Source organism: Schistocerca gregaria, chromosome X, assembly GCF_023897955.1.
Source record: "Schistocerca gregaria isolate iqSchGreg1 chromosome X, iqSchGreg1.2, whole genome shotgun sequence".
Classification (NCBI taxonomy): Eukaryota; Metazoa; Arthropoda; class Insecta; order Orthoptera; family Acrididae; genus Schistocerca; species Schistocerca gregaria.
Genome location: NC_064931.1, coordinates 334,548,861 through 335,125,576, shown reverse-complemented (window position 1 = coordinate 335,125,576; position 576,716 = coordinate 334,548,861). Strand labels below are relative to the sequence as shown.

The 576,716-nt window shown below is 41.9% G+C and overlaps 3 protein-coding genes across 6 annotated transcripts; 1 reads left to right on the top strand and 2 right to left on the bottom strand.

Moving 5' to 3' along the window:
* Positions 1-101,167: 101,167 nt before the first annotated feature.
* On the bottom strand, positions 101,168-105,517 carry LOC126298056 (uncharacterized PE-PGRS family protein PE_PGRS54-like). The gene has a single exon (XM_049989375.1). It carries the CDS (start codon positions 105,515-105,517, stop codon positions 101,168-101,170), a length of 4,350 nt encoding a protein of 1,449 aa, XP_049845332.1.
* Positions 105,518-105,519: 2 nt separating this feature from the next.
* On the bottom strand, positions 105,520-106,476 carry LOC126298055 (uncharacterized PE-PGRS family protein PE_PGRS10-like). Its single transcript, XM_049989374.1, has one exon. The coding sequence runs from the start codon at positions 106,474-106,476 to the stop codon at positions 105,520-105,522; it is 957 nt and encodes a 318-aa protein (XP_049845331.1).
* A 46,610-nt stretch (positions 106,477-153,086) lies between these two features.
* LOC126297547 (membrane-associated guanylate kinase, WW and PDZ domain-containing protein 1) lies at positions 153,087-529,193 on the top strand. Of its 4 annotated transcripts, XM_049988470.1 has the most exons (18): positions 153,761-153,845; positions 193,317-193,397; positions 404,322-404,555; positions 404,775-404,999; positions 407,200-407,350; positions 412,880-413,091; positions 432,041-432,157; positions 436,758-436,949; positions 437,235-437,423; positions 450,067-451,567; positions 453,588-453,744; positions 459,090-459,282; positions 466,477-466,599; positions 477,306-477,473; positions 492,290-492,324; positions 505,095-505,265; positions 516,902-517,049; positions 526,536-529,193. In XM_049988470.1, exons 3-18 carry the CDS (start codon positions 404,507-404,509, stop codon positions 526,778-526,780), a joined length of 3,876 nt encoding a protein of 1,291 aa, XP_049844427.1. In that variant the 5' UTR covers positions 153,761-153,845; positions 193,317-193,397; positions 404,322-404,506; the 3' UTR covers positions 526,781-529,193. The 4 variants fall into 4 exon arrangements, with proteins under 4 accessions (XP_049844425.1, XP_049844427.1, XP_049844426.1 ...); XM_049988468.1 differs by lacking the exon at positions 193,317-193,397 and having other exon boundaries at positions 153,087-153,845; XM_049988469.1 differs by lacking the exons at positions 153,761-153,845; positions 193,317-193,397 and adding an exon at positions 294,301-294,487.
* The last annotated feature ends 47,523 nt before the right edge of the window (positions 529,194-576,716 follow it).

Sequence of the window (576,716 nt, the reverse complement as noted above, 5' to 3'; positions counted from 1 at the left end):
AAGGAACTCCTCGACAGAATAGGACGGACCCATGAGAAAACTCCAGTTTCGATTTGAAAGCGCGTGGATTACTGTTAAATTTTTGAATTCGAGTGGTAGCTTATTGAAAATGGATGGAGCAGCAATATGATGAACGCCTTTCTGCACAAGAGTTAAGGAAGTCCGATCCGTATGCAGGTTTGATTTCTGCCACGTATTAACAGAGTGAAAGCTGCTTATTCTTGGTTCAAAAATGGTTCAAATGGCTCTGAGCACTATGGGACTCAACTGCTGTCGTCATCAGTTCCCTAGAACTTAGAACTACTTAAACTTAACTAACCTAAGGACATCACACACATCCATGTCCGAGGCAGGATTCGAACCTGCGACCGTAGCAATCTCACGGTTCCCGACTGCGCGCCTACAACTGCGAGACCACCGCGAGGAATAAGCTAATACTTTTAACAAGAAATGGCAGTAAGAGAGAGAGAGAGAGAGAGAGAGAGAGAGAGAGAGAGAGAGAGAGAGAAGCCAATGTCAAAATACCCAAGTTCGTAAACAGTGACCGACAAGAGGTTCGTGAAATCACACCACTTATTGTCATAACCGCCCGTTTTTGAGCCAAAATAGCATTTAGAATGGGAAGGGTTACCCCAAAAGATAATACAGTACGACATAAGCGAATGAAAATAATTTTCGTGTCGAACGATCACTCACTTCTGATACCGTTCGAGTAGTAAAAATGGCAGTATTAAGTCTTTGAACAAGATCCTGAACGTGGGCTTTTCACGACAGCTTACTATCTATCTGAACACCTAGAAATTTGAACTGTTAAGTTTCACTAATCATATACCCATTCTGTGAAATTAAAACGTCAGGTTTTATTGAACTGTGTGTTAGAAACTGTAAAAACTGAGTCTTACTATGATTTAGCGTTAGTTTACTTTCTACAAGCCATGAACTTAGGTCATGAACTGCTGCACCATTTGAAACCGAGCCAATGTTACACGCAACATCCCTTACTACCAAGCTAGTGTCATCAGCAAACAGAAATATTTTAGAGTTACCCGTAATACTAGAGGGCATATCATTTATATAAATAAGGAACAGGAGTGGCCCGAACACTGATCGGCCAGCCGGAGTGGGCGAGCGGTTCTTGGCGCTATAGTCTGGAACTGCGCGGCCGCTACGGTCGCAGGGAGTTCTGCCTCGGGCATGGCTGTGTGTCATGTCCTTACGTTAGTTAGGTTCAATTAGTTCGAAGTTCTAGGGGACTGATGACCTCAGAAGTTAAGTCCCATAGTGCTCAGAGCCATTTGAACCAGTTTTGAACCCAACACTGATCCCTGGAGCACCCCCTACTTGACCGTACCCCACTCAGACCACACATCACAGCCATTCTCAACATCGTGAAAAGTGACTTTTTGCTGTGTGTTGCTAAAGTAAGATGTGAACCAGTAGTGAGTTACTCCCCGTATTGCGCAATGGTCCAACTTCTAGAGGAATATTTTGTGATCAACACAAATGCCTCAGTTAAATCAAAAAATATGCCTAGCGTCTGAAACATTATGTTTAATCCATCCAGTACCTCACAGAGAAAAGAGAATATAGCATTTTCAGTTGTTAAACGACTTCTACAACCGAACTGTACATTTGATAGCTAATCATGTGGCATAAAATGATCACTTACCCTTACATTTAGAAACCTTTCAATAATTTTAGCAAACACTGATGGCATAAAACAGGTCTAAACGTATCTACATTATCCCTTTCTCCCTTTTTATAAAGCAACTTTACAACTGAGTAATTTTTCAGGAAACTGACCATTCCTAAAGGAAAAATCACAAATATGGCTAAATACAGGGCTAACATGAGCAGCACAGCACTTTAATATTCTTCTAGGCACTCCATCATTACCGTGAGAGTCCTTAGTCCTCAGTGATTTAATTATTGACCCCATCTCTCCCTTGCAGTATCACAGAGGAGTATTTCAGACATCAATTTCGGAAAGGCATTTTGCAAGAGATTTATATGATTCCCTGTAGAAACTAAATGTTTAATTCACCAGCGATGCTCATAAAATGATTGTTAAATACTGTACATATATCTGATTTATCAGTAACAGAAATATTTTTACTATGAACTGACTTTATACCGTCGACCTTGTGCTGCTGACCAGACACTTCATTGACAACTTACCACATGGTTTTAATTTTATCCTGCGAATTAGCTATTCTACTTGCATACCACATACTCTTTGCCTTCCTAAAAACATTTTTAAGCACCTTACAGAACTGTTTGCATTGGGCTACTGTAGCTTGATTGTGATTACTTCTAACATTTTGATATAATTCCCTCTTTGTTCTATATGATATCCTTATCCAACTTGTCAGCCACCCGGGCAGCCTATTACCGCTGGTGCCCCGTTTAGAACGTTCTAATGGAAAGCAACTCTCAAAGAGCATGAGAAATGTGTTAGGGAAAGCATTATATTTGTCATATATGTTATCGGTACTTTTATTGTCCTGCCACTCTTGTTCCTTTACAAGGTTTAAAAAGACTATTGCTGTTGAATTAACTTTCCTTCATAGTTTGTATTTATTTGTGACATTTGTTTGAGTACAAAAGCCTTTTAGCGTTAAAATCTGTGAATTATGGTCTGAAAGGCCGCTCACCCTTTTACTAACAGAATGCCTATCTAATATGGCTGTGCTACTGTTCCCCTGCACCCTAATTTGAAAAAACACCGTCTGCCTCAGATCATATGAATTTAGGAGATCTGCCAACATCCTTTTTCTTGCACCATCATATACAAAATTTATATTTTAGTCATTACATAACTAATTTCTGGTACTTCCTAAAAAATGAATCGAGAACCCTCTTTAGCTTGACCAGAAATGCTCTGAAGTCAGAGTTAGGGGACCTATAAACAGCAACAATTACAAGTTTAGTTTCACTATATTCAACTGACCCTGCACAATATTCAAATATCTGTTCAGTGCAGTACCGTGATACGTCTATGGACTCAAATGGAATACCGTTTTTTACATACATAGCCACCCCCCCCCCCCCCCCACCCCGCAAGGACCTCCTTGAGAAACAGCCTGCTAATCTGTATCCTGGTAAAGGAAGCCTGTGAATTGTCAAATTATTTAAGTGGTGCTCCAACATACCAATAATATCAGAGTCAATATCTATAAAAATTTCACTAACTTTATCTCTAATACCTCTTATATTTTGATGAAATATGCTAATTCTTTCTTTACTTGGAAACATGACGTCCTCTGAAGGTGAGCCCTTAGATGGACTACCTTTAAGCAGGTATACCTACCAGCTGACTTCAATCTAAAAAAGTGCAGCTCAAACACCAACCACACATGATTTTGTCCATGGGTGATCCTACCACCACCCACTACACTGTCACCTATAAGCTTTGCCAGCCTCTCCTTCCCATACCTATTGAGGTGCCGGCCATGCCTAGTAAAACCCAATCTACTGATAGACTCAGCTGACACCACTGAAATGTGCCGTCAGCGCCCTCCCCAGCCCCATGTTAACGTGCATTAAGATGAGGCCGATCATGACGCTGAAACAGTTGCACAAAATGCACTTTAGTGCCAGAAGTTTGAGTAACTATCCTTACCAGGTTGCCACCTACACCATATTCCCCTTCCCTATCAAGACTATTCCATGCTACACGCACTACCACTACCTGATCCTCCGTAAAATTCCTACCTAGCTGTCCTGTGCTGTCAGTCACCTGAGCCAGCCCTCCACTAGGCTTCACAATGCTGGTGACCTGGTACCCACTCCCCAACACTCCCCAACCCTTTCTGCAACTGCTGGCCCACACTTCTGCCGTGCGCACTACCTAGCAGCAGAACCTCCTTTCTTTAAGACTGCAATTGCCCTTGGCCTCCTAACTGCTGAGGGCTGCTGTATGTTCCTTGCATCTACAAGAGTCTCCTCTCCACTCAACACTGACAGTTGGTCAAATCTATTCCATATACGAGGAGTATAACTGAATTCCTCCTCCTTCCTGCCTTCTTGCCAACTGCCAGTTCCCATTCCCCACAACCCTTCACCCTCCTCAACGTATGTAGTTCCTCTTATGCGTATTGTAACTGCACCTGAGGGGCACAGATCTTACTCTCCTGCTCCTCTATCAACTTATTTCTACTACAGATTCTGCATTCCCAGGAGAGGATCTCACTAGAATGCCCACTGGCTTCCCTACTGCATTCCCTCCAATGAAAATAGTTTGAACAAATCCAACACCGTAACCCACTACTCACAAACCTACGACAGAGCCAACACTTCTCCTTCATGTTGAAATTTTACAGTTACTTCTCCCATGAACCATGAACCTTGCCGTTGGTGGGGAGGCTTGCGTGCCTCAGCGATACAGATGGCCGTACCGTAGGTGCAACCACAACGGAGGGGTATGTATTGAGAGGCCAGACAAACGTGTGGTTCCTGAAGAGGGGCAGCAGCCTTTTCAGTAGTTGCAGGGGCAACAGTCTGAATGATTGATCTGGCCTTGTAACACTAACCAAAACGGCCTTGCTGTGCTGGTACTGCGAACGGCTGAAAGCAAGGGGAAACTACAGCCGTAATTTTTCCCGAGGACATGCAGCTTTACTGTATGGTTAAATGATGATGGTGTCCTCTTGGGTAAAATATTCCGGAGGTAAAATAGTCCCCCATTCGGATCTCCGGGCGGGGACTACTCAAGAGGACGTCGTTATCAGGAGAAAGAAAACTGGCGTTCTACGGATCGGAGCGTGGAATGTCAGATCCCTTAATCGGGCAGGTAGGTTAGAAAATTTAAAAATGGATAGGTTAAAGTTAGATATAGTGGGAATTAGTGAAGTTTCTGTGGCAGGAGGAACAAGACTTCTGGTCAGGTGACTATAGGTTTATAAACACAAAATCAAATAGGGGTAATGCAGGAGTAGGTTTAATAATGAATTAAAAAAATAGGAGTGCGGGTCAGCTACTACAAACAGCATACTGAACGCATTATTGTGGTCAAGATAGACACGAAGCCCACGCCTACTACAGTAGTACAAGTCTATATGCAGCTAGCTCTGCAGATGAGAAATTGATTAAATGTATGATGAGATAAAAGAAATTATTCAGGTAGTGAAGGGACACGAAAATTTAATAGTCATGGGTGACTGGAATTCGGTAGTAGGAAAAGGGAGAGAAGGAAAAATAGGTGAATATGGATTGGGGGGTTAGGAATGAAAGAGGAACACGTCTGGTAGGGCATAAATTAATCATAGCTAACTCTTTGTTCAAGAATAATGAAAGAAGGTTGTATACATGGAAGAACCCTGGAGATACTAAAAGGTATCAGATAGATTATATAATGGTAAGACAGAGATTTAGGAACCAGGTTTTAAATTGTAAGACATTTCCAGGGGCAGATGTGGACTCTGACCACAATCTATTTGATATGAGCTGTAGATTAAAACTAAAGAAACTGCAATAAGGTGGGAATTTAAGGAGATGGGACCTTGATAAACTGAATAAACCAGAGGTTGTAGAGAGTTTCAGGGAGAGGATAAGGGAACAATTGACAGGAATGGGGGAAAGAAATACAGTAGAAGAAGAATGCGTAGCTCTGAGGGATGAAATAGTGAAGGCAGCACAGGATAAAGTAGGTAAAAAGACGAGGGCTAGTAGAAATCTTTGGGTAACAGAAGAAATATTGGATTTAAGTGATCAAAGGAGAAAATATAAAAATGCAGTAAATGAAGCAGGCCAAAAGGAATACAAACTTCTCAAAAATGAGAACGACAGGAAGTGCAAAACTGCTAAGCAGGCAGAGCTAGAGGACAAATCTATAGTTGTAGAGGCTTGTCTTACCAGGGGTAAGATGGATACTGCCTACAGGAAAATTAAAGAGACCTTTGGAGAAAAGAGAACCACCTGTATGAATATCAAGAGCTCAGATGGAAACCCAGTTCTAAGCAAAGAAGGGAAAGCAGAAAGGTGGAAAGAGTATACAGAGGGTCTATACAACGGCGATGTACTTGAGGACAATATTATGGAAATGGAAGAGGATGTAGATGAAGATGAAATGGGAGATACGATACTGGTGTGAAGAGTTTGACAGAGCACTGAAAGACCTGAGTCGAAACAAGGCCCCGAGAGTAGACAACATTCCATTAGAACTACTGACAGATTTGGGAGAGCCCGTCCTGAGAAAACTCTACCACCTGGTGAGCAAGATGTATGAGACAGGTTAATTGTTGTTGTTGTTGGGATGTTTAAGGGGGACTAAACAGCTAAGGTCATCAGTCCCCCATTCCAAAAAACCGGCGAAACAAAATTTACGGAACAGGTAAAACCCCTAGGGGGGAGGAGACGCCCCTCCCCCCAGTCACTGAAAGAACACCAATGTGTCAGCGAACACTAGAGACAAGAAGAGTACAGACGAACACTGGACAGAAAGAAACGGAAGAAAATAAGAGGGTCGGAGACTGGTTGACTGACCATGGGAACAAAAATTGGGAAAGAGTCAACCATCCGAATACACACATTAAAATCTGCAACCAATGAGACACTCGAGGACAAGATACACAGAAAGGGAAAGGGACAGGTCCCCCCTAAATGGAACCATAAAAAGAACTACCACGGAGAAAATTTAAAACGTCGTCAGCCATGGAGGCATCGTCGCATAAAACCAAAGGCAACGTGCCCGGGAGATTAAAAGTCTGCCGGAGGATGCGCAGGCGGGGACACTCCAACAAAATGTGGGCGACCGTCAACCGGGACCCACACTGACACAGGGGGGGATCCTCCTGATGCAAAAGATGTCCGTGCGTCAGGTAGGTATGGCCGATGCGGAGCCGACACAGGATGACAGAGTCCCTGCGAGAAGCCCGCAGGGAGGACTGCCACACATCGGTCGTCTCCTTAACAGCCCGCAGTTTATTCGGAGAAGTCAAGCTACGCCACTCGTCACGCCACATCTGAAGCACCTTACGGCGCAACGCCAGCTGCAAATCACGAGCCGGGAGGCCGATCGCCAAAGTGGGGGCGTCGACCGCCCCTTTGGCCAGCCTGTCGACACGTTCATTCCCCGGGATGCCAACGTGACCTGGCGTCCAAACAAAGACCACCGAACGACCAGAGCGGGTAATGGCAAAAACAGACTCCTGAATAAAGGATACCAGAGGAGAAGAGGTATAGCAGCGGTCGATAGCCTGGAGGCTGCTCAGGGAGTCACTGCACATGACGATGGACGTACCTGAGCAGGAACGCATATGCTCAAGAGCGCGCAATATGGCCACCAGCTCTGCAGTAAAAATACTGCAGCCAGCCGGCAAGGAGCGCTGTTCAACATGGGCAGCGTGAGCAAAAGCGTAGGCAGGACGACCATCCACCAGGGAACCATCAGTGTAGACAGGCTCACAGCCTGAAAATGAGGCGACGAGCGCAAGAAAACGGTGACGGAGGGCCACATGCGGAACCGAGTCCTTGGGTTCCCGTGCCAAGTCCAGGCGGACGGACGGACGGGTCATACACCAGCGAGGCGTGGGTGCACAGGCCCGGAAGGGCGGCAGAAGAGGGAACAACCCCAGTTCCGACAGCAGGGACTGGACACGGACAGCAATGGAAAGCCCAGACCTAGGTCGCCGGTCGGGCAGAGGGAGGACCCTGGCAGGGAAAAGCAGGCGATGATTGGGATGGCCCGGTGAGCAATGCACGTGGACAGCATAGTCGGCGAGCAGTCGGTGGCGGCGAATCCGCAGCGGGGGAACCCCGGTCTCCACCAGCAGACTATCCACGGGGCTCGTACGGAAAGCACCAGTTGCAAGCCGAACCCCACAGTGGTGTATGGGGTCCAACAACGTCAACACTGAGGGCGATGCAGACCCATAGGCCAGGCTCCCATAATCAAGCCTGGACTGCACAAGGGCTCTGTACAATCGCAACAGCGTGCTGCGATCTGCACCCCAAGACGCATGGCTCAGGCAGCGGCGGGCGTTGAGGTGCTGCCAGCACTTTTGCTTGAGCTGAGCAATATGAGGAACCCATGTGAGCCGGGCATCAAAGACGAGTCATAAGAAGCGGCTAGTGTCCACCACTTCAAGTAGGTGACCGTCGAGGTAAAGTTCCGGATGAGGGTGGACCGTCCGACGCCTGCAGAAGTGCATAACTCGAGTCTTGGCCGCAGAGAACTGAAATCTGTGAGTCAGAGCCCATGATGCCGCCTTGCGAACGGCTGCTTGCAGCCTGCATTCGGCGACTCCCGTAGTCGTTGAGCTAAATGAGATGCAGAAGTCGTCGGCATACAAAGAAGGAGACACCGACGACCCCACGGCTGCAGCCAGACCATTAATGGCCACTAGAAATAAGGAAACGCTCAACACCGAGCCCTGCGGGACCCAATTTTCCTGTATATAAGATGAACTAGAGGCGGCAACGACTTGCACCCGGAAAGAGCGGCGCAATAAAAAGTTTTGAAGAAAAGCTGGGAGCTGACCACGAAGACCCCACTCGCGCAACGTAGCAAGGATGTGATGCCTCCATGTTGTGTCATATGCCTTCCGCAGATCAAAAAATACAGCAACGAGATGCTGACGGCGGGAAAAGGCCGTACGGATAGCAGATTCCAGCCGCACCAAATTGTCCGCAGCAGACCGGCCCTGACGGAAGCCACCTTGGGATGGAGCGAGGAGACCGCGCGACTCAAGGACCCAACACAAACGCCGCCCCACCATACGTTCGAGCAATTTGCACAAAACGTTGGTTAGTGTAATGGGACGATAGCCGTCCACCGCCAGAGGGTCCGCACCGGGCTTCAAGATGGGAACGATAACACCCTCTCGCCATTGCGACGGGAACACGCCCTCGCTCCAAATGCGGTTAAAGATGGTGAGGATGTGTCTCTGGAAGTCCCTGGAGAGATGCTTCAGCATCTGCGCGTGGATGCAGTCCGGTCCTGGCGCTGTATCAGGGCAATTGGCTAGGGCAGCGAGGAATTCCCTCTCGCTGAAAGGAGCATTGTATTTTTCAGAATGACGTGTGTGGAACGATAACGGCGTCCGCTCGGCGCGCTCCTTTAGAGAGCGAAAGGCAGGAGGGTAAGTTGCAGTCGCAGAGCTCGTAGCAAAGTGCGTGGCAAGGTGGTCAGCAATGGTGGCGGCGTCCGTGCAGACAGCGCCATCCAGGGAGATTCCAGGGACACCCATAGGGGTCTGGTATCCATAAATCCTCCGGATGCGGGACCACACGAGCGACGGGGAGACACGGGAGCACAAGGATGAAATGTACCTCTCCCAGCATTCCTGCTTACGCCGTGCAATAAGACGACGGGCCAAGGCACGGAGCTTCTTAAAGGCGATGAGGGTCTCCAGAGACGGGTGCCGCTTATGACGCTGGAGAGCCCGCCTACGGTCGCGAATAACCTCAGCAATATCTGGCGACCACCAGGGGACAGACTTCCTCCGAGGGAGTCCAGAAGAGCGAGGGATGGCAGTCTCGGCCGCAGAAATAATTGACGAGGTCAAGACACGGACCACCTCGTCAATGTCACCCTGTGGGAGAGAAGCAATGGTGGCAGCGGAAGTAAAAGCCTGCCAGTCAGCCCTGTTGAGAGCCCAGCGGGGCAGGCGCCCAGAAGAATGACACTGGGGCAGTGACAAATAGATGGGAAAATGGTCACTACCACACAGATCAGGATGCACTCTCCAGTGAAGGGATGGGACAAGTCCGGGGCTGCAAAGAGAGAGATCGATGGCCGAGAAAGAGCCATGGGCCACACTGAAATGCGTGGGAGCACCGGTGTTCAAGAGGCTAAGGTCGAGCTGAGCCAACACATGCTCCACAGCGCGACCGCGGTCATCGGAGACAGTCCCACCCCATAGAGGGTTGTGAGCATTGAAATCGCCCAGAAGCAGCAATGGCGGCGGGAGTTGAGCCAGCAGCGCAGCCAAGACATGTCGGGGGAGTTGCCCATACGGAGGAACGTAAACAGAGCAAACAGTAATAGCCGGCGAGAGCTCAATCCTGACAGCGACTGCCTCTAAAGGCGCCAGAAGGGGTACTGGTGAGCTACAGACAGAGTGGTGAACAAAGAGGCAAACTCCACCTGAAGCTCGTTGACAGTCAGCGCGGTTCTTATAGTATCCCCGATAACCGCGAAGGGCAGGGGTCCGCATTGCTGGAAACCAAGTTTCCTGAAGAGCAATGCACAGAACAGGGGAAACACTCAGAAGCATCCGGAGCTCAGGCAGGTGGCGGAAATAACCGCCGCAATTCCACTGGAGAATGGAAGCAGGAAGGGACTGGGAGGGCGTTAAGTCGACTAAGAGGCAGACGGCGCCGCAGAGTCAACGGCCGCCACCGAGCGAGAGTCAGCTGTGTCCATAGGAGAGGTCCCCGAGGGTTCCGTGAGGGAGAGATCCGCGGCAGAGGCGAGGATCTCCACCGCATCCCCAGAGCCAGAGCTATTGACAGCAGGCGGTACTGAAACTGCCGGAGCGTCCTTCTTCTTGGACACGTTCCGGTCCTTCTTCTCGCGTCTGTCCTTTGGCTTAGAGGGCTGGGAGAGTTTCTCTGAAGGAGCGTCGGAGGCTGACGACGACGCAGAAGCCCTACGACCAGCAGGTGGATGAACCTTCAGCCACTGGCTGACATCCGGCGGGGTAGCAGAAGAAACGGAAGAAGGGAGGGCCCCGAGGGACCCCTTCCGCGAGAGAGGAGCCCGCAGAGACGACGCCGGCGGAGACGACGCCGGCAGAGAAGGGGGAGGGGGAGGGACCGAGCCCCCTGGTTTTGGAGCAGATGTCACTCCTGAAGCATGTGCGGGGGGAGTGACAGAAGGGGGTTTGCCCCCAACTGCTAAGGGGGCAACAGAGGAAGGCTTGCCCCCAGACACGAGGGGGGCAGACAGAGATGGACGGCCCCGAGAGCCAACTGAAGGCGGCACAGAGGAGGCGACAACTGCCGCCCGCGAGGGCGACGATAACGTAGCTGCAGCATAAGAAGTTTGAAGAGGGACAGGATGCAACCTTTCAAATTTCAGTTTTGCCTCGCGATAAGTAAGCCGGTCCAGGGTCTTAAATTCCATAATCTTCCGCTCCTTATGAAGAACGGGGCAGTCCGGCGAGCATGGAGAGTGGTGTTCCCCACAGTTGACACAGACAGGCGGAGGCGCACATGGAGAATCGGGATGAGAGGGGCGTCCGCAATCTCGACATGTGGCGCTGGATGGGCAACGGGAGGACATATGCCCAAACTTCCAGCACTGGAAGCACCGCATCGGGGGAGGGACGTATGGCTTGACGTCACATCGGTAAACCATTACCTTGACCTTCTCAGGCAACACAGCACCCTCGAAGGCCAAGACAAAGGCACCGGTGGCCACCCTGTTGGTCTTGGGTCCTCTGTGCACACGACGGACAAAATGCACACCACGTCGTTCCAAGTCAGCTCTCAGCTCGTCATCGGACTGTAACAAGAGGTCGCGATGGTAAATAATCCCCTGGACCATATTTAAGCTACTGTGGGGATTGACGGTAACAGGGACGTCTCCCAGCTTATCACACAAGAGCAACGCCCGTGATTGGGCTGGGGAGGACGTCTTGAGGAGGATGGACCCATTCCTCATTTTAGACAAACCCGCCACTTCCCCAAACTTATCCTCCAGGTGTTCCACAAAAAACATAGGCTTTGTCGAAAGAAAGGAGTCACCATCAGTCCTGCTGCAGACAAGGTATTGTGGTACATAAGGCTCCTGCTTGGCACTAGATCTGCGTCCCTCCCATGGCGCAGCCAACGAGGGGAACGACTGAGGATCATATTGTGCAGCATCGAATTCAATTTTGCCTCGCTTAGAGACGCTGGTGGCAGTGCGACCACCAGCTTGGTGAGATTTATTGCGCTTCATTGCGCCACATCCGCCCAGATGCCACCTACTCCGAACGAGGGCTCTCCCCAAGGGCGCCACCCAGCCAAAGCAACGGGTACCTGGCCGATATCCCATTGCCCGGAGTCCCCGTGCCCCAGACAAGATGGGCACATACTCCTTGGCATGCATGGGGAGGAAACAGCTCTGGCATCTGTAGTGCGATCCCTGCGTGGTCAGGGGGCTACCACCAAGAGGGTACATGACGACCCCACCACAACGGACTGGCTACCGTGCTGGATTTTAGGTGTTGAAAGGGTCCACAGTTGCCGTGGGCGCTAAGAAGGGGATTGCGCACAAGACGAGGAGGCAACCCAGAAGACATGGGGTGTAAATCCCTCCACACGACAATAGATAGCATGCAAGATGGAGGTGCACGATGGACCAATAGAAAAACACCACGTAAGGCGTCCTTCCCCAAATGGCACGCACTAACAACGGAAATTTTGAAAATGGCAGGTCAAACCCAAGTGGGGACCATCACATAAGGCCGAAACTTTGAAGACTCCTCTTAGTCGCCTCTTACGACAGGCAGGAATACCGCGGGCCTATTCGTACCCCCGAACCCGCAGGGGGGACAGGTTAATTCCCTCAGACTTCAAGAAGAATATAATAATTCCAATCCCAAAAAAAGCAGGTGTTGACAGATGTGAAAATTACCGAACTATCAGTTTAATAAGTCACAGCTGCAAAATACTAACACGAAATCTTTCCAGACGAATGAAAAAACTGGTAGAAGCCGACCTCGTGGAAGATCAGTTTGGATTTCGTAGAAATGTTGGCAATACGTGAGGCAATACTGACCCTACGACTTATCTTAGAAGACGGATTAAGGAAAAGCAAACCTACGTTTCTAGCACTTGTGGGCATACAGAAAGCCTTTGATAATGTTGACTAGAATACTCTCTTTCAAATTCTGATGGTGGAAGGGGGTCAAATACAGGGAGCGAAAGGCTATTTACAATTTGTACAGAAACCAGATGGCAGTTATAAAAGTCGAGGGACATGAAAGGGAAGCAGTGGCTGGGAAGGGAGTAAGACAGGGTTGCAGTCTATCCCGATGTTATCCAATCCGTAAATTGAGCAAGCACTAAAGAAAACAAAAGAAAACTTCGGAGTAAGAATTAAAATCCACGGAGAAGAAATAGAAACTTGTAATTCTCTCTCAGAGACAGCAAAGGAGTTGGAAGAGCAGTTCAACGGAATGGACAGTGGCTTGGAAGCAGAATATAAGATGAACAACAAAAGCAAAACTAGGATAATGGAATGTAGTCGAATTTAATTGGGTGATGCTGAGTGAATTAGATTAGGAAATGAGACGTTTAAATTACTAAATAAGTTTTGCTATTTGGGGAGCAAAATAACTGATGATGGTCGAAGTACAGATGATATAAAATGTAGACTGGCAGTGGCAAGGAAAGCGTTTCTGAAGAAGAGAAATTTGTTAACATCGAGTATAGATTTAAGTGTCAGTAAGTCGTTTCTGAAAGTATTTGTATGGAGCGTAGCCATGTATGGAAGTGAAACATGGACGATAACTAGTTTAGACAAGAAGAGAATAAAAGCTTTCGAAGATTAGATGGGTAGATCACGTAACTAATGAGGAGGTATTGAATAGAATAGGGGTAAGAGGAGTTTGTGGTACAACTTGACAAGAAGGAGGGACCGGTTGGTAGGACATATTCTGAGGCATCAACGTATCAAATGTAGCATTGGGGGGGGGGGGGGGGGGCTCAGCGTGGAGGGTAAAAATCGTAGAGGGAGGCCAAGAGATGAATACACTAAGCAGATTCAGAAGGACGTAGGTTGCAGTAAGTACTGGGAGATGAAGAAGCTTGCACAGGATAGAGTATCATGGAGAGCTGCATCAAACCAGTCTCAGGACTGAAGACAACAACAACTACTACTACTACTACTGAAAAGGAAACTATTCGTCTACGTTACCTTCTACTTACACCAGCAGAACTACTTACAGCACTAACAATAGCTTTTTCGAAATTCTCTGTCTACCAAGAAAGCTACTACTAGTATTAATACTACTTCACCACAGCTAATACCAACATCAACCAAACTTCATAAAATTATTAGCTAAAACCAAAAATTCAAGCCGCCACTGTATCAATCAATGAAGGTATATCACTGAATGGAAATTTTACTGAAATATTTCACTAGAAACAATAAGAAACTTCAACTGAAAACTAAAGCACGAAGTCTACTAAACGAGTTCAACGCACAGAAAATTATAAATACACAGCGAGCGAACGTTTCCAAAAGTTTATTAAATCGAAACGCCGCTGAAAACTATTAAATTTAATAACTGTATAACAGTACACAAATAACTTTGTCAGTACTTAGCTTAATAACCGCTTCACCTGCAACTGCACGCCGCAAAATGTAAACACACTACTGAGGCGCGAAGCCTGGACGAACGACCTAAGCACACTAACGAATAACAGACCACTAGAGTCAATAACACAGGAAGATACACTCAGATTAATGAAAATCCATTAATAAGTTACTTTTACAGCAAATATTAACACCAATAAACTTTAAAATAAGTAACTGAGGACTAAAACTTTATAAAAAAAATTGACGAGCAATTTCAACAGCAGGAGAAATTTATTCGTTGTCAGGGTGAATATGTTGAGAATAAAGAAGTGGGATGTCAATAACGTTTATTTTGAAACTTCCTGACAGATTAAAACCGTGAGCCGCACCGACACTCTAACTTACGCCTTTCACAGACAAGTGCTCTGCCGACTGAGGTACCCACGCATGACTCACCACACCTACTCATAGATTCACTTCCGCCAGCATATCGTCTCCTACCTTCCAAACAGGAAGTTTCTCTGTAGTTTGGAAGGTAGGAGACGAGGTACTGGCGAAAGTAAGATTGTGAGTACTGGTAGAAGTAAAGCTGTGAGGAGGGAGCGTGGGTCTTCCTTGGGTAGCTCAGTCGGTGGAGCACTTACCCGCGAAAGGCAACGGTCCCCAGTTTGAGTCTCGGTCCAGCACACAGTTTTAAGCTGCCAGGAAGTTTCATATCCACGCACACTCCGCTGCAGAGTGAAAATTTCATTGTGGAAACGTTTATTTCATTTGAAATGCTTTAAGAGTTTTCACACAAAAACTTCGAATGCTTTCTTTTCAGAGGACCCTAGTAACCAGCATATAACAGCAAATAGCATGTATAAAATAAGTCCTCTTACACAAAATTTTAAACATTGCAGTGCTGCAGCAGCGGTGCGAGTACAAACTTGATATGATTGGAAAATGACAGCCAACCAGTTGCAGAATTAGAGGTTTACTAACCTTTTACCACGGTTTCGATAAATATAAATTTATCTTCTTCAGAAACTATTGAACAAACTATTGCAAAACAGTAACAAAAGTAAACCAGAGAAGGAACCAAATTCGATAAAGGACAATTTCAAACATTATTAGGAATAGAATACTCACTCGCAAAGTCACATAAACAGATGTTGAACTCATAAGGTTCTTGTCTAGTGCAATGTACATGTCACCCACAGATATCAAAAATTAAAATGCGTAATTGAAGATAGTATGGTAGCCAATACTGTAGGACTTTGTTGTAAGACTTTAAAGTAAAACGCACATGACATTAGCTCCAGCAACATTTAGTATGACACGTACAAGTCAAATGACATGAGCAGACAGACTCCGACTCAGTGCAGGCACTGGCGGTAGATAAAACATGATAGGTGGGGGCTTAAAACGCAAACGAATATGCGCATAGCCGCATTGAGCAACCAATGCCTTATTCAGCAATCAAAATGCTCAATAACTAAAATTAAAACCAAATAAAACTAATGAAATTATGGAAAAGGGGGAAGGGAAGGGGAGTGGAGAGGGGTGTGGTAAGAGGGGGGAGGGAGAAAGGGCGGGAGGGGAGAGAGAAAGAGAGATGTTAAAATCATAGGACATGTAAAGAGAATCAGGCTCGGGTAAACAGCGCCAATTATTTGCATATGCATGCATACAGCAGCACGAGAAGAATTTGTAAATACAGACAGGAACGTGCGAAGTAACAATATATGAAGACAATACGCTTCGTAAGACATGTAACTCCGTCCGAATAGGCCTCGGAAGGCCCAGTGGTACCGAGCGACTCACAGGGGCTGGACGCACCCCGCTTGCCGACCGTGCTCGACAGACTAGACGGTCACCCATCCAAGAGCTAGCCCAGCCCGACAGCACTTGACTTCGGTGCTCTGATGGGAACTGGTGTTACCACTGCGGCAAGGCCGTTGGCATCGTAATGTAAAAAATACATAGAGCCGTATTAATCAGCACGTAACTAACATGAAAGAAAAGATACTTACAAGGAATGAAACAGATTAAAATAAAAGCAAAAAGGCAAAGTGGGGGTGGGCGGGGGTAATTATAACACATGAAGTAACAACCAGAGAAAGTAGCTGTGAATCATAAATGCGTACTATGTACTGCTCAGTGGGATTTTGCGAATTTTTGTTTTTATTCGCAGTTCTAACAGTTCACGATGTATTTTCTTTGCTTTCCTCAGAATGCCCCTTCCATCCGATTTTAATGTGTGTATATAGTACGCTCTATCATTCACGGCTACATTCTCCAATTGTTACTTCTTAGGTTATAATTACCCTCGTCTCGCCCCCACCGCCTCCCCTGCCTTTTTGCTTGTATTTTTAATTTGTTACATTCCTTTTGATGAGTATCTTTTCGTTCACGTCAGTTATTTGCTGATTAATACAGCTCTACGTATTTAAACCTGTCTCCCAATTTGTTAACGTGTTTTGCAGAGTGTATTGTCTTCATATGCTGTTATGTGGTACGTTCACACACTTATTTACAAGTTGTTCTCGCTCTGCTTTAGGCATGCATATGCAAATTATTTACAATGTTCACCTGAGCCTACTTGCTCTTTACATGCCATATGACATTAACGCCTCTCTTCCGCTCCCCCCTTCCCTCTCACCCTTCTCCCTAGTTTCCTATTTAATTTTTCATTGGTTTTATACGGTTTTAATTTTAGTTGTTAAGCAATTTATTTGCTGAATCAAGCACTGGGTGCTCAATGCTGCTATGAGCACACTCGTTCGCGAGGTAAGCGCCACCTGCCATAGATTAAGTATGGCCTGTGCCTGCACACCTTAGTCAGTTATCTCATGTACATACCATACTAAATGTCGGCTGGAGCCAATGTCACGTGTGTTTTATTTTAAAGTTTTACGACTAAGTCCTACCTTCAATTACACATGTTAACTGCTGGTATATGTGGGTGATATGCACATTGTACTAGGCAAGAGCTTTATGGTTTTAACATCTGTTTATACCAATATGCGATTTTAAATGTGAGTATTCTGTTCTAAGAAAAATCATAATTATTGTTTATCGAATTTGGTTCCTTCTCTGACTGACATCTGTAAATATTTTGTACTAATTTGTTTAATAGATCCGTTTTACTTCTGAAGGAGACAAATTTATATTTGTGGAAACCTCGGTAAAGGGTTAGTAAACCTCTACTTCTGCAACTGGTTGGCTGTTATTTCCCAATCCTATCTCGTTCCTCTGACATACCTGGTATTTTAAAGCTTATGCAGTCCAGTGACAAACATTCTAAAGAAACGAGCCTGTATAGTTAGTCTATCAGCATCTTATCCAACATATCTCATATAGTGAAAGTGCCGGTAACTTTTTGTCATCACGAGAGACGCGACTCGTTTGACCGAAAAGGTATCGAATTTTTAATATGTAACGGACAAACCTATAATGGAACTAACAGCAGAAGTCGGAGTCCAGAAGTGCAACGAGGACAGAGCCAGACAGCAGGAACTGGTCACTGGACTGCGCAATCAGCTCCCGTGTCGTCGGACCACGAGCGCCGTGACCAGGCCATAACCTGACGTCACGTAATCGATGCAGCTTTGCGGACCTGCTGCCGGTTGCGCCACACCTTGCGGACGACGCTTCGACGCGGCTCAGAAACACCGCTGTTATCATGGTATGAGCAGGGGGAAGTAGTATATGAAAATACGCTAACCGGCCCGTCATCGCTCGACCAGATGGGCGGTAAGAAACACCCAGACTGTGTCGGAGCCGTGGCCGTTAACTCTGCCGCCAACGGGTCGCGTACAGCGACCGCAATCTGTCTGCCCAGCCCAGGCAGCCAACATCGCGGCGGCCTGCGCTTCAGTCATCAGTCCAGAGATCGACCCCGGGAAACGCTGCCGGGAGCGTCGCAGCCTGATGTAAACACAGAAGACGCTGCTGGCTGGCTACCGCAGCCGTATGAAGAAGGGTAAGTCTTGTTGCACGCAGGTAAAGCCACGCGTAACGTCGTTATGACACGTGTACGCTGTATGGAAGACGATAGAAGCCTTGTATTGACTTTTACTATCATTTGAGACGCTTAACTGCGGCAGCCACTTTTTTAAACGAATTTAGGGAGCGGCTCACTATATCCTCAACTGGTATATTCACTGCAGTTTTGGAAGCTACTGACCTCTTTACTTTCTTTGGAAAAGTTGCCCCGCGCCCCGCCGTCGACGTCAGCGGTAGCGGCCACCAGCTGTGCTCCCTGCTGCTGGTAAACAACCGCCTGCCTACCTTCGGCCCTGATTCCAGCCGACGAAGCAGCGACACCACCAGCCCAGAGGCCGACGGAAGAAGAAGGAAAGCATGGGGTAAGACGCTAGCTCGAGCCATCAACGTCACACCCGGTATGGAACACACGGAGGAAGAACTTGTGCCCATGTCCCCCAGTCAAAAGATAGCAGCCATAGACAAAATATTGAGTGAAATAGGAGCAGAGTTAAAAGCTAAGCATGTTTCATCTGCCCTGTTAACCGTCATTAGAGACAAAGTGTTTACCTTGGCTTTCGAAATAACTAGCCTTGAAGCTAAACTGCCCTGCCTAAACGATGAAAAGAGGCGACTAAGACTAGAACTGCAGAGAGCCTCGAATCCAGTCAAAGACTTACAAATGCAAACTTTGCAAGAGAAGGCTGAGAAATTAGAGAACGGAAATAGGGAACTGAGTGTAGCGAACTAAGACTTGCAGCAACAAATCAGAGAACTAACAAATGAAGTCACACAACAAGCACAGACACAAGCACAGACACTGACATATGCTGCCGCCTTAACTATAGAGCCCAAAACCAAAGAGGCTCGAAGAATAGAATAGGCTATAACAAAACAGGCCACAACCCTCTATATCGAATCGACAGAAAATCTAGACGCCAAAGCTGTCCGACAGACCACCACCAAGAATATAAATCCCAGAAAGAGAATATACATATAAAATCAATCAGAACCACACAGACTGCAGTTATAGTAGAAACGGAAACACAGGAGGACTGTCGAAAAATAATAGAAAAGACTAAAGACCTGTACACAATTGTCTGTGAAGGACCGCGAAAACGCAAGCCACTCGTGGCAGTATATCACGTGCCAGATACACTTACCGACGAAGAGTTTCTAGAAAGCCTTTACGAGCAGAATCTGAGCGATGACACCACGAAAGAACTTCGACAGAGAGGTCAAAATAAGATTCAAAACAGGGCCCAGGGGAAGGGGTTTCAGTCACCAGATACTGGAGGTCAGCCCACACCTGTACAGCGTCCTTACAAGAAGACAGAGAGCCTACATAGACTTCGAATCACTTTCTGTGAAAGACTATACAGTAGTAAACAAGTGTTTTAAGTGTTGCGACCTAGGACATACGACTAAAACCTGCAGAAAAGCCGACGTCACTTGTGCCAAGTTCGGCAACCGAGGAACAAGCACAGTGAGTGCAGGTCCGCGGTTTGCGTTTGAATCCCCTGCAAATACAGAGGCCGCGTCTGCAATAAAACAAAAGGAGGTGACTGTCAGACCTATAAACAGCTGCATGACCGACTCCTGGACAGTATAGACTATGGCAGCTAAAATCAGCACACACGCAAGAAACGCGAACGCCCAAAGCCAATCACCCAAAACACATAAATACAAATCACCGTCAACGTTACAGAGAAGCTACCAAAGAGCAATTTCCTGGAGAAGACAAATGAATCTTCTGCCGGAGAATTACGTCGATAATGAACCCATCCCGCCCCTAACACACTCAACGACGTTACAGGATAGCTGCATTAATACGATAGAATATATAGATGACATGACAATCTGTGGCTCCATCCACTACGAGGTGGCAAAGCAAATTAAAAGACAATTACGCCACTGGATAAACTTCCAAATAACATTAATGCAAAGGATAGATGAGTTGGAAGATGAGCTTACATATATTGTGCACAAGAAAATTTACAAACAAAACCGACATACTCCCTCACAAATTCTCCCAGCCGAAGTACATCACACCACACATACACAGGATGAACACAAACCAAAATCATCATCACATGGAAAACCCTACGACACACGTAATTGTGAACAGTACATCAAACCAGTCAAATTTGTCTCGGGAGGCACTCTTCACCCCGGGAAAAAGGAACGAGGAACAGACAGGCACGCAGTCCCTGAATCAAAACACATCGAAACACTCAGGCTACAGACCAATACAAAACTTAAAACTACCAGACCCAGACTTATAAAAGTAGACCAATTAGTGGAGGACAAATCTGAGGAAGAGACATGTGACATTTGCAACGATGTCAACGTGCTTCTAGCAACAACCTCAACTCCAAACACAAACAAAGACAACATAACACATACAGTCAGTCCCATACAAATCACCACCATCGCCGACACCACGCCAGCAAGCACCACCAACTTCATTGAAAAACGTGTGATGGCAAATAGCATTGAAGAGGCGTGTGACATCCCAAAGAGGTCTTAAAATGTCCCCCAATCAGTGGCCAACACCAAGCCACAATCCGCCCAGTACCACCTCAGAGACCGCAACAGAAACCAGCACCAACAGCAAGCCAGCTGCACCTAATTATGATAATTTAGAACTTAACTTACTTTTAAGTAGGCTAGAGAAAAAAGAGATACTGCAGACAGCGCAGCGGATGCTACTTAGATTGTTCCATCCAAAGGGAGATTCGCTTTGTTTTCCAGTAACTGAGCAAACAGACGGAATCATCCTAAAGACAGAAAATGTTCCTACATCAGCAGAGCCGCTGCTCGATCTCATGCTCCAGGTCTGCCTGCGCAGGTCAGAATCCTTCGACTTGGACAAAATATATATAGATCACGTAAGAGCACACGGACGATTTTGATTACTCACAGACTGGCAGTAAATGTTTTGTACACGTAAAACACCCAGAACACATAGACAAAAAATGAATATCTTACAACATAATACAAAAAAAACAGTACGACAGTCAGCGCGGAAATTCCTAAAATAGCACAAGACCTGCAGGCAGACATCTTGTGCTTACAAGAACCTTATAACAGAAACGGGCAACTGATATGTCTACCAAAACATGCTACCACAATAATACGCAGCAATGACTGTAAGGCTGCAATAGTAATTCTAAATAGAACTTATAACATAGTTAAGGTAACACAGTTATGCAATCAACACATGGTTACCATAGAGATAACTAATGGGAACGTCACATGGGTTATTGCATCTATGTACGCCCAATACAGCCATCAAATACAGCCGTATGCAGACTACATCAGAGACCTAGTAATGTATGCAAGAGGCAAAAAATTAGTGATAAGTGCTGACATTAATTCCAGATCTACCCTCTGGAACTCAGACAGAACAGATGACAGAGGACGCATAATCACCGATCTAATGCAAGAAACACAATTACATGTAATGAATACGGAAGAACCTATACCAACATATGCAGGGTTCGATGGTACGCGCAGTAATATCGACTTCACGCTAGCAAATAATGCAGCAATGGCATACGTAACAAACTGGACTGTACACGACAACATAACCAGTAGTGATCATAATGTCATAACATACACACTAACTCACACTCAGAACACAATGACCAAATCACACACCAGACACTTCCTGTAGCACAAAGCAGACTGGACAAATTAACGGAAATTATCCAACGACACGATCTAGAAAACATCAATGGAAGTATCGATTTTAGAGCACACAAGTTAACACAGGTGATACAACATGCACAAAACACATCAATACCAACAGCAAAGAACACAAATTGCTCACCAGTAACGTGGACCAACGAACTTACTAGACTCAAACAAGACGCAAGACGAAAACGAAAATTATATCAAAGGGCGCTAGCAGATAGGAACCGACGAATAAGACTTGAAGCATATAGGCATGCACAAGACTTATACAGACAGACCCTATACAACACGCGTAGACAACAATGGGAGCTATTTGTAACAACACAAACAGAGCAAAATATATGGGGGGAACCATACAAAATACTGACAGAGAAGATAAAAACCCCACTAGTTCTGGGAACGCTAAGGCAGGATGACGGCACGATGACGAGGGGATGGAGGAATACAGCGGAGTTTCTGCTGTATAAACTGCTCTCTGACGACGTTATCGATGCAGACATACAATATCATGCAACACTAAGAGAAAACCTACACACACCATACAACACTGCATCTGTCACCTGTCCTTTCGCGCAAGAAGAGGTTGCGCTAGCAATCTCAGAGCTCAAAAATAGCACCGCAAATTTTCCTAACAACGTTACTGAACGATGCCTTACGACTGGGCAGGGTACCTACAGTATGGAAAACCTCCAAAGCAGTCATTATTAAGAAATCAGCGGACAGGGATCCTTCAGATCCAAAGACTTACAGGCCAATATGCCTAATAAACACCCTAGCAAAGATTCAGGAGAAGCTACTGTGTAAGCGCCTGCAAACACACAGAGCTCTCAGGGGTATGAGCCAACACCAGTTCGGCTTCAGATCTGGCAGATCAATAGATGATGCCATCAACCAGGCCCTGCAAATAGTTAACACCACAAAACAGAAATACGCCACGGCAATAATGATTGACATTGCCGGAGCATTTGATAATCTTTGGTGGCCAGCACTGTTTCAGAGGCTAAGACATCTGGAGATACCGCAATCACTGTACAACAGTTTTCTGGACTACTGTAAAGACCGAGTAGTCGAATGGCATATGAACAGCCGGAAAGTAATTAAAAGAATTACCAAAGGCTGTCCTCAAGGATCGATCTGCGGCCCCATCTTCTGGGACATAACAATCGAACCCCTCCTACAACTTCTGGATAGGGATGACAGGTCAGACGGAATTGTCGCCTACGCAGATGACCTATTAGTTGTAGTCACTGCAAACAACAGAGCCCAGTTATAAGAGAAAGCCAGTGGATTACTACAAACAATTACTCAGTGGTGTCACAACAACAAACTCAGGATAGCCGAAAACAAAACAACATACACTTTACTGAAAGGATCACTCCAAAGGAATCCTTCGGTTAAAATTGGGGACACAAACATCAAGCGAGCACGCATTATGCGCTATCTTGGGGTACACATAGATGAAAAATTGAATTTCCACGAACACATAAGGCGAACAACAGACAAAGCAGAAAAAATACTCCACAAACTGGTGAGGCTAAATTCAAAACAGTACAGACTACCTCTACCAGTCATACGTACTTACCACTGTGCGCTCTTCGAATCAGTACTCAGCTTTGCAGCTAGCACGTGGGCACATAGACTGAACGTGGTCACCAAAAAAGCATCCGTCAGACGAGGGCAGAGAAGTGTCCTACTTAGGCTATCTGGAGCCTTCGGTACCACCTCAGCGGATGCACTATATGTGGTGCTCGGAATATGCCTCATAGATATCACGATCAAATACAGAGGTGCAAGGTACTGGTTAAAGGTGGGGAGACTAGATAAGGTACACACAATAACCGGTGTGCCGGGAGGGACGATACGTCACCTTAAAAGTTGGCGTTTGGAGTGGGGTGTAAGTGATAAGGGACGTAGACTGCACGACTTCCTCCCTGACATAAGGGAGCGGTTGAGAATGAGACATATCGATCCCAGCCGCGGTATGGTACATTTCTTAACCGGACACGGACCTTATCCCACGCACTTAAACAGCGTGAGTCTGAGGCAGACACCTACATGCGCATGCGGGGAAGAAGGCTCTCCAGAACACACTGTCTTTTTCTGCGAGCAATACGAGAACAATAGACACACACTACACTTAGATTACACAGATACAGACATAGATATATACACAGCAAGAAGAGACGAAGAACAATGGGCACAATTAAACGCACTGACAAACAGTATTTCAAAAACAACACACGAAGAGTATATGCGGACAGGACATCACAGACATGCCTATGTGCAGCGTAACAGAAATCTCCAGAGGATGGACAGCGATACCCACAGTGACAGCGAAGATAGTGACAATGAGGAGGAACAGGAGGAGGAAGCTGAGATGTGACAGTAAATAAGCAAAAGTGCTGGCAATCTAGCCAAGAAAACACCAAATGGTGTACATGGATGCGCACCTAATGTAGTTAATACATAGGATTAGTAACAAATAGGATAAGAAACATTATTTCTCTACTAATAACCATTTGTGTGTGTGTGTGTGTGTGTGTGTGTGAGTGCCTGGTGGTCAACGGCTCGATGAAACCATTCCGAGGTATTCACCGTCAGTCACACTCGGTGATGGTACTAACAAATCTCTCACCTATCCTATCTTCTTTTTATATTCTTCTTAAAAACAACAAAATTTTATTTATATTGCAACCACAAATTATTGTTATTTTGAATCATTCTTTGTAAATGTTGTAGATAAAATGAAAGGAAAGAAAACTGTAAAAAGATGAAAAACGAAAATTGTAAGATGTACGACCTGTTTTAAACATCAGGTAACAGGTCTATAATTTGGCAATAAATAAATAAATAAAATAAATAAATTTTCTTTGGAAGTGTGAACTTGCCAACTTCTGGAAAAAATGACCCTACAATAGATTATCTAAATGGTAAAATTGGTCGTACACTACTGGCCATTAAAATTACTACACGAAGAAGAAATGCAGATGATAAAGGGTGTTCATTGGACAAAAAATGGCTCTGAGCACTATGGGACTCAACTTCTATAGGTCATCACTCCCCTAGAACTTAGAACTACTTAAACCTAACTAACCTAAGGACTTCACACACATCCATGCCCGAGGCAGGATTCGAACCTGCGACCGTAGCGGTCTCGCGGTTCCAGACTGTAGCGCCTAGAACCGCACAGCCACTCCGGCAGGCTTCATTGGCCAAATATATTATACTAGAACTGACATGTGATTACATTTTCACGCAATTTGGGTGCGTAGAACAACCACCACTGGCCGTAATAACGGCCTTTATACGCCTCGACATTAAGTCAAACAGAGCTTGGATGGCGTGTACAGGTACAGCTGCCCATGCAGCTTCAGCAGGATACCACAGTTCATCAAGAGTAGTGACTGACGTATTGTGACGAGCCAGTTGCTCGGCCACCATTAACCAGACGTCCAGACGTTTTCAGTTGGTGAGAGATCTGCAGAATGTGCTGGCCAGCGCTGCAATCGAACATTTTCTGTATCCAGGAAGGCCCGTACAGGACCTGCAATATGCGGTCGTGCATTATCCTGCTGAAATGTAGAGTTTCGCAGGGATCGAATAAAGGGTAGAGCCACGGGTCGTAACACATCTGAAATGCAACGTCCACTGTTCAAAGTGCTGTCAATGCGAACAAGAGGTGACCGAGACGTGTAACCAATGGCACTCCATACCATCACGCCGAGTGATACACCAGTATGGCGATGACGAATACACGCTTCAAGTGGTTCAAGTGGCTATGAGCACTATGGGACTTAACTTGTGAGGTCACCAGTCCCCTAGTACTTAGAATTACTTAAACCTAACTAACTTAAGGACATCACTCACATCCATGCCCGAAGCAGGATTCTAACCTGCGACCGTAGCGGTCGCGCAGTTCTAGACTGTAGCGCCTAGAACCGCTAGGCCACTCCGGCCGGCAATACACGCTCGGCGATGTCGCCAAACACGGATGCGACCATCACCATGCTGTAAACAGAACCTGGATTCATCCGAAAAAATGAAGTCTTGCCATTCGTGCACCCAGGTTCGTCGTTGAGTACACCTTCGCAAGAGCTCCTGTCTGTGATGCAGCGTCAAGGGTAACCGCAGCCGTGGTCTCCGAGCTGATAGTCCATGCTGCTGCAAGCGTCGTCGAACTGTTCGTGCAGATGGTTGTTGTCTTGCAAACGACCCCATCTGTTGACTCAGGGATCGAGACGTGACTGCACGATCCGTTATAGCCATGCAGATAAGATGCCTGTCATCTCGACTGCTAGCGATATCAGGCCGTTGGGATCCAGCACGGCGTTCCGCATTGCCCTCATGAACCCACTGATTCCATACTCTGCTAACAGTCATTGGATCTCGACCAACGCGAGCAGCAATGTCGCGATACGATAAACCGCAATCGCGATAGGCTACAATCCGACCTTTATCAAAGTCCTAAACGTTATCGTACGCATTTCTCCTCCTTACACGAGGCACGTTGTAGGTGTCGCCACCGGCGCCAACCTTGTGTGAATGCTCTGAAAAGCTAATCATTTTCATATCATAGCATCTTCTTTCTGTCAGTTAAATTTCGCGTCTGTAGCACGTCATCTTCGTGGTGTAGCACTTTTAATGTCCAGTAGTGTATTTGAAGACAGTCAGTAGATAGCAGAAACTCGGTGACAGAGGTTCCGTATTCGAAACTACCCAGACTACAGCTTTCTTACGCGAAAACTGCCGCCAAGTGGCAGCCTGGAACGGAGTCCACATAAAACTCGATGCAAGTAGGGAAATGCCTTCAAAAATGTTTTAGTTTCTAAAATTGAGGAATGAAATGTCTAACGCCGAGGCAGAATTTGACAGATAACCTCCATATTCTCCATCAATTACACATACCGGTGTCATTGAAGAACTGCATCAGTGTGTCTGAAGTTGTCATAGTAGTTTATTACTACCGGTAAGCACTAGTGAATCTGATCTTCAACATACTTTCCCTTCGACATACTTTACCTTTAAATATACTTTACCTTCAAACATACTTTTGAGCTTTTCAATCTCACCAAGGAGAAAGACAGGTGCCAGTCTGACGTACTTGCCGTAAGACATAAGGAAAATTGTTAGTCACATCTAATGTTAAATTTGACTTCTCATTTCGTTTCTGTATACATGATAGGTGCAGCATTTTTGCTGAAAATAGGTGACGAAAGAGCTTTTTTCTCAGATACAAGATACTCATCACAATCCTAAGAACTTAGGGCATGACTAATGGTTCAAATGGCTCTGAGCACTATGGGACTTAACTTCTGAGGTCATCAGTCCCCTAGAACTTACAACTACTTAAACCTAACTAACGTAAGGACATCACACACATCCATGCCCGAGGTAGGATTCTAACCTGCGACCGTAGCGGTCACGCGGTTCCAGACTGTAGCGCTTAGAACCGCTCGGCCACTGCGGCCGGCGGCATGACTAATACCAATATATGTAAGCAAAGTAGTGTGCCCTGACACACGAAAAATATCTTGCTCCTTTTAGAGGCAGAGAGGCATAATGTCATGCCATAGTTTATTTTTTCAGGTAGTTTAATATCCTTATCCCATTTTACTCCAAAGTCAACCTGTACAGAATTTCTCAATTCAGTATTCATTAACGTTTTGAAACTGCAATCAAAGTACTGCTGCAAATTTTGAAGTGTGTTGAAAGTAAGTCTCAGATGGGCAATATTGACATAATTTTGCATTTCACTGTTATTAATAACCATTTGTAAATATTCTCGGCTCAGTACAATCAACCGATCGAGGTAGCGTAGTGGTTAGCACGCTGGCCTCACATTCGGAAGTACGACGGTTGAAACCCGCGTCGGGCCACCCTGATTCAGGTTTTCCGTGATTTCCGTAAATCGCCTAAGGTAAATGCCGGGATGGTTCCTTTGAAAGGGCACGGCCGACTTCCTTTCCCATCTTTCCCTAGCCCGATGGGACCGATGACCTCGCTGTTTGGTTCGCTCCCCCGAATCAACCAACCAGTATAGTCACGTGGAAATCGTATCTCAGAAAAAACCTCTTTGGTCATCTATTTTCAGCAAAAATGCTGTTCCTATCATTTACACAGAAACTAAATGAGAAGTCAAATTTAGCATTGGATGTACTTAATTAGTGGACTGTGCGGCTGGTCCCGGAGGAAGTTCGAGTGCTCCCTCGAGCATGGGTGTGTGTGTTTGTCCTTAGGGTAATTTAGGTTAAGTAGTTTGTAAGCTTAGGGACTGATGAACTTAGAAGTTAAGTCCCATAAGATTTCACACACATTTGAACATTTTTTTGTAATTAATGACTTTCCTGATGGCGAATAAGTCAGACTGGCACTTTTGAAATTTTTGTCTCACCAGGGAGAAGCTGGTGAGACTGAAAAATTTCAAAAGTGTGCTTGGAGGTCAGATTCAGCAATCCTTTCCTTTAGTTATAAACTATTACGGCAATTTCAGACACACTGGTGTGGTTCTTGAGTGATACCGGTGTGTGTAATTTGTTGACAATATGGAGTTTATTTGTCAAATTCTGGTTTGGTGTTAGACATTTCAGTCTTCGGTTTTAACAACCTAATCGTTTCTGAAGGCAAATCCCTACTTGCGTCGAATTTAATGTGGACACTTGGCGGCAATTTTCGCATAAGAAAGACGTAGTCTGGATAGTTTCGAACACGGGACCTGTATCACCGAATGTCTGCAATCTACTGACAGAGCCACTGTCAGTTCGCTCTCAATCCACCCAATTTCACCATTTAGGCAGACTGTTGTGGGGTCATTTTTTCCCAAAGTTGGCAAGTTTATACTTCCAAAGAACATAAAGAGATCAATAGCTTCCAAAACTGCAGTGAATATACCAACTGAGGCTATAATGAGTCACTCCTTTAATTCATCTGCAAAAATGGCTACAGCAGTTTAGCGACTCGAACGATCACAAAAGTCGATACACGGCCTCTGCCTCCGTCGCCCTCACGGCGCGTACACGTGATATCGACGTAATGAGCGTCTTTACCAGCGTGCAACAAGACACTTTATGAAGACTCGTGCGGCGGTTGCGTCGCCGTCGCCAAATCAGCGCGCCGTGTAGAAGCTTCACTGCCGAGGAGAACACGAAAAGTGCCATAACCTGGTTTCCCAGAATTTCGCTCAGTGGAAGAGGGGTGAAAAAAAACCGAACCCGTGTCGCGGTTTATCCGTAAATACTCGACCGTTTCTGAGAAAACGACGGCCAAAGTTTTCGAGGTTTTCTATGTGCCTCTTAGTGCATGACATGTTCGACCGAAGAGGTAGCACAGTAGCTACCGACTCGGTTTTACACTTTTCACACTGTCCTCGAAATCCGATTATTGTTTTCATTTTTGTTTTTGTTTGTATCTACCCATATCCTTAGAGGATTACTCAATTGCAAGCGCCAGTTTTCGGGAAAAAAATGAGCAGTTATGTGTGGTTTGCAGCGAAATTATTTTCAAGTCGCGAAATCTTCAGCAATGTTGACGTTTCTTTCCCAAGTGAGATTCATACGAAGAAATATCACTGTGGTGAACTCGCCTTCACATGATGCTCAAGGTGTTCGGAATTTCAGTATTTTCGAATGTTCCTACGAACGGAATCATCCAAGGGAATACACCAAATATTCCTAAAGAATAAACATAAAAATAAAATGCAAGAATTAATATAATAATTCAAAAAATGGCTCTGAGCACTATGGGACTCAACTGCTGTGGTCATCAGTCCCCTAGAACTTAGAACTACTTAAACCTAACTAACCTAAGGACAACACACACATCCATGCCCGAGGCAGGATTCGAACCTGCGACCGTAGCAGTCACACGGTTCCGGACTGAGCGCCTAGAACCGCGAGACCACCGCGGCCGGCAATATAATAATTGATACAAGAATTAAATATGAGAGCATGAGAATTTAAAAAGATTGCAACTCCTGAAAATACCATACGCACAAACTTTATACAACAAATATAAGACACTTATTGTGAAACCCAGTTAATATAACGCCTTTGTATGCCCCAATTTAATATGAAACATTTGTGTAGTAACCTTCTACGAACATGGGTAGATAAATGAAATAAAATAAAATAAAATAAAAAAGAATCGGGTTTCGAACAAGAAGCACAAAAGTGAAAAATCTGCGACGCTATCAACTGTGCCACTGCTTCAGCTCAAGTTTGAGCGTGGTAAATGGCATATCATTTACGGAGAAAAATTTGAACGCCATTTCTCAGAAAGCGTCGAGTATCTATGGATAACCCTAGAGATGTGTTCTCTTCTTTTGACCCCTCTTCCACTGAGCGAAGTTACTGGAAAGTCGAGTACTTACACATGCGGCGTTCACTTCGTGAGTAAGCAGCTCGACTATTTATGCCACTGGCCGTGACTACGCCTGCAGTTCAGCGCGGAATATTATGTGAAGAAGGAAATACACTTGAAAGACTGTGCTAGGCGGATAGAATAATTAAAGACTCGGTAATGTTCATGGAGGAATCAAATGTTCAAATGTGTGTGAAATCTTATGGGACTTAACTGCTAAGATCATCAGTCCCTAAGCTTACACACTACTTAACGTAAATTATCCTAAGGACAAACACACACACACCCATGCCCGAGGGAGGACTCGAAAATCCGCCGGGACCAGCCACGCAGTCCACGACAGCAGCGCCTTGGACCGCTCGGCTAATACCGCGCGGCGGAGGAATCAAGTTGAATGACTGAATAAATGACTGTGTCTATGTCCACCGCTGGGTGGTCCGTCTACCGCTTCCCCACACATCTCCTCTGTCTCCCAAACCATTTATGGGCCCTACTACGCCCACAGGAAGACTCGAACCCATCCAGACAAGAAAGAACTACTCATGTTTCACTCTGGTTTTCGCCAGGTTTACTGCACCGTTACATTTTGGCGCCCAATTTTTGGGGGGGGTGGGGTATTCTACATTGCACCTTCAAAAATGGTTAAAATGGCTCTGAGCGCTATGGGACTTAATATCTGAGGTCATCAGTTCCCTAGAACTTAGAACTACTTAAACCTAACTAACCTAAAGACATCACACACATCCATGCCCGAGGCAGGATTCGAACCTGCGACCGTAGCGGTCGCGCGGTTCCAGACTGAAGAGCCTAGAACCGCTCGGCCACAGGGCCGGCCATTGCACCTTCTATAAATATAAAATATCAATATATATGATATTTTAATATTAGGGTCTAGGTTTCTATTTCCATGTTTAGCCCATTTGCGTGATTGAGATGTCAGTGTGTCTTGTTCTCGCAAGGAATGTCTGGGTTCGGCTCCAGTAACACCAGAAATATGTTACTCATAGGAGGAACAGAAAGGGCTCTACTCCGCCTCCTGAGGATAACTCAGGAAGTTCTGAAGGCCAAATGCTGGCACCAACTCCATATCCGCCGAGAGAGCAGTATGTTGACCACTAGATCCTACAACAATGCAGTTCAGCGACTCTTAGTTCCGCGTTCTGGCCCTAGATGGGCCAATCGGTTCCTTCCGACCGCCGTGCCAATGGCCTTATTGGATGCTATATGGAGGGGCAGATGTTCAGCGCACCACTTTCCGGGTCGTTGTCGGGTTTCTTGACCTTGGAACCGCTACTACTCGGTCAAGCAGCACCTCAGTTGGCCTCATAAGGCTGAGTGCACCCCGTTCCTGTCCTCCCAGCAAGGCAAAATCCCTAACAATATCGGAAATCGAGCCCGGATCCTCCGTATGGCAGTCAGTTGCGCTTGCCGCTCAGAAACGGAAGCGGACTTCAGTGAGGTCTTAGGCAGAGGAGAAATCACCGGTCGGTCAGTTGGCTAATTTTCTGTAGCACAATAGTGCCCTCAGTTATCATTTATTTCCTTGTTTGTTCGGACTAATGATACGAGTCTCTGTTGCAGATATATGTCGACCTAGCGCAGTATGTGCCTGAAAACATACGGTTCATTTTGACTACGTCAGATTCCACATGTGATCCTTCCGTATTTCTCCTCCTGAAGGGGGTCGACACCGGCCGCGTAAGATTATACTTAGACCTTTATTTTTCAACTGTCTCTTGTAGATGAATACTTCTGTTTCATTCCCGCGCACAGTGATAATCCCATAGTTAAGCGCGAACATTGTTTGGTCGAACTGTAAGATAATATGTCTGTTACTGAGGCCAGTTTACGGTCCCAGTGCGAGAACCTGGAAAAGTTACACAATGATACTTGAATATATTCTGAGGTACCATGAAGGTGTTCAAATTTTGATAAAATTCAGAAACATTCACCTGTGAGTAACTCGAAACCACCTTGAATCGACGAGAATTCCATTTCAATGGTGTGAAGATGAAGCAGTTGCTAATAATTCGACATACTTCAAGACTTATGGAAGCAGAGATGGTGTCAATAGCATTACACCCATAGAAAACGCAATATCTGCAGTATATCACAAAATATCGATCAACGTGCATTCGTGTAACGTGCATTTCTCTTGTTAATGGTAACAGTCGCAATAAAATCTCAAGAGTGATAGTTACGTAACCAGACTTGATATTTTAATCAATTTATGACAGTCGGCTATTAACGTCAAATACTTAGAAAACAAAACTTATTCAGAAATAGGTGAAAGAGGCAATTATTTAGCAAAGGTACTTATCAAATAGCAAAAATTGTTTATCAGGCACGAACAAAGCAATCTCAAGGAATATAGCAAATATTAAAGAGGTGGAAAGAGTTTCAAGCAAGACATAAGAGAAACATGATAGAACATGCTGAATTAAGCAAATATGTTTGGAAATATCTTCGAGAAATGTGAGGCATCACAACCAAAATTTGGTAACACAAACAACTGAAATCAATAAGAGACTGAAGTAAGTAAAACTAAAACTTGCATCTGCTAGACTTTACGTCTGATTACGTAAAATGGTAGATGACACAGTAACTAACAGCAAAAAGACAATTGTGTAAAAATTAGGACATTATTTACTATTTGTGTAGTGAAAGAGTAGATTCAAAAAACAAATAGCTAATAATGAAATCCCGGCAGTTATATCAGACACCGTAAATAAATCCGTTCAAGGTATGAAGAAAGGAAAAGCAGTAGAAGGTGATTAGCTTTCTGTTGTACCAGACGAAAACACAATCGTCGGTAAAATGATGCTTATTTTACTTTGCTGTAGGAGGAGACCAAGTGGATAGTACAACACATAAAATATTAGTTCACTTTGTTACAAAATAGATAAGAAGAATTACTTATTTTTGCAAAATCCATTTCCACAGGAATTTCATGAGTATTTGCAACTGTCTCTGAACAGTGTCGTATCACTTGATACAGAAAAAAGACAAGCCTTTCACCAAGAAGACATTTAACAATAACTTTCCTCTTCGGTGGCTGACAATAAATTTGCTGTTGTGGGATCTCGTTGGCCGACTGCTCTTTTAGGTCTGACTTTCCTACTGTTCTTATTAAGTCTCACGAAAGCTGTTCCTTTGACGCATGAATTCTACAGGTTTGAAACACAGCATGAATCAAGGCCTTGTTCCTTAAAGACGGTCTGTCCACATTATGTTGATACACCGTGAAACGTTTTCTCAAGATATATGAATCTCGGACAAAGTGATCATTCATACTCCTTGTTCCTTTCTTCAATTACGTTCAACAATTGCAAGTAACCCATTGTTCTGTATGCACTTCTATTTCTAATTTGTTCCTTTGGCTGATCAAAGTCCAACATTTATGTGGTTGGCGATCTTGTACATCTTTTCTTGTTTCTTTTCCCTGTCGTTTAGCCCTTGTTGTAGAGTCCGGTTATTCAGAATTTGTCAGTTTTTATTTTGTTATTTAACTCTGTGGCTAGATAACTTTCTTAACGTAAACGTAGGCTTCCGCGGCCGTTGTCACAGTCAATAAAATTCTTCTGGGTTTCAGGCCGCATTGTCAACTAAGACGCTTTGCTGCATTCGCCGCTCAGTTTCCTATTTGCCGATTTTCACCAATGGCAAGCAATAAAGGAAACTCCAATGGAAAACACTTGTTTGCGCCAATGATAATACGCAATGCAAAGACCAATAAAATGAACTCCTAATACCCTTCCTCCTCACCCTCATATCCAATGACAGCACTCCCCCATAGCATATAAGTAACGAAACTGGTGCTCATTCAGCAGTGAACAATACACACTGAGGAAGGCGCCTTGCAACAGTCGCCGAAACGTCGGAATTTTACAGTTGACAATGCGGCCTGAAACCCAGAAGAATTTTATTAACTTTCTTAACGCCACAACCGTCAAGGTATTCAAAGTGAGGGAATCGCGTGCGCCATACGTCTGTAACTCGCGTAAATTTTGTTCTGGGTCTTATACCATTTTAACTGTTTGTGTATAGTATTTTCTGAGGCAGAATTTGGGGACCAGCCCAGCGTTTGGCCAAAAGAACAAGGGAAACATCATAAAACCACACCCAGGCTGGCCGGTGCACCACTCATATTCGGTTCGGGTCTGGCTCTTGATGATCTTTCACATCACGGAGCGGAAGTCATAGGTCTATAATTTTTCATGTGTTCTCTGACTCCTTTATTCTGATGTAAAACAATTACAGCATTATTTCACTTTTGGGAAATCGTCTTCCTCTGTAGACATTTTGTAAATATTTTAGCAAGTTTCCTATTTACAGGTTGGTTATAATTAAACTTTTGCCACTTGAGAGTGCGCCCGAGAAAAATGAGTGTTCGTAGGACAATGAAACGATGTGGATTCATTTGTAAGCACATGCAGAAAAGAAATAACGAATAAACTATTGGAAGAAGCACATTTTAATTTCCACATGAGAGGATAACCGTTATTAAAAGCGTACCGTTTCCAGGTTATAAGTGTTGCTCAATGTGACGACAGTCTGCATCTACGACACCCTGGAACCGCGATAGAGATTCCATTTGACAGTTGCTCGTAGCACTTTTCGAATGGTGGAGTATGGAATATTCAGCTGTCGTGATACAGCTCATGCAGTGCTTGTAGATCGCACATTGCGTCCAACACTCTCTGCTACGGCAACAGTAACTTCTTCAACCATTTGAGGCACAGTTGTCTGTCGGTCTCTCAGAGGAGCAATTCGCAAATTGCCAGTTAATTCGAATTTCTGAATCATTTTTTTCAACTCCGATGTAGAAAGAGAACCTCTCCGTATTCCTTTAACGCATTGGTAATCGCGAAGAACAGCAGCACTATTACTGTTGTTTTGATAAAACAGCTTTAAGTGTGAAGCCCTGTGCAGCTTGACCAGACCCCTGTTGACTGTCTGCAACTGTAATGCAGACTGAAGCTTGTGTTTCAGCGCTACGTCCCCATACCAGCACCGGCGCCTAACGGAGAGTCATGGCACTAACACTACTAAAAACACGTAGACTGCAGCACACAATCTGAACATCATTCTTATAAATGTCGGTACCCATACGGTACTTTTTTTTCTCGTACACTGGCTCAAGTAGCGAAAGTTTGAATGTAAGCACCCTGTATCACTTTTTTTACAGCGTCAATAATTTTTACTGGAATAGTAGTGTCGACTGAAGAGCATGGTGCGAGAGTAAGGTTGGTACCTCCCAACGTAACAGCAAGAGAATATAGTCGCTGCAAACAGCATCGACGAATGAAAGACACAGATGTAGCCACGCCCAGAACCGTTTCGCTACGCTGCCGTAACCGCTTTTCGACTTCCGGCCGACCGCAATTAGGACAGCATTGTCTTCTAGTAGGCCAGCAGTGTAATCTATGCATTATGTAGAACTCTTCATGAAAGTTATTGTCAAATGTACTCTGGATGAGAGACTTGTATTTTATCTGCATCATGTGATACGTCACTGTACAGAGACAGTTGTAAATACTCGTTACACTCCTGTGGAAAGGATTGTACAAAGTTAAGTAATTCTTCTTACCTATATTATAATAAAGTGAACTAAGATTTTTTGTATTATAGTAGCCTCTCCACCTCCTCCACGGAGAAAGGTAAAGAACGCACCATTTTAGACACAAGGGTATTTTCCGGCAGGTACAACAAATAGCACCAAGCTGATGGTTCCTATAGTCTAGAGTCGCCTGCTTGCAAAGTGCTATATTGTGCACGTTCCCGAGCATTATCAAGGGTTTGTCTGTCATTCTTTCTGTGTATCACATCAAGTGATTGGCCACGTCTGGGCCGCGACAGCAAATGTCTCTAAACAAAGTGGTTCTGTTTCAGGTGCAGCAGATTGAATGACAACCCTTCTCTCTCAGTTCCGCCACCGGTTGCTGCACCTAAGTTTCGTCCATTCAGAAATACGGAAGAGGAATGGTCAGAATATGGGGCACAGTTGGTGTCCCACTTCGCCGCATGGGGGACATTACAGATAAGGCGAACAAAGCGTTTTTTATTTCGATGGTCGTAGCCGACGTGTGCCGCCTGTGTTTAAAACTGTTCCCGAGACTACTAATTACGACGAACTGGTTCGGCTGGGAACCGAACATTCTGGGAGTCAGGTGCGTGTCGCAGCAGCAACGTTTAAATGTTTTCGACTCAAGAAGCAGCCGGCACAAACTCTGAAACAGTCGTTTGCCGAACTCATATGGCTAACAAGACCTTGCAGGTTTAAATGTTCTCATCGACTCAGTTATAGTCATGCCACGTTATGTGATGCAATTACACGAAATGTGTCAGACCAACACCGACTCAAAGGAAGGCCTCGTCGCTTGTTCGTGACGTCGCGTCAGCTAGGCACGGCGAACGCCAGGTCTGTTGCATGCAGAAACGCCTGGGCGTGCTTATCACTATAAATCTCTTATTTTTGGACAAAATGTTTGGTATTGTTTTGGATTCTGCAGTTTTATTTAGATGAAAGATTTTCTTACTATCGTAAAGCTACAAATGAAGATCATAGTTCTGTATTACTAGATCCTGTCGAAACAAACGTAGATCAATATGAGAAGATGCTTTGCCCCATTGCAAGCTTCGGAAATTTTACATTCAAGTAGCTATATTTACTTGATCTATTTTGTTATCGAAATTTACCCCAACCCCCTTACAATGAACTAGTTTCTTTTATTTATTTATTTATTTATTTTCGTTTGACATCGTCACTGGAAATGTGAACTAATTTACATGTGTAAATGTCTAACTGTTGCCAGTCGATTACAGTCGTTTTCAACGAAAGGAATTATAAACAGGAAACAAAATAGCTTCATACATCGAAAATACTGCTGAGCTTAAATTTTTTTATTCATGCACATTAGAAAAGATAAATATTCCCCTCTTACAACTGAAAGGAAAAACTTTATAAGATAAAAAAAATTTATTTGATAAAACAAGTATCTCTCTTTTGCCTCTTCTTCGGTCCCCCACCCCCTCCCCCAACGTGTACAATCGCAAGATATTTCATTAACATTCAGTGCTCCTCACCCCATAGTCAACCAAGATACCTAAAGAAGAGCACCAATATGTTCACAGTTTCTTGTAAAAGCAACCCAATACAAACGTAACTTCCTCAGATTTAAAAATAAGGTAAATAAGCACGAATTCTGTTGCTGCTGAACCATGAAGTTGTTTTTGTATGTCAATCCTTAAAAAAGGTGGAAATTTAAGTTCAGGAGCATACTATTTGTTAAGAAGTGTAATGAATTGCACAATTAATTGATTGCAGAAATGTCTCAGAACAATGTGTGTTGGTCAAATACCGTCAATAGTTTCACTTTTTCCTGTGTCAGAGAGGGAGACACCACCATTATGAGTATTCCTGCAACAGATCTGGCGTTCGCTGTGCCTAGCTGATGTGATGTTACGATCAAGCGCCGAGGCCTTCCTTTGAGTCGGTGTTGGTCAGACGCATCTATTCACAGTGCTGTTTTCAAATTTCCGGATTCTGATCTGGAAACAGTTCTGTCTAATGTGGAATTTCGAACTATTTTGCATACAACTGAAGTTGATATTAAGGCTCCATATATTTCTGCTGTGCAAAGTGCACAAGCCAGTAGTCTAAAGTTCATGTTAATCATAGAGTGAATAAAAATTGGCTCCGACAAACAGTAAACACAGCGGTAAAAACTTTCAGTCTCGTGATCCATGACAGAATGCTATGAGGAAGTCTTGTTCTCAGTGCTTTCCGAATCATGACCGAAAACCTTGTCTTTGCCATATTGCAAAATATTTCTGGTGAGGAAAGCAAACTCATATTCGAACAGTGTGTTTACAAGGCGACCCAGGCTCGAGCACCAGCCGACGCTGTGCAGACGGACGGCCACAGCACAGTTATCATCAAGTGTATTCTGTGGCGGCAAGGACATTAAAGCCAATGCAAGTAACAGCTTATACTTCAGCATCGCGGGTCTCCTCTGCCGCAGTATGCATAAAGGAGGACAAACTTCTTGTTCAATTATGAGTGACTCAAAGGACAATCATATTTCAGTGAGACTCTGGTGCATTTGTTTCCCTTATTAATAAAAATACATATGAAAGGATCGTTAGCCGACACCTACACTAGTCTACTTCTGTTTTGTATGCATACAACGGAAACGACATTCCAGTAAATGGAGTGTGCAGTTTGTCAGAAACGTTTCATGGAGTCACGAAATGTGCGTCGTTCCCTGTACTCAATTCTAGAACTGGTGCAAACATTTTTGATTTAGACTAGTTTGGTTTGTTCAGACTTTGCACACAGGTACAAGACAATGTCTTACAAGTCAGTGTTTCAGTGCCTCATAGTACTGCTTATGATTTGTGTAATAAGTACAAGGAACTGTTTGAACCATGTTTAAGAAGGGCTAATAATTTTGAAGTGCACATTACTGTTAAAGATAATGCGCAACAGCGATTTTTTCTAGCACTGCCCGTGTCCCATGCAATATGTATGTTGCTCAGGAACTACAAAGATGGAAAGGCAATGGAGTTACCCAAACTATTTTTGCAAGTCAATGAGTATCACCTATGGTAATCCTGAAAAAGCCATCAGAAGGTTTACATCTGGGTGCTGATTTTAAAGCAACAGTACACCCACAAAAAATGGTTCAAATGGCTCTGAGCACTATGGGACTTAACATCTATGGTCATCAGTCCCCTAGAACTTAGAACTACTTAAACCTAACTAACCTAAGGACATCACACAACACCCAGTCATCACGAGGCAGAGAAACACCCACAAAATGTCCTCTCAGGTGGATGAGAATAAATTTGATAATATGGTTTTATGTGTATAGACTAAAGGAGCGAGTGAAAATATGTACCAAAGCAGGGAATGGAACCCTACACAGGTGCGTTAGCCGCTAAACCATCTTTGCTCAGCGGTTCACCCAACTGCACGGATGACCATGGCACACCTTCTTCATCGATCAAAATCTTCACTGCCGCCCTAGTCTACTTTAAACTTCCCCTTACATACGATCAGAATTGCCGTGGCTCTACATATTCTGGAATAGCACCTCCGCATCGAACGTAAATGGGGGTCCAGCCTGAAGCACAAGTGCAGGAGACCTGTGATCGATTCCCGGGCTTCGTACAAATTTTCACTCGCCACTTCAATCTATACATATAAAATAATCTCTCCATAAGACCATTTCATCTGTATAAGCACCTGCACCTGCATTTGCCCTTCTATGAAATTTTTCGATACCCTCCATCAGTGCAATCCGATGCAGATCCCACGTCACACAATATACTAGAAGAGGGCGGACAAGCGTGCTGTAAGCAGTCTCTTTAATAGGTCTGTTGCACTTTCTCAGTGTTCCGCCAATAAATCGCAGTCTCTGGCTTGTTTCCCCTACAGCATCATTTATGTGATCGTTCCAATTTAAGTTATTCGTAATAGTAATCCCTAAGTATTTAATTGAATTTACAGCCTTTAGATTTGTGTGATTTATCGTGTAATCGAAATTTAGCGAATTTCCCTTTAGTACTCATGTTGACGACTTCACACTTCTTATTATTTGTAGTCAAATGGTCCAAATGGCTCTGAGCACTATGGGACTTAACATCTGAGGTCATCAGTCCCCTAGAGCTTAGAACTACTTAAACCTAACCAACCTAAGGATATCACACACATCCATGCCCGAGGCAGGATTCGAACCTGCGACCGTAACGGTCGTGCGGTTCCAGACTGAAGCGCCTAGAGCCGCTCGGTCACTCCGGCCGGCATTTGGAGTCAGTTGCCACTTTTCGTACTATGCAGATATCTTGTCTAAATCATTTTCCAGTTGGTTTTCATCTACCGATGACTTTACAAGACGGTAAATGACAGAATTATCCGCAAACAATGTTAGAGGACTGCTCAGATTGTCTCCTAAATCGTTTATACCCTGCTTTAGTGGCACTGTCATTAGTGACTTCACCGTTGTTTTCTCGTAGCGAAGGTATTGATTGCGTTTGCCGTTGGTGTACTTTGCATATAACCAGAATATCTTTGGGTTTTCTGCCATATCTCGAGACAGAGTTTCGTAGTGGAAACTATTAAAAGTATCTCACAGTGAAGTTCGTGCTGAATTTCGAGCTTCCGTAAAACTTCACCAGTTTGCGTTCTTTTAAATCTGGCATGCTTTTTCGTTGCTTTTGCAACAATGTTCTGACCTGTTTTGTGTACAATGGGGGATCAGTAAAATCTCTTATTAATTTATTTGGTATATATCTCTCAACTGCCGTTGATGCTATTTCTTTGAATTCAAAACCACATCTGGTCTACGCGTAGATAGTCAAATGAGGAGTGGAGAATGTCTCTTTGGAAGGCGTCAAGCGATTTTTTATCTGAGTTTTTATAAGAGATGTACCTTGTGTTTACTTTTGGTGAGTTTGAATGTTACGGTATTCAATCTCGCTATAACAATCTTGTGGTCGCTAATCCCTGCATCCGACATGATGCTCCCTATTTGCTCAGATGTATTTGTTGCTAAGAAGTCAAGTATGTTTCACAATCATTTACACATCGAGTGGGCTCCTGCACTAACTGTTCAAAATAATTGTCTGAGAAAGCATTCAGTACAATTTCTGATGACGTTTTATGCGTACCGCAGGCTTTAAACGTGTATTTTTGCCAACATACATAGGGCTGATTCAAATCACAACGAACTATAGTTGTATGTGTGGTCTACCTATTTGAAATAAGACTCAAGTTTTCTTTGAAATGTTCAGCAACCATATCATCTGAGCTACGGTGTTGGTAAAATGAACCAGTTATTAATTTATTCCAGTTGTCAAGTATGATCTCTACGCATGATAACTCACAGGAACTATTTACTTCAATATCACTACAAGGTAAATTACTTTTGACAGCAATAAGCACTCCATCATCAACCATATTAAATTTATCCTTTCTGAACACGGTTAAGTTCTTTGTAAAAATTTAGGATGCACTTACCTCCGGCTTTAGCCAGTTTTCTGTGCCTATAACGATTGGAGCTTTATTGCTTTCTGTTAGCGGGTTCCTACCCAACACAGCTAAGTCAATTTAAAACTACTACATCGATTGTTGTAATGTCTATGTTCCTGTGTTTACCCTGCAGCCTTTTAAACTGACGTCCTTTCTGTAGCTTCCCAAAACTCGCTAACGTGAAAAAACCGCTCAATCCCTTCCATACAGCCCCCGCTACCCGCGTAGCCGCTTCCTGTATGTAGTGTACCCCTGACCTAGTAACCCTTGTATATCTTCTTCTGCAGAGATGTGATCTGCACTCAGCGCGCCGAGTGCGGTCGGCAAAGATAGCAAAAAGACCAAATAAAAGGTGGATCCCTGTAATTAAAAACATGTGTGGAAGGTATAGATGAGTGTCACTCAAGATCAGATAGTCTAGAGGAGGGCTCTATCCAACAGCGCACGTCGAATACTTGATGAAGATGATGATGAAGAGGTGGACTATTTATTTATTCATATACCGAATAACAGACATTCGTATGTACACTGAACAGCAAAAAAAAAAAAAAAAAAAATGGACCACTGTAGACAAAATGGTAGAAAAACCAAACTGTTTGGCAACAGCAGCATAAAAACTGGGGCGGACGTGACGTCAGACAGAGGAAGAGGGTCATTGACCGAGGAATTGTGAGATATCCGACGCTCACTCTGTATTCATCTATGCCGTATGTGCTAAGGATTGCTTACACTACGACAAAGATGGTGGACCTGACTGAATATTTGAATCACTGAGGTAGCACCTGGATACCAATGAATATGAGCCACAGAGACTATACCATAAAAGCTGTGCTTAGAGGAACTCACTATCTACCATTAAGGGTAAACCTTATGTTAACAGTTATTCGGCTTGGTATTGATTGACAGAGTTGTCGATGTCTTCCTGGGGGATACCGTGCCAAATTATGTCCAACTGGAGCTTAAGATTTTAGCTGGGAGTTAAGCGGACTGAGTTAAGTGAAGGTTGATACTGATGTATGTTTCCGGTTCAGTGGGAGGAATTTGGAACTTACTCTAATGTAATGTGGTTGCTACAGAGCTGATAGTGGTATATGTGTGGTACTGTTTTTATCGTCGTATCGCTGGTGACCATCGACTAAACTTTTTGATAAAACCGAAGTGCTGGGAGCTGATCTGGTCTGCCGGCCAATTTTTTTTTTCCATAATGGCATAATTACCTCGTGTAGTGAGTCTGCATATCTAGTCTCACCGGTACTGTGTTGATGCTCGTAGCCACGATCACGCGTTGGGAAAGTAAGAAGCTGTCTATGACGCGTGTTAGGGGTTCTTCCGTCATTTATGCACAAATAAGCATAGAAAAATTAACAGAGCCAATGAATTTCCTTTGTTGCCTAAATGTTTATTCTATGACGTTCTCATATCGTCTGAGAACCTTTCGCTTTCTTAACGACTTTATCAAGTACCTACTTGGCGATTACAACTGTAGGGTTGCTAGTTCCGAGGTCTATTTGTCTTTCCCTTATATTTATGTGACCCACAATTTTTTAGTTAAGCAATAGCCAAAGAGCAACAGTGTGAGGAGACAGATATCAAGGGCAATATTCTACTTTTACAATTGCCTCCAAGCGTTTTAACTGGTTTAAGACATGAGTGCAAACGAAACGATTTTGTTTACCTACCATTAAGCATATCAGCTATATCTCTCCGTCTCAGGGTTTAGCTGAAATAGAGGACGTTATTCACATAACACGACATTAGATTACATACAGGAACATAATTTACGTTCCATCCACGTGCTGGGGGTTGTTTATCGCTAACACACAAGGTCTCTGTCTGCTACAAACGAAACTAAGTTGCCTACCTACTTAACAAATTCTTCAATGCCACTCAGCATTTAAACAAATTACTTATTCACAAAAGAATTTAAATTTAAAAATCAGATAAATGCTGGTATTGACAGTCGTGTGATTCAGGAATTTGGTAAGTTTTGCACTTTCAAATCTAAAACATACTGACTAAAGGGTATGAGAAGACCTACGGTGCAGAGGTTTTCTTAAAATATCCTTGCCGATTTTCGGTCTGGCAATTTAAAGAAGAGGAAAAACATAGATGCCAAATAACAGCACTCCAGCGAGCTTCGGACCCATACTTAATAATGCATCCATTGTTTTAAAGAGCTATCAAATCACCACTATGATACCGAGCCAATCCTTTGCCCTGTCGTCTGACGTTGCTTTCGTTGTAGCTAACATAGTTAAGTTGCGACTTAAAAGACAAAAAGCAGTGGCCGGCGGGGTAGCCGAGCAGTTCTAGGCGGTACAGTCTGGAACCGCGCTGCCACTACGGTCGCAGGTTCGAATCCTGCCTCTGGCATGGATGTGTGTGATGTCCTTAATTAGTTAGGTTTAAGTAGTTCTAAGTTCTAGGGGACTGATGACCTCAGAAGTTAAGTCCCATAGTGCTCAGAGCCATTTAAACCATTTTTCGTATGCTACCGAAATAAATCTGCGTCCATATGGCCGCTAGGACCTCTCTTCTTTCACCTACGACGGACAACAAGTGACTCATCGATTCCACGAGTTCCCAGCGGTCCCTGAAATTTTTTAGATCCATGTAGTTTCGTTAACCCCGCTGTACGTACAGTTTTTTTTGGCATCCGCCGCACCCACATGCCTTTACGCTGGTCTAGCCCCCATCAGAAAAGACCTCACGACGTCACGGGAAACCGTCACATCAAGTCCAGAACAGCAGAAAAAAGTGGATTCCCATCATTAATAGCTGTACACAAACGGAGGCATTCAGCCTGTCAGCCCGCAGTTCCTTAGAGTAATAGAAAGAGATGGGAGGGGAAATTAGAAGTTAATAAATATTAGAAGAAATATTTTACATATTTTTGGGTGTACGCAAGAGGTAGTAATATGAGGGTGAGTCAAATGAAAACCTTAAATTTGTAATAACTAATCGAAATGTCGTGCGTGCACAATGGCCTGTAGGTGTCAGCATAGTGCAGACGCTCACATACCGTCGCAGTATCAGTATAAAGATGGCCGCCCCACTTGCGACTTGCACTAGAGAAGAAGAGCATTCTGTTATTCGGTTTTTGCGTAGTGAAGGCGGTGAAACGTATTGAAATTCATCGATGAATGAAAGCTCAGTACGGTGATGCATGTTTGTCACAGCAGCAAGTCTACGAATGGAGTAGGAAGTTCGCAAATGGTGTGACTTCAGTGGAAGATGCTCCTCGTCCAGGTCAGCCACAACGAGTTGTGACTCCACAGAACATTGCAGCTATTGAAGCCATAGTGAAGGAAACCCACCGAGTGACACTGAATGACATTGCACCACGTTTACAGATTAGTCATGGGTCAGCACATCACATTGTGTATGATGTGCTCCAGTTTCAGAAAGTGTCTGCAAGATGAGTGCCACGGCAGCTGACCCCTGAAATGAGAGAACGACGTGTTGATGCTTGTGAAGAACTTCTTCGGCGCTTTGAAAGAGAAGGTGCAAGAATCGTTACTGGGGAAGAAACCTGGGTTCACTTCCACCAACCGGAAACGAAGAGAGCGAGCAAGGAATGGCGCCATTCCTCATCACCAAAATCAAAGAAATTTCGAACAGAACCATCAGCAGGGAAGGTTATGCTGACTCTCTTTTGGGACGAAAAAGGCGTCATTTTGGAGCATTACATACCTAGAGAGACTACTATCACCAGTGCATCTTACACAGATCTCTTAAAAAAATCATCTGCGGTCTGCAATCAAATCAAAGCGACGTGGATTACTGTCAGCAGGTGTCCTTTAGCAACATGACAATGCAAGGCCCCACACTGCCCGTACAACAGTTGCAACAATCACAGACCTGCATTTTGATTGTCTTCCTCATCCACCATACTCACCAGACCTTGCCCCAAGTGATTTACATATGTTTGGATCACTCAAAGACGCAATGGGAGGAAAGAAGTTCCGTTCTGATGAAGATGTACGCCACGCGGTGCAGGAGTGGTTGCGCAGACTACCAAAATTTTTTTCTGAAGGAATTTACGTACTTTGTAAGCGCTGGTGGACTTGCATTGAGCGTGGGGGAGATTATGTTGAAAAGTGATACAGCTTTGTACCACTTCTGCACAATAAATACTATTTAAAAAATATTTAAGGTCTTCATTTGACTCACCCTCATACAAGCCATCAGAGAGTTGAATTTGAAATAACGAAAAATAGCCTTAAAACGTCCCTCATAATTTATTTCTTTTTAAGTGTATAGCCACAGAGGAAATGAAAGAGGAATTTAATTTAAAAAAACATATTTAAAATAAATTTATTTCAATTAAAATGTAACTTAAAGGAAAAGAATCTCATATTTTATTATATGGAGTGATCAAAGAGTTTCCATTAGAGGGCGTTACTGCAGCATATACACTACGTAGCGCGACTGTGATACGGGTATATAAGCTAGGGATTAGTGTCGCATTCTTGTCTTTCCGACATGTGTACGGTAAATGCAGAAGCGTTAACTTTACTACCAAATGCGTCCAAACAGTTCTAACGGCCGGCCGCGATGGTCTCGCGGTTCTAGGCGCTCAGTCCGGAACCGCGCGACTGCTACGGTCGCAGGTTCGAATCCTGCCTCGGGCATAGATGTGTGTGATGTCCTTAGGTTAGTTAGGTTTAAGTAGTTCTAAGTTCTAGGCGACTGATGACCACAGATGTTAAGTCACATAGTGCTCAGAGCCATTGAACCAGTTCTAACGTGTTGTTAGTCTTTCATTGGCTGTCGAAGGACAAACACCGGCAGACATCCTTCGGTGGATGAAGAATTTGTATGGGGTAGCATGTATGTTGGAAACCGACTGCCACAAGGGGCGCTACTTACGTCCGCATCTCGTAACGCAGAAGTTACAACTCAAGCGGGAGGAACTAGGTACCATCCCTATAGTCCTGCTCTCTCCCCCCGTGATTATCACACCGTAGGTCCCATAAAAAATGCCTCAAAGTTGGGCGGTTCCTGTCGGACGAGGATGTGCAGCAGGACACTGTGTTTTACCAGAAGGGTATCTTCAGCCTAATGCGTCGGTGGGATGATTTTGCCTGATTGGCATACCGATTCTGGCCCGTACGGCCTTCTCATGGAAATTTTTTCATTGCCCCTTGTATTTCGAGTTCGATACTTGTCCGTCGCAGAGTGATTTTCCATAGGCCCTCTTTTCTACATCTACATCTACATGGATACTCTGCAATTCTTTTAGATAAGCTAAATCATTATGGTTTGAGGGGAGCAGTGCACAAATGGTTTAATTCATACTTAACTGGAAGAATGCAGAAAGCTGAAATAAGTGGTTCATGTAATGTTAAAACAACAGCTGATTCCTCAAACTGGGGGGCTATCAAGTACGGGGTCCCACAGGGTTCGGCCTTAGGTCCTTTACTGTTCTTGATATACATTAATGACTTACCATTCCATATTGATGAAGATGCAAAGTTAGTTCTTTTTGCTGATGATACAAGTATAGTAATAACATCCAAAAACCAAGAACTAAGTGATGTAATTGTAAATTGTTTTTCACAAAATTATTAAGTGGTTCTCAGCAAACGGACTCTCTTTAAATTTTGATAAAACACAGTATATACAGTTCCGTACAGTAAATGGCACAACTCCAGTAATAAATATAGACTTTGAACAGAAGTCTGTAGCTAAGGTAGAATCTTCAAAATTTTTAGGTGTGTCCCTTGATGAGAGATTAAACTGGAAGCAACACATTGATGGTCTGCTGAAATGTCTGAGTTCAGCTACGTATGCTATTAGGGTTATTGAAAAATTTGGTGATAAGAATCTCAGTAAATTAGCTTACTATGTCTACTTTCATTCACTGCTTTCGTATGGCATCATATTCTGGGGTAATTCATCGTTGAGTAGAAAAGTATTCATTGCTCAAAAACGTGTAGTCCGAATAATTGCTGGAGCCCACCCACGGTCATCCTGCAGACATCTATTTAAGGATCTAGGGATCCCCACAGTAACCTCACAGTATATATATTCACTTATGAAATTTGTTGTTAATAATCCAACCCAGTTCAAAAGTAATAGCAGTGTGCATAGCTATAACACCAGGAGAAAGGATGATCTTCACTTTGCAGGGTTAAATCTGACTTTGCCACAAAAGTCTTTGGTTACCTACCAAACAGCATCAAAAGCCTGACAGATAGTCAACCAACATTTAAAAATAAATTAAAAGAATTTCTAGATGACAACTCCTTCTACTCATTGGCTGAATTTTTAGATATAAATTAAGGGAGGGGAAAAAAAACTAACTTAAACATTAGTGTCATGCAATATTTTGTGCAATGTAATATCGTGTACAGACATCTTTCATTAACCTGACACGTTCCACATCATTACGAAGTGTCGTATTCATGATCTATGGAACAAGTATTAATCTAATCTAATCTAACACTTAAGTGCCTTGCAGAACGACCTTCACAATAATTCTCTATTATTCCGGTCTCGAACAGCGCGCGGAAAAGCGTACAACTATAGCTTTCCGTGAGAATTCTGATTTCCCTTATTTTATTAGTATGATCGTTTCTCCCTATGTAGGTCGGCGTCAACAAAATATTTTCCCATTCGGAGGAGAAAGCTGATGGTTGAAATTTCGTGAGAAGATTCCGTCGCAACAAAAATGCCTTTGTTTAAATGATGTCCACCCCAAATCCTATACCTTGTCAGTGTCACTCTCTCCCCTATTTCGCGATAATACAAAATGTGCTGCTCTTCTTTGAACTTTCTCGATTAACTCCGTTAATCCTGTCTGGTAAGGATCCCAGATAGCGCAGCAGTACTCCAAAAGACGACGGACAAGCTTAGCGTAGACAGTCACTTTAGTAGATCTGTTAGGTTTTCTAAGTATTCTGCCAGTAAAACGCAGTCTTTGGTTTGCCTTCCCCACAACATTTTCTATGTGTTCCTTCCAATTTAAGTTGTTCGTAATTGTACTTCCTAGGTATTTAGTTGAATTTACGGACTTTAGATTTGACTTACTTGTCGCGTAACCGAAGTTTAACGGATTCCTTTTAGCACTCATGCGGATGACCTCACACTTTTCATTATTTAGGGTCATTTGCCAATTTTTCGCACCATGTAGATATCTTCTGTTGACTTTACACGACGATAAAGGACAGAGTCATCTGCTAACAACCTAAGACGGCTCTTCACATTGTCTTCTAAATCGTTTATATAGATAAGGAACAGCAGAGGGCCTGCAACACTACCTTGGCGAACGCCAGAAATTACTTCTTTTTCACTCGATGACTTTCCGTCAATTTCTACGAACTGTGACCTTTCTGACAGGAAATCACGAATCCAGTCACATAACTGAGACGGTATTCCACAAGCACGCAATTTCACTACAAGCCGGTTGTGTGGTACAGCGTCAAAAGCTTTCTTGAAATCTAAAAATACAGAATCAATTTGAAATCCCTTGTCAGTAGCACTCCACACTTCGTGTGTGTAAAAAGCTAGTTGGGTTTCATAAGAACGATGTTTTCTAAATCCGTGTTGACTGTGTAATTCAAAACGTTCGAACACAATGAATGTTCCAAAATCCTGCTGTATATCGACGTTAATGTTATGGGCCTGTAATTTAGTGGATTACTTCTACTACCTTTGTCGAATATTGGTGTCAACTGTGCAACTTTCCAGTCTTTGAGTACACATTTTTCGTCTAGCGAGTGGCTCTATGTGATTGTTAAGTATGGAGCTATTGCATCAGCATATTCTGAAAGGAACCATTTGATTCATATCAGGTATCTCTGTCAATCAGTCTCTGACATTGACGCCCACGTTAGCTGCTGCGCAATTGTGCACAGGAGAATTATCTTCGTGTAAAGTGAGATCTCCTTAAGCGTGTGAACAGTTCGCGGTCTAATAGTTAGCATTTCTGACTCTTGATCATCGGAACTCGAATTCGATTCACGCCCACGTCGAGGATTCTTTCCGCTCGGGACTGTGTGTGTGTGTGTGTGTGTGTGTGTGTGTATGTGTGTGTGTGTGTGTGTGTGTGTAGGTTTATTCTTTGCTCTCATCATCGACGCACAAGTCGACGAAATGATGTCGAATCAATCAAAAGACTTGCACCAGGAGGCCGAAGTAGGTGTCTCTTGGAAAATAACGCCATACACATATTTCATTTTTACTTCTTGAGTGTATAGCATTCGTACTGAAGAAAGCATCACATTCTTCACTATATGAGCATATTGCTTTCTATCAAGAGTACCGTCAATTCTGCGAAGTACTTCTGCTTCTCTCGCAGAAATCCAGCCCCAGCAGGAAATCGATAGCCGTCCACTTCTCTCTGTAGCCGCTGCATGTTCTTCGCGGTGTCTTGTCCCTCGCGGCCTCTAAATCTCACTTGGACCATCGTTGCACGTGGAAAATGCCATATCGTCAGTGAAAATGACGTTTCCCATATCGCGTTCAGATGGAGCTCCATGATTGTCAGCTGGTATGAAACATTTTCCTCTCTGAGTTCTTGTTTCACAGAAGCTCTTTGTATGTGTGTGTAGTCCAGTTTGCCCTCAGCCTCCACCGAACTGTGACAATGCAGCCGAGGATGTTGGTCTCTCGCCGCAACTGCTTCGTGTTTAGGAAAGGAAACTGTCGGCTCTAACGCACAAGCTCTCTGTCCTGGTGAGTTCGCAATGTCTGCCAGCCTGAGGTAGGAACTCTGATGTTGGTGATTTTTTGCAACAATATTCTTCAAATGTCTGTCCGCAGTAGCAGTTGGAACACCATAACTCCTGCCAGCGTCTCTAGCTGTAAACCTGCTTTTTTCAGTCGGGGCGACGATTCTGTCCCGAACGGAATTCTCTCATTGAGCAATTGCGACTGACTGTCCGCGATGTGATTTCTGCTTGCAGTTCTTATGCCGATGCCTGAGGAGGAAGTAAACGTATTTCTGTCAAAAGGGGCAGTAGTTGTCAGACTAAGGAAGATCTATTCAAAAATTATTGGTGATTTAGGTCTGCCCTTGAACCACTGCCACTCCTCCTTGTGGAGGTCGAGTGGGCCAAGACACGAAGATGCTTTTTCGGAGATCATGGAGTCGGAGAATTGACGATTTTCTCTTGACTTTGTGCTCGCAAATGTGTTTCTGTGTGTGTGCCTGAATAAGCATTTGCGAACTGGTTCTTAAGAAACTTGCTTGACTTTTAACAAATAATTGTTAGCCGCACTGTGAAGTAGCTAAATGCCAGTAGTTTGCGCTACAACAGACATATATCGCAAAAAAAAAAAGGCTCTGAACACTATGGAACTTAACATCTGTGGTCATCAGTCCCCTAGAACTTAGAAATACTTAAACCTAACTAACCTAAGGACATCACACACATCCATGCCCGAGGCAGGATTCAAACCTGCGACCGTATCAGTCGCGCGGTTCCTGACTGAGCACCTAAAACCGCTAGACCACCGCGGCCGGCGACATATATCGCAGGCCAGTTTCTTTAAGACGTATGTGTCTAAAGAAAGAGGAAAAATCTGTTTGAGAGACCTTCTACTGCAGATGGAACTAAGATGGTAAGGAGGAGATATCTGGTTCAAATTTATTCCAAGAGCCGGCCGCGGTGGTCGTGCGGTTCTAGGCGCTCCAGTCCGGAGCCGCGCTGCTGCTACGGTCGGTTCGAATCCTGCCTCGGGCATGGATGTGTGTGATGTCCTTAGGTTAGTTAGGTTTAATTAGTTCTAAGTTCTAGGGGACTGATAACCGCAGCAGTTGAGTCCCATAGTGCTCAGAGCCATTTGAACCATTTTTTTTTAATTCCAAGACACTATGATTTTCGTACAGTTTTGTATTGTCTTTTTGCGTGCTCAGTGAATAATAACAATTATGATAAAACAGAGTGAATGATTGTTTGGTCTAATTGTTTAATGCTACTTTCGAAGATATGAACCGTTATAACACGTGTGTGTCCAAAGTCGAATTCCTACACAAAAGGAAAGCGAAACGTGTTGTTGGTTGGTCCTGGAGACCATAAATTTATTTGGTGCACAGCTCGAATGTAGGTATGCACTCTTGACATTCGCTGTTTCCAACTATCGCACAGGTGGGTATTTAATCCATAGTTCCCAATACATAGGCAACTTCTATTCCCATACTCATCTTTGAGATGTACTTGTTTCGCCTTCGACAAATGTTACTGCTACTTAATCGCTTTCATATGGATCCAGGATACTTGAAACCTCACAGATGTGCCAGACATGGGACACCCTTGGACAGCAACCCAATTTATCTTCATATTTCAGGTGCTCTGTGCGACTGCAACTAGGCTCACATTGGAGGACAGGTCGTGTGGTCGAAAAAAACTGCTTTAAATACCTTCGACATCATCAGCATGACAAGAGAGATAAATATCAAATCAATATGCTGCGTCTGACGTAAGTCGTAAACCACTTTGACAACACCCCAGTTACAGCACCATAATCAGCACCACGAGCGTAATTAACAGGAGGTAACCGGTTCGAGTTTAACCCAAGATGTGAGTGACAACATCCGCTGGTGTGTTCTTTTGTTTGTCTATGTTTACTTGTTATGTTTGTTACTCGCAATTAGCGATTGTTCAAAGACCTCCCCCAATTTTTTACACAGCTTTTTGTCCCGTGGTATTGTTATGATGGTGCATCACACGATTGGCTCATCTCGCCATCTGCTTGCTCATCTTCCCCTTCTCGTTTTTTTCGTTTAGTGCCGGTTAGTCTGTTGTTAATTTTTTGTAAATAATCGCAGGGCCATCCACACAAATTACAGTGTTCCAGAATTTGCGTCCTAAACATCAACCGTATATGATGCAAGCCTAAATGGTACTATAAATCGTATGAATAAATTGGGAACTTTTTTGACATAGAAGGATTTGTGGAACTGCATTTCAAAACATCGACGTTGCACTGGATCATATTCAGGCATTTTACTTATGGGAATGGAAAGTGGAGCAATAGTTCGGCGCACGTTGCGGACGAAATTTGTAAGTATATAATGGTGCATCGTGAAGCAACGTTTTGCTTTACTCGACCAGCGACATGGAGACTCAACGATACATGATTTTTACTATTTTCATTCTATTACCATGATGCTTGTTTTGTGTTTAAAGAACTATACCGAACTAAAAGTCCATTAATTGGACTTATGTCATTAATCGAGGTGCGAATACCTGACTTCAACTCCTCTGTAAGGCTTTGAATTGTGGACATAATTTATTTCTAGAAATGCGTAACAATATTCGTATATTTCGGTTAATATTTTCGGACAAATGGGAGAGCCAGTAACGTTATATTAGTAATTTGATAAAATTGCTGCTTCATTAGAGCCTTAATGACTGTTTATAGGCGTACGCGTACTCGTAACATCTTTCCTCGTTCGCTGTTGATCGAAGAACTTTATCGTTAACTTATTGGGGGAATATAATCACTGCTTCTAAACAGTTAGGGGTAGTGACTATTAGGTGTAGCTGTACAAATTTGTAATATTTATTACGCTGAATAGTATTGGCTACATTTTCGTATCTATCTTTTGAGAACAGCTTTCCAAAAGTTGCTTTTGTGGTTGAATATTTTCTCTGACATAAGGCACCATATCGTTCGCATCATTACTTTAACTCCCAAATCCCTCCCGCTGTGTCTGAAACATATATCACTATTGACTTCACTTAACACCAAACTAAAATTTGGCAATGTCATCAGAAATCTGAACAAAGAAAAGTTCTCAATACCATGTTCAAAGCAAGGAAGATCCAACAGTCATGATTTGGGTAAACATTGTCAGAAATTTCTCCATCTTTTTCATTTTAGTAAATTCCTACAAACCATAAAAAACGGTAACATGTAGCATTTAATTCTGTACCTTCAGATTGATACTTCACTTATCTAATCATTACACCACGAGACACAGACGTCAGAGCAGCCTCATTGAACACTTGAGTCCATATGCTCGTCAAAGATAATTTTGTCGCTTTTATCTTCATTCCAAGACGTATGAAGTTATCATTTGAATTTGCAACAGACGAATATGAGAGATTACGGAAAAAAAAATTAATTGGTAAAAATTGTCTTTCACTTTTAGCTAAGCCTCAACGGAAGATAGTGAGCCATTATAACCTTATTCTTTAAACTTGTATCGCCTCTCTGCCTCATATTTGTTGGTATCCAGATCCTGTCGCTTCGATTCGAACATTCAGTAAGGTCCACAATCTGTGTCGTAAAGCCCGTCGGATATCTCGCATTTCCTCAATCAATGACCCGCTTCCTCTCTCTGACGTCACGCCCTAGCCTGGTTTTTATGCTCCTATTGCTAAACGGTCCGATTTTTCTACTGTTTCGTCTACAGTGGCCCAGTTTTTTTCTGTTGAGTGGACCTTAAAACTGCATATAAAGATATCAGATCATAAATAAGTTTTCCTTATTTTGATCGTTACCGTCTCTCTCCTTGGTAAGGGCTTATGTGACCTATATGGTTCACAACTTGAAAACGCTAAGCGCAGCGATGCTAATGATATTAGGAATAGCATTTATAATGTACGATATTATATCTCAAAAATCAAAACGTATATATGTGTACAGTGATTTCTACGAAAAAAATTGCACTGATACCCGACTTTTTCGATTGAAATTGCTTCACAGATTAAAAAGTTCGCCCTTCTTTGTCGAAATTGCCGATATATCGTAGAGTGACGATTGTGGTTAAGACGCTGGAATCACATTTAGAAGGAAGAGCGATTTAATTACCGTCCGGTCTTCCTGATTCAATTTTCTGCGGTTTCCCTGTATCACTTGAGACAAATACTTTAAATTAAGATGCAAACCATTCCCACCTCCATCCTTAACCAGCTGAACTAGTAGACCATCTGTATTGTTGAAGGAACGTTAAAAACCAACATCGACTAGAAATCATATTGTGAGTTACACTCATGTTTTCTTTACGAGATATAGAAGAATTCACAACCACACGTTACAGATTAAACATTTACTCATGTACGCAATCTTTGCCATTTATATTGTGTGTAAAACAAATACACATTGCGGAAGCGGATAGTTAGTGTAGCTTGCATACGTGTGAGAATAAAAATCTGTTAAAAGTTGCTCGGGTCGATTAGCAGGACTGGGTGGGGTCGTATTACGACAAGGAGGCAATCCAATTAGTCGCGCACCTCGCCAGACAGATAGCTCTCGCGTTACCGAGGAAATGGTGTGGGTCCAATCAATACAGAACGCCCGCTGTGGACGAAGGCGCCAGGTGGCAAACAGTCGGATCCTAACACCATTTGAGAATGGAGCCTGGCTGGTATCGTCACCTGTTTTTAAAAAAACGGATGATGATATGTCGAGGACACCCGTACATTATGATCTAGCATCAACAGTAGCCAATACAGACAACATCTCATGGGAATTATTAGACATTTGATCACAAATTGTAGTATTTTGTTACCACGGTAGTACTGAATTAAGACACCGTACACAAACCAGATAAGATGTAATCCACAAGGGTCATGTGAATGTATCAGACAACAGCGTTTTTGTGAATACGGCTGTTGGTGTTACGATGATGGGTGAAGACGACTGTCATAGGAAACTTGGTGAAACAGCGTCGAGCTATTGTTCACGGGGCAAGCTGCAAGTGAGGACTACTGGAAAATTAAAGGTATCTTAAACTCAGACAGGGACGGCGAGGTACCAGTCGCAAACTGGGATAGAGATATCAGAGCCGTTTGTGCCAGCCCGAAATTTATTTTTCTTTGCAACATACTCTCCTTGTAAACTTAGACATTTTACGAACTGTAAGTGCAGGTGAACAGGTAGACTCCGCCTTCCTAGATTTGCGAAAGGCTCGCTACTATCAAACGAACAAAGCGTTAAAATCCTGCAGTACAGCATTCTTGTAGCAGCGTTGGCATCTGTGTAGTGACCACTTGGGGTATAGCAAGGATATTTGGTTCCTTAATTGCTGCAACTACCAAGACCGATGGGTCCCGAGGGTAGCGAAATACCCCTAGACGGTGAGACACTTTGCCATCACTGTATAACCAGGACGGCCAGGATGCTCTCTCTCTCTCTCTCTCTCTCTCTCTCTATCTTTTTCTGAATTCCTGCACCTGCATCCAATTGACAAAAATGGTTTCCTTGAAATACAGTTCTAATCGTACACGGGACCAATTTCGTGCAGCCAGTCGCTCAGCTTAGAAAAATCGCGTTGTTGTAGTCGGCCACACACTCATAGCACACCTCCGGTCCTAGTGTGACTGCAGATTATTAGTCGTTGGCTGCGGAATTCTCTGTATCGGCTACCTTCCATGTGACATGTGCTGCCACCTTCTACATACGAATTAGCGCGAAATTTAATACGATATGCCGTATTCTGGCGTTTTCGATTTATTTATTGACTCATCCTCGTAGTTAAAGGTTCATCCTTCTACTGGCAGTAGGCTGTGGCTAGAACTGATATTCACAATTTTCATATCAATAGAATTTAGCTAATGAGAGGCGACTGCGACGACATAAACCGATGCCAAAATTACCTGTAATGCAACTGAAGCGATAGAACCCAGACTCAACCGATCTTTTGTTCCCATTTCTTAGAGCTACCAGTAAGCTCCTATCATCGACTACTGCGCGTAAGAGATTTCACGAAGGTGATACGTACACGAGATGAGAGCCGTCCAAAGATCGTTACAAGAAAACGCACGTGAGGCACAGTTCGCTTTATGCATACACGGCATTTCGCAAACAATAGATCCAGGTGAACATGTAGACCACGCCTTCCTAGATTTGCGAAAGACACATCGTCGCCTACTACCCACGACAGTATCAAACGTAGTATCTTTGCAAAAATGTGACTAGCTCGCGGGATATCTGACTAACAGAAACCAGTGCCTCATATTGATGTTCCAAACAAACAAAAGTAACTTCGGATGTGCCCGAAGGAAGAGTAATGGGACCTCTAATCTTTCCATTGTAAACGGTTTCTCAGGCATTATTAGCAACACACAATTTGTACAGAAAGCAGATGGCAGTTATAAGAGTCGAGGGGTATGAATTGGAAGCAGTGGTTGGGAAGGGAGTGAGACAGGATTGTAGCCTATCCCCTATGTTATTCAATCTGTATATTGAGCAAACAGTAAAGGAAACAAAAGAAAAGTTCGGAGTAGGTATTAAAATCCATGGAGAAGAAATAAAAACTTTGAGGTTCGCCGATGACATTGTAATTCTGCCAGAGACAGCAAAGGACTTAGAAGAGCAGTTCAACGGAATGGACAGTGTCTTGAAAGGAGGGTATAAGATGAACATCAACAAAAGCAAAACGAGGATAATGGAATGTAGTCGAATTAAGTCGAGTGATGCTGAGGGAATTATATTAGGAAATGAGACACTGAAAGTAGTAAAGGAGTTTTCCTATTTGGGGAGCAAAATAACTGAAGATGGTCGAAGTAGAGAGTATAAAAAATGTAGACTGGCAATGGCAAGGAAAGCGTTTCTGAAGAAGAGAAATTTGTTAACATCGAGTATTGATTTAAGTGTCAGGAAGTCGTTTCTGAAAGTATTTGTATGGAGTGTAGCCATGTATGGAAGTGAAATATGGACGATAAATAGTTTAATCAAGAAGAGAATAGAAGCTTTCGAAATGTGATGCTACAGAATTCTGAAGTTTAGATGGGTAGATCACATAACTAATGAGGAGGTATTGAATAGAATTGGGGAGAAGAGGAGTTTGTGGCACAACTTGACTAGAAGCAGGGATCGGTTGGTAGGACATATTCTGAGACATCGAGGGATCACCAATTTTGTATTGGGGAGCAGCGTGGAGGGTAAAAATCGAAGAGGGTGACCAAGCGTTGAATACACTAAGCAGATTCGGACGGATGTAGGTTGCAGTGCATGGTCAGTGCACATCAGCAGTGGATTTTTCAAGCTGATGGAGGCTCTATAATGGTGTGTGGAGTGTGCAGTTGGAGTGATATGGGACCCCTGATACGTCTAGCTATTACTCTGACTGGTGACACGTATGTAAGCATCCCGTATGATCACTTGCATCCATTCATGTCCATTGTGCATTCCGACGGACTTGGGCAATTCCAATAGGACAATGAGACAACCCACACGTCCAGAATTGCTACAGAGTGGCTCCAGGGACACTCTTCTGAGTGTAAACACTTCCACTGGCTACCAAACTCCCCAGACATGAACACTGTTGAGAATATCTGGGATGCCTTGCAACGTACTGTTCAGAAGAGATCTCCACCCCCTCTTACGAATTTATGGACAACCTTGCAGGATTCATGGTGTCAATTACCTCCATTACTAGTTCAGACAGCCGAATCCATGCCACGTCGTGTTGCGGCACTTCTGTGTGCTCGCACGGGCCCTACATGATAATAGACAGGTGTAACAGTTTCTTTGGCTCTTAAGTGTAAGACCCTAGTGTGAACAGTTAAAAGTACTGTTCCAATGTTTCGTGTCCTTAACAACAGGCATCCAACGAATTCAGAGACGCGCTGCTAGGATCGTAACAGGTAGGTGGAGCCCATACGACAGTCTAATAGAAATGCTCGGAGAACTGAAATGGAAATATTTGAAGAAATAAGCCGTAGTTCTGGCGGAACCATGGTGGGAGAATATGAAGCACCAGTATTCGAGAAAGACAATGTAAGCATTATGTTGCCAGCATCGTAGGGATCCCGAGTTTAAGATAATAGATACGAGAGCGATTGCAGATGCACACTAATAGCCATTTTTCCCTCGTTCATTACGTGAATGGAATAGTAACGAACTAGTACGATGTTTATTCCTTCACCCACTGCTACTGAAATAGGCGTAAAAAATACAATAGACGATGAATGCGTGACTTTGAGAGATGAATCAGAAAAGGCGGCAGAGGAGTAACTACGCGAAAGACAATGCCCAAAATAAGTACCGCCACTGAGCTTCCCAACATGCGTACTGGATTAATTCTTTGGCTTTCCTAGGAAATGCTTTTAACAACGGAGCCACCCAAAAACTCCTCATGTCTCCGTTACTAAAAGCTTATCCAGTGAAAGGCGGCCTCTGTCCATAAAAAGTTTTTCTGCCAGAACGCTTTATAACGATGTAGCAACGTGACCTGCAGAAGTGAATGGTTTTATACTGGTTTACAAACATTACAGAACATCCTAAAAATAACAATAACCCACATAAAATTCTCTCGCATGTGGTTCCACTTAGCAAGAGCTTAAACTACATCGTATTGTGCTCGCTCTGCCCGCGCTCTGGTCGTAGTTCTAATCTTAAGAGTCGTAAAAGTAAATGTCTGTCACACATTCTCGTCACAGCTTTAATCCGTTCTTGAATGAAAGCGTAGATAACAGGCATTATTAGTGCCGACGAATTTTTTATCTGCTGTTTTTAAAGGCGCTCCCACAGAAATTTGTTTCTAGGTTTTTAGAAGTAGTTCAATCGCACTGAAAAGGACGGTTAGATGGCGGTTGAAACGTCGGTTTTGCAGCTGTTTTAGCATTTCATTATAACGTGGCTTAACACTCAAAAGGGCTTTATTCAAAATTAAAGAAGGTTGTATAAAGGAAGAAACATCGAGACACTAGAAGGTTTCAAATAGATTAAAAAGTGGCTAGATAGCTATCTATAAAGTGACTTTCAAATTGTAAAACATTTCCAGAAGCAGGTGATGACTCTGGCCATAACTGATTAGTTATAAAATGCTGATTAAAACTTTATAAAGTGCAGGAAGGTAGGGAATTATCACTATGGATTGGAACAATCAAGTCTGTTGAGTCAATAAAACTGTAAAAATACCGTCAGAGTTCCATAGAACTTTGCCTTTATTAACTGATGACTAGTTTCGAATCTTTACAGTCCCTTTTCAAACCATACGCATAAGTCATACGACAACATCTATTACATGTAAACACTGACCACATAGCGCGTGTGTGTGGCTGAGTGCAACATTTAATCTACCAATCGACCATACTGTGCTGCAGTCAACATCTAGCACGCTGGAAGTAAGTAAAGGTTGTAGAGTTTTTAAAAGGCGCATTATGCTAATGAAATGGGCGTAAAAAATACAATAGACGATGAATGCGTGACTTGGAGAGGTGAAACAGAGAAGGCGGCAGAGAAGTAACCAAGCGAAAGACAAAGCCCAGAATAAACGTTTGGTAGACACAAGATATTTTTTAGTAAATGTAAGAGGAGAGAAAATAAAAAATGCAGCAAATGAATTGGGCAAAAGGGAATATAGCCATCACAGAAATGTTACTGAAAGGAAGAGCAAAATGGCAAAGCAGGAGAGGCAAGAGCAGAAAGCAAAGCCGTAGAAGCACATTTGACTGTGGGAAGATAGGTTCCACATATAACAAAGATTTTTTTAAATATGTGGAAAAAAGAGAAACAGTTGTATGAAAATCTAGAGCTGAGTTGACAAGCCAGAATTAACCGAAGAAGGGAAAGCTAATAGATGAAAGATGGTTCAGATGGATCTGAGCACTATGGGACTTAACATCTGGGTCATCAGTCCCCTAGAACTTAGAACTACTTAAACCTAACTAACCTAAGGACATCACACACAACCATGCCCGAGGCAGGATTCGAACCTGCGACAGTAGCGGTCGCGCGGTTCCAGACTGTAGCGCCTAGAACCGCTCGGCCACCACGCCTGCTAGGTGAAAGACTTACAGAGTTTAAAGAAAAGACACTTGGAGACAATATTATAGAAAGGGAAGAAGAAGGGATGAAGATGAGACGGATGATGTGATACTGCGAGAAGAATTTGACAGACCACTGAAAAATCCAAGTAGAAACAAGGAGCCTGGAGATTAAGGAAAAAAGATTCAACTTTTGTTGACCATCTTTTACAAAGAAACCATTCATATGTAATGTTATGCGTAGTTTTACATTCTGTTAAGAAAGAAGAAGAAGAAGAAGAAATAAAGATACCTTACTGGAAATACTAGAAATCAAAAGACATGTTACACAGAAGGCCAGCCTAGTATTACATTGAAACGCCAAACAAACTGATATATACATGCGTATTCAAATACAGAGATATGTAAAAAAGATTAATACGGCGCTGCGGTCGGCAACGCCTGTGTAAGAAAAGTGTCTGACGCAGTTGTTAGATCGGTTACTGCTGCTACAATGACAGGTTATCAAGATTTAAGTGAGTTTTAACGTAGTGTTACAGTCTGCGCACGAGCGATGGGGCACAGCATCTCCAAGGTAAAAATGACGTGAGTATTTTCCCGTACGATCATTTCAAGAGTGTTTCACGAGTGTACCGTGAATTTCAGGAATCCGGTAAAACATCAAAACTCAGACATCGCTGCGGCCGGAAAAAGATCCTACAAGAATGTGGACAACGACGACTGAAGAGAATCGTTCACCGTGACAGAGTGCAGCCTTTCCGCTAATTGCTGCAGATTTCAATACTGGGCCATCAGCAAGTGTCAGAGTGCGAATCATTCAACGAAACATAATCGATATGGGCTTTTGGAGCCGAAGGCCCACTCGAGTATCCTTGATGACTGCACAACACAATGCTTTACGCCTCGCCTGGGTCTGTCAACACCGACATCGGACTATTGGTGACTGGAAACAAGTTGCCTGGTCGGACGAGTCTCGTTTTAAATTGTACTGAGCGCATGGACGTTTACGGTTATGGAGACAACCTGATGAATCCATCGACCCTGTATGTCAGCAGTGGATTTTTCAAGCTGATGGAGGCTCTATAATGGTGTGTGGCGTGTGCAGTTGGAGTGATATGGGACCCCTGGTACATCTAGATATGACTCTGACAGGTGACACGGATGTAAGCACCTCGTCCGATCACTTGCATCCATTCATGTCCATTGTGCATTCCGACGGATTTGTTCAATTCCAGTAGGACAACGCGACAACCCACACGTCCAGAATTGCTACAGAGAGACTCCAGAAACACTCTTCTGAGTGTAAACACTTCCACTGGCTACCAAACTCCCCAAGCATGAACATTATTGAGGATATCTGGGATGCCCCCCTCGTACTCCTACGGATTTATGGACAGCCCTGCAGAATTCATGATATCAATTCCCTCCAGCACTACTTCAGACATTAGTCCAGTCCGTGCCACGTCGTGTTGAAGTACTTCTGCGTGCTTACTGAGGCCCTACACGATATTAGCCAGGCATACCATTTTTTCAGCTCTTCAGTGTATATAGAATAATTCAGTCCTCCAGATAATGCAACACTTTGCCATAATTCTGTCAGGCTCTGGTCCTTTCTTCTCCTTTAGCTTCAGTATTGCCATCCTCTTTTCATCCTGAGCAAATGGAATCACAACACTGTTATTCATATGCACCTCTCGTAATTCAGAAGGGAGTTACTGATACTACTGTGTGTCTTCCATCGTCGTATCGTCCGGCATCAGAGTCCTGAGTTGGCACTGCACAGATGTCTTCCAGTGTGTTTTCATCATGCCATTGGATTGTTTCAGGGTTGATAATACAGTGGGATCACCCACGGTTTGTTGTAAGTTTGTATTTAAATCGCCAAATATTGTTATTATTTGGTCCTTAAAGTAAGTCTGCCATTTTTCTTCTCTAGTTTGGTGTAGTAGTCCTTTACATTGTGGTTTGACTGTTCAAATGAAGGTCAGGTGAATACATGGTTATCAATACAAAATGAAATAGGGGTAATGCAGGACTAGGTTTAAAAATGAATAAAAAAATAGGAGTGCGGGTAAGCTACTACGAATAGCATAGTGAACGCATTATTGTAGCCAAGATAGAAACGAAGCCCACACCTATCACAGAAATACAAGTTTATATGCCAACTAGCTCCGCAGATGAGAAGAGATTGATGAAATGCATTATGAGATAAAAGAAATTATTCAGATAGTGAAAGGAGACGAAAAATTCATAATCATGGGTGACTGGAATTCGGTAGCAGGAAAAAGAAGAGAAGGAAAAGTAGTAGGTGAATATGGAATGGGGTAAGGAATGAAAGAGGAAACCGCCTCGTAGAATTTTGCACAGAGCATAACTTAATCATAGGTAACACTTGGCTCAAGAATCATAGAAGAAGGCTGTATACATGGAAGAGGCCTGGAGATACCGGAAGGTTTCAGATATATTATATAATGGTAAGACAGAGATTTAGGAACCAGGTTTTAAATTGTAAGATATTTCCATGCGCAGATGTGGACTCTGACCACAATCTATTGGTATTGAACTGTAGGTTAAAACAGAAGAAACAGCAATAAGGTGGGACTTTAAGGAGATGGTACCTGGATAAACTGAAAGAACCAGAGGTTGTAGAGAGTTTCAGGGAGAGCATTAGGGAACGATTGACAAGGATGGGGAAAGAAATACAGTAGAAGGAGAACGGGTAGTTTTGAGAGATGAAATAGTGAAGCCAGCAGAGGATCAAGTATACAAAAAGACGAGGGCTAGTAGAAATTCTTTGGTAACAGAATAAATATTGAATTTATTCATGACAGGAGAAAATATAAAAAATCAGTAAATAAAGCAAACGAGAAGGTATACGAACGTCTCAAAAATGAGATCGACAGGAAGTGCAGAATGGCTAAGCGGGAATGGCTAGAGGACAAATGTAAGGATGTTGAGGCATATATCACTAGGGGTAAGACAGATGCCGCCTACAGGAAAATTAAAGAAACCTTTGGAGAAAAGAGAACCACCTGCATGAATATCAAGAGCTCAGATGGAAACCCAGTTCTAAGCAAAGAAGGGAAAGCAGAAAGGTGGAAGGAGTATATAGAGGGTCTATACAAGGGTGATGTACTTGAGGACAATATTATGGAAATGGAAGAGGACGTAGATGAAGATGAAATGGGAGATACGATACTGGTGTGAAGAGTTTGACAGAGCAGTGAAAGGCCTAAGTCGAAACAAGGCCCGGGAGTAGACAACATTCCATTAGAACTACTGATAGCCTTGGGAGAGCCAGCCGTGACAAAACTCTTACTATCTAGTGAGCATGATGTATGAGACAGGCGAAATACCCTCAGACTTCTAGAAGAATAGAATAATTCCAAACCCAAAGAAAGCAGGTGTTGACAGGTGTGAAAGTTACCGAACTACCAGTTTAACAAGCCACGGCTGCAAAATACTAACACGAATTCTTTCCAGACGAATGAAAAAACTGGTAGAAGCCGACCTCGTGGAAGATCAGTTTGGATTTCGTAGAAATGTTGGCAATACGTGAGGCAATACTGACCCTACGACTTATCTTAGAAGATAGATTAAGGAAAGGCAAACCTACGTATCTAGCACTTGCGGGCTTACAGAAAGCCTTTGACAATGATGACTCGAATACTCTCTTTCAAATTCTGAAGGTGGAAGGGGTCAAATAAAGGGAGCGAAAGGCTATTTACAATTTGTACAGAAACCAGATGGCAGTTATAAAAGTCGAAGGGCATGAAAGGGAAGCAGTGGCTGGGAAGGGAGTGAGACAGGGTTGCAGCCTATCCCCGATGTTATCCAATCTGTAAATTGAGTAAGCAGTAAAGGAAACAAAAGAAAACTTCGGAGTAGGAATTAAAGTCCATGGAGAAGAAATAAAAACTTTGGGGTTTGCCGATGACATTGTAATACTCTCAGAGACAGCAAAGGATTTGGAAGAGCAGTTCAACGGAATGGACAGTGGCTTGGAAGGAGAATATAAGATGAACATCAACAAAAGCAAAACGAGGATAATGGAATGTAGTCGAATTAAATCGGGTGATGCTGAGGGAATTAGATTAGGAAATGAGACACTTAAAGTACTAAAGGAGTTTTGCTATTTGGGGAGCAAACTAACTGATGATGGTCGAAGTAGAGACGATATAAAATGTAGACAGGCAATGGCAAGGAAAGCGTTTCTGAAGAAGAGGAATTTGTTAACATCGAGTATAGATTTAAGTGTCAGGAAGTCGTTTCTGAAAGTGTTTGTATGGAGTGTAGCCATGTATGGAAGTGAAACGTGGACGATAAATAGTTTAGACAAGGAGAGAATAGAAGCTTTCAAAATGTGGTGCTACAGAAGAATACTGAAGATTATATGGGTAGATCACATAACTAATGAGGAAGTACTGAATAGAATTGGGGAAAAGAGAAATTAATGGCACAACTTGACTAGAAGCAGGGATCGGTTGGCAGGACGTGTTCTGAGGCATCAAGGGATCACCAATTTAGTATTGGAGGGCAGCGTGGAGGATAAAAATCGTAGTGGGAGACCAAGCGTTGAATACACTAAGCAGATTCGGACGGATGTAGGTTGCAGTAGGTACTGGGAGATGAAGAAGCTTGCACAGGATACAGCAGTATGGAGAGCTGCATCAAACCAGTCTCTGGACTGAAGAAGACAACAACAACAGCTTCCAATTTGCTGTGTGGTCTCTGACTTTCGAATTTGCAAGCGTGATCTCTATATATGTTGCCGCACATGTGATATTTTAGAAGAAGTAGGAGGGTTGAGAGGCCTGTTCATGACATGAAGGCTAATTTCTTGTACAGCGTCCTGAAGGTAAAGTCGTCTTTCGTCACCTGGAGAAATGCATGATACACACTACGCTCTCTTATAACACATGGAGCACCTTCACAGGGAAAAAATATCTATTGTAACAACTTCACATGAACCTCAAATGATGAGACTCAGTTTTCATTGCCCCTTTGTTAAATTAAGTTTTCGATACAAATATTACATTCATATTGTAAATTGATATTATTTCTCATCTGTTGTTAAATGGGCCGTAGCTCGTGGTCGTGCGGTAGCGTTCTCGCTTCCCGCGCCCGGGTTCCCGTGTTCGATTCCCGGCGGGGTCAGGGATTTTCTCTGCCTCGTGATGACTGGGTGTTGTGTGATGTCCTTAGGTTAGTTAGGTTTAAGTAGTTCTAAGTTCTAGGGGACTGATGACCATAGATGTTAAGTCCCATAGTGCTCAGAGCCATTTGAACCATTTGTTGTTAAATGTACCTCCATAGAAGAACTTTGTTAACCCCCTTTTTCTGTTAATTTAATTATTCCTGTGTGACACAGATATGTAATGTTTTCCTATTTAAACGCTCTATCAGTCTTGTATCAACAGTACAAATAAGATCTGCATGAGTCGCACACCCCGGCCAGAGTGGTCGTGCGGTTCTTGGCGGTGCAGTCTGGAACCGAGCGAACGTTACGGTCGCAGGTTCGAATCCTGCCTCGGGCATGGATGTGTGTGATGTCCTTAGGTTAGTTAGGTTTAATTAGTTCTAAGTTCTAGGCGACTGATGGCCTCAGAACTTAAGTCGCATTGTGCTCAGAGCCATTTGTGAGTCGCACATCATCTTTTCCTTTTGTTTGCGACATCAGTTGTCAAATGTAGTTGGCCTGAGAAGCCAAAAGCTGGTACGTGGCCAAATAAATATAATTTTGCAAAACATTAAAAAGTGTTTCCCTTTTTAGTATTATTCTCGTGTTCCGCCAAGCACAGGCAGTTAATCTAATCATTAATGTTTTGTGTTTGTGATAAGATCGTATTTTGTCTCGTGTTAAGGTGCGATTCCAATGCGGCGGCTGTGGCGACATCGCTTTGGTGTTTGCTGTGGCGCGACTGCAGATGCCCCAGAAGATAGGCTCGCATTCAGTAACGTTAAAGGGGCGCCTTTGGACAGCGCACCGTCACAGCCGCCGCATTGGAATCACACCTTAAGGAGAAACGTCTACCATCAAGCGTCGGAGACTGCGGTTTAACGTTCGTGATATTACTGCTAGCGGTGATCGGTATCCTACGACTTCCATGCGAATATGGAATCGATGGATTTTGAAGCACCATATTCCCCCCGAGGCAGGATCTCACTGGCTCCGTACGACTAGCGCGTGAGACAACATACGTATTGTTCGCTAGACCGTGGAGGATTGCACACTCACGTCACTTATTACACGGCAGGCGAAATCATAATCTCGCCACGGTGGCAGCACCGTCGTGGTTACACACGAGAAACATGAAGAGAGATGTAATTCTGACGTACACTCCAGTATTCGTACAAGTTGGGCGCTGTCACACCCCACTTGCCTATCACCAAATATCGGTTTTCAAGTATCGCTTGTCTAATACGAATGGAATATGTAAATCTGCTGTTACAATTTAGTTAACTCTGTGAAGTGAGACTATCACACCTTTGTAGTTTTTTATTTAATAGTGAGAAGAGGTTGTTCAAGAATAGGTGTTTAAAAGACTTATCCACGCGAGACTGTTTTATTATTCCCGCCAGAACACGCGTATTTTTGAAAATAGTTGCGAAGTGATCAGAGGGTGAACATTATTGTAATCAAACACTTAAAATGTCTAGAAGTGTTTCTAATGTGTGAAGACATTGCGAGTAATTGACAGAAATTTCGCGTGGTGTTCTAGAGCATTAAAATGAGTGGTGTTGTCTCAATCAGTGGTGTAGTATAGCGGCTTAAGATATATTTGTGAGAAGGCTGAGGTTGCCGGGTATGAATTCTTACAAGTACCCTGAAATTTTAACTTTTAATTCTTTGTGAAAATGGCTTCATTCAATATTTTTATTCAATCAGTTCAATTTATTTATTTCTAATATCTTCATGCGTAATATTAATCATAGTATTAAAATTTTCATTTGCTCACCATCTTATAGATGGTTTCAAAAAGTCGATCCCACCACTCCCAAAGTGAGATCGCCGAGCGATTTGTTACCAGCAAATGATTGCAGACGATGAAGTTTGCCAGTAAGAGAAACTGGATATGACAGTTTACAAATTAGCCTGCTACAAAGGTTAATACGGTTGTTGACAATTAGTTTTGTTTTTTTAATTTAGAAAATATTTTGTATTTTTCTATCTTGTTTCGTCAAAGAAAGATAAAATATGATTCTCCTCAAACAAACAAAGAAAATATTTTAAGGTCCATTACTGAGTGATAGTACGACCTCTTGGGAAGTGAGTCTTTAAAGAAATCCATATCACCGCCTGTATGCACAACAACTAAACGCCGACCCGTCATTTCATTAGACAACACTCCCCGTACACTGTAACTTTGCCAACTTTTATTTAGGGTGTAATGTGTGTGAATAAGTGTTTCGTGCAAGTAAACCACTGGATCATGCTTCATTCTTCCATAAAAACTTAATAAAGTACGCCCTTTTTGCAACTATGACCTCTCGTTCGCACATAACAACACTTATATTTTTCTCCTTTTAAAACTAAATCCCACAGACAGAACAATTTTTCTAAGAGTTCCTTTGTTAGCATTGAAGTTCAGTTCTGTGCTACAAAAGCTGTGTAGTTTTCGCAAAGTTTGTATTTCGTTATATTGTTCGTAATAGCGTAGAAATTTCTGCCCGATAATACATTCACCCGTATAGTCAATGGCATACTTTTTATGAAGCACTTTTCTTCTTGTTCTTTGGCATAGAATTCTGAATTTCGCTCCCCTCGGCTTCTTGCACGTCCTTCCGTAATTGGTTTACAAATTCTTGTTCAACTTTAATCTTTTGGCCCCACGTTTCATCGCCTTTTCCGCTAGTACGATAAATTCCTTCTCTCCTTCTCTTCCTCATCGACAACAAATTAAATCACGTTAACCGGAAGTCGTCGCGTCTGCCCTCGAAGACGTTCTCCGCGCTCGGCTTCCATGGTTGTACTACTTGAGTCGGAGTGAGTCTGCACCTACTCATGTGACCAAGATAGTACCTGCTACAGTCGCTTTACCACTTCGCTTAAATGGTAATACCTTACATCAAGAAATGGGCCAGTTTACACCAAGCATCCAGTCAGACAGTGGGAAGACGTGTGGTTCACAACGGACTGTCAGCACGGCTACCAGTGTTTCGGCTTCCACTGACGCGACAGCAGAGAGAGGTTCGCCGACAGTGGTGCACCAAACAACGTCGGTCACAAGAGAGGCAGCACGTCACTTTCCAGACGGTTCTGCATATAACGTCAGATTATCCGTGTGTCGAGGTCCGAGGAGGATGAATGTTCCCACTTTGCATTCCTCCTCGTCATACCGGACCCAGTACCTGGCGTGATAGTACGGTGTGCCATTGATTATACAACACGATCACCTCTGGCTGAGACAGCCGGTAGTTTGGACTGCAGCTGTTGTATTTCTGGCGTGTTAAAGCCGGCGGCTGTACTTTATTTTTAAGATATACGTGGCGTTATCTTTCAACAAGATAATGCAAGACTGCATGTTACCTAGACTGTAGTGGTGTACCTTTACACAGAAAGTGTTTGACTGTTGCCCTGACTGGAGTGTTCTCTAGATCTCTCACAGAAGGAAAACATCTGTCGTGGGTTCCTTACAGACTGACACGCCACCACTCGCGAGCCACAACGCTTGCTGAACTCTAGCATAGAGTTGAAGCAGCATGGAATGGCGGTTCTGTCTATCGTCCAAGCTCCGTTCGACTCGATGTCCAGCTGGGTTTGAACCGTTGTTTTTACCAGAGGTGCATCTCTGCGTACTGGAATTCGCAACCAGTGATCCTCTAGACCGCCTACTAATTTAATCATGTACGAGGGGCGTTCTGTAAGTAATGCAACATGTATTTTTTCTTGGCCGATTTCGGTTGAAAAAAGATACTGAATTTGTTGTGGGACATCGTGGAATATTCCCGCTTTAGCCCCTATAGTTTCATGAAGTTCCGATGGGTGGTGGCGCTATATGTAGCCTTCAGAATGGCTCTGAGCACTATAGGACTTAACATCTGAGGTCATCAGTCCGCTAGAACTGAGAACTACTTAAACCTAACTAACCTAAGGACATCACACATATCCATGCCCGAGGCAGGATTCGAACCTGCTACCGTAGCGGTCGCGCGGTTCCAGACTGAAGTGCCTAGAACCGCTCGACCACTCCGGCCGGCTAGCCTTCAAAATGGATCCTCTAACGGAGGTGCAATCTACATCTACATCCATACTCCGCAAGCCACCTGACGGTGTGTGGCGGAGGGTACTTTGAGTACCTCTATCGGTTCTCCCTTCTATTCCAGTCTCGTATTGTTCGTGGAAAGAAAGATTGTCGCTATGCCTCTGTGTGGGCTCTAATCTCTCTGATTTTTTCCTCATGGTCTCTTCGCGAGATATACGTAGGAGGGAGCAATATACTGCTTGACTCCTCGGTGAATGTATGTTCTCGAAACTTCAACAAAAGCCCGTACCGAGCTGCTGAGCGTCTCTCTTGCAGAGTCTTCCACTGGAGTTTATCTATCATCTCCGTAACGCTTTCGCGATTACTAAATGATCATGTAACGAAGCGCGCTGCTCTCCGTTGGATCTTCTCTATCTCTTCTATCAACCCTATCTGGTACGGATCCCACACTGGTGAGCAGTATTCAAGCAGTGGGCGAACAAGTGTACTGTAACCTACTTCCTTTGTTTCCGGATTGCATTTCCTTAGGATTCTTCCAGTCTGGCATCTGCTTTACCAACGGTTAATTTTAAATGGTCATTCCATTTTAAATCACTCATACTGCCTACTCCCAGATAATTTGTGGAATTAACTACTTCCAGTTGCTGAGCTGCTATATTGTAGCTAAATGATAAAGGATCTTTCTTTCTACGCATTCGCAGCACATTACACTTGCCTACACTGAGATTCAATTGCCATTCCCTGCATCATGCATCAATTCGTTGCAGATCCCCCTCCATTTCAGTACAATTTTCCATTGTTACAATCTCTTGATGTACTACAGCATCATCCGCAAAATGCCTCAGTGAACTTCCAATGTTATCCACAAGGTCATTTATGTATATTGTGAATAGCAACGGTTCTACGACTCTCCTCTGCGGCATACCTGATATCACTCTTACTTCGGAAGACTTCTCTCCATTGAGAATGACATACTGCGTTCTGTTATCTAGGAACTCTTCAATCCAATCTCACAATTGGTCTGATAGTCCACATGCTCTTACTTTGTTCATTAAACGACTGTGGGGAACTGTATCAAACGTCTTGCGTAAGTCAAGAAACACGGCATCTATCTGGGAACCCGTGTCTATGTCCCTCTGAGTCTCGTGGACGAATAGCGCGAGCTGGGTTTCACACGATCGTCTTTTTCGTAACACATGCTGGTTCCTACAGAATAGATTTCTAGTCTCCAGAAAAGTATTTATACTCGAACATAATACCAAGCAGAGAGCTGACATTGAGTTTCTTTTGGTGGAAAACTAGAGCATCGCATATCTTCATAGGCGCTTGCAGAATGTCTACGACGGCCGCGGTGGTCTCGCGGTTCTAGGCGCGCAGTCCTGAACCGTGCGACTGCTACGGTCGCAGGTTCGAATCCTGCCTCGGGCATGGATGTGTGTGACGTCCTTAGGTTAGTTAGGTTTAAGTAGTTCTAAGTTCTAGGGGACTAATGACCACATCAGTTGAGTCCCATAGTGCTCGGAGCCATTTGAACCATTTTTGAATGTCTACGGATACCTGACAGTGAACAAAACCACGGTGAACCGTTAGCGAGGCGTCTGTCATCATCGCAACAAGGTCGCTCAAACTTGTCCAACGTCCCGCGTACCGGCCAGCCGTACACACCTGTGACTCCTGCAATCTTGGAACTTGCTACCCTCAGGAAATTGAAGAAACGACTTCAGCGTGTTCGTCGACACAAATGCAAACCAACTCCTTCTTCATGACTACGCAAGGCCTCACAAAAGTCTGCATACCCAATAGGAACACACATAGCTTCGTTGAAGTGTTCTGCTTCATCCACCCTACTGCCTGGACCTCGCGCCTATCTCCTTTCATCTGTTTGGCCCAATGAAAGTTGAACTCTGCAGGAAGGAGTACATGGATGATGGGGAGGTTATTGATGCACCAAGGCGTTGGCTCCGACGTCGATCACTAGAGCGGTACCATACGGTGAGACAGGTCCTGTTAGAAAGGAGGCATAAGGCCATAGAATTGAACAAAGATTGCGTTGAAAAATAGGGTTTTACAGCCAAAAGAGTAGGGAGTAACATGGTATAGTGGATCCTGAATAAAGCCAACCTGCTTTCAGAAAAAAATGTGTTTCATTACTTATTGACTGCCCCTCGTATTCTTCCTGCTACGCTTTGTTCGCACAGTTAGTAAAATTTCATTATCTGCTATCTTTCCTGGTGTCCCGATTGTAATGGCAATGTAGATTTAAAAAAATCTTGACAGTGATAACTGGAATACACTCTTTGAAGTTCTGAAGGTAGCAGGTATAATATACATGGAGCGAAAGGTTATTCACAGCTTGTGCAGAAACCAGGCGGCAGTTGTAAAAGTCGATACGCCCCTGGCTGCCATGATAGGAGCGCAGTAATTGAAGAGGGAGTGAAACAGATATTGAGCATATCCCCAGGGTCTTGAAATCTGCACATTGAGCAAGCAGCAAAGGAAACGAACGAGATAATGAGAATGAGAATTAAAGTCCAGCAAGAAGAAATAAAAATTTACGGTTTGCTGATGACACTGTAATTGTGTCAGATGCGATAAAGTACTTCGGGGATCAGTTGAATGGAGTGGATAGTGTTATGAAGAGAGACTGCAAGATTGACACCGATAAAAGTGAAACGAGGGCAATCGAGTTAGTCCAAATACGCTTGTTGACTCTAATAGAATTAGATTATAAAATGAGACTCTGAAGGTAATATATATGAGTTTTGCTATTTGGGTAGGAAAATAACTGATGAGAACAGAATTGAAGCGCATTTAAATGCAAAATGGCAGTATAATAAGTTTTTCTAAAAAGAAACTTATTTTACCATTGAAAATAAAAAGGTTCTTGAAAAGCTATTTGGCTGAAATATGGTCTTAAATGGATGTGAAATGTGTACAATACAGATGAGAAAGCAGAAGCCTTTGAAATATGGTGTTACGCAAGAATGTTGAAGTTTAGACAGGTAGATCGAATAACTGATGAGGTGGTACTAAATCTAATTGGAGAAAAAGATAATTTTAGGCACATGTTGACTAAAACAACGTTTCGATTGACAGGACATATCCCAAGGCACCAACGAATCATCGATTTGGTAATGCAGGGAATTGTAGAAGTAAAAATTGTAGGTGGAGACAAGGCTTGAAATGGATGTAGGTTGTGGTAATTCTGCAGAGATGGAAAGGCTTGCACAGGATACAGTAGCGTGGAGAGCTGCATCAGACCAGTCTTTGTACAAAAGAATACAATGAGTCGACAGAAGTGGGATAGCGATATGCACAAATACAGATGCCGGTAGTATCGCGTACACAAGGTATAAAAGGGCAGTGTATTCGCGGAGCTGTCATTTGTACTCAGGTGATTCATGTGAATAGGTTTTCGACGTGATTATGGCTACAAAAAAAAAAAAAAAAAAAAAAAAAAAAATGGTTCGAATGGCTCTGAGCACTATGGGACTTAACATCTGAGGTCATCAGTCCCCTAGAACTTACAACTACTTAAACCTAACTAACCTAAGGACGACACACACATCCATGCCCGAGGCAGGATTCGAACCTGTGACCGTAGTGGTCGTGCGGTTCCAGACTGAAGCGTCTAGAACCGCTCGGCCTCTTCGGCCGGCCATTATGGCCACATGATGAGAATTAACAGACTCTGAAAGCAGATTGGTAGTTGGAGCTAGACACAGGGGACATTTCATTTCGGAAAGAATGCCACATTTCAGCCATTACATCTCATCACGGACAGCCGCGCGGGGTAGCCGCGCGCTCTGAGGCGTCTTGTCACGGTTCGGGCGGTTCCCCCCGTCGGAGGTTCGAGTCCTCCCTCGGACATAGGTGCGTGTTGTCCTTAGCGTAAGTTAGTTTAAGTTAGATTAAGTAGTGCGTAAGCTTAGGGACCGATGACCTCAGCAGTTTGGTCCCAGAAGACCTTACCACAAATTTCCAAATTTTTCATCACGGACAACACAGTGGCCGACGGCTTTCACTTAATAACCGAGAGCAGCGGCGTTTGCACGGAGATGTCAGTGATAACAGACAAGCAACATTGCGTGAAATAATGGCATGAATCAATGTGGGATGTACGACGAACGTTATCTATGCGGACAGAGGCGAAATTTGGCATTAACGGGCTATGGCAGTAGACGAGCGACGCGTTCCAAACCATGTCCAGGCTGCCAGACTTAGGTTTTCTATTGTTTCCTTAAGTAGATTGAGGAGAAAACCGGTAATGACAAGTTGAAACGGATACTGACCATTTCCTTCCCTCTTCTGGACCTAATGGTGCCTAATTGTCTAATAGTCAAAGGGATGTTAAACAACATATCTCTACCTTTTAAATTCTGCTTCTGAGTGACTCGTCAGACGCCCCTCTTCATTTGCCTCTAATTTCCGAAGTACAAAAGCAACATTAATGACATCTTCCTTCCTCTTGTGAGATGCATGTTCTCGATATGGAATCCGCAATAGACTCATCAGAAGAAATGTGTTCCTCGTCATCACTACCGTCAGATATCCTACGCAATTTCTCTTCAGTTCACTTTTCAGTTGCGCTCTGCGCTATATATCTACAAACAAACAAAAATGGGAGGAGGAAAGATAAGAGTTTAACGTCTCGCCGACAGCGAGGGCATTAGAGACTGAGCACAGCTCGGATTACGAAAGGGGAGGAAAGGAAATCGGCCGAGCCCATTCAAAGCAATCAGCCCGGCATCTGCCTGGAGTGCTTTAGGGAAATCACAGAAGCTAAATCTAGATGGCCGGACGCGGATTTGAACCATCATCCTCCCGAAGGCGAGTCCGGTGTGCTAACAATAGCGTCACCTCGCGACTGCGACATATACATCTACATCTATATTCAGCAAGCCACGTTATGGTGTGTGGTGAAGGGTAGTTTGTACATCACTGTCACTTTCCTGCAGCCGTGTTCCAGCCGTGAATGGTGCGCAGGGAGAGCCGCTGTCTCTGCTCAGCAGAATTACCCACGCCTACACAGATGGTCGTACTCCAGCGGTTCCTACGGTCATGAACGAATCGGAGATCTGAAGATAATCTCTTAGAAGATCGAAACATTTCATCTGAAACCAAACAACTTACGTGTGATCACGTCTGTGTATACTGAAATAAGTTTAGTGGAAGTGACTGCTTCCAGTTACCGTTCAGCAATCGTTTAATCATACAATAACGGATCCCCCCGCCTGTAATGCTCAACACAATAGATTTGATTACCTAGATTGTAGAGGATGAACTGCCAATCCCTGCATCAAACGTCTCATCTCTGCAGTTCTTCCTGTATTTCGCTACAAGTTTCCTGCGTTGCGATTTCTCTGTATACGACAGCAGCATCCGCAATTAGCCTCATGGAGTTTCTGACGCTATTCATTGGGTATTATTGGTATTATATATATATATATATATATATATATATATATATATATATATATATATATATATATATATACTGCTTATCACGTCTTTCAAGCAACAACGCACTAGACGGAAAGAAGCAGTTTGTTTCTTGTTACAAATAAAATTATTTTTGAGGCGGAATTGTACACTATGTGATCAAAAGTTTCCGGACACCCACAAAAACATATGATTTTCATATTAGATGCATTGTGCTGCCACCTACTGCCAGGTACTCCATATCAGCGTCCTCAGTAGTCATTAGACATCGTGAGAGAGCAGAATGGGGCCCTCCGCGGAACTCACGGACTTCGAACGTTGTCAGGTGGTTGGGTGTCACTTGTATCATACGTCTGTACGCGAGATTTCCACACTCCTAAACATCCCTAGGTCCACTGTTTCCGATGTGATAATGAAGTGGAAACCTGAAGGGACACGTACAGCACAAAAGCGTACAGGCCGACCTCGTCTGTTGACTGACAGAGACCGCCGACAGATGACGAGGGTCGTAATGTGTAATAGGCAGGCATCTATCCAGACCATCACACAGGAATTCCTAACTGCATCAGGATCCACGGCAAGTACTATGACAGTTAGGTGGGAGGTGAGAAAACTCGAATTTCATGGTCGAGCGGCTGCTCATAAACCACACATCACGCCGGTAAATGCCAAACGACGCCTCGCTTGGTGTAAGGAATGTAAACATTGGACGATTGAACAGTAGAAAAACATTATGTTGAGTGAAGAATCACGGTATACAATGTGGCGATCCGATGGCAAGGTGTGGGTATGGCGAATGCCCGGTGAACGTCATCTGCCAGCGTGTGTAGTGCCAACAGTAAAATTCGGAGGCAGTGGGTTTATGGTGTGGTCGTGTTTTTCACGGAGGGAGCTTGCACCCCTTGTTTGTTTTCGTGGCACTATATGGCGACTGTATCTTTCAACACGATCGAGCACCTGTTCATAATGCACGGCCTGTGGCGGAGTAGTTACACGACAATAACATCCCTGTAATGGACTGGCCTGCACGGAGTCCTGACCGGAATCCTACAGAATACCTTTGGGATGTTTTGGAACGCCGACTTCGTGCCAGGCCTCACCGACCGACATTGATATCTCTCCTCAGTGCAGCACTCCGCGAAGAATGGGCTGCCATTCCCCAAGAAACCTTCCAGCACGTATCTGAAAGTATGCCTGCGAGAGTGGAAGCTGTCATCAAGGCTAAGGGTGGGCCAATACCATATTGAATTCCAGCATTACTGTTTTTTTAAATGCTTTATCAAGAACCTATTTTAGATTTGATGGCATCTTCTTTATCGCATGTGTTTGTCTGTGCAGGGATACAATGGCTGGAACTATAGTTTGGCGCATTACCTTTTATTAGTGACACCGTTCTTGTTGTTTTACCAGTCGTTGCTTTGGCCCCATCTGTACAAATATCGATACAATCGTTCCAATGGAGATAATTTATTTAATAAAATTGTTAATAGCGTTAAAAATTTCATTTGTGGTACTGTTAGTTGGAAGTAACGCGTATATGACCAAGTCTTCTTGGAGTGAATGTTTATATGAATATCGTACGATTACCAGCAAGATACCTAGTCCAGCGTCATGAGTCGACTTATCCATTTGCTAGACGAATTTGTTGTGTTGAAGGTGATCTACAAGCTGTTGTTTGCCACAGCCTTCGAGATCGTTAATTCGACGCGAAACAGTGCCGTTCGAAGGTGGCATTGTAGAAAGACGCTTTGTAGATTTTTCACCGAGCATACATGGCGTTGTGTCCGCCACACATGATTCTATTACATCCTCAGCGATAATTTGCACTTCTCCCGCTTGTGGAGTGCGACAGCTGATCAAATACGATGCCCCCGTGGCTTTTTCATTAAAAATTTGGGCCGCATACTTCATAGTGTTTTGACTTCTTAAGAGTTTTTCTTTATTCCGTATAAGAAATTCTTCATTCTTGTCTTTGCAGCCGAAGTGTATAGTACATAAATGTCGGCGCATATTAGCAGGTACTATGGAACTATTCGAAAATAGCTTCCTACATAACATGCAAAGAAATGAACCGTTAGAATCATCAAATCCACAACTGATGTAATATTTGTCATACTTTATTTTGTTTACTTTTAGTGAGTCGTTAGATATCTTACTGCTTGAAACCATGAAGCTGAAATCTTACACCACCTTCTTGAATTTCATAGTCTTGATTGGAATTATCTGAAGTTGATGCATTTTCCGGGCGAACCAACCTTGTACGTTCGATGTAAGACGTTGTTGCAAGGGCCTTTAAGTCAACGCACGTTTCTATTTTTTTTTAATCAACCGTTTTATTCTACAACATGACAAACATAGGATAATGTCACGACAAGCTATTGAATTTTACAAATGTAATCAATAATAAACATGAATCGAATATACTGCGGTCCGAGAGTGGTGTGCGGATTCGCCGTGCCGAACTGGACCGACCGTTGCAATCGCGAACTCGAGTGGGAACTGTACTCTTCGGGTTTATGTAGCACTGGACGGTAAAACATAGACAGTGAAGTAGCAAACTCCTTCGAGACGATTCGCGGTGTTTGTGAATGAGAGAGAGAGATGGGGAGAGAGAGAGAGAGAGAGAGAGAGAGAGAGAAGAAGGCAGGGTGGGAAGGGGAAGGTGGGGGGGAGGGAGAAAGCGCCAGTACGTCCGCTACATGCGTGTGTACTGAAGAGTATGGAATCTACACATACGTACTAGTACAAGCTAAATATATATACAGCGTCTGTTTTTCCGAAAGAACAGACATCATTCTGATCCAGTCATACATCATTTGCTTCGGGCCTTTGTCCCACTTCAACGCGGGGTCGGCCTTTTTACTATGGAGTTGGCGTTGTTAGTGTCAGAGGGTGGCCGGATGCCCTTCCTGTCGCCACCCCATACCCCGCGGGACGGAATTAGTGTACCCCAGCTGTCTGCTTCTAGTGTAAGCCATGAAAGAGTGCGAACATTTTCAAGTGTAACTGAGGCAGAACTTGGGGATTAGCACGGCATTCACCTAGGGGGATGTGGAAAACCACCTAAAAACCACATACAGGCTGCCCGGCACACTGGCCCACGTCGTTAATCCGCCGGGTGGATTCGATCCGGGGCCGGCGCGCCTACCCGAGTCCAGGGAGCAGCGCATTAGCGCCCACGGCTACCCTGGCGGGTATTTTGATCCAGTAGCAACTATGAATTAAGGTACAAAGAAACTACAGACACTGGTTGCGAGTGGGCGTTAATTTAAATCAATGGCGAAAGTTGAACCCGAGTCTTCTGCTTACTAGATAGATGTTCCGACCACTAACCCGACCGGACACAGTGGTCATCGCGACTGTACGGACTACCCTAGTTCGTCTCACGTCAGACCCAAATTCAAAGCTTATACACACGCTACCACTGTAGTGTCCCTACCCATTATCCTCACTACTCGCAGCATTTCGCCGATTCCCGTAAGAGTTCAAGTCTGATGTGCATCCGCACTGAAGAGATTCGAGTTCGACCTTGGTTCGAATCCCGGTCTGGCATACAATTTCAACTTTCCCTATTTACTTTAATCAATGTCTACTCACGACCAACGTCTGTAATTCCTCTGCGTCTAAATACTTTTATATGTAGATTTTTATCATAGCATTATTGTAGATTTGTTATGCTGCTTGTCGCCTCATTTTCGGCTATTACGAACTGAGAGAAAATATAAGTGCTATAAAACCAACATTGATATAACATTTATAAGAGTTGCTTTACTCAATGTGTGACAAGACTTGATGCCCTTTGTTCATTAGGTTGATAGTATTTTCGCGGAGACCTCACTGAGGCCTTACAGAGCTCCAAGTCTCTGGGGAGCAGAGTATTGTTGTCCGGTGTACATACGAAGTCGCACTGAAAAGTAATGTCTCCGAAATTTTTGTGTGAAAACTTAAGCTTTTAAAATAAGGCGATCTTTATTAACATTCTACAGCTTTATTCTTCATTTTTACATATTTATCGCTCAACGTAGTCACAATGGCAGTGAACGTATTTCTCCCAACGAGAGACCAGTTTGTTGATACCGTCACTGTAGAATGTCTGAATTTGTTGACGGAGCCACAACCTCACCTCAGCTTGAGCCGCTTCATCACTATCAAAGTGAGGTCCTCAAGGGACCAAAAGTTTTGGAAACAGATGAAAATCAAATGGGACCATGTCGGAATAGTATCGAGGGTGATCCATAACAGTGAATCCAAGCTGTCGGATTATAGTAGATGTCGCGGCTATTGGCGCTCTTGTGTGGTCTGGCATTGTCATGCATGAAGGAGGGGGTGCTGCATGCGTGGACGAACTCTTCCAATAAGCTCGGTTACAGCACGCTGTTTCTCAAGCACCGATATATCTACGTTACACATCGCCACATTACACGATTAAACTCGGAGCCCTTCAGCCGCAGAGGGTTGCAATTTGCGTTAGCGAAGCGGGAAAATCGACTGAGTAATATGCGTATCACGTAATACTTCAACCGATACTGAGAACAGAATAAGAAATTCGGAGGCATTGCTTTTCAGCACGCCCTCGTATCTAGGTCCAAAGTTACTATAAAGTCCGTTAATAGCGACATGATGTTTTCTTTTTACAAGGAATTCTTCAATCCACTGACAAATCTGATCTGATATTCCGTACAATAGTATGACATTAGTTAGTTGACAGTGTGGAACTGGAGCGGAAGCCTTCCGAAAGCCAAGGAACAGGACACCATCCTTGGCACCGGTATCAACTGTTTGTGGGTCTCATGGACGAACAGAAAGAGCTGGGTTTCACCCGATCGTTACTTGCAGAATCCATGTTGATTACTACAGAGATTTTCAGTTTCCAATAAGAGCATAATACACGGGCACTAAAGACGTTCTAAAATTCTACAGCAGGCTTATGTCAGCAGAATAGGCCTATTGCTGTGTGCGTCTGTTGGACCACCCTTCTTGAAAACCAGAATGTCTTACGCGTTTTTGCACAACAGTGTTCGAACGACCTACGACGGACTGCTGCTACAAGAAGAGCAAATTATTTCAATCATCTACGTAGAATCGTGCACGTATCCTATTAGATGCAGCCGCCGTTCCCCTGTTGAGTAATTTTATTGCATTTCTATCCTAGGTTTAGTTAATTCGATATTTGTCATTTGTGCGTTAGTGCGACGGTTGAAAAGTACGATATTTCTCAATGAAAAACTGATGGAAAAAGGAAGTTAGTAATTTGGTCTTCTCTTTGTCATCCCATCATGGTCTCTGGGCATCTGGGCAAATACTTTGACCAGTTTACTAAATAAGACAAAATCTTCACATGCTTTATTGTCAGAGTGACAGATAGAATTTTCAGAATGAAATTTTCACTCTGCAGCGGAGTGTGCGCTGATGTGAAACTTCCTGGCGGATTAAAACTGTGTACCGGACCGACACTCGAACTCGGGACCTTTGCCTTTCGCGGGCAAGTGCTCTACCATTTGAGCTCCGAAAGCACGACTCACGGCTGCTCCTTACAGCTTCAATTCTGCCAGTAACTTGTCTTCTACCTTCCAAACTTCTCCAGAACAGCTTCTGTGAAGTTTGGAAGGTAGGACACGAGGTACTGGCAGAATTATAGCTGTAAGAAGCGGTCAGGAGTCGTGCTTTGGTAGCTCAGATGATGTGCTTGGGTAGCTCAGATGGTGGAGCACTTGCCCGCGAAAGACAAAGGTCCCGAGTTCGAGTCTCGGTCCGGCACACAGTTTTAATCTGCCAGGAAGCTTTAGCCGGCACGGTAGCGTTTTCGGTCAGAGGGTTAGTTACTCTCTGTAATAAAAAACTGAGTAAACGGTGCAATGAAGAACCTAAACAGGTGTCATCGGACGTCTTCCCCGAACAAATTCAACGAACAATATAGAACAGAATGAGATTAAAAAAATAAAAAAATAAAAGATGGTAGAGCACTCGCCCGCGAAGGCAAAGGTCTCGAGTTCAAGTGTTGGTCCAGCATGGCCGGCCGTTGTGACCGAGCGGTTCTAGGCGCTTCAGTCTGGAACCGCGCGGCCGCTAAGGTCGCAGGTTCGAATCCTGTCTCGGGCATGGATGTGTGTGATGTCCTTAGGCTAGTTAGGTTTAAGTAGTTCTAAGTTCTAGGGGATTGATGACCTCAGATGTTAAGTCCAGCCATTTGAACCATTTTTTTCGGTCCGGCATACAGATTTAATCTCCCAGGAAGTTTCAGATAGAATTTTACTTTCGAATTCGTTGAACACTTCACGTACAGCTTTCTTTACGTTCTTTTAGTTTTGGTTCAGTTTCTGTGCGTCTACGTGGCTTTGGCATAGCTTAAATCTGCAATGAAACTCTCTTTTCTTGTGAACCACGCTCCTAATTCGGCTATCGAACACGACCGGTCTTTCCCACCCCTCTCAACTTTGCTTGGCAATCGCTTTGTTGGTGCGAGTGCACCTACATTATAACATATAGCCAAGGACGAAGTAGGTTTAAAATTTCAAAAGAAAATATAAGTCACATGTTCTCTACCTTGACGTATCCATTACACTACGCAATCACACAAAGAGGCCACGGGAGTCCTATGATAATCTTTAACAAGCGAGGCAGATCTTCATCAATAATTCATCATTCGGCTGAATATAACCCTCAGAAGCGAAGGTTGTGCCTTGAATAACATTGTTCATTTCAGATCTGTTTAGTTACACCATGCCCAGGGCGATTCTTTTAGTTTCTTTTGCATTCCGTTTCAACAGATGACAATGTGAAATGTAATACTTTTTGCTATTTTTCATTCACTCTGAGCACACGAACGGTTTTCAATTTGTTTCTTACCGGATCAAAGACTGCACAATGCTGTCGTGATCTCAGACTCATATTTCGTTTTGTGAACCTTGAGTGTCTAGCCTACTGTTCCTTGTAAAGGTCGTGGAATAATGGCATGTAGTTAATACACCGTGAAAGTTTAACCTGTTTGTAAGGTAATTAATTTTATACCTGCGTTACTATTTAAGGCTGCTTCAAAATGTTGGTGCTTATTACGTCTGAATACTGAGAGGTCGTTAGCCAGTCATGAAACAACACGCAGCAAACATTTAACCCTAGTTAATTAGCAGACTTAGAAGCAAACAAGACGACCAGTGCAATGCTCGTTACCTTCACTGAACAATAAAGGAACAGTCGTTGAGTTTGGCCACTGTGCACTGCGGTAACACTTTCACTGTGGGGACAACCACCTTAGGTGTGCAACAGGTTATATTTATTATTAGTGGGCCGCATAACTATGGAAAACTTTTAGAACAGAATGAGATTTTCACTCTGCAGCGGAGTGTGCGCTGATATGAAACTCCCTGGCAGATTAAAACTGTGTGCCCGACCGAGACTCGAACTCGGGACCTTTGCCTTTCGCGGGCAAGTGCTCTACAATTTTTTTTTAAATCTCATTTTGATCGCTTGTGTTCGTTGCCTGTGCTCGGTGCGGACGTCGTAAGACATCCGTTGAAGTTCCTTGTTGATCTATTAACTCAGTTTTTTATTACAGAGGGCAGATAACCCTCTGACCGAACACGCTGAGCTACCGTGCCGGCTGAATTTTCATTCGAGGGAACACTTGAACTCGCGTTCCGAATTTGCTCATGCTAACCACGCGACCACAGCGCCTCTATCATCTGAGCTACCGAAGCACGACTCACACGCGCTACTCACAGCTTTACTTCTGTCAGTACCTCGTCTCCTACCTTAGCTTTTAGAACAGTTTAAAGGATCTTGTAATTTAAAGCAAGTGTGAGTATATTTTATTTGCTCTGATTATTGGACACCATTCACAAGTACGATACGATATGACATATACGATACTGCAGTGCATATGTTATTCTGATCACGATGCAAAGTTCGTTTGGACATGCATGCTTGCCCAAAAGAACAGGTAGTGAGGTGACTACAGCCGCTATGAAATACATCAGCTGTAGAATGGAATGACGACACTGAAAATTTGTACCGGACCGGGACTCGAACCCGGATTTCCCGCTAATCGCGAGTGGTCGCCTTTCAGTGTGACTATCCGTGCATGACTGACGACCACAACCAAACTTGCAGATGCCGTCAACCAGGCGTCTATAACCTGTACTCGTGCATCCTTTATGTATATTCCAGTACAGGTCACACATTGCCCTGGCATGCATGTTCAAAGGAATTTTGCATCGTAATCAGAATAACACAGGCACTGCAATATCTTCTTTATCTGGCGATACCGGACAAGCGGTTTTCCAGTAAAACGTCTGACCTGTACGGGAATATACATAATGGGTGTACGAATACACGTCGTAGACACATGGTTGCCGACAAATGGAAGCTTGGGGCGGGCTCTTAGTCGTGCACGGATGGCCAAATGGTAGGGCAACCGCTCGCGATAGGTGGGAAATCTGGGTTATAGCCTCGCTGCGGCACAAATTTTCGTTGTCGTCATTCCATTCTACAGCTGATGATTGTCCTTAGGCGCAGTTACGAATTCATTTCATGCCGTTCACAAGTAGTCAACAAAGAACAAAATTTTCTAAAAACGTGGATTTAATTCACACAAAATGTGGCTAACACTGTGGGGAGGTACCAAATTATAAGTATGGAAGACAGAGTGGACAAAAGGAAGCAAGTTATCCTTATCTGGCCAGCTCGCGAATCCAATATTAATGAGACGGAATCACAAATTAAAATCTTATTGGCAGCTCAAGCTGCGGTGCCGGATCAAGTAAGTAACGAGCTGCACAGAGTATAGATCGTACTGTTTCAAATTTCATAACTTACCTTTCCCTAAAATCAGGAAAGCATGCGTCCATCAGCGTCAAACAGCGACCGCGAGACTAACCACAGGTGGCAGCAACACGAATGCACAAACGTAGTTCTTCGTCTTCAGCTCTCTGCTTCCAAAAAACTGTACATGGACGAGATGACTCAATGTTGTCGTCAGTGTGATGTACGAGAATGTCGCGTTTTTCATGAAGGAACTGGGGGGGGGGGGGGGGGCGAAGCAGAAATTTCACACTCAGGGTCCAAAATGCAGATTAACAAACTTGAGGTTGGTATTGGCCGACAGCAATGTCTCCTCGATTGGCAGGACTCTTCCCGCCAAGCTCAGTGGCAGGCTGACTCAATTCAATTGTATGACCAAAATTTTTTAGCGAAAGCTACCATGTCTCTCACACTTGGTTGGCGGTGCCACGATATCTCTGCCTTCGATGTTCGTGCAGAAAAAGCACAAATGTCATACTCAATTATTCTCTGGGGACGGCAGTGGCGGCACACCACCCCCTACCGTCACCTAGGCCAGGCGCTGGCTCTAACCACAAACGCACGAAGCAGGCTATAGCCTCAGCTCCGTGAAAACTGCCCGTCTCCCTGGGAAAGCTCGCCTCTCTTTATGAGACTCACTGACTGCCTTCTGCCGACAATAGACCACATCGAAAGTGCACCTTCCCAGCCCGAAAAACGCAAAGCCTTCCTCCCAACCCCACGTATTCAGTACTCTAAACAAAATAACAATGACACTGTGGCAGAAAATGAAATAATATTGTTTAGTGATATGTGGCAGTACTGTCACAGTTGTATCTTACTATGTATAACTATTAAAGTTCCACCTTTAATGCCTACACCTAGTCCTAAAATGTGCTTAATAATTACAATTACACATAAAGAAACGCTAGGTGTGACTGGATGAGGAAGTGGGGGAAATGGGCTGTGGCCATGTTTAAGAAACTGCTTTGCAATTCATCTTGAGTGATATAGTGAAACAACAGCGAACCTAAATTTGGCTTATTGATGTTCAAGGAGTGCGGTTGGTCGTTATTTACGACCACAGACGATATTTCATCTGGTCACCTGCTAGATATATTTTGGTGATCCCGTTTAAGACTGACAGACAGCCAGTGGGCTTTTTTTTCTTTTCTTTTTTTTTGTACTAACTAGAGTAGGCTGGCAGGCTGGGCAAATACATTTGAGTGACGATTTCATCCATTTTCAAGGTACGCAACTATTCAGACTTGGCATGTAATGAATTCTTGGAGCCGTCTTGGTCACAAACCCTGAGACCACATCGAAAGTGCGCCTTCCCAGCGTGAAAAATGCGAGGTCTTCCTCCCAAGTTCACATATTCATTGCTTTCAATAAAATAATCACGAAACACTGGCAGAAAATGAAAAAATATTGCTTAGCGAAATGTGACATTAATGTCACAATGAAGAAACTTGTCTGTGACCAATCCGTCTCCAAGAATTTATTACACGCCATTGGCCTAACAACCAATGAAAACCTCCCAAAACTTTGGTCAGAAACAGGGAGGGTCAGACTCGTTTCGGCAACTTTTAATGACCACAAGAAGGAAACTATGAAAGGCTCAATTACTCCCACATTCGAACTCGGCAACTCTGTAGGCAGGTGTCACGCGGGGCCGATCCTAGGTATGAGTCAACAGGCGGTGCTGTTCCTCGTCATAACCGAACTCATTAGTCCTGCGAACGACAGCAACTCGCTAACATCTGAGCAGAATGACATAGAATCTCGTTGTGTAGTTCAAGTTAGCCATCGAAGCAAAATATATAGCAGAAAGTCGCGCTTTATAACCTACTTTCAGTGATCATAGTAATATATATTTAACCTGCGATGGTTACAAATTCAAACCTTATAGAACTTCTCGGAACTCATGAATATAGATGGCACTATTCTGATAGAAATTTGTGGCATTCTGTTAACATTATTTACAGTAGGCAGCGAAAACTTCTTTTCGCGTTTCGAATGCAATCATGACCACGTACCGGTTTCAGAACACTACTTAAACAGGAGAATGTTATCGAGTTCTGTTAAAACAAAAGGTGAAGCTTTGGATAAAAGATAATGAAAGATATAGGCAAAGAAGTAGATCACAATCCGGTCACCGTGAATTCAATAATAAGGAAGGATGCCAGATATATTCGCAATTATATTACGCATAAGACGAAACTGCTAAAATACTCGTAGGAAATTCAGATTGCCTTATCGCAGACGGAAGTGAAAACCAATAAAGGCGAAGCCTTTGTTGTACTTAATAATGATATGGAAAATGGTCATGCTTTTCTCTCAACCGACTCCAATTTACAATACCTACACCAGTAGGAAGTTATATTCATAGATGGTACTTTTCAGTATGCAGCGAATGGCTTTCCCCAGTTATTCACTGTTCTCAGTTACTCCAGAGTTTCTTACATACCATTAGTGTTCAGCCATATAATAGATAATAAGAAGGGAACATATCTGAAAACTGTACAGTGTATTCAAGATGTATATATGAAAAGACGTGTTTTAATTCAAAAACTACTGACTGATGACAGTATCAAGGTTGCCTTCCCATCAGTCAAAATTACTTGTTGTCGCTTTCATCTAGCTCAGCCTTGGTAAGTATAGTTGTAATCGTTATTTTGAGAAAACTGTATTACTGTAGAACGATAAAAGGACATAATTGGCACAGAATATTAATTACCCTCTTTAAAACACAGTAGAATACAGTTATTCCGGAAATGACGTTGTTGCTAAAATTAGCCATACATCATTCATGCTACCAGGGACTGCGTACATCAATTAAGTCGCAGACCCTAAGAAAATTTTACCTTTTTAATTTCCGCAAACACTATTTTTTCTACATGTTTCAGGTGACGAAAAATACGGACACTTTGTTTGGCTTCGATATGCAAAGACCAGAACAGTGTAAAACGCCACTGGCTGTATTACATCTTTGGACTCAGTTACTTAAATCCTCTAAATGTTCCTGATGTTTTCGCTGACCTTGTCAGCACACAGCAACAAGACCAAAATCTCAGCAGATATGCAGATTATGTAATTGAAAACTACACTGATGACGATGAAGATGCGATATTTGTTTCGCACGGATGGACAGCAGGTTACACTTACTTGTGGAGAACGACTAACTCTTGTAAAGCTTTCAGTGTTTCGTGTAATCTTCTCGCCCAAACAACTTCAAGTTTGTTAAAACTGTGAAGCATGAACAAACTGTTATCTACATAAGAATTAACTTAAAGAAAAATGGCCACATCACCAAAAAGGACTCAAAAACAAGGAACAGGCAATTTTTCCTACAACAGAGATTAGATTTACTCACAGATGGTGAAAAAGGCACATTAGATTTTGTAAAGTGCGTTTCATGCAAAGCGACTGTGAGCACAACATAAGATAAAAGAAATGCAGTTGTTTTCAGGAAATATTTTTGTATATGAAGTTTTTAATACAATATTCGCGTTTATGTCAAATTTGTTTCCTTTTATACGTTAGTCATTGGTCCAGTATTTACAATATTCTGTGAGAGCGTTGTAGATGGTGGCTGATATGGTGCACTTGCTTCGTTCAGAAAAAAATGGTGCAAATGGCTCTGAGCATTATGGGACTTAACATCTGAAGTCATCAGTCGCCTAACTAACCTAAGGGCATTACACACATCCAGGCCCGAGGCAGGACTCGAACCTGCGACCGTAGCGGCCGCGCGGTACCAGACTGAAGCGCCTAGAACCGCTCGGTCACATCGGCCGGCGCTTCGTCCAGAGCTGGAAAAGTTTGCCGAGTTTGTGCAGTTGGTCCGCCACGAGCAGATAGAAGCTGCCGAGTTCGGGCGAGCCGCCAGGGAGTGGAAACTAGTTTTAATTTAATTCTGTGAGAGTATGACAGGCAAAAACTGAAATCCTAGTATACGTGAAATCGTATTTGTTCGTGAGCACACAGAGTAAAGTTGAAGACCTTCTCGACATGTGAAGTGTACCTACGTCGTGATCAGGATATCGGCTAGTAACGTCGCGCAATTTATTAACGCGCTTGTATGCGTTTCGCACTTGTTTTCATGCTCGTAACTGCACGATCGACCACACTGTCAGCATACAGCGCCGTAGTTTGCGGAAATGTGTAACTCTGCTGTCTGGCGCGCTTTCGCTTGTTGTGGCCCTCGGCATGCTCTTACGTCTTCGCAAAGAGCTAATCGTGGAAATAATGACATTCTATGCATTGCCAAATAATAAGCGCCATTCTGGAATATTTGATAATGGAATCCCAATATGAATTGGCAGTAACCAGAATTGTCGTTTTGTCGTATTCCACTATATGCCTGGTGGTTAAGCAATGTTCAGCAATGGCAAATTTAGTTGGTTTGCAAAAGGCGAGTACAGCTTTGATAACCTACGGAAAGTTCTTCCACGATGCGTGTAGTCTGACCTACATGGTGACTCCATGACACAAACTTTCAGGGTTGATGGAGAAAGGTATAAATGTATTAGTTTGAGGTGAGGGACTCTGGTCCGGAAACGGCCGGGTCGAAAGTTATAAAAGAAAACTGTTCTGATACCTCTGACAGTGGAATACATACACCGGTAATGAAGCTTCCTGGCAGATTAAAACTGTGTGCCGGACCGAGACTGGAACTCGGGATCTTTGCCTTTCGCGGGCAAGTGCTCTACCAGTGCTCTAGTCAGTCGGTAGAGCACTTGCCCGCAAAAGGCAAAGGTCCCGAGTTCGAGTCTCGGTCCGGCACACAGTTTTAATCTGCCAGGAAGTTTTATATCAGCGCACTCTCCGCTGCAGAATGAAAATCTCATTCTGGATATACCGGTAATGTTGCTAAGATTGTAGGGTAGGCAACTTTCAGAGGTGGTAGTATGGACCAAAACAAGTAAAAGATGTGTAGTAAATATGGGTTCTAAAATGCATATCTTAAGAGATATGAGCACTTGTTCATCTTCAGTACTGTAAAACATATCTTCCCACTGCAAGCTCTTTGGCTTCCATATTTTTAGAGGATGCTGTATGGACCAAAACAAGAGAAAAAGTCTCCAATAAATTGGGCTCTAAAATGTATACTTTAAGAATTATGCACACTTGTTCAGTGTATATAATACATATACATATATATGTATATGAGCCATACCACGTTGGCAACTAATATTATATACTCTAGCGTTCCGCAGTAATAAACCATCCCTTATCTATCCAGGAAGGTTTGCCATCTCAGCAGTAAACCACTGTAATTTTACGAAGGATTCTTTCTGTCTTGAATGAGACTGTTGCAATAAAGTAAAGAATAGCTATTGGTTTTGCTGGCGTACTTACCTTCTTGCCGGCTGATGGCTTTTTTTCTCCCCTTTAACTGATAATACCTTGTTGAATGCTCGGTTGGAATATCGATTTTCCCTGAAGACTGCTCTTAGATAAGCGATCTCCTTAGGCAAACTCTCAGAATCGGAAACTATTAGTGCCGTATGTGCAAGTATCTTAAGCACACGCATGATTTGTGAGGGGCAACTCGCAGATGGTAAATATAAAGCCGTATGAGGGGGCTTAATTATTTCAAATATACGACAACAGATGACATATTCCGTTGAGACCATTTCCTGGCAGTCACAACTTTCTAACAGTCTTTCTAAAGGTATACTGCAGTGAGCACGGACAGCAGCTGAGAAATAAGGTTCATTATCTAACGACTGTAACTGATATGCTTCAATCATTCTCTTAAACTGGTGAGTACATCATAAACTCTTCGACACATATCCGTACCGTTGTAACCAGGCCAATTGTGTAGTTGTTTTCTTTCTAACATGCTGACGGTAAAATACAGGGAGCGAAAGGCTATTTTCAATTTGTACTGAAACCAGATGGCAGTTATAAGAGTCGAGGGACACGAAAGGGAAGCAGTGGTTGGGAAGGGAGTGAGACAGGGCTGTAGCCTCTCCCCGATGTTATTCAATCTGTATATTGAGCAAGCAGTAACAGAAACAAAAGAAAAATTCGGAGTAGGTATTAAAATCCACGGAGAAGAAATAAAAACTTTGAGGTTCGCTGATGACATTGTAATTCTCTCAGAGACAGCAAAGGACTTGGAAGAGCAGTTGAATGGAATCGACAGTGTCTTGAAAGGAGGATATAAGATGAACATCAACAAAAGCAAAACGAGGATAATGGAATGTAGTCGAATTAAGTCGGGTGATGCTGAGGGAATTAGATTAGGAAATGAGACACTTCAAGTAGTAAAGGAGTTTTGCTATTTGGGGAGCAAAATAACTGATGATGGTCGAAGTAGATAGGATATAAAATGTAGACTGGCAATGGCAAGGAAAGCGTTTCTGAAGAAGAGAAATTTGTTAACATCGAGTATAGATTTAAGTGTCAGGAAGTCATTTCTGAAAGTATTTGTATGGAGTGTAGCCATGTATGGAAGTGAAACATGGACGACAAATAGTTTGGACAAGAAGAGAATAGAAGCTTTCGAAATGTGGTGCTACAGAAGAATGCTGAAGATTAGATGGGTACATCACATAACTAATGAAGAAGTATTGAATAGGATTGAGGACAAGAGAAGTTTGTGGCACAACTTGACCAGAAGAAGGGATCGGTTGGTAGGACATGTTCTGAGGCATCAAGGGATCACCAATTTAGTATTGGAGGGCAACGTGGAGGGTAAAAATCGTATAGGGAGACCAAGATATGAATACACGAAGCAGATTCAGAAGGATGTAGGTTGCAGTAGGTAATGGGAGATGAAGAAGCTTGCACAGGATTGAGTAGCATGGAGAGCTGCATCAAACCAGTCTCAGGACTGAAGAGCACAACAACAACAACATGCTGACGGTGACTGCTATGACCTGAAAAAGATCCTTCTCATATAAGCATTAGGATGAGGCTTGATGCTTTAGTAATAGCCCAGAGTAACTTTATTGAAGTGATTACGAACTTCCCATCTTGTTGCTAGAGCACACCGCTTCGCACATGCGCCCAAGCATCTTGGGCCGATAGTAACAATGTTACAACACTCGTGTTGACCGATAAGTCGATTGCGAAGAGGAAACTTGCACTGTAGTAAATTTCTACGACCAGTAGTGGTACTCCGCAATCCCCACAAGCGCCACCACTTGGGATGCCACACTCTTCAGAAGTGACGAACTACTATCGCCACATCACAATTAGGGAAATTAGAGATTTAAGAAGCCCTTAAGACTTTCAGTTATTAAAATAATTGAAAAGCCACGATCGCTTCAATCGTTTATTAGATGACTCTGAAGGTTCAATCATCAGATCTGTGAAGGTATGACATAACAGGTTTGAGGGAGGGCTTACATGAGTTAACTATATACATTATAATACAGTAGTAATGAGTGGCTATACCGTGGGACTGTGTATGTGCTGCTTGGACAGCGTTATCTGGTGGCCGGTTGTGAGCCGCTAGAATCACAGCAGGTAAGCCTGCGAGGAATAGGGCAGTGATGATGCCGACCGGTGTTAGGCGAGCAGTGGTAGTTTCATCTGGTGACTTCAGTTTTATATTTTATGAAACGAAAGACCATGAGAGCATTTTTTTATTATTTTTTATTGGTTGTGACAATGATTTTATCAGATGGTCTGCCTCATATGCCATGATGTCTATATGGTTTTATAAATGTTAATCCACGTTTCAGGTACGTGGTTCTGTAATAATTGTAATGTATATAGTTAACTCACGTAAGCCCTCCCTCAAACCTGTTATGTTATACCTTCACAGATCTGATGATGGCACCTTCAGAGTGCTGAAACCGGTCATCTAATAAACGATTGAAGCGATAGTGGCTTTTCAATTATTTTAAAAACAGAGTGATCGCTCCACGACACACCATGTGTTCACTGCAAAACTTGCAATTATATTAAATAATTTTGACTATCAGTTGATTTGTGATTTTATGTGAGTTCTGAGGGTGAACGACAGATACCAAATACGTAGTAATGATTCCCTGTATATAGGAGTTGTCCATAATTTTTGATGGTCGCAATATGAATTCATAAGTTAGCCTTTTTTTGCCGATATGGTGTTTTCCGTTGTAATGGGCACTTTGTGCTAAGTTTGAATGGTCCTTCAAGCTAGAAAACACCATAGCGGCAACAGAGAAGCGAATTATGACCGTTAGAAGAACTAAGCAACCTGCCCAAAACTGAGTTTTGAGAACTAGGTCCCTCTAAGTAGGCGGCCGTTTTCTTTCAAACTCAAGGTATTAAATAGCACCCACAGCAAGAACTTTGCCTCAATGGAACTGCAGTTCCTCTACCGTCAAGACGCGTTTTCCGTGACTGGTACAGTCAATCTCCATTCCATATAGTCCTACCGTTTAGGCGTTATGTTGAAAGGATTTAACTGAGCTCTTCAGGCACCAGAAGTGTCGAGAAGAGATTACCAGTTAGTGAGAAGAACAGTTAAGGACGTTGTTGCTCGCTGGTTGAGACAATCAGATCATCCTTAATTCACGATGGTAACTCATAATTACGATCGTTTCCAGACTCATTTATGCCGCCGATGAGTTAAACTGCCATATTCTATTGACACGTGCCATTATTAGACTGTATCTCGACTGCTCGCCCTCAGTTACGTGTTTTATTTCTTCATTTTGTGACCTCTGATTACATTTGTGGTTTTTTTAATGCCTACCGGCACAGTAACAACGCTCTTCTAGCCAGGCATTCTTGTTACATATTTCAGTGCTTTTTTAACCTGTTCAATCCGTGAGCTCCATTGTTGATACGTTTGTGGATCTTTACGAACTTATATATATTTAATTGAGTCTGGGATCGTCTTTCATGTACGTAGAATTGTGCTATCTCCCTCCGTCCTTAACTGAGAAGATAAGTTCGAAACGCGTCTGTTGTAGCAGGTGAATTCGATGCTTTAGGCACGGTCTGGACAGAAAGTAGTGTAGTCGCTGCTCGTTTCGAGGCCACGCATGTGAGAACGCTGTATCGCCTTTCAAAAAATGGTTCAAATGGCTCCGAGCACTATGGGACTCAACTGCTGTGGTCATTAGTCCCCTAGAACTTAGAACTACTTAAACCTAACTAACCTAAGGACATCACACACATCCATTTCCGAGGCAGGATTCGAACCTGCGACCGTAGCAGTCGCACGGTTCCGGACTGCGCGCCTAGAACCGCGAGACCACCGCGGCCGGCTATCGCCTTTTCACATACTTACATTATGTTTCTCACCCTCCTCACAGATAACAACATCGCTGATCAATCTAAACTACTGCACGGAAAGAAAGCGGTATACGTGCTCTCAGCTACGGCTAAAGATAACTGCAGCTCAATTTGCTCGATGCTGTGATGCGCTGAGAAAGAAGACGAATTCTTTCCACTCTCGGAATGAATTATGTGAAGTATCTGATGGCAGGGACCACAAGGAGCACGCGAGACTCGGGAGTCTGGCTTGGTAAGTGACTGACACACATAGCGCCTCCGCCGGGGAAAGCAGCTTTCTTCGCCGCATCTACTCCATTTCCTGAATCCACCTGCCGCTGAAAGTAGCTCGCTGCCCACAAAACAGCAGCCAGCACCACATAAGCAGTCAGGCTAACACAAGCCATTCCCAGGGTTCGAGTGGAACAGCGTGACTTTAGCGTCCGTTTATCACTGCCCCTGCCTCCTCGTCTCTAGGCATAAAAAGAGCGAAAATGTACGCATGCCAAAATTTTTGGGAAACATTTTAAAGGTGCTGACGAAGGTAGAATGAGGCAGCTGGTACCCTACTTTTCAGTTAGAGTCTTTTAAATAAAAGCATATTCGCCTGTTTTGTGTTCCGATAGGAGCATTTTTTCCGCTGGTTCCCTTCTTTTCCCTGTTAGATCAGGTCGTCTCACTCATAAGAAAAGAACTTCGTGAGAAAGTAATATTTTGATAGTTTATTTCTGTGAAATTGAAATAACGCGAAATTAATTTTACACCTCATATCAGACTTTGGTCGCACAAAAACAACCACAACATGGGGTTCCCACAGCCCTTATGATGATAACGGAGACACTTTACAGCATGTTTATAAACTACGTAATCCGCTTCACACCAGAGCTGCACAAGTTGTGCAACTTTGAACACCTGTATTGTGGAAACGGATAACGACATCAAGAAAGTTTTCGAGGATGTTCAATATCGGGATCTTAGGTATATATTGCAAACATTGCAGCCATTTGCCGTGCATAGCCGTCTTGAAGTCCGCGGATAGATTTTAGTTCTCCAAAAGGAAGTTTTTGGGGTGTTTCTTGATAACGGATAGAGATTTTTGAAAACGCGAACATGATACTTCTACATAAGTGCCTAGAGAATACACTGTTAAAATTTAATCAATTTGCTGCTCGGTTAGTTGTTTAGCTATCCGTTGCTGACGGCGAAAAAAGTGGTGAAAAACGCTACTTTCGGGTTTTCTCAGGAACCACCCATGAACTAAGTGGTGCCTACATAAGCTCCTTAAGAAGTATGGTAGATCATATCTAATGCAAAAGGAACAAAGAGATTTGCTCCATTTCCCTAAGTTGGAAGAAGTATGTAATATTAAAAAAAAAAAAAAAGGCTCTGAGCACTATGGGACTTAACATCTGAGGTCATCAGTCCCCTAGAACTTAGAACTACTTCAACCTAACTAACCTAAGGACATCACACACATCCATGCCCGAGGCAGGATTCGAAGCTGCGACCGTAGCGGTCCCGCGGTTCCAGACTGAAGCGCCTAGAACCGCTCGGCCGCGCCAGCCGACTTAATATTCAAATTTTGACCCTGTACTCTAGGGTAGCTACCGCATGACGATCCTTCTGTTGGATATGAAGATGGTTTCTAGCCCAAGGGCTATTCAAAACACTTAAACCTACCTTTCTATCGCCAACAGAACACGAGGTATAGCCCTAGAAAAAAACCCTGTATATGGATGGCGTTTTGGATTGTATGGTGGCGCTTACCGTCGCGTGCGTACCGATTCCGACCAGAGCAAATATTGCTACGGTACATCATATTCAGCTCACTTCTCTTTTCGTACACATTTACGATATCCCTCCCCTCTCCCCCCCCCTCCCCGCAGCTAATATTTCTCTCTCTTTGATGCTAATCATATGGATTATCATTTAAGCCTCACTGAATCAATAGAAACTAATCTATTTTGAAGTGTCTTTCTTTTTGCATCGCACTAAGTTAAAAATCTGTCATTGCCAATGTAGGTAACGGACTCAAGTACGCTGGTGATCGATCTAGAGTTACTCGGTTCGAATCCTGCTAGAGCAAGATGTTTTCATTAACGCAAGCTGTACAAGAAAGGAAGGAGAGGCAGGGACCTAGAGTTCATGATCAACAGACTTCATCGAGATGTGGTTACGCAAACATGTTGAACTAAATTGTAAACCTTTCCACATTGCCTTAGATTGCTTTTATCGCGAATCTCTCGCCTATCGCAAAGTCCCAAGCTACTGGAAAAAAGCGCAGGAGACTCCTGTATATAAGAAGGGTAAAATAACGGATCCGCAAAATTACAAACCAATATTCTCCACATCGGTTTGCCGTAGAATTCGTGAACATATTCTCAGTTCAAGTGAAATAAATTTACTTGAGACGCAAAAGCTTCTGCCCACGAATCAGCACAGTTATAGGAAGCATAGCTCGTGCGAAACTCAGCTTGCTTCAACTTGCCCTTTTGTCACGTGATATCCTGCGAACCATGGATGAAGGGCAACAGGTATATTCTATATTTCTAGATTTCTGAAAAGCATTTGACTCGGTGTTCCACTGCAGACAGTTATAAGCATACGGAATAGGTTCAAAGATATATGAGTGGCTCGAAGACTTCATAAGTAACAAAAACCAGTGCGTTGCCCTCGACGGCGAGAGTCCATCAGAGACACAGGTATCGTCAGGAGTGCCCCAGGGAAGTGTAATAGGACCTCTGATATTTTCTGTATGCATAAATTATCTGGCGGGCAGGGTGAATAGCAATGCCCTAAAGTTTTCTGATGAAGCTATAGCTACCGAAAAGGTGCCGTCATTGAGTGGCTGTAGGAGGATACAAGATGACTTGGACAAAATTTCTAGTTGACAATTTAAATGTAGAAAAATATAAGTTAATCAGGGTGAGTAGGGAAAACAATCCCGTAACGTTCTAATACAGCATTAGTAGTATCCTGTTTGACACAGTCACGTCGATTAAATATCAGGGTATAACTTAGCAAAGCGATATGAAATGGAAGGAGCATGTTCGAGGAACACTTCTGAGAAAATTTAGAGAATCTGCATTTGAAGTTGACTAGAGAATGAGTCTGCTGCCGCCAACGCACATTTCGCGTAAGGAATTTTAGGGTCGTACGGAGGCATACATACAGTGGTTTTTCACTCGTTCTACACTGACGGAAAAAAATCGCGACGTAAACGATAGTTGGTAGGCGTGTTTTTGCAACTGGAAGAGTTGCGCCACTATCAAGAGGGAAATCAAGCAGTTTTTAAATAGTCGCTATAGCCGTCGTGAGTGTTAGTTACCTTTCAAATCGGACGTGAAGAGCTGATGTTAGTCAAGAATTCCTCTAAGGCGACAAGGACACCATTATCAACACGTCACTAAGTTTGAACGACGTCGTGTAATGGGGCTACGAGAAGCTATATGTTCGCTCTGCGATACAGCAGAAAGACTTTGCAGGAATGTAGCCACTGTATATGACTGCTGGTAGCGATGTTCACGAGAATGTACGGTCGCAAGAACATCGGGCTCTGGACAGCCACGTGGCACTACGGAGAGCGAAGACCATCGTGTTCGGCGTATGGCTTAGCCGCATCGAACTTGAGAAGCAGTTGGCGCCACAGTGACACAAAGAACTGGAACAAATCGGTTACTTCAAGGAGAGCTCCAAGCCAGACGCTCTGTGATGGACATTCCACTGACAACAAATCACCACTATTTGCGACCTGAATAGTGTCAAGCGAGAGATCGAGGGAGCGGATGAGATTATTGCTTAACATTTCGTTGGTAACAAGGTCATTAGCGACGGAGCAGAAGCTCGGATTAGGAAAGGATGGAGAAGGAAACTGGCAAATGCCCTTTCAAAGGAACCATCCTGGTCTTTACCTGAAGCGATCTAGGGAAATCACGGAAAACCTAAATCAGGAAGGCCCGACGCGGGTTTGAACCCTCGTCCTCCCGTATGCGAGTCCAGCAATCGAGAGGTATGTTGTGATTTCTGATGAAAGCTCGTTCTGCCTAAGTGCCAAAGATGGCCGTGTGTTGGTTAGAAGGAGGCCAGTTGAGGACCTGCAGCCAAACTGTCTGCGTGCTAGACACACTGGACCTACAACTGGAGCTATGGTCTGGGATGCGATTTCGCACGACAGCAGAAGCACTCTTGTGGTAATCCCACGCACTCTGACTGCAAATCAGTACGTCAATATGGTGATTCAACGTACTGGGCTGCCAGTCATGGATAGCATTCCTGGCGGTGTTTTCCAACAGAAAAAGGTTCGCCCACATACTGCAGTTGCAACTCAACATGCTCTACAGAATGCTGACATTTTGCCTTGGTCAGATCGATCACCATATCTATCTTCATTCGAGCACATATGGAACATCATCAGACGACGACTCCAGCGTCATCCACATCCAGCATGAACTATCCCTGTATTGACCGAACAAGAGCAACAGGCATCGAACTCCATCCCACAAACTGACATCCTGCACCTGTACAACACAATGCTTTCTTGCATTCAACATTCTGCCGGTTACACCGGTTATTAATATACCGGAATTTCACATTTGCAATGGCTTAAATTAACCTATGATCTTACATTGTTAATCACTGAAATATGTTAGCTAGACAAATCTATTCCCGAAATTTCATTGCTATACATTAATTATTTTTTGGTGTTGCGATCTTTTTTCGGACAGTGTATTTGCGAGTGGAACAGGAGAGGAAATGACTAGTAGTGGTACAGGGTACCCTCCGCCACGCATCGTACGGTGGCTTACGGAGTACGTATGTAGGTGTAGATGTGAGACCGTGTGACTATGTTGTGGTAGTCGTCCTCCGGCTGGAGAGTTTCACTTCCGCTGTTATTCCAGCGAGTGGTCTGTATGCCGCACTCCCTTTCCTTTCATTCTATACTCATCTGTAACGACAGAAACACACGAGTAAATACCACAAGTATCTCTACATCTACATCTACATGATTACTCTGCAATTCACATTTAAGTGCTTGGCAGAGGGTTCATCGAACCACAATCATACTATCTCTCTACTATTCCACTCCCGAACAGCGCGCGGGAAAAACGAACACCTAAACCTTTCTGTTCGAGCTCTGATTTCTCTTATTTTATTTTGATGATCATTCCTACCTATGTAGGTTGGGCTCAACAAAATATTTTCGCATTCGGAAGAGAAAGTTGGTGACTGAAATTTCGTAAATAGATCACGCCACGACGAAAAACGTCTTTGCTTTAATGACTTCCAACCTATTACGTAATAATACAAAACGAGCTGCCCTTTTTTGCACCCTTTCGATGTCCTCCGTCAATCCCACCTGGTAAGGATCCCACACCGTGCAGCAATATTCTAGCAGAGGACGAACGAGTGTAGTGTAAGCTCTCTCTTTAGTGGACTTGTTGCATCTTCTAAGTGTCCTGCCAATGAAACGCAACCTTTGGCTCGCCTTCCCCACAATATTATCTATGTGGTCTTTCCAACTGAAGTTGTTCGTAATTTTAACACCCAGGTACTTAGTTGAATTGACAGCCTTGAGAATTGTACTATTTATCGAGTAATCAAATTCCAACGGATTTCTTTTGGATCTCATGTGGATCACCTCACACTTTTCGTTATTTATCGTCAACCCGCCACACCATACAGCAATCTTTTCTAAATCGCTTTGCAACTGATACTGGTCTTCGGATGACCTTACTAGATGGTAAATTACAGCATCATCTGCGAAGAACCTAAGAGAACTGCTCAGATTGTCACCCAGGTCATTTATATAGATCAGGAACAGCAGGACACTTCCCTGGGGAACACCTGATATCACTTCAGTTTTACTCGATGATTTGCCGTCTATTACTACGAACTGCGACCTTCTTGACAGGAAATCACGAATCCAGTCGCACAACTGAGACGATAGCCCGTAGGCCCGCAGCTTGATTAGAAGTCGCTTGTGAGGAACGGTGTCAAAAGCTTTCCGGAAATCTAAAAATACGGAATCAACTTGAGATCCCCTGTCGATAGCGGCCATTACTTCGTGCGAATAAAGAGCTAGCTGCGTTGCACAAGAACGATGTTTTCTGAAGCAATGCTGATTACGTATCAATAGATCGTTCCCTTCGAGGTGATTCATAATGTTTGAATACAGTATATGCTCCAAAACCCTACTGCAAACCGACGTTAATGATATAGGCCTGTAGTTCGATGGATTACTTTTACTACCCTTCTTAAACACTGGTGCGACCTGCGCAATTTTCCAATCTGTAGGTACAGATCTATCGGTGAGCGAGCGGTTGTATATGAGTGCTAAGTAGGGAGCTATAGTATCAGTGTAATCTGAAAGGAACCTAATCGGTATACAATCTGGACCTGAAGACTTGCCCGTGTCAAGCGATTTGAGTTGCTTCGCAACCCCTAAGGTATCTACTTCTAAGAAACTCATGCTAGCAGATGTTCGTGTTTCAAATTCTGGAATATTCCATTCGTCTTCCCTGGTGAAGGAATTTCGGAAAACTTCGTTCAATAACTCCGCTTTAGCAGCACAGTCGTCGTTAAAAGTATCATCGGCACTGCGCAGTGAAGGTATAGACTGCGACCAGAATTTATTCGGATTTTCTACTAAATTTCGAGACAATGATTCGTTGTGGAACCTATAAAAGGCATCTCGCATTGAAGTCCGTGCCAAATTTCGCGCTTCTGTAAATTTTAGCACACTGCAATATAGAGATGGTAACTACACATTTCAGAGACAGATTACCGGAGACAGCGGTAAACTGCCTCCGACCTTACTCGGGGCAACTTTGCTAGATTCTCGCTTTGCTAACAGCTGTCATTGCCCGTATATGGAGCTAACTTCGAGTTTTGACGAAGCTAAAACTTTTGCCTTAACTCAGCAAAATATGGATGAAGTCGCGTCCTGCGTGAACGACAAAGCGACTGACAGCGTGCGATCTCTGGATGCGCGAATTTTCAGTTACAAGCAACAGCATCGCCGACATACAAGGGTATTTTGCATGTAGACTGCGCTGGTCTGCATAATTTAAGGTCGAGATAGATAAAGTAACATAACATATTAATAACTCGGTGGGAATGAATGAAAGTGCAAGAGTATGTTGCTAGAGGTCTCCCAGTCGTGCACATGGAGTGAAGTCAACGTCACTATAGTGTCAAAAGACAGTGTGTGTCAATCATCGAACTGTTATGCTGCGTTGTGGTGGTGTTCTTCATTACAACATGGCCTGGAGGCAACAATTCGATGTCTTCACACGGGGAAGAATCATCGGGAAGCTTGATGAAGGATGACGTGTGACGAGTGTAATCCAGATCTAAGTGTCTATGTATCTTTCTATATCATATTCCGAAAGAATGGACACGAACAGTCAAAACTGCAAAAAAATTCTTTTTTATGAGGTTACCGTTTCGGTCTGTTTTAGACCATCTTTAGACCTATCATCATGATGATAGACGGTGGTGGTGAGAGGAGCAGGCGCTATGTCTTCACGTTAGTGTCCGTGGAGACATCATGGTGGTAGGTCTGAAGATGGTCTAAAACAGACCGAAACCGGTAACCTCATAAAAAAGAGAAGCTTCTTGCGTTTGTGACTGTTCACGTTCATACCTAAGTAGTAAAAAAAACTGCTGTTCTCCAAGAGACATATTCTCAAAAATTACCTATCCCGAAAGCTACCTAATGGTGTTCGGTGGAGAGCAATTCTGGTACCACTAACTGATACCCGCTACACCCTTTTTCACTAGCGAATGGCACCTGCTTAGAATGATTGTCAGTAAGCCTCTGTACATGCTGTAATTTCTCGAATTTTCTCGTCGTGGTTATTACGCGAGATGTATGTGACAGAAAGTAATGTGTTTTCCGACTCTTCCTGGAAAGCGCTCTCTCGAAATTCCAATAGTAAACCTCTCCGTGATGCACAACGCCTCTCTTGTAGCATCTGCTAATCGAGTTTGTTCAACGTCTCGGTAACGATCTCGCGCCGACTAAATGATCCCGTGACGAAACGCGCTGCTCTTCGTTGTATCTTCGCTATCTTTTCTATCAGTCCTACCCAGTAAGAATCCCATATTAATGAACACAACTCAAGAATGGGTCGAAAAAGCGACTAATGAACCACTTCCTTCGGGGATGGGTTCCATTTCCTTTACATATGTCGAGTTTTTTCCATTAAGAGCAACAAGTTGAGTTATATTTACAAGGAAGTCTTGAATCCAGTCGGAAATCTGGTGCGATACTCGGTAAGCTCGTATTTTTTTTCGCTAAAACGTCAGTGCGGGACAATGTCAAATACCTTCCTGAATTCAAGGAACATGGCCCCAGCCTGAGAGCCATTGACTACAGTGTTGAACCCGATTTCATTTTGACAATGCGCGACGTCATAGAACTATACAGAAGGACGAGCTCTTGAAACGAAATGAACTGGGGTGCCTGTTCGGCTGGCTTTAAGGCCCTCGAGCTCGTGTGGGATGAGCCGGGAAGAAGTGTTGCGGAACGTCTACATGCAGCAACAGTAGAGGATCACTGCTGGTTGTGGCTCAAATCACTGACATGTATCAGCGTTCCAGGAATTCTGACATCGTATTCTGACAATTGAGCCAAGGACATGACATCATCGCTCCTGGAATTTTGATACCATCCTGTGATTACCCTGTGAAGGCCATCCCCAAACTGCGCCCACTGCTTTCCACATCCCCTGCCCACTGCGAACGTGCCTCTGCGACCTCCTGCCCCACCACACCCCCTGCCCACCGCGAACGTGTCTCTGCGACCTCCTGCCCCACCACACCCCCTGCCCACAGCGAACGTGTCTCTGCGACCTCCTGCCCCACCACACCCCCTGCCCACCGCGAACGTGTCTCTGCGACCTCCTGCCCAACCACACCCCCTGCCCACAGCGAATGTGTCTCTGCGACCTCCTGCCATACCACACCCCCTGCCCACCGCGAACGTGTCTCTGCGACCTCCTGCCCCACCACACCCCCTGCCCACCGCGAACGTGTCTCTGTGAGCTCCTGCCCCACCACACCCCCTGCCCACCGCAAACGTGTCTCTGCTACCTCCTGCCCCACCACACCCCCTGCCCACCGCGAACGTGTCTCTGCGACCTCCTGCCCCACCACACCCCATGCCCACCGCGAACGTGTCTCTGCGACCTCCTGCCCCACCACACCCCCTGCCCACAGCGAACGTGTATCTGCGACCTCCTGCCCCACCACAACCCCTGCCCACCGCGAACGTGTCTCTGCGACCTCCTGCCCCACCACACACCCTGCCCACCGCGAAAGTGTCTCTGCGACCTCCTGCCATACCACACCCCCTGCCCACCGCGAACGTGTCTCTGCAACCTCCTGCCCCACCACACCCCCTGCCCACCGCGAACGTGTCTCTGTGACCTCCTGCCCCACCACACCCCCTGCCCACCGCGAACGTGTCTCTGCGACCTCCTGCCCCACCACACCCCCTGCCCACCGCGAACGTGTCTCTGCGACCTACTGCCCCACCACACCCCCTGCCCACCGCGAACGTGTCTCTGCGACCTCCTGCCACACCACACCCCCTGCCCACCGCGAACGTGTCTCTGCGACCTCCTGCCCCACCACACCCCCTGCCCACCGCGAACGTGTCTCTGCGACCTCCTGCCCCACCACACCCCCTGCCCTCCGCGAACGTGTCTCTGCGACCTCCTGCCCCACCACACCCCCTGCCCACAGCGAACGTGTCTCTGCGACCTCCTGCCCCACCACACCCCCTGCCCACCGCGAACGTGTCTCTGCGACCTCCTGCCCCACCACATCCCCTGCCCACCGCGAACGTGTCTCTGCGACCTCCTGCCATACCACACCCCCTGCCCACCGCGAACGTGTCTCTGCAACCTCGTGCCCCACCACACCCCCTGCCCACCGCGAACGTGTATCTGTGACGTCCTGCCCCACCACACCCCCTGCCCACCGCGAACGTGTCTCTGCGACCTCCTGCCCCACCACACCCCCTGCCCACCGCGAACGTGTCTCTGCGACCTCCTGCCCAACCACACCCCATGCCCACCGCGAACGTGTCTCTGCGACCTCCTGCCCCACCACACCCCCTGCCCACAGCGAACGTGTCTCTGCGACCTCCTGCCCCACCACACCCCCTGCCCACCGCGAACGTGTCTCTGCGACCTCCTGACCCGCCACACCCCCTGCCCACTGCGAACGTGTCTCTGCAACCTCCTGCCCCACCACACCCCATGCCCACCGCGAACGTTTCTCTGCGACCTCCTGCCCCACCACACCCCCTGCCCACAGCGAACGTGTCTCTGCGACCTCCTGCCCCACCACACCCCCTGCCCACAGCGAACGTGTCTCTGCGACCACCTGCCCCACCACACCCCCTGCCCACCGCGAACGTGTCTCTGCGACCTCCTGCCATACCACACCCCCTGCCCACCGCGAACGTGTCTCTGCAACCTCCTGCCCCACCACACCCCCTGCCCACCGCGAACGTGTCTCTGTGACCTCCTGCCCCACCACACCCCCTGCCCACCGCGAACGTGTCTCTGCGACCTCCTGCCCCACCACACCCCCAGCCCACCGCGAACGTTTCTCTGCGACCTCCAGCCCCACCACCCCATGCCCACCGCGAACGTGTCTCTGCGACCTCCTGCCCCACCACACCCCCTGCCCACAGCGAACGTGTCTCTGCGACCTCCTGCCCCACCACACCCCCTGCCCACCGCGAACGTGTCTCTGCGACCTCCTGCCCCACCACACCCCCTGCCCACCGCGAACGTGTCTCTGCGACCTCCTGCCCCACCACACCCCCTGCCCACCGCGAACGTGTCTCTGCGACCTCCTGCCCCACCACACCCCCTGCCCACCGCGAACGTGTCTCTGCGACCTCCTGCCCCACCACACCCCCTGCCCACCGCGAACGTGTCTCTGCGACCTCCTGCCCCACCACACCCCCTGCCCACAGCGAACGTGTCTCTGCGACCTCCTGCCCCACCACACCCCCTGCCCACCGCGAACGTGTCTCTGCGACTTCCTGCCCCACCACACCCCCTGCCCACCGCGAACGTGTCTCTGCGACCTCCTGCCATACCACACCCCCTGCCCACCGCGAACGTGTCTCTGCAACCTCCTGCCCCACCACACCCCCTGCCCACCGCGAACGCGTCTCTGTGACCTCCTGCCCCACCACACCCCCTACCCACCGCGAACGTGTCTCTGCGACCTCCTGCCCCACCACACCCCCTGCCCACCGCGAACGTGTCTCTGCGACCTCCTGCCCCACCACACCCCCTGCCCACCGCGAACGTGTCTCTGCGACCTCCTGCCCCACCACACCCCCTGCCCACTGCGAACGTATCTCTGCAACCTCCTGCCCCACCACACGCCATGCCCACCGCGAACGTGTCTCTGCGACCTCCTGCCCCACCACACCCCCTGCCCACAGCGAACGTGTCTCTGCGACCTCCTGCCCCACCACACCCCCTGCCCACCACGAACGTGTCTCTGCGACCTCCTGCCCCACCACACCCCCTGCCCACCGCGAACGTGTCTTTGCGACCTCCTGCCCCACCACACCCCATGCCCACCGCGAACGTGTCTCTGCGACCTCCTGCCCCACCTCACCCCCTGCCCACAGCGAACGTGTCTCTGCGACCTCCTGCCCCACCACACCCCCTGCCCACAGCGAACGTGTCTCTGCGACCTCCTGCCCCACCACACCCCCTGCCCACCGCGAAAATGTCTCTGCGACCTCCTGCCCCACCACACGCCATGCCCACCGCGAACGTGTCTCTGCGACCTCCTGCCCCACCACACCCCCTGCCCACAGCGAACGTGTCTCTGCGACCTCCTGCCCCACCACACCCCCTGCCCACCGCGAACGTGTCTCTGCGACCTCCTGCCCCACCACACCCCCTGCCCACCGCGAACGTGTCTTTGCGACCTCCTGCCCCACCACACCCCCTGCCTTCCGCGAACGTGTCTCTGCGACCTCCTGCCCCACCACACCCCCTGCCCACAGCGAACGTGTCTCTGCGACCTCCTGCCCCACCACACCCCCTGCCCACCGCGAACTTGTCTCTGCGACCTCCTGCCCCACCACACCCCCTGCCCACTGCGAACGTGTCTCTGCGACCTCCTGCCCCACCACACCCCATGCCCACCGCGAACGTGTCTCTGCGACCTCCTGCCCCACCACATCCCCTGCCCACAGCGAACGTGTGTCTGCGACCTCCTGCCATACCACACCCCTGCCCACCGCGAATGTGTCTATGCAACCTCCTGCCCCACCACACCCCCTGCCCACCGCGAACGTGTCTCTGCAACCTCCTGCCCCACCACACCCCATGCCCACCGCGAACGTGTCTCTGCGACCTCCTGCCCCACCACACCCCCTGCCCACAGCGAACGTGTCTCTGCGACCTCCTGCCCCACCACACCCCCTGCCCACCGCGAACGTGTCTGTGCGACCTCCTGCCCCACCACACCCCCTGCCCACATGGAACGTGTCTCTGCGACCTCCTGCCCCACCACACCCCCTGCCCACCGCGAACGTGTCTCTGCGACCTCCTGCCCCACCACACCCCCTGCCCACTGCGAACGTGTCTCTGCGACCTCCTGCCCCACCACACCCCCTGCCCACAGCGAACGTGTCTCTGCGACCTCCTGCCCCACCACACCCCCTGCCCACTGCGAACGTGTCTCTGCGACCTCCTGCCCCACCACACCCCCTGCCCACAGCGAACGTGTCTCTGCGACCTCCTGCCCCACCACACCCCCTGCCCACAGCGAACGTGTCTCTGCGACCTCCTGCCCCACCACACCCCCTGCCCACCGCGAACGTGTCTCTGCAACCTCCTGCCCCACCACACCCCATGCCTACCGCGAACGTGTCTCTGCGACCTCCTGCCCCACCACACCCCCTGCCCACAGCGAACGTGTCTCTGCGACCTCCTGCCCCACCACACCCCCTGCCCACCGCGAACTTGTCTCTGCGACCTCCTGCCCCACTACACCCCCTGCCCACTGCGAACGTGTCTCTGCGACCTCCTGCCCCACCACACCCCATGCCCACCGCGAACGTGTCTCTGCGACCTCCTGCCCCACCACATCCCCTGCCCACAGCGAACGTGTGTCTGCGACCTCCTGCCATACCACACCCCTGCCCACCGCGAATGTGTCTATGCAACCTCCTGCCCCACCACACCCCCTGCCCACCGCGAACGTGTCTCTGCAACCTCCTGCCCCACCACACCCCATGCCCACCGCGAACGTGTCTCTGCGACCTCCTGCCCCACCACACCCCCTGCCCACAGCGAACGTGTCTCTGCGACCTCCTGCCCCACCACACCCCCTGCCCACCGCGAACGTGTCTGTGCGACCTCCTGCCCCACCACACCCCCTGCCCACAGCGAACGTGTCTCTGCGACCTCCTGCCCCACCACACCCCCTGCCCACCGCGAACGTGTCTCTGCGACCTCCTGCCCCACCACACCCCCTGCCCACCGCGAACGTGTCTCTGCGACCTCCTGCCCCACCACACCCCCTGCCCACTGCGAACGTGTCTCTGCGACCTCCTGCCCCACCACACCCCCTGCCCACCGCGAACGTGTCTCTGCGACCTCCTGCCCCACCACACCCCCTGCCCACCGCGAACGTGTCTCTGCGACCTCCTGCCCCACCACACCCCCTGCCCACAGCGAACGTGTCTCTGCGACCTCCTGCCCCACCACACCCCCTGCCCACCGCGAACGTGTCTCTGCGACCTCCTGCCCCACCACACCCCCTGCCCACCGCGAACGTGTCTCTGCGACCTCCTGCCCCACCACACCCCATGCCCACCGCGAACGTGTCTCTGCGACCTCCTGCCCCACCACACCCCCTGCCCACAGCGAACGTGTCTCTGCGACCTCCTGCCCCACCACACCCCCTGCCCACCGCGAATGTGTGTCTGCAACCTCCTGCCCCAGCTCGCTGACGTCATCGTGCTGTCTGTCAATTGTCTGCAAGCTTGGACCTCTATCCTTCAAGCGATTTCAATTTTTGTAATTCGATTGCGTGAGTATTGTCATTTGCTGTCTGTACTTTGTCCAGTATGAAAAGCCACGAGCAGCAGTTATCATCTGGGAACGATGTGAGGTAACGGGTGAATTGTGGCGCCCTGAAAATATTGTAAGTTCGGAGATGGTATGGCCGCACAGGCCGCTCGGCGGGCGCGGGCCGCTCAGCAGGCCGACCCCGTGGTGCCGGACGTAGGCCTAAGCAAGAGGGGCCCAGCCTGAGCGCGTGGCTGGGAAGTCCATGGTGACACTGTGTCGATGAAAGACACTTGTATGCCGGGAGTGCCAAAGATGGCGGACTTTGTCAAACTTTAATGGCAGACATTTCACTTTTCATATAGAAATTAATAGTAGCCAATTGAATCATGATACCTCAAAAAGAAACACGTACATTACCATTATTTGCACGGCGGTTCTGATGGTGTAATCAGATTTTCAGTATCTTTCTTAGTTTAAGGTTTAGTATCTGACGATAGATTATACAAGTAACACCCAGCAACGTATTTCCAAAATTTAAACGGTTCATGCGATTTTGTCGATCGACGTGTCTTTAGATAGCTCTTAGTGTAAACCTAAATTGGCATAAATTACAGGCACGTAACTTTAATTGTACATGAGTTATTGGAGGTCAAAGTGGCCAATTACTATCGATCGCGTCAGGCCATAAGTACTCCACAGTTACACGAAGAAACGGTATCATCATGCTTATAAATATATTTATTCATCTATATCTTTGTTTATATCCTATATATACTATTCATGAAGAAATTGGTTAAATATTTACTGTTTTTTAGGAAGCACAGAGACATTTGGCTTTTGGCCTACCTTCTGTGCTATCCCTTTGATAGCCGGTCGGAGTGGCCGGGCCGTTCTAGGCGCTACAGTCTGGAACCGTGCGACGCCTACGGTCGCAGGTTCGAATCCTGCCTCGGGCATGGATGTGTGTGATGTCCTTGGGTTAGTTAGGTTTAAGTAGTTCTAAGTTCTAGGGGACTGATGACCTCAGAAGTTAAGTCCCATAGTGCTCAGAGCCATTTGAACCTATTATCCCTTTGATATATGTTTATTTACTTTGTTTATGTATTTAATAATTTGTGTCAGAGCGTGTTTATGGCCCAGCCGTAGGAATATTTTTTTAGTTTCAAATTATTTAAATGTAAATGCAGTATTCTGTATGTGTTTCAAAATGTTTGTGAGTGTGTGTTGGCTTGGAGACATGACGGAAGCGCTATCGCCAATCACAGCGCTCGTTACTAGGGGAGGCGACTACCGAAGTGAATGGAGGGGGAGTTCGGAACATTGCAGGGCGAGGGCAGTCACACAGGACACGGGGAGAGTCCTGGCAAGGCGCGAAGGACGCTCAGTCGTGGGAGAGACTTGAAGAGTATGGAGCGGTTTGCGCGTGGTCGGGGGACATTGAAAGACTTCGGAGGTAGGTTACAGTACGCTTGTTCGCCCATTGCTTGAATACTGCTCAGCAGTGTGGGATCCGCACCAGATAGGGTTGATAGAAGAGATAGAGAAGATCCTACGGAGAGCAGCGCGCTTCGTTACAGGATCGTTTAGTAATCGCGAAAGCGTTACGGTGATGATAGATAAACTCCAGTGGAAGACTCTGCAAGAGAGACGCTCAGTAGCTCGGTACGGGCTTTTGTTAAAGTTTCGAGAACATACCTTCACCGAAGAGTCAAGCAGTATATTGCTCCCTCCTACGTATATCTCGCGACGAGACCATAAGGATAAAATCAGAGAGATTAGAGCCCACACAGAAGCATACCGACAATTCTTCTTTCCACGTACAATACGAGACTGGAATAGAAGGGAGAACCGATAGAGGTACTCAGGGTACCCTCCGCCACGCACCGTCAGGTGGCTTGCGGAGTATGGATGTAGATGTAGATGTAGATGTAGGAGTACCGACTTATGAACTTGTGAGATTTCCGTGGTATCTACAGTGAAGACGTAGTATGCGTTTAGAAGTCAATATTTCGCGAGATATGTTGTCGTTTATAACTAATTACGTGCCGTAGGAATCTATTGTTTCCCTGTTTTTCAACTTATATTTCATGTAATTGCTTAGACCATCGACACCAATAAGTGTTTTACTGTAATAAAGGGCATTCTTAAAGGTACTTCTCCTATCGTACTCATCATTTAAAGTCGTTTAACTATTACCTGCAGATTTTATTTAATTGCAATCTTTTATTTATAAATCTCTACATTACATCCAAAATTCGCAATTGCCGAGTGATAGAAACCTTTGACCATTCGATTCATGTGTATATTCATATTGTATACTGTAGACTCAGCAGTATCTGGCTTGTAATGTGGCAACTACCTATCCCAGCCCCGAGGCAATGAAACCAGCCAAAACTTTTAATATTTCAACTCTGAGTCAGAGGGTGCGTAGTTGAGGGCCACGCCACCATCACATCATTTATTTTTTTGAAAGCCCACAACGAGAAGACTATCAGTAAGTGTTTTGTCCATCCACCTCTAATTATGATTATTATTATTATGTGTTTTGTTATACTAAGGGATTCGTTATTATTGTTGCAGATGAGGACACACAGACATTCCTGCCTGAACACAGCAGCAGCAGCAACAACAGTCACTGCCAACCTGGTGTCATTTGACTGTTGGCGTAGCACAGCCGCAGCAGCTACCGGAACCTGAGTGCGCTAGCAGAATACTGATATTCACCAATACATACAATTAGTGGATCTAAACATGTGAATGTAGGCGTAGCACCCCACAGTGAATTTGGTGTGGTGATTGAGATTGAGGTTGAGAACATTCAGCGTCATGGTACCTGAGTGAAGTACACGTGGTGGAAATGGGACTACATGTGTAGTACGATAGAGTTCATAGAGAGAAAGATTATGACTGAATACAACCCATTACATATTCCTACTAACACTAGCATGTTAAATGGTGAGGTGTCAAGTGTCGATAGGTACGGAGAAGCAGTGGCTGAATTAATACCTGAATGTACAGTCATATACATTAAAATTTGAACAAACTGTATAACGTTTTAGTGATTGCGGCAGACGGACCAAGCTGCTGGTGTCCTTATATTAGGCTGAATACTGTGACTTTATTGACTATTTGTGTGGGCATAGTGTGAGTGTAAATCAATTAGAACAGTGCATAAATGTGTTCATCCAACTCCAAAATATGTATCCGAAAGCTCTATAAGCATAAAATCTGTGTAGGCTGCTGCGTTTGTTAATGGGAGGTCTATGTACATAACTGCACCTTCAGTCTGAATACTATTCAGACCGATTTCAAGACACATAAATTTAGACCGTACTGAAAAACTGAATGACTGTGTGTGTGTGTGTGTGTGTGTGTGTGTGTGTGTGTGTGTGTGTGTGTGTGTGTGTACAAATACAATATTTTCTACAAAAACAATTGTTTTTATTTGTTTCTACTTGAGGGCTGTTTTGCATACCGCTATGATTTCGGGTGACCTACAATGGAGGAATCATACTATTTTACCATGCAAATTAACTAAAGGAAATAATAATGTACAAATCAGATTTGGCAACATGGACACTGCACCATGCACAGAGATATATTAATGACAGAAGTATCATCTAACCTATAACAGGAGCAAGAACCACATTTATTATCGTAAAGTAAAACACATTAGTTACCCATGGATATAAACAACTGAACACTGAATAATTGGACAAGGGGTTTCTAATGGATAATTGCAATTTTGGCACAGCTGTGTGCACACGATAAATGCGAAGTGATGGTGATGATATACTAATACGACCAGTGACTGTAAGCGTGATTACTAAATTATTGGAAGAACACAAGGGTCAAACAACGGTGAGATCACCAAACTGCATATTAAAAGCAAACTAGCTAGCTGCGAGGTATTAAAGTGAAATAACTAGTTCTGAAAGGAGTGAATTAATATCGTGTCCCTATGGAATTGACGATTGCAAAAATGGTGCATCTTTCCATACTCTAATGCGGAACACAGTGACAGTTGCAGCTTACTGATCACAGTTCAGGTCTCTTTCTGCCCTCAGTGCTCAGTAAGGCCCGCGAGGAAAACAGCCCGTGGCGCGTGTCTCATCACGTACACTGCAGATACACTCCTGGAAATGGAAAAAAGAACACATTGACACCGGTGTGTCAGACCCACCATACTTGCTCCGGACACTGCGAGAGGGCTGTACAAGCAATGATCACACGCACGGCACAGCGGACACACCAGGAACCGCGGTGTTGGCCGTCGAATGGCGCTAGCTGCGCAGAGCATTTGTGCACCGCCGCCGTCAGTGTCAGCCAGTTTGCCGTGGCATACGGAGCTCCATCGCAGTCTTTAACACTGGTAGCATGCCGCGACAGCGTCGACGTGAACCGTTTGTGCAGTTGACGGACTTTGAGCGAGGGCGTATAGTGGGCATGCGGGAGGTCGGGTGGACGTACCGCCGAATTGCTCAACACGTGGGGCGTGAGGTCTCCACAGTACATCGATGTTGTCGCCAGTGGTCGGCGGAAGGTGCACGTGCCCGTCGACCCGGGACCGGACCGCAGCGACGCACGGATGCACGCCAAGACCGTAGGATCCTACGCAGTGCCGTAGGGGACCGCACCGCCACTTCCCAGCAAATTACGGACACTGTTGCTCCTGGGGTATCGGCGAGGACCATTCGCAACCGTCTCCATGAAGCTGGGCTACGGTCCCGCACACCGTTAGGCCGTCTTCCGCTCACGCCCCAACATCGTGCAGCCCGCCTCCAGTGGTGTCGCGACAGGCGTGAATGGAGGGACGAATGGAGACGTGTCGTCTTCAGCGATGAGAGTCGCTTCTGCCTTGGTGCCAATGATGGTCGTATGCGTGTTTGGCGCCGTGCAGGTGAGCGCCACAATCAGGACTGCATACGACCGAGGCACACAGGGCCAACACCCGGCAGCATGGTGTGGGGAGCGATCTCCTACACTGGCCGTACACCTCTGGTGATCGTCGAGGGGACACTGAATAGTGCACGGTACATCCAAACCGTCATCGAACCCATCGTTCTACCATTCCTAGACCGGCAAGGGAACTTGCTGTTCCAACAGGACAATGCACGTCCGCATGTATCCCGTGCCACCCAACGTGCTGTAGAAGGTGTAAGTCAACTACCCTGGCCAGCAAGATCTCCGGATCTGTCCCCCATTGAGCATGTTTGGGACTGGATGAAGTGTCGTCTCACGCGGTCTGCACGTCCAGCACGAACGCTGGTCCAACTGAGGCGCCAGGTGGAAATGGCATGGCAAGCCGTTCCACAGGACTACATCCAGCATCTCTACGATCGTCTCCATGGGAGAATAGCAGCCTGCATTGCTGCGAAAGGTGGATATACACTGTACTAGTGCCGACATTGTGCATGCTCTGTTGCCTGTGTCTATGTGCCTGTGGTTCTGTCAGTGTGATCATGTGATGTATCTGACCCCAGGAATGTGTCAATAAAGTTTCCCCTTCCTGGGATAATGAATTCACGGTGTTCTTATTTCAATTTCCAGGAGTGTAGTAATAAATGAAAATACATATAAGCATAGAATAATAATAATAATAATAATAATAATAATAATGGAAATGAGTGAAGAAAAAGTTAATAATACTTACCTTCAACTGTGCAAGTCACTTCTTGTGTGTGGAGGTGACTGGTGTCTGCTGACACTTTCTGATGATGGATCTTTCACTATGGTGTACAGAGCATGAGTGACGAGTCCATCTCTAATGTTATTTATGTCGACAGGAGTTTTTATGCAAAACTGTTTCTACGTAAGCGACGGTGCATGATAGTCTCTCCGTTAGTGGTTACAGAGTTCGACGATGAAAGTACCGTCCATTAGGCCACTCAGAGGAACAATTGTTTCAATATTTATGCAGATAACCTTTGGTACAAAAATTATTCGATCATTATTTTGTCCCTTGGATATGTTTTCATACTATTCAAGTTCTCCTATAGATGATTAGTGTTCTAACTGAAACGGCTTTCCAGTGATTAACAAATAATTTCAAGCAACTGGTGCTGTTCCGTTAGTACGATAAAATTCGACAGTTGTTGATACGACCTGTAAACTGTAAGCTTTATATAAAAATTTATCTATCAATAAAAATAGTGAATATTCTTTTTTCAAAAATTTTCTCCTTATATCTATCGTATTCAACTGCTGAGCAATACTGTCTGTTGCTTCGCCCTGTGTTGCGCATGTGAACAGTGTCGTGAAATAAAACTTTAAACTTAGTGAAACACATAATCTGAAATAATGAAAACTAATCTAATTGATGCCAAGGTAACTAACTGAGTGCTCAGTGAAAACTATTTAACTGAAACACAATACTGAAATACACTACGAAAGGTGCGTGACATGAAGTGCAACTTCTGACTTGAAATACCCACAAAAATAAAATACTGTTCTACTCAGGAGAAAAATAACTGTTTGAGATTACCTATATTGTTCACGGTAAATCAATCTGCTTCCTTAGCGCAACACCTCATAATTCTGACTACGAACTGTTATCTGAGGGACATAGATTTCCTTCAATTAATAGTTCTGACAAACAAACAAACATTACTTACTCATGCACTAGTTACCTTGAAAAATTCCTTTAAAAAATCTTCTCCGTCAGTAAGATCAGTAACATATGCTTACAAAGAAGTTTTCATCTCCTTAATCAAGTAATCCAGATAATTTCTCCCAGACTCGCAAATATCACATCTCCTTATCTAAAATCTCAACTGCTCGTTACTATGCCTCAAATAAGAATGCCCAAACGCTGCACAACTGACTGGCGACCAAGCTCGCCACAGATTACATTCAACACAAAGTCTTTATTCACTACTACGGCAGCGCGCTCATTCATCTTTGTCCCAGTACAGTGGAGGTGAATTATTTACAAAGGGAGAAAACGTATGAAAACCGTACAGAACCATGGGCAAAACAACTGTTGAGTACGTTTACATCTGAATGTAGCCAAAAATTAACTCTTCTCACTTAGCGAAAATTAGTTTAAAATTATGAAGTAAGCCAAAAGTTATCGAATAATGTACGGTACTTTCTGCATAATTACGATCGTTAATGTCGAGTAATTAAAAAATCATAATTTTGTGTTTACTAAGATGTCTGATGTGAATATCGGGTTAACACAGGTAAAGCCTGGAGACTTCTATCTACGAGCCATGTTCAATTAGTTTCATCTAGGAGCAATCTCAAGTAAGAAATAGATTTATTCTCTTCCTGTCACTGCTTAATAATGATCAAGGTGCAGTCACGCGGAATTGGAGAACTATTTTAATGCATTTGAAGTGCATAGAAAAGTGTGCCGTACTACTATAATAAGGAGTGTCAGAGCACGCTCCCTAGTTCCACGTCAGCGGGGCTTCCTAAGCGCAGAAACTTCCGAAATGCGAAGAGGCTGGTAATCCGCTCAGGGCTTCTTAGGCTTGATGGCAACGTCCCCGCTAGGAGCCTTAACTGAGGGAGCGAAATTTCGGCCAACAGTCTTGCTAAAGTACAAACTGCTTAGTACTAGTCTTTCTCACTGAGAACGTGTTGAGGCATCATACTTTTCACAAGAACAACCGAAAATTAACAATCCAGTACTTACTAGTAAAGAATCAGAATCATTTAGTACACTTCACACATCTTCTTTCGCGATTACTACGCTCCACCTTTACTTTCAAACCATCTGCTGCAATAGATAACATGCAATGTTTTATAAAACTGTAGATACTTCCAAACAATTTCTTCCTCCAACTGTTTGTGCAAGACGCAATAACTACATTTCCAATTTTTTGATGTAAATTTTCAAAATTCCGTACAACGTTTCCAGTCTGTTCTTTGGGAACAAAACAAAAATATACGATATGAGCTGAGTTGGAATTAGGCTAAATTCGTTCGCGACATGGCGATTGAATCATAAATTGTTCTTTAAATACCAATCGTGCCCCATGTAGGCACGAATGATGCCTGCCGCTCGAATCATGAGGCCATTCTCGGTTCCTACAAGTGGACTGCTGATTTAGTGAAGACAGGGGGTGGAGGCTAAGCTCGCTGTTTGTAGCACCGTATCCAGGTTTGGAGCATAGTGGGAGGTCTAGACCAGAGGCTCATTGATTCTGCGACGGTGTCAAATTCAAATTCCTCTATGAGGTGGACAGTTTAGGGTTCTCCTTAATAGATGAGGGGTGCACTACAAACATGAAGCGGCTAGTGGGATACCGGAGCAATTGAGGCGGGCGCATGGGGTTTTTATGTGTCAGAAGAGCCTCCCTTGGGATCAGAGATGATATGCCTGCTGAAATCGAAGATACATCAGACACATTATTCTCAGAGAATGGCCGTCGTTATAATGGCTATATAGTATTAGTAACAGAACGTTGACTGAAACCAGAAGTGAACAGCAACGAAATCCTAATGGTGGCGACGTATTCATTGCAGTAAAGAATTCAGTAATGTATAGCGAGGTTATCACAGATTCCTAATTTAAATTAATCTGGGTGAAGTTAAGCATCAAAGGTGGGTCAAACTGGTAATCAGATGCTTTAATGAATAAGTTACCTGATTATGCTTTTGTAATAGGGATGACTTCAACTGACTAGGTATAGATTTGTAGAGTCCCGTTATCAAAACTGATGTTACACACAGGGATTCGTGTGACAATATTTTGAACGTCTTGTCCACAATTTACTTCAAGCAATTAGTTAGAGAACCAAGTCGTGGAGATAACAAAATGGTTCAAACGGCTATGGGCACTATGGGACTCAACATCTGAGGTCATCAGTCCCCTAGAACTTAGAACTGCTTAAACCTAACCAACCTAAGGACATCACATACATCCATGCCCAAGGCAGGATTCGAACCTGCGACCGCAGCGGTCACGTTCCAAACTGAAGCGCTTAGAACCGCACGGCCACAACAGCCGGCGTGGAGATAACATCTTAGGCCCCTTACCAACAGCAGGCTGAACTTAACGTATCAGTTAACGTAGAGGAAAGAATCAAAGATCACAAGGCTATTATACCAACTGTGGTTACGTGAATTACAAGGAACGTCAAGAAAGGTAGGGAAGTATTCCGGCTTTGCAAGAGTGACACGATACAAGTTGAAGAGTATCTGAGTAGTCAAAATCGAATATTCAGTTCTGAGGACGAAGATATGGAGCACAAATGGAACAAAATCAAAAGATCGTTCAGTATACTTTAGACAAATATGTTCCGAGTAACGTCTTTCTGGATGCGAAAGACCCACCGTGATTTAACAGCCGTGTTACAAGACTATTATGTTAACAAAGCGCTTCATCACAGATCCAAGGGAAGTTAAAACCTAGCTCTCAAACAAAAGCAGCACCAAATGAAAATGAGTGTAAGGAGAGCAATGACAGAAGCGCTCAGCTACACTACTGGCCATTAAAATTTCTACACCAAGAAGAAATGCAGACGATAAACCAGTATTCATTCGACAAATATATTATACTAGAACTAACATGTGTTAACATTTTCACGCAGTTTGGGTGCATGGATTCTGAGAAATCAGTACCCAGAACAAAAACCTCTGGCCGTAATAACGGCCTTGATGCGCCTCGGCATTGAATCAAACAGAGCTTGGATGGCGTGTACAGGTACACATGCCCATGCAGCTTCACAACGATACTATAGTTCATCATGAGTAGTGACTGGCGTATTGTGACGAGCCAGTTGCTCGGCCACCATTAACCAGACGTTTTCAACTGGTGAGATATCTGGAGAATGTGCTGGCCAGGGCAGCAGTCGAACATTTTCTGTATCCAGAAAGGCCCGTACAGGACCTGCAACATGCGGTCGTGCATTATCCTGCTGAAATGTAGGGTTTCGCAGGGATCGAATGAAGGGTAGAGCCACGGGTCGTAACACATCTTAAATGTAACGTCCACTGTTCAAAGTGCCGTCAGTGCGAACAAGAGGTGACCGAGACGTGTTACCAATGGCACCCCATACCATCACGCCGGGTGATACGCCAGTTTGGCGATGACGAATACACGCTTCCAGTGTGCGTTCACCGCGATGTCGCCAAACACGGGTGCGACCATCATGATGCTGTAAACAGAATCTGGATTCATCCCAAAAAATGACGTTTTGCCATTCGTGCACCTACGTTCGTCGTTGAGTACACCATCGCAGGCGCTCCTGTCTGTGATGCAGCGTCAAGGGTAACCGCAGCAATGGTCTCCGAGCTAATACTACATGATGCTGCAAACGTCGTCGAACTGTTCCTGCAGATGGTTGTTGTCTTGAAAACATCCCCATCTGTTGACTCAGGGATCGAGACGTGGCTGCACGATCCGTTACAGCCATGCGGATAACATGCCTGTCATCTCGACTGCTAGTGACACGAGGCCGTTGGGATCCAATACGGCGTTCCGTATTACCCTTCTGAACTCACCGATTCCATATCTGCTAACAGTCATTGGATCTCGACCAACGCAAGCAGCAATGTCGCGATACGATAAACCGCAATCGCGATAGGCTACAATCCGACCTTTATCAAAGCCGGATACGTGATGGTACGCATTTCTCCTCCTTACACGAGGCACGTTGTAGGTGTCGCCACCGGCGCCAACCTTGTGTGAATGCTGTGATAACTTAATCTGCGATCTTTTGCATATCACATCATCTTCTTCCTGTCGGTTAAATTTCGCGTCTGTAGCACGTCATCTTCGTGGTGTAGGAATTTTAATGGCCAGTAGTGTGTATAAAAATTAAAATTTTGTCAATCCATCTTTCTTCGAGGGCGTGTTGAAATGTAAGGCCTTCGAACTTTTATGTGAAAACTCTTAAAGCTTTTTGAATACAACAAACATTATAAACATTTTACATCTTTATTCCTGATGTCTACATATTTTCAGTCCTCTGCCGCTAGAGGACTCCGAACTATAGCCCGTAACATAAAAGCGTGTAGCATAACTATGTCAGCGTAGAAGAAACAACATGCTGCAGTTGAGTTTCGTATTCGAAGAGTTCATCCACACATGGAGCCCGCCGGCCGCGGTGGTCTCGCGGTTCTAGGCGCGCAGTCCGGAACAGTGCGACTGCTACGGACGCAGGTTCGAATCCTGCCTCGGGCATGGATGTGTGTTATGTCCTTAGGTTAGTTAGGCTTAAGTAGTTCTAAGTTCTAGGGGACTGATGACCACAGCAGTTGAGTCCCATAGTGCTCAGAGCCATTTGAACCTTTTTTTTTTTTTTTTTTTTTAACATGGAGCACCCTCTCCTTCAGCATGACAATGCTAGACCACATACGAATGGTGCGACATCTGCAACAGTCCGACGCCTTGGGTTTACTCTCATCGAGCATCCTCCGTACAGTCCCGACTTGGCCCCATACGATTTTCATCTGTTTTCAAAACCTTACACCTTCGAGGGCTTCTCTTTGATAGTGATGAAGTGGTGCAAGCAGAGGTGACGTTGTGGCTCCGTCAATAAAGTCAGACGTTCGCCAGTGACAGTGTCAACAAACTGTTCTCTCCTTGAGAGGAATGTTTTCGTCGCCAGGGTGTTGAGAAATAACTATGTAAACATGAAGAATAAAGATGCAGAATGTTAATAACGTTTATTTTATTTAAAAAGCCTTGAGAGTTTTCACATAAAAAATTCGAAGGCATTACTTTTCAGCACGCCTTCGTAAAAACCATAAGAGGTTTTAGTCTTATATGAAATCAGTAAGCGGTTCTTAAGCATCTATTCAGTCACTCAGTAATCATAATGCCGCCGACGCGGAAAATAACAGACCGAAGGCCCAAATACTGAATTCGGTTTTCCGAAACTGTTTCACTGCGGAAGATCGTTATACTGTCCCTCTTTTCAAACGTCGTACGAACATCGAAATGGTAAGTATCGAAATAGCTAATAGCGGAATAGAAAAACAACTACACTCGCTTTGTAGTGGAAAAGCATCAGAACCATATGAGATGCCTGTAAGGGGTTAAACGTTCTCCTTCTAGCATTGTGGGTCGCTGAGCAACGGATGGCACGCAGCAACTAGAAAGAAGGGCAGCTCTCACTCCCATTTTCAAGAAAAGTATCACGGCAGATGCATATAATTATAGGCCTATATTGTTGACGTATGTGTTGTAGAATTATGGAACATGTTTTATGCTAGTGTATTATCACGTTCTTGGAGAATGAAAACCTCCTCTATGGAAATCAACATGGCTTCCACAAACAGAGTTATTATGAAACTCAGATCTCTTTGTTCATCCATGAGATTCACAGCGCTGCGGACATCGGCACTCAGTGATGCCGTATTCTTCGACTTCAGGATGAAATTTGACACTGTACCGCACTGCTGTTTAGTGAAAAAAAAAACTATGAGCTTACCAAGTAGCGGACCAGATCTGCGGCCGGCAGGAGTGGCCGAGCGGTTCTAGGCGCTTCAGTCTCTAACTGCGCGACCGCTACGATCGCAGGTTCGAATCCTGCCTCGGGCATGGATGTTTGTGATGTCCTTAGGTTAGTTAGGTTTAAGTAATTCTGGATTCAAGACTTCCTTGCAGATGGAACTCAACACGTCGCTGTCAACGGAACAAAATCGTCAGATTAACGGTAATTTCGGGGTAGCCCAAGGAAGTGTGACAATACGATTACTGTTTACAATATATGTAAATGATCTAGTAGAATGCGTCGAAAGCTCTTTAAAGTTGTTCGCAGATGATGCGGTTGTCTATAAGAAGGTAGCAACGCCAGAAGACAGCAACGACTTGCAGAAGAGCCTACAGAGGATTGTAACATATTGCGCATACATAGGAAAGAAATCCACTACTATAGCAAAACACTATTGATGATAAATTGCTGGAAACAGTAACGACGGTAAAATATTTGGGAGTATCTATCAGGAGCTACCTTAACTGGAAAGGTCACATAAAACAAATAGTAGGAAAAGCAAATGCGAGAATCAGATTCATAAGAAGCATCATAAGGAAACGTAATTCATCCACTAAATAAGTGGCTTACAGGGCGATTTTTTGACCGCTTCTTGACTACTGTTCATCAGTGTGGGATCCAACGAAGGGCGGCGCGTTTCGTCACTGGATCGTTTAATCGGTGCGACCGCGATCCAGAGGTGCCCAACAAACTCCAGTGGCAGATGCTACAAGATAGGCGTTGTGCAACATGGAGAAGTTTACTACAGAAATTTCGAAAGAGTACTTTCCGGGTAGCGTCGGACAGCATATAATTTCCTCCACATACGTCTCGCGAAATTACCACAACGAGAAAATTCGTGCTAATACAGAGCGTTAATCATTCTTGCCACGCGCTATTCGCGAATGTAAGAGCGGAGGGGCTATCAGTTAGTGATACCAGAAATACCCTTCGCCACACACCGTCAACTGTCTTTCAGGTAATGATGTAGCGGTAGATGAAGACAAATATTTCCTAGATCTATTTCTGATTGTGTTATCTTCTGTCATTTCAGCACGTTCCTTACTGATCTAGTGACCTGCGATTGCGTCAAGGCAGAAACAACTCAGATGAACCGTGGTCCTCCCTGAGATGAAGTCTTGCACAGGACAGAGTAGCATGGAGTGTTGCATCAAACCAGTCTATGGATTGAAGACCACAACAACAAACAACAGATTACTTTTACGAGTAAGTTGGACATGTCTTGAAAACACAATTTAAGAACAACAAAAATAACGCAAATCATAGTAAAAGTCACCCACTGTTCATTGATTATGTAAAAATCGGCAGTTAATTATTTGATGAATCGAACTTTCGCCCTGTAACAGGAACTTTTCTTAGTTGCCAGCTTGCTGTTGAACTAGTAAAGCAGTTAACATTGTCTACATGCTCCTGAGTGCCATGTCGCCTGAAGTTCCGCAAATATTAAGCGAGTTCTAGTCCTTGTTTTCTGCCCAACGAAAAAAAGACGAGCAAGGGAAATGTGACCACTGAAGATTTTCGACTTTTTGTAATCCTGTCTTCCTCAGTTGCGTGTAATATTACGGTATACAGATTCAGATTCTTTATTGGTCATTCAGCATTACTACATGCAGTAGACTTCGTCAGTTCACTTAACCTATTAATTTTACAAAATAAATTTTGACTTATTTAAGTTGATATTGGGCATTTCTAAAAATTCTTCTAATGAATAGAATGGATTAGTTAACAAGAAGTTATGTACATTTTCTTTAAATAATTTGTCAGGCTTGACAATTTGTTATCTATTGCCATATACTTATGACTAATGTTAGTTTTAGCTAATCTATTTTGTGGCAACAGCAGAGAAGTACGGGTTCTTGTATAGTAGTCATGCCTTTGATTTGTTACACTTAAATTAGGTAGTTCAGCAAGTATGTAGTTATACTGATAATTTTTACTTTTGGTTCGTCTGACTGCAACTGTATGAAAAACTATTTTCGTGCCATTCGCGTTTCGGCTTTATTCTCCGCAAGGCATCTTCAGTAGCCTGTAATATGTACATATTTTACTATTACATTTTGGTACAATGTACCTATAGGTCCCAAATACTTCTCGTGGTTGGTTTTTACTAAGTTGTAGTAATGTTTTAAATTCTACTTCCAGGTTGCGTGGACGATTTTCTATATATTACGTTTCTGTTCCATTTTTGGTGCCGTTCCTCAGTTGCCACTTGGGTTTTTTTCCACATTTCGCAGCACTAGGTACTGCACACTTGTTTTGATGCAATGTTTTGGTTTGTGTTTGCCGACTGTCGGATGTTACTGCCAAAGATCTAATGTTATTGCCAACTTTCGAGTGCAATTTTTGAAGTATCATTGATCAGATTGTGTATGCATGTGTGTGTATGTGTGTGTTTTGGTGTGAAGTAATATTTATATTGGTGAGCTTTTGTGTGTGTGTGTGTGTGTGTGTGTGTGTGTGTGTGTGTGTGTGTGTCCAGAAGGCGAAGGGAGGGGAATCTTTTTTTTTTTTTTTTTTTGGCTGCTTGTGTGACAGGGACGATTTTTATCTTATCATTCTTTTATTAAGTGTAGTAGGGAGCCTGTACTGATGTACTGATGTATGTTTGGTCATTTATCACATGTTTGTTTTCAGCGATGCTTTTTGACTGTGGAACTTTTCTTGCATTTTTATAAGATATTTGTCATGGTTGCTTATTCTCATTATTTTCACTTCATGTTCCATGTTGTAGTATGGTGGCTACGGTCCTTTAAATGTTCCACAAATGTGAAATGGTTTGTTTCGTACTTCTAACACCTGATATGTTCTTTCACCGTGTTTTAAATTTCCTGCATGTCATGTCTATGTATACTGCATCACAAATTTGACATTCAAGTTTACACATCCCTGATCGCTGGAATTTATCCCTCTTGGTAGTGAGACCTAGGCTGATTTCGTTCTGTGCAAAGATCAGGTTAATGTCCTATCTGACAGCACAGAGAAATATATTTCGTTTTCAAATAGAATCCCGAAGAATATTATGCTACGCTCCTGGACTCGGTAAGAATCATGCAGGCACCTTTTCAGAAAACTACTGGAACCATGAGTCAGGAGGATTTGCTTCTCACTCAAGCTCCGTGTCACGATGATTTGAAGTTTCAGTTTTCAATGAAGAAGGGGATCTTCTCATATGGCTACCTGAGTTCGATGAATAAATCCAACAAAACCACGTTGCCCGACATAACTGCGTTCTTTAGTAAACTTGAGACACCGCCACAATGGGTATAGAATATAAGCGTGCAGTGAGTGTCTGGCAGGTGTTGTCATATCTAATTTAGGGGAGTATGCAAGTCTTACGGACTTACCTCCAGACAGTTTCGAACAGTTCTGGAGTGTATACATGGACAAACGCTGCAGTCTACTACTTCATGCCAGGACTTTCGTGGGACACCATCCTCAACCTCTTAATCAACGTTGACACGCAGATTTTTTTTTTTCGAGCGACAGTTTCACGAGGGACTTTACCAGTGTGTCCATCAAGGCAAATAACCTGGCAAAGGGGTGAACAGTTCGATAAAACATCCGACGATTTCAGTTACATCATGTGCTTGGTTGTACTTGATATGCCATGCAACAGTCCCTACCTATCGGAGAATTTCAATGGCTGCCTAATGAAGATATCGTTGGATTGGATAATTGATCACCTGTGGCGGCAGATTCTGAAAAGGGATAAGTTTTGGAGACAGGTTTAACGTATGGTGATAGTTTTCATGATGTGCACAACAATTTTCTGTTATGTCCAGAGCTCCGAGTTCCATGAAACTGTTCCTACACCTAGCTATTGACAAAGCTGGAGGCAAAAGCAAGGTACATTATGCATTATCAGAATCTCCATCAATGTCTCAAGTTTGTTTTGAAACTAACAGAGTCACCTGCGCTATTTACTTCAAGCAGCGTCTCTGGCTGGAGGACAACATGAATGCAGATACCAAAAAGAGACCTTCCATGATAAGTATTTGAGAAAGACTTTTATAAACTTATTAATAATGCAGTTTTCGACAAAACTATGGACAATGTTGGAGACCATAGCGAAGTTCATTTAGTCACTAGTTGGGATGAGTGTTATAGTGCAAGAGATTATATTCCCAAGTTAGATTTTAAACATGCCACAATTTTCAACCTTTTTCTTATTCTTTTCCGCTTCATAACACTGTTAGTGGCTGACTACGAAGACCAAATAGACGCATTTATAGCTTGTTGGAAATTCGTAACAAAATTTTATCAGCAGCAAACGTTGTAATACATGTCCTATATCTTCGTCTCTTCTTCTGTGTATATTTTTTGCTTGGTCAGCTAGTGTTCCGTTAGCGGTGTGAAGCTCTGCAAGCACTTGGTGTCTACTTAACATGTTGCTCTTTTCAGGTATTGTCCAACGTATTAATTCCTGTGACTTCTGAAATTTTCCCGGCTTATTTGTTCTTCTAATAATTTCCGGGTATGCAGCCGGATCCCGTCGACTTTCTGCCACGATATTTCGGACCAGAGACGTCCGGCCATCATCAGGTTAGTACACAACTACTGAAGAGCCCAGGTGCAGTCGCGGTGTTTATGCCGAATCTCGCGCATGCGAAATGTAATGGCATCCTACAGCGCATGCGTCACGTGTTGACATGCGCGGCATAGCCGAGTTGTACGTGCTGCCCTCGGTGGTGAACGTAAAAGATCATCTAGTCAAGTCTAGTCAAGATCACTACCGTTCTAAGTTCACGTATGTTGGATGATGTTCTAATACTCATTACTGTTTGAACTTTCATCATTCCGTTCCTATATGCCCCTATTGATGCTCTATCGCCGTGTTCAATATTTTCCCACAGACTTTAAATATTTCGTTACGCACCGTACTGCTGTGAGTTGTAAAAAAAGTTGTAAATTGTCTTACTTTCTTTTTCATGTTCTACTTTTACAGTTGTACTGGTGTTCTGTGATAACACAGGAGAACTAGGGCTAGTTTTAAGTTTCGAGTTGATGCGCTGAAGGTTTTTAAATAGTTGCTTAATACAGTTTTCAACTTATAACATTTGAGGGTCAATAAATCATTTCTGATATGAGGGAACAATAATCAATTTTTTCTTTGTGGTTAAATTTTTCTTATCCACATGAAGACGATGGTTTCCTTCAACTAAGGCAACCCTACATGTGGTGGAGGATTCATCACACGACCGAATTTGATCATAATGCAGTAATTCATGATGCCATCAGCCCTCTGATGCCACTCACGTGGAAATTCCCTCCCCCCCCCCCCCCCCCCCACACACACACACAACCAACACCCCTCAAACTTCCGTCTAGTACTGAATTGGCGATGCCTTGATGTCTCAGAATGTGTCCTGTCAACGGATCCTTTTTTCTAGTCAGGTTGTGCAACAAATTTCTTTCTGCCCAATCTATTCAGTGCCCCCTCATTAGTTACGTTATCTATCCACCTAATCTTCAACATTCTTCTGTAGCACCACATTTCAAAACCTTCTATTCACTCCTTTCTAAACTGCTTATTGTCCATGTTTCACTTTCATACATGGCTACACTCCATACAAATATTTTCAGAGAAGACTACCTGACACATAAACCTGCACTCGATGTTAACAAATTTCTGTTCTTCAGGAACTCCTTTCTTGCCACTGCCAGTCTACATTTTATTTCGTCTCTACTTCGACCATCATTAGTTAATTTGCTGCGCAAATAGTAAAATTCACCTACTACTTTAAGTGTATCGTTTCCTAATCTAAATCCCTCAGCATCACTTAATTAAATTTGACTACATTCCATTATGCTTCTTTTGTCCGCCCGTTTAGCTTTGCGGTCTAACGCACTGCTTTCCGGGCGGGAAGGCTTGCCGGTCCCCGGCGTGAATCCTCTCGGCGGATTAGTATCGAGGTACGGTGTGCCGACCAATCTGTGGATGGTTTTTAAGGCGATCTTCCATCTGCTTCGGTGAATGCGTGCTGGTTCCCCTTATTCCGCCTCAGTTACACTATGGCAGCGATTGCTGCGCAAACACTGTCTCCACGTACGCGTACACCATAATTACTCTACCACTCAAACATTTGGGGCTACACTCGTATGGTGTGAGGCGTTCCGAGGGGTTTCCACAGGGAGCCGAACTGCAAAATAACCCTAGGTTCCGTATGGGGCGGCGGTGGGGTGAGTGGAATGCTGTAGCTTGTTGTGGGGTTGTGAACCACTGAGGGCTACTGCGGGGACGACGCCTCTCCGTCGATTCTAAGTCCCCAGTTCAATACAATGCAATGCTTCTTTTGCTTTTGTTGAAGTTCATCTTACGTCCTTCTTCCACGCCACTGTCCATTCCATTCAACTGCTCTTCCAAGTCCTTTGCTATCTCAGAGGGGATTACAATGTCATCGGCAAATCCCAACGTTTTTATTTCTTCTCTCTGGACTTTAATTCCTACTCCAATTTTTTTCTTTTGTTTTCTATGCTGCTTGCTCAATGTACAGACTGAATAACATAGGGGATAGGCTACAACCCTGTCTCACTCGCTTCTCAACCACTGCTACCCTTTCATGCCCCTAACTGCTGTATGGTTCCTGTACAAATAGTTAATAGCCTTTCGCTCCCTGTATTTTATCCCTGCCACCACTAGAATTCGAAAGAGAGTATTCCAGTCAATATTGTCGAAAGCTTTCTATAGGCCAACAAAAGGTATAAAGTTAGTTTTGCCTTTCCTCAACCTATCTTGTAAGATAAGTCATAGGGTCAGTATTGCCTCGCGTGTTCCATCATTTCTCCGGAATCCAAAGTGATCTTCCCTGAGGTTGGCTTCTACCAGTTTTCCCATTTCTCTACGAAGAATTCGTCTTAGTATTTTGCAGCTATGACTTATTAAACTGATAGTTCGGTAATTTTCATACCTATCAGAAACTGCTTTCTTTGGAAAAGGAATTATTACGTTCTTCTTGGAGTCTGGGGGTATTTCGCCTATCTCAAACAACTTGCATATCAAATTAAAGAGTTTTGTCACGGCTGGCTCTCCCAAGGCTATCAATAGTTCTGACAGAATATCATCTACTCCTGGGATCTTGTTTCGAATTAGATATTTCAGAGCTCTGTCAAATTCTTCTCACAGTATCATATCTCTCATCTCTTCTTCATCTTCGTCCACTTCCCTTTCTAAAATATTGCCTTCAAGTTCATCTCTCTTGTATGAATCCTCTCTATACTCCTTCCACCTATCAGCTCTCCCTTCTTTGTTTAGAACTGGTTTTTTTACCTAAGCTCTTGATTGATATTCATAGAGCTGCTTCTGTTTTCCCCAAAGGCCTCTAATTTTCCTGTAGGCAGTATCTAACTTTCCCCTAATGAAACATGCTTCTAAATCATTACATTTGTTATCTAGCCGTCCCTACTGAGCCATTTTGCACTTCCTATCAATCTCATTTTGTAAACGTCTGTATTCCCTTTCGCCTGCTTCATTTGCTGCATTTTTAGATTTCCCACTTTCATCAATTAAATTCATTTATCTTGTGTCATCCAAGAATTTCTACTAGGCCTTGTCTTTTTACCTATTTGCTTCTCTGCTGCCTTCATTATTTCACCTTTCAAAGCTACCCATGCTTCTTCTACTGCATTCTTTCCCTCCTTTCTTGTCAATCGTTCCTTAATGCTCCCTCTGAAACTCCCTACAACCATTCGTTCTTTCAGCTTATCCAAGGTCCATCTCCTCAATATTCTACCTTTTTGCAAATTTTTTCAGTTTCAGTCTACAGTTCATAACCAAAAAATTGTGGTCAGAGTCCACATTTGCCCCTGGAAATGTCTTACAATTTAAAATCCGGTTCCGAAATCTCTATCTCACCATTAGAGTGTATATCGTTACCAGCTAGAGAGTCAGGACTATAATTTTCATTATCGGAATTACTGTCAGTAGTGTTTTCTATATTCTTAAAACACTAGCAAAAAAAAAAAACTCTGGAGAAGGTGGTGCTTTTGACAGCCAAAGTAACCGCAAATAACTAACATGTTTCCCAGTCTTGATCCTATGGGGTGTATCCGACACCGATAACGTGACTGACAAATGATTAGTCTCTTTCTACACATCCTTCCACCATTAGCAAAACCTCCATTAAAACAGCAGTCTTGTAATTAATTTGCAAACCATACCCATACCCATTTGGTTACGACGAACAGACAGTCATCTACCAAGAGCCAATCCACGGTAGAACTGTCAGCCTCACTGGCTGGTAGTTCATGTAATCAATTTCCAGGTTAAATAATTAAAACTATACATATACAGAGCACAGATTTATAGCCAATTATCGGTCCTGATTTCCTAAAATGTGTGTATATTCACACGAGTCAATAGTATTTTATTTCATTTTTGCTGGTTTGGATCTCACGTCAGTCTGCCTTAGCAACTGTAAATCCGTTGCACAAAAACTGGATTGCGTCTTAGCATAGCAATATGATCAGGATGGCCACCAGCAGCAAATGCTTTCTTCACTGATGATAGTTATTCATATTAATAGTAAAAACCTTCGGGCAAAGGTCATGATGACAACACTTCCAATAACGTGATCTTTTTGTCATACCTTCTAAATGTGTCTGGACTTGCAATCCAGCTACACTATTTTGTGTATGCTGCGATGAGGATTCCTCACGGCTATGGAGTGGGGCATGGGTCCAATACGACAATCAGCATGCATGTGTTTCATTTTTATGCATAGTGCTACTCTGCACACCAAAAACGCATACTTTGTGTTGTATATTTATTGTTAAGTTACCGTCCCTGATATCTGTAAAAAATGTGGGATGCTAATCCCAAGAAAAGCACAGACCGAACCCGACAACTGCATGGAAGAATATGATAATGCCACCCTAGCATGGACGACTTTGATATCATTTCCAGTCGAACTAAGATGTGTATTTTGATAAAATAATAAATAGTAAAATTAAAATAGCAATAATAAAAATAATGAATATAAAATTTGAATTTAAAAATATAAAATAAAAATGTAATATATAAAAATACGAATATAAAATAATAATAAGATAATAAAAAATTTGATAAAATATCTACGCTCTATTATCAGGTTTTTAGTTCAGTGCTTATGCACCCTCTGTAGTTGCAGTAAAGGTCTCAGAATCATCATTCTACTCGCGCACAACAACAGCATGAGTCTACATAATCAAACACTGTTTAGTTGATGATTCGTATCGGTAGCAAAGAAAAAAAAAGAAGTTGCCTCAGCTGAGGGTGGGCAGTTGTGGACAGTTCTGGATAGTGGTCAGCTAGTTCTGTTCGTTAGACCTGTTACTTTAATGATTCAATTCTATTAAACAGTATGGAGACGACACTTACAACGCCGGGGGTAATGGAATATTGTGTTTTCGTTTTGTATTCAGCAATAATAAACAAATGTTATGCAAAGTTTTTGTTTTTTATTTATAAATATAAAATCACCTAATACCTAGAAAGAACCAGTAGTCTAACCAACGACCATAAGATTATTGTACTCACTGGAGTTACGGGTTTAAGACTCTGCTGATGGGAGCTCCTTTTTTTTATAAACATTATTAAGGAGTAATCGTTCGTCTCATGGTAATTTGGAATTCATTGTCACACAAAACAATTCTAAATTCATAGACAAGCTCCCCCCCTCCCCCCTTCACTCCGCCAAAGGAACGCGCTTGAAGCAAAAGACCACCTAAAGCTAGTTAAAATAAAAATAAGTGAATTCTGACTCTTTTTAAATCAGTATGTTCACTTAAGTTTGCACTTCACATCGTAGCAAGTCTAAGAGTAAGTGCAACAAATATTTTGCCTGTTTTCATTCTGTGACACCATATGGCATAACGTCTGGGGAATTTCATCTCTTGGAATGAAAATTATTGCTGCAATAAAGTGTTCAAAAAATGGCTCTGAGCACTATGGGACTTAACATCTATGGTCATCAGTCCCCTAGAACTTAGAACTACGTAAACCTAACTAACCTAAGGACAGCACACAACACCCATCCATCACGAGGCAGAGAAAATCCCTGACCCCCCCGGGAATCGAGAACGCTACCGCACGACCACGAGATGCGGGCTGCAATAAAGTGTGCCATATAAATATCGTCCAATGCTTCTCCACGGTAGTCACGTAGACGTCTCTTTAAAAACTTACACTTTTTTATTTTGTGGCCACAATATACGTACTCTTTATTGAAACTAGTTCAAATAGTCTACGGCCTTTCAAAATGAATTATGATGTCCTTAATTATAAGAGTAAAGCGTGTTCCATAATTGTGGAACCATCCTTCTAAAACAACAAGGGGCAGATAAAGAGACATTTACAGTAATGTAGTACGCCAGAACAACGGTTGATGTTGTTTGATGTGTAGCCGGTTTCTATAGTCCAATTTTATGTTTTTCTGGGAGTAGTTTTACTACTGCAGTGTGGTCTGTCTAGGTGCATTGGCTGAAATCATCTGCGATAGCACGGGCGTTTCTCTGTCCTGTTATCAGGCCGATCTCAATCCATTCGTCTTGTGTTAGCGTCATCAGCTTTCGCGTCTACTTTAAGGAGGAAACATCAGTCATAGCTCGAGAACGAAAAAAGCTCTGCTCATATGAAATCATAACTGTTTGATGTATCACATGTACCCATTACGTTCGAAAATTACGAGCTGCGTATAAGATGGTATAGTGTCAAAGATTTCTCCCTCTCCCATCTCATACTAGATGACTTTAAATTTCTGTTTTTGCATCTCTTTTTGTTTTAGAATGGTGGATCCACACTTACGGTGCATCCTATAAATGATAATATGACCTCAAATAATCACAAAAATTAGTAATTATAACACAAAAAAATATTATGACACAGGCCAATTGTTCTAACATGTATGCCAGAAACAGCAAATTTTTTCATGTCGGGTGTCAAGGACAGCTATAAATTTATTAAAATACAATTCCAGTTACCACTTTGGCTGTTATAGAACCACTGTCAGCGGATTTTAAATCGTTGACATATATGGAAGATTGTTCTCGGTCGATTCTACTACAACAGCAACAGCAGCTATACAGGGCTATTCAGAAGTCGTGTCCTATAGGACAAATTTGGTGCATCAGAAATCCACCGACAAATTTTCAGACTGCGTAGTATGCCACAACAAGGAAAAACAAATGTCTAGTGGACACGAGCTCTAAATGTATGCCTTAAAAACATGTCCGCACACGCAAGTAAAGTGACGCCACGGCTAGTGGCAGACTGCAGTGGTACTACAATCGTGTATGCGAAGATATAGTTTTCGGTGGCATCACTCAAGAGAGGAAGCTTCTGTCATTCCACAAAATTTCAACTCTATTGTGCCTCGTGACACAACTAGCAGTCTCCCACCATTGCATAGCACAATTCGACAGTTCCCTGGTAGCTGTATTTCGAAACATCAGCATTCCCTCGTAATCATCGTGGAATAATTGCTGCTGTATTCCATCCTATTTCAATATATTTTCATTTTATTACTGGATAAAAGTCGAAACAGTAGCCCGTAGGTACACTTTTGCAGCTTCAGGAACAACAACAACAACGTGATATTACTGTTAAATTATCTGTAGCAGCAACTATGTATGTTTATGCGTGTGCGCACATGTGCGCGGGTGTGTTTGAGTGTGTATGTATTCATACAGTATTTACAAATGAATGACAAATCCCACAGTCTTGACAGATTTTTGGATGAACAAATAAGTAAACTTAATATGTACTGTCACCAAAAGAACGAATTGTACAAACCTCCTCGTTTGTAACGTAACATTCATCTCTAGTCATGTTTCTTAGATGTGGGAAATGCAAGTCTTTATCTTGCTTGCTTTGATTTGCCGAATAAACTGTAGGTCTGCCTGTAGCTGTCTGGGTGAGTTAAGTTCTCCACGCCGAAGAAGAGAGATACGACCTCGAACAAACAGAACCGCGACTCGTAGAGCGTTGAGGAGTTCCGTCCATTGTCTTATTGTCATATTAATGTTCATTCTTCACGGAATTTCTTCGCGAATTGCAATTCCGAAATCACAGGAGTCACTGCCGTCAAACTGTAAAAAATGTGCTCTATTCCTTGACGTTACGTTTTTAACTGAATCGCAAGTCTTAGAGTGAGCCTGATGGAATTTATCATGCGTTCGTTATGACCTGCACCTACTGGTCACAAATTATGTGTTTTGTCTGCGCCTATCTGCTAGAATATAACAAATTACCTTCCATCCGATTAGCTTCTTTTAACATAAACCTATTTCAACGTAAGTACTGGTAGTGGCACTAAGAGGAACGGTGTAGAATGAATACTCCCAAACGGATTCCAAAATTCGTATATGCACGACCCTACAAATACAGGCATACTTACTCATCATGGAAACTTCAACTGTATTCATTCCTTAGTACGAAATTGAACAACAGTACCTACCACTAGGGTTTGAAAATTAATTATCGTATAGTATATGAGGTTACAATGTAACCATCACTGAGTCTGGGCGTTTCATCAGTTGTGACTGTTATCATGCTCACAATTTAGTTATTTTACACGACAGGACAGGCATAGTTTTTTTTAACTAAAGAGTAAGGTCATTTTTCATCAGTGAGTGGTATCGTCGGAAGAAAACTATGAACAAATATAAGAATTCGGCGCAGTTATGGTATAGATTTCACACTCACAGTTATTCGTTATAAAGAGGACATCTCATAGAGAAGCTGGTAAAAAGTATGGTATGGACGAATTTAACCGGCAGCGTTGAGTTTCACTTGAGAATAAGTTGCAAACTGCCGTTCTATCAAGAACATCCTGCACAGAGCAAAAATCTGGAAAATATCTTCAAATTGAAGCTAGTGTTCTTTCCTTTGTAAAACACAAAATACAATATGGGATACCTATTTCCCAATAAATAAATCATTTAAAGCCGTTGAAACTGTGAAGATCATTCATACTCCAGCCGCGCGGGATTAGCCGAGCGGTCTCAGGCGCTGCAGTCATGGACTGCGTGGCTGGTCCCGGCGGAGGTTCGAGTCCTCTATCGGGCATGAGTGTGTGTGTTTGTCCTTAGGATAATTTAGGATAAGTAGTGTGTAAGCTTAGGGACCGATGCCCTTAGCAGTTAAGTCCCTTAAGATTTCACACACGTTTGAACGTTTGAACATTCACACTCCACAGATAGAATTCCGTTGTAGTATCAACTGGCGCCGCAGGCAGAAGTGACGTCTTTATCCGATGAAGTACTTCACTAGCACAGAGACTGCCGGAATATTTTAGTGAGAAACACTTCAACTTCCATAGGAACGTGTTCAACAAGCGGCAGTAGCACTCTTAAACCCTACAACAAATCGAGACACCAGTCTTTTGGGACATGCTGAGTAGTACCGCAGTCAGCTCTAAAGGTACAAAACGTATCCCATTAAGAACAAATGAAAAAAAAAGATTACCGTGATGTTAGCAGCTACTGCGGAAGGAGGAATACTGCTATCGTTTCGGCCTGCTATGGACCACGAAGATTTTTATCTCTTCCCTGATTGTGTTTCCCTCTTTTGCCAGTGGATTTTCGTTTTGGCTGACTGTGCTTCTTTTCTCAGTTTTGACCATTTGCAGGCAGGACGTGGAACTGGCGTAGTAAGCGAAATAACGTTTTTAGTAATAGAGATGAGAACCGTAACGCCCAGCTTTGTAACCACGCGGCTTTCTTAAGGGTGGCCGAAACGTAAAAATGAAATGATCGAACGGCATTGATGGCCGGCAGTCCCCACCTGGGGAAGTTCGACCTCCGAGTTGCAAGTCTTTTCAGGTGACGCCACGTCGGGCGACTTGCGTGTCGATGATGACGAAATGATGATGAGGACAACACAACACCCACTCCCCGAGCGGAGAAAATCTCCAAACCGGCGCGCTGCATGGCAATCAAGGTACACTGAGAACTCAGCTAAGGGGGCAATGGCCGGGGAAAGATGTAAGACACACTGCCAAGCAGGATCGACACGAAAAGTCCTCAGATGGAGAATAAAGGGCGTCAATGGAACCATCCCTTCCTTGGGGCGTTGATTCTCACACACTGCGCAGTCGAAAACGACAGTTCGAAATGCGTTGAGCAACAGGACGCCATTCTTGAGAACCTTTACAACTACTGACACCTCCCGAACGATTCAACCCTTCTCTAAGGACATCGTGGGCCTGCAACACCACTGAAAGTGATCGTACCCCTTTGGAGAGTGCGACGACCACAAGTTTTGCGCTGGTGTACAGGGTGGAACCACCAAGGACTGTTAAAAACTGTTGTTGTTGTTGTTGTGGTCTTCGGTCCTGAGACTGGTTTGATGCAGCTCTCCATGCTACTCTATCCCGTGCAAGCTTCTTCATCTCCCAGCACCTACTGCAACCTACATCCTTCTGAATCTGCTTAGTGTATTCATCTCTTGGTCTCCCTCTACCATTTTTACCCTCCACGTTGCCCTCCAATACTAAATTGGTGATCCCTTGATGCCTCAGAACATGTCCTACCAACCGACCCTTCTTCTAGTCAAGTTGTGCCACAAACTCCTCTTCTCCCCAATTCTATTCAATACCTCCTCATTAGTTAGATGATCTACCCATCTAATCTTCAGCATTCTTCTGTAGCACCACATTACGAAAGCTTCTATTCCCTTCTTGTCTAAACTATTTATCGTCCTCATTTCACTTCCATACATGGCTATACTCCATACAAATACTTTCAGAAACGACTTCCTGACACTTAAATGTATACTCGATGTTAAACAAATTTCTCTTCTTCAGAAACGCTTTCCTCGCCATAGCCAGTCTACATTTTATATCCTGAAGACCACAACAACAACAAGAAGTTCTAGGGGACTGATGACCTCAGAAGTTAAGTCCCATAGTGCTCAGAGCCATTTTTTAAGGTTCATCACTTTGGTAATGGAGGGAAGTGTGTGTGGGTGTTGAGTGTGGGTGGAGGGGTGTTTCTGTAGAAGGTGACCAAAGTCCGACTACAGTAATTTTATTGAAACAGTTGTAAGTCGCAGTGGCTATGCATAGATGAAGAATCTGGCGTTAAGAGCTACATAAAATCTGTTTTCAGACTGAAGACCACAACAACAACTATTATCAAGAGGTTCAAGAAGTGCTACATGTCCATTTCCTAGGACAACGTACTTTTGGAGCAGAAAGTAATGACAGTTACGAAACAAATACCGTTAGTGAGGTTATCAGTGACGCAAGTGAAAAGAAGTCTGTGATTAGAAGGCTATCTACTACTCCTGTGCAACTTATTTACATTATAACACAAAAAACCAGGAGCAGGTATAGACTCAGATCATAGTTTAGTAATGGTGCAGAATAGGCTGAACGTTAAGAGTGCAAAGTGGTAAGCCATTCGGCTAGTCTCTTTTCATTTATATTTGATAAGTAATTCGATCGTACATGAAATGAGCTAGACAAGGTTTGGTAATATAAATTTTGATACTGATTAATGCGATTACAGTGGTTGTGTGTGTCGATTTCATCTCCTCTTTTTCATATTCTGTAATTAAAATAGTACTGGCTATTTCATTTGATTTTCTCGGTGAGCTTTAGAACTTAGGTGTGCTGAGGATAGGGGACAGGAGAGTCACAAGAGTGGCATGCTGAAACTGACCTCCAGTAGGCTGAGGGAACACGTCCTTTGCAGAACTGCTAGCAGGGGGATCGATAGGTGGAGCTGCCCTCGCGTTTTCTCGAAGGGAAGTCACCTCAGCTAGCATCATACAGGCACCCAGCCTTGATTTCACGTATCCACTTTGGACAACCGAACTGAAAATATACTTTCCGGACTACGGGACTTTGCTGGTAGGAGGTAGGCATGCAGTCCATGTTAAGAAAAATACATTCAGCTAATAAAAATTTCCCTGTGGTCCAAAAAAACATTACAAAACAACTCTGACACGTTACATGTTCAGAAGATACTGTGCCTCGAACACAGTTTTTCAGCTTTTCCCATGGTCTGTGATATGAGGGTAGCTACTGTGTGAGAGGGCACCATTCAGTGGTATCGATGTGATGTGAAGAGTACGTAACACGTAGTGCAAAGATTTTAGTGAAAGTGGGGAGAAAACTGAGATTACTGGTTTTCAACCTTTCGCCTCTGCTGGTAGGAGATTTTGTTACAAGAAAACAATGACACCATTGGCAGACTGATATAACTTTAAGAGGATTTATTGCCAAGATTCTTGGTGGGAATAAGTGTGCAGCCAGTTCTTTACCGGCTAGAAATTAGGAACTTCGTTTCTGAACATGGCGCTGAACATATTGGTAGGCTTTCTCTCAACGGGATAAACAGACTCCATTATCCGAGTAGGATCCAATGTTCGATTCTTCGGAAGAGTAGTTCTACTGATACACTTGAGGGAGCAGACACAGTGTCACAGATGTCCTCGTACTGCACTGACAACAATGGTGACCATAATTTGCAGCTTCGGCATGTTAGGACCATCGTAAACTAGAAATTCGGAACAATGTTCGAATTCACTTTCCCGCGTTCTTCAGTGTATTCTCATTTGCAAGGAGTTCTTCGCTTCTCCGGTCAGACAAATAATCACTGTAACTGATGTATAGACAGGTCAAGTTAACACTTCACAAACCCAAGTGTATACTCATGAGCTAATTCCGATAGTTCACTTACCTACTTCTCATAGTTAATATTCTACGGTTGCAATTTTCATGATTTCATGACTTATTTAGACGATCGCTCATTCTCACTCGTTTTTGCAGTTGATTTCCATGATCATATTTAACATTTTTCAATAATAAAATGTGTATTCCCCATCTAAGTTTCACTCCTAGGGCCATGATCTTTCATAATGTTAACCATTCCGTTGCGTACTTTGATTCCAGCATTGGGTCTTAAGGCTGTGTCTGCATCACGATTAGTTCTAATACAGTTAGCTTCACTCACACATACATCGGGTTTCGCAAGAGAATCGCCTGGATGAATCAATATGTAAGGAAGTGGAATGGTGAAATACTGAGGAATGATGAGATGTATTTGAAGTTCGTTAAGGATGTGGACACTGGGATAAGGAATACCAGAGTAGGCACTTCAGCCGAAGAGGAGTTGACATCTCTAAAAAATGGAGTCACAGATGTTGTACAGACAAATATAGGTACAAAAAACGTAATTGCAAACCTTCAATAACAGGTGGTGAAGTACTTCAGTTGATCGACGAAAGAAGTACAAAAATGTTCAGGTAAAGACAGGAATACAGCAGTATAAGTCGCCTAGGATTGAAACAAATAGCAAGTGGAGGTCAGCCAAGTCAAAATGGCTGCAGGAAAGACATGAAGAATTTGAAAAAGAAATTACCGTCAGGAGCATTGGCTCAGCCTATAGAAAAGTCAAAACAACCTTCGATTAAATTAAAAGCCAGTGTGGTAACTTTAAGAGTGCAATGGGAATTCCACTGTTAATCGCAGAGGAGAGAGCAGAAGGGTGGAAAGCGTACTCTGGAGGCCAACCTACTGACGAGAACATAAACAGAAAAATGGAAAAGACAACTGAGGATTCTTTAGCTAACGATCAGTTTGGTTTCAGGGAAGGTAAAGGGAGAGATAGTTCTGACGTTGTGCTTGATACCGGAAACAAGACTGAAGAAAAATCGACACACGCTCATAGGAATTGTCGGCCTAGAAAAAGCGCTCAACTATGGAAAATGATGTAAGATGTTCGAAATTCTGAAGACAATAGGAGTAATCTATAGAGAGGCACGAGTAATATACCAGTACAATACCTTCAAGAACCAAGAGGCAAGAAAAAAGATTGGAAGACCAAAAACGAAGTGCTGAGATAAAAGGGATGTATGGAAGTCTTTCGACCCTACTCTTCAATCTATACTTCGAAGAAGCAATGACTAAAATTAAAGAAAGTTTCAAGAGTGGGGTTAAAATTCAGGGTGATAAGATATCAATGCTAACATTCGCTGATGACATTGCTATCCTCAGTGAAAGTGAAGAAGAATTACAGGATCCTTTGAATAGAATGAACGGTCTAATGAATGCCGAATAAATGGAGTGAGAGTAAACTGGGAAAAGACAAAAGTAACAAGAAGTAACAGAAATGAGAACAGAGAGGAACTTAACGTCAGAATTGGTGATCACGAAGTAGACGAAGTTAAGGTATTCTGCAAATTGAAATTGATTTATTTGCCTGTGGGCAACTGTGATGTTGTATGAAGCAACATCATTATATACATAATTATAAAAAGGTTAACATATATAAATAACACTACATGATATTGATTATCACGTAATTAAATTCCGATTATCACATGTTATGTTACATATAAGGTTGTATTAACAATCACTTTAATAAAAGTTCATCTTTTTTCAGTACATATAAATTCATTTGTGTTATTAAATGATTTTTATTTCACTTATGTTTCTGCCACCATTGTAAATTTATGTTCACGTATTCATTTGTGCTGTAAGATATACTGTGGTAATATGTTTTGCCAGAAAAAAATATTATTTTTAACGTTACTTAATTGAGTCCGAGGAATGTCTTGTAAATTCCTATTTCTGGTACCATATAAGTGCACATCTGACCTACTTTCATACTCATGGACGTTCTGTTTAAAACATTAAGTACCTCGACTATGTAGAGGCTGGGGACTAAGTATCTTACTTTCAACAAAGTATTGTTTACAAGGCAGAACAATACGACCACCGACCTACTACCGATATAAACCAGCCCAGGCGATACCAGCGTCACCTGGAGAGGAATGACTGCTAGTCAGTCACACGCACGGTGCATGTAGTATCATTTAGTGTGCTGTCCGTTTGTAGAATGGGAAGATGTGCGATCTATCTGAATTTGACACAGTGTAGATTGTGATAGCCCATAGACTCGGCACGAGCACTTAGGAAACTGCACGACTTGTTGGATGTTCGGGGAGTGCTGTTGTGAGTGTCTTCAGCACGTGGCGAAGAAACCACGTCCAGATGTGGTGGGGTTGGGCAGCCAGCCCTGAACCCCAGATGCACTCAGTGTGTATGCCTGAGGCCCTCATTCAGCATGCTGAAGAGGCTTTTCCGGCAGCCATTGAGAGAACAGGGTGCAAACGACTGCAGTTTGCAGCGCATGTTGGAACAAATGCTGCGTGTCGTCTGGGCTCTGAGGTCATTCTTGGGTCATTCCAGCGACTGGCAGAAAAGATTGAAAGAACTAGTCTTGCGCGTAGAGTTTCAACAAAGCTCATAATTTGCAACATTGTGCCCAGAACTGATCGAGTTGAGTGGAAGAACTGAATCAGAAACTTCGAAGGTTCTGCGACAAGCTAGGTTGCTACTTCCTGGACTTGTACCATAGGGCTGAGAACTTTAGAGTCCCCCTAAATAGGCCAGGTTTGCACTACACATAAGAAGCTGCTACTCAGGTAGCTGTCTGTGTGTGGGGTGCACACAAGGGATATTTTAGATTAGGCGAATCTCCATCCAATCCAGATAACGATAGCTGTAGGAAAACGAAAAGTAACAGTATGAGATCGAAAGAAATGCCTCCACAGATGAAAAATTAAAATCCTATTGGTAAATTGCCAAAGCATTCGCAACAAAGTGTCAGAGTTTGAAGTGCTCGTGAGAAGTAGTGAAACTCGCGTAATACTGGGTACAGAACGTTGGTTGAAACCTGAAATTGATAGCAGTGAGATTTTTGGGGAAAGTTTAAGTGTGTATCGAAAGGCTAGGCAAATGGGAAATGGAGGATGTGCATTTGTTGCAGTGGACAAGAAACTCAAATCCACAGAGTTAGAAATTGAATTTGCATGTGAGATTGTTTGGGTAAGAGTTAGCATTAGGGGTGGGCATAAAATGATAATTGCATCCTTCTATCACTCACCAGATTCATCTCCTGATGTAACTGAAAACTTTAAAGAAAACTTCAGTTCAGTTGTACGTAAGTGCCCAATCATACAGTAATCATCAATGCAGACTTTAATCATTCAACAACAAGTTAAAAGGGAAAATTACAGTTTCGTTAGTGGCGGGCATGATAAGACATTATGTGAAACTTTACTAAATGCCTTCTCTGAAAACTATCTAGAACAGATAGGAACCCCACCCATGATGGAAATATATTGGATATAATGGCAAGAAATAACCCTGACCTCTTTAAGGATGTCCACATCGAAACTGGTATCAGTGACTATGACGCGGTAGCGGCAACAACGATTACCAAAGTACAAAGGACAACTAAAGCAAGAAGAAAGATATATGTGCTCAGTAAACTCAATAAAAAGTCAGTCCTGTCATATTTCAATAAGTATATTTAAACTTCCAGCACAGGGCAGGAGCATGTAGAGGAACTCTGGCTCAAGTTTAAAAGAACAGTTGACCATGCACTTGATAGATAAGTACCCAGTAGAATAGTTCATAATAGGAGGGAACCTCCATGATATACAGTCAGTCACTGTAAATAAACTTCTAAAAAAATAGAGATTACTGCATGATATGTGTAAAACAAAGCATAGGGCTAGAGATAGAGAGAAAGCTGAATGAAACACGTTTGACTTCAAGAGGGCAATTTATGATGCCTTCAGTGACTACCGTAGCAGAATATTGTCAAGTGATCTTTCACAGAATCCAAAGAAATCCTGGTCATATGTAAAGGTTGCTAGTGGAACCAAAGTTAGTGTCCAGTCCCTAACGAATGAGACACGAAATGAAATTAAAAGTAACAAAGCAAATGCTGAAACACTTAATACCGTTCACAATATTTTTTTAAAAAGGAAAAGCCAGGGGAATTGCCGCAATTTAGTACTCGTACCACTGAAAACCTCGCCCCCATGAACCATGGACCTTCCCGTTGGTGGGGAGGCTTATGTGCCTCAGCAATACAGATAGCCGTACCGTAGGTGCAACCACAATGGAGGGGTATCTGTTGAGAGGCCAGACAAACGTGTGGTTCCTGAAGAGGGGCAGCAGCCTTTTCAGTAGTTGCAAGGGCAACAGTCTGGATGATTGACAAGAAGGGAATAGAAGCTTTCCAAATGTGGTGCTACAGAAGAATGCTGAAGATTAGATGGGTAGATCATATAACTAATGAGGAGGTATTGAATGGAATTGGGGAGAAGAGGAGTTTGTGGCACAACTTGACTAGAAGAAGTGATCGGTTGGTAGGACATGTTCTGAGGCATCAAGGGATCACCAATTTAGTATTGGAGGACAACTTGGAGGGTAAAAATCGTAGAGGGAGACCAAGAGATGAATACACTAAGCAGATTCAGAAGGATGTAGGTTGCAGTAGGTAGAGATGAAGAAGCTTGCACAGGATAGAGTAGCATGGAGAACTGCATCAAACCAGTCTCAGGAGTGAAGACCACAACAACAACAACCACTGAAAAATCAATAAAATAAGTATTAGTGTAAGCGGTATTGAGAAACAGCTGAAATCGTTAAAAATGAACAAAGTCAAGACCTCGATGGAATCTCTATGTTCTATACTGAAATTGCGGCTGAGTTAGCCCCTCTTCTAACTATAACATAGTGGAGATCCTTCAAACAAAAAACTGTAAGTATTGGGACAAGGGGCTTCTGGCTCACTTTGCATTGTTTACAGATGCATCCAAGATGGCTGCGATGACGTCATCCAAGATGGTGTCATCTAACCTTGACAACAGTACATGACATCATCCAAGATGGGGGCGATACTGTCATTCAAGATGGCGGATTTTGGCGGGAATTTTGAATTTTGGAGGGACAGTGCCACGCTCAATCCCTCGGAAAAAATGGCGGGAAGTTCAAATTCCAGCAGGATAATGCATCATATCCTGGTTATCTCTACTAAGCAAAGAAAATCGTGTGACGATAGGTTACTTGGCCTACCTCCACTAAACTAAGTCACTTGACCGCCACCTCTTCTAATGAACTGGCACCAAGTTTGATTTTTGGCAGTAAGCAAAGGCCAATTTACATATCTCTACTAATCTGAGAAAATGGCGCGAAAGAAAGGACACTTGTAGCAATCTCAGTCACTCGACTGCCACCTACTCCTAAGGATTTGTGGGAAAAAAGGACTTGGACATAAGTCCTTATTTAAGCAATTCATGTGTGTTCACCACAAGGTCCAGAGCCCAACTGCCTTAGTACACATTGCCACCACCAGAAGGGGCTCTCATCTGTGACGTAATCCAAGATGGCGTCAACCAGTGTGTTCACCCCAAGGTCTGCAGCTAGTACTCAATACCACCAACAGATGGTACTGATGTCCGTTTCGTGACGTAATTCAAGATGTGGGTGGGGGGAGGGGGGGAAAGATGCGAAAACGACTCTTGACACAAGTCTTTATTTTGCAGGCAGCCTCTCCACCACTAAATCTAGAGTCCAACTGACCTAGTGCACAGCACTGCCACTGCCACCTGCTGCCTTCTCTCATGTGACCTAAACCAAGATGGTGGTCTCGAGGAGGAAAGTGGTGCGAAAATGACTCAGCCTTCTCTGGGCTGCTGTATAGATTAAGGAAGGAGTGCACTCTATTTATTTTCAAACAATTTATTGAGGGATGGAGTATATTTATCACACTGACACAAAACACATGCTCTGACAAGCTTGGGGCCATCTCATACAGCATCTGAACTACTACTAAATAATGATCTCCAGACATGCAAACAGCTCCTAATTTACCGAAATAATTTCAGTACACACTTGCACACTCGTCCTAAATAATGCAGCACAGTGATGTGTAGACACGCTCAGTACTTGTAAACTGTCCAAATAACGCATAGCACAGCCTGCAGACCTGCTCACAAAATAATGCAATCAACGTATGCAAGCACCCTTCACCACACCCTGTCCAGTAGAGTGCACAGACAATCCCAACGAAGTGACGTGGCTTTCAGCTGTCAAACCACGCACAGGCTCCCGCTCCAATCCTGCAAGCATGAGACGGCGACATCTCATTCATACCTGGTACCTGAAAAATTCATATCTAAATACGTGTTCACATAGACACCGGGGCCAACATGAACACGCGGGAGCACAGACGCTCCAGGAGGCATGCACAGCCGCTATCCGCCGCCAAACACATGTGAAAGTTGCCAGCCTCTATTTTCAGGTATACAGCATGGTTATACTGATGTCGCAGAATTCCAAGGCGCTTAAACATACTTAACTACCCAGCGTAGATCTACCCTGGGCGCACAATGTCTGCATGGCGACTAGCCATCTAAAACATTCTCAATGTTACTCTTACGTCAGATGGCTTTGTAAAAAAAACAACACCTCTTGGGAATTGTATAGCCCAGAAATAGTTAACGCTAGCTTTCTAGATATCTCTGCTTGTATGCACGGAAATTCATGCCCTAACAGAACTTGTTTATCAAAATAACATGGAATGCACTCATCCCAGCGCCCCTAAAGTGATACCCTTCCTGCTCTCAACATACGCAAATGTTCCCTCCACTATGTAGAGGCTCCTATACCCCAGCACAAACGATGTGACTGAATCGAGCATTCTGATTGTTTCTTATCGAATTTACCCACCGAATTACTGATGCCGCCGGTATCGAAGCACCATCTTTCTGTGGCTTTCGGAGGTAAAATTATTTTGCACAGATCACTTAATTGCATTGACAGTTAAACCTGCAAAGTTGTCTACATATTATCAAATACATATGAGATTCACAAGAATTTTGGAAGCCAGAAAGATATTTACCAGTGTAACTACAAATAAATATTACGATTGTTGCTACAGTCTGACACAGATAAATGTACAGGTAATGTATCGTCTTGACGACTCTGCTTCTGGAACCAACCTCAATAACTATAGTCCATATAATTTCCCACGTAAAAAATCTCTCTCATACCCTCACGGTTATCGATGTACTGAATCTATATGTCCCTCACGATAGGACACACAGTCATCCTCCCTAGTCATGCCATAACATAAACAATACTAACTTCACAATGCCATATATACACATTTTACACAATGGAAGCCACAGTAACTTTACAATACAATATATACACATTTTACACAAACAGTGCAGTTATCTTTTATATCTGTACAGCAACCGAAAAAATTATGGTTGCCTACACTCACACCGGCTATACGTCACGATGCTCCCCAGTCCTAGGGAAGCACAGTCAGCCTTTTCTTTCTTTCTACAGACGCTACATTGAGTGGTAATAAACTATTTTACACTGATCACCATACTGCACCGACAACTAAACTTCCCAAAGTGCCATACATATCGTCAAATACGGGAAAACTCTTACCCATTTACACTGTTATCATACTGAGGACAAAAGCTTGAATATTAGTCTGCAAAACCGATCTTCAATCAGGGAATATATCACCGCCTGCCGTGTCGATGAAGTAAACATACAATTCATATCCTCTGCCATACAAAATCATCCATTTTTCATCATTCGCACACATACCGCAAAAACGGACAGTACCATATATATGCTCCTCTCAGCACTAGCGCATCTACGCCAAACAGGTGCTCACAGCACCTCAGAACTGTTCTAAAAATTCGGGATCGTTTCCTCTAGGCACAAACGCGTTACTGTTTCTGCTTTCTTGCTTGCTCACTTTTCTATTCACATCTCCAGACTCAGGGATTGCAAGAACGCATGTATTTACGCCATAATATTATGCTATTTTCACGGTACTTCTCGACATCAAGCACTATGCAGCATCCTACCAATCGCTAGCGCAACATAATTCCCAAGATATGGAATGGAAATTATTTCTCTACAAACTCCAAACTTTAGCGCGGTGCAGCATGCTGTAAACCACTGAGCAACTAGAAACAAATAGGGGATACTGGTATTTCCACTCTCCAATACCGATGACACTGATGTAACAGATGCCAAATCATCCCTATAATTTACAAGTCAACTAAGGTCTTTCCCATGTCTAGAGAACAGGCAAACGTGTCTTCCACATGCTAGATGCACACACCACAATCGATCTTCTCTCAACTAAATAATGGCTCGAAATGTGCAGAAGCAGTCAACCGAACAATTTACATGGGGGGAACAATAGTCCAGCACAAACGCACCTCTATACATAATCTCAAATTTCCGCCCAGCACATACTAAGTATTAGTTCGCTATTCGGTCGTCTAGAGGATAGTAAAGTTAACTCAGATACATTCCTAAACTCCAACAGGCCTATTCATTCGGATGGCTGCTGTCGTTAACAAGAAACGAGAATCATTCCCATCACAGGCAATGCTTACACAGAATCATTCCAGAAAACCGGTCACATACATGTTTTATCGTTATACTTACCATTAAATGTTACGACTGCGGTCTCAACTGAATGGCATTCGACAATGAGCGAAGTATCGGAAATACACCCTGTTGTCGGCAGTGGCTCTGGAAATAGAAATATCACTACCTTTCTTATCATTTGACATACTCATCCCTTTGCTATCACAGTACTCCAAGTCAAATCCATACCCTCCGTACGACAGGACATAGTCATTTCCTTTCCACAACCACATACTTTATAAAACTTGATGCTCAAATGCGAACATATGACATATCCCTTACTGCTAACCATAATACTCCGTCAATAACTGATTGCCTACTATACGAATTAATTCTGACCGAAAATCAACTATGTGTGTGCATGCCTCTTAGGTTTTACTTGCCAGTCCTACCATCGTGTCCTAGAAAGAAAGACGTAATCAGCGAGATGTTAAAGAAGAAACCGATCGCAGCAGCTACTGCATGTTACTGTCACAAGCGGTCATGGTTCTATAGGCGCACACAAGTATCCATATTAAAAGCTATACCCTCTTTACAAATCGAGGTACAACATGACCTCTGAATGAGGTAGGGTTTTTTTCTGGACAAATACCGTGACAGTGATCATACGAATTCGGATTATCCGCCCACCATGCAACCTCATGATAAAATCAGTGAACTTTGAAAGTGATTCGGCTAAGGAAGGTGGTATGTAAGCAGTATTTGCGACTCCCTCACACTGCCCAAACTAGATAATTCTATAATATTTGTAGCGCATTCTCTTTCGATACCATTTCAGAGGTTCTGTGATATATCGAGTGAGTTATAGGCAATGACTGATTGAGAAAGAACACAAACAGTAGTAGTAGATGATGTGTTGATTGAGGTCAGAAGAAGAAAAATGTACACTTGCTTCTCAGATCTCTAGTGTTACGCTATTTGCGATCAAGTCTCTCCATTCAAGAACATACCTACATCCGATCACACCCACAAGTGAATTATATTTCTCGCACTCACATTTCTCGAAACGAGTCACCTTTCCCGAGCCTAGCTGCTACAGTAAAATTCCAATGTGGTTTTACTCACCCCCTAAGCGTCTTGCAACTGATCCCATTTCTACAGCTTTCCACATGTGATCGTTCCAATTTAAGTCAGAACTGAGTAGAAGTCGGTGAAAGACACATCCAACACCTGCAACCCGAGTAGAAACAGAACGACCTAAGTTACTGTAATAGGACCATGTTTTGACCATTCGGCGGAATTGCGCGCAATGTGGTACATCCCCAAACTAGATACATTCACATCAGTCAGCCCAACAAGCCATCATCTTTATCCTCTACCCCCCAACAGAGAATAATTACGAACTATAAAAGCTTATACGAATTAGAAATCACCTAGGCACCAATGCGGGCGCAATGATGCAAAGCTGCGGTTGGGCCTCCAGTGTGGAGAAAGAGATTTCCCAGTACTTCCCAGAATAGTGTAGCGTGCAGCCATCCAAGCATTCCTAATCGTATACAACGTCCCTCACCGAATTTACACATCAAACTGCTGCTGCTACTGCTGTTGCCTGTATGACATGATCATATTAAATATACAAACACCGCAGAGGCCACTTTAAAGTTTGATCACCTATACACTAAGTGAATGATTGCATCCCACAGAGTATACTAAATTGCATGAGACACTCCCTGTGCTCCTGTTTAGTTACTTTAAACACCTTTTTCTAACATGCCTTTGTACAATGCCAAACATTTCCTTTATCTGCCACCACTTCGAGGCCTGTGTCAGTGTATAAACAGACATAAGAAGTTCTGATCCATGGTCTTTCGCAGAAAACTAGACATTGCATGGTGTATATCATATTCTTATGGCGGATAGCATAACACGCCACACATCGGTTCATTTTAAATAAAAGGCACAACATTAGCAAACTCGAAGTGTTTTACAGCATTGGCATATGTTCCCAAACTACAGGCTGAAGTAGATTCACGAGCTCTACATTTAGACTCATCTCTCACACTGACAGAATAGCTGATGGCTTTGCGTTCCCTTTCGACTGATTCCTCATATTGTATTCATGTATGCGATCACAGTTTCGCTGCTAGCAGCCCCCAGAAGTTGTCACCCATAAACAAAACTCATTCCCCAACTCAAACAAGCGTTGTCAGTCAATCATTATATGGTAACCAATAGTGCACCAGTGCACGGATGGGATGGAAAAGACACTGCCGATGTAGTGTAATAATAAGCACCACAGTTGATAGTGTGAAGAATTTTAGCAATTTCACAGTAACGCCAACACCAGCCAATGATGTGGCAGCATGTCTCCCCCAATTTCAGTATCATAGCTAAACCACTCCTTTTCTATTTTGCGTGTATCATTGCGAAAATGGATAGATAACTGCTCAGTATGTCCATTCAGTGTTAAATCTCGAACACATAAATCATCAAAGTATACCAGACAGCACTCTACATATTTCTAACACCTCGAGCATAGTGCTTAGTTTACGATCCATCTCTCTGTGTATGAGAGTCACAGAACATTCAGGCTGTCATTGACCAACCCGCCCTGCAGCACTATTACCGAATTAATCTGCAACCAATCACAAGTAGACCGATACACTCCACATCTCAAGAATGAATAGAGCTTTCCAAATCATCACCCATTCAAGTACACGAGATTTATAGAGATGCGCCCATGTCGAGGAGCTTAGCACTCCTTATCGATGTATAGTAACAGATTTCAAAGTGTCTTGATGTTCCGTAATAGCAGACGGTTAAGAAGAACAAGAAACGAATGATTTTTATGTGTGATGGAGCTACAGATGGATGGAGTTCGGCGCATTTTTACGTAAATCAACCAAATTATCAACTCTAAAGTATTGTTCAAAAGTCTAGTATCGGTACCTGGAAGGTATTAGTAAGAGATAACATAAACACATGCTCTCCTAAGGCTACGACGTTCTGCACTTAAAACGGGCTATAATGTTAGATTGCTTGCATTTCCAACCTATCAGCCATATGGAATGTAGTACTGTTAATATCCGAATGTAAGAAACATATTTCAAGTGCAGGACATACATCCTTCTTCCCGGTTTCTCTATGATAAACTATGTCACTGAACCGTAAAACGGGAAAACTACTTCCTTAAAACATTGACTCTGTGTGAAATGAGTACAATACAGCTTTCCAGAGATGTATATCGCAAACTCTCAATGCAATTTAGTGATCTGTGGAAAATAATTTTACCTCTGCAAGCCCCAGAAAGAAAAGGTGGATGGTACTTCGATAACGGTGGCATCAGCAATACGGCAGGCAAATTCGATAAGAGCCAATCAGAATGCTCGATTCATTCACATCGTTTGTGCTGGGATATAGGAGCCTCTACATAGTGGATGAAACGTTTGCATATGCTGAGAGAAGGAAGGGTATCACGTTAGGGGCGCTGGGATGAGTGCATTCGATGTTATTTTGATAACCAAGTTCTGTTAGGGCATGAATTTCCGCGCATACAAGCTGAGATATCTAGAAAGCGAGCATTAACTATTTCTAGGATGCTTAACAATTCCCAAGAGTTCAACTTTTTTTTTTTACTTTTTTTTTTTTTTTTTTTTTTACAAACCCATGTGACGTAAGAATAACATTGAGAACGTTTTGGATTGCAAGTCGCCTCGCAGACTTATGGCGGCGAGGCTAGAGTCACGCTGGGTAGTTAAGTATGGTTAAACGCCTGTGTCATGTCATGCTAGAAGCAATGCGCCCTTTGCTATTCTATCAACAGTGGTAAAGACATGTGCTGTTCGGAGGAGTCTCGTGTGAGTGCACCTTGGAATTCTGTGACGTCAGTATAACCGTGACTGTATACCCAAAAATAGAGGCAGGCAACTTTCACATGTGTTCAGCAGCACCTCGCTGCTGTGCATGCCCCCTGGAGAGTCTGCACTCCCGCACATTCACTTCGGCCGTAATGTCTGGGTGAACACATATTTAAATAGGAATTTCTCAGGTACCAAGTATGAATGAGATGTCGCTGCCTCATGCTTGCGGGACCCAAGTGGCGGGCTGTGCGTGGTTTGACAGTCACTTTGTTGGGGTTTCCTGTGCGCTCTACTGAACAGGGGGTGGCGGAGGGTGTTTGCATATGTTGATTGCATCATTTTGTGAGCAGGTCTGTAGGCTGTGCTATGTGTTATTTGGACAGCTTACGACTACTGAATGTGTCTACACATCAATGCGCTGCATTATTTAGGACGAGTGTGCAAGTGTGTACTGAAATTATTTCGGTAAATTAGGAATTGTGTGTGTGTCTGGAGATTGTTAATTAGAAATAGTTTACATGTCTGTGGGCTGTGTAAGATGGCTCCAAGCATGTCAGAGCATGTGTTTTGTGTCAGTGTGATTAATATACTCCATCCCTAAATAAATTGTTTCAAAATAAATTGAGTGCACTCCTTCCTTACTCTATACAGCAGCCCAGAGAAGGCTGAGTCATTTTCGCGCCATTTTCCCCTCCAGACCACCATCTTGGTTTAGGTCACCTAAGGGAAGGCAGCAGCATCTGGTGGCAGTGCTGTGCACTAGGTCAGTTGGACTCTAAATCTAGTGGTGGAGAGGCTGCCTGTAAGATAAAGACTTGTGTCCAGAGTCGTTTTCCTGCCATTTGCCCCCCACTCACCATCTTGGATTATGATCTCATGGTGGAGACACTGCCTGCAAAATAAAAACTCGTGTCAAGAGTCTTTTTCCCACCATTTCCCCTCCCCACCATCTTGAATTACATCACGAAACGGACAACAGTGCCCTCTGCTGGTGGTATTGAATACTAGATGCAGATCTTGTGGTGAACACACTGTTTGATGTCATCTTGGATAACTGTACTTACGTCATCACCTGATGTCATGGTAGTACCCTCTGGCTTTGATGATATGTACTAAGTCAGTTGCAGTCCAGACCTTATGTTGCACACACTGGATGACGCCATCTTGGATTACGCCACAGATGAGAGCGCATTCTGGTGGTGGCGATGTGTACTGAGGCAGTTGGGCTCTGGATCTTGTGGTGAACACAACTGCATGAAATTGTTTAAATAAATACTTACATCCAAATCCTTATTTCCCACAAATTCTAAGGAGCAGGTGGCAATCGGGTGACTGAAGTTAGTAGAAGTGTTCTTCCTTTCCCACCATTTTCTTAGATTAGTAGAGATATGCGAAATGACCTTTGCCAAAATTCAAACTTGGTGCTAGTTCGTAGGAAGGGGTGGTGGTCAGGTGACTAAGGTTAGTGGAGGTAGGCCAAGTGAGCTATCTTCCAGCGATTTTCTTTGCTAGGTAGAGATAGCTCGGGTGTGATGCATTATCCTGCTGGGATTTGAACTTCCCGCCATTTTTCTGTGGGAGGAGCTATGGCAATGTCCCACCAAAATTCAAACTTCCCGCCAATATCCGCCATCTTGAATGACGTTATCGCCGCCATCTCGGATGCTATTATGACTGTTGCAAAGTCTAGACGACACCATCATGGTTGACGTCATCGCCGATATCTTGGATACATCTGGCAACAATGTAGAGTGTGACTGAACCCCCCTTGTCCCACTACTACCATACACAGTTCTTGCAAAAAGATACAGGTCACACCAGTCTACAAAAAGGGTAATAGAAGTGATCCACAAAACTACCGTCCAATATCCTTGACATATATTTGTTGTAGAATCTTATAACATATTGTGAGCTCAGACATAATGAGATATCTTGAACAGAATGACCTTCTTAATGCCACCCAGCTTCGATTTCGAAAACATCGTTCATGTCAAACCCAACTCACACTTGTCTCACATGACGTACTGAAAGCTTTGGATCAATGTAACCAGGTAGATGCAGTATTTCCTGACCGCTGAAAAGCATTTGACTCAGTACCACACTTACACTTATTGTCAAAAGTATGATCATATGCGGTATCAAGCGAACTTTGTGACTCGATTGAGGACTTTTTGATAGGGAGGACACAGCATTTTGTCTTGGATATAGTCATAGTCAGATGTAGACGTAACTTTTTGTGTGCCCCAGGGAATTGTGATGGGATCCTCACTGTTCATATTGTATATTAATGACCTTTCAGACAATATTAATAGTAAAAGCAGGATTTTTGCAAATGATGCACTTTTCTATAATGAAGTACTATCTGAAAGAAGCTGAATAAATATTCAGTGATATCTTGATAAGATTTGAACGTGGTGCTGAGATTGCCAGCTTGCTCTAAATGTCAAAACTGTAACTTTTGCATTTCACAAAACCAACAAACGTAGTATCATATGACAATAATATCGATGAGTCACTGTTGGAATTAGCCAACTCATATAAGTGCCTGGATGTGACACTTTGTAGGGATGTGAAATGAAATGGTCACATAGGTTTAGTTGTAGGTATAGTAGGCAGTAGACTTCCGTTTATTGCTAGAATACTGGAGAAATGCAATCAGTCTACAAAGAAGATTTCTTACAAATCACTCGTGCTGTTGGCTCTAGACTATTGTTCACGTGTGTGGGACCCACACCAGATAGGACTAACAGGGGATATTGAATGTATACATAGAAGGGCAGCACGAAATGGTCACATGTTTGTTTAATCCGTGGGAGAATGTCACAGAGAGACTGAGGGAACTGAACTAGAAGACTCTTGAAGATAGATGTAAACTATCCAAAGAAAGTCTATCAATAAAGCTTCAAGAACCAGCTTTAAGTGATGACTCTATGAATATACTACAACCCCCTAAATATTGCTCACACAGGTACCATGTAGAGAAGATAAGAATAACTGCTGCATGCACAGAGCCATTCGGTTATTCTTCCCAGGATCCATACGTGAATGAAACAGGAAGAAGCCCTAATAACTGATACAATGGGACATACTCTCTGCCATGCACCTCACCCTGGTTTTCAGAGTATAGATGTATATATAGATGCTCTGGGAAACATTCACTTGGGCATCCATGGGTCCAGTGGATCTTGTGCAAGGCTCCATGACGGCCAAGAGGTATCATACACTGGTTGCAGACCAGATACAGCCCTTCATGACCATCATGTTTCCCGACAGCAGTGGCATTTTTCAACAAGATCATGCTTCATGTCACAAGGCCAGGAGTGTGATGGATTGGTTCAAGGAACTAAGTGGGAAGACCCAGTTGTGCTGGCCCCTAACTTGACAGATCTGAAACCGATTGAACACTTCTGGGATTTATGGGAATTAGGTGACTTTTGTGTGCAGATGTCGTGAACTCCTTCCAGTGACTTGCCAAGGCCCTATTGCTTCCATGCTACGACACTTTGCCACTGTTACCCGTGCAAAAGGTGGACATACCGGCTGTTGGTAGGTGGTCATAACGTTCTGGCTGATCAGTGTACATCTGATGTTTTTTTTTTCTGCCAGACAACTCTTTTGCCCCAGCAGAGTTTCCCCAAAGAGGTATCCCATAATGCAGGTGTGTATGGAAAAAGGCATAGTATGCCATAAGCATGAGCTCTTTATTCACACAATCCTTCAGTTTCCTTAAGAGATATAAAATTCTTGCCAATTTACTGTGAAGCTTTTCTGTATGGGTGTTCCATCATAATTTTCTATCAGTGTAGTACCCAGGAAGCAAAATAACCCATAACAGATAAAGCTGGACAGAAAAAGCAGACTAGCAGTAGTATCAAACATGGCCTTAATTTGAGGGAAAATTTTTTGGGAATATACGTTTGGAGCACAGAATTGTGTGGTAGTGAATCATGGACAATGGAACAACTCGGTTTTAGCTCAGATAATGCCAAATCTTTTAATCAGTTTGTCCTGAAAAGGTGAATTTTAAGGCTTTTTGGTTTTGATTGGTCTGCATGTTTGTAACCAGGAAATCCAATATCTGGTCTGTTACATACATTTATTAATGTTATATACCTGTATTTTAAAACTGAATTTGAGTCATACGAATAAATAATAAACAAAATAGAAAAACTGGAACAGAAGAGAATCGAAAAGTTTGAGATGTGCTGGTGCTGTGGGAGAACACTGAAAATTATGTGGAGCAGGAATGACAAGGTTATCTGCATATTCACTGAAGAAAGGAACATACGGAAAAAGACTGACAAAAAGAAGAGATAGGATGACAGAAGATGTGTTAAGACGTCAGAGAATAACCTCCATGGTACAGAGGGATCTGTAGAGAGTAAAAACTGTTGGGGAAGACAGAGTCTGAAATACATGCGGCAAATAAATGAGGACCTAGGGTACAAATGCTACTCTCAGAGGAAGAGGTTAGTGCAGGAGAGGAATTCGTAGCGGCCACATCAAACCAGTTAGAGGTTGATGACTCAAAAGAAAAAGAAGAGTAAAAAGAAAAACGAGAAAACACACACAAAGAAGTTATTAGGTGCGGTTATATTGTGAGCAGTTTTTGTAAATCGGTAACGTCACATAAATTGTCCTCCTCTGAGTTTCTTTCTTTTCTCTCTGTTCAAAGTAAGAGGTGCGGCCTACTTTCGGGGCTATATCGCTCTTTATCAACGTAATGTGTAAATGCGTTTGAAGAATACAAATTTGAAAATAATATCTATGACGATTATATCGAAGTTAAATGTTCATGAAACCACTGATCACTAAATTCGTAATGGTTTTCGTCAACTTTGGTAAAACAAATTTTTTCATAAATGTTTACAATATTATCAATAAAGTAGACATTCATGAGGTGAACGCTTACGTTATGTCGACCTTTAGTGCATCTGGTATCTGCGCATGCGTGTTTGAAACAGTAACTAGGTCACAATTCAAAAGGAAATGTTTGACAGATGTATATCGTTGGAGTTGGTAGCAGGTGTGATATGTGTCAAATACATGTTTGTTTACAGTAACGGATAATGTGCACGTGTGCATATGTGAACGAATACAAATAATAATGAAGGAATTTGGTGTTGATATGGAAGCAACTTGAGTGAATAACAGCCAGAAGAGAAAAACAATCAACATGGCTTCTTGTCTTGTAAAGTTGTGACTAATGCATGAGAACGTATCGATGTTATTGCAATGTAGGCAGTGACCTGTGTTATAAAGTTTACTGGACAAATTGACCTGATGTTGCAAAGTATGTCATAATGCTGAAATCTGGCCAGAAGAGGCCTACAACTCCGAACAAGACGAGATCAGCTATTGGTTCTCCCGAATCTGCAGATCACTGGAGACAAGGTGTTCGTGAAACTGTTCTTACTGCCAGGCCCGATGGTAGTTTAAATTTTTCCATACATGGCGGTTCAGATAATGGTGAATTTGCTTATGTGAGTGATATTGTGCAAAATAAAGTGAATTATGTTAGTGGAAATTTGAATGAAGGCGATGTTGTGTTAGAGATCCAGGGACAGAAAGTTGCCGGTTACACTCAAAGGGATGTTGTGGCGTGGCTGAATCACTGCTGTAGAAACGGAAATCCTGTGACACTGAAGACAATAGATGCTGGTAAGTGTGACAAATTGCAGCCTTTCCCTCGTATAGGTGTTCCCTTGGTGGAAGTCTATAGGTTAAGTTACGTGGTATCACGCATGGCAAGTGCATATAAGGCAGGAACCATCTAAAAAATAAACATATATGTCTCGTAGCTTCAGCAGTAAGACGTTAAACGTAGATTTTAAAATGTGAGGTTGCTACAAAGCTTCTTTCTCAGCAGGCTTTTGTCCATCATTTTCACTTGTACATGTTTACTTCATTAATGTTCCGAAGCTACATTGCTACGTTGTATTCGTTATATCATTAACCTACGTTGGATGTACCTTTCACGTCTTGTTGCAATAGGAAATTCAGCTGTAAGTACACTGTACGTTGTTTACAGAATGTATCGAATGATTGATCCTAGCAGTGTACAAGGAATGATACAAACGTTTCATAAAAGCAGAGTATTGTATATTTTGAAGTTTTCTACTTGTGGTTCGCGGGATATATAAAATGAAGTACTGATAATTATATTCGTAGTTTCAGTTGTTTACACACACAAGTCTGTTGAGGGAAAAGATAGAAGATTTTTCCCCTGTATTACTAATGTTATTCTTACACTCGTGAAATTAATGAACGAACAAGGTTCAGAGCACAGAGGGACAGTAGAAGTTGGTCTCCTTAGTCTTAAAACGTTGGTATTACTGTTACTGTACTTAGTGTAATACCAAGATAATTAGTCTGTTATTATTTGTTTTCATCCAAAAAACCACAATTAATTTGAGATGCATGATTCATGTAGTCAAGCATAAAAACAGTTTCATTTCATTCAGGCAAAGTTCTATGTTTGTTATTTGTCTTCTGTTGCCTTCAGAAGGAAATGATTGTATGTTGTGTAGTGCTGCAGATTTCAGTAATTGTTTTTGTTTTATATTGCATGTTGTTGTTTTTCCCCACATTAAAATGTTTTGGGCATGTAATGTTATTTGAGATAAACAACTGCGGCAATCCTGCTTTGTGGTGGAGCACCCAGTGTGAACAACTCAAAAATGTTGTCACATTTCTTTGATCGCAAAAATGTTAATGCTATGTCATACTTCAGTGTTTTAAATTAGAAGGTAGAGTTAATCTTTTTGTGCATAAGTAGGTGTGTGGCCCTTTACTTTTCATACTGGTAAACATATAAATCCTTCCTGTTATACTTTCCCACCTACACTCTTCATGCAATAAAAACAAATTCTTATGTGTTCACTCACTTTACAGACATAAATTGCTACCAGTTTGACTAAGTGGTACCTGCAGGCCTGTGGAGGACCAAAGCAGTTTCACTGAAAATTGTTCAAAACCACAACTGTAGGTATGGTTGTGGATGTTTTCAGGCTTTCAGTCATTTGATCTGTGCTCTTTTGATTTCAGATAGCAGCTAGTCTTAGTAACTTATTAAGAACATTTATAATGTTGTAGACCGTGTCAGCTTAATGCATGGAAAACATAAGCTATACAGACAGACATAGAATGTTGTTAATTTTGTCTCTTGATCTTCTCGTCATACACACCATAGACACTTGTAGATGACTATAATACATAGTCTCTCATACATCTTCATATCTTCCTTTGTGCCTGTCTAATACTGTATCCGCTCTCATGATTGACATGTTGAACTCAGAAAACTTGTGAGAAAAGGACACACTATCAATCTTGGGAGTAAAATTTTCTTGCAGAAAGCATTACTTAAAGAAGTATTCTTTAACTGCCTTTAAATACATTTATTCTAATTGTCTCTTTTGTTTTTTCCTTGGGCAGATTATTGCACTATTTTAATTCCTGGCAGAAAATCCTCATTTAATTCTTTTATTTGTTATTCCTTGGTAGATGTAAGTTCAAACTGGCTTTTGTTCCATGAGTGTGTCTGGAGCTATTTGTGTCATCCTTACTAATATTTTTCCTGATGTCTGCAGTGGATAGGTAGATGAACTCATTTGGCACATTAAGAAAACACAACTTTTTGAATATATCTTTGCAACTAGACCAACTACTACTTTTAGTCAGTATTGCGTGTTAATGTTCTGGGTTTGATGATTGAGCCACTTTTACACCATATTTTCCAAGTATGACTGGAACCACTGATAACTATTCCTCTTATACATAGACCATAGACATATTAATTCATTTAGCAGTATTTTCAGCACTGTGAAAAGCTGTGGACATACCTAAAAAAAAGTATGCATGTAACATAGTCATCTCTGTTGGGAGCTCGAAGCACCACTATCATAAACTCTGTTCTTTCTTGCTTTCATATCCAGTCGCTTGTGCATTTTGCAGTGAATCCAAAGTAATATTATGGCTCAGTCCTTTCATACTGCTACTGGTATTTGAAGTAAAATAGTGTAATATGCAAGTAATTTCCAGTGTACTTGATTCTATTCAAAAGTCTCTTTCAGAAGCAGATTTTTCTTCAAAAATGTTCAGTATGTTTTTGACCGTGTATTTCTGCCATTAGGTTACTGTCATTTCCCAGTAGTCCTATGAGTGTTTCAGTTTGATGTCTTCCAACAATATTTGTCATTTATTATAGCACCTACATCTGTGTGATAGAAAATATTTAATTGGGTTATAAACATTAAACAAGTCATGTATATACACCTGTAAGTTGCTTACATTCGTGTTGTTTTATTATGTGCAAGTTGTTAAGAGGTAACATCCTGCCAACTTTGTAGTGAAATAAGGTTAGTCTCATCTTTCGGCACTTAATATGAATGTCACATTTATCGCGTTTTTTTGTATGCCACATTACACCGTTGTGCTTACACATGAAAATGTAGGTCAGCCCGATGAGACAAGGAAGCACTTCTAATTGCGCCATCTCAAGTAAACTGTTTAGTTTTTTACAAACCAGTCTATGAATTGATATTTTCAGATTGATAATTGGTATCACAAATGTCTTCTGTTGTGTATGATTTTTTATGATTTTTTACTTCTGTTTTTGTGTTCATTCCTCTGTTTATATTTCAAATGATAGCTGTTGTGATGCTTTTTGCATTTGTTATGTTTTTCTTTTGTTACTTAATCCAGATGTGTTAAGTTTTGCTTAAATTTAATCTTTGTTTTTACAAATGTGATACTGAAACATGCTAATATGAATGTGTACTTTTTTTTTTTTAGTTTATCACATCTTTGTAATATAAAATTCACGTATAGTGGATCGATGGTGGAACACAGTAGGCCAAACACATAACTGAAAACAATATTCACACTATCTTTCAAGCATTAGCTTTTCTTTCCAGCAATAGGACCCCCCCCCCCCCCCCCCTTACACACACACAAATTACCACACAAACACCCAACGAACCACACAGATACACAACGTGAACTGCCATGGTTTTGTTTTCCTGTAGCATCACCTATCCTTCACTGCTGTGCAAAGATATTTTTAACTCATTCTGACTTCTTTCATCCAGTTGCTTCCTTTTTACATTACAACCGATACACAGGTAATGTAAATTGGAATAGCTTACAAAGACAACCACAGATGGCATAATAATCTGCTTCTTTCATCCTTCACATTGTAAACACATGATGACATAGCCCACGGATGAGGAGTGAAATCACGTGCCAGAGTTGAGTGAACAGTTTTACACTCTCCTTCAAATTCTATCTTGGTGTGTGTCTCCAAAACCAGATGTCTTTCAAGATCTCTTGTTCCTCCTCCTGCAGCTGGAAATAGCCTATCTTGTCTGAAGTAGCAATCTCTGTTGCAGATAACATGGTATTTTTTATTGTCAACATATGTCATCTCAAATTGGTATTCCTTGATAGGTTCTTCTCTCCATATTTTGTTTTGTTGTTGTTCTCTCTAAAATTAGTGTATATGGAAGCTTATCTGTACTTCATAATGCAACTTATAAGGAATGTAGGTATCATTTGTGTTCCTTGAATTACAATTAATGAACATGTGTAGTGAAAGTAATGTAGTAGCCCATCCTCTTGAATTTTTCATAGTTGTTGTACAGTATACATAGACCATACCTAGTATGCAGTAAAATACTGCAGATTTATCTAGTATGTGCTATAGCTTTTATGAATGTATCTTTCACTTTTAGTTAATATTTATTATGAGAAGTACATTAAATGTGAAATCAATGTAGACCTCTGGCTGCACTACAGATCTGTTTGTTGGCGCAACCTTTATTTTGTATTTACATCTGTTTGCTTCATCTGCACTCAACCAAATTGTCTCCTTCCAATCCACTTTAGACCTCAGGTTACAAACTTGAGCAGTTTGTTCATCACACCTAAGGTTATCAGCAGGGGACACTATCAGAATCTAACCCACGTGGGAACCCTTTGTGTCATATTTCGTGTTTACTAAGTTATTGGTAATATGTGTTAGGTATAGTGTATATCAACTCAGGCAGGCTAAGAACGAATCTTACCTTCATTGTTTCAGATGTTGTTGAATTTAACACATGTTATAATTCAGGTCCCAGTAAGAAACCCAATTTCTTAATTTTCTCCAAAAAATTTCCTGACCCGAGATATGAGCAGTAAAAGATGACACCTTGGTTGCCATTTCACACATGCAGATTTTGGGAAAAGTTTTGAAAATCTTTATCTTTTCAGAACAGTTCTAGATACTTTTTATTATTATTTAAAAGATAATAACTTCATAATTACAATGGCACCCTTAGTTTGGAAATATTTTTCTAAGTTCTCTTGCTGTAGCCTACAGAATTTTTGAAAATTATATCATTATTTATATTTATTATATGCCCTTTTTCCCCCTGTTCTGTTGGTGGGATTGGTAGCTCGTGGTCTAGTGACTAGCGTTGATGCCTCTGAATCACAGTGTCTTGGGTTCGATTCCTGGCCGGGTTGGGGATTTTCTCTGCCTGGGGACTTCGTGTTTTCTTTTTTTTCCCTCATCATTTCATCATCATTTGTGACAGTAGCTAAATTGGATTGTATCAAAACAGGACTAAAAATTGGTACTTTGCATGGGCACTGATGACTGCGCAGTTGAGCACCCTACAAGCCAATAATCATCATCATCTGTTGGTGGGTATCAATCAGCAGGACTACATTCCATAAAAAGTAGAACCTCTGTTCATTGGTTTAACAGCTTTTATTAACAACTGAAAATTTTGCTTTACATTAAACCAGTTTCCATTACCACATTAGCCTATGGCATATTGGCCTCATGAAATCAGAAGCTAGTCTTATTTGACATGGAGTTTTATTTCTCCCAAAAGATTATGAATAGACATTGCTTTCTGCCACATTAAATCATTCCAAAATATATGTGTACAGGTTCTAAATTATACAACCTCTTGTGCTCTTTGCTTAGAACTTAAAATTGCAAGTCAATATTTAAAAAAATGTGTTCAGCTGCATCTGTGTCCCCCTTTGATATTGAGTGATCCCTTCCTATTGAATCAGTAGAACTGTAGCACCTACAATCTTTAAAACATTGGAACCAGAATTGAGCACAAATGGTTGTGTTGCTGCCTTGCAGCTGGAAAATTATATCCAGTTAATGATCCATGTGGTAGCATAATGTTCATAATGGTAGTAGTTAATACATAACTGATGTCTGCGACCTCTGCAATTCTCCAGTTACAGTTGTATATACAGGCCACAAACATCCCTGGTTGTGAATCTGTTTGTTCTGCTATTTCTGAGATTTGTGGTGAACAAATGAAATTTCTTCTTTCTCTCTTTTCGTCTGGTGGAATTCTTAACTTCACCTTCAGACAACTTAGTCACTCTTGTACAATCCGTTGCATTCTGAATTGCGGTTTTCCTTAGGGTGGAAATATTGTTATGTAGCGTGGTTCTTCAGCAGGCTGTCTACACCTTCAGGAGGCCCCTTCCTGTGACCAGTAACAGTGTAAATGTACTCCACAGGCATAAATGATTCAGTCGATTCAAACAGTTGGTAACGATTCTTGAAGTGCCTAGGATGATATTTTCTGCCTGTGATTGCATGTGTTGACAAATTTTGCACATTGCCAACAATGGATTGGCTGAATCATGTCCTCTGTCATCACTTATAACTGAAATGCTTCTGATCTTGTTTTGAAAATATATTGCTCCTGTAAAACTTAGTCATTACCTCCAATAATACCCTTGTACTTCTTGTGCAGAATCATATGCCCACTCTCCGCAAAATCACAGTCAAACACTAAACATAGTTATTCAACTTGTACATGTCATTTCACTTCTGCAGTGCATTGTAGTTGTTGGTGTTGTTGCAATTTCATCAGATGTTTGTGTGTTATTGCTTTCGCTGTCCATTTCCCACCTTCATCAATGAAGTTGTCAGTCACAGCAGTTTTTTTAATGAGTTTGTTTTCCTCCCTTGTTGCTATATAACTACTGAAGAGCTATTCTCTATGTTTCCCAGACCAAGTGTCAGTAAAGTGAGTCAGTCTTTTCCAGAGCAGTCACCACATTCCTGTAACAAATAGATCTCTCGCTTGATATAACAGATGATGTGTGACTTGACACATCCAGCCAAGGTGTCATATGTCATGTGTTCAAGTAAGTTCTTCAAAGTTACCACACATACAAGCAGATGTCTTGTGTGTTTGGATCCACCCACTTACGATGTGGTACATCAAATTTTTGTTGTCCAGTGTGAATATTGTATATTCCTTTTTGTATATGGTGAAAGTTTCTTTAATACTGAGGGACATGTATCTTTTCACTTTCACCACTTTTTGTCCACAAGTATTTTAATGTGGATGGAATATGGTGCATAGCACTTGCACCTCTTCAGTGTGGTATGCACCCAATTCAACAGTTGAATTGATGTTTTGATGTTTTACATGAAATGGCAGGTTGGGAAAGTTTCCTTTGGTTCATTTGCTTCTGAAGATGGAATTTCTTGTTTGAAGAGTATGGTCAGTGCTGCGTTGGTGTACTCACCACAGCTTCAGTAATTTCTCTGAGCTTTCTTGATGCATACAGGTTACGGCTCGACTTCACTCATCATGGTTTCTTAGTGTGACTAAACCTACATATTTATATGTCTGATTCAGGAAATGTAATTCTACTCTCATTGTTGACATTCTGTCAAAGCATTTAGAACATGGAAAGTCATCACTGGAAACATCTTAACTTCGAAATAGTCTTTTGAAATAAGCGCTCTTATTATGAACATGAAGAAAGTCTATTTCTTTGCTAGTCCTATCCGTCACCCTTTTATTGATATACAGGGTGATACAAAAAGGTATGGCCAAACTTTCAGAAAACATTCCTCACACACAAAGAAAGAAAATACGTTATGTTGACATGTGTCCGGAAATGCTTACTTTCCATGTTAGAGCTCATTTTATTACTACTCTTCAAATCACATTAATCATGGAATGGAAACACACAGCAACAGAACGTACCAGCGTGACTTCATACACTTTGTTACAGGAAATGTTCAAAATGTCCTCCGTTAGCGAGGATACATGCATCCACACTCCGTCACATGGAATCCCTGATGTGCTGATGCAGCCCTGGAGAATGGTGTATTGTATCACAGCCATCCACAATACGAGCAAGAAGAGTCTCTACATTTGGTACTGGGGTTGCGTAGACAAGAGCTTTCAAATGCCACCATAAATGAAAGTCAAGAGGGTTGAGGTCAGGAGAGTGTGGAGGCCATGGAATTGGTCCGCCTCTACCAACCCGTCGGTCACCGAATCTGTTGTTGAGAAGCGTATGAAAACTTCGACTGAAATGTGCAGGAGCTCTGTCGTGCATGAACCACATGTTGTGTCGTACTTGTAAAGGCACATGTTCTAGCAGCACAGGTAGAGTATCCCGTATGAAATCATGATAACGTGCTCCATTGAGCGTAGGTGGAAGAACATGGGGCCCAATCAAGACATCACCAACAATGACTGCCCAAACGTTCACAGAAAATCTGTGTTGATGACGTGATTGCTTAATTGTGTGCAGATTCTCGTCAGCCCACACATGTTGATTGTGAAAATTTACAATTTGATCACATTGGAATGAAGCCTCATCCGTAAAGAGAACATTTGCACTGAAATGAGGATTGGCACATTGTTGGATGAACCATTTGCAGAAGTGTACCCGTGGAGGCCAATCAGCTGCTGACTGTGCCTGCACACGCTGTACACGGTACAGAAACAACTGGTTCTCCCGTAGCACTCTCCATGCAATGACGTGGTCAACGTTACCTTGTACAGCAGCAACATTAGAGTTATCGTCAACTGAATGAAGAATTGCCTCGTCCGTTGCAGGTGTCCTCATCGTTCTAGGTCTTCCCCAGTCGCGAGTCATAGGCTGCTATGTTCCATGCTCCCTAAGATGTCGATCGATTGCTTCGAATGTCTTCCTGTCGGGAAACCTTCATTCTGGAAATCTGTCTCGATACAAACGTACCGCGCCACGGCTATTGCCACATGCTAATCCATACATCAAATGGGCATCTACCAACTCCGCATTTGTAAACATTGCACTGCCTGCAAAACCACGTTCGTGATGAACACTAACCTGTTGATGCTACATACTAATGTGCTTGATGCTAGTACTGTAGAGCAGTGAGTCGCATGTCAACACAAGCACCGAAGTTAACATTACCTTCCTTCAATTGGGCCAACTGGCAGTAAATCGAGGAAGTGCAGTACATACTGACGAAACTAAAATGAGCTCTAACATGGAAATTAAGCGTTTTCGGACACATGTCCACATAAAATCTTTTCTTTATTTGTGTGTGAGGAATGTTTCCTGAAAGTTTGGCTGTACCTTTTTGTAACACCCTGTATATTGATATTTTAGCCAGCATACTTCTCCATCACAAAAGCATACAGTTATTGTTGGACCACAAATTTGGTCAACAGCTCTCTTCATTTGCTTGTTGATGACTGAACTGTCAAATTAATTGTCTTTCTTTTTATATGACTAATTAATGGAAAATCTCATGTAAAGATGTGAAACAATTACTAACAAAGAGATAGAGGGGCTGGCCAGTACTTACCTCAGCTCAGTACAGCCGATAGAAACACAAAAAACAACCGAAAATTTAAGTTTCTAGCTTTCGGAATAAATGTTCCTTCATCAGGGAGGAGAGAGGGGAAAGAAAGGGAAGAAGGGAAAGTGGATTTAGTCACTCACAACCCAGGTTATGAAGTAACAGGGAAAGGAAAACAGGGAAGGTAGCAAGGATGGAGGCATGGTTGTCAGAGGGAAGCCAAAGATATTCTACTGCAGGTACTGTGCCAGCTTCAAACCAAAGAGGATGCATACAGAAGTAAAGAGTTGTGTAGTATAAAGATGTAGGATGGAAAGATGCATGAATGGCTAAAGAGGAAAGGGAAAGAGGAGAAGACTGAAAAGTAAATGGGAGTGAGGTTGTTTAACGTAGGTTCAGTCCAGGGGGATGGCGGGATGAAAGGATGTGCTGGAGTGCAAGTTCCCATCTCCGCAGTTCAGAGGGACTGGTGTTGGGTGGGAGAAGCCAAATGGCACATACAGTGTAGCAGGTCCCTAGAATTATGCTGGAGGGCATGCTCCGCTACTGGGTATTGGACATCTCCTAGGCGGACAGTTCGTCTGTGTCCGTTCATGCGCTCAGCCAGTTTAGTTGTTGTCATACCAATGTAAAAGGCTGTGCAGTGCAGGCATGTCAGCTGATAAATGACATGTGTAGTCTCACACGTGGCCCTGCCTTGAATTGTGTATGTTTTCCTAGTAGCGGGGCTGGAGTAGGTGGTTGTGGGGGGATGCATGGGGCAGGTTTTGCAGCGGGGGTCGGTTACAGGGGTAGGAACCGCTGGGTAGAGAAGGTAGTCTGGGAATATTGCAGGGCCAGCCCTACAAACAAATCAGGGGAACTGCCATGGGAACCAGGATAGCTCCATCCTATGCCAACCTCTTCATGGGCCGCATGGAGGAGGCTTTCCTGAAGACCCAACAGCTACTTCCCCTGGCCTGGTATAGGTTTATAGATGACATCTTTGTGGTCTGGACTCATGGTGAAGAAACACTCCTTAATTTCCTCCATAACCTCAACTCCTTTTCGAATCTGAATTTCACCTGGTCCTTCTCCAAAACCAAAGCCACCTTCCTGGATGTTGACCTTCATCTTGTTGAAGCTCACATCCACACCTCTGTCCATATCAAACCCACCAATAAACAACAGTACCTTCACTTTGATAGCTGCCATCCCTTCCACATCAAACGCTCCCTTCCCTACAGCCTAGGTATTCGTGGCAAACGTATCTGCTCCAGTGACGAATCCCTCAACAATTACACCAATAACCTGACCAGTGCTTTCCTCTCCCGCAACTATCCTGCAGACCTTGTCCACAAACAGATCTCCCGAGCAATACATTCCTCCCCGTCCAACAACAATATTCCTACCCGCAGACCACACAGAAGCATCCCCCTTGTCACCCAATATTATCCTGGCCTCGAATACATCAGTAAATTACTCCGCCATGGATATGACTTTCTCAAGTCAACCCCTGAAATGAGATCATCCCTTGACAAAATTCTCCCCACACCACCCAGAGTTGCCTTTCGTCATCCCCCAACCTCTGTAACATCCTTGTTAAACCCTGCAATATTCCCAGACTACCTTCTCTACCCAGCGGTTCCTACCCCTGTAACGGACCCCCCTGCAAAACCTGCCCCATGCATCCCCCCACAACCACCTACTCCAGCCCCGCTACTAGGAAAACATACACAATTCAAGGCAGGGCCACGTGTGAGACTACACATGTCATTTATCAGCTGACATGCCTGCACTGCACAGCCTTTTACATTGGTATGACAACAACTAAACTGGCTGAGCGCATGAACGGACACAGACGAACTGTCCGCCTAGGAGATGTCCAATACCCAGTAGCGGAGCATGCCCTCCAGCATAATTCTAGGGACCTGCTACACTGTATGTGCCATTTGGCTTCTCCCACCCAACACCAGTCCCTCTGAACTGCGGAGATGGGAACTTGCACTCCAGCACATCCTTTCATCCCGCCATCCCCCTGGACTGAACCTACGTTAAACACACTCACTCCCATGTACTTTTCAGTCTTCTCCTCTTTCCCTTTCCTCTGTAGCCATTCATGCATCTTTCCATCCTACATCTTTATACTATACACCTCTTTACTTCTGTATGCATCCTCTTTGGTTTGAAGCTGGCACAGTACCTGCAGTAGAATATCTTTGGCTTCCCTCTGACAACCATGCCTCCATCCTTGCTACCTTCCCTGTTTTCCTTTCCCTGTTACTTCATAACCTGGGTTGTGAGTAACTAAATCCACTTTCCCTTCTTCCCTTTCTTTCCCCTCTCTCCTCCCTGATGAAGGAACATTTATTCCGAAAGCTAGAAACTTAAATGTTCGGTTGTTTTTTGTGTTTCTATCGGCTGTACTGAGCTGAGGTAAGTACTGGCCAGCCCCTCTATTTCTTTTTATATGCTAGGCCAAACACAGAATTGTCTAGATTCTCATATTTTCTTCAAAGCACTGTAATAAAGAAATTAGCAATGAACAGCTGCAAGAAAGAAATTAGCATTAAATGCTGAAACAAGGAAATTATCAATAAACATCTGCAGTAAAGAAATTAGTCATGAAAATATAAACAAGAATTATTTATGAATTCTATTAAACTGTAGAGTGGAAGCTCTCCTTTTATGGATCAACAGTAAAACATAAAATTTTCTAAGATTGGCATTTTTGAAAAAAAAAAAATAAATCAGAAGGCTACAGCAAGAGACATATTTCCAAACTAAGCATATTATTTTAATCATAAAGTTATTGTACTTCAAATGAAAAACAACAAAATATCTGGAACCATTTAAAAATTTTCCCTAAAATCATGAGTGAAACGGTAATCCCCCTTCCAGCCTGAACTGAAATGAATAATGCCATTAATCATGGAAGACAAGACTGGCTAAGTACTGCAGCTCATGTCCCGTGTATTTGATCTTACTTTGTCAAGAAGTAGTATGAATATTATACTTGCAAACAAAGTAGACACTTTGTGCAGTGGCTGGTGGGAGTGACCGTAAAGGCATTTCCCATTTACAGTTGCTCTCATCAGCCACTGCAACGAATGTCATCTTAGTTTGCACTTACAGTAAAAACTTCATCGCACTGTAACCAAAAGACTTGTCTGCAATGTGGAAAAGTGGACCTGTTGTATTGAACTTTTCAGTTCTGTGCCGGTTTAACAGCTCATGTACACTGTTATTAGTTGTCAAAGTGGGCTTCGTGAAATACCAATTGTTCTGACTAATCCCAGGATTTTTCATTATAATATTCGTGTAATTCCATCTTTCTTTGGTATGGATTTCTGTTTGTATGCAAGCCCTACTTGTGTAATTGGTATATCTTCCAACATTCCACAGCTATTTATGTTTGCAGAAAGTATCATCCAAATATAAGTGTTACATCAAATATCTTCTCCAATGCTCTTCATTCTTTTTATTCTCATGTTGTCAACATCATTTTGACAAAGAAAATATATTTCCACCCCTTAGTGATGGTGAAGGAATTAGACTAGACTACAGTAACAAGGAAAGAATTTCTTAAAAAGAGAAATTCTCTTCTAAGCTACTTTTTTTCCACGTTCCCACTTCTGTGCAAGTCTACACTTAGACAAATACGTTCAGCCATGTGAAGGTATTTGTATGGAGTGGAGCCCTTGTCTGGGAGTGAAACATGGCCAATAAGCTGTTGAGACAGGAAGAGAAAAGACTGAGTAATTAATGAGAAGATACTGTACTGAAGTGGAAAATAAAAAAAAAACAATTCTGCCACAACTTGCTAAAAGAAGGGCTCGGCTGACGAGAGACATCCCAAGGCATCAAGGTATTATTAACGTGGTAATGAAAGGAAGTAGCTACTGCTGAAAAATTGTAGATGGAGACCAAGGATTGAATACAGTAAGCAGTTTCTAATGGATGTAGGCTGCAGTACGTATGCAGAGATGAAGAGGCTTGCTCTGGATAGACTAGTACGACAAACTGCATGAAACCAGCCTTCACATTAAAGATGATGACAAAAAAAATTACCTTGAACATTTGTTTATAGTTAAAGCTCATAATAGGAGCCTTGCATTTCTGTGGGTAGTTTTCGTCCAGTTCAGTCATTGTGTACATCTCACAGGTAGATTCATATCCTCACCATATGACTAATTGTTCCTCATTCTTTTAAATTCCGCAAATGCTTTCACTCCATAGTGTGGGATTAGACTCCAAGGAACTGTGGTACTAAAAGATAACTTTGACATGACTACTGCCTCCACATTGTTACTGAGCTGTAATGGTTTTACTTTTTTTGAAATGTGCACGGCATTGGACATTTTGTGTGGAAATGAGTATGAGATACTCTTCAGGTTATGTACACATGGCGTAATTGGGTGTTTAGTGTGTTGAAATAATTTGTTGGCTATAGTACTACTGAAGTCAGTTAACAGAGAGCTTTTAACAATTGCTACATCACATCATCAATTATTTCACCACAGATTCTGTGTGACATTGGACACACTTGCCTGACAGCATATATCATTCGTATTTAACTGATGCTCTCACTGGCTAACAACCACTCAAACAACTCACAGTTTTCTGATTATAAGTGACAGAGCTGCCTTAAATCTGCTATTTAAATCTCTATTGTAAATACCACTGTGAATACCACTGTCACTTTTCACTTCATGATGTATTAGCACACAATGTAATGGCAAATGAACTTTTTTGCACTTTATAGTGTTTACAGTGTTAATATCATAAGCTAATACAATGTCTTTAATTTTGAACACTTTTAGTTACCGGATTAAATGGGGTATGGCTTTGTACACTTCGGTTTTACACAGCAAAAATTAGGTATTTGGTCATATGTATCGCAGGTAGCAGGTATGCCGTGTATCCTAATGATGGATGATAGTCTTCTGATTTGGCTTTGAGTAGACTTTGTTCTAGTTCCTCTTCTCTGCACTACCATCGTTTATTATCGGATAAATTCTGAGATATTTTAGTGATACCTATCCTTAATACTTACAGGTCTTTGTACTGTTTTGTTGTTGTTTTCATTTGTTTTGCTGTATCTGCTGTTCCAGTAATAATAAACACATTTTAACAATCTAGTGTACTTCAGTACAAATGAAGAAAAAAATTGCATTAAGTTGTTGCTGCCCGTGCGAATAGATTAAATTTTCGTCTTTCAGAATTTAAAAAACCCTTTGTATAATAGTTAATGATTTTCTCTCGATGTGTTTTGAAACTGTAATGGGGAGCTTTAATTGTTATAGTACGTGTACGATCTTCTAATTATACGTTTACTATACGATACAGTTTTCACGGGAAAACACGAAATGACGCGGCGTTACTGTCTCAGCCAGGCTTCATCGTCGTTACTGGTGTTGTTATTAATTTAAGCTCTACCGTTCTTCTCGTATCAGTGGAGGCGTAGTGTTGCTTCACGTGTTCTACGACCTTTGCGTGTGGCACGCTAGCAACTTCTGGATAAATTCATTCATAGTAAATACTTCGCAGGCCCGTTACCGAATCATCAGATCCTAACATCGTGTGAAATATCATAAATCGTTCGTCAGAAGTACACGGTTTTTGTTGTTCTGCACAAATGCATTGAATTGTGGTTTTGTACGAAACGGGACCGGTACTTTCGCGCTACAGCAAAATAAACAGAATTTGGTCGTAATTTGGCTAGTCATGTGTTGATCATCATCGTCTTCAATATGTGTGTCATTCATTGATTAGGACCTTCTACCTCCTTCAGCATTGCGAAAAACTCTTGTGACATACCTGTGAAGCGATGAAAGCGTTATGGTCAAAATGTTTCTGGGGAGTATGTATCCAGTCACAGTATGTGTTAGAAATTTAAGGACTTTATTGTGTGCAGTAATTACGCATCCTTTTGCTGTTCCCTCGTCTTAAGTGGGTGCGTATTGAGGCTACTCATTAGCCACAAGTAAGCGGAAAACAAGTAAACCGGTTTCTGCTCATATCGACACATGAAACGAAGATGGGGTCGTATAACAAAAAAAGAGATGAGTGAGAAAGGAGGAGCGGATGTGGTGGGTGTGTAGGTCGTCGATAAAAGTTAATATGATGGATAGAACACTGAGCATGTGCTGTTCAGGCAATCTTAGGGTTTGATGAAATTACCGGTGGTGACTTTGGGAATAGTTACTGTATTCACGTAGACAATCCACCTGAAATCAAAGCTGTTTTGGCGTGTTCAAGAGTCGAAAAGAAACTTGTACTATCATTTATGTGTAATAATGTTTAGTTAAATGGCTTTTATTTCAGTGATCACACATTAGTACGGATGCAACTGTATGTTGCAGCGAAGTTTGAATTTGGCCGGAGAACAACAAATTATTGGCTACTGTTCCTCAGTAGAAGCCAACGTTGCTGTCGCAACTTTTTTTTCTGAAATATTTTGGAAGTGTGATATCTGTGAAGCCATTTGAAGATTTCGTCCGTTGAAACCTACACAAGCAAGATCAATTGTGCACAGCTAATATCACGCACTCGGCTTTCTTGAAATCGCTGCTATAGTCGAGGGCCAGCATCTGGTAGCCGACGAATTTTTTAATCGTAGCCAGTAATTAAACATGTTTTTTTCAAGTAACTTATTAGCATATTCCCACCGAATACATAAATCATCTCGATGTCTCTGAAATGTGAGACACAGGGCTCTTGGTGGGAAGGAGCAGAGCTAAAACCCCGCCTAGCCATAACGTTTTGGATTTTACGTTTGTCTGTTTCAATCGCATCGAGTGAACTCCGAGGTGAATCGCCATATAATCCACAGCCAGGTAGTTCATCGGCCTCCATCTAATTTAGCTCCTTCCGCCGTCCTTTCTTTTGGAGATTTTAGCAAGAAACACAACGCTGAAGACTCAGGCAAACAAATGAACAGACGCTTCCACATAACAAAATTACCTATTGTATTTCAAATATGTCTGTATACTGTCTTTAGTCACATTTGTGTATTGAAATGCTCGTCGGAGCTACAATTCCATTTACAGGGGCAATCCTTTTAGTTAAATTTGGTCCAGTTCATAACTTTCCCTTAGCGAAAAAAATATATAGGCCTAGTTCAAATCAGTGAAAATAATTTCGCTCAGTTTCCAAAACAATGAAACTTGGAACAAATCTCTGAAACTTGAATTTTTTCTTTAATTCCTGTTGTGTCAAACATGTTCTGCAGAGTGGTTATAATTAAACTTTGCCTACCTGAGAAGGCCCCCATGAAAGCGAGTGATCGTAGAACGATGGAAACATTTGTAGGGACATGCAGAAGACAAATTACGAATAACCCATTGCCAGATTCGACCACATTATCATTATCAAGTATTTGTCTATTAACGCTAAACTGACAAACATCACTCAAACACTTAACTTGAAATGTAAAGAAAAATCGTCGGGTAATACATTGATAACATTAAAACCGCGTTACTGTTTGCAGACCGTACGTGAAGTCAAAATAATAATAATAATGATAGTTATATTATTATTATTATTATTATTATTATTATTATTATTATTGTTATGCTGGAAATAATATCGAGGCGTGTTCCATCCATCGTTTCGGACCTGTTTATACTCGGTAATGCAATCATGATCAATGTTACGTCAAATATGAACTGTAGCACTGTATCTTGTGATAATATACATAAAAAACACACACACCACGAAGGAATTACCCAAATGGGACGGAAATCAATAGATGTGACATAAAAGATTACAATTTCAGAAACATTGAATTGTTTACTAGAGAGAAAAGCCTTCACAAATTGAGCAAGTTAATAACTCATTCGCTCATCTCTGATTCTTATGCAAGCAGTTATTCGGTTTGGCAGCGGTTGATAGAATTTTTGGAGGCCATCTTGAGGGATGTCGTGCCAAATTTTGTTCAATTGGCGCATTAGATCGTCAAAATCCCGAGAGGTTTGGAGGGCCCTGCCCATAATGCCCCAAACGTTCTTAATTGGGGAGAGATCCGGTGAGCTTGCTGCCCAAGGTAGGATTTTGGAAGCACAAAGACAAGCAATAGAAATTAACCGTGTGCGGGCGAGCATTATCTTGCTGAAATCTAAGCCCAGAATGGGTTGCCATGAAGGGCAGCAAAACGGCGTGTCGACGTACTGCTTTGCTGCAAAGGTGCTGCGGATGACAACCAAAGGGGTCCTACTATGAAAAGAGGGCGTGCCCAGAAACATCATCTGCCTGGAGTCACATTGGCTGGAGAAGACTTGTCTTCAGTGATGAGTTCCGCTTCGAATTGAACCCCGATGGCCAGGAAAGATGTGTCTGTAAAAACACCGGACAACGGTGGGATACCAACTGAACTGTCGCCAGTCATACGGCCCGACAACCAGGAGTTTGAATGCCCTGGATTGCCATTTCTTTCATGCCAGGACCCCTTTGGTTGTATCCGCGGCACCCTTACAGCATAGCGGTACATCGGCAATATTCTACGCCCCGTTTTGTTGCCCTTCATGGCAAGCCATCCGGGGCTTAAATTTTAGCAAAATAATGCCCACCCACATACGGCGAGAGTTTCTACTGTTTGTCTTCATAGTCGCTAAACCCTACGTTGGCCAGCAAGTTCACCGGATCTCTCGCTAATTGAGAACGTTTGGAGCACTACGGCCAGGGCCCTCCAACTAGCTCGGAATTTTGACGATCTGTCGCGCCAAATGGACAGAATGTGGCGTGATATCCTTCAGGAGGACATCGAACAACTCTATCAATCAATAATAAGCCGAATAACTGCTTGCGTAAGGGCCAGAGGAGGACAAAGGCGTTATTCACTCTCTCAATTTGTGGTAATTCCGCCGTGGTGCCTGAAATATTATTATTTTTTATTTATTTATATAAATCGCATACTATGACGCGAAGTAGAAAGGATATAAAATGCAGACTGGATGTAGCAAGGAAAACATTTCTGGAAAAGAGAAAGTTGTTGACACCGGATATAAATGTAAGTGTTAAGAGAGTATTTGTCTGGAGTTTAGCCTTGTGCGGAAGTGGAACGTGGACGATAAGCAATTCAGACAATAAGAGAATAGAAAGGTTTAAAATGTGGTGCTATTGAATACTGCTGAAGATTAGGTGGTTGTTGTTGTCTTCAGTCCTGAGACTGGTTTGATGCAGCTCTCCATGCTACTCTATCCTGTGCAAGCTGCTTCATCTCCCAGTACCTACTGCAACCTACATCCTTCTGAATCTGCTTAGTGTACTCATCTCTCGGTCTCCCTCTACGATTTTTACCCTCCACGCTGCCCTCCAATGCTAAATTTGTGATCCCTTGATGCCTCAAAACATGTCCTACCAACCGATCCCTTCTTCTAGTCAAGTTGTGCCACAAACTTCTCTTCTCCCCAATCCTATTCAATACCTCCTCATTAGTTACGTGATCTATCCACCTTATCTTCAGTATTCTTCTGTAGCACCACATTTCGAAAGCTTCTATTCTCTTCTTGTCCAAACTAGTTATCGTCCATGTTTCACTTCCATACATGGCTACACTCCAAACAAATACTTTCAGAAACGACTTCCTGATACATAAATCTATATTCGATGTTAACAAATTTCTCTTCTTCAGAAACGCTTTCCTTGCCATTACCAGTCTACATTTTATATCCTCTCTACTTCGACCATCATCAGTTATTTTACTTCCTAAATAGCAAAACTCCTTTACTACTTTAAGTGTCTCATTTCCTAATCTAATTCCCTCAGCATCAGCCGATTTAATTTGACTACATTCCATTATCCTCGTTTTGCTTTTGTTAATGTTCATCTTATATCCTCCTTTCAAGACACTGTCCATTCCATTCAACTGCTCTTCCAAGTCCTTTGCCGTCTCTGACAGAATTACAATGTCATTGGCGAACCTCAAAGTTTTTACTTCGTCTCCATGAATTTTAATACCTACTCCAAATTTTTCTTTTGTTTCCTTTACTGCTTGCTCAATATACAGATTGAATAACATCGGGGAGAGGCTACAACCCTGTCTCACTCCTTTCCCAACCACTGCTTCCCTTTCATGCCCCTCGACTCTTATTACTGCCATCTGGTTTCTGTACAAATTATAAATAGCCTTTCGCTCCCTGTATTTTACCCCTGCCACCTTTAGAATTTGAAAAAGAGTATTCCAGTCAACATTGTCAAAAGCTTTCTCTAAGTCTACAAATGCTAGAAACGTAGGTTTGCCTTTTCTTAATCTTTCTTCTAAGATAAGTCGTAAGGTCAGTATTGCCTCACGTGTTCCAACATTTCGACGGAATCCAAACTGATCCTCCCCGAGGTCTGCATCTACCAGTTTTTCCATTCGTCTGTAAAGAATTCGCGTTAGTATTTTGCAGCCGTGGCTTATTAAACTGATAGTTCGGTAATTTTCACATCTGTCAGCACCTGCTTTCTTTGGGATTGGAATTATTATATTCTTCTTGAAGTCTGAGGGTATTTCGCCTGTCTCATACATCTTGCTCACCAGCTGGTAGAGTTTTGTCATGACTGGCTCTCCCAAGGCCGTCAGTAGTTCTAATGGAATGTTGTCTACTCCGGGGGCCTTGTTTCGACTCAGGTCTTTCAGTGCTCTGTCAAACTCTTCACGCAGTATCGTATCTCCCATTTCATCTTCATCTACATCCTCTTCTATTTCCATAATATTGTCCTCAAGTACATCGCCCTTGTATAAACCTTCTATATACTCCTTCCACCTTTCTGCCTTCCCTTCTTTGCTTAGAACTGGGCTGCCATCTGAGCTCTTGATATTCATACACGTGGTTCTCTTCTCTCCAAAGGTCTCTTTAATTTTCCTGTAGGCAGTATCTATCTTACGCCTAGTGAGATAAGCTTCTACATCCTTACATTTGTCCTCTAGCCATCCCTGTTTAGCCATTTTGCACTTCCTGTCGATCTCATTTTTGAGACGTTTGTATTCCTTTTTGCCTGCTTCATTTACTGCATTTTTATATTTTCTCCTTTCATCAATTAAATTCAATATTTCTTCTGTTACCCAAGGATTTCTAGCAGCCCTCGTCTTTGTACCTACTTTATCCTCTGCTGCCTTCACTACTACATCCCTCAGAGCTACCCATTCTTCTTCTACTGTATTTCTTTCCCCTATTCCTGTCAATTGTTCCCTTATGCTCTCTCTGAAACTCTGTACAACCTCTGGTTTCTTCAGTTTATCCAGGTTCCATCTCCTTAATTTCCCACATTTTTGCAGTTTCTTCAGTTTTAATCTACAGGTCATAACCAATAGATTGTGGTCAGAGTTCACATCTGCCCCTGGAAATGTCTTACAACTTAAAACCTTTGTCCTAAATCTCTGTCTTACCATTATATAATCTATCTGATACCTTTTAGTATCTCCAGGGTTCTTCCACGTATACAACCTTCTTTCATGATTCTTAAACCAAGTGTTAGCTATGATTAAGTTGTGCTCTGTGCAAAATTCTACTAGGCGGCTTCCTCTTTCATTTCTTAGCCCCAATCCATATTCACCTACTATGTTTCCTTCTCTCCCTTTTCCTACACTCGAATTCCAGTCACCCATTACTATTAAATTTTCGTCTCCCTTCACTATCTGAATAATTTCTTTTATTTCATCGTACATTTCTTCAATTTCTTCATCATCTGCAGAGCTAGTTGGCATAAAAACTTGTACTACTGCAGTAGGTGTGGGCTTTGTATCTATCTTGGCCACAATAATGCGTTCACTATGCTGTTTGTAGTAGCTTACCCGCATTCCTATTTTCCTATTCATTATTAAACCTACTCCTGCATTATCCCTATTTGATTTTGTGTTTATAACCCTGTAGTCACCTGACCAGAAGTCTTGTTCCTCCTGCCACCGAACTTCACTAATTCCCACTATATCTAACTTTAATCTATCCATTTCCCTTTTTAAATTTTCTAACCTACCTGCCCGATTAAGGGATCTGACATTCCACGCTCCGATCCGTAGAACGCCAGTTTTCTTTCTCCTGATAACGACATCCTCCTGAGTAGTCCCCGCTCGGAGATCCGAATGGGGGACTATTTTACCTCCGGAATATTTTACCCAAGAGGATGCCATCATCCTTTAATCATACAGTAAAGCTGCATGTCCTCGGGAAAAATTACGGCTGTAGTTTCCCCTTGCTTTCAGCCGTTCGCAGTACCAGCACAGCAAGGCCGTTTTGGTTAATGTTGCAAGGCCAGATCAGTCAATCATCCAGACTGTTGCCCCTGCAACTACTGAAAAGGCTGCTGCCCCTCTTCAGGAACCACACGTTTGTCTGGCCTCTCAACAGATACCCCTCCGTTGTGGTTGCACCTACGGTACGGCCATCTGTATCGCTGAGGCACGCAAGCCTCCCCACCAACGGCAAGGTCCATGGTTCCTGGGGGGAGGTTCATGGGACACATGCTGAATCATCAAGGAATCGTCAGTTTGGTGCTGGAGGGGAATGCAGAGGATAAGAAATTGTTGAGACTCGGCAAGGGATGAAAACAGCAAGCAGTTCAAACGAATGTATGTTACAGTACTTACGCAGAGATGAAAAGGCTTGGGCAGGAGACACCAGCGTGGAGAGCTGTATCAAACGAAAACAATAATACCCACCAAGGCACATTTATAGCTACTATTGGATGTATTGTGTAGCCGATCTGATATGACGTTTCACTGTTCCTGAAACAGCCTAGCTAGATGTGTCAGTAGCGCGATGTTGTGGCAGATGGGGAGCAGTCATGCGCTCTTGCGTAATTTTGTCACGTTCTAAAGCAGAAGAATTCTGTTTGCCCACTATGCTGTTCAGTCATATCATGTTCTCGATATGTTAAAAGAATTCTACCTTTCGTCGATGTAGAGGTCCTCAGAATTAGGATCCGGCTCCGACACACAGGAAAAGTTGGCACTTTGAAGCGAGCATACCTGTCTTTTGAAATGATTTAGGAAAGCCACGGAACATCTAAATCAGTGTGAGCGGAAGGGGAGTTGAGCCTTGTTTATCGTAGAGACGAGACCACTGGTTTAATATGTGGTGTGGTGTCCCTTAAATACTGCACTGAATGTCATGATGGTGCATTCAATAAGTCAGCTGTCGATCTCTGGGACCTCGACTCACGTAATCTTGTCATCAGTGAATGGACGTGAACAACACCCACAATAAATTCGACACATTGCGCTCCTTCGACGTGGTATTTCGACAATAACACACGCAAACTGGGAGAGCGGTGGTGCCGATGACAGCCACCGCAGCTAAAGACTCGGGGATGGCAAAGGGTGTTACCTAAATATTATGCCTGTAGTTGTTAATAAGAATCTGAGACATATCACTTTCTTTGTGTGCTGTTGGTGGGTCTAGTTACTCATACATCCAGAGAACAAGCTAACTCCTTTCTCTGTTTACCGAATCCTGTGGGGCAGCAGAAGATATCCGAAAATATCACCTAAAGCCTAACAGCATCTGCATCTAGGCAGTCGTAGTTATGAAAGCACAGTAGCCATTCTCCGGGATAGTATGTCGCAATGTTTTCCACAAGAGAAATGACGGATAAGTCGAGCATGTAATCGGTGGCTCGTGTGTCTAGTATGTAATGTTACCTGTTGTCTGTGGGAACTATGACCTACCGGAGCCCTCACGGTATCATGTGGCCATTAAGGCACAATTGTCTCTGACCTTATTGACTTGTGCCGATACCTAACCTACGTATACAGCTTATCGTGTTTCAGCAGTTTAATGAAGTTGCTAAGGACACATATGCAAAATGAAGTTAACTGAGATGCTGTTCGTAAATTTCCGCATGGAGGATTTCCCTTGCGTTCTTTTTAATTTTCTTCGAATATTCTGTGAATGAAATAAGAAACCACATTACTGGGACTACTTTACGTATCTAAACTACAGTCAGTTAATTGCACGGGATCATCAAGGAAAATGTTGTTCTCACGAGTCCCAGGCACACTCTTGGAATGATCACTTTTACTATTGTTATTTAGTCTTGAATACTTGGTCTATGACAGTTTTCCTGTACGTGTTTTGTAGGGGTGTTTCTGCACTCCAGGGCAACTAAATTAAATTTGGATGCTGTTGTAGCAATACTGAGCGGAAATGGGACGGCTGAAAAGTGGAAGGAATGTGTAGAATGGCAAGGAAACGGACTTAAACAGTATTATGGTAAAGAAAGAGGAAGTAGGTGAAAATGAGCTAGGAGGTGTGATACTCCGAGAAGAATTTAACTGAGTGGTGAAAGACCTAAGTATAAAAACAAAGTCGGTAGAGCAGACGCTATTTCCTCAGAATGAGAGATTCTTGGGAGAACCAGCCATGACAAAGCTGTTTCACCTGGTGTACAAAATAGGTGAGACGGGCGAAGTACTGACAGGCTTAAAGAAAAATGTAATAATTCCAGTACCAAATGAGGCAGGTGCGAATACAACCGAACCAAATTATTTTAATTAGTCGTGGTTGAAAAATACTCACACCAATTATTTACGAAAGAATGGAATGACCGATAGAAGTTAGGGAAGATCAGAAACACGTGAGGCAATACCGACGGAACGATGTATCTTAGAAGACAGACTGGATAAAGACGTGCCTACGTTTACGAAGTTTGTAGATTTACAGAAAGATTTAAACAGTGTTGATTAGAATATACTATTTGACATTCTGAAGGTAGCAGAGGTAAAACAGAAGTTGCGAAAGATTATCTATGACTTACACAGGAGCCAAACTGCAGTTAAAATTGTTCGAAGGACATATAAGGGGAGCAGTAGTACAAAAGGAAGTCAGAAAGGGTTGTAGCCTTTCCTGCTTTCCTGGATGTTGTTCAATAATTATTTGAGTAGATCGAGCAACTAATGAGGTGGTACTGAATCAAACTGGGGAGAAAAGACGAGTCGTCCGTATTGTAATGCAGTTTGCGTGTGCTTGCTGGGGGGGGGAGGGTTAAAAGTTGTAGAGGGAGGCCAAGGCTGGACTCCCCTCCCCCCCCCCCCCCCCCCATAAACAAGTTCAGAAGTATGTATGTTGCAATGGCTGTGCAAAGATGAAGGATCTTACAAAGGATAGATATAGATCAGCGTGGAGAGCTGCATTAAAGTAGTGTCTAGACTGAAACCATCATCAATTGGAGAGATCGTGTCAGTTTCTCGCAGGGAGCGAAGATGAGTGATATCAGCACATTTGATTGCGTGTGCTCGACACACGAGACACTCCATCTCTGGGTTCATGCAGTATCGTGATTACTTCGTTTGTTTGGAAACTGCTCCCGCCAGGCCGGCCGGAGTGGCCGAGCGGTTCTAGGCGCTGCAGTCTGGATCCGTGCGACCGCTATGGTCGCAGATTCGAATCCTGCCTCGGGCATGGATGTGTGTGATGTCCTTAGGTTAGTTTGCTTTAAGTTGTTCTAAGTTCTAGGGGACTGCTGACCTCAGAAGCTAAATCCCATAGTGCTCATAGGCATGTGGGCCATTTTGCTGCTGCTAGGGTCGACAGACATGGACACCAACGCATTGAAGATAGAGATCGGCTGTTGCCTATCATCAATTATAAGAGCATATGGGCCAGTGCCGCAAACGAAGGAAGTAAGATTAGGCTGTAACGACCCGCCGATGACAACAGTATTAGAGAGGGAGCACAAGATCGATTAGTTGTAGAACGGGATAGGATATCTACCGTGCCTTGCGCGAATAAATCATCCTGGCATTTGTTGTAAGCTATTTAGGGAAACCTCAGAAAAAATAAATCTGGATGGCCAGATGATGATTTGATCTGCCTTCCTCTCAACAGTAGAAGACCTACCAGGTGTCTCGAGGAATACTGGGCATTACTCGTCGCCGTCATTATCGGGGCGTACGGCGGCGCTACACGCTGCTATACATGGTGAATCAGAACTCCGCCTGTTGTTCGGGGGGTGTTTTCTGAGTATTTTAGTATCTGGTGGCTCGTTACAGAGTGATACTGTAATTATAATTAAATTCCATTTGTTACTCCAGTTACGTGTGTTTCTTTTAAAATTCCTTCACAGCAGTGAAAAGCCTGTAACATGGTGTTACCAAAACTTACAACACAAAACAGAGTAATCTAGCATTGGTGGGACGAAACACGTACGTTTTCAGTCTGTTGCGTCAGTGTTCAGCACAATACGTAAGAAGTGCATAACTGGTCGCTTACAGATATTTATCAGTAAAGCTATGCATACTGCTGTGTATTACTGTTAACCTACAAGTAACACTGTGGGAAAAACAATCTAGAGACAGAAATGAGCTGTAGTAAATGTGCAGACTTTTGGGCGCAGAGAAAAGTCGGCATTACTGTTGCGATCATCAAGTACTATGAGTGAATGGAACACACAGCGCACACCGTCCACCTCTGCACTTTAGTGCAGAATTTTCCAATGCAATGAAGATACAAAGATAAATTGGGAGGAAGAAATTAATCGAAATGCAATTACTTTGTAACGAGCCACCGCAAACCACGGCCTTGTAGCAAAATACTCAGAACATACCACAGAACAATCTCCGAAATTTGATTGGTAGAGTTCTGGTTTAGGCAGTAATGTAGCTGGTCGTGGATGTAATTGTAGGGTACGTTGTCGACGGCAACGGGCACTGTAGTTCCGCGATTCGAAGTACGGAGGGCAGTTAGGTAAGGGTTATCAGTAGTTAGCCGTCGACGGCATTCAGAATGAAGCGTGGAATTCGTGCCATGACGCGCCGCCGCCGCCGCCGCCGCCGTCGTCAGACCGCAATGAACGAGTGCCGTGTCTAACTTGCTCGTGAATGGAAATACAGTACAAACGTTAGGAAATACCACCACTTGCACCAAAACGTCGGATCGACGTGTACAACTCGAGAGAAGGGACGCAAAGCTGTAATATAACTGTGCTATGCATAATTAGGCAGACCTTGGGCTGGAAAATTGTGAACAATATTTTTCTGTGAATATTAACAATTATGTCGACTTATATGAAATAGAGAGTGAGAAAATAAAGGGAAAGGATGGATGAGAAATCGTGACTTCCAGCCGCACGGGGTTTTGTGGTAATCAGTAGTGAAAGTTGAAAATTTGTATTAGACCGGGACTCGAACCCGGATTTACCGCTTCTCGTGAACGGTTACCTTAACCGCTTCGCCCATTCGAACATGGTCCTTGGCCGACTCAAATTTCCAACTTATCGCACGCTGCAATGCAGCGTCCTTAGGCCATTAACCCCTACTCGCAAGTTATTGATTCCCGTAGGAGTTCGGACGATATTAGTGCACCCGCACTGAAACAAAAGTTCGCCATCTTACAGAAATGTGTATGTTTGAGTAGTGTCTGTTCTGTCAGACATTATATGCAGTTATAATAACTGGATCAATGGTAGAGAATCAAATTTGGTGTTGAGTTTTTAGATATCCTAGTTATTTTGAACAGCAGCTGCTCGCGATCCATCTCACCTGTTTTGTTATGAGCAGTGGTATTGTGGACACAAGAAAATCCATTGTTGGAATGTGCAGTACGCTATCGATTTTCAGTAAATAACAAAAAAAAGTTCATCGTTTGCTATGATCTTTTTATTAAATAATCTAGAAGGTTAACAGCGCGCTGAGTGTGCAGCCTTAACTATTAAGTCATTTTGCTCGTATTTGGTAGAAACAGTGCTCAAATGCCCGTATAGTTATACTATTTTACGTTTACTGTAAAAAATGTTACTCGAATACCGGGATACTTCCAGAGATACGCCACGCCTGATATCTTCCATCAATCTGTGCAAAATGAGCCACGTCCCGATCTCCAGTAGCCCTCGCGTTAACGTAGTGATACCAGAAGCTACACGCATAGGTATGACAATTTCAGATGATAACAATGGTTTTGATTTCTCTTTATTTTCTTCCCTTATGTAACTTTCTTTCTTCTTTTCATTTTTGTCTACATCATCTATGGCTTCCATTCATTGGTGTCCCAGGATGAGTGGTCAGTATTCAGGGAGATAATGCGAATGATGATTCGATGCAAAACATTCTAGCAAACATGTGCTCTAAAACCCACACCATAAATCTACGAGGACTTAGTCGGTAGAAGATGAACAGTCGTCCATAGCTGTTACTGTATGCATTTTCGAGCTCATGTCTACTAGGCTTTTATGCGTCGAATGATTGCTTCTGCCATATCCCTGAATATTTAACATTTCTTCTGGGTCTCCATGTTTATGTATTTTCAATGTTTTTCTCTCAACCGATACTCATTTGTATTAATCACGACATCAATTGCACATGTCATTTTCCTTGAATCGCTTACGCAGTGATTTAGTAGACACAAATTTTAATCTGATCTTCCACTTAAAATATCCTTTTCCTCTCCGCCTCCACCTGTCTTCGTTTTTTGTTCGCTGGTTGTCATTTCTTCAGGAAAGAAACAAACCTTATATTGGGCGAGGAACTATGACCTCATATGCCTCGAATAATATCATTTCTAATAACTTAAATTGGGCCATCTGTCTTCCAAATGAAGCTTAAGTGTGTACCACAGTCCTTTATTTGATGTCACTCAAATGGTCAAATGGCTCTGAGCACTATGGTACTTGACGTCTGAAGTCATCAGTCCCCTAGAACTTAGAACTACTTAAACCTAACTAACCTAGGAACATCACACACATCCATGCCCGAGGCAGGATTCGAACCTGCGACCGTAGCAACAGCGCGGTTCCGGACTGAAACGGGTTGAACCGTTTGTCCACTGCGGCCGGCTTGATGTCACTCTCGATAGACTTTTTGATTAGCATATACTTATCACATGAGTAAAATATCGATTTATTACGCGTGCGCTTGTCCTGTGAGAGATAAGAATGTGTGACAAGATTATTAATAGTGTGTTGTTGGCGAAGAAAACTAAAAGTAAAATAGACCGGCAGAATATGAAATGAAGTGGTGTTAAGTGGACCAGGTGAAGCAAGGTGTTTTGTTGAAAAAGTTTACTACATGAATGACTAATGTGAGATGATACCTGAGGCGCCCAGGGTAGGTCAATTTATTCTTCAAGGTGACTTGCTACAGACGAAACGCTTATGGCAGGATAGAAAGAAATACGCCAGTTGCTGTTTTTCATGTTTCACATTTGCGTCGAAGAAACGAACACTTTTGGGATATTGTTTGTTTGGCGAACGCGATCGGAGCGAGAAGCGAGGAGCGGAGGAATGCGGCTTGGCCCCTGCCCTGGTTGCTGGTCACCGGTGCCAGCACAGCCTCGCCTTGCTCCGGGTGTCTCATGTCCACTCTCTATCCTGGTGTCCCTCTTCCCGTCACAAACACAAATACGTCTTGTAATTTTGTTCTCCAAAAGTATGCTATAAATCGGTGTGACTTTCTTTATTTTTATGTTTCACTGTGATTGATCAAGGTTGTAGTAGAGACCTATTACGCAGTGATATCGCTTCGCGCTTGTAACCGCTGTTCAGTCTGTGTAGGCCGACCTTGAAGGTTCCTCGCTTCCCATATAAAAGACTCATTCGCTTGCACGTTTGGGCATTATATAGATACCCTCAGCACGCTGTCAACGGTTAACACTCGTTGTTGTTTCTAACACTGATGAAACTGTAGACAGAAATTTCCAATTATACGAAATTTATTGCTGGACCATCTTTCACCAGTGCAGCCACTAGGCGAATCAATAGTTATTTGGGTATCAGTTTGTCGACATTTTAGTGCAGTACAGGGTGATTCAGGTGTCGCTACCGCTATCTTTTATGCAACCCACAATGTTGTATCTGGCCTTGAGAACCACTCGCTCGCTATGCGCAGACTATTAGTTCTACAGAAAAAAGTAACAGGGCCTTTTCTGTAGGACATTTAATATAGGTAAATTCTTTACCGAGATAAGTTTTCGCTGGAGGCCTCAGTTTTCGAGTTATTCAAGAAAAACTGACAAAAGTGGCCTTCAAATGCTCCTCCACCGCCACACTCATCCGTCACCATTGAGGATTTCTAGTGTGTTGTCCGTGGTACTCCCTCCTATCACTGTACAAAACTTTCCGACTGCATGAACTATTTCCGATATTTGAACGCCGGCCGCGGTGGTCTCGCGATTCTATGCGCTCAGTCCGGAACCGCGCGACTGCTACGGTCGCAGGTTCGAATCCTGCCTCGGGCATGGGTGTGTGTGATGTACTTAGGTTAGTTAGGTTTAAGTAGTTCTAAGTTCTAGGGGACTGATGACCACAGCTGTTAAGTCCCCTAGTGCTCAGAGCCATTTGAACCATATTTGAACTTTTTTGTGCTCTGGTGATTGGACTACTATGCCACCACATAGTCGACTATTTCGTTAACTTTATTAATTTAAACGTGTCCATGAGAGTAATGAGAGAGAAACTACTTTTGTAAACTTACGCTAAAAGTAATTATGACGACAATTCGATCCAAAATTAACACTTACAAGCACGATTTCGTCGTTGTAAGGCCAAACGAATACAACGATGTAATAGTTTACTTTATGCTGTTAAAATTCACAAAATTTTTGGGTAAAATTTACAATGTTAATTTTACAATTTGTAAGTGCTCGACTAAAACCGGTGACTTAATAAGGCAGCACAGTGAAGACCAAAAAAGGTCGAATGTGGGAAATCATTCGTGCAGTCACAAATTTTTATTCAGTGGTAGAAGGGAGTGTGATGAAAGACATACTAGAAATCGTGACCGGTGTGGGTTGAGTGTGGGAGTGGGGGTGCGTTTGAACATCACTTTTGTGCGTTTTTCTTGAATAACTCGAAAACTACGGCTGGACTAACAGTTCGCGCATAGCGAGCGAGAGCGTATGAAAACTGGCGCGTGGTTTTTTAACGCCTGATACAACATTCCGGTTTGCATAAAATGACAGCGATAGGGCTAGCTGAATCGCCCTGTATAACCCATGCATTATTCATATTTTCTCCGCGACATGAACCGAAATTTTGAATAGTTCATGACTTGATTCATACATGGGATAAAACATAAATTTGCTATTTGTGACACTATTTCACTTACTAAGCAATCGTGACGTGTGTTTGTCATGCGATGCTTTTTCTTCCCGTTCATGAAAAGGCACATATACGGAAATAACTGACACCTTTTGGTGGCATTACATTGCTAATATCGTCATATTACTGTAGGTGTAAAGTATAGTAACTGAGATGGCAGCCTGTGGTAAATTCTCATTACTTTGCAATCACGGAGCGCTGTGGTTCTTCATAGTACCATATATTTTCTCCAGTAAGAAATAGTTTTTGTTTCCTGTGGTGACACAGTCTTCTGTACTTTTTATTTTGATTTTGAACAAACATCTATGTGTGCACGTTCGTGAACGTTTACCACATAAATTTCCCGAAATGGTTTTCTGTTAATTGGCTGTTTGTGGAAAGCACAAGCAGAACGAGGGCATTACTAACTACTAACGTTTGCTTATAAATTGACTATAATCGTTTAGTCTCGTCGTAACCGACAAATTGTAGTGTTATTTTTATTTTAAATGTTTTTAATGATTAAAGAAGGTGACATTTTCCATTATTACAGCTAATTTGAAAAATGTTATCTTCTTTTAATAAATTCATTGCTGTGTAACCTGCTATGAAGAAAATATTTTAGTGCGCTTAGCTTTGTAATTCGTACTTCTGCGGCGTGCGTACGCCTGACAAACAAGCATATCGTTCTTAGCAAGTTTTCAGGTTTGCGCCCATAAATTTCTCTTCCATGGTGACACCAATAAGAGAGGAGCTGATACCTGCAGTTCTTGACGAATATTCAGTTTCTGGTATAGACATGCGTAAGGATCATGACAATGATTTTAACGTTGAGATAAATCTAATAGCGGTAACATACTAGATAGCAACACTTTGTTACAGGCACCGCGAAACTCTGTTAGCTTGTTATAACAAACCCTCATAATGGACGAGGGGTTTCTCTGTATACGCCACAGGTGGATACATGACTGTTGTTGCGCCGACCGGCTTCTATTTTTTTTCTTTTTTAAATTGTGAACATTTACTCTTGCCTTGTTTCTAATTTTCTTCTCAGATACAGAATAAATGCTGATTGCGAGGTAATTAGCGCTGGAGAACTAGCTCCGTTTTGACAAAGAACAGAAAAGAAATTGGACACGGCTTTGTTGGGGGAACAATCGCAAAATATACCTGGAATGATTTACGGAGGCTCGGAAAGCATAAATCAGGCCAGTTGTACGGGGTTTAATCAAGTTTTATCAATGGCCCTTCCTTACAATATCCAGGGAAACACACAGACAAAAATTAAACGCCACGCAGAGAACTGGTCTTTAGTAATTCTTAATCGTAAATTTACTGTGAATTTAGTTTTCTGTGGATAGGAATTGTACCGAGAAAGGGTGGAAGCTTGTATAATATGTATAATCTCCGTTCAGGCATTTCTTGTCAAATATTTGCTGTAACTGGCATAGCTCACGTCTCACAAAACTAAACAGGCACCATTGAAAACGACTACTGTTTGGATCACTGGTTTCCAGCCTTTTAGCTTACCTGGGCAACATTGGAGGAAGACTAGTATTTCTGAGCCGTACGATACACTGAACACTTAACAATAAAAGCTGAGGGGGAAAAAAAAGAATGGACCGATGAGAGGACAGCATCGTGTGGTGTCAGTTTCAAATTGAAAATATTCAGTTTATCATAACTTTACATAAACGGAATTTTATGGACCTTTTCCGATCGTGCGATAGATGCTCACTTCTTGGACCACTTGGACACTTGATTTGGGCCGCATACGAGCCGCGGATTGGACACCCCTGATTTACATATATGCCTGATAGAGAAGAACCTGGATGCTACGTCCAGAGAGATACAAGGTTGGTGGCGGCGGTAAGGCCCATGTCTCCTTAATGTTACACATAATTAATCAGTAACCCTTCTATCTTACCCTTGTCGAAATGGCAAACTCTGGAGGTAACTTGAGACGCACCTGATATTTCTTGTTTGCGGGTTTGCGGAAGTATTTGAATGCAGTGTGTGTTTTGAATGTAGAGACATTAATAGAGTCAAATGTAAGTAACTTCTTCAAATTGAGGGACTTGGCAAATGATATTAGCTGTTCACGAAACGTTTCAGCTGTACACTGTATCGTATTGTGCCACTCGAAATGTCGCTACTTTCTCAAATAGGTAATAAGGACCATGAGGCTGGATTTGTGCTCTTCTACCTAGAAGGGGCCCTGCGAGTGCTAGTATAATTATTGACGGATTGTACCCTAGGTTGAATTAAGGTAGCCTTCCAAACAAAGAACACTAGAAACCCACGCAGCTCATTCTCCGTATTAGAACAGCTAGGTCATGAGATCAGTTCAGCACTGGTACACTCAAGTGCCGAAACGAACGCATGCTCAGCTTCGTCGTGACTGGCAAGGCTTCTTCCTATCTCTTTATCTTGGTAAGCAAGGTGTGTAAAAATACGTCCAAAAAGTGCAACTTGCAGGAATTTTAATGCTCTACAAGAAAGATCTAAGTGTTTTTTTGCGTAGAGCTCTAGGGAAAAAATTGTAGAGGAAAAACTGAAAAAAATTACCAAAACTTCGCGGTTCTTCGCCTGTTTCCAAATTGGGTTAGGATTCTCCAGGCTGAAAAGTTGTATTCTACGCTACGTACTACCTATATACAAAATACCAAAATTTCATTAAATTCGGACCTTTTCTAAGGTTAAATGTACCTGCCAGTTGAACTAATACAAGGCAAAAAACATTAAGTAAGCAGTGTCATCGAATGTTCGGTTTTGCATTTACATTGTGCGCTATTTGTCGCTACATCAACATCTGCATGGACACACTACATATCACACATAACTGCCTGGCAGAGTCTCTCTGAGAACTACGTTTAACGGCTTGCGGTAAGCATTCTGTTCTTGAGTCTTTTGTCCATCTTTCATTGATTTTTGCAGACTGGAGACAGTATATCACTGCCAGCAGATGGATCTCTTTGTGGACCGTCAGCGACAGGATAGAACAGGCCTGAATCCCTTCTTACGGTAAGGAGACGGAGGGATGAGGGATGGTAGGAAGGGAGGTCACACTGGCTCTAAGCAGTTTAGTCCGTGACCGCACATCGAGGAGAACAAACATGCACCTGCCGCCCCTCTCTCCTGATGCGATCTTTTGGTGTTGGTTTTGTGGTGGTTGTGTAATTACAATGATTTTTTCAATTCCCAGTACACGTGTTGCACTATGAACTGTTGCTTACGAGTGCTGGTTTTTTCACAACAATTTAGGTGTGTAATTAAAACATTGGAGCATTTTCCATTAGTTATAGTAGCGTGTATTGGCCTTCCTACACTTCAGTGATGGTTTTGCTGCCCTATCCCTTCTAACTATGAAGCAGTGTGTAAATTACTCAGCAGCTGTACCCAGGTGACCTCTTGGGGATAATGGAATAGGACGAAGTTGTCGAGAAATAAAGATAGCGCCGTTTGTTTGAATTTCGAGGACCAGGGCTGCAGGGTGATTGTCGAGCAATGTAGCAGCAGGAGGCATCTGTAGGAACTCCAACGTCAAACAGGAAGACACACACGCGATCAGTAAAAGAGGATGGACAGTGGGCACACGAAGTCGTCTCCTGCACTGTAGATTGACCGGCCATTTTAGAAACACGAACAGCTCCAGCGCAGTCAAGAGTCTCTGAGTTGAGAAATGCATTTTCAGTCCTTCCCGCCGCATCACCATTATTTGCGGAAAAGTATTACCCCTACAACTGACCATTAATACCTCCTTACATTCCTCGTGTAGGAAGCTATAGACACAGTCCTAAGGTGTAAGCTTTCATGTAATACACTTATTAAACTCCTCTCTCTTCAACAGCCACATCCCGTCAGTTGAACACATTTCCCGCCAAAACTAAAGATAGTACGTTCCACTCCAGCTTCTTCCCCGTCAGTTCACAAGTGGAGCAGAGATTTATTTCAACTTGTAGGTAAAGGGATCATCCTGTGTAGAGTTACTATTTATCTTAAGTTTTGCCACTATTTTCGAGTGGTATTGTGAATTTTTTTTCCAGCAGGATAACACCAGTTCTATGACATTGTCAATTTTTGGGCTGTTTTGCGATTTTAGGCGCTCCTTGTGCAGCGCTATGCATATAAATGTCTAATTAGGCCCAATCTTTATGGTTAATTACGTAATTAGGACCGATCTTTGCTTCAGTTTCTCGCCCGAAATAAATAAACTGCACTAACCTGATGTGCCTCTCTTGCAGCTGGACAGAGACTGTTTCCCTGTTTAGGACTTTCTGCCTAGAAGGACCAGGCTTCCATTTTGAATTTTCTGCCAATACAGTCCCTCCCCCCCCCCCCCCCCCGGGGGGGAGGGGGGGGGAGTCAGCAAAGCCTTGGTATAAAGAAATTCCCGCAATTTTTTAAACTGCCACCATTTTTTAATTTCCCGCCCAAATTCTTAATTCCTGCCACTAGAACTGGCGGGGGAGTGTTAATTTGCGTAATAAAATTGGTTATTTTGTATTATTAAATTCTGACATTGCCACATCTGCTTTTACAGCCCTGTACCAAATTGGGGGAGGGGGGGGGGGGAAACTTGCCAAAAATGCAAACTGTGCTCTTATCAGCATTGCCCTCCTCCTATCATTATTAAATAATGATGATGTATATTTTGTTTTGAACAGTTTACTGCCCAGGGGAATCACCATTCTTTCATAAGTCCCTGTTTGACATGTACTGAGCACTAAGGAGTTTGCATCACCTTGTTTTTTCTCGTGCTGCAATCTACAATCTCTGACTATCCTTACTTCTTTTATTTTTACTGCCTAACCTATGGTGGCAGTCTTTAATGTTGACCCAGCTGTGTCTCTAGGTTCTACTTTATTTTGTGTGAATCTGTTTCCATTTACTTTGCATCAAGTTTTTCAGCTGAAGTAACTTGTCCCTTTTTGGGTATGACCTCCATTTTTCCCAAATTTTTTGTTGTACTGTGTACTGATCGGGAAATGACACTTTACGCAGTGTCATCTGCCTACCGCGTAAAAGACTCGGCATACAGTAACTACGTAGATTTACATATACACTTAAAAGACAACGCACTAACAAGAACATTGTGGGATAGTTACGTACACTTTCAGTGGACCCCCCTGATGCCTGAACTGCCTACTCCCCATGAATACCGAGGAATAAATGCCCGTCATCTAGGACTCCAGACAGCAGCCAATGTGCCAGATGACCTTTACTGTGGCTGGGTGGCGCCTGTGCTAGAGCCCTTCATCGGGCTAGAGGGTATCAGTGCGAGTATTTTGCACATGAAACGAATAAAACTAAACTAACATAATAGCTGTACTGATCCAAATGCAACGGACAGGTATAGCTATTTCAATGCAGACAGCTCCAATCCAACTGCTTTCCCTACCCTGGCTACCCCACAGGAAGAGGGAAAAGCCAGTAGACTGGGAACGAAAAAACTTATTCAAGTGTGCATACTGGAAGAGATGAAAATCCTGAAACAGCAACAAAACCATTATTTTACGTGGAACACGTAGACGATCTGGAGAAAGTGCGAATTGGTATTTAGTGAGTAAAGCCCTGTCTTGTGCACAATCTCTAGCACTTTAGACATGTGAAAGACTGGGTGACATACCAGTGGCTATTACTCCACAGAAAACTTTGAATATGGTAGTAGGAGTTATCATTCACAGCGACCTTACACGCCAGACGAGGAACTAGGACCTAACGTGATATAGGTATGACATGAAAGCTTATGTTCCACTGTCCATGAGATGCTTTTGATTCTTGCATTTTGGATGCATGTCATCCCACTATCTGCCGTCAGAAAATGCGGAAACTCTGGAAGGTCACTTCACGGAGGTCGTCCTTGTGAAAAGACATATTTAGAGTAAATTGTGCCAAACGCCATCTTCGTGTTCAACGGTTTGTCCATTATTTCCGAAAGAAAGGAAAAGAAAATACAGGAATATAAAACGGTGGACCGCCTCTCATATATCGAGAAAAAGGAAAAAATAAGAACGCATGAATTCAGTCGGCATGGTGGCAAATTACGCAAAAGTCGCAGCTATCACTCCACCTACCCCAGCTTCTTGAAAACCAAATCTGTCAATTGCTATAACCCAAGAACATGTATTCGGATAGAGAAATTATGTGCAAGAGAGCTCTCCACCCATCTTAATTTCAAATCTTACAGAGCCAGTAGGGGTCTCCCAGCGAATACAACAGGAGACACCTCATATCACTCCGACAGTATAACTATGTATCGTCAAATACTAGTCAGTGGTTAGAAGAGACTAAGATGTTGGGCCGAAGTGATACCTGTTTTTCTTCTTACCCGAACCTGCAATCTGAAAAATTACGCGAAGGAAAACAACAAAAAGAGAAAAAAAGACGAGTAGAGAAGAATTATTCTTCAGTCAAATCCAACGAATTAGTGCTTTGCTTTGTTCTTTCCTCGTCTTTTTTTGCTCTTTTTGCTGTTTTCCTTCGCGTAATTTTTCAGGTTGTAGGTTCGGGTAAGAAGAAAACCAGGTATCACTTCGGGCCAACATCTTTCTCTCTTCTAACCACAATGGCCGAGGAGAACTCGACAGAAAGCTCGTGGATTTTAAACCAATGGACGCGTCTGGAAGCCCGAGAAAATTTTATCAAGAACCCTCCTTGGCAGCAGAATAGTTTGTGGACAGTACGCCAACAACACATGAGGCATTGGAAAACTCTACAGATCAACACATACTCTAAGACGAAAAATACAAAAAAAAAGACTCGAAGAAATTATCTGAATGGGACGGAAATCAGTAGATGTGATGTACATGTATAGAAAAACGAGTGTTAACAATTTAGGAAATATTGGGTGGTTTATTCAAGATAAAGACATTCACAAATTGAGCAAGTCACCAACACGTTGGTCCACCTCTGGACCTTACGCAAGCAGTTATTCTAGTTGGCATTGGTTGATGTAGATAGGGTTGCTGGATGTCCTTCTTAGGGACATCGTGCCAAGTTCTGTCCTTTGGCGAGTTAGATCGTCAAAATCTCGAGCTGGTTAGGGTGCCCTGTCCATAACGCTACAAACGTTCTCAGTTGGGGAGATCCGTCGAGCTTGCTTGCCAAGTTTGGGTTTGTAAAGCACGAGGACAAGCAGTGAAAACTCTCGCCGTGTGCTGACGGGCGTAATCTTGCTGAAATGTAAGCCCAGGATGTCTTGTCCAGGGCAGCAAAACGCAAAACGAGACGTAGAGCTTCCTCGACGTACTGCTATGCTGTAAGAGTGCCGCGGATGGCAACCAAATCAAATGAGTGTTGGTATCAAAAGAAATGGCACCTCAGATCATCTGCTTGTCGGGCCGTATGGTGAGCTGTCTGGGACGTCACAAGACACGTCTTCCGAATCGTCATGTCAAGCAGAATGCCAACTACAAACATCCGTATAGAAGATACAAAAAGCCATGGATACTGTTTCTCACCAACTAAATCACGCGTCATGCACTTTCATAGAATACGGTCTGCACATCCTCATACACATCTGTACATCCAAACCCAACTTCTGGAAGGATTGAAGCTATCCCGTTTTCTAGGACTTCTTTTTTTACAATAAACATACATTTTTACCACATATACAAGTCAATACGTCGTGCATGAAGAAACTCAATAGCCACAGTTTCCTCGGTAACAGTTCTTGGGGTATTAATCGACCAGTTTTATTAATGTTTTATAAGTCGGCCGTTGCATTCAATTTGGACTATAGAAGCGTTATTTATGGATCAGTAGCACCGTCAAATCTCGATTAATCGTATGCCAAACCACCCGTGCCATCCCTTTTATTCCACAATCCGACGATCCAGTTACACATGAACAGTCTTTTAACAGGACGACTAGCAGCAGTATGAAACACTCTCAGTCGCGAATGCATCCATGGTATGTTCCTCAACCAGTAGTGAGTATGGACCTATGGAACGACACCAAAGACAAATTAACTCCCAATTTCTATTACTGTGCATTATATTCCGTCATCCAAGAGTATCCACATTTTAATCTCCTTTACACAGACGGCATCAAAGATAATTAACAACCGGAATAGAGAACAATGTAGTATTTATACTGCAGCGGTATTAGCCGTACATTGGTCACTACAGAACATAATAATTTCCCTCGACAGAGTTTGATTATATTCAGCGACTCCTTGAGTGTACTGCAAACAATAGATAAGTTCCATCTAAAACACTGTTTGATCTTTGCCGTTTATGACCAACTGTATGCCCTTTGCAGTACGAGTATGTCCACCGTTTTGCTGTGGCCGCCGAGTCTCGTCGGCATTCTAGTTAATGAGATGGCTAACTAACCACCCAAAGAAGCCACGGTGATGGAGACACTGGAGCTAGATATTCAAAGTGCAGACGTAATGGCACACATTCTAAAGAAATGGAAAGACTGTGATAATCTAGTACACCATCCAGTAAACTAAGGACAATCAGACACATCTCCAAGTTCTAGCAGACCTCGCTACGAACCCCTAGAAGGGAACGTATTCCCTTATACTATCTCGTAATTGGACGTACCAAAATAACTCATGAATTTCTATTACGAAGAGAAGAACCCCCGCAGTGCGTCTGTAGAGAAACAGCTACAGTTCGCACATTCTCGAAGATTGTGCAGCTGCCCGAGACCTGCGACGCTGAATGGGCCTAGGACACTGCTATCAGAGACTCTAGCGGATGCTGAAACAGCTAAAAGCTTTTGCTATACTTCATACCAAGGAGTGGGCATTACAACAAGATTTAAAGAAAATCCCGCTATATGTGGGCTTATGGGACGGAGATGCGAGGGTGGAGCGTCCCGCCACCGGTTTAGCCCTGAGGCGCCACCCAATCCGTTCTTCGCACCTGAGCCCACCACGGACGACGAAACATCTAGTTTTTTGTCTCTGAATATAGGGTATTAACTGCATGTACTAGATTGACATTTTAACATTCACGGCATGACCTTAGTTTTACTTTCGACAATTGAATTTTAGTGGACTAATTACTCATTCAAGTATCTCGTATGAAACAATGATAGGTTTATTACCAGTAAAGCAAGAGAGGGAAAGAAAGGTTCGTACCTACAGCTTCCAAGAGAGGATCAACGGACTAGTAACCACATAGTTGAGCCACTTTATATTTACTGTCATCATCATCATCTTGAACTATTTATTTTTATATTCTATGAAGCTACCTGTTATTTATGAATTATTCGTGGCTAAATTTATTATTTATTTCCCATGTTAATGAGGCATTATTAATTTCTCAACGTCGCAGGTTGTCAACCAATACTAATATATAAAACGTGTAACTACCATGTACATACTCTGCTTTTATTAGATTTCGGAATTGTTCATTTTGCAACACTATGAAATGTTTTTTTATCCCTATCATAACATATTAGTCAGTTTTGTTTCAAAACGTCCTGTACATAGAGAATAAACTGCTTAAACTCTTTGACTTATGCCCATAGACTTAATGACTGTACCCCTGAGAAAATGTTAAAGCTACTTTTTTTTCTTTTAGGATCTAACATCCCTTCACCGGAGAGGGCCTTAGAGGCAATAAAGTAATCTTGTTTACCGATTGTGACGGATACAGATAAAAGTATGAAAATTTTTAATAACATTTCTGTAGATAAATATTTTTCAACATTATTAATTTCTAGTCATATTACTTTGTATTATTTTCATTTCCAGTATTTTACGTTTGATGTATCTTAGTTAACAACCAACTGTTGCCAGATACAAGGGTTCTGGGCTTAATATAAACAATAGGTGATAGTCACTAGCCACTTTCTTCCGGAGTTATTCTTACATGTGATTCCGTAGAGAAGCACATTAAGTACGTAGCGTCCGGCTACAAGCTCAGGGATATTAATTTACACTAACAACCGTGATCACGCTGTCGACGGGACGTTAAAGGGCAATCTTCTATATTTTTCACCAGTCGACTTGAGCATCTTTAGACGGGCTGAGACGGCACTGACGGACTTGTTACTTAGGTGACATCCAATCAGTAGTCACATTCGAAGTCACTCAGCTCTTCTGGCCTGCCGGCCGCAGTGACCGTGCGGTTCTAGGCGCTGCAGTCCGGAACCGCGGGACTGCTACGGTCGCAGGTTCGAATCCTTACTCGGGCATGGATGTGTGTGACGTCCTTAGGTTAGTTAGGTTTAAGTAGTTCTAAGTTCTAGGGGACTGATTACCTAAGATGTTAAGTCCCATAGTGCTCAGAGCCATTTGAGCGATTTCTTCTGGTCTACCCGTTGTGCTGTTACTGCTTCTCTACTGACAGTATTCTCCGCCTCCTTTTATACTGGCAGGTCCGCTTCACGCGACATCGAGCGCTAAGTTCGGCGTTACATAGGGGTTTTCCGGATACCTCTGATCAGATAATGTTGTATATATGACCTGACACATTTTGTCTGTAGCTTTCTCACGCAGTTGTGTGCAGTGAGTCGAATTCTTTAGGATATTGTTACGATATGCAGAGGGTCTAGCTGTTAAGGGGAACATAATTAAATATAGTGTGATGAGTGTCAAGACAAAAGTCCCGATACCGTTTTAGAATGAGGTTACAAAAGTCAGTGACCTCATCGGGGGTGTCAGACTTTCTAAACAAAAACTATACTTTAGGCTACAAGTTTAAAACAATGGAAGTATTTACAAGACTACGTGCAAGTGTCCTGCAGTAGAACTAAAGATTTGGAACAGTTTTAAACAACTTAAGGTGATCGCAGACACTAAAAAGACACAAATTGCCTGATATATGCACTAAATATGATCTACAACCCTGATAAATAGCCATTGTACAGTCACGCTTCGAGGAAAAGACTTAAATCAGTACTTTTATGCAATGGTAACAAGTGTCCTATTCCTGTAGCGTGTGCCACAAATACTAAAGAAATACATCCAGATAACAGTGGAACATTGTTTATCTGACCTTTATTAATCCTGATCCCTTGTTCGCCCTGGTCGGTTTCTTTATGTAGGGTGTCCCAGGAAGAATGATCAGTATTCGGGGATATGACAGGGAATGATCATTTGAAGCAAAAAGCTTCATATGGACTTTTGCCGTGTTCCGAATGTTTTTCTAGATAGAACACGTTTAACGTTCGTTGTTATTTATTTTCTGTATTTTCAATAGATTGCCATGTTTACACATATGCAACAGTTACTAAGCATTACAACATGCATTTTACATATATCAATTGAAAAATATGTATTTTTAACACATACATCACTAAGCACTGTCGTACATGTCACATTACAGATGTTGAACAGTTCACAATAAATATAAGACTACCACAGCGTCAACTTCAGTGTATTTGTGCACTCTTGGGAGAACATGCGTTGCTCGCCTGAGTGCCTCTGCACGTTCCTTAACGAGGGCGGCAGCGTCCATGATGCGACCAAGCAGTTCATATCGCGTATTCCCCTTTTACACCTCACACTTCAACCAACCCCACAAACAAAAATCTCGTGGTGTAAGGCGTGGCGCTGTTGTTGACCAGTGAATTGTACTTCGACGACCAATCCAACGCTTAGGGTGAGCGCGATTGAGATGTTCCCGCAGACTTCTCATACAATGTGGAGGGGCTCAATCGTGCTTGGAAGTACATTGCAGTCCACGTGACCAAAGGAGCGTGCTCGAAGTGTCGTACAAATTAATTTTCCAAAACTGACTTGCAAATTGGTTCCCACTCTAGGATCTAGATTTGCCGGCCGCGGTGGTCTCGCGGTTCTAGGCGCGCAGTCCGGAACCGTGCGACTGCTACGGTCGCAGGTTCGAATCCTGCCTCGGGCATGGATGTGTGTGGTGTCCTTAGGTTAGTTAGGTTTAATTAGTTCTAAGTTCTAGGGGACTAATGACCACAGCAGTTGAGTCACATAGTGCTCAGAGCCATTTGAACCAAGGATCTAGATTTGCCTGCGACCAGCGATGATTATCACGTGTGGTGGTGTGTCCATTCCGTGTAAACGTGGCTTCATCAGTGAATAGTATTAATGGAAGCAAATGACAGTGGTCATGGAACCAGTGACAAAATTCAAGTCGTGTGGCATTGTCGCTAATTTGAAGACTATGGACACATTCTATGTAGAATTGGTACAAGTTTTCCGCATATAATGTTTGCCATACACATGTTCGCAGGATATTGATAAGTGCAAAAAGTATCCGTGGGCTGGTAATAGGACTACGCTGCACCATTTCGACACTTTGTTGCTATTCTTGAGCAGGTTGCTGCACTGCACGTTCAGAAAAAAATGGGAACTTGGAAGAATACCTGTTTCACACAGTGTGCTTAAAACGATGGTAAACACTCTACGATCAGGAATTCGACATGTGAAACCGCCGACGGTACTGTGCGACAGCAGCAGAATCACAACCATTGCAGAAGCCGTACACATACACCATATCTGCATATTCTTCGTTAGTGTAGATGTTTGACATTTTAGCCAACGCGTGTACAAAAACAGCTAACAGATGCTTCTCTCCGATACATTCAGTCCTACGCACTACATCAGTCACAAAAAAAAAAAAAAAACAACTCTGAGCACTATGGGACTCAACTGCTGTGGTCATCAGTCCCCTAGAACTTAGAACTACTTAAACCTAACTAACCTAAGGACATCACACACATCCATGCCCGAGGCAGGATTCGAACCTGCGACCGTAGCAGTCGCACGATTCCGGACTGCGCGCCTAGAACCGCGAGACAACCGCGGCCGGCTCAGTCACAACACACCAAGGACAAATGAGCCCTCAACGGGCTAGTTTAATGGCAGAAAGACAGCCCGAGCAAGGAGGCCGAAAGCAACGAGGTAGGTTCGGCTGGATTGTCTGGGTAAGATAGATATTACAAGTGCGCTTCACCAACCCAAAAACAAATAAATGTATGAGGGTGTGCTGAAAAGTAATGCCTCTGATTTTTTATTTGAAAACTCTTAAAGCTTTTTAAGTAAAACAAAGTTATTAAAATTCCACATCTCTCTTCTTCGTATCTACGTATTTGCAGCCCTGTGTCGCTAGAGGGCTCTGAATTGTAACGTGTAGCACGACGGTGTGTAAACCTGCTACGTCGGTGCGTGACAGCCAGCGTACTATAATCGAGTTTCGAATTCGAAGAGTTCGCCCTCACGTGGAGCACCCTCTCCATCGTCACGTAAGGACGTTGCAGCATCAGTAACAATCCGACGCCTTGCAGTGCTGTGTTGTCAAGAAGTACGACGCAATGATCCTTCGGACATGCATGAGGGCAGTGCGGCGACTACAGCTGCGCTTCACACGGCCACTGCAATTTCGTATTGATCGCCCTATACTGGGCCAGCGACTTACAAATAAAATGTGCCCGCTGTACGAAAATAGCATTAATGAGATGTACGATTACGGGTCTGACACATGAACGACGACAAATGGAAGTTTGGGTCTATCGGTGAGTCATGCTTGGATATCTGAAGCGGTTAAGGCTACAGTTCGCGTGAAGTGGGAAGTCCGGGTTCAAGTCCCGGTCGGGCACAAATCTTCGTTGTCGTCATTCGAGTATATAGTTGGAGCTGGTTCAAATTCGCAACTGCAAATGCATTTCACGTCCTTGTGTTCGCAGTCTTTGATCATCCTCGCTGTAGTCCAGATTTGGCTTCGTCTGATTTTTATCTTTTTACGAAATTTGAACAACACCTTCGATAATTTTGATAGTGATGAAGCGGTGCATGCAGAGGTGAGGTTGTGGCTCCGTCAACAGTAACACATTCTGCAGTTACGGTATCAACAAACAGGTCTGTCGTTGGGAGAAAGGTGTTCGTCGCCAGGGTGATTACGTTGAAAAGTAAATATGTAGACATGAAGAATAAAGATGTAGAATGTTAATAACGTTTGTTTTATTTAAAAAGCTTGAAGAGTTTTCACATAAAAAAATCGAAGGCATTACCTTTCAGCACGCCCTTGCACATGAAATGTGTTCTATCTCGGAAACCGATCGGAATAGGGCATATGTCCATATCAAGTTTTTTGCTTCAAATGGGCCTTCCTGTCATATACCTGAATATTGGCCATTTCTTCTAGGACATCATATATGTATGAGGAAGTGCCTTATTTTGCACATTTTTTCCCGAAAAATTAAACTCACTTCTTAAGTGATTTCTATTTAGTTAGATTTCCTCGGAAAAAAATTAACCCGTGCCGACTAGAGCGACAAATTTTAATATTTGGAGTGGTAGGTTTTGTAGCTTTTCGTCAGTGTAAAAGTTATTGATGACTGTATAAAATCAAAATTAAATACCTTCTTGGTTATTAGGACGAGTTTAGTATTCTTGAGATACTTTCTTTTCAGTGTTCCTTTCTTGAAGTCCGGGTACAATCTACGATGTTCTACACAATGCCATACAAATTGTCTCCCCCCCCCCCCATCTACGGTCATTAACCCTTCAAAATCTTGTATTAATGTAACACACCTTCCATTAGAGTCATTAATAGCTTTGAATTCCTCAGCGTTTCAATATGAAGTGGCGTTCGTTCATGTCGAAGAGTATTCGTGAATAGAAACACTGCCCATAACCTTCAGGAAAGAGATCTGTACTCTTGCTTCACATGGAGTCGGCTAACGGTTTCATATACATGATTACTCTGCAATTCACAATTAAGTTCGTGGATATATTTCTCTGGAGTGATGGGGAGAGTGATTTAAGAGATGTGAATAAACGAATTGAAACCAATAGTAAACGGTAATTAGAATAATACTAAACTTATAAAGATCCATCCAATTCTCCACAAAAAGGAATACATCACTTTTCCATTTCTAGATTCTCTGTGTGCAAATTTGTTACAGTTTTGATTGTGGTTTGTGTGTCTACTTCTTCATCAAAGAACGGTAAGAGAGGCAACTAGCTCAGGTCTTTTCTGAAGCAGAGATCCAGATAAGGAGCTTTTACAGTACTTCTGCACTGAAGCCACGGCTTGACATATACACTTACTTGCGTTACTCTCGCGCGCTGGGTATAGTAGGACAACAACTAATTTTTTAGATTGTGATACAAAAAGACAGCCAGGGTTGCCATTAAAATGGATGTTCATTTAATTAGTTGGGACCACACGCATATGCACGCACTATGTTTACGCTATTTTGATGTACATTGTACTTCGCAAACATTAGTATTTACTGGTTATTATATACTATCGATTTATGCTTTGCTCTCGTATTTACTGTAAACGTGTTTTTAGATATATTGTAATTTTGACTTTAGGTTGGTTTGAAATGGGCGTAGCCTGAAACTGGTCAGGGACTAAATAAACATCCATCTTAGTTGCAACTTTAGCTATCTCCTTTGCATCACAGTGTACACCCACAATGAAAGGAGAGACATATCTCAACGTATTTTTATTTTCAATCGATAGTTCAAAGTTATGTTTGCAGAAACATTTTTAAGCCCCAAATTGTTCTTGCCATCCGTCTTCCTTGATTCATTGCTCCAGGAGGCTATATTTTTAGTTTTTACCAACGTCTTCTCCTAGAAATATTATACAGAGCTCTAAGCGTTCACGTAATCACCTTTCACTGTTGGTTTATATAATTCAATTCCATAAAATTCTAATATCTTCTTAATTTCTGACTCAGTAAAAACAAAGCCAGTATCTAGAATGAAATTTCCACTATGCAGTGGAGTGTGCGCTGATACGAAACTTCCTGGCAGATAAAACAGTGTTCTGGACCGAGATTCGAACTCAGGACCTTTGCCTTTCGTGGGAAACTTGCAAGGTAGAGTTTTAATCTGCCAGGAAGTTTCATATCGGCGCACGCTCCGCCTTACAGTGAAAATTTCAATTTGGAAACACCCCCAGGCTGTGGCTAAGCCATATCTCCGTAAATATCCTATCTTACAAGAGTGCCAGTCTTTCAAGTTTTCGCAGGAGAGCTTCTGTGAAGTTTAAAAGGTGGGAGATGAGGTATTGGCGGAATATAGCTATGAGGACGGGTCGTGAGTTGTGCTTGGATGGCTCTGTTGGTAGAGCACTTGCCCGCGAAAGACAAAGGTCCCAAATTCCAGTCTCGGTCCGTAACACAATTTTAATCTGCCAGGAAGCTTCAAAGCCACAATCTTTTTGCTGAGTGTGAAAATTACTGACATTGATACTTTCCCAGTTTTCTCCCAAATGTTCAAAAACTGGTGTGTCAGGACTGCTTGTTACACCATGTACTTTACATTCAAATAAACTTTTTTAAAATACGTTCATATACGTGACGACGGCATGGGAAATACAATTACCTGTCCATGATGCGTTCAAATAAGATGCATTCCCATTTAAGACGCTCATTGTTTGAGGCAGCTGTGTCGCTGCAGAGAATTTGTACAGGGTGTTTCAAAAATGACCGGTATATTTGAAACGGCAATACAAACTAAACGAGCAGCAATAGAAATACACCGTTTGTTGCAATATGCTTGGGACAACAGTACATTTTCAGGCAGACAAACTTTCGAAATTACAGTAGTTACAATTGTCAACAACAGATGGCGCTGCGGTCTGGGAAACTCAATAGTACGATATTTTCCACATATCCACCATGCGTAGCAATAATATGGCGTAGTCTCTGAATGAAATTACCCGAAACCTTTGACAACGTGTCTGGCGGAATGGCTTCACATGCAGATGAGATGTACTGCTTCAGCTGGATTCTGGCGGTACACCTGGTCTTTCAAGTGTCCCGACAGAAAGAAGTCACAGGTGTTCATGTCTGGCGAATAGGGAGGCCAATCCACGCCGCCTCCTGTATGTTTCGGATAGCCCAAAGCAATCACACGATCATCGAAATACTCATTCAGGAAATTAAAGACGTCGACCGTGCGATGTGGCCGGGCACCATTTTGCATAAACCACGAGGTGTTCGCAGTGTCGTCTAAGGCAGTTTGTACCGCCACAAATTCACGAAGAATGTCCAGATAGCGTGATGCAGTAATCGTTTCGGATCTGAAAAATGGGCCAATGATTCCTTTGGAAGAAATGGCGGCCCAGACCAGTACTTTTTGAGGATGCAGGGACGATGGGACTGCAACATGGGGCTTTTCGGTTCCCCATATGCGCCACTTCTGTTTATTGACGAAGCCGTCCAGGTAAAAATAAGCTTCGTCAGTAAACCAAATGCTGCCCACATGCATATCGCCGTCATCAATCCTGTGCACTATATCGTTAGCGAATCTCTCTCGTGCAGCAATGGTAGCGGCGCTGAGGGGTTGCCGCGTTTGAATTTTGTATGGATAGAGGTGTAAACTCTGGCGCATGAGACGATACGTGGACGTTGCCGTCATTTGGACCGCAGCTGCAACACGGCGAACGGAAACCCGAGGCCGCTGTTGGATCACCTGCTGCACTAGCTGCGCGTTGCCCTCTGTGGTTGCCGTACGCGGTCGCCCTACCTTTCCAGCACGTTCAACCGTCACGTTCCCAGTCCGTTGAAATTTTTCAAACAGATCCTTTATTGTATCGCTTTTCGGTCCTTTGGTTACATTAAACCTCCGTTGAAAACTTCGTCTTGTTGCAACAACACTGTGTTCTAGGCGGTGGAATTCCAACACCAGAAAAATCCTCTGTTCTAAGGAATAAACCATGTTGTCCACAGCACACTTGCACGTTGTGAACAGCACACGCTTACAGCAGAAAGACGACGTACAGAATGGAGCACCCACAGACTCCGTTGTCTTCTATATCTTTCACATCACTTGCAGTGTCATCTGTTGTTGAAAATTGTAACTACTGTAATTTCGAAAGTTTGTCTGCCTGAAAATGTTCTGTTGTCCCAAGCATATTGCAACAAACGGTGTATTTCTATCGCTGCTCGTTTAGTTTTTATTGCCGTTTCAAATACACCGGTCATTTTTGAAACACCCTGTACATTGTCTTCAGTACCACAATAAGATAATGCATTACAAACTTTCTTTACCGGAACCATACTGTAATTTTGGAACGCCAATGAGCTGGTACTGTCCTCAAATGTAACAATGATGGGAACTACTCCTTCTTTTGGGTCCCTGACATTTAATGCTGGCAGCAGTTTACCATCCCAATGAACAGTATGAACTGCGGGGATATCATTCTTCAAAGCGGATTTTATTGTTTGAAACCGTTCTCTTCTCCTGTCAGATTCTATAAAGAGAAGATGATTTATTACTACGAAGCTCTTCAGGATTATGACCCAGTGGCTCTGGTGGCGTCTGAGGAATATATACAGAATCTCGTATACTCGGCTGGCATCTATCCAAGGCAACCGCTAATTTTTCAGTAATTAAATCTTTGGCAGCTCGCCTTGTAGCATTCGCCAATGAACTACCCTCAAAGTACACTCTAAACGTTAATTTCATCTCAACTTGAAAATTCCTTATCTGATTCTGCAGATAATGATGAAGGAAGTACAAAAGAAGATACAGAAGTAGATGCTCTGCGGTTTTTTTTTCTGTTTTTTTCTTCTTCCATTTTACTCTGACGCGCCCTTCCTTCTGTATCCGCAAGTAGACGGTGAAATCCTTCAAGGTAACCATTACGCCTAACTCTTTCTGCCGAAGGAAGAACTTCCTGTCTTATTCCCAGCTGATTGTTTCTAGAGCATTGGAATGTGCGATGAAAATTTATAAACTTCTCTTTACGGCGTGTAAACACTGCTTTACACGTATTTGCACGGTTTGGAATTTCTTTTTTATTTTCTGTACTCCGAATGCAAGTTATTAATTTCGCATGAACAATACTGACTAGATCTTGTCGAAATTCTTGCTTCCTCCCAAAATATAATGCATTCCGAATCGCAAGTTTAGCACTTTCGCTAACGGCTAATATTACTTCCCGTGTGTTATAAAATAAAACTTGCAGTACTTGTCTGTTTAATGGTAATTTATGCCCAATTATGTGGTGTTTCATAATCTCCTATTAAAAACACACTTTCGTTGGCACTGCGTAATTGATGTGACATCTTAGTGTCTGGAAAATAGTCCGGCACGATCGGTAACATAGAAATAATGACTGTATAGCACGTGCACCCACTGATAAGCTGAGGTGACGTCAGCGCGACATCTGTGAGCCGAGTGAAAGATCATGCTCCTCAGGGGAGTTCGCGCTCAAATCGGCACGGGTTACAGTGCCTCGATAGCAACAAAAAGTTGTACACATATGTTTTAGAGTCATTCCGACAATACTGGATGGTGAGTGCTCAAAAATAATTGAAGTCGGAAAATAAGGGACATATTGTTTGTACCATACCCTGTACAGTATTTAATACTCACCAATAGAAGGGCAGTGGTAGTGTCCATGGACACACACAATACTCAGACACAAATGTTATTTATATAAATGACCGGCTGCACAATGATGCTGGTTACAGTATTGTTTCTAACAAAGAAATTGTGGTCGTTCGTTCGTCTGCAGACTATGATGATAGTGATGACGGATTAGCCAACGAAGACGGTTCAAATGGTCAGTACAGTTCCGCGTGCCTGTCCGTTAGTTTCTTAAGTATACTGGGTCGGAGACTGACTAGTGTTTTTCTGGCATTTCTACTTTACAGTAACATCGATAATAATGAACGCCAGCACACAAAAACATCTTTAAAATGTATCTGCTGGACTACCAAAACCTGGAATTGAATGGTCCCTTCCGACTTACACTGACATAAGACGTACGTATGAAGAAGTAGACATTTATGAAAGCAGCACAATGACGCTGTACCCCCAAGACAGTATTACGCGGTCGTTACTGTATAATTTATCTGCTGAATAACATCGTGGAGCTCCGTGAGATAGAAAAGTTGCAATGACAGAAAATGGAACAGAAATGTGTAGATCCTACAAAGGCTCTATGCTTGATTCAGGAATGGCTGTTGAGGTACAACTTAAACAAATGTGACATGTTGCGCATAAATGGGAGCGATTTAAAGAGGAACTGTCACATTAAAAAAATCTAATTGTAGAGAAACAGATGCCAGACTAAGATTCATTGGAAGAATCTAAGCATACGTAATTCACCTGATGAGCATGTAGCACAAACAACTCACGTTCTACCGATTCTTGAGTGTTGCTCGTCAGTTACGTGACCCTTACAAATTAGTATCAGTCGAGAAGGTTGAGAAGATCCGGAGAAGGGGGCATAATTCGTCACGGGTTTGTTTGATAAGCAAGAGCGCGTTACTGAGATGTCCATCGAACTCCAGTAGCGGACACTATAAAATAAAGGGAGAGGGAAGATTATAGTGGAAAGTCCCGTCAACGAAGTAGTCACCGGAGACGGAGTTCCAAGTCCGGACGGATATTAAGTCCGGATTAGGGAGGAAACCGGGTGGGTTTCTTTTTTAAAGGAGCCAACCAACGTTTGCCTTCAGCGATTTAAGGATAAGGAGACCATGGCAAATCTCTCTGTGTGGTCGGACGTGGATATGAAAGAGTCGTCGTTCCGTATGCCTATCTGGTGCCTTCCCATTTCGCCATCTCGCTCGATTGCTGCGACAGAGACGTTGTGCATAGGGCGAGAGGTTTTTTGTTAAAATTCTGCGAAGAGTCGGGGCAATACATTTCCCCCTCGAATATGGTAGAGTTAGGTTAACTGAACAGGACAGGGCAGATGAACTTGCCCTTGCTTTTAATTTCTGGCGGGAGTTCTTTCACGTGTCCTCTACCAGATGGTTCAAGAAACTCATCAGGTCTAACAACTTAAGCTGTTAGAAATAGTTGAAAAGCAACAAGCCACAGTTTCGATTGTGTCCCTTTTTTTCCTGAAGTGAGAAGTTTTTTCTGGTTATTTTGCTTGTTACTTTGAGAAGAGTTTTGGAGAAGCAAGTGCGCCATAATAAATCTGAGCACCTGTTCTTTACAGTAGTTTGCTTTCTTTCGATTAATCCTAGTTTAGATGTGGTTTTAGTATCCTAGAAAGAAAAAAAAGTGTGGTTAAGTTAACTGGACACGAAGCCAGTTAGGTTATCTAGATCGGTCCAGTTAAACACACAATTATTTACCTGTGTTAATTACAGGTCTTTTTAATTTAAAAAAAATCTTACTATGGGTAATAACGGTCAAACATTTGGCGAAGCAGATTTTCTGTGTTCATATTTGACAGACTGGCCATTTGAGTCATCTCAGAATGAAAGAGTTGTTTTAGGAAATAATATTCCTACTACACTTCGGGTCCACTTTGTCGGCTTTCTTCCGCATCTTCTACTGATGCAGTTCCATCAGCATCTAGTACCACCATTAGTAATCTCATTCCTTCATGTCTTCGTGAACAAGAGATCCAGGTTGAATTATTTGCGTCTTCTGAAGCCTTGCTGTTAGGAGGTCCTCGTAAAAGAAATAGTCATGACCGAAAAAAAGGAGAATCTCGTATCTTAAAAGTTCACCTATGAAGGCCTGCTTTGAAGAAGCAGCCTCTGTCAGAGAATCAAAGAAAAATAGAACAACTTGCTGTACAAGACACGCATTCATTGTCAGATGAAAGCATTAAATTGGTATTAGAAAACTCTGATTGTTCTTGAGATAAAGAATTTGAAAACCTGACATTTTTTTCAGAAATTGACGCCAGTGAGTTCATAATAGTTAAAGTGCGTGGAGGTAAAAAAATCGTAGATTTGCATTTTATAGCTGTTGTGGAAGAGTTGCTTTGTTCTGGCATTATAGAGACTTTCTGGAAGCGGCACATTCTCTCCTATAGATTTTTCATGACGGTGGGAATGATTTTGTTGCCAGTGCTGATATTATTGCAAGACCTCATTCTCCCCATGAATATTTAAGTCAGGTATTTGAGGACGTGATTCATATCATTGTAGATCTGTATGAATACAGTCTTAGCTAAGTTTATTTAAAACTTTAATCAATTACATTTGGTATATCGTGGACTAACAAATATTGTCACAGTCCACTTTTACTGTATTTTGAAGCTAGAATTCGATTTATTTAACGTATTTACACTGGTTTCGCTAGCGGGATCAGTTAATCTTATCGGTTAGGTTAAATGGTCACTTTGCGAATGAGTTACCGTAATTGGTGCAGGTTTAATTATACTTAAATGTAATACAGAGCCCTTGTACACGGCAGTGTAAAGAAAACATGTAACCTAGACTTCCCATGAAATTTAATGCAGGTTAGTTATATAGATAATGCTTTACACCAGTTTTAAAAACTATGGCGCAGTTGACCTAACTCCCCCTGTGCATTTCGTGAAATTACGATGACGGTGAAATCAGAGAAGTTAGAGCCCAGACGGAGGCTTGGCTTCTTCCTGCACACATCATCGTGATGGAACGAAGAAAAGGGGGTGGGGGATACACGGAGAGCAGTACCTTCTGAGACACTCCGTAACATCTGTAGATTGAAGGGTTCAAATCTTTTGGTTTCGCGATTATTCACTCTCGCGAATAGGTAATGTTAGCGATTACTGGATGGTGACAGCCCTCCTGCAGTGTGGTCACGTTGTGTCTGTATGATGATTGTGGGGGCCGCACTGAAGACACACGCAGCTGTAAGAGAATATCTTGGCGAGACCTGTCGAATGCAAGGTACCAGAATTACCACCGCCCGCTGCTATGGACGCGAGCAAATCCCGCGGGGGAGGGAGGGAGAGGCCTTTGTACGGGTTCCCCTCGGCTTTCTTACCTCACGTCTCCAGCTCTGCGGCTCCACAGGTAGATAACTTTGCAAGAACACTGCAAGTATCTGTGTACCCATCTTCGCAACAGTACAGAAGAAAAAGATCTTTACACTCGGGTATTAGAAAGCTAGGGTTGTTTTCCTCGTTCGATCATTCTAATCTGCTTGCGTTTCGTGATTGAAATCAACTTATGGTGTGTTCTTATTACGAATCTCGTAGTCTCTTACTTGTTCCATTGCATTTTCAGAAGTCGTCATGCTTCTAAATTATCCGAATGTCGGTAGTATGTTACTACCTCCTCCTCCTCCTCCTCCTCCTCCTCCTCCTCCTCCTCTTCCTCCTCCCCGCCCCTCCACTGGTCGTCGTCCTCCTCCCCCCCCCCCCCCCCACTTCCGCTCCTACTCGCGCAACAAATGAAGGCTTGGTTCCATTCACTAAATTTGTGTTATAAAGTTACGCATATCCGCTGACTACAAGACACTGGAAGAGGTTACGGAACTAGGTAATGCTTAATCACAAGACATTTGCAAAGTCTTAAAAACGTAACTGAGAAAAAGTGATAAAACACATATTTCAGTAAAACTTACAACATTTGTACCACGCATAACAACAGTTTATATGAGATTTGTTTGCCCCCACTGGCACAAATGCTTAGCAGCGACATGGCCGTCTCTCTGTAAGGTAGTTCAAGAATTTTATTAACAGTCGGTACTATCCCTAACAGGGAACTTGCAGAAATGTGAAAGTATATTTTGATAGCGGCAGTCTCCTGAGTGCTTCGTAGCAACACTCTGTGGCGATGGATTTCTTCAGGTGTAAGATATCCAAATGCTCGATCAACTTGAAGCGGATGGCCATTATCGTTCATTAAGAGGAAATCTGGAGTAATTGCGAGTCCAAAAAGTGGCGCACGTGGTTGCAGAAATTCACGTAGGTTCCTCTGGGCTCTCATGCCGGAGAAGTCCATTCAACATTATACCTACCTGCACTAGACCCAAGACACCACATGTGTCTTTGCACGAAGTTTACGCGATCTTACCAGCTACCACTGTCCGCTTCGATCGCTGAGTGGTCAGCACGACGGAATGCCATGCAAACGGGCCCGGGTTCGATTCCCAGCTGGTTGGAGATTTTCTCCGCTCAGGGACTGGGTATTGTGTTGTCTTTATCATAATCATCATATCATCCCCATCGACACGCAAGTCGCCGAAGTGGCATCAACTTAAAAGTCTTGCACGATGCGAACGGTCTACCCGGTGAGAGGCCCTAGTCACACGACATTTCATTTCAGCAGCTACCAGTTGCCCTCCAAACTTATGTGCGCCGCGTTTCATTCTGCAGATTGAAACGGGACTCATCTGTGAAAATCACACTCTTTTCACCATTCATCCATCCACTTACGTCTTGCCAAGGGTCGCCTATGGTGTCACCTCGTTGGCCATTTATGATCTCGGCTGACGTGACATTTGCTGCAAATAATTGCCCTTTAACAACGTTCTAGTATTTAAAATCACTTCTGCCTCACTGTGTACAAGCCACATCAATATGCATAACAGATAACAGAACAGAGACCAGTGTTCATATGCACGATTGTACTTTCCTGTATTCTTACATGGAGAAACTGCGTAGTTTAGATTGCGATATATTGAACAGGTGGCTCTACACGTTCGGGAAATTAGCACCAAGGAGGACGAAGAGTTATCAATGATGACGGCCGTTGTAGAGAGACGTAATAATTAATCCGAGGTAAGTACTGAAGGGGAGAAGGTTAAAATCTAAGACATGGAGGGTAAATCATCTATAGCGATGAGCTAGTACTCAGAGGGCGTCGTCTTTCTTAGAAATTCCGGCATTCGGCTAAATCGATTTAGGGAACCTTAATTATGGTGGTTACATGGGCATTTTATATCCGCACTTCCCGAATTAGTGTGCATCGTTGTAACTACTGTGCGACGGCATTCAGTTAAAACAAGCATCGCGCTCGACACAACATTGCTGCTTATAAACTCAGTGTAGCTAAATGTTACGGGATGCTCTGAACGGTCAAGTTCCGCTGTTCGTGTTGGAAATACTGCAGTCTCCGGTGACAATGTCATATTTTCTCGTGCTAAAATTGCGATAAGTTACTAAAACTCGATTAGTAATGTAAGGCGTATGTTTGCCACAGGTTCGTGAAAATGATTGTATGATTTTAGTAATTTTATTGTATTTTCCAAATAAGTCTGGATTATAACATTTCCAAGCATTTCTCGCTTTGGTATTTAACTCTGATAGTTATAACTGATAGTTATAACTGATTTATAAATTTTGTCGCACCTGCTGACATGTGTTAGGTCTCATAGTCAGTGTTTTTGTGCAGTTCTTACGGAAGGCCAGTGCCATTGACATTCAAGTCGAGCAATTTCAATATTCGTGTAGTGTAGTAAGGAAATAGTTACGACAGGATTCAGTACTCATTAGTAAGCTCTGGGACATTGCAGAAACGTCACCTTACAGTTTTAGGCGAGTTGATGAAAATTCCAGACCCTTGTCTTCGTTTTGCATGTGCTTAATGCCGTATGTGTAACTATACAATCCATAGTGTTTTCTTCTGTTGTGGTGTTTTGCGTAAATAGGGGAATTAAAAGAAGAGGCTGTGTAAATACCAGAGCCGTTCTTCTTTCAATTCCTCTCCACCCCACCCCCCTCTTTGTCAGTGAACAAATTACACCGCAAACAATATGAATAAAATTATTGGGGCTTTAGTGGTCACTTATTGACGTATTGCTTGTTGACTTTTGTCTTGGTATCTTCAGCCGGCATTTGTTTAACGATTTCTCTGACATTTCGCCAGTACGAGTTCCTGGCATTTTCTTACGTTCACTCTCCGTTGCTGGTGGCGAACTGGAGTCGAGGCCCTCACCGGAGATTTGTGTACATCTCACGGCACGTACATTAGACAGCACAGAAAGTGGGCCGCCGCTGAATTACAATGTGTAGGTTCCACATGACTGTATGCAACCAACATAGCAGAGCTGTGTCGCAGGTCCTCTAAGCCCCCTGCAGTAGAGTCGTTTGACTGTACACAGTGGTTACGACTAGGGACTGATAGAGAACAATGCTCATTATGGCAGTCACTCCAGGCGTGAACTAATACCGTCATACGACAAACATGAGAAAACACGTTATTAGAGATGAGACAGTCTTTAATGCTTGTAAATTAAACTTCATTGCAATAAGTGACACTGCAGTAGTCTTATCACACTCACTAAATGACATGACAAATCGTTGTTCGTGATCCGAATTTGAACCCACTGTTAACCAAACAAAGCTTGCGTGTATGATCGTGACTCGACTAGGCATTAAGTGACGTGAAATATCGAAGTGTTCGCCTGTATCAGTTTACAAGGCCGATTGTTCGAACCTGGAAATAAATGACGATATCAAGATAACTAAGTGGATTTTACAAGTAAACAGTTTTGATGGAAACCTGATTAAATAACTGTTTACACATAGTACATCACATTTTGAGCACTTATAAAGTGTACTCAATGTCTCTGAAACAATACGTGGTGCACGTCGGAGATTACATTCTGCTGAGGCACCTCATTTAAAACGCAAAAAGACAGGATTACTCTGTATGTCACAGTTAAGGACTGACAGAATCGCTTCAATTTCTCGACCGTTCCACTCACGTACGAAACTCTAGAAAATCTTTACGTGCGAGTTCTAGCTTCTCTTACGTTATTACAGTACAGTCATCCTTTGTACGATGGTGTCAACAAAAACTTTTTGCATTCGGAGGAGAAAGATGTAGCGTAAGACAGAATGCAGGTCAGTTTCAGAGATTCCCATCTCCAGAAACGGTTTCTGCTTAGCCTGTTTGGCCAGCCTGTCGGCAAGTTCGTTGCCTGGGATTCTGACGTGTCCTGGGGTCCACACAAATACCACTGAACGATGGGAACATTCCATGGCATAGATGGACTCCTGAATGGACCCGGGCAAAACGATTTCCGACCTAATATTAGGAGGTTGATGGGGTTCCCGGTGCAGTGCTAAACCCATCGTCATTTTTTTTCCAGGTTTGGACATTCCGCCTTGTAAACTGTACTGGTGAACACTTCGATATTTTACGTCTCTGTATGCCCAGACGAGTCTCGATCATAAACGCAAGCTTTCTTTGGTTAACAGTGGGCTCAAATTCCGATCACAAACAACTTGTCATGTCATTTAAATAGTGTGATAAGACTTCTGAAGTGTCCCTGAATGTAATGAAGTTTAATGTACAAGTGTTCAGGACTGCCCCATTATCTAATAACGTGTTTCCTAATATTGTATGGCAGTGTCTACCCACGCCACCGCCGCCCCGCACCGAACCCTGGGTTATTGTGCGGTTCGGCCCCCAGTGGACCCCCCTCCCCGCGGGAACACTCATACCAGACGAGAGTAACCTCAAATGTTTGCATGGTAGAGTAATTATGGTGTACGCGTACGTGGAGACAGTTTTTGCTCAGCAATCGCCGACATAGTGTATCTGAGGCGGAATAAGGGGAACCAGCCCGCATTCGCCGAGGAAGATGGAAAACTGTCTTAAAAACCATCCACAGGCTGGTCGGCACACTGGACCTCGACACTAATCCACTGGACGGATTCGTGCCAGGGATCGGCTCGGCTTCCCGCTCGGGAAGCTGCGCGTTAGACCGCGCGGCTAGCCGGCCGGGCTGTCTAATATTTGTTGTAACGCGGTATTAGTTTACATGTGGACTGACTGCCATAACATATAGCGTTTTATAGTGGTCTCTCGTGGTAACAATTGTGTATAGTCGAACGACTGTACCCCACAGGGTTTCGTCATTTAGAGGACCTGCGAGACAGCTGCATTATGTTTGCTGCACTCAGCAGTGACCCACTTTTTTGCTGTCAAATGTACATGTACATGTACACTGCGGTTACCTCCTAATATCATGTCGGACCTCCTTTTGCCTGGAAACTCGATGTGACATGGACTCAGATCGTTGGAAGTCCCTGCAAAAATATTGAGCCATGCTGCCTCTATAGCCTTCCATAATTGCGGGGGTGTTGACGGTGCAGAATTTTGTGCACGAACTGACCCCTCAGTTATGTCCCATATACGTTAAATGTCGAACGATTTGAGTGGCCAAACCACTCGTATGAATTGTCCAGAGTGTTTTTCAAACCAATCACGAACAGTTGTGGCCTGGTGACATGGTGCTTTGTCAGCCATTAAAATTCCATTGCTATTTGGGAACATGAAGTTGATGAATGGCTGTACATGGTTTCCAAGTAGCCGAACATAACCATTTCCAGTCAATGATCGGTTCTGTTGGAACAGAGGACCTAGCCGATTCCATGTAAACACAACCCACACCATTATGGAGCTATCACCAGCTTGCACAGTGGCTTGTTGACAGCTTGGGTCCATGGCTTCGTGGAGTCTGCGCCACACACGAACTGTATCATTAGCTCTTACCGAATGAAATACGGACTCATCTGACCAGGCCGCGGTTTTCCAGTAATCTAGGGTCCAGCCGATATGGTCACTAGCCCAGGAGAGGCGCTGCAGGCGATGTCGCGCTGTTAGCAAAGGCACTCGCTTCGGTCATCTGCTGCCGTAACCCATAACGCCAAATTTCGTCGTACTGTGCTAACAGATACGTTCGTCGTACTCCCCACATTGATTTCTGCGGTTTTTTCGTGCAGCGTTGCTTGTCTGTTATCACTGACAAGTATAGGCAAACGACGCTGATCTCGTCGTTAAGTAGAGGCTGTCGGCCACTGTTCGTATCGCTATCCCGTGACTTGTCAACTGAGTGTATAATGGGACTGGTAGGGGGAGGGGAGGGGTTGATAGTACCTGACTCTCGTCCTGGCGAAACGTCAGAAAAATAGTTAATAAACGTCTACTGGATATCCTGAGACAAACGTCAACATGCAATACGTCAGTATTTATAAACTAAATGTGAGCCGCAGTATCTTCTAGAACATAAAACACACCCAATTTTGCAGTGAGGTCATAACAAACGGATAAAAATGACGCAGTAAGAGCTTAATGTGCGTAGTAAGACTGTGTGTGTGTGTGTGTGTGTGTGTGTGTGTGTGTGTGGAAAAAATGTTTGTTTAGGAATTGGCTGCCTAGGAACCACGTAACGGGCGTCGCTCGAGGGACATAAATCTCTCCGCCAGTTTTTATAGAAATAATTCTGAGCCCACTGCACTTCCTGCAAACAAAAACAGTCTAATTTCTTCGGGAGGATCGTCGTCGCAGTCGCCTATGAGTAATCGAATAAATGAATTCTGAGCAAATGGATTTGGTGAATTTCACACAATGGATGTCGCTTCCGGTGCCTTTAATTGACACGAGCCATGTCTTAGGTGAGGTTGTATGATGATTGTTAGCGTACTCCATTCGCATGAAAGATAATGTAAGATTCCGTTCTTCTTGTCAGTTAGTAAAGTCTTATTGTTTGGTAAGCCGATTAAATTCTACGAGGAGCCTCATAAGGGTAATTCACCGGTGCATTCGTACTTCTTCATACCGGATTGTGCTTTATTCAAATGAATACCATGTTTGACATTACTTAATACATTCTCAGTAGGTTTCACATACTTTGTATTTATTTGTGTCGTTGCAGCATTTGGCGGGTGTGACAAGTTCTAGGCCGTTTCTAAATTAAGGTGATATTGGAGGATTTTTGACAGAATCCAGTGGTCCTCAGAAGTCGTCGCACCTCTCCGCGGAGACATATCCGTACTTGTATTACGGGACAACAAACACTACTTTGTACGGAAGCATAACCGAGTTCTCACACTGTCGAGAATATAGTTTGTCTTTTTGCGTAATAAGTCCTGCATGTAACTTTATCTGACGGTGATCACGAGTGCGAAATTAATACTGCGCTATGGAACTATTTATCACTGAGTGACTGGTTGCTAGTAAATTATTATAAATCTTAATACTGCAACTCGTTCAGAATCCACGACTCCGACGCACTGACCTGCTTGGTTGTGATGAAGTCTAGTGCATCTTGTAATGATACGATGACACAGATACATTTAAAAAATGCGGGAAATGTAACAGCCATGTTACGTGCAGACACGTTGCACGGGGAAGATACAATGCACGATAGTGAATTCTAAAAGCACCATAATCACCAATAGAACGTGGCACTACTACTTACTAGCGGCTGCGTCTCCACACAATGTTATCTTTTCGCCCTCGCAGGCGAGGTAGCTGTTTTTCTAAGAATTATCAGGAATTCAACACTGATCCAAATTAGTATGTCCCTCAGTGATGACCCGTAATTATATAATATTATTGATGTATCTTTCAATACCCATTGGATCTGATACTAGGATGTGTGCCTTGTAGAATGTTGGGAGATAGTATTGGTTTAATGGCTTAATGTAATCCAGCAAAATTTAACCCGAAGATGCGATTCATCATCGCGAAACCGGTTGCACATTGATTCCACAGTAAACGAGGATTAGCAGCTTTCAGCGAGTGCCGCTGCTCGTGCTACACAGAACTGGGCGTTGGATGTATGCAGCAGTACTTCCCTCTACGCGAAAGACGTCCCAGAATTCAATGCGGATGAAATTATTAATCGTGTTGGATGATCGTTCGAAGCTTATGGCGTGTTTTACGTAAAGACCTGACTATAAGGAAATTTCGTGCAAAAGGAGTGCCTCATTTATTGAACGCTGTCTAAAAGCAAATGCCGAACAAGATCTTCATCAGGTTTTTGACTGCTTTAAAACAACCCGTCGGATTTTTTCTTTTTTTCTGTGGGTGAGACGTGGGTACGAAGCGAAACAGCAACAAAGTTGTGTGTGGAAGCTGATGCAGTGATTTCATCTGCCGGTAAGATTACAGAGTGGTGGTTGGTGCCGCTGTCTTGAAAAGAGTAAAACTGGATGCAAATGTTGAAAGATGAGAGAAAAGCAGCTTTCATTTGGACAATGGTTGGTGTTTGACACTTGGAAAACTGAAGCATTTCAAGTACAAAGCGTTAGAATATCTATCGTATTTAGCAGATTTGATGCCTTTAATATTCATGTATTCTAAAGAAATGGGTGATTGGAAGACCTTTTGTATTCAGTAAAAATGTTATGGCAGCCATTATATTGGCCTTGTGCAGAACTTGCAGTATCGCACAAAGGCATGGAGTTCACTCACTGAAGTGTATTAACCTAAAAGGAGCCGCTGTTGAAGATATTACGCGTTGTTTGTGCAAACAACACAACATTTCAGTGCCAGAGTTTTCCCTTTGATTCGTATACCGGAACCGGTTCAGGAGATATGGTAGTTACGGCGCTGGATTCGTATTTGGGAGGAGCAGCCCTACTTATCTACGTTTTATTGTACTTACTGTAGTGGATCAACGCAAACCTTCTTTGGACTCGGACCACAGCCGATTTCATTCCCTGCCTCTGTCCTATCCGAACTTGTGCTTTGTCCTAAGACACAGCGCTTTCAATTGTTCAGTAAATCCCTATTCCTCACACCGTCCCTTGCACAACTGCCGGCGAATACCCGTCATCGTGGATGTTGACGTCGCGCATTTTCAGCTGGAAATGTAAACTTCCAGTGTTTCGGTACATGTCAGAATCACACAGAGAACAGAGTTTGAACAAACGAAAGAAGAGACTCCCATATAGAAGGATCCAAATTCGAGGCCAGTAACGATCATCCTAGTCTGAGAGCTGCAATGATTTCCGTGAATTATTTCTCGCTTTTGCCTGAACAGTGTTTCGTGAAGCGTCACAAAACTGTGTGAATAGTGTAAAAATGGTGGGGGAGGGGGTTGGCAGCAGGAGTGGCGTCGTGGCGCGGTGCAGATATAGAAGTAGAGTTCGACTGCACGGAGCCACAGGGCGCGGCTATGTGAACTGGCAATGAGCTACCTGCTAGCGGTCGGGCAGCGTCTTAAATATACAGTAGGCAGAAGGATATCAGCACAGCCATCGTTAAGCACGTGACTCGCGGATGCAATATGGCGCCCGCGATTGCTGTGCCATTGTCGTCGATGCACGCGCAGCTGTTGGCTCCTGCTAGAGATTGGCTTGTCAAGAGGCGTGCTTATGTTGTCATCTGTATTGCCGTACACACGGTGTGCCCCTGCACGCCCGCTCGTAGTTGGATTGCTGGCATGTGTGCTGAATGGTGGAAGATGCTTGCGGTACTGAGACGCGGCCACCCGCTGGTTGCGGCTGTTAACGTCGGCACCTGTAGGGCAGGCGAAAGGCTGGATTTACACTGTCCAGGCTCATTAATGTCAGAAGCCTGAATAACCGTCTTTTGCAGCGCGGACCGCTGCGTGACATGCAGGAAGAGTCAGTGAGGTGCTGGAAGTTACCGACAGGGATTTCGAGCTATGCCGACTCCAGTGCCGTCCAAGGACTCGGTGTTTGTGTTGTCCTCCTCCTCCTCCTCCTCCTCCTCCTCCTCCTCCTCCTCTTTCTCCTCCTCATCATCATCATTCGTAGCTGTGGCTAGATTGAACTGTGGAAAAAAATTGGACTGTGGAAAAATTGGACTTTGTCCAGGCGCTGATGACCGCGCAGTTGAGCGCCCTACAAACCAATCATCATCATCATCATCATCCAGTGCTGTGGCCAGCTACGCTAGGTTTCTTGGTTGAAAATCCCACGGCGCGAACAGTCCGATCGAGGTGGTCCCACAGATTCTCGATTGACTTTATATCCGGGGAGTACGGTAAACTCACCCTGGAGCTCTTCAAACTACGCACGTACACTGTGAGCTGTGTGAGCTGCGTTGTCCAACTATTAGATGCCATTGTGCCAAGGAAGAACAAACTGTACTTAGGGGTGGACATGGTCCCAGAGGATAGACGCATACTTGTTGATCCAGTGTGCCTTGGAGAACGGCGAGATCACCCAGGCAATGTCACGAGAACATTCTCCAGATCATAACGCTCCCTCGTCTGCCCTGGACCCTTCCAACGATTGTTGCAGGGTGTTTACTTTCAGTCCGATATAGCATACAACGTGATTCGTCTGAAGAGACCACGTTTTGCAACTCAATGGCCGCCCATTGCAGTATGGCGTAAATTCCAGCCTCTGTCCAGACATGTAGCAGTCAGCGTGGGTGCATGAACCAGGCGCCTGCGGCGGAGGCCCACAAGCAGTAACGTTCGCGGAACAGCCGTTGAGGAGATACTGTGGTAGCCGCTTGGTTCATCTGGGCGGTCATCTGCTCAACAGGTGTACTTCAGTATGCCCGTACATAACTCTGCAGCCATCTTTCACCCCTGTTATATGTGGCCCGTGGTGCACCACAGTCGCCTGCAGCCGGTTTTTGATATCTGCTTTTTGTCATACACGATAAACAGGGTGTACAAACAGTCTCTCCGCAGTGCCGTATGACTGTTAGCGGCGCGTGCCGTATGATTGTTCGCCTGCGTGGGCTACTTCCCTTCAAGTGGACTCTCCCAACATTCCACTGTTTCGTTTATCTCAGTAAAAATGGATATTCAATAAATTAACAGCTTGTATTTCACTGAGTTTCATTTCGGTATATTCACTGCGGCATACGGCACGCGCGGCTAACAATCATAGGCACTGCGGAGAGACTTCTTGAACACCCCGTACTTTAACCATGGCGGTACTTGATCAGTTTTATACGCTTCATATGCCGTTCACTGCTGCTGTTGCCATCTGCTGCCTGTGGCTGGTTATTGCGGGTTGACTTTGGACACAGGAGGTGTGACTGGACTAGCTAAAGGTAGGTTTAAAATTTATCGGTACTCTATTAAAACGCGAGGTGGAATAAATGAAGAAATTGTACTTCGCAGATGAATGTTGACGCCAGAATTGTATGACCATCGAGAAAGTCCTTTTCGTCGCAGGTTTGTGGTCAGTGTGTACAGGACGATACTTTTCCAACAGATTGCCGATATGCATCTTCATGTTGTCCCGGCACGTTTCCTTTGACTGGTGCGTTATATTTTGGGTCGTCCATTTATAGAAACTCCATTTCTTCCGCAGGTATTTCGACGGTGTACGTACTTTCTCGCCATCTCCCAAGCGAACCGGTTGTGTCGAAAGATCGCAGGAAGGTATACGGCTGAAACACGCTGAGGTGACAAAAGCCATGGGATACCTCCTAATATCGTGTCGGACCTCGACGTGCATGGACTCAGCAAGTAGTTGGAAGTCCCCTGCAGAAATATTAAACCATGCAACCTCTGCAGCCGTCAGTAATTGCGAAAGTATTGCCAGTTCAGGATTTCGTGCACAGACAGAGATATCGGTTATGTTGTGTAAATCTTCTATGGGATTCATGTCAAATCACTCGCTCTAATTGCCCAGAATATTCTTAAACCAATTGCGAACAATTGGCGTCACCCCCCACCCCGGTGACATGGTGCATTGCCATCCATAAAAATTCCATAGTTGTTTGGGAACAGGAAGTCCGTGAATGGGTGTATATGCTCTCAAAGTAGCCACACATCGGTTCAGCTGGACCAGAGGACCCTTTCCAATCCGTGTGAACACAGCCCACACCATTATGGAGCCACCACCACCTTGCACAGTACCTAAATCTACATGATTACTGTTCCATTCACATTTAAGTGCCTGGCGGAGGGTTTATCGACCCACTCTCGAACGGTGCGCGGTAAAAACGAGCACTTAAATTTTTCTGTGCGATCTTTGATTTGTCGTATTTTATCCTGATGATCATTTCCTCCTATCGAAATTGGATGAAAAAGTTGGTGATCGAAATTTCACGAGAAGATCCTTCCGCACCGAAAAACGCCTTTGTTTTAGTGATTGCCATCATAATTCACGTATCATGCCCGTGGCTCTTCTCACCTATTTCGCGATAGTACAAAACGAGCTTCCCTTCTTTGAACTTCCTCGATGTCCTCCGTCAATCCCAACTGATGTGGATCCCACACCGCGCAGCGATACTCCAGCAGAGGGTGGAAAAGCGTTGTGTAAGCAGCCTCTTTAGTAAACCTGTTGCACTTTCTAAGTGACCTGCCAATAAATCACAGTCTTTGGTTTGTTTTACCCACAACATTATCTGTGTGATCGTTCCACTTTAAGTTATTCACAATTCTAATCCCTCAGTATTTAGTTGAATTTACAGCCTTTACATTTGTGTGGTTTATCGTGTAACCGAAATTAAGCGGATTTGTCTTACAGCTCATGTGGATGACTTCACACTTTTCGTTATTTAAAGTCCATTTCCACTTTTCGCACGATACAAATATGTTGTCTAAATAATTGTGCAATTGATTTTGATGGTTTGATGACTTGACAATATGGTAAATGACTGCATCATCTGCAAACAGTGTAAGAGGCTGCTCAGGTTGTCTCCTGTGTCGTTTATATAAATGACTCTCCGTCACTTACTACGAACTGTGATCATTCTGACAGAAAATCACGAATCCAGTCGCACAACTGAGGCAATACTCCTTAGGCACGCAATTCGATTAGAAGGCGCTTGTGAGGAACTGTTTCGATAGTCTTATGGAAAGGAAAACTATGGAATCAGTTTGACATTCGTGAGAATAAAGAGCTAGTTGTGTTTCACAAGAACGATATTCTGTGTATCCGTGCTGACTGTTTGCCACTAAATCGTTTTCTTCGAGGTCATTCATATGTTTCTAACAAAAGTATCTGTTCCAAACTCCTCCTGCAAATCGTCGTTAGTGAATGGGTCTCTCATTCACCGGAGCCGGCCGCGGTGGTCTCGCGGTTCTAGGCGCGCAGTCCGGAACCGTGCGACTGCTACGGTCGCAGGTTCGAATCCTGCCTCGGGCATGGATGTATGTGATGTCCTTAGGTTAGTTAGGTTTAATTAATTCTAAGTTCTAGGGGACTGATGACCACAGCTGTTAAGTCCCATAGTGCTCAGAGCCATTCATCGGATAACTCAATTTCTTTTCTTGGGTATTGGTGTGACTTGCGCAAATTTCCTGTCTACGTACAGATCTTTCGAAGAGTAAGCCGTTTTATGTTATTGCTATGGAGCTAATGTATTATCAGACTCTGAAAGAAACCTAATTGGTGTACAGTATGGACCGGAGGCCTTGCCGTTATTAAGTAATTTAAGCTGCTTCGTTACACCGAGGATATCTACTTCTAAGTTACTTATGTTGGCAGTTGTTCTAGGTTCGGATTCTGGAATATTTACTTTCGAAAAACCGCGTTTAGTAACCTGCTGTAGTGGTACTGTCATCGTTACACCACCGTTATCGCGCAGTGAAGGCATTGATTGCGTCTTGTCATTAGTGTACTTCACATATAACTAGAATCTGTTTGGGTTTTCTGCCAGATTTGATACAGAGTTTCGTTGTGGAAATTATAAAAATCATCTCGCATTGAAGTTCGTGCTAAATTTCGGGCTTCTGTAAAAATTTACCTGTCCTAGGGATTTTGCGTTCTTTTAAATTTGTCATGCTTTCTCCGTTGCACCTGCAACAATTTTGCGACCTGTTTTGTGTACCATGTGGGATCAGTATCATCTCTCATTAATTTATGTGATATGCGTATCTCAATTGGCGTGGATACTAGTTCTTTGGATTCAAACCATAGATTGTCTACGATTGCATAGTCAGATCGGAAGTAGTGGAAACTGGCTCTTAGAAATGCGTCAAGCGAATTTTTAACTGCTTCTTGAAACAGATGTACTTTGCCTTGTTGACAACCTGGGTCCACGGTTTCGTGGGGTCTGCGCCACACCCAAACCCTACCATCAGCTCTTACCAACTGGTATCGCGGCTCATCTGACCAGGCCACGGTTTTCCAGTCACCAAAATTCAACCGATTTGGTTACAAGCGCGGGAGAGGCGCTGCAGGCTATGTCGTGCTGTTAGCAAAGACACTCGCGTTGGTCGTCTGCTGCCATAGCCCATTAACGCCAAATTTAGCCGCTCTGTCCTAACGGATACGCTCTTTGTACGTCCCACATTGACTTCTGCGGTTGTTTCGCGCTGTGTTGCTTGTCTGCTAACACTGACAGCTCTACGCAAACGTGAAGGCCGTCGGCCACTGTGTTGCCCCTGGTGGGAGGTAATGCCTGATATTTGGTGTACTCGGCATACTCTTGACACTGTGGATCTCGGAGTATTCCATTTCCTAACGATGGAATGTCACATGCATCTAGCTCCGACTATCATTCTGCGTTCTGAGTCTGTTAATCCCAGTCTTGTGATCGTAATCACGTCGGATACGTTCTCACATGAACCACCTGAGTACAAATGGCAGCACGACCAATGCACTGCCCTTTCGTACCTTGTCTGCGCGATACTACCCTCATCTGTATGTATTCGTGTCGCTATCCCACGACTTGTCACCTAAGTGTGTCAGCGAGTAAAATAGTGTCTGCAGCTGCACGCAAGAAATTTAATCGATCAAATAACCGATATTTTTCGCACTGGTAGATGGCAGACTCAGCTTATAGCCGTTCGCCATTGCTCATTGTAGAATAATTTTGCATCAAATATGTGTGTACATTCAACTTTATCGCATAAATGTGTATTTGCTTACTTTGTAGTTTCTATGTAACATACTATGTTAGACAAATATATCAAATGTGTGATTTGTTCGTTCTGTTTCCGATTACTTTCATATTACAATATTCAGAAACAAAGTTTGGTAGTTTTAGTGTTCATATGTTGCCCTTCGCCGGCCGGTCTGGCCGAACGTTTCTAGGCGCTTCAGTCTGGACCCGCGCGACCGCTACGGTGGCAGGTTCGAATCCTGTCTCGGGCATGGATGTGTGTGATGTCCTAAGGTTAGTTAGTTTTAAGTAGTTCTAAGTTCTAGGGGACTGATGACCTCAGAAGTTAAGTCCCATAGTGCTCAGAGCCATTTGAACCATTTGTTGCCCTTCCGTGTCCATCGGAAAACTGCGGTTTTACAAAAAATTATGTGCTCGCTTATGTGCAAACTAATTTGCAGTGGCATATTTGTATCCGACCATTTTCCGACTTTGAACTGTGTCCTTAGGCTGGCAAGTCCGCGAATATTGATCCGTTCAGTGGCAGTGGACGAGCGAATTACTGCTTACCCGTTTATCCTCTTCCAGCGGATGGAATGCACGAGACGCAACAAAAAACAAACGTGACCAAAGGTCAATACAAACTGAACGTCAGCGCAGCGAAAGAGGACGTCATCGTCAAATGGCAGTGTGTTTACGTTAGGCGGAACATCAAAACAGCGTCACTTCGCTTAGCCCAATAATGAATAGTAAAAGTTTGATTCTGAAATACAGTATAACAAAAAGTTGTCGTGTACGTAATTACACAGATATTGCGGTAAATGATACGCCACGGACATAACTAAAGCCGCTATCGATAATAGTAAGTTCTATTAATGGCCAAAGTAAAATTCGTAACGGATTTTCTTAGCGAAGGTCATATGGTGATTTTTCCACACGCCTGACAACTGGAGACACACACAATGTGATGTCCAAACATTTCAGCACATCATCATTTGGTTAATTGAGAATATACATACACTGACGTACGAAAACATTATAACCATTGCCCACTGCGTGATTAAATTCCGCCTTGGGGCATTACGGGCACATGACGCGGCAAGGAACGTACAGGGTGATCAAAAAAGTCAGTACAAATTTGAAAACTAATAAAAAAAATGGCTCTGAGCACTATGGGACAACTTCTGAGGACATCAGTCCCCTAGAGCTTAGAGTTACTTAAACCTAACCAACCTAAGAACATCACACACATCCATGCCCGAGGCAGGATTCGAACCTGCGGTCGTAGCGGTCGCGCGGTTCCAGACTGTAGCGCCTAGAGCCGCTCGGCCACCACGGCCGGCAAAACTTAATAAACCACGGAATAATGTAGATAGGTAAAAATTGACGCATATGCTTGGGATGACATGGGGTTTTATTAGAACAAAAAAAAACAATTTTCACAAAATGTCCGACAGATGACGCTGAACAGCAAAACTGCTACCGTGACGGGTGAGAGGTACGCCGATATGTTACAGAATCGCATCATCCCCAGCCTTGCTGATAAACACCTGCTGGAACGTACGATGTGTATGCAGGATGGTGCTCCACTCCATATTGCTAGACGAGTGAAAGATCTCTTAGGCGCGTCGTTTGGTGATGATCGTGTGCTCAGCCGCCACTTTCGTCATGCTTGGCCTCTCAGGTCCCCAGACCTCAGTCCGTGCGATTATTGGCTTTGGGGTTACCTGAAGTCGCAAGTGTATCGTGATCGACCGACATCTCTAGGGATACTGAAAGACAACATCCGACGCCAATGCCTCACCATAACTCCGGACATGCTTTACAGTGCTGTTCACAACATTATTCCTCGACTACAGCTATTGTTGACGAATGACGGTGGACATATTGAGCATTTCCCGTAAAGAACGTCATCTTTGCCTTGTCTTACTTTGTTATGCTAATCGTTGCTATTCTGATCAGATGAAGCGCCATCTGTCGGACATTTTTTTAACGTTTGTATTTTTTTGGTTCTAATAAAACCCCATGTCATTCCAAGCATGTGTGTCAATTTTTACCTCTCTATATACATTATTCCGTGATTTATTCAGTTTTCAAGTTTATACTGACTTTTTCATCACCCGGTATATAAGTGGCCACCAGTGGGGAAGTCCAGTGACGTAAGCGACTTTGACAAAGGGCAAATTGATATAGCCCTGCCTTAAGCATCTCGGAAATGGCGAAGCTGGTCGATTGTTCGCGCGCTACTGTCGTGAACATCTATGAAAAGTGGTTGAAGGACGGTGAAACCACAAGTAGACGAGAAGATTTCGGACGTCTACGCTTCATGACAGACTGTGGAGTAGGAGGCTTCTACGATCTGTAAAGCGGAATAGGTGGTGATATGTGACAGATATGGCAACACAATGCAGTGCTGTTGCAGTCACAAGTGTTTCGCAGCACACTGTTCAGTGCAAATTGTACACGGGACTCCACAGCAGAAGAGCCCTATGTATTCCCTTGTTGACCCAATATCGTTAATTACGATTTCAGTGGATATGGGATCAGCTATATTGGATCGTGAATCAGTGAAAACGTGCCTCCTGGTATGATGAATCACATTTCTCATTTCATCAGGTCGACGGTCGTGTCCAGCTATGCCTTCATCCAGACGAACGGATGTTTGTAACATGCACCGTGCCATGGAAATTGGCTAGTGGGGGCAGTATTATATCATGAAGTACAGCAGCTGGGCTTTCATAAAACCTATGGTTGTAGTCAAAGGCACCATGATAGGTGTGGACTGTGTAAATATTATTGCGAACATGGGTTCCAGCAGAACACAAAAACGTGGTATTGGTTTTGATGAATGTTCTGTCAAATAATAGCGTACTGACGAAACTAACTGCCTACGCATGGAGAGTGATGCCTATAAAAGAAACCTGGCTAGTTCTGATATGGCGACACCCCTCGAAGATGCAAAGTAAAGGGTCGTTTTGGATAGAGCGCATGAAGTTCGGAGCTATAGAAGGAAAGCTGCTATCAACCAAAAACCTTTTTTCAACGTTGTTGTAAAACATACTTGAACAATTTTTCTGTGTGCCTGACGAGGAAGAAGAAAACTCCAGTATTTGTCATGCTGTCGAGTATAAACTAAGAACATTGTTTAATAAAAGGTCAGGGAGAACGCTCAAAAAAGGGGATCCGAAGTAGTCTCGTCTTACACCTCTTGAGTGAGCTGGTGCAAATGTAGAAATGCTTGACAAGTATTCAGAGAGAACAGCGTCAAAACCCAACCTGGCTTTTCGAAATAAGGTTCTCTTTGGTTTCCGTTGGCTGGTTGGATGGTCTGTTACATTACTCTTCCTTGTCCAGTCGCTTCCATACTTGACGTTGGCGGGAAGAATGCTATATGATGGAACTTGACTGGTTAAGGAGGGACGAAACATTATCCAATGAGACTAGCAGTCCTTCCATCATTTTCTTTGCGAGACTATGTCCCAAGACACATTATTTCCCAACTCTCACAGATTGTGTATCAGTATGCTTTGCTTCTGTGTACTAGAAAATAGTAGTTGTTGCATGTAATATCATTATATACTCAATCTGGTTTTCCTATGGTATGTTAGTACTGGGTGAAAATTATTGAACTATGTTAAATGAAATCATCATAACTTCTGAACGGTTTGCGTTAGGAGGTTCAAATTGCACGGTTGCCCACGGGGTATGATGGGAATTAGTATGTACTTTGTTTGGCTTAGCGATGAAGCCCACTTTCATTTGGATGGGTTCGTCAATAAGCAGAATTGGTGCATTTGGGGAACTGAGAATCCGCATTTCGCGATCGAGACGTCTCTTCACCCTCAACATGTGACTGTGTGGTGTGCAATGTCCAGTCAAGCAATAATCGGTGCGATATTCCTTGATGGCACGGTGACTACCGAGTGGTACTTAAAGGTTTTGGTAGATGATTTCATCCCCATTATCCAAAGTGACCCCTGCTTTCGACAAGCTGTGGTTCATGCAATGCAGAGCTCGACCACATCGAAGCAGGAAAGTGTTTGATGTTCTGGAGGAGCACTTTGGGGACCGCATTCTGGCTCTGGGGTTGACGGAGGACATCGAAAGGGTGCAAAAAAGGGCAGCTCGTTTTGTATTATCGCGTTATAGGGGAGAGAGTGTGGCAGATATGATACACGAGTTGGGATGGAAGTCATTACAGCATAGACGTTTTTCGTCGCGGCGAGACCTTTTTACGAAATTTCAGTCACCAACTTTCTCTTCCGAATGCGAAAATATTTTGTTGAGCCCAACCTACATAGGTAGGAATGATCATCAAAATAAAATAAGAGAAATCAGAGCTCGAACAGAAAGGTTTAGGTGTTCGTTTTTCCCGCTCGCTGTTCGGGAGTGGAATAGTAGAGAGATAGTATGATTGTGGTTCGATGAACCCTCTGCCAAGCACTTGAATGTGAATTGCAGAGTAGTGATGTAGATGTAGATGTAGATGTACCAAGAGCCTACTGGCATGGGCCTCGATTTGCCGCCATATTTTCCGGATCTGAGCACATGCGACTCCTTTTTGTGGGGCTATATGAAAGATAAGGTGTACAGCAAAAATCCTAAAACCATTGCTGAGCTGATAACAGCCATTCAGCAATTCATTGACACCATCGATGTTCCGACGCTTCAGGGGATCATACAAAATTTGGCTATTCGTCTGCGCCACATCATCGCCAGTGATGGTAGGCATATCAAATATGTCATAAGCTAAATCCGAATATCTATAGTGACACATGTTGAATAAAGTTTGTGCACGTCATAGTTTGTTACTAATTTACGTTTTTTTTACATATAGTTTAACAATTGTCACCTTGTATTTTCAACGAAGTTAAGCTCTGCCCAGATCTTTATGCATACAAAAATAGCATGTAGTACTATCCATACTCTGAGGAAACACCTTGTCTTTACTGCTTCATTTCGCTTCGCGTAGTAGATGGTGCACCCTATTTTACTCAAGGCGGCACCCCTCAGGGAGCTCACGACACTACGGTGAGTACGTGCATGGTGAACATGGTGTCCCAAGCTATTGGAGCACCTGGTTTCTTTCTCGTGCTGCAAATCTTTCATTCCCAGCTCTCCTTCCTACGCTTGTTTACTTTCTCAGCCGGCCGGTGTGGCCGAGCGGTTCTAGGCGCTTCAGTCTGGAACCGCGCTACCGCTACTGTCGCAAGTTCGAATCCTGCCTTGGGTATGGATGTGTGTGATGTCCTTAGGTTAGTTAGGTTTAAGTAGTTCTAAGTTTTAGGCGACTGATGACCTAAGATGTTAAGTCCCATAGTGCCCAGAGCCATTTTGACCCATTTTACTTTCTCATGATGCCAGTCTTTGATGTTGACCCAGCTATTTCCTAGGTTCTTCGTTCCTTTCTAGACATATTCGTTCATTTACTTTACATAATCTTCTGACAGAGGTAATTTTTAATCCCCTTTTGGGTATGACTATCATTATCAATACTTTTTTTCTGTGCTGTGGACCAATTGGAGGAGAACGAGCTATTTAGTGCCACAACTGCGTAGTATCATATGCGTGCTTAATAGCCAATTTGGTCTACAATCCGACATAGAGGGGTTGTTATGTATCCTTTCGGTAGAGCTCCTGACAACACAGGGCTCACGCTGCTGATATCCAAGCCGCTAGACCCCCATGCACGCCAAGGAGTAGATGGCCATCTTCCTTGGGCATCAGGACTCCCAGCAGTGACCACACCAGATGATCTTTGCTGAGGCTGGCTGGCGCCTGTGGGGGGAGCCATTGATCGGAGTGAATTGCATTAAGAGAGACGTTCTGCACATGAAACGTACCAAATTATACCAAAACTATAGCCATTTTGACCTAGCCATCTCGTCAGGTATTTCAGTATGGAGAGTTGCTAGTAACTGCTTTCCCTATCCTGGCCACCCTGTGGTAAGAGGAACAATCCAGGCGATTGGGAATGAAACAATTTAATACCAGGTATGTACTGGAACAGAAGGGAATACTTATACTGCAACGAAACCATTGTTCTTTGTGGAACGCATTGAGAATAATATTTGGAGACGTTGAGTCATAGGGTAAAATGCGCCAAGGATCAATATTGATTAAAACTTCATCTTCTGCACAATCTACAAATATTCACACAGGAATGGCTGACCTATCAGTGACCACTGCCCTATATAATACATTGAATATGGTCCAAGACCGTGTGCTCCCGACAAATGAGTAGCTATGGACTGACCTGGAATGGTGAGGTGTATATTCTGTTTGGCATGTATAGTAAGATCCTAAGGACGGTGGAACAGGTATAGACGCTTTCATTTTAGCCATTGAAGGGAATGTTCTCCTAGAAAAAGGTAGTCATGGTGTGTAGTTGTGATGTAAAATCTTACATCCCACCATCCAGTAGGTGTTTCCTATGCGTATGCTTTGGTCGTATGCCATCCCACTTCACGGTGGACCCAGTGTGTGGAATGAAGTTAGTACAGGGTGTACATAAAGTCGAGGAACACTTCCAATTATTTATTGCACAAGAACCAAACTTTGTACAGATATCATACATGTCTCATTTTCAAGAGAAACCCCTGAAAGTTTTTTTTTTTTCCTTCATGTATACCACCACAGCGTAGTTTGGTAATTTGCCGGTAGTTTGCGCTAGTCGCAGGTGCGGAGCGAGCTTTTTGTGTGTTTGAGTTCATGAAATGGCCTCCTCGACCACCAGATCTCACTCCGTGTGACTTTTTTATGTGGGGACACATTAATGATCTGTTGTATGTACCGCCTCTACCACATGACATAGCAGAGCTCCGGGAGAGAACACCTCTAACGAAGTGTGGTGAGTCCACATCTATGAGGAAGTTTCAGAAATCTACGGTAGCCAGTTGAAATTAGTGATCACTATGATAGCACAGACTGTATAGGGACCTGAAGATGGTGCCAATGAGACTCTGAAACTGGTAGTCAAATAAAATAATTCATTAAATTATGGCTCTCAGTATTTATTTTCTTAGAGTGTGGTTATGGTTGTCAGGTTAATGGTTCACTGGTGCCTTCAGCTTTGCAATCGGTAGACCCAGGCCATCAGTGTAGAGTTTGACTGGCCACTGGTGCCTTCCAGACTTCTTCATGGAGATAGTCTCCTTGCCAGAGTGAGGATCTTTCCCTCTTCAGTTCCGCTGTTCAGTTGGTACCAACTCTTGGTCATTCAACTATTTCCTCATCACACAACATATTCTATTTTTTTTATTTTTTGCCTGTGAGGGGCATTTATCCCCCTGTCACCCACACTCAGTTGGAATTACCTGTTTTTCCGTGCCTTCACGCCCACCAAAACCCCCACCCTCCCTTGGTTTGCACACAGGCCACAAATTATAACCGACCAATTTCAAGGTCCTACAGCGTCAGTCACCCCTATGAACCGTCAGCGACTGTTCGTTTCAGTTCTTGAGGAGTTTCTGGTGCCATCATTTTTTACACTGACTGCCCAAAATCCATGGATATGCCCCCAAATCAACCACCGAGCCAACTAGATGTTGTATTCGTAACATTATACACAGCTAGTATATCGAGGGAGATTGTGTCATGTCGCTGCTTTGTGGTTTTAGAGAGAAGGAACATAAAAAACAGCCTCGTCTAAAATGCAATCTGACATGCGCCTCGGTATGTAGAACCCAGTCTGGCGTGCTTATGGAGGCTGTGACATTACTGATGAGTTACCAGATTTCCCCATCCCACCCCCTCGACCCCTTGACAAAGGCCAGTTTCCCTATGTATAAAATGGCGGGAAATTCGAACGTAGTGGGGTATTCAATATAGACAGGGTTGTCCCCCACTGCTGTGTTGTCAGTGAGGAAGTAAGGATGGGATACTGGAACAGGCTCTGTGATGTCAGAATCTAAGATACTAGGAGAAAGGGAAGTAACCAATCTGCTGACCTTTTCCACAAGCTCTGTTTCACTCTGACGTGTTTGGCTATAAATAGCAGTCAGGTCACTTGTAGAATTCAGAACGGTTACTGACGTCACACAGATACTGCTCCTCCTAAAGTCCAGTTACCCTAAGTTTGCATCTGATCACTTGTTTTATACTGAGAGCTCACGTTCTAAGTGCAGAATTCCTGATGTCACATAAACTCCTTGTCAGTGAAACAAATTGTCCCTCCAACGTCATAGTTTAAACAATTATCACCCTACATTGTTTTGGAGCTGATTTGTCCTAACTTTAGAACTGTATTGGAGTCACCATCATGTGTAGTAGGAATAGGACAGGAACAATTCGTCTTTATTTATTTAAAGAAATATCTCGCTGGAGGAAGAGCCTCACGCCACCTCTACCACCACCATCACGAGCCTCCGCAGTTAATGTGGCGCCCCGCCGGCCACGAATCGCCGTAAAGAGCAGACTGAGCCAGGCATATTGCTGCCGCCGGTAGTTTCACTTTACGCCCTTCGCCGCCGATAGACTGAGTCCTATGCCGTGAGCCTCAGACAGTTACACTGCCCATGCTGTACTTGCAGTTGACTGCTAGATGCTCCAGTGGGCCACTTCGTCCTGTGTAGCAAGCCACTTTTAGCTAAACGGTAGAAGTCTGAACTGGCCAGTTAGCCAGTTCAGAAAGCGGGCAGATTTTGTCAGTCTCCTGTTGTCGATAAGGGCCGAATACCGCGCCACAGCGGGTTACACGATTCAGAACTCACTCTACTGTTATTTTAGAACCGCACAGCAGCTTACTATGTTGATGGGCGTCTAGGCCGGGCACTAAGACAAGAGCAAACGTTGAGGCTCTTTCTCCACTAAAGAAGGGAATTAACTTGTGGCATTGATGGGCGGGAGGCCTCATCCGGGGAAGTTCGGCCGCCGAGCTGCAAGTCGTATTTCAGTCAAAGCCACATTGGGCGACTTGCGTGTCGCGATGATGAGGACAACCCGACCCCCAGTCCACGAACGGAGAAAATCTCCAAACCCGACGGGAATCCAACCCGCAGCTGCAGCATGGTAGGCAAACACGTTACCACTCAGCTAAGCAGCCGAACTCTTTCTCCAGTGTGCTGTTTCCTTAAATAAATAAAGAGACAATTGTTCCTGTCGTATTCCTACTACACATGTTAGTGACACCTATACAGTTCTCAAGTTAGGAAAAGTCAGTTCCAAAACAACGTAGGATGATAATTGTTTAAACTGTAATGTCAGAGGGGCATTTTTTTTCACTTAAGACGAGCAGCATGTGTGACATCATGTGTTCTGTATTTAGAACACGTGACCTGCTGGTATAGCGCAAGTGGTCAGATCCAAATTTAGGACAATTGAACTTTAAACTTGGGAGAAGCTGTATCTGTATGACGCCAATGGACATCGTGAATTTTAGAACTGACCTGAATTTTATAAATAGCCATACACATCAGAGCGAATTACAGCTAGGGGAAAACATGTTGAGTAGGTGAGCAGACTGGATACTTCCCTTCGTACTATCACCTTGGATTCCAGTGTCATAGAACAATAGCACTACTTCCAGAGTAACAGCGCAGAAAAACCCAGGGCTATTTGGAATTCTATATTTAGCAAAAGTGACCTACTTCCATCAGCATAACAATGCACCATCTTGGAATTTTTGAATTTCCTGGCAATTTATCATTAGGACAACTACCCTACTTCCACAGTGACGTCATAGGAGTAGGAGAAATCCTACCTATTTTTGAATTTCCTACCAAGTTTTGAATTTTGCTGCCATTTTGTAAATAGGACTTTCGTCAGAGGGGTGGAAGGTGGGGATATCAGATGTCTCCTCGATGACATCATGGATGACCTAATAACGTCAGAACTGGAACTACCTACCTACTTCCCTCCATACATTGATATGGAGAACACAAAAGGGGGGGTTGTGAGTGTAGTTGTTAAATCGTTACCGTAGACCAGTTTTTCTCTCTGTGTTGTTGCGATGTGTGTGTGGTTCTGAAACTGAAGCTGAAGGAGCGGCAGCAACACGAGAGAAAATCATTGGGCGTTCGAGTAAAGGGACTTCCGCATGCTATTCATTCATTATTCTGATAGCACTGACAAGACAGTTACAGAAATCCAGTGTGATTCAGCCATCAATTACATGTGAAGCATAAGAATTATGACTGCCACATGTGATTGTGCTAATCCATTGCTTGTTACGCTAGGAAGTCGTTAACCTGCCAAACACTGCCTGCTTATTGTTTGTTGGTGGTCACTTTTCAGACATATTTCCAGGTTGTGGAAAAGCAAAATCGTTAGCACTTGGTTGCTTCAATGAGTACAGCATCCATGTCAATCTTGTAGATCTACAAAAGCTTTCCTATTCCTGAGTCATCTTACTCCATATTCAAGGAAGGTGCATAACAGGATGACCTCTAAGTATTTAATTATACTACAACTCCGAGATAACAGTCCAGTCACAATTTATTCTGTACACCAACATTTACGACGCATATCCAGGTAAGACTTCTGTGCACAACAGGATATCAACTTAAATAATGCTTTCCTTGGATGTCATACGGTTCACATAACGCCTGTATATATACTCCGCAAGCCAGCTTATGGTGTGTGGCAGAGGGTACGGTGTGTAGCTGCCGTTCTCACTGCCCCACCTTTCCTGTTCCGGTCTTGAATGGTGCACAGGAAGAACAATTACTGGTAAGCCTCCATGCGAGTTCGAATCTCTTAATTTTACCTTCATCGTCTTTTCGCAGTGTAAATTACGTAGGATAAAGCTGTTGCCCTCAAATACACTGATGGCACAAAAATATCGCAACACGAAGAAGGAGTTGTGCGACATAAATGAAAGTTGGTAGTTGTGTTTCTACATCTGAAAGATGATGTCTTTTCAGATTTCGTGCCAGTCGGCCAAGAGCGAAGCTAGTAGCGTCACTACCAAGATGCAGATCACGTTTGCTTTAAATATACGCTACAGTGGTCCTGAGCGTTAGTCGCCTTTGAGATTGAACGTATGGTGAGTTGATGTTAGTCAAGAATGCTTTTAAATAGACAAAGACGCCATTATGAACATCTCGCTGACTTTGAAGGAGGTCGTGTAATAGGGCGATGAAAGCTGGACGCTCCTTCTGCGATACTGCAGAAAGACTTAGCAAGGATGTAGCGACTGTGCTGGCAGCGGTGGTCAAGAGAATGTACGGTCGCAAGAAGACCTGGCTGCAGGCGGCCTCGTGGCACTACAGAGCAGGAAGACCATCGTGTTTGATGTATGGCCTTCTCGTATTGTACTGCATCTGCAGCAGCAGTTGGCACCACAGTGACACAACGAACTGGTATAAAATGATTGCTCCGAGCCAAACGCCCTGTATCGTGCGTTGCACTTACTTCAAACCACCGCCATTTGTGGCTTCGGTGGTGCCAAGCGAAAGCTCATTCTTTTTTCCTCTCTCCCTGATGAAAGTTGGTTCCACCCTGGCGTCACGGATGCCCGTATATTGCAGCCAACCTGCCTGTGTGCTAGACCCCTGGCGTTATGGTCTATCGGGCGATTTCGTACGACAGCAGGAGCACTGTCGTGGTTATCCCACTCACCCAGACTACAAAATTATACGTCTATCCGGTAACTGTATCCCACAAACTGACATCCAGCACATTTGCATGTTTGCATTGTGGCGCTTACGCTGGTTATGAATGTACCAGCATTTCATATTTGCAATGGATTGTCTTGCGCTTATATTAACCCGTGATTTTTCAATGTTAATCGCTTAAATATGATACCTGGACAAATGTCTTCCCAAAATTTTATTACCCCACATCGTTTTTTGGTGTTGCGATTTCGTTCCGTCAGTGTATTTCCGGAACCGTTTAATATGTCGTAAATCTGCTTTCATCGATATGAATTGTGAGGAAGTCCTTACTGAAGTACGTTTCGCCTCTCATCATACTTTATTACACACACACACACACACACACACACAGAGAGAGAGAGAGAGAGAGAGAGAGAGAGAGAGAGAGAGAGAGAGAGAGAGAGAGAGAGAGAGAGAGAGAGAGGGGGGGGGGGGGCGTATAAACTTTGCTTTTTCATGTGGAGTTGTTATAATTTGTGCTGCTGGTATCGTGGCTCATAAAGAGAGGAGAGCAACGACGTTTCACTGTTTAAAGCCGGCCGCGGTGGTCTCGCGGTTCTAGGCGCTCAGTCCGGAACCGTGCGACTGCTACGGTCGCAGGTTCGAATCCTGCCTCGGGCATGGATGTGTGTGTTGTCCTTAGGTTAGTTAGGTTTAATTAGTTCTAAGTTCTAGTCGACTGATGACCACAGATGTTAAGTCGCATAGTGCTCCGAGCCATTTGAACCATTTTCACTGTTTAAAATATGATTGATAGTTTCGGAGTAATTAGAATATTTATAACTTCGAATTTACTTGTTTTGAATTTGAAACCAATTGCTGCCTTACTTATAAATTCGTGATTTCATGCTCAAATAAGAAAATACTTCATATCGGATAAGAAGAAAACAGTGTATTGCACTGCCGAGATGGGATAAAAAGGGCACAGAGGGAATGTAGCTTCAATTCTGTGTCGTTCACGTGTATTAAATGCTGATTAGTTAGAAAAAGGAAGTGCCTTTCACAAACCAAGATAAACTAGATATGGTACTCCTGTATATTGAAGCATAAGGAACGTGAACAATTGAACTGTACGGACAAAGGTATCCCCACAGACATTGTCCAACAAGAATGACAATTCAGTGAGTGTGCAAAAATTTTTTACTGGGAGAGCCCTGGAATACTAAGCAGAGGTTAAGGAGCTAGCGAGCAACAAGCAGAAGGAACGAAACAGTGTTCAGGCAGTTACTCATAATTCTTGTCAGCTCCAGAGAAATTTCGAGTGCCTTTGTAATAAGTCAGCCCAGCGTTGTTCGAATTTTGCGCGCAAATACCGTCCATCCGCACCATGTGTCACATCTCTAGCAGGTTAACGAATGGGACTGCAGAAGACGCGTGGAATTTTGTCACTCGGTTCTGATACAATGCCAGATCAATAGCGTCTTTCTTTAAAGAATTCTCTTTACCGATGGAGCTACCTTTGCAGATCATGGAAAGCTGAATGTAAGAAATATGCATTAGTGCCATGTTGCACATCTGGTATCCTCATTCCCTCTTTGGGGAACCACCAGGCAGTGATCAAGGTCCCCCAGGGGAACCATCCAGGCGATTGTACGACTTATACTCGAGGTCATGACATAACTCGATAGTGATCACGTGGTCCTACTCACACACCGTATGGTATGCAATTGAACTTTATGCTGATCACACGTCATAAAACATGGTGGGGTCGCCAATGGAACTACTCACGATCAAGCACCCTTCCCCTTATCATCTTTTATAACTAGCTCAACTGTGTGTGAGCCACTTCACCTGAGGTATGAGCATCCTGGGGGAGAGTTGCAGGTTTGTTACAAACAATAGCAAATTATCAGGAACAATTTTGTCCATACAGTTCAACTGCATGAGCCTAGTCAGTTGGACTCTGTAGTGAATGGGTTTATAAATAATAACACTGATGTAAAGTAACTTATGGTTTATTATCAGCAATTTCTTTTTGGAATATATTATTCACAATCCTCTGTTTATTAAGAATGCTATTTGTTATACACCATTTTCTTTATTGACACTAATCTGTTATTTATTAAGAATATTTTATTTACAATCTTTTGTTCTAATTTCTTACAAAGCTATTTATACATACACTGGGTTTCTTTACAAAAATTTTGTTTCTTATGTAGAATAATTTTCCTTTTTTGTTTTAGTTACATACATACATACATACATGCACATATTGGCTTTATTTACAAAATACTTTTTCTGAAGACCCGTAACTATCAGTTACACTAACATGTAAGAACTTAAATATTATGTTTCCCATTTTGTTACTATACACACTTTTATATAATATTTACATTTGTTTTCAGATTGATTTCATCATTATTTAATATTTACATTTTTCTTTCTGATCATTCTATTACAGTATTTGCATTTCTTAATCCCCAGTCGATGATTTCTTTCTACACCCATGGAAACAAAGGCAGCACTAAAAAATAATTAATGTAGACTAAAGAAATTTCCGAAATACATTCGTCAAGGTAAGGTATTTCAGTGATTAATATTACAAAATCTCAGGTTAACCTAAGCACAAAATAAGCCATTGCAGATGTGAAATACTGGTACATTACTAGCCAGCGTAAGAGCCAGAATGTTGATTGCAAGCATGCAAATGTGTATGCAATGTGTTTTACAGTTGCCGGATGTCGAGTTTGTGGGATGCAGTTTCATGCCTGTTGCACCTGGGGTCCGCAGCTCGTGGTCTAGTGGCTAGCATTGCTGCCTCTGGATCATGGGGTCTCGGTTTCGATTTCCGGCCGGGTTGGGTATTTTCTCTACCCGGGAACTGGGTGTTCGTGTTGTTCTCATCATTTCATCATTCAACAACTTGGCGAGCTCGGACTGTGTAACTATTGGAACTGTGTACGGGCACTGATAACTGCGCAGTTGAGCGCCCAACAAACCCATCATCATCATCATCATCATCATCATCATCATCATCATCATCACCACCACCACCACCACCACCACCACCACCACCACCACCACCACCACCATCATCATCATCATCATCATCATGTTGTACCGGGTCAGTCAGTACAGGGACTGTTAAACCTGTTTGTGGATGACGCTAGAGTTGTCATACAATGATGTCCGATAGCTGTCCAACTGGAGGCAGATCTGGAGATCAACCCAGCCAAGACAACACTTTGACACTGAAGTGAATCTAGTAAGCAGAGCGTTATTCTTGGTGTGATTCTCATTGGAAATGATAGTTCTCAATGGTGTCAGGAATGACCCTGACCTTAACCCGAAATCACCAAGTGCTGAACTAGAAAGTAAGTGTCATACACACTCAAATTGTGGAAAAAGGTAGATACGTGCAATGGCAGTTGGTACTTTGAGTTGCATGCATTGTTAGCTATGCTGCGGAACTTCCCTGTTACATGACATTGGTTTCAATGGGGAGTTTCCACTACTATGTCCAGTGTCCAAGTATTATGACAGTCAGCTACCTGCTTGTACAGTGCGTCATTCTCCAACAAGTTAGCCACTATAAACACTATCAACCTCCCATGCAAGTTTTTCGAGTGAGCTCAGCAAGGAACCATCTCTCAGGATTATCCCTGACTTAAGATTCGAATTTGTTTCAACTAGAAGTGTACATGCACACAACTTGATACATAGCTGCGTACAGTACATGCCATTCTGTGGAGGTAGTATGGTAGGCAGAGGAGTCGTCTCCTATGGTAGGCAGAGAAGTCGTCTCCACAATGCGCCACAGGAGCCAGAAGGCACTCAAAATCGGCATCAACGACGAAGAGGCATTGCTCCTGGTTGTGGCGTTCTTAAAATTTAAGAACTTTCTGCCCTGGTAGGCATTTCCACACGTACCAGTTCCTGGTTTGAGAAGTCAATGAGGTGTCTTTCAAGATGCTCATTTGTGGTAAACGATCGGAGATACTTATGGCAAAAATTCTGAGCAGTGTGATGTTTGGAAATTTGAGTGGAAAGATGGTAACACATGTTTTTCAGCCACATGTAGTGTTGTTCATTGCCCTCAGGGATCAGCAAGTGGTCATCACGGTTGGTCATTTTTCGTCTAACTTGGAAAAATAATGGGGTCCAACTAATTTCTGCTTGACTTACTTTTTCTGCACACTGTGCACATTGTCATTGGACTATCAACATCCAGCTTCTACACATGAATTGAGTTATTGGGGTTCTGCCTCTCGAATTCTGGAATATCCTGGAGTTTTATGGGCAATTCGATACTTTGGAAATTACAATGCCAGAGACATCAGCTGTTTGGCATGTGCTCAGATCGCATGAATTTTTAGGATAATTCTTTCACTAGCCAGAAGCCATATTCATATTCTGGACGCTGATGGTTGCTTGCTTTCGCAGTATATCTCCCAGAAGTGGAATGAAACTGAAGCGTGATCCCCCCCCCTCCCCCCAATAAGTGGATCAGAATTGTGCAGGTAAACATCAAGGTGTACACACATTACTGAACCACTTTTTGTGCATCTCGGAAAAATGGTCCAGTATGACACCCTTGGTAAAAGTTCTGAACTGCTGTGCAATCGCCAGACAGTGTGGCCGTGCGGTTCTAGGCGCTTCAGTCTGGAACCGCATGATCGCTACGGTCGCAAGTTCGAATCCTGCCTTGGGCACGGATGTGTGTGATGTCCTTAGGTCAGTTAGGTTTAAGTAGTTCTAGGAGACTGATGACCACAGATGTTAAGTCCCGTAGTGCTCAGAGCCATTTGAACCATTTGCTGTGCAATCGACTCCCCTTTGTTATTATACAAGTTCTCCTCCAAATTTTGATGATGCTCGTCTCCTAAACACCACTGCCCTCTTTTTGGTCATTGTGTCAGTTAAAAGTACAGTTCCACATTGTACTTAATGGGGGGATACTGCTGGCGCCACCGGTCGTTGATGAATCAGGGAACTCCCTTTCTGAAAAACAGCTTCACAAGCATTGAGGAAGGTGGCAGGATCATGGTAACTTGCATTCGAATTGTCAATTCAAGCAAGGGAGATCCTGTCCCCAAATGCGCCAGATATATCTGAGTAGTCCAGTGTAGCCACAGGACATACCTGGTGATCCTTAACAGAACAGATGGGGGTGCTGCTTCTGCTAGATCCAATGCAGTGTCTTGGTGATCAGTGGTGGTGACACTCAAGAGATGGGCCAGGGCATGGAGAGTCCTTCCCAGCCCATGGAAAACAGATCAGTGTCGTGCTGCCATGTCACAGTCTTGCCTTGGGTGTCAATAGATAGGGATGCACCACAATTGCTGATGGAGCAGTTCACTGCTGCTGCTATTGTTTTGTTGTCAGTCGATGGTACATCGTCATAGACATAGGAGGAGCTGATGCTTTGCAGTCAGTGGTGGATAGAACACAGGAGGCTGTGTCACCACCATGGGAGGACCTGCTGCTGCTGCTTCTGCTTCTGTTTGGAAGCATAAGTTCACTACCCAGCATCTTCACCTTGTCATGTACACAGATGGAAGGAGGAATATATACACTCCTGGAAATGGAAAAAAGAACACATTGACACCGGTGTGTCAGACCCACCATACTTGCTCCGGACACTGCGAGAGGGCTGTACAAGCAATGATCACACGCACGGCACAGCGGACACACCAGGAACCGCGGTGTTGGCCGTCGAATGGCGCTAGCTGCGCAACATTTGTGAACCGCCGCCGTCAGTGTCAGCCAGTTTGCCGTGGCATACGGAGCTCCATCGCAGTCTTTAACACTGGTAGCATGCCACGACAGCGTGGACGTGAACCGTATGTGCAGTTGACGGACTTTGAGCGAGGGCGTATAGTGGGCATGCGGGAGGCCGGGTGGACGTACCGCCGAATTGCTCAACACGTGGGGCCTGAGGTCTCCACAGTACATCGATGTTGTCGCCAGTGGTCGGCGGAAGGTGCACGTGCCCGTCGACCTGGGACCGGACCGCAGCGACGCACGGATGCACGCTAAGACCGTAGGATCCTACGCAGTGCCGTAGGGGACCGCACCGCCACTTCCCAGCAAATTAGGGACACTGTTGGTCCTGGGATATCGGCGAGGACCATTCGCAACCGTCTCCATGAAGCTGGGCTACGGTCCCGCACACCGTTAGGCCGTCTTCCGCTCACGCCCCAACATCGTGCAGCCCGCCTCCAGTGGTGTCGCGACAGGCGTGAATGGAGGGACCAATGGAGACGTGTCGTCTTCAGCGATGAGAGTCGCTTCTGCCTTGGTGCCAATGATGGTCGTATGCGTGTTTGGCGCCGTGCAGGTGAGCGCCACAATCAGGACTGCATGCGACCGAGGCACACAGGGCCAACACCCGACATCATGGTGTGGGGAGCGATCTCCTACACTGGCCGTACATCTCTGGTGATCGTCGAGGGGACACTGAATAGTGCACGGTACATCCAAACCGTCATCGAACCCATCGTTCTACCATTCCTAGACCGGCAAGGGAACTTGCTGTTTCAACAGGACAATGCACGTCCGCATGTATCCCGTGCCACCCAACGTGCTCTAGAAGGTGTAAGTCAACTACCCTGGCGAGCAAGATCTCCGGATCTGTCCCCCATTGAGCATGTTTGGGACTGGATGAAGCGTCGTCTCACGCGGTCTGCACGTCCAGCACTAACGCTGGTCCAACTGAGGCGCCAGGTGGAAATGGCATGGCAAGCCGTTCCACAGGACTACATCCAGCATCTCTACGATCGTCTCCTTGGGAGAATAGCAGCCTGCATTGCTGCGAAAGGTGGACATACACTGTACTAGTGCCGACATTGTGCATGCTCTGTTGCCTGTGTCTATGTGCCTGTGGTTCTGTCAGTGTGATCATGTGATGTATCTGACCCCAGGAATGTGTCAATAAAGTTTCCCCTTCCTGGGACAATGAATTCACGGTGTTCTTATTTCAATTTCCAGGAGTGTATATTATAATGTGTGTGTGTGTGTGTGTGTGTGTGTGTGTGTGTGTGTGTGTGTGTGTGTGTGTAGGGCTCTATAGTCACCCTAGTTACATTCAAAATACGTCAACGAGCTGAGCTGTGTGATGGACAGTGGTGGGTACATCATGGGCAGTTGCTGATGCATGGTTGGTTGCTGCTGGTATGTCATGGATGGTGGTGGGTACAGCCATGAGCCAAAGTGCTGCTGCTGCTGCTGCTGCATAACTGACTGTGGATGCATCCATTTACCTGGCTGCTGTTGCATGACCAAATGTGGATACATCTATTTGTCAGGCTGCTAATGTACTGCTAGCTTAGGATTAATTTACAGAGCTGGCTGCATCATCATCTATGGAGCAGGCTGCATTGTCATAGGTATCCACTTGCTGCTAGAGGCACATGTCTGCCGCCCAGCATCTCCCCCATATCACTTGCAGAGACAGGGGGAGTAACAGTATAATTTTAGAAAAATAAAGATGTATGTGGGAGTCTGTGTTGTTTTTACTTACATTCAAAATCAGTCAATGGGCCAGGCCACATCATCATGGACAGTGTAGTGGGCTACAGAAACATACATGGCACACAGGGATGCTGCTTGTCGACCACAGCTGTATCATTGTCGACAGGGCTGCTACAATTGCAAGTTTACCACCTACACAGACAGAAGAGGGAGTTATAAGTATCATGCGTTTTTTTTTTAAATAAAGCTAGTTTTTATGATGTTCAAAATTAACTGCCTGTGAATGAGTCAAGAGGTCCTTATTGCCCACTATGCATAGCAAAAGCTGGTTGAGCTCGACCCGTGCAACGAGCGCATCTAGAAACAAACAAGAGAGCACATCACAGTAGTACTCCATGCATGCAATTGTGTTGTTGTTTGTTAGAAGGAGGAGGGGAAGGAGAACTATTATTCATGTATTAACTCCTCAGTGACCATGAACTAGTGTGTGTGTGCGTGTGCGTGCGTGCGTGCGTGCGTGCGTGCGCATCCTAGATATTAAAAGAAGTAACTACTACTGCTTGATGTGTGGTGTAATCCCCCATTAACTGGCTGCAGAGAGTGGCTTTGGTTCATCTGGGATCACTTGTAAGTGTTCATTCACATCACTAATGATGATGGTAGTGAGAGTTGGAATCGATCTTCTTGTTATTGGACTTGGATCCATCCCCATATCCTCGAGCCCATTGAACAGTTCTAGAAGAGTCAGAAACAAAAGCATAACGTTAGATAAATGAACACACACACACACACACACACACACACACACACACACACACACACACACACACACACACACACACACACATATGGAGAGGGAGACACAGGGAGAGGAACTGCTTTCTTTCACAAGAGACAGGATTTATTCAGAAGCTATCTACTGGAGTGCCAAGCGCCTCACCAGATCGTCAAGTGCACTGGCGATCAACAGAGGTGATGCTATGCTTACGTCTGCAACAGAGAGAGAGAGAGAGAGAGAGAGAGAGAGAGAGAGAGAGAGAGAGAGAGAGAGAGAGAGCGGGCGGGCGGTGGGTTGGGGGGGGGGAGTGCACGCGAACGTCAGACGTCAATCTGGGCGTTCATTAGCGACACCATCGTCGTCAGCAGGTACTTGATAGTGCCGACAGAGGTGTAGGGAAAAAAAGAATTGGGGTAACAGCAGTGGGAATGAATGAAAGGATATTGAGAACCAGGCTACTAAGTAGTGAGTGATGGATAGGCATGTAGAGATAGCCAGTGAGAAGCACCAAAGAGTAGCTTTGGCAAGTCTAACACACTAGCTCAAACCTGACACCTGTCACTAATCAGACTTGAATAAGTGGCTGCACTGAACCGCCCTTATATATAGACGTGCGCCGCCTAATCCAGGAACTCTTATAGCAGCATAGCCAAGTTTATTCCTGTGCGCGAAGATGCTGGCGAGTCAGGACCTGGCCACAGGTTCCTGTGCTCTAAAGAATAGTTTGTTCATCCGCCATATTGCGGCAGCACTGTCAAACAGGTGCCGCGTTCATAGCCTGCTGTTATATTTCAATGTGGGTGCGCGGCATATTATATTAGTGGTCATATGTGGGCTGCTACACATCCTGTGGCGACTGTAATGCTTTCAGTGATCGCAGGACTTCCCCATTAACGGTAGAAGAAGAAGAAACGGGCAGCGGTCATGAGCCAACAACGGTTAGCATCTGAGCCGCCACCGCTATCTGGAGAGTCCTACCCATGTGAACAGATAACATCGACTGGTACCGACCTTCTGTGGACCTTGGCCGAGAGCAGGCTACTGTGTGAACAGTAGTGCCCGCGGCCACTGTGATTCCGTCTACTGCTCTCTGCTGCTGCTGACCGCTACTGCTTGGCGACTGGCCGCAGCGCAAAGCGACGCACTCAGCGTAGCAGTGATGCTTTGGAAGAAGGTACACTTTCCACAAGAGGAGTGCATCTCAGTTCATGTATTGGATGATAGGCCACTTGGCGTATACAGAGAGCCTTGTATGACTTCTTGGATGCATGCAGCTGTTGACAGGTGCCACTTCCAGAGATGTATTGAGGATGTTTCAAGAATACCCAGTGAGCCACAAAGACATCGTATAGTGAATACTTGTCTGAACCTTGTAAGAGGAGGAGGATGTGAATAAATAAAACTAAGTTTTATAAAAAAGATAGTATCATTTATTGATCTCCAACTTAAAAGTATTTATACATTTTCTGAAGCACAAATATAGTCACTTATGTCTCCAGTGTGTCCATGCCTTTTTCTCAGTCCCCGAAGAGCTGGGCATTTACAACCTTCAGCGTCCCTTATTGACTCACTTCTGAAAATGTCATGAAACCACACAACTTTTCCATGGCCTGTGATGTAAACAGTGTTCTCTTCATGCTTGTAAAGGTGAAGCGTGATCACTATTTCTAAATACTGTAAATCATTGCCAACCCACCGCCTCCCATGGTGACTGAACAATAACCAGGTGGCTGCCCAGCGAACCTTGGCACTCTCCACTGTTCTAAATGGCTTGGGTGAAGCACTGATTGTTGAGAACATTTTCAATACTCTTCCAGAATTTTCAAATATAAGGAATGCAACATCTTTGAACACACACTGCCCACACTCGTCATGAAAGCCCTGTACATCCACAAAGATACTCGCACTTGAAGGACCATCGCGGAGTGCCTCTGATGTGAAGCAGTACTGCCCATTTTGTACTATTCACTGCACAATTCCTGTGAGAGGTGAGTAATTAATAATACGATCATGCGACAATGATGAGTATGCCAGTGTGTTTGATGGGAAATTGGCTGATGATACATATTCAGTGCGGATGTCTATGATACTCTCATTTGCTTCAAGCAATCAGTCACAACAATTAGTGATAATTCTTTAAACTGCTGTGGATGCTTACATCCGAATTCAGCTCATAGTAAGAAGACGGAAACTAGAATACATATCATACAGTAAACTGATATTGTCATTGCTCCAGTTAAGTTGTCGATTATCGTATGGGTAATATACCGAATCCAGGAACACTTTTGCATTGGTTAGGCTACAGTTGTCGAATACGCTGGAATCATTAGTCATATTCTCTCTCTTGTCTCTCTGCAGCCTCAGAATAATGAATCAAAGCTTTTCTATTTGAACAGCCATCTTAATTGACCCGATATGTTTTGAAGCTGGCGGTAGAGCTGTATACTCGTAGATTTCCCACGAACAGGAACTTAATGGTAGTTGATCTCCGGAGTTCAGCATACGTAAAAGTTTCACGTGGGTTTCATCTGATACTGAAATGTGCGGTACTTTCCATACTAATATATCCAAAACAATTTTATTTTCCACTGCTTGCACTTCTTGAATATACGCATTATTACCTAGTACACTTGGAATGAGAGTCAGTTCCTGTTCAGCACTCGGAGGCACTCTTACTATTCTGAAAGAACCCCATAAGCATTTTGAGGGGGATACACGTACTAAAGTGATTATTTATCCATCCTTCAATGAACCATTCTGCTCTTTGTAGCACATTCAGGTCCGAATTTGATGTGGATATGTACATTTTGAGTGTTAATGTAATTCCAGTGTTTCTTGTTCTGTCGACCAGTAAGTTCAAATTGTATTTCTTGAAACAGGAAGACAAAAGCATTACTGGTGAGTCTCGAAATTTCTGCTGGAGAGCTTCCGTCATTCTTCATACATGAGCTTTCTAAGTACAGCACACTGCTGCTCGGAATTGTTAACTTATCTCGATACTGATTCAGTATTCGTATCTCTCCATTATTACTGAATGTCGTCGGAGCAAATGGTTTGTTTGATACAAATTCCTGACAAGCGATTCATTTGTCATATTGAACTGGTGGTGTTAATTTGAAAAACACCATTGCGAGGTTTCAGTCCAGTCGACTTGAGGAACTCGTAATTCTGATGTGTTGTCCTCCTGCTGCAGAGTGAAGTACTGGCTGGCATGTCGGTTGTTTTTATACCTTAATCCCATGTTGCTGCTTCAAATAAATACGTGCCATGATTACCTCTGCTCTCCGTTTGTGATTCTGCCAAGTCAAGCCATTTCGCTTGTTCCTGCGACGTGACATGCTCCAGGAGAAACACGTTCGGTTCATAACTTTTCTGTAATTCCTCTGTGTAAAACTTCCTGCAGTTTCTTCACCGTCGCTGTCCTTTAAGATGTATGTTCTCAGGTTTGTCCTCTGTATTGTCTGCTGATCAGGGAGGAAGGTAAGACGTCTCAAAGGCAGTTTTGTATTTTGAAATACACAACAAATGACCTACATTCTGTTTGTATGGATCGACCATCTTAATATGACAGTCTCCTGTATTCAGAAGTCCATTGCCACGTACAACAATAGGTATTTTCCTAATCATGCAATGTTCAGCTTATTTTAATCATGCAATGTTCAGTTCAGTGATACTCCACAATAAGTTGTGGAAGAATATCTAGTCATGTGTGTGACCCACAAAGATTAAACTGCATCCACATATGGTTCTTAATTCTGTTCAGATGCTCCACAGTACTCGCTTTTATGTGGGAGAATGTTGAATACTGGTTTATTCTGTATCGCCCCGTTACTGACTTGAAATCAGTGTAAAATTCGGCTCTGAGTTCAGCCTGTAGGTTGTCAGGATACTGATTCATACCAGTCTTAAGCAGTTGTTCAAATGACTGTGTCTCATCCCTTCCAGTCTTTGCCTTCACAGGAAGGGCCCAGATGACTTTGGAACATATATCTATGCTCATTTAGATATATTTGAACCCTTTATTCCGTCATGAATATTCTTTCGTATCCTTGAGATCGGTATGTCATAAATTATTCAAACCACGTATTACGATTTGTCTGCACTGGAACAACCTGCGAGTGGGTCTGTGAAGTTCACAGACCACCGTCTCTACTACTACTACTACTACTTCTTCTATTCACTAATGCGACTATTCACTAATGCGACTTTCTCGAAGCTCTGATATGATTAATATTGTTTCATTCATGTGTGCTGTATTCCCTGCTGCTGCTGCTGCTGCTGCTGCTGCTGCTGATGATGATGATGATCAGTAGCCTTAGCCGATCTATGTTTTCATTAGGATCATTGTATATACACAAGGTGTCCCAGCTGTCTTGTCCACCCAAAATATCTCTGGAACAATAACAGCTATTGGAAAACGCCTTTCACCGGCATCAATGTAGGGCTGGGGCCCATGAATGTACATATTTGGAAACATTCTAAAACGAAAGCATATGTGTTTTTTAACACAAACATATGGTTTTTTAAATGGACCTCCTATATTTTTTTTCTTCAGCAATGCATAGTATGACAAAGCACATACACAATGGCGTTGATTGCATCGCAATATTCCTATTACATCCCGAGATATTAAAACGCGAAGTTGACGCTTGAAACACCCGACATGCGCTGCTAGCGCACGTTCTGAGGCTCAGGCGTGAACCCCCATGCTGCCCGTAATCGCAGCAAGATGGCAGCAGACCGTATTATTCGTTTTGGACCTCTTGATAAGTATGGAAGTGTGATTACGCATGTCAATCACATCGCGATTACGGGCAGCATGGGGTTCACGCCTGAGCCTCAGGACGTGAGCTATCAGCGCATGTCGTGTGTTTCAAGCGTCAACTTCGCGTCTTAATATCTCGGGATGTAATGGGAATATTGCGCTGCAATCAACGCCATTGTGTATGTGCTTTGTCATGCTATGGATTACTGAAGAAAAAATATAGGAGATCCATTTAAAAAACATAAGTTTGTGTTAAAAAACACATATGCTTTCGTTTTAGAATGTTTCCAAATATGTACATTCATGGGCCCCAGCCCAACATTGATACCGGTGAAAGTCGTTTTCCAATAGCTGTTATTGTTCCAGAGATATTTTGGGTGGGCAAGATAACTGGGACACCCTATATATATTCCAGAGGTAGTCTGTTGAGCTTTTTATGTTGAATGCCAATTCTGTGTCCTTCGTTAAGTTCACCACTTAACACCAATCTGATACTGTTAATGTATTTCCTACAGTTTATTAATCGTCCTTCTGGACGATGTACATTAGTCGTATGTAGTATTCCAACATATTACCTGTTCTCTTTTGGCAAATATTTTTGAGGGTTCTATGTTTTTAGGAATATTAGCTCCAAACTCCTTGTCTCCATCGAGTATTAAGCTTATAAGTAGCTTTCCCAACACATGCCACTGATCTCGACTGGCCACATATGTAGCACTGTGACATTTGATGAAATCGGAGGTAGAGTATCCTCCTCCTACTGCCACCCAGTACCGCCAGTGGGAGCTGTTTAATACTTTCTGTTACAGGTGTGAACGTTTCATAGAGAGACTGTCATAATCCCTCTGTCTCGGTTTTAAGAGTAGCAATTTGCGGCATAGCTTTCTGTGCCTCTATGACCTTGCGTTTTGTCAACATTCTGTTGCATACTGATCACACTTCGAGATAGTACACATCTTATATACTCTGGGAGTGAGGGGTCTTTGCCTTCTTAACTGTTCAAGCTCAGATTCATGCCAATGGCTTCTTTCATTCGTGTCTTCTAAATTAGTTTGCTTATCAATTTCCTTGGTCAGTCCATCCATTTCCGCTAATCGCACGTTGACACTTTCATTGGTTGTTTCAGTTTTTCTCTCTATGCATGTATGCCTCATGTCACTGGATACTGTCATTAAATTCTTTGACTTTTCGTAGCTTCTGCATTACTAGTGCGTTCCAGTTTCGCTAACCTTGTGTTGACAGCTTGCTCACTTTAGTGGATTCTACCATTCAGCTTAGATTCACCTTTCGCAGCCGCTGCCTTGACGCCCCTGTCCAATTACGTTAATCTTACACTGATGGTCTCGATTTTTCTGTCGACGTATAAACGTATGCTTGGCTTACGCTCAATCCAATCGGAATGAACACACTGCTTCATTTCCAATTTGTCCTTAGCCTACAACATAATCACATGGTTATGTTTTGGTACACTTCCTTTTATGCAGAATCTCATCAAAATTTCGTCTGTATCGCTCCTCATTCAGTTTCTTCATTTTATCGATAAGTGGAAAACCATATGAGAGTTACTCCAACAATACCAGCATATGGCGACGAATTCGATGAATGACATGTCGTTGTTCGGCTGCTTCGGTATTCTTGAGTATGTCTGGCTCAAATTAAATATGATTTGCATATAACGACAAAAGCAGAAATATTTTTTTAAATTTTATTCTGGTTTTCCACCGCGCTGTTTGGCTTAACTTTTTCAGGTGATGGAATATCGCTGCTTTCGCTGAACATCTGGTACGTCACCTCCTTAAAGCTTATAATATCTTCTGCAGTTGCTGATGTTTTGGCTGAAACAGGTTTTTTGAAAAAAATACGCATGCTCGAAGTTGACCTCTTCAGGATGTGTTACACTGTCAGAACTAAATTAGTTTTTCCACACGCTGAAGAACCCGCGATTAAAGCGCGAATGTTATCGGGAAGTAATGATCCAGTACTCTTCCCCCTCAAGTTTCCAGCATCATCGTTGCAGGACCAGGTGGTTGCCACAAGACTCGTGTGAAGGAAATGTTACATCCGCTCCGCCGCGACAACAGCTAAATGACGACATTGGCATAGAGGGCATTTTGTGGGGACCATACATTAAACTTTTTTGTAAACATGTGCGTGTTGCAGGGTATATGTACAGACTTACATACAAGCGCATTTCCATGCCTATATCTGGCATTCTTGGCTCGTACATCTCCACCTCCATTCTGGCACAACATGAATCGTGCAATTGAGAGACGGTTTCTGCCGATGGACGCAGAGTTCGGCGAGCATACTCCAAAAGTTTACTGCACAATGTCTCATAGAATCGATACATATATAACTGACACCTTTTTCGGCAGACTGTAGCATACTTCATATATGACTTGTGTACATTAGATCCTTAAATGTCTGTTCCAGCTGATGATGCACTCCTTGTTGAATATTTTAATTGATACAGGGAAGTCCCCTACTGTGACAGGGTGATCACCCAGTATTAGTGACAGTGAATGAATGTTGCCATGGAAAAGTTTGAAAATATACATTGATGTGTACCCTATAGTGAGTACAATTCATCTGCAGATAATGTCCAAATACAACAACTGTATAGAACTCTCGGTCAGATATCATACTAACACTGACAAGATTACAGCCTGTATTGCTTAAACTGTAGCTAACATTAGACAACATGATTACGACGTCATGGGGCCTCTTCTCCTCACCTGCTGCTGCTATGCATCTTGACATGAGGTGTTCATCGATTGCTGTTTATATACTTGTTTTTACAACAGTGTGAGCAACTTTTAAAAAAATTACTGTGTAAATGACTGGTATACTGGTTTCTACAGCCAGTTGACAGACATAATGAAGAGGGTAATGATCATTTGTGAAGCGATTGTGGTCGCTGTTAAGTTAGGGCAGTGTGTGTATAACTGCAAGTCAGATCTGCTGTAGTGTCGACCATGACATCTCTAGTGTATTCAAAAACACTACTTAACCTAGACGTTCTGGATATTCCTAAATATGCTATGACGATTCAGCTGGAGGATTGTGGGTATCAAGAGGAAGAGAACGAGCTACTGTGACCACCTGTTCCATGTTGGAGTGGCTGAAGTCAAAAAATATTTGAAAAGTGCTTTCTCGGCATTTACAGGAAACTCACCGAAAGATGTAACAGACTAAATACAGCAGACTATTACCTGATTCCTACACAGCTTATACCTCAGATATGTGACATTTCACACAGATTTTACTACCTCAAGTGTTTAAAAATGATGAACTTTTTTCTCTGTGGGAGCCCTGCTATAAACATTGTGATGTAAATGCTTGACTCCAGACTGATGGGCCTCCAGTCATCAAACTTCCCTGTGTTGGTTGTAAAATCCGAAACAGCAAATGAATCTCTTTTTTCTTCCTCATTGTGTACTTATTTTGTAAACGTTTACCAAGCCACAACTCGTCGCTCGCTCGCTCAGGGCAATCATATCAGCTATTCACACAGCGGGCGCTTATTATCACAGGCCCAATAAATAGCTTGCTGTACCTGCTCTTCATATCTGACACTCATTCAAGCGTTTATCGATTTGATGGCAGTGTCTTGCCGGTTGGTGGTGGTGGCGGCGTCCCAGGTGGCTGTACTAACACCTCTGGGGGGAGGTACTAACAACTCCATGGGTGGCCGTGGGCCGGGGGCGGCAGCGCAATGGTGGCTGCAGGAGCCTGGGAGTGGCGTCCCGACTGCCAGTATGAAGAAACTGTATATTCTTTTAATAGGTTGTCACATAGGACATGAATGGACCTTGGGGGGGGGGGGGGGGTTAAAAAAAACTCTTTACATACATCGTTCTTTATTTACTTTTAGGTACGTTACATAGTGACAGCACAAAGCTTTGCAAGTAACTGCCGTCCACAGGCCTTAAATTCTTCCTGTATGGCGTTCTGGCCAGTAGACAGCATTACCCACAGAGGAATTTTATCTATGAACTCTCCCTCTGCAGTCTTTACATATTCTACAGTTATACACTTTGGCACAGGGGGTGTACAGGAATTTATCCGTTGCTCCACTTGGTCCATCGTTATACTATTTTTGCTCAAATAGTCTACGAACTCATGGTAAGCAGCTCTTAATAGGCTGCCGACACAGTCGTTCCTCAGCTGCCAACAACACAGTCGTTCCATAGCGATCGTTATTGCACAGTACATGTCATCTAATTTCACAACACTTGATTATTTTATGTGCTTATCCGGGCACCAGGAAATTAATTCTAACAGGGCCTCACTGTGCATATCCACTGTGGTGACTTTACAGCCTACCATTTGAATGCCAATCGGAGTGTGAGAAGGATCATGCTTTCTGTCACCTTATTCGTTATATAACCCATCATGCCGCTCATATTCCGGGTTGTACTATGAATATTGAACTTCAGAATCAACACATTGTATGCTTTCAATTTCAGTGACCATGGCAAAGCCATTATCCGGATCCAGACCCACATTTACTCGTTTAGATCTGCACGCAGTTACATTAAATTTGCTTGCGGAGAATCGTACTCTTCATGGGAGACTTGCCTGTGGTTCTGCGACCTGTGGGAGCTCCAACAGTGGTGATAGCTCCCGCTGCTGTGGCACAGCATGGTTGAACGAAGGCGGCTGCGGCGGTGGTGGTACAGTATACTTGAAAGACGCCAGGTTCGATACACTGGAAAGCCCATCTGTGGGCCATTGATGTTGCGGCACTGTGACTAGTAATATGTGGTTGCTTCATCCAACAGTTCTGCTAACGCGGGTTCAGGGGTGCAAAGCGCTGCTGGAACAATAACAAAACATAGATATATATTAGAATATGCATTTGTTAATAACAATAGTATAATTGTATTGTTGTTACATACTTACTTCCAGAACTGTTGCTCTCGCTCATGGGGGAGATGGCTGGTCAGTGCTGCTGCTGGCACTTCATCATCCTCTCTCACTTGAAATTCAGACACCAAATGATGAGGGGCTCAAGCTGCTGGACTCCTAGTACAATAAAGGGAGGGGGAGGGAAGAACCCAATTCGTATTAGTCCACAGGGTTTACCGCCATTTTATTGTGCTCCCATTAGCTGAAACGGGGTTACCGCCATTTTTATGTTATGTGACACAATTTCCTATGTGGGGGATTCCCCTGGTTGACCTTGATCAAGTCCCAGTGTTACCCCAGGGGAGAGGGGGTGGGGCACCAAGGAGACGAAGTGGGTAATCTGACACTGGATGTCTTTATCACTGTAACTCGATACTCAAAGTCAAGATCAGCGGGGATTGCCACCATTATCCTACCACCTTTTTGTCGCGGTTGCTGACGTAATTTTACTATGTATCTTTACATTAAACTCATGACACGAAGTCATTATTTAACATTCTCTATACCTAATTGCCTGTTTTACAAATCCATTCAGTTTTTGATATGCACGTTTCTTTCAAGGCTCTGTAAGCTGCATCAAGATGGAGCACCCCATCAGCCTCGTGTGACTGTTCCGTGCAACGACAAGAACTTTCACAGAAGACAGCAATCGGTCTTGTGTACAAAACATATAAATCCTCAGTTCTGAAGAGAGCACCATCGTCGAATTCGTGTCTTTTAGAGCTACGATATTAGTAGCATAAATTACTGTACTCGCATTTGAAAGCTTTTAGTTGTTTCTGATATCTCTGTAATTAACATAAGTCTGAAAGGAGATAGTACAACATTTATTCAGAAGTTTTACGCAGTTCATTTCGGTGAAAACAGAGTTACAGAACCGTAAACAGTTCAAACAATACCTGGTGAACAGCGTAACTGAACCTCCCTGCATATTCAAATGGTTCAAATGGCTCTAAGCACTATGGGACTTAACATCTGAGGTCATCAGTCCCCTAGACTTTGAACTACTGAAACCTAACGAATCTAAGGACATCACACACATCCATGCCCAAAGCAGGATTCGAACCTGCGACCGTAGCAGCAGCGCGGTTCCGGACTGAAGCGCCTATAACCGCTCGGCCACATCGTCCGGCTTCCCTGTGTATTGGATGGTTATTCTAGAAACGGACGCTCTTGGAAATTTAATTGTAAATCATATCGTGATGCATAAGGCTTCTCTTTGCCACTGAAGTTGGATGAGCATCTCCGTAACGCTTTCGCGTCGTTGGAGCACTTTAGAAGCTACTGTGGTATGCAGACATCAGCCGTCATTCAGACGTGTGCAGCAGCAAATGCTCGTGACTTAATCGCTAAAATTTGACATAAATATTGACATACTAAACGGGTTGTGACTGTGCACCAAAGTCGGTTGTTTATAAATAACCCACTGGTGTTGAGAGTTTTGTTGGTATATGCCGCCACAAACGACGCAATTCGGGAAGAATGGGTTTCAAACACTCACCAGGACATCGTGAAGTAGAATTTTTGAAGTTCCCCAATATCACGTTAGCATATGGAGTGAATTTTTCGACGCTTAATATGATGTGGACGTTCAACTACAAAATGTCGTCATCGACATTGTTCTCTGGTCATATGCGACTTGGAGCTTAATTTGTTCCATGTAGCGGGTAGCCCTGTCTCTTGGTGACGTGCTGGAGAGTGGTGTGACCATTCCAGAAACAGGTATTTTGAAAGAGCGGCATATCGTTGCATGAAACAGTTAAGTTAATTTTAAAGGAATACGATTCCGCATTAGATACTCTGCGTCGATTACAAAATGCTTTAGTGTATGGAAGTGGACTGTATATTCTGGGATCTCTGTTCAGCGCGCTCTCTAAGTGAGATGTGGTGGATAATCTCGCAGTATCCGTGATACATGGTATGAATTACAGCATGTTCGCCGTAGATTAATACAGTATTTTGACTTATTTTCCAAACCTTTTCCTTTACAAAATTTCGCGAGATTGTGAAAAGCAATTGTACGAAGTTACTATTAGTGAGATTGCTCACTGGTGATGCTGCTATGTACAGGAAATTTGTAACGAAAAAAAAAAAATTACAACGATATATTCGTAGACTTGTAGAGGATCGAAACTTGGTTCAGAAATTGACAGTTGGCTCTAAATACAAATGGAACTTAAAGCTCATAAATAGGCGGAATACGATTGACGACCAACCATTGTAAACAGCATCACTCGCAGAATATATAGAAATGTACGTCCGGCAGACGCTGCAAGAGAGGCGTATTCCGTCACGGAGAGATTCATTGCTGAAATGCCAGTAGGGTTCGTGTTTAGAAGTTAGACAACATACTATTTCCTCTAAAGAACATGTTAAGAAGTGATCATGACGGTGAAACAGAGAAATTTGACATCTTACGGAGGCTTGCAGACAGTCGTTCTTCACGAGCAACTTTCGCGAGTTGAACAGGAATAGTAGTAGTTCCCGCGGCACTCCTCCACCCGCCGGTCGATGTAATGCGGAGTACAGATGTAGAGACGTACCTATTACATAAACGTAATTTTTATGTAATTTTCGTAACTATAAAATACTTTTTGATAACCGCTCATGGACGCTGAATAGCCAGAACCAAGTGCAAGAACAGTTTGGAACACATGTAAAATAGGCGAGCGCGCTGAACGTAACGAACAATTGGATGGATACTGAACTAACTAGGAGCAGTCGACAGTGGAACTGAGACAGGTGGTCATGCGAAGAACGACGAGTGCGGCCGAGGGAGACTGAGACGGGCACAGGACCGAGGCTGGAACGAGAACTGCCGAAGTGACCGCCGCGACCGAGGTGAACTAGTGAACTATGAACCGATCGTTCCTCGTTCCTCGGAACTATAAGTAGACCGCCGCGACCGAAGTGAACTATGAACCGATCGTTCCTTGGAATTCGTTCCTCCATTCTTTCGTTCATCTTGGTGAACCGTTCCCTTGCACTTGTTCGTTCGCGAACTACCCATCTCTAATACCAACCGCAAACATAAATTTTACGAAGGTTTAGTAATGTAGGGTTAACAAAAAACCCAAGCTCTTGCAAAATAGTAGTGTGTGTCGATGACATTCGCGTTAGACACATTACAGCCGCGCGGCATTAGCCGAGCTGTCTCAGGCGCTGCAGTCATGGACTGTGCGGCTGGTCCCGGCGGAGGTTCGAGTCCTCCCTCGGACATAGTTGTGTGGAACAAAGCTGAGATTTTTGTACTGGAAATTAGTCCAGTAAGGGGGAAATGACTTTGAGAGCCATCGCTGTTACTTTATATTACACACTCTCTGCCAGACTGATAATCAGCTATTTGTTCGGAGCCTACCTTGCGAAAAGTGAACTTTCTGAAATCCGAAGTAGCCAGTTGCCAGAGGGTCATAAATATTTTCAACAATATTATGAAACAAGGTAGAAGCAACACTTAATAGCCATTTAGGAGAATATCAGAGTGGATTTAGAAAGGGCAGATTTTACAGAGAACAGATTTTCAACCTAAAGTCTATAATCCGTCACAGACTTACAAACACTATAAAGATATAGTTGTAACATTTCTAGATAAAAGTGATCGGAGAATTTGGCATTAAGTATGAACTAGCAAATGCTCACAGACGCCGAATCTAAAGTAAAGTTTCGGGGTGAAATATCTAAGGTAGTCAAAATAAGAACGGGTGTAAGTCAAGGTTATGGCCTGCCTCCACTTCTCTTCAGTTGCGACCTAAAGAAAAAAGTAAGAGAATTCAAACAAAAACTAATAGAACATAAGATGTCATCAACAAGACATGTCTAGCATTTGCGGATGATTTTGCCACTCTTTCTGAAAAGGTAACAAATTCAGAAATACAAATCAGTCTTTCAGAAGAAATAGCCAACAAAGCAGGTTAAAGACTTTCTGAAGAAAAAATTGACAAAAGTAAAAAATTCTCCAGAAAATCTAGCAACAGATATTGGCCAGATAAGGAGGGTAATAAATTTAAATATTTGGGAGACATAATTCAAGAAAATGGCTTAAAAAATTCGCTGCGGAAGAAAGAGTGCGCTAAATGGAGAGAGCATGTGGGATGACCAGTATCATTTACAACAAATGGTTCTCTGTCTAAAAATTTGAAAATACAGCACTACAACACAGTAGTAAAACCAGAATGTCTTTATGTGAGTGAATATTTAGTATTGAATTACGAATTACACAAACCTGAAGTCCTAGAAAGAAGAATCATTCGAAAAATACTCCGCTACTAAATACAGAGGTATGGAAGCTAAGAAGTAATTAAATAGTACATTGTAACATAGGAAATAGGACTGAAATGCTATAGAAGAGGAGTACTATTTTTTGAACATTTATACAGAGTCAACGGCAACAGGTTAACCAAACATATATTTAAATATCTTTGGGATAAGAAATCAACAATAGCCTGGATTCAAGAAGTTAGGAAAGTTTTAGAGAGAAACAACATAAGTGAAAAAATGCAACAGAAAGAGAGATTTTTAAGAAGAAAGTGTTGAGAATGGAAGGATTCCGAAGCAGGAAGGAGAAGAAGAGCGGGTCGGAATGGTCTGTGGAGAGAAAAAGGATACTGGAGGAAGAAGAAAGAACAACCAAGGAGGAAGTATTGAAATTGGCGCGTGGTCCTTAGATGACGCAAACGGGAAAGAAGTTGTAGTAAGAATCTGTCGACACAAACCTTGTGCAGGTGCGGTAGTTTACAACTGTTTCGTGTTTAAAACAGGGAATACATGCTACGTGAACCAGGAAGAGCTGCGATGTCGGCTCACGGTGCTTATCTTGAGAGATCCCCTTTGTCCTTAGGACTTGGATCCGGGGGTTGAGGGGGGGGGGGGGGGGGGACAGCTGCGGAAAACTCCATAGCTACCTGCGCCCGTCCCTCCTACAGCCACACCGATCGTCCACATCGCAGCGAGGTAGGCCTCTGCAGTACTGCATAGCTCCGTATCCTTCAAACCAGCTGCGTATTCTGGTCAGTAAAAGGTGCCAGAGGATGTTTTCAGTGTGCCTTAAAGTAGAACTGGGAAATGAGATCGAACGTCTCGAGAGACACTCAACAACTTCTCGATGCAATTCTCGTAAACCATGCCTCATGAGACTCGGTAATGTAAGCACGGTTCTGACGTCACCATTGCCGGCACTCTTTGAATATGAGGACAATAGGCTTGGGCACTTGCGGAATGAACTGAAAGACTGAGTAGTCAACGGAGGTGTGGCCCTCTGTTCACAGCGAATAGCGTTCGTGCAATCTGGTAGACCTGTAACACCAAACAACACACGAGAAATCGGTCATTTCACTTCACATATACCATTCGTTTGCTGCAACAGCTGTACTAGACGCAATGCTTGAAGTGCATATTGGTGGTACCGAAGAGGAAATAATGTACTTGAGGCTCTATCACGTGAGTTCCAGAAAAAAAAGTGCAACGCCGTATTTGTTCCCAGTATATTGAGAAGGCCCAAATACGAGTTACACGATTTGCCATTTCAAGAACCATACAATAATTCATTGCGATCAAGCATCAAGCTCCTCTTCTTTTTAGGTCACTAGTGCAGGAATAATGTTTTTGCATATCTAGATACTTCGGCGTTGGAGATTGTTTAAGGGGAGGAATCGCAGTGTCAGTAAGAGCAAGCGCCGTAGATTGAAGATGCTGTAGTATATATTTTACATATGTAGTACGCTTTTAATGATACACTGCGTAAAATTGAATAAACCTGTAACCGGTCTCCCATATTGGAAGCAGAACAAGTATTCGAAAACGTACGTGTTTCTTTTAATAATTCGCGTGGTCAAATTGTTGTATTAACATCTGTTGGATGCGTCTGGAAACTTATAAAATGTGTTCTGACACGAAGACATTGGGGGTGAATTACTGCGACGGTATGAGCATACAGACGAGGCAGAAATTTTCAAATTGTCTATTATTTACAAAAATACGAGAGGAAACTTGAAAAAAACACGCACAGCGTAAATTGTACCACACTAAGCACTAAGTCTTAGTACTGTTTCTTCTCCATAAGTACTCTGCGGAGGGATTTATTAATTTGTTCCGCCAGTTTCTTGTCTTCGCTGCCGATATTTTGGTCCAGGCTTCTTTGAGTGGCTTCATCATGTCGCTTTTATTTTCGGTGTCATTACTTGCAGTGCGTGGTTGCAAGATGCTCGACAAATTTTCAACATACGTAAATCCAGGGACTGGAGTGTCTTCATATGCGAGCCCGAAAAGGAGCGATGTACAGGAACCACATTATTCTGTCTGTGGCGGTATAAGTGACACCACTGTGTCACGCTGAAAGGTAAAATTGTTTTCAGATACATCTGTACTCCAGAACCCACCATATGGTGTGTGGCTTGAGATACTCAGTCGGCACTGTTGCAAATACAAACCTAGTTTCTTCGCGCTCATGGATAATTAGCTTCAGTATAACATGTCATGTTGCCCATCGTTACGTCAGCGGAATGCAGGTCTTCGAATCCAGCCCACTCCTGTTACGCAGTGACTCGTGTACTTTATGGCTGCAACTACTGTATACATTCGTGATGCAGTTCTGTATGTGCCAAGTGTAAAGTTAGAAATAAAATGGATATCAACGAATTAAGTAACATCTCTGACAGAAAAAAATTTGTGTTATTTTACAAAAATCTGAGTAAACCACGTTCTTTTACTTTCTTCGGTCTTACTGGCCATAGAGCAAAAAATTCTGTTCATCTTTGCGTTGTAAATCTCCCACTAAGCATTAATGAGATTTTGAGTAAAGGTTAAAACAAGTACACATAATAGACTAATTCAATATAATAGTAAATACATTTTATTCGAAGAAAAACAATAAAATGTTTTTGTTTCTGAATACGATTCAAAGTCGGTTTAGTTCATTGTGATTTCTTTTTGTAAATGAATTATTTGCGTGTTAATCTAGAGCAGATGTTCTGGATTATGAATAGATAATGCAGCCTTTTGATGCCACGAGTCGATACGCGCAACTGCTACGCGTGACTGTTCTGCACGCGGAACGCGGCTTGCTAAACTCGGTAACTGAATCCTAGAGAGTAGTTCTGGATTTGCATACATGGTAAAGAGAGGCAGCAAAACACTTATATCGCTGTGTTACTAACGCGCACTACACGTGAACTCCGCACTGGGGAACTGTGTACCCCAACATCAAAATAATTATTGAATCGGTGAGTTGGGAAAGGGGTCACGTCCACTATTTTTTCCCAAATTACGTTTAGCGGCGATAACTGATCTTAGCACCTGTACGCATCGTTTGGTGTAACAAGGGCTCATATTCCATCAACAGAAGTGCTCGTTAAATTAATATTGAGGTAGAGAAGGAGCCATGTCCAGATAAATAATGAAAAAGAAGAAACTAGATTATGTGAAGAAAATTCTATAAAACATACAAGTGACGAACAGAAACCATTTGTTACAGTATCTGCCAGTGGCCAGCGAAGGATGGATGGTATAATTTAATTGTGGTTGTATTTTGAGTACATGAGGAACAAACCTGCATGCTCATAAGTCTTTTGTCACTATAATGAATCTGATTAATGTAAACTCGCATATCACAATGCTTCTGCTGAAAAAGAACGCTAACTGCCTAATCAACGTCTTCAGGTTAGAAACAGGGTCATCTCTAGGACATTGAAACTGGATTACTGATCACCCCGCATCTTTGCAACCCCACGACACCATGCTTAAACCCATTGTGTGGTAACGCAGTTTCATGTCTCTCATGAAAAATTTACTTTCTGGGGAATGACGACCCCTTTTCCAACTCACAGATTTAATTAAATTCACTATTCCAATGCTGGAAATCCATGTTTTATTGCTATGAAGTTATTTATAACAATCCAGTGAAGAGTGAAATCAATTTATAGTTGATAATGTACAATCAGAACATAAAGGCGCTTTATACACTCCTGGAAATTGAAATAAGAACACCGTGAATTCATTGTCCCAGGAAGGGGAAACTTTATTGACACATTCCTGGGGTCAGATACATCACATGATCACACTGACAGAACCACAGGCACATAGACACAGGCAACAGAGCATGCACAATGTCGGCACTAGTACAGTGTATATCCACCTTTCGCAGCAATGCAGGCTGCTATTCTCCCATGGAGACGATCGTAGAGATGCTGGATGTAGTCCTGTGGAACGGCTTGCCATGCCATTTCCACCTGGCGCCTCAGTTGGACCAGCGTTCGTGCTGGACGTGCAGACCGCGTGAGACGACGCTTCATCCAGTCCCAAACATGCTCAATGGGGGACAGATCCGGAGATCTTGCTGGCCAGGGTAGTTGACTTACACCTTCTAGAGCACGTTGGGTGGCACGGGATACATGCGGACGTGCATTGTCGTGTTGGAACAGCAAGTTCCCTTGCCGGTCTAGGAATGGTAGAACGATGGGTTCGATGACGGTTTGGATGTACCGTGCACTATTCAGTGTCCCCTCGACGATCACCAGAGGTGTACGGCCAGTGTAGGAGATCACTCCCCACACCATGATGCCGGGTGTTGGCCCTGTGTGCCTCGGTCGTATGCAGTCCTGATTGTGGCGCTCACCTGCACGGCGCCAAACACGCATACGACCATCATTGGCACCAAGGCAGAAGCGATTCTCATCGCTGAAGACGACACGTCTTCATTTGTCCCTCCATTCACGCCTGTCGCGACACCACTGGAGGCGGGCTGCACGATGTTGGGGCGTGAGCGGAAGACGGCCTAACGGTGTGCGGGACCGTAGCCCAGCTTCATGGAGACGGTTGCGAATGGTCCTTGCCGATACCCCAGGAGCAACAGTGTCCCTAATTTGCTGGGAAGTGGCGGTGCGGTCCCCTACGCCACTGCGTAGGATCCTACGGTCTTGGCGTGCATCCGCGCGTCGCTGTGGTCCGGTCCCAGGTCGACGGGCACGTGCACCTTCCGCCGACCACTGGCGACAACATCGATGTACTGTGGAGACCTCACGCCCTACGTGTTGAGCAATTCGGCGGTACGTCCACCCGGCCTCCCGCATGCCCACTATACGCCCTCGCTCAAAGTCCGTCAACTGCACGTACGGTTCACGTCCACGCTGTCGCGCCAACAGCGCCGTTCCTGGTGTGTCCGCTGTGCCATGCGTGTGATCATTGCTTGTACAGCCCTCTCGCAGTGTCCGGAGCAAGTATGGTGGGTCTGACACACCGGTGTCAATGTGTTCTTTTTTCCATTTCCAAGAGTGTGTGTGTGTTTTAGGTAAATCTGTTGTAACTTTATCGTTGTCTATCTGTCGTACTCACCGGGACAAACACAAAAGCGTCCTGCTCTAGTATTATTCTCTTTTGGGATGGTTTATAGGGGTGTAGAATGAGGTTCTTTTCCCAAAAATCACACCCTCTTCAATATAATCTCATCCTCTTCAACATAATCGTCACTGCACTCATCTTCATCTATTTAACTGCTTCCATATTTCTCACCTCTCTTAGAATCATTTTCATCTTATTAGTAAAATATCTTGAGATTATCTTCGTCCCATGGTTTTTTTCTTCGCCATTTGCAGCAAATCTCATTGATAAATAAAAAAAATCTGATGCCTATTGGACTTGTATTATTTATAATTATTGGGCCAACTATTGCTGGAACACTTTACACAGTTCAGTTTTATATCCCTATATAAACCTCATAGAGATAGATATGTGGAAAGAAATACTTGCAATGATACAATACTGGAGTACGGGGCGATGCAACAATGCTTCTAGTGAAAAACGCAACCACTTCATCCAAGTTTCGATCTGCTATTGGGCAGGTCTCTACGTACCCAAACATTAACTCGAATCTCAAATAATAAAGAGTTGCCATCTCGTAGAAATACTTGGTGGTTGTAACTAAACTTTCGCTGTCTGAGCCAGTGTACACGAAACACTGTTTGCCACTACCTGTTACCCACGGCTGCGCTCGCGTGCAGTACTGTTATGATGAGATTTTGAACATAGTTCATGTTCACTGACGTGAAAAACGATGTTCCATGCCCTACTTCACACCATGAAGGGTTGGTTTTATTTATTTACTTACTTTCTAAAGTAGCCTTCTTCCTCAAGGTAGAGTTATCCCTGTAACGAATTTCATCGAAATCGTTTCTGCAGCTAGTCGTGAGAACGTGACAGACATTTACTGTCGTATTTAATGATATTAATGTGGAAATATCGATTAAACACGTTGAGGATTGTATAAGCATTACATTCATTATGCAGAATGCTATTCGGCCTACGTAGAACAATCAATAAAAGAAATTCACAAGTATGGTACAGCTCAAATATCAAAGAGTAAACAGCTTTTTCGAAGACTAAATATGATTCCCCATCCCGCATTAATACTTTAAATTACGGTGTTTTGCCAGTGATCCGATTTTGATGAAATAAAGCCTATACTTTGCCTCAAGCTACGCTCAAGTTACCTGTGGAAACTCCATGAAAATTGGTGTATTATTTTGGCGATTAGCGTATTCATGCAGAGAGACACCACGGTTTGACTACTTAATATTAGTATAGCTTAGCTATACGCCCGTCCTTCGCAACAGTAGTTGAGGAATGGCCTTCGAATACCGTCGCTTTTTGGGGCTCCTTACTTCAGTGGGTGAGAACGGAACCCATATAGGATCACTTTGCCATTAAATTCGTTATTTCTAACCAAGAAGTCAAATATAAATGAAACCTAAGGAAAGAAGCAAAGCAATTGCGTTAAGTTTTTAATACTCAAAGCAAAATTAATAAAATACGTATATCCTTGCGAAGTAAATTCTGCGTTAGTTAAATATAAGAATTGCGGCCGTTAAAAAACCTAACAGCACTACTAGTTGATTCGTTGTTGTACTATACCGTCACTAAGATAAACGTCCGAGCAACTAAACTGAGCAGACTCCTAAAACTTCATCTTATGATGTCTTTTTTTATCCAATTTTGATGAAATATAGCCTATACGTTACCCCAAACTACGCTGACGTTACTTGCGAAAGCCCATGAAAATTCTTGTAGCAGTTTCGGGGATTAATGTAGTCAAATAGACAGACAAGCTAGTTTTGTTATTGGTATAGATATGGGTATCCAACTTCATAGAAATGATGTTCAGACTGTGCGCTACAGGATTTGCGTTGTTGGTATCATTAGTGTCATGACTTGCCATTAGGATCCGTTAACTGGTATGGCAACTGAGGGATGAAACACAAGCATCAGTCTGCATTACAGTTGCAGACAGTCAACATGGATCTGGGCAAGATGAGCAGGGCTTTATTCGTAAAGCTGTTTTATCAAAACAACAGCAATAGGCATCTGCTCTTCGCGAGTATCGACTCATTAAAGGAATAAGGAGAGGTAATCTTTCAGTACCGTGGTTGAATAACATTATTCGTAAGCCCGACGGCCAAGTGAGCCTCAAATAATAGTTGAAGAAGCCACTGTTGCCATGGCAGAGAATGCTGGACGCAATGTGCGATGTTCAAGCAGTGCACGTGCTGTGTCACTACAGCTGGGTATTCCATGTTCCACCGTTCGAAAAGTACTGCGAACAATTGTGAAATGGTATCCGGACACACTTTTAGATTGTCGTGAATGCAGATGGACGTCACACTGAGCAACTTTTTTAACCTGGAACGTAAACATGGTATACAGTTAACAAATGTTACCTCCTCATGTGGAAATTAAAAATCTTCAATGATCTATTTGTTATTTCTCTCCTGCGTGTCCTTACAAATTTTTCGATAGTTTCATTGTTCTACGATCACTCGTAGCGAAAGCTTTATAATAATTACTCTGTATTTAATACAAAAATAAGTGAGGATTACAGTACCCCACGATAGTATTCCAGGGCTAGAGATGCATTACGAGTTTATCGAGAATTTGGCTATTTTTCTCTAGCGAGACAATTTCTCATCGCTACGATATACATCAGGAAGGGAGGAGTGGGGGAACGAGGTCGGCGGAGGATTTCATCATTGTATTTACCGTTTTCTTCCCCATTCTGGGGTCCGCAGCTCGTGGTATACTACCTAGCGTCGCTGCTTCTGGATCACAGGGTCCCGGGTTCGATTCCTGGCTTCGTTCGGGATTTTCTCTGATTGGGGACTGGATGTTTGTGTTGTCATCATCATCATTCGTGATAGCGGCTAGATTAGACTGTGTAAAAAACAATGGACTATGTAAAAATTGTGACTTCGTACGGGCGCTGAATACAGCACAGTTGAGCGCCCCACAAACCAAACATCATTATACCCCACTCTGGTAAAATATTTATAGTTTCCATCGATCTTGCGGCCACATGATGTTACACAAGGTGCGTCATTGCCAACGCAGAAGAGAGCTATCGTTACGACTGTTGAGTAACGTGGCTTCAAATTATTGCCGATGGACAAAGTCAGAATCGTCTTAAACAGCAAAAGAGTGTCACGGAGTTTGAAGTCGATGTACAGATCCAGAAAGCGAGGTAACGGTATTTAAGAAATGGCGTACAGGGGCTTCAATTACGAGATACGAAGTGATGTCACAAGTGGCGGCGCTAATTGCCCTCTGCTAACAGCAGCCTAAAACTCAGTAAGTATCCCACCTACCCCCACAACGTCCTGTCCTCGTTTGCCATCCATCCTCCCTCCTCTCCCACCCTAAGCAAGACCGGACTATTATGTTCGGTGATTTTTTACGGAACTCAGGGGAATCGCATGCATGCTCCGATTCTAGCGCGCAGCATACGGCATAGAACAATCGGCGCACTGCTCCAGCGTCGAGCTAGCACTGTGGAGCAGGGCTGTCGCACATGGTACGTATTCATTACTGACTACCGACTATCCCACGGGACTCGGATGAACCGTTTCGTTACTACCCAAAATGTTTCGCTACTCAGTCGTCTTTCCCGCACGTTAGTACCAATATGGTTCTCCCAGTTTCTTATTGTCAGTGGAGCGTAATCCTCCCAGTTTCTTCTCGCACCCTAAGGTGTCCGGCGCACGACAAACGGTCCACTTTTCGGTTGCCCACAGCGTTAAAAGTTTTTTACAGTGCTACGCCAAGTGGCGGGGACTCAGTTGCCGCCGTCTGGCGACATTGCTAGTAATATATATTACTCGTCGCTACTACATACATCAGGAAGGGAGAAGTGGGGGAATATATATATATATATAATTATAATGTATGTGTATGTGTGTTTTTAACAGCAGTGGTCACAGTCAGACGATTGTGTACGTGCGTTCCTACATGGCATAGAACGTCGATATTGAGCTCAACCTGTAAGCTTTATCTATAAGTGTACTTTGGCGGCGCTAGCTGTATGTTCGATTCCAACATTAAAGGGAGCGAATCTGAGTTTCACTGCTTAGCAAGGGCGCACCTTAATTCGTTGAGAGCCGTGTAGTCACGCTCCACTTCCTGCTAGTTCGCTCGGAAGTTCTCGCTGTTCCGCAGAATTTCGTCTTAGAGGTCGCAACGTAGTTAGCAGCGCTGGCCGCTTCTCCTTGTGGTACCGGTTCGAGGTGACGACGGGTTGGGTCCACAACTTACTAATCCAATTTGATGCGTAAAGGACTTAAGTGTCCTCCGTTGTAGCGGAGTCGCTCCGTGTTGTTTGCCTCTCTTAGCCCACTCGTAGATTAACAAGTCTAAGTTCATCATTGACTTTTAACAACCATCATTTTAGTTTAGTTAGAGTTACGCAGATATTGTGTTTCATGAACTTCGTACCCAGAGCAAGAAAGCGTGAGAAGAATGATGTGCAGATGCCTTCTTACAAAGTGCAGTAATTGTAGCTGTTTTTCTCCTCGTTAGAATGCTGCTACGAATGCTGTTTTCACTGCAGCGCTCTTCCCATTCTGTGGCGCAGAGGAAACCGTTTTAAAAGTTGTTACCGAACTGGAGACGTAGCGGGGTTGTGTTAAGTCACTGGACTCCTGTTGCAGGACAGTAATGTTCCAGTCCACACTCTGCCGTCATTGGCTTAGGATTTCACAACCTTCTCAGACCAGTGCCCTTTTGAGCAGAAGCTAGGCCTACGATGACCGCTTTAGGAGTATTCCAGGGAAGTGTGATAGGATCGCCCTGGTTCTCCATATACGTAAATGATCTGGTGGGCTGGATGAACAGCAATCTGAAACCGTTTGTTGATGAAGCTGTAGTGTACTGGAAAGTGTGATCGTTGATTGACTGTAGGAGGATACGGAACGACGCGGACAGAATTTCTTTTTGGTGTAATTAATGGTAGCTAACTCCAAATTTGGAAAAATACAAGTAAATGCAAATGCGTATGACAAACAATCCTGTAATGTTCGAATACAGTATTAGTGGTGTGCTGCTTGACACAGTCACGTCAGTTAAATATCTAGGTATAAAGTTGTAAAGCGATATGAAATTGAACGAGAGGAAAGGGCGGTAACAGGAAAGCCGAATGGTCGGCTTTGATTTATTCGGAGAAGTTTAGGAAAGTGTAGCGTATCTGTAAAGGACACCGCGTATAAAACATTTGTGCGATCCATTATTGAGCAATGCTATAGCGTTTCGGATCCCCGCTGCTCAGATTACAAGAAGACATCGAAGCAATTCACATGCGTACTGCTCGATTTGCTACCTACATCTACATCTACACCTACATCTACACTTCGCAAGCCACCTAACGGTGTGTGGCGGAGGGTACCTTGAGTATATCTATCGGTTCTCCCTTCTAGTCCACTCTCGTATTGTTCGTGGAAAGAAGGATTGTCGGTATGCTTCTGTGTGGGCTCTAATCTCTCTGATTTTATCGTCATGGTCTCTTCGCGAGATATACGTAGGAGGGAGCAATATACTGCTTGACTCTTCGGTGAAGGTATGTTCTCGAAACTTCAGAAAAAGCCCGTACCGAGCTACTGAGGGTCTCTCCTGCAGGGTCTTCCACTGGAGTTTATCTATCATCTCCGTAACGCTTTCGCGATTACTAAATGATCCTGTAACGAAGCGCGCTGCTCTCCGTTCGATCTTCTCTATCTCATCTGTCAACCCCATCTGGTACGGATGCCACACTGCTGAGCAGTATTCAAGCAGCGGGCGAACAAGCGTACTGTAACCTACTTCCTTTGTTTTCGGCTTGCATTTCCTTAGGATTCTTCCAATGAATCTGTCTGGCATCTGCTTTACCGACGATCAACTTTATATGATCATTCCATTTTAAATCACTCCTAATGCGTACTCCCACATAATTTATGGCATTAACTGCTTCCAGTTGTTGACCTGCTATATTGTAGCTAAATGTGAAGGGATCTTTCTTTCTGTGTATTCGCAGCACATTACACTTGTCTGCATTGAGATTCAATTGCCATTCCCTGCACCATGCGTCAATTCGCTGTAGATCCTGCATTTCAGTACAATTTTCCATTGTTAGAACCTCTCGATATACCACAGCATCATCCGAAAAAAGCCTCAGTGAACTTCCGATGTCATCCACAAGATCATTTATGTATATTGTGAATAGCAACGGTCCTACGACACTCCCCTGCGGCACACCTGAAATCACTCTTATTTCGGAAGACTCCTCTCCATTGAGAATGACATGCTGCGTTCTGTTATCTAGGAACTCTTCAATCCAATCACACAATTGGTTTGATAGTCCATGTGCTCTTACTTTGTTCATTAAACGACTGTGAGGAACAGTATCGAACGCTTTACGGAAGCCAAGAAACACGGCATCTACCTGTGAACCCGTGTCAATGGCCCTCTGAGTGTCGTGGACGAATAGCGCGAGCTGGGTTTCACAAGATCGCCTTTTTCGAAACCCATGCTGATTCCTACAGAGTAGATTTCTAGTCTCCAGAAAAGTCATTATACTCTAACATAATACGTGTTCCAAAATCCTACAACTGGTCGGCGTTAGATATATAGGTCTATAGTTCTGCACATCTGTTCGACGTCCCTTCTTGAAAATGGGGATGACCTGTGCCCTTTTCCAATCCTTTGGAACGCTACGCTCTTCTAGAGACCTACGGTACACCGCTGCAAGAAGGGGGGCAAGTTCCTTCGCGAACTCTGTGTAAAATCGAACTGGTATCCCATCAGGTCCAGCGGCCTTTCCTCTTTTGAGCGATTTTAATTGTTTCTCTATCCCTCTGTCGTCTATTTCGATATCTACCATTTTGTCATCTGTGCGACAATCTAGAGAAGGAACTACAGTGCAGTCTTCCTCTGTGAAACAGCTTTGGAAAAAGACATTTAGTATTTCGGCCTTTAGTCTGTCATCCTCTGTTTCAGCACCATTTTGGCCACAGAGTGTCTGGACGTTTTGTTTTGATCCACCTACCGTTTTGACATAAGACCAAAATTTCTTAGGATTTTCTGCCAAGTCAGTACATAGAACTTTACTTTCGAATTCATTGAACGCCTCTCGCATAGCCCTCCTCACACCACATTTAGCTTCGCGTAATTTTTGTTTGTCTGCAAGACTTTGGCTATGTTAATGTTTGCTGTGAAGTTCCCTTTGCTTCCGCAGCAGTTTTCTAACTCGGTTGTTGTACCACGGTGGCTCTTTTCCATCTCTTACGATCTTGCTTGGCACATTCTCTTCTAACGCATATTGTACGATGGTTTTCAACTTTGTCCACTGATCCTCAACACTGTCTGTACTTGAGACAAAACTTTTGTGTTGAGCCGTCAGGTACTCTGAAATCTGCTTTTTGTCACTTTTGCTAAACAGAAAAATCTTCCTACCTTTTTTAATATTTCTATTTACGGCTGATACCATCGATGCAGTAACCGCTTTATAATCGCTGATTCCCTGTTCTGCGTTAACTGTTTACCGGTAGATTCGATAAACACGCAAGGGAGGGAAGAAGAGGTTGTTCTCGAGTAACACTATTAAGAAAATTGTGAGAACCAGTATTGCGGCTGACTACAAAAAAATCCTACTGCCACCAACCGAAATCTCACGAAGACAAGACGAGAGAAACCAGGGCTCGTGCGGAAGCATATAGATAGTCGATTTACGAGTGGAAGGGGAAAGAGTGTGACTCGTAGTGGTACAAGGTACCCTGCATCATGCCCCGCATAGTAGCGTGCTGAGCATGTGTGTAGATATAGATGTCGACAGGATGTTAAACTGTAACCCATCTGTCAACTGCAGGTACCTCAAAGTTTGACGGCTTATGTTTTTAGCAACATTAAGAAACTAAATTTTGACATTGCAATGTTCTCATGCTTTTGTCTGCTTTTGCAAAGTTAAGTGTTTCTGTAATACATGTATCCTTTATGTCACTCTTTCCTTCTCGCCATGCTAGACGACAGAATGGTTAAGGAGATTATCTTCTGCAGGAGGATGCCTCAGATCCCCACCTGACCACCGTGATGATGATCTTTCCATGCGCTTTCCCTAAGTCATTTCAGGTGAATGTTTTCGTTTGGATGGTTAATGCCGACTACGCCAGCCGTTTTTGCCTTGCTGAGCTTAAGCTGTGTCTTTCAGGATCTCCAGGACTAGTGGCCGATTATAGAATTCCAAATTTTTTCGTGGTGTTATGACGTCTGGTGTATTGTACAAGAAATTTCCATCTGAAGGTGTATGTGACATTTTGTGAGAATAAAGCTACTTTTACCTGCTAAGTATTTTTTCACGAAACGGATGCATTGAATTTCTGTTTAGTCGTCCCGCTGGTGGATGGTAAAGATTAGGTGGATACACTCTCAGACGAAAGTAAAAAAAAAAAAAGGTAAAAAGAAAATACCACGAAGGAAATACCCGAATGAGACGAAAGTCGGTAGATGGGATTTACACGCACAGTCAAACAAATGATTACAATTTCAGAAAAAAGTGGATGATTTATTCAAGAGAGAGAGCTTCACAAATTGTTAATAACGCGTTGATCCACCTCTGTCACTTCAGCGAGCAGTTATTCTCCTTGGCATTGATTGATAGTTATTGGATGTCCTCCTGCAGAATATCGTTCCAAATTCTGTCTGATTGGCGCAGTAGATCGTCAAAATCTCGGGATGATTGAAGGGCACTGCCCATAATGCTCCAAACGTTCTCAATTTGAGAGGGATCCGGCGACCTTGCTGCCAAGGTAGGATCTGACAAGCAGAAAGACAAGCAGTCAAAACTCTCGCCGTGTGCGGTTGGGCATTACCTCGCTGAAGTGTAACAAAGGCTGGCTTGCCATGAAGGGCAATAAAACGGACGTAGAATATCGTCGACATACCGTTGTGCTGTAAGGATGTCGCGGATGACAAACAAAAGGATACTACTGTTAAATTAAATGGCACCTCAGACCAACAGTCTTGGATTTCGAGCTGTGTGGCGGGCGTCAGTCAGGTTCGTGTCCTACCGGATCACTGACTGGAGTAGAATTGTCTTCAGTGACGAGCTCCGCTTCCAACTGAGCCTCCATGATCAGCGAAGACGTTTCTGGAAACGCCCGGAGAGAGCGATGGGATACCAAAGTGACTAGCCCGCCATACGGTCCGACAGCCAGGAGTGATTGTCTGGGATGCTATTTCATTTTATAGCAGGACCTCTTTTGTTGTTATACGCGGCATCCTTACAGCGCAACGATATGTGGACGATATTCTACGACCCGTTTGGTTGCCCTTCATGGCAAGTCATCCTGGGCTTATGTTTCAGCAAGATAATGTACATCTGCACACGGCGAGAGTTTCTACTGCTTGTTTTCGTGCTTGCTAAACATTACCTTGGCAGCAAGGTCGCGGGATCCTTCCCCAGTTGGGAATATTTGGAGCATTATGGGCAGGACCCCAAAAACATCTCGGGATTTTGTCGAGCTAACGCGCCAGTTGAACAGAATTTGGCACGATATCCCGCAGGAGGACATTCAAGAACTCTGTCAAAGCCAAGGCGAATAACTGTATGACTTGTTTAGGTTTTTTGTTGTTGCCCTTTTGGTATGTCTTGACTTGTCGCTATTAAATCTGATCAATTACTTTAGTAATTATATTTTCCGTGCACTAGAATTATCCCGGAGAAATGCTCTAAGGACTGCGCATGGACCCATATCGGGTAAAAATACAAAATAATTAGTTTTTACTATTTGGTGGTCGCCAGCTGTGGTTCATAAAAAGCACTGAAAGCCTAAATCACCATTACGTTTCGGGATTGATGTTAAAGCTTTCCCATACTAACGTATCGAAAACGAAGTTCACTAGTATCTTCGTTTCTTTATTCCCTTACGGGACATTCTCATCTTGCCATCGTAAACAGTAAACACAAAACGCCAGAAATTCCCAGCCTTTTTGTTCGTTAGTTCTTTTCATGGCTGAGCACCTTTGCAATTCTCTGAAACGCTTTGTTACATTCACTGTAAATTACCATGTCAGGAACTTTTTATAGTAGCTGTGATTACCATGATTCAGCTTGTAACTGCACCACTGTTTGGATCGATGTTCAGCTGCTTCCAAAAAGTGCACATACATTTAATCAACTGAGACGTTTGTAGTCACCAGGTGGCTTCTTAATGCATAGCAGGGGTCTTTTAGTACAAGCGTCACTCCATTCTCCGCACATCGTTAATTTATTGAGTGTGCGATATAAGAGTACCTTTCCGCTCCAGAGGTTTTTCTTTTTGTGTTTTCCTTTGAATTATATCGTTATCTTTGAAGTATAATTCCAGTTATACAGGGAAGTTATTGGAATATCTCTGAATATTTATTATCGATGTGTATTGAGACTGCTGCTGGTAACTTGCGTGAAGGCGCCTACGTTGAACCTCTATTCTAGTCTTGAGTAAACATGTCTTTAAATTATTGCACAGCTATTCCCAGTACTTATGGGTATTTCCAATTAACGGTGGCAGGGGACTCACGCCCAAGTTGTACTCTAGAGCCGGTCGCACGTGTTATTTACCGTAGCCTAAGTTTTCCAGTGGTCCCTCCGAACTGCTGGGTTCCGCTTATTATGCCCATTGCTCTACCTGATGTGACTTCAAACCTAATTCAGATTTTCTGGAGAAGGTTTCACGTCATGGTGAGAATGAAAAGGGAAGGAATTATTGATTTAGGCGCTTTTTAATTTGCCGTGAGTTTCCTGTGAAGAGCACAATGTATATAGGTTGCTTGGCATGTCATCTACGTTTACTTCTGAGAGAAACAGTGCCAACAAAGTACTCTCACTGGTTGGACCGATCTAGCTTGCGTTTCTAATGTATTCCCAAGAGCTGTTATCTGAATTTTATCCGCACCAACCTCTCTGTATGTCACCAGGTATGTCAACGTATTTCAGATGTTCAAACGACGATGCGCCACTGTGTCGAGGCCTGTCACCACGTCTAGAAAAATAGCATTTGTAACGCTCTATAAGTAATTTGGGAAGAGTGCGAAATGCCAGCTCACCACTGTAAAGTCGAAGTAAATATTGACGAGTAAAGGCGTCTTTCTCAAAACTTTACTAGCTCTCTATTTCAGAAGTCTCCCGTAACACACACCTCTCATTCTTTCCGTCATGTCAAGCATCCCTCCTCCCCCACGCTCCCCCCCTCCCCCCTCCCCCATCCCCTCCCCCCTCTCCCTCACCCCTCCCCTCTCCCGCTCCCCCACCCCCTCCTTCTCCCCTCCCCCCCCCTCTCTCTCTCTCTCTCTCTCTCTCTCTCTCTCTCTCTCTCTCTCTCTCTCTCTCTCTCTCTCTCTCTCTGTGTGTGTGTGTGTGTGTGTGTGTGTGTGTGTGTGTGTGTACTGCGGGAAAAAAAGTGTAACCATTCTCGCCGATATTTTTTATATGGATTTCATGTCTCTTCTTAATAAAAACTGATACAGATGCCTTGCACTCAAGCAATGTTTCAATTGATGTAGCTCAGTCTTATTTGTAGATAAACTGATATTGCCGATTCGCGCTCTCATTTTTGTATGGATTTCATATCTCTTCGTAATAGAAACTGATAAGGATGCTCAATCAGTGTATCAATTCAGGTAGGTCAGTCTTATTTGTAGATAAACCGATATTGCCGGTATCCCGCTAATTTTACTGAAAGCCCTTCGATGGGAGATCATTGACAGTTTGGATGCACGTCAAACTCAAAACTGGTCAAATGATTGTATGTTCTTCCTTCTCCTGTCAATAGACTGCGGCTACAGTTTCTGACTACAGGTTATGCATCCAAAAGGCTGGATAAGAACGGCCAAGTACTACGACGTCCGCCGATAACCTACATTTGCTGCTATACTACCAAAAGTAAGACCATGTAACTATCACAAATACTAATCATTCTTCATTCATTTGTAAGAGGTATGTTTTGTCGGACGGGGCAATGTACGTGTGAGGCCTGCTATTATCTTTCAGTGAGTGTACAAACATTCACGTCTTTCCAGGAAGAGGCCGAGCGAGGTGGCGTAGTGGTTAGCACACAAGACTCGCATTCGGGAGGACGACGGTTCGGACCCGCGTCCGACCATCCTGATTTAGGTTTTTGTGTGGTTTCCCTAAATCGCTTCAGGTAAATGCCGGGATGGCTCCTGTGAAAAGGTCCTTTCCTAATCCGAAGGGGCTGATAACCTCGCCGTTTGGTCCACTCCCTGGATCAGCCAACCAACCTTGCCAGATAGAGCTGTGACAGCGAGCAATAGGTATGACGTCCTTGATTCTTACTTCAGTCCTTACGCTAGAACAATGCCTATTAGCCAACAGCGCTCGTTCCCCAGGTTCCCGGCATAAACTGCAGCTGTCGTAGTGGCCCAACTCTATCCTCTAATATGAACAACACAGAGCACGTTCGGTATTGCCACAGTCGTCCTCTCCGGAAGCAGCGCTGAGAGCAGATTGTACAGAATAATTTCATTTACATCCTACGGGCTCGTAGATACCACCATTTACTGCGTCATATTTGCAGTGTTACACTGTACTTGTGCTTTGTCTGACTGACGCATCCATTTTATGCAATTCAGACTATTTCTTATATAGTGGCGTTCTGCACTTTGGCTACTTAAACATATAAATATTTCAAGTCCCAGCTTCGACTCCTGGTTTCGGCACACAGTTTTAAATTTGGAAATTTGTGGTAAGAGCCTATAGGACCGAACTGCTGAGGTCATCGGCCCCTAAAAAACCGACGGTGGGAGCCGCGCAAACCGTTACAAGGTGCCCTATACAGCGCGGCTACCCCGCGCGGTACGATTTTAATCTGCCAGCAAGTCTCGTGTCAGCGAGCATTCCGCTGCAGAGTGACAAATAATTCAATATAACTGTCTGAGTTTACGTTACTTTTGTGAATTATACTTTAACAATAAAATGCATGGTGCTGTCACTCTTCCATGGCCATGTGGGAGAGGATGACACCCGAATTAAATTCAGTGTTTGTGGGTGACTCATAATAAAGGATAGCGTGGTGCCTTCTGCTCGTCAAAGATTCCTCACTTCTTATTTACGACTTTTTAAAATAAAAGGTTAAGCCAAGACTCAGTTCTCTAACATTTGCATATACAAATACGTATCAGTTTATGTTACTTAACAATACACGTATCTCAGAGAGAACATTGTGGGCGCTAACGGCCCAGCTGTCGTATTCCACTGTGGTAAGACACAGGACTCGCATACGGGAGTATCGAATGCGTTGTCTCCATAAATAGCTTTAGGTGGATGTCGAGATGGTACCTCGAAATCTGTCATGACTTCTTTCCTTCCATGATCTCGTCCTCTTCGAGCTTCTGCTCCATATCTGATGATATCGTCGTCGATGGGTCGTTAGAGTGTAATGTTGCTTGTCTTTGGCTTCCAGATATCTTTATCTGTAAACATAAATCCATGCACCCCATCCCCGCAATCGTAATACACCTACATACGTAGTCCGCAAGTGACCATACGGTGCATAGCGTAAAAAAAGGTACAGTGTACCACTGTTAATCCTTCCCTTTCCTTTCCCACTCGCAGATGGAGCGAGGGGAAAACGACTGCCTATAAGCTCCCGTACGAGCCCTAATTTCTCTTGTCTTGTCTTTGCACCTGATACGCGAGATGTACAGGGTGGCAATTATTGAACTCTATGAAATAATTCGCCATAACTTTTGAACGGCATGATGGGAATTAGTATGCGCCTTGTTGTTTAGCTTAGCGACGAAGCCCACTTTGATTTGGATGGGTTCGCCACTAAGCAAACTTGGCGCATTTGGGGGACTAAGAATCGGCATTTCGCGATCGAGAAGTCTCTTCACGCTCAACGGGCGACTATGTGGTGTGCAACGTCCAATCACAAAATAATCAGTGATTTCTTGATGGCACGGTGACCATCGAACGGTATGTGAAGGTTTTGGAAGATTATTTTATCACCATTATCCATGCAAGACGGAGCTCGACACCATCGAAGCAGAAGACTGTTTGATGTCCAGAAGGAGCACTTTGGGGACCCAGAGGCTACTGGCAATGGCCTCGTTTGGCCGCCATATTCTCTGGATCTGAATACATGCGACTCCTTTTTTTGGGGCTATATTGAAGACAAGGTGTACAGACATAACCTGAAAACCATTGCTGAGCTGAAAAGAGTCATTCAGGATGTCATAGACAGCATCAATGTCCCGACACTTCAGCGGGTCATGCAGAATTTCACTATTCGTCTGCGTCACGTCATTGCCAACGAGGCAGGCATATCGAGCATGTCATAACCTAATTCCGAATATCAGTAGTGACGCTTACATGTTGAATACAGTGTGTGCACACCGTAGTTTGCTAACTAAAAACAACTCCTTCTTCCTGGGGTTCCGTGTTGATCGAACCTGTCTGTAACAAATTTAACAGCACGTCTGTGAATTACTTTGATGTCTTCCATTAATCCACCGAGCGAGGTGGACTCACATTCGGAAGGACGACGGTTCAAACCCACGCCTGGCCATCCTGATTTAGATGTTCCAGATTTCCCTAAATCGCTTCAGGCAAATGTCGGGATGGTTCCTTTGAAAGGGCACGGTCGATATCCTTCCCCGTCCTTCATTAATCCGAGCTTGTGCTCCGTCCCTAATGACCTCGTTGTCGACGGGACTTTAAACACTAACCTCCACCTCCTTCCTTGAATCCAACGTGGTGGGGATTCCAAACAGTCGAGCGCTACTCGAGAATGGATTGCACAAGTGTTCTGTACGTGATGTCTTTTATAGATGAACTCCCCTTTCCCAGAATTCTCACAGTAAACACAAATTAATCTTTCACGTTCCCTACCGCCGACCGACCTTAGGTGCTCGTTCCATTTCGTGTCGCTTTGCAACGTTAAAGTAGTTGCCACGCCTTTTCCACTTAGAGCGTGCTCGCTGTGGAAGCTTACGAACTGTGTATATGCGAGTGGGGAGAGTTTGGGACGAGCAAGTTTACAGCAGATGTCGGCAGGCGTCGCTGAAATAGAGGCCCGGATGCTCTGCCGGCTGCTTCCGGCCTGATTAGCGACCCCGCCTGTACCCTCTAGTCTGCGGCCTGACCCCTGTAGCATCCTCACCATCTCCGCTCGATAGTGCTTATGACTCGTATCGCTTCTGGTATTTAGTAGCATTTATGAAGCTGTCTGACCTACATTATTTTTTTGAATCGATGTTTTTCAGGTGACTGGTTTGTTGTGATAACATGAATACATATCCGTAAAGTACAGCTTGACTATTTTTCAGTTTTTTCATCTGCCATGAAAATGTGTTCCTGATTTTACTGCGTGAACTTCAGGTACAGACATATGTTGGCTCCCGTGTTTCTTTGTGTAGGTTTTTTGTGCGTGCGCCGTCCGGGGTGGCCGAGCTGTTCTAGGCGCTACAGTCTGGAACCGCGGGACTGCTACGGTCGCAGGTTCGAATCCTGCCTCGGGCATGGATGTCTGTGATGTCCTTAGGTTAGTTAGGTTTAAGTAGTTCTAAGTTCTAGGGGACTGATGACCACAGCAGTTAAGTCCCATAGTGCTCAGAGCATTTAAACCATTCTTTTGTGGGTGCGTGTATAAAGTGTTGCACTTTTTCTCTGTAAAAGCTACCAAAAACTCATTTATTTTTCGCCAGAACTGCAGAAAAAATCCTACCAGCGACCATACCCGCTGAAGGAAGCAAATAAAGTAAGAAAAGTAATGAAACACCTCAACAAGCATCGTCAATGGTATAAAGGAAATGTTTGTTGTTGGTTATAGCACATCAGCATCACTATTTAATAATGTTGGGCGCTACCAATGTGGAGACATTCCCAAAGAGACAGCCCAGTTCGAAACGGAGTAGTAAGTACCGGTCTAACGCAGTCTGTTCTTTGTTGGAGAGAGATCGATGTGTTCTGATTTCCTAGATTAACATTGTCGTAATTTTTCTAAATCGTAGTAGGCAAAAGGTGGAACTAGAACTGTCCGCCGGCCGCGGTGGCCGAGCGATTCTAGGCGGACATGGATGTGTGTGATGTCCTTAGGTTAGCTAGGTTTAAGTAGTTCTAAGTTCTAGGGGACTGATGACCTCAGATGTTAAGTCCCATAGTGCTCAGAGCCACTTGAACCATTTTTTGTAGAACGGTCGTGTAATTAATATCTCTGTCAATTGTTTCATCAGCTGTTATTTTCATAACACGGTTCGGTATTCTGAAAATATTCTCTCCTTAGCCAGTTTCACCAGACTTGTTGTGTAACTCATTAGTGAATGGAAATATGTAGATGACGAGTTTATTTAAAGTCGCTTGTTGCAGTAACCGTACGTACTGCAAATGTAGCTGAACTAATGCGCTAATTCTATTTTTCCTTTATCTGTAATCTTGGTGAATGAGTGCAGTGTTTTTCTCTTTAAACTGCAGGACATTTGTATTTTCTTAAAGGCCTATGGTGTTTCCATGTTCTGTCAGTTTCTGACATTTTTATTCAACTGGTAAAGCAAAATTTTGCAAACCATAGTGCAAGACAGACCATTCGTAACTATTCAAATTCAGTTCCACTACTTGTTTTTGTTATTTCTTCTCTTGCTGTTTCAGTCACCAGAGGGGAATCATTCAGTGACGTCGCACCTGTTTTTTCCACTGTGTTCTTCTCTGAGAAAGACATTTGTATTTTGGCATAAATTCAAAGTAGCCTCAATGATTAAGTGCCAGACTAGGAATCCAAAGATATGGGATTCGACCCCTGCTCACACATACTGGAGTCATATGGCTCATACTCGGATGTGAGTTCATTGTATAGCTGACAGGCGAGCTAGAAGTAGATGGTAAGAATCATAAATCATTAAATCCTTGAAAGGCTTATCAAATGATATAATTCTTTATCTCCTCGTTTTGTTATCAAATGATATAATTCTTTATCTCCTCGTTTTGTTCAATTATTTCTACTTTTGATGTTTGTTACTTCAACGTTATTTGGGCTTTCACGGTGTCCAAAATATTATCCATCTACATCATACTCCACAAGCCGACTGATGGTGTGTGGCAGAGGATACTTCTGTACCACTGAGCCCTCCATTCCTGTTCCTCTCGCGAATAGCGCATGGGAAGAACGATTGTCGCTGAGCGTCTGTATTCGCTGAAATTTTTAGAATTTTCTCCTCGTGGTGAGTATACGAGACGTATGTTGGGAGAAGTAACATGTTGTTCGACGCTTTCCGAAAAGTGCTCTCTCGAATTTTCAGTATTAAATCTCCGTGATGCACAACGCCTCTCTTGTAACGTCTCCCAATGGAATTTGTTGAACATCACCGTAACGCTCTGGCGCCTACTAAACGATCCCGTCACGAAACACGTTGGATCTTCTCTCTCTCTTCTATCAGTACTCAAGAATCAGTAGAACAAGCGCCTTATGAGCCACTACCTTCGTGGATGAGTTATGTTTCCTTAAGATTCTTCTATGAATGTTGATCTGGCATGTGCTTTTCCCTTTATTTGTTTTATGTGGTCATTCCACTTAAGGTCGCTCTGTATAGTTACTCCTAGATATTTTGCGGTGGATACTGTTTACCGCGGTTTGTCATCAATCATCAATAGAGTAGCTGTGCAGTCGCGGATTTCTTTTCCTGTGTATGCGCAATATGTTATATTTTATTTACTTTCAGAGTCAACTGCCAGAGCCTGCAACCATTCATCAAATCTCTAGACGTCATTCTGCAAATTGTTACTATCTTGTAGCGTTGCTACTTTTTATTGACAACCAAATCATCTGAAAAAAGCCTTAAAGAGCAGTCGACGCTTTCTACTAGATCATTTATATATATCGTAAACAGTAACGGTCCTTGGATTACTCCGGAAATTACCTTTACACGTCGATTTAGTTCCGTTAAGAGCGCCGTGTTGCGTTCTGTCTGTTTGCAAGGAAGTCTTGAATACAGCCGTAGGTCTGCTCAGAAACTCGATAAGCTCGTGATTGATTGTCACTAAACGGCAGCGTGTGATTGTGTCAAATGCCATCCCGAATTAGAGGAACACGGAATCAACCGGAGCGTCGTTGTCTAAGGCGCTGTGGCTCTCATGCAGGAACAGAGCGAACTGAGTTTCGCAGGATCTCTGTTTGCGAAATCGATGTTGATTTTTATAGAGGAAATTTTCATTCTCCAAATTCTTGAGCATAAAACGTGTTCCACAATTCTACAACAGGTTGACGTCAACGATGTAGCTCTACAGCTGTGTGCATCTGTCCTACGGACCATCTTATAAACGGGAATGACCTGCGCTTTCTTCCAGTAGCTAGGTACCCTTCATTACTCATGCGATCTACGATAAATTACTGCTAGAAGGGAGCAAGTTCTTTTGCATACTTTTTGTAGAATCTTATAGGTATCTCATGTGGTCCGGAGGCCTTCCTCTACTAAGCGATTGTAGTTGTTTTTCTATTCCACGATCGATTGTCTCAATAGCTGGCATTTCGGCGACGATGGAAAAGAGGGACGTTTTACTATCCTCCGTGGTGAAACTGTTTCGAAAGACCGAATTCAGTATTTCGGGCTTCTCTCAGTAATCTTCCGCTTCGGTGCCTGTATAGTCAGTGAGTGAGTGAATATATGAATTTTACTCACTGATTTTACATACGACCAAAACCTCATACGGTTTCTACTCAGATCGGTTGAAAAAGTTTTACTTTCAAAGTCATTGAACGCTCCTCTCATTGCTCTCCTTAAGCTAATTTTCGCTCCGTTCAGCTTTTGTTTGTGAGCTAGGTTTTTACTTCTCTTGAATCAGTGATGTTCTCTTTGTTTAGTTAGCAGTTTTCTATCACGGCTGTTAAACCATGGTGGATCTTTCCCATACCTTAAGACCTCATTAAATTACGACAGTAGATGTTTAGAAATGATTCCATGAATACGTTACTTCATTCCACAACAGTAAAGCATAATGATCGTAACGTATTCCAATTACCAGAACTCTTTTCTCATCAGCACTATCCGCGACTGACTAGAAACGGGGAAATGACACTAATACGCAATGCACCCCGTGTCACACGTGCGAGTACGCTTATAAACATTCATGGTAGTGTCGGCAATAGATGTGGCGACTTCTGCTACAACAAGTGACACAAATTTATTTTTCTCACCCTGTACGTCTGTTTGCGGAACAACTAAATAACAAAAAAAAAAAAATTAAAATTCCAAATAGCTTAGGGCTGCAGTACTTTCAAGATGGGGGTGCTCGCTTTCATATCGGCTATTCCCCCGTTTAATAACAGGATAGTTGAACAAAACATCGACACCTACTGGCGCTTTAAAATGGTCTGTAAGGCCGAAATTGAATTGCAAGATATAATAAACTGAATACTTGTGAAAAACAGCCGAGGTGGAAGACTTCGAAATGTCCTTTAACAATTATATATACAGGATGTCCCATTTATCTTGACCACCCTAAATAACTGTCCAGATGCAAATTACAAAATATTTCGAGCAAATGTTCTTTAGCCGCCAGGGGGACATCGGTCAGCATGATTGCCTTCGTTGTAGCTTTGTATTTTACAGAGATATGAACAGCGGTATGATTTTTTTAAATGGCGCCCTGTATTTTTTTATTCAATAATTCATTTCTTCTCCTAAAGACCTATTCAGAAATACATCACATTCTACCATTCACTGAAACACAATGTTATTAATTACATTACATAACATTTACTTTGAGCCCGGGAACACAAACTCGTCCACTTGCTGGAGTTGTCCGAAAACAAATGAAAACCAAGTAAAAATATAACACAAAATTGACTTTGACTCTCCTGTACCATTGCCCAGGAGTAGAACATTCAAAGTTGCTCAAAGTGGTGACCCTGGACACCGATACACTGGTACTCTCTTTGAATGAAAGAATTATTTACTGTTTCCAGTGTTGGCAGCAGAAGACAATTACAAGCAAGCACGATACATTCCTGCATGTCCTCTGTAGTTGTTGGAATATCGCGATAGACAACTTCTTTAATGCATCCCCAAAGAAAAAAAGTCCAGAGGATTTGAATCAGGAGACCTAGCAGGCCAAGTAACTGTTCCTCCTCGACCAATCCATCTGGCAGGATGCCTTCAGTTCAGAACACGATGTGGACGCAAGGCATTATGTGCTGGACATGTTCATACCATATAAGCATTCTGGTTCTTAGCGGCACTTCATCCAGAAGAGAAGGGAGAATTCATCTGAGGAACTGAGCATACCCTGTAGCGTTTAGACTACCACTGATGAAATAAGAGCCGATAATTGTAGTACCAAGCATTCGACACCAGACGGTAACTCTCCATTGACGCTGATGTCCCACCTATCGAAGCCATCGTGGATTGTCACTGGACCAATAATGCATGTTCCTTTGTTTGAGAAGGAACATTGGAGAAGAAGTTTGGGTTGGCGAGGATTTTCTGCTGTGCCCACTGACAGAACTGTACACGATTCTGGAAATCATTCCCATGCAGTTCTTGTTGTAGGTGTACATGGTAAGGATGGAACCATTGACGTGTAAGAATACGATGCACACTGGTTTTAGGAATGCCAATCTCGTGTTCAAGCTGTCGTGTGCTCATATGTGGATTCATAGCAACGGAGGCGAGAACAGTAACTTAGGCAGCTTCGTCTGTGCGAGTGCTACGACGATTTCGTTGTCATGTGTTGGAACATTCCGTTTCCCGAAGCGTCGCAACAAGACGAGTAAACATCCATTGGGAAGGTGGGTTCTTGTCAGGATATCGCTCCCTGTACAATTCCGCTGTCTGCGTAACATTTCGCATACCTTCAACAACAACAACAACAATGAAAGAAACGTTCTTCGATGCAGTTTGTAGGGAGGACAGCCTTTACTGTATGCCTATTCTACACACCAGTATTTGAAGGGACTAAACTACTATACTAAATGTACCCGTACATAAGAAAACAGTATTGCAATTACTGTTCTGCTAACTTACATTCCCTATAGATGAGTAGCATTTCTACCTTCTCTTCGTTGGTGTACATTCTACTCACACAACTCTTCAACTGACGATGGTTGACGGAATGACGGGTGTGCATTATACTTATGTTTCCATTTGTCCTCTGTCAACGTCAGCACGTGGATGTGTTCCATTACCCCGAGTACCTACACTAAGCGCTGGGAGCGTCAACGTCAATGTTGTGTTATGTAATTAATAAGGTTGTGTTTCAGTGAATGGTACACTGTGATACATTTTAGAATAGGTCTTTAGGAGAGGGAATGAATTACCGAATAAAAAATACAGGGCGCCATTTAAAAGAGTCATACAGCTGTTCATATCTTTGTAAAAAACAAAGCTACAACGAAGGCACTCATGCTGATTGATGTCACCCTGACGGCTAAAGAACATTTGATCGAAACATTTTGTAATTTGCATCCGGACAAACAGTTATTTAGGGTGGTCAAGACAAATGGGACACACTGTATGTGGGCACTTTGATGTAGATTTCCAACCAAGTCTTAAGCAGTACTGTGATTGATTGGTATTCCACATTCGTACACCGAGGTCGCAAACAATCTGATGTGCTGATGGAGGAAGAAACTTTCACGAGCAGTATTATGCCAGCAAGGGGACAGTGTTGGATGGCACTCAATTGCAGGACCATCAGATGCCGAGGCAATGTCGTGGGTTCATTCTGAAACTACTTTGGAATGTTTCTGCTAATGAGGGCATGTGGCACTGTTAATGTCGATTTGTTAGTTGAAAGAGTATATTTCATCTCAGTTTGCTGAATATGGACTCTAATCTCGCTTCTCCCGTATACAAGAGCAGTGGATTAGCTACTGCACCTCTCACAGAAGTGATAGCTTTTGTATACATCGTTTTGAATTTAATTCGAGGCGAGAGAACAATACGTTAAAACCGAAACAGTTTTTGATCACAAATTTCCTTATTCAATTCAGTAACTGGTGTTGACAATTACGGTCGTCATCAGATTGACCTGTCTTCTTAATCTTAGTAAAAGAAGCAAATAAAAATATGAGCCATGACTGGCATCGTCAAAAAATGTAAAAACATCATTAAACTTGTGAACACTCAGCCCGTCATGAAGGGCCACCGTTAAAACACTGTGCTTACAGCTGCAGGTTGTTGAATGCAGTAAACAAATTTGCTATCAAAGATAGTTTTGGTTTCCACGTATTGTAAAATACAGAATTGTTGTTACATTCAAGATAATTGTCATCCCTCAGCGTGAGGAAACAAGGCTGGAACAAGCGTGTTAGATATGTAAACGATATTATTGTTAGATATGATAGCTGTATTAACCCTCTACCAACAAGGTGGATTGGAAGGACGTTAACAATGTCGGGTAGAATCCCACCCAAGTAGTATGTACCGCAGAGCAGGCGGCCCGGACAATGCTATCAACGTGACAGACTAGCTGGGAATAAGACCTGAGTTACCCCACGCATGCGCACTAAGGCATATAGGGCGGTCGGGTGCTTTTCCACCCCACTACATGGGCAGATGACTAAGAATAGAACATTTTAGAAGTTTATGTGGGTACTGCAGTTGTGCACTGCGTAACTGAATACATTTTTGTGACCCGGGAATGGTCGGGTTCAATACCGAAATCGATAGTCTTTAATAAACATAAAAATGTACATTTGTGTATTATGCGATGCAATTTTGAACATGAATATATGCTTTTATTTCGCCGTGCATCAAAATTAACTGGGGAAGTCTCAAACTGTCACATGATCATCGAATTACGCTCTCACCAAAACCGATTCAGCTAAATAGTAATCAACTGGCATCCATTAGGCTCACACGCACCTGTCTGAGTGCCAAATAGTGTCCTGTCACCCATTACGTCATAAAATCCTCTCTCACTGCTCCACAGAGCAATGACAGCATTACTTGCACTACGACACGCGACGACGAAAATTCACTCCTGGGGTTAGTGGCTTTTGGGTACTAGGGCTCTGCAAGTTCCAGTCAGTGGACACTGTACCCAAGCTGCAATGGCAGCCCTCTGTAACAGCTGACAAACAAGTCTGATGACATTCATAAAGTAGGCTTTAGAAATCAGCGGCCCCTGTTAGGCAGGCTGCTGATTGGGTGTGGGATTATCTGGATGTTTTGAGTTACAATAACATCGATAAAGTGAACCTAGGCATGTGTGAACGTGAAATTTTCCAGGAAAGTCACTAACTCGATTGGCCTCTATAACCATTCCTGGCGAACTATTTGGAGTCTCTGTGTGCTCATTCTGATCGAAAATGTGATGTCGGTGCGTTTTCTTTGCACTTGCATACCCTCTAATGTGCATGGTGATGTCACACACTGCGCATTCATTGAAGTTCCTGGAAATATGTGCCCACATTGCGTCCAGGGACGTCCATAAGTCCGTTAACATTTGAAAACTGAATACTTCACGGAACAATGTAGGTAGAGAGGTAAAAATTGACGCATATTATTGATATGTCACGGGGTTTTAATTAAGTCGAAAAAAAGTTCGCGAAATGACCAAGGGATGGTGCTTCATAAGATACGAAAGCAATAATTAGCGTAACAATTGATTTTTAGCAAAGACGATGTTCTTTATAGCAAATGCTCAACATGTCGGCCGTCATTTACGAGCAATACCTGTAGTCGAGACACAATATTGTGAACAGCACTGTACAGCATGTCAGTAGGTATGATGAGAGATTGCCACCGGATGCTGTCTTTTACCACCACTGGTGAGATCGGACGATCGCGGTAGACTTGCGACGTCTTGTAACCCTACGACCAACATTCACGCGCATTTAGGTCTGAGAACCTGAGAGGTTAAGCGTGACGGAAGTGGCGGCGCTGCACGCGATCCTCGATAAATGGTGTGCGCAAGATATTTTTCAAACCTGTAGCAGTGAGAGGTGGAGCGCCATCCTGCATGAATGTCGTACCTTCTGGCAGGTCTTTGTCAGCCAGGCTACGGATGATACAATTCTGTAACATATCAGCGTACCTCGCACACGTTACGCCGACAGTTTGAAAAGCTGCACCGCACATTTCCTCGAAGAAAAAGTATGTGATCGCGACTGATGTGGTAAATCCACACCACACCGTAACTTTCTCGTCATGAAGTGGGGTTTCCACGACAGATCTAGAATTTTCAGTTGCTTAAATTCTGCTGATGTGAGTGTGCGCGGCGTCAGTGATATGTTGCTGTCCAGCACCATCTGTTGGCCGTTTTATGCACTTGTTTTTTTTTTCAGTAAAATCCTATGTCATCTAAGGCATGAGTGTCAAATTTTACCCTCGATCTACATTATTCCGTAACTTAATGCATTTTCAAAAGATAACAGACTTTTGTGTCCGTCGGTTTATCAGCACCGCTGTGGTGAATTTTTTTTCTTTCGTCCGTTGAAGATGATAATTTGAAATATGGGAGGTCTTTGCACTAAATTATAATAAATCCTATTAGAGAGAAAGCATCACAAGAGATTGTTAACGATGTTTTTCAAAATGATTGCGTATTGATGAAAGGTTGAACTGAGGAAGCATGTATGTATGTATGTATGTATGTATGTATTGAACTGGGGACCTAGAAACAACGGAGAGGCTTCGTCCCCGCCGTAGCCCTCATTGGTACACAGCCACACAACAGGCTACAGCAGTCCACACATCCCACCGACGCCCCACACCGAACCCAGGGTTATTGTGCGGTTCGGACCCCAGTGACGAATAATAAAAAATATAACAACTTTATCCTTTATTTATGCATGTGTTCAGTCTGTTGACCTTGGACTGAAAGGTACAGTTGCAATCGCCTTTCGAAAGGACGATGAACAGATGTAATTACAGTAGATGATATGGTAGAGCATGCGCTGGCGGTTCGACGACACATATCGTGTGGCGTAGTTGGGGCGTCGTCATAGACTGTGTTTTTAAGTGCTCCACAAAGAAAGAAATCAAGGGTCAAATCGGGGGACCTTACAGGCCATAGGCCATTTGACAACATAATTTCGTCCCATCCAACGTCCAGAAAAATTCTCATTCAGTATTTGCGTTGCAACACGGGACGAGTGAGCTGGACAACCGTCGTGTTGCAGCTACTGTCGAATATCCAGTAGTGCCTCTTCTAGAAGAACCGGCAGAGTGTGCGCACGAATGCCCATTTAGAACGCCTATAATGAAGTAAGGTCCCACAGTGGAATTTCCTATTATGCCACGCCATACGTTTACGCTCCAGGTACGTTGATGTTGCACCTGACGAAGCCAGTGTGGATTTTCGGTTGCCTAGTAGTGTATATTATGCAAATTTACATTGGCGTGGTTAATAGACGTTGCTTCAGTGGAAAAAAAGCACTCTCCGGAAAAACGTAGGGTCGTCTCTCAGTTGCTGAAGGGCTGACCGACAGAATTCTGAACGACGTTCGAAAACACGGTTTTCGAGTATGTTATGTAGTGACATGATAGGGATGGAAATCCTGTCGATGCAGGATGCGATCGATACTTGTCTGCCTGATACCACATTTGTTGGCAGGATGTCTCGTAGCACTGTGCGGGTTCATTAGCGTCGTAGCCAGAACAGCTTCTTCATGTCCTCTGTCAGTTGCAGTCTTCTTTCTTCTCCTCTTTTTGACGTTCAAGCGACTGCCCGCACTAGCGTACTAATAATTCGTGCAATTGCCTGGCGCGTCGGACGCTGGCGATCCGGATAGACAGCCCTACGTCATTTTACTGTTTCTACGGCATTTCTTTTATTTTCAGCATACAAAGTAGTATATCCAACCTCTCCTCTTTGGTATACATGTCTGCTCGCACCGAATGTTGTAGCAGAAATGAGCGACCGGCAGTACAGACTAGTAAACAGACAAAAGTGTTGATATTGCGACACAGCGTAACACAAGAGATCGACTTGGCGGTGTTTGCACCGCTAATGCCGATTCTGGTCACTGTGCTCTCACATTGTAGGACATTTATCGAATTCTTTTTACGATGGGTTTCAACATCAACGTTAACAAACGCTATGTCACTGTAACTGTCATCTGAAGAGCTATCGAATGCAGTTATAGAAAGTACACGGTTTAATTAAAAAAAGAGTACTTAATTCAATATCTCCGTTGATACCAGCGCTAAAAACATTAACCAAACAGAAAAATACGTGCCCCTCGAAGTTCGAACACTGCCGAACACCGCGTTTCGATATGTGTAACTGTTCGCGAAATAAAAGGGGTGTTACGTCTTACGAGGCTCCTTCATATTCGCTAGTAAAATTCGTCATAAATAATCCATCACAGTTTAAAAAGAAGTCATGTACATACCTACAACACTAGAAGAAGAAGAAGAAGAAGAAGAAGAAGAAGAAAAATCGCTATTATTACTCATTATTAAACCTGTGGCCCAGAAAAGAGTTCAGTTTGCGGCATCAGAAATATTTGATCATTTGCCCAAGAACATGAAACGTCTGCCAAGTAGCAAATCACATTTTAAATCTAACTCAGTCATTTCTCCTGGACTACTCCTTCTGTTATGTGGACAAATTTCTATTTAAAAACTGGTACTTGTAAAATGGAAGACACCAAACTTGTTTTTAAGTGGTACGAAAAATGTGTTCATTAATGTTAATGCTAACAATGTATACGTATCCTGTGACGTGACTCATTCCATATTATTTCGATAAAAGAACTGTTCAGATGAACTGTGGGACATGGAACTAACTAACTAAAAATGTCGAGACAAATGAAAATGTGTGCCAGACTGGGGCTCGAATAGGGCTTTCGACCTGTCCACTAGCAGTTTTTCTAACGATTACACTACCCAAGCACGTCTCCAAGCTTGAATGTCAATATCATTAATGTAACCACCTATGAGTTCTAGGCATGGTACAGATTTGCATTTATCCCCACATGTTCATCACATTTAGATTTTAGCACTTCTGGTCGCTATTAGCTGCCAATTTCTGCCCTGCATATTGATGGACTTCATTCCCATCATACACACATTTCATTTCAGTGATTCTAATTCAAAATTTCAAACATGACATTTACCGTGAACATTCTAATTCATTTAAGATTCTCATTAGTTACCCCTCGCAGCTTACGCCTGACAATGGTATAGCGCACAAATGTGACTTTCTAAACGATGCGAGATAACTGTATTGACAGCGTCGAGATATTTTATAAGGCATAACGCGCCGCATTTGTATTGAAAATTTATGATTCCAAAATGACTACTACTCGAATGCCGTTGCGATCCTTTTTCGTATAGGCAAGCGACACTGACACATCGTAGCAGCATAAGCCCTTTTACAAGAAGGAGCAAAATCCATCCCGAGACACAACAGTAAGAGGCTGTAATTTGAATGCTGCTACAAAGAATGTTCCATCCAGCCTAGGTGGCAGTTTTTCCAAACTTCTCACATGATCTTGCACAGCAATTAAAGTAAATACTGGTGGGTCGTATTTTATTCTGTCAGGTGTAATTTCTCTGACACTTTATTTTCCAGTAAAAATTAGACTTTAAAAGCGCTGCCCATATCAAGAAATTAAAAGAATAGCACTTTTCATTTAAAGAAGCTTTGTATCTGAGATGTTTAACGTACAAAGGGGACGCATGATCATATTGACTTGGCGTGTAGGGCACGGCTAGAACTTCAACATATATAAACGGGAAGACGTAACTCCCAAACTTCTTCAAGAAATACGAGTTTGAAAACTTGATGCGCGCTTGTATACTCCGGTTGCTAGTAATCAAGGCGCCGCCCGCTGTGGAAGAGCGGTTCTAGGCGCTTCAGTCCGGAACCGCACTGCTGCAATGGTCGGAGGTTCGAATCCTGCCTCGGGCATGGGTGTGTACGATTTCCTTAGGTTAGTTAGGTAGTTCTAAGTCTAGGGGACTGATGACCTCAGATGTTAAGTCCCATAGTGCTTAGAGCCATTTGAACCATCATTAATCAAGGAGTCCCAAACCAAGCTAGTAAACGCTTAGTTTCATAAGCGCGAGGCCTCTGGATCGACTTTTCGTAGCTGTTACTTTCTGCTCATTCCCATGCAGATCTAATAACAAATTTATTACGGCAGTGCAGCTCAGCAATATCTAATGAATCATTAATTACTTTCGTAATCTTTACCCTGAAAAACCTGATTTTTCTCTTAAGTTTTGGAAACAATTGACTATTACAACCGTATTCCTTGAGATACATTCACCATGAGCTCATTTTTACGATATCCATACATGAGAGAACAATTATTTCTTTTGCTCCTCGATTCATGGGGAGGGCAAACGAACCTGGGTTCGTACGGCTAAACTTTTCAGGACGGAGAGGTATCTGCCAACGTGCAGTAAGCAGTATTAGAATAATTCCTTCAAAAATGTGTTCTGCTGGTGCAGCCTTGAGACTAGAGAGGGAGTTTATTGAGAAGATTGCATTCAATCAGTCATACACCATTAGTTTTCTGCACCAATCTTCGGTGGTGTGCTACGGTATGCTTGGTATGCCGTGGAATCTTGATGACCTACGAAAAGCATTTATGAATGTAAATCGTGTTAGCTTTGCAGCATACACATTTTAAAAACTATGTACATGCAAAAATTCGGCGTTTATTACATGTGCTGTTTGTCACAGTAACCATTGTTTACCACGTTTCTACATTCGGTATCATCCTGATTCATGCAGTGTTCCATAGGTTCCATATACTTGTCACAAATGTTTATACAGTAATGTAAATAAGAGCACTATACTGATTTAATTGAACGTTCTCATGTGTGATTTTTTAATTTCCAATCTCTTTACGATAAAAATGTATCCTCCCTTTTTCAGGATAACTATTATGAAAATAATAAATTAATAATCAAATATTGATAGTTTACACAGTCATAATAAATCTGTTGTTAGAATTACGTGGGAACGAAAACAGTACAGATAGTGAGATCTGTTCGAGACACACAACACATATGAAACTAAGCACTTACTTGCTCAGCTGCGGACCCCTTGGATGCTGGCGACCGTACAAAGGGTAGAGCAACGTTGGCCCCGGCGTGCACAATGTGCTGCGCACGTGCGATCCAGAGAGCGACCGGTCAGGGCACATCTCGAAACTGCTTAGTACAGCGCGACAATTTATTCATCAGTGCTATGCGACGCTCTTCCATCCGTCATTTGTTGCGTCACCTTTAGATCAGAACAACTTTCTTAGGTTCGGAAGAATCGTGGTGTCAGTGCTGTTTATCCTTCGCTGTTTGTTCGTGATATAAAGTAATTTCACAGGTTCAGTGGCTGTTTGCACTAAAAGAGGCAGTCTAGCGATCTGTCGTCACAAGCCATTAAAAATTAATAGGTATCATAGAACAGAAGGAGAGGAAATTCTCATGTCTATTATGCAGTAGCATAATCGACATATGCCGCACATTTTCTACGGGACGATATTACAATACCTCGCAGAAAGAAATTAAACATCTAGTTGACAATGAAAGAGCGGAAACTTAGAAAGATCCACAGTCTATTTGTGCGGTATTCATCGTTTTGTACATCAAGAGGCGCTTTCTGCTACGTTTGCTGCCATGGAGCTGGTGATCAAATTGATGGTATGAATAGAAAATTTGTGAAGTCACTCGCATTATTATGTCATCAGTTTTTGATCGAATTGAATGAAGAGTATGGAGACGTTACATACAACTGCAGGGTGCTTTGGTCAAGAGTCATGCCAGGAACGACTTTTCGACATAAGACCCACAAACTGTTGAATTACTGAAGGAAAAAGGAAAGTGGGAACGAAAATTAGAAACATTGAGAACGGATTACAGACCTCTCACTTTAAGTACACTTGACACCACCCACAGTAAGATGTTCCAAGATGAACAAGAACTTATTTCTGCACGTTAGTGTCTATGCAGATGGAACTGATCGTTATGCAAACATAGTTCAAATGGCTCTGAGCATCAGTCCCCTAGAACTACTTAAACGTAACTAACCTAAGGACACCACACATATCCATGCCCGAGGCAGGATTCGCGGTCGCGCAGTTCCAGAATAAAGCGCCTATAACCACTCGGTCACACCGGCCGGCGATCGTTAGGCATTCCAGGTCTCTTTTAAAAGACAAATTCTTTTACGTTAAAACTGTCAGAAGTTCTACATTGTTTTCTTCGGGAAGAGTTTCCATGTCTGCATAGTGAGGTTCCAAACATGATGCAAGGTTTCAACCGATATATGTGCAATAAGTTTTTTAGATTGCGAAACTAAATAATCGACTATGACGTGACAGCCGTAGTATCGAAAACGTGTGAAATTGTCTGCATGTGTCTGAATACTGACAGTTGGTACCAGATATAAATTTTATTACGTCTTCAGCGCGACAAAAATAATAAAATAATACTGAAAATTGCGGCGCTTGCCAGTTCCCCTGCCCCCCACCTCTTTCCACCTCAGACAGTATGGCGTGGCAGTGGGTGTAGCGTGTACTTGGGTGACAAAACACGCACGTAAGAGCTCCGCACGTGTGCGGAGTTCACTTGGCGGCCGCGTCGGGAATTTTCTCTGTCCGGGGCCTGGGTGTTTGTATTGTCCTCATCATTCCATCATCATTCATGAAAGTGGCTAGATTGGACTGTGTACGGACTGAGAATGGGTGCGGGCGCTGATGACCTCGCAGTTGAGCGCCCACAAACCAAACGTCATCATCATCCCTGGCGTATTGGGGCACCTTAAAATTTTCGAACTCGACATTTTCGAAAGTGGTTGAGAGATCCGCCTTCCTTTTTAGACATGGTGAAGTCCTAGTTGTTTCCTACACATCCTGTCAATATGAATCAAATTGGTGGTGCGGTTCTCTTGTTAGACTTCCACGCTCCTGTCTCAGGAGCTGCACGTTTCATTCAGTGTTTGTTTCAAGGACTACACAGAAAGATTAGATAATTGTTTGCGAAGGATCCCACGTGAGAGGTTACCACTTAAAGGTGTCTGTTGATCGAAGTTTATATGTTTTATGGGAACAGACTAGATGTACGACCAGCTCTATTTCCAGCCTTTGACCAGCCATTTCACATCTGACGACGGCTCGCAAAGGTACGACGAGTTTACAAAATACTCTCTGGAACTATAGGAGCCTGTCAACCACGCTGTTGCTCGTCCAACCATGGAGCGACTGAATAACCATTTGCGAACAATGAGGCCCTTAGGATTAGTGCAAAAAGCCTGCTTCTGTTAACAATGAGAGCCGCGCGGCAGGAAGTGAGGGATAGCAAACTCCAGCCATTGAAAGAAACAATCCCCATTGTTTCGGTACTCCTTATAGTAACAGAGGTGGGATGTAGTTGTATTCATCTCCATCCAGAAAGACCCCGTAGTTGTAATGTACAGATTTCAGTATGCCACGATAGAGGTAAGCTTTATATTCTGTTTAGCAGGTAGCTGTAAATTTAAGTCATGATTTGCCCTCCGTGTTGGTTACTAATTAGACGATACTTGCAAAACGTAGAATTCTGGACATTGTCTGAACTCCAGGGTTAGCTTTCAGAAGGCTTTTTGTGTGTATCACAGAGTGACTACCTCATCCCTACATTTATATGCGATTAGCCAGCCACGTCCATCTACAATTGCATTTTTCTTCTCTTTTATTTTCAGCAAAAAAGGTGCAATTTTTAAAAATGTGCTTTTACAGCTACAATAGTGGAAAGAATTTTCGATTTTTACTATACTTGCCTCTGCCTGTGGATGCTGAAGGCAGTAATTTTTAGCGAGAAAAGTCCCATAAAAAGGAGGCGCATTAATGTAAAGTCCTTCTCCATATCATTTCTGTGCGAAGAGCGACTTTTCAAGGAGAACAAGATTTGCTTCCTATTGAGGTAGTTCACGCTATTTTTAATGACATTATGGTTTTGATTCTTACGGTACCCAGTGTGTGTTGACGTTACGTGAATATTGTAACAAATTCATTTCGTACAGTTAAAATGTCTTTCAATTTCGATTATAAATTCAAGGTCATCTACCAAGTTCTGCTTTTTTATGCCATATAACGTGTTTTACACATTGACTAAGTTATTTTATCATAATTAACACACAACCTCAGAGTGATCTCCGCTTTCCTTATTTTTTCCTTGGTTAAATTCCAGGCGTCGCCGACGTAATATTGCATTCTGCATTGTACAATCTGGTCTGTGAACTTACTACTTTTTCGACTTTCGTTGACACTTGTCGACCAGCAAGCATAATCATCTCAAATTGCTAAGAATGCTATCGAGTGCATCGAAGGAAAGTTAATGTGACTTGGTTTGAATTTACCGGAGGATGACTAGAAAAGTAGGCAGTATGCGTCCGAGCGTTGGTAGCACAGATTTTTTTTTTTTTCCTTGGTACAATGCAGGAAATTAACCTCCGGCAGTTGTATGGATTTATGAAAAATGACAAGCTGCACCGTTGTTCGTGTTCTACGTTGGCAGTACTAAGCTCGGAGGAAAGTAGTGACCTACCAATAGCGTTAGTAGTGTCAAGTAGCCATAGGTCACTTTTACTAGGATGCTGGATATGACGTTGGACACGACATGATATTAGAGTTAAATGGCTCTCAGCACTATGGGACTCAACTACTGTGGTCATTAGTCCCCTAGAACTTAGAACTACTTAAACCTAACTAACCTAAGGACATCACACACATCCACGCCCGAGGCAGGATTCGAACCTGCGACGGTAGCAGTCGCACGGTTCCGGACTGCGCGCCTAGAACCGCGAGACCACCGCGGCCGGCTTAGAGTTAAAAAAAACTTAATTAATATATAAAGGCATTTGCATGTTTACAGGTCTAGTTTCCCAAGGATGGGATCGGTAGTGATCTGTGCCTTTATAGGAGGAAACATCCCGGCATTCACTTACATCTACATCGATACTCCGCAAATTGCACTTAAGTGCCTGGCAGAGGGTTCATCGAACCACCTTCACAGTAATTCTCTTTTATTCCAATCTCGAACAGCGCGCCGGAAAAACGGACATCTATATCTTTCTGCGCGAGTTCTTGATTTCCCTTTTTTTTATTGTATTTTATCTCTATCTAGGTTGGCGTCAACAAAATATTTTCGCATTCGGGGGAGAAATTTGGTGACTGAAATTTCGTGAGAAGATTCCGCCGCAACGAAAAACGCCGTTGTTTTAATGATGTCCATCCCAAATCCTGTATAATGCCCGTGACACACTCTCCCCTATTTCGCGATAATACAAAATGTACTGATCTTCTTTGAACTTTCTCAATGTACTCCGTTAATCATATATGGTAAGGGTCCCAGATAGTCTGGAACCGCGCGACCGCTACGGTCGCAGGTTCGAATCCTGCCTCGAGCATGGATGTCTGTGATGTCCTTAGGTTAGTTAGGTTTAATTAGTTCTAAGATCTAGGGGACTGATGATCTCAGATGTTAAGTCCCATAGTGCTCAGAGCCATTGGAACCATTTTGAATCCCAGATAGCGCAGCAGTTCTCCAAAAGAGGACGGACAAGTGTAGTAAGTTAAAGAAATCGCGAAAAATCGAAAACAGGATGGCGGGATGAATATTGAAGCTTTCATCATCTGGAATCCAAAGGTAGTCTGTTACAAACAGCGCAACCTCATTCGGTTTGTTCTTAGTTTACACTGCAGTTTTGCAAACAAATTATTTAATTATATAAGAAATTAGTGTTCCTCAATACCGTCTACCTCTTCAGTATGTAACACTCCACACGCACTGTTAGCTGACATCAAGACCATAGTGTTGGAACTTGGTTTCCATTCTGCGTACTGCAACATCCCATTTGCTTACATGAAAAACTGAGTCCGCAACCCTCTATAATGAGTGAACTGTTGAGTTCAAAAGAGGATAAGGTGTTAGTTTTATCGTAGAACTTTGAGAGTTACGTTTTCTCAAAATGGTTCAAATGGCTCTGAGCACTATAGGAGTTAACATCTGAGATCATCAGTCCCATGGAACTTAGAGCTACTTAAACCTAAATAACCTAAGGACATCACACATATCCATTCCCGAGGCAGTATTCGAACTTGCGACCGTAGCGGTCGCGAGGTTCCAGACTGTTGCGCCTAGAGCCGCTCGGCCACAACGGCCGTCAGTTACGTTTTACAGAAAAAAAAGAGGAAAATAATGTATTTAGTGGGGCCATGATGCGTGAAACGACAGAGATTTTATTATTATTTCTTTTTGTTACATTTGTGACCAAACCCCTACTCTGTGATATCTAAGGAAACCGTCTCTGTAACAAATGTTTTGCTTAACGGATACTTTTTTGCTGCCTTTTTAAATAATTTTGTTGCAGTAATATCTTTACTCTAGTTGGATAGCGCAAGTGAAACACTTCGTTGTTCAAATCAACCTTCTGGTCGACTACTGCCATTGTCAGTGTCCGGGACAGTGTTTACGTTACGCCGAGATCGACTCTGCACATGACATGGAAAACCCGGTGGACTGCTTAGGATGGGAGAGATTATTGAATCCATCCTAGTGTTTCCGAAAGTTGGACAAATATGTTGGAAAGCGTGTTACCGAGGTGTCAGAACGACGACGTCGCGGGGGGAGGGGCTCAGTGACGCGGCAGACTCATAAAAATGTGTACTGGCGACGGTGTGACCCGCTTTCGTGTAGCAACCGGCAACGCCGGATAGTGGCATCTGCTGTGACGGTTGGAGTGGGGAGCGCAGTCAGTCTGCAGCAGCATGGCGGCCGCGCCGCGCGCCATGTGCAGTGCTGGCCAGCGCGCAGGCGCCGCTGCCGGTTGGGAGGCTTCTGACAACCTGCGCAACGCCAAGCGCGATCACCTCAAGCACTTCGCCGCCGATCCCTCCTCGGACTACCTCGCTGACGCTGAGACGTCGAGCTCCTCGCTGAATAGACGTACGTAGTGACCCCGATGTTTGTTTTTTAATGCGTGCATCGCCACAGTTTGTCATTGTAACGGGACGCGCTTGTGTACGGCTGTGTATGTGTGCAGTGAAAGGAAAAAAGATAACTACGTGAAAGGCAGACGAGCGGATGATTGAGAAGAGAGTTAACAATCGCCCACGAATGCTGTTTGCTCGAAGGAAGGAATGGAGGGGGCATCCAGAGGAAAAGAACCTGTCCACCGATGTTGGCGTCGGTAGCTGAGGCTCGAACTGACCTTGGCACGGCACCAGCGTTTTCTTTCGTCGTTACTGCGGTGGAGTTTAAAATACTTCTCGGTTAAACGAGTTTATTGTGAGTGAGACGGCGACGTCAGCCGTTGGGACTCAAACCTGTTATTCTTACCCCCATTGCTCGAGGACGTCGTAATCTCGTGGACCGGATGCGTTTAATGTGTGCATACAGTTTTAAGATTTCGAGTGTTTTCGTAGAAGTGTCTTGCAGCACAGTTGATCTCGCCCGTCTGTTAGATTTGGCTCGTGATACGTGAAAAAAGTGGTCGTTCACCTTTTTGTCACCGGAATCATCTGGTAAACATTGCTTCTTTTCCTTTGGCCTTAGTTATTTGATTTACCGCAGTTGTAGTTGCTTCTGCTTCTCTACTGTAACCGAGAACAGTAATCACTTTTACCATTTAAGTCCGAAATCTGCAGTGGCGTGGGTGTGGTTGGTCAGCGAAGACATCTGACTGAAGATTATTTGAATAGACGCTGGATTCCTTTTATTACGGCATATTGTGCGCATGCAGCATAATACATTTGGGTTGTTTCGTAGATGAAGTTTGTCGCTTTGTAGAGTGACCCTGAAGGAAAAAAAAACGAAGTCATTGTGTTCCCAGTCGTCTTGCCTACAAACGGGAACACCACTTGTAATCACACGTGTTACAGGTGATCCTGCCACAATACTAGTTTTCATGAAATAATTTTTTTTTTTAGAAATATTGCTCTGGGGACGATCTCGATATGTGCAGTGTACTTCCGAAACACGCATTGTGTATCAGAAGTTTTTTTAGCCAGCTTACTTTTTTAAGCAGGGATTGAGTAAAATTATAAATGGATTAATCATTTTGGTATCGGGCACAATGTTTCATTTACCGGTTGTTGAATGTTTAATTCTTTTGACTGGAACGTTTTTTGACTAAGATTTCAACATTTTTTGACCCATTTCGTCGGCTTGACAGTGGTAGTAAATTAATATTGGTTTACGTACACAAAGTCTTAGAATCCTGCTAGCGCATTCAATCAAAATACAGTTTGTTATTGGAGGAGCACTTTAATAGAAGAGTGACTGTTAATAGCTATGAAGTGTTAATAAATTTTTGCATCCGTCCATCTTTGTGTTAATATTCGTTTTCCGATGAATATTTTTTTAACATCCAATGTATTCCGATAATGCGACAACCTTTTAGTGCTGATTTCGAGCGGTGCCGAACCTTGAACACACCGCAATGTAATAATATTTGTCATCGCTCGTTTCTGTATATTACTCCTTCGTACAAGAAAGTAATTAGCGCGTACTGCCGAAGCAAACTATTTTATGTGCTAAACTTTACGAGTGGGCGGCTGCATTGTGCATGTTTCTTAGAAAAACATATGAAAATAAATGGGTGTGTGGTGTCAGTTTTGATGGAGATCTTTAGAAATAACTCCATACTTTGTGGTTTTTGTCAGGCATCCCTCCACTGGTATTATTTTTGTGGTTTTCGGTTCAAAACTGTTCACTTCTGGTTTTCATGATGCTAAATACAAGCGTCGTCGAGTCTGTGTATTTTATTTTCTTGTTCCATTTGAACGATGCCTATATTTCGGACTGTCACACTATATTTTATGAACCGTACAACGTCAAAAATAAAGAAACTAAATAGTGCAGCTGTTACAAAGGTATAGTAATCAGATTGCAAATTTCTTTGTATGTTGATATGGCTGCCTCACATCGGTCTTTCGTCTCCAGATCATGAAGTAATTTTGTGCTGTGTCTATTATAGTAAGATAGTAATAGTTTGGAGGCAGTAGTGTGAAGGTGGCGTTTGACTTACGCCGCGAGGCGAAAGATTGAGGCCTCATCGCAAATAACACATTTTCAAATTCGGACACCGGTTCATTTCAGCAAATGCGATGCTGGTGGCTGAATGTTTTGGAACGGATGTAGGCTAAAGATCTATTCATTGGCATTTATTTTCCAAATTCTCTTGAAGCGTGTCACTCATGTCACCAATAATTCGATTTACCGTGTTTCATTATGTGATTGATATTAGAACTTGCTCATTGTACGGTGTAAATTCGTCATCTTTGCAATCCATTGTAGTTAACGCTCTTAAAATCGGTGCTAGGAGCAAAGAGCTGATTTGACGTGTTAACTGTCTGTGAGGCAGTGCAGCTTTATGTTGTTTCGGTACGGGAGAAACAGAACGTGAGCGACCTCACCTGTGTCAGGAGGCGGAACTTGGGTAGAGATGAAAGCGGAACGGCAGCCAAAGGCGCGGATGAAATGCCGAGAAAGTACTTAGTGGAGCGCGAGCAACGACCAGCTGCGCTCACGGCTTGCCACGGCTAGTATGTCGCTAATCGGCTACCGTCTCCGCCCTTAGCTAGCAGATAATGAGGTTCAGTCTCTGATACAGTTACAAAGTACATTACACTCCTTTAACAAACCAGCTGGGTTTGTAAATGTTGTAAACATATTTTGAATCGCGTAACAGCTAGCAGTAACAAATCTGTTTTGTAGAATTTACTAAATTACGATACATTTAGAGTTGCGGAAGCTCATCTTAAGTCATTACGTAATTGTAGAGTTTTAAACGGCTAGAGTAATAACAGTTTAATTTGATCCGTTGAAATGAGTGAATCGTTGGGGATGCAGAGAATGCAATGAAAATCGGTTGTGAAATACTGTAATGAATATGAAAAAAATGGAAACCTCCGCAGACTGGTCGCAACAGGCCATCCAGTACCGAACGGTCGCTGTGACACCCAACGAAATCATTTGTATGCTATATGGAGGCGTTTGAGAGTCATCACAGCCGTTGCAGTTCCCACACCTTGCAGCCGGGCAGCTGTCACTCGAGCAGCTCCTCAGTTGCCTTACCGATGCTGAGTGCACACCCGCCCTTTCTTCCGCCCAATAAAATAAAAAAAACAATCACTGGCAGTATCGAGAATTGAACCCGAGTCATTAGCATGGCAGTCAGACACGCTGACCACTAAGCAATGGAGGTAAATTTGTGCCAGACGGGAGCCCGGGTTTCCTGCTTCTTGCGAGCAGTAACCTTGACTGTTAAGCGATCTGAGCAAACCTTATGGCCCCTGTCATTGTCACTGACATTTACACCTGCCAATAAGTTTAATTACTCAAGCAGTACGCATTACATTGCAGGCTCGACATTTCTGATCGGTTTTTACTGATACGATTTCGATATCTATCAGATCGATCCATTCATCTCAGTGACTCTAATTCAGTGGATTATATATATGATCCCCAATTCGTTCCCTCAGTAGTACTGTTACTACAAACTCCGTTATAGAACTAATTCTTGTGTTCAGAAATTTTAGGTAGAAACATCAGTGACAGTGGCAGGCTTGGACCTGAACCGGGGTAGCCTAAAGGTGACTCCTAGCGATAAGTGCGACATCCTGTGTCGGATCCGGTCTGGCACTAATTTTCATTAGTTGCTACATACTCATTAGATTGAGTTGTGCTTAAACCAAGTAGATAAAATACTTTTACGTAAGTGTTACTGTTCCGTACGGCATTAGGCGCCGCCATTGCAGTTACCTGGTAAATTGATATCATCATTGTGTAACGTGTGGAATATTTAGTATTTTCTCCTCATAGATGTCAGAAGTTCGCAAGGCAATAGGACATCAGCGTAATGGCGTCCTATATTATTAAAACTTTTGAAGAACAGCGTTTTTCTACTTTGGTTAAGCATTACTCATAGATGTCAGAAGTTCGCAAGGCAATAGGACATCAGCGTAATGGCGTCCTATATTATTAAAACTTTTGAAGAACAGCGTTTTTCTACTTTGGTTAAGCATTACTCGACCTGTTAGAGCTTTGTATACAGGTAATGTCAAACGACAAGTTCCGAGACTTTTAAATGCATCGAATTAAGTCGTTCAAAACAGGTTGTAGCTGTAACTACCATTTAGACTAAAAACTAATTATAAAGCATATCTTCCTTTGCATCCTCACCGAGCGAGGTGACTCAGCGGTTGAGACATTAGACTTAACGTTCGAGAAGAGCGGGATTGAAATCCCCGTCGGGCTGTCTAGATTTAGGTTTTCTAACATTTCCCTAAATAGGACTCCTCATATACTGGTACGACTCCTCTGAAAATCACACAACCTATCTCATTCTTAAACCGTGTCCTATCGCAGCACGTGCTGCGTTGACAGGGCATCAAATCCTAATCTTTATTTGTTTCTCGTCTACATGGTAGCGCACAGTATATGTGGACCACCTGCGTGGGCGATCAATGCTGCGTAGTATATTATTATTTTCTTTTAAGCAGTTTGGATCGCCAGGATATTCCAAAACTTCTGTCAAACTTTCGTTCGTACAAAACGGTTTATACCGTTATTGATAGTAATTTCTTTCCACACTAGTGTCCAGTACCCACCGTTTTTCTTCCTACATCCTGAACCTTGTCGCTAACGATGTGTACGTTACTTTTAGAATGTGGCAGTGACTTATGGTGGCTGTGCCATTGCATTAGTTAACACGTGCCAGGAAGAACGTTCGTATATACCATTTGCCCTAGTATCATGTAATCTATGCTGTGGTTTATCGAGGAGTTTACTAAATCAGTGTACCAGACGGTCCAGTGTTAAGACAGAGCTCGATGTCCTTCTTGATGTGGCTCACCACCTTGTTTCAGAATCAATCGTCAGAGTAAGATAGATATATTTTCTACAACGATAGATATTAATGTAGAAAACAGCACGCTCATTATCAAAAACTTGCCCGAATTTCGACCTCGCAGTACAGTTAACCATACTTTGTTTGTCCTAAGTATATTTGGAGCTTTTATTTTCAGTTTGAGCGCTTGTGTCTCATGTGTTTGAAGAGTTTTCGCATACTTTCACGGAAAAATGTGTTCAATTGAAATGCTGCTTCAGCTACATCGGAAGTGCGTCCAAGAAAAGAGTTGTCGGAAGCTTCAAGTGATGTGTCCATAAAGGGCCCTAAAATTGCATTTACTTATGTGTCGAATTAACACAGTTTGTTCTCACAAGAAGAAACAAACTTTTCATCAGACATGACATGGCTAGTAATTTAATCGAATAAAAATTTTGCCTTGTAGAAACTAATAATGCTGATTAATACTTCATGAAAATGTAATTGCGTAAATTACCCTTCGGTTGGTAAATGTGTGTACCGTGTAGGAGTGGAGCGGCTTTGTTGACAAGAGTGCCGTAAATGCACAGTGGTATGACAGAGCATCGTATTCACGAACATACTGGTTGGTACTATTTTGATATGTATTTCAGTACCGTATTTTCATATTTATCGTAAATAATAACCACATTTCTGGTTAGCTTCATATAAACACAGACACCCCTGGACATATGCAAGCCTTACCTGTTCTCCCAACAGCACTATCCTGCATGCTTGAGTTGGTAAACTAAGATTTTAATTAAGTTTCCAGAACAGAGAGTAACATCGTGACCACTAAACAATAAAAGGTTACTATAATAAAGATTTATTTACGATTACGCGATTGGCAGTGTTGCAGTACTATTGCCGTCTGGCAAATCCCAAGTTGAGTGGTTGTTCTTTTCTGTGAGGAATCGTCTATTTTGGGACGAGTGAGTAAATATATCCTGCGGCCATTGACGCACTCCCTCCACAGCCGTCGTTTCTTTCATTCAAATTTCGTTTTTAATATAGTGACTTGTGTTGTAGGGTCTCTTCCCTTTGCCAGTTTCAGTTCTTCATTCAGGACGAGCTTGTATAGTCTGCGTAGTACCTGGCGTACTTAAAGAGATCCACAGAATTAATCACGCAAATTTTTCATAAATTTTCTGTATGTTTTCATAGATGTCATTTCCAACCCGAGACTCGAATGTTCACTAGCTACCACGTTTTTGCATCCATGTAAAAGTGGTTTTTGTCTCGTTCTCTTTCCTCGAAATGTATTACAGCAGCATTGAAATTGGTTGATCGTAGTTTCACAAGCAAAATTCTTTGTGGACATTCTGTGATGGGTAAGGGAATCCTTTCGAACAGTTAGTTAATTACGCCCAACAGAAGATGCACTGTCATTCGAACATTTTGGTACTGTTATTGCGCGTTTCCATTGCTTGAGTGTTGTTCTTCGTCTCTTAGGAAATGGAAATGATTATCCATAAATACCATGTCTGTGAAATCATTTACAATTTTTCTGACGGAGCTGGTATCAGTCTCCAGTTGTCCATCCCGACTTTAGACATCCCGTGGTTCTGTTAACTACATTATGGCCACGTCATTTCCAATGTCTTGCACGGATGAGGTCTCTGGCCGCATTGTTCGCGGGACGTTAAACACGCAGATACCGTCCTTTTGTTGACAGAGTCTTCAGCAGCACGATTAGCGTTTTCTACCTACTGATTATCTGTCGACTATCGGAAAACAACCACTTCGATTTTTTTCAAAACCCGTAGAGCAAGTGCCAAATCTATAGAGCTAAAGACGTATTTACTAGATTCGGAATCAGTGTAGAATTTCAATAAATATTTTAGGAATGCGATTATCCTTGTGCGGGTCACGTGTGACGATTTGCTACTGTGTCTCGGAACTGAGCTGGAATCCGGACAGCCACATTTGGCATTCAGTGCTCCACCAGTAGAATCCTGCAAGTATCAGGTTGCTCACTTAGTAGAATACTCAGCGGGAGGTAGATAGGTATCAACATTGTGAACTTTTGAAATACATTTTTGCGTTTTGTGATGCTTCTATGTGAAGGATATACTTCTATTTGTGTATCCTGTACGCACAATTTATGGTGCAAAAAAATATAGAGTGCTCAGTGCGATTCTTGACCTTCCTCACGATACGTGCGTATAAGGCCTTTGACAGCTACTAAGCAGATACCGTGTTGAAATACACTGATGTGACAAAGTCCATGAGCTCCCTCCTAATATTGTTTCGGACCTCCTTTCGCCCGGCGTAGTGCAGCGACTCCACTTTGTATATACTCAACAAGTCGTTGGAAGTCCCCTGAAAAAATGCTGATCCTTCCTGTCTCTGTAGCCGTCCATAATCGACGGTGCAGAATTTTGTTCACAAATTGCCCCTTCGATTATGTCCCATAAATGTTCGAGGGATTCATGTCGAGCGATCTGAGTGGCGAAATCATTCGCTCTAATTGTCCACAGTGTTCTTCAAACCTATTGCGAACAGTTGTGGGGGAATATGAACCCCGTGAATGGCTGCAAGTGGTCTTCAAGTAGCCGAACATAACCATTTCCAGTCAATAATCGGTTCAGCTGCACCAGAGGATCCAGTCCATTTCATGTAAAGACAGCCCACACCATTAGGGAGCCACCACCAGCTTGCACAGTGGCTTCTTGACAACTTGTGTCTATGGCCACGTGGGTTTCCGCCACACTCGAACCCTACCAGCAGCTCTTACCAACTAAAATCTGGTCTTATCTGACCAGGCCACGGTTTACCAGTCGTCTAGAGCCCAACCAGTATGTTCACGAGTTCAGGAGAGGTGCTGCTGGTAATGTCGTGCTGTTATCAAAGCACTTGCTTCGATCGTCTGCTGCCACAGCCCATTAACGTCAGATTCGCCGCTCTGTCCTAACGGTTACGTTTGTCTTACGTCCCACACTGATTAGGCGATTATTTCACGCAGTGTTGCTTGTCAGTTAGCACTGACACCTCTACGGAAACCACCCTACTCTCGGTCGTTAAGTTCAAATGGCTCTGAGCACTATGGGACTTAACATCTGTGGTCATCAGTCCCCTAGAACTTAGAACTACTTAAACCTAACTAACCTAAGGACATCACACACATCCATGCCCGAGGCAGGATTCGAACCTGCGACCGTACCAGTCGCGCGGTTCCGGAATGAGCGCCTAGAACCGCTAGACCACCGCGGCCGGCGGTCGTTAAGTGAAGGCTATCGGCCAGTGCGTTGTTCGTGATATCCTCGTAACACACTTGATATTGTGCATCTCTGAATATTGAATTCGCTAACGATTTCCGAAATTCAATGTCCTATGCGTCTAGCTCCTGCTGTCATTACGCTTTCAAAGTCTGCTAATTACCGTCGTGCGGCCATGATGGCGTCGGAAACCTTTTCACATGAAGTTCCCGAGTACAAATGACAGCTCCGCCAATGCACTGCCTAATTAACGTCTTAGTTAGATGAACTGAAAGGTGTGATGAATTGAGCCACGTGAAAAACAACGTTTCAGAACAATACGCCACTTTCGTAAACAGCCCAAGCATTATTTAAGCAGTTACACCTTTGAATTGGTTATGGGAAGTGTTTGGAGAGACAATGAGCACATCTAATCACTTTCACGAGCAGTGTCGTCGGACAGAAGTAACAGGGCGTGAATTCAAGTTGGTGGCGAGTCAGTCGGGCTGAAGAGCAGTAGGCGTTGGTAGCCCGTACTGCGCAAGCGGAGGCGCTTCCGGTGTGGCCGATAAAAGGCAACCGCCCAGCCACAGCGATACAGTTATCACTCTCCGCCTGCTCGTCCCAAAACAACTACAGCGCTGCTTCGTGCGCATTTGTTAATCCGAACGAGGCTGTTGAAACATTTTTGTTGTTTCTGCTCTGCTCTGCTCATTCGATCCAAAACAATCGTTTCAACAGAAATAGACAATATCGGTACTCTAGCAGAAAAAACTGCAACACATTCAGGGATCGTTTTAGTTTAATGAAGTCAACGCGTGTGTGCATCGGAGAGATCTTACTGGCCAGGGCAGCTGTACGCCACGAAGAGTAATTTGCCTGGCAGCAGCCGTAGGAAGACGTGCATTGCCCTGCTGAAACAACACAAACCTCCTCCCGCAGGAATACGTACAGCACTGGACTAAAAGGATCGTGAACCTAACGAGCACTTTTCTCCGGCCCAGTTACCTTGCAACACTCAACGAACACTAAAGGCGTATGCGCGTGTTAACTGATGCTGCCCTCTACCTCCACAGGCACATACATGTATGTTTGTATCGCTGGCTAATGCCCTGTGCATCATAATGCGCACCATGGGTGCTCACACTTTTCAGCCCTGAGATCTACTACATGCAGGACTACTTTTAGAGACCAACTGACTTAAAAATTCGTGAAGGCTTAAGCACAAAACAAGACCGAAGCCAAAACTAACCATTTTAATTAGATAATAAAGATAAAAGGTAATTTTCTCTCCATCAAAATCTTTAGGCCTACTGCTCAGTATTGAAGATACTACGCATGTGAAAAAATATGCTTCATAAATGTTTTTTTTTTCATATACGCGGTTTTGCAGATCACCATCAGATTTATTATAATCTGGCGAAAAATTTGTCTGAGGCAACCTTTCAGATTGTGTAAGATGAGTATCAGTCATTTTATTTTTACTGTTAGATTTTAGTATGTTCATCGGTGAAAACGCTTTTTTCACGTAGATAAGTTGATTCAAAAAACGATAAAACATTCGATGCTACTTTTACAATGTTTTGGTAGGTTTATACACTTGATAATTTCCGAAAGTTACCTTCATTGTGTTTTGACTTTAAGGAAATGTAATTTTGAAATCGAATTATTTCCTTTTCAAGTTCGGTCTCATTAAAAGAGCACTGATTTGACTTGAAATATCTTCCACCTCCATTTTCTGGAAAAACTGAACTATGAAAGCTAGACCAAGTTCCATTTCCTTGAAATCTGAAAATCGGTTTTCAAATTCTGTCTTCAGTGTTGTTGTCACGTTTGCCATATACGTCTTTGCATCTCCTTGATCCAATGATGCTTCTTGATCTGACAGTTCTGACTGTATTTAAGGAAAGTGTTTCATATTTAATTTCTGAAACTGTGCTATCCAGTGGTAAAGTTCCACAGCAAACCTTGAGTGAGAGAGAATGGGTTCGAAATGGTTCAAATGGCTCTGAGCACTATGGGACTTAACATCTTAGGTCATCAGTCCCCTAGAACTTAGAACTACTTAAACCTAACTAGGACATCACACACATCCATGCCCGAGGCAGGATTCGAACCTGCGACCGTAGCAGTCCCGCGGTTCCGGACTGCAGCGCCCAGAACCGCACGGCCACTGCGGCCGGCGAGAGAACGGGAAGACAAATCTTAAGTTTTTTTTTCAGTTTCATAAATACTTAATATTATTCGAAGCACTTAATTGGAGTGAATGCTGCTTGCCGTAATGTAGTTTCTGCACGATGCCCTATAGTACAATTGGCCCTACCATGTGCTGGGAAAGGAAGAGCTAGTCAACAGTCATATCCACGTACAGCTTTCCAGTCGCCTGTGCGTGATAGAGTGGTAAAAAATCTTTTTCAAACTTACCTACCGGCAAAAAGAATATAGATTCGTAACAGCAGGTTGTAAACACAGTTTCTCTTACTGAGGGAATTTTTACCACTGCAGTAGCTTAAATTTGGTAGTAGTAACGTCATAATTCATTGTTCGAGAGCTAAGACACTGCATTGGTGTTGTGGCCGAGCGAGAAGGCCTAATAATTAAGACACTGGATCTGTATTGTAGAGGAGTAGCCATCCAGATTTATTTCCTGTGGCCGATGGCGGGATGCTTGCGTAAAAGTGACCGCGGCTCATTTGCTGCCTAGCGTTATTAAGTTAAGCTAATTCTCAGTCTCTAATGACATCGACCCCGACAAAACATTAACGCTAACTTCCCGTTAATTTGTACAGAGCGCAGCAGTTGCGTGGTTGTATTTTAAATCAGTGTGTGTGAGAGTCACCGGCATCAAAGTCTACACTGTTCCATTGTCCATTAATTACTTATTCCACAGTGCCGTTAGGAACCAGTCAACAAATGCTGTATTCCTTCTGGCTATAAACATTGTTAATCAGTTTTGTTTACTGTCAATTCTGCTTTCATGTTCGTTTAAAAGCTATGTATGTTAAAATGCAGTAGACAGTAACTGATTGTCAAAGCACCTCCACAGCATTGCAGTTCACTGTCCATGTTCATTTCATTCAGAAGACCAGTTTTTTTAAAGCTATCGTCTGACTGGCGCTATTGAAAACTCTCCTGAACCTGCTAACGGCCTAGAAGATCAGTGAAATAGTGGATTGGTATCCAGCTCAGAGAGAGAAGGCGCAACTTATGGTTAAGCTAGAGTTTTTTTTATGCCATTATTGCTTTGCAGTTCCTTAGCTACTTGAACGATAGCATGATGACAAAATGCAGTAAACAGCCATACTTTCTTTGGCATAACGATTTATTTCGTGATAACCAGTTTCAAGCCTAAGATCTTCAGGTAGCAGCATAAATCTCATGTTGCATTACACTGTTAATTCTCATCTAGTTTGCTGAAAGAAAAGAGCAGCAGCAAGATGAAATTTTACGCAATTGAGAGTCACAGAACTCAGAACTGGTATGTGGGTGACATATAGAGAAAGGATTATTTCCGTACTGGTAATTAACATCGATCATAGTTCGCAGCGTGGGGTATACACGCACTGAAAATATTCCAATCAGCTGGCCGAGTATAACTATCCCACAAATAGCACCTCACTCCATATGTAGAACGCAAAACAAATGCATTTGGTGGAAGCATGGCTTCACAAGTCAAGTACGTAGAGGGAGGCAGATAACAGAGTGCAAATCACATATTTCGTCTGAATCACGAAGAGAAAATTGTGAGGTCTATTGTGTCACTCGCTCAGGCACCAGACTTAATCGAAGACGCTAGACTCGTATTCTTGCTACTGACATAGGTATTGTGTGGTTTTCCTAAAGCGCTTCAGACAAATACGAAGATGGCGCTTTCAAAAAAGCAGCACTTGACGGCCACCACACTTTTTTTTTAACCGAGTTGGTGCACAATCTGTGTTGGCCTCAACGTCTAAGGGACGATAAAATTTAGTCTTCCTACATTTTCATGTATGATGACTTATAAGGTTGATAACAGGCGAAATCGTGAATCAAACGTGTATCGTTCTATATCATGCTCTTCAAACTACTGTAGTAAAACGCTGACCGTAGGTTCAAATGGCTCTGAGCACTATGGGACTTAACAGCTGTGGTCATTAGTCCCCTAGATCTTAGAACTATTTAAACCTAACTAACCTAAGGACATCACACATATCCATGCTCGAGGCAGGATTCGAACCTGCGACCGTAGCAGTCGTGCGGTTCCGGACTGACGCGCCTAGAACCGCTTGGCCACCGCGGCCGGCGCGCTGACCGCAGGTGAGAGACTTTGAAACGTCATGTGAAGCAGGGAACACATGTTTGTGCTTCTGTCCACGTAACTCACTCCATGGTTCACGGTCCACTCAAGATATGCTGCTATCCTAACTGTAACTGTCTTTGGGTTATGGACTAAACTATTAAGGAATGTGTGCTAGGAGCCAAATTTTAAAGAATGTGTGTTGAACAGTTACCTTGCGCCTTTCTTGACATTCTACGCTATTTTCATTTGCATCACAGAGTACAAGTTTCTCTGCTCTAAGTTTAACCAAACCGAATGCCCGACGTCCACGTCACTGACAATGGCACTGTCATAAGCAGCACCTTATCCCATTGGTTTCACCCGCCATTCATCTCCTTTCGATAGATAGTGCGACGTAAGCACATTAACATGTGACGAGTCTCTACGTACATCCATCAGTTGTCCGCAACCGATCGACCGAGCGAGGCACTGGACGCCTATTCCGAAGGATTTGGGTTCAGATCCCGTCTGGTCCTCAGGGTTTTAGTGTGTTCTGTGATTTCCTTAAGTTCCTTAAGGCAGCCGCGAGGATTGATTCTTTAAAAAGTCAAATTCCTACTTGGTGTTTCGTTACTCGAGCTTGTGCCTTTGCTCTAAGGAGCTCACTGTTGAGAGGTTAAACCGTGACGTCTCTTTTCGTTTATATTACCAGTCGCCAGACTATTAAACCTTTGCTTTTTAATAAACAGTGGCAACGTCGAGTAAATATCTGTCGCTGGGACCCATTATAATACATTGACTGGAGTTGGTGAATTTTAAGCTCAAATAAAGTCTGACACCTGCGACTGATTAGAATAAGAAATAATCTTACGCCTACGATGCTTATTCGATCGGCACTACGAGAAACAACGCGTCTGGACACCAGTAACATAACACCTATTTTTTAGTTACGTTGAAAGTTTGAGTCCTCAGACGCAATTGTAGTCTTTGTAGTCTACGTCACACTCTTTTTGGAAAGACCCTTGTGTTCTATTATTACCTTTCCCAAATTAACTTTATCATAATCGCTGAATATCAACTACCACGATAGAAATTAAAGCCAATGTAAAAATGGATGGGGTCATAACTGATCAGGTGAAACAATTTTATCACCTCCGTAGACATTCACAGAGGACAATAGATGCTTAATGGAAGTGAAGAGGATTTCATTGGCAAAGCGTTTTAACCAGCAAACATTTTAACATAGATGTTGAAAATTACTTGCAAAATAATTTCTATGGAATACACTGCTTTATGGAAGTGAAAGTTGGACTCTTAGTAAAATGGAAAGGAATCGAGTTGAAGGTGCCGATGTGGCGGAAAGTGACAACAAAGAGCTGGACGGGAAGAAATAACCAACCTGGAGGGTTCAAGGGAAATCAACAAGGAGACAAAATTAATAATCTTGTCAACGAAGACTAAAAAAGGTCGATTAGGGGAAAAATCATGACAGATGGTGTGTGAGCATATTTTTTATACGTTGTCTTGAATCACTCGAAAATAGTAGCTTCTAGCGAAAATGTTTCCCAGTATGTAATTAAACTGCGTTAAATGGGAAGTGGTTTAGACGTTCTATTATTTTTTTCTCAAGGAGTAACAGTTTGCGTGTTGCAGGCTTTTTTAAAAATCGCATGTTAGTAAAAATAAGGTTTTAACGATATAAAGTTAATGTTTGTCTTCAAATAAAGTTGGATAACAACAAATATTAAATGCGTGTACCACGTCTATTTGCAGTAGAGCCGTATTAAAGGATACATTGTGCTCCAGGGATGCACAGGGGGGGGGGGGGGGGGGGGGGAAGGGGGCAATGTGTGGGATAGGTAGGTAGCTGGATTGTGTTCATGCACTTCCCCCCCTTCATAGGTCTGCAAAATGAATAGCGAGGAGGAGATTCTCCACTCCATCAACCCCAGTACCTCACAAGAAGCAACTAAGGGGGGGGGGGGGGGGGGGGTGTCTCACAAAGTTGTACTGACCGTCCACAGCGCGCATTATGAACCACCGGCAACACAGTGAACAGACATACCCGGAGGTTGGTATTTCCTTAAAATACGTTAACACTACAGGGAATGCAACTATGAGTTAAAATAATAATTCTAACACAAGAATGCATATGGAGAAAGCCTACGTAAATCTTTGCACACTGTTCTACACTGCTAGAGGGAAAGTGATTCATAGTTATCCTGTACGACAGCTGTAGTGTTCTTCCGGGAAAGGCAACTTCTCCCACTGTGAGCACTGTTCGATTTTCAGTTAACAGACAACACCTCCCCACTATTTCCTGAATATGTGAATAGACAAGATAATTTCACCGAGCTCGTGTTATATAGTAGAGTTATTTTCAGTTATTGAATGCGTACTTATTTGCTGTTGTTAAGTGAGCTATTATGAAAAAAACGCAACAGGCGGAGCTGTTAGCTGTCTACCACACTGATGAGTCTGTCGTGAGTGTGAGGTGCTGTCAGCATGTATTCAACAATGTTGATGTCATTCTCTCCACTACCACTGTCTGGAATACTCTTCACAGCAGAGGGTATCCAAAGCATCACCCCAGCCTCACCTCTCCTTACACTTAAAGACACCCAGAGGCTTAAACTGCATTCCTCTGCAACAGAAGTAGATTACTTAGGTGTTACATAACTTCAGATGCTTCAACATAAGTCAAGCAATGCATTACAGCAGATTATTGTTCTAGACGTGAACATGGTCAGTCTCGTTCCATCAGATATACTCATACACATCTTGGAGGATATACTGTGGATGTGTGGTAAATGGCTTCACGCAGTGCAGCCAACTCTGAGTGCCACCAATTCTTCAACTGATTTTTTTTTTTTTTTTGCTACGTCCATTACCGTAATTAATGGCGAGAGAAGTGCAATAACTTTCTGATCATTCACTAATTCACCACCAAGTGACTGCAACACATTTAAATGGCTTTCCAATGTGCCGTCAACGATAGACAGCAGAAAGGTGTCATATTTACAAATTCACTCCCTTTCCCTCCAACAGTGCATAGGTCCCTGGCAACGTCACACTTACAAATTAAGCACATCTCAGCCATTGTTTACAGGAACGTATTTACATAAAAGATCGCTAATGCTGGGGAATTAGAGTCTGTAAACTGAAAATCGAGCAGCACTCCTTTTCAGGGAGAACATGACTGTGAATCAATTTCCCCTCTAGCAATTTAGGAGAGTGTGCAGAGATTTACGCAGATAATGTCCGTATGCGTTACTTACTTTAGTATTATTAATAACTCATATCTGCGTTCCATGTAGTGTTAACGGAACACAATCCAGCGACCTACCTCCGCTCACACTCTGCCCCACATACACCCCCATTCACCCTGTTACTTAATATTTGTTGTTGTTGTTGTTGTTGTTGTTGTTGTTGTTGTGGTGGTGGTCTTCAGTCCAGAGACTGGTTTGATGCAGCTCTCCATGCTACTCTATCCTGTGCAAGCTTCTTCATCTCCCAGTACCTACTGCAACCTACATCCTTCTGAATCTGTTTAGTGTGTTCATCTCTTGGTCTCCCTCTACGATTTTTACCCTCCGTGCTGCCCTCCAGTACTAAATTGGTGATCCCTTGATGCCTCAGAATATGTCCTGCCAACCGATCCCTCCTTGTAGTCAAGTTGTGCCACAAATTTCTCTTCTCCCAAATTCTATTTATTACCTCCTCATTATTTATGTGACCTACCCATCTAACCGTGAGCATTATTCTGTAGCACCACATTTCATCTACATCTACATGACTACTCTGCAATTCACATTTACGTGCTTGGCAGAGGGTTCATCGAACCACAATCATACTATCTCTCTACTATTCCACTCCCGAACAGCGAGCGGGAAAAACGAACACCTAAACCTTTCTGTTCGAGCTCTGATTTCTCTTATTTTATTTTGATGATCATTCCTACCTATGTAGGTTGGGCTCAACAAAATATTTTCGCATTCGGAAGAGAAAGTTGGTGACTGAAATTTCGTAAAAAGCTCTCGCCGCGACGAAAAACGTCTATGCTGTAATGACTTCCATCCCAACTCGTGTATCATATCTGCCACACTCTCTCCTCTATAACGCGATAATACAAAATGAGCTGCCCTTCTTTGCACCCTCTCGATGTCCTCCGCCAATCCCACCTGGTAAGGATCCCACACCGCGCAGCAATATTCTAACAGAGGACGAACGAGTGTAGTGTAAGCTGTCTCTTTAGTGGACTTGTTGCATCTTCTAAGTGTCCTGCCAATGAAACGCAACCTTTGGCTCGCCTTCCCGACAATATTATCTATGTGGTCCTTCCAACTGAAGTTGTTCGTAATTTTAACACCCAGGTACTTAGTTGAATTGACAGCCTTGAGAATTGTACTATTTATCGAGTAATCGAATTCCAACGGATTTCTTTTGGAACTCATGTGGATCATCTCACACTTTTCGTTATTTAGCGTCAACTGCCACCTGACACACCATACAGCAATCTTTTCTAAATCGCTTTGCAGCTGATACTGGTCTTCGGACGACCTTACTAGACGGTAAATTACAGCATCATCTGCGAACAACCTAAGAGAACTGCTCAGATTGTCACCCAGGTCATTTATATAGATCAGGAACAGTAGAGGTCCCAGGACGCTTCCCTGGGGAACACCTGATATCACTTCAGTTTTACTCGATGATTTGCCGTCTATTACTACGAACTGCGACCTTCCTGACAGGAAATCACGAATCCAGTCGCACAACTGAGAAGATACCCCATAGCTCCGCAGCTTGATTAGAAGTCGTTTGTGAGGAACGGTGTCAAAAGCTTTCCGGAAATCTAGAAATACGGAATCAACTTGAGATCCCCTGTCGATAGCGGCCATTACTTCGTGCGAATAAAGAGCTAGCTGCGTTGCACAAGAGCGATGTTTTCTGAAGCCATGCTGATTACGTGTCAATAGATCGTTCCCTTCGAGGTGATTCATAATGTTTGAATACAGTATATGCTCCAAAACCCTACTGCAAACCGACGTCAATGATATAGGTCTGTAGTTAAATGGATTACTCCTACTACCCTTCTTGAACACTGGTGCGACCTGCGCAATTTTCCAATCTGTAGGTACAGATCTATCGGTGAGCGAGCGGTTGTATATGAGTGCTAAGTAGGGAGCTATAGTATCAGCGTAATCTGAAAGGAACCTAATCGGTATACAATCTGGACCTGAAGACTTGCCCGTATCAAGCGATTTGAGTTGCTTCGCAACCCCTAAGGTATCTACTTCTAAGAAACTCATGCTAGCAGATGTTCGTGTTTCAAATTCTGGAATATTCCATTCGTCTTCCCTGGTGAAGGAATTTCGGAAAACTGCGTTCAGTAACTCCGCTTTAGCGGCACAGTCGTCGTTTCGAAGGCTTATATTCTCTTTGTGTCTAAACCATTTATCGTCCACGTTTCACTTCCATACATGGCTACACTCCATACAAATACTTTCAGAAACGACTTCCTGACACTTAAATCTATACTCGATGTTAACAAATTTCTCTTCTTCAGAAATGGTTTCCTTGCCATTGCCATTCTACATTTTATATCCAGAAAAAATGAATAGGACCTTTTTTGTTGGAAATTTTATGCAGTTTAATTTTATACTGGGCAACATTATCGCTAGGAGCCATAGTTTTCCAGTTGTTAGAGTTATTCGCTATATGCAGTGCACTGAATGGGTCTTGAAACCAAGTGATCGTTGCGATTTAACGCACAAGACACAACTGAGTGAAAGTTATTCCAGGACTCGCCGCATAAGGAGCGCAGAATAGACTTCTTATATTTGTCAAAGATTGTCTTTTGTCTCTAATTACCCCGTCATAGACGGAACGTTCAGCCCCACTTTCTCTTCTGCCCTTCCTTTCTTCTGTCCTTCATTGCTTGCCCTCTTCCACTTAGAGACAACCTCTCACCTCCCTAATTTTACATACTAAAATACAGAATTTTGTTGCCATTTACAGTAGATGAATAGCTGAATACGATATCTATTTCGAAATTGTGAAAAAAAGCAAGTCCAGTAACACAAACATGATTATTAAACGGTTGAAAGTAAAGTTTAGAACGGGTGGTAACTTGTAAGTACTTGTAATATTAAAAAAAAAAACCTGAAGAACATTACTTCGCTGTAAGTACGAATTAGTTCTTCTTTGGGTATATATAGCTTTGAAATGACGAATTAAAGGGAACACACAATCGTCAATTTTAACTGCGTATTGGGTTGTTTGAAAGGCGTTCCATATAGATGAGTGTGCGGGCGTTATCTTTATTAGCGGTTGACGTCCTGTGGACGGCGAGGTCGTTATACTGTTAAAACTGGGCGTCGTGTCGTGTGTGGCCGGTGAGGGTTACGGTTGCCAACGACGTGTCCGTTGGCGCGCCCACGCGCATCGTCTGCCGCTTCCGCCTTAGGTATTGGCCACAGCCTAGCCACAAGCTGCCAGGGGAAGGCCTACTACTCTTTCACTAAGTTCTACGTGTTGCTTTGTACGCAGAAGGAAATCTAATTGGTTCATTAATCGTAACATTTGGCATTCTGATCGTTGTACAAGGCATCAAAAATGTCTACATATTTACTGCTCTTTGCCGCGAGAGGGCTCCGAATTGTAGCGTGTACAGGGCGGTGTGTAACGTAGCTACGTCGGTGCGTGAGAAATTGCGTGGTGTAATGGAGTTTCGAATTCTAAGAGTTCGTCCACACATGGAACACCATCTCCTTAAGCATGAAAATGCCAGACCACACACGAACGCTGCGACATCTGCAACAATCCGACGCCTCGGGTTCACTGTCATCGATCATCCTCCATATAGTCCTGACTTCGTCCCACCAGATTTTCATCTGTTTCCATACCTTGTAGAACATCTCCGAGGATTTCATTTTGGCCGGCCAGGGTAGCCGAGCGGTTCTAGGCGCTACAGTCGCAGGTTCGAATCCTGCCTCGGGCATGGATGTGTGTGATGTCCTTAGGTTAGTTAGGTTTAAGTAGTTCTAAGTTCTAGGGGACTGATGACCTCAGAAGTTAAGTCCCATAGTGTTCAGAGCCATTTGAACCATTTTTTTTAACTTCATTTTGATAATAACGAGGCGGTGCTAGCAGAGGCGAAGTCGTGGCTCCGTCAACCAAGTCAAACATTCTATAGTGGCGGTATCTACAAACTGATCTCTCGTTGGGAGAAATTTGTTCGTTGCCTGGATGACTATGTTGAGAGATACTGCACGTAGACGTAAAGAATAAAGATGTAGAATTTAATAACGTTTGTTTTAGGTGAAAAGCTTTCTGAGTTTTCACATAAAAAATTGGAGACATTACTTTAAAACATGCCGTCATGCCATTGTTTCAATAGACTTTCCGCCCTATGTCAACTGCCACATCGAGTTAGACCGTTCACTATGAGTCCAGTAGCCGTCTGACTGTTGTTCCTGTATACGTTCTGTTCCCGTCACCACAGCCCAGATAGCTTTGCACTGTGGTCAGGTTCATGACATTCAAGAAAAATTGGAAGTCGTTTAGACAGGCTGATTTTTGAAGGTGCCACATATTCGTATTTGCGGTGACGCTTTATGTTAGCACTTGATTTGGCTCTTGTGCAGAGTAACACTTCACTAGGGAATTCACGGCGTGGCGAGAACGTCAGATAAGTTTTCATATGGATAACATGGATGTGCATCACCTTATACAGAAATAGTGTGTGTATTTATGTCAGTGAACATAAACTCTGGAGAAATATTTCTCCCCCGTCAGGAATTTGTGGTCCGTGCTGTACATTAATCTATGTTAGATAGGTAACTGAGATTGGATTATGTCGCATAGAAAGTTCCAACTGCGCGTTGAGTGAGTAAAACTTTTAGCTGATGGCTTAAGTAAATATCTTTGTTAAGCCAAAGGTTATAATACAGGGTGTCTCAGCTATCTTGTCCACCCAAAATATCTCTGGAATAATAACAGCTATTGGAAAACGACTTTCACCGGTATCAATGTACGGCTGGGGTCCATGTATGTACATATTTGGAAACATTCTAAAACGAAAGCATATGTGTTTTTTAACACAAACATATGTTTTTTAAATGTACCTCCTATATTTTTTCTTCAGCAATCCATAGCATGACAAATCACATCCACAATGGCGTTGATTGCATCGCAATATTCCCATTACATCCCGAGATATTGAGACGCGAAGTTCACGCTTGAAACACCCGACATGCGCTGCTAGCGCACGTCCTGAGGCTCAGGCGTGAACCCCATGCTGCCCGTAATCGCAGCAAGATGGCAGCAGAACGTATTATTCGTTTCGGACCTCTTGATAGGTATGGAAGTGTGATTACGCATGTCAATCACATCGCGATTACGGGCAGCATGGGGTTCACGCCTGAGCCTCAAATTTCAATACTAAATGTCTTCTGTTTCCCCCAGTCTCGGCTCCTTGCCTTCCACGTATTATCTGTGGGTGTTGTCGACTATAGTTGCGCCTTTTTCTGAGACAAGAAGACTGCAAGATTAAAACTATCAAAATACTCTTACTACAGTTATTATTAAAACCTGCTTTCCTCTAAAAACATGGTTCGTGGTACGTCTTCAGCTGGTTCGACATTACGCATGGCATGATCTGGTGTGCCCATTTTGCCGTAGTTACTTCCCCTTCTACTAATTCTGTTGAAGTGTTTATGATATGCCACGTTTTCGGAGAGGTGTTGTAGACTAGTACATATTTATCTAGAAGTGTGTTAACTGAAGCACCCCGTTCGCGCGAGGAGGAATGTGGGAAGTTTTCTTTCCGGTACGAGAGCAAGTCCGCCTCTGATACAATTGCACAAATGTTAATTTTCTTATTTCTATTAGATTCATTGGTGGTTCTCCGAGACACGATGATGATGATGATTGGTTTGTGGGGCACTCAACTGCGCGGTCATCAGCCCCCGTACAAAGTCCCAATTTTTTTACAGTCTAATTTTTTAGACAGTCTAATCTAACCACTGTCACGGATGATGATGATGATGATGATGATGATGATTAGGACAACACAAATACCCAGTCCCCAAGCAAAGAAAGTCCCCAACCCGGCCGAGAATCGAACCTGGGACCCCATGATCCAGAGGCAGCAACACTAACCACTAGACCACTAGCTGCGGACCTTCTCCGAGGGAGAAATTTATATGATTTGCGATCAAATTTATGCTTACCTTCGCGTCGTGTCTTTTGTGGATGGTGGTACTCACGCCTGATGTAAAAGTTCCTCGACAGACTGAAACACTGCTCATGTGTTCCCATTATAATCGTACCGGCGAGTGAGATGACTTACTACGGAGCATTCGCAACGAAGTGGAACCGTGGTACGGCACAAAAAACCTCACTGCTCTGTAACAGAGATAGTACTCCAAACAAATTATTTATTAATTTCATTCGCGGATTTTCATTAGCGTATACAGTCATTTAGAGGACGAATCGTGTCAAGGTTTCCTTACGAAATACATTCATTTTCTTTTGAAGTATACGCTACTCAGTTATATTATCGCTGAACCGTAGATACCGTGAATAGAAAGAGTTAAATGTGCTCCAAAGACAGAGCTGAATGTTGGGCCGTTGTGTCCACTTGGCAGTCGAACTCTCCCTTGACCTTAGCTATGACTTATTTATTCGAGCATCGTATTCTGAGGCTAGCGTAAAAGTTACGACGCGGGATGACTGCAGTATTTGAAACTTTGACGGGCAGTGGGGGGTTGATGTTCCACGTGGGGACGCCAGCCCCGAGGAACGCTGCTGCGCTCCGACCCCAGCCACTGGCCTGTGCTGTTACCGGCCTAAAAAGATAAAGTGTTTCCCTCAAGGGTACTGTACTACTTCAGTTTTTAGAGCAAACGGGTCAAACTGCGTTTGCGGCATCTTCACTACTTGCTTATGGAAGACAAACTGGAGAGTGACAAAACACCACTGAGTGCAGTATATGGACATGTCGAATAACTGGGAGTGATCGAAAAAATTCAGTAGGCTGCTGTTGTCGACAGTAAGGAAAGTCCTATAGCTATTGCTATATTGCCCTCTTTTTAACAATTGAAAAGAAACATCCAGTTTACAAAGTACACTATGTCATCGATTGCGTTTACCAAATCGTAAACTCAGCTGAGCGGCTAGACGGTTTCATCCGAAATTTACGAAAGACTGTATGTAGACTGCTGTGCAAATTTCAAGGACGAGCAAGTGGAAGTAATATAACTCGTTAAATACTCGGTGACAGTGAATCGGAGAGCGGGAGCATGTCGCACAGATATCTCCCATTCATGCGCAGAAAGCTGGATGTCACATGGCGTCTGGTCAGCGTAACTGGCCCTGCGACACGAGGCAGTTGAAGGAACGGGGTAGACAGTGGCAAGATGAAGTCAACACCTGCACTGCGCGATAACATTGGTGATATTATCACCAAAGAAGACGAAGTAAATATTCCAGAATTCGAATCAAAAACAACTGCCAACGTAAGTAACTCAGAAGAAGATGTCCTTGGTGTAGCGAAGCAGCTTAAAATACGAGGGGCAAGGCTTCCGGTCCAGATTGCATACCAGTCATGTTCGTTTCAGAGTATGCTGATACGATAGCTACATACCTAGCAATCATACACAACCGTTCTCTCGTAAAAAGATCCGTAACCTGGATTGGAAATTTGCACAAGTCAGACCAATATCTAAGAAAAGAAACATGAGTAATCCGCTGAATTACAGACCCATTCGCTAAGTCGATTTACAGTATGATTTTGGAACATGTACTGTGTCCGAACATTATGAATTACTTCGAAGAAAACGATTTATCGACAAATAGTCATCACGGATTCAGACAATATCGTTCTTGTGAAACACAACTGGCTCTTTATTTTCGCGAAGTAATGAGTGTTATCGACAAGGGATCTCAGTGTTTCCATATTTTTAGATTTCCAGAAGGATTTAGACACCGTTCTTCTCAAGCGACTTCTACTTACATTGCTTGCGTATGGAGTATCGTCTCAGTTGTGTGACTGGATACGTGTTTTCCTGTCTGAAAGGACACAGTTCGTAATAAATGACAGAACCCCATCGTGTAAAACAGAAGTAATATCTGGCGTTCGACAAGAAAGTGTTACAGTCCCTCTGTCGTTCCTGATCTACATAAATTATTTAGAAGACAATCTCAGCAGTCCTCTTAGATTATTTGCAGGTGATGCTGTCATTTTCCGTCATGCCATCAGATGTTTAAAACGAATTGCAAAATGATTTGGACAAGGTATCTGTACGGCGGAAAAAGTGACAATTGACTCTAAATCGTGAAAAGTGTGAAGTCATCCATATGACACTGAAAAGAATCCTCTAAATTTCTGTTACACAATCAGTCACACAAATCTAAAGGCTGTAAACTCAAGTAAAATCTAAGGGGTTACAATTACGGCAACTTAAATTGTAACGATCACGTAGATAATGTTGTGGGGAAAGCAAACTAAATTTTTATTTATTTAGCGCAAGGATAATACAGACATATAATGAAATTAAATTATATATATATATATATATATATATATATATATATTACATATTGACACACAAGAAACTTAAGTTTTTCTTTACAACTGAATATCGAGTCCTTCAATTCAGCGCACTGCATCTGGAGTTGCTAGCAGGAAGTCCTCTTCGGCGCCATAATAGGCTCGAATCCTGCATTCACTGACAATGTGGTGAGCAGTCTGGTATGGAGCCCCGCAGTCACAGGCTGGATCAGGCAGCTTCTTCCACTTAAGAGAGCATCCCTGCATCGGCCATGGCCGGTACGGATTCTGTTGAGAGCAGTCCAGGTCTTTTGTGGTAGGTCGAATCCACTTGGAAGTTTAGCACCTGAGAAGATGGTATGCAGGTGCACTTCTGTCACTGCTTCCCACCGACCTTTCCATTCTTCAAGAGGTTTGAAATCCTTAGCAACCATGTCAGGAGCATCGCACAGAGTTGGATTGCGTGATTTCAGTCTCTTACGATTTAAAAGAGGCAGGTCGCTATGCATGGGTAGGCTAGAATTCCTGGAGATCTTGTGGATTTCTCTCATAAGGGCAGTACATCTGCGTAGATCAGGAGGCATTATACCGGTTAACAGTGGAAGCCAATAAACTGGAGTAGATCTGATTGCGCCAGGCAGAATTCTTCGTCATAATTGGAACCCAAAATATCTTTGTGTCATCCTGGATCGTACACTATGCTTCAAACGACACCTTCTTAAGTTAGCTCAAAAGTTGAGGACCCGAAACAACATCCTCCATAAGCTATGTGGAACTACCTGGGGATCTTCAGCAACCACCCTGCGATCTTCAGCTCTCGGCTTGGTGTACTCAAGTGCTGAGTATTGTGCACCTGTTTGGATGAACAGTCATCATACAAGGGTTGTTGATACCCAGCTGAGTACGACAATGCGCATAATAATAGAAAACTGAAAACTGTTTTACTGGCAGAACACTTAGAAAATATAATAGGTCTACAAAAGAGTGCGTACACTACGCTTGTCCACCCTCTTCTGGAGTATTGCTTGCGGTGTGGGATTCGCTCGAGATGGGACTGATGGATGACTTTGAAAAAGTTCAAAGAAGGGCAGCTTGTTTTGTATTATCGCGAAATAAGGGAGAAAGTGCTACGGATATGATACGCTAATTGGGGTGGCAGTCATTAAAACAATGGCGTTTTTCGCCGCGGCTGCACCTTCTCATGAAATTTCAATCTCCAACTTTCTCCTCAGTGTGTAAAATATTTTTTTGACGCCCACCTACAGAGGGATAAGTAATCATCATAATATCAAAATAAGAGAAATCAGAGCTCGCTCGGAAAGATTTAAGTGTTCGTTTTTTCCCGCTGGAACGGTAGAGAAGTTGCTTAAGGATGGTTAAAAAAATGGTTCAAATGGCTCTGAGCACTATGGGACTTAACTTCTAAGGTCATCAGTCCCCTAGAACTTAGAACTACTTAAACCTAACTAACCTAAGGACTCCACACACATCCATGCCCGAGGCAGGATTCGAACCTGCGGTCGTAGCGGTCGCGCGGTTCCAGACTGTAGCGCCTAGAACCGCTCGGTCACCCCGGCCGGCAAGGATGGTTCGATAAATCCTGTGCCACGCACTTAATTGTGGATTGCAGAGTAATGATATAGATGCCAATCAGCGAGCAGTTGCGATGCATTGTAGTGGTGTTCTTCATTACAAAATGGTCTGGGCACAATATCTGTATGACTTCATAAGGGCAAGAACCGTCAGGAAACTCGGAGGAGGACGAAATGTGATGAGTGTAGCCCAGGAGTTCTGGTACTGCACATAGCATTGTTGCGCGTTCGTCTGGAGCTTTCCGAACGAAACACAGGCAGGACTGCCCGAAGAAGTGGTGGTCGACCACGGCCAGATACAGCAGCAGAAGACTCCTACATTGTGCAAAAGCCAAGAACGACAAACAGTGGGTGCAGCTTAACAGCACTACTAGGCACGTAATCCCGGCGGCTTCGTGGTGGTGGTGGTCACTTTGGCTGACGACCAGCACGTTGCGTTGACACCCCGTCATCGGCGGCACCGTTTGCTCGGGTGCTGCTTGGGACTGGACCAGCGAGGTGTGGGGTCGCGTGCTCTTCTCGGATCAGAGCGGATTCACTCCTAGTGATGATTCTGGACGAACCCTCATACGGCGAGAGATGGAGGTGGCTAGCACACTGGATTCGCGTTCGGGAGGACAACGGTTCAAACCGCGCGTCCAGCCACCCTGATTTAGGTTTTCCGTGATTTCCCTAAGTCGCTTCAGGCAAATGCCGGGATGGTTCCTTTGAAAGGGCACGGCCGATTTCCTTCCCTGTCCCTTTCTCCTCCGATGGGACCAATGACCTCGCTGTTTGCTCCCCTCCCACAAATCAACAAACCAACCGGGAACATCGTCATTGACCGTTTTGGTGGCCCAGGTGTTACGCTATGGGAAAGCATAATGTTACGCGGGCGTACTGACGTCCAAAACTTGGAACACGGTACACTTGCTAATCAACCTTATTGTGCCGCTGTACTCCTTCACCATGTACGTCATTTCAGGGGTGCATTCGGCCCTGACTCCATTTTTGTGGATGACGATGCGCGACTGCATTTAAAAGACCAGTTAGAGAAGCTTTCGAAACGAGACGATATTCGGTGAATGGACTGGCTTTCCCATTCCTCCGACTTAAATCCCATCGAGCACGTGTGGCGTGCGATGGAGAGACGTATTGCAGCAACGACCACCCAGCACTCGTCAGCCGCGCTGGATGGAGGAATTGATAGCTCTACCACAAGAACTCCTTTTGACCAGCTTGGGAGCATGTTGCAGACCATGCACTGCTGTCCCTGCTGATTACACACCCTACTAAGAACCATTTCCTGCGTTTTTTAATGTTCAGAGGACCACCGCAAATCGCGGCGATTTCAGTGTCATTATTGACGAATGAAAATGTCATTTATGTTCGTCTCATTGCCTGTTCCTTTCAGTTACCGTGTATTCTATAATGTAGCATTTCTTTCTATGTGTGGTCCAAGTTTCATCCAGTTACATTACTTGGCAGCGACACGTCGGCGGAAGTTATTTTCGTCCTCAAGCTTTGCACATTAATGTATTTTTCTTCACTTGCCGTCTCATGACGAAAGATTATCATTTCATGTATCATCTCATCTCAAAGAATCTTGGTGAAATGAATGACTGTGTTGTCGTTATCCATGAATTATCACGAATAGTAGTAGTAGTAGTAGTAGTAGTAGTAGTGAATGAGTGAGAGTAATAAACCACATATATCTTCATTGCTTTTGTGTTAAGGCATAAAACAGCTTTATCCTTAGCTGACTGTTCGTTTCTCATCGTTTGTGACGCTTTAAAGCTGTGTTTCAACTTTTCACGAAAGCATCATGACACGCTGCAGTCTCTCTATGGAGACACAGGTTTATGCGACTGATTCGCGAGGTGTGCCACACGCTTGCACGTATATTCCAACGGTACTCAAACGGTATGAAAGTAAAATGGCTTTCTTCGAAGGAAGGTAGGAATGGTTCACATGCCAGTAGTCCAAAAAGATAATACACTGCAATGGCAAACACTATACATGAAAATGGTGTGGACTGTTACCTGATGTCTTCCCCCCCCCCCCCCCCCCCCTCTCCTCTCATCACTTTATAATTCATTTTGGCCACAGGAAATCGTGACGTACAGCCAACTGAGTAATGGAGGTAAAGTAAATCTAGTAAATCTATACTGTTGGTGCACAGTGCAGTTCAGTAGAGCGCGTGCTCTCTCTAATCGTGAACTGAATAATGCGACTGGTGTACAGTGTTCGATGTGACAGCATGCTAGGAATTTCGGTTGGAGGAGTTTTTGCTTATACCGTTTTTTTTTTTTCACGTCAGTTAAACCTGACTGTTAAAATCGCCCAAAATAACCAGTTTCTGATACAATCTAATTTCGGTTCTTCATTCCCATTATTTCCTGTAAGACTGAAAATATTAAATAGGCAAAAAGAAAACTTAGTCCATCCACTGTTCGCTGGTTGCCTCGAAAAGTGGTTGGACACTAAAAAAAAAGAAAAAAAAGTGTTCTCGTATTGATTCTAATGTTTTGAAACTCAACTCAAAAATTATGTTGTAGTCAGAGATCACAACACTGATTGCGCATTACAAGTAGTCATTGCTAAAGGGTTAAAACTAAGGGTGAAGAACTCTGGTTTTCATGTTAATTTGTCCGTTTCCAAGTGTTACAAGCGGATAAAGGCATATTAAGTGGATATAAATAGCAGATTAGCTACTTCTATTTATATTGTATATTATGAATTAACTGTTTATAACGTATTACTGTTACCACAGTTTCCTACGTCTTTTATTCTTTCATAGAAATGGCAGACAAATCTTTAATATGTTAATGCAAATGAAGCATTGTATCCCGTTGCTAAGTCACTTCCTAAACGTATTTCCAGACTAAGGTTGAGGCCATTCTGCAGTACAGCGAATGTCCCGTAACGACAGCGAAGGTACCGTATAAGATTATTGAAAAACGAATGATTTTAGCACTTCTGCTATGGCTGATTGATATTTTGGTTTTTTACTCAGTTATTAAAAAAATAAAAAACACGTGTTATAACAGAGACCAATCAAATACCTAAAAATACCGGTTATTCCACACTAAAATCCGGTATCTCTTTTAACTGGTCGGTTTTTCCCATCCATACAACATGCATACTCTCAAAGTGTAAATGAGAGAAGAACCTAGAAAACCTAGGTGTTATTCTGCAACGCTGTATGGCGTGAAATGTACTACTCCGGTGTATGTGAGCATATGCCGCAAAATGGTGCAATGGACAGAAAGAAATAATTAGAATCAAAATTGTGGGGAATGTTTTTAATTAGATATCGAATACTGTAATTCAAGAAATGCATAATTTTCAAATCATGAGCTAAAATCTAGTTTTTAACATTTTTTAAACTTTCTGTATTTATGGGGAAAAATGTAGAAGCCAAATATGAAATCTTAATTAGCACCACAAAAACATAAGTTTTTCAGTGCTTCGAATTCAGTGCTTCTCTTTTGTCAGAACAAATGGCACACAGTATTGACTCAGTGGCTACAATACCTTCCAAATATTCAGCATGCTTCCTGGTTTTATGTTGAAATACCAAATTTTTGTGTGTCCATTTTGCCAGTTTGTGTTCGCCCAGAAAGACTACTAAAAGTTGTAATTTTAGAAGCTATGATAATTAGGTCAGTGTAATAGTTATATCGTTTGGTTATTGTGAAATAATGTGTATTGATTTCTCTTTGACCTCTCTCTTTGTTAGCGACGGGTTGGCCGTTTGAGGCATCTCTCTTCGCGCGGTTTGACCTTGACTGTCTACAGGAGGATGATAGGAGTCTCATAATATGGCGGTTGCCCCATCTGTCTTAGATAAGAACTGTTTTCTGTGTTACATCTTACGTGTGCAAGACGGTCGGGGGGGTAGCTGCCTTGCGTTCATTAAAATGGATTTAAAACGACACATACAGGTAAAAGACAGACCATCGGCGATTTATCCAGCCAGCGTATTAATTTTTGTCAGTCAGTGCGCAACGTTATTTTTAAAAGTCGTGATCATACATCTCGAGGGATAGATTTGGGATTCAACTAAGAAACAAACTCTCAGTTTGGCAATAGGCTGCTTACGCTTTTCTGAATGTGGAGGCAGTTGTTTCTCTTGTAAGTTATGTCGTTTGTCCAATAAATATCTATACCTTTGAAACGTTATTTCAAAACTGGAAGGAGGCGCCTGAACGAGAGTGAAGGGGAATGAATTGACAGACTATAAGTTCCATGAATATATTGGCAGTTGAACATTTTTGCTTGTCAGGTTTCGAATACGGACTTCCTAAACCATAGGTGGGAAAATCAGTATGAATAAAGGCTGGAGGCGTGCTCAGATACCCTTAAGGTTAAGCCGACTATCTAAGTGTCCCACTCTGGCACATCATACTCATTACTTTACACTGATAATTCATGTCTTTGCTCCTTCAATGATTTCATCTTCATCGATCCATTCATTTTGTTTCAGTGCATTTAATTCCTATCACAGTATAACTTCACTTTGTAGAGGGAGAAGTCCCAAGAATCTGAAGATTAATGTATACGGGGGCGATTTATAAACTTGTCGGATAAATAACTGTATCTGTTTTGGAGCACAATTGTGTGGTGAGCTGCTAGTTATCTGTAAAATTAACTGACAGTTTTCAACTCAAAATGCTGGATCAGTTTTGCCGTGTTGCAGCTGTCGGTAATAAAGCTATATGCCAATTACTTTGTGTAGGTAGTCTTGCCAGATGCATGTTACGTATCTTTTAGAGCGCCGCTTTCTTAGAATCCAAGCAAACCATTTGTTTGGAGTATCCCTATAACAACAATTCTAACAGTTTTTTCTCTCACGTTTTGCCATGATACCCATATCGCCTAACTGTTTTCATTTTCACCGCTGCTGTGTTACTTATCATTGGCGCTACACCCAGTTACATAACTTCGACATATGACACGGACCAGTACCATCTTCGTATCGTACCTAAATTTCAATTTGAAACCGAACGAGATGGCCCAGTGATAAATGAATGTGTGTGACATTGTCGGCTGGGATATCGCAGCGGGCGTCAGCCACGTAAGACGCAAAGTCGTACTGTATTCGCACCTATTGGCCAGCTTTCACTAGCGAATCATGAGTTAATGCTTGTGTGTTTATTACAGTTACAGGTGATTGTAACGAGTCCGGGTAGTGGTAGTAATAGTAGTGGTGGTGGTGGCGACGACGACGAAAATGATTATGATTACGTTGAAAGAAAAGGAACAGAATGAAACTTTGTTGCGGCACATACCCTACGCCTGTGGAATAGCGCCAAAAGAACCGCTGAGCGTAACTTAACAGCCTAACGAAAGGATCACCGCTATATGAGTGTCAGATCCCTCACGCTTTGACGCTCCACGCAAAGGTTTGGAATTTAACCAAGACCATTGCCGTATAATTTTGTGATCAGGATCGTTTAGCCACCACACCTCCCGTAGCAGACAAAATATTGACGGTGTAAATTTCTGCTACCACGAGTGTAAGCTGAGCTCATGTGGCAGGTGTTGGCTGTGATTAAAATATTGGACTAGTTTTAAGCAGGAGCAGTGTTCCACGTGCCGTCATGCCATGCTGATTTAGGTTTTCCGTGGTTTCCGTAAACCAAATCGGAGGAATACCACAATCGTTCCTTAAGTAAAATGGCGATCAGTTTCCTTCCCAGTCCTCGTGCAATTGAACTATTCCTAGTGACTTCTACCGTTATATCTAAAACTGTGTTCCACGAATCACTGTAAAATATATGGCTGGTCGGACATTTAATTGTACCATATATTACTGTTTCTTCCCATTTCTTTGTCAGATTCGATAAACTGGAGAAAAATTAAAGTTTATATCCCTTTGTGAGCGCTGTTCTTTGTCTAATTTCATCTCTATGCTTTCTCCAGAGTGACGCATTCGAGATTTCGTCCAGATAATTGGTTCCTTGAAATTCATTGCTAGTTTCTGGGGTTCTTTGTTAGCGTGTCTACAGATTTTTCAGCAATTCTTGGACAGTTGCTTCCCAATCAAAAAGGCACTGCCCTTCTTCATATTCGATTGTCTCTTGTTAATCCGGCTTGATACGAATCTCGCGCACTGGAGCAGTAAAATTGAGAAAGAGTAGGGATTTGCGTCTTGTCGACATGACGAGCTCCGATTGGACAATGGAGAGAGAAATCGATCTTGTCTTTTCATTGAAGCCCCTATAATTTGCTAAAACGATCTGGGCAAACCAACTGGAAACCTACATCTCGATCACTGGACTGGAATTTGAACCTTCGTCCTCCTGAAAGGGAGTTAAAATTCACCAGCAAGTTCTCTTGAACGTTTTTTCCACTATAAACTGTAATTGCATTGTAAGGTACATCTTTTTACGAGACCGAGCAGATGGCGCAGTGTTTAGCACTCGCATTCGGGACGACAGTTCAAATCCCCGGCCGGCAATCCACATTTAGGTTCTCCGTGATTTCCATAAATCACTCCAGGCAAATGCCGAGATGGTTCTTTTGAAAGGGCACGGCCAATGTCCTCTCCCACCCGTGAAACAATCCGAGCTTGTGCTCTGGCTCAAATGACCTCGTTGTCGATTCCTTCCTTTCTTAGAGAAGCTGTAGTTTCCAGGTGTCATACCTACATGCTAACGGTATCGTTAAACTGTCGAAACAAGACATGAAATTCAAGCACATGTCTCAGCAACCATAGCAGTGATCTGAGAAGGGTGACGTAACAGAAACGTCCGCTGTGGCACTACAAAATTTTATAGAAAACTGCTACATTCACTGGACTTGGATGTGAATCGATGTTCTTTTACTGAAGTTTGGCAACGGTTTTCATGATGAAGTGGAGACAAAAAAAAAAAAAGCATCGGAAGGGAGGTGTGGTGTATGCAGAAGAAAGTGTCAGGGCCATGTGCATAAGACTACTTGTGTTCCAGAATAAAAGAAATCTTCCTCGCGAATAAAAGCTCAGTGCAGGCTGTTTTGTGGGATGTGAGCTGCGTATCAGCGGCAGCTGGCTGGAAGCGCTTTGTGCACAGCTCAGGCCGCCTCTTTTTGTCGCGCAGCGCTGTTTATTTGGATGTGTAGCTCTTATCCCAGCAGTGAGGAATCGTAAATATTTGCCTAGATATTTTCCGAGAAGCTGGCTCCGCGGAGAGCTCGCGCTGTTTTTAGACCATAAATGCGTCCTCGTGAATTATTGTCAGAATGGTTTTAGGAAATTAAAAGACGTGATCCGCGTCGTGCTACATTTTCACATCGCATTTCGCTTGGCAGGCAGGTTATCTTGCACACTCGAGCTTTCGAGTGGTGTAGAAATCACTGAACTTGGCGGCACTGTAAATTACGGGGATAGTGTGCATTTCGTTCTACGGTATTTTCATCTATTCTCCAGACTTACTTACTGCAGAAAAACGTAATGCTGAAGAGGGTACCGTGTATTTCATTTTCAGTAGCTCATCAAAATTACTGATAATATCCGCAAGTCACAAAAAATACATCACACTTATCTGTATTAAGATTTATATGCGGACTGAAACGACGAGGTCAGGATTCGAACCTGAGTTCCTGCTCACTAGGCAGGTACGACTAGATTCATTTTATTAAATCAATTATACCTGGGTTTCAGGCAGGACCCCCGTTTAGTTCGATGCTGAGGTGCTATTCCAATACAGTTGGGGAGGCTCTACAAAGCTTTAAGAGTTAGGGTGAATACCAAGTGGGCTGAAGCGTGAACAGGAATTTGGATTGAGGAGAGAGGGGTGCTAGGGCAGTCCGTGAAGCTGTGCAAAGCTACTGTGCCAGGATAGTATGTACATATCGTAGATGTTTAAGACTAGAAAATATCTCTGAAACAATTTGTATTAAGATGCTTGTGGAATAAATAGCCAGAGTGGCGAAACGCAGCAGCTTTTTATGACCGTGGAAAACAAGAGGCCGAGAAACGTATTATACAGGGAGTACATAAACTCCGGGAACACTATTAATTATTTATTGTACAAGAACTAAACATTGTACAGATGTCATACAGATTGCATTTTGAAGAGAGACTGTGAAAGTTTTTACAAACTTTCGATATGCGAACCCGACAGACGTCAATACGGTAATCGAATTCTTGCCATACCCGTCCCAGCTTGGCATCATCGACTCTGGCAATCGCTTCCCATATTCTCTCCCGGAGCTCTGTACATCACGTGGTAGAGGCGGTACATACACCAGATCTTTAATGTGTCCCCACAAAAAAGAGTAACACGGAGTGAGATCTGGTGTTTTTGTTGCACTCCAACACACAGGAAGCTTGCTTCATACCTGAACTCGCCATGTTTGCGACTAGCACTGACTATCGGTAAATTACCAAACTACGCTGTGGCGGTATATATGAAAAAAAAACTTCCAGGGTTTCTCTTCAAAACGACATGTGTATGATATCTGTAAAATGTTTGGTTCTTGTGCAATAAACAATAGAAAGTGTTCCCGGGCTTTATGTACACCCTGTATTGTACAAGACCTCTGTACTCAAGTCAGTAGTGTGATTATTACATGCTCAGTTCATTCTCGGAACGACTGATTTCATTTTACACTTAATCTGACCTACTTCAACCTTTCATACTCTATATACACAAATCCATGTCCAGATGAACTCTCGATATTCTTCAGCAGCTGTCAGTCGATTCAAGATTTACCGTTCTCTTCGTGACACCCAACTCGCTTCAAGGTTAATATTTCGTTTAGTAAACAAGTGTTTGAATTGGTAACTGTCAGGGTAAGAAATTTTTAATCTAGTGTGGAAACAGATAAACAAATGGTTAGCTCGGAAGCGTTGGCAAAGCTATATACATGTCATTTACATATCACCTACGAATGCAAATTAGAAATGGTTTTAATCTTTCCCCAAAGAAATCTATGCTGATAAGCGTGTTTTATTTCTGCTGTCCCTGATTACTCAGTAAATCCGCCAACCTGATCCCTATTTTTTAAGGACAGGCTGTGGTGGCCGCAAGCCATGACAAACGAGGGGTGATGAGGAATAGAACCTCGTAAAAATAGCTTTGGTGCGACTGAAAATATGTTGCCAGGACTTTTTGCCATATTTTCGGTGAGGACAGCAACTGCTTTTGAGACCAGTGGCACTAATCGACCACCAACAATGTAATGTAAGGGTTATCTGCAACGATAAGAACAGTAATGATGAAAATGAATAGGATGGAGCACATCTTATATCCATGAAGACATACCAACCAAATAATAGTGAAACAGAAGCCATGTATGGTAACATTTATGAACTCTTAAAATATTTTCAGAGGAATAAGAATTTAATCATAATGGGAGAATGGAATGAAGTTGTTTGTGAAGGTAGGGTACATAAAATCAAGGGAAGGTTGGGCTTTGGTAAGGGAAATGAGGGGGGAGGAAGGTCAATAGAATTTTATGCTGGACATGATTTAGTCGTTGCGAATATGCTTTTCGAAAAACCCCTGAAGGGGAAGTATACATGGAGAATGCCAAAGGAGCAAAGAAGATATCAGATTGACTGTATGTAGGTAAACTAAACTACAGGTATAAAGTTAAGTACTACAAGAGTTACCCAGATGCTGACATCTGTAGTGACTATAACCTAGTACTTATGGGAAAGCGAAAGAACCTAGAAAAGTTAGGACATCGACGATTTCAAGAAACCACAAATTAGGATGTCAGTCATAAACCAATACTTTTCCCGCTTTCCATTACCACCGTAATAAAATGAGAGAAATCAGAGCTCGCAAGAAAGATTTAGTTGTTCGTTTTTCCACGTGCTATTACAGACTAGAGCGCTGTAGAAATAGTCGGAAACTGGTTCTATGAAAACTCGCCAAACACTGAAGTGTGGATTGCAGAGTCATCATGTAGATGTAGAGGTAGACGTAGGGTAACATACTTACTGGACGCAAAATAATAAACGATCAATCAAAATAGCACAACTCAGTTAGCACAGTATTTAGAGATGCAATGGGTAACTGAATAATGGAAGCACAAAATAAGGTGTAAATATGGAAACTGTACTTGGGGGAGCAACTTTATAGTGTGCCATAAGAAATGAGGCCAATTAATAAATGGGAATATGGGCCAAGAAGGTGATAAGGGAGATGTAGTTCTTACTTTTGAAGAAAATTTCGAAAAAAGTTGTGTGAACTCAGAAGGAATAAATGCCAAGATATTGATTAAATACCAGCACAACACTTCCGAGAATAAGGCCAAAGAGTAGGGTAAGAACTATTCACGCTCGTGAATGAAGTTAGTGTAACTGGGGAAGTCGCTCAGATTTTGAAAAGAAAAAACACCGCCGGTTGTTCAGCTACGTAATCGGAAAGGGTTTCTTTCCCCGTGTGTACTGGTCCCTTTCCACAAAGTGTGTGGGAGTTTTAAGTGCGCCTATTTGAGTGTATGTGACATTCATAGGTGTGATGGCATGTCTGTGTTTGATGATGATGACAGAAAAGAGAGGATGAAACATGGTGTAGGCACATTGTCTGCTGTTTTCAAACAGTAGCACCAGCGGCACCACCGTACTCAACGACCCCATTCGACAGACCGATCACCATCGACAGTGTCACATGCCCTCACTTTAGTAGACGCTGCATAGAGTTCTAGAAGTTAATCCAGCACATTAACGCAAAGTCTAGCGATTAGGAACGCACTCCCACCGGCTGTCTTTCCCTTGGCGGCCAAATAAAGCTGGTAAAAATTATTCCCACCACCAGGATTCGAACTTCCGAGTCGAGCGCCATCACACAGCCGTGCGTTAGCGACCTCTGCTACGGAGCGTGTTTTTGAAAATAGCGTGTTTATCCGAAGAAAACGAGCGGTTGGATGTGAAAATTGTTGTATAGTCATTCTAGCAACAAAGAATACTCGCAAGAGCAATTTATCGAAAAAAGAAAGATAAAAATTGAAAGCAATTTCAGCGAGGATTAGTTTACCTTTAGAAGAAATAGTGGGAAATAGAAACATACTTAGCATTTGCATTTCTGGAGAAAGCTTTTGATAATGTTGAATGGCACGAAATATTTTATATGCTTCGGCAGTGTGGCACAAGACGTGTGCTAGATGTTAGCTAAAACAAAGATCAGAATAATTATTGTGTTATATGGGACGCAGAAATCAATAGGATAACTGGCACCTACCCCCATGAACTTTGCCGACGTGGAGTGGCGTGTTTATCTTAACGAAACAGATAGCCGTAGTGAAGGGGTTGACTGCGTTTGGTTCCTGAAGAGGGGAAGCAAAACCTTTTCAGCAGTTGCAGGGGCAGCAGTCTGGATGATTGACTGATCTGGCCTTGTAACATTAACCTGCATGACCTTGCTCTGCTGGTACTGCGAGCGGCTGAAAGGAAGGAGAAACTACAGCCATTATTTTTTTTTTCTGAGGGTACGCGGCTATACTGTATGGCATCGTCCTAGGTATAATATTCCGAAGGTTAAATAGTCCCACATTCGGATCACTACACGGGAACTGTAATCATCAGGAAAGACAAAACTGGCATTCTGTGGGTCGGAGCGTGGAATGTTAGGTCCATTAATCGGGTAGATAGATTAAACAATTCAAAATGGGAAATGGATACGTAGAAGTCTGATGGTGTGAGATTTAGAAAAGTCCTTCAGATTAGGTCACGACGGGGTTGTCAGCACAAAATCGAATACACTATCTGATCGGAAGCGTCCTAGCATTTTAGTGGGCATTGCTATGAGGTGTGTCCTGTCTTCGCCTTTACGACGGAATTCCGCATTAAACAGGTGTGTCGATATACTTTTCATCAGATAGCGTAAGGGTCATACAGAAGTAGGCCTAGTAATGAATAAGAAAATAATTCTGCGGGTAAGCTAGTACGAGCAGCGTAGTGAAAGAATTATCGTAGCCGAAGTCTACACGAAACGAACACCAGCCACAGAAGTACAAGTTTATATGGCCATTAACTCCGCGTATGACGAGAGTGGAAGAATGTATGGTGACATAAACAAAATTGTTCAAGTAGTTAGATGAAAATGTCATTGTGGTAGGTGACTGGATTTCGATAGTAGGGGAAAAAATGAAAACGTGGAGAACATGGACGGGGGGAAAGTAATGAAAGAAGAAACAGCATGGAAGAATTTAGCACATAACCTAATTTAATCATTGCTGATATTTGGTTTAAGAAGCTTGTATACGTGAGAAAGACCTGGGGATACGGGAAGGTTCCAAATTGATTTATAACGATAAGACAGAAATTTCGAAACGAGATTTTTAAAACTGTGTGACATTTTCAAGAGGAGACTCTGGCCATAATTTATTAGTTTCGAACTGTTGGTTAGAGCAGAAGAAACTGCGAAAAGATATGAATTTAAGGAAAATGGCCCCTAGATAAATCGAAAAAAAACCAGAGGTTTTTGAAAGTTCCAGATTGAGCATTTAGGCAACGATGGACTGAAATAGGGAACGGAATACCACAGATAACGCATGAGTAGCTTTAGAGATGAAGTAGTGATTAGATAGGTAAAAAGACAAGGCCAGTAGAAATCCTTGGGGAACAGAGTAGGCATTGATTTGAATTGACGAAAGGACCCAATATAAAAGTGCAGCATGTGAAGTAGTGAAAGGGAATACAGATGTCTTAAAAATGAGATTGACGGTAAATGGAAACTAGCTAAGCAGGAGAGGCTAAAGGACAAATACAAGGCTGTAAACACATACGTGACTAGGTAAGGATAGATGATGCCTATAGGAAAATTAGAGATACCTTTAGAGAGAAGAGAAGCAGCTGTGTGTATATCAGCACATCAGATGGCAAACCAGTACTAAACAGAGGACGAAAAGTTTGAAAGACGGAAGAAATAGAGGGCGAAGAAAACTTTACCACACTTGGAGGTCGGCATGCGATTCCTCATCGCGATTCAAGACAAATCTAACCAGACCAGATCGGCTGCATTTTGAAAACACATGTATTAAATCGAGGAGTTGGCAACACTGTTACATCGTGCAACGCATCAGACTGTACAGAGGAATTTGTATCACCCTGCACGACAGTACCAGCCGTCGTAGCTCACTGAGTAGACTGCTTGGACTTCAAACTCACATCTCCTTTGGAACTATGGTTCGAATCCCTCTCAGGTTCCTTTTTTTTATTTTTTAGACGCTCAGTCCCTAGTTCTAGTCGTTTATAAGCAGGACAGCATTTCGTCACATGACAGTTTCAGTCATTAAACTGCATGCACGTGTCGACTAACCGCGCAGTGCACAACAATAACTGGTCCTGTCACGTTCATGTAGGGATTACACAAACGATGAATACGTCGATATTCTTTTGGTGCTGGGTACATCCGATAACCAAGCTGCTGCTGCTACTGCTCGTACGTATGCAACATGATACCCTCAGACGCACCATCCCGATAAGATTGCATCGGAGACCGTATAATAAACATTGAGGTACTGAATCAAATTGGAGAGAAAAAATTAATGACGCAACTTGATTGAAAGGAGTGATCAGTTGATACTATGTATCGTGGGGCAACAAGGATCCGTCAATTTGCTAATGGAAGGAAGAGTGTGAGTGGATAGGGTGCGGAGGTTGTGAGTGGGTAGGGTGCGGGGGTAAATTGTAGAACTGAGCGTAGGCAAGAATACATTAAGTAGGTTTATATTCAGAGATGAAGAGTGCTGCATTGTATAGGCTAGCATATAGACCTCCCTCAAACCAGTCTTTGGACTGAAGACCAAGAACAAAAACAACTGCTCCTAAATGACAGTAATGGAGAAATGCATCAAACAACCCTTATTGTTGATTACTAATACTACTTACAAATGTTATTTAACCTCTCTGCATAATTCATGTTCCCGTTTTGCTTTGTGTCAAGAAAATTGCCTTCTTGTTACAGTTTTGGCGAAACCGAGACCTCATTAGTTTTCGTGTGCAAACACACTCGCCAATTCCGTAATTAGCATGAAGATTAATAGTGCTTGCCAACCGTATTATCTACTCTCAGTAGACCGGCCGCTGTTGGAGGAGGAATAGCAATGTAACATTTGCAACCATTGTGATTCATTTCCTCTTTCGACACGGCTTTTTCACCTGCGGCGATACAGCTAGACAGATGCAGTTTGCTGCGTCATACTGGTCTTTTCAAGGCTGCGTAGAACAGAAGTCACTGCTGTCTTGGATAAGAGCGTTTATGCAGAACATTAGAGACAGGTATGCAGTATCGATGAAAGGAACAAGCAGTGTCGACTGTCGACAAAAAAACGTAGTTTCTTCGGTTTTCAGATTCTCTCTCTCTCTCTCTCTCTCTCTCTCTCTCTCTCTCTCTCTCTAGCATTAAACGAAGCAATATGGTTTTTCGTAGATTGTAGATAACTATATTACCGGTCTATTTAAGTTTATGAACATCATCAGAGGCTGTGTTCTCGCTATAGGAGCATGAGTATTTAAATCTGGCTCGAATTTTTAGGTGTGACGCGTTTCAAATTGTTTCTGAAGATAATAAACTCTGTGATTCTGACGTTCTGTCGACCTAGTTGATTTTGTATATGTGAGTCAGTTATTGGAAATGCTCCTGGAATTTGCCTGAATTGGTGTATAAAACCGTCTGTAACAGGCGCTCTGAATTGTTGAACGAATGTAATTGCATATTCATCAGACAGATGGCAAATTCATCACGACCCAAAACAACTTGTGAAAAGACGAAGCGATCTGACACACTGGGAAATTTAGTGCAAGCTGTACAACATAATGGGGTAAATTTATGTATTGTTTCCATGCAGTGACAGCACACAGAATATTTCTATCTGTTGGTACTGTGATTTTTTTTTCTACGGCAGTTGTTTTCTGTTACTTGCTATAGCTTTCTTCGTCGTGTAGTAATGTATGCCAGTGGGTAAGAAAAGGAGACTTAAATGGATCTTTCGAAAGTATTTTCGAACGAAAGAGCTTATGTCGCTTCCATGTCGGAGTCCTCATACCTGTTTGGTTGAAATGAATTCTATTGTTCATGTGGTACTATCACGTTTCAAATTGTAATGTGTTCAGTTATAATGTGATATTGAACATTTTCGCGAAGTGTACTTAGCCTGATTGAATTCTAAATACAACGGTCTACTGTTTCGCAATAATCCTACAGTGATTTGCGTCTGAGCCACATGCGTGATTAGGCCGGCCGTACTTTTCTTCTAATGACCAGAGTAATCATCATTTGAGCAAACACAGTAGCTAAACGTGCTACCTAGTCACCACACTATATCATTGACATATCAATCACAATGATTTAAATGTTTCAATCATGTAAAATTGCTTAAGATCTGGGATGCACTAGCCGGCCGCGGTGGCCGTGCGGTTCTAGGCGCTAAGTCCGGAACCGCGAGACTGCTGCGGTCGCAGGTTCGAATCCTGCCTCGGGCATGGATGTGTGTGATGTCCTTAGGTTAGTTAGGTTTAAGTAGTTCTAAGTTCTAGGGGACTGATGACCTCATATGTTAAGTCCCATAGTGCTCAGAGCTATTTTAACCATTGGGGATGCACTATTTTGTTAAAAGATGCCACTTTCTACAGACAGGAAAAATTATATACGGGTGAACGACATCCCTAAGGGTAGAGTCTTAACCAAATGGACAAAGAATGCCTTTCCCATGATCTCTGTGACTTCATAGTTGTTAGCACGCATGCAGATACAGCCCGTACAGTCCTGTAGTCCTATACCCTGCAGAGTTCGCTGAACTATTGTGACAAACACAAGCTTGGTTGCCCCATTCACTTCGGACATAAATTGGGCTTAACGTTTCGGAAGTATCACAACGGTAGATTGCAGTGGTGCCTTTGTCAAGACTCACCAGCGAAATACTGCTCCCTTGTTACCAAAAGTCGGCGATCATCCCTTTTTCGAACACTGATCGTGTGAAGTGGCGCAGTACTAACACAGTGGACTCCTTAAGGGAGGTCGGAGATGAAGTGTCGTTACATGAATTTTACAAGACATAAAAGCGTTGGGGATAAAGACTGATCCAACAAGTCACAGAGATAGGGATACACATTGTCTCGTTGAAGGTGTAGGTTGTTCACCGATTACTGTGGTCGAACAAACGCGTACACGTCCTCGACAGCAGTTTCCTAGATCTTTCGTGGTTGGTTACGGCAGTATACACATTAGCGACTCCATCCCAAGTGATTTTTTCCACGCATTGGGGGTCTGATGGCGTTGCTCCGACACCCACGCTAATCTCTGTTCTGTGTGAAGTGTGGTGAACAGAACTGCACAGGGGGGCGCTGTGACTCGAGGATGTTGTGGCTGATCACTTGCTGTTGTTGTGTAGTACTGAAATGATGGGATATCAACTGCTCTGTGCGTTTTCCATCTTGTGTTAACAGCCTATGATAACTGACGGTGACACTGGTTAGGAACACTTTGCTGCCCTAAACTGACTGGCGGAGGATTTCCCTGAATCGAGCTACTCATAGTACACCATTTACAAGTTGACGCTTGGAAAGCAGATGGCACGCATAGTGTCTCATGTGTCGGACAGCCATTGAACACGTCTGCAAGCGAGACAACAATTCGCATCTTGGCTTTTCCTCCGACCGAGCACCACAAGTTTTGAGTTGTGGGTGGTTGTTACGTGATGGAGTTTACACATGCGTTGGTATCATTAAGCGTAAACTCCACAACGCCTCGCCGTTTCGTCTCTGCGAATTGGACTGGTAGTAACTGCAACTCCTCGAAAGCGAAGTTGATTTTTGTTCAGAAACCCTACTGCAAGAACGACGTTAGACATTTAATTTGTGTAACTGTTCAACGGGGTGTTTCTTAGACACCAGTCTCCTTACTGTTGTTAAAATGTCTTCGATTTTATTCCTAGTATTGAACGCCTCGCTGGCACATAAATAACCGGAGACAAATTACACCTATAGTGGCCGGCCCGTGTGGCCGTGCGGTTCTAGGCGCTTTAGTCTGGGACCGCTACGGTCGCAGGCTCGAATCCTGCCTCGGGCATGGATGTGTGTGATGTCCTTAGGTTAGTTAGGTTTAAGTAGTGCTAAGTTCTAGGGGACAGATGGCCTCAGAAGTTAAGTCCCATAGTGCTCAGAGCCATTTGAACCGATAGTCGCCAGCGTGAGCTTCAAAGTGATAGTCGAGGCTCTGACTGGTACCTACGCTGCAACCAGCGAACAAATCTAATGCGGCGCTCGCTGACATCCCGGGAAGTGGAACAACAGTTTTCCTTGTTCCTCACTTTACTGCTGACTCGCGGACCTATCTGCGTTAGGCTCTCCAACTGCTTTAGTGCTACAAATACCGTACATTATCGACATTTGCAGTAGAATATTACACACTCTTAATTACCCCCTGAGGAAGGAAATGAATTTTTCTGAGGAGTAAAAAGAAAGTGTTTTATTAAGATTTAATAACAACTCGTAAGTAGTCTGTAAAAATAAATCTCTATTACAACAACTTTGTTAAAATTATATACACTATTGACCATTAAAATTGCACCACCATGAAGGTAGCATGCAACAAACGTCGAATTGCAAGAACTGTGTGTAATATATGATTGGATACGCAAATGATTAGCGTTTTAGCGCAATCGCACAAAGTAGGTAGACGTAACACCATCTACATTTTGTATACAGGATAGTTGTAAAAGTATCAAAAACTTGTGAGGGTGTTGCAGGGTGAGGAGTGCTGAGAAACAATTGTTGAAAAAATTCGATACGTTGCGCCGTTTCCAAGTTATTAGCGTTGAAGTTATCCAATCAGGCGGCCGTTTTTGACAAAACTAAGTTACCTATGATTTTGTACTTCAAAGAAATAGGCCGATGATGACTTTTACGAAAGCTGAAGATACCACTCCGTGTAAAGGTGGCCTCATCTGTGAATAGGATGGATGACACAAATCCCGGAATCGTTGTTGCTTGGTGACAAAACCGCTCCCGATGTGGAAAGTCCGTCGCTAGTAAGCCTTGCACACGCTGTAAGTGATAAGCGTAGCAACAATTGTCATGGGGAATGTTCCACACAGCCGTCTGTCTTACCCTGTACTGGCGGGCCAACTGCCTGGTACAGACACGGCGGCCGCCTTCCACAGTGTTTAATCACATTTGCGTTCAAGTTTGGTGTCCGAACATTTCGTATACGTCCTCCATGATTTCCTGCTTCCTGAATCGACCCTGTCTCAGACAAACGGCAAAACACTGTTGCAGCCATTGAATGCTGTGGTGTTTGTTGGTGGGGATAGGTCTCCAGATACAACCTTGCTGCCATTTGCCTTTCCGTAAGTAAACACCATGTCTTCAAGCTCTCGGCTCGAATACGGAACCATTGTGTACTATGCTGTATCACATCCTCTACAAGGCGAGTCAGCAAGAGAACTGACTCGGATACAACATTAACAAATATTATGACAGGAGAGGGCGCTATGACATGACGTACGAGGAACAGTACCATTCTCTAGGAGGAAACCATGTAACATGTAAATGTGGCTACATGATACCGGGAATATTCCACCGCAGTCTCTGTAACAAAGTATGAATGAATAAATGGTCTCTAGCATGGAAACCATGCATTTCCGGACATTAATTCATTAGACCTTTTTTGTTCCGTATCTTCTCAGCGATCAATCCCTAGAGTTTGTACATGGTAAAAAAAATCACCGCAGTTTGTAAAGGTAACTATTGGAAGGTAGAAGTAGCGCTGTTTTTTGTTTATCTAAAGTGTTCAGCTATTTCCTAAATAGGCACTTCAGACTTTACTCTACCTCACGACCACTTCTGCAATACGTTGCGTTGGTGGAACGAACTGCACGACTACGCTGTCAGAATATTACATCTAGGCAACTAGTATTAAAGACCTAACCAAAAATATGCTTAGAGTTAATTAGTGGACAAGATTATCCACTCCGTGTGATAGGTACTGCGACTGCTTGTATCACAGGAGAAATAACGTTGTGTGTGCTGTATTTCAAACGCGAGTTCAAGTAGTTGTTGCTAACAAGGGAACCTCCCCATCGCACCCCCCTCTGATTTAGTTATAAGTTGGTACAGGGGATAGGCCTTGAAAAACTGAACACAGATCAATCGAGGAAACAGGAAGAAGTTGTGCGGAACTATGAATAAATAACCAAAATATACGAACTGAGTAGTCCATGCGCAAGATAGGCAACATCAAGGAGAATGTGTGCTCAGGAGCGCCGTGGTCCCGTGGTTACCGTGAGCAGCTGCGGAGCTAGAGGTCCCTGGTTCAAGTCTTCCCTCGAGTGAAAAGTTTAGTTTTTAATTTTCAGCTAATTATCAAAGTTCAGAAACTCACACATAATCAACTTCTCTCTCCAAAATTCCAGCACATATTCAGATTTGCTTGGACATATGCAGGATTTGACGGTCTGCCCGCATCTCGTGGTAGTGCCGTAGCGTTCTCGCTTCCCACTCCCGGGTTCCCGGGTTCGATTCCCGGCGGGGTCAGGGATTTTCTCTGCCTCGTGATGCCTGGGTGTTGTGTGGTATCCTTAGGTTAGTTAAGTTTAAGAAGTTCTAAGTTCTAGGGGACTGATGACCATAGATGTTAAGTCCCATAGTGCTCAGAGCCATTTGAACGGTCTACACACGGGAAAATTTGAAAACGTTACAAATATATGTTTTGACAGAGCACAGGGAAAACTGCGTAACTATGAAACTGTTGCATTCATTTGTTGCAGTTTCTGTGACAAACTCTTATGTTTTCATCCCTTTTTTGGGAGTGACTATCACATCCACAAGAAAACCTAAATCGGGCAAGGTAGAAGAATCTTTTTACCCATTCCCCAAGTGTACAAGTTAGGTGGGTCGACAACATATTGCTGTCATGTGACTCACATGCCGTCACCAGTGTCGTATAGAATATATCAGACGTGTTTTCCTGTGGAGGAATCGGTTGACCTATGACCTTGGGATCAAATGTTTTCGGTTCCCATTGGAGAGGCTCGTCCTTTCGTCTACTAATCGCACGGTTTTGCGGTGCGGTCTCAAAACACAGACACTAAACTTGTTATAGTGAACAGAGACGTCAATGAACGAACGGACAGATCATAACTTTGCGAAAATAAACTTTTCACTCGAGGGAAGACTTGAACCAAGGACTTCTCGTTCCGCAGCTGTTCACGCTAACCACGGGACCACGGAGCTCCTGAGCTCAAACTATTCTTAATGTTGCCTATCTTTCGCATGGACTACCCAGTTTTTATATTTTGCTTATTTTTTTCATAGTTCCACACAACTACTTCCTGTTTTCTCGATTGATCTGTGTTCAGTTTTTCAAGGCCTATCCACTGTGCCAACTTATAACTAAATCTGAGGGGGGTGAGATGGGGAGGTTCCCTTGTAAGAAAAAAGGCGTCATCAGTAGATGCGGTAGCACGCCTGAGATAACTATACTACCCATTCACACTAATGTGACGTCCTGTCAGTAACCACCTATTGCAGCGCAGACCGCTGCAAGACGTACCGGAAGAGGGTGAAAGAGGTTCTGGAAAGTATCGGCAGGGATATGGAGCCATACTGACTCCACTGCCCTGGCCAGCTGCGCTACATTTCTCGGCTGAGCACTGATGGCGCGAAGAGCCTTCTCGATTGGGTATAAATTCGTGGAGTTTTGTGTGGCCAGGGTAGCACGGTCAACTCTTCGAACCACGTATGTACACTGCAATCTATATGAGACGTTGCATTGTCCTGGTGGTAGATGCCGTCTATGGGCCTTAGTGCACCACAATTGCCTCGGGGGTGGTTTTGGATAGTGACATTTTGCCATCAACGGAATACTTCAATCACGGCGGCGCACGAACAGTTTAAAAACTTAGCCGTTTCGGGAATGCTTCCGCCCTTGGCCCGAAAGCCTATGATAGTGCCCTTTTGGACGTTAGATAAATCGCTCCGTTTCCGCATTACGACGACGACTGTACAGTTTTCCGCGTCCCCGGCTACGGTTTTTATACCCTCCAGTGCTACTGCTGCCACCTGTCGTCTGTTAGGGGTTATCGCACGTTGACGTCGACCATAGGCAGTGGTAACGTTAATGTGACTGGACCGTGTACAACGGCGGCAGCAGCGCTGCGCCAGAAAGCGTGAGACTGCGCGCCCGCGCCTTTTGACCTTGTTGCTAGTTTCCGCCGGATCCGTTTCCTGCTGCCGATTTCTCCGCCGACTTAGCTCGCTGCACTTGCAGTGCGTCGGTGTACACCTTTCTTTCCTCGTTATTGCAGCACATGGAAACTTATACAAGTGCCGCACTGTTGGTAATGGTTAAAAAGAAAAATACCAGTAACTGCGCGTGCCTTTTATTTTACATGCGACCGAAGATTTTCAGAGAGTATGTTTCCCGGGAAAAAAGAAAAAAAATGTTGCAGCCTTATTCAAAAATGGTTCAAATGGCTCTGAGCACTATGGGACTTAACATCAATGGTCATCAGTCCCCTAGAACTTAGAACTACTTAAACCTAACTGACCTAAGGACATCACACAACACAGTCATCACGAGGCAGAGAAAATCCCTGACCCCGCCGGGAATCCAACCCGGGAAACCGGGCGCGGGAAGCGAGAACGCTACCGCACGACCACGAGCTGCGGACCAGCGTTATTCAGTGGGACGTGCAAGCGACCAGTGCATTGAGTTCGGAATTAGGAGATATTGGATTTTTAATTCAGATCTGACAGCAGTGACTCAATTATTTTTTCTCGAATGACTTCAAATGACGGTAGAAGACCACGTTCGAGCCCTTCCTCCATTCATGTCTGATGTCACTTGCGCTTTATTTGTAGTGATCTAGGCGCCGACGATCCGGTCAACTTTAATCTTCCTTTATGCCTAGTGTGAGCGAACCAAACCTGTAACGTATAAAATTACAATTAAATCAATACCATTAGCTGCTGACAGGCGTCGATATACATCAACGGGGACAGTTGAAAAATGTGTGACCCGACCGGGACTCGAACCCGGGATCTCCTGCTTACATTGCGGACGCTCTATCCATCTTTTTTTTTTGTTTGGTATTGTTGGTTGCGTTTGGTCTGCGCGGACGTCACGAGACATCCATTCACGTTTATCGTTGATTCCTTTACTCAGTTTTTTATTACAGAGGGCGAGCAGCCCTCTGACCGAATACGCCGAGCTACCGTGCCGGCGTATGATACATTTAACTCAATTAACTCATTCTAAACATGTATCCGAAGTACAAATTATTGATGGGCAAGGCCAGAATAGCTAATATATACCCACTGCCCTGAATGTTAAAAAAGGAAAGAAAAAAGTTAAAATTAGGACTGCTTCAGCCAATGAGAAGCGCCATCGTGATACATTGTATTCGATGGAGAACTTCACTTTGTTTGTCTGTACAAGAACCACGTACTAACGCAGGAAATGTCTGAAGTATGCCCAAGGCCAAGGTCCAGTGACATCAGTAGCATTATTTACTACAGCTATTACAGTGATAACAGTATCAGAGCATTATAATCTGTGTGGAACTGATACTCAGAAATGAGAGTTGCATTACGACTTCCACGTACTTTCAATCCAGCAATGATATTGAATAGTATTTAAAGAAGCTAGAGGATGCTAATCACCTACGACAAATTAAGCCTCATGTGTGCCATATATGCAAACAGGAAATCTATGCTGTAGCGGAGCCACCTTACTGATGAATGCTGAATGGATGATCATATCACATATACGATGCCGTCGGTGAAAAGGAAACGCGAAAACACGACAGAAAACGTTTGCACAAAGGAAAATTAAAACTTATAGAAGGCTACTGACATGAAATGAAATTAATGTTTCATGTGCGGAAAGTCCATCGATCGCCTACAGTGTAGGTTTGAAAGTGCACGAATATACAGAGGATATACATAGAATGATAGAAGCATCGATATCCATTTTGAGAAGCGCTGCTGAGCCGAAGCACTGCAGAAATTAAAATTTGAAACAGTGAGAACCGGAAAACTTCGCCATATTACCGTGACGTAAGAAGAAAGAATCGGAAAGCTACATACACTATGTGATCAAAAGTATCCGGACACCTGGCTGAAATGACTTATAAGTTTGTGGCGCCCTCCATCGGTAATGCTGGAATTCAATATGGTGTTGACCCATCCTTAGCCTTGATGATAGCTTCCATTCTCGCAGGCATACGTTCAATCAGGTGCTGGAACGTTTCGTGGAGAGTGGCAGCCCATTCTTCACGGAGTGATGCACTGAGGAGAGGTATCGATGTCGGTCGGCGAGGCCTGACACAAAGTCGGCGTTCCAAAACATCCCAAATGTGTTCTATAGGATTCAGGCCAGGACATTGTGCAGGCCAGTCCATTACAGCAATGTTATTGTTACAGCAATGTTATTGTCTTGTAAGCACTCTGGCACAGGCCGTGCATTATGAACAAGTGATCGATCGTGTTGAAAGATGCAATCGCCATCCCCGAATTGCTCTTCAACAGTGGGAAGCAAGAAGGTGCTTAAAACATCAATGTAGGCCTGTGCTGTGACAGTGCCACGCAAAACAACAAGGGGTACAAGCGCCCTCCATAAAAACACGACCACACCATAACACCACCGCCTCCGAATTTTACTGTCGGCACTACACATGCTGGTAGATGACGTTCTCCGGGCATTCGCCATACCCATACTGCCATCGGATCGCCACATTGTGTACTGTGATTCGTCACTCACACAACGTTTTTGCACTGTTCAATCGTCCAATGTTTGCGCTGCTTACACCAAGCGAGGCGTCGTTTGGCATTTACCGGTGTGATGTGAGGTTATGAGCAGCCGCTCGACCATGAAATCCAAGTTTTCTCACCTCCCGCCTAACTGTCATAGTATTTGCAGTGGGTCCTGATGCAGTTTGGAATTCGTGAGTGATGGTTTGGATAGATGTCTGCCTATTACACATTACGATCTTCAACTGTCTGCGGTCTCTGTCATTCAACAGACGAGGTTGACCTGTACACTTTTATGCTGTACGTGTCCCTTCATGATTACACTTCACTATCACATCGGAAACAGTGGACCTAGGGATGTTCAGGAGTGTGGAAATCTCGCGTACAGACATATGACGCAAGTGACCCCCAATCACTTGACCACGTTCGCGGAGCACTCCATTCTGCTCTTGCACGATGTCTAATGACAACTGAGGTCGCTGATATATGGAGTACCTGGCAGTAGGACCTGGCACAATTCACCTAATATGAAAAACACGAGAAACCTATGTTTTTGGGAGTGTCCGGATACTTTTGATCACATAGTGTGTAGATACAAATACGCTGAACAACACTTTACAGAAGAGGAACGGAGAACAAAACGCGAAAGTTGGAGACCGTTTTGTCTACGTTCAAACGAAATGAAGATGCAGTAACAGAAATCTGGGAACAGTCAGCTACACTGTTGCCTGACGATTCAAAAGAAGGCGCGTGTGCAGCGACTTTAGGAATAATAAGCTTCTTTCGCAAAACAACGTTGAGAGACTGATGGGTTAAAGCGTTAAAAAAAATTGCAACATGTGGGGTTCCTGCAGATGTAATACTAGCCTTAATTCAACAGTGATGTTTGTCATGTAGACAAGCCGGTCGCTGCGGCCGAGCGGTTCTAGGCGCTTTAGTCCGGAACCGCGCTGCTGCCACAGTCGCAGGTTCGAATCCTGCCTCGGGCATGGATGTGTGTGATGTCCTTAGGTTGGTTAGGTTTAAGTAGTTCTAAGTTCTAGGGGACTGATGACGTCAGATGTTAAAGTCCCATAGTGCTTGGAGCCATTTGAACCATTTTGAACCACGTAGACAAGAGTGAATAATTTTATTTATCTATTCTAAATATAAATACAAGTTGTTGTTTAACGTTGTTACCAAAAATTTCGAAAAGTTCTTGACTAATTTACTTCAAAATTTTACACAATAAACTATTTATTTTTTTAAACAACAGTGAACAAATTTTCTGTTAAAACCTATTGCGAGAAAGGAAGTGCTGTGCTATGAAAATGTGCGGTTTTGTTTTCTTTCTCGCAATCCGTTTTGTTTACGACAGCAGAGCATTTAAACCATTAGCCAAATTGTTTTTCCCATAAGTATTCTTTCTCATTATGTATATCTTTCAACAACAATTGTGTACACAACTATTTACTGTTTTATTTTCTTCGTCGCAGTCGATTTTCACAGAAAACAGGAAAGTTTTGCCGCGCGGGTCAGTCGCGAGGTCTTGGGCGCCTTGTCACGGTTCGCGCGGCTGCCCCCATCGGAGGTTCGAGTCCTCCCTCGGGCACGGGTGGTGTGTTGTCCTTGGCGTAATTTAGTTTAAGTTAGATTAAGTACTGTGTAAGCCCAGGGACCGATGCTATCAGCAGTTTGGTCCCATAGGAACTTACCACCACCACGAAAGTTGTGTTTATGGCTTATTGGCTTAAGATTTGAATGCATCTACGGAATCTGAATTTGTAGTAACAATGAACAAGGTTCAAGATAAAGGAGAGAGAAGGGGGGAGGGGAAGGGGGAGATAAACAGTGAGATCAGGGGAGGAAACTGACGTACAGGGAGGAAGAAGGAGATTAGATGGTGATGGATGATTTATGGTGGAGGGAGCTAAACAGCTTGGTCATCCGCGAAGAAGGAGATTACGACGTATATACAATTCTCATACATTTTAGCGATTGTGGAGCATTGCCAGGCTCGCTAGCGCACACAATAAACGTAACCGAAGTGGCAACTGATAAAGAATGACTGTAGATATTATCAATGTAATGTAAAATGGAGTGAACCTGAGTGAACAATAAAACGAGTCTCCAGCAGGCGAAGGTGCCTATATCTAAAAATACATATTGAAATTAGAATTATCGACGATCATTCTGAGTAAGTAATTCTGTTACGCAAAAGATTACGAGACTGTGGAGTAGCCACTTACTGCACGGCACGATCCCTCACCAGCACGAGACAATTTAACGGAAGTTGTAATAAATAAAACACTGGGCATCCAATCAGCACAAATTCTAGCGACGATGATAACCCCGAGAAGGTGTCAAAGCGTTAAACTGTACATCTCAAAAGCCCTTGGTGCTTTTTACCTCCTACCGAAAGGTAACATATCAAGATATAGGAGAAAATTAAAGGTTGTAACGATTAGATGAATCGTAGTAGGGAAACATCTAGCCGTATACCTAGATGGACGCCGCAGCGTCACGCACATGAAGGAGCTATGCAGAAAATGAGCATAAATAAATCGCAGTCATCAATACGGCTATTGACAGGGGTTGTTTGAGAGTTGACTTATAGGCGACAAAAAACGCTGACTAGTTTAAATATATTAGTTCCGCATGAAAACAATGTTTGTAATGACATCTAAAGAGAGAAGTGGTGTAGAGGTGTAGTAGTCATAGTAGCATTAGTAGTACATGTAGTTGCGTATTGGATTAAATCGGGGGTGTATAGACTTGTCAGTGCCGTTGGGCGCAAACCCCTTAATGTGTCTACGGAACGTCCGCAAGCTCAGAAATATCGAGCCGAATTGGAATCCAGCTGCCCCAATGCCAACTAGACTGGGCTCACGACAACTACGTTCTACAAGGACCCGCTCTCTCCATTTCGGGAGGGATTGAAAGAGGGGCGGGCCGCCATCATATCAGTGGTTGGCCGCAGTCTGTGTATCGCAGGGTTAAGTGGTCCATAACAGTATTGTAGCAGGAGGCATTTGTCTTTTGTTTTAATGTTTCGCAGTATTAGTATGTAGCAAGAAGTAGTAGCAATTACTACACATAATTTTTATGGAAATGTGTGGGATTGCATGGTCCTAAGATAATATGCGGTACTTGCAAGAGCATAAATAAATAAGTGTTCATGGTTGGTGATAACTTCCACTCGTATTGGATCGTGACCTGTGCTGGAGTGGAGAAAAACATAAACGCCTCTCTTGCGTGTTAGAGTACATTTGCATGTCAGATTATAGATCTCACAGGTTGCCTTTTAGTAGTTCAGAAAATAGAAAAGTAAAGAGCGGTCGTTGTGCAAAGGTAAATAAGATATACAATTCTTCTATTTTGAAAGGGAAATGATGTAACAAAGAAATATAATATCTTTTAAAGGAACTGTAAATATTTATGTGTTTGGTTTAGAGCGCATGGAAACGGCTAAGAGAGTGGGAGGCGAAAACATCTTGTGTACCTTCTGTAAGTGGCATTATTTCAGAAAAAGGTTGAGAAAAACAGTAGCGTAGGAACTTTGGTTCATAAAAGAAACGTGTTTAGCATATGACTACCTGGCAAAAAAAGTGAAGCACAAAGAGGACGTGGTGGGATGTCACTGTTAACTCGTAAACACCATTGGCAGGTAGAACGGTCACAGGAGTGCATTAGCGTTGTTCGTGTTTGGTAGTGTCCTCAGGCCTCGTAGAGTTTATAAGGCGCATGAACAGTATCACACATTAAATGATTATTATGAAGGACACGGAGATGCCGCATACTCGGGTGAAACAGCGTTATATTAAGGACACGGAGATGGCCGGCCGCTGTGGGCGAGCGGTTCTAAGCGCTTCAGTCCGGGACCGCTCGACTGCTACGGTCGCAGGTTCGAATCCTGCCTCGGGCTTGGATGTGTGTGATGTCCTTAGGTTAGTTAGGTTTAAATAGTTCTAAGTTCTAAGGGACTAATGACCACAGATGTTAAGTCCCATAGTGCTCAGAGCCATTTGAACCATTTGAACACTGAGATGCCGCATACTCGGGTGAAACAGCGTTATCAGCACCTGGCAGAGTTTGAAAGGGGCCTCATTTGGCCGGCTGTTCGAATCGCGCAGTAACCAGATTTTTGGGGAATTCGCATGTGATAGTGGCCCGATGTTGGACTGCATGGGATCTTAAGGACCGGCATACTCCTCCTCAAGGTTCCCGTGGAGGTCCGGTCACCACAAGTAAGGATGGCCGTATTGTGCACCAAGCACATCGTAACGCCTTCGCGTTAGTGTCGGCCGTCCGGGAACAAGTAATCGACTCTCTGCAACATATTGGTCGGACGCACGGGCCGCCGTTAACACAACCCAAACGTGGTCATCGTGACGGGGAAGCATGGACTGCTTTGTGTTCAGAGATGATTCGTGGTTCTGCATTACTTCGGATGGGCGAGTATGGCGGTGGCATGGAGGGAGGGCCCATTCTTCAGATGTGTTTGAGAGGAACAGCGGTGTTACACCTGCCATCAGCTATAACTTCAGGTGACGGCAGGTACTGATTGGGAGAAACCAGACGGAACAACGGTACGTCACGGACATCATGTGTCCTCATCTGTTACTTCTTGTCGACAGTATCGTACTAAACGTGGTGGGGTGTTGGTTAGCACACTCGACTCGCAATCGGGAGGGCTACGGTTCAAACCGGCGTCCGGCCATCCTGATGTAGATTTTCTGCAATTTTCCTAAATCGCTTCAGGCAAATGCCGGGATGGTTCCTTTGAAAGGGCACAGCCGACTTCCTTCCACATCTTCCCTAATTCAATCGAACCGATGAGCTCGCTGTTTGGTCGCCTCCCCCAACCAACCAACCAACCAACCAACCAACTAGTATCGTAGTGCTTGTTTTTCAACAGGACAATGCTATGCTCGTCCACGTGTGGCACTTGTTGCTATTAACTGTCTGCGTGATACTGATGTACTTCCGTACCCAGGAAGATCCCCAGCACTGTCTCCTATATAACGTGTGGGGCCAGATCGGACTGCAGCTCCCTCCTGGTGACAGTACCCAGGGTGTCCGACACCAGTTACAGCATTTGTGGGACAGCTTGCCTCAGGAGGCAATGTAACTGCTTTTTGACACCCATCCGAACCGAATCAGTGCGTGCACCCATTCCAGAGGTGGTGCAACGTCGTCCTGGTAAATGGGCTTATACTGACAAGTTCTTTGTAGATTTGATTTTGTGATCACTTGAATAACATCTCCCACTTCTTTTTTTGTAAGGGGGTGTAAAACAAAGAAAAACAGGATTGGGTATGCGCCAAGGTAAATCGAGAGGTGATTTAAACCATTGTTTATGGAAGACGACAGCAGTATAAAACCGTGCTGTGTAAAGAATGGGAGGCCAAGATAAAATGATGATGCGTGCTATTCATTTAAATGTAAAAGACAATGAGGTTAGGCAGGAACTATATTATTGGTTGTTGTGATTTGAATGGTGAAAATGCACGTTCTTTCGAATAGGAGAGCAGAAGTGATACTGAAGAAGAAACGTGTGGGAGGTCGAGCATTGTGCACTGTAGACATTTGCTCTTCAGCAAGGTCTCTAAAATTGTTAATCCTTTTGATAATGAGTCGAATAATCTCTTCACTTGAAAACAGGTAGTACTGCTAGCAAAACAGAGAGCTGAGGCATCTTTCCAATATTACGATGTTTTCAGATTTTATTCGTCGACTGCTTGCTCTTAAAGCAGTCACAACAGTCTTTGGTGCAGCATTCCAGCAATATTCGATAGTTAACCAGACTTTTTTGTTTTTGTAGTACACACTGAGGCTTGTAAATGTTGCGAAAAGTAAACTCGCAACTTTTCATACCATCCGTTGTCACCTCGCTGTTAATCTGCCGACGTAAACTGTAATGTGTCCGTTCCTCTTTTGTTAGTCTCTGGGGACGAATTTATTGACGCACTCGAAGGCCAATCTGTTGATGATGTGTACTGTTAATAGCTCAGACAGAACAGTCACCGTTGGGCGGGAGTGATTGCGAGCGTTATGACGAGTTTTTTTACGCCCCAGCTACGAGCGTATCGACTTGGGGCGGGGCTAGCGGCCAGTAAAGCCAGTGCTGTGACCTGTGAAGCTTCGCGTGCGCATTCACGTCTCATCGGAAGTGCCGCTTATTCCTCACGCATCACCAACTGTCCACGCTGCTGCCCATCCCTCCGTATTTCTGGACGTTTGTTGGCAATGCATATACAGTTTTTGTCACACACCAAAACAGGGCATTGGGTGGCCGACGCAGTAACTAAGTCCGACCTTCCTGCTAGTCGAGACTACATGAACGATAGACTTCAGAAATTTCAGTCCACCAATGTGCACAAGCTGTCACAACACCGTAGGCAGAGAGAGAGAGAGAGAGAGAGAGAGAGAGAGAGAGAGAGAGAGAGGGGGGGGGGGGGGGGGGTTACTTCACAAACTCAAGTAGCAGACTCAACGAGAGGGGCTTTGTGCGTCACTGAGAGGTTTGTTGTTGAAGTTTCAAGAACTTATATTCCAAGAGAAGTCGAGTAACATTAAATTCTCCCACATAACTCTCGCAATATGATCACGACGAGAAGAATATTTGAGAAATTAGATGTCAGAATGTTCAAATGTGTATGAATTCCTAAAGGACCAAACTGCTGAAGTCATCGATCCCTAGACTTGCACACTACTTAAACTAACTTACGCTAAGAACAAAACACGTCATCCGTGCAGTCCGTGACATGGCGCCTCAAACCGAGCGGCCACCACGGGTGCCAATTAGATGTCAAACTGGGCTTGACCTGTGATCATTTTTTCCCAGTAGATAATTTATTTGACGGAGCTAGGGATAGAGTTTCTACACAGTATCTTGCAGTAGGTTAAGTTTGCTCCTAATGGAGTTCCTTAGAGCTTCACACTAACGACGCGTTTCTTGCTGTCAGAATATAATTTTGGTTTTATCGAGATGCAATTGCTTTAACACACTACTTCTTTAAGAAGTGTTCCATTTGCGACTGAATATGACTCGGGTCTCGTGAATTTGTCGTGTCGTCTGGTACTCGTAAGAGAAAGCGCCGACGTGCAAAACTGTTCACTGTCGTGAAGAGGATCTGCATCTTTATTGATACTCTGATTAGTCATATAATTGAAACTCTGATACCAGCAAAACAAAAAGAAAGATTGTGTGCAGTAAGAATGCGTGCATGGAAAAATGTTTCCCGGAAACATGGAAAATTCCCTGCTTAAATCAAAGTTTCAGACAGAACCTGTTATTTAGTATCATTGTATGGAGACTCCATTTTTCCTATAAACGACTGTCTAGTTAGTTCCTAATATATTTTCTCTTTTTCGTGTATGATGTTAGTATCTCGTATTACTTTGTGAGAAAGTCACTTGTTTCTTGGGACAGAAATTCGAGTCGACAATCTGGCTCATCCGCAAATACTTTGGCGACGTACAAGTTAACACCGGCTTACGTCAATAAAAACTTACTCTCGTTATTGAAGAACAACCCTGGAATTCTTCATTGAAGTAGGCGACAGATCGGGAAGGAATTCCAGTGTGTTTGCCTATAGGTCTCACTTAAGATGTGAAGAAAGTTCTGCCGACACTATTGAACGCATAAGGGTGCAACTGGCTGCAAATCTTAATTTCACCACGAATGATGCCAACCGTCTGGGTTCAGAGGCTATTGCTGTAGACCGCTGGATGAATAGATGTTGACAGCTAGCACCTCAAGCGGGGTGGAAGTGCTGCTTGCGATTTGCAACATTGCACCGAGAACCAATCACGGTCCGAGCCAAGTAGAAAACTTCAACAAGACGGTCAGATTATTCTGGACGATATCGCATGCAGAGTTCTTGACGTCCGTTTTTGGGTGGAGGATTTAGGGTCCTTCTAGATAGATCAGGGGCGTACTACATAAGAGAAGCGGCTGCTCTGCTAGAAATGTTTCATGTACTTTGGGGTTTTTCAGATTAGAGCAAAAGTGTCCAAGTTGTGGGCCCCATGCGGCCTTCGTCTAACTATTTTGCAATCCGTGATCGTTTTCGGGCACGTAAAAAGTAATAAAGGAAATTTTTCGTGAAATCCAAAACTGCATCTAACCCAAGTGTTTGGGAACTTTAAATTGTGAAGGAAGAAAATGTAACCAACACCGATGTTCTACAACATAGACATGTACAACAACTGTAGCTGGGTCTTTAATATTTCAGTTCGTTGTTGAATGCTCGGTAGCCTGCGAACACAAAAGTAGTGCGGGTTCTCAACCTTAGATTCTACAATTTGTGGATGATACCACAGTGTTAATTGGGTTAAGGGACGGATAGTTTGATTGGTGATATTTCTTTTCTAGACATTAGGCATAGTTCTGTGGGTAAAGTTTCGTCATCCAATGCTGGGGACATCAAAAGCTTCAACGACTCAGAAAGCTCTTACAGTATTAAACAAACACAGCAAGCTGGACTGTTACCTACACAACAATAGGTTCATGACGTCATCAGACCGGTGCCTAAGATTGCGGAGTTGGGCCGACGTACATTGAAGCACCAAACAAATTGGAATAGGCATGCTTATTCGAATACAGAGAGATGTAAACAGGCAGAATACGGCGCTGTGGTCGGCAGCGCCTATATAAGACAAAAAGTGCCTGGCGCAGTTAATAGGTCGGTTACTGCTGCTAAAATGGAAGATTATCAAAATTATAGTGAGTCTGAACTGGTCTTACAGTCGGCGCACAAGTGATGGGACACAATCTGCGAGGTAGTGGTGAAGTAGGGATTTTCCCGTACGATCATTTCTCGAGTGTACCTTCAATTTCAGGAATCCGACAAAACACCAAATCTTTGACTCACGGCGTCCGGAAAAGATCCTACAAGAACGTGATCAACGACGACTGGAGTGCAACCCTTCCGCAAATTGCTGCAGATTTTAATGCTGCGGCCTTAAGCAAGTGTCAGCGTGCGAACCGTTCAACGAAACATCATCGATATGGCCTTTCTGAGCCGAAGAGGCACTTGATGATTGCACGACACACAGCTTTACGCCTCGTCTGGGCCCGTCAGCGCCGACACTGGACTGTTTGATGACCGGAAACATGTTGACTTGTCGGACGAGTCTCGTTTCAAGTTGTATCAAGCGGATGGACGTGTACGGGTATGGAGACAACGTCATAAATCCATGTACCCTGCAGGTCAGCAGGGGACTGTTCAAGGTGGTAAGGCTCTGTAATGGTGTGGGGCGTGTGCAGTTGGAGTGATATGGGACCCCTGATACGTCTAGATATGACTATGACAGGTGACACAAACGTAAACATCCTGAATGATTTCTTTCAGGAGTGCTAGTTCTGCAAGGTTCGCAGAAGAGCTTCTGTAAAGTTTGGAAGGTAGGAGACGAGGTACTGGCAGAAGTAAAGCAGTGAGAACCGGGCATGAGTCGTGCTTCGGTAGCTCAGTTGGTAGAGCACTTGCCCGCGAAAGGCAAAGGTCCCGAGTTAGAGTCTCGGTCGGGCACACAGTTTTAATCAGGAAGTTTCGTAAACATCCTGTCTGATAACCTGCATCCATTCATGTCCGTTGTGCATACCGACGGATTTGGCCAATTTCAGCAGGACAATGCGACACCCCGCAAGTCCAAAATTGCTACAGAGTGGCTCCAGAAACACTCTTCTGAGTTTAAAAAACTTCCGAGTGCAACTAAACTCCGCAGACATGAACATTATTGAGCATATATGGGCTGCCTTGCAACGTACTGCGCAGAAGAGTTATCCACCACCACGCACTCTTACGGATTTATAGACAGCCATGCAGGATTCGTGGTGTCAATTCCATCCAGCACTAATTCAGACATTAGTCGAGTCTTCAGTGTACATCGTATTGTACGGTAATGTGTTGTGTTCTCAGTGTCCCCATATTTTTGTCCAATCCTACGGCTTGTGTGATTTTGCTTTTCAAGTAGATTCAACAGTTCACTTGAACGAACTAAACGTAGGTCTCCAATAGAAAGATAGATTAATAAATACTATGTAGAATTAAGTGACTGCATTTGGAACGAAATTATGTATGTCGGAACCATGAATTAACAAAATAAAAAAAAAAATGGCATTTTCCTTCCCTGCAGAGATGTGATAAAAAATTCCAACAAATATTTACGAATCATATCTGACCTAAAGGACACATTCAAGAGTTCACAGTCAGTAAGCTTCAAAATGGAAATGCCGTGTGGCTAGGGCCTCCCGTCGGATAGACCGTTCGCCTGGTGCAAGTCTTTCGAGTTGACGCCACTTTGGCGACTTGCGTGTCGATGGGGATGAAATGACGACGATAAGGACAACACAACACCCAGTCCCTGATCGGAGAAAATCTCCAACCCAGCCGGGAATCGAACCCGGGCCATTAGATATGACATTCTGTCGCGCCGACCACTCAGCTGCCAGGGGCGGACAGCAAGCTTCAGACTCATTTCTATCCCTCTCTCCATAAACATAGCCGAAAACCCCGAGCATTTTAAGATATGCCGTGTCGATTTTCAGCGCGAATCAGAGTTTTAAGAGCAAGTAATAATGTACCTCTATTGGAATTCTATCGCAAATACGTCCCCAGGGGAAAGTATCAGAGCATTAATAGGCATGCTGTTTGTTTCGCATCACTTATTGACGTCACGTAAATGTGCGAGAAAGTGCTTGCTAGATAGTGAAAACATGTTAAGTGCGTAACGAGGTTGAGAATCACTGACACTCGTCCGAAGCGCTCACCTAGATAACAGCGCCCAAGTAGTTGTGGGAACAGTAAGATGGCAGAAATTGGAAATGAGTAACAACTATCTTAAATTTAGATTGAAATATGTGTCGCAGAGGTAGGTTGCATAGCAGTGACAGACATTGCCGCAAAGAACTCGCTATCATTTGTTGAGATTATCACAGGTTCTAAATGTAATATGATCCCAGTGAATATGAGTGTCAAAAGATTTATCAAATATGGTATTGGACACTTTTGTAGACGGCATGTCTCAGCTGCATTGGCAGAACGCATCAGAAAAACTTCGAAAACATCTGAGGATTAATTTCGTGGTAATGATACAGTAATAAGGGAAGGATTCAGCCATAGAATGGAACAGTGCCTCAACTGAAACAGTTCTCAGGGGCAAAGACTCATGGTAGGTAGTTCTGAATCTCTTTAAAAAAATTTGGAGCGTTTAGAGAACCAGCTTGTGAGAACATCTTACGAGGAGCCAACAACAGCAACTTTACGAAACTTCCTGGCAGATTAAAACTGTGTGCCGGACCGAGACTCGAACTCGGGACCTTTGCCTTTCGCAGGCAAGTGCTCTACCAACTTTTTTTCCCATTTTGTTCGTTGTTGATCGTTGTTCGTTGCGGACGTCACACGACGTCCGTTCAAGTTCGTTTGTTGATCGTTTTACTCAGTTTTTTTATTACAGAGGTCAACGAGCTCTCTGACCCAACACGCTGAGCAACCGTGCCGGCGACCAACTGAGCTACCCAAGCACGGCTCACACCCCGTCCTCACAGCTTTACTTCTGCCAGTACCTCGTCTCCTACCTTCCAACTTTACGTTTCAGTTTCCGTAGAGGGGGAAAATCAGTCGCCATACGGCTGCTAAGATAATAACATTAATGATTACGGGTGTTAATAGAAATTAAGGAAGGTAGAAAAATATTTTCTTAGCAGTTGTGACAGGAAACAGATTACAAATTATCTGAGCTGTCAGCATCAAATAGTTATCGCTGGGGCGAAAACGGAGAGTATAAATGGATAAAATTTGGAATACAATACGCTTTAGACATGTTAGGCGACGTGCGATGCTTTGAGCAATTGTAAAGACCCGCTGTGGTTCAGTAGCTGATTTTTAATGAAATGAAAAATATTTTTACGAGCAAAAGCTGAACAAATCTTGAGCGAGCGTACAATAATAAAAAGGAGACAAATAAAGGGAGAGGCAACAGGATCTGAGGGGATACATGCTCGTTATTTACAAGTAATGGAAAGGAACCTGTTCCCTTTCTAACACCGGTGTGGAAACGAAACGTTCCAAATTATTGAAAAAAGTCTTAGGTTATTACATGTCAAGTGGTCGTCTGAAAGTATTATAGGCCCATATCGCTTAGGACAATCTATTGTAGAATTACAGAACCCTTTTTACGCTGGAGTATTGTGACCTGCTTCGAGAACGAAATTCTTTTCTGTGGGCATTTTACAAATAGCGGTGATGTGAAACTTCTCCCGCTCTGTTCGTCCATGTCATACAGGGACAGTAGGCAACGGTGCAAAGGATGACCCTGTTCTTTGACTTTAGGAAATCATCCGGCACAGTTCTACAACGTCGGATAGTGAACTTAACCACTTTGCGGAATGTCGAATCAGTTCTGTGACTATATAGAGGACTACCTAGCAAAAAGAATTCAACATGTCTTTCTTACGTGGCCAAATCGTCGGATGTGAAAGTAATTTCTGAAGCACTCCAAGGGAATGTTCTAGAACCATTACTGTTCACGGTACATATAAATGATGTGGTGGAAAAGGTCGGAGCCGGCCGGGGTGGCCGAACGGTAGGCGCAGTCTGGAACCGCGCGACCGCTTCGGTCGCAGGTTCGAATCCTGCCTCGGGCATGGATGTGTGTGATGTCTTTAGGTTAGTTAGGTTTAAGCAGTTCTAAGTTCTAGGGGACTGATGTCCTCAGAAGTTAAGTCCCATAGTGCTCAGAGCCATTTGAACCATTTTGTAATGCCGGGAGCTCCGTGCAGCTGTTCGTAAATGGTGCTGTTATATAGGAAAACCCCAGTTGTATAATATATTATGTGTTTTGTATGCGTGTGCGTCTGTGTGTGGGGGAGGGGAGGGGTGGAGGGGGAGGGTGTAAGCCGTTATGTCTAGGGCAAAGTTTGATCGGAACGTAGAGTGTTTTCAGAGGCACTTTTCTAGATTTGTGACGTGGCTAATCAGTCAGTACTAGTATGCCGCATTGTACTAGTTCAAGTGGACAGGAGAAAGAAATAGAGAGAGAGAGAGAGAGAGAGAGAGAGAGAGAGAGAGAGAGAGAGAGAGAGAGAGAGAGGGGGGGGGGGTCAGGGTTTAATGTTCCGTGGATGACAAGGTCATTCGATCCACGGCACTAACTATGGTTTCGAAAGGCAAACAGTCGTATTCTTGTGTAACAAAGAAGCCAGTCATTTGTCTTAAGCGATTTAGGAAAACCATGGAAACTTCAATGTTGATAATCGTACGGGCTTTGCGCCGCGATGTCAGTGTCCCTCCACTGCGCCAACTCGTTCGATGAGGTAGACAGCGAACCTCCAGTGAAATGCATCTGACGACAGTTGTAGAATCTAAATTGTTTTCGCGTTTGCATTGTATTTTTAAGTCGAGAAGCGTTAAGACAAATTGGGAGCAACAACAGCAGGTCGATTCAAAAATGGTTCAAATGGCTCTGAGCACTACGCGACTTAACTTCTGAGGTCATCAGTCGCCTAGAACTTAGAACTAATTAAACCTAACTAACCTAAGGACTTCACACACATCCATGCCCGAGGCAGGATTCGAACCTGCGACCGTAGCGGTCGCTCGGTTCCAGACTGTAGCGCCTAGAACCGCACGGCCACTCCGGCCGGCAACAGCAGGTCGGCACAGGACCGTATGTACAGCAGCTTTTGCTATAGTGTTTTGCAGATACAGCAGGAAAGGACTACGTCTCTGTCTTGTAATATCACAGAAATGCTGAACGAACTTCAATGGAAGAGGTTACAAGAAAAACGTTGTGCTTCCTGGAGAGCCTTGCTTACAAAATTCCGAGAGCCCACGTTCCTAAATCACCAAAGAAACATAATATTCCTTCCCGCAACAGATATCAAGCGAAATAATTACTGCTCTGAAATTAGAGAAATTCGGGCTCATGCATAAGTGTAATCGGTCTTCACGCGTTCAGTTCGCGAGTTGAATCGGAAGAAGGGGAAAATGATAATGATACCGTATTTACCCTCCGCCACACACCATATGATGTGCACAGTATACGCTTAGATGTAGATGCAATGAATAGGACGTTGAACTTAACTTTGTCATTTTCTATACAGTGTATATCGTGGCACAGTGCTGGAATAGTCGTTCCTAACGTCAAAAGTGTAGAAGTGGCCGCGTATACGTTGGGAACGTGTACCGCGTCAGCTGTCGTCTTGGGCGCTCGGACGGCACGCGACCGAGGTGCTTGTTTTCCAGTGACTGGCGAGGACCGTGGGCGCTGGCCGCCTCCGTGTGGCCGCTCACCTGTTGCGTCACCGCCCCCGCTTCCTGCCCGCCCGCGTGACTGATGCAAGTGCTATTCTGTTTCGCCAGAGCGCTTAACGGTGTACCGCTGTCTGGTTAAGCTCACAAGCCTATCTTTATGGGAGGTTATTGCTCCAGGTTATGTCTCCTGGAGGAAGAACTGTTCACAATCGTACAACCTCTTAGGACAAAAGGCTTTGTTATTAGTATAAAGTGTATTTCGGCAGTTAATACGATAGTTGGGGCATAAAAAAAAAGGCACTCAAAATCGGTTTCCTTTCATACAACAGATATAAAACATAGATTAAAATTTATATAAATTAAAACCATTTTAAAATAAAAATCACTCAGCAATGAATTTAAAACGCTACAAAATCCTCACAGTCATCATCTAAGGAAGCAGCTCTTCAAGTACATCCTCATTTACGATCTGTTACGAGGTTCCGATGGAAGAGCCGTCTAGTGGCTACAACACATCATACAAATGTTATCGCCGGCCGGAGTGGCCGAGCGGTTGTAGGCGCTATAGTCTGGAACCGCGCGGTCGCTACGGTCGCAGTTTCGAATCATGCCTCGGGCATGGATGTGTGTGATGTCCTTAGGTTAGTTAGGTTTAATTAGTTCTAAGTTCTAGGGGACTGATGACCACAGCAGTGAAGTCCCATAGTGCTCAGAGCCATTTAGTTTTTGCGTTATTTCCATAAAGCGTTTCAGGAAATGCCGGGATGGTTCCTTTGAAAGGGCACAGTCTAAATAAAGCAATATTTTATTGCGATCTTGGCTGTTGGATAGTTTTTAGCGATTACAAGAGATCGGCATTCAGTAATCTCAAAATTAGAAAATTCTCGTGTAGTGAAACTTCTTGGTATGTGATAGGTGCTTTAGATTATGTACATACATATACATAAAAAGTGCATCATACGGTTTGCGCTGCTGCAAGCTTATAAGCAGTATGCTCACCGCCACCTCCACCCGAGGGAAGTTTCATCAGTTAGGAAAACAAAAAGCGAAAGCTAATGTAAAATGTATCTTAATGTGAACTAGCCGTCTGAAGATGAACCTGTCGGCTCGAAACCGGTAACGGTGCTATTTAAATAAATAAATAGATAGCATTGTAAAAAAAGGCTGGTTGCTGTTATCTTGCATGTAAGAGTTAACCTATATAGTAATTTTATGCTCAAGATCTTACGGTAATTTCTGCGCAGTTTTTGTTTCCTGTCGTATTATCAGATTCTTTATGTTCTTGAAAGGATTGCACTAACGTACTTTTTAAATTCTTTGCCATGCTCGTACCCATTTAAGTGCGTAAGCCGTAATCATATTTATTGTAACAACGTAACAATTCTGCCTCTGTTCTTGTACCCATTCTCCAACGATATTTTCTAAATCTGGCCAGCAGGCTATCCCTCTCCTCATAGAATACTTTTTCATTGGCATTTTTGAATAGCAACTTTATTCTTTCGCCAATCTCTTACTATTTTATCTGTTATATCGAAATCCCTTGCTGGAGCACAGTTGCTCGATTACTTAGCCTGTTTTATGACCTTCTACTTGAATGTTGCTTCTTCTTTCCTTCTTGTTGTTGCTTCTATCCTTAGGCACACACTATACAAATTTTACGCCGATTGTACTTACATTACAAACTGTTTGAACACACGACACAACCTACAACAATAGTTGTTAGCTGTACATATGAGTTCGTTATTCGTGACGTTCTTCTACAGCCAAAACCACGCTGAAGGAGGCCTTTGCTTTATGGCGTGTGCAACCGTCCCATTTGCTTAGTTACAGTGTGGGTATGTCCGCAAAATTGAATAGCCAGTACGACGCTTTTATAAGTACGAACCAGTGCGGGTATTATTACCCAGATGATCACTGTTCTAAAATAAATTTACAGGCCGTTCATAGTTTGAAGATCGTCTTGTAGGTTGGGCATACGGTAAAACTATATATCTTTGACGAAAATTTGTAGCTCGTCTTATCCGAAGGTCGTCTTATCTGTCGAAATATATGGAATTTTTTCCAAATTTCTTCACGCGTTTGTTTCACTAACAAGAAGTTGACTGTCATTACCATGTTTCTATACCTGTATGAGATACTCCTTTGTGTTTGCATGTCACTTCAGTTGCATTTGTGTGTTGTTTCTAAGGAGCGTTTATTCGTAAGGAGTTTCACGTGTGTTTCTGTTGCCTAGTGTCAGTTTGACACAGTATCACTTATCGTAATTATTGGCTGAAGTCATTTCTTGTTCTCCTCCTCCTCCTCCTCCCACTCGTCTGTAGCATTTATCCTGACTAGTAAGGGATCCGCTTTTTGAGGATTTGGTAAATTTTATTTTATTCTTTAACTGCGTGGCTTGATGCTCTTCCTAGCGCCACAGTCGTCAAGGTAACCAGAGGGACTCATGTAAACTTTATTCTGTGTGGTACCGTATTTAATTATTTTACTATGGTATTCTCTGAGAGTGACTGTGGGGACCAGTCCAGTACTCACCTGAACCAGTGTGGAAAACCGCCTAAAACGCACACTTAGGCAGACTGGTGTTCAATTCTACGGCGCACTGGTTCACCTCCCTCTCTCGAAGTAAGTGTGTGTGTGTGTGTGTGTGTGTGTGGTGTATGGTCTACTCTGTATAGTTCCATTTTCGGACGATATACGTTATGTCAATGGTGGATGGGGAGAATCCAGTGATCATCTGGTGGCACGGATGCGGTGAATAAATATAGAAACCACTCCGAAACTCATATGTGTACAACATCCGACACAGCTGTCCATTTCTGTCTTACCTTTGTGTCTGTACAAGCAGATCGGGTATTGCCATTTTTAAAAGCAAATCTGGCCATATATCAACGTCAAACACGGCTAAATACGATCGTTTCAGCTAAAAACCGAGTCTCATACATTTTCTCAAGCACTGGTGTCCAAAACTGAAGCAAAAAACCATTATTTCCCCGTCCTGTGTCGAATTCACGATATAATCGCACAAACTGTCAACATACGCCCGTACGATCGTGCCTTTCACAGAAGATGGCATTGTGACCAACGGACAACCACGCCAACGATGACGTCAGGGTACCTATCAACCGGGATAGTGTTTGCATGGTAGTTCCACATCCACAATCGCTGTGTGCACAGTTACAGACGGTGCAGTTTGGCACAGAGAAGACGCCTACCAGGCTCTTTGCGGTGGAGGGCCATGGGAAGAATGAGAGCAGGACAGACATAAACTGATGTGGCCCAATGGCTTAATGTGAATCGTTCTCTCGTTCTTATGATGTAGCGACAAGTCATAGAGATCGAAACTGTATCCCAAAAACCAGGGCAGGGCCGACCACGTGAAACATCAGAAAGAGAGAACCGTTATTTGGCTGTAAGGGCACGACAGTACCGCCTTCATACTGCACGGCAACTGCCATCTGACCTCGCAGCATCCACTGGACGAGTTGTTGTGAGGCAAAAGGTGTACAAACCATAACGCCAGGTGTAGGTCGAGTGGCTAGCACGCATACACGTTGGTTGCAGGCGCTCGTCTGACCTTCTAACACGAGGCCATAACTAGCACCGAGGTGGAGCTAGCTTTCATGAAAAAGCACAATAAATGGTGGTCTAGGGTCAGCAGAATGCACGTTACGGGGCCTGTAGCTCGGAGGTGTCCTTGAAGTAACCGATTTGTAACAGTTCGTTGTGCCACTGTGGTGCAAACTGCTGCAGATGCACTACAATACGCCAAACACGATGGTCTTCCCTTTCGGTAGTACCACGCGGTCGTCTGGAGCCCGGTCTTCTTGCGACTGTACAATCTCTTGACCACCGCTGCCAGCAGTCATGTACAGTGGCTACATTCTTGCGAAGTCTTTCTGCAGTATCGAAGAAGGGACATCCAGCTTCTCCTAGCACTATTACACGACCTCGTCCAAATTCAGTGAGGTGTTCGTAATGGCGTCTTTGTTGCCTTAAAGGCATTCTTGACTAGCATAAACTCACGACGTCCAGTATCAAGGGTAAGTAACGCTCACGACAGATCTAGCGTGTATTTAAAGCAAACCTGTTTAGCGTCCTCATTGTGGCGCTACCAGAGCCACTCTTATGCGACTTGCTTGAAGTCTGAATAGAGATCATCTTTCAAATGTAGAAACACGCCTACCAACTTTCGCTTATGACGCACAACTTCTGCTTGATGTTCTGATTTTTTTTCCGTCAGTGTGTTTCCGTTCTGTGCTTTTCGTATATTGTGATGCACCTACCTTGTAACCACGAACTTCGCTCAGATAGTTGCTACTGTTTTGACTTTTAGTTGGATAAAATGTTCATATTTTGGCTTGTAGAAGACGAGGCCAGAACGGCAGTTTGGATGTTGCATTCCAGAATATATGTCCACAAATTTTCTCTTTGCTAAACTCTTATAGATGGGAAAACAAATGAGATGACGCAAATGAGAGGTCCGAACATTGTGATAAACAAGTATGATTGTATCAGAGATTAAGAAAAGAACAGTCTACAAGGGATTTGGGGCGTGCAAGATTGAATTAACTAAAACTCACAGTACGTTTGTGAAATGGTAACACTGGTCGTTCCTGCGCAGCCATTGTAGTTTGTTATAGCAGTGAAAAAATTTGTCCGCAATGTGGTAGGTCATATCCTCGTCTCGTTATCAATTTATTTAGATATACGCGCGATGCTTGAGCGAGGAATAGTTAGGCTCGTGTGGGATGTCGTCAGTAGTAGTACTGACCATCGACGTGTCATTCGAGCGCAGGACGCTCAACATAAGCATCTTTGGAACAGGGGTGCCCGACCCATGGGTACTTCATCTCTGGGGTCGCACAGGCACTGGGCTTCCCGCGATCCACTGTGTCGGTGGTGAACCATGCTTATCTCGATCCGGTGAAGCTGCCGCCGCCTGAATGTTGGACAAGCCAACGCCCAACTCGTATGACGTGCCCGTCTACTTAACGCACGTTACAAACTGCATAGATTATTAATATGGGCGCAGGAGCCTCACCGTTAGGCTTTCGAAGCGTGGAGACAGGTAATCCTGGCTGATTCATAGTGCAAGTTGGTACACACCACTGCCGGATAAAAAGAACGTCGGAAAGCGACGTAAACCACTTAACAGGACAGCGTTCAGGAGGGTAGTGGAGTCGTTTCTCTTTCTCTCTCTCTCCCCCCTGTGTGTGTGTGTGTGTGTGTGTGTGTGTGTGTGTGTGTGTGTGTGTGTGTGTGTGTTTTATTTGTTTGTGTGATCTTCTGCACCCATTTGCTCGTCTACAGTATCTCACAGGCGACCTTTAACTTCAGCAGCACTATGCACAAATCAGTCTTGTTTCGAATTGCGTCCGAATGGATTGAAGAACCGTCCAACAACATGAGGGTGGTTGCGAGACCTCCACAGGTCACTTGCCATCGTACCTCTGAGCACATCTGCGACACTTTCAAGTGAGATGCAGGCGTCATGGCTCCACTTGTAACCATTCTTCGTGACTCGCAGGCTGCCGTTGAGCGAGCGCAGGTCAGAATGACATCCCTAGCGTATTCGTTATCGCTTGGAGGCCATTCCAAGACGCGTCGTCGCTGTCACGAGGACGAAGGGGGCTGTTAGAGACGATTATCTGCCATCTCAAATTCAGTTGCTCATGAGTGTATGTCCTCTATGTCCTTATCGTATGCGAAGAAGGAAGCACCATCTTGACTTGACACTAGGAAAGCTTCATGTAGCACGTTAAGCTACAGGAGGGATATGCAAGGTGTCTAGTACGTCAGCAGTTTCGAGAGAAATATTGATCTCGATGCTGCACCTTTTAGCGGCTCTTGGGTTGACGTTGTCAACGACGAGCAGTAGTGAAGAATATCAATCTCTTGTGATCACGGTCACTGAGAATGGAAGAAAATTTCGACAAGGAGTCGCACAGTTATTACGATAGGTTTAGTATCATAACTTTGTCAGCAACTGAGAGAGTCAATTTCAAATACTACAGTCTGACGCGAGCTGAACAAACTCATTATATGCGGCTGGGTGGTAAATTACAAATTCCTGCTAACACCAAGAAGGCCATTGTGGGGATCTAAGAACTATGGGACGTAACATCTGACCGAGCTGGGTGGCGCAGTGGCTAGCACACTGGACTCGCATTCGGGAGGACGACGGGTCAATCCCGCGTCCGGCCATTCTGATTTAGGTTTTCCGTATTTCCCTAAATCGCTCCAGGCAAATGCCCTTTGAAAGGGCACGGCCGACTTCCTTCCCCGTCTTTCCCTAATGCGATGAGACCGATGACTTCGCTGTCTGGTCTCCTTCCCCAAACAACCCAACCCCAACCCAACTTAACATCTGAGGTCATCAGTCCCGAAAGCCATAGTACAACACAAATGGTACAGAGACCACATGTGTGGGTCTTACGATTATAACTAACAAATACGATGTGGTGAGACGTCCTTCATCTTGGTTTCTGCAACAGGTCTTGTTTGTTCATGGCGCGCGCACACACGGAAGTTGCTTGAATCGAACTGTCTACTTGTTGCTGTTACCTATGGCTGTCGCATTGACTGACATTTCATGTTGTTCCACAGCTTCGATCGAATTATTTGCCTCCGAGGGCGAATTACAGCGAAGGATGAATTATGTCTAACCACCTGTTAACGTTTTTCTGGTCATTTTTGTTTGTGTTACCATCTCTAGTATCGCCAACCTGCCTAAATTTGTACCGCGTTTGCTTGAAACTATTTTTGTAACGATAACTACTCGAACAGAACGGGATAGCGCAGTCGTTAGGTATCCATCCCTCCATCAATATTTTGGTTTTCCATAATTTCCAAAAATAAATTTCGGCAAGTGTCGATGTTGTTCCTTCAAAAAGGGCGCTGCCTGTCATTGTCCAGCCCAAGCGTACGATCCTTCTATAATGGCATTACCTACGTAAAGTTTTCTTTTCAGTCTGTTGGCTGTCGGGCCATGCCCGTTCAGCTGTCTCAATAGTAATGTCAATTGTGACGATACTAAAGTAAGGACAACACAACACCCATTCCCCGAGCGGAGAAAACCTCCGACCCGGCCGGGAATCGAACCCGGGCCCCTTCGCTTAGCAATCCGCCGCGCTGACCGCGCAGCTGCCGAGGCGGGCGACGTCAAGTTAGACCTCTTAATCTTTCGATTAACCGGTTGAACAGTACTTCACAAATCACTCCGTGTAGCCTTCTACTGCCCGACGCAGGGCGCTAGATATAGTTCCTCATTGTTGTCAAATGAGACGACTCGGAATTTGAGGCTTTGGATTCGTACTCAGGATGGACTTATAGCAACTTTCTGTGTAGGTATTCTCACATAAATTGTTAGAGGTTTGTATACATTACATCATGAGACTACCGCGATTATTCCTTTAGCAAGGCCACTACGGTTCATTCAAATGGTTCAAATGGCTCTGAGCACTATGGGACTCAACTGCTGTGGTCATTAGTCCCCTAGAACTTAGAACTACTTAAACCTAACTAACCTAAGGACATCACACACATCCATGCCCGAGGCAGGATTCGAACCTGCGACCGTAGCAGTCGCACGGTTCCGGACTGCGCGCCTAGAACCGCGAGACCACCGCGGCCGGCTACGGTTCATTCGCGTTCATCCAACGTAAGAAGTAATTATCCTTCTTTAGTGACCACTGTGTGTATGAAAAAAATTTCTATCTACTATAAAGTTCTTGACTTCACATCCGAGCTGAGGTGATTGACAAGGCACGACGTTTCTGTGAGGTTCTCTCCTATTATCTTCTGTCGAATTTGGTAATAGGGAATGTCATCGAAATGTCGTGTCTCTTGTACCAACTCAGTCGGCTGGAAACCTGACAACTTTGGCTAGTATAGACTGTCTCTGGGAAAGCCGGCATGAACAGACTTTAACCGTCCTGTCCTCCTCCTGTGTCCTCGAGTGTCACTATCGATTCAGTTACAGTATGCAGACATGTGGACATACAGGGTGGTACAAAAAGGCACGGCCAAACTTTCAGGAAACATTCCTCACACACAAATAAAGAAAAGATGTTACGTGGACATGTGTCCGGGAACGTTTAATTTCCACGTTAGAGCTCATTTTAGTTTCGTCAGTATGTTCTTCCACCTACGCTCAATGGACCACGTTATCATGATTTCGTACGGGATACTCTACCTGTGCTGCTAGAACATGTGCCTTTACAAGTACGACACAACATGTGGTTCATGCACAATGGAGCTCCTGCACATTTCAGTCGAAGTGTTCGTACGCTTCTAAACAACAGATTCGGTGACCGATGGATTGATAGAGGCCGACCAATTCCATGGCCTCCACGCTCTCCTGACCTCAACCCTCTTGCCTTTTATTTATGGGGGCATTTGAAAGCTCTTGTCTACGCAACCCCGATACCAAATGTAGAGACTCTTCTTGCTCGTATTGTGGACGGCTGTGATACAATACGCCATTCTCCAGGGCTGCATCAGCGCATCAGGGATCCCATGCGACGGAGGGTGGATGCATGGGCTAACAGAGGACATTTTGAACATTTCCTGCAACAAAGTGTTTGAAGTCACGCTGGTACGTTCTGTTGCTGTGTGTTTCCATTCCATGATGAATGTGATTTGAAGAGAAGTAATAAAATGAGCTCTAACATGGAAAGTAAGCGTTTCCGGACACATTTCCACATAACATATTTTCTTTCTTTGTGTGTGAGGAATGTTTCCTGAAAGTTTGGCCATACCTTTTTGTAACACCCTGTATAAGTGCACGTTTTCACCATTTGGTAGATCAATATTGTTAGAGGTGTCTTTATAACTGATTTTCGGATAATATCGAATTGGTTTCGGTAAAAAGAAACTGAACTGCTTCAGTTGTGGTCTGGAAGAAAATAAACGGTCTTTCGCCCTTCTTTCAACGGTTGAGCAACAAGGAGGAGGAGCTGCCGGAAACGGTTGCGGCTGTTTGCCGTCTCCCAGCGCAGCGCGGGGTAACGGTGTCGCTAGTTTCCGCAAAGCAGGAGGCTTTCTGTTCATCAGTTTTTGCGCGCCTATCCTCTGGCCTTTGCAAGTAGGTCGGTTGCTATTTCTGTTACAGGAATCTTCGGTTTATCATGTTAAGTAAAGCAACAGGAAGCGCCCGTCACCATCTTATTTGGCTTATTTCTGTCTCCTTCGTCGCTTATTCATTACCGCGCATACAATTTGTAATATGTTTCCGTATGTCTTTTGGGGAAGGGTGATGGTCAGATATTGATTGTGTGATTTTTCTCTTGGACAGAAAACTACTTTAATTTGCAGCTCCGAACGCCTTGCTTTTGTCCTAACCGTTTTCGAGAAGCTTCGCGATCTGTTAATCCCTTTCGCAAAATTTTAGTTGGAAGAAGCGGGAATACCTGTAATGGAAAAAAGGCGCGTGTTCAGTCCAGCTTAATTTTTCTAAATCTGAGTCAACAGTCTGTCTTTTCGCGTGCCGTTTAATATTTTCCACTTAAGAAATAAAAGACACTATCCTGAGACGTTTAAAGCGTGGATATTATTCAGTCATCTTGCGAGGATTTAGGTATTACAGCTTGCTTACTTCGGCCCATGCCTTCTGTAGACATCAATTACGGCATTTTTCACCAAATACCAAAGGTGGACACTGAAAATGGCTACACCCATCTTCTAATCAGCAATTAAGCACAACAGCTCAGTCCTTCAATATAGACCGCCTGAGACTGTCGTACGTAGGCCGGCCGGAGTGACCGAGCGGTTCTAGGCGCTACAGTCTGGAACCGCGCGACCGCTACGATCGCAGGTTCGAATCCTGCCTCGGGCATTGATGTGAGTGAAGTCCTTAGGTTAGTTAGGTTTAAGTAGTTCTAAGTTCTAGGCGACTGATAACCACTGCAGTTAAGTCCCATAGTGCTCAGAGCCATTTTTGTCGTATGTAACATTTTTTTTTTAGTCTCCGAAGTCGTTTTGGTCTCTGATTAAAAAGGAAGTGAGTATTTCAGGTCTACGCAATATGGACACACGTAGCAATTTGTTCCATCAAGCCGTGTAACAAATAGATTATAGGCCTTCATTTTGCCACAGTTACACTGTTCAATCGTGGGGCAAAATTTTCTGCTGCGATATGAAGGTGAAGACTGAATTTGTTGCTTTTTGAATGAATAAATTTGTTGCTTTTTGAATGAATAGGTTTGGCACAGAGCAGACACTCGTAATTCTTCTAAACATGCTAGCTGAATTGCTGGTTACGAGCCGCCAGTTACTCCAGTATCAAATTTTGTCGTATAAATGTATTTGAAATGTAAACTTTTCGGTAAAGTTTCCACGCAGTAAGGGTGAAATTTCATTCAAGGCCGCCCTTAACAACAAATGTAATAGTATTAGGGCACGTTATACGTTACAACGTGTTTACCGAGCGAGGTGACGCAGTGGATAGCACACTGGACTCGCATTCGGGAGGACGACGGTTCAATCCCTCGTCCGGCCATACGGATTTAGGTTTTCCGTGATTTCTCTAAATCGCTCCAGGCAAATTCCGGGATGGTTCCTTAAAATGGTGAAAATGGCTCTGAGCACTATGAGACTTAACATCTGAGGTCATCAGTCCCCTAGAACTTAGAATTACTTAAACCTAACTAACCTAAGGACATCACAGACATCCATGCCCGAGGTAGGATTCGAACCTGCGACCGTAGCGGTCACGCGGTTCCAGACTGAAGCGCCTAGAACCGCTCGGCCACTTCGGCCGGCCGATGGTTGCTTTAAAAGGGCACGGCCGACTCCCTTTTCCATCCCTCCCTAATCCGATGAGACCGATGACCTCGCTGTCTGGTCTCTTCCCCCACAACAACCGTCAACGTTTCCAGTTGCCCCACATTCTTATCCGCTGCAGCCTCTGCTGTGAGTTATGAATTCTATCAAACACCCCTGCATCATCTGATACATTTTGACTAGACTGTAAAATTTCTTTCTCCAGTTCTTCAGCCGTATCAAAAGGAGTGCTATGCACTTCACTTTTCAGGTGCCCGAGACAGAAAAATTCATAGGATTGAGGTCAGGTAACCTTGGTAGCCAAGGTTCAGACAGTGCTAGACAATTCCTTTTTGGACCATTTTCGACCGTTAAATGTCGTCTTATATCAGCAACAAAATGTGAACGTGCCCCATCATACATGTACCATATTCCCCAACATTGAGATGGGTAAGGTAGGCCATGTGTGGAATTTGAGTCCAGTTAGACGCTGAGTTACATTTCAGATATATTTTTACTAATCACGGCAATATTTCAAACTGAACTTACTGGCGGCATGTAACCGTGCATTAGAAATTGTCTCGCAAACTGCTCATTTGCGGATCCATGTTTGCTGAAAATCCTTTTCTTCCGTTATCACTTCCTTTCACACGTGTCAGTTGTCGCTATTAATTGTGTTCTGCTCCGTGTACAAAATATATTACACCATTTCAGTGACGGGCGTGTCCATTTTAAGTTTGTGCTGTCACTGGTAATCGAACCAAGGCTCACTGCGTGAGAAACTTGACGTTACCATTCATCAACGGATGTGGATTATTATAATAATGCCTTGAATAAGATATTTCTGGTTGGCTAATATTAAGCTCGGGGTATTTTGACTATGAAATGGCAACTGCTCCTCACATTGAAATACCGAAAGCTTCGCCTATGCTTAGTGATGAGCAATAAAGTGTTGGCGGTCACAGGATCACTCGCCTGGCCACTTGTGGCGCATCCCTCCTTTCCCATACACAGCCGATAATTACATCCAAACAATATCGTAAGAGCACTTTGATCCAGACCGCAATGTTCAGTTGTTCTCCTAGACTGATCTAGTTCTGTATTAGTACATTATTCTGTGTACGCTTGTCCAGCGCTTGCGTCACGCTACCCTGTGTGTTTACTGTCTTCACAACCATGAGTCAACTGACGAAATTACGCGTAAAAGAAGAAAGTATCTGGCGCATATTTTCGAAAAAGAAAAGCATAAGAAAGCAAGGAAAATGGAAAACAAGCTAAAGCTATGTTTTTACAACGCCTTCTACAAGCAGCGAAAAATCTTGTAAAGGTATTATTTCTTCAAATAGAAATTCGAGTACTGTGACCTTTGGTGATGGCCTCTCCACACCTACATCTCTCTTCAAGAGTTGATCCGTCTAGTTCTGGTAAGAGCTCGTTTTAGTTACTGATTGACAAATATTGGACCAGGTTTGTAAAATATTAAATGTTTTATATAACAGGAAACTGCAGACGATAGGCTGTTTCTAAGAAACGAAACAGCAGAAAAAAATCTATAAAGAAAGCTACCAAAAGCCGAATGATTTTATAGTAGTAAAATGTGTTTTTAATTATACAAATGGAGCAAGAAGTGATTAATTATAGAACTTCAGCCTGTCCGAATTTTCTGTTTTCCATCCTACCCTTTCGTGCAGTTGTGCCAGATCATCCGGTGCCCACGTTATACTGCTCCCTTGTTGCCACAATAACGTATTAGCCGTCGTACGTGACATACCTTCCTCCATATTTGCGTTAACACTTAAGACGACTGTCATGTATTGCAACTCTTTTACTTAACACAAACTATTAGTTTCTGAGCAAAAAAAAATCGTTTTTCGCACGCTGTGGTATTTATAATTTCCAAATAACAGTTTATAGTGGTTTACACATGTTTCGTGTGAAAAAAATGGTACAGTGTTCGTTGACAGTAGTCTTTTCTTACTGTGATAGCTCTGTGATCTGACATCAGACATCGTGTTTAAAACAATGCCGCAAGGCCTTTCCAGGGAACTGTCTGATTCAACGGTATACAGTCATACGTTCCGGCACAGCTGCATATCGTGAGCCGTGTTCATACGTCACGCAACGAGGATAGATAATATTAAAAAGGAAGTCTGTGGGAAACCATGTTTCTTTGGTTTTCAGAGGCTTAATATCCACATGGTAAATTGTTCCTAGAGGCTATATCCACATTAGATGAAAAAATATCCAGATTTCTCCGACATAACAAACTTGCTAGCACCATCTTATTAAGCTGTTGTCAATACAGCACTGTGGCGACTCTATTGTCAAAAGGCAACATAACACGGTACCCTACTGTCGGTTTTCTGTTTGAATTGTTGCCATTTTCAGTGACTATCTTTCGCACAGCAAGAGGCGAAATTGCATCAATGTGCTTTAAAACGAAAAGAGAATTAGAGTAACCAAGTAAATATGAGTAAAAACTAGGAGCGAAAATACATCACACGTGTAATGAATATAGAATTATCCACATCTTGTTTCATAGTTTTATTCTACTTTTCAATACTTCAAGTCTCCTGTATGTTATACTTTAGCCTACCAACTAATACTGTGGAGAATTTCGTGACATACAAAGCTTGTCAGAAAAAGGAAAATCTCCTCCAATGAAAACGGGATCAAATTTTCGAAAGTTGTCAGTTATGTAGCCATCGCATACCAATAAAAGTAGGAAATGTGATGAATCGTGTCTCACCCCTTTCTCCGGGCACAAGCCATATCTATCGCGAGTTCTGACGCCCTCTGGGCAACTGTTAGAGCAACCTGTAATAAATTATCTGTTAACCATCAATCTTGTTCGCCAATATTGCTGTTATAGGTTGAGGGTTTTGGCTAACAGCACGCAAACTTACAATCTGAGTTACTGAGTCCTTACGTGATTAAATGAACAGTTCTCTTCATGCTGTGACATCGCTTTATCCGTGATTCTCCCTCCCTCCCTCCCTCCCTTTCCCCCGTGCCCTTTCCTTCCACTCTTTTTTTTTTTTTTTTTTTTTTTTTCAGGTGAAAGTACCTGTTGATGCAGACTGTATACTCGGTTCAGTCACATTTATGTGACACCGCCTATGTTCGACGCCAACGTGCAGTACCGATCACATACGGTGGGTGGAGGGTACACAAAAAGCGCGTCGGGGGAACGCAGAAAACAGTGCAGTTCTCGTAATGCATAAACGAAGCGATTTATCTGACGTCCAAAAGAGGATGGAATTTTTTTCTTTTTTAATTTATTGATTTTCGGGACGTGCTCACACAGCTATCTCAGTAATGGAATGTCAGTTATGACGATACAAACTGAGAACAACATAACACCCAGTCCCCAAGCGCAGAAAATCTCCTACCTGGCCTGCAATCGAAGCCGGAAGCCAGGCCCCGGGTCCAAGCCGGAGAAGGGAGCGTTATGGTCTGGGGAATGTTTCCGTGGCAATCCCTTGGTGATCTCGTCCGTCTTGAAGCCACAGTGGATCAACACAACTATGCATCCGTCCTTGGGGATTATGTCCACCTCTCTATGCAGTTTGTTTTTCCTCGAGGCAATGGCTTCTACCGCCAGAACAATGCAACATGTCGCACAGCTCGCAGTGTACATGCGTGTTTCGAAGAGCAACAGAATGAGTTTGCGTACTCCCTTGGCTACCCAGCTCCCCTGATTTAAATCCAGTCGAGAATGTGCGGGACAACTTCGATCGGGCTGTTCGCGCTAAGTCTCCGCAACCGAGAAATCTAACGCAGTTGGTCACGGCACTGGAGTCGATATGGCTCCACATCCCTGTCGATACCTTCGAGTTACAATAATGTAACTGGACAGTATACTTACTAGCGTATTAAAGGTAAGAATACTATGCCAAAGGAATGGTTAAAATTGAGAGATCGCTATACCAGTGAAAATTTTCAGAAGGAACTATTCCGCGCAGTGATTACCAGTATATTGGAATTATTTTGCACTCGTATTGGGTAAAAAGATTATTAATTTTTCACCTGCTCGATAGAGGAATTTGCTGCTTATCATTTTATTTGACGTTTTAAAAATTGCCTTTTAAATTGCAGGAAGGTTCACCTGCGTCACACATTGGTAACTTACCGTCTGACTACGGACAATGCCCAGATAAAATAACTGACATACGAATATATTTTGTATGAAGACGCATTTTCAAGGTACCTGATGTTAACTTTCCTCTTGATAATAGAGGTAGAAAATTTTACACCATCAGACTACGAAAGAAAATTGACTAACGTTAGAGAAATCCGCATTGTGTCGCTCATTTATTCTGTGTTTTTTTTTTTTTCCTTTCTTCAATACATTGAATTGCTGAAACTACCTCGCTTGCAGATACCTCAGCATTTTCAGACTGGAAAAAGCAGTATCCAAAGTTCTGGACCAACACACAAAATCCCCAGCCCATATAAATGCATACCAATCATGGCGAACATTATACTAAATTATGCGTCTAGGCAAATGTTTGATGAAGAAAATCAGAGACTCGTCCAGGCTGAGATTGAACCTTGGATGAAAAATTAAAAACGATTGCTTTGCTTAACCCAGTTCCTAGGAACACTAGGAGCTGGCGTTTCGAGGGACAACAGATAGTCTCTGCAAAGAAAGTGGGAAATCCGGTTTACGTCACGGCCCGGCACAGAGTAAGCCAAAATGAATTCATCGCTGTTATGATACGTCGCTTGTGTGGAAAAATATCCTCGAACCTGCCCATGTCGTCGAACCGTAAGCAACCGTATCTTACCGTCCGCAGATTCTTCGATTTTGTAAACACCATTGTTGTCGGTTGACTTTCCTCTTCGGAAGTACATCCGAATCTCGGCGTGCGTGGAGATGATTTGGCTCCAAGCTCGCGTGAAGCTAGCCATTGAAACTCATGTGTGTGTGTGTGCGCGCGCATGGATTGGGGGGGGGGGGGGGGGGGGGGGGCGTCGTGTAGGCAGCTCCCCGGCAAGACGCGACCGCGTGTGGCTTAGCGTCCTAAGTCGACTCCCAAGGTCAGCGCCTGCCGCTGCAAGGACCCGAGGTCGAAGTCCTCGCCGCTCGGACGAAACAAATGGTAAAGGGCGCTTCAGGCTGCATCGTCGCTTTCACATAGCTACAAAGGTCATTGGTTGTTTATAATTTGAGAGTACAGTGTATAAGCCGAACAATTTAATATTTAAATCGACTTCTGTACTTCGCAGACCACCATGCGGAGCGTGCGGACATACTGTGCAAGATTCATTTCGCCTTCTTGCGATTCCGTTTGCAGATGGTGCATGGCGGAAGAAGATGGTTAGCACCCCTCTATCTTTTATATAAGCCTGAATTTCATTAAGTTTATAGTCGTGATCATTATGCGAGATACGTTTTGGAGCAAGTAATGTCTTTCTTGACTCGCAATTTTGTGAGTAATTGCAATTTGTTCGCAAGTCCTGTGACACTCCTTCGCTGACTAAACAAACTCGTGACGAAGAACGAATATCTCGTTTGTTTCTTCTGTATCTCTTCGATTAAATCAACTTCGAAGGTTCCCAAACCGTCAGACACCCCTCAAGAACTTACCGAACGAGGGTTTTGTGAGCGATCTCTTTCGAGAGTTAATTACATTTCCTAGGGGGGTGTTAACTAAAGATATTTATTTGCCTTTAGTCTAGCCTTGTAGATGTTGTGATATTCAGTCCAAAGACTGGTTTGATACAACTCTCCATGCCATTCTATCCTGTGCATGCCTCTTCATCTCCGAATAATTACTGCAACCTACACCCTTCTGAATCCACTTACTGTATTCATCTCTTGTTCTCTCTCTACGATTCTTACCCCCCCCCCCCCCCCCCAAAACTCCCTCCAGCACTAAATTTGTGATCTCTTAATGTCCTCAAAATGTGTCCTATAAACGGGTCCCTTTTTCTAGTCAGGTTGTGCCACAAATTTGTTGTCCCCCTAATTCTATTCAGTATTTCTTCAGGAGTTACGTAATCGATCCAGCTAATCTTCAGCATTCATCTTTAGCACCACATTACGAAAGCTTCTATTCTTTTTTTTTTAATTTTATGTAAACTGTTCATCGTCAGTGTTTGTCTTCCATAGATAGCTACACTCCAGACAAGTACCTTCAGGAAAGACTTCTTAACACTTAAACCCATATTGCGTGTTAACAAATTTCTCTTCTTCACAAACACTTTTCTTTCCATTGCCAGTCTACATTTTATATCCTCTCTACTTCAGGCATCATCAGTTATTTTGCTACTCCAAAGCAAAACTCATCCACTGCAATTCGGAGTCTCGTTCACTAATTTAATTCCCTCAACATCACCTGACATAATTGGACTATATTCCATTATCCTTGGTTTGATTTTATTGGTGTTCGTCTTATATCCTCTTTTCAAGACACTGTCCATTCCATTCACCTGCTCTTCCAAGTCCTTTGATGTCTCGGACAGAATTACAATGTCATCGACAAACCTCAAAATTTTTATTTCTACTCCCCCAATTTTAATCCCTACTACATTTTTTTTTGTTTCCTTTAATGTTTGCTCAATGTACAGCCTTATACGAAAGCGAAACATGGACGATAAACAGTTCAGACAAGAATAAATTTGAAGCTTCTGGAATAAGATGTTGCATGAGAATGCCGTAGATGACATTGGTAAATCGATAATAATGAAGTACTGAATAGGATTGGGGAGAAAAATATTTATGGCACAAAGTGACTTATAGAATGGGTCGGTTGATAATATACAACTTAAGCCATCAAGGAATCGTAAATTTGCCAGCTTAGGGATGTGTTTGTGTATAGGGGGGTGGGGGGGGTGGGGGGGGGGGGAGAGACAAAGCCTTGATTAAAGTAAGCAAGTTCAAATGGCTACAGGTACAGAAATGAAGAGACTTGTACAGGATAGACTAACGTGGAGAGATGCAAAAAATTGGGTCTCTGTGCCGGTCACTGTGGCCGAGGATTTCTAGGCGCTTCAGTCTGGAACCGCATGACCGCTACGGTCGCTGGTTCGAATTCTGCCTTGGGCTTGGATGTGTGTGATGTTCTTAGGTTAGTTAGGTTTAAGTAGTTCTAAGTTCTAGGGGACTGGTGACCTCAGATGTTCAGTCCCACAGTGCTCAGAGCCATTGGAACTATTTTTGGGTCTCCGGACTGAAGACTACAATATTATCGTCTATTACTACTACAACAATATTCTTCTTATAAATATCTGCCTGGCACTGTATTTCTCTCGGCTACATTTGCAGTATCTGATGAAAAGTATCTAGGGATGACACTGTAATGCGTTGGAAACGCGAAGGAACAACCACAGCTAAACCAAGACAAGGTAGACCTCATACACTGAAGGACAGGGGTCGTAGAGCGTTGCTGGGGGTGGTTGTAAACAATTGTATCACACCAGCGGAAGGAAGTACTCGTGAGTTGTAAAATACAGCAGTCCAGCTAGCAAAATGAATGTGCATAGGGGGTTAAAAGAGTATGCGTTACTAAGCTACGTTTGGGATAGAGTGAAGTGCGACGCCACAGGACAGTGGCTGACTGGAAACGAGTGATTTGGAATGATGAATCTCGTTATTCCCCGTGGCAGTCAGATGGAAGGTTTTGGGTTTGGCGAATGCTTGGAGAACGTTACCTGTCATCACGTGTAGCGCCAACAGGGAAGTACGAAGGATGTGGGTTTACGTTATGGGACTGTTTGTCGTGGTTAGTGCGTATTCCCAGTATTGTGCTTCAGAAAACGCTAATCCTGAAGGATGTTATGGAGCATTGTATACTGCGAACAATAGAGAAACAGTTCGGAGACGATGATTTTTCAGCATGACAGTGCACCCTGTCATACAGTAGGATTTGTGAGGCAATGTTTTGTGGGCGATTAACGTTCCTGAAATGGCCTGGCATGCCTCTAGTCGCGACCTGAATCCAATGGAACCACTTTGGGATGAGGTAGAACGTCGACTTAGCTCCAGACCCCAGCTTTCAACATCGCCGGTTTTGGCTCTTGAGAAAGAATGTGCTGCCATTCCTCCACGGGCATCCAGACATTACGTTGAAAGTTCAGGGCCTCATAAAGGAAAAATGAACACAACTTGTACACTACTGGCCATTAAAATTGCTACACCGCGAAGATGACGTGCTACAGACGCGAAATTTAACCGACAGGAAGAGATGCTGTGATATGTAAATGATTAGCTTTTCGGAGCATTCACAGAAGGTTGGCGCCGGTGGCGACACCTACAACGTGCAGACATGAGGGAAGTTTTCAACCGATTTCTCATACACAAACAGCAGCTGACCGGCGTTGCCTGGTGAAACGTTGTTGTGATGCCTCGTGTAAGGAGGAGAAATGCGTACCATCACGTTTCCGACTTTGATAAAGGTCGGATTGTAGCCTATCGCGATTGCGGTTTATCGTATCGCGACATTGCTGCTCGCATTGGTCGAGATCGAATGACTGTTAGCAGAATATGGAATCGGTCGGTTCAGGAGGGTAATACGGAACGCCGTGCTGGATCCCAACGGCCTCGTACCACTAGCAGTCGAGACGACAGGCATCTTATCCGCAGGGCTGTAACGGATCGTGCAGCCTCGTCTCGATCCCTGAGTCAACAGATGGGAACGTTTGCAAGACAACAACCATCTACACGCACAGTTCGACGATGTTTGCAGCAGCATGGACTATCAGCTCGGCGGCCATGGCTGCGGTTGCCCTTGACGCTGCATCACAGGCAGGAGCGCCTGCGATGGTGTACTCAACGATGAAACCGGGTGCACGAATGGCAAAACGTCATTTTTTCGGATGAATCCAGGTTCTGTTTACAGCATCATGATGGTCGCATCCGTGTTTGGCGACATCGCGATGAACGCACATTGGAAGCGTGTATTCGTCATCGCCATACTGGCGTATCACCCGGCGTGGTAGTACGGGGTGCCATTGGTTACACGTCTCGGTCACCTCTTGTTCGCATTGACGGCACCTTCAACAGTGGACGTTACATTTCAGATGTGTTACGACCCGTGGCTCTACCCTTCATTCGATCGCTGCGAAACCCTACATTTCAGCAGGATAATGCACGACCACATGTTGCAGGTCTTTACGGGCCTTTCTGGATACAGAAAATGTTCGACTGCTGCCCTGGCCAGCACATTCTCCAGATCTCTCACCAATCGGAAACTTCTGGTCAATGGTGGCCGAGCAACTGGCTCGTCACAATACGCCAGTCACTACTCTTGATGAACTGTGGTATCCTGTTGAAGGTGCATGGGCAGCTGTACCTGTTCACGCCATCCAAGCTCTGTTTGACTCAATGCCCAGGAGTATCAAGGCCGTTATTACGGCCAGAGGTGGTTGTTCTGGGTACTGATTTCTCAGGATGTATGCACCCACATTGCGTGAAAATGTAATCACATGTCAGTTCTAGTATAATATATTTGTCCAATGAATACCCGTTTATCATCTGCATTTCTTCTTGGCCAGTAGTATATTAATGTTCGGATACTTTTGATCTGATAGTGTGTGTGTTCGTTGCCATTTGAAAGTCGTCCCGATAGATACTTCTAGATACATTATTAGTGTGACTAATTCCAGTGACTGATATCCGATCGCGTAGTGTAACGATGTACGGATATTTTGTCTATTTACAGGCATTGCACCACATTACATTTATTAATGCTGAAGGTCAGCTATCAATTTTTCATCACATGCTGATTATCTTCAAGCCTCTCTGCGTTTCGTAACAATTTCCTAATGCTGACGACTCGCTGTACATAACTGCGTCGTCTGCGAACAGCCTCTGGGAGCTGCAGGGGTTATCTTCCAGGTTATTTATACATGTTGTGAACAGTAGCAGTTCTGTCGCCGTATGCCGGATGCTACTTTCGCCTTTGACAATGTTTCCCCACTAAGAACAACGTGTTGAACTCTGACAGTCACAAAGCTGTTCGGATATTCCGTGTGCTCGTATTTTGTTTAGTGATCGACTGCGCGGAACTGTGTTGAAGGCTTTCTGGAAGTCTACATCTGTCTACGAACATACTCCAAAAGCCACTGTAGGGTGCGTGGTGGAGGGTACCTTGTACCGCCACTAGTCATTCCCATTCCTGTTCCACTTGCTAATAGAGGGAGGGCAAACGACTGTCCGTATGCCTCCGTACTTGCCCTAATTTGTCCTCTGTTATCCGTACGCGAAATTTATGTTGGTAGCAGTGAATCTCTGTAGGTAGCTACAAACGCCGGTTCCCTAAATTTTCTCAGTACGGTCCCTCCAGGGAGTTTCATTTGAGTTCCAGATGCGTCTCCGTAACATTTCCGTTTTTTTCCTATGTACTAGTAACAAACCTAGCGACCTGTCTCTTGAATTGCATCGATGTCTTCCTTTAATCCGACCTTGTGCGGATCTCAAATACTTGGGCAGTACTCAAGAACAGGTCGCACTAGCGTTCTATATGCTATCTCTTTTATAGATGAACCACACTTTCCCAAAATTCTCCCAGTAAGCAGAGGTCGGCCATTTGCCTTCCGTACCACAATGCTCACATGCTCGTTTAATCTCATATAGTTTTTCAAAGTTACGCCCGGATATTCCAACGACGTGACTGTGTCAAGCAGGACGTTACTAATGATGTATCCGAACATTGTGGGTTTGTTTTTTCCTACTTATCCGCATCAACTTACATTTTTCTACGTTTAGAGCTAGCTACCATTCATCTTACCAACTATGAATTTTGTCTAAGTCATCTTGTATCCCCTTACAGTCACGTTACTACCACACCTTCCCGTATATCACAGCATCATCAGCAAACAATCGCTCACCCTGTCGGCGAGCCGTTTGTGTATACAGAAAATAATAGCGCTCTTATCACATGTCCGTGGGGCGCTCCTGACGACACCCTTGTCTCTGACGAACACTCGCCGTCGAGGACAACGTGCTGGGTTCTATTTCTTAAAAAGTGAGAAACTGTATTCTTTTCAAAGGAACCATTTTCCTTAATCGACCATCTCGTGAAATGTAAATATTAACGGCCGAACATGTATTTGAACCGCCGTCCTCCTGAATGAGAGCCGAATGACTTAACACATCAACACTTCGCTCGGGTTTAGTATTTCAGTCTTCGTTTTATCAACTTGTCCTGGACAGCTGGCTTGCTTCCATTGTTTAAGGTTACGTAGGACCACAACACTTTTAGATTCTTGGACAACTTGTTAGACAAGATTAAACCTGCACAGTCGAAAAATGCCTCTTGCTTAGCCATCATTACGCTTGTTATCATTATCCTTCATTTGATTTCGTTCCGCGTTTGCTAATCGACAGGGATTAGGGTTCATTTCATATGTCATTCAGCTCTATCTGGTGTAGATCAATAATGGGATCTTCCCGTCTCCCGCTACATTCCACTGCACATTCCTCTAGTACGCCTGAATTTGCGTCAGAGATCTTCTGCACTATCCTAACCAGGACTGGACGTTTGATGCTGACTTCTCGGACAGTTTCTAAACAAACGTACTAGTGAAGCAGAAATGTTACTGCCTTTCTTTTCATTTAACGTAAATGATCAGTCATGATGCAATATTCTTATGCTGTCTGACCTCTTTCTCTGAGTTCATTCAATCGAAAAGTATAGGCATGTTTTCTGGCTGCATATCGTACAGGTTTCCCTCGTAGAATGGTTTTCTAAGTAGCAGCTCAAAGTATTTTTTTGGAAAAAGTTTAGTAAAAAGTTGCAAGAGTGATAGCACGTATCTTCCGTTCTAAATACAGATTGCAGAGGAGAATTTATGTGCAATGTTACTCAAGTTTTGTGTGACATGTTTCACCAGTCCCATATATGATGTGGGTGCACTGTAGAAACAAGCGATTACTGATTCGGGCCCACCTTTAACGCTTATCATCGCCTAATTTTCTCCCATTGTGACTCAATATTTCTCTCGCCAGTCGTTTCGAAGCTTTATACGGGATTTAACACGGTGACACCATTAGTGTACAGTCTCATCCTTGCGGTGTGTGTTCAAGTCAGCATTCAGTGTTGCATTGTTTTTTATACAGTGTGTTTCAAAAATGACCGGTATATTTGAAACGGCAATAGAAACTAAACGAGCAGCGATAGAAATACACCGTTTGTTGCAATATGCTTGGGACAACAGTACATTTTCAGGCAGACAAACTTTCGAAATTACAGTAGTTACAATTGTCAACAACAGATGGCGCTGCGGTCTGGGAAACAGTATAGTACGATATTTTCCACATATCCACCATGCGTAGCAATAATATGGCGTAGTCTCTGAATGAAATTACTCGAAACCTTTGACAACGTGTCTGGCGGAATGGCTTCACATGCAGATGAGATGTACTGCTTCAGCTGTTCAATTGTTTCTGGATTCTGGCGGTACACCTGGTCTTTCAAGTGTCCCCACAGAAGGAAGTCTCAGTGGTTCATGTCTGGCAAATAGGGAGGCCAATCCACGCCGCCTCCTGTATGTTTCGGATAGCCCAAAGCAATCACACGATCATCGAAATATTCATTCAGGAAATTAAAGACGTCGGCCGTGCGATGTGGCCGGGCACCATCTTGCATAAACCACGAAGTGTTCGCAGTGTCGTCTAAGGCAGTTTGTACCGCCACAAATTCACGAAGAATGTCCAGATAGCCTGATGCAGTAATCGTTTCGGATCTGAAAAATGGGCCAATGATTCCTTTGGAAGAAATGGCGGCCCAGACCAGTACTTTTTGAGGATGTAGGGACGATGGGACTGCAACATGGGGCTTTTCGGTTCCCCATATGCGCCAGTTCTGTTTATTTACGAAGCCGTCCAGGTAAAAATAAGCTTCGTCAGTAAACCAAATGCTGCCCACATGCATATCGCCATCATCAATCCTGTGCACTATATCGTTAGCGAATGTCTCTCGTGCAGCAATGGTAGCGGCGCTGAGGGGTTGCCGCGTTTGAATTTTGTATGGATAGAGGTGTAAACTCTGGCGCATGAGACGATACATGGACGTTGGCGTCATTTGGACCGCAGCTGCAACACGGCGAACGGAAACCCGAGGCCGCTGTTGGATCATCTGCTGCACTAGCTGCGCGTTGCTCTCTGTGGTTGCCGTACGCGGTCACCCTACCTTTCCAGCACGTTCATCCGTCACGTTCCCAGTCCGTTGAAATTTTTCAAACAGATCCTTTATTGTATCGCTTTTCGGTCCTTTGGTTACATTAAACCTCCGTTGAAAACTTCGTCTTGTTGCAACAACACTGTGTTCTAGTCGGTGGAATTCCAACACCAGAAAAATCCTCTGCTCTAAGGAATAAACCATGTTGTCCACAGCACACTTGCACTTTGTGAACTGCACACGCTAACAGCAGAAAGACGACGTACATAATGGTGCACCCACAGACTGCGTTGTCTTCTATATCTTTCACATCACTTGCAGCGCCATCTGTTGTTGAAAATTGTAACTACCGTAATTTCGAAAGTTTGTCCGCCTGAAAATGTACTGTTGTCCCAAGCATATTGGAACAAATGGTGTATTTCTATCGCTGCTCGTTTAGTTTTTATTGCCGTTTCAAATATACCGGTCATTTTTGAAACACCCTGTATCTAGCTTCAGGCAGCTTTCTGCTTCAGTTAGTACTTGGGCGTTGTCGTCGTTAATGAAGGAAAAGTCAGTCTGCGATCTTATCCTGAACACTTCGGCAGTTGACTTTTGATGGATATGGACAGGTCTTACGCTACTGATCTCATGGTGACATCTCCTCAAGCGACACGCAGAGGGATTTCTCTAAACTAAACTAAAATGAAATAAAAATAAAATAAACCCCCCATGTGTGCTTGCTGAATAGCCGCATCCGGAGTGTTGTACACGCCAGACCAAATTCAGTTCTCCACCTGATACCTAGGTCAAGGAATCTGCACCCGAGACCATCGTAGAATCGACGGAGCCTCTGATTGAAGCCTTGTACCCAGCTCGAAACCAACGGACCACAATCGGTCTTGGGAACGAAGCTACAAATCGAGAGCTATACTTTCATACCGAGAGCATGGTCAGCGGCCTTCGCCACTTCAGCTGTTTCCAAAACGGTCGTTGAATGGCTTGTGAAACCAGGCGATGAGCGACATTGATGCTGACATGAGCCACGCCATACAGCCGTTCAGTTGTTCATGGTAGAGCTGCCTCCACTTGTCGGTTGAACTCCCTGCCAAGTAACGAGTCAGCATTGAAATTCCTTCGCGATCTGGCAGTTATTTTCCTGAAAGGCTTAATCATCAACTTAGCATTTTAACATCTGATAAAGATCAATCCTTCCAGCTTTGATAGCTTGAACTTAGCTGGAAGAACAAAAGGTATGAACTGTTGCAGCAACGGGCAAAGCCTCATTTCTGTTATTGAGGCGGACACCAGCATACGTAAGACTGGTACAGCAATCAACCCTCGTCCACCATCCGCTGTACATGGCCGGACGAGCACTAATTACCGAGGAAAAGTGTGTCGGAAGGCGCATGGACGTTAGGGACACAGCCGACACCAACGCCATGAGAGACGCCACAGCGGCAGCTCCTTAACCTCGTAGTGCAAGGCAGCAGTCTGAAGCCAAAGCAGCTTTCAGTAGTTTTTTTCTGACTTTGACCAATTCCGTTTTCATGAACACACAGAAGGCAAAATCCCTAAGAATCTTTCACTTTTAGTAGACATAATAAACCAAGTACGTATTTTAAAAAGATCTAAAGCAGTCTGATCTGATGGTATAGATACGCGTGGCACCAACTGTGGGCCGGCCGGAGTGGCCGAGCGGTTCTAGGCGCTACAGTCTGGAACCGCGTGACCGCTATGGTCGCGGGTTCGAATCCTGCCTCGGGAATGGATGTGTGTGATGTCCTTAGGTTAGTTAGGTTTACGTAGTTCTAAGTTCTAGGGGACTGATGACCTCAGAAATGAAGTCCCTTGGTGCTCAGAGCTAGTTGAACCATTCGAACCAACTGTGGCCAAAGCTGGCTGAGCTACTGCGCACTACGAACATCTACGTCTGCATTCCACATACGGTATGTGACGGAGCGTCGTCCCAAAGCGATCAGACGCGCGACGTTGTTACTCCAGAAACTACGTGTTATGAAATTAAAAAGCACTACTACGCTCAGGCAAAAATAGTTGTATTTTTAACCTAAAAATCACACACAAAACCAAGTTAAAAGGAGTGCACTAATTTTCAGCAGTGGTTGCTGCAAGTGATGCCGCGGGTAAGTACTTCTGATACAAGTGTGTGTGGCGCTGGGGTTTGAATGGGGAAATGATGTTTAGGAATGCTGATTGGAGAGAAAATACTAATACTAATTGGCAGATATCCGATTCCAGACGCCAAAATCTGTCCAAATTACACTGACGGAAAAAAATAGCAACTCCAAAAAATAACTAATGCAGAGTAATGAAATTTCGGAATATATTTGTCTAGGTAGCACATGAAGGGTGGTACATTAATAACCGGTGTAATCGCCAGAATATTGAAATCAAGCATGCAAACGTGCATGCATTGTGTTGGACAGATGCCGGACGTCAGTTAGTGGAACGGAGCTCCGTGCCTGGTGCACGTGGTCGATCATTACAGGGACTAAATACTGTTGGAGGATGACGTTTGTGTTGTCGTCCGATGGTGTCCGGTCGGATTGCTCGATTGGAGACAGATCAGGTGATCGAGCAGGCCAAAGCAACATGTAGATTCTCCGTAGAGCATCTTAGGCTACAACAACGCTATGTGGGCGAGCATTATCCTGTTGGAAAACGCCCCCTGGAATGCTCTCCATGAATGGCAACACAACAGGCGAATCACCTGATTGACGTTCAGATTTACAGTCAGGGTGCGTGGCATAGCCACGAGAGTGCTCCTGCTCTAGTACGAAATCACATCCCAGACCATAACTCCAGGTGTAGGTCCAGTGTTTCTAGCACAAACACAGGTTGGTTGCAGTCCCTCAACTGGCCTCCATCTAGCCAACACACGGCCATCCCTGGCACCGAGGCAGAATCCACTTTCATCATAAAACGCAACAGACCTCCACCCTACCCTCCAATGAGCTCTCGTTCTACACGAATAAAGTCGCAAATGGCTGTGGTTTGGGGTCAGTGTAATGCATATAACAGAGCGTCTGGCTCGGAGCTGTCCTTGAAGTAACCGACGTGTAACAGTTCAGTGTGTCACTGTGGAGCCAACTGCTGCTCACATTACTGCTCGAGGTGCTGTACGATGCGCCAGAGCCATACGACAAACACGATAGTCTTCCCTCTTGGTATTGTCACATGGCCGTCCGGAGCCGGGCGTTCTTGCTACCGTACATTCTCATGGCCACCACTGTCAACAATCATACACAGTGACTACATTCGTGCTAAGTCTTTCTGCAGTAACACGGGAGTGACATCACCTTCTCGTTGCCCTATTACACGACCTCGTTCACAGTCAGTGCGGTGTTGATAATGGTGTCTTTGTCGCCTTAAAGGCATTCTTGACGAACATCAACTCATCACGTCCTATCTCAAAGTAGACTAACGCTCAGTACCGTTGCAGGGTATATTTAAAGCAAACCTTATTTGCATCCTCATAGTGGCGGTATTAGCGCCACTCCTATACGACTAGCTGGAACTTTGAAGACATCATCTATCAGCTGTGGGAACACGCCTACCAACTGTCGTTTGTCACACAATTCCCTCCTAGTGTTGCGATTTTTTTTCCAGCAGTGTATGACCGAGATTACTCTGCCCATGGAGGTCTCTTGTTTGAACACATTGGCCTTTCAGGCCTCCATTTGATCTCAAGGGCCAGAAATGTCTCAGTGTCTTTTATGCTTTAAAAAGGACACATACACTTATGCAGAAAAGACTTGCTTTTTTACTGGTGTCATGGAGGCCAATTCGTGGAGCTCTAGCGGTATTGTAAAGTAGACAGTCCCGTGGTTAGGCTCTTGTACCCGCTGATGTATATACACTGGTGTGTAAAATTTGAGGACTACAGTATTTTCCGCCTTATGTGTCACTGCCAGGTAACATAGCTCGATGAAACTTGGCCCATACATGCAAATAACTGTTACTGTATGATACAGAAGAAATAAGCAATGGGACGAACTGTTACGACTCTTTCATTCAAAGGCATTAATTACACTGAAATCATAGTGACTTATGATGGTCCACTGGACATTACAAATGGCAGGACATGGTTCTTAATGGCGTTTGTGATCACCACGGTTGGTAGCGCATTCTTTGCAACGTGCTCTCATACTGGCCGCAAGGTTGGTACGGAGTCCTTGTGTTGGGGCGTTCCATTCCTCCACCAGCGCGCTTGATAACTGTTGGATTGTTGTTGGTGCATGTGAACGGGCTCCAGTACTTCTCCCCAACACACCTCACACGTGCTCGATGAGATTTAGGTCGGGGGAAAAGGCAGGCCAGTCCATCCCCAAATACCCTCTCGTTCCAAGACAACATCCACCTGCTCTGTTCGATGCGGTCGCACAAATTTATCCTTAAAATGAAGTAGGGGCACCCTTGAAAACACGAAATTTCTCGTAATGCAAATTAAACAGTGTCAGGGTGATGTAAGTGGCCGAGTCTGCTCCGTAGCGGTCGCCGGGGGTGCCCGCTAAGCGCTGCATCCTATATCGATCTGAAGCTGCGGACTGGCTTCTTACCTTCACGTTGAGTGAGCCACAGATTAAGAGTCCAACTGAAGCATCGCCTCAACATCAAAGTCTTACACTAGCTGCAGTTATGCGTATTTACTATTGCGGGCGAGTGTCAGGTGATTAATTTTTCCATTTAGGTTACTGAATGATGTCTGCAGCACTTACTTCGTGACTACTTCTTGTCACGTACGCGTTTGCCGATGTAGACAACTGGTATAGTGAAGAGTTTTTAATTAAGGCACGTATGCCGCCGTATGTTTGAGTGTCTGAGTGTCCGCACAGGTATAAAACAAACAGGATGAAGCAGTTGCATGCAGTAGGTATCTTGTATTTTGATTGAACTTATTTTTAACGAGCGTACGTTTTCCGTATACAAACCACCTAGCCATATGTGTCTACAAATGTAGGTCTTGAGATTTTCTTCCGTGTCTTCATACGGTGTAGTTATCTACTTATGCATATACTCGGTTACTCTGCAAATAGCCGGCCGCGGTGGTCTCGCGGTTAAGGCGCTCCGTCCGGAAACGCGTGACTGCTACGGCCGCATGTTCGAATCCTGCCTCGGGCATGGATGTGTGTGATATCCTTAGGGTAGTTAGGTTTAAGTAGTTCTAAGTTCTAGGGGACTGATGACCACAGCTGTTAAGTCCCATAGTGCTCAGAGCCATTTGAACCATTTGAACTCTGCAACTACCGAGCGAGGTGGCGCATTGGTTAGCACACTGGACTCATTCGGAAGGACGACGGTTTAAACCCGCGTCCGGCCATTCTGATTTAGGTTTTCCGTGATTTCCCTAAATCGCTCCGGGCAAATGACGGAATTGTTCCTATGAAAGGGCACGGCCGACTTCCCTCCCCATCCTTTCGTAATCCGATGAGACCGATCACCTCCCTGTGTGGTCTCCTCCCCCGAAAAACCAAACCCCACGCTTACATGTTTGACAGAGGGTTCGCAGAAACACCTTTAAACTGTTTCCCTAGCGTTCAGCCCTCTACTAACATGTGCGAAAAATACACGTCTAAATCTTTCAATGTGAGTTCAGATCTCTTATCACGATTGCCATTGCTCACTTAATCATGTTTTGGCTTTCGGAGGCAAAAGTTGGTGATTGTAATTTCGGAACAATATCTCGGCGCTGCGAAGGACACCTTTTCTCAGTGATTGCTACTCCAACTCGTGTATCATATCTGTGACATCCACTATTTCTGATAACACAAAACGAGCTATCCTTCATTGAACTTTTTCGATGTCCTCCGTCAATCCTATCTGTTAAGGATCCCGTACCCTGCAGCAGTACTCCAGAAGAGGGTGGACTAGCTTAGTGTAGGCAGTCTCGCGTGAGTAATCCTCACATCCTGTTGAAGCGCCCTAAATTTCGTGTGCATAGCAATTAATCTTTGCATCTGAGTAGTGTTTTTCCTTTACACACGGTTTCAGTTTTGGCTTTTTCGCGTCAACAGACTAAATGACTTTGCACCTTGTTGCATCTCGAGCCAACTATACAGCTTCCCAAGGGAAATTTTTGCATTCAAATTGCGTAACATATTCCTCAACCTATGTTATTTCTAATGTCTTGTGCAATACGGTATTAACTCGTTTGTTACTGTACTATGTTTAAAACTATGGACTTTTTTTGCCTACAGTTTTACTGATTGCACGTCTAGAATGAGACTTTCACTCTTCAGCGGAGTGTGCGCTGATATGAAACTTCCTGGCAGATTAAAACTGTGTGCCCGACCGAGACTCGAACTCGGGACCTTTGCCTTTCGCGGGCAAGTGTTCTACCATCTGAGCTACCGAAGCACGACTCACGCCCGGTCCTCACAGCTTTACTCCTGCCAGTATCTCGTCTCCTATCTTGCAAACTTTATAGAAGCTCTCCTGCGAACCTTGCAGAACTAACACTCCTGAAATAAAGGATACTGCGGAGATATGGCTTAGCCACAGCCTGGGGGATGTTTCCAGAATGAGATTTTTTCGATTGCACGTCTAATTCATATCTAATTTGTGCTTATACTAGTATTTAACGCTTTCCTTGATCGTTCTGCTGTGTAATTGTTTGTGGGCCAAATTAAAAGGGGGATAAGCAGAAGAAAAAGAAAGATTACTTTTGAATGAGGTACTGCCGACCGGAAATCCGGTAAGGTACGGAAAGTGCTGTGCTCCTGGCGTCATCTAGAGAGCCATGCAATTAAAACGGAAACCTGTTGGAGTAATAGAGTTAAGAAATTTGTAGTGCGTATCAGTCAATTGTAATTAAGTTTATTATCAGCGTAAAATGTTGGCTGAGTATTGAACCACCGTTTATAGAACTTAACCTCAATGTCAGGGACAGACCAGTGTCTGTGTGTGTCAAGAAGAAAGGATCTTAACATCTTTCTTCAGGGATAAGATTTATGCGGATACCCAGCCTAAAGTACCAACACAACCATGGTTCGCTTCTTTTAATTGCCGTAGAAAGAGAATATCCACTATTAATGACCCGACTGAGTGTCCAGGCGCGTTAACGCTAGTGCTTCCAGAAGAGGGTGGTATGCCGGCCCTGTATCGAAACCGCCCGGCGGGTTAACGCGAGGGTCGGTGTGCCGGCCAGCCTGGATGCGGTTTTTAGGCGGTTTCTCACATCGCAGTAGGCGAATATCGGGATTGTTCTCATGTTCCGCCTCAGGCGCTACGCAAACTTTTAGAACGCTTTCTCACATTTGCACACAGCATTTACTCTATATGCAGAATTTACTGTATATGCAGACAGATTGGGTACATTACTTTTTTCTGCAGGGTGAACAGGAGGTTGATGACCTTAGCTGCTTGGTCTCTTTAAACACTTTCAGCATCGCCAGCATTATTATTGGGATGAGATTTGATCATGTAGCTGCGCAGCCCTTCTGCATAGAATTCATTTGTTAGATTCCCATAACTGAGACTGCGACAGTAATTCGCCGATGTATATCGATCTTATTATTTTAGGTTGCAAGAAGTACTGTGTACACATACTCGTAGATGCGTTTCTATATAGAAGCTGAAGTACACTGACATCCGTCAATCAATTTCCGCCAAGTCTGTCCTATGTACCGACAGTCCACAAATATAAGTTGTTCTGTTGTTCATAGCAATTATTCATTTGTGACTGTATAATATTAATGTGTATTATCTCCAAGTGTTCTGTTATACTGCGAACATTTAGATGTAACTATATCATAACATGTATAGTTCGACGTATTTTATGTATTAAGTGATATTTTCGCTCAGTTTGAATTATCTAGAAGTAGGGAAGAGAGAAGTACGGACGTGATACAGAATTTGGGGAGGACATCATTAAAACAAAGGCGTTTTCGTTTCGGCGGGACCTTCTCACGAAATTTCAATCATCAACTTTCTCTTCCGAATGCGAAAATATTTTGTCGATGCCGATCCTTATAGGGGGAAACGATCATCGTAATAAAATACGGGAAATCAGAGCTCGCGCGGAAGGATATAGGTGTTCCGTTTTTTTTACGCGCTCTGTTAGAGAGTGTAATAATAGAGAATTATTGAAAAAGTGGTTCCATGAACCCTCTGCTAGGCACTGAAGTGTGATTTGACGAGTAGCCGTGTAGATGTAGAAATCTAGAAGGTGAAGAATCTGACACAAAAAGAAAAACGTTCTTCCTCGATGATGTGCCTAGAGCGTACGGGTCAGTTAATAGGCGCATTTGTAAGCATTGATGCTGAAAACGTTCGAGTTTTGAGCGTACGCGGAGCCCCGTCAGCAGGATAAGTAAATAAACAAGGAGGGCGCAAGTGCAGGCGTGGTGGGCGGCAGCGTCCGGTTTGGTCCGCAGGAGCAGCGGCAGCGGCGTCCCAAGTATGCAGCCGGCTTTCAAGGACACGCCTCACACCGACAGCCGACAACCGCGTCTCGTTTCCCCCGCCATTTCTTTGCCGCTACTATACTATTTGCGCCTCTTGCGACGAGAAATGTTCTCTATGGCGCAGTGGTTTTTCTTCCTACATAGGACAATCAAATGAACGGAAAATTAAATAAGTAAATCCATCGACATTTATAGCGGAAGGCGCTCAAAAGTAACTCGTCTAACAGTCACAGATCACGAGGCAGTATTTACTCGATTTTATAGAGGCTCAGTTGTTACAAAAATTTGGAGTTCGATTCCCGGCTGCTTCTAGGTGATTTTTTTTTCTCTCTTCCTGTCACTTAGCTCTCCTTTCATCTCTGGCAGTGATTAGTAAATGTTAAAAATTCAAGCTCGACCGTGGTTCGGAGTCCGTGTTAAACTGTTTCCCCCAGTGACTGTTTCGTTAATTTATGGTCGGAAGAAGGCATGGGTGTACCATCTACAATAAAATTGTTCAAATGGCTCTGAGCACTATGGGACTTAACATCTGTGGTCATCAGTCCCCTATAACTTAGAACTACTTAAACCTAACTAACCTAAGGACATCACACACATCCATGCCCGAGGCAGGATTCGAACCTGCGACCGTAGCAGTCGCGCGATTCCGGACTGAGCGCCTAGAACCGCTAGACCACCGCGGCCGGCCATCTACAATAGGATCGTGCCTAGCATAGCACTATGGTGTTCTTGTCGACTGTGATCGGGGCGATGACCAGGTGATCGTTGTGCGAACCAACGAATTTCTTCAACTTGTGTGCTATTTTCGGTGCAGATTACATTATTTGTGTTTTTGTTTCGAAGTTTATCACCCTTTTACGGAACTTTTTGAACAGAATTCCTTTATTTGCTTATCCCCACAAGCCAGTTTTAGTAACCTTATGGTTTTATGAACTGTGACTATAACTTTCATTGATTATTGATTGAATATTTCCCCGCAGGAAGATCACCAGCAGAAAAAAGTACGTGGTTCCCACAGAGAATCGAAAGTGGTCGGCACGTGTGCACAGTAACAATACACGACGACGCTATTCCCAATTGTACGCTCATTAGTAACTGAGTTACAGAGAGCTGCTATGATTGATTTTGGAACAGGTGGTAAAATATAATTTTTGGTGAATGATTCATAGGTTCACAACAAGTGAAAAAAGCCTACAGATCGTTGTCTGTGGTGACTATAAGAGTGCGAGCGAGGACGAAAATAAAAATCCCGTTGTCCTCTAGTCAGTGTTTGCTTTATTACAGTCATATAATGTTCAGATAAAGATATTACTAGTCTTAGAAAGGTTTCACATCCATTCAGAAATGGAGACTGAAACTAAACCCCGCCAAGACAGAGACAGCCTGCTTTCATTTGAGCAATAGGGCGGCGAATAGGCAGCTCCAGGTCCACTTTGGTTGACCACATCAACACTCAAAATATATAGGGGTTACATTGAACCGGACACTGTCCTGCAAGAATCGTGTGGAGAACAACCTGGGGCTTCGATACTGAAACTGCGCACTTCAGCACTTGGACTAGTCTATTGCGGAATATGGTTCAGCAGTGCGTTGACACAAAAATGCTCGACGCACTGTTGCACGACACAATAAGAATTACAAGTTGGTACACGAAGATCAGCCCCCGTTGAATGGCTGCCCATATTGAGCCACATTCCACCACCTGTCTTCGACGAAAAGCAGCTCTTTTCCGTGAGTTTGAACGCCTACAAGGCAATTCACAACTCCCTATCCTCCAAGACTAAAAAGAAACCGGCTTAGATCAAGAAAACCATCCATGAAAACAGCCATAGAACTGCACAAGTCTCAGTTCAAATTAATCGAATCCTGGGAACGGGACTGGACAGAGTCTTGTCCTCCGCGTTATCAGAACATGCTTTGCATAACAAAGAAACCTCCTGCCTTCGACAAATCTTGCAGAATCTGGGCAACAACTAACAGAAGTCGCACCAATCACGGCAGCAGCGCGGACTCTTTTTTTTTTTTTTTTTTTTTTTTTTTTTTTTTTTTTTTTTTTTTTTTACGTGTGGGGTCAGGTTCCATCTCCAAAATGCTATTGTCGAGCAGCTAGGGAAGCTGTTCGTCACACTGTTACATAATGTTCTAGTTGGGCATATCGTGGAACTTTCTTCATTTCCCGATGGAAACGAACGGCGCAATTGATTATTTTTAAAAATTAAATGTCTTGCCGCAAACTGGTGCTACTGTTTGTATTTTATTTAAGATTGTGATTTTAAAAAACTGTGCGATAAATAAAATAACTATACAACCGAATAAAACGCAACGGATTATGGGCCCAGAGAAAAAAAAATAAAGTAACGAAGTGCATGTGAACAACGTAAAATTATCGCGAAATAAACTAAGAAATATCATAACACGTATGAAACGTTGAAAAGAAAAAAAATTAAAAACATCTCAATAAAACGAAGAATTTCGTGATGTACAACTGCTCAAAAGCAGCAGTACTTAAGCCACGTGGGACGCTATCACTGAAGAAAAAAAGAAAGGAGACAGCAAAGAAGACACTGCGTTTGTCGCATATGAACGGAGCAAAAAAATTATTTCTGAAGCAGATAACAAGAAAGAAAAAATGACCATGGCTATTGATTTTGCATGTTCAGGACATGTGTAATGAAGTGGAAAAGTTAACAAACCTGAAAGACTATGGTAGTGTTATAAAAGTTGCCTGCCAATATGGATCAGTGAAATTAGTAGCAACAGGAAACTCTCTGGGTGAAAACTGTACTCTCAAGGACGTTGGATGTCTTCCTGAACAGAGTAGCAATCTAAATGCTATCACTGAGAGAGGTTCCACAGTTGTGTTTAATAAACATGTTATTCAAATTTATACAGATAAAATCCTCATTTTAGAATGACCAAAAACAAAAAATGGATTGTATGAAGTAAAAAAAAAGTGTGTGTGTGTGTGTGTGTGTGTGTGTGTGTGTGTGTGTGTGTGTGTGTGTGTGTGTGAGCTACGGTAACAAGAAAACCATTTTCCACTGTGGACAACAGGAGCACTTAAATTAATTCATACTGAACTGTGGAGAGAGAGAGAGAGAGAGAGAGAGAGACTTTCCCAAAATGTAGTAGGTACTGACACCACGTGATTGTTAAATGATTTCACTCCGCTCTGTGTAACCTATATATGTTACGATGTAAGTCAGAGGCTCAGAGGCTGCAAGCTTGGTAAGAAAATGTGTGCTGGAAAGTGAAAGTCAGTTTAATCACACAGTTAAAACTGAATAAAAGTGGTTAGGGAGAACATAAGTTGTGCCAAGACTTCAGACTTTTGGATCATCAAAAATCCAGGCCACACGAAGAAACTACAAGGAATGATCAACAAAGACCTCAGCCTTTTTTGATTTTTTTTTACTGATGTTTTATTAGTCCATTTCAGTGTTAACATGACATTTTCAAAGGAGTCCCCTCCTACCTGAATGCACTTTTCATAGCGTCTCTGACTGTCCTCTAACAGCCACTGACATTTACGAAAAGCTACACAAAGTGCACGGTGAAGAGGTATTACCTCGCGCAACGTGTTTAGGTGGTTCAAAGACTTCAAAGAAGGCCGGCTTTTCTGTGTTAAGCAAGATGTGCCTGGTGTTTCGGCTTCGGCTGTGACTGAAATCTACATCAATACAACTGCTCTGATTGTCCGTGAGGATCGGCGGACAACATTACGTCACCTCACTGCAGTACTGAGAATTTCAGATGGCACTGTCTTTACAATTATGCATGATCATCTCCACATGACCCGTGCTTGCACACATTTGGTGCCACGCCTGTTGACTCCCGAACAAAAGGCTGTGTGAATGGAGACAAGCCATGAGGTGCTGCGATTATTTGCTGATGGAGTGAATGCGTTTCTGGAATCGATTATCACCGGTTATGAGTCATGGCTCCATCATTGTGACCCTGAAGGAAAACGAGACAGCACAGTGCGGAAATCGCCAGGTTCTCCAACACCAGAAAAGGCGAACGTTGTTTCCTCTGCTGGGAAAGTCACGGTGATCACATTTTTTGACTGTCAGGAAATGATTTACCAGCATGAAGTTCCCCCTCACACTACTGTTGTAGCTGCATACTACACGTCAATATTGACTCAACTGAGGAAGCACACTGAAAGGAAACAACCAGAACTTTCTAGGAGTGGGTGGAGACTACATTACGACAAAGGGCGGCCTCACGTCGCATATCAAGTCGTCCAGTTTGTGGCTCAATGCAACATTACCTGTGTACCGCACCCACCTTATAGCCCCTATCTTGCACTACGTTTTTTAAATTTTTTATTCGCATCGCTAAAGGCAAAGATTCGGGACATTCGACTTGAGAACTCCAAAGCAGTGCTCAAGACAAGTGAGGTGATTCATAAGGACCTGACATAGAACGGCCATTTCAAGGGAATAAAGAAGAAAGAGGATGTAATGGAAAGAAAAGAAACTGCAATTTTAGGGTTAGAGGCAATCTAAAGAGTCCTTCAAATACGGAAATAACGAAACCGTAATACTTTCATAATATGAAGGACGAGTTAATGGTCCAGATACAGAAAAAAGTGCACGAAAGACACAGAAACCACCTGAACGGAATGACACGTGGAAGTTGTTGAAAGAAAGGGAAACAAAAGAGAAAGAGATATCGACAAGCACATGGATATTTGAAGTCAAAGAGGATGGTCTATATTAGGCATTTCGCAGTCATTTATGAGAGCCGCTTCGCAGAAAATCCAAAGAAAAGAGACCATCAAAATGTCGAAAGAACTTTGAGGTACCTTCAAGATTCCAATAACTATAGATTTTCTGTAAGAAAATGAAGACGATGACACTATTCGTTTAAATGTGTATTGTGATGCCGATTATGCCCAAGACTTGGAAAAGTGGTATTCAAATGACCAAGTCAGAACAGTTAGCTAAATAAGCATATAGATCTGAAATTCCACTCTGTCAGCGAGAGGTTTGTTTAAAATAAACTATTGTAGTACAGAAGATCAATTGGCAGACATACTTACCAAAGCTCTGCAGAGGTCAAAGTTTGAGAAATTTAGAAATGCTGTTACGGTGAATTCTGTTTCAGAAATGTATTGAGTGATAACCGTTTTCATGTAATGATTTAGTTCATGCTCTGCAAACTTAATTGTAAAAACATTTGAATTTTGTATGATTCACCAAGAACATAAAACCATTGTCACAGAGTTACTGAAAACAAAAATTGCATTTAGGGAGGGGGATGTTGGTATAATAAAATATTTGTCGGATTTCTCCTCTTGTTGCCATCTTTGAATTATACATCAGAGAATTGTCTGTGTTGACTGTGAGTGTGTGCACGAGGTAGAATGTGAAATAAAAATCATGTTGTTCTCTTACCAATTTATGTATTTTATATATGTCATAAGCAGCAGCGAATGCGATAGTTCGACGTGTAAGTACGGCGCCAGATATGCATGGTCTTGGCGATTAACTCGCAAGGAGACAAACTACTTGACTCAAATATGTTTTACGTCGCGTGGTCTCAGTTATTAGTTTCTTAAGAATAAACTCTTTTGACACTGTTTGCGGAAAACCGCACGGCGGGATAAAGACTTGTTTTCCTCGACCAGTATCCGGGTGGACTAGGACAGTATGTCGCTATATCGGTACCATGCACTGTGCAGTGTCTTGTTGAGTATATGTAGAGGTATAAGTAAATACCGATAAGTAATGAGAAAACTAAATCAAATCAGAAGATGAATGATGATTTCAAAAATTAAAGAAATTACCAATGAAAGAAAATGACAATCCGTGAAATACAAATGAAGATGAATTTAATGATTCCATTTGTTCCATAAATATGTTGATTATGTTTCTACGACAGTGAAATTCATAACGAATAATCAGGTTGTCGAATGGTTGTTCCGCCAAGAATGCTCGCGGCGTCGTTTGACGACCACGTTTGGACTTATATCGCTTCGCTTTGATAAGACAACGAAGACCATCGCGTTCGGGTAAGGAAGCGCCGAACTTGATCCGCGGGACGCAGTTGTCAGAACATACTATTCGGCTCCATATGCGAATGAATGAAAATCTAATGACTTGCTACTTGAACTCGACTTCTAGAATGACTACTAGGATAGCGAGACTATGACAACAGGAACATCCATCGGTGCCTTCGAGAAAGCCCAAGTGTATTTATGAAAGGAGCAGAGCCATTCGTAAAATGTTAAAATATATGTAAATAAGGACACGTCTCCATTGCGATGTGCAGGCATTACGCCACCGTGTCAAGGGTTAGTGATTCGATTTGTGTGATACCACTGCCGGCAGAGTGTTACCATGTAACTCTGCTTAGCGGACGCCACTGGCCACAGAAGTTAGTCCGGGCTGGTGAGTCACGGTAAACGCCGGTGGCAGTTTACGAATACGCCGGAAACCACAGTAGGTGATGCATTCCGCCCTTCCAGCCGGCCGGTGGAGGTATGTACTGTCGAGTGGTGAGATTTTATATCGGACGATACATCTACCATCGTGTTTCCTCGGCGCACGGTTTTGGGAACGAAGCTGCCCAAACTTGTGCATTCATTTCACCTACAGCACTCCTTTAGCCGGGCATCGCATCACCGCATCGCTCCCTAATAGTGTCACGCTGGTCTGAGGGGCACTGCACAGGCACCTGAAGTCTATTCACCACACCTGGTGCACTATCTTCGACCAGTGTCTCTGAGTTGTCAGTTATGGTAGAGCTTTTGTTGTTTTTTGCAGTCAGCGACAGGATTAATTGTCACTGCTATCAGTACACGGTACTAGATGGCTGTATCTAGTTCAGTTGCTTAACAGTAAGTCAGAAAAACTTAAGTATATTGACTGAAACCCTTCTTCTGTAGCTAATTTTAGTCGCTTCGTCCCACGAAGCACGTCAAACTGTGGGGCATAGTGTGTAACCTCGCCTTTTCCTTTAACACTTTGCTGAGAACACGAACCAAACAGCAAATCATTGATTGAAAAATTCTAAAAAATGGTGAAAACCTACAGTTATTATAAATTTTAGTTTATCTTTGTAACATGTATATATAAAGCACACAGTATATTTATAGTGAGTAAAAGTAAAGTAACACGATGTAATGTGATGTCATATACAAAATAACGTCACAGATATACAGGGTGAACGTTAATAAAACAGAAAAACAGCAGGGACAGATTCCTGGAAATAGAGGAAAAAAGGTCGTATGAACATTATCCAGAAATGCACCGTTGCCACGGTAGATGGTGCTGATGAAGAAAAGTCCTCGTGCCATGTGTTAGCTGGCTGTGTGATTAATGCAAAGTAATGTAACCAGCAGAATAGCTGATATACGTATTTAGAACCAGCTAAGATTGTGTTTGTCTATGGCCAAGCTGATGAAAATGGTAAGAGGCAGAACCTAGTCCTCCAAAACTGTTGTACATGCACTTCAGGATCACACAAACACCCAAAAAGGACATGGAATGTTGTGTGATGCATTTGGTGTCTGTCAGGATACTTGTTTTGGTATTGCTGTGCTGCCGCTCGATTGTTTCCGTCTGCTTGGCCGTACACAAACACCATCTCAACTTCTTCCCAACACGCATACCAGACCATTCTGCTGCTAACAGTGTGCTGCAACAATCACACAGCATACAACACACAAGGAACACATGGCATGTCGTCAGAGAAACTTCCATTCATCAGTGCCATCAACCATGGCAACAATGCATTTTTTGGACGTATGTTCATTGGACCTTTTTCCTCCATTTCCAGTCAGAAATCCGTTCCTGAAGTGTGTCAGTTTTATTAATGTTCACCCTGTATATGACTTTTAAATATTCCCACTGCTCCAAGATTATTTTTGCACATTTCTCCGTTTAATTTCACCATAGCTATCCACAGACAGAACCTCCAAGGCATTAATGTGGCTGTAAAGGTATCTGTACTGTTAGCTGAGCCCCTAGCTGTGCTTCTAATGTGTGCATTTAAATAAAACACACTTTTGGTGGACAATCAGTGGGTTTTGTCATGTAATTTTAGAGTTTCTAAAATATTTATGCGAGTTTTCATTAACTCCATGTTTTAAAGTTTTTTTTTAAGTACTTAGCAATATGGGATTGTGACCTGAGTGTCTTACCATAAATCGAGATAATGTTCACATATGTGCAGGCTGTAATTCATCTTCATGATGACTAAATAATTACAGTATTATGTATGTCACTTTCTTTGTATTTTTCATCAATTAATTTTCAAAGTTTGAGGGGAAAATTATTATTGGGAAACTGAATGATTTTGTTAATCAGTGGTACATGTTATGTTGGTCACTTCCTTCTCTTTCCTCACCTGCACATCCTTCATGATATGTGTGTGCCATCAACATAAGAAGCAGACGCTATTGTAGTCTGGATGACTGTAAAATAGAAGATTTTGCACAATAATCAGTTATTGTGTGTATTTCTCCAGCTCCCCCTTAAAGCAGCAGTTTTCTATTAATACTTGTTTCTGTTACCTAATAATGAAGAGCTACCAAGAGAATTTTTTTCATTTCACCACTTTCCTTATTATGACTGATTGCTGGTTTCTTTGTGGATATTCTGCTCTTCTTCATAGCCTTTTCCACTGTTTCTATAAAATTTCTTATGTATATAAGAAGAGACCATTGTGGAACAACATTGATATTAATTATTTAGAAGTTTATGCCAGTTATTCAAAATTGAAAAGATACAAAGCTATCTCCCTTTGCCAGGTTCTGTCCTATAGGACTGAGGCTTCACATCCAGCATTGAGCCATAAATTTCTGTAATTTCGTGTCTCCGAAGTAGTTCTTATTGGCAGTAATTGGAAGACTTAAAACAACTAATGTGTTTGTGCCTGTGATTAAACAGTACTATAGAGCAGTCAGAGTCATAGCTTTATTAAAAATTACCACTTGTGGTCATGGACTACTAACAGTTCATATACAATGGCTTTACACGTAAGATACAGCTATCAAGTGAGCTCAGTTAACCATGGAATTGTGGGTAAATTTTGAAGCAAATTTCAGGGAGCTGTGTTGTGTTTAGTTTGTAATAGTAATGTTGAATGACCTCCAACTACTACAATATGTAGATCAATGACAAATTGTGATGTACTGTCGGATATCACTTTACTGTAAAAGATTCTTGATGAACTTGTAGAATTTATTACTCCCAGGTGTCATCTTTGTAAATAAGACACATTAAATTCCATAGCAAAAATCATCTTGGCTCCAAAAAATATAAGCAGTAATCGACATAAAAGTTGATTTAAGCAGCAGTTCTTCACTAGGTATGTTCCTGTTGCCAGTGGAATGTTGTATGCAATTTCTTTCTTTGAACCTGAGAATCAAGTCAACCAACTTGTTACAGCTGAACCTACTGTTTATTGGGTGATCCAAACCATAGAACGGTTTGCTTTTTACCACATTCAGAAAGCAATGTCGGACATTAATTGTAGGAAACCTATAGGAAAAGTGAGACTGATGAGGGATCACAATGTGGACCTTAGGATTTGTATTTCTTAAGTAACTGCACAGCCACTAAACAGTTGACGGGAAGTATGGCCTGTTAATGAAACTATTGCAGCTCGTTTATCTCCGTTATCCTCTGCTGTGCTGACTGAGATAACTCCATTAAAATCATTGTCAACAATAACTGTTGATCTGAGAAAAGTGACAGAGAAATCATTTTGAAAGTTGTCTACATTCCAAAGTTGTCTTTCTGTATCTGAAGAGATATATATAACTCATGCTACTTCACTTCCAAATATCTGGAAGTAATAGCCATTATCAAGTACTTGTATAAGACACCAATTAGCTGCAAGCATGTGAAAGTAAGAAGCCTTATTAAGTGCTTGTCATATGCATATTATCCTAGGGTTTCCTCATTATCTATCCAGCATACCCATAACCCCATATGTCTGTCTTGCATTGATAAGATACAGGTGTGATGGTGCCCCATTCTGTTTCTAAATTACAGACTACTTCCATTTCAGTTCTTACTACTGCGCTAAATGACTTCAGCTTCTTATACTGCCTTTGGTTCTCATATAAACAGGAAGTTACAGTTAATGCAAAGTAATTAACAAAAGTGACATTCATATTGCAGCAAAATTACTTTTTAAATCTGTACTGGAATGGCTTGAAAACCCTAAATATTTTCTTTCATTTTTTTAAAAAAATATGCATTTCATCTACGCTATTGGATCACAGTGAATCTTTGAGATGATATGCCTAGATTACGTATGGTACTTCACAAAATTGGAGCAAGTGCTATTAGAATTTATTAGCATAGTATGTGGTTAGTAATGTTCACTTTCTGACATGTGTTTTGAATGACTTACAATGTTTTGTCTGCAAAGTATACCTATTGCTACGAGTGAACTACAGAGAAAGAGTTGTCATTTTGCTTCTTAGCTTTAGTTAATTCAACTATGTTGTTGTTGTGGTCTTCAGTCCTGAGACTGGTTTGATGCAGCTCTCCATGGTACTCTATCCTGTGCAAGCTTCTTCATCTCCCAGTACCTACTGCAACCTACATCCTTCTGAATCTGCTTAGTGTACTCATCTCTCGGTCTCCCTCTACGATTTTTACCCTCCACACTGCCCTCCAATGCTAAATTTGTGATCCCTTGATGCCTCAAAACATGTCCTACCAACCGATCCCTTCTTCTAGTCAAGTTGTGCCACAAACTTCTCTTCTCCCCAATCCTATTCAATACCTCCTCATTACTTACGTGATCTATCCACCTTATCTTCAGTATTCTTCTGTAGCACCACATTTCGAAAGCTTCTATTCTCTTCTTGTCCAAACTAGTTATCGTCCATGTTTCACTTCCATACATGGCTACACTCCAAACAAATATTTTCAGAAATGACTTCCTGACACTTAAATCTATATTCGATGTTAACAAATTTCTCTTCTTCAGAAACGCTTTCCTTGCCATTGCCAGTCTACATTTTATATCCTTTCTACTTCGACCATCATCAGTTATTTTACTTCCTAAATAGCAAAACTCCTTTACTACTTTAAGTGTCTCATTTCCTAATCTAATTCCCTCAGCATCACCCGATTTAATTGGACTACATTCCATTATCGTCGTTTTGCTTTTGTTGATGTTCATCTTATATACTCCTCTCAAGACACTGTCCATTCCATTCAACTGCTCTTCCAAGTCCTTTGCCGTCTCTGACAGAATTACAATGTCATTGGCGAACCTCAAAGTTTTTACTTCGTCTCCATGAATTTTAATACCTACTCCAAATTTTTCTTTTGTTTCCTTTACTGCTTGCTCAATATACAGATTGAATAACAGCGGGGAGAGGCTACAACCCTGTCTCACTCCTTTCCCAACCACTGCTTCCCTTTCATGCCCCTCGACTCTTATGACTGCCATCTGGTTTCTGTACAAATTGTAAATAGCCTTTCGCTCCCTGTATTTTACCCCTGCCACCTTTAGAATTTGAAAAAGAGTATTCCAGTCAACATTGTCAAAAGCTTTCTCTAAGTCTACAAATGCTAGAAACGTAGGTTTGCCTTTTCTTAATCTTTCTTCTAAGATAAGTCGTAAGGTCAGTATTGCCTCACGTGTTCCAACATTTCGACGGAATCCAAACTGATCCTCCCCGAGGTCCGCATCTACCAGTTTTTCCATTCGTCTGTAAAGAATTCGCGTTAGTATTTTGCAGCTGTGACTTATTAAACTGATAGTTCGGTAATTTTCACATCTGTCAGCACCTGCTTTCTTTGGGATTGGAATTATTATATTCTTCTTGAAGTCTGAGGGTATTTCGCCTGTCTCATACATCTTGCTCACCAGCTGGTAGAGTTTTGTCATGACTGGCTCTCCCAAGGCCGTCAGTAGTTCTAATGGAATGTTGTCTACTCCGGGGGCCTTGTTTCGACTCATGTCTTTCAACGCTCTGTCAAACTCTTCACGCAGTATCGTATCTCCCATTTCGTCTTCATCTACATCCTCTTGCATTTCCATAATATTGTCCTCAAGTACATCACCCTTGTATAAACCTTCTATATACTCCTTGCACCTTTCTGCCTTCCCTTCTTTGCTTAGAACTGGGCTGCCATCTGAGCTCTTGATATTCATACACGTGGTTCTCTTCTCTCCAAAGGTCTCTTTAATTTTCCTGTAGGCAGTATCTATCTTACCCCTAGTGAGATAAGCTTCTACATCCTTACATTTGTCCTCTAGCCATCCCTGTTTAGCCATTTTGCACTTCCTGTCGATCTCATTTTTGAGACGTTTGTATTCCTTTTTGCCTGCTTCATTTACTGCATTTTTATATTTTCTCCTTTCATCAATTAAATTCAATATTTCTTCTGTTACCCAAGGATTTCTAGCAGCCCTCGTCTTTTTACCTACTTTATCCTCTGCTGCCTTCACTACTTCATCCCTCAGAGCTACCCATTATTCTTCGACTGTATTTCTTTCCCCTATTCCTGTCAATTGTTCCCTTATGCTCTCCCTGAAACTCTGTACAACCTCTGGTTCTTTCAGTTTATCCAGGTCCCATCTCCTTAATTTCTCACATTTTTGCAGTTTCTTCAGTTTTAATCTACAGGTCATAACCAATAGATTGTGGTCAGAGTCCACATCTGCCCCTGGAAATGTCTTACAACTTAAAACCTGGTTCCTAAATCTCTGTCTTACCATTATATAATCTATCTGATACCTTTTAGTATCTCCAGGGTTCTTCCACGTATACAACCTTCTTTCACGATTCTTAAACCAAGTGTTACCTATGATTAAGTTGTGCTCTGTACAAAATTCTACTAGGCGGCTTCCTCTTTCATTTCTTAGCCCCAATCCATATTCACCTACTATGTTTCCTTCTCTCCCTTTTCCTACACTCGAATTCCAGTCACCCATTGCTATTAAATTTTCGTCTCCCTTCACTATCTGAATAATTTCTTTTATTTCATTGTACATTTCTTCAATTTCTTCGTCATCTGCAGAGCTAGTTGGCATATAAACTTGTACTACTGTAGTAGGTGTGGGCTTCGTATCTATCTTGGCCACAATAATGCATTCACTATGCTGTTTGTAGTAGCTTACCCGTATTCCTATTTTCCTATTCATTATTAAACATACTCCTGCATTACCCCTATTTGATTTTGTGATTATAACCCTGTAGTCACCTGACCAGAAGTCTTGTTCCTCCTGCCACCGAACTTCACTAATTCCCACTATATCTAACTTTAACCTATCCATTTCCCTTTTTAAATTTTCTAACCTACCTGCCTGATTAAGGGATCTGACATTCCACACTCCGATCCGTAGAACGCCAGTTTTCTTTCTCCTGATAACGACATCCTCGTGAGTAGTCCCCGCCCGGAGATCCGAATGGGGGACTATTTTACCTCCGGAATATTTTACCCAAGAGGATGCCATCATCATTTAATCATACAGTAAAGCTGCATGTCCTCGGGAAAAATTACGGCTGTAGTTTCCCCTTGCTTTCAGCCGTTCGCAGTACCAGCACAGCAAGGCCGTTTTGGTTAATGTTGCAAGGCCAGATCAGTCAATCATCCAGATTCTTGCCCCTGCAACTACTGAATAGGCTGCTGCCCCTCTTCAGGAACCACACGTTTGTCTGGCCTCTCAACAGATACCCCTCCGTTGTGGTTGCACCTACGGTACGGCCATCTGTATCGCTGAGGCACGCAAGCCTCCCCACCAACGGCAAGGTCCATGGTTCATGGGGGGGAAATTCAACTATACTGCACTTTTTGTACTCTCTTAAGTCATGATACATGTTGAGATACGTAGGTGATATCTCAATTTCTTGGTGTTTTGGCTCTTAGCATGTTACGTTACTGCTTATAATGTAAATTTGGATGTCACAATATTTATTATAATTGCTGTGTGTTTGTTACACATAATCTGTGTTTGTTCTATACGTCAGTTGACAAACTTAACACTATTGCAAATGTTGAGTAGCTATAAAAGTTTTTTTATTTTATGTAAATGTTTTTATTTGCATTTAATTTCATTGTGTTTACTTTGTTTGGAATTTTATGAAAGGTATTTAATTTTTTACAATATCTTGTTTTCAGCATCTATAACTAAGGATCTCAGACAGTTCTTGAACACAAGATTCCAGAAGGGTTCAGTGGATCATGACCTCCAAAATACAATTAGAGATAACTTATACTTGCGCACTGTCCCAGTTACAACACGTGTACCAAGAGATGGAGAGGTTAATGGTGTGGACTACACATTTCTCAGTGCTGAGGAATTCATGGAATTAGAGAGAAGTGGAAACCTCCTGGAAAGTGGAATTTACGAAGGTAAGTATGCAGAATTTTCTGCACATAAAATACCATTGTATTTGCTTTCTGCATAATCTATTGTTACAATGAACTGAGATCCCAATTTCTAATTTGTATAGCAGTCGTTTAACTATAAATGATGCCAAAGTAAAATATAAGCAGTATACACATGCCTTTTGTCTTTTACTGAAAATTTTATTTTCAAAATTAGTTACTTTTATAACATTTTATGTATAGGTAATCACTATGGGACTCCAAAACCATCAAAAGAAGCACCTGTTTCGCCTCCACAGAGCAGTGGCTCCAACTTGAACCTGAACAGTGTAGGAGTTTTTGGGACACTTTTTCCAGGCGCACATCCCAGTTCTGAAGGAAAACGCAAACGAAATCGTTCAAACGTGGAGGCAATGGCTGCCAAGAATAACATGGAACCTGAACCTGTTGCTGGAAATGTACTTGATGGTAATTTAAATAATATTTTATTACATACCATGAAGGTGACCAAACTCAAAAGTATGCACATATCATGTTTTAGACAGTACTTCATATCTCCAGGGGGGGAGGGGGGTCTGGGAGCCTAAAAAGTGTACCGTCCCAAGTATAAGGGCCAATAAAAAAGTTTCAAATTGAGGGTACTGCTGCAATATACATGCTGTGTAGCATGACTTCGATGCTGGTATATAACCACTGATATGTAGGCAAGGGATCAGTGTGGTATTTGTGTGTTTCCAATGCAGAAAAGTGAACTATGGCATCAATATTACTGGATGGCTCCAATTGGGACCAACATGCTGTTATTTTTTTCTTGGTTGCCAAAGAACAAATACCAGTAGAGATATGTTGCAGAATGAAGAATGTGTATGGTGCAGCATGTCTGTCAAAAACCAGCTGCTACAAGGGGTGCTGCTGTTTCATGTTAATGCAATTGCCCATATCGCAAATGTCATTGTGTTGAGGTTGTGCCAACTGAAGTGGGAGACTCTCGAGCACCCACCATATAGTCTTGATATCTCCCCATGTGATCACCATGCCTTCAGTCCCTTAAAAGGGGCCTTGAAGGGTCAATGATTCCTGTCAGGAGGTGTTTCGCAGTAGTTAATTACGGACTTCTTCACGTGACAGGATATGATGTTTTACTAACGGGCATCTTCAACTTGGTATGTTGCTGGAATTGTTGCCTTATTGCACATGGTGATTTTGCCTGATTGGCATACTGATTCTGGACTGTACAACATTCGAACAGAATCTTTTTGATTGCCGCTTATATTTACCAAGGGCATAACTTTGACAAAATCAAACTATTGCAAGTGCGCTGAACAGTAAGAAACTTCATTTCTGTGCTAGGAGTATTGCGAACTTAGCACAAATATCTGTAAGACACCTATAGAACACTATTTATGGATGGTCAGGGCATCCACTAGCAGCTTTGGTGAAGAACAGTTATTGAATGAATGCACAGTGTGTGTAATTTGTGTAACTAAAGATGCTCAGACAACCACTTACATGTCATGCCATTTCCTATTCATTAACAAAATGTGTTTGTGTAGTGTAAAAAGAACTGAAGATTTTTTGCAGTTACACAATCGTAAAAAAATAAATAATTTAACACAAAACAGCAAATGAATATCTCCAATTTTTTTTAATCTCTGGAATCATAAAGCTTATTTTTTTCTTTAAGTCACTACGAAATTTATTGCGAAAATAAAAAACATTTACTTACAAATCTTGAGAACATCCAGCAAAGAGGAAGGAGGATTTAGAACCACATTGATGGATAATGAATAGTAAAATCAATGTTGAAACCTAAAAATATTCGATGACAGCATCGTTTAACTGTTTGTGGATTACCTCATTATTGTGGATTTATAAAATTTTCTGATTGATAGGAATCGCCTCCAGCAGTAATACATGAAACAGAACTATTAAACATACTGAATTACTCTGCTGAAATTATTTTGTTTTGATTCAGGAGCATTATTTAATATTCAGAATGGTTCACAGTGCATTATTAGACTTTTTCAGTATATGGGACTGAGAAGTGTTTTTTGTTTCATGTTCATACCATGTTGGTTATTCCATTTTTAATTATTTTTATTGTAGATTTAAGACATCCAGGGAAGGAATGTAGACAGTCATAGCAACTGTAAGTTGGAGGCATAAATAACTCCTTTTTATTCCAACTCTTTTGCATGGTAGGTAACAAAAATTTCATCTGTCAAGAAAACAGAATTTGAAAGTGACTTTTCAGTTAAATAAATATAGAAAAAGAAGCCTGTTAACAGAGAGGTTTTGAATTTTCCTCTCATTCTATTATGTTTTCTCTCTATTTATGCTGTGTGGTTTTTCGTGCCAAGTCCTTTCATCAATATAGTGTTCCAAACCTTTCATTTCTCTCTCATCAAAAGAAGAACCCCCACATTCTGATAGCAAGTAAATGTTTAACTTTTGTATACAGTAACTGTTGATCCATTGTCCACTAGTTAGCACTTTATATTTTTCAACAAAAAATACTGCAACCTTACAGATTGCCTGGTGAAGTTTTATAAGTGAGCAAGAAAATTTTGAGAAACAGCATTTTTTTGTTACACTGTTGTGGGCAGTAAAAAGCTAATTTGTTATACACACAATACTGTTTGACAGACTTGTATTTAATTGTTACCAGGATACAACAGTAGTGGAGACCAGGTGCCAACTGACCCTCCAAGTTACTACCATTCTGGTGAAGGCCCTGAATCTCTTCACGCAGATCTAGGTCCTCTGCCACCTAACTGGGAGAAGGCCTACACTGACAGGGGTGAAGTGTATTTCATTGAGTAAGTTTAATTGAGTATTGTTTCATTTTAATTTCACAGATTAATGAAACAGGGACAGAGTGTGTTACCGAAACAAACGTGTAGTTTGTTGTTACTTTGGATTGTTGTTTGATTTGTACCTTGAGTAATAAGTGACAGGAAATAATAATAATAATAGTAGTAATAATAATAATAATAATAATAATAATAATAATAATAATAATAGTAATAATAATTGTGTGGAATCTTTCATTTAGTCACCAATGGAATTTGACAGTCGTGTGTTGTTATTTCTTTTTATTGACATTGTATGCCATAAATTTTGTTTATGTAAATTGCTGATTTTGAAGGTTACAAGACTTGGGAAGCTAACTCATGAAGTACTACTCCAAAACTGAGCTAATGTTCACTGCTGGGAATTGCGTTAAATTTTATCAGTGGTACGCAGTTCTTAGCTATGCATAATTTAGATTATTTTATATGTAACATATTTATTGTCTTGGGGCACTTTTTGAAGATACCACTTTTCCACAGTGGCTGCTGATATTTGAAATCTTAGATAGTGGCGCTGTGGATTGTGCCCTTTTCTCGTAGATATCATTTGAGCCAAATAATGCTATTTCAAATTCAGTAGTGTTATATAGCACATTCATATGAGACAGAGAATTACAGACGCTTCAGTCACTTTTAGCTAATTTGATGTTGAACTGCACTTTGAATTACTGTTTATGATTTGTAAATATTATTGAACAGTAAAGATTAAAGATTGGGTGGATGTTTTATTCCTTGTTGGACACACAAGCTTTTACACATATTAAGAGGCTATAGCAAACATGCATGTGTGACTAAGTCAGGTTAGTTTACTTTTGAATTAAGATTCATTTGAACTTGAAGGGGCCCAGCAAACAACCTGTTTGTTTTAAATTTGTGATCAGTACATAAATTTTGTCTTCAATGACTGAGCAGAATGCTCTCCATGTTTTTTAGAATCTAGAATAAATGTTTGCTACTGTAATGGAGGCATAATAATTTGTCCGTACGAACATGAAGTAAATAGTTTCATTTTGCATATATTTTTCTAATCTTTTGTTTTGCATTAGGAATACATGTCTTGAGATGCAGGTGTAACCTCTGATGTTACATATTGATTTCCATCAATTACTGTACTAATTTTAAGTATCTACAATGAACCTCATTGCACATGAGGTGTGCATTGCGTACTGTTGCAAGAGATTTCTGATTAAATGATTATGGAATGTGGTTGCTGCTGCATTGCATTATATGCCAAACTCCTGTGTGGAATTGCTACAGTAACCATTAGTGAGTTATGGGGTTCACAGGTAAATTCAGAGTGGACTGTACAAGAAGGAGGGAAGTAAAAAATTGCTGGTGTTACAGAGAAAGAAATAAATAATGATTTGTAAAGTAAGCGTAATAGTGAAAAAATGCAGAAAAATTTAGGTAATTAAAAAAGGAAGGTCTCACACCTGAATAGAAAGACATTAACGACTGTCAAGTATTTATTGACACTAAGGAGAGAAAGAATAGATTTTATTGTCCAGTTGTTGATGAGATCATTGGATACTGAGGACAGGCATTGTTTGGACAACAATTGGGCAGTAAACCAGCCTGGCATTCATGTTAAGTGAACCTAAGTGTGAATAGTCAGATGAGGATTTCAGTCCTGCTTCTCCAGAATTGGTATAAAGTTTTTTTTTAGCTATTTCACCACCTTAATCAGGTTCTTGATTGTAGATAAACATTTGACTCTGGTTAGCTATAATAATTCAAGAGCCTTTAAAAAATTGTTCCGAATATTAGAACAGTTGGAGTTTTGTAACTTTATTTTTTGCGTACATACTCTCTTTCAGTTTCTAAGTAATATTGTATCTACCTGAGGGACTCTCCTCTCCCCAATGTTGTCCCTGTTTACCCTAAATGTCCAGACATATCGTTGATTGCAAAAGTTTTCTCTTTCATGGGAGATGAGCCTTTAACATCATGTTTAGGAGTATAGAATCTTCAGTGTGCTTTTCATGGTGAACAACACACACAGTCTTGTAGTAGTAGGAAAATTTGCCACTTAACATATGGAGTACATCTGAAAATTGTACATTCCCTCTTAAATATCCCCTTGATAAATTTTGGTGGAACATTTGTATTAGTTAAAGATCTATACTGTAGTAGTTTAATTAACACAACATTTTATCAGTAAACTGCTTCATTGTTTTGTATTAAATTTTCAAATTTTAGCTACAAAAATGTATAGATCATATATACCAGCAGCGGAAATCATAAATGAGTTGATAATAGTGCATGATGAGGCTCACTGATTCAAAGCGTGCTATTCCAGAACTGTGTAACATATAACAGGAGGATTAATATCAATATTATGGTAGATCACATGTCATGGAGTACTGAAAAACTGATTATCATCAGTTTTGGAAGCCGTATCTGAGTGACCTCTCTCACACAGGAGTATTAGACTCCGTATATTAATAATTTTTTTAAGACCCTGTGTACATTGTATGGGTATTGTTTAGGCTACAATTGACTTGCTGTGGACAGTAACAATACTACAGAATTAATTATAGCATGCATATTTATGTTGGATATCAATTTTATTTATGGCAAACCATTATCTGGAAATATGATGTTAGTTCTGATGATTAATACCATCTGGTTTTAATATACTTCCTTACGATATCCAAAGGCTGATAATTAAGTGGTTACACAATTATGTGCTCCACATTTTAATTTTTCAACAACTGCATTATAAACTGCAATCTTATTATGTGCAGTTAGCAAAATAAAAGTGGCTTTTTCTTAGTCTTCGTATTTCCTTTTCAAACTTTCAGCTATAAATCTTTACCTGCATATGTTTTTGAACAGTTTTCATATGCTAGATTTGACAGACAATAGAAATGATTGCTGTATTAAACTGTGTATCCCTGATGATGTATTTAATCATACATTGTACACTGACTTCCAGAGAAAGCAAGCACCCAGTAGACATGGTCAGATGTCAGTGTAACTTCATACACAGATATATAAAAGATTAGAGTTGCAATTCTCTGTGACAGATAGAACAGCCACCACAATGCATCGGTATTGCTCATGTTTGATGTTACTAAGCCTGGTAGGGTACATAAGGGGCATGAAGAACAGTATCAGGTGTTGAATGATAACTGTGAAGGACACATAAATGCCACATACTCATATGGGTTCACATTGTGAGTCTCCATTTGGTCAGCTGGTCGAATACTGCAATATCCTGTTGGACTGCATGGGAACGTGAGAGCAGCCATACTTGTGTCAAAGCTCTGTTGACCACGTCTGAACATCACAAGGGAGGGTCGCCATATGCTGCACCAAACACATTGTTAATCCACCTTGTCTGCACCTGCCATCCAAGAATTAAATGGACTGCTTGCATCATTCCATGTCAATCCGCACCCTAGGTTGGACACTAGTAGTAGTCGGACTAGCGAATTACCATTTGTTAATGCCCCAACAAATCCCTTGGTGGACTGAGGCATGCTGTGATGCATTTTGCATGCAGGGACATATTCCCTGCGTTTTTCAATGTCATGGACAACTACTTTTGTTATAAGCAGTTGCGTGCACAGTGTTGTCGCATTACTTGGGATAGCAAAAAAGCTAGCTGGATTTCAGTTACTAGTTCCTTTAACTGTTCCACTCCCTCTTCCATCATGTGGGTCAACCTCAGATGGCTCTCTGGGAGCAAGGTCCATTTCCCAGTTTCTGGTCTGATAATAGAAAATGATGTCATAGTGGACCCCATTGCTGTCTCCAACATTTTGGCCACTATTTTGCAGAGATTTCGAGCTCCACCCAGTGGCACCCTGCCTTCCTCCATCAGAAATGAGTCTGGTAGGTCTGATAGGAAATTAGGCTGCTAACACTGCTGCAAAGGCCCATTCCTTCTGCTGATCTACAAGTTGCCATCTGTTAGCATGTGGTGTCACTGTGGCACCACCACAGGTCTTCCCTTCATGGAAACAAGCTCCAGGGAATTAAACCTCTCGCAGCTGCTTGGCTGACCTCTCGGCACAAGATCGTTTTAGCTAAGCTGCATATTGGGCATTATCTTTTAAGCTATCACCATTTGTTACGTGGTGATCCGCCATAACTTTTTGCTCATTGTCATCAACCTTTGACGGTTCACCATATCATGACTGAATGCCCTTTTTTTAACCACCTACGTTCTAATTTATGTTTGAGTTGTCGGCTGTTTTGATGAACAATGCATGGGCTGTTGACCATGTTTTACTTTTCACCTGTTGTAGCGATATGGTGAAGGATTTCTACTCTTAAGTATAGGGCCTCTGTTGTCTCTACATCATATTTTGTGGACCTTTCTCCAACAGGAAGTCCTTGTTTTTAGTTGTGTTCTCTTCCATCAGTTGGGCTCAACGTGTTGTCACTTTTAACTCCTTTTTTTATCTTAGTGTTCTAAGGTTCTGACATGGACATATATGACCTTAGTTGTTCTAGCACCCTAAAACAAAACAAAACAAACACCCCAACACAAACAGCTGTGTTTGGGAGGGTGCTTTGACAGGGAAGCATGGACTGTTGATGAATAGTGTCACACTGAGTTCAGCAGTGAATCACAGTTCTGCAATGCCCCAGATAACCATAGTCAACAAGTATGGTGGTGACCTACAGAGAGAGGTCCCATCCTTTCAATGTTTTAGGGAGGCACATTAGTGCTAATACCGGCATCATGGTATGGGAAGCCATTGGAGATGACTACAAATCACAGATGGTAATAATTAAGGGAACTCTGAAGGCACAGTGGTATGTCACAGGCATCCTGCACCCTCATCTGTTAGCTTTTATGTCGCAGTATCTTGGTGCCATTTTTCAGCTGGACAGTGCTCATCAATACATGCCACATGTCTCTTTGAGCTGTCTGTGTGATGTTGAGATACTCGTATGGAGAGAGAGATTTTCACATCTGTCCCCAACAGAATGTATAGTACCTGCTTGGACATCAACTCCATCCCGGTTATAGTATCCAGGATATCAAGGACAAGCTACAATAGTTGTGGCCAGAGGCAGTGCAACATCATATTGATAAGTGGGCTCATACTGCCAGTTCTTTGTAAATCTGACTGGATTTTGTAATCACTGGAATAACGTCACATACCCTCTCAACCCATGAAGTTTCATTTTGTTTCCTGTTCCCTTTCTGGGTGCTTCACCATTTTTGTGAGGCAGTGTATGTCATCTCAGGTTTGTAGTTCTAGAATACATTTAAAAATATTTTTGATTGTGTTTTGCACTCCACTCAGTTTTCTTGCATTTCATGAATTGATTAATAATTAAGCTAGGTATAAGGAAGGCCACAATTAAGCTTTTAGGGTAATGCTGGTCGCCATTAATAACATAAATGGTTATCTGTCACCAACATTTGTCTCTGAAATGTCTAAAATTATTATGCATATTCATAAAACAGCCTTTAAAATTATTGATAGAACCAGTAAGAGTGACTCACTGCATGAAAGTTTTTGTTGTTTCTAGCCATAACTCTGGTACTTCACATTGGCTAGATCCTCGCCTGTCTAAATTTCAAAAAAAATCGCTTGAAGAATGCCTTGATGATGAGCTGCCATATGGGTGGGAGAAAATTGATGATCCCCATTATGGTACCTACTACATAGATCACGTGAATAGGAGAACACAGTACGAGAATCCAGTCATACAGGCAAAAAGGGCAGCTCAAGACAGTGGAGGTAAGTGAAATAAAGAGTTCTGTTAAACATACGAACTCCAGCTCTACAGTTAATTCTCATATTTATTAAGGATGTTTCACTGGTGGAAAATGAACACATCTAAAGATGTAAAGTTGAAACATTATTGGCTGAGGTTGCCAGTAGAGTGTAAGCAAGAGTGGACTGGTAACAACTGTATTTTACTTTCTGAGATAATGGTCCATTTTTCCTAACATTTTACTGAATAACAGGATTGTAGGCATGATTTTTCAGGTTTTCTTGGTGTGAATAATTGATGATGTGTTTTGGGTGTTGAGCCGAGTTCTTTGTGTGACATTTTGGTGACTGATCTGGTTGTCTCCCTCAGGTACTGTGAGCTGCTTATTATGAATGCTTACTATTTGGATGCCAACCAGGCTATTAGGTATTGTTTTTGTCGTGCTGATATTTACAGACGAGTTTCGCTCCTTGTGTTCCATATGTCCCTTGATGCACATCTGTTGCTCATTTAAACACTCTCCATCTTACTATTAAATTTATTATGTAACATGAAAAAGAGGGCCAACAACGTTTCTGTGATGTGTTAGTAGACGAGTGGTTGAATCCTTGGGTCACAGTGTATATAGGAAACCTACACACACTGACCTCAATTTCTATGCCTCGAGCCATCATCGTCTGTCACAAAGAAATTCCATGCTAAAGCATCTGATTTATAGACCTTATATGCTGTTGGACAAAGAGAAACTTGTTGAAGAATTAAAATACTTACGAATACTTTTCTGAAGGAACATGTACTCTGGTTGAAAAATTAAGCCAGCATTGCAGTCAAAATAAATGACACCTGAGGAAGAGGTTGAGACTGTGGAAGAAAAAGAAAAGCCCAGAATCTCTTATCTGTCTTATGCTGGCCCAGTCTCTGGAAAGATTGGTAGACTCTTCCAGAAAGATGGCATCCAGTGTATTTCACTACCATCAACAAAGCCCACCAGGTTAGCCATGCGGCCTAACGCACTGCTCTCCGGGCAGGAAGGCATGCTGATCCCTGGCATGAATCCACCCGATGGATTAGTGTCGAGGTCTGGTATACTGGCCAGTCTGTGGATGGTTTTTAAGGTGGTTTTCCACCTGCCTCGGTGAATGTAGGCTGGTTCTCCTTATTCTGCCCCAGTTACACTATTTCGGCGATTGCTGCGCAAACACTTTCTCCACATATGCATACACCATAATTACTCTACCATGCAAACATTGGGGTTACACTCATCTGGCCTGAGACGTTCCTTGTGGGGGAGGTCTCCACTGGAGGCCGAACCACACAATAACCCTGGGTTCGGTATTGGGCTGTAGTGGGGTGAATGGACTGTTGTAGCCTGTTGTGGGGTTGTGAACCACTGAGGGCTACAGCAGGGATGAAGCCTCTAAATCATTTCTAGGTCCCCAGTTCCATACAATACTGTGAACAAAGGTAAAATGTCTTCCTTGTAATGTTAAATATGATCTAAGTGTCCGAAAGCTGGGTGTGTACTGCATCCTGTGCGAATGTGGTGTGTCTTATGTGAGGAAAACTATTAGAAAAGTTGAGGGAATTGCAAGGAACATCAGCAACACACGTGACTTAAATAATCAGGCAAATCACTGGTACGAAGCACTGCCTGAAGTTTATGATGAAATAGGAAGCCAGTATTGTGGCGCAAGTGCCGAATCTCTAGGACAGTGTGATTAAGTAGTTTGTCAAAATAAAGGTGATGGAAAAACTAATAAGCCAGTATGATGCTTTCAGTTTAAACAAGGCTTCAGATCTGGAATTCAGTTTACTAAGATCTTTCTAGCCATCTCATCAGGGCTAGAGATTGCTGAGAGAACGTCCATTCACAGGGTAACAGCATGGGCTCCAAAAAACAAATCAGCATCAAAGGACATAACAGTCATCAGGAGTCAAACTCTGCTACAAATAGTCTGGATGGCATCCAGGTGGCAACTGTGCATAAAGAACTGTGCACTGAAGAAGACAGTTGGGTTGATTATTGAAATACTGTGCAGAAAAATGGAATCAACAAACTGGTTGAACAAGCAAAAACATGCCATTGGACAATATAATCTGAGAAATGACATCATATCACTTGACTCTATTGGCAAGGAGATATTCAGCAACATATAAAAGTGAGGATAGTGCACTGATCTTCCAAACAAGGTGTCAAGATGAAAAGTTGTTCATACATTTGCCAAAACAAACATGATATTAACACACCAGTAGCTAATAGCTTTATGCATCATGCAAGCATGGCACTGGTGCAAGAGAGAGTTGATTCTCACTGGAAGCAGCAGAAGAGGCATGCTGTTGAACCTGTGGGAAGCTTTCCAAAGCACCAGTGCTTAGATCCAACAGTGCCAGGAAAAAATGAGTAGTATTTGAAAATCTGCAGGAAGAAAGTGAACATAATTTTGTTAGCTGACAAGAACAACACTGATGTTTATGTTGCACATGGACTACAACAAAAAGATTTTCAGTCTTCTGAATGCAATTACCTACATCAGGCTTATTATGTAACATCATTAAGAGCGGCTATTCCATCACAACCTACTGAGCGAGGTGGCGCAGTGGTTAGACACTGGACTCGTATTCGGGAGGACAACGGTTCAATCCCGCGTCCGGCCATCCTGATTTAGGTTTCCCGTGATTTCCCTAAATCGCTCCAGGCAAATGCCGGGATGGTTCCTTTCAAAGGGCACGGCCGACTTCCTTCCCCGTCATTCCCTAATCCGATGAGACCGATGACCTCGCTGTCTGGTCTCCTTCCCCGAAACAACCAACCAAGCATACAGGCTTCCTAAGATGCACAAGGAAGGCATTCTTCTAAGACTTATAGTTAGTAATATTGGTGCATCAACATACTTGGTAGCATAACACCAAACACACACTGTCAGCAAATATGCTGGGAAGTTTGAGCATGACATTCGCAACTCTGCCCACTTTGTACATCTTCTCAGTCATTTGTGGCTGTGGTAAACGTATATAATGGAGAACTTTGATCTGCTCTCCTTCCGTAGGAGAGTTCCACATTCTGAATCCTTAGAACAAATTGAGGGAAATGTCAATGACTGTAGCACAGAACTCTTGAGGCACATTATCACAGTGCCAGGAGTTGAAATTGGATATAAATAGTGGCTCAACACCAACAATGCTTCATGGTCTGGTTGAAGTGCAGGCAGCTAGTAGGTCTAATAACATTGTTTGCAGTGTATGTAGAAGATGGCTGGGTCAGTCATCAAAATATCATGCAGTGAAATGGAGCCAACTACATGGCTGAGCACCAGAAAGCACACCGTTATGCATTGTAGACGTGCTAAAGTTAATATAATATGTTATGTTTCTGGCCAACAGAGGCATATGTATTCATACCTGGACTGTTACGTTGCACTAGTGATCATTCTGATCACATGGTAACTGCATCAGACATTACATTTGACGTTACAAGGGTGTGTCGAAAAGTAATGCCACAGAATTTTGTATATGAAAACTCTTCAAGCTTTTTAACTAAAACAAAGGTTATTAACATTCTATATCTTTATTCTTCATGTTTATTTCTCAACACAGTCTCCATGGTGATGAACACATTTCTCCCAACAAGAGACTAGTTTGTTGTTACCGTCACTGTAGAATGTTTGACTTCATTGACAGAGAAACCACCACACCTCTGCTTGTTCTCGAAGGTGTTGTTTAAGTTTCAGAAATAGATGAAAATCAGATGGGGCCAAATCATGACTGTATAGGGGGCTATTGTTGACAGTGAATCCAAGGTGACAGATAGTTGCAGATGTCACAACGTTCACGTATGATCTGGCATTCTGCTGAAGGAGAGGGTGCTCCGTGTGTGGATGAATTCTCCGAATTTGAAACTCGATTACAGTACACTGTTTCTCATGCATTAACTTAGTTATGTTACACACCGTGTGTTATGCACTGCAATTGGATTCCTGTAGCAGCAGAGGGTTGCAAATAGGTAGACATGAAGAATAAAGATGTGGAATGTTAGTAAATTTTTTTATTTAAAAAGTTTTAAGAGAGTCATCACATAAAAAATTCGAGGGCATTACTTTTCAGCACACCCTTGTACATCCATAGTGTCAACAGGAACATTGGGAATCATTTTCTGGAAACTGAGGAGTGAGCATTGGTGCTCTTTGCCAGGCTTTCTCTCACACCTCATCACGGTGCATCCGACCTCAACTAGTGTAATAAAAATTGAGGCTAGTTTTGTGTTTTGCTGCTATCAAGTCGCAGAAAAGTAGACAAGGAATCTTACTGTCAGTGATTATACTGCATCGTGCACTTTTGGTTTTTTGATACACTGGATGCTTTGTCTGTTGGGGTCGTGGCCAATCTTTTTGCAAAGTCTGAACAAGTACAGAGTTTGGGGATGTTGCTCATTGGGAAGTCGAGTGTTGAATGGGTGATGGAGTACCTCAGGAAAATAGTTGATGGGTTAGGATGAAAGGCTACCACAGTTTATTAGCTGGGAGGTGTTGTGTTAGATGTTGAGGAGGTTCTGCTGGTAGCAGCTGACTGCACTAGGTGGTCAATCTCAGATGCAGTTTTTTTTAACATTCACTATGGAGTGGACAATCTTTTAGCCCTTTAAATGGGTCTAGTGTACACTACTTACAGGAAGTGGCTGCTCCAGTAAGAGATTAGGTGTTTTGTGCATTGGGGAAAAAGGGGGGGGGGGGTAGCTGGAAAGTGATGGCTTAATGATGAATTATGTGTTGTAATCAGACAAGGGAGTAGGTCATACATATTGTAATCAGTAAACATCCATCCTTCCATATCAAAAACAGAAAATGTTTATGTAGTATTAGTTAACTGCAGCAATGTGTATGGTAAGGTCCCTGAAAATAGTATCACAAGGATAGGTTAGATGCCATTGTGGTGGAGTGTTTATTGCCATAAAGAATTTGATTATATGTAGTCAGATTATTAGATTCTGAGTGTGAAATAAACGGTGTATAGGTTAGTGGCAATTGTGGGTTAACAATTGTGGGTTAACTATGCTAATCAGATGCTTTGTGGACCACTACTTTACAGTGATAGAATGTGTCAGAGAAAACTGGAAACATGGTTAAAGTTCCTGATAATGCTACAGTTATATGGGAGATTTCAAGTTGCTAGTTGGAGACTTGCTTTTGGATGAGCAATGTCTTAGACATCATAGTAACTAACATACTTAAAATATTCAGTTTATTGACCGTGGAGGAGGGCATTGGTGACTATAAATCTATTATAGCATGAATGACTGAAGATGTAACTAGAAATGTTAAAGTATAACTATTTTTGTATGGCAAGTGATGAGAAACACATTGTAATTTATCAAACATTGATCTTGATTGATGAATATTTGAAGTATCACAGGATAAAACTGAAAAGTATAGTACAGTACACTTTTTCATCCATGTATTAGTAAGGTTGTAAGTGATAGAAAGACACATAGTGTCAGAAAATTGTTATGTAAGCAGAGTGATTTGTTGCATATTTAAAAGAAGCCACAATTTTCGACAGTCAAAAGCAAAAGGCACCAGGATGGGTGTAAGAAGAGCAATCCAAGAAGCATTCAAAAAATTAGAGTTCACAATTTTATTGACTGGTGTGACACGGAAAAAATGTCCGTAGGAGATTTGGCTGTACATAAAGTCAATTCTTTATAAATTATGTGAAAAAACATGACACCCTTCTAGCAGCAATTTGCAGTAGAGTACTGAAGCAGCAAAGCATTTCAAGTTATTAGAAAAAGGAACAGGTCATTCTTATTGCATGTAATGGTCATAGTAAAGATGTAGATAATTTTTGTAGAATTATGGAATGTGTTTAATGTTCACATGTTATGACCTTCTCAGGAGAATGAAATTGCCCTCTGTAGAAATCGACATGGGTTCCGTAAACAGTGATATTATGAAACTGTGCTTGCTCTGTTCATCCTTGAGATGCAGAGAGCAATAGATAATAGCACTCTGGTTGATATCATGCTCATTGACTTTTCAAAGGCTTGTGATTCACCTAGTTAAAAAAAAGAGCTTATAGAATAATGGACCAACTTTAAGACTGGATTATGACTTACTAGCAAGTGGAATTCAGCATGTTCTTAACACAAATATTTGAAGTATCCCAATGGGGTGTTATAGAGCTGCTACTGCTTACAATATTTAAACAACTAGGTGGGTACTGTTGGAATCCCTGCAAGACCATTAGCAGATGATGCTGTTGTAAACAGAAAGTAACAACATTAGAAGGTTGTTGCAAAGTGTGAGAAGACTTGCAAAGAATCGACATTTGGTCCAGGGGCTGGCGGTGAACCTACAACATAAATAAATGTGTTATATTCTGCATAAATAAGTAAAATAAGTATTACTCTTCCATTATACTATGGCTAACTAAGCACTGGAAACAGTAACAACCATAAAATATTTGGGAGTAACCACCTGGAGTGACCAACAGGGTAATTACCGAATAAAACTAGTGGTAAGAAAAGTTGATGCAAGGTCAAGATTCATTGCAAAAACTGAAGGGTGTATTGTCAGCTCCCTTGCCAACATGATCAACAGGCCTGTCTCCCCATTTAACGTGTTTTGGACATGGTGGGGTGGCATCTGGTTTCTGCCAGCATCACTAATAATATCCATTAACAAATTTTAAAATAGATGGAAGTAACATAGAACTGTTCCCCCTCCGAACAACTTCCAATATTCCTATAATTGTATTAAAGTATGGTTCAATACTACATTGTAGCCAAAGGAAGCTATATTATTGAACGTTACAACCTGTTCATAGGTGCATGAAGCTGTAATTTATGACACACCTAATGTCGATGTGGCTTCAGACACTAAACCAACCACATGAGACACAGCACCTGCATTGCATGGGACATAACAGTTAACGTTATTTGTGACTGTACTGTTCTCCAGCATTAGTTATTGTCTGTATCTGGCTTGCAAATCACGTAGTTTGTTTACAAAAATGGATGGGTGTAAAATTCCTGTGTTAACCCTATTAAAATGCACATTTCCTGTCTTGTCCATAAGCTACTTTTGTTGTTCTGACTGTAGTATACACAAATCCAAACTTAAATATCCATGAACATAGTAGAAGGCAAAAAGGAAAGTTCTATGTCGAGTCAGTAAAAATCGACTTACTAAAGTTGCAAGCAACACCATAAAAATTTACAATACCCTTCCACATAAACAGAAATAATTTTTATTATTCTTGCTTTTTAATAAAACCCGATGGTTATTCTTACCTGATTACTGTTTCTGTTCAGTAACAGAATTTATAGACGCTGCAAAATGGAAAGGCCTGAAACAACAAAATGCAAAATATCCTGCTGCAAATAGTAGATATAGCAAAAAACAAACAAAACATTATTTATTTACTGCAGCATTAACATTTTTGGATGAAAAAATAAATGCTGAATTGCAAGTGAATCGGGCAGTGATGAGAAATCAATCTCGTAATTTGTTGTTCCATGTTCCTTGGCATGTTCACAGAAGTGAATGACCTCCTGAGAGTGAGTTCACATATATTTATGTAACATGGAATACTATATAGAACACACTTATATTAAATTAATACGAAAGTTCCAGAACCTTTTAGGAAATCTGAAAGTAAAAATTAAAAAAAAAGTGTTTGATATAGCAAGCCGCTACACAACTTTGTAACTTCATGGCTTTATCCACTTCACTATGCTTGAACTTCAGGAACACACAACCACATCTTTTATGTTGTGATCTTGTGGAGGCTTTAATGTTATTAACTGACATTTAATTATAATAAATCATGCCAAGAACAGTACATTTTTGATGATTCTTCAATGAATCTTTCCTTGAAACGGTATACTTTCATAACACACAACTTACGATACAAGAATAACCAAATAAGAAAATTCTTTAACGACCAGTACAATGTTTTCCCATCATTTTATTCAATACATCATATTGAGATATTGTATGGGGGGGGGGGGGGGGGGGGCAAAGTCACACAAGGGATGATCCCTGTGGTTAATGGGACCAGGCAGACAGGTTTTTTAGGTTAAAGCCAAAGTCCAGATAGACAACAATCTAGAAGAAAAGAATAAAAGAAGCTTCATGTATAGTAAATAGGGATAAAGCTAAGGATAATATCAACTTAACATTATTGGCTGTGAGCTCTGCCAGTTATGCAAAACACCGTTTTTCTCAGTACCCAAAGATGTTTTGGCACCACTGTACCATCATCAGTGGGTTTTTGTTTTTATTTATTCTGCAATGTGAACATGTTTGGATACTGAGAAAAACTGTGTTTTGCATAACTGGCGGACCTCACATCCAACAATTTTAACTGCAAACATGGCCAATACAAGGAGCTGCAAACAAAATGATGGATAAGTATCAACTTACTTCATCAAAATATCAGGGGAATAAAAAATAAATTAGATGAGCTGTTAGTGTGTTTAGATGATCTCAGAAATAAGAATGAGATTGATATACTTTGTCTGTCTGGACACCATGTAACTGTGGGGATGGAAAGTGTCAGTATAAATGGATATAATTTAGCATCTTACACTTGCAGATCTAGCATGGATAAAGCTGGAGTTCCCATCTACCCAAAACAAGGGTATAAATACAAAACTGTAGAAGCAAGCAAACTTTGTGTCAATCAGCACTTTGAATTTTCTGCATGTAAACTACATCTAGATAATGTAGTGTTGACATTAGCAACAGTGTAAAGGTCCTCATTAGGAGATTGGGAGATATTCAGAAAAAAGTGTGACTTCCTGTTATGCTGTCTGACAAAAAGAAGTTATTAACCTGTGGTGATTTCAGTGTAAACTTCCTAGTAAAAGTGAAGTAGCAGTGTTGTTAATGACATATAACTTAGAATCAGTGATCAATTTCCCTACACGTATAGCTCAAGACTATAGTACTCTAAAATATAATGTATTCACCCAGCAAGAGGATGTAAAACTAATACATGCTTTCTCTGCGATAAATGGACTATCAGACCATGATGCGCAATTGATTAACTTACAAAACCTAGCAGGGTGTACAGTTCAGAAACCATTAAGTAAAAGGGAAAGGTCGCTCAACCTGGTATCTACAGAGCACTTCAGAGAAAGTTTAAGAAATGTTAATTGGGCAGATGTATATAATGAGCCAAATGCTGATGATAAATGCAACATATTTCTTAATAAATGTATACAAATTTACTGAATGCAACACAAAACAGTTTTCAAAGAAACCTTGGGTTACTACAGGTATTAAAGTTTCTTCAGAAATAAAAAGAAAACTGTATGAGACAGCAAGAATTAGTTAAGATCCGTAAGTAATTTTACACTATAAAAAATATTGTAACCTACTGAGAAAAGTTGTCACAAAATCAACAAATATGTATGTTAGAGATGAAATTAACAACTCAGGCAATAAAATCAAATCAGTATGGAAGGTTGATAGAAGGGAGACGGGAAAAAGTAACCACTGGGGTAGGTAGTATTACTATTAAAGAGAATGAGACCATCTTAACCAACAGTAAACAAGTAGCTGATGTATTTAACAACAATTTCTTAAGTATAGGTGAAAAAATTGATGAGAATAGTTCAAAAGAAAAAGCCAAGCAGTACATGGAAGAGTCAGTTTTGAGAAATCTTAAGTCAGATTCATTTTCACCTAACAGTCTCTTGTAAAATAAGGACAAATCATTAAATTTTTGGAAAATAAATGTTCTATTGTGGTAGATGTCATCTCTAACAATATAATAAAACAATGTGGAGCAGTTACAACTGATGTTCTGAGGCACATATAGATTGTATCATTAATTCAAGATATATTCCCAGACAGGTTAAAATATGCCACTGTCAAGCCTCTCTGCAAAAAAAGGGGTGCCACAGATGCCAATAATTACCAGCCAGTATCCTTGCTTACAGCATTTTCAAAAATCATTGAGAAAGTAATGTACTCAAGAGTGGTTAGTGGTTAGCCATCTCAACAGTAATGGGATACTTAGTAAATCACAGTTAGGATTTCAAAAATGCTGCTTCACTGAGACGGCAAATCCAATTCCACTGCTTACATAATAGAGTCTGTAAATAGTGAAATGACACCAATAGGAATTTTCTGTGACTTATCCAAAGCATTTGATTGTGTGAACCATGGCATTATATTACAGAAATTGCAATTCTATGGTATAAATGGAACAGCTTATGAGTGGTTTAAGTCATCTCTACAGAAAGGAAAACAAAAAGTTTCCTTATGTGGTTTAAGTGGTTTAAGGAAGTTTGCCACTTTATCTAACTATGATGAAATTGCATTAGGTGCTCTACAGGGTTCGATCATGGGTCCCATTCTATTCTTGATATACATGAATGACTTTCCTTCTTATCTGAAATAAGAAGCTAAATTGACACTGTTTACTGATGATATAAGCATCATTATTAATCCAGTGAAAGAAAATCCAATAGAAAATGATACAAATAATGTCTTTGGGAAAGTTATTAATTGGTTTTCTGGGTATGGGCTTTCTCTTAACTTTGAAAAGTCACAGTACATCCAATTTTCTGCTACAATGAGTGCAGGTCCTTCAATAAATATAACATATCAACATAAGTCAGTAGCCACTGCAGAGCATAATAAGTTTTAGGGTGTACATATAGATGAGAATCTTAATGCATAGACATGTTCAGAGTACCAGGAAGAAGGTCTGGTGGCACACGTAAACATGTTCAGAGCACACAGGGACAGGTACAAAGGCGAGCGTGTTAACATGTCCAGAGCAGTTAAAGGGTTAATTGGAAAATTCATATTTTGGATCTCCTCAAGTGACTAGGTTCAGCAACTTTGGCAATCAGAATAATTTTGAGGATGTAGAAATTAGTAAGTTAGCATTGTATTGTATTGAACTGGGGCCTAGAAACGATGGAGAGACTTTGTCCCCACTGCAGCCCGCAGTAGTACACAACTCCACAACAGGCTACAGCAGTGCACTCACCCCACCATCACCTCACACTGAACCCAGGGTTATTGGTGTGCAGTTCAGCCCCCAGTGGACCCCACACCCCCCAGGATTGTTTCACACCAGACGAGTGTAACCCCAATGTTTGCATGGTAGCATAATTATGGTGTACACATATGTGGAGAAAGTGTTTGCGTAGCAATCGCTGGTATAGTGTTTCTGAGGTGGAATAAAGGGAACCAGCCTGCATTCGCCGATGCAGATGCAAAACCACCTTAAAAACCATCCACAGACTGGCCGGCGCACCGGATCTTGACACTAATCTTCCGGGCGGATTTGTGCTGGGGACAGGCATGCCTTCCCACCAGGAAAGCAGTGTGTTAGACCGCACGGCTAACCGGGCGGGCAAGCTAGCATACTTCCACTCTCTGATGTCATATGGAATAATATTTTGGGGTAACTCTACACTTAGGCAAAAAGTATTCACTGCTCAAAAGAAAATGATTAGAATAATGTGTGGGGCTCATAGTTGCACATCTTGTAGGCATCTGTTTAAAGGGTTTGGAATTCTTACAACAGCCTCACAGTACACTTACTCAGTAATGAAATTTGTTCTCAGCAACATGGACCAGTTTAAAAACAACAGTGACATTCATGATTATAATACCAGAAGAAAGAAAGACTTATGCTATCCTCTACTCAACCTATCTTTTACACAGAAAGGGATAAAATACGCTGTTGTAAAACTTTTTGATAAATTACCGGATGAAATAAAAAGACTGACAGACAGCAATAATAGTTTCAAAAATAAATCAAAATCGTATGTCTTTGGTAACTCGTGCTGTGTAGTATATCGTGCTCGTGTAGTATATTGAGAGGTTGTAACAATGGAAAATTGTACTGAAATGCAGGAGGATCTGCAACGAATTGACACATGGTACAGGGAATGGCAATTGAATCTCAATGTAGACAAGTGTAATGTGCTGCAAATACATAGAACGAAAGATCCTTTATCATTTAGCTACAATACAGTAGGTCAGCAACTGGAAGCAGTTAATTCCATAAATTATCTGGGAGTAGGCATTAGGAGTGATTTAAAATGGAATGATCATATAGAGTTGATCGTTGGTCAAGCAGATGCCAGACTGAGATTCATTGGAAGAATCCTAAGGAAATGCAATGCGAAGACAAAGGAAGTAGGTTACAGTACACTTGTTCGTCCACTGCTTGAATATTGCTCACCAGTGTGGGATCCCTACCAGCTAGGGTTGATAGAAGAGATAGAGAAGATCCAACGGAGAGCAGCGCACTTCGTTACAGGATCTTTTAGTAATTGCGAAAGCATTACGGAGATGATAGATAAACTCCAGTGGAAGACTCTGCAGGAGAGATGCTCAGTAGCTCGGTACAGGCTTTTGTTGAAGTTTTGAGAACATACCTTTACCTCCTACGTATATCTCGCAAAGAGACCATGAGGATAAAATCAGAGAGATTAGAGCCCACACAGAAGCATACCGACAATCTTTCTTTCCATGCAAAATACAAGACCGGAATAGAAGGGAGAACTGATAGAGGTACTCAAAGTACCCTCCTCCACACTCCGTGAGGTGGCTTGCAGAGTATGGATGTAGATCTAGATCTAGATAGATAAATTCTTGAATAGGAATAAATAAATCTGTAGGTATAATATATCCATTTTGTGCCATTTAAGGAAAGGGGGTATGTAATAAAAATTTTAAGCTTTAAAAAAAATTGAAGAAGGAACCTTGATTCATGCATGCATTTCGTATGCATTTGACATATTCTGCATCATAACGGTTACTGTGAGATTGATCAATGGAACACGCAATTAACTAACAATAATGACTCATTTGGAAGAGATCCTTAATGTGTTGGTGCTACAAAATGCCATATATTCATAGGACGTAAGTTATAACAGGAAACCCACCATGCATGGGCTTCAGCTGGAAACAACAAAATCCAGTGTAGTATGTCCCAAGCTGTTCATGATGTAGAGAGTGTTCTTGCCTCAAAGAAGCTAAGTGTAGGTCAGTATCAAAAGAGTTTAGGAAGAAGAGAGATGCTAGGTAGTAGCCATGGGAGGGGTGTAGGGCCAGATGGTCCAGGACAAATCAGGAACAGGGTACCAGGTCAAGTGTTTCTGAAGTCAAGTGCTGGTCTTGGGCAGGTGGCAGAGGCCATAGGGAATTTGTGCAAAGTTTTTGTCAAAGAGGATCAGGATATTGTAGTAGATGGAGCAAGGAACAGCCTGGCTAAGGGCAGTACTTAGGAGCAAGGAACAACCTGACTAAGGACAGTAATTTCAGCACTATGGGTGACTGGATGAAATAGGAGTAGCAACTACTCACACAGAGTTAGTTTCATGGAGGTCCTGCAGTGCCATGACCAGCCCTTGGTAAACACTGATGTGAGCCAGGAGAACACCAAGTTGAGCAGACTGCTGCTAACTGAAATGATATCTTATATGAGTGCAATGCCTGTTGTTACAATTGGGAGATGGGGATATACTAAGCATGGCTGGCACCTGAATAGGAGAATGAATGATATATTGGCTGAGCTTCTTGCAGAAAATGTACAGGTGGTTGCCATCACCCAAAGCAAGATCCTTGTGTTTATGTATGTCAGAGAGGTACCTTTTTTAGGCTAGAAAGAAATCAAATAACAGAAGAGCTCCATGAAATGCTAAAGAACTGACAGAAAATTGGAGTTTGCTTCCTTCATCAAAATATTGGAGGATTGAGTTCTAAGGTAGAAGAGTTCCTCGTCTGTTTTGAAAATTTAGAGAGCTCTGAAAAGATGCAGATAGACATCCTTTGCCTGTCTGAGCACCACATAACCATGGGGTTAGATAAGTTACATGTGAAAGATTACACTTACTCATCCAGTACTAATACAGAAAAAGGAAGAACTGTTACATATATTAAGACAGTTAACTAGTTCAAAAATACTGAGACAAGTAGATTTTGTAGTGATCAGCACATAGTAATGTGTGATTTTGAATTAATATTGAAAAATAGTTCAGTTTTAATTGTAGTTATATATGGGTCGCTACTGGGAATTCTGAACTAATTATGAATAATTTGGGTTTCGTTACTGTGTTATATGTCAGACAGCAGCAAGCAGTTAATAATCTGTGGTGACACCACTGTAGATATTCTAAAGGATTCTAATATAAAAAATGATCTGGAAACCTTATTTGGATCCTACAAATTGATCTCGGTAATTAACTTTCCAATACAGGTGTATAAAAGCAGTAGCACCCTAACTGATACTGTTTTCTTTAGTGAAACTTAGAGCAAGAAAATAACTGTTAACCCAGCAACAAATGCTCTCTCTGATCATGATGCACACTTAGGATAAATAAGATAGAGCATTACAGTAGGGATACTCCTCATTAGGTATCAATTAGAATAATATTAATTACTCCAGGACAAATGTTTTTAAGAACAGTCTTCAAGAAACGACCTAGGACGATATTTATAATGAACAAATGCTAACATAAAATTTAATCTGTTCCATGATAAATTAGTGTCATCATTTGAACATAGCTGTCTGCAGAAGCTAAACAGTCAGTCTATTAAACAGCCATGTAAAAAACCAAAGATCACTAGAGGGATTAAAGTATCTCGTGAAAGGAAAAAGGTAATGTATGTGTTGGCAAGAACAAGTAGACACCCTGCAGTAATTGCACACTACAAAACTATTCAAAGTTGCTTATAAAAGTTATTAAAAACCAAGGAACATACCCATAATGTCAGAAAGCAGTAATTCCAACTACAGACTACAGCTGCGTGGAACGTAGTGAAATGAGAGACTGGACAACCAGCCATGGAACAGGATAACATCACTACTGAACTGAATTGGAGAGCTGTAAGTGATGAGTCACAGGTAGCAAAGGTATTTAATAATCATTTCTCAAATATAGTAGAAAGTTTAGGGGCAAACAGTTCAAGAGGAAAATCACAGCAGTATGTCAAAAAAGCAGGTCTCATAACACTCAGACATATGAATGCACACCACCTTCTGCTTCTGAAATTAAGAAAATTATATATTCTCTAAAAAATAAAAACTCGTCTGGTTTTGGTGGTCTTTCCAATAGAGTACTAAAGATTTATTCTGATGCAATAAGTCCTGTCTGACCTGAAATATGTAATGCATCGCTAACTCAAGGCATTTTCTCCAGAGAGACTGAAACATGCTGTAGTCAAACACCTCTTTAAGAATGGTGATAGGACAGATGACAATAATTATACCAATCTGTTTTGCTACTGACATGATTTTGCAAAGCTTGTTAGAAGGTGATATATTCTAGAATATTATCTCACTCGAGGAGCAGTAATATTCTCAGCAAATCATGGTTTGGAATTGAGAAGAACAGCTCTACTGAGAATGCCATTACACCTACACTCAACAAGTTTTACAATCATTAAATAATAAAATAGCACCAGTTGGTATTTCCCAGAACATGTCCAAAGGATTTGATTGTGTTAATCACAGTATTGTCCTAGATAAATTTATTTCTTGTGAGATTGATATCTACACATATAATTGAAACTCTTTTCCGAGTGAAAGTTACAGGTTATGTGGCTCTACTGGCAGTCCCTGATATCTGCCTGTTGTACAAGCTGTGCCAAACATTCCGAATGCAAAACACATTTTTGGGACACACAGAGTTGTTTATACAAGGATGATTATTATTTCACACCATTTGGTTAATTTTTAAAAATGTTTTGTCATCATTCCCACGGCTATCCTTATCCCAGCAACAGCACTTATTGCAAATACTGTCATCATTGAAAACTATAAAAGTTTGAAAGTTACCCATGGGTCTCCTGATGGATGTAACAAGGGCTACATGTAAGCTAGTGCATACTGAAAGACATATGTCAACCTAAGAAAGCTTAATGTTAATCATTTTGTTGGGCTGTTCGATATAGGCTGGATAATTGACTTGTCTCTTATTGCTTGCAGATAAATACAGGGTGTCGCACGAATTGTGTTACCATTTTGCTTTTGAATGTAAACTTTATTGTCAATACAATCTGAAAGGAACATATACTACAATGAAGAGCTGTCCATGGAGATTTGCTCTAACTCAGCACATGCTCAATATGTCCACCATTTCGTTTCCTAACTTTCTTCAAATGGACAGTGAAGTTAGTGATTACCCTATGGCACATGTCTTCCGTAATTTCACTGCAAGCTTGAGGAATAAGTCTTCTGAGCTCCATTAAATCATGTGGACATTTCAGGAAACTTTTTTTCCTTTAGGTACCCCCAAAGAAAAAAGTCACATGGGTTGAGGCCGGACTATTGGGGGGTCAATTTTGTCCATCATTGAAGCGACCTGGAAACCTGAGTGAAATGATCCGCATGCCGAAATACTCGTGTAAAAACTCCAACACAGTGTTTGCAGTTTGTGGCCTTGCTCCATCTTGCATGAACCACTGTGTGTTGAAGGGCAAGGCAATAGCAAGAAGCTGTGGAATGAAGCTATTGCGAAGCATACTCATACAACACTTGCTGTTCACAGTTTCTTCAAAGAATAAGGGTCCAATAAGTCCATGACTGGAAATTGCTGCCCACGCTGTAATCCTCGGAGCATAATGTTGTCGTTTATGAAGCACTTGCGGGTTTTCAGTGGCCCAAAAGCGTACGTTTTGTTTGTTAGCCACACCGTCTAAATGAAAATGCGCCTTGTCTGAAAACCAAACGTTATTGAGAGTTTCTTCCCTATCCTCCGCCCACTGAGCAAACAGTAGTCTCTGCAGACTGCAGTGAGCTTCTGTGCACAGGTCATCTTGTATGGGTACATATGGAGGTCACTTTTAAGAATGCGTTGAATGGAGTGTCTGGAAATTCCCAGTTCCACTGCTGCCTTTCTACACGATTTACCGGGACTTCTCTATACAGAAACTCCTACTGCTTCAATATTCTCCGGCGAACAAACAGGCTTAAGCCGAGGTCACTTTGCTTCCAATACTGTTACGTCCTGTACAAATTTATCGTACAACCTGTGGATTGTCTTCTTGTAAGGGAGCCGTTGTGTGTTAAACTGTTGTTGAAAACACCTCTGAGTCACAACAAGGCTTTTCGTTTCATGAAAAAGTAATACAACCGCCGATCGTTGCTGTGGCGTCAGTCTTCCATCGTCAGCCATTACTGCTTACTAGTCTCCTAGTGGCAGTATTTTGAATTACACGTCATTTCGTAACTCATTTGTTTTTCCAGGCTCTGCTGGTACTGCTGTAGAGATCCCAGTGGGATATGTAATGTGTGTAGTAAATTGTGAAAGAAACAATTGGTAACACATTTCGTGCATCACCCTGTGCATTTAAAAACTCATTGTCTCAGGAAAATGAAGTTTTATTTCTGATTAAATGCACAATGTCTGTAAACATTTTTGGTTTATGGCACGATCAATAAAGATTAATCTTAAAAAAATCACATACATATAATCAGTACTGCTATTAGTAAACCATATTATACTAACTTTCTGTGCAACATGAGCATTCGAACCTGTAAATTGCTTAGTTCAGCATAGAGCTAAAAGTGGACTACTGTCAGTAACCCTCTATGGTCCAAGTCACATCAGCTGATTGTTCTTGGTAATGTAGCTTCTTGTTCTTTGTAGACATCAAAATTTTTTGTAGTCTGGAATTTCTGATCAACTCTTAATCAAGTACAGGCACAAGCAGTAGTCCTTACATAAGGATGCAGTTGGTGTATTGTGTTACAACTGGTTCTCTACCAGACAAGAGTGAGGAGTGAATAAGGTGTTGGCATCATATTGAGGGGGGGGGGGGGGGGAGGCTTAAGGCTTTGATTGACTATACAGGTTTAGAACTTCCCCACCCAAGGTAATGCTTAATCATTAATGACCCCAGTGTCATAAAGACATTACACTGTATACTTCCACTCTGTTTCTTCAAGCACCCCCACTTTGACACATCAGTGACTAATATATCAATTACTTAGTACATAGAGTAATAGTTTCATGTTACATAAAAGAAGTTTCAAATGATGTTCTCTCACAAATGAATCTCACAGGACTACAGCAACTATGAGTGAAGGGCCAGTCAATCCAAATGTGTTCAGTGGAATACAACTGCCACGGGCATTCAATATGCATTTCTTGTTCATAATTATGTCTTAACATGTACTGTAGCTTGCTTTTCTCCGAAAGGTTTTTGTAGCTGTGCACAACATTTTTTTTTCTTCTTATTCATAATTCATGATAACTTGTGCTGTATAAGAAAACAGGAAAAGTGTGTAGTTTCCTCCTCCCTGTCAGTAGTTTCTGAAATTTTCTTCGTCAAACACATCAACAGTCAGTCACTAGGTAGTTTTTTTGCATGTTCCATGCATCATAATTGCAATATCTTGCTATGATGTGGAATAAGTCAGTTTTAAAGTACACTTTCTCACTGGAAACTATTACAGTATGCTGACCACTTATGTGATTGACCTAGGTTACTTTTATAAAACAGTTTTAATTATAGAGTCTGATACAATTTGCCTAAGAGTTTATTCTATTAAAAAGTTAAGGATGGTTATAAAAGATTTAAGCTACTTTTTAATTAATTCATACCTTTCCTCATGTATATGGGAAATTTTTTAAAAGTATTCTAGAGGAATACTCTTATAACAAAGCTGTGACTATGTGCATAGATTTTTATGAAAAATCTGTGTACACTCACTGTGTCAGTAACCCTCTATGATCCAGGTCACATGCACACCAGCTGAGTGTTCTTGACGATACAGTTCAGTTTTCAGCCATCAGCATTTACTGCTCAGTTTTATTACATATGGAGAATACTCCAGCTGTCCTAATGAAATCTCATCAGATGCTGTGTGTTCCAAGAATAATTTAGTATTTAAATGCACAGCATTTGATGTGAACAATCAATTTGCCATCATTTAATTGTAGCATGTTTGGCTTCTACCTTTGATGAATTACATGATTTTATTGTTTTTTTCTAGTGACTGGATCGAGTGAGGTTGAAGATGGCAGTTACTCACAGTATAGGAAGCCTCAGAATTCACAGTCATCTAGAACAAGTGGAAATGGTCACAGTTCTACATCAAAAAGATCAAATAGTAAGTGAAATATTTTAATAAAATTTTAATAAAAATGACAGCACATACAAATATATCGGTCTCCTTCTCCCTCTCCCCTCTCCAATTGCTTTTATTTATGAAACATACAGTACCTGACATAACATACAGTCACCATCTACACTAATAATAAAACTGTAAAACTATCTTCTGTTTGGACACACAATCTTCAAAAGTACTAGATGAATTTCCATGAGGGTTTCCCAGGTAACTTGAGCGTGTCGTGGGGCAACGTGTAGGCTTTTTCATGAAAATCAGATTATGGAGAATATAATATAACCTAAAGTTATATATATATATATATAAAAACAAAGATTCCAAGACTTACCAAGCATCTTTGTTTTTAATATATTTTTCCCATGTGGAAGTTTGTTTCTATTTTATTTGAACCCAACAATTACGTTTGTTATTGTCTCTGTTGCATTTCGAAATCTTTTCTATCATCTTACTTTCTCTTTTTGTTTGTACAAGTAGTTTCACTTTGTATTCATCTTCCCTTTTTCCGTAATCTACCATACAATTTATCCTGCCTAATTATACTCAATAATACGTAATTTACTTCCAAACAAATGTCTGCTTGTGTCTGTGTATGTGCGGATGGATATGTGTGTGTGTGTGTGTGTGTGTGTGTGTGTGTGCGCGAGTGTACACCTGTCCTTTTTTCCCCCTAAGGTAAGTCTTTCCGCTCCCGGGATTGGAATGACTCCTTACCCTCTCCCTTAAAACCCACATCCTTTCGTCTTTCCCTCTCCTTCCCTCTTTCCTGAAGAACCAACCGTCGGTATATATATATATATATAAGTTTCACCCATATTAATACTAATATTATAAATGTGAAAGTAACTCTGTATGTTATATTTTCATGACCAAACCATTGAACTGATTTTGATGAAATTCGATACAGAGATAGCTTGAATCCTGAGGCAGAAAATCTACTTAAAAAGATTGAAAATTCGATCCCTCAGAGATTGAAGTAAGGAATGGAACATCATTTTTACATCAGTGGGCATAAACTATGTTAAAATAGTATTAAAGTTCTTGCATAATGCTCATGTTGTATAATGTATAGCTACTTTGATAGCACGATGCATAGATCAGCACTCCTGCCCATGCTTGTCTGCATACACTGCTCAGCAGTGATGCTGTCTCATCATGTATTGGGATAGTGGGGGGGGGGGGGGGAGGAGGGGGGGGGGGGGGGGACAGAGCGGGATGCACATCATGAGCTGTGCTTCTGTGCTTACCTGACCAGGCAAACATGTGAGGGCAGTTAATGTTATTTGCATGTACAACAGTTTGTTTACCTACCATCACTCATCATAACAAAACTACTGATGTGCCAGGGCAGCTGCAGGTACAGCTAGCCTACCATAAGAAAGCACAACATGGATGCTGTTTATTTATTGCATATCTGTAATTGCACAATCATGGAGTGACGACCTATTCCATCATTTGTTGAACAGTAATTTCCGTTTCAGTTATTACTTGATGAAACATTATAATAACTACACTGAATCAATTTATTTGCTCCAATAACTTTCAACATTGAGTCTATTGGAAAACTCTGTGTACAATAGTAACAAAGCATTTTATGGAATTAATTACTAGTTTCAACTTTGGTTGCTCATCATCATATGAAGTGCTAGTCAACTAGGAGAGGTTATTAAACAAGAGGAAACAGAAAAGTTTTAGAATGGTGTGCGTTAAACACAGAATGTAAAAGAAGCTGTGGATAATTGGGTACTAATTTTTCTGCTTCGTTAAATCATGTCTGTACCTACTTGATTCACACCATATACAATGAGGTGTGTGTGTGTGTGTGTGTGTGTGTGTGTGTGTGTGTGTAAACAGTTTTGTACACCCATGTCCTGGTGTGTTATTTGTATATTGTGTCAACAGTTCAGGTGACAATGCATCTCTTACAATTCTGATAGCTTAATTGCTAGATTCCTGCTGTATTAGTATTTGTGAATGCTTGTATGTCAAACTGCTAGTTTTGTAATCTATGAGAGTACTTTACATTCTTTGCACCTTGTTTGTGGTTTCATTTCTACTATGTAACTTCTGTCTTTGATATGCTATCAGTGTGTGGGCATAGTTGGTTTGTTTGTTGACTTTTGAAGGTTTGTTGACTTTTGAAGGTTTGTTGACTTTTGAAGGTTTGTTGACTTTTGAAGGTTTGTTGACTTTTGAAGGTTTGTTGACTTTTGAAGGTTTGTTGACTTTTGAAGGTTTGTTGACTTTTGAAGGTTTGTTGACTTTTGAAGGTTTGTTGACTTTTGAAGGTTTGTTGACTTTTGAAGGTTTGTTGACTTTTGAAGGTTTGTTGACTTTTGAAGGTTTGTTGACTTTTGAAGGTTTGTTGACTTTTGAAGGTTTGTTGACTTTTGAAGGTTTGTTGACTTTTGAAGGTTTGTTGACTTTTATACGTTTGTTGACTTTTATACGTTTGTTGACTTTTATACGTTTGTTGACTTTTATACGTTTGTTGACTTTTATACGTTTGTTGACTTTTATACGTTTGTTGACTTTTATACGTTTGTTGACTTTTATACGTTTGTTGACTTTTATACGTTTGTTGACTTTTATACGTTTGTTGACTTTTATACGTTTGTTGACTTTTATACGTTTGTTGACTTTTATACGTTTGTTGACTTTTATACGTTTGTTGACTTTTATACGTTTGTTGACTTTTATACGTTTGTTGACTTTTATACGTTTGTTGACTTTTATACGTTTGTTGACTTTTATACGTTTGTTGACTTTTATACGACTGTTGACTTTTATACGACTGTTGACTTTTATACGACTGTTGACTTTTATACGACTGTTGACTTTTATACGACTGTTGACTTTTATACGACTGTTGACTTTTATACGACTGTTGACTTTTATACGACTGTTGACTTTTATACGACTGTTGACTTTTATACGACTGTTGACTTTTATACGACTGTTGACTTTTATACGACTGTTGACTTTTATACGACTGTTGACTTTTATACGACTGTTGACTTTTATACGACTGTTGACTTTTATACGACTGTTGACTTTTATACGACTGTTGACTTTTATACGACTGTTGACTTTTATACGACTGTTGACTTTTATACGACTGTTGACTTTTATACGACTGTTGACTTTTATACGACTGTTGACTTTTATACGACTGTTGACTTTTATACGACTGTTGACTTTTATACGACTGTTGACTTTTATACGACTGTTGACTTTTATACGACTGTTGACTTTTATACGACTGTTGACTTTTATACGACTGTTGACTTTTATACGACTGTTGACTTTTATACGTTTGTTGACTTTTATACGTTTGTTGACTTTTATACGTTTGTTGACTTTTATACGTTTGTTGACTTTTATACGTTTGTTGACTTTTATACGTTTGTTGACTTTTATACGTTTGTTGACTTTTATACGTTTGTTGACTTTTATACGTTTGTTGACTTTTATACGTTTGTTGACTTTTATACGTTTGTTGACTTTTATACGTTTGTTGACTTTTATACGTTTGTTGACTTTTATACGTTTGTTGACTTTTATACGTTTGTTGACTTTTATACGTTTGTTGACTTTTATACGTTTGTTGACTTTTGAAGGTGAGGTTATAAAATTCCAATTTTTCCCTCTTCCCCTCAGGACCAAGGAACATGGAGATAGGCCTCTGCCTTGTATGTGACATTCCTGTATAATTCAGAACAATTACTTTTTTATTGTCTTTAATATCAATGTCAGGGCAAGCCTTAATCATCCCCCAAATCCTCTCCACACCCTGATGATGCAACTGCCACATACTCTAAGGGAGAACCTCTGATTCTAGTATTTGGGAGTAATAGAAGTAAACATCAATGACAATGAAATTTTTTTTAATTAAGTGGAACACTTACAGCCATTCTTATGTCATTATTTATTATATGGCCATTAGGTTTGGTGCTTCAAGCCACCGTCTTCAGGCCTTAACTGACACCGAGGGCCTTAAATAAAATACACAATTCATCAGTGGCCAACATCTATGAACTGGTTTTCGCAGACTATCTGTAACAATGATGTTGTGTCTCCAACCACGGAGACCACTGATGAATCATGGCCACTGATGAATCATGTCTACAGTTGGAGTTGACCCCCTCAGCACCAGTTAAGGCTTGAAGATGGTGCACTGAAGCACTGAAACTGGTAGCCATATAATAAATAACATCATAAGGATGGCTGTAGGTGTTCCATTTTATTACATAAGTGAACAGCTGAAGTCCCTCAAACCTCCAGTGAGAAGGATGGACATACAAAAACATGAAAATTTTAGAAATCTTGGAGGCATCCTCAGATAGCTGACTACTCGGGACATTGAAGGATAACTGGTTTTGATTTCCAGACAAGCATAGATTTTCATTTGACACATCATATTCAGTGTTCCTTTAGTTAAATTTTCTCTGTTCCATATATCCGTGTAGTTTTGTTGATGACAACATAAAAATATGTAAGCATACATGTATATATATATATATATATATATATATATATATATATATATATATATATATTTATATATTTCTGTATCTCTTTGCAGATTTCGAACGAGCATTTTTTACTCGAAATCCTAATGAGCTTCAAGGAGAAAGGATAACAACTACACTTATTAAATCTTCTCGAGGTCTGGGCTTCACAATAGTTGGTGGTGATGACACTGAAGAAGAATTCCTCCAGATTAAATCCGTTGTTCCAAAAGGACCAGCATGGCTTGATGGCAAATTACAAACAGGTAAGGAGTACTATGTCTGTTAAGTGAATATATTAATTTTGTTAGATCAGTTTATGGAGCTTGGAGATCACAAAATAGTGTGAAGTAACGTTACATGTACGTTGATATTTATTAATACCTTTGTAGTCTTTTTTTAAATTTGTTGGGGTAACTCTGGCCATTTACTCATTTTAGACTATTTTATTGTCCCACAAGCACTGGTACATATATAGAAGAAAGAATTGGAATTAGAATCTTGAGCATTTAAAAATTTACTAAAGTTATGTTAATAATGGTTTCTTACAGGTGATGTGCTGGTCTATGTAAATGAAACCTGTGTACTAGGCTTCACACACCATGATATGGTTAGTGTTTTCCAGTCCATAGCTCCAAATGAGACAGTTACATTGGAAGTTTGTAGAGGGTACCCTCTGCCTTTTGATCCCAATGATCCTAACACAGAAGTTGTTACTACTGTTGCTGTAAATGCTCCAGGTAAGTTTGTTTATATTGAATATGTCATGCCATTTGGGTTTGTATCATATATCTTCATGTTACTCTTTTAATAGCGGTACGCATTTTTTGATAGACAAGTTCCAAACCTTCAATACTAATTGTAATAGTTTCCTCTTTTGTATCCTGTGTGGCCATTCTTACACAGTATTTACTAGTGACAGGGATCTTGCCTAGAGTATCATCAAGTGAGTTGGCTATTTTAAACAATTATTTGTTTCTGAAATGATTTTTACTTAAAAGTGTAATTAATTTTGTACTAGAATGTGTCATGTGGTATCCTTATGAACTGTAACATATGACAGTTATTGCTGATCCATGTACTTTGAAGTCCTGTTACAGTATGCTTCAGAATCGTTGTTGTGTAATTAAGGAAGGTTTTTTATATTTATTTTTATTTTTTATTTGTCAGTAGTCTATTTTGGAGGAAACCCTTTTACAAGTAGCTCATTATATGTGGCAGTTGTTTTTAGGTGCTGTGTGTTATATTGATAACTATATCTTTCAGTTGCTACTTATGGCATTTCCAAATTCTTTTTTCACTTCTGAGCAACGTACAGTCCCTCAGCGTGCAGTATCTCTTTAAAAATATCCACTTATTCACAATTGTGTTGAGACATCTTTGAGACAATGGTCAATTTTGTAACTCTTAAACAGAGTTGGTCATCAAAGAATGATAAAAAATGGCTATTCCCACATCCTTATATTTCAATAAAAAGTTATTTTGGTTGATATACATCAGTGATTGACAGCAAATGATACGAAAGCATTTTTTACCCGAATGTTTGCAATCTGTAATATTATTTTTTAATATCATTTGCATACAGTACTGATGTATAAAAAGGTCGTATTTGTAGTATGGTATTTCACTCTTGTCTTATGCTTAATGAGACAAGATTCTGCTCTAACTAAGGATTGAAAAGTAATGCACAATATTTTTTTTTTCTCCCCTGATATTGCAGCTTGAGTATTGAAATCTCATGACGATATAGTTTGAAGTTTACACTGTAGAGGTTATTTTGTTTTCATGTGAAGTTCTAGTGAGAATAGCCTGAACTACGAAACTAACATGGTGTGCATCTTATTGTCATCATCTTCTGAAGATATTTGTGAGTAAAAGGGCATAAATAGAGTCAAATTCATAGGGACTGTATGGGACGAATCTGTGGACCATAGCAATGTCTCCAGGTGGTGCACATTCTTCCAAGAAAGCTGTGTGATCTTTAGTTATTCATTACGCACCAGGCAGCCGGTAACAGCTGCAATCGTCTGGCGTATGATATTGTTCATAACATGTTGAAATTTTATAAATTTAGTGCTCACTGGGTGCCTAAGAACTTGACAAACACAAAGGCCAGCAAATGACGAAAAGCTTTCATCACTTAACACGTTATGCCACAGAAGGTCATGACTTGCTGAAAAAAATCATCACTGGTGACGAGTTGTGGCCATACCACTACACATCCAAAACCAAGCAGGCCTTTGCAGAGTGGAAACATGCTGGTTCCCCAACACACACACACACACACACACACACACACACACACAAAGAAGAAGAAGAAGAAGAAGAAATAAATGTGACTCAATCTGCTAGGAAAGTGCTTGTGACAATGTTCTGGAATATACATGGTGTATATTGGTGGAGTTTGCAGAACACGGGACCACTGTAAATGCTGCAGCTTACATTAAAACTTTGGTTTAGCTGCATCATGCTCTTCATGGCAGACCCACAACATTAATGCTGAAGTGATGAAGTTCTTCATGACAATCTTATCCCCATGTTCCTGTTCCTTTTTGTGAAGAAATTGCCAGATTTGTGTGGGAGGTGCTCCAACATCCACCATACAGTCCAGACCTTGCACCGTCTGACTTTCATATGTTCGGTCCCATGAAGAAATTTCTGGCTGGTCAGTGCTTTGCGACAGATATGGAAATGAAATCAGCAGTCCACAGATGGCTGTGCTCCAACCAAATAGACTTCTACAAACAGAGCATGTAGAAACTGGTAACACAGTCGGAAAAATGTGTTTAGAACATTATTGACTATGTGGAAAAGTGGGTAAAAGATGTAAGTTCATTTGTGATTTTTTTTGTTTTGTTACATATTAAACTTTTCGATGATAAAATTAATATGCATCATTTTCTAATCTCCCTCATATATTGAAATTCCTACTTTTTATGCTGAAGTTTTCAGAATATTTTGCATATCATTTTAGTTTCTTCTTATGGTATTAAGTTAGGCATGAACAGATTACATGTCCTCTGTGTCAACTAATTGTTGTGGTCCCTTCACTTTGAAAGGGCCAAGTTTATCTTGAAGCAAAATGTTCAAATCATCTTTCATTCCTTTATCAGTGGTTTTCTTCTCAGGGTATTGCAACAAGGTGCTTGTTTATATTTATTTCATTAATTTTCTTGGCTATTGTCTTTTCCTTGGCAGTTGTACTGATTGTGCTTTTAATACCTATGGTAGATTTTTTTGTCTTTACATATAAAATTACCTATATCTTGTTTTGTTCCATAGTCAACTAGAATCATATAATTATTTACCTAGATTGTTATTTAAATCAGAACTCTGAAAGGTACTCTGTTTATGATTTGTCATTTCTTTATGCTCGAGGCTTGGGATCTACATCTACATGTTGTACATGATTACTCTGCAGTTCACAGTCAAGCGCCTGGCAAAGGGTTCATCAAATCACCTTCAAGCTATTCAGCATTTAGGAAAAACAAACACCTAAATCTTTCCGTCTGTGCTCTAATTTATCTTTTTTTTTATTATCATGAACATTTCTCCCTATGTAGGTGGGCACCAACAAAATATTTTCACATTCAGAGGAGAAAGTTGGTAATTGAAATTCTATGAGAAGACCCTGCCTGCCGCAACACAAAAAGACTTCGTTTTAATGATTGCCACCTCAATTCACATGTCCTATCTGTAACACTCCCTTCTTTGTTTCACAATAAAGCAACACAAGCTGCCCTTCTCTGAACTTTTTTGATGTCCTCCATCAATCATATCTGATGCAGATCCCACATCACAGAGCTACACTGCAGAAGAGGCCAGACAAGGTTAGTGTAGGAAGTCTCTTTAGGAGACTTGTTGCATTTTCTAAGTGTTCTCCCGATAAGTCACAGACTTTGGTTTGCTTTCCCCACAACATTATCTATGTGATTGTTCCAATTTAAGCTATTTATACTTGTAATTCCTAAGTATTTAGTTGAATTTGCAGCCTTTAGCTTTGTGTGATTTATTGTGTAATGGAAATTTAGTGGATTCCTTTTAGCACATATGACAGGACCTCACACTTCTCCTTATTAAGAGATAATTGCTACATTTTTCACTATGCAGAAATTTTGTCCAAATTATTTTACAGTTGGTTTTGGCAATCTGATGACTTTACAAGACAGTAAATGAGAGCATCATCTGCAAACAATCTAAGAGGAGTGCTCCGATTGTCTCCTAAATTGTTTATTTAAATCGGGAACAGCAGAGGGCCTATAACACTTTCTTGTGGAATGCTAGATATTCCTTCTGTTTTACTTGATGACTATCCATCAGTTACAATGAACTGTGACCTTTCTGAAAGGAAGTCACGAATCCAGTCACACAACCGAGGGGATACACTGTAGGCACACAGTGTGATTAGAAGTCACTTGTGAGGAATGGTGCCAAAAGTATTCTGGAAATGTAAAAAATATGGAATCAGTTTGCATATTCAATAAACATTTAAAAATAATTTGAACACTGAAGCTGAGAATTTAAATTTAAGTTGTTTGCATTCCCTGAAGAAGAATGTTGTTTTGAAAGGTGAAATACAGTTTTCACTAGTGGTGTATACCTTAAATACACTGAAGAGCCAAAGAAACGGGTACACCAATCTAATATTGTGTAGGCCCCCCATGAACACACAGAAGTGCCACAACATGACGTGGCATGGACTCGACTAATGTCTGAAGTAGTGCTAGAAGAAATTGACACCATGAATCCTGCAGGGCTGTCCATAAATCCATAAGAGTATGCAGAGGTGGAGATCTTTTCTGACCAGCATGTTGCAGGGCATCCCAGATACGCTCAATAATGTTTGTGTCTAGGGAGTTGGAGTTTGGTGGCCAGCAGAAGTGTTTTAACTCAAAAGAGTGTTCCTGTAGCCACTCTGTAGCAATTCTGGGGATGTGTGGCATGTCACATTGTCCTACTGGAATTGCCCAAGTCTGTCGGAACACGCTTGGGACACGACTGGATGCAGGTGATCAGACAGGATGCTGATGTACGTGTCACCTGTCAGAGTCATTGCTAGACATATCAGGGGTCCCGTATCACTCCAGCTGCACAAACCCCACACCATTACAGAGCCTCCACCAGCTTGAACAGTTCCCCACTGACGTACAGGATCCATGGATTCATGAAGTTGTCTCCATACCTGTACACGCCCATCCATTCAATACAATTTGAAACAAGACTCGTCCGACCAGGCAACATGTTTCCTAGTTATCAACAGTCCAATGTCGGTGTTGACGGACACAGGAAAGACGTAAAGCTTTGTGTTGTGCAGTCATCAAGGGTACACAAGTGGGCCTTTGTGTTGTGCAGTCATCAAGGGTACACAAGTGGGCCTTTGACTCCAAAAGCCCATACCAATGATGTTTCGTTGAATGGTTCACACACTGACACTTGTTGATGGCCCAGTATTCAAATCTACAGCAGTTTGCAGAAGGGTTCCACTACTGTCACGTTGAACAGTTCTCTTCAGTAGTGATTGGTTCCATTTTTTCAAGAACTTTATCCAGTTGCAGCGATGTCAGAGATTTGATGTTTTGGCAGATTCCTGATATTCGTGGTACACTCATGAAATGATCATGAGGGAAAATCCCCACTTCATCACCACCTCGGAGATGCTGTGTCCCATCGCTCATGTGTCGACTATAACACCATGTTCAAACTCATTTAAATCTTGATAATTTGCCATTGTAGCAGCAGTAACCGAGACAAAAACTGTGCCGGACACTTGTTGTCTTACATAGACTTTGCCGACCACAGCTCCGTACAGGATCTGCCATAAATAGGATTAGACAGAACATGTGTTTTATTACAGTGGAACAGAAGAGAGACAAAATTAAACAGTAGGCTATATTGTAAACAAAAAAAAAAGGGGAACAATATTATATTCACACATTCTTGTAAATAACATCAAAAATGAACTTGGCAAAGACCAAATTAACTAAAAATAAAATTAAGTACACTTTCTGACAAAAAAGTGAAGCACCCAGAAGACATGGTCGGATGTCAATGTAAACTTCCTACATGTAAACAATGTCAGTGGATGTATAAATGATTAAGGTTGCAATTCTGTGTGATATGTAGGTAGAATGGCCACCAGAGTGCATTAGTGTTGTTCATTTTTAGTATTGTTACGAGGCCTGGTGGAGTATATAAGGGGTGTGAGTAGTATCAGATGTTGAATGATCACAGAGAAGGTCACGGAGTTGCCGCACACTCATCTTGAGATAACTTAGGACCTGACCGGGTTTAAAAGGGGCCTCATTATGGGTCTCTATTTGGCTGGCTGGTCAAATTGTGCAGTATCTAGATTTGTGGGGCATTCAGATGTGGCAGTGGACTGCATGGGAATGTGAGGGGAGGCATACTCGTCGTGAAGGCTGCAGTCAAGCCTGTCTGACCACCACTAGTGAGGATCTTTGTATTGTGCGCCAATCGCATCGTTACCCCTTCACACCTGCACCTGGTATCTGAGAAGAAGTAATGGACTCCTTGCAACAATCTGTGTCAGTACCATTGGTCAGAGACTAGCAGCAGCCACACTAGGATAATCACTGCCTTGTGTAGAATACCATTAACACCACTGTGCAAGTGGCTACACTTCGAGTGCTGCTATGAGTGGAAATTGTGGACGGCCAATGAATGGCATCGCATTGTGTACAGCAATGAATAGCGGTCCTCTTCTGTGCTAGATGACCGTCATCGGTGAGTGTGGTGGCATCTGGGTAGAGTTCCCATCTTTTGGGGAGGCACAGGAATGTTACTCCCACCACCATGGTGTGGTTGGCTATCTGATATCACTCCAGATCATGGATGGTAGTGATTGAGGGAACTGTGATGGGACACATTGCATCACCGACATCATGCATCCTCGTATGTTACCTCTCATGCGACAGCATTGTGTTGCCATTTTTCAGTAGGCCAGTGCTTCTCCATACGTGGCACGTGTGTCTGTGAACTGTCTGCATGAGGTTGAGCTGTCACCAATAAAACGTGTGAGACCAGCTCAGATGTCAATTCCATCCCAGTGCCAATATCTGGGATGTCAAGGACCCAGTACAACAGTTGTGGGCCAGCTTGCCTTAGGAGAGTATACAATGGCTTTACAACACAATTCCTAGCCAGATCAGTGTATGAACTCATGTCAGAGGGGCGCAATGTCATACTGACAAGTGGGCTCATCCTTCTAAGCTCTTTGTCAGTTTGACTCAATTTTATATACACTAAAATAACATCTCATATCCTCTCAACCCCTGATGTTTGATTTTGGTTACTCCTTCCCTTCTGGGTGCTTCACTTCTTTCATCAGGCAGTGTATATTTTATCAAATAACAATGAAATCATATTGAAAGTTAGAATTCTAAAACTCTTTCAAATGACAAGTTATCATAGGCTCACAAAATGCATAGTAAAAATAGGTAGAAACAACTGATCAAGCAGGAAGTCAAAATTGTGTATTATGAGAATTTTTCGAACAGTAGGGAGATACACCATATCAATCTATGAAAGAAGTTGAAAATTGGTTCAGCTGGGCAATCTCTTTATGGTTTTCGGGTGGTTAATCCCAGTCATTTAGGCAATGGTGGACAGTGACACTTTATTCAGAAGGAGGGGGGGGGGGGGGGGAAGGAACATGATTTCAATAGAACACTAATATGTATATAGATTTAAACATCTGTGTATCCATCCAAAGATTTAACCATAGTCATTCTGTTTATATCAAACACCCTCAGGAGATTAGCACAAAAAAGATGACTACATCAGATTCTGTATATCAGAAATTTGTATCATCAATCTCAACTCTCTCATAAGGAATTAGCTCTTCCCCATAAAATACCATTATCCACCACCACACAAACAAATCTTATACTGAAATCAATGTCAAAAATTTAAACCATTATTAATCAAGTTATCATATAATTATTATATATCTAAGGGAAAAAAATAACTTGGACAACAAATCATTAACTTTGAAGCATGCATGAAAATTCATAGAAGTGTAAAATGTCCTGGTAGCTTGAAACTGTGTGCCAGACTAGGACTTGTACCTGAGACCTTTGCCTTTTGTAGGCAAGTGCTCTACTGACTGTGCTACTCAAGCATGACTCACAACTCATCCTCACAGCTTTAAGCTTTACTTCCACCAGTACCTCATCTCATATATTCGCGTTGTTTTAAACTGCCAAGAAGTTTCATATCAGCATGCACTCTGTTGCAGAGTGATAAAAAATTGTTCTCTCCTCACTGTACTACATTAAAACACAGCAGACAAACCTGGAGTGACAATTTAAAATTAGTGAACAGAACATGAAATAGGTTTGCAGAAACAGGACTACACAAGGGAGATTATCACTAACAGTAATTCTAAAAGTAGGTGTGAGACTTTGGCAGTATAAGCAACCTATGTCAGTTGGTGCAAGAGTGTATCAACATATGATTCTTAGTTGAGTTTTATTAATAATTTGCAGTAAACTATTTTTGTTCAAAATATCATGGTATAAATTCATAAAATGTACAGCAGACGAGGGTGGAACAGGACATGTAGATAAGCCTTTTGTTCCAATTTTTAATACATAAAATGTGATGTAGTTAAGTGGAACTATAACAAATGTAGCCTTCAACTGTTCAAAAATACACACAATTTTGTGTGAGTGATCCATTATTTTCAACACTTTAAAAATACTGCACAATCATATTGCCAGAATAATAAACAGTTTTATAATTTGTAATTGAAAACTGCTAACAGTTAATTTTCTTACCAAAACCTAGGAAGTACAGTTGCAGGACACCTGACAGCAGAGGGTCCATAGTATGTCCTAATTGTGTACATGGAAAACTGCCTTTGCATGACTCACTGCTTCATCTAACTGAAAACACACAACCTCTTTGCTTGTCAAACACAACTTCTGAACCTCGTGGAGAGTCAGACAACATATCTGTTTTAAGAAATTTCACCCCCATACGAGTATGTATGGAACTTGTGCACTGCACATGAAATCATTAATGGCTCCTGTTTACTTTATGAGTAGTTAACTTGGACTTAGTTTGATTCTTCAGAATGGGATACTCTGCTCCATTTTGGTCTTTATGTGACTGAACTGCACTAATGCCATGATTGAAAGCAACTGTTGCAAAATATGTGCTGAGGCAAATATCTTAACAAAACATCTGTTTTAGCCCTCTGAAAGCTTTGTCACGTGCTGCAGACCACATGATTGCCACACCTTTCTCTCACAATGTGTTTAATGATTTTTGAAATCTGGACAACACTCACCATGGGTTGATTGTTGTAATTAACGTTTCACACTAGGACTTCTTTAAGAGTCTGGAGGTGACATTTCATTGATTGCTTTGATTTGCTACTGTTGTGGAGAGTATTCTATTTTTGTTTATAACAAGCCCTAGATACGTGGGCTGATTCTTGAAAGAATTAGTACTTTTTGAGGTTGCGATTTGACATTTTTCAGATTCTAAATATAGTGTTGAGCATTTTCGCACCTAGTAGTAATGGAGTCAATATAATTACAACATAATTGAATAACACTGATTAATTGTTCTAGAAACCAATGGAATGCAGGCTATACTGAAAAGTAGACATACATATTTGTAGAGACCAAGTACAAATGAAGTGGTAAGCATTAGAAACTTTTGAGAGTGTTCTTCTAAATTTAACCATAGATAATAGTTTTTTGCTCCAACCACTGGAGAAGCCCACCTAAGAGTAAACAATTTTGTTAACAAGTCCTACAGATTTTTCACAGCTTGGTAATGGATTTCTTATGATAGTGTGTTCAATGATTCTCGTATGGGGAATGCCTTGAACGTTTACACTCCAAATGTATTTTCTAGACTTGCTGTCTTGACAGTCAGTAATATTATTTCTCAGAAATGTAATTTCTGAGCTGACCTGCTTCTGGAATTCTATTACCACCATAGAACATAATTTCTCAGTTATTTACTGGTAATGACTGTGATGCTAATGACAGATATGTATTCCAACTAAGCAATGATGCTGAGTTGCCTATATCACCTTCATAAAACACCTTGCAATGACCTATTAGTTACCCACCACCACAGCGAAGGTCGCAACCACATGCCTGTGTAGTATTACTCAACTCGGAGCCTGTGGGAATCGTGGTGGTGGATGAAATTTTCACTGTCAGTATTTGACGAACAAAGGGAGAAGAAGTTGTGACATAAAGTTCCTGATCAACAATCTTTGCACAATTATCCTGGATTAAATTCCTGACCCCTCTTCAGTGTCTCATGAAGTAAGGATACATGACACTGCTGACAGTGATCAATCCATTGGATGACAATGTTAAGCTTGATGGCCCCCGTAGTGCTATTCTAGAGGAGTAGGCTATGTTCCATCAACAGGTTTCACTCTCTCCCTTCTATCATCACCATCCAACACAAGTGTAATACCTCAATATACATGCATCCATTACATTCACCTACACTCAACAAATACACATATTAAACAACTCTCATATATCCACAAGGAGAAGGGCCAATGTGCACGGGGGAAGAACACCCTTTCCGACAGGCAGCAGAACCTATCCTGTGGGATATCCCAGCCAACATTGCCATATGACATTCATATTTTACCTGTTATTTGCTGTACTAACAGCTTTTGTGGAAAGCCTACAACTCGGTTCTACTAGGCTCTGACTGTGTTTACATGCTGATACTTCTGCGTCCTTACCTTTTTATCCATGCAAAAAATTTTGACGTATTTGTGTACTTCACATTGAAAACAAATTGTATTTGTAAATGTGGATATTTGGTACAAATTGAGGACATGGGCATAATCTTGTTGCTGTGTTCCTTTGTGAAGTGGGGCTGAGAAGGAAGAATCGGACAACTTTCCTTTTATTGAATGCTGCCAGTTTGTAAACACCAAGTTTTCTTGCTGCTCATCACTCTAGTCTTGTGAATATAGCTGCCTCTTAGTATGAGGAAACTTTTCGGTATATTTGGCTTCGCTGTGGCCATTGGCAGTCAGTGTTTACCCACATGACATGACAGTGTGTGCAGTGTGGATACCTCCTGTTTGCCAGAAGCTTTTCTGCAAAACTATAAGCTATCCTTAACACATCTGCTTGTGAAGAATCATGCTGACATAGCACTTATGATCTAACCTCTTTTTCCAGGACTGATCTAATCATTACATCCAAGATTAGAAATTCTGCATAGGATTGCTGGCCCTGCAGATTTTCCCACTGAAATTAGCAATGACAATTTAGTTTGAAATATCAGTAATCTATTATTGATATGATTTCTTGCATCTCTTCCAATGACGGCGTACTTGTGTGTCTTCTGATGTTGGACAGTTTCTAAACTAGATGTTACTAAATAATTTTCTGACTGCAATTTTCAGCCAACACTTCACCCATATATGAAAATTACAGCTTATCCAAATTCTCTAGTGGGCACAAGTTTGTAAGCAATTTTTTGTGTTGTGGAAGAGAGAACTATGCCAATTAATGTTCCCCAGCAAGAATAAATTAACTTCATTTACTCTCATAAACAGATGCAACAAAACAGTAATTTGGGCTTAACCAAGTACTACTGGGCTCCAGTCCACCAACAGTCACTGACATTGCACTGGGAGAGTTCTTACTTGAGTTGCTAGTCACAAAGCTGGTGCCATATGTAACCATAATGGCTGCAGGAGGTGCAGTTGACAACAACTCGGATGCTTATGTTTTTGTCGGGCTGTTTCCTGCATCTTTCGTGATGGTGTAACCAGTGCCAAGAGGTGGCAGCCCCCAGTACACACATGTATTGCTTGGAGGTAGATCCCTGGTGAATGCAATACAATTGTATTACTTTCTGAGTTGACCATGACAAAAATAATGCATGCTGCATGGAAGGACACTTTGCTTTGAAAGCTTGGAAGTATTGCTGCAGTCTCTGAAAATACAAGTTCATAGAATCTTGTCACCTGTTGTTCTGAAAGGCTTCTGTTCAGAAAAAAAAACAGCTGTAACCATAAGAGAATTTATGAATAAAAAGGCAACCACAAGCACAAACAGCAGTGAATACAATTAAGATTTGCCAAACTGCTGCAGTGCACTGGGTGTAACACAGACTGAACCATGAAATCTAATCAGGTTCACTTCAATAGTAGTAGCCATAATCAAAAATCTGCCAGGTAGCATAAACATAATGTATGTGCCAGTAAACACAAGTATGTGTTAGAGCTTCCCAAAGCGGACAGGCTTATCCTAGGTCGCTACTTATTGATCGAGCCACATGATCCTGTCCAGCCACAAGCACTGCCAGTGATAGGACCTTCGATACCCATGCTGATGTCCTTGTTGCTTTGACTTTGAGCCTGTCCCCTTTAGTGTTAACTGGTACGAAATGATTGGTGATGGTCAATGTTTTCCAATGTTACATTACTTCGTCTCTCTATTGTGAATAGGTATGAAATGTGGTTATATTTGTTTTATTGTAGTTCCACAGCTGTGGTGTCATGTGACTTATGAAAGTTATAAAAATTCTTGTTTCACCTTTATTCTTATTTTATATTGCTTCATTTTTTGTTCATAGTGTTACATCAGGGATCATTTTATGTATTAATTTTATGTTCATTTTTTTCTCCATATTAAGATTGTTTTTTGTGGGCAGTTCTTGTCATTACCAGTGTAGACACACAAAAAAGATACCACATTTTAGGATTCAAATAGTAGTAGTTCTGCAAGGGAGCTTGTTCTGTTCACTCTGTTCAGACAATATGTCACTGCTACTTTGCAGTAACAGTTCTTCAAACTAGTGTGAGAGAGAGTAGGTTATTGGATGTAGACTGTTCTTGTCAACAAGAACCACCTAATTTTCTCAAAAGGTACTACTGACAGTCCTTGAGCTGCTATAACATGTGAATATTATGACATCTGTTGTGACACTATTAAAGGGAATTCTAATTTAAACATTGATGTATTGTTATGTAATAAAAAAGTGAAGAAAATTTTCATGCTACCTCTTGTTCTGCCCCCCGGGTTTAACTGTTATTATTTAGTTTTTATTTTTGTTGTATCTCTTTAACAATTATGAAGATTTCAGTGAAAGCTAACTGTGCCTGAAGTTGACAGATACAAGGAAAAAAATTCATACATATGATGTTCAAAAACTAGTCATTATATTAACAGAAAAGAAGTCTTTCATTGTTACTTTATAGTTGGTTATACTGTGTACTTTTAGTTCATATCTGTTTTAAGTAAACAGGTGTTTAAGAGAATGCTGAGGGGAAGGGAGAGTTAGAGAGATTTCATTCATGTTATGATCATGCAAGAAAGTTGCTGTTAAATGAATATGAGTGGTTTTTGTATTTTACAGATACATTTGCTGTTGACGCCAGTGTGTATATGGATCAAGATGGCAATTTGAAGAATGAAGGTTACAATTTTTTAGATGTTTCTTCAGATATAACTCATACCCATAATGGTTCTGAAGACCTTGTGAATAGTTCTGTGAAGTCTGTGCCAGATTTATGTTCCTCTGAAAAAATAAAAAATATCCAGAGACCAAGCAGTACAGATGTGCTCCTGAGTGATATGTCTGGTGATGGTGTTGCTGATTTTGATGAGAACTCTACAAAACCAGAATACATTACTATAATGATTGTAAAAGGTGCTATGGGGTTCGGTTTTACAATTGCAGATAGTGCGTATGGTCAGAAAGTGAAAAAGATTCTTGATAGGCAAAGATGTAAAAATCTTATGGAAGGGGATATCTTAGTGGATATTAATGGTATTAATCTTCGCAACATGAGCCACGGAGAAGTGGTGCAGGTGCTTAAAGACTGTGCTCGTAATCAAGAGGCAACAGTGACTGTGCAGAGAGGGGGACCTGGATCTCCAACGAAAAACAAGTCCAGGAAAAAAGATGATGCTGTAGGCAACAGGAAAAATGTATATAAAGACACGGTAGGAGGTATGTACCGTAGCAAGACGCCAACAGCTGAATTATACAGTACTCAGCAAAAAGAAGTTATTCCAAACAGACCAAAAACGCCTCTTGTTGACACAAGGAACCGTCCTAAGACTCCAACTGATAGAAGACCGTGGTCACCATCAGAGACTGACGGAAGTGCTGTGGACCCAAGTGCCAACAATGTAGACGATTCCAGGTTTACAAATGAAAGGAAGTGTGATGAAAATGGTGTGGACTTATCCAGTTCAGTGCAAAGCCCATCATCTCCCCTCACACCTTATCTCCAGGAGAACTATAAAACTGCTTTCCCATATCCTGAACATTACGACCCACGTCATGAAGCTGCTAGGAGTCCTTTAACAAACTTAAGTGATCACCTCGTTTCAACAACACTACAGGAATCGGGATCAATTCGTCCTGGAGATTATTCTCGAAGTAGGAGTCCTGGGAATGAAATTGATGTTGATCAGATTCAGCAGAGGGAGGTGTGGGCTAAACTGCATGGACATTATGATTACAAAAACAGTGGGGATTCTTATTCAGAGAATTCACCTCACTCTCCAGGGGTATTTAGTTCTAGTGTTGGTGATGTACAGAATGACTGCTCGCCCTCTTCTGACTACTTGAGACATTATGTTTCACACCCATATTACAATGGGTACAGTGGAGGACAATATGATCAGGGATACAGTTATGGTTATGGGGAAGTGCAGACAACAAGTGCATACCTTCAACACAAAGACTTTGCATATTCTCAGCAAATGTCTGGCTACAGTTCGCAGTCGCATCTGATACCTGGGACTTCCATACACCATCCAGCATTTTACACATCTGACACTGCCAACAAGAGAAAGGAGAGCACCAGTTTCGAGCATGAACAGCCACATCCTAGCAATGTTACAAGGTAATTGACAGTTAGTGTTTGTAATTAATGTTCTTGTTGTATTACGTTCATAATGTTCCCAACAAAATGTCTGTACTCAAAAGTGTTTTTTCATTGGTTTAATAAATAAAGTTAACTGCTTACCATATAGGAAAGGCACTGAAAGTTGTATAGTCATATAAATAAAAATTTGTAAATTGTATCTTATTTTTTACACTGTTGCTGTTGCTCTTACTCTTACTGCTGCCGCTGCTGCTGGCACAAAGTCTTTCAAGTTTTCAAATTCTGCTAATCCCTGTTCACTAACAAAGTCTCTCAGAAACAGATAGCCGTAGCACAGGAGGTCTGTGGACCACCTCTGCTCAGCAAGGTACTGCCATTGTTTATTCACAGTGTCCTATCTGCCCAACCAACTTGACACCGCCTTCCTTCCCTGGGTCCTTTCACATTGTGTCAATCTAACAGTGGATAAAAAACAGCTGTTTGCAGTCTCAGAACTGACATTTCTTCCTGCAGTAGTCCCCACAGTGCTGTAATGAAGCACAGGGACTTAACTGATTATCTGGCAATATGTATCTACCAGCTTCTTGATACTTTGACCTACAAGACTTAGTGCCAGGACACTAAGCCCAACCTAAACCCTTTATCCAAAATAGACCTCGTCCCTCACCACATAATCTTACTTAATGTAAAATGTAGTGTGTGTGTGTGTGTGTGTGTGTGTGTTTAATTTCTTAGTTATTTATTAGATTTCTAAGATGACATAACATAATTACAAGTACTATTATGATTTCCATTACAGTGTCTAGATATTGATAAATGTTAATTACAGCAGTATTCATTACTGAAAGATGAATATTAACACCTGGGAGATCCAGACAGTTTTTCCCTGGCCCTGTGTGTGCATATTAATTTATAGAGTATTCGTGGACTTGTCTTAGCATCTACATTCATTTTACCCAGAACATAGATGTAATTTACAGTAAAATGTTGACATCTCTTGCTTTTTTCTCATCTTTACGTGTAGCTGCCTTTGAATGTAGTACTCACAACAACATTTTCTTGAACTGTATCATTAGCAGATTTGTTTTCATGACAAGTGTGGAGGTGCTTGCACATAGGTCAGTAAAATGGCTGTAGCCACCTGTGTGACTGAGATTTGAGTTACAGAATATGGAAAAGATGACCATTTCTCCAGCTTGCACTGTTCATGTAGATATTTAAAATTTATAGTGACACTATTTCTGATCTAAATTTTGTACATTTACTGGCTTTTTATTTTTCTATAAGTCTGAAGATGAATATGCAGTGCCTATGTTATTCTGAATTATGATGCAAGGTGGTGACTATAGCCTTTATGAAAAACATTAAATGTAGTCGCAATTGCGAATTTGAACAACCCTCAGCTGTAGAATGGAATGATGACATGTCCAAAGGAACTTGGTATCCTAATTCAGAATAACACAGGCACTAAAATATTGTATTTATCTGCTGCACGGGTTAAGCATCTTTCATGTAAAATGTCTCACCTGTATGGGAATTTACGCAATGAATGTACGAGTACAGGTTGTAGACACATGATTGACAACGTACAAAAATTTTGATCTGGCCATGAGTCATGCATGGATAGCGTAATAGTAAGGCCACCAGTCACAATAAGTGGGAAATCCGAGTTCAAGTCCCGTTCTGGTATGAATTTTCATTGGCGTCATTCTATTCTACAGCTGACATTTGTTCATTTTGCAACTATGAATATGTTTAATTTATTTGAAGAGGAAGATTATGAATGTTGAAATAATTATATTATTTATGTATCTTTGGTGTGTGTACCTTGCCAAACGCAGTGTTGTCTTCAGAATTATTTTAAAGTTTTAAAGAAAGCAGATACAGTTCCTGGACTTGGTTAAGTGTTTTCATATGTTTTATACATTTTTCACTAAAATTTTGCAAAATTACATTAGACAGTAAATATAAATGCATTGTTACATTCAAAGGCCAAGTGTGCTGTTATTACGATAATTTTCTTTATTTTCTTCTGTAGATACCCAAGAGACTTAAGATGGGTAGGTTTAGGACAAGGAGTTCGAATCTATCCAGCTGGTCCAGATATGGAATGGGTGGAAACACTGGTGACTTTAGTTCGCCAAGAAACTGGTTTTGGATTCAGAATTGTTGGTGGTACTGAAGAAGGCTCTCAGGTATAAATATAGTGTAATGTGCAACAACTAAGCAAGTTGCCTGCTTTCCCATATTACCAATATATGACGGTGTGCAACTGAATCACCCATACCTGTGTAGTAACATGTAACACGTTATAGCACCCTATTAGTTATTTTCGTGTTGTGTGGATAATTTTAACTACCTGATATGAAATGTATCAGTTTTACACTTACAACACGTTCTTAAAGGAATATGTAATAACATACTGACCATTTCCTTGGTTTCTTAAGCGACCATGAAGTCTTTTGTATCACTGGTCTTTTGTATCACTGGTAGGTGGTCAAAGATTTTTATGGCCAAGTACCTTACTCCTTCCTATGCCACACAAAGGATGAGTGATTGATAGTGTAAATCATCTCTTTAACTAGAATTATATTTATGAATGCTACTGTTTTCAAACTGTGATTGATTGTTGCCAGCAAACTTAATAAGGGAGTAAATACAAAGTGGATTTTATCCATAGTGGATGATGTCGAACTCTGTAGCTGTTCCTTTATAATGTGTGGAAAAATTTCGACTACCAGTCACAATAAAAGATTATTTATTCGCCACAGATCAATAAAGATGGAGCATTATAATTATGCTGTGGTGACAGTTTTTCCATTTAGTTGCAGATTGGTTATCATATCCACATCCATGTTCCAGTTTATAAAATTTAGCAACATATTTCACTGTTGCAATGTGCACTCATTATGTTCACTGTGTTTACATCCAGTGTATGTCACACGTGCATGTCGCAAGAGTGAAATATGCTGCTAAATTTTATAAAACTGGAACATGAATGTGAATATGATTACAATTGTGCAACTAAATGGAAAAAATACCACCACAGCGTAATTATAATAATGATGATTTGTCTGTATTGATCTCCAGCAATATAAAGGTGTACATGAATGTATAAACACCTGAGGATGGGCGCAAGCCCGAAACCGGTTGTATGAAGAATAGATAATCTTTTTCTAGACCCTAGGGAGTAAATGTTCTGTGAGGCTATTGCCTGTATGCCCACCTGTCCAAAGAGCTGTGTTCTAGAGGCTTTAGAGTGGATACTAGACATTATCTTTATTGCATGCTTCTTTTCAACAAATACTCTCTCCTCAATGACAAGCTACTCCAGAATATGGTGCCATAAGACATTAGTGAATGAAAATAGGAAAAGTAAATCAACTAATTTACATTTTCGTCTACAAAATATGATACTATCCGTAACACAAACCATGCAGAGCTAAAACATTTACAGTTATCTGTAACATGTGACTCCCAGTTCAGGTTTTTATCAATGTAAACCCCTAAGAATTCAGAATATTGTGTTTCATTTATTGATTTACCCTCATGCTTTATTTATTATGGTGTGGTCAGGCCTTGTTCAGTACTGAATTACATGTTCTATGTTTTAATTAAATTCAATGACAGTCAATTTGCAGAGAACCAGTTATTCATTTTTGAAACAATATTATTTAGATTTTCAAGTGTTGGAACTACTGTTTTAGGCTTCATTATAATACTTACATTATCAGCAAAAAGAACTGTTTCTGCATCTTGGATATACAATGGAAGATGATGTATTATAATAAGAACCAGAGTTGACCCTAATCAATCCCTAGGCTAAACCAGTACTGATTATTCCCCATTCTGAAGATGATGTTTCATTGTGTGAATTCTTTGAGTTTGTTAATGTAGCACTGTGCATCAGTTCAGTCAGACATGACTAAAACCTGTTACTAACAAGATCTTTTAAGAGCATTTGTAGGTGAATACTGTGAACTGCATGGTCTGGTACTTTTGACTAGTTTCACAAGACACCAGTTGACATTATTTTTTCATTCAGATTTTGTGTAATCTGGTATGTGACTTGAAAAATAACATGTTCTGTGGAGAGACACTTTTGAAATCCAAATTGAGGCTGACTGAGCATTTTATTTTGAGAAAGGTTTTTTACGGTTCTTGCATACATAGTTTTTTTGTTTTCAGTACCTTTGAGAAGGAGATAAGTAGGGAGACTGGTCAGTAATTATTAACATCTGTCTTACTACCTTCTGTGTAAAGAGGTTTGACAATTGTATAGTTCAGTATGTCTGCAAATATCTGCCATGTTTATGGCAGCAAATATCTGTCATGTTTATGGCGGACCCTACTGTGGCATCAACTTGAATAACATCAAAGGTGTTTTGGGAAGCTATGCTGATTCATGGTCACACTGTCACTGCATACAATGCATGGAAATTGATTGAAGGTGGTTCAAAAATTTTTGCATCCTTATTGATATATTTCCAGAAGTGCATCATAGCGTTGTGGTCATGTGAAATAGAAGGCCAAGGAAATGTGGAGTTTTAACTGCTCTACTGTCACACAATTTGGGAGAGGAATGTTGTCCTGCATTACATACAGATTTGTAACAGAATGTTACTGATCAAGTGTAAATGTTCACCATGCCAGGATAATACCACCTGTCTGGATTGTCCCCTTTTAACAAGAAGAAATGTAGCCTTGTGTATCTGATCTTTGGTTTTTATTAACACATAATGTGATTTAGCCCTCTTAGGCATCCTCTTGCTGTTCCATGATCATCCAGTGATGATGGTTATCTTGATATGGATTAGTAGACATAGCATAAGGTTGTGGCTTCAGCATTCCATTGCCATGTGTCTGTTAGTATGGCCTGTCATATCCTATTGTTGCCCACCATTGAATTTCTGAATGACTGCTGCACTTCTGTCTGTCTGTCTGATGTTACGGTCCATACGTAGAAGGTATACTCTGATTAAAATAACTTTGTGATTGACAGGTGGCAGCAGAGGGGGGGGGGGGGGGGGGCACAGTTGCTGTCTTGTACACAACATGCCACATGCCCATGTGGTCAATAACTGAGTACACACCAAAAAAGAAACAAGTTGCCTTCTGACCGACTGTTGCTTATGTCTTTCTACCGGATTGTTATAATTAAAGTGCAACTACTCACAGAGGTCCAGTGTGGGCTGTGATTAACGTATAGCAGGATAACTTGTTAGATATTGTAATGTGTTAATGTGTAAGTAATTTAAGCTCAAAACAATTAGTTCCAATTTTGGCCACCAGGTGCAAATCTGGTGCTGTGAATGCAGGAAAGACATATATAAATGTTTCCTTATGTAATGGATTAGGAACAAAACATAGGCAGAAATGGTCAAACAAGTGGGAAGGGCATAATGATTTTATTATAAACCACTGCTTACACAGTTTGTTCAATATGAACACTGGAGATGTTGACGAGATGCTGTACAGCACCAGATTTGCACCTGGTGGCCAAAATTGGAACTAATTTTTTCTGGGGTGGTGGTAAGTTCCTATGGGACAAAACTGTTTTCCAGGGTAAATTGGTTTGCATTAATACACTAGCATATCTACCAAGTTTTGCTGCCATATGATAATTACAGCCCACCTCCGTGAGAAGCTGTACTTATAACCTCTCGGTGGATAGCAGGAAGGGCAGTAGTGGACACCACTGCTTCTGTAGGTACGGTGATGCGTTACGATACTGTAACCATATGTTATAGTCAAGTTACAGCAATAAGATGAGTATTCAGCCACACACTTGTTGCAAAGCAACAAATTATCTAAATAAGCGGAGAAAATTTTAAGAGTTGAACACAACTGAATGTTTGGTAACATGCCATACTACTAACGGATGCACTCTAGTTATACCTGAATTGCTTTCACTATCTTCTGTGTAGTCGTTACAGCTACTGTCAGAATTTAATGAAATAATGAGTTGTTATGTGTTACTTTCCACGACACATTCATTATCCCATGCTTTCATTATTACTTTTTTCGTCTCTCTCTCAACATTATGCCAATCTGATGACAAAGTTTGGTTTGTAACATCCTTTGTCAATCTTTCCACTTTTAATAGCACCCATTTTTTGTTGGTCCGTGCTACATAACCCTTAAGTCGAGCCCATATGAGTTTAATGGAACTGAAATGGCAGTGATATGATGTAAAGAGGTTTATTCTGAACCACAATGTTCATTAATTCACCCTTTCTACTGTCATCTGGTATGGCAATGTTTTCATTTGCCCTCCCCCAAGGATAGTCAAATGATGACTATTACTGAAGGTTTGCTGCTCAGGTTGTTTTTTGTTGTTTCTTTGATGTCAAAAGGAGGTACAGAAAAATTGACAGATTCCAGTTCTGTATGTATTTAGTACAAGACAACTCTTCATGCATTCTAATGCATCGATCAACAACTAAAACTTAGGAATTATGATTTATGTAAATTCCCAACTTTTTACATTCATGGGTGTAAAAATAAAATAACAAAACATTTTAGTACATTGATAAAAGTACTGTATTAACTAAAATAAGAGCTATTAATTTTATGACCACATAACAATGAGAACATTGTTTTCATAGCAAAAAATGACAGTAAGCTTAAAATAAGGTTGACTGTTTCTTTGAACTCAAAACATTTCCATTAATAGACCAGTCCTTTGCTTTTATACTAATGTGTCAAATAGACAGTTTTGTTTCATTTAATCTTGTTAAAGTACACTTTAGCTGTAATGTCAACTTAGATTTTGAATGTGACTGATGTTATAAATTGCGTAAGAAATAGAAACACGAAACATGAATTCAGCGTAGTGTACAGGGAAAACTTTGATGTGGTGTACAGTGAGTATAAAAACTGTATTTACTCCACAGTGCAGTGAGATATGGCTGTCCTTCCACTGTTGAAGAATTTCTATTATTATAATGTGTAAAAAGTGGTGGCCAGAAATTACTTATTCACATCTGTATATATTTTTAAAAAATTAAAAAAACCTTATAAATTTCACCATGTAGCCATATTTACAATTTAATTTGTGATGTTATCGTGCAAATGATGACTGGAACATGAAACTAACTATCAAACCTCAAAGCAATGAGCACTGTTTTTATAACATGGGAAATATCTTGGTCAGATGCTCTTCAGTGTATGTGCAAAAGTTTTTATATAGAGGAATTTTTGTTATACCCTCCCAGCAATTCATTATATTCTTAAATTTTAAGTTAAAGTTGCAGTTATCTCTATTTTTGAACTTATTGAATGTTAATATCTCATGTGGTAGGCTGTGTTCTTAATACTAGTAAGGCCTCTGAGGAATTTGTTACTTCTTCTTTTTTTCTTTAAAAATAATACGAATGATAAAAAATAGTTCCTGAAGACCGAAAGTGAAAGATATCATTACATCTTAATAACAGTTTTTCAATGAAAAATATTAGATTGCATTCTGATATTTGTGGTGATTAGAAATGTGTTAAATTCTGTATATTAATAATTGCAAGAGTTTTTGACAATTTTGCAGGTGTCAATAGGCCACATAGTTCCTGGTGGTGCAGCTGATCTCGACGGACGGCTGTGTACTGGAGATGAGATAGTGAGTGTCGATTCACAGTCTGTGTTGAGTACATCACATCATCATGTTGTACAGCTTATGGGGAAGGCAGCTGCAAATGGCAGAGTTGTTTTGGGGATACGCAGGAGAATACCTTCACAAGGTGGGTAAAATTTGCAGTAAGGATGCTAAAACTGGTACCGAGTCAAAGGTACAATTTTACTTAACTGCCCTGTTTGTGGGGAGGCAAACAGCATTGTCATTAATGCACAGTATTGCTAGTCTCATCACTTTTCTAACATAGAACTCATAGTTTCGTTAAAGCAGACCTGTTCCAGAGGTGGCTAGATAAGTACAAGTGCTCATGCTCATTTGCTGCTTGGGTAGTGAGCACTCGTGGTAAGATGCACTGGTCAAATGTCACTATGTAGTGCAGGGGAAGTGCAAACTGTGGCCGGCTGGAGTGGCCGTGCGGTTCTAGGTGCTACAGTCTGGAGCCGAGCACCCGCTACGGTCCAGGTTCGAATCCAGCCTCGGGCATGGATGTGTGTGATGTCCTTAGGTTAGTTAGGTTTAATTAGTTCTAAGTTCTAGGTGACAGATGACCTCAGAAGTTAAGTCACATAGTGCTCAGAGCCATTTTTTTGCGAACTGTGTGCTGAATTAAATTTTCACTCTGCAGTGGAGTGTGCACTGATATGAAACTTCCTGGCAGATGAAAACTGTATGCCAGACCGAGACTCGAACTCATTACCTCCGCCTTTTGCGGGCATGTGCTCTCCAAGAGCACTTGCCCACAAAAGGCAAAGTTCTGCATTGTGACTGGGTTAGGAACTTCGCGAAGGTCAATGCAGGATGGCTAGCCACAGTTATAACTTAAAGACTTACAGTATGACAGGAAGTTGCATGATAAATTCCATAATAAAATGTGTCCTGTAGCTTTGTATAAATATTTTGCTCTCATAAATTTCTATGACTTAATCTTCAGCTACAGTTATGTCGGTGTTTGGACATACGTATACGTACTTGTGCGGGCAATTTTTTTCCAACTTTTTTCAACAATAAAGAGAACGAAATCTACTCATAGAAGCTTACTCATAGGCAACAACTTAAAAGGTCATCTTTGAATTAGCAGTACTCAGAAAGTGGTACCAGATACTAATGCTTTAGTGCAAAGCTAAGTAAGTAGAATTCATTGACATGCAGTGTTTTTATATTTAACATGTGAGTAAAATAGTCACATGAGTTGAAGTCAATTTAAACTTTGTCTAAAAATGATGTTCATGCTAAGGCTGCGTCAGTCGTACAAAGTATCATGTTTCGTACTTACAAGGGAATGGTCAGACTTGTCATGTCGAAAGCTGTGTTGCTTTTTTTACCACTGTGAGTTAACATTGCAAGAAGTCTAAATGCAGAATGTTAGCTGCTGACATGACCGGGAAGTCTGTGAACAATTTTATGAAGTAAGACATTATTGTCACATGGTTTCCGCGCTTATAACTGCCTCTTGTACAACCCTGACATCTCTCGCTATGTTACACCAACGCCATCTAGGGGCAAGGTGGCGTTAGCTACGCGCCGCTCTCTTGCCACAGCTGTGAGAGAGCTGATTCCTCCAGTGAAAGTGATCGTATGATAATTAAACATTTGTTGACAAATATGGCTGGTATGTTATCTACAACATTCTTTCCACATAGCTATGAAATAGACACAAATAAATATACGGTTTAGAACACATCCGAATTATATTTCTTGTAACCACTGCAAAAATGTGAAATATTGATACAATGTTCAAAACATAGGTTTTTTGTGCACCAAGAACGTACAAGCAAAGACGACATATGACAGCCTGCGAATCACAGACGTTGTTAGATGTCCGTAGACAAAACTGGGCTGGTGTTAGGAATGAATCAGGCCTAGTATCAGTATATGCCGAGGAGTGCCACGCATATTTAATCAAATTCTGAAACAGTGGGGAGGAAATTGATAATGTACTACTGATTGCAGCTTGAGAATATTGTCACAGTGATAGACAGTAAATTGCAGTGATCTGCTCACTATAATTTTCTCTGTTAGTTTTCTGTAAAATGCCTTCCACTGACAGAAAAATTCTCTGTCTAAAGGTTGAATTACATTCGTCGTGCCGGGTGGAATCTGAAGTATCTCTACTTCTTTGTCAGGGTGGGCTCGAAATACAGCTTTTAATGAATCAGACCTCTTATGACCTGATCACGAATCTAGAAGGAGAAGAGATTTGTTCTCGCAGAACGGAAGAAAAGCATGACGCATGAAAAGTGTAACTTTTCATTTCCCCTTTCTCCAGACTTCGATGCGTCTCCCACAAGATGGTTTGCGTAGAACATTGTTCTTTTGACACATGGTCCAAAACGTCCAGTTGGTTCTTGAAGACGCACATATAGTTTAGGCAGCAATGAACCATCCAGACTAATTATGGGCATTATAGTGTATTAATGGGTGAATGCAGTCATGGACTGCGCAATCACAATATGTTTTTCCCCTTTGAATGACAGTGTTCTTTTTGAACACATTTCTTTTTGAAAACCCGACTGATCTGCATTGTACAAGTATGATTCACTAAAACTAGGATATCATTTTTTGCATTCGTAAGAAAAGCTTCTATCATTTCGATTTGTGTCACTTCATTTTCCGACCTGTTTCTCAATACAAATTTTGTTGTTTTTATTGCCAAAATTTTATGTGATGTTTTGAAGCGACTAATCCAACTCTGAGAAGCTGTAAATTCTTTAGCGCCTATCGCGTTGGCAATCTCTAACGCCCAATCACGCAAAGTAGTATCGCTGACACTAAATGACTGTTGTCTGTCATCAGTAAATAGCTCAAAAAGTCGCACATTTATCTCCGCCGCAATTTCCAGTCGACTCTTACATCGTCCAGCGACTTCCTTTTCCCATCTATACAATTCACGTTCAGAGCGGACAAAGCAATACGTATTTTGAACATTACTGACACGTAGGCGTTTCTTACCACTTTCGTTCAACCAATATGTCACCGCTATTTTTTTATCTGATAAGGTAATTGTAGTTGCTGGTTTTACTTTCGGAGATAATTGATGATGGTACGTGGCACTATCACTCGAAGAGTCTTCATGAGTGCAACTTTCGTCGGTGTCTTCACCGTCTGTAGATTCACAGTCTGCAATATCGAGTGTTTCAGTTGTTTCTAGCCACATGTCTGCACCATTTACATGCTCGTCTAGAAGTTTAACAACCATGTCACAGTCTTCACGCGTGTTTTTACAGGGTTCGCCATCACCTGTGAGGGGAGATTAAATGTTCACGGTAAAGTGGCTTGTTGAGTATAGATGAACATGAACAGAAAATCTTTCACATCTCTAACCAGTTTCAGGACAGTACAGTTTCAGGACAGTATGTTTCGAAATACATACCAGAAATTAAAAGGACATGCATGCCACAGAAACGAATATTCGTTTCCCCTTTCCACTAAAACCATGCAGCGATATTCCTCTTTAGTGAACGCCACGATACGACGGCCACACTTCCCAACAGTGCGCACAACGCTCGCGACTCGCCATTTCCAGGGTGGCCAGCCGTCATTGCAAGTGCCAAGCAGGAAACACAGCCATGTTCGTTAATTTTTTTAGGTGACTTCCAGTTAATGTCAGCAGCTAAAATTTTGCATACGGACCTTTTGCACAGTTAAATAACAGTGCTAAAAAAAGGAATACATGTTTCGGCATGACAAGTCTGACCATTCCCTTGTTAGTTGCCCCATGTTCTTTGGCTCATCAATTAAAAGAAATGTAAGTTTCATTCCATTGTCATTTCTCATCAATGCAGCAGTCTTAGGCAATCAATTCCCCACAAAGGTCATTAATTAGCCACAATACAGCAATACATTTCTATTCAACTAGCATTTGCAGTCCTAGAGTAGATATGTTGAAAAGAGTTTCTCATGCTGAGCTGCCTTGTTCCAATTCCTTTTCCCCTCCTCTCCCCTGCCCTTTCCACTACCATTACTCACTGTGAGCCGACCACTTACTCTCTCCCAAAGTGCCAAAGTGTACTTTCTCCCGCAGTGTGAGTGTGAGCCAGCTTGCACGATCACATGGTGAACAGGCCTGCTTTAATGTACCTGTTCAAATTGTTGATTGCCATAATCGCAACAAACTGTTGGGTGACACATCATGGGCTGACACAGATACTCTAGTATCTCAGTAGATTGGTGTATCACTTATTGCAGTCCTAAAAACTACCTTCATGTGAGTGCTGACTTTAGGCCCATAACCTAAAATCTTAACATGGTCACAGAAGTAGAATCCACTGGTATTTTACCAGGTAACTGAGCTGTCCATGGAACCAGACCATATCAACCAATCAGTTGTTACCCAAATTCTACATCAAAGTAGTCTCTTACATCACATCATAATTTTGAAGCCACATTAAGATGCGAATAATTAATATTTACATCACTGAGCTGTGTGTAAGGACTGCAGTTACTGCCACTGGTGGCCTCCTAATGCCTAATTACCCTTCATTCACAAACCATAGTTTGCTAAATGAAAGGTTTCCCCATGAATGTGCAGTGTATTCAATATTAAACCTTACAGGAGTTTCCTTGTGGACTACGCGCGTGTGTGTCTGTGTGTGTGTGTGTGTGTGTGTCTGTGTGTGTGTGTGTGTGTCTGTGTGTGTGTGTGTGTGTGTGTGTGTGTGTGTGTTATAAAAAAGGAACAAAAATTTGAGCAGAAAGTCTTGATTTTTGAAGTAAAGCCTGCTTTTCAAAGTTTTTAATTATTTCACCCTGTTCAGTGTGACTGGAAGCTGTTACAATCTTCAAGCAAATCTCTTTGGACTCATGCTTCAATACAGTAGAGTCTCCAGAAATTTCTCTACTTCTAAGAATGAATTACTAGAATGTCAATATTTTTAAACAACTGACTGAATTATGTACTAAATTTAAATTAAAAAATATTTTGCTGTGAGCTGTGCTGTATGTAATGTTAGTGTAGCAGTTAAATGTTGCTGGGTGCTGTACTGTGGGTCCCCAGTTCAAATTAAATCACTAGCAAATACTTCTTATTTAATATTTATCATTTCTAGAAGGTTCTCAAACTACTTGTGTTTGTAATATTTGCATATTCTAGAATATTCAGTATTCTTATAAATAACAGGTCCCTCCAGCCAGGAGGATACAGACATGTCTGTACACTGGTGTCCATAATATAAATGCTGTCATTCCTAAGGTTTGTACTTCAGTAAAGACCCTGTTGTTGAATTTGAACGTGCTTGTGGTTATGATAGGATAATATTTGTATACTACTGTACATATGCTATACACAAGTACAATTTGATAGTGGGAATATGCAATGTAAGAAGCTTCAGAGTAGTCCATTGTTTTCCTTTTTGTACAAAAACTAAAAATATAAGTCTTAGAAGATTTCCAAAGTGTGTATTTTAATTGTTCTTTAATATTATATATTCATTTACTACGTATTCTGTTTCACACACTAAAACAAACTCTAAATCTTTGTAAATTTTAAAAACATATTTCTAAGTTTTGTTATAAACAATTTATTTTACACATCAGTAATGTTTGATGGATAAGTCAATGACTGTATGTTAAACTCTTAAAGCGACAATAGCATTCCAAAAACAGTCACCTCTTAGTGACTAGTTATGAGGTGTTTTTGTCATTTTACCAAGTGAGGTTGCGGCAGCGCGGTTCTTTCCGTGCCTTTACGACGAACCTGCACCTACCTGTGAACATTGTCTCAGCAGATCATCAGTAGGGAAGCCAAGGGAAACCTACTGTACTTTGACATGAACCAGGCTGCAATTAAAGTCACTAATCTATGTTTCGGGAGAAAGTTTTCATACGGAATGAAAGGTTGGAAATTTTGTCCTTAAGTAACATATTCTGAAACTTAGGTGAACAGGTATCACTGCCAAGCTCGTGCTAGTCTTAACACAGTCACTCACAATCCATTACACTCACGTTAGCAAGTTTATGGTGCTGCATTTCCCGAAAACGTAATAGCTACAAAAATACGGATTGTTTTTGATTGAGAATGCTCGCCAAATATTAAGTCTGTCGGTACCTAATGCAGTCACAGTTTTCAGTCACCGACCTGCTCAATACACCATGCGGAATTTATATATTTTCTCGTCACAAAATTCACTTAAAAATTCCAAAATTTCTATACACCCATCGGAATAATTATGCCATCACATTACAACACTTTTGATGTATTAAACTCTGCTAGATCTGGCAACTTATCATTTCCATCGAAACTACTACTACTCACGTCCGAACTGTTTCATGGCTAGGCTCCGACTCTTCTCTAGAATACTCTAAGTCTTCTCTACCAGCAGAGAAAGGCACACAAAGAATATTGCTTTATCATTGGTCAGTTTATTCAACAGCAATAGCAAAACAACATTCCACCGCGTCAGTCCACGCTTTTCATCCATAAGCAATCGCAAAATAGTAAACCTAATGACTGCACTTTTTACCAACGTAATTGTCTAATATGCTGAAGTTTTGTTTATGCATAAAGTTATTTACTATTGTTATTTATACCTGAATTAACTTTTCCTTTACCATAAACTTACTTGACAAATCTACAAAAATCCTCTTTGTCCACATCCATATTTCTTCTAAATGTTCCCACACTAAATCCCACTACATAACTCGTTAAACAATTATTTTCATACTAATCTTAAACCACACTCGCGCATCATTCATACTGCTAAAACACATTTATAACATTTTACATACACAAAAAGACATAACACTTTATGAAGATATTAGAACAGTTTATGAAAAACATTCTATTACTTTAGTGCACTCTAGTGGGCACAATCGAAACTAAATCACAGTCCCCTATCCAATACTGTCCTCTATCAGCTAATACATAAACTACATGCACATCCAGTCTCGCATCACCATCTGTCACTATCCAGCACTGAGACACATCTCCCACTTAACCGCCTCCAAGGCAGGATCAGTATACGCCGCCCTACGCCTCAAGGTGGCACAGTGGAATTGCATTCAGGAGGATGGCAGTTCAAATCTGTGTCCATCCATGTGGATTTATATTTTCCATGATTTAGGCAAGTTGCTCCAGGCAAATGCTGAGATGGTTCCTTTGAAAGTGTATGATCAATTTCCTTCCCCATTTTTGAGTGTTTGAGTTTGTGCTTCTTCTCTAATGGCCTCAATGTCAATGGGACATTAAACTCTAATCTTCTTTCTTTCTTTCTTTTTGTCATTTTAATTTAGTAAACAGTTAATCTCTGTCTGATGGATTACTTATTCATAGTGTACTCATGATTCAGTTTATTTTCAATTTCAGATGTTGCTGCTCATTCCAGGCCGGAAGCTGGGTACCCATACGATGTCACTGTTACAAGACGAGAAAATGAAGGCTTTGGTTTTGTTATAATTTCATCAGTGAATAAAGCTGGTTCAACTATAGGTAAACCATTTGCAAATGATATAATAGTTATTTTGCTGCTTTCTGTCTTTTTCAGCTCATTAGTCCTCTAACTTCTGAGGGAAGCACATATTGCTCATATGGTGTAGTTGTTAATGACTCAGGGCAGGTCTTCTACAATTGGAGAAGTCTATTGTCTTTTATTAAACTTCATTCTTTTTGTGTTTACAAGGAATGAATTCAGGAGCTACTGTACATGTTTTCTAAGCTAGTTTCCATGACATACAGATAGCAACATTAAACATTCAAAACCAGATAGCTGACTGGACACAAATAGCTGTTAACATTCCACAGGCATTTTGTAAAGACCCTACTATGTGTGATCATACTCTTGGGGACAGGGGGAGTCCATGTGTAAAACTGCTTTTCAGTCAGTCTTTGTGAATTATTTGGCATTTTACAGGGAAAGCACTGTTACTGGTCTGGTTGTTCCGGATGGTTATTGCTCATTAGCACATTGTGAAATTGTTACTAAAAATTGCTCAGTACCGTCAGGCAGGTTGAGATATCAGTACAACTTGACTGTATTGTCAGCTTGTGAAATTAGGATGGCAGAAAGGCATCCTGAGAGATAAACTAAGAAATTCATTTCCGGTAGTTTCTGATATAAATATTTATAGCAACCAGTCATCACTTGAGTTACGAAATTCAACTTTATTATCCTTTACCACTTAAGGGTATTTAACATTCATCTTCAGGAGGGTCAAAATGTGTTTAGATCAGTGCTATATACTGTAAACAAGAATCTTGGCATTTGCTGCCACGTCGTTCCACCTCCTTAATTTTTTCCTGAAGTGCAGCCTTTGTTTATTTAACCAGTAAAAATCATTTCCTGTGATTATGGGACTCCATGTGAAGATTCAATAGATATGATACAGGAAGTAAGCTGTTGCCTTTTCAAAGTTAGCATGCCACCAGTCACTCATAATGACTTAGGGAAACCATGCAATAGCGAATATAACAGTTCAGACCAGATATGGGATACCACTATAGGGCAAAGGTGAAAGTACTGTACACCAATATGTTATGTATTCAAATAAATGACCTGTAACTATCTGTAGTAATAACTACTAATTATAGTATTATTTTTACTTCTCTAAGACTTTGTTGTACCAATTTGCATCATGTTCAGTTTTTTTTAAGGATGTTATAGCAGTTCTTTCTGTCTAATGGAATACATACTGTTACATGCATCTTCATTTTTAATTTTTGAGTACACCTTACAAGTGACACGTTGTACTCATTTGCACTCTTCAGTTTCAGTCTTTATGCCATCACCTTTACAGTGTTCCATTTTTCTCCACTGCACACATTGATTTTCCCCTAAGACCAATCCATATTAATATATCATGTCATGGTGTACTTCAGTAAGGTTTAGTAAAGGGAAAGTAACCATGGATGTCTTAACACTTTGACTTTCAAGAGGGATTAGTTGGATTTGGATTATATGAGGTCTGTTCAGAAAATTCCGGAACATTCTCTGTGTTTAATGTGTAACTGCCAGAAGTTTCATCATTGCATGTCTGTTAGTTATTGTTCAGTGCTGCATTGAGTAGAATGTTGTCGCACAGATTGTGAATTTTGAGATGGCGGAGTTAGAGAAGCGACATGTCTGCATTAAATTTTACGTGAAACTCAATAAGAACTTTACAGAGACACAACAAATGATGCAGGAAGCCTACAGTGATGAGTGGTCAAGCCGACTCAGTGTTAGGAATGGTTAACACAGTTTAAAAATTGCTGGACAGACGTTAAAGATGACCCTCGTTCAGGACGCCCTTTCACGTGTACTGATGATTCTCATGTCAGGAATGTCAACGAAATTGTGTGTGCCAGTCAAAGACTGTCTGTCCAGGAGATTGCAGAAGAAAGTAACATTTCAGTTGGATCAGATCATGAAATTCTGACATAGCATCTTGGAATGCATCAATTTGCTGCCAAGTTCGTCCCACGGCTCATGATTCAAGACCAGAAATACCGTCACCTCACAATTTGTGAAGAGGTTTTGGATCATGCAAATGAGAATGAAATGTTCCTTAAGAAAATCATAACTGGTGATGAGACGTGTGTCTACTGGTATGATGTTGAGACCAAGGTTCCGTCTCCACAGTGGGTCAGAAAAGGTTCTTAAAGATAAAAAAAAAAACTCGTCAGGTCAAATGTCAAAGCTATGTTGATAATTTTCTTTGACTGTGAGGGATTAGTTCATCATGAATTTGTGCCACAGGGACAAACTGATAATCAATGGTACTATTGGGAAGTGTTGCGACGCCCGCAAGAAAATGTCTGAAGGAAACAGCCTGAAATGTGGCGAGACAGTTTATGGCTCTTGCATCATAATAATGCAACCACATATTCATCCCTGTTGTTGCACGACTATTGCACAAAAAACGAAATCACTGTGCTGCCTCAGTCTCTGTACTCTCCAGACCTAGCCCCTGCGGATTTTTTTAAAATTCCAAACGTTGAAAAGCCCATTCAAAAGATAAAAATTTGCAACAATAGTCTTGGCAAAAGAAAATTTTCAGCCAGTGAAATGGAAACAGTGTTGGGAGCAGTGTATCAGTTGTGGAGAAGAGTATTTTAAGGAGACCATGCACTTATGTGTTGGGTGTTCATTGCTCAGAATCTGTTGTGATGGTCATCTTCTTGCAATTAGATGTATCCGTTGGAGGGAAAACCTCTAGCTTGTGTCCCCAACTTCGTGACACTACAGTCAGAATGCTGCCCCCCCACCCCCCACCTCTCCAGCCTTACAGGGTGCGTAGCTGTATTTGTTAGTGATGGAAATCATTGCTTTGTGGTTCACTTCACCACAGATTTGCAAGCAGTTTGCTGCACTGGCCTCTGAAGAGGCCCAGATTAATTGTGAACCACTGAGTGACAGAAGGTTCTGTAATCAAGACTGCATTCTGAAATCAATGCATTATTTATATTTTAACTGAGGATTTGCTCATTTTTAGTTTTTTTTAAAATTTTTATTAATGGGATAAACCATAGTTAAAGCATTCTTTTAAAAAAAATCTGCATTTTATTATACTTTGTGTCATAATGTTTCACTTTTACTTGCTGTTGTCACAGACCTAAAATTTTACTTGTCAGCGTGTGCTCTTAAATCTCCTTTCTGGGTATAACTATGCACTATATTTTAGTTGATCTAAACTAGAGGAAAACTGCATTGTGAATATTGTTTCCAGCTTTGGAATGAATTGGTTGAAATTCATGCACAGTGGAAAGCTGCTTTGTTTTCCTTTGAACAGCTGAAAGATGCTACAAGTGCGTGTGTCATAATGCCATTGCCTATGAAACAATGTGTGGTCCCTATAAGGGCACTGACGCTGAGACCCCAAGCTCTCTGTTAGACATGGAGGTACACCAATTTGATAACAGAGTGAGCATGTGCACACATCAGCTGTCCTATGCACTCAGTAATGCTGGAAACAGAGAAGTTCCTTACAGCAAAATGTACAGGGAACAGAAATTCTATAAAGAAGGGCACAAGCATACAGAGAGCACTGAATGTTTATTGCAATTCTAACACTCAATCAGACACCTGGGGAAATGGCTGCCACCGTAATTTGCTGGTCTTCAACAATGAGGACACCCGTGTGCTGGACAGGGGTATCAGTAATGCTGTCTGGCATTGGAGATTGTTTCATCGGTCAGTGAAAGCTGTCCTTCCTTGAATCGCTTGTGCCGTGCCTTGACCCTTGAAATAGGTGTGTTGCTTTGTGTATGCTTGTGTCATTCTTTGATGAATTTCCATTCCATGCACACTTTCCGCTGTCTCTTCTTTTGGAGCCTCCATTTCTCGTTTCCAACATGACTGAGCACAGCAGACATTTGACGTGTGCACCCACGTCCATCTAGGAGGTAGTTTGTGGCTTTAGCACTCTTAACAGTGACCATATCTGCTTCCGTTGGCAATGGAGTTATGATATCTTCCACAGTTTTCATTTTACAGTGTGCAGCTTTGTATTTATTTATTTTTTCAACCTAATATATTAGGGATTATACTTTGCTCCAGATGCTGTTTCCTCTTCAGAAGAGACAAGTGTTCAATTTGCCTGTCCCACTAGACTGTAAATGGTATAGCAGACTCTATATATAGGTGAAATGGTGTAAGCAGAGACTCTGGACTAAAACTCTCATCCCCCTTAACCAAAAAGCATGTGAAGTGCTGTCTGAAACTTCAATACATTTTTTTTATTATCAGAAAGCTATCTAGATCCTGTGCATGAAATGGGTACAACAGTTTTTAAGAAAGGCAACTCTGCATTCAGTGAGGGTAAACACTGTTACAGAGGGGTCCAAATACTTGTCTTGGACATTAAGAAATGCCCCACATAATCTAAATATCTAGATGATAGTGGTAAATTTTTGAAGTATTTGTGAAACTGCTGGAGTTTAAAGGGCTATTAACAAGTAGTGTGGCTGGCATAATACTTGGCACTAAGAGTTAGTTAAAGGCTGAAACAGATAGTAGCAAAGTCTTCAAAAAGAAATTTGAGCATTTACTGAAAGTGATGCGAGTTGATTCTTTTGTATCAGCAAACAAGAATCTTAAATCATCTGAGATATAAAATGCAAAGTTATTTGAACATGAACTATCATGAATGGGATAAAAATTGTACTTGAATACTTCTATTGGTCATCTTACCGAGCTGCAAAAATAACAGAAACTTAAAGATGTTTCCAAGTCATGTTATAATAGTTATAGAAGGTTTTAATCACCCCATTATTGATTTGGAAAATCAGTTCATAAATAACAGGTAAGTGAGAGCTTCCCATGAAATAATTATAAAAGATTTCTGAGAAAATAATGTAGAACAAGTGGTCTGGCTTCTTACCTATGATGGAAATATTCTAAACTTTCTGACTACAGAGAGATGCAATGTCGTTGAGGATGTTCAACTACTGACTCAGATCAGCCATCATAGCAATATTCTGTGTGCCTTAGAGAGACAAAACCAAGGTGATTTTGTGTTTTTAGACTCCTGACAAGCTTCTGGTACAGTAGTACATAATTTTTTCCCCAAAAAAGACAAAATATATTGCCATTGTATATTTATACAGATTTGTGACTAGACTGAAAATTTTGTAACATTCAGGACAGCACATTATCCTAAATGGTGAGTCATCAATAGACACTGAAGCTATATCCATTGTGCTTGAGGGGAGTGTAATAGGAACTATAGCTGTTCACGTTACATGATAATGCAGCAGATCATATTAGTTGCAGCCTCAGCCTTTTTACAGATGCTGTTGTTTATGAGGAAATTCTATATGTAAAAACTGCAGTAATATCGATTTAGAGCCTGACAAAATATCAGGCTGGTTCAAGGTCTACAAACTAGCTCTTAGTGTAGGGATATGTAAAGTTGCACACTTCACAAAAAGTAAAAGTGTGGTATCATTTGGCTACAGGATTAGTGAGTCACAAATAGTCATTCGTGCCATATAAATATTTTGGAGTAGCAATGTATAGATATATGTAGTGCAATGGACACATAGGTAAATTGTAGGTAAAGCAAGTAGAAGACCATGATTCGTCAGTAGGTCACTGAGAAAATTCAGTTTGTCTACAAAAGAGGTTGCATGGTGAAAGTTGTACAGCCCATATGTAAATATGGTTCAAGTGTATGGGTTCCATATCATGTTGTTCAGAAGAGGGGTTATCGAGCAAATGCAAAGAAGGGCAGTGTAAATGGTCACAAGTTTGTTTCACTGGTGAGAGAGAGAGAGAGAGAGAGAGAGAGAGAGAGAGAGAGAGAGTAAAGCAGAAATGTTGAATAATTTGAAATTGCTGACTCTCAAACAAAGAAGTGGCTATATAATAAGATCCTGCATGCAAACTTCAAGAACTGTCTTTCAGGGCAGATGCTAATAATATGCTTCAGCTCCCTACATATCTACCTCACAAAGCAAGCTGTATCAGCTGGAGTTACTACTCACTGGCAACTAGGTACCCAAGAGAGAGATGGAGGCAGTGGTGGGGGCAGTGAGAGAGACGAGAATCCATGCGCAAAGGTGGGCAAATGGCTTGCGTGCAGTTGGTCAATATGTTGCACACATCAGAGCCAGCTAGTCAGTTGACAATGACTTTTATTAAGTATGTGGTGTTTGACATTTCTGACATCAGATCATGTATTGTCACAGGAGACAGAATACTTGTCAATGCTGGACTGTGAAGTTAGGAGCAATCTACAGTTCTTATAATTTTCATGACAGAAAAATCTATTAACAATAAAACCTTGGGCCATAGACTTTGTGTCCAGTGCATTTCTGTGTTGCTTGAGAAATTCTTCTAAAAGTACATCATGATACCATCGCAACAAATTCATGTTGTACTTTAGCAAGGTGCAGTGTTGTAGATCAATTACTTGTAATTACATTTCTCAGGGTAAAATATGTGTCCTGTATGTTTTTCAGTCAAATCTTACACCAGTGTTTGTGCAAAATAGTAGCAAGTTCAGGTAAAGGTAATAGAGATGGGTGCCTATCACACTCTCCCCTATCCAAAGTAGATCACAAAGGCTCAATAATATTGAGATCTGGTGACTGTGGTGACCAGTGGAGATGTGACAATTCATCCCTGTGCTCACAAAACCAGTCCTGGACAATGTGAGCAGTATGAACAAGGGCCATGTCATCTTGGAACACAGCATCACCATTTGGGGAGCAAACACTGCACCATGGGATGGATCTGATCAGCTGAAATGGTCCCATAATCCTTAGCAGCAACATGACCTTGTAAAGTAACCAAGGAATACCACATTACGGCTGTCCTTATCATCACTGAACCTCCGCCGTATTTCATTCTTGGGATGTAAACATGACCAGAAGTTTGAAATAATGTGAAACAAGACTCATCTGACCAAGTGACTTTCTTCCATTGCTCCATAGACCAAGTTGTGGCTTTGAAACCAGGTTTTCTGTTTATGGGCATTTGCATCACTGATGAGTGGTTCTGGAATTCCAGCTCACTTTGCATTTCACTGATTCTGGATATTCTTTCATGTTTTTGTTAATGACAGGGTTTGCAAGTGCGACATTCAGTTCTGCAGTGACTTTTGCAGCCATTGTACTCTTGTTTTTCATCACAATCCTTTTCAATGTCTGCCCACCCCGATCTCTCAAAATACACTTTCATCTGCAATGTGATTTAGCAGATCATGTTTTTCAGCTTTCCATGTACTTGATACAAATCTTCAATACAATGCCTCTTTGAAACACCTAACACTTCATCTACCTTGGTTACGGAAGCACTCGCCATAAGAGCGCCAACAGTTTACCCACTTTCAAATGCTCTGAGTTCCAACATAATGCACTCACAACTACACAGAAAACTGTTCTGACCATGACTGACACTTGCAACCTATTGAGGACACTGCACAGGTGCTGTTCATGGTTAACTACAACATTGGGACCAGCAGGTGTGGCTGTCATTGGCATGTATGTTCAAGTGCACATTTCTTGTGGTGTTTCCATGTTTTTGTCTACCCCCTGTATAGAGAAACAGAAAACGGTGTGCTAAATAATTTCAATTAATTTTCTAAACTATGGAGATCCTAAATCTTTGTCTCTCAATTCTGACAAAGTTGCACCATGTCCTAATAAACCATGGACTGTGTGTCCTGAGGCAACTATAGCAATAAAAGAGTTGTGTTCCTATATGTAGCTGCTGTCTAAATACACACATTTTGTGATATAATGCATTAGTTTATTGAACATGTTAATGAATGGCTGACCCTTCACTTGAAGTGTCCTGTTGAATTGTCATATTTAAGTTATTTAAATGTCTCATAATACCAATGTGTGCTTGTGACAGAACAAGGCATGTATGCTTTGCAGTAGGCCCACTTGACAGATACACAATCACCTGCACCTGCACCTGCCCCTGCCCAATGGCTGATCTGTGAGCACCTGTGCTCCCATTTAACAGAGTTGGAACACCATGCTACAGAGTTCATGTAAATAAAATCAGGCAAATAACAGCTCACACAGAGGCACACAGGAGGTTGTTCTTCCCACACTCCATTCGTGAATGAAATGCTTACAAAGTGAATGCAGAGTTATATGGCATTGTGATCCATGGAACAGACAAGGCTAATTTAGTCTATGAAATCTCTCGTTAATTTGGATTCTGTAAGCATGCAAACTATCTAGGGCATCTATGCTGCAGATAAACAAGTTTATACCATGCATTGCTCCGTTTTCTGCCTGCAGAAGTAAGAAAGTTTGTCATTCTGATGTACACTAGAGTATCTGGAAATTTAAGGCTGTGAGGCTGCAGATGGAACAGTTAATGATGTGTCCATGAGATCCACTGTCACACAGTTCACTGTCCTCAATGTTACCACCTCACTGTTGAGGCATAGGAAAATATGCGAGTGGGAAGAATAATTGGTTAAGATAGTGAGAAATAAACAGTGCTCCCTTAAGCCAATGATCCAAGCATAGTATTTCGCCTTCTAACAGTTGAAATAATATAAAGTTTATCTCACATCTGCGGATAGGGTGTGGGTTCAGAACCCGCCAATGTAAATTGCTTGTAATATCTAGATGCCGTATTTTAACCGAGTGTCATTTTGTGACTAGAAGGCAGCAAACTGATTTCCAAAGGGAAATGTAGTATAAGTCATATGACGACCTCAGCTTATTAGTAAGTGATCAACCGACCATATATTCCTTATATGGTAAGTTTGTCAGTGTGGCCATTTTCTGCAGCAATCGTATAAATATCGGTTTTATAAATTACATGTCTTTTCTTGCTGTATCAGTAATATACAGCGTAATTCCTATTAACATTTACAAACCTTTAAAGTAACATAGATGACACTGAGACAATATAAGACACATGAGGCCACAGATGTTGGGAAATACCACAAAAATTGATGAGAAATATCAAACATGTGATGTCACCAGATAATGTACCTCAGTGCACCAGCAAGTTTTGGATCCATTGGTATGTCGCACCTTATCATCTCGACACTAGTCAAGTATTAATGCCTTTGTGGCTCCAGCCCCACATGCACAACTTCAGCGGATGGGGCTCAGGGTTTGAGTTTTGTGTCTGACAGGCAGTATTTTTTTCCATTCAGTTAGATAGTTGTGTGTTTACATTGAGGTAAGATTTATTATTTTATTCACTTGTCTCACAGTCTTCACTGGTTTATTGCAAAAACCTACCATATTGCATCACAAGTAAATGAGTGTAAGCTTCCTAATTGCATCATTACCAGTAAATGACCTATGTTTTCTTTACAAAAGTAATGTCTATAAACAAAAAAAGAAGGGACAAAAGAAAAGACACATAAAATAATAACAGTTTTTCCTTGATTACAGTAAGGGCAATAATTTTGGTACTTCTGTGTTTACAACAGAACACAATTGCAAAAGTGTTCAAAATTTGCACCATTTGCTCGAATGCAAGTATTGCTTCGCTGAATCATCCCTTCATGTCCAAGCCTAATCGCTGCACTTGTGGCAAGGTATGTCGCTTGATGACGTCATGTATTCAGCATTTCTCGTCCACTTTTGGAGTATTTTTCAATATTTTCACCCCCATGTGTCTTGTATTAAATTACTTGTCTCAGTTTCATCTATGTCACTTTGGGGATCTTTAAATGTTAATAAGAATCACCCTGTATAACTATCAGACATGTTCTGCCTTTTATATTAAGGCCATTTTCAATGGATTTTTCTAGTATAGTATACAGTTTTGTTTACACATGTTGCTTTTACATTTAAAACAGTTCATTCAATAATTTTTATGTATAGAAAATCTTTCTTACAGTTACTTTTGGATTGACATGAGAGTATCAGTATTTTCTCTCATGTGTTCATAAGTTAACAGATGCATTTTCACTTCGGATAAAAAAAAATATTTACATGTTTGCGTCAACATTTTCCTATTTCTTGTTTGTCACCTTTGTTTTGCATGCATTAAATGATGTGAAACTTTTGCTGATGATCTGGCATTACTTACGACTGGTAACCCAAGAACCATTACAATTTCTTCTGAATGGACCTTTTCTTAACTTGTCTCGTTTGTTTACAGGTTTGTCACCAACCTAACATTTTGTTTTTATTGATGTAAAAATTATCGGATGACTGTTTCAAATCTAGAAGCAACATGGGTAAAAACAAAAATGTCTGTTATTACAGAAAAGTAAAGATGTCTTTAACATGAAAAAACCACATCTGAAAATTAAATATTACTCTTGCAGCAAGAAAAAGGTGTTTGATGTCGAAATCAAAATCCTCTAAATAGTGTTGAGCCTCTCTAAATTTTTTTCTTCATATTTTTGTTTGTGACTGCATTAACAGTTTGAATCTGTGAGCTTTCGGGACATGGCTTGGCACATTTCAATTACTTACATTGCTAACAAAAACTTAACATTAAATAAATTGCTCACATTATATGAAATGAATGATAATTCCTGACAGGAATCACATATGCAATTCCGCATTTTCAAGTTTAGACCATATTTATAACACCCAGATTGTGACTGCAGAAGATAGTTGCTAGTGATATGCACCCAGCTGCTAAAATTCCATCATTTTCTGGCACCTTTATAAATTTTTGTCAAGTTTGTTCTATTATTATGCTTACTGTTATTTTGTAACTGTCTTGTAAAATGTGGCAAAAGAGTTGTATTTACAGAAGTGTGTTTGCTTTAAAGGTCGAATCATTGAAGGCAGTCCAGCAGAGAGGTGTGGACAACTACACGTTGGTGATCGTATTCTGGCTGTGAATCATATTGATATAATGAATATGCATCATGGAGACATTGTAAATCTGATAAAGGATTCTGGTTATACTGTCACCTTAACTATTGGACCACCAGTTGGTGAGCAACTTCTGTGTGTTACTGTTTTGCAAGTACTGACAGAAAAGTAGAATTTTATGATATCAAGTTTGTCTTGAATTTTATAGGAAGAAATTAAATATTTGTGGGGTGCTCATTAGGACACATATTGGTGACTTAGTTTCCTGAAACTGCATTTACTTGTTACACTGCCATTTAGTCTATTACTAAGCAAAACAGTTTTAGTGGTGTCCATTTATACTGTACACTGACTATGATGAGACATATTTATAATTTAGCTCATGAGGTGATACCCAAAATATTTGAGAATTTCACTGTAAAAATCATAAAATTATACTTACGTCATAATGTTCTCTGTCTCCTTCAGAGTAGTCACTTGGGGCATGTACGATCCCAGTGTTTTTCCCATTTTTGGAAGCACTCCTGGAAATCTGCAGGGTGAAGGGTGTTCAGGACCCATTACAATTCCCCTTGTTGTCTTCATTTGAGTCAAAACGTCACACTTACAAAACGATTTTCATCCTTGGGAACAGGTGAAAGTCGCACAGAGCTGGGTTTTGTGAGTAGGGAGGGTGGAAGACTGTTGCCATCCTGTTTTCGCCCGTGAATTCCTTCACAATAAGTGAGGTGTGCACAGGTGCCTTGTCATGGTGCACCAACCAGTCTTCCTTCTTTCACAACTTTGGGCATTTGCTCAGAACATTTTCCCTCAGTCACACCAAAACCACGCAGTAAAACTACTTGCTGACAGTCTGACCATATGTGACAAACACCATATGCACTATTCCCCGAATGTGGAACAAAATTATCAGCATTGACTTTGTGCTGCAGCGAACTTGTCGAGCTTTTTTTTGGCCCTAGAGAAGACAATGATTTCCATTGTAATGATTGCTGCTTCATTTCAGGGTCATAACCAAAAGAGTCATCACTTGTTATTACTGTAGATAAGAATTTTTGACACTCTTGAACTCTTTGCTCTAGCTCAGCGCACGTCTGAAGCTGAAGTGTCATTGGTCGATGCTGGGAAGGCAAGGGACAAACTTCACTGCTATTCATCTCGTGTTCAGTTCATCTGCTAGAATTCATCGACATGTACTGTACAACAGCCCAAGTTCTTACAAACATCATTAGTTGTCTGTCTTCAGTCTTTGTGAATCATGTCGCACACTTATGTTCAACCAGATTGATTGTCATCTTCCACAGATTTTTGGCCTTCCTTGAAGAGCTTGAACCACTCAGAAGTTCTTGCATGACTCAGTGCACTTTCACCAAATGCCTCTGGCAGCATGTGGTGGGTTTCAGCTGCAGCTCTCTTCACCTTCAAATAGAATTTGATGCAAATGTGTTGGTCATTCACATTATCAATTTCACAAACCTGACTTGCACCATTACAACTCATGATAGTGTGCGCCAAAGATGACACAACTTTGTGCCACAGTAGCTTGGATGCGTATCTCGAGACATCTAGCAGTGGAACATCATACTGCTACTAGTTTTACCGGTACAATGAAATCCTCAGACATTTTGAGTAGCACCTCATGTATTTGCCACATGGTATCACCAGACTTGCCTTACAGGTAATATTTGTGCCAGAGACATTAAACCACATCAACAAATATGCACTTTACACTAAATTTTCTCAGTGTTTGTGTCTTTGTGTGTTAGAGTGGGGGGGGGCAAGGGGGCAGTTTATTGCCCCATCTATTTCTCAAATTGTTAATCTTCAGATGTGTATTGCAAATGCACAGTTGTAAATGATGTGAGGGTGCTATAATAGATATGTCATTGTGCTGTAAAATTTCATACATTATACAATTGCTTTAATGCCATCCAAGAAACATACCTGCCAAGTGGAGTGATTCATTATATCTACAACACTAAATCTGTGTTACGAGGATCCAATAAACCGGAGTCAAAGCTGCAGTCTTAAAGATTGGACAGCCTAGAAATTGAGTAGAAAACGTAATTTGCAACTTTGTGCTAATTTCTTCCACGCAGTGACAAATGTCACAATGGGTTCTCTGAAAATAAGATGGCTGGTTTCCTGCCCTGTCCAAACTAGTGCTCTATCTGCATACACTAACTAGACCAAAAAGACCATGTGTCAGTGGGAGAATAATAGGCTGAAGTTTGAGAGCAACCAGTTATAGTTTCTAACTCCATCCATGCTGTTATAAATTTGACACCACCACATACCTGTAGGCCATGCTTAAACTGTTGTAATTTGTATGTGACTGACACATCACGGGGTGCTGTGTGCAATGCTAAAATGTGCGTTAAACAGGACTCGGTGATTTTGATGATTACTTTCTTCTTTTCCTGTCCCTGTAGATGGATGAAGTGAACAAAGTATAAGGTGGAAGTAGGTGACTTAATTAAGGAACACACATTGTCCAGAGTGGTCATATACCTTTTTGTGTCCTGTAACAGTTAGTCCCTCCTCCCATGAACCATGGACCTTGCTGTTGGTGGGGAGGCTTGTGTGCCTCAACGATAGATAGCTGTACCACAGGTGCAACCACAATGGAGGGGTATCTGTTGAGAGGCCAGACAGACGTGTGGTTCCTGAAGAGGGGCAACAGCCTTTTCAGTAGTTGCAGGGGCAACAGTTTGGATGATAGACTGATCTGGCCTTGTAACATCAACCAAAATGGCCTTGCTGTGCTGGTACTGCAAATGGCTGAAAGCAATGGGAAAATGCAGCCGTAATTTTTCCCGAGGGCATGCAGCTTTACTGTATGGTTAAATGATGATGGCATCCTCTTGGGCAAAATATTCTGGAGGTAAAATAGCCCCCCCCCCCCCCCCCAATCAGATCTCCAGGTGAGGACTGCTCAGGAGGACGTCGTTATCAGGAGAAAGGAAACTGGTGTTCTATGGATCGGAATGTGGAATGTCAGAGCCCTTAATCAGGCAGATAGGTTAGAAAATTTAAAAAGGGATATGGATAGGTTAAAGCTAGATGTAGTGGGGATTAGTGAAGTTCAGTGGCAGGAGGAAGAAGACTTTTGATCAGGGGAATACAGGGTTATAAATACGAATTCAAATATGGGTAATGCAGGAGTAGGTTTAATAACGAATTTAAAAAAAAATGAGCATAGGTAAGCTACTACGTTCAACATAGTGAATGCATTATTGAAGCAAAGATAGACATGAAGCCCACGCCTACCACAGTAGTACAAGTTTATATGCCAACTAGCTCTGCAGATGACAAAGAGATTGAAGAAATGTTTGATGAGATAAAAGAAATTATTCAGATATTGAAGGGAGATGAAAATTGAATAGTCATGCAGGACTGGAATTTGATAGTAGGAAAAGGAAGAGAAGGAAAATTAGTAGGTGAATAAGGAATGGAGATAAGGAATGAAAGAGGATGCTGCCTGATAGAACTTTGCACAGAGCATAACTTAATCATAGCTAACACTTGGTTCAAGAATCATGGAATGAGGTTATATATGTGGAAGAGGCCTGGAGGTGCTGGAAGGTTTCAGGTAGATTATATAATGGTAAGACAAAGATTTAGGTACCAGGTTTTAAATTGTAAGACATTTCCAGGGGCAGATGTGGACTCTGACCACAATCTGTTGGTTATGAACTGTAAATTAAAACTGAAGAAACTGCAAAAAGGAAGGAATTTAAGGAGATGGGACCTGGATAAACTGAAAGAACCAGTGGTTGTAGAGAGTTTCAAAGAGAGCACTAGGGAACAATTGACGATAATGGGGAAAAGAAATACAGTAGAAGAAGAATGGGTTGCTTTGAGAGATGAAATAATGGAGGCAGCAGAGGATGAAATAGGTAAAAAAAATCCTTGGGTAAAAGAAGAGATACTGAATTTAATTGATGAAAGGAGAAAATATATAAATGCAGTAAATGAAGCAGGCAAAAAGGAATACATAAAATGTAGACTGGGAATCGAAGGAAAGTGTTTCTGAAGAAGAGGAATTTGTTAACATCGAGTATAGATTTAAGTGTCAGGAAGTCTTTTCTGAAAGTATTTATATGGAGTGTAGCCATGAATGGAAGTGAAACATCGGCGATAAATAGTTTAGACAAGAAGAGAACAGAAGCTTTCAAAATGTAGTGTGACAGAAGAATGCTGAAGATTAGATGGCCAGATCACGTGACTAATGAGGAGGTACTGAGTAGAGTTGGGGAGTAGAGGAATTTGTTTGGCACAACTTGACTAGAAGAAGGGATCAGTTGGTAGTACATGTTCTGAGGCATCAGGGAATCACCAATTTATTATTGGAGGGCAGTGTGGAGGGTAAAACTTATAGAGGGAGACCAAGAGATGAATACACAGGGTGTATACGACCTGGGACAACCGGGAGATCCGGGAAAAACCCGGGAATTTTTTCATCCGGGAGAGAACCGGGAAAAACACGGGATATTTTTAGAATTCCGGGAACTTTTCATTGTTTTAGTTTTCAGTTAAATTTCTGTAGTTCTGACTGGTAAGAACCGATACTCTAACAAAGGATATTACTGTGCAGAAAAATATTTAAACAATAAAACATAAACGAGAGAAAAAACGAAAATAACTTAAATAGCAAAGGAAATGTGTCAAAGCTTTAGGAAGACTATGCAGTGCATCATAACAACAAGTTGCCTCAAATGAGCGTGAAGTCGCAACTGTTTACATTCGATTTGTTTTAGCAGTTACTCGCGGGCTCATGCGCATGCGCATGTGCAGTTGTCACATTTGAGTAGTAGATTCTCCCGATTCTGGCAACAGGAATGTGGCTGTTGGCTGTGCAAGCAGTCACAGCAAGCACCTAGATGTTACTGGGAAAAGGGAGTGCCAAATTCATATTCTTGAGTGGAAAAATAACTTGTTTCACAAAGCACCTAGCATCCCACGCATGGTTGTCTATCGATTATTCATATGATTTTGAAACGCTTCCCTGTTGGTTTTTGAACATTTTTAAGTCAATTTCAGAAAGAATCATAAGTTGACTTTTGAATGTATGCATAGTGTACGTGGTATATCTGTCAGGAGAATCCTAGAAATAAACTTTCCGCACACAAAAGGGGACGGGGCTATACGAGCTGAGGGAGTAAAGCCGAACGGATGAATGCCAATCGCTGTCTGATTATGTGGTTGATTGGGTTTGCGAATAATCAGCATGTTATAATTACTAGCAAAATCCATAGATTCAGACTACCAGAATGGAAATAAATGACTGACAGGAATAACGGGTGAGAAAGGTTACGTATTATCTTCTCGGTGTATCCAAGAAAATGAAATTTTGACAGAAAATTTTTGGCCAGATCGCTACATTAGTAGGGACAGTAGTACACTCCCTGGCTAGCAGCCGCTTCAGTTCTATTCTGGAAGTAATGCGGAAAACGTGTTGTTCGAACACGTAATAACGCCTAACCAGAAAATAATCGCGGGATAACTAAACCTGTGATTCTGGCAGGGTTAGTGAAGTTAATCGGCGAACAAATTTTGATAGTGGCAGCAATAGCTACAGAATCGGTGATGACAAGATTGTTTGTTAGAACGAGGAAGGAGAAGAAACAGGGATATCACACAAATTATGGAAGAATAAGGCGATTCCAAATTTATATAAAAATTTCGTAATACTACTTTTTGATCTCATGCTTGAGAAGCTGGTGCGTATGAAATGTGAAATTATTTCCTAACATAAAGCCTTTTGCTTGTAGTGGGTTTAATAGGCATTTGCTATTGGTACTTATTGGATTATATTCTGTCGTGTTATAAAAATGGCCATTTGTGCCAAAAGGGTCTCGTTTATTTGGTGTGTTACAAAATTCCTGCCATATTAGAAAGGCCTGTTTTGTTTTATCTAGCAGACAGTGACAAAACAGATGTAATCGGATCGAGAATCCACACCAGTCTAGTGTATTATTTGTATTAACAGCTTTTTCAGTATTAGATAATGACATTTCGATTTTTTATGTAACAAAATGTTTGATGAACTTTGATAACGTAACAGATTCTTTCGCAGAAAAGAAAGCACCCCATGTAAAGCTGTAGCAAGCTTAGAGAAAAAAATGCTAGGAGCTAAGGATTGAAGTAATGCATAATTTCTTGCTTATCTCTTGTCTTCATTGGTTTTATGTAGCCTCTGTTTAATTTTATGTCACAAAAAACAGCATGTTATTAACTAATAGGCAAAAAGAGTTCAGATTTTCTGAAGAGTTCTTGTTTTCTAGATTACAAATAATCCCATCCGCTATTAATTGCGAGATTTTTTTAAAAAGAGGGGCAGGCTGTCAAACCGGCTGACTGGGAGCAGGAGAGGCACCACAGGACATTTCAATTTGCACTCTTGAATATAGTTTGGACGTGCGGTAGAAAAATGCTTTATGAATAGGCATGGCACTGCGCTTTGGCATATTTAAGACCAAATAAAATGTCTTACATTTCCTCGAATACATATGTTTTCTGTTTCAGACTTTTAGGAAAGATGTGTGTTACAAGATGAACATGTTTTGAAAATTCGATTTTTTAGTATCGAATCGGGTGGCAAATGTAGATCCAAGGCTGATGCGCCGAGCAGTCTGAGTTAAAGTGGGTAGTATCCACGTGACCCGTGTTTACACTTAGTGATTTTGCTGTTTCCCCTTCGTTTACTCTCCCATCAAATGAAAACAAAATGGATATCTGTCGCTGGGAGCTATCAAGTGAATTAAAACACATTTGCATAATTACGGAAGGCTGAAATATGTCATTAGTTTCAGATTTTATTTTATTTCCACCTTTCTGACAGTCAAGCATTACGCCTTGTGGAACAGTGAAGTTATTTTTGTCTGTTTGCTAAAGAAATTCGACTCTTGTTAACCTTTTATTCACAGAGGCAGTCAATGTATTTGAACAAAATGTTTAATTCCACAGTAGTGGCTAGTTTCAACTGTTCGCTGCATTTCAAGTGCACGTTTTCATTTTCTAGCACATATGGCATTATGCCATAATAAAGAACCAAACATGATATAATACAGTACTGGTGCTTCAAGAAAATTTACATCCTGAAAACCACACTGAAAAGCTTAATATCAGGTTGAAGTCTACTTCATTGGGAATCTGGACATACAAATGTGCCCTGTATGCACTTTAAATGTGCACATTTTAATATGGTTCACGAAATTCCGATGCTCTTGCAGTATCCTCTGATGTCTTGTTTCTTTTATGACATAATGTATGATCTTTCAATGTTTTACACGTATGTACATACGGGATTCCGACGTCATGATAGCTACCCAAGCACAGTGTCGCCTGTTATCTGCACTCTCTGGAAACTGCTGAACGAACCTATGTCCAACAGGTCGCAGGAAAGTATTGCTAATAGTGGTTTGAAAAGCGTTATTTTCAAAGTAAATAACCTTTTACCGTAAGTTGAACTACGTGCAAGAATGTACCAGAATTTATTAAATCGCAGAGCGTTTGACTCTCATTTAAAAATCAACTCTTTGATGACGAGCCATTTAGGAGAATTTCGAACCCTGAAGATCAGGCATTTATGTCATTATTAAAAATTTTACTGGCACATTTGTTAAAGTGTAACATGTGCAAAAAAGATCAACAGTATATGCAAAAGCTTAGCTTCTCTTGAAGCTTGAGACCAATATTATATGTGAAAGCTTTCCTTTTCTTCTAGCAACACTATGTCCATTAATTTAAACTATTAACTTTCCCTGTATGTGTGTTCGTACTACTTAACAGTGATGTTGCTGTTGGCTGACTACATCACTTGAATATCTGCTGTTATTGGCTGGCGAGATCACATGACATGACCTACGAACGGTTTACAAAATTGCATCGAAATCTCGATTTCAATGATTCGGAAAGTAACATGCTGTGTTTGGTGGAATTCCAATGTATGTTTCCATAATAAGAAAATACTCAGCGTACATGTTGCTGCACATCAAAGATCTTTTCAAAACATGTCTTTTTCCCCGAGTTTCGTTTTCTAAAGCGCCAGGAAATTGTACGCCCGTGTATAAAACCATAACCATTTAAAGGATTGATAAGGGAACATATACTGTCACCTGGGACAAAGTGTATTATTAACCAGGAAATCCGGGAAAAATCCCTTTTCTTTGTCCACGTATACACCCTGATACACTAAACAGATTCAGCTGGGTGTAGGGTGCAGTAGTTACTTGGAAGTGAAGAAGCTTGCACAGGATAGAGTGGCATGGAGAGCTGCATCAAACCAGTCTCTGGACTGAAGACCATAACAACAATGACAACAGTTTGTCTTCACAGTTGCATGTCAGTTACAAGATAACTGGTTTCAGTCAATATGACCATCTTCAGATGTGTAATTGTCACTCAGTTTTACTGTAACAGATCACTTTGTAATGATAACAGATCTCTTGATGGTCAAATAGATGGAGTCTAGTTATAATATAATTAATGTGCAAATTAACTAGTTTTAGGTAGGTGGCATTCTGATGGAGTGCAGGTATAGCTAACTATGAAATAAGTAATTTAGGATGTCGTATTACATTGTTTATTCGAGGCAGCAAATTTCTCTGGAACTGGTGAAAAAAATGATGAAATAAACAAATCACCCAGATATTACCATATTATATACTTGAACAAAGAATTATCATTTCTGATCATACAGTTAGCTCTTATTGTTCTATTGTTCAACCTAAAAATGATTTTAGTGCCGACAGACTCTTGGGGGCACACTGAAAAATATTAAGTCTGTATTTGTACACACTTGGAAGCTGTTTCTTGATATTGAGTTATGATATAATGGCAGTTGTTCAAAAAACAAGTTTACTGCAGTTGCATTGTAGTACAACATGAGTGATTGAATGTTATACTTTCCCTTTGTTCATTGTGAGTGATCATTATTATTTATGCTTAATGTTTCATAACAACAGTCTAATATTTTGGCTATTAAACTTCAGATTCTCTTCATACTGTGTGCCCGTTATCCCCCAGCGCACAGATGCCACTGTGTACTGCAACACCAGTGTCTGTCTCTGTAGGAAGTGTTGCCTAACTGCAGTCCTGTCCACAAACTCTTATTAAAATTATCTGTCTTATGAATTTAGCTCCAGTAAAATCAATAAGAAAATATAAGGGTGTTGTTACAGAAAACTGCATAATTTTTTTGTAATACACAACATTTCCATGACATCTAAATACTACATAATTTTCAACCTCGAAAGCAACGGTTCACCTAATACATCGTACTGAAATATTCAGACATCACAGTATGTTATAAACAATTGTAATGAATTATTTAAACCTACAGAAGTTTTTTCATCTGTATTAGTGTACTATATCTTTATTTTATCACTGTATCAGTTACACCCATAGTACTAGAATCATAAACAAATTTTCATAAAAAATTTGTAGATTTCCTCCCTACACAAGCAATCAGTAATTCACTTCATATGACAGTTGTTCTCTCTGTAAGATATCTGACAGTGCTATAATTGCATCTGTTTAGCAGATCAGCCTTTTAATATAATTATTTCCTTGTGCCATATTATTATTTTTCTGGTTCACCCCTTTGTATAATGCATTTTAACTTTCAACAGCTTTGCCATGCTGTCTTCTAGCAGTTGCATTACAAAAAATATAAATAAATAAAATCATATATTTTGTTCAAATACAATGCAGGGTATATTAGTTTCTTAGTACATGCAAAGAGGCAACTGGTTGATTTTATGATTTCCACTGTTGAGTCTGCTCTGCTGGCTTAACACATTTCCGGAGAGTATGACCTTTCCACAGATTCATGTGACCCTCAATAATGCTCTTGACTGTCTCAGTTCATCATGCATCCTCAATATATGTAAGAAATTTTCCTTAGTTTTGGGAAACATATGAAATATCTGCAAGAAGAATGTTCTCTATTTTCAGTACATTAATGCTGAGATGCTATTTTTATCATCATTCATACTCCATAGGTAATTGCCACATTCTGTGGTTTAAAAGTGCAGAAGTCACAAGAGTGTTTCATTATGTCTGCTATATGGGCGTAAAATCAAAGATATGTTAAGTGACACCATGGAAACAACATTACAACATGATCTGCAGATGGTTTATAAATTACTAATTCCTGAAACTAATACCCACTAAATAAAAGTAACACTATTACATTCATACAAGTATGGTCTATTTCAGTCAACAGACTCTGGTAAAACTAATTGCCTTTCTTTGATATATTCGGTAACTGAATTTGCCCTATTTAAAACACTTAGTGAAATGGTCTGAGGTGTCCTCCCAAATCAGTGTTTGCAAAGGCCTCCACTATTTTGTGAGTACTTGTACGGCGAACATGAGGATCCAAGCTATTGCAGTACTTCTTCCTTTCCTGTGATGCAGTTTTACTCTGCAACTGTATCTCTTTTCAGATTTGGTCTCTAGGACAGAATCTCTATTGACAAGCTAACTTGGCCACTGGACATTGATAACACCATTTACTACATTTTTGTTTCAAACAATCTATCTCAGTTAGCTCATGTTTGGTCCCCACATCTAGGTTTGATCTCCACCTTTTCAAAACTTCTTTACATTACTGCAGGCTGTGTGAGGAAGGTTGCCCAATACCCAATGGGGTAGCAAGTCTGTGTGGGGTTTTTCAGGTTCATCTGGCACAATGAGAAGATCAGTTACAGCTGATGGCTGTGAAGCTTCACCACTCTCTTCAGGAAAACCTGAATTCTTCAGTTCATATCATTACAACCCTAAAAACTTCCCCCCCCCTTGGCCACGCCGTGGAAGGAAAGCAAAACCAAGCAAACTGCAGAAACCTACTCATTCTTATTTCCCAGTTTGAACTCAGACTGATGTAGGATCCTTTCTATGTAATAAGCTGATATTATTTGTGGAGAGCATTGAAAATGTATTTAGAGACCTCTCTTTACTCAGTTCTCTCTTAATTAAAACAGAAAATCCTGTCTGTCCCAAATATGACCTCTCTTGTAAAATAAACTTGGTGATGTACCTGCTATCATACTGCCTCATAAGGACATGGTGAAGGATTTAATTTTTTAATGGCGCATAACACTACAGACAGATGAGGACTTAAGTAATAACTTAGAGAAGTGAGGGGGGTTCACTTCGTACTTGTGTACATCGAGGTCCACCAGACAGTGAGGTTGACACTGCAGAATTCTCCCATATTTTTGAGGGGATTTTGCTTTCAGAAAAATGGTGCCATATTTCCCATCTCTGAAGTGGCGCTTTCAATGCCAATATTTCAGTCGTGGTGTATGAACAACCGAATTTTTCAAGATTGTTGTTGGTCAGTTCATGAAAACTCACAACCTGTATGTGAAAATTTCAAAGACAGTGGCCAGGTCATTGACAGTATGTCAAATACTTACTCTCCTCATTCCCTCAAGTTAATTGGCCCACGGAGAGACAAGCTCCTCCCCCTTGTGATTTCTGCAGCACGATGTTGAGGGTCTGCAGCTCCCCACACCAGCTGGAGAAGTAGCATCCTCCTCCAGCATCTATCAGTGACCTCTCACCAGAAATCTGCAGACCAGTTAATCAGTGCCAGCCAATGGATGAAGGAGCCATGGACTGTGGGTCCCAGGGCTGCCTACTCCTCTACAGCTCCTAGCCCTAAGAGTCATGACTCTCCAAAGTAGTTAAGAAGAAAAGGAAGAATTCTTGGGAGAAGGCTTCTCTAGTGGCCCCAAAGGTGTCAGCTTCCTTCATGCCATTGGGCTCTGAAAATATATTGATCAGTGTTATTTAACAACCCAATGGTGCCAGACAGTGATCTTGGGATGTGACCTGTCAAGTTGGTCCATCCACACCTAGCCACAGTGCTCTTAACTTGAAAATTCAGTGGAATTGCGATGGATATTAGTGACTTCCACCAGAATTGATACAACTAATGTTGTCCTGCCTTTGATCTGTGTTGCTCTCCAAGTTACACATTCACAGATGAACATCCTCCAACTCTTCAAGGTTATTGTGAATTTTTCTGGAATCTTACTGGCACAGAGAGAGCATCTGGAGTGGAGGTGTCTGTACATTGCTTCACATAGATGTCCATGAGTGGATTCCTGTCCATGCCACATGGGAAGCAGTGCAAACAATCCCAGTGATCACAGTTCCAACATTTTTCCAACCCCAGTAGGGCACTTCCATATCTTGAGGCAGTTACCTGCCTTAATGACAGTTACCTGCAGTAATCTGAAGACAATCCAGCCCCCCCCCCCCCCACCTTCTTTCTGCTACTACTTGGGGATTTCAGTGCACGCGACCATTTGTGGGGGAGTACTATATCATCTTACAGAGACCTTCTGGTCGGCCAACTTCTTTCTGGTTTTGAACTGTTTCTTCTCAATGATAATATCCCTATCCACTTAAGTGCTACTCACAGCATCTTTTTGGTTTTGAGATTTCTTCCCCCAATCTTGTGGCCTCACTACAATGGTTGCTATATTATTATCTTTGTTACAGTGATCATCTTCTGGTGATCGTGTCACTTCCTTGACACCGCCTGATGGGCTAATTGCCATGTTGAGCTCTGTGAAGGGCCTACTGGCAGTTACATGCCTGCTATCACCTTTGATTCCCCTCCATCAGATGGCACCACTGAAACTACGTTTCCCTTCTCTATGTGCCCCCTTCACCAGGTGCCAGTACAAGGGTGACTAAAGACATTGCAACAGCTATTCAGGACTGTTGAAGGGCCATGCAGTGCGTCAACTGGCATTCTTCACAGACCGCCCTCATCAATGTTATTGGCTCCTTGAGAAGGCTCACTACATAAATAAATGCAAGAAAAGGAATGGTGGGAGTACTGTGTGTCCTCTTTGAGAACATATATCTCTTTATTGCAGGTGTGGGGTAAGCTCCATAACCTACTGGGTTGCCAAAGATCAGTATCTCCTCCTTCATGCTGATATTTTTACCAGTACAATGGTTCTTGCTGAACACCTCTTGATTGTTGGAACACACAAAAGCTAATTTCATCCCCCTATCCTCCAAACCATGAATTATATAATGAACCTTTCATTGACTGGGAACTGCTTCCGGCTCTTGACTTATCTCCCAGTATGGCCCCAAGAGCTGATTTGATTCATAATTACATGATCAAATGATCTGATAGCAGCTCGCAAAATCCATCTACTCAGGGTCTCCAAATGTATTTGGCTAGAAGGTGTTTTTCCTTTACATTGGAAAGGTAGTGTCATCATTCCAGTCTATAAACTGGGCAAAAACCCAACATTCGTCAACAGCTACCAACCAGTTAGACTCACTAACATGCTCTTCAAACTGCTTGAAAGGGTAGTAATTCAGTGCTTATGCTTAGTTCTTAAATTATGGAATCTTTTGTCCCCCTATCATTGTGGTTTCTGGAAGGGAGGATCCACAGCTGACCATCTGTTCAGGTCGGAAATGGCAGTGTGCTTTTTCTAATGCCAACATTTCATTGCAGTCATTTTTTACCTACATACTGCATACAGTTTCGTTTGGTGCCATCACATTTTAATTACCCTCCATGACTTGGCCCCTTTCAAGGCTACATATAGATTTTTGTCAGTTTTTATCCCCCCCACCCCTCCCAATCATGTCGGCTTAGTTGGCAAGCTGCACAGCTCCCTGAAAATCCAATAGAACAGCATCTCTCAGGGCTCTGTGCTGAGTGTTATTTTATTCTTCACTACTATCAATGAGCTGGTGACCTCTGTCAGACCAGTCAATATGCCCATGTTATATGCTGACAGCTTTTGCATGCAGTATAGCTCCTGATTTGTACCCTTGGCTGAACACCAGCTCCAAGGAGACAAACAGAGGGCCTCCAGTTGGACCTCTTCCCATGTTTTCCAATTTTCTCCTGCAAGAGTGCGACTTGTCCATTTCTGTCACTGTACCATTGTCCATCCTGACCCGGAACTCTAATCGGTTACCCAGTACTTAGATATTGTTGCACTGTCCTAATAGCTATTGGATCATGTTGCACAGTCACAATTTTTTGGGACAATTCTGATAAAAAGTTGACATGGTTTTCCCATATATCTCAACTGAAGACTAGCTACATGCGAAAAATACTCCCTGCTTCCCAACACCTCATGGGATTTGGGTCACACTACTCTACTCCCTCTTTAGCGTGCCCTGATTTCATCCCGATTGGATTATGGTTGCCATGTTTATGGCTCATTGGCACCTTCAGTTTTGAAATTATTGGATCCAGTACATCATTGTGGAGTTAAGCAGGCCACTGATAACATCCTGCCTCGTAGACAGTCTCCTCTCTGAAGTGGCGATCTTACCTCTTCAGTTCCAATAATACCAACTCCTCCTCACTTACACAATCTCGATGTAAATCTGGATGTCTGGACAGAAATTTGAATCTTATTCCTCTTGAATGCAAATCCAATAATTTAACCACTTCACAGTGATATATCTTAGCTTTGTAGGAAGAATTGGGACTAGATTTGTGAACACCATTTGTAACATCTTTAATGCAACCCCTTGTTCATCTATGACTGTGAAGTGTATATTTAACACTTGGTTTGTAGTTTTTGGTACAGTTTAAGTTATACCTGAGTGGCAAATCACTTTTTATATATAAATTATCTGTAAACCTTTAACTGTTTAACAAATTTTTAGATACTGGAAAAATGTGGTACATTTTCTGTATCCAACAATATTGTTGGTACTTCTCATACTGTGTAATGCTGTGACTTAAAATGTGTATTGAATTTTTCTCTTTCTTAGAAATCTGTAATAAAAAGTTTCCCAAATTAGTCAGAAGACAGTACATTTTTATTCTATTTAGTCACAGAGTCAATTATAATGAGAACAGTATGCAGTTAATATCTTTCACTTTGGGAAAACCAAATTTATGTAGATATTTTATTTGTTTCAGATGATACCTCAAGCACAGCCTCAGTTTCACAAAGAGTAAGTAAATATGTTCATTATTACATAATGGAAATGTTTTAACATTTAGCTACTTGAAAGAGCATTAAAGTGCATTTGAAAGTAAAGTTATTTGTAGTTTAAATTGTGTCATTCTCTCTTTTTATGAAGTTAATATATTTATAGGTGATATGACAATACTTTGTATCTAAGCTACAATAGCAAAATACACCTTCCATACATCAACAATTACATTTGCACAGGTAACTTCAGGATAGTAATTTTAAACTACCTAAATCAGATACACTGCCTGACAGAGAACAGCAGAGCACCCAGAAGCTGAGGAGGAAACAAAATGAAACTTCATGTTTTTAGAGAGAGTATGTGATATTATTTCAGTGATTACAAAATGGAGTCAAAATTAAAAAGAACTTGGCAGTGTGAGCCCACTTATCGTTATGATGTTGTGCCCTCTCTGGCCACGATGCATGCAGCGATTCAATTGAGAAGGTTTTCATAGAGCTGTTCTATCCTTTTCTGAGGCAAGCTGGCCTACAACTGTTGTAAATGGTCCATGATATCCTGGATGTAGGTACTGGGGTGGATTTGCTGTCCAACTGCTGCCACATGTGTTCTGTCAGGGACCAATGGTGTGGGATGACGTGAATGTTGTGTACTGCCCATTACTTGTTCTCGGATGGCAGTTACAGTCACGATCCAAAGTCACACCCGATGGCTTCACAAACCTTGACACTAGAAGTAACGCTTGCTGTGCAACTCCAAAACGTTGGAAGAATGAGACCTCTCCTCAGGTTGCCACCATATTTGCTGACAATAGTCATAAGGAGTAGAGTAGAATCACGATTCATTGCTGAAGACAATGCTATGCCATTTGTCAGCAGTCCATGCTTCCTAGTCACGGCAGCACTCGAAATGCAGCTGTTTGTTTTGTATTAACGGCAGCCTATACATGGTGTGGTAATTCCCTAGTCTGGCTGCTGCTGGTCTCTGATGAATCGTGAGGGATAACAAAAAAACATTGCAAGGAGTCTATTACTTGTTCTCGCATAGCAGTCACAGCTGTGATGGGGCTACAATGTACTCAATGTACAAGACTGTGGTCCTCCCGTGTGCCAGTGGGACATAGTTGACCAGAACGACAAACATACCTTGCCCTCATATTGTCATGCAGACAACCATCAGACCAGAGTTACACACAAATCTGGATTTCACATGACTCAACCAGCCAGCCAAATGGAGAATCACAATGGGGCCCCTTTCAATCTCTGCAAGTGCTCATAATGCTGACGCACACAATTACTCAGCATTTCTGTGTCCTTCACAGAAATCGCTCCATTTGTGGCACTGTTCACACTCCTTATAACATCCTGCCAGGCTTTCTAACAAAACTAAACATGAACAAAACTAATGCACTCTGGTGGCCATTCTACGTGTCGCAGAGAAATGCAGCTCTAATGATTTACTTACCCGCCCATAATCTTTACGTGTACAAAATTACACTGTTTTTTGACAGTGTCTTCTGGGAACTTCATTTTTTTCTTCTGGAAGTGTATTTTCATTACATGTGATAAAATGAGTTATAAGGGATAGTGGCTGCTGCTTTATTATCTGCCACAATGTTAAACCTGTGAAAATGGCCAAAACTGCAGTCAGTAGCAATACACGATCATAGTGTGATGTTATGGCAGTATATGATTTGGCAACATCAAATTCCTTTTCTATAAAGGATATGCTAATTTTCTTATAGTGCGATTTCATTGCTATTTAGTATTGTAAGGTAAAAATATCATATAGAAATGACTTATTTAGATGAGGAATAACTTCTTCCTGTATCAGCACCATAAAATATGAGGAATAAAAGACAATTTCAAGTGCATGGTTTCAGAGACTTTAAGGTATGCATCATTGTGTGTTTAACAGGTGTCACATGAAGATAAGTTTTTCAAGTGGCAAGTTGTGTAAACACAGGATTTTGAAGTTACACAGATGCCTCATAAAGTGATGTGTAATGCCTTTGTTGTACAGCCTGTTACTGAAGTTTGTTGAGCCTCGTTATAGTGTTCTTTTTATGTACAGGTAAAACACCAGGAATCAATAGTTGTTCTTAGATGTTCTCAATTTTTTTCTATCATGCTTTGATAGGCCTTTGATCGACAAAGTGAAAACTTCTCTTTTTGGCAAAAATGCATTTCCTTTTCAAATTAGTTCTGTTTTAGGTCAGTGTTTCTGGTCGAGACAAAGCTGAAAAACAAGTTTTAAAATTTCAGTTTGTTCAGAATTTAACAAACACAGCACCCATTCATCCCAAAGCTATCTCATAGTTAATTTTTGGCATAATATATACTATACTTTATCTTTTGATGTTCCTGTAGTGTTAGCCATTTCATACATCTTTAAGCCCTGATTACCCAATATCGTGTTGTTCACTTCCTTGATGTTTTAACTGTACTTGCACTTTTGGGGCATCTCTTGCGGGGATCATCTTAAAGAGAGGTCATCCATTTCTTAACTGTCGATAATGAAAGGCAAGTACCATGTATATCTTCAGCAATGTTGAGCATTATTTTGGTTGTTGTTCAACTGAAGAGGAAATATTGGTAGAAATATAGATAAAAATGTGCATATAAACGTAACTAGAAAGCTCTCTGCTATAATGCACATAGTGGAGAGAATGTCAGTATAATGCCTTTGGAATTTTCACTTACACAAATATGATCTATTTGGATGAAAGTACATTGATGCCAGGTTGCAGCATTTGGCTGTTCTGAATGAGAACAGGCTTGTGACCTTGAAAATAGTAGCAATCAAAGAAATACAAATTTTAGCCATGGAACTCTTATTTCCATGGAAAAAATACTTGACCATTTATAGACCCAGAAATTTAATTTTGCATTTTAAAGTACTGTGAGAAAATATGTATAAAGGAACAGAATTTGTTAGTATCAGAGACATCACAAGGTATTGTGTTCAGAAGTGAACTGCTCAGTGACAGATTTATTTAGGGAAACTGCAGAATCCAAGAATAAATGAAAGATACACTTTTTTTTAAAAAAAAAAAACCAGATAAAAATTCACTTGACACCAACCTGATAGTCTATCTCCATCCTTCCAAATTAACAATGTAAGTGTAGACCAGCTGTGGCTTCAGTTCAAGAAATAGTATCAACAGCAGTCGAGAGATGTACACCAAATAAATTAACAAACAACTGAGCTGATTCCCCTTCGTACACAAAACGGGTCAGAACACTGTTGCAGAAACAACAGTAAAAGCATGCCAGATTTATATGAAAACAAAATATCAAAGGTTGGTTATCTTATGCACAAGCTCAAAATTTAATGCGGACTTCAATGTTAGATGCTTGTAGTAGTTTCCATAATGAAACTTTCTCTGAACCTGGCAGAAAATCCAAAGAGATTCTGGTCATATGTAAGGTATGCTAGTGGCAAGACACACTGCCTTCTCTCCGTGATAGCAATGGAAATACTATCGATGACAGTGCTGCTAAAGCAGAGTTACTAAACAGCCTTCCGAAATTCCTTTACCAAAGAAGACAAAGTAAATATTCCAGAATTTGAATCAAGAACAGCTGCCAACAAGAGTAACTTAGAAGTAGATATCCTCAGAGTAGTGAAACAGCTTAAATCACCTAATAAAAGCAAGTCTTCTGGTCCAGACTGTATACCAATTAGGTTCCTTGCAGAGTATGTTGATGCAATAGCTCCATACTTAACAATCACATACAACTGAATCAAAGATCCATACCCAAACACTTGAAAGCTGCAAAGATCACAACAGTATTCAAGAAAAGCAATAAGATTAATCCACTAAATTACAGACCAATATCGTTAATGTTGATGTGCAGCAGGATTTTTTAATGTATATTGTGAATTACCCCAAAGAGAACAGTCTGTTGGCACACAGTCAACATGAATTTAGAAAACATCATTCTTGTGAAACATAACTAGCCCTTTACTTATACAAAATGTTGAGTGCTATTGACAAGAGATTTTGAAATGTATTCCATATTTCTAGGTTTCCAGAGAGCTTTTGACACTGTACCACATTAGCAGCTTGCAGTGAAATTGTGTGCTTATGGAATATGATCTCAGTTTTCTGATTAGATTCATGATTTCCTGTCAGAGAGGTCACAGTCTGTGGTAACTGACGGTAGTGTTCCTCAAGGCAGTATTATAGGTCCTCTTTTGTTTCTTATCTATATAAATGGTTTAGGAGACACTCTGAGAGCTGTCTTAGCTTGTTTGCAGATGATGCTATTGTTTATCATCTAGTAAAGTCATCTGAAGATCAGAAGAAATTGCAAAATGGTTTAGTTAAGATATCTGTTCGGTGTGAACGTTGGCAATTGACACTAAATAATGAAAAGTGTGAGGTCATCCAGATGAGTGTGCTGAAAGAAATCCTTTAAACTTTGGTTACACGGTAAATCAGTCCAATTTAAAGGCCGTAAATTCAACTAAATACCTAGGAATTACAATTGCGAACAAGTTAAATTGGAAAGAACACATTGAAGATGTAACAGGGAAGGCAAACCCAAGACTGAATTTTACTGGCAGAACACTTTGAAAATGTAACAGATCTACTAAAGAGGCTGCCTACACTATGCTGGACAGTCCTCTTTTGAAGTAATGCTGCATTGTCTGGGATCCTTACCAGGTAGGAGTACATTGAGAACGTTCAAAGAAGAGCAGCATGTTTTGTATTATCCTGAAATAGGGGAGAGAATGTCATGGACATGATACAGCCTTTCGGGTGGACATCATTAAAAAACAGGCATTTTTCATTGTGGTGGAATCTTTTCACAAAATTTCAATCACCAACTCTCTCCTCCAAATGCGAAAATATTTTGTTGACGCCAACCTACATGGGGAGAAATGATCATCATAATAAAATAAGGGAACATGTGGAAAGATATAGGTGTTTGTTTTTTGTGTGAGCTGTTTGAGATTCGAATAATAGAGAATTATTGTGAAGGTGCTTTGATGAAGCCTCTGCTAGGCACTTAAGTGTGATTTGCTGAGTATCCAGGTAAATGTAAATGTTAATGTAGACATAATTGCAGTTGTAGTTGTGCAGGGACTGGACTCTTTCATGATTTTAAAAATAAAAAAAAATAAAAAAATAAAAACTAGCTCAGTCCAGCTGACACCTGCTGCTGCCTTGGTGAAACAGCTTGGTGCAACTACTTGGCACACAACTCTTTATGTGAGCATGTAATTACTACGCGCAGGGCCCCCAAACTTTTGCAGTACTACTATCATCTCCATGTTCCAAGTCTAACCTCTAGCTGCACTATATACTCCCCTCCCCCTCCCTACATGGGGGCCAAGCCATATGTTTTGGAGCACAAGTGTGACAGATCTGGATGTTCAGTGCCATGGGCTGATCATGACCACCAATTTTCCTTTATTGAAACTCAGGGTGTATGCCAACAGCCATCCTCATTTGTGGCAGTGGAACTTTGTGTGTTCTGGAGAGTGGCGATCTTGATTTAATTGCCCAGTGGGAACAAGGGAGGAAGGAAGGAAAATTGAAGCTTAATGTCCCATTGACAGTGAAGTCATCAGAGATAGAAAACAAATGGGGAGTGATGGGGAAGGACATTGGTCAAAGAACAAATGGGGAGTGGTGAGGAAGGAAATTGGTCAGTTTGTTTTGGAAGGAATCATACCTGGATTGACTTACTCATTTATGGAAACTGTGGCAAACCTAAGCCTACACAGCTGGACAGGAATCTGAAACTGTGTCCTGAATAAACATCAAGTTTGCTGTCTTTTGTACCACCATTCTTCATTTAACTGCTCAGACTGTGACATAGAAAATAAAATAACCCTGAGCTTTAAGTTAGCTGTGTATTGGTGGTGTGGATGACTGTTGGGGAAAAAAGACTCGAGTAGGCAATCACTTGGGCACGTACCACACCCCACTTTTATTAGGATTATCCAGGTAAGTAGGGCCCTGTCTGGTTAGGCATTTTTGTACAAGTGCCTGATGTGAACGAAATGGCTCTAATTGCTCAAGTTCCCAGTGGAAAAGGTGGACCATCAGGGAGCAGAAACACCCAGTCAGCAAAGAGAGCTTGGGTGGATAGTCACTCTGATGAAGCACATTGTAAGATTTATATAAAAGGGAGTGATTGTACATAAGTTTGCCAAAATTCATTTCTGGTAATCAAAAGAAAGGAGAGATCTTGTTAGACAATTTCACCATTTTATTGTCACTAAAGTATGGAACCAGTAGCTGGACCTCGCAGAGGAGTAAACTGACTTTTAAACAATACTCTGCTGACAGAGACAACTATGTCACAACATCTGTCTGAGCTTTTGGGTCCACGCAACTACCTTGTAGAAAATTAAATATATAACACCCATAATTTCAGCTAGGGACTAGTTATCTGCCATGGTAAGATTGAAATTCCCCCTGAAGAACCAGAGGAAGAGTAGAAAAGTGTGAACATTACAGCTATAAAGAGTGTTATGAAGAACATAAATGGGTCAGTAGAATAAACTGTGTCATTTATTTTAATATTTGACATATCACCAAAACACAACACAGATGGCTGCACGGACCCAAAAGTTAAACCCCATATACAAAACCCTAGAAGACATTTTTAATGCTACAGGTTTGGACATATGAGTATTGCTTGTAGCGGTGAAGCTGTGTGTGACAGATGTACATCAGAGACATATGAAGAAAATTAATTGCACACACCTCTGCGGACGTGCATGAATTGCTGAAGTGGTCATTCGTTGTAGAGCAGCGATTGCCATGAGGTGGTTTCGGGAACTGGAGATAGTAAGAAAAATCCCATATATTGAGGCTAATTCACCTTCAGAGTGAAGCAGTTGCCAGCATTCGCTAAATCTTTCACAAGGATTCATAAAAATAATGTGGTCAAATACAGCTTCTCAATGTAAACTAGTTAGATGTGAGTACATGTACCTGCAGCTACAGGTGTACCTCCAAAAGAACTCCTCAGAACCTTTGCATATTCCAAAGCCAGTAGATCTTCAAATAAGGACATTCTTAAAATGTCACCACCATACATTCAAGTAAAGCAGAGTCAGCCACAGTGTACAGTGTGTGCAGTTATTTGCTACATTTCGGATTTCCGTGGTCATTTTCTGAAACACTTGGTGCAACATGACATTTCATTTAGCAGACTGATGCAGCTCTGTTTCTTCTGTCATTTGGTGCTGCATTTTTCATTTGGAACGACTTTGTTTGGCAGAAACATAGTGGCAGTGCTGTCTATCCTTTGCCATTTGCTCTTGGGATAAAGGAAGTTCACACATCCAGTGACTGTCTAATTATCTATCATCACAAGCCTTCCAGAATTAATGGGAACCACAGTTCTGTTTCAAATAGTAGGGTGAGAATTCTCAGAGTCTATTATGCAATTGAATAATTGATGATTGCTACAGATCTGCTGTAGGCAAACATGATGCACAAAATATTTGCAATGAAGGAGCAAAAAGTTGCAATGATCAACAAATGATTTGTAGAGGATTCCGTGTTCTTTACATCAAAATGCGCATTGTACTAAATTTGCAGGCATGGAGCATGATGAAATTGGTGGTACAAATTTTCTGAAGTTGTACGCATTGCTGCTCTTTCAGTTTCTAGTTTTTGATTAAACTGCGTGAAGAATATGGAATCATTATGTATTTCTGCAAAGTATGTTGATTAACTGAAGAGGTTTGCCTGAAACTATTTTTTGATTTAAGACTCACTACTATTGAATTTTCAAAGGAAAAACAAAAGCTAGAACCAAAATTAGATGATCTGGAAGGAATTGCTGACCTTTCATTTTAAGTGATCTTGACTGAACATTGCCCTCAGTAAGTTGTTGCAACGTGATAACCAACTTTCTTTGGATTTGGTAGGGAAAGTGGATGCATTTAAAGAGAAAATCACAATGTCGAAGGGACAATTTATGATGTACATAGTGTCATCCATTTTCCTAAGCTCACAGGTGTTAAAGACAAGGTGGACCTTGTAGTGTTGTGTGAGTGGATCAGGATAGGAGCTGATGCTATTTCCAGTTGTAAAGTGGCTCATCTAACTCATAGACCTGGTGCCTGAGAATACAATTTGAAAATATTTTCAGGTAAGGAAACTCACAGGGAAAAGAACAAGGACCTCTGATACATAACTGAGGCTAATTGAGTGTGTAGGGTAGGAAACTACTATTGAATCCTACAATATTCTTACGTACTGCCTATGTTGTGCAATCCTGTATGTGCCATGTGCAGTTAAGTACCATGAGAAACTACATCCCATCCTATGGTCTGAGTAATGCGGATCCAACATCTGAGGGAGACTTGAGTTCGGGATCTCTAGCAGCACTGGCACCACCGGTTAGAAAGGCTCACTCGGTGTGCCTCCCTCGCAATCACAGACTGTCTTCTTGACCTCTGTTTCTTCCAGGAGCTTCTCTGCAACCAGTGACATAGTCTCCTGCTCCTTAGTGTCCCTGCTAACATTAAGTTGACCTTTTGTGCATGCACATTGTACAGCATAGCAATTCTGACTGCTCACTCTCAGTACCTCACGTGACTCATTAGTGACACTTTTGAAAACTTCATTGTAGTGGTGAATAAACTATAAGAACAGTTTTCTAAACGTTTTCAGGATATTGCCAGTCTCGCATCTGTTTTTGAGGTGGTTTAGAGATCATTTGCTGTTTCATCATAAAGTGACCCTATGGATTTTCAGATGGAATTGATGATCACTCTGCATTGTAATTCCAGTTTAAACTCTCCAGGAGTTCTGTAAAGTTTTTCTCAGGAAGAGTTTCCATGTCCCGATAACAGCAAATGTGATATCAGTGTCTTTATCAACATATGTGTGTGAAAGGCATTTCTTGATTAGAAAACTAGATAAGTCTCATGATTATGTACTAACTTCAGTGACAAAAATCTGCAAAACTGTCTGCATCTGTCCTTATGCCAACAGTTCGTATAAGGTATAAAGTTTATTATGTCATCAGTGAGCCAAAATTAATTAAATAATACTAAAAATCTGTTTTATTTGTGATCATTGTTGTTGAGAAATATGGAAACAACCCTTGTACAAGCTATTCAGTGTTTTGTATGTGACTGCATTGCCATCTTATGCAGTATGCTCATAGTTTCCCCATCTACCCGCCCAGGTATCACAGTGTGGTAGGGAGGGGGGTGGGGGGGGAGTGTTGAGTCAGGCAAGAGGAATTGGCACGGATGTGAGAGCTCTGCATACTTCTGGACTTCTTGGCTGTCCCTGAAGAAGAGACAAACATTTAGCCAAAAGTCACCAAATGAAGGGGGGGGGGGGGGGGGGGAAATCAGATAAAAACCTTTGCTTTATTGAGCGCTGTCACGGTCTGATGGTGAAAGCAATATTTTGTCCACCGTTCTCCCCTCGGAAGAGTCAAGTAACCCAAATGCTGTTTTCCTCATCACTTGCTGTGCATCATGAGTCCAGAAAGGAAGGTGAAAAAAGGAAACACTCACTGATCAATGGCTCCCACAGTTTAATGTAACATAAAAAGACTCAGATTTTACATGAAGGAGCTCAGGCTTCTTGCACAGAAAAAGGCACTGTGCCAGTATCTGCAGTAAAAACTTTAGAAAACTTCTAATACATGGTGCACTAAGAACATACCAATGTGTTGTATGGCATCAGCACAATAAGCTACAATTATCTCGATATGTGATAGAATGGCAGAAAGTAACTATCAGTTTTAAATGTGCCGTGACCACACTATGAATGAAATTACACAATTTGGTGATGCGTAATCACATACTATCCAGCATGTCTACAAGGAATGGTGTACTATTTGCAGTCATGTAACACAGCACAAGAACAGTGATTGTGAAAAGGTCGTAACTGATAGGTACTAGTGACATATGTCGTGCCTTGTCAATCGGAAGCAGTTTCAAACCCAACTGAAATTGCTGCTGTCATTGAATTCAAGCCCCTCTCAACCAGTTTCTGAGTGAATGTAGGGTGCAAAATGTTATTGCTTGCAACTGCACATAAAGCTGCACCTGTCTAGTGTGCCAAACAACACAGAAACTGGACATAGTTAACTGGAGGCTTTTAATGTGATCTGACAAGTAGAAATTGTGCCTCGTTCCAAATCTTGCAATGCTCTGAGTGCACCAGTGGTTTTATGAGGCAATGAACCTGCAGTTAATGAACGTGTACTTCAGGGTGAAGGTGATTCACAGATGTTTTAAGGTGTATTTTTTAACATTACTTGGACCCACTCATTCAGGCCACTTTAATCATGAACCAAGATGTTTATTTCAGAATTCTCAGTGACCAAGTGTTGCCCATTCTTCTATATCTTTATGATAAGAATGCTCTCAGATACTCCAGGCTTTCAGTGTTACATCAGTCATGTTCACAGTGCTGAAAACGTACATTTATAGTTTGATGAACACTCAGCTGCTGTATTGCACCTCAACTGGCCCACTGAATCACCTGATGTCAAGGCAGTAGAAAATGCCTGGATAGTTTGGAATAATTGGTGAAATGAAATGTAGCAATAAACATCTCTACAGTCTGGTAGCTGTACAGGATCTGGTGAACAACAACTGGCTTCAGCTGGCTATGGCAATTCAGGCCACTGTCAAGGCTAGAGGCTGGTATTAGCCTCATGTCTTCTAAAGTGACTAATCTTCTCTTGTCTGGTGTGCTTATATTTCCGTGTGACACCATACAGTAACATGGCTTCCAGTGAAAGAATTTGTTATTCAGTTCACAAAAAGCATACATTAATATTCAACAAGAGCACCGACCACAACCAATAGCACTAGCGACAACAACAACAATAGCAACCAAAATTTTTGAGCAGCTGTTTAATTCTTGAATTGGGTGCCTGACAGTGCTCTCATTTTTAGAAAAGAATCATGTTAGATGATACGGAAATGCAGAATAACTTTGACAAAGTTCCCCTTTTGTGTAATGAACTCTTTGTGAAGGTATACACTGGAGCACCAAAGAAACTGGTATAGGCATGCGTGTACAAATACAGAGATAAGTAAACAGACAGAATACGGCACCGCTGTCAGCAATGCCTAATAAGACAACAAGTGTTTCACGGAGTGTTTCGATCAATTATTACTGCTACAATGGCAGGTTATGAAGATTTAAGTGAGTTTGAACATGGTGTTTTAGTCAGTGTACAGACAATGGGACACAACATCTCCGAGATAGTGATGAAGTGGGGATTTTCCCATACAACCATTTGACAAGTGTGCCATGAATATCGGGAATCCGGCAAAACATATCTCAGACAAAGCTGTGGCTGGAAAAAGATCCTGCAAGAATGGGACCAACAACAACTCAACAGAATCGTTCAACGTGACAGAAATGCCACCCATCCGCAAATTGCTCTGCAGATTTCAATGCTGGGCCATCAACAGGTGTCAGTGTGTGAACCATTCAACTAAACATCATCAATGTAGGCTTTTGGAGCTTAAGGCCCACTCATGTACCCTGAATGACTGCACAACAAAAAGCGTTATGTCTTGCCTGGGCCTGTCAACACGACATTGGACTATTGATAGCTGGAAACATGTTGCCTGGTCGGAGGAGTCTAGTTTCAAATTGTATCAAGTGGATGGACATTTGTGGGTATGGAGACAACCTCATAAATCCATGGACCCTGTATGTCAGCAGGGTTTGGTTCAAGTTGGTGGAGGCTCTGTAATGGTGTGGGATGTGTGCAGTTGGAGGGATATGGGACCCCTAATATGTCAAGAAATGATTCTGACAGGTGACACAAACTTAAGCACCCTGTCTGATCACCAGCATCCATTCATGTCCATTGTGCATTCCAACGAACTTGGGCTATTCCAGCAGGAAAATGCAACATCCCACACGTCCAGAATTGCTACAGTGTGGCTCCAGGAACACACTTCTGAGTTTAAACAGTTCCACTGGTCACCAAACTCCCCAAACATGAACATTATTGAGCATATCTGGGATGCCTTGCAATTTGCTGTTCAGAAGAGATCTCCTCCTCCTCGTACTCTTACAAATTTATGGACCCCTGGAGGATTCAAGGTTTCAATTCCCTCCAGCACTACTTCAGAGATTATTCAAGTCCATGCCACATTATGTTGTTGGCACAAGATATTAGGCAAGTGAACCAGTTTCTTTGGTTCTTGAGTGGAGAAATGTAAGACAAATACCATAACACACCGAAACAAACCAGTAATATTCAGTACACTCATAAATGGGAATCCTTAGAAGAAAGGTGCTATCATTTTTATAGGTCTCTGCTTTGTAAATTTAGAGAACTGATGTTCATGGAAGTCTGGGTGACAATTCTTCTACCCATATCATGTATCTCACATAGCAATAATGAGAATAATAGGAGAAATCAGGGTGGATATTGTTACATATAAACAATCATTATTTTGGCACTTTATAGCAGATTTAATAATACAAAGTACCCTTTTTTTATGGGTAGTACAGTGGTCTGTACATACCTCAATCTACTGGAGTGAGAAGTAAGTGAAAGTTCCAATCTCCTCAGCCCTTTAGAATTTATGACCTTTGTATACTAGAGAGCTACAGACCTCTGCATACCTTTGGATAATGGGTACAGTCAATATATGATGCATGGACATTGTAAGGACCAGGAAAAATGGTCAGTTGTTTATAGAAATATTCAGTTCTCATTTTGTCATTTCTGTTTGGATTATTCCTATGTAATGCAAAACTGCCAGAATATTTAAAGGATAACTTAGTTTTTATTGTTCTATTACTGTTGCAGGATGACGATGTACTAGGAGGCGAAGATGAACAATATCATGCTGTGGAGCTCAGCCGAGGAACTAGAGGGTTTGGCTTTAGTATTAGAGGTGGCCGTGAATTCCAGAATATGCCATTGTTTGTACTACAGATTGCTGAAAATGGGCCTGCAGCATTGGACAACAGACTAAAAGTAAGTAATTAGTGGTAGAGTGAATGTTACAGTGTTCATGATATCTACCACTGCATTATTTTTATCATAATATTGTGTTATGCAAATGCGACCATATGTATTTATGTAATGTCCTGCATTTCCTGTCACATTACTAATTTCAAGAAAGTGATGTAGTATTTTAAAATCTCTGTCATTAGCTGGATTTCTTGTTGGATACTTTTTTTCTGCTACATGCAAAATTAGAAGTGAGTGCTGATTATCTTAAGACTTGCGTCATTTATGCATGTTAGCAACCCCCTTCCCTTATCCCCCACCTCCCAAAGGGATCTAGTAAGGCATGGAGGATGGTTTTGTAAACAAAGTAATAATGTTACTTTTAACTTTGGCAGTTTGAAACACAGTTTAAAAAATGAAGAATGGGTATTACTACTTTGGCTTTTCCATGCAAATTACTATTTCATGGGAAAGATTTTGATAGTTTCATACAACATAAAGTCAGCTTTATCAGCTTCTTGCAAAATATGTGAGATTAAATGTGCTTCGTTTGCTGGCTTTTTGGCAGAAACTCTGCTTTATGTGAGGGCAAAGAAAATGGTCCAGATAAATCAAGTTGTCCCCTCATCAAACATCAGCTATAATCCAAAAGCTCTGTTTCAGTCCTTTCTGGAATTAGTATTGGATATGGTGTTGTTTACAATGGTTTCACGCATGATTCAGTGTTTTATTATCAAGTACCAGTTCAGCAAGTATCTTGAGAACTGGTTGCTTGTTTACAGAATTGTAGCTGTTCTGGAAGTCTATGAAAATTACAATGTAGGCTGAAGTGTTAAGGTTACCTTCATAAGAATAGTTCTGAGCATTGGCTTTTGTTATGTGTACGACCCTGACTTTGTAAATCCAGCTTGCTATTCTCCTGTGCGTTGGTCATATTGTGCTTCTATTCTCTTGAGTAATACCTTTGAAAAGATGTATGTTATCAATAGTAGGGAGATCTTTTTCAGTGTTAAGGGCTGATTTGTCTTCTTTGTTGTGTAGTGGGTTGACGATAGCTCATGCTAATCATGTGATAGTGTTTCTGCAACCTGCTGTTTGATATTATCTTGCAGATTAACTCTTTGTACGAGTGGTGTTTGAAAAGTTCATGCAAAGTCCGACAGATGGCACCACCAGTGCATATAGAGGTCATGTTTAGTTAGTAGCATCTTTGGAAAGAACGCACACTAAGTTTCAGCCATATTGGTCTATTTCTTTGTGTTTGGCATTCGTGTGAATCAAGGAAGATGAGTGATTGTCAAAAAATGGACAAAAAATAATTTTGTGTTGTGATTCAACATAACTTTATGAAAGGCAAAACACCTCAGGAGACTAATGAGAAGCTTGATAAACATTACGGTGACTGTGCACCTTCGATTAGAACAGTTTATAAGTGGTTTCAAAATTTTCGGAGTAGCCATATGGGCACAAGTGGTGCTGAACATTCTGGACACCCTGTGGAGGTTACGACTCCAGAAATCATTGATAAAATCCATGATATAGTTATGAATGACAGAAGAGTTAAGGTGCATGAGATTGATAGTGCTGTGGGCATCTCAAATGAATGGATAAATAATATTTTGCATAAAGATTTGGACATGAGGAAGCTATCCGCAAGATGGGTTTTGCGATTGCTCACGCTTGACCAAAAACGGAATCATGTGAAGTGTTGCAAGAATGGTTTGCAGTTGTTCAGGAAGAATCTGCAGGACTTTAAGCATAGTTTAGTCACTGTGAATGAAACATGGATACATTACTATGCTCCTGAGACCAAACAACAATCTAAACAATGAGTTACCAAGTGAGAATCTGCACCAAAAAAGGCGAAGACCATTCATTCGGCAGGAAAGGTTATGGCAACTGCCTTTTGAGATTCTCAAGGGATAATCCTCATCGACTCTGGAAAAGGGTAAAAATATTACAGATGAATAATATTCATCATTATTGGACCGTTTGAAAACCGAGCTGCAAGAAAAACGCCGGCGATTGGACCGCAGAAGAGTCCTTTTCCATCACAATAATGCACCAGCACACACCTCAGCAGCTGTGGTCGCAAAATTAATGGAAATAGGATGCCAACTTGTTTCACATCCCGCCTATTCTCCAGACTTGGCTCCCTCAGACTACTATTTGTTCCCCAATTGAAAGAAATTGCTGGCGGGTCAAAGATTTTATTCAAACAAGGAGGTGTTTAGCTGTTTTGCAGACTTGGACAATTAGTATTATTCAGAAGGGATCAACAAATTAGAACAGCGTTGGACAAAGTGTATAAGTCTGAAAGGAGACTATGTCAAAAAATAAAAAAGGTTTACCCCAAACACGTAAGTCGTTTTTATTTTTGCACGGACTTTTCAAATGCCCCTTGTATGTATATTCCACAATTATGTGTTGCTGACTTGACCTGGAGAAGATTTGCTTGATATTGCACTAGACAGATGGTATAGAGTCAAAGTTAGTGACATTGTTGGAGTGGAAATGAAATTTTTCCTGTGCACCTTCTACTTTGTTTGTTGAAGTACTTTGCAAAGGTTATTGTGCAATCTTCATTCTGCTGTCAGAGTTTCCCATCCCCTCCTCAAATGGAAAGACTCAAGTCTGAGTAGGAACTTATCTAAAATTTAAGAATTTTATTCCATAGGAATCCTTTCCCCATCTCAGCAATTATATCTCTTTTATATTGCCTCTTAAATTTCTGATGGTCCTGGTAGATTTTTGCAAGCCCTTGCCAATGTCTGTGGGACTGGTTTGCATTCCCAACTTTGGCATAGCACTGTGAACTCTGGATGATACCTTACTTAAGATCATGTTAAAGCTATTGTCTCTCAGTTGTGCTTCTTTGTGTTTTGGAAATCTAGACTTGGTGTAATAGTCACCTCTACACTTTTTGAGTAGAGAGTAGAGTGAAATTATCTTTTATCAGAGGCAGTAGTACTGTGACATTTAGTGTTTATTTCATATTCCTTCTGCTGATGACTAGTTCCCAACAAGTGCCGAACCTGTGGAAAGCTAAATGTCTCGTGGAATATGCTATCAAAATGGACCTCCACAATACGATGAACTACAGCAAAGGTATTGTGTCATGTAGATATCTTGATGATATTCCCAAAGAAGAACAGAAAGATGAAGGGCTCAGGAAGGTACTGTCAACATGAAGAATATTGTGAAAAGTGTGAATGGGGATCTGATAAAATCCAGCTCCTTTACCCTTACCTTTAATAGCACAAAACTCCCAAAGCATATCAAGGCAGGTTTGCTTTGCGTAAGTGTGTGGCCCTATGTTCCCAACCTAATGCTCTGTTTTGAATCCCAGCACTTTGAGTACACCACTCTAGGATGTAAGGGAGAAACTGCTTGTGGTAAATGTGGTAAGGCTGCCAATGAAGATGTCATTTTTTCAACTACTCCCAAGTGTGTATATTGCTCTGGGCATCACCCTGCCTGGAGTTGACTGCAGCATCTACCTTAAAGAGGGGAAGATACAGGAGCTTAAAGCGAGAAAGCATACCCATATGCTGAGGCCAAAAACTTGTATAAGGCCATGCAGCCTCCCATATTCACTATATATTTCACTTCAGCTCTTCAAAAGCCTTTTCCAACAGCTGATACCTCTACACAAATGAAAGTTGCTAGTGTCAGCACTACTTCCTGCATTTGTCAATGCACTTGTAAAGCTGTAGTAATTTCAGAGCCAGGGCAGAGTCCAGTAAACTTTCCAGCACTGCCTCTTCTGCAACTGTCGAAGTTTCTACAAAACCTTCCCTACTAAAAAAAAGCAAACAAGAAGCTTCAAACTCAGGCAAAAAGAGGTAACAAACTGTCAGACCATGTTGACATCATTTGGCCTGATGGTTATCGTGAATCTGGTTCAGAGTCAGTGGAATGTTAAGTCTGCCAGGGCAAATTATCTCGCCTCAAGACTTAACTGCCACCCATTTCAGGCTCCCCAGCCAGAAGAGAGACGGGGTGAAAGTGCAACCCCCCACAATAAATAGCGACCATACTACAGTGGATCATGAATGGGTATAAGTCTCTTGTTGAGGAACCGAAACTCCTATAGTTCAATTCTTTTATCTTGGTGGTTCGCGCATGCCCACCCAAACGCGGGACATTGCTGCATTGCCGGTTGTACGCGCCAAGAGAAGCAGCGCCATTGTATAGTTCGCAAACTTACGTTTAGGGGGGAGCGCGCAGTTTATGAAGTAAAGCCACCACGGCCGCATTAACCCTTTCACTGCTACAGAGATGTGCTCCCCGCATTCCGTGATGTCATCATTGCACTGCTCGCCTGTGCAGACACATGGTGTTTTGACTGCTTTGACACACTTTATCATTCGATTTCACAAAAACTATTTGGTCCAGAAATTTGATTTTTACACGTCGTCTTGACTGATATCTTCCCCCCCCCCCCCCCCCCCCCCTCTCCCCCCCGATGGCCAACAGCAGACAAACTGGCAGCCTTTTGAGTCATAAGAGCCAAAGGTCGATGATTAATTAAGGAGAAAGAGAAAAGGTCGAGGCAAGCATTCTTGGACTCAATCAGCCATTCCACTTGTTCTGAAAAAGTATGGGAAACTGTCAGGATGATTTCTGGTAAATGCTGTCATTCACCAATAGCAGCAGTGCTAAAATAGGGATATGTCTAAACAAAACCTGGGGACATCACCCAGGTGACGACGGAGCATTTTGCAGTTTCTAGTGCCAATGCCAGCCAGAATTCGGATTTCTGCCACTACCATGAGACTGTAGAGAAAGACCAGCTGGGTTTCAGATACAAAAGTTCCAAGTCTTACAACTGTCAATTTTCTACATGGGAGCTAGGTTCAGTGCTTTCTGAACCTTGTGATACTGCACCCAGTCATGACCAAATCCAGCACAATATGCTTCAGCATTTGCAAGCAGCTGTCTAAGTAAGTCCTCCTCAAATGTCTTAATTTGATACAGCTGACAGGTTACTTTCCCAATTTGTGGTGAGTGACAATTTTGATACCTCTCCTCAAACCGGGAAAGGACCAAACATGTCCAGTAGTCATTGGAGTGTTACTTTAACAAGTTGTGTAGAAAAGACTGAAATGAATAGTGACTCCTTAGTCGCTCTCAGTGTGGATTCAGGACAGTTCGATCCACTGTCAACAACTTGACCCTGCTGGAGGCGGGTATTAAACAGGATTTCCTATGTAATATCACTGTATCAGAATTTTCTTTGACACGAGTAAGACATATTACGCTACATGGAGACACAGTATTTTAGAGCTGTTCAACCGATGGGGCTTTCATAGCCTCCTACTAATCATCATACAGACCTTCCTGCCCAAGCACTTTTTTTGATCCTGAGTTGATGATGTGCTGTTGGATCATTTTGAGCAGCAGTGTTTTAAGTGTTAATGTCTTTGCCATAGCCATAAACAATATTAAGTCTGTTGTAAGAAGTCCCATACAGTCCCTCTTATTTGTGGCTCATTTTGCTGATTTCTGTTCTTCCTCCAGTGTTGCAATAGCAACTGATCAGTTGCAAATTACAGTGCAGAGGCGCGCGCACGTGTGTGCGTGTGTGTGCGTGTGTGTGTGTGTGTGTGTGTGTGTGTGTGTGTGTGTGTGTGTGCGTGCGCGTGTGTGTGTGTGTGTGTGTGTGTGTGTGTGTGTGTGTCAAAATTTAAAGACTCGGTGGTTCTGGGCCTCATTTTGTTTTCCAAACTATCGTGCTTGCCACACCTGAGAGATCTAAATGCCAGAAGGCATTGGATCATCCTAAAGTGTATTAGCCACAGGTCTTGGAAAGCAGACAGGGCACGTCTGCTTCAGTTTTATAGGGATTTTGTGGAACCGCAGCTAGACTATGGGTGCACAGTGCATGCATCAGCGAGACGTTCTCATCTGAAAATCATTGCCACTATCCACCACGAGGGGTTACGCTGGCCACTGGTGCTTATAGGACCAGCCCCGTACTGAGTCTCTGTGCTGAGGGTGAGGAACCCCCACTCACCATCTGGCAGCAGCTCCTCATTGTGCATCAGGTGTGTAAGTTCCTCGCTGCTCCAAATTTATCAGCACGCCATACTATTGCTTGTCTGTTTCTGGAATGTCTTTTCCCCAATCATCCGTGAGCAATAAGGCTGTTTTGGATCTGTGTGCAGCATGTGCTAGAGTCACTTGCCATGGAGCAACTGCAATCCCAAATCCACACTTTTAACTGCCTGCCACCTTGGTTACTCCAGTAATTTTAGAACTATTGCAGTGCAGGAGAGGTTGCACTCCTGCATATACTTCTATTTTTAATATATTATTTTATGACATTTTAACTAAGCACCACAACTCTAGCTGTATTCACAGGTGGTTCTAAACAAGGGAACGCTGTTTGCTCTGTTGTGCTCCCTGATTGTGTCCTAAAGATCTGCCTGCCTCGAAACTTTACCATCTTTGACACAGAATTATATGCAATCTAGTGGACACTGGAGCAGATGAGACATGTTTCAAATGCTAAATTCCTTGTCTTTCGTAATTCCCTGAGTGCTCTTGACTCCCTACAATGCCTGTACCCAGCAGATAAAGTTGTCCAGGATGCCCACCTCCACTTAAAAAGGCTGGTGAATGAGGTGTCGTCATGCTGAATGCCAGGGGACATGGGTATAGTGAGGAATGAAAGGGTGGATGTAGGAGCCAAGGAAGCATGTTACGGTCCTCAGTTAGTTCACTGTGCCATCGCCCTGCCTGCTATCGCATCACAGTTGAGGTACGAAGTCATGCATTGATGGGTAGAAAAGTGACTGGAAGTGACATACAATAAGCTATGTCTAGTAAAGTCTAAAACACAGCTGTGACATACCTTCTCCCAGCCATACAGATAGGACAAGGTCCCCCTCGTTTGTCTTTGCGTAGGCCACAGTGCTATGATGCATGACTTCTTGCTCTTGCAGGAGGACCCTCCAGTTTGTGGTGCTTGTGGCATACAGATCACACTGCACCATATTTTACTAGACTGTGTTTTATTTTCAGACCAAAGGGCAGTAGCTCGTCTGTTGAAAGATTTGCCTTCTATTTTAATTGACTATCAAATGAATTGGGTACGACTTTTAAAATTTTGTGATGTGTCCATCTTGTTCCCTAAAATTTTAGGGTTACATTTTTAATGTGTTATCAGGGTTTTTTTGGCAACTGATCAGCCAGTCACATATTGTTTGAATTTATTTTCGTTTCCCTCTTGTCTTACTTAGTTTTACTTAATAGTTTCAGAACATCTGAACAATTTTAACACTTTTTTCCGTGGTGTGGGCTACTGTGATTGTGTGTGTGATCATGGGTTACACTGGCTGAGAGTGAGTATGATTTTATCTCAGATTGCTTTTTATCTCTTGTCTCACATTAACAAACACTAGAACTTATGATGTTGATATGTTGCAGTATAGCACTGACAAGTATTGTGAAATCAAGTTCCTTCACAATGGCATCAGTGCAGAGATAGAGGATCTGTTGATCCTTTCTGCTAACCACCAAAATGTTGAATACCCATAGTAAATTGTCCTACAAAGCCAATGCAACTGGTGTGTTAGTGCATTGTGTGACTTCTTTCAGAATGTGAATGCAGGTGATTCATGGTTTACCTTCAAGCTTGTGCGTAAACTTTTTGATTCATGTATAGGCTGTGTGGAGGGTACAGATGTAAGTTAATCAGTTTGCTTGTAGTGGTGGTAATTTGGTATTGAAGGAAGCTAGAAGTTGCCCCTCATGTTGCAATACATCTTCAGTGACAGTTGTTGATGCATCGTTATAGCAGCGAGACGCACATCAGGCTGAGGATGAGCTAATACAGTTTTCACTTTGGTGATGGATGCTTTCTTTTCATCAGTGTACTTCAGTATGTCTCCAGGTTTCAGTGAATATTTTAGAAATTCCTAGAGAGGTGCTGCCGACAATGCACCATTGTGTACAAAATTTTGATAAAAATTGCTCCAGTCCAAGAAACGGTGTAATTCACGTGTCATCGTGATCTGTGCAAACTAAGAAGTAGCTTCCATTTTGATTTGATGTGGCAGATTCCTTGTGCATTGATAAGATACCCTAAGAATTTTACTGTGTTGCTCCAGAAATGACACATTTTGAGGGGTTAATCGCTGAGCTGTGCTTTTGTAGTGTAGTGATAATGGTTGCAGATGGGCTCGAAGGTTTGCCTTGCTGAACAACAAGCAGTTCATCAGTGTAGATGTAAAGAACTCTTAAGTGTGTACTTATTTCGTCCATGAAGTGCTGGCAAGCCTGTCCAGCATTACACAATCCAAATGGCATTTGCTGAAATTCTGAGAGCCCGAAAGGCATGTAAACAATGGTTTTGGGTATATCTTCCAGTGCAATGGGTATCTGACTGAAAGCACAGATGACATGTTGATTGTGGAGAAAACTGTCTTGCCATGAATGTGTGTAGCAAACTTTGATTTGTGGCACAGGCTATTGACTGGGTATTGTTCTGATGTTAACCTAATGATTTTTGGCACAAGGATGCCACCTGTTGATCTTATAAGGGACAATATGGAGTTACGAGGCCCAGCTACCATCCGAAGCACAACAAATTCGCTGTACTAACATGAAAGGTAACTCATGCTTTGCAATCTTGAGTTTTTATGGAGGTAGACAATGAGGCCTTGCATGGGCAGGTGTTTTTGGTTTGCTGACAGTGTGATATTCTGTTGAGATTTTTACCACTCCTATAGTAGGTGATGAATGTTTGACTTCAGGGAACCAGCAAAGTAAGCCATAATATAGTGAATCACCTGGAGTCCCTGTGATGTCAGCATGGTTTGCATGGCTTAGGTGTCCACAACTAGAAAAAAATAGTTGTAGAGTCAAGCAGACATGATGATGAAGATCTGGGAAGAGGCTGTAAAATCTTAACATATCTGCTCCAACAATTGGGTATAGCATGTCAGCTACAGTGAACCTCCACATGAATTCGTGTTGAAGATTGAAGTTGAGATGAAAATTTATGTGGTTGTTGGATTTTATGAAATATCCATTTGCAGTGTTCAGGTAACTACCATCAGTGTTTCGCGGGAAAGATGAGAATAAGGGTAAGTTGAGACTTCAGCACCTGTACCAATAGGGAATTGTAGCTTGGTATAGTGCTCCCTTATGAACAGTCGGTAACTGCCCAGTTTGAAATTGATCACCATCACCACTTGATTTCTGGCAGCATTTTTCTTGACACGAATAGGTTAATACTGATAGGCTGCAGCTCAAAGTTTTCTTTGATACCAGCAGATATTCTTCCTGTTGGACAGACATTTGATTTTTCTGGAAGATCATTGCTGTTGTGACACACAGGTGGAGCACCATATTTTTAAGGCCATAAATTGCTTAGATTGTTTAGCTACTTATGTGCAGCACATCCAAAGGATTCTCTGTCCTGATGGAAATGGTTGTGGTACCCTTATGTGGACACATCTTACCTATTTGGTCAGCAGTTTGAGAGAGAGCCACCAGTGCAAAATGTATTTTCTGTGCATCCACAGGAAACCATGTCAGCCATATATTGCATGAAATATAATCATTAATTTCATAACTTGCCATTGTGCAAAGAAAAAGTAATGGAGTAGTTTGTGGTCACAAATTCTTCATTGTGAAGCAATTTTTGGAGTTTTTTGACTTCTGACTGCAAGTACATTACAACCTCATACTTCATAGAGATATATATCTCAGTATTTGGTTGTGAAACTAGGATGTCTTTCACTTCCATAGCCATTTGTTCATTAAGTTCAGCCACCATATAACTATTTAGTTTTGTCCAGTATATTAATATATCGGATCTTTTGAGATTGATTCACAAGACACATAAGAAACAATTCCATATTTTTTCTTCATCCTAAAAATGGTATAATATTAGGTCCACTATACATCACGTGTGTCAACTTCTGTGCTTTGTTGAGTAGTTGTACAGTCAAAAATCATTCTTCTAGTCAGGTTATGCCATAAATTTCTTTTCTTCCCAATTCCATTCAGTTCCTCTTCATTAGTTACACGATATACCCACCTGATATTCAGCATTCTTCTGTAGCACCACATTTCAGAATCTTCTGTGCTCTTCCTGTGTAAACTGTTTATAGTCCATGTTTCATTTCCATACATGGCTATACTCCATTCAGATACATTCAGAAAAGACTTTCTGATGCTTAAATCTGCACTGCTGTTAACAAATTTCTCTTCTTTAGAAATGCTTTTCTTGCCATTGTCATTCTACAATTTAAATATAATCTCTATTTCAACCATAATCAGTTATTCTGGTGCCCAAATACCAAAACTCATCTATTGCTTTAAGTGTCTCATTTCCTAATCTGATTCTCTCAACATCACCTGATGTAATTCAACTACATTCAATTATCCTCGTTTTGCTTTTGTTGATGTTCATCTCATACATATATGTAATGTATTGCACATAAATAGAGAAAGAGATCCACAACTTTCCGGTGACACTATTGATGATAATTTGCTGAAAGCATTAACAACCGTGAAGTATCTAGAAATAATGATCCAGAGTTATCTAAGTGCAATCATCACATAAAAATAATCGTAGAAAAATCATATGCTTGGTGGAAATTCATTGGAGGAATCATAAGGGGATGTAATTAATCCATAAAAGAAGTGGCTTACCAGACAATTGTAACACCAGTTCTTTGAGTATTGCTCCTCAGTCTGGGATCTTTACCAGGTTTGTTTAATGGAAGACGTAGAGAATATGCAGTGAATAGTGGTACATTTCATATTGTTACTGTTTCATAAGGAGGGGAGCATTACAGAGGTTCTTGACAAACCCCAGTGGCAAATGCTGTAATAGAAGCTTTGTGCATCATGTAGAAGTTTATGATTGAAATTGTGAGAGTGGTTATTCTGGGAAGAGTCAGGCAACATATTACTTCCTCCTACATAAATCTTGTGAAATGTCTACAAGATAATCAGAGAATTCAAAGAAGTTAGAGCTAATATTGCGATTTATTAACAGTTATTCTTCCCATGCATCATTTTCAAATGAAACAGGAAGGGAGGAAGGCGAGTGGCACCAGAAGTAACCTCCATCAGACACCATAAGGTGGTTTGTGGAGTAATAATGTACATGTAGCTCCTTATACTTCATTTTCATTTCTTCAATGGCCACTGGCCCCGACCAACATTTATAAATATTTATGGATACAGTAATATGATGGAAAATATACAATTGGTGTGTGGAAAGGCAACTGTTCACCATGTACAGATAACGTTGAGCACTCCTAGCTTTTGTAGCAATAGCTACCTACTTTTTCTGTATTAAAATCATTTATATTTACTGCAGGCCTGTGTGCAACCTCGAGGGGACTAAATCATATGAGATTTATACATCTTGTGAAATTTTTATTTCCTCAGATCTGCTGAGTACTCCTCATGTAATATAGGAAGTGTACCCATAGTTAAGTCCTCTGCCTGCTTTGTACCAGGCCGTATGAGTATTCAGCAAAGTGAATGAGTGTGTGTGTGTGTGTGTGTGTGTGTGTGTGTGTGTGTGTGTGTGTGTGTGAGAGAGAGAGAGAGAGAGAGAGAGAGAGAGAGAGCGCGAGGGGGGGGGGGGGGGAGTGAAATTTCTTATTATTTGTTTTGTTCTGTTTCAGATTGGAGATCAAATAATAGAAATCAATGGAATCAACACAAAGAATATGACACATGCTGAGGCTATAGAAATTATTCGAAATGGAGGACCTTCAGTGAGACTGCTGGTGAGGCGTGGTGGCAAGGTGCCACCGCCACCACCTGTTGGAGGTAAATTGCTATCCTATTAAAACATTCAAGACTGACCTGAAACACTTGGGACAGATACATGTCGGCTGATGATTTTATCATATTTGTTTGAAAATGATATCTTTGTAACAGTGAATTCAGTAAATTTTTATGTAATGTCCTGTTAAAGCTGCAAATGTTGTTTACTTGTTCATGAGGGTATTGAAATAATATGTTAAAATAGCAGGCATACGAAGATCTGTTTTATCAAGTCATGTTTTAATTCTAAAGGAAGTCTTGTGCAATTTATTTTTGTACATAATTTGCTTTAGTGTGGTATGTACTGAAACAATCAAGCATACGAAAACAACTTCACAATTTAGACACTGCCAAGATGTTTATTTTTTAATACTTTTCCTTTCAGACTCTTACATATGAGGGTAATCCCAAAAGTAAGGTTTCCTATTTTTTTTTTATAAGTACAGAGCTCTGTTTGTGTGGCAGTTGGTCACACTGTTGTGAAGAGGGCTTCACGCACTGTGTGTAAACATGCACACTCCGCACTGAGGCGTTCATTCTTGCCTTGGAAGCCGTTGAGAATGGAGCTCCCATTGGATGTTACCACCAAGTGTGAAATGCGTGCAGTTATTTGTTTTTTTACCGCAAAGGGCACTGCAACGATTGAAATCCATCACCAATTGACGGAAGTGTATGGTGACTCATGCATGGATGTCAAAAATGTTCATAAGTGGTGTAGAGAGTTTGCAGCTGGTTGGACCAAAATTCATGACGAACAAAGGAGCAGGAGACCGTCATTTCTGAGGAGACAGTGTTGAAGGTTGAGCAAAGCATGCGTGAAGATCGGTGAATCATCCTGGATGATCTCTGCACATTGGTTCCTGAGGTTTCCCGAAGCACCGCTCACAGAATTTCAATGGAAACATTGAACTACCGGAAGGTGTGCGCAAGATGTGTGCCATACATGCTGACTGAGGACCACATGTGGCAACGAGTTGATGCTTCCTGCACATTTCTTCACCACCTTGCAGCCAAACAGGACAACTTTCTGGACTCAATTGTCACGGGTGTCGAAACCTGGGTATACCACTTTACACCTGAGACCAATCAACAATCACGCGAGTGGTGGCATTCTTTTTCTCCAAAGCCACGGTAATTCAAACAAACACAGTCTGCCGGTAAAGTCATGACAACTGTTTTTTGGGATCGGAAAGGGGTACTGTTGGTCGACTTTATGTCCACTGGGACCACAATTTATGCTGACAAGTACTGTGAGACTCTGTAAAAACTCAAACAGGCAATTCAGAACCGGAGAAGAGGAATGTAGGGCAAGGACGTACACATTATCCATGAAAACGCTCACCCACACATTGCTCGGCACACTGTTGCTCTCCTGCAACAGTTTCAGTGGAACATAATCACCCACCCACGCTATAGTCCTGACTTGGCGCCCAGAGACTATCACCCGTTCGCTCGGTTAAAAGAACATTTTGCCAGAAAGCGATTTGGCTCCGACGATGAGGTGAAAGAAGAGGTTCATAACTTTCTGAATAGCATGGCGGTGAGCTGGCATGACAGAGGCACACAAAAACTGACACACCGTCTACAAAAATACATTGACAAGAAATTGTGATTATGTCAAAAAATAGCTAAATGTTCAAGCTGTAAACTGATGTGAACTATTGTAGAAATAAACAGGTCTATGTACTTATAAAAAAAAATAGGAGACCTTACTTCTGGGATTACCCTCGTACATCAGCACACACTTTTTAGGTATATGACAGGTGAAATTTTTTCTCTGTAGGTAGTATCTTTCCATCAAAATTGCTGGTACTAAGTCTATTAACAAGCCATGACATGGAGGAGAAATAATTTCTTGATGTTCATAGCTTTGTGTTACAAAAGAGTATTCTACAAGAAACCACACAGGGGGTATACTTGATTCTTCCATCAATATTTCATGTTCCCTTATGAGGTACAAATAGTAATAGGCATCACAAACATGGAAAGTAAAATTTGTTCCATTATTTCAATTGCTTTCTGTTGCAAGCAATCATTTGATCTCAAGTTATCCACTTCTTCCACTTCTAGTTTTTGATTATTATAATCCAAAATAACATTATATATTATTTATATATATCCTCTGCTCCCTCCCTTCCTGCTCCCTTGTCCAATTATCTCTGTGGCCAAAGCAGTGTAGTATGTTGAGAGCATGTAGACCAGATATTCCCTTCTTGATCTTCTTGATAAAGATTAAGATATTCCCTTCTCTCAAAAATCATCTTTTTTTTCTCATTCTCAGTTTGACAGATGCACGTTAAGAAAGATATTTTCTGTTAGCCATGCAAACACCTATTGTTGGTATTTTGCAACCTTCAAATTCTCTGTAGAATAAGTTAAAAATAACACTGAAAATTTAAATGGTAAAAAATGGGTGTATTTTGATTAAAATGAATTTGTGATTGGTATTTCAAATAGAGGAGTAGTAGGGGCCAGATGTCATCCAGCCACAGATATTTCCAGGGCTTCACATGTTTACTGTGTAGCCTGTTTTGTGGGTACCTTAAGAGCTGTGACTCAAGAGATTAAACGACATGTAGTGAGGAGAGTACCCAGCCATGCGAACTGGTTTATTATTTTTGACGACTGGCTTCTTTGGTCTTAAGGCTCATTGTATGTGGTGACTGCTCTAAGGAATGTGGCCTCTAGGTGCTGCGGTTTAGCTACTAGACTTCCATATTACCAAATTTTGTGTTCTCTGTGGATTAGTGTGCTTAGGACATCTTGTTGTGAATGGGTATGACAGCTGGAGGCATGCAGTAAGAAGCCGAAAACACAACCTGCTGAGGATGAAGAGAAACCAGTTCTGACGGCAATCGTCCCATATTTCTGGAACATATCAACAAAAATCTGAAGAATACTCCGGGAAAGTAACGTCAAGTTCTTGTGCTGCCAGCTACTCAAGATGAAAGCACTGTTGGGAACAGTTTAGGATGACCTAGGACTTCAGATATAAGGAGTCTGCCACATCCCTTGCAGTGCAGGAAAATTTATGTAGGCCCAAGTATCCAGACAGGACATGAGAGATGTACTTGAGCTTTAACACCACATAGACAACAAACAGCTGACAAAGTCTTCTGCAGTAGACACTGCATCTTCCATGGACTCGCTATGAATTACAATGGCACCAAGTTGGTACAGCAACTGAAAACCTTCAGGAAGTGTATTCTCGATGAGACTGTAGAGATCCAACTACGTGACAAACTAATAAATAAAGTAATGGCTTTTAAGTAAGCAAAGCCAGGGACTGAGGCTTGAGCATGATCAAAGCACAGTGGCAAGCTATGTGGAAAACTGCTCCCTTCATGGTAACAGAAAAAGACAAGAATGTGTTTTGTCATGCCAACAGAGGCCAGTGTCCCGACGTCGCACTTCCTGCACCACCACACACAGTCTGCCATGTTCATGTGCAGAGGCTGCCGGTGAGAGGAGGTGGGGAACTGGTTATAGAGGTGGCACCAACAGAAAACAATCAAGACAGCGTTAATGCCTGCAGATGGCAAGTAGTCGGCTTGACAAAATATTGCAACTTCCGGATGACACCACCCAGCTGAATACCTGGGAAATATTCAAAACATTGAGAACTTTCTTCTGGCTTTCCAGAAGTTAGAATGAAGTCTGCTGTTCTCAATTTTAAGGTGTCCGTGAGGTTTATGGGCCTCATTTTCAATCTTATACATATGTGTTTGCCACATCTGAAGGACATAAGACATTTAGTCAAAGAATTCAGCATTTTAAAATGTGTCATCTGTGAATGATGATGAGCTGACGTCCAGCTGTAGTGTGCCTTTGGACCTGAGCACCTTCATTATAAATTGGCAGTGCACAAATCTAATAGACTGTCATATGTGAAGGTACTGGATGCATTCCAGCACGAGGTAACAAGGCTGACCATGACAGCTTTTAGGACCAGTACTATTTGTAAACTTTGTACTGAGACAAGTTATCCACCATATTACATTAAACATTAGCTGGTCATGGTGTGACAAGCATGCAAAATGTATGCTGTACTTCACACACCAGAATACAATACTGCTGCCTGCATTCAAATGGAATGAATTCTCAACAACAGTCTGTGAGCACAATACCTTTTTATCCATTCATTCCAGGCAAAGAATGTCCATTATTAATGTAATTAACTAATTTAGTGAATAGTTCACTTCTTAAATAAGTGTTTTATAAGTCATATTAAAAACAAAGATTCCAAGACTTACCAAGCGGGAAAGCACCGGCAGACAGGCACATGAACAAAACACACAAACACACACACAGAATTACTAGCTTTCGCAACCGATGGTTGCTTCTTCAGGAAGGAGAGGGAAAGACGAAAGGATGTGGGTTTTAAGGGAGAGGGTAAGGAGTCATTCCAATCCCGGGAGCGGAAAGACTTCCCTTAGGGGAAAAAAAGGACAGGTGTACACTCGCGCGCACACACACACACACACACACACACACACACACACACACACACACACACACGGATGGATGTGTGTGTGTGTGTGTGTGTGTGTGTGTGTGTGTGTGTGTGTGTGTGTGTGTGCGTGTGTGTGCGTGTGTGGGTGTGCGTGTGTGCGCGCGCACGCGAGTGTACACCTGTCCTTTTTTTCCCCTAAGGGAAGTCTTTCCGCTCCCGGGATTGGAATGACTCCTTACCCTCTCCCTTAAAACCCACATCCTTTCGTCTTTCCCTCTCCTTCCTGAAGAAGCAACCATCGGTTGCGAAAGCTAGTAATTCTGTGTGTGTGTTTGTGTGTTTTGTTCATGTGCCTGTCTGCCGGCGCTTTCCCGCTTGGTAAGTCTTGGAATCTTTGTTTTTAATATATTTTTCCCATGTGGAAGTTTCTTTCTATTTTATGTACATCATCATTAATTTGAACCCAACAATTACGTTTGTTTTACAAGTCATTTAGATCTGCATGTGTAACTTTGTATGTGCTAAGAGATCGAAAAAAAGTTAACTGCCTTTGACATTGTCTTCAGAATTCTTCTCTTGATGCATATACAGTTCTCAGTTCAAAGGTATATGCAGTTTTGAAGCCAGTGGAAGAGATGAGGTGTAACTGAGGGGAGAAGTTTCCTTTCTGCTATTCACAAAGCCCTTCAGGAAATATACTCAGCAGTTAAAATGGTTTGAGACATACAGGAATTCTTTGTTTTGCACAAATGAAGGGGAAAGAGATATCATGCTGCTGGATTAACGGTATGTTGGAATCCAGGTAAAGAAGCAAACTGTTACAGCAGTCAAGAAGGCCTGCTTAGGTTACAGATCCAAACAATTTGATATTCCCCCTGCATAATGACATGTCACTGTTTAGTAAGATAATGCCTCTGTGGAATTGAGGAAGGTTACTCAAACTGTTTTATGTATTTTAACCTCGTCTGTCACATTTCAATATCGTTATTACAGACCCAGCTGTCCGACTCTGCCGAAAAATCCATTGTGATAAAATAATGATGACTGTTATTCTTAATTTAAATTTCTTTATTGATCAGAGCATCTCTTGTTGAGTAATCATCCTTTGCCCACATCTCGTGGTCGTGCGGTAGCGTTCTCGCTTCCCACACCCGGGTTCCCGGGTTCGATTCCTGGCGGGGTCAGGGATTTTCTCTGCCTCGTGATGGCTGGGTGTTGTGTCATGTCCTTAGGTTAGTTAGGTTTAACTAGTTCTAAGTTCTAGGGAACTGATGACCTAAGATTTTAAGTCCCATAGTGCTCAGAGCCATTTGAACCATTTTTGAGTAATCATCTCTCACTTCTGTAAAATGATATGCTACTTTTTACACTGTCTGATGTCACATCATCAAAAACACCAAACATTATTATTTTCAGCAGTGAAATGGAAATTATTAAGAGGTTTTGAACATGAGTTTAATTCTGTGCAACGTTTTAGATCAGTTATACAATGTCGAGAGGTTGCTCACAAGACATTAACTGACATGCAACATCCCGCTTTCTTGCAACATTTTATCTATCGAATATACAGGGGAAAGCGGGTATTCATTACCTAATATCTAAAGTTCAGATTTCCATAACACTGCCACATAGTACATGTGAATACTGCCAAGTCAGCAGTGTGTTTCACATGTCCATGGAAATGGGGCAATGCGATTTATTCTCCTGCTCATACACATGTGGAGTACTATCAAAGAGGACTAATTGTTAAAGGGCATCTTCTATACACCAGAGCTTCACTTAAAATGTTTACTAGCTAAACTGGCATTCAGGCATATAACCCATTGTCAGCAGCAACTGATACAAATGATAACAAACAGTTGTTTGTACACTAGTCTCTACAATGTAACAGTTGTACACATAACAGCTGAAACATAAGTCTATGCAAATTATTTGTGTAGTTCAGTTCGGTGTTCACCTATAAAACAAACAACAACGTAGATACCTAGAATCCATTTACAACCGTATCTGTGTTTTATGATAGAATATGAAATCTATACTACCTCACAGTGCACAAGTTGTGTGTGTTGCAGCTGTCAAATCTTAAATGGTACCATTTCTTGGTCACGTTGGATACAACTGTCATTTAACATATATATGGAGCCAACAGAAGGGCCAAAGAGCCTGTATTATAAAAAATGCACCTTGAATAAATTATCCAAATGGGATGGGAATCGGTAGATTTGAAGCTCATGTACAGACAAACAAATGATTAGAATCTCAGACAAATATGATGAGTTATTCAAGAGATGGTTCAAATGGCTGTGAGCACTATGGGACTTAACATCTGAGGTCATCAGTCCGCTAGACTTAGAACTACGTAAACCTAACTAACCTAAAGACATCACACATATCCATGCCCGAGGCAGGATTCAAACCTGCGACCATAGCAGCAGTGCGGTTACAGACTGAAGCGCCTAGAACTGCTTGGCCACAATGACCAGCTTATTCAAGAGAAAGAGCTTCACAAATTGAGCAACTCAGTGGTATCTTGCTCCACCTCTGACCTTTATACAAGCACTTAATCAGCTTGGCACTGGTTGATAGAGTCATTAGATGTAAACCTGAGGGATATCATGCCAAATTCTTTCCAGTTCACGCGTTTGATCATCAAAATTGCAAGCTGGTTTGAGGGCCTTTCCCATAAACATTCCAGATATTCTCAATTGGGGAAAGATCTGGCAGCCTTGCTGGCCATGAGAAGGTTTGGCAAGCATGAAGAGAAGCTATAGCAACTCGTGACATGTAGGGGCATTATTTTGCTGAAATGTAAGCCCCAGGAGGCTTGCCATCAAAGGCAACAAAATGGGGTGAAGAATACTTTCAACATACCTCTGCGCTGTAAGGATGGCGTGAATGACAACAAAAGGGCTGCTGCTGTGAAATGAAATGGTACCCCAGAACATCACTCCTTGTAGTTGGGCTGTATGGTGGGCTTCTGAATCCCACCACTGTCCAGTATGTCTCCAGACACATCTTCACCCTGGAATATTATTGACTAGAGAAGAATTCTGTTCAGTGATGAGTCCCTCTGTGAACTGAGCCTGACTGCAGATAGTGAGAGTTTCTACTGCTCGTCTTCAGGCTTGCCAAATCTTACCTCTGCCAGGAAGGTCACCCAATATCTCCCCAGTCGAGAATGTTTGTTACATTGTGGGCAGGGCTTTTAAATCAGATTGAGATTTTGATGATTTCTCTTGAATAAATCATCAAATTTTTCTGGAAATGTAATCATTTGTTCATCTGTACATAATGCATCACATCTACCGATTTCCATGCCATTTGGATTCATCCGTGGTGCACGTCATTATGTCTTAGAGTGCATTTTGCATTTTTATACTTACTGTCCAAACATGGTAGTTTTACATGTATGAATGCGTGTCACAGGTGCATATTTATATGATCTCAGAAGTAACAAGAGATGTGTAATATAGACTCTTTGGCCTATCTGCCAGTTCTGTATTTACATTTTATAACAGTTGTGTCTGGTGAGACCAAGAAATGTCATTGTTTAATATTGGACAGCTGTAACGTAAGTGACAATTGTACACAGTGAGGTAGGACAGATTTCATACCTTATCATATTAACACAGACACGGTTATAATTGGTTTCTAGGTATTCTAGGTATCCACCTGGTGTTTTGCTTTCTAGATGAACATAGAGCTGTACATACAAATAATTTATAATTGACACAAATCTCATTAGTATAGAGATGCATAATCTAAGTAGACTTACACTTCTACTGTTAGGAATACAACTGTTATGTTGTAGAGATTGATGTCATGCAGTTATTTGTTGTCCTTTGCATATGTGCCACTGATGATGGGCTATACACCCAAATACCAGTTTAGACACTAAGCATTTTATGTGCAGCTCATGGTGTTTCAAAGTTGTCAGTTAACAAATATATTTGCAAACTGCAGAGCACCAGTTTCTCAAGATCTCTAGAAAGGTCTACGGTTCCAGATTATCATTCCTGAAATAACTTATGTCTATACATATTTGCTAAAATATTAGTGTGTCTTTGCGAAGTTTTGCTTTTGGAATTGTGTATCAGTAACAAACATGAACCAATACCCGTGTCATTATTGCCATACAGTGCAATTAAATGTTTGGTTGCCTTTTCTTCTAGCTGTCACTTTTTTTCTCCTTTGTGTTGAGAATAAATTTTATAATGTGATACCAAGCTGTATCTCATATCCCATAAATTTTGCGGCTGTCATTATGGACTTTCTAATGGCCTCGTCATTTTACACATAGACTTGAATTTATCTGTCAAGAAACAGTTGACTGTGCGTTCTGTATTTGATGCGATTCAATTTCATACAAATTCATACTGATTTTGTGTGTTTGTTGTGAAAACAGCAGTTTATTTGAAGGGAACCTCACAGTTCTAGAATTTCTGTATGTTTTACCAGCATTGTTTGTGTGAACAATCACAAAAGTTGTGTCAGGTCTAAAACTCTCATTTTTTACTTTAAAAAAATGTAATTTATACTTTGATTTACTGTGTGGATGTGCTCATGTAATCATTTTCATCAGGTCGAGTATATTACTGCCTATGCCCTTCAGTTGAAAGCTTTTTATATAGATTTTTTGAGTTTTTCATCAGGTGCTACTGACACTGTTTACATCATAGTGTGAGAGAAACAGCTCATATGAGCATGAATCTCCTCCACTTTAAGGAGAAAGGTATCTTTATCTACAGATGGCTTATGTAAATCTACAATATCATTAATTTAATGATGTGTGGCCAAAAATCTGTGCCCGTTGTAGAAACTTTAAGTAGTATATTTGATCTTAACAGTTTTCCTGTACATTTAGATAATTTAATCAGATACCAGATGGGTTATTTCTGTTAATATACACATGTAATTTACATGTATAAACTAGAGCTGCATTTTAATTTCACATTGTGAAGTCATTGTACCTGTCTGAAAGCTGCAAAATCTTTGTGGTCTTAGGACTCAAATTTGCCCTTTTATATGTTGTGCAGAGCCTTCAGGTGGTCTGGGTAGTGGAACTGCTGCGTCACCCCCATCTGGATGCCCACCCACCCATGGGCAGCCTGCCGGTCTGAGGCCAAGTAGTGTACTGGCGCAGCAGCAACAACAACCAGCACAACCAGCATCTCAGCCACCTTCTCAGCAGCAGCAACAGCAACAGCAGCCACAACAACAGCAAAATGGGGGCCGCAATGGGGACCCAGTTTACTGGGACCACCGTTACAACCAGAGCTGACAGTAATTCGATCATGTCACTGCCAGCTGCTTTGCTTTGGTGCCTAATTCAGTTCATTTATGTTTCTCTTTGTCCTTGAAAGAGGAATCGCCTACAGATGTGAATGTTTTCCTTAGCAGTGGATGCATTTTTTTTTTCTTTTTTTTTTTTGTCCACTTTGATCTCATGTATGCTAAGATGGGACACATTTTTATGCTGTCGAATCTCACATGTGACTGTGGAGAGAAGAAGATTCCTCTTAAAATAAACAGGAGAATACTCTGCCTGTAAAATGTTCGCAGACAGGATCTGCTGTTTGCCTTTGTAGCTGTAGTTTGTATAAACATGCTGCTGCTGCTGCTTTCGGTGCTTTGTTACTCTCTCTCTGGCAGCGTCAAAAGAAACAGACTGTACTGTTTGTGCTGATACCACAAAGAGAGAGGCTGTAAAAAGATTGTAAGACTACTACAGAAATGAGCAGAGCAGCCTGTGAAATATCAAATAATCTCCAGAGGATGTGTGTTAAAGGATGTACCTGAAGTTCAAAAGGAATTTCAGTTCTTTTTGTTTAGAGATCTGTGCCTTAGCTGTACACTCTTATTATACCATAATAAAGAATAAGAAGTCCTGTAAGGCAAAGAACCAGACTTTTCAAAGAGCACTTACAATAACTTTAAGTATATTTGTTCTGTAAACTTTGTTACAATTTTACTCAAGTTGTTGTTTGTAAGAAAAATGCTTTCTGTAGATTTTGTTTTTTTTATTTTTTATTCAGAGTGTTTAAAAATTTAATAGAGAATTCTGTGTATGTCAATTTCATTTCTCTGTGACTGTTATCTGTAAATATGTGTACATATTAAAACTGCTACTGTTAATGTATATCCAACATTCAAAATTTTAATTTAATATCTTTGTTGTACAATCATGTATAGAGTTACTAGCAGCAGTACAATGGGCAGAAAAGTTGCCTGCCTGCTTTTTGTACACAGAATGGTTGATGGGTGCCAGTGAAAGTTGTGTGGTTTTTATTATTATGAATTTATACTGAATGATGCTGAAAATATTGTGTGATTTGTGTCTGTTGTAATCCATTAAATGTAAGTTGTACTTAATTAATGTTCAGGTTACTTCTTATACAGTGAAATCTTTGCATTATGTTCTTCAGATTTTTTGTTTGGTGCATAGTGACATTGTTATTATTGAGTTTTATAGCATTTTAAATGATGGTAAATGCGAGTAATTAGTTTGCTGACTGCCATAACTGAGAGAATATTCTAGTCTTTTATCATTCACATTTGTTAAAGCAATTCATTGTATTTTTAGTTTTTTGCTGTGGGAAGACATACTGTTGAAATGTCGTTACAAAAAATCTTAGTTTTCCCCTCATGTATCCTTAGTTATTTAAAAAAAATTGTATTTTTTTGACACAGATCAATCAAAGTCTGCACAGGACTTCGAGATTGTCATTCATGGACCATGATATTTAATGACACTTGCTCGCAGTGGCCCTTGACAATTCAAAAAAATTTTGAATTCAGCACTATGAGAAAATATTGTAACAGTTGTTTTTAGAGTATTTTCCCTCATCTTTCATATAAATATTTTCCAAAGATTTGCTGTTAGTTTCTACATTTCCTTTCCAGTTTGTGAAAATAATTTTATTTGATTGTAGTTAAAAACCTCTAGACTGCTTCATCTGATTCTGGAAAATCCAAATAATGCAGGTGCTAACTGCTGTATACTGAATTTTCTAAATTAAACATTGTGGGATAGTACTTTATTTGCATTTTATAGACTCTGTTGTAATCAAGTGGGTCATGTGAAAGACTGAGAGAACATTGCATTTCTATGTTATTTTCCAATCTTAGATCTTTAATCATTGTGGGGAACCATTTGGAGAATCATTTTATGTTCAGGCATCACATTAGTGGTAACATCAAATTATGTTTGTGACACACAGTTTTCAATGACGGATTAAAATGGTATTTTGTGTAGACGTGTTACAATTTTTTAAATGCAGAAAAACATTGCAATAATCATTCCCGTGACTTGGAATAAATAACTGCATATTTGCCTTATGCTCTTGCATTCTACATCTATAAGTACATTTTATGAAAGTTTGAGGAGTGGATCTGTCTGTATGATTTGGAGCAGAAACGCTGAAGTGAATGGGAAGCTTGGGGTGTTACCCCTGCCACCCTCCTACTACTATTCGTTTTGTAGATGAGCACATGTGCTACCACAGCTACTGTAACAATCATTGTATTGTAGCCTTTACTGATGATAAAGATAATTTGAGCTCCAGATTGTTTGTTAAATTCACAGGTGGAGTGAATATTGCATAACTGAGTATGATGTTATGGCTATGTTTGCCGGACTCACTTTGAGGCTGTTAATCAAGCATCAGGTATTAATAAATAAAACATGAAGTGTACTTTTTGTTTCTACTTGTTGTACTGTGTCTGTGAATATTTATACGCATTAAATGTTATAAGGAAAGTTATGGCAGAATATAAATAATTTAGGAGTAAAGGAAACCTCTCAAAGAATAGCACAAATGTTGATTCCTTGACAGGCACACACAAAAGAGAAAGAAAACATGCTAGCTTTTGGAATAAAATCTGGGGATTTGTTCTGAAAGCTAGTAAGTTTTCTTTTTCCTCCCCATCCTCCTCCTTTGTGTGTGCCTGTTGACAACTCAGCGTTCTGCTATTTGGTGAGGTGTCTCTTTTAATCCTAAAATATTTCTGTGCTTTAACATTTATTGGAGATACTTGCATAAAGAATTATTTCATAACTTTTTTTGCACTGCATAAGAGTTTGTCTCTTTATGAAAGTTCTGAGTATGAAAATGAATGTTTCACCTATCATATTTAAAACACCATATTTTGCTCCTTGAGCAAAATTCAAAACATTGTTTACTGCTTTACCATCTTCTATAAGAGTTAAAGTCCGTGGGGCATTAATTTCAAAGTACTTGACTTCCAGATGAGGAGGCTTTTATAAATATACTTGGGTGAATTGTGTGTAACATGGCACATGATTTTTTTTCCCCTAAAGGCTTTTAGTATTCCTATATACTGTTCTCATGAAATTTGGAAATCCTGCTATTCGATACACTAAGTTTTGACAGAATATACAAAACAAAACACCAAGTTTCTTGCACGAGTGCTTTATTTCAGAAAAGATGCTGTGACATTGCAGTACTGATGTTGGCTATGAAAATTTGAAAGTATAATTTATATTTGTTTTGTATCACATGTCTGGTACAATGCAGTTCTGAAATGTACTGATTTGATGATCTACTTGACATTATTAGAGATTGTGTTGGTGTTGAGCTGTGAAGCTAAGTGTGTTTAAAAATGTCTTTTTCAGTCATTGAAATAAAATGAAAGAATTCGTTAATTCTTGAGTAAGTTGAAGTGCCTTTAAAATTGTTAGAGATCCTCCAGTATTAAATGGAGAGCTATATTTTTTAAAAAACAATATGTGAATTGTAGACATTATTGAGTAAATGTGCCTTCTCTATTCAATAATATGGCATATGTAGTAGTTCCCTTTGGATTCCATATTATTACTCTTGAAAGTTTTCTTTTTTGCCAGATACATTTTAATGTCAGAAAAAGAAAGAAAAGGAAAAAAGTAAATTTTGCAGTCAGTTATGGTAATACATTATTATAAAAAAAAAACCTCCAATGAAGCTCATCTTTCCCTTCTAATTCTTGAAATTTTCACATAGTGAATGAAATCGAAAAAGTATATGTTTGGTTATCCCCGTCTGTAATACTATTTCAATGTAAGCTCCTGTAACATTGCGAGATAGGTATACTGTTAATTATGCTGTTAGAATTTTGTCCTATCGTGATATTACAAGAGTGACTGGACATTTTCAGGAAAATGCTGATGTGCTCTGTTGTGTGGTGTCATGGAGACTTCACATTGGCATTTCTTTCTTTAAACAACAGCCACACTCAGCTGTGAATCGTGAAACTTAATGATTATCATCAAATTGTTTGTGTGTATCTTAATCATTTCATTTAGACAACAAACTAGAATTGCAGTTAAAAGTGTATATTACCATTCTACCATTTTTTAAATACAGTGAAGTACTGATTCACCTTACAATTTGTTTAGACAGTATCCTGCTATTGCCTGCAAAATGTAGGGACTATACAACGAGAAACACTAAAAAAATTGAATAAGCAGATTGGATAGTATAGGTATAGTAAACGAAGTATAACCTCACACACTATCATAAAGGAGTCATCTTAGTTGTGAAGAGGTCAGAAGGTGCATTAATTTCAACTTGTTACATGAGTAAAGACAATAAGTAAGTGCCACTGAATATTGTGTGTGTTAATGATAACTGTTTGTAGTGAGCCATTATTTTGTTTACATTTGCTCCATTTATGTATTCTTTCAGGCAAAATAAAGTTTATTTCAGCATATAATCAGGAGTTATTGTAAGATTTTCAGATAATTATTTTTATATTTTAGTAATTATCAGTTTGACAAATGTCTTCAGTCATGCACATACACAAAAACCAGATGACAAGAGAGTAAGCATTGCAGTGTGTGTGTGTGTGTGTGTGTGTGTGTGTGTGTGTGTGTGTGTGTGTCAACTATGAAAGACATACCAATGTTTTAATTTAGTCTCTTAAAAAGAAACTATCAAGTATCTGACTTTAGGTTGCACAGAGAAAAAGCTCTACTGGTGCTTGTATATACAGGGTGAAAAGTATTTAAACCGACAAACTCTGGGAGGTTGTAGGTGACATCAAAACAAATATTTTTCCCTAATATCATTTTTTCCTATGAGGATTATTTAAACCGGCGGAGGCCGTATTACAGTCTTCATTGTCAGAGGGCATATTACGCTGTTCAATTGTAGGCAACTGCTGTCCACCAGCATAATAGTGCATTGTCTCTGTTTACTAATGGAGCGATACATCTGAAGTGAGTACACTGATATGGTTGGTGCGTACTACATAGCACACCACAACGGACGAGCTGCACAGCGGGTTTATTAACAACAATATCCTAATCGCCGTATCCCACATGATATGACCTTTGATGCTGTGTATCAACGTCTGCGTGAGACCGTGTCATGTAGCAGATTGCCTGGACGGGGACGCCGTCACATGGTAAGAACGCTGCAATTTGAGGAAGCTGTCTTGCAGCATGTGGAGCGGGATCCTTTAATCAGCACTCGTGCAATTGCACGTAACATGGGGACGAATCAGACAAATGTAAGAACAGTCCTTTGAGAGCAACAGTTATGTCCATTTCGCTTAGAGTGTGTCCACGACGTGGAACCAGTTGCTTATTCATCCAGAGCACAGTTTTCACAGTGGTACCTGGAACAGTGTGGAATGCATCCTACATTTCCATCCTCTGTGTTATTTACCCATGATGCAACGTTCGGGTTTGATGGAGTCTTCAACAAGCACAATTCGCATGTTTGGAGTGAGGATAACCCCATGCCACAGTTACTAGCGTTCATCAAGTGTGGTTCTTCATTAATGCGTGGGTCGGTGTTGGTGGGGACTCTTTAATTGGGCCATATCTGCTACCTAAGCCATTAAATCGCAGGCACTATTACAATTTTCTCGCCAGAGCATTGCTGGAAGACGTCCTGCTCCCTACAAGACGACGCATGTGGTTCCAGCACGACAGGACGCTGGCACATTTTAGTCGTGTGCGTCGATTCCTGGACTGACAGTTCCCAGAAACGTGGATTGGCAGAGGTGGTCCTCTACCATGGCGTGCTCAATCCCCAGATATGTCCCCTCTCGACTTTTTTGTGTGGGGAGAGATGCGCAACCTTATTTTAGCAACTCCTGTTCCATCAGAAGAGGATCTGGTTGCCCGGATAGTAGCAGCAGCAGGAACAATTCAGGATGCTCCTGGGGTTTTTGCCTGTGTCAGGCAGAACATGATCCGACGGTGTACCCTTTGTTTACATGTCAATGGAGGCATTTTTGAAAATTGAAATTGGGTTGTGTTAATGTGTTGTTTCTTGGTCAAAAAAAATATGGAAAAGTGTTTGTTGGTTTAATTAATTTGCCGTCAGAAAAATCTTCCTCTACCAGTTTAAATACTCCTCATAGGAAAAAATGACATTAGGGAAAAATATTTATTTTGTCGTACCCTAAAGCCTCCCAGAGTTTGTCAGTTTAAATACTTTTCATCCTGTATTAATGATGTGTGCCATATACATTATAGAACATTTCTAATTTATTCACTGTAGCGTGTGAATCATAATGGCAGGTCAGGATGGCATCTTTCACAGTCTAGAAGAAAAAGTAGTTTACTACTACACATTCTTTTACAAATGTGTCTGGTAACTGGACTGTAACATTAATAACTAATTGTTTTATCCATTACATACACTGCCAGAAAAGAAATGAGTACACCATTGTAGAGGTTTCCTATTCACTCAAGATTTATTGTTGCAACTGTGCAGATGGAGTACATGAAATGATTACATATACAGATCAATAGCACAAGTGGTCTGGTACCGGGTGTCGACCGATTCTGAAAAACCCATATTAGTTTAGCATGTGTTGTAGCTTTCACGGGCAGCAATTAAAGTGCTGCCTCTGGTGTCCAGTCAACTATACAGATGGGGATACATTATGCTACACCTGCTCAACCTGATCACATAGTTCTGTAAGAGTTGTCGGTTGACGAGTTGCACGAGTCATTTCTCGTCCCATCACGTCTGCAGCTCGTGGTCTCGTGGTTCCTAAGCATGGGCTCCTGGGTTCAATTTCTGGTGGGGTTGGGGATTTTCACCTGCCTTGAGATGACTGGGTATTGTCCTCATCATTTCATCATCATTCATGCAAGATTGGACTGAGCAAAGGTTGGGTTTTTGTGCGGGCACTGATATCCGCGCAGTTGAGCACCCCACAAACCAAACATCACCATCATCGTCCCATCATATCCCACACATGCTCGATTAGAGAGAGGTCTGCAGATTGCGCTGCCCAGGGAAGTTGCTGCACATCTTGCAGAACATGTTGAGTTTCATGGGCAGTGTGTTGGTGAGCAAGATCGTGTTGAAACAGCAGATCCCCTTCCTGTTGCAAGAATCACAAAAGAACAGGTGTAACAACATACTGCACCCCCAGAAACACTGAAGGTGAACAAGAGTGGTTACCTATTGCACCGCAGACCCTGAGGTCTGAGGTGTGGCCTGTGTGTCTTGGCCGAATGCACTCTACGAGACAGTGCTCACCAGGTATATGTCGTATGTGCAAATTACCATCATTTGCATGCATAATCTGCTTTCATCACTGAAAACTGCAGTGCACCATTCCATCTTCCAAGTGAGCCTCCTACGGCACTGTGCATTTTGATGCTGTGGCGTGACTGGAAGAGGGGCTAGAGATGTGCATGCCTATAGTCCCATGGCTAATAACCAGCTTGCAACAGTTTGTGTTGATGTGTCTGGGCTCACAAGCCTTCTTATCTGTGCTGTGGTAGCTGTACAATCTGCTACTGCTGCCCTTACAATATGCCAATCTGGGTGGGGATCTGTGCTGTATGGACAGCCAGAAGTTCGTCTGCGGGTGTGAGAATGTTCATGTGACCACAAGTGCATCTCCATAGCATGTTTGTCTGCTTGCTACACACATTTGCATCACACTGAGCCTTCCGGTTATGAGCATTCCCTATCAATGGGTAGACACGCATGACACTCTGGTAGTTATGCCACTACGCTATAGGCCATCGATGTATCAAAATTGCCCTTGTCTTTTCAGATGTACTACTAGTCCTCAATGTATGAATACATTGTGTTAAGTTTCTTGATGAAGAGATCCGATATTCTGTGTTCCTCATTTTGAATAATCAACATTAACTTTTTATGCTTCTCATTACTAAATGATTATTTCACTCATTAGCAATTTTACAAACCCCATTCTACAACAGTGTGTAGTAAGTCAAATGCACCATGTGTTCTGTATTTCCAAACTTGTTTTACAATTTTTTTTGTCTGCATGCACAAAGAATTCAATGGTTGTCTGTTACTGACTCACAGACTTCTTTCATCTAGCTAACAGTCTTTCCTGTTGTGTATATACTTAAAGTGCTATATTATGGACTTGCAGAATAAACTTTAGAAACATTGGTGCTGTTATTTTTCCATGTCATCTGAATGTTTTCAGCTACAGAATATCAGTGGTGAATACTACCAATGTGTCATAAAATTCTGGTCTGGCCACGTACCAAAATCAGTTTCAAATAGGTTCTGCTGATGATGTGGTAAGATTTGGAAGTCGCGCATTTTGTGAGTACATATGAGACATAACTCATGTTATGTCGAAGGTGGAAAGAGAACAGTGTTGGAGAATCTCCTACTAAAATGTAGTTTGCATAGACTTTCATTCAGAACAATAGGTACAGTGTTTGGTTATTTATAAAACTACATCGTATTCTGTGTTGGTAGAATTTGTACTTGCACTTTCATAACATGAACAGGGTTGCAACAGGTTCTGGAAATCAGGGTATTTCAAACACATCAGGGAAATTTGGAAAAAAAATGCAGCTGAGTACATGGACTGCTTCCCTACTCCCTCACTACTTCTGCTTCTCTCCTTCCTACCACTCTCCTCAGCTTGCAGTCAGTGCTGTCACCACTTTTTGCCACTAGCCTAGCAGGCACTAAAGTGCAGGCCCTGCCCATCGGATCTAGTTTCATCGACTTGCCTGCAGGTGGGTCTGTCTGTGTGTAGCATAATGCAGTGGATTTTCAGGGTTTATCCGTGGACCCGGGACTGTGGTGCTCCTCAGCAGGCCAGAGGCGATGGGCGATGGATTTCAGGAATTGCGACTGTCTCACCACAAGTACATTGTACAGTGTGTTGTTTTATAGACATTTTATTTGTTCTAGTACATTTAAGCACTTCAAAATTAGTTTATATGTAAAAAAGTATGGACGACAAAAGGAAGGAAATTGTTTCAGTCAATGGCCAGCTTGTATGCTATGTACTCATATTTCTCGGAAGAAAAATCACAAAATACATGTAAAATAATAGATATACCACAGTAGGCAATAATGAACATAATAGTAACAACATTTTTTGGCAATGACGTACAGTGTTGGTTTCTAGAATTCGTCCCTGCTTTATACATTTCTTTCAAAAGGCCTACTCTTTTTTCCTTGATGACAATATTTCAGACTTACGTATTAAGTGTACAATCCTTCTGGCTGTTAATGTCGGCTTTTGACACAAGAAATGCTGTTTCAGACAGTTCCTCAATTGTTTTTGTGAGTAAATTGTGTCCCAGTCCTCCTAGTGAGGAAAATTACTTAGTAATAGTAGGAACAGAATACAGATACTCTATATGGTTTTAGACATGCTGACTTAATAGCTGCAATAATGGATAACGGACTGTCTGGAAACAAACACACACACACACACACACACACACACACACACACACACACACAGGGGCATGGTGATGACTTGGATTTCGTATTATTTCAGAAATTACAGGATTTTTTAATTCTAAGTATACCTGCATTTAAAAAATAATGTAGATTCACAGAAATATGTGTAGGTATAAATTTAACGTGTGGATGTAAGTAATGTTTTATGCAAAATTTTAACGTACTTAAAAATAATACACTCCTGGAAATTGAAATAAGAACACCGTGAATTCATTGTCCCAGGAAGGGGAAACTTTATTGACACATTCCTGGGGTCAGATACATCACATGATCACACTGACAGAACCACAGGCACATAGACACAGGCAACAGAGCATGCACAATGTCGGCACTAGTACAGTGCATATCCACCTTTCGCAGCAATGCAGGCTGCTATTCTCCCATGGAGACGATCATAGAGATGTTAGATGTAGTCCTGTGGAACGGCTTGCCATGCCATTTCCACCTGGCGCCTCAGTTGGACCAGCGTTCGTGCTGGACGTGCAGACCACGTGAGACGACGCTTCATCCAGTCCCAAACATGCTCAATGGGGGACAGATCCGGAGATCTTGCTGGCCAGGGTAGTTGACTTACACCTTCTAGAGCACGTTGGGTGGCACAGGATACACGCGGATGTGCATTGTCCTGTTGGAACAGCAAGTTCCCTTGCCGGTCTAGGAATGGTAGAACGATGGGTTCGATGAGGGTTTGGATGTACCATGCACTATTCAGTGTCCCCTCGACGATCACCAGAGGTGTTTGGCCAGTGTAGGAGATCGCTCCCCACACCATGATGCCGGGTGTTGGCCCTGTGTGCCTCGGTCGTATGCAGTCCTGATTGTGGCGCTCACCTGCACGGCGCCAAACACGCATACGACCATCATTGGCACCAAGGCAGAAGTGACTCTCATCGCTGAAGACGACACATCTCCATTCGTCCCTCCATTCACGCCTGTCGCGACACCACTGGAGGCGGGCTGCACGATGTTGGGGCCTGAGCGGAAAACGGCCTAACGGTGTGCGGGACCGTAGCCCAGCTTCATGGAGACGATTGCGAATGGTCCTCGCCGATACCCCAGGAGCAACAGTGTCCCTAATTTGCTGGGAAGTGGTGGTGCGGTCCCCTACGGCACTGCGTAGGATCCTACGGTCTTGGCGTGCACCCGTGTGTCGCTGCGGTCCGGTCCCAGGTCGACGGGCACGTGCACCTTCCGCCGACCACTGGTGACAACATCGATGTACTGTGGAGACCTCACGCCCCACGTGTTGAGCAATTCGGCGGTACGTCCACCCGGCCTCCCGCATGCCCACTATACGCCCTCGCTCAAAGTCCATCAACTGCACATACGGTTCACGTCCACGCTGTCGCGGCATGCTACCAGTGTTAAAGACTGCGATGGAGCTCCGTATGCCACGGCAAACTGGCTGACACTGACGGCGGCGGTGCACAAATGCTGCACAGCTAGCGCCATTCGACGGCCAACACCGCGGTTCCTGGTGTGTCCGCTGTGCCGTGCGTGTGATCATTGCTTGTACAGCCCTCTCGCAGTGTTCGGAGCAAGTATGGTGGGTCTGACACACCGGTGTCAATGTGTTCTTTTTTCCATTTCCAGGAGTGTATCGTTATGTAGGATGTGTGACGAGAATTCTTCCACAAGATTGTTTATACGCACACCACTACTGAGATTCAGTTGTATTTTACTTTGGGAATGCAGCCTTAAGAGGGAAAAAAGTTTGAAAAAGATTGAAGTCATTTTTCCATGACAACAGACTGTACCTTTTACAACTTCATGGAAGGAAGTTTGTAGAGTATATATAATATTCACTGTTCATCATTTGTATATTTATGAATGTCAGCCATAAGACACTCTATAAACTTAACCAACATATAATTATATTGTGACTGTCATTAACATCATCCATGAAATATACATCTAATTTCAATGAATTTCTTAATGGATATTGTTGGAATTATTACTCCTGTGTATCATTTTCTCTTATTATAGGAGAGGTGGTTGTAATGTTTGGGTTGTGAGCAAATGAAAGGTTAATTCCTGTGTAAATAAAAATGAACTAGGTAAATCTACATTTTTCAGATGAATAAAAATATCATTATTTAAGCATGCATGTGTAGTAGGGCAACAGTCATTTTAATATTGATCTGTATTTAAACTTGTGGCTATTAATGTTGAACAGTTCACAGTCCATTGAGTGGTGAACTTATTAAATAACTCCATAATAAGTATTCTTACACGCAAATGATGATAGTCAACAGCAATGTCAATGTGAAATGTTTGAAGCAGCATTTCAGTTTAGTGTAGGATTTGGGAGTGATATGTCATCTATCCCAACAGTATTTTCCATGCCAGCAATAAATATATAAATACATATTGTTCTAAACATAACCATCTCCCCCCCCCCCCTCCACCACACACACACACACACACACACACACACACACACACACACACAGAAACAAGCAAATCATGAACAAAGTAGCATATTTATCACAGATATGGCTCAAAGGTATTGTTCAGTTTTTAATGTTAAATCCTTGCAAACTTGCAACCATTTCCATTTGGCTTGCTATATGAGAATATCTTATTATTCCTGATACAAATAACTGTTATCACTGGTCAGCTCCATATTTGATATAAACAATGTCAATGGTGTTTTAGCCAAGTTTTGGGGTCTCTGAAAATAACTGTTCTACAGTTTTATTTATTTATGTAGTCTCAGCCAGTTTCAAGCCCATATCCCCATTATCAAGTGCTTATATTCATTATAGCTGGACACAGTGTGTCATCATAATACCTTGAACACATATGATGAATATCACATCCAGCATGTGTCTTCTTACTAATGAGAATGGCTATGCAGGTGGAGTGTTGCACACATCACACATGTAATATGGAAGACTTTGCCAGCCAAACTGAGGCTCTGCGTCTTGGAAAAATTAATACGATGGTCAGCTTTAATATGGTCTTATTACTTATGTCTGTGAATCACTCTTGTCTGCTATCCCAACTCTTGGATAACACAGTGGTGGATCTGTTCAATGAAACCCTAACATAGTCTCCACCACACAAATAAATAAGTCAATTCTGATCAAAGGAGTGATGTTGTGATAGGGTGCCCTTTATCGCCAACCATAGCTAATTTGTTCATGGAGAATTTTGAGAATATCGCCATGCAGTAGCTCCCACAAAGCTGGGTTGTTTTTCACAGGTGCAGAAGTGGAGCTTGATCTGCATGGAGGAGGATAAACATCAGGATGGAGTTTTTGAAATGAGAGAAATAAAGCGCAGTATGAATATATTTTGGGTATTCGGGATACTTGTGGGCATGTCTAGGCTGGACTGTAAGGGTGTCAGCCAGTCTAGGTGGTTGTAGAGTAGGGTAACAGGAAGAGGAAGAGAATGCTGTAAAGTTTTGAGTTAACTGTTGGCTGGCCAAGAGGAACAAAATCAGAGACAGGTGTCCTAAGCGATCCACTCAGTAAAAAGCTAACAGAGAAGAGAGACAGAGGCAGATGGTATAAAACCACCTGCTCCGTATCATAGCTGAAGTACAAGAAATCGACCACCTTGTATTCCGCAGTTCAAAATGCAGCCAGAAATTGCCATGTGACTCCTTTTTCATGCCTCCTATTAACTAGCCATTGTGGTGCATGTAGCTGGTTTTGTCAGCAGAGTACCTTAGAAAGTGGTATGATACTAATGCCACAGTTCTACAAGGCATGTAGTAGGCACTGTGGGAACTTACGCTGATAGCTGGTCACAGCTTCAAATCTGAAAGAAAATTTTAGATCGTCAATAAATTATTAAAGTAAGTAACCCAGAGTAGCTAGTCATCCCGCACAAAACTTCCCGTTCTGTGAGTCCCATGTTCATTAGGGGTTACCCCTTTTGGAGACTTAAAAAGTAGGAAGAGATGTTTTGTAATGTCAAATATATTGCAAGAATTGTCATAATGATGAAGGTAGTCTAATCTAAAATTTTATTCTGTTACAGTGCCAACATTTGAACATGCCTAATTTTGTGAATCATTTGCTTTTGCTACATAATTTAGGGAAGCAGCCTACTCATGCCATATAAAATTCATATGCTTTCCATTGTGTGCCAGCCTAGTCTGCTGTAACTAGCTATGACATCATGAATGTTGTGCAATACCTTAAAAATAAAGTAAATAATCTGAAAAGTTAATAGCATATCAGGAGTTATGCTAAAATGATGATGTGTTAAGTTTCAGTTTAGTAACTTCAACAATTTTCAAAATTTGGACATTTTATGTAAAAATCACCGGCGCAACAGAATGGAGCTAGAAACTTCAAAATTTATATTCAGATTCCTTTTTCATTGTAATTTAATGGGAACAGCATGCTGGACCTCACAAAGTAATATTTTCATTGAAATTCATGATTTTCTGTTTTTGTGTCCTAAAAGTTCAGAAGCAAGATAGATTAAATAAGTGATTAGATAAAGCTAGGATGTTTAGATTTAGGTAGAATGGAGATGCGCTATAATAACAAAGATGTGAGAAGTTTCAAAAAGGTAGCTATAAAACTATACCTGCAGCATCTCTCTAAAGGGCAAGTCCAGAGCTCATCTATTGCGTGCAGTACAACTAAAATAATTCTCTCGCTAAAAGTATTTAACCCAGCCACATTAGAATTTTATTATAGATACTTAACCTGTGTGAAGATTGCACAATTAAATTGGCCTTCAGTAAATGAAGCAATTAAATAGTAAATTGAAGTGGTGCTTTGCTAGCCCAGCAGCTTTGGTGGTCCGCACCGTGGCTATATAAATAGAAGTGTGGGAGCTATAGTAAGATTCATATCAGCATGCACTTCATGTCAGAAGCCAAGTCACGTTTGTGCAGCTGCCAGGAATAACCTTGGATGCCATATTACGTAACTTGATATGCACTTAACAATGAGTTCGCATTGGGGTAAAGTGTTAATTATGGAACGACTCCAGTGATATAGTCTCAGTTTGCATATGTCGTATTTTCACATGTTGCCGCAGGACAGACTTTCTACCATTACTAGCGTGGCATTTGATGAGTATTAACATCAAATTTTGTCGAGCATTCTCTTTGAACATTTACATCGATAATGATTATTGGACAGTTTCGTTATCTAGGGATAACAGGATCTGCCCCATAGACTCTGAACAGCTCTGATAGCACAATAGCTGATATGAGTAATCATTTGTCTGGAATTTTATGCTTTATCGTTTTCAGAATATAGTGAAAATTGTTGTAGTAAACTGCATTTTCTATGAATCCCAGACATCATCCTAAATCCTGAGAGTAATGAACTTCAATAATCAGTAACTTTTATCCTCCATCAGAGTGGGCACAGTGAACTTTGTTTGCTGGTTTCACGTTTTTGCTAATCACTTTCTGGTTGCCAGCATTGAAGTTAGAGAGTCTGTGTTGAGAACAGCAATACAAAAGAAAATAATAATTCTAATTTTCCACCCGCCACCCCACAATAAGACGTGGATAAATCCTATGGTATTTGTGTGCCTGTGTGCATCTGGAGATCAGGAAAACACCGTTATGAGAAGAGAAAAATCTTCATGTAAGTAACTTCAAAAGAGGAGCAATGAGAAATAGCGCAGGGAAGTGCTATACTTTGTTTTTGTGTTTATTTTTAATTTCACAGATGTCAGATGCTTATTTTGAGCGCTTACTGTAAATGGCTGTAAAAGCCATTTATCAGACTATTAAGCACTTATTGTGTGACACAGTTTTTTTTGTTTGAAAAATATAAAAGGAATTAGTGCATTTTTTTCATCAGATAGTATTTGTCTTTAGGCAGTGGTCACAGAGGCAAAGGTATCTGTGAATTCCACCAACAACCAACATCATCCAGTCTTTTCAAATTAGTACGCCACTACATGTGCAGTCACAATGTAGCTGATCGTATCACCCAAACGGACAGATTTGGGATGACAGTCGGTGAAATTCAAATCAGGTTTTTTCAGTCATAATGGCCGACATGGCAAGAAACATGGATTGTGGGAAACTGATAACTTTAGTCAAAGGAGTAGTTTGTGGCATCCTGAGGATGAAAAATATCATAACCAGGATATAGCTCAGAATCTGTGAACTGAAACCACTGGTTTATTGGAAACCACAAGTAGCAAAATCTTTATTGAAAATTTAGGTGTAGATTATAATCACATGATTAAAGTTACTGTAGTTGATCTTTTTGGGTTGTGGTAGGTGGACATTAGTTGTCTTCAAATTACTGTTACTGCTTACTGGCATTTTTTTGCTATTTGACTGGTTATTCTGTTCCGTGAAGCGGTTTGCAAATGTGGTGGATGTATGCTTTTCCACTTTACAGTGCTTTGGCTGTCAGAGTATCCTATTCCAGACTATGTGTTTGTCTTTCACACGAATGCTGAATGACCGTCATTAAAGGTTAACTGAAATATGTCTGCATAACTTCAAATAAATTCAGCTGCTTGTCTAGAGGTGTGGTTTGAGATCTGTTAAAAAATTGATACCGTACTCGTTTAAAGATGCTATTCTGGCTCAAGTAAAATAAGAAGTAACACTTTGACATCTAGTGATGACACCTTTCCAATGATTAGGCCTATACCGTGTTCTGAAAATTACGATTTCAGAGTTTCTGTGTGATATGTTGGATTTTATTTACCATGCCCTAAATACTATTAAATGCAGACACTATATCATGGCAGTCGGCCGCAACCATAAACAAACAAGAACTTATACTGCCCGAGGGTACAGGAGTGGTGCGAGGGAATAAGCTTTGCCTCCCTCTGGAAGGGCTGCCATCCTATGTCTGCATTGCGTGCTTCCACAGAAACAACACTGACATAATGGTCAACAGGATTGTTGATTCCTTTTGATGTGATGAGAGTCGCATGCACAATGCAAATTGGAGAACACCTCTACCGGTAACTTACGCAATCATAGTTCTAAACACTCCCCAACAAATACTGCCATGATATAGTGTGAGCATAATTTAAAATCTAATATTTTCACTCTTGCACCACAAGTTCTATGAAATTTTTAATTTATTCTATATTGAATTTTGGAGCTATTCTTAGTGAAAGTGTCCTAAACTACACTGTAAAATAGTTGATTTTCTTTATTAAAAGCTACACTGAATCTGAAATAGTACTGCCTCCAGAAATCTTGTTACATCCTTTCTCAAGTCCACTTGGGTTAGTGTACAAAGAACAGTGAAGCTTTCAGTACTAGAATCTGGTTATCTGAATATACCTGTTGCCAGTATTGCATGAATATACACCATTTTTACAATAAAGTGAGCTGTTGTGAAACCACAAATATATAATTAAATAATACCTGCTTACCTCACACAAATTTTATCCATTCATTACATAATAGAAACATCTACTTTCACCTCATAAATTAACCGTTATGTGCTCATAACTGCTTGCAAAACCTTTATACACCCTAGTCACCAATGTAGCGTAATAAACCATACTCTGAACAATGTGTTTTGGAGAGATCCTTAGTGCAGTGTATCACTGAAGCTACATATTTTCATAATACATGGGTATTTTGTAAAACTTGTCTGATAATTACAGTAACTGAAGACAGTGTGTACAGTATTTCATCTGTTCTTTTTGAGCTCATTTGGCATCTATTTAATAGCAAACGCTGCATTGCAGAACTCGTCTCCGAGCACAGAGGCATCATGGTAGTATCCATCTCATGCATGGAGGTTAAAATCCAACCTACTTCATACACAGACTTAATTCTAACCTAACCTAACCTGGTCAGCTCCGCCAAAAGTTGGCTAATGAGATCAGACGCACTGTGACCAAGCCATCGTCCAGTGTCATTGGGTGACCTGTAGCAATGGCATCTGACAAACATTGTCTATGCCATTGTTAACATAGCCTTAGCACTAATTAAGGCCAATTCACAATGGCCATCATGTCATGTCATGCCATGCCCAATCCTGTCAAAACGTTCTGCAATGCATTTCAAATGGCAACATCCACACTGGTCATCCCGTCCTGTCACGTCACATCACATCACTTTAAGGTTTCTCTGGAGGAAAGTTATGATGGCCGATGCCATCCATCCATTGCTGATCACATGACCCAAAAGCTCATTTCCTCCCAATACACGGCCATGGGCAGATCTCCATATTTTGTTTCATCGTAGTTTTTGTGGTTGATATCAGCTGATTGTTGTTCATTATTTGCTATAAATTGTTGGTTTTTGTTACTTCTTTTGTTGAAATTTATAATAAATGATGACAGATTACCAATAATAGATGTATGGTGTGAAATCCGTAACTCTTTGAGGTGTAAGTATTTGAAGGTATTTGTTTCCTGTATTACTGAATAAAAAAAAGTGAGAACTTATACTTTCATACGGGTTCCAACAGCTGAAGAGGAATGGCTTAGAATAGTAGTAACTTTTGATGAATTGTGTAACCGAGATAAGCTTCAAATAATACCTACCGAAAATTGCAGATATTTCACATGTTAACTTTTGTGAGATGAACAACTTGTTGTATTGCTTTTCGCTGAGCAGGAGCAAGGTACACAGTTCACGTAGAAATTGATGATGTTTGTCAGGTGTGCTCCCCACTTGGTCGTCTGCATATGCATGAAGCACCTACATACGTGTGGGAATAAGATCCATCCTGTTCCACCATCTAGTGATCGTACGCATGAATCTCATGCAAGTGGCCTCATCTATAAGGTATGCGCTGGCAGAAATGGTGCATCATCTTGCAAGCTCATACATCCCATGTAGAATGGGTTTAACAGTGGGAAAGTGTATCTCAGAGGTCAATTAATGTTAACTTCATAGTACAAGACCTTTTTAATTAAGTGAGTAAGGGAACTTGGAAATCAATGTGGTGGCATTTTGCCAGTACAGTGCAGCCAATTTTTACGCACCTCGGCAACACACAAAAACAATTTTTCAAGAGTTTTTAGTGGATGTATTTGTACAGTGTGGTACTGCACACAATTTGTAATCCATTTTACTAGACGTAGGTTCCAAAACAAGACACCACTGTGAATTTGCCTTATGACAATAGGAGGAGTAACCTAGCTGGTGAGGTCACAGGCATGAAATGACTCGAATGGAGCGTTTTAGCTGGCTTTCAAATCATTTGAATTTCATTTCTGTTTTATAAAAGAATACTGAAGTTCAAGAATGAAAAAAGCATGTTACGAGCATAAAATGACGTAATTAACTATCTAAGATGATTTCTAGAGAAGAGTCAAATACCGTACTCTATGTAGTACATTAAAAGTCATGACGTAATCCGATACCATGGAAAGCGCAAAAATTGCAACATTGGGCTCTGTTAGTAATTATCAGTACGAACGATGACTTGATGTTTTGGTAACCAGATGGTACGGCCACAGCACTTGATTCATCTGAGGAAGTTTTGTCTTTATTGCTCCAAGGTCACTGGGGGAAGGGGGGGGGGGGTAGTTTGTACAAAGCAACTCGCCCGACTCTGTCCATCCAGGCCATCTCAACATGTACAAACTGATTTCGTGGCTCCATTCTGGAACACACAATGGTTGTTGGTGGCAGATGCATACAGTAAATTTCCATTTCTTGCCCCAATGACATCCACCACTACTACTAGTGCAGTATCAGTTTTGTCCTCTATTTTTTGTGTCGAAGGTCTTCCTGAGGTCCTTGTCTCAGACGATGAACCACGATTTACATCAGCCGATTTTCACCAGTTTTATGCTGATAATGGCATACACCATGTAACTACTGCTCCTTTTCATCTTCAATCTAACAGTGAAGCTGAACGGTTCATTCGAAAGGCGCATGTAGAAAGGCCATTCTTCTCACACACGGGAGCAAGCCTTAAAGATTTTTCTTGCTCCTACTCCTTGTTGCCACGTGATGGAAAGTCGCTGGCAGAATTATTACATGGTCTTTGTCATAGTGCCCTGATGCATCTTCTGCAGCTGCTGCAGAAACAGTTAGTTCCACAGGGACGTTTTCTTTAAAGTTTTTGGTAAGAAACATCTTCGGGAGCATGGTGTCATACACACGTTTTCTGCTGTTAGACTTAAGTCGTTCAAGGTTCCTCTGGGCACCAATGTCATCACCTGAATAAGCTGCAGTGCTCTTATGTTAGTGATTCTGGCACATAATGTTTGTACACACATCCAGCAAGCCATTGGGATCTGCAAAAGCAGGCCTTTACACTTCGCAGTTTGTGTCATTCAGAGTGGTGCTGATGGAGATGGGTGTTGCACAGCTGCCGCCACCAATCCAGCAGCCTGAGCAGATGTCTGTGGAGCCACCACCTCCTGACAGCCGTCACGACAATAGGGTACAAATATCTCTGGAGTGAGCGTTTGGATGCACAAAACAGATTCTGTGTTGCCAGTATACAAAGCCACCCTGGTGACCTGATCTCGGCACACCATAGCTTTGTCTGTAAAGTGCCTTGTACATTTACAATGTCATTACATTGCTAGTATACTCAGATTCTGTTCGTAGGTGTCACGGATTTGGTATAGACACATTGTAAACGTTTTTGATATACCTCAAATAAACCAGACTCTTCATCTTTGAAGAGAAAAATAAAGAATCATTTTTCCTTCTTTACGGCAAGTCTCACAGCCCATATGTACTCATTTTTTTATATCTGGGACAGCCACCACTATCTTTGGATTTTATATGGAACTTTATCATTTTGCCGAGTCTGTTGTGGAAAATTTTTCCTGTGACAGCATTTCAAAACGGCTTAGTAGAAAACCAGCACATTTGAAAGTGCCCCAAAAAATACTGAACATGTCGCATGTTAGAGGTTATACCACCAGCTTTTTTATGTTTATTTTCCTTGCAACAATGTTTACATTTGTGCAGCTTTGGCCAACATCTAGGGTATAATATATGTACCTCAAAGATATCAGGATGCAAATAAAATAAAAAAAGTAAAATACTCCTGTTGGCTAGGGAGCAGTTTTGCTTACTGGTTACGCTTTGACGTATTTATTTAGTGCATTTCATGTAAATAATCCCACTACATTACAGTCTAAGTACAACTGAAAAAAAATCTGATCGCCGGTTAAATGTGCTAAAAGCCATATGCATCCCAAATACTAACAATATATATCACACATTTCACTCTCCCCTCTTCCCCCTCCCCAAAACACACTGAAGACTGCATGAACTTACAATGCTGTTGCCTCCATAACATTTATTTTAGCTTCTCAGTGTCATCTGTTGAGGCATAGACTATGTAACATCATGAAGGCGAGTGGACAATGACACATGACAGAGTTTGATGGCCTGTTAATCAAGTGGTACACATAATAACATGAAGGTTATTCCAAAAAGGGCAGCTGAATTTTTACTTTAATTACAGTCTCTCTCTCTCTCTCTCTCTCTCTCTCTCTCTCTCTCTCTCTCTCTCTCTCTGTGTGTGTGTGTGTGTGTGTGTGTGTGTGTGTGTGTGTGTTTCAGATTTTGTTCCCCATTATTATGGTTCACATTCAGTCTGATGATTTCTTATTGACCTGTTTGCAAAGCAGAATATGCAACCCAAGTATGAGGATGCCAGTGTTGTGATAAACATAAATGAAGGAAGTTTTATGCACCAGACTTGTGCAGAAAATTTATTTAAGATAAATGCTGAAATTTCACGCAGTATAACATGTCATACACTGAAGAGCTAAAGAAACTGGTACACCTGCCTAATACTGTGTAAGGCCGCTGTGAACACATAGAAGTGCCACAACATGACGTGGGATGGACTTGACTAATGTCTGGAATAGTGCTGTAGGGAATTGACACCATGAATCCTGCAGGGCTGTCCGTAAATCCCCCAGAGTACGACGGGGTGGAGATCTTTTCTCAACAGCACATCGCAAGGCATTCTAGATGTGCTCAATAATGTTCATGTCTGGGTAGTTTGTTGGCCAGTGGAAGTGTTTAAGCTCAGAAGAATGTTCCCGGAGCCACTCCGTAGCAGTTCTAGTGAGGCGTTGCACTGTCCTGCTGAAATTGCCCAAGTCTGTCGTTATGCACAATGGACATGAATGGATGCTGGTGACCAGACAGGATGCTTACATACGTGTCACTTGTCAAAACCGTATCTAGACGTATTAGGGATCCCATATCACACCAACTGCACATGCCCCACACCATTACAGAGCCTCCACCAGCTTGAACAGCCCCTGCTGACGTGTAAGGTCCATGGATTCATTAGGTTGTCTCCTTACTCGTACACATCCATCCACTCGATACAATCTGAAACGAGACTCGTCCGACCAGGCAACATGTTTCCCGCCATCAACAGTCCCATGTGGGTGTTGACAGTCCTAGGTGAGGCGTTAGGCTTTTTATTGTGCAGTCAGTTTTACCGGATTTCTGATATTCACGGTACACTCTAGAAATGGTCATACGGGAAACGCGGTTCCAGACTGAAGCACCTAGAACTGCTCGGTCACCCCGGCGTCGAAAATACATATTTCAAGCCGGTAACAGGTATAAAACATCATCAGTAATTGTACTAAATGCCTTCTCCACAAATTATTTTGAGCAATTAGATCAGGAGTCCACTCGAAGTGTAAGTGGCTGTGAAAAAATACTTGGCCTCTCAGCAGCAAATAATGCTTAGTAAATAAGGAGCATCATGATGGATACAGGGATTAGTGAGCACATGGTCGTTGTAGGGAGACTCGCCAGTGCAACAATAGGTTAATAAAAGATGGTATGACTCCCCATTGTACACAAAGCAGGCCAGAAAAGTATTGCAGAAGCAACGAAAAATGCACGCCAAATTTAAAAGAACACAAAATCTCCAAGATTGACGATGTTTTACTGAACTTCGAAACTTAGCACAGACTTGAATGCTAGGTGCCTTTAATAGCTTCCACAATGAAACTCTACCTCTAAATCTAACAGAGAATCCAAAGAGATTCTGATCATATGCAAAGTACACAAGCAGCAAGGCACAGTCAATACTCTCACATTGTGATAGCAATGGCAATATTACTGATGACGATCCCACTAAAGCAGAATTGCTAAACACATTTTGCCAGATCCTTTGACCAAAGAAGATGAAGTAAATATTTCAGAATTTTAATCAAGAACAACTGCCAGCGAGTAACTTAAACGTAGAGATCCTCGATATAGCAAAGCAGCTGAAATCACGTACTAATGGCAAGGCCTCTGTTCCAGATTGCATACTAGTTAGGTTCATTTCAGAGTATGCTGATACAATACTCAGCAATCATATACAACCATTCGCTTGTTGAAAGACCTGAACGTAAAGACCGGAAAGTCACACAACTCACACCAATATTTAAGAAAGAAAATATCAGTAATTCTCTGAATTACAGTCCCATATCACTAACATCAATGTGCAGTAGGATTTTGGAAGGTATGCTGTGTTACAACATTATAAATTACCTTGAAGGAAACGATTTATTGACAAATAGCCAACTACCCAATGTGGATTCAAAAAAATGTCGTTCTTGTGAAACACGTCTAGGTCTTGATTCAAAAGAAGCCGACTTTCGGCGTTGTGCATACCTATGAAAGAACTTGTGCCCGAGATGAGGGGGTGGCGGCCGCTGTGTCCTCTGTCTTCATGTCCAGATGAGCCATTTTTAGTCGTTTGATAGACTCCGCCTCCTCTCTCCCGTTCCAGCGAATCTTAAATGAATGTGGCCTCCTTTACACCACTTCAAATGGTCCTGTCTAAGGAAGCAAGAGTGGGAGTCGAAGGCATGCTCAAATGTGTGTGTGAATTCCTAAGGGCCCAAGCTGCAGAGGTCATGGGGCCCTAGAACTTACGCACTACTTTAACTAACTTATGCTAAGAATAACACACACACACACAACCATGCCCGAGGGAGGACTCGAACCTCTGGCGGGAGGGGCAGCACAGTCCGTGACATGGCGCCTAAAACTGCGCGGCCACTCCGTGCGGCTGAAGGCATGATCCTTGGGAATGTAGATGCAGTGGGCCCACACAAGCAGTTGTAGAGCACACTCTTTTAATGATCACAGACACATACAATATAAATCCCGGGTTCGATTCCCGGCGGGGTCAGGGATTTTCTCTGCCTCGTGATGGCTGGGTGTTGTGTGATGTCCTTAGGTTAGTTAGGTTTATTTAGTTCTAAGTTCTAGGGGACTGGTGACCATAGATGTTAAGCCCCATAGTGCTCAGAGCCATTTTTATTCTATAAATCCACCACACAGTACAAAAGGCGCAATAAAACAATACAAAGAAAACTATGTAAACATTCTACTGTTGCCGGCCGGGGTGGCCGAGCGGTTCTAGGGACTACAGTCTGGAACCGCGCGACCGCTATGGTCGCAGGTTCGAAACCTGCCATGGGCATGGGTGTGTGTGATGTCCTTAGGTCAGTTAGGTTTAAGTAGTTCCAAGTTCTAAGGGACTGATGACCTCAGATGTTAAGTCCCATAGTGCTCAAAGCCATTTCAACCATTCCGCTGTTGCCGTCACCAGTGGTGGGTTTAAAAATTGTAAGATAAACAGGTAATGCATAGTTTGTAAATCCAATGAATGTGCTCTAAGTTATAATAAAAATCTCATTATAATCTTAAATTTTTAAAACTAATAATAAATAAACAGACTCACCAGTCAGCAAAGTTTGCGTCTGGCTTTGACGGCAGAAAACTCGTTGATCATATCTTCATAGTTTAGACGGTTACCAGTTAGGAGGTCAGGTTCGATGTGAAGAATGGACAAGGTTTTCAATCTCTCCTCAGACAACGTAGAAAGTAGGTACGATTTCAGTCTTTTAAGAGCCGAAAACGAGCGTTCTGCTGAACAATTGTAATTGCCATACATAGAAATATTCCAAGAGCAATGTCAACACTCGGAAACACGGACTGTAACCTCTCTTTTCTTAAAAATTTACTCATTTCTACTGGTATATCACTAATACCAGAAGATTTCAAAAGTTCCACGAAATGTACATATTCACTAGGGGAGGTAGGCTCTTAATCTGTGTCGTATGACGCTTGGAGTTTTGCTGCACATTCAGAAATATCGTCAGGTGAACTTTACTTAAGGTTACTGGAAACTGTGGAGGAGTCCAGCAGTGTTCCTTAGCTATCCTTCGTCCTCACTAATTCGGCGTACAAGTTGCCGAGTACTGCGAGAAATGTTTCCACTCTGAATTTTTCCCTTCCAGTCAGAAAAACGTCTACAGAGTCCGCTTCATCGTCATCATGAAGTTTGCTTTTTCGTGATCTTTCATAAGTGCATTCATAGTCTATATCAGCCGCAATCTCCTTGAATTTATTTTCATAACAGTCGAACATGCCACAAATAGATGCAATAAATCCTACAAGTGATTCATATAATTCATGCACTATCAATATTTACACTTTTGCATCTCTGGCAGCAGTCGTACTTTTGTGCCCATTTACAGAATACTTGTTGATTCTGGGCTACACCAACTTTTTAGTCAGCAGCTGTATGGTATCCCGTACTCTTGGTTGTGCCATGTTATGGAATGCTTCAAAAACGCCATGCTGAAAAAACTTGGGTACAAAAACGTGTGTCATGTCGTGTGTGACATGTACAGTCTTCATGGTTGTGTGACATCTTGACAGGCAGTCGGTGGCTAAGTTCTTGCTGCTGCTTATGTAATGCACATCTGTTGGGGATTTTGATATGAAGATCACATCTATAATCACCCTGAATGAGCTGCTTTATAATCACACTGAATGAGCCGCTAGGCTATCCTTTCTTGAATAGAACTGTGATCAACACGAGGTCTTTATAAATTGTGAAGGCTGTTCCTTCAATTGAACCCCTGAAGTGCCAGACTGCTGCCTACAGCTCCCTGTCAGTAGCACTACAAGAACTCGGCATGTCTATGAGTAGGTGTAAAAAAAAGGCTAACGGTTGTCAGGTGCCTTCAACAAATTGCTGGAGTACCACCCCCACAGTCACCTGACATGCATCAACTATAACAGCCAACAGTGCCTGAAACATAGATGTGCCAGCAGAACTGATCCCACAACACATACCTTCGCTTTCTCAAACATTGTCACCTGTTCCAGATTCAAAGGTACATTTTTTTGATCCCACTGTGTCTTTACCTTTGATCAGATTTGTTGGTAGTGCCAACAATATTGCAGCCTGGGGTAAGTGCCAGCAATAGTAATTCAACATACCTAGGAATCTTCCCAGGTCTTTGAATATTTTAGGCATGGGAACATTCTGAATGTCTTTTACTCTTTCCACAAGAGGCGTGAGTCCTTCTGCTGACACTTAAAAAGCTAGGAATTTCACGTTGGCAAAACAATTTTGTCTTTGTTGACCATGACAATGGCTTGTAAAAACTCCCCAAAGGTGTTTTTTGTCCTGTTCTCTTGACAGCGAAGAGACTATGATGTTGTCCATCATACAAAATATGTGCACTGCAAATCTCAAAGGACCATGTCGACCATTATTTAGAAAACTTAAAATATTAACTCTGCCATCCTTATACATATATGAGATTATTATATTTTTGTTCACCAGACATGAATTATTTGAGGGGAACCATTTTGTCCATTCACATGATACCAGAAACAAAGAAAATTTTATGCTCCCCACCCACTGCCTCAGACTGTATGCCCAGGGACCTCAATACATGGGAATGAAAATTTGTAATAAATTAAAAGGGAACAAATTGATGGAGATGAATTTAGGTTCACTTAAAAGAAAGCTATATGAGGTACAGACACTGAAGTGTTATTACTCCGTAGATGAATTCATGGGGGACAAACAGGAAATTTGATCTGGGTACAATGTGTTATCCTTATAGAGTCATTATTTATTATAGTGCTATTATTTATTAATGTAAAAATCATTGTAATTGTTTTATAAATTTTTGACATGTCTCCTGTACACAAACCAAATGGATTGCAAATGTACATCATGAGATGAATAAAACACAATTCACAATCCATATAACAGAATAAGCAGTCAAGATCATGGAACATCAGGTGAATCAAATGCCGCATTTTTGGGCAATGCTTTTAAACCAAGTGGCATGTAACAATATTTAAGTAACCCCAAGGATGTGGTGATTGTCATCTGAATTTAAGTGTGTGCATGTGTTCAACCAGTAACAGAGAAGATTGTAGCACCTGCCACTGAATTCTTTACATCTATCACATGTTGTATGGAATACCAGTCTGTGGTCACCCTTGAATTTAATACCCAGTGGTCTTGACACACTCTCCATGTGCTGTTGCATTTCTGTATCAAGTGCAATGGTGAAGCCCACTGGCTCTGTGAAGGTGTAGTCACTCCCTCATTCATCTGTCTGTTTATGCCTTTTTTTCTGTTGCAAACTTCTTGAGGGTGAGGCAGCACAGCTTAGCTGCCAACAGAGTTCCTGGAGTGGTGCATATGATATGCTACATGTTACATTGAATAATTGCCTTAGCCTCTACCATATAAGAAATGCCTAGGAATTCATTGAGAATGTCATATCATTCTTCATTGTGTCTAGTTGTCGCTACTGTTGCCTTTTGTAGTAGACCTCTCCTGATGTCTGTGACAAGGACAAAACAACGCAAAAAATCTGCTCCCAAGTTGGGCTCAGTGATGTTCACAACCAACAAATTCCACGATAAGTGTCCTTGTAAATGGAGATCTAACATTCTCTTCATTTTAAAAATACACTTCTGTTGCTGCCGTACCACCTGAGTGAATTACGTCTCTCAGTAAAGCACTAATATCCAATACTGTGTTGAGCAAAAAGTCCTTTTTCCTGACTGCCTATCTCTCATGAACAGTCATTTAGAATGGTCTGTGATGTTTGTCAATCTGACTCTCAGATGTTGTTCCTCAGGCTTGAAGTTATTCTTTTTTGGATTGTGACCACAGAATCACAGCCGGTGTGTGCATATTAAATTTACTCCAATATTTGGTATTCTCCACTGGTGTTATTGTCACTGACTTCAAGGACATATACCCATTTGAACAGTTGTGGGTGAATGAAGAATGATGATTTGACATCTCTGCTATGGGGATCTTCTTGCATTGCATGTCCAGACATGCACTGTAGAAAATATCATTTGCAAATGACACCTTTGAATTCAGCACAGTGGCCGCAGTACTGGAGAACAACTGAGAAATCTTGTCCAATATCCTGCTGCACCCATTAGAGGTCATTGACGAAGTTGGGTACCAACATGGAGCCATGCAATTTGATGCCATATGTCTGAACCTTTGATGCAAGTGGCACCAGTAACTTTTATCCTTTCAAAGCCTGTTGTCATACTGTCTGTTCCCTTTCTGTTGTCAACTGCTGGATTTTGGATGTGATGTACACTGCTTGTTTTGCAGGACTGCCACATGTGCAGCTAGAACATGAATGTTTCTGGTAGCTGCTCAGTAGTAGGAACCGGTGCTTCCATGTTGATGCTTGCTCTGGGGCTGTTGCATGTGTCTGTCTCTGAAATGCTCATTTCAGGGCCTTCAGCTGAAGTGATGCAGTCGACAGAGCTGCCATCTTTTAATTCTAAGAATGCCACCATAACCTCAGTGTTTTCTACCATCACTTGAAGGGGAATGTCTTTGTCTGCAGCTAAAATTTTTTCTCATATTTCTGGTAGTCTTTTAAGCCAAAGCGTAAGGTGACAGGGTGGTTTGTTACTTAAATCTTCATCAGGTGATAACCTCTTTACTCTGTTTCTGGATGTTGGGGTGAAATGGTTAATTAAGCAGCTATTAAGTGCTATGTGCAAGAGTTCAGAACTTCCTCTCTGAGAATCATTTTTGATTTGCTGAGGCGTGTTATGATGTAGTGGAACTGTGCCATGTCACTGTAAATGTCCTACTGGTTGAAAAGTGCTCTCTGCATACAAGGACCGAAGTTGAGGTCTGGATGTCCAAACAGCAATTTGATGTGATGTGCGATCCTACCTTGTGCTGTAGACTGTTGTAGTTGCGGTTGTAGGCCATCGGATGTACCTGATTCAGTTGCTAAGAGTTGGAGCTGAGCATTATCATTGTTCTCCTGTTTTACCCAGCTGTTGCTTTGTGTAGTCGTTTTCTGTTCAAAGCTTGGTCACCACTGTAGAAATGGTCCTTGGAAAACACACACACTTTCGTAAATTCAGTAATATGTAGGACGTAGTTACATTATTCATACCCTTATTCACAATAGTAATCCAACAGTTTTATCTTACATAATACAATCCTCCATATTTTAATTATTTGCAGCTATGCCCTTAAAACATCAGACAGTTTTAAAAATGTTCATAAGATATTAACATTTTATAGTCAGCAACAGTAATATATGTAGTATTTCATATTAAGTCATTTGATACTATGACTATCTCATCACAAACTTGTTTACTGCAATTGAGGCACTACCCATATGTGAGATCCATGCAATTGAGGCACTACCCATATGTGAGATCCAGTTCGCAAACTTCATAAAACTCATCAACTACAATACAACAGACCAAAATTATTCATCCATTTGTAGTCATTTCCCTTATTTATTCCTCAGAGTCTTACACATCATGTCATCATAAACAAGAGTACAATAACTTACAGAACAGGGCATAAGAAGTCCCTAACACATCATTTTCCTGACATCATCATCATAACTACAGATAGTTCATCATCATCATCATCATCATCATCATCATCACCATACACACAATGATAAAAATACTTCACAAAATTTCATCTCAACATAAACTTCATTGGTCTCACAGAATCTCCATAAACATCTTCATAATATCATCACAATGTCATAAATCTCACTAGTTTAACCTCAAGGAGAAAAATGCTCTGAATATAGTCATTATATTCCAGTCATAATACGCACATAAAAAAAAGGTTTGCCTCATCTTGGTTCCCAGAACTCCTAAAGATAGACATTCACTTTGGATATTGTATTACAGACAGTCCCTCGCCGGCCGCGGTGGACTCGCAGTTCTAGGCGCGCAGCCCTGAACCGTGAGACTGCTATGGTCGCAGGTTCGAATCCTGCCTCGAGCATGGCTGTGTGTGATGTCCTTAGGTTAGTTAGGTTTAAGTAGTTCTAAGTTCTAGGGGACTGATGACCACAGCAGTTGAGTCCCATAGTGCTCAGAGCCATTTGAACCATTTGAACACAGTCCCTCTGACTGTTCAGAGATGTCACTAAACCCACTCAAAGATGTAAACAACCATGCATGAGCAGCACCTATTAGATGGAGGGGGTCAAACAACTGATCAGTTCCAGTCATTCCACCAGGAAGGTGGTACACAGCCCATGTTGTCTGTAGTTCAACCATGCCTAGATGGACAATACAACGGTTCAATCGCATCTGCATTGTTACTTTCTGCCAAGAAGGGCTCTCAGCAAGGGAAGTGCCCAGGTGTCTTGGAGTGAATGAAAGCGATGTTGTTTGGGCATGGAGGAGATCCAGAGAGACAGGAACTGTTGATGACATGCCTCGCTCAGGCCGCCCGAGCGCTGCTACTGCAGTGGATGACTGCTACCTATGAGTTATGGCTCGGAGGAACCCTGACAGCAATGCCTCCAAGTTGAATAATGGTTGTCGTGCATCCACAGGAAATTATGTTACAACTGAAATTGTGCACAATAGGCTGCATGATGTGCAAGTTCACTCCAATCTTCCAGGACGAGGTCCATCTTTGCAACCACGACACCATGCAGGGAGGTACATCTGGGCCCAACAACATGCTGAATGGACTGCTCAGGATTGGCATCACATTCTCTTCACCAGTGGCTGTAGCATATGCCTTCAACTAGACAATTGTTAGAAACGTGTTTGGAGGCAACCCGGTCAGGCTGAATGCATTAGACACACTGTCCAGCAAGCGCAGCAAGGAGGAGGTTCCCTGCTGTTTTGCGGTGGCATTATATGGGGCCGACGTATGCCGCTGGTGGTCATGGAAGGTGCTGTAAGGGCTGTACAAGATGTGGATGCCATATTCTGACCGATAGTGCAACCATATTGGCAAGGCATTCAGCTTCATGGATGACAATTCTCGCCCCCATCATGCACATCTTGTAAATGACTTCCTTCAGGATAATGACATCACTGAACCAGAGTGGCCTGTAAGTTCTCCAGACATGAATCCTATCGAATATGCCTGGGATGGATTGAAAGGGGCTGCTTATGGATGATGTGACCCAACAACCACTCTGAGGGATCTACGCCAAATTGCTGTTGAGGGGTGGGACAATCTGGACCAACAGTGCCGTGATGAACTTGTGGATAGTATGCTATGATGAATCTAGGCATGCATCAATGCAAGAGGACTTACTACTGGGTATTAGAGGTACCTGTGTGTTCAGCAATCTGAAGCACCACCTCTGTAGGTCTCTCTGAAAATGGTGGTACAACATGCAATGTGTGGTTTTCATGAGCAATAAAAAGGGCGGAAATGATGTTCCTGTTGATCTCTATTCTAATTTTCTGTACAGGTTCCAGAACTCTTGGAATCGAGGTGATTCAAAACTTTTTTTGATGTGTGTAGTACAGCATATGTTTGAAGCAAAGAAAAATATATATTGCATTATAAGTGATCTTTTATGTACTTCGTATAACCATTAACTTTACGTTGCTTTCAGAAACACCAATCTCCATTATACCTTCCTCTCACAAATACACCACAGTAATGACTGAACTGACATATCTTATAACATTTCCATTTCTTTTAAACAATTTTCAACTATCTAAGACATTACATGGTTTGTTGTCACTAATATTATCTTACTATAATCAAATTAACAGTAAAATTTTCTCAGTCTGACTTTCCTTTATGTAGACATTTAAATTTCTTTTCAAATGCACATAAGTTGTCCAACATTACAGTAATTTCAATCTGTTTACCTTCAACTTAGTCAAAACACTCAAAACAGTAGTAATTCAATAAAGCATATCATGGTTTAAGTAAACCAGACCAAAAGTAAATTGTGCTTAAAGTATTAAGCAATATAGCAACAATGATACCCTGCAGCAGGATAATGGCTGGATAACCATGGCCCTTGTCTATGGACCAAAAGTCGATAAAGTTCCAGGTCTAGAAAGTTTTAACAGCCCAGACATCATTGCTTATTGGACATTTCATATTGCAGAGGTCTACAACAGAGATATGGGTAAATCATATTACCTCTCTGCAATGCCGTTTGTTCTCAGGATCAGAAAACATTGTAAAATTAGTGAATCCGAATCTGTGCCACTGTGGGTCAAAAGTGCTGACAATTGTAAAAAAATTGAACTCATTGGCAACCTCACCCACTATTATAGAAATTAAATAAATTCTTACCTTTCCTTTATCCTTAACAAAAATATTACATTAAACAAATAAAAATAATTAATTAGCATATTCCATCAGCCACATGCTATTGCTTTATACACTGTAAGGCGAGTATGCCTTGTCCACCTATAATATTTTGGCATGTTCTCTGTGTGCGATCCAATGCTGTTGCTCACGCGGCTGCACGAAGACTGACACCTTCTCCCCAGATTCATTACTTATATAGATGAAGCTGTTGCCTCCTTGAGCCCCCAGTTCTCTATGTACACTTAGCGCTTCTTGGCTGACGCTGTGAATGAGAAATTTTCTAAGTCCTTATCCCATACGCATGGATCGACATTATCCCGTATGTGCGCATTAGTCATTTTGAGTGCATGCGTTGCTGGTGCAATGGACATTTCATATTGCAGAGGTCTACAACAGAGATATGGGTAAATCATATTACCTCTCTGCAATGCCGTTCATTCTCAGGACCAGAAATCATCATAAAATTAATGAATCCGAATCTTGTCAGTGTGGGTTAAAGGTGCTGACAATCATAAAAATATTAAACTCATTGGCAACCTCACCCGCTATTATAGAAAGTAAATAAATTCTTTCCTTTCCTTTATCCTTAAGAAAAATATGACATTAAACAAATAAAAATAATTAATTAGCCTATTGTGTTAGCCACATGCGAGATACTCGGTGTGAGCATTGACCTTAGTCATTACACAACTGCGCCAGCAACGTGCGCACACAAAACTACTAGTGTGCACGTGCGGGATAACGCCGATCCATGTGTACAGGATAAGGACTTAGAAAATTTCTCATTCACAGGATCAACTAAGAACTGCTAAGTATACATCAAGAACCGGGGGCTCTAGGAGGCAACAGCTTTGTCTATATAAGTAATGAATCTGGGAAGAAGGCATCAGTCTTCGTGCAGCCGCGTGAGTAACAGCATTGGATCGCTCACACAGAACATGCCAAGATATTATATGAGGACAAGGCATACCCACCTTACAGTCCATAAAACAATAGACAATATTGCTATTAATACTTCTAACTATGTAGGTGCACAAGTCATTCTGCATGGTCCAACAGCTTTCTGTGGTGGAGTACCTAACTTTACCATTAGCAACAATGATACCCTGCAGCAGGGTAACGACTGGATAACCGTGGCCATCGTCCATGGGCCAAAACTCAATAAAGTTCCAGGTCTAGAAAGTTTTAACAGCCAGGATATCATTGCTTATTGGACATTTCATATCACAGAGGTCTACAACAGAGATATGGGTAAATCATATTACCTTTCTGCGATGCCGTTCATTCTCAGAACCAGAAATCATCGTAAAATTAATAAATGCGAAACTGCTAAGATATTCCCAACATACTTTTACATGAACATAATGAAAATCAAATACAACAGAAATTTTAAACTTGGAAGTAATGTTGTTCTCTCTTTGAAGATACTTTTAGAACAAATAATTCTTCATATGTAAGAAGTTTCCTAATGTAAACAGTAAACCTGATAAATCTAATATTTGTTTCAATTTCTCTTATACATTTTCCATTCATTACACACTCTAAGACATAAAAAATGATGCAGCATGAAGGAATTATCCAAAAATGGTGGACATTGGTACATGTGATGTACATGTACAGAAACAAATGATTACATTTTTATAAAAATTTACTCAAGAGAAAGAGATTCACAAATTGAGCAAGTCAGTAACACATTAGTCCACCTCTGCCCATTATGCAAGCAATTATTTGGCTTGTCATTGAATGACAGAGTTGTTGGATGTCCTCCTGAGAAATATCATACCAAATTCAGTCCAACTGCAGTGTTGGATCATCAAAATCCTGAACTGGTTGTAGGGCTCTGCCCATGATGCTCCAAATGTTCTGAATTGGGAAGAGATCTGCCAACCTTTCTGGCCAATTTAGGGTTTGGCAAGCACAGAGAGAAACAGTAGAAACTTTTGCCATGTTGTGTGGGCATTATCTTGCTGAAAAGTAAGCCATAAAGGGCAACAAAACAGCAGGCCATATGTCTGGGGACAGTCAGGTTGGTATCCCACCACTGTCCTGGCCATCTCCAGATATGTCTTCAGCCTGGAGTCTCATTGACTGCAGTAGAATTCTCTTCAGTGATAAGTTCCACTTCAAACTGAGCCCTGATAACCAGTGAAAATCTGTCTGGAGACACCATACGACCCAATAGCCAGGAGTGATTGTCTGAGGTGCCATTTCATTTCATAAGAGGATCCCTTTGGTTGTTATCTGTGGAGCCATTGCAGCACAGCAGTACGTCAACTATATTCTACATCCCATTTTGTTGCCCATCATGGTAAGCCATCCTGGACTTACATTTCTGGAAGATAACACCTGCCCACATATGGCAAAAATTTCTGCTGCTTGTCTCTTTGTTTGCCAAACCCTATCTTGGCCAGCAAGGTCACCGGGTCTCTCCCCAGTTTGAGAATGTTTGGAGCATTCTGGGCAGGGCCCACCAACCAGATCAGTGTTTTGATGATCCAACACTTCAATTGGACAGAAATTGGCATGATATCCCTCAGGAGGACATCAACTCTATCAGTCAATGACAAGCTAAATAACTGATTGCATAAGGGCCACAGGTAGACCAATGTGTTACTGACTTACTCAATTTGTGAAGCTCTTTCTCTTGAATAAATCATCCAATTTTTATGAAATTCTGATAATTTGTTTGTTTGTATTTGTACATCACATTTACTTATTTCTGTCCCATTAGTATAATTACTTCATGGTGCATCTTTTTTGCTTTGTCTTTAGAGTGTATTTAATGGCTTTAGTGAGATCATTTGAACATAATATGACTGCATCATATTTATTGGACTAGTAAAAAAAAAGAAGATACTTTGATGGTAAGAGTAACTTACAAAAAGATAAAAAAGTGGGAAGGAGAAAACATGTAGTGCAGATATTGGAAATTGAGAAGAAATACTGCAAGAGCACATGGTTCTGGGTTAGCTAAGCCCATGTCACAAAATGTAATTGTGACCCAATGAGAACACTATTATCATGGTTTACTTTTTTTGATTCCAGTTTTTTCACAGATGATGTCAGTTGCAAAATTTAACTTTGTCATCACTCTGACTAGTGTTCCTGTCACCTGTAACATCATTTAAGCTTCCTTCCCCGAGGACTGTTTGTGACCCTGTACCATGATGTGCTGCTAATAATTCTCCCAACACATGTTTCCCCACATTTCAGTTTGCAAAATAGCTTGAACACTGATTGCTCATAGTTCTCCCAATGACTTGTTGTAGTCACAAGTTTGTTATTATTGGTGATTGTCAACATAAAGTTATATCTATTGCTTTCCATGTACACACTTTCTATGACAGCTTCTGCTTTTAGTTCTAAAATATCTGTAAATATGTTCCAACTTGTGTTGTTTACTGACACAGGTAAGACCACAGATTAGCTCCACACCAGTTTCCCACACCACAGAGAAGTCACTGTCTGTCTCAGTTAAAGACCCTTAATTAACAACAGGTTGGACTTTAGAAGTGATTCTTTATACCATATTAACAAAACAATGTTTTGTTACTGTTAATGTGTCACTAATTTGTTTATTTAAATGCTCGCAACTGGAATTAATTGGTGATACTAATGAACTTTTAGTGTCTAGTCTGGAACCATTTACTTTTGATTTCACTTCTAATAATAGATTGTAAGTTATTCTTAACACATTGTTAGAGCCAAGGTTACCATTATATCCTAAGTAAATAGTATCTTGAGTTGTATCTATGAACCACTCCCCCCTTCCTCCTCACTGCCACAGTGTTATCTCGGAAATAAATGTTGTTCTTGGACTAAAACAACAAATTTAATAAAACACTGTACTCACATGACATTATGCATAAGTCAAACTTGCTAATAAATTATTGGTTGATGCAATTACCATTCATTTCTGGTGCTTGTTCCTTGATTTTCGTTTCATGGCATTCAAATATGTAAGGTTCCTGTTTCCACTTTCAAATTTGAATCAATATTCCTTCATAGCCCAGAGTCAATATTTTTTGGATTTTGGTTTTGCATGACACTTTTGTGTAACAGAAACACTATTAATACTCTCGCCAACACAATCTGTAATCCCAGCATCAGACCTCACATGTAATGCCCCTCCTTTAATGCATTTCCCATGGCTAATAAATATTGCTTATCCTAGCTGATTACCACAGCTATAATGCCCCTGCCTTTAATATTCCATAATTTCACTGCTGATAAGTATTCTATATAATAACTCTGTCAAATAATGTTCATAATTATGTAAGCAATGATGTCCTACATTAAAGGCAGACAACTTTACATATCAACTTAGAAACTGTAATCAGCTTTCCAAGATGGCTTCACTGTCTGGGTACATATTACATTATAACATTCAATTCCAGGGTGCAGGCATCTTTTAAATGAACAGGCTGAGAGATTAATAGGTTTGTAGTAATGTATGCAGTTTATTAATTCCTTCATGGACATTCACAGTTTTTCCAAAGCACCATACATAACACTTCCAAACCCAATGAGAATTCCAAAGACATTTTCTTGATTGAAATGGTCTGTAAACGATCTGTCACAAAACTGACCTGAACTGAAGTAAGTCTCAAAACAATCTGATGCACTTGGTGCCATAAGCAGCATAATATAGAATGTATATATGATTCAGAAGCTTTGACAACATACCGTAAGTCAAAATATTGTTCAGACAACTTACATTCTTTAGACTGTCAAACAGATTTAAATTACACATTTTTTCTCAACATTTATATTTATATAAAGATTTTTAGTAGTAATATCAAATGACAAAATTTATGAATATAAAATTACACACTTTCTGTTACTTAAAAATATCAATTTCATATCAGTACTAAAATAAATAAAAATATAAATGGAAACAGATAGTTTGCTTTTATCTAAAACTGAAAAGCAAAAATACTGTAAATGAAAAAGATTTACTTCCAGAGCAAGTGTTGTTAATAATGTCCACTAATTTTTGTGAGGTCTAATTGATACAGGATATCGATATATTAATAATAAAAATACGTTTATCAAGAAAGTGTATCTGACAATCAGAAAACTCTATGATGTCCACAGATAAGAAATATATAATTTTCACAAGAAAATCAACTCAAGTCTGGCTAAATTTTAAATGCTAACATACAATTCATTAACTGAACAGAAGTTCTGATGGGACTAGATTCATTACAATGTGATGTGGTGAGTTTGCTCTAATTGGGCTTATTACTAATGGAGGGATGATTAAAGAAGAAATAAAGTTTTTTAATGGTGTTACATTCATGATATTCTTGAAGCTCATGAAAACAATAACAATAGCGTTTATGTGACTGGCCTTCTGACAAGTAGTGGTTGTGATGTGTTGGCACGACACAGGCAGTAGACATGACAGACTAGCTGCTAGGCTGGTACTGGTATCCACCAGCAACACAAGCACTAAATTATTGGTCTAAATGGGAGATCACCTTGAAAAAAATTAGGAGCTAAAATCACTTGGAGGATTCTGGGTGTCTCAGACCACATACACACATCAAAAAAAGTTTTGCATCACCTCGGTTCCAAGAGTTCTGGAACCTGTACAGAAAATTAGAATAGAGATCAACATAAACGTCATTTCTGCCCTTTTTATTGCTCATGGAAACTGCACATTGCATGCTGTACTACCATACAGAGAGCCGTTCAGAGGTGGGTTGTCCAGATTGCTGTACACAAAGGTACCTCTAATACCCAGTAGCAAATCCGCTTGCATTGATGCATGCCTGTATTCATCATGGTGTACTATCCACAAGTTCATCAAGGCACTGTTGGTCCAGATTGTGCTACTCCTCAATGGCGATTTGACGTAGATCCCTCAGAGTGGTTGGTGGGTCACGTCGTCCATAATCAATCTATCTCAGGTATGTTTGACAGGGTTCATGTCTGGAGATCATGCTGGCCACTCTAGTCAAACGATGTTATTATCCTGCAGGAAGTCATTCACAAGATGTGCACAATGGGGGTGTGAATTGTCATCCATGAAGACGAATGCTTCACCAATATGCTGATGGTTGCACTATCAGTTGGAGGATGACATTCATGTATCATTCAGTCATTACAGCGCCTTCCTGCGGCATACATCTGCCCTACATAATGCCACCTCAAAACATCAGGGAACCTCCACCTTGCTGTACTCACTGGACAGTGTGCCTAAGTCGTTCAGCCTGACTGAGTTGCCTCCAAACATGTCTCCGACAATTGTCTGGTTGAAAACATATGTGACACTCATATGTGACGAGAATGTAATGGCAATTCTGAGTGGTCCATTCGGGATGTTGTTGGGCCCAGCTGTACTGCACTGCATGGTGTTGTGGTTGCAAAGACGGACCTCGACATGGACGTTGGGAGTGAAGTTGCGCTTCATGCAGTCTATTGTGCACAGTTTGAGTTGTAACATGATGTCCTGTGGCTGCATGGAAAGCATTATTCAACATGGTGGCGTTGCTGTCAGGGCTCCTCTGAGCCATAATCCATAGGTAGCAGTCATCGACTGCAGTAGTAGCCCTCGTGTGGCCTGAGCGAGGCATGTCATCAACAGTTCCTGTCTCTCTGCATCTCCTCCATGTCCAAACAACATTGCTTTGCTTAACTCCGAGACACCTGGATACTTCCTTTGTTAAGAGCCCTTCCTGGCACAAAGTAACAATGCACACATGATTGAATTGTGGTAATGACCGTCTAGGAATGGTTGAACTATAGACAACATGGGCCATGTACCTCCTTCGTGGTGGAATGACTGGAACTGATGGGCTGTCAGTCCCTCTCCATCTAATAGGTGCTGCTCATGCATGGTTGTTTACATCTTTCAGCAGGTTTAGTGACATCTCTGAACAATCAAAGGGACTGTGTCTGTGATAAAATATCCACAGTCAACATCTATCTTCAGGAGCTCTGGGAACTGGGGTGATGCAAAACTTTTTTTGATGTGTGTATTTCAATTGCACATATCACTCCTACATGACACCAATTAAAATGTATGTTGTGATTACCAAGTTGTAAAAAGTTATATAATATTAACATTTAAGTTTACCAACAGTTTGTGTATATTGTATTATGTCTGATGCATCCCAATTGATTTTCCTTGACCATGATTGATTCCAGGGACATTACTGTAAGTGAATTGAGTACAGATGCCCCATGGTGGAGTTTTCTTATGCAATGTGCTACAGAGAATGTGGGAGAAGTTGGCAAATGAGGTGCTAGGTGACACGGGAGACTGTGGTGCTGACAACGGCTCTGCGGCAGTGTGGAGCAAGTGCAACATACAACCACTAATCAAGCAATGTGCACCAATTGAGAACCCCCATTTTAATGAAATGGAGTGTGCAGACATGTATGTGAGATGAGGGACATTTGGCAACACCTTTGGATGACAGTTAATGTGGTGAGTTAGAACACTGAACTGTGGGGGACTGTATTGGGGTTGCAGCTCATAATGCACTGGAGAGCCTAAGAAACTGGTAAACCTGCCTAATATCATGTAGGGCCCCCGTGAGTTCACAGACTTGCCACAACACAACATGGCATGGACTTGACAAATGTCTAAAGTAATGCTGGATGGAACTGACACCATGAACCTTGCAGGGTTGTCCATAAATCCGTAAGAGTGTGAGGAGTTGGAGATCTGTTCTGAACAGCACATTGCAAAGCATCCCAGATATGCTCAATTGTGTTGATGTCTGGGGAGTTTAGTGGCTAGCAGAACTGTTCCTTGAGCCACTCTGCATCAATTATGGATGTGTGAGGTGTCACATTGTCCTGCTGGAATTGCCCAAGTCCATCATAATGAACAATGGACATGAATGGATGCAGGTGATCAGACAGGACGCTTACGTATATGTCACATGTCACACCCCACACCATTTCAGAGCCTCCACCAGCTTGAACAGTCCCCTGCTGACATGGAGGGTCCATGGATTCACAAGGCTGTCTCGTTTGCCCTCTCCCTCCCCCCCTCTCCCCCCCCCCCCCCGGTTCTCCCCAGCGGTGATACCCATGCTGGTGGGTACATGAAAATGAGCTGAAAGTCATGCGACTCATATGAGCGTAGTGACTGAGAAATGTTAGAAGTTAGCAGTGATTACTCTGGATTTAACTTTTTTGCTTTGAGGATAGAATACAGCATATTATTGTGTTACGAATAGCAATCTCGAAATCAAAGTTAAGTATTTCATATGTCTCTTTGGGAATTGTGAAAAACTGGCATAAGCTGCATCTTCTTGATTCATCATAATGTGGCAAATTAAATCACCTAAATAGCTACACATTCCCAGTGCTTCAGTAGACTCTGAGTTGACCACTTTAAACTAGACCAAGGAAACAAGTGGGCATTAGAATGGTCTCTTTTGCAATAGTTGGAATAAATTAAGTATAGCAAAATGATGAATCTTATCTTCAGGATTTAACTGACAAAGAGGTGAGAGGTTTCCTACTATAGATATCATAGCAGCCATAATATCCTCCTCCAGCGACTCATGCTAACAAAAATCAGTCATGAGACAAAATGAGAGCTACATAGAATGGATCTCTTAAGCAATGAGGCATTGTGCAAAAGCATACAGATGCAGAAATAAAGTTTTCAGCTAGATCAATATTAACATGAGTATGAATATGAAAGTCGAATATTCACAGGTGCCTGTATGTAAGTATAACATGTGCTGAACATCCCATTAAGTAAATTAATACACACACATCAAAAAAGTATTGCATCACCTTGGTTCCAAGAGTTCTGGAACCTGTAAAGAAAATCGAAATAGAGATCAACATAAACATCATTTCTGCCCTTTTTATTGCTCATGAAAACCACACTTTGCATGTTGTACCACTATACGGAGAGACCTTCAGAGGTGGGGGTCCACTGCAGTAGTAGCCCTTGGGTGGCCTGAGTGAGGCATGTCATCGATGGCTCCTGTCTCTCTGTATCTCCTCCATGTCCAAACAACATCACTTTGGTTCACTCTGAGATGCCTGGATGCTTCCCTTGTTGAGAGCCCCTTCTGGCACAAAGTATCAATGCAGATGTGATCGAACTGTGGTGTTGACCATCTAGGCATGGCTGAACTACAGACAACACAAGCCGTGTACCACCTTCCTGGTGGAATGACTGGAACTGATGGGCTTTCGGACCCCCTCCATCTAATAGGTGCTGCTCATGCATGGTTGTTTACATCTATGGGTGGGTTCAGTGGCATCTGAACAGTCAAAGGGACTGTGTCTGTGATACAATATCCACAGTCAATGGCTATCTTGAGGAGCTCTGGGAACCACAGTGATGCAAAACTTTTTTTCATGTTTGTACAAGAAACACAACAACTTTCATTAGTGAGGGAAGATGGGGAGAAAATAGAAGATAATGTTACCTTAGACTTCTTTTGTACAATGTCTGTTGTTTTAAGTATACCAATCTCTCAAATTGGTACATTGGTTAAATGGTGCAGTGTACATCAAGGTAATGCAGCCCAATCTGTTCCTTAACACAATCATACATGTACATCTCCATGATTACTCTGCAATAAATCTACATCTACATGGATACTCTGCAAATCATACTTAAGTGACTGGCAGAGGGTTCATCAAACCACCTTCACTATAATTCTCTATGAGTCCAATCTCAAACAGCATGCAGAAAAAACAAACACCCATATCTTTCTGTGTGAGCTCTGGTTTCCCTAATTTTATTATGATGATTATTTCTCCCTATGTACGTCAGCAACAACAAAATATTTTTGCTCTCAGAGGAGAAAGTTAGTGACTGAAATTTTGTGAGAAGATAATACTACAATGAAAAACACCTTTGTTTTAATGATGTCCACCCCAAATCTTGTATCATATCAGTGACAGTCTCTCCCATATTTCTCGATAATACAAAACATGCTGGTCTTCTTTGAACTTTCTGAGTGTACTCTGTTAATTCTATCTGGTAAGGATCACAGACAACACAGCAGTACTTCAAAAGAAGGACTTTCTGGATTACTTTGTTAATTCAATCTGGTAAGGATCCCAGACTGTACAGCAGTACTCTAAAAGAGGATGAACAATTGTAGTGTAGGCAGTCTCTTTAGTAGATTTTTTACATTTTCTGTGTGTTCTGCCTATAAAATGCAGTCTTTGGTTTGCCTTCCATACAACATTTTCTATGTGTTATTTCTGATTTTAGTTGTTCATAGTTATAATTCCTACAAATTTAGTTGAATTTATGGCTCTTGGATTTGACTGATTTAATAGATTCCTTTTAGCATTCATGTGGATGATGTCATACTTTTCATTATTTAGTGTCAATTGCCAATTTTCACACCGTTCAAATATCTTTTCTAAATTGTTTTTCATTTTTTCATTTTTTGATGACTTTAGTATATGATATATGACAGAATCATCTGCAAACAACCAAAGACAGCTATTCAGATTGTCTCCTAAATTGTATACATAGATGAGGAACAGCAGAGGGACTATAACACTTCTGTTTTACTAGATGACACTCCATCAGTTACTGTGAAACTGAAGAACTATGAACTGTGACTTTTCTGACAGAGTGACATGAATCCAATCATGTAACTGAGACAATATTCCATAAGCATGCAGTTTCACTACAAGTTGCTTGTGTGAACAGTGTCAAAAGCCTTCTGGAAATCCAGAAATGTGGAATCAATTTGAAACCCCTTGTAAACAGCATTCAGCACTTTGTGTTATTAAAGAGCTAATTGCCTTTCACAAAAATGTTTTCTAAATCCATGTTGACTGTGCATCAATGGACTGTTCTCTTTGAGGTAATTCATTCTAATCACAGACAATATATGTTCCAAAATCCTGCTGCATATCGATGTTAATGATATGGGCCTGTAAGTGCTTGGCAGAGGGCTCTTTGAAGCACCTTCAGACTCTTTCTCTACCATACCTATTTCTAACAGTGTGTTGGAAAAATGAATACTTAAATCGTTTTGTAAAAGCTCTGATTTTTCTTATTGCATTGTGATCATCATTTCTTCCTATGTAGGTTGTTAACAATAAAATATTTTCACAATCAACAATAGCAAATGACAGAAAAGCATAGTATATACAGTCACTTTAGTAGACTTGCATCTTCTGAGTGCTCTGCCAATAAAATGAAGTTTTTGGTTTGCCTTCCCCACAACATTATTTCTGTGAGTGTCCTAATTTAAGTTATTTGTAGCTGTAATTTGTAGGTATTTAACTGAATTGCCAGTCTTAAAATTTGTGTGATTTATTGTGTAGCTTATATTTAATGGATTTATTTCTGTACTGATGTTGATAACTTTATTGTTTTCCTTATTCAGAGACAACTGCCAGTTTTTGCACCATACATATATCATGTCTAGGCTGTTTCAAAATTGGTTTTGATCTTCTGATGAGTTTACTAGATGGTACATAGCAGCATCTGGAAACTAACTAAGAGGGCTCCTCAGATTGTCCCCTAAATCATTTGTATAAGTTAGGAATGGCGGAGGGTCTCTCACACTTCCTTGGGGAATGCTGGAGATCACTTTTGTTTTACTCTATGATTTTCTATCAGTTACTATGTGCTGTGGCCTTTCTACAGGAAATCACAAATCCAGTCACACAACTGAAGTGATCCTCCATAGGCAAGCAATTTGATAAAAAGCCTCTTGTGGGGAACTGTGGCAAAATTCTTCTGGAAATCTAGAAATATTGAATCAGTTTGAGATTCCCTGTTGGTAGCATTTACAGCAGCTAGTGATTGATGAAAAACAAGGGACCACAACAGTGAAGTGTGATATGTTTTTACATAGTTTTCTTTGTATTGACTAATGTGCCATTTGTACTGTGTGGAGAAATAGTATTGTACATGTTTGCAATCATTAAAGGAGTGGGCTTTATAACTGCTTGTGTTTGCCTACTGCAGAAATGTTGATCTATAGTTTTGGTCTGTTGTGGTGCTGTTGATGAGTTTTATGAAGTTTGTCAAATGGATCTGACATATGGGTAGCATCTGAATTGCAGTTAACAAGTCTGTGATGAGTAAGTATTTGTATGAAATGTCTTGTATGTAGTGCTAAATATATTACTATTCCTGACTATAAAGTGTTAACATCTTAAGAAAATCTCTAAAACTGCGTGACATTTTAAGGACACAGTGGCAAATACTTAGAAAGTGGCCGACTGTAAAGCATAAAACAAAATGGGGGATTATTATTGTGAAAAAGAGTATAAATGATGAAACTAAGTTCAGTGTATTACTTATTTTACTGAAGTGTGATATTATTTTGTCCAAACATGTATGAGAAAAAAATATAGATATGTTCATGATTCCTGAGAATTATTACTGTGTGCAATATTAAAAAATTATTTGAGCTTAATGATCTTAATTCTTTTATGCTTACTACTTCATCTAATGTTACACTCTGGTTTAATAATTTGATGTTTCTACCTCCATGATAATAGAAAGCTATTATATCAAAACTGCACTAATAGTATTGAAGAGAACTGAATTCTCTTGTATTGTTATTAAAATATTTACTCTTTTGTTGCTTAAATCTGAAATATTTTCCATTATACCTAAAGATTTCTCATGTTTCTGAAAATAAGTTGCTCACGTTACTTTGTCTTACAAATCCATGTTTTTCAGTACCAACACTGGGCATAACAAATTTTTTTAATTCTTTTTTTTTCTTAAAAAAAGACCTAGAGAGTTCAGAAAATATTTATCATTATGTGAAATGGATAGGAAGATCACTATGGTTTTGTGTTCATACCCTAGCTGGGTAACTTTATTTTTCTTTAGTTGTTCTGCTCTTAAATCAACACAAATATGTCTTATTAAAATTACTGAAAATATTTGGTTGAATTATTTTCTACGAACTTTGTAAGTCTTCAAGGTTCTTATCAGTAAAACCTAATTATATTTTACTGTATTTCTCAAGGAAATATTCTTTATGAAACTGACCGTTCTTCTGTTATTTTTTGTGCAACATTTGTATCCAGCGTAAACTGAGGTATCTAATCAATTGTTACAACTATTCTTAAATTCAACTGATAATGTGTTGTTCTTGTGTTTATATGAAACTACACTTGCATCACTGGTCAGTACAGAGTTCAGTAAGAGAAACTGAACCACACAAACTTTGCTATGTAAACCTTTTATTAATATTTTATCATATGCTTATGTAAAGTTCTTTGTTACATGTGCTACAAATTTTTCTTTGATCTTTTTGAATGTGACATATTAGTAGCTTTATCTATGCTTTCTTAACTTCAATATCAATGCCAGATGGTAGATAGAATAAAAAAAGCATACTGCACATGAAAAGTCATTCCAGCCTTCAAATTAGACCAACTGTAATCGACTTTCAGAGAAAAACCATCTATGTATAAAACCCAGATATAAAGACAACATGTATGAGAACAACAATAAAACTGTATGAAAAAGTCAGAAATGAAGTAATGCACATCACTCATGAAAAGAGCAAAACACAAAATGTAGTGATGAGTACTAAGATTATATTATATTTATGTAATTTGTGTGAAACTGACTCTGTAGCTTTTCACGCATTTTTAAAATTTAATTTTTGTAACCATGACTTTTCTGAAGAATAATCATATTTGTTCACTAAACAGGTACTCATTATCAATGAAACACTTAAGCAACTTTACAATTTCCTTCAAGATTTAAAACTATTGTAATTTCCTTTACTATACTTTTATTTTTATTCACACTTCTGTCACATTTGTCGTGGTAGAGTTTTGTAAATTTTATTACTATTTCATGGCTATTTAGATAAATAACTTAACCAAAATGTAATTATGAGGGATGTATAGATTTTCTGTACAATTTGTTTTACAGTCCCATTCGAAACATTGTTATAATTTCACTTTATGTATTTCTGAGTAGCATAGCATTGGTACTAAAACAAAACTTCTTGTATTTCAAAGGCTTCAAGAACCTTCAACTTCCATAAAAGAATTTATTTGGACAACTAACTTCTGTATGCGATACCTAAAGCCACAAAATATTGTACAAATTCTGTGTCCAATATTGCTTGAGGGGGATACTTACTCATTATTTGTTGATCTGCTGAATCATTTTGTGTGCAGAGAGTATTAAATGGTATTGGACAAGTCATTATACTTGTTAAGCATTTAAAAAATAATTAACACCAAATTAAATATACCTAGACTTACACAATTGTATGATAGTTATAGACTACAGGATATAGTACTAGTATATTCACAAGATGTTCAAAATTAAGGTCAAAAAGGCCTAATTAAAATTTGTGGATACATTTAAAATTAAATTAAGTACAGATAAGCATTACATAATTTATACAGTAGTTAAGATTTACTAGATAAATATAATAAGTACGTACGTGAATCTAACCCCATCAGAACATCTGCTCAATTAATGAATTGTATGATAGCACATAAAATTTAGCCAGACTTGAGCTGATTTTCATACATAAATTATATATTTTATTACCTGTGAATGTTCATAGAGTTTTCTGATTGTGAGATACAATCTTTCTGTAAATATGTTTTTATTGTTTTTATATCGATATGTCATCATGCGAATATCATGTGAAAGGATTAATAAACCACAGATGTTACAAAAAAGCTATTAATCTCTCAGCCTGTTCATTTAAATGGACCCTGGACTTTGGGATTGAATATTATGTTGTAATATATGCCCACATGCTGAAGCCATCTTGAAAAGCTGAGTAAAGTTTCCAAGTTGATATTTAATGTTGCCTGTCTTTAACTTACAAAATCAGTGCTTACATAATGATGAACATTACTTAGCAATGTTATTATGAAGAATACTTATCAGCAGTGAAACTGTGGAATATTAAAGGCAGGGCATTATACACACAACAAAAAAAGTTTTGGATCACCTTGGTTCCAAGAGTTAAGGAACCTGTACGGAAAATTGGAATAGAGAACAACATAAACATCATTTCTGCCCTTTTCATTGCTCATGAAAACCACACATTGCATGTTGTACCACCATACAGTGAGACCTTCAGAGGTGGGGGTCCAGATTGCTGTTCACACTGGTACCTCTAATACCCAGTAGCACGTCCTTTTGCATTGATGCGTGCCGTATTCATCATGACACACTACCCAAAAGTTCATCAAGGTACTGTTAGTCCAGATTGTCCCACTTCTCAATGACGATTTGGCATAGATCCCACAGAGTGGTTGATGGGTCACATCGTCCATAAACAGCACTGGAGAACATGCTGGCCACTGTAGTTGAGCGATGTCATTATCCTGAAGGAAGTCATTAATAAGATGTGCATGATGGGGTGCGAATTGTCGTCCATGATGACAAATGTCTTGCCAATATGCTGAGGATATGGTTGCACTATTGGTCGGAGGATGGCATTCACGTATTGTTCAGCCATTACGGCACCTTGCATGACCACCAGCAGCTTACATCAGACCCACATAATGCTACCCCAAAACATCGGGGAACATCCACCTTGCTGCACTCACTGGACAGTGTGTCTAAGATGTTCAGCCTGGCTGTTTTGCCACGGCATCTGTACTGCGCTGCATGGTATCATGGTTCCAAAGACCTATCCATGGACGTTGGGAGTGAAGTTGCGCATCATGCAGCCAATTGTGCACAGTTTGAGTCATAACATGACTTTCTGTGGCTGCATGAAAAGCATTATTCAATATGGTGACGTTGCTGTTAGAGTTCTTCCGAGCCATAATATGTAGGTAGTGGTCATCAACTTCAGTAGTAGCCCTCGGGCGGCCTGAGCGAGGCATGTCATCGACGGTTCCTGTCTCTCTGTATCTCCTCCATGTCTGAACAACATCACTTTGGTTTATTCCGAGACGCCTGGATGCTTCTCTTGTTAAGAACCCTTCCTGGCACAAAGTAACAATGCGGACACAATCAGTCCACAGTATTGAGTGTCTACACATGGTTGAACTTCAGACAACATGAGCCATGTACCTCCTTCCTGGTGGAATGACAGGAACTGATGGGCTGTCAGACCCCCTCCATCTAATAGGCGCTGCCCATGCATGGTTTTTTACATCTTTGGGTGGGTTTAGTGACATCTCTGAACAGTCAAAGGGAATGTGTATGTGATACAATATCAACAGTCAACGCCTATCTTCAGGAGTTCTGGGAACTGGGGTGATGCAAAACTTTTTTTGATGTGTGTAGATGTAGGCATCAGCCAGTATAAGCAATGTTTATTGGCCTTTTGAAATATATTAAAGGTGGAGGGAACTATAACATGGACTTTCATGAAGGGGCAGGAATGTATAGTATTTATTATTAAGCACTGTAACAGCCTCAAGATGTTCGATTCTTCTTCCCTGTAGGAGGGAGGCGGAGGCCTACATGCCATACCACTAGTGTTGATGCTGTGATGTCAAGGCTGATGGTACAGCACTTCCCATGTGACCAATTGACTTTCCCCAAACAGATGAACTGAGTTTTGGCTACAGTGGACATCGGAGGTAGCTCATTATCTCTGCTACTGGGTTTGGTGTGCATCAAATTGATCTTGGAGAGACTGAAGTTTTCCGTCATGCCTCCCCTCCCACCCACAACCCCCCCTGTGTAGGAGTTGTATATCTCTTCTTTCCAATAAATCACTTTGGTGAAAATTATGACTTTATCTTATTACTCCTAAATTCACAGCCTATCCCATCGCCCACACTCCTAGTGTGTACACTCTGTATACACATATGCTGATACCAGTTTGTTATAATATTACAATACATTAATTGTGCAATTTCTACTGCAATCACTAATCATTTATATACACTTATGTGAGTTGTAAATTATTCCAAATTTAAAATGAACAACCTTGACACTCAACCAGAAAATTTTCCATCATGGAAGTATACCATCTGATGAAAAATATTCAGACACTGTTATGTAATGTGGAATTGACCACTAGATGTCATGAGAGGTCGGCCTGCTAGTGTAAACTAAGCCAAAGAACATTGTGTTGTCATTTTAGAATCAGTAACAGCTGAATGGGTAGGTCAGGAGAGTTCAGTGAGTTTGAACATTGATGTCACCTGAATAACAAATACATCAGGAACATTTCAACCTTTCTAAAGCTGTCCAAAGTAATTGTTGGTGATGTGAATGCGAAGTGGAAATGAGAAGAAACAACCATCACTAAACCAATACCAGGTAGACCTGATGTACTGATGGACATGGATCTTTATGTACTGCAGAGGTTGGCTGTAAAAAATCATGTGTAATCAGCACAAAGAATCATTTGTGATTTGCAAAGTGCTATCAACAATACAGTTAGCACGACGACTATGTGTAGTGTAATTTAAACAGTCCCAAGATACATTGTGAACCCTGCAGCACCAGTGGGTATTGATCTTATCATTTGGAAAAGATAAGTTCATATGAAAACAGTATCAATTAAAATTAATTATTTCGTGCTTAAGTTTGTATTCCATGTTCTTAGAACAATGTTGAAGTTTTCACATAAAATTTTGTAAATACAATTCTTGAAAATTTTGTTAAGTATGTACCAGCTATTGCCTCAGACAAAGGTATAAACTCTTTGCTTTGTGTGATATCTTTGAACTTCTTCATTGTGCACAAGACTGGTGGGAAGTGGTCATGAATGGTGGTCAAGTTATTTTGTGAGGCTGCAGGAAGGAGACATATTGTTTGAATTATTAGTTCAACTTGTGGTACTGTAATATATGAAAAGTTTCAAAATACAAATATTTTAATGTTCTGATACTTTATACATTATTACATAACTTGAGATTTACCTGATATTCACAATCAATTCATCAGTTAATTTTCTATGTACTAGCCCAACCTGCAGACTATTACCATGTCTCTAAAGAAGACAACAAAGCCAACATCAAGACAATCAGCTAAGTACGAACTTTATATTTTAGTAAGTGGATATGCCCTTTAATGCCTCTCACTTCACAATGAAGACTAATGTCCTGACTGAGGACAAGTCACTGCATATGTACAATAGAATAGGTATAGTTACAGTAAGGAACTAAAAAGAATGAGGTACAACAGTCAAGCAGCTCCTCATAAGCTACACGTCTGTAGTCACTACTGTGCTATGCAAGAGGAGTGTAAAGACTAATGCCAATGGACAGTAGATGACTGGAAGAAAGTGATTTGGAGTGATGAATCTTGCTATACCCGCTTCAA

Bases quoted from the DNA above. Each gene is read 5' to 3' on its own strand.
- LOC126298056 (XM_049989375.1), bottom strand. From the start codon at position 105,517: ATGGGGTGTGGTGGGGCAGGAGGTTGCAGAGACACGTTCGCGGTGGGC.
- LOC126298055 (XM_049989374.1), bottom strand. From the start codon at position 106,476: ATGGGGTGTGGTGGGGCAGGAGGTCGCAGAGACACGTTCGCGGTGGGC.
- LOC126297547 (XM_049988468.1), top strand. From the start codon at position 153,488: ATGCTGAAATCTGGCCAGAAGAGGCCTACAACTCCGAACAAGACGAGA. The intron at 153,846-404,321 runs GTAAGTGTGACA...TCTTGTTTTCAG, and splicing joins ACTGAAGACAATAGATGCTG to CATCTATAACTAAGGATCTC. The intron at 492,325-505,094 runs GTAAGTAAATAT...TTACTGTTGCAG, and splicing joins CAGCCTCAGTTTCACAAAGA to GATGACGATGTACTAGGAGG.